The 576,716-nt window shown below is 44.1% G+C and overlaps 1 protein-coding gene across 4 annotated transcripts; it reads left to right on the top strand.

The window, feature by feature from the left end:
• Positions 1 to 104,494: 104,494 nt before the first annotated feature.
• CRLF1 (cytokine receptor like factor 1) lies at positions 104,495 to 374,289 on the top strand. 4 transcript variants are annotated; one of them, XM_075331305.1, is made up of 8 exons: positions 104,495 to 104,740; positions 263,050 to 263,328; positions 273,987 to 274,116; positions 279,668 to 279,837; positions 284,021 to 284,178; positions 287,230 to 287,398; positions 291,127 to 291,305; positions 373,963 to 374,289. In XM_075331305.1, the coding sequence occupies exons 1-8, from the start codon at positions 104,686 to 104,688 to the stop codon at positions 373,993 to 373,995; spliced, it is 1,173 nt and encodes a 390-aa protein (XP_075187420.1). In that variant the 5' UTR covers positions 104,495 to 104,685; the 3' UTR covers positions 373,996 to 374,289. The 4 variants fall into 4 exon arrangements, with proteins under 4 accessions (XP_075187420.1, XP_075187419.1, XP_075187421.1 ...); XM_075331304.1 differs by having other exon boundaries at positions 291,127 to 291,309; XM_075331306.1 differs by having other exon boundaries at positions 373,926 to 374,042.
• The last annotated feature ends 202,427 nt before the right edge of the window (positions 374,290 to 576,716 follow it).

Here is a 576,716-nt window from a genome sequence, read left to right as displayed (position 1 = left end):
GGGTGCGGTTTTTGCAGCGGCTGCAGTATTCTGCCAGAGGGTGTGGATTTTTCTTAAGAAAAGTCCACTTTCTAGTGCGCACATGTGACACCCTTGCAAAACCAGGTTGTCACAGGAGACTGCATCCATCCTACAAGATGCAGGATCCCCTCCTCCTTGTCCTACCAACTCAACCCGCACACAGGTACAACACCAGCCACAAAGCCTAGTCATCCCCCCCCAGTACAATAGGGATACATCAGAGGACGGGGCCAGGCAGATGGTGACACCCACCTAGGGGTCCTGAGGTGTCAGGGGAGGGAACACAGCAGACAAGTCTAGTCTGGACAGAGGAAGTGAGAGGAGTGAAGTTGTAGTCGGGGGTTGTAGCTCCCGGACTACCGGACTACCTGCTCTGACTAGGTGGCAGACGGCGGAGCAGGGCCACAGGCAACGGAGATGCGGTCGCGGAAGACCTTAAGTGGACCGGGGCAGGGTTGTAGCCCACCGGTGCCGACAGCAGGAATCCGGTCCGGAGGCCGTGCACAGTCGAGGTGCCTGGACCCTAGGGCAAGGACAGCTTCAAGCCCCTTGTAAATTAACCAGCAGGGGACAAGATTCCATGTCTTGTTCCACCAGTGAGCCGAGATAGAGCGAGACAGAAGCCCAACGCGGGGGATAGGGTGTCTGCAAGTGCCTGCAAAAATCCCAAGGGTCAGATCTCGCGGGAAACAGCTCCCACAGCAAAGGCACCGGGAGCAGACTTTTCCCGTTTCATGCTGACTAGTCAACACACAAGACAAAATACTGAAGTGCAGGAGGAAGGGCCCCTGTCCTGTCAACCGGTGTGTGGAACCTGAGCACACCCCTCCGAAGGCTACCGGTATGCAGCACTTGGTTTACTACTTGGACTTTGAGTGATTTATTTCTACACAGTGAGTACACGGTGTCATCCGGTCCAGCCTGCAGATGGCGCCCCAGCACTGCACACCACCTACATCTGGGCTCCGGGACAACACCTCCCCTACCCGAGGAGGGGATACCATCTTGCTGCCCCGCTCCATTAGCCCCGGGCATCCCATACAAAGGCAGCGGCGGTGTCACCAACAAATCACCGCAACCCACGGGTGGCGTCACTGACAGACTCTTCCCCTGTAAATACCCCCTTTATTACGTTGTGGGCGACGGGCTGCTGCACGAGCCCCGGATCCGGCTGCCACTTGACCCACTGCCACGATCCCGGATCCGAGCGCCTTGAGTTGCTCCCCACTGGCCGTGGCCTGCGCCCCCGCCCGCAACACACATAAACCTTGCTTAAGAACATTTAGAAAAGCCTGTTAAATACTGGGAGAATTTAGTCTGGTCAGATGAGCTCAAAATTGAACTATTTGGTTGCCATAGTACACACCATGTTTGGAGGCCAAAAGACACTGCATATCCCCTCAAAACACCATAAGTTTAGAGGTGGGAACATTATGATGAGGGGCTGATAATCAGCATACGGTATTAGCAAACTTTATATACTGTAACTGAAGGAAAGAGTGAACAAATGTACAGAGACATCCTTGATAAAAATCTGCTGCCATCTACAAGAATGGTACAGATGACCTTAGGGTGGACATTCCAGCAAGAAATATTCGCAAACTCAAAGCCGAGGAATCGCTTAATTGTTTTCAGAGAAAGAAAATACGGCTGTTAGAATGGCCCAAACAATGACCTGACCAGAGTCCAAAAGAAAGTTTATGTAAGGAACTAAAAATCAGAGTTCATGGGGGGCGTGTCGAGCAGCGCATGGAGACAGATGTACAGTAGCTCTGCTCCTGTGCTTATCGGATCCTAAAAGCGGCACAAAGCAGAAAAAACAATGGAGATTAAACATTCCGGGCACCCAGAAACATGAAGGAGATAAGAAACGGTCGGGGTAAGTGTGGCGCCCCTAACCTGGTCAGGCACCACTGAGTACTGCACCCCTGCTGGGGGCAGTACAACCCAGGTAAACCAGAAAGACTGACCGAGGTGTGACTACATAGGCGCATACGTCAGGTCTCACACATCTACCTTTGATAAGGACCCCTGGGGAATCCAGGAAGGGGCGTAGCCTCCATGTCCACTCACTCAAGGGGTGTGGTAGAGAGCCTGGTTGCTAGGTGGCTTAGGCAGGCACAGTGGGGAGGGAGTAGTGAGCCGAATTGGAGAGTGCAGCTAAGGGACGGAAGACGTGTGAAGCAGTCCCTGAAGCCTGTTGCAATCTAACAGCGTCCGCGCAGTGACTACCGACGGGGGAGATCGGTCACCTGATTGTGCCACCCGAAATCAACCCAAGGCTAGAGAGAGCAAATGGGTGGCAGAGTAAGGGGACTGCCAGGGAGGTACCAGGCCCGCAAGGGTAACAGGTCCCAGTGCAGAGATCTATTCAATTTTCTCCTGCCAAACCTGCCGGTGGGGGCACTTCAGACCCACGCCATACCACCACAGAGTCCGCAGCCACGTAGCAAAGAGAGGGCCCATAGTTCACAGGAGGCAAGCAGCCGGGGTGACCTGGTTCAGGCTACAAGCAAACGGGCCTTAAGAAGGGGAGAGAGGCATCAGTAACTTCCCTGGGCGACCCCAGCAGGGCTTCAAGTAGGGGTCACCCCAAAACACACAGAGCTAGGAAGGCGAGTTGGTAGTCACCCTCATCAGCCAGCCAGAAGGATACCTGGTTCCAGCCTGGTTCATGTCAGCTACGCCCGGGTTACTCACCCTGCCATCAACTGTGAGTAAAAACCCTGAAAGACTGCCTGGACTGTGTTTGAGTCATTCTGCGCCTTGTGGTTCCACCCACTCAAAACGGGCCCTGGGGCCAGCCCTACTCTCGGGGAAGCCACACCACCTAACTGCACTTACCAACAACCCCAGGCGTCCCTTACCCTGCAGTGGTGGTCCCCTGACCGCAATACCGAGAGTAGCGTCACGCAAATCCTAAAGAGAAGGTTCCCTACCTGTGACCAGACCATCCCACGTGGAGTCTCTGAAGGTAATGTACCGACACAACACCTGTGGGGCTTCACATAAGCAGAGGAAAAGCCCCCTGAAGCTGACCCAGTTCTACCCGGCAGCAGATGGATCACAAAATGGCACTGGCAGGCCACAGCGCAGCTCAGCAATGCCAAAAGCAATGGCCTTGCGCAGGATGAGTGAGTCAGAAGGCACAGGCAGGTTGACACAGTCCCAGAGACGCCTCCGGGGAGGCCTGACCTTACCAGAGGTAGAGGATTCAGACCTGGATGGCGCCAGGGAGCCGCTGCGGGAGGTGGAGCCCGTCATGTTATATAAGACCCAGTCATGTCTGGCTTCCCCTAATGTAGCAGATCTGCAAGCTGCAAACAGCCGTTCACGTAGCAAGGACCCGGAACCTGGTGAAGAATCCTCAGGGCGACTGATGGTGGCCACCATGAGACAACTCCTGACTGAATTAAAGACCTCAATCAAGAAGGACATGCAGAGCGTCCTTCATTCCACGCAAGCAGAGATCACAACTATATGAGACCACACGTCCCATATAGAGAACAAGATGGCAGAACTCACAAAAGTGCATAATGAGGTGGTGGACTCTGTAACATCTATGGAGGATGAAATGGATGCGATGAGGCTTAAATTAGCTGATATGGAAGACAGGTCACGCTGAAATAATGTCAAACTGAGGGGTATTGCAGAATCTGTCAAAACGGACAACCTTAAGGAATTCCTCACAGATTACTTTTCATTCCTTATGTCTGAGGCAGCGCAGCCAGACCTAGTGCTGGATAGGGCACATAGACTCCCCAAACCTAAACAATTGCCAGCCTAAACTCCAAGGGATGTCATAGTAAGGATACGATTCTATCATATAAAGGAGGAGCTCTTGGAAATAGCCGGAATCCACCCTCACTCCCGGATCGGTTCAGAGGCATTACCATATTTACTGATCGGTCGGCAATCACTTTATCTCGCAGAAGAGCCTTGGAATCCAACACAAGAATTTTCAGAGAACATGATATCCCATACAAGTGGTGATTCCCAGAAAAACTAATAAACTCTAAAGAGGGGCACAAGCATGTGGCAGTCACCCCGGAGCAGGCCCTCCAGTTGTGCAAAGAATGGAATTTACCCATCCCCTCTCTGGAAAATCAAGGAAAAGTGCCCCCACCATGCCAGATTGCAGATGAGTGGTCTAAGTGAAGGACTATTGAAACCAAACTACCTGGAGTTCCTGTTCTGGCTTATCATGGAAGGTGACTTCCAAAGAACATACTGTAGATGTCATATGTCGTCCACATCTTAACTACCTTTTATACCATTTTGTATATCCTTCTACAGTTTCAATCCCTCCCCCAGGGGTCACTGGAACTTGGAGTCGACCCTGGCACGGATCTCTGTCCCACCAAACAATCCGGCCTGAATATGTGCTTTTTTCACTACCGAACCTCCTTATTTTTTCCACTTCTTTTTTTTTTTCATTTCCCCCCCTTTTTCAACCTTTTTGTCCCACTGTTATTTTCTTTTTCCCAGCAGCGCATCCGGGTTCTGGTGCTAAGTGCAGGAAATTCCAGATGGGATCCTGTATTTTTGCTCAATGGAGCTTTGTTGTTTGTAGGGGGTTGGCCCTTTTTGCCCTTTTTCTTGCTGACCCCCCCAGTTTTGTTTATTCAACACTGTCTGGGAAGTATTTCTCTAAATTGAATGTGTGCACCTGTGGTCTATTTGCTTACCCTCAGTTTTGTAAGCTAATACTTCTAACAATAACATTTTCTTTTTCAGTGCCTCCTCCCACAGCTTGGGAAGATAAAAGAAATGCAGCCCATTGCAATTTTGTATGTCTCTACGATGGTGGTTAGATTTATGTCCATTAATACCAAAGGGTTGAATTCGCCATTCAAGAGGTCGGCGCTGTGGAAATAAGCTCTCCAAATGCATACAGATGTACAATGCGCCCAGGAGACGCAGCTCGACAGCGCCGATATCTTCAGGCTTTAACACAAGAAATTTCCACATACAGTATTATAGAAGCTCCAGCAAGCGGGAAGAGATTTGGGGTGGCAATAACAATATGAGATACGGTGGCTTTTTCCCTGGTTGAACAAATTATAGACTCACTAGGTAGATTTATAATATTAAAATGCCTAGTAAATAACATTTTATATATGTTAGTTAATCTAAATGCCCCCAACTCGCACCAGTATGCATTCATACGCAGGATTACTAAAGCACATAAGCTTAAAACAGCGTCCCTCATTATAATGGGCGATTTTAACTTATCTTTATGGCCTAGTAGGGACACTACATCCAAATCCAAAAAACTTAACCCTAGTCCACTAACGAAATGCCTTCATGCACACAAGCTATTCAACATATGGAGACTACAAAACCCAATGGCGAGAGATTACACATTTTTCTCCCACCCCTATAACATATACTCGAGAATAGATTATTTTTTGGTAGAAAAAACCCAAAGCGCTTAAAACAGACATAGCAGATATAACATTGAGTGATCATGCCCCTATTATACTTGATGTAGAAGAACGATTCTCTAGCACCGCATTTCCAATTTGGCTAATAAATACATATATATTGAACCACCCTTCATATATGAGACAAATGCAACAAAGTATTCAGGATTACTTCAAACTCAATGACAATGGGGTATGACATTATAGTGTGCCCATAAGGCGACTATAAGGGGACACTTCATTAAGCGGGCCTCTCATCACAAAAAGATAACCCAAACACTGAGCACTAGCCTTCAACTTAAACTATCCAACCTTCACAGATTAAATAGGCTGTCATCCTCGACCAAGAGAGCATCTGAGATATACATTCTTCATAATCAACTACATGAGTTAAACTTACACAAATATGAGCATGCTCTCAAAAATCTTAGATTATTATATTATTGGCAAGGCAACAGTCGGGGGCCCTATTGGCTAAACAAAACACAAAGTGCAAAAATTTTGCATTCCCTACGTAACATCACCTACTTCAGAGAAGATAACGGACCCTGAGCAAATTGCAAATGACATTGCTAACTACTATGTCACTCAGTATAATCTAAGGGAGGATACCAAAACACCCCAAACAGATCAGGATAAAATAATGGCTTTTCTAAGTGCAGTGACTCTCCCACAACTGACTAACACACAGAGGGAAAATCTTTACTTCTTTGAAGCTTCATAAGGCCCCGGGTCCGGACGGCATCGCAAATGACTTTTATAAGACATATAAAAAGATGATCTCCCTCTATTTAGGAAGATTGTTCAATGAGGCATCACAGAAAGGCACATTCTTAAACGAAATGGTCAATGCTCACATTATCACACTACCCGAACAGGGGAAGAGTCCAGACACCCCGAACCGACACCCGACACTGGCAAACCTTAGGCCAATCTCTTTATTAAATACGGATATTAAATTATATGCCAAAGTGATTTCTTTAAGGCCTCTTAATATACTGCCAGAGCTCATCCATAAAGACCAAGTTGGTTTCATAAAAAATAGACAAACCAATGATGGAACTTGCCGCATCATCTTATCACGGGATCGGGGGTATTCGGATGCCTTCTCCACTTCTTTCCCTAGTTGTGGAGAAGGCATTTGATAGGATTCAATGGGGTTATTTGGAAAAGGTACTCAAGCGCTTTGGATTTGCGGGGCCTATTTTATCATCTTTATACATTCCCGTCAGCCCAGGTCTATTTATATGGGGTGTTGTCCTAAAAATTTTGCATAACAAACGGGAGGAGGCAGGGGTGACCACTCTCCCTCTTGATATTTGTATTGCTAAAGGCACCATTTTCTCTAGCAAACCATGAGAATAAGGAGATCTCAGGAATCACAGTGGGGAAAATAGAGAATAAATAGGTCTTTTCGCACTCAACGTCATTTTGTGTGTAACGAATCCTAAGGCATCTCTAACACATATTTTTCAAATTATTTGCCCAATTTGGCCAAGCCAGTTACTATTAAGTACATGCAAAAAAATCCCTGATACTGAATATGGGTATATCGGATGATGTTAAGGCAGGCTTAGAGAAAGATTTCCCACTGGTGTGGGCGACAGATAAAATCCCTTACCTGGGAATCTGTGACGCCCTGGAGCCGCCAGGTGATCACACAGAATAGGCCCCCGCATAACATCTTCCCACACAGGGTTACACTCAGCCAACAAAACCCTAGTCACCCCCCCAGGGTAGGAAAGGCACACCAGTGGGCGGGACCAGGCGGATGGAGAACGCCCACGTAAGGGTCTGGAGAACCCGGGGCGGGAAAAGAGTGAGAGTAAAGCGGGCTTTACACGCTACAATATATCTAACGATGTGTCGGCGGGGTCTCGTCGTAGGTGACGCACATCCGGCATCGTTATTGATATCGTAGTGTGTGACACCTACGTACGACCCTGATTGTGCGTTAAAATGTTGATCGCATACACGTCGTTCATTTTCTAAAAATTGCACGTCCGGTTGTTCAATGTTCCCGAAGCAGCACACATCGCTCCGTGTGACACCCCGGGAACGATTAACACAGCTTACCTGTGTCCCGCCGGCAATGCTGAAGGAAGGAGGTGGGTGGGATGTTTACGTCCTGCTCTTCTCCGCCCCTCCACTTCTATTGACCGGCCACTGTGTGACGTCGCTGTGACCCCGAACGTCCCTCCCCCTTCAGGAAGTGGATGTTCGCCGCCCACAGCGAGGTCGTTAGGAAGGTAAGTGCGTGTGACGGGGTTTACTCATTTGTGCGACATGGGCAACAAATTGACCGTGGCGCACATACGATGGGGGCGTATGCGATCGCATATGAGATCGCATATGAAATTGTAACATGTAAAGCAGCCTTAAGAGTTGAAAGGGGTAGTTCAAGTGGAAAGGTGTCAGACTAGTGGAGTGGAGCAGTTGAGAGGAGAGAGTGAAGTACTGAGTCAGAAAGTCACTTATGACTAAGAACGCTTTTGTTTTTATGATATAGGTCTGAAACGCGTAAGTTTCACCTGTATGCAGATTATACCTTTGTGTGATGTATTTCCAAGGAAATATCAATAAAGATTTTTTTTTTTTTATATTTTATTGGATTTGTGCTGAGCCGACTCTTTCATCACTTTTTCGACTCAATATCCAGAAGTGCAATGGTTGCACGCTTTCCAGTTACACAAAAAAAGTCACATTGCCTCAACCATTTAGAAGTATCCAGGAAACTCCTTTACAGGTGGTACTATACGCCAGTTAAATTAAACAAAATTTTCCCACATGCATCCAATGTTTGCTGGAGATGCAATAATCTCCCAGGATCTTTAATGCACATATGGCGGTAGTGTGAGAGAATTCAGCAGCTATGGAAATCTGTGCAACAGCTCCTTAATAAAGTTCTGGGATACGCCTTTGACATGGGACCTTGGGTTTAGAAACAATGTCTCATGACGATGCCGTTATCGTCGCACATATCCTGACGGTAGTGAGAGCTTGTATTGTGAAAAAATGGAAACAAACCATCTATACAAGAAATTATTATGAAAATGCAGCATAACTGTATTATGGAGCATATGGTTGCGAGTAGAATGGACAAAGCATTTCAATTTGAAGTAAGTTGGGGAAAATGGCTCGCCTTTTCTAAATTTTCGTGCTACTGACTACCCGTTGAGGTCAGCAGTTAAATTGGTTAGGTAATTAAAGTTGAATATAAATAAATGTTGGAGTCGTTTCATGCTGGAAAGAAGCGTACTTATGTGAAACTGAAAGTTAGGGCTCTTCGTGAGCATTACGAGTAGTTTGTTACAGGAGTGACCCACAGGTGCACACGTCTTCTCATTTATCTATATATCTACATACTTTTATGTTAAAGTTTTTTTGCATGTTATTCTGTTTATCTAAAAATACCAGAAGCTTTACAACATAGAAGTATACAACATACAAGTATACTATGTGAACACTATGAGCTTATAATGCTTTTACTTTTTTGTCATGGTGTAAAACGAATGTCAATAAAAAATTTATTACAAAAATCAGAGTTCATAAAAGGAGCTCCTTCGGGATTTGAAGAGTGTTTGTGTGCAAAAATGGACCTAAATCACACCAGAACAATGCATGTGACTAGTTTATCCATATTGGAATACTGGAGGCATCTTGAAGCTGTTATCACCAACAAAGGCTTTTGTACAAAGTATTACATTTATTTCAATATGTGTTCAATTCTTTTCCCCTGTGTCATTTCTCTTTATTACACATGACTAAATGTATGTTTAGCAAAGATTTGACTTCTTTCTTTATGTGGATTAGACAGGCTGTTATCAACATCTAGTGAGAATTTTATGTCAACATACAGTACATTTAAAAGTATATTTACTTAGAAAATTGGTGACATGTTCAATACTTATTTTATACGCTGTATAATAAATAAATACAATCAGGTCCAGAGACATTTTGACAATGACACAAGATTTGGCATTTTAGCTTTTACAATAACATATTCAAAATACAGATAAATAACCAATTTGGGCTAAAAGTGCAAACTCAGCTTTAATTTGAGGGTATTCATATCCTAATTGGAGTAAGCATTTAGGAATCACAATCTTTAAGGCCTCTGTCACACGTTTGTGCCTCCGGTACGTGTATGGACAGTTTTCTCACGTACCGGAGACACGGGCACACGTTGACATATGTTTTCCTATAGTTTCGGGCACACGTAAGTATTTTTGCATAGAAAGTGTGTCCGTTCCGTACTTACGTGTGCTCATGTGTTCCATACGCCGACATGTCAGTTTTTCTCCGGCATCACGGGTGTCACACGGAACGCAAACGTGTCACACGTAACACACACAGACCACATGGATGTGTTCCGTATGACATGCACCGCAAAAAAGACATGTTTCTTTAAAAAAAAAAAAAAACTTTACTCACCTTCTCAAGCCCTCCTGTCTCTGCCGCTGCTGTCACTTGCTGCCGACCGCCGCTCATTATGCTCATTTAATATTCACTTCATTGCGGCCGGAAGCAGCACCAGTGGGGAGTCGGCAGGACCGGAGACCTAAGATCAGCACCATGGACAACGACGCCAGGGACAGGTGAGTAGAAAGTTCCCGTTCTCCATGTGTTATCACGGATAACACACGGAGAACACACGTGTACCATACACACAGCACACCGAGGACAATCCGCATCTTTGACACGTCCGTGAAACACTTTAGTGATTTTCACGGGCGTGTGACAGAGGCCTAAGATGTAGCTGCCTCTTTTTCAAGGGACCAAAAGTAACTGGACAGTTATCTCAAAAGCTCTTAACCCCTTTACGATGTCCATATGGATTAAAACGGCTACAGAAAAGGGATATATTCTGATCCGCCATTTTAGAATGGCGGCAAGAAAAAAGTAAATAGCATCCCCCAGCATCGTAAAATCTCCAGGTTTGCAGCTAATGAGGGGTAGTTGAGACCCTGGAGATCACAATTTGGGCCGTTTTTTCCTGTCCCCGGTAACGTGATCATCGTTATACACTGTATAACAATGATGACGTTACAGTAAATGTGAGCACCGGTAAAAAATTATTTATCTCCCACCTAACATGATCAAACATGTCAGATGGGAGAAAAATCTCCTCCCACAGTCACCTCCGGTCCTCCAGGGTGACCAAAGTGCCCCCTGGCCCCCACCCCATCATCTAAAATGGTGGCTGCATGAGTGGCACACTCACTGCATTCATCCTCCTCTTCTGCATTCTGTTGCAACTGACATGTCAGATGCGACAGAAAAGTTCTCCTTAGGTCCAGCCAGGTCAATCCCCAGTTTTCCCCGGTCTCCTCCGGTACCTCCTGCAGCAAGGATCCCTGGCTATCCGTCCTTCTCTTTCTCAAAAGATGTCTGCCGCATGTGCAGAGCAACTCTAAGCTGGCTCCCTGCGTGCAGTGATACTGAGGTTACTGTAGTTTATACTACCGTGCTGTGGACCAGGGGAGTGTGAGTGCAGTATCACTACACCCACATTCCTCACATGGAGGGTCGGCACCTCCAAAAAATGGGGGATACATTCTCTGAGCGTGTACCGCATAGTCTGGAAGGTTCTGAGTCGTTGTGGGACCTCCAAAATGGATAAAGGCAGACCAATTTTTTTTTCCCTTGCTATAAATTGGTGAAAGAGGGAATGTGTTGGGGAGTGTTTTTTTCAAATAAAATTTCTTTGTCTTTATTTTTTTTATTACTGAAAGTTAGTAATGTCGTGTATCTGATAGATGCCACACCATTACTAATCACTGGGCTTGATGCCAGCTGACATTACACAGCTTGTATCAACCCAATTTATTACCCCATTTGCCACCGCACCAGGGCAATTAGAAGAGCTGGAACGAAGCTCCAGGATTGGCGAATCTGGATGCGCATCTTCTGCGGTGGCTGCAGCCTACTATTTTTAGGCTGGAAAGGGCCAAATATCCTTGGTCCTTCCCACCCTGATAATACCAGACCACAGCTGTCCGCTTTACCTTTGCTGATAATCCAATTTGGGGGAAAACCACTTTTTTGTTTCTTAAATTATTTATTTATAAATAATTAAAAAAAAACTGCATGGGGTGCCCTCCATTTTTGATTACCAGCCAAGGCGAAGCTGTCAGCTGTGCTCTGCAGGCTGCAGCTGTCTGCTTTGCCCTAGCTGGCTTTCAAAAGTGGGAACAACCCATGTCGTTTTTTTTAATTATTTTTTTTTGCCTAAACAAGGCTAAACACCCTTTTGTGAGCCAAGAAAGTCACTAAAGGGTGCCAGCTTAGAATATGGGAGTTGGGACATTATATTTGTGTTTGACATCCATCCATCCTAGCTTTTTAGGCTGTGTGCCCATGATTAGGGTTTGCAGCGTTTTACATGCAGAGTGTTTTCACTGAGTCCATAATGCTGTGTTGTAAAGTACAAGTGTGACGCCCTAGATCCCAGGGGTCACAGGTTACTACACCACATACAGCCCCACACACTAGAAAGGTACCACCAGTCAACCACAAAGACCTGATTGCCTCCCTTAGAGTCAGACAGGCAGACCAGGTGGGCGGAGTCAGGTGGAAAGACACGCTGGCCTAGGCAGGAACACAGTAGACAGTTCAGTTCAGTACAGGAGAGTGGAGAGTAGTGGAGTACGGTTCTGCGCAGGGCCTGGGTTGAAACCTAGGACTCCCTCCCCCAAACAGTCAGGCAGGCAGACGGCAGTGGCCGCCTGCAGGAAACCGGGAATACAGCCATTGTAACCGTGAGGGACCGGGACAGGTTAGTGGCCCGCCAGAACCTAACCGGGGAGCTAACAGGATACCGGAGCACCAGACAAGGTACACAGACCCCAAACTAGGCTATACGCCACCACCATAGTCAGATTAACTGATTGCGGTCTGGACCTCAGGGGTTCATTCCCACCAAAGTCCCGATTGAAGGCAACAGCCCAACCCGTCTGGATAAGAGCCACCGCCAGAGATCTAAGGGCCAGCATCTGCAGGCAAAAGGGGCTCCTACGACACATACACGCCGGCGAGCGGACTACCAGTGCCCAGGCACAGTGGTCACACTACAAACACAGGTGCAGGAGAAAGGCGGACATTGCCAACCCGACTAGGAAGCTGCAGCCAGCTGTGGGCCCCGTCCATCCCTCCATTTGGTTTACCAGTGACTCTGTGTGGTTCAATCGTGAGTACACCAGTGCCATCTGGCACCGCAACCCTGCACCCTGCACCCCGGCCCTCGCCCAACCGGGCCCCGGGACCAACATCCCCTACCCACGGAGGGGTCAAAACCTAGCTGCGCCCCTACACCACTCCCGGGAGTCCCCGTACCTTCACCGCAGCGGTGGTGTCCACCATCACCACAACCCATGGGTGGCGTCACGAACAATCATACCAAAACCAAACACCTGCATTCCCCCGCGCGTAGCGCCAACCGCCCTTGCAAAGTGATGTGACCCCCGGGTTCGTGAGAGGCTCGAGCCACCGCCCGCAGCACGAGAACGGATCCGAGCAGCTCTGCGGTCGCAGCTGAGGCCGCAGGGCGGTACACATCGACACTTCTGGCGTCACCAACAGGATAGAACCAGTCTACTTACTGGTAGAAGTGCGCCTTATGGCTCCCGTCAGCGGCGTCCCGCTGAAAAATCTGAAGATCCGCCATCTTGGGCGCAAAAGTTTCCCGCTCGAGTCGTCTTCCCCGAGGAGTGGCGTCGCGAAAGTGAAGCCCCGCCCCTAAAGAAAGAAGTGCTGTAGAAAAACCAAGGGGGGCAGGCGAGGAGTTGGCCTCATGTGATCCCGGGGATAAGAAGCAGGGACGCCAGGACTCTGCACCCGTCTTGGTCCTGGATCCTGAGCAAGAAACATGTCCGCCCGGTCCGGCAAGCCCAAAGCCCCGGAGCCCGCGCCCAGAACATCGGTGTGGCTGGAAGCCCAGACGATGCTGCTGTGTCGCCGCAACCAAGCGGAAATGCGCTGCCTGATGGACCGATGGATGGCCGAGGTGGGGAAGCTGGTTACAGTCATGCGGTTATACGAAGTGGAGACCATTCTTGAGGAGCGGGTAGGTGACCCACGTCCCTATGTCTCTGAGGGACCGGCCGCTGCGGTTGAGGGATCCAGTCTGCCCCCGCCCCTATACAGTCTCTCCCAGTGCCCGCGCCGGCCGCCGCTACTTCCCTGTCCGGACCGCTGACATCTCCACCGGCAGCGGAGGCCGCGGTCCTGACCCGAGGAGACCCGCCTGCAGGGAAGACCGCCAGCAGAAAAGGAGAAGCTACAGTTTCCACGTGGGCCGCAGGAGTGGTGCCCGCCCAAGACGCTTAAGCTGAGGCGGCATGGGTCCAGTTGCCGCCGGGAAAGGCGATGTGGCTGGAAAGAAAATTGGCGCAGTTCTGTATCCAGGTCCGGGTCGAGTCGATGCAGCAGGCTCTGGGCTGGAAGCAGGAGATCAGGGCCGTATTTACCATTAGGCACCCGTGGTCCGGTGCCTAGGGCGGCAGATTGTGAGGGGCGGCACCTTCTGGCAGCAAAAAAAAAAAAAAAAAAAAAAAATTTTTTTTTTTTTTTTTTTTTTTTTACATTTTTTTTTTTTTGTGGCCGCCGAGCACAGGGAGCTGATTGACCCCGGAACTGCCGGCGCCTGCACTTCCGGGGTCACAGGCGCGCGCCAATCAGCTCCTTCCTCTGTGCTGCGTCCACTGCTGTGTGGACGTCACATGCAGAGCTCACAGCAGGACGCCGTGGAGGACGCCGTGATGGAAGCCGGTGTCAGAAAAGGATACTCACGTGAGCCAGGAAGATGGCGGCGGGCACTGGAGCAGGTAAGTGGATTCATAAGGAGCGTGGGAGTGTCTCTAATGCAGACCAGAGATCTGCGCATGCGGGGGGGGAGGCGGCAAAGGCAGATACTGGAGGGAGGCAGAGGCTGAGACTGGGGGGAGGCTGGAGGGAGGCAGAGGCTGAGACTGGGGGGAGGCTGGAGGAAGGCAGAGGCTGAGACTGGGGGGAGGCTGGAGGTAGGCAGAGGCTGAGACTGGAGGGAGGCAGTGGCTGAGACTGGGGGGAGGCTGGAGGGAGGCAGAGGCTGAGACTGGAGAGAGGCAGAGGCTGAGACTGGGGGGAGGCTGGAGGGAGGCAGAGGCTGAGACTGGAGGGAGGCAGAGGCTGAGACTGTGGGGAGGCTGGAGGGAGGCAGAGGCTGAGACTGGGGGAGGCTGGAGGGAGGCAGAGGCAGAGACTGGGGGGGAGGCTGGAGGGAGGCAGAGGCAGAGACTGGGGGGAGGCTGGAGGGAGGCAGAGGCTGAGACTGGGGGAGGCTGGAGAGAGGCAGAGGCTGAGACTGGGGGGAGGCTGGAGGGAGGCAGAGACTGGGGGGAGGCTGGAGGGAGGCAGAGGCTGAGACTGGGGGGAGACTGGAGGGAGGCAGAGGGAGAGACTGTGGGGAGGCTGGAGGGAGGCAGAGGCAGAGACTGGGGGGAGGCTGGAGGGAGGCAGAGGCAGAGACTGGGAAGAGGCTGAAGGGAGGCAGAGGCTGAGACTGGGGGGAGGCTGGAGGGAGGCAGAGGCTGGGGGGAGGCTGGAGGGAGGCAGAGGCAGAGACTGCAGGGAGGCAGAGGCTGAGACTGGAGGGAGGCAGAGGCTGAGACTGGGGGGAGGCTGGAGGGAGGCAGAGGCTGAGACTGGAGAGAGGCAGAGGCTGAGACTGGGGGGAGGTTGGAGGGAGGCAGAGGCTGAGACTGGAGGGAGGCAGAGGCTGAGACTGTGGGGAGGCTGGAGGGAGGCAGAGGCAGAGACTGGGGGGAGGCTGGAGGGAGGCAGAGGCAGAGACTGGGGGAGGCTGGAGGGAGGCAGAGGCTGAGACTGGGGGGAGGTTGGAGGGAGGCAGAGGCTGAGACTGAGGGAGGCAGAGGCTGAGACTGTGGGGAGGCTGGAGGGAGGCAGAGGCTGAGACTGGGGGAGGCTGGAGGGAGGCAGAGGCAGAGACTGGGGGGAGGCTGGAGGGAGGCAGAGGCAGAGACTGGGGGGAGGCTGGAGAGAGGCAGAGGCTGAGACTGGGGGGAGGCTGGAGGGAGGCAGAGGCTGAGACTGGGGGGAGGCTGGAGGGAGGCAGAGGCAGAGACTGGGGGGAGGCTGGAGGGAGGCAGAGGCAGAGACTGGGGGGAGGCTGGAGGGAGGCAGAGGCTGAGACTGGGGGGAGGCTGGAGGGAGGCAGAGGCAGAGACTGGGGGGAGGCTGGAGGGAGGCAGAGGCAGAGACTGGAGGGAGGCAGAGGCTGAGACTGGAGGGAGGCAGAGGCTGAGACTGGGGGGAGGCTGGAGGGAGGCAGAGGCTGAGACTGGAGAGAGGCAGAGGCTGAGACTGGGGGGAGGTTGGAGGGAGGCAGAGGCTGAGACTGGAGGGAGGCAGAGGCTGAGACTGTGGGGAGGCTGGAGGGAGGCAGAGGCTGAGACTGGAGAGAGGCAGAGGCTGAGACTGGGGGGAGGCTGGAGGGAGGCAGAGGCTGAGACTGGAGAGAGGCAGAGGCTGAGACTGGGGGGAGGTTGGAGGGAGGCAGAGGCTGAGACTGGAGGGAGGCAGAGGCTGAGACTGTGGGGAGGCTGGAGGGAGGCAGAGGCTGAGACTGGGGGAGGCTGGAGGGAGGCAGAGGCAGAGACTGGGGGGAGGCTGGAGGGAGGCAGAGGCAGAGACTGGGAAGAGGCTGGAGGGAGGCAGAGGCTGAGACTGGGGGAGGCTGGAGAGAGGCAGAGGCTGAGACTGGGGGGAGGCTGGAGGGAGGCAGAGGCAGAGACTGGGGGGAGGCTGGAGGGAGGCAGAGGCAGAGACTGGGGGGAGGCTGGAGGGAGGCAGAGGCAGAGACTGGGGGGAGGCTGGAGGGAGGCAGAGGCAGAGACTGGGGGGAGGCTGGAGGGAGGCAGAGGCTGAGACTGGGGGGAGGTTGGAGGGAGGCAGAGGCTGAGACTGGAGGGAGGCAGAGGCTGAGACTGTGGGGAGGCTGGAGGGAGGCAGAGGCTGAGACTGGGGGAGGCTGGAGGGAGGCAGAGGCAGAGACTGGGGGGAGGCTGGAGGGAGGCAGAGGCAGAGACTGGGGGGAGGCTGGAGGGAGGCAGAGGCTGAGACTGGGGGGAGGCTGGAGAGAGGCAGAGGCTGAGACTGGGGGGAGGCTGGAGGGAGGCAGAGGCAGAGACTGGGGGGAGGCTGGAGGGAGGCAGAGGCAGAGACTGGGGGGGAGGCTGGAGGGAGGCAGAGGCAGAGACTGGGGGGAGGCTGGAGGGAGGCAGAGTCAGAGACTGGGGGGAGGCTGGAGGGAGGCAGAGTCAGAGACTGGGGGGAGGCTGGAGGGAGGCAGAGGCTGAGACTGGAGGGAGGCTGAGACTGGGGGGAGGCTGGAGGGAGACTGAGGCTGAGACTGGGGGGAGGCTGGAGGGAGGCTGAGGCTGAGACTGGAGGGAGGCTGAGGCTGAGACTGGGGGGAGGCTGGAGGGAGGCAGAGGCAGAGACTGGGGGGAGGCTGGAGGGAGGCAGAGGCAGAGACTGGGGGGAGGCTGAGGCTGAGACTGGAGGGAGGCTGAAACTGCTGTGTGAATACTGACATGAAAAATTCAATAGCTATGTGTAAGAATGAAATGTGAAAAATGGAACCTGCATTACTGCCATGAATATATGAATAAAGAGAAATTTAGCTACTGAATTGATCAATGCAGAAGAGCCCCAACACTACGCCAAAGTATTTCTCTACGTTGGGGTCCCTAGCTTGTGTGTGTCCTCTCATGCAGTTAAAAAACTTACCGTGTATGGGACGCTGAGACCCAGGCTATATATGCGTATAATGTGGATTGGCAATAGGTGTGAGTGGGGTGGGTTCTCAAACGAAAAACTACTAACATTAAGGAATAACGTTTGGAACTCCATTCTATGTCTGAACTGGGTGCAAAAAACCTAAAAAACATCACTATGGGGAGATAAGGTATGCACACCAGTGACTATGGAAGGGGAATACATGGAATAGCAGAAACTGCTGTGTGAATACTGACATGAAAAATTCAATAGCTATTTGTAAGAATGAAATGTGAAAAATGGAACCTGCATTACTGCCATGAATATATGAATAAAGAGAAATTTAGCTACTGAATTGATCAATGCAGAAGAGCCCCAACACTACGCCAAAGTATTTCTCTACGTTGGGGTCCCTAGCTTGTGTGTGTCCTCTCATGCAGTTAAAAAACTTACCGTGTATGGGACGCTGAGACCCAGGCTATATATGCGTATAATGTGGATTGGCAATAGGTGTGAGTGGGGTGGGTTCTCAAACGAAAAACTACTAACATTAAGGAATAACGTTTGGAACTCCATTCTATGTCTGAACTGGGTGCAAAAAACCTAAAAAACATCACTATGGGGAGATAAGGTATGCACACCAGTGACTATGGAAGGGGAATACATGGAATAGCAGAAACTGCTGTGTGAATACTGACATGAAAAATTCAATAGCTATTTGTAAGAATGAAATGTGAAAAATGGAACCTGCATTACTGCCATGAATATATGAATAAAGAGAAATTTAGCTACTGAATTGATCAATGCAGAAGAGCCCCAACACTACGCCAAAGTATTTCTCTACGTTGGGGTCCCTAGCTTGTGTGTGTCCTCTCATGCAGTTAAAAAACTTACCGTGTATGGGACGCTGAGACCCAGGCTATATATGCGTATAATGTGGATTGGCAATAGGTGTGAGTGGGGTGGGTTCTCAAACGAAAAACTACTAACATTAAGGAATAACGTTTGGAACTCCATTCTATGTCTGAACTGGGTGCAAAAAACCTAAAAAACATCACTATGGGGAGATAAGGTATGCACACCAGTGACTATGGAAGGGGAATACATGGAATAGCAGAAACTGCTGTGTGAATACTGACATGAAAAATTCAATAGCTATTTGTAAGAATGAAATGTGAAAAATGGAACCTGCATTACTGCCATGAATATATGAATAAAGAGAAATTTAGCTACTGAATTGATCAATGCAGAAGAGCCCCAACACTACGCCAAAGTATTTCTCTACGTTGGGGTCCCTAGCTTGTGTGTGTCCTCTCATGCAGTTAAAAAACTTACCGTGTATGGGACGCTGAGACCCAGGCTATATATGCGTATAATGTGGATTGGCAATAGGTGTGAGTGGGGTGGGTTCTCAAACGAAAAACTACTAACATTAAGGAATAACGTTTGGAACTCCATTCTATGTCTGAACTGGGTGCAAAAAACCTAAAAAACATCACTATGGGGAGATAAGGTATGCACACCAGTGACTATGGAAGGGGAATACATGGAATAGCAGAAACTGCTGTGTGAATACTGACATGAAAAATTCAATAGCTATTTGTAAGAATGAAATGTGAAAAATGGAACCTGCATTACTGCCATGAATATATGAATAAAGAGAAATTTAGCTACTGAATTGATCAATGCAGAAGAGCCCCAACACTACGCCAAAGTATTTCTCTACGTTGGGGTCCCTAGCTTGTGTGTGTCCTCTCATGCAGTTAAAAAACTTACCGTGTATGGGACGCTGAGACCCAGGCTATATATGCGTATAATGTGGATTGGCAATAGGTGTGAGTGGGGTGGGTTCTCAAACGAAAAACTACTAACATTAAGGAATAACGTTTGGAACTCCATTCTATGTCTGAACTGGGTGCAAAAAACCTAAAAAACATCACTATGGGGAGATAAGGTATGCACACCAGTGACTATGGAAGGGGAATACATGGAATAGCTATTCCATGTATTCCCCTTCCATAGTCACTGGTGTGCATACCTTATCTCCCCATAGTGATGTTTTTTAGGTTTTTTGCACCCAGTTCAGACATAGAATGGAGTTCCAAACGTTATTCCTTAATGGAGGGAGGCTGAGGCTGAGACTTGAGGGAGGCAGAGGCTGAGACTGGAGGGAGGCTGAGACTGGGGGGAGGCTGGAGGGAGACTGAGGCTGAGACTGGGGGGAGGCTGGAGGGAGGCTCAGGCTGAGACTGGAGGGAGGCTGAGGCTGAGACTGGGGTGAGGCTGGAGGGAGGCAGAGGCAGAGACTGGGGGGAGGCTGGAGGGAGGCAGAGGCAGAGACTGGGGGAAGGCTGGAGGGAGGCTGAGGCTGAGACTGGAGGGAGGCTGAGGCTGAGACTTGAGGGAGGCTGAGGCTGAGACTGGAGGGAGGCTGGAGGGAGGCTGAGGCGGAGACTGGGGCAGGCTGAGGCTGGGGGGAGGCAAAGGCTGAGACTGGGGAAGAGAGGCTGATGCTGAGGGAAGATAGAGGCTGATGCTGGGGGAGAGAGGCTGATGCTGGGGGAGTGGGAGAGAGGGGCTAATGCTAGAGACAGAGGACAAGGGATGAGGGATAGTGCAATGACAAAATCGATTGGGTGGGGGGAGTGTAAGGACTCAGAATAAGAGGGGGCAGCATTGGGAGCTCATTGTGAAGAAGGGGCAGCATGTGTGGGATCAGTATGGAGTGGAGCAATGTAGGGGAGTCAATATCAAGAGTGGGGTAGTGTGTGTGTGGGGGGTCTCAGCATAAGCGTTAGTGTGGTGGTCTTAGCATGAGTGGGGCAACATGAAGGTCTCATTATGGAAAAGAGGAAGGCAGCATTAGGAGCTCATGGAGAGGGACAGCATGCATGGGACATTGTGAGAAGGGGGCAGCATGCATGGGACACTGAGGAGGGGGCAGCATGCATGAGACATTGTGAGGAGGGGGCAGCATGCATGGGACATTGTGAGAAGGGGGCAGCATGCATGGGACACTGAGGAGGGGGCAGCATGCATGAGACATTGTGAGGAGGGAGCAGCATGCATGGGACATTGTGAGGAAGGAGCAGCATGCATGGGACATTGTGAGGAGGGAGCATCAAGCATGAGACATTGTGCGGAGGGAGCAGCATGCATGGGACATTGTGAGGAGGGAGCAGCATGCATGGGACATTGTGAGGCGGGAGCAGCATACATGAGACATTGTGAGGAGGGGGCAGCATGCATGAGACATTGTGAGGAGGGAGCAGCATTCATGGGACATTGTGAGGAGGGAGCAGCATACATGAGACATTGTGAGGAGGGGGCAGCATGCATGAGACATTGTGAGGAGGGAGCAGCATGCATGGGACATTGTGAGGAGGGGCAGCATGCATGGGACATTGTGAGGAGGGAGCAGCATGCATGGGACATTGTGAAGAGGGGGCAGCATGCATGGGACATTGTAGGGAGAGAGCAGCATGCATGGGACATTGTGAGGAGGGGGCAGCATGCATGGGACATTGTGAGGAGGGGGCAGCATGCATGGGACATTGTGAGGAGGGGGCAGCATGCATGGGACATTGTGAGGAGGGGGCAGCATGCAAGGGACATTGTGAGGAGGGGGCAGCATGCAAGGGACATTGTGAGGAGGGAGCAGCATGCATGGGACATTGTGAGGAGGGGGCAGCATGCATGGGACATTGTGAGGAGGGGGCAGCATGCAAGGGACATTGTGAGGAGGGGGCAGCATTCATGGGACATTGTGAGGAGGGGGCAGCATGCATGGGACATTGTGAGGAGGGGGCAGCAAGCATGGGACATTGTGAGGAGGGAGCAGCATGCATGGGACATTGTGACGAGGGAGCAGCATGCATGGGACATTGTGAGGAGGGGGCAGCATGCATGGGACATTGTGAGGAGGGGGCAGCATGCATGGGACATTGTGAGGAGGGGGCAGCATGCATGGGACATTGTGAGGAGGGGGCAGCATGCATGGGACATTGTGAGGAGGGGGCAGCATGCATGGGACATTGTCCTCACATCATGCTGCTCCCTCCTCACAATGTACAGATCATATTTCATAATCGAGGAAGGTGTGGTGGATATACAGTAGTTTATAAGGGAGGGCAGTGTGGTGTTTATTAGGGGCAGTGTCACAGTCACAGTATATAAGTGGGGACGGTGTGGTGGGAATATTTTATACTCATGCTATGTTTTGATGTGCCTGTGGTGATTCCCATTGGGGGGGGGGTTCGTTTCTTATTGATACTTTTTAAAGTGTGCTACAGAGTAGATCTGCCTTAAACAGATGTCGTGTGCGAAAACTCAGTTTTACGTTGTCACTAAGGGGCGCGACCACTTAAAGTGCCTAGGGCAGCACGAAGGCAAAATACAGCCCTGCAGGAGATACAAGAGATGGCAGCCGTGGGGCGGGTGAGCGAGAGGCCCGCCTCGGAGAAAATGCCCCTGCAGGATCAAACCTTCCCAGACCCGCTGGCCCGCCAGGAGGCAGGACCCGTTCACAGTGCTCAGCTGCACGTCCGAGCCTCTCCGCCACCCTCTCACGATGAAAAGTAAGGCAGCGGACTTCCATTGTCAACAGTGACAGTCCCCGTAGAGACCTAAAGTGTTTGTGGTAGCCCGTTGGCTGCTGAAGTGCCCGTCCCCATTGGGACTGACGTTGTCCCCTTTCTCCCCCCCAAAGACAAGGCTGAGAACTCACAAGCCACCCAAAGACTATTGAGTTTGTAAAAAGTTCCCAACTGCCCCTCCCCGCAATTGCCAGTCCTCGGAGAGGACCAACCCCGGCTGGTTGGGGGAAGGACCCGCAGCAGAGCAGGCTGGGGTACGGTCACCATCAGAACCGGTGACCATCCTCCGGGTCAGGGGTACCCTTGGACGTGGGGTCTCTGAATGACCGCCGGGTGCGTATCACCGTACCCGTTCCTGCCTGGGCCAGTCCCCGTTTTCCGGACTGGGGAAAAGGGGTGCTGCCTGTTTCTTAGGGGCAGCATCAAGGTTCAGGTTGCTTGGGTGGGAAAGCAGAAGGACCTGTTCCCGTTAATGTTATTAAAAATGTTTCCCGTTTGCAACGGTTCAAGTAATGTGCCTCCCGCAAGGGAAGAAATGAAAAAAATGCTTTTGAATGTTTTACCTGTTATTTATCTTTCAGAAAAAATAAAAACCGGTGTGGACGGGCAGCCGGCGGATGGTCTGCATTAAACCAAGGGGGAATGTGACGCCCTGGACCCCAGGGGTCACAGGTTGTGTCGCGGGCGGAGGAGATGCACTTGCCACACTCGGGTCTGGGGCTTCTGCTGCTGCTCGGTGGCTCGAGCGGTGGACCGGACCCGGGGACTCGAGCAGCGCTCCTCGTCCACGAGTGAAAAGGGGGTGGTTTGTTTAGGGAGATAGTTCGTGACGCCACCCACGGGTTGTGGTGATAATGGGCACCACCGCTGCTGGTGACGGGGATCCCGGGAGCGATGGTAGAGAGCAGCTAGGATGTTGTCCCCTCCGTGGGTAGGGGTTGGTGGTCCCGGGACCTGCTGGTGTAATGGGGAGGCTGGATGGCTGGGATGCAGGGTTGCAGGGGCAGCGCAGTGCGGTGCCGGATGGCACTGGTGTACTGACTCAGGCAGTCAATGACAGAGTCTCTGGTAAACCAAACGGCTGGATGGACGGGTTCTGCAGCTGGCTGCAGTAATTGTGCTTTCCCCGGACAGTGTGATGGTGGCTGTCTTTCCCTGCACCTGTTAGAATGTTCTGACTCCTGTGGTTGCCCACCGGTAGTCTGCTCCCCGATGTATAGGTGCCGAAGGAGCCCATTTTGCCCGCAGGCGCTGGCCCTTGGATCTCTAGCCTATGGCGGTGGCTATATATCCTCACGGTGTGGTCTGTTGCCTTCTGTCGGGTCTTGGTTGTTGGGAAACCCCTGGGGTTCCGGTCGCACCCGGATTTGACCGTTGTTGGTGGCTCCAAGCCTAGTCGGGGTCCGATGGCCCTGCCTGTGTGCTTAGCTTCACTCCACTCCCCGGTTCGGTACCGACGGGCCACCGCCCGACCCCGGTCCTACGGTTTTACAGAGGTCCTCTACCTCCTGCAGACGGCCACCACCGTCTGCCAACCTTGCTGTTTGTGTCTGGGCCCCTACCCAGACACCGACAGTTTCTGACCTCTCACTCTCACTGTCTACTCGATTCTCTGTCTCTTTTCCCGCCTCCAGGCCTGTGAACTCCTCGGTGGGTGGGGCCAACCGCCTGGCTCCGCCCCACCTGGTGTAGATATCAGACCCTGGAGGGAGGCAACAAGGGTTTTTGTCTGACTGTTGTGACTGTCTAGGGATGGGTGTGTGTGAGGTGTAATGTCTGTGACTACCTGGCTATTCCAGGGCGTCACAGTTACTACACCACATACACCCCCCCACACTAAAAAGGTACCACCAGTCAACTACGAAGACCTGATTGCCTCCCTCAGAGTCAGACAGTCACACCAGGTGGGCGGAGTCAGGCAGAAAGACACGCCCCCCGAGAAGTCTGCTGGCCTGAGGCAGGAACACAGTAGACAGTTCAGTTAAGTACAGGAGAGTGGAGAGTAGTGGAGTACGGTTCTGCGCAGGGCCTGGGTTGAAGCCTAAGACCCCCCTCCCCAAACAGTCAGGCAGGCAGATGGCAGTGGCCGCCTGCAGGAGACCGGGATTACGACCGGTGAAACCGTGAGGGACCGGGACAGGGTAGTGGCCCGCCGGAACCGAACCAGGGAGCCAACAGGATACCGGAGCACCAGGCAGGGTACTCAGACCCCAAACTAGGCTATACACCACCACCATAGTCAGATTAACTGATGACGGTCTGGACCTCAGGAGTTAATTCCCACCAAAGTACCGATTGAAGGCAACAGCCCAACCCGTCCGGATAAGAGCCACCGCCAGAGGCCAGAGATCTAAGGGCCAGCGTCTGCGGGCAAAAGGGGCTCCTACGACACATACACGCTGGGGAGAGAACTACCAGTGCCCAGGCACAGTGGTCACACTACAAACACAGGTGCAGGAGAAAGGCAGACGTTGCCAACCCGACTAAGAAGCTGCAGCCGGCTGCGGGTCCCGTCCATCCCTCCATTAGGTTTTTCAGTGACTCTGTGTGGTTTAATCGTGAGTACACCAGTGCCATCTGGCACCGCGCCTCACCGCAACCCTGCGCCCTGCACCCCGGCCCTCGCCCAACCGGGCCCCAGGACCAACATCCCCTACCCACGGAGGGGTCAACACCTAGCTGCGCCTCTACACCGCTCCTAGGAGTCCCCGTACCTTCACCGCAGCGGTGGTGTCCACCATCACCACAACCCATGGGTGGCGTCACGAATAGACTTGAGCGCGGTTGGTGGTTCGTGGTTCTCCAGTCCGCGGTTCAAGTGATTTTGGGGGATGTTCTAGATCAAACTAGAACTCGAGCTTTTTGCTAAAAGTTCGTTAGCTCGAGTTACGTTCGAGAATGGTTCTATCAGCAAAAAGCCAAGATAATTACTAGCTGGCTTTTCGCTGTAATAGTGTAAGTCACTCTGTGATTGTCACTATTATGAAATTTCAGCGTATAGTGTGTGGGGACTGCGTGTTCAGATCACTGCTGCTGGGATAATGGCGATTGCCTTTTTTTTTTTTTTCTTTTCTTCCTTCCCTAAGCGCACGTGTAGTGGGGCGGGCCAGCATGTCAGTCAATCCCAGACACACACACAGCTAAGTGGACTTTTTGCCAGACAAGCAAGGGCATGTGTCATAGGCTGTCTATGTCACATGTCCTTGCATTATAAATACGGTAATGTTCCCGTCTGGACGCCATTATCTGCCTTCTGGGTTTGGCTGACAGTCACCGCTGACGCAGCTCCTGCCGTCGATCCTGCTGTGTACGCTCTACACACAGCGCTCTACAGATTAGGGATAGAAGTTTAATTCAGCACTTTTCAGGGCTAATTTAAACCAGCTCAGAGCCATAGGTGACAGTCAGGTCCGTGGAAACAGTTTTTAACAGCTACAGATAACAGCGTCTGTGTAGCTAAGCTCAGGGACTTCCTTGCTGCATTTCACCATTAGGAGGGATAGAAAGTGAGGCTTCCTTTCCTCTACACTGACCCACAACCCTGCCTCTGTACCCTCCTGCCCTTTTTAGCAAAGCCATTTTAATTGCAGAGTTCTGCCAGTTAGTGCCATCCAAAGCGTGGCTGCTGTCCTCCATTATTGTGGCACTTTTGCCAAGCAAGTCCCACCACCTCTGCATTCTCCCCTCCTGCACATTTTTGCAAAGCCATTTTAATTGAAAAGAGTGCTGCCAGTTAGTGGCATCCTAAAAGTGGCTGTTGGACTTCATTAGTGTCCCACTGGTGCCAAGCTATTTCCAGCACCTCTGCATTGCACCCTCAAGCTCATTTTTACTAAGCTATTATAATTGCAAACTGTGCTGCCAGTTTAAGGGACGTAGTTGCATTGTCAGGGATAGTCTGTGTTGTTTCTTCTGCTGTCAATAAAGCTAGACCACCTCTGCAATCTACACCACCTCTCAATTTTTACTACCACATTTTAAGTGGACAATCTTGTCGCAATCAAAATGAGTGGCAAAATGACAGATGCTGGTGGAAAGGGGAACAGGCGTGTTGGAAAAGAAAAAAAAGGGTTTGTCCGTGGGGAAGGTGGCAAAGTTCCACTAACATCTGCTGAAGATAGGCCATCTTCCAGCAAAAGTAAGATGTCTACTACTTTCCGTGGACAATCCAATGTGCTCCCTTTTTTATGGACACGGAACTGGAACAAAGGTAGATGATGCCCAAAAAAGGAACATGCTTGAATGGATCTCAAGTGCTCCAACAAGTGCCCTCTCCTCCACCTCAACTACCGCATCCAAAAAAAACCAGTCCTCTGAGTTATCATCCCAATCACACTTGCTTTCTCCCAGCTCTCAAGTCTCCATCCGCCCTGCACAGTATGGTGGAACAGAGATGGCTGAGTCTGCAGAGCTGTTCAGTCACACTATAGCCTGGGAATCAGAGGTCAGCTCCCAAGCTACAGTGAGTACAGACCAGGAAATGGTCTGCAGTGATACCCAGAACCTTTGTGACTCAGATTCAGGCCATGATGACCAAGTTTCTGAGCATAATATTGACCCTTATTCACAAACTGTAACACCTGTTGTTATAGACAATGAGGAACATACTGATGACGATGAGACGCAGATACCAGATTGGTATGACAACTTAAATATTCGTTCAGGGCAGGAAGAGGCTCGGTCTGAGGGTGAGGGGAGTGCAAACACAATGCTTGATGAGGACGTTCTAGATCCCACCTACTGTCAACCCACAGGCAGGCACTAGAGAAGGTCAACAAAGGTGGTGGAGGAGGATGCAACTGACGAAGTTACCTTGTGCCTTCCTGAACAGAGGAGGAGTACTGGTAGCACGTCTACAACTGCATCCTCAGCCACCACTCTGCCTCTGAGCATTAGTCGGGGTGGCTCAGCAGGTCGCATGTCCTCTAAGCCTTGCCTAGCCTGGTCCTTTTTTGACCTTGCAAAGGATCGCCCAAATCATGTGATCTGTAAAATTTGTCGGGAAGTTGTTAGTAGAGGCAAAAACCTCAGCAGTTCGACAACTTCTTCCATGAATCGTCACATGAATAAATATCATATGTCCCAGTGGGAAGCTCACCGTGCTGCAATGCGGCCTAGCGGAGCGGACCATCCAACGCCTGCCCCTATCAGTGCATCCGCGCGCTCTTCATCTTCTAGGACTGTGGGGACAGCTGCCACACCTAGTTTTCCACGCACATCTTCCACCACTGTAACTGCAACAGGCAGTTTGCTTGGTAGGTCGTCAGTTGCTTTGGAAGGGGTAACAAGTGCGTGTGTACAGCTCTCTCAGACATCGGTAGCACCAACGTTGGATGAAGGCAACATCATGTCTATGCCTGCACTTTCCTCACAAACCTGCATTTTTTCAGGGACACTCTACTCACCACCATCTACACACAGCAGCCAGATCTCTGTCCCTCAGATGTGGACAAATAAAAGGCCTTTTCCTGCGACCCATGACAAAGCTAAGAGGTTGACTTTATCCCTCTGTAAGCTCTTGGCTACCGAAATGCTGCCTTTCCGCCTGGTGGACTCACAGGATTTTAGAGACCTTATGTCTGTCGCTGTGCCCCAGTACCAGATGCCCAGTCGCCACTACTTCTCTTAGAAAGGTGTGCCTGCGCTACACCAGCATGTCGAACACAACATCACCGCTTCCTTGAGAAACTCTGTGTGTGAACGGGTGCATTTCACCACCGATACATGGACCAGTAAGCATGGACAGGGACGTTACATGTCGCTGACTGGGCACTGGGTAACTATGGTGATAGATGGTGAAGGGTCTGCTGCACAAGTCTTGCCGTCCCCACGACTTGTGTGTCAATCCTCTGTCTGTCCAAGTTCCTCCACTGCTTCTGCCTCCTCAACCTCGTCACCAGCGTTGTAACTGCGCAGAAGGAATCACGCACCCCTCATTACTATGCTGGCAGCAGAGCGCAACGGCATCAGGCGGTCTTTATCTTGAAATGTCTTGGAAATAAGTCACACAGCGGCTGAGTTGTGGGCAGCTCTGGAGACTAAGTTTGGTAAATGGTTGTCTCCACTCAACCTGCAGCCTGGTAAGGCCATGTGCGACAATGCTGCAAACCTGGGTGCAGCCCTTCACCTGGGCAAGGTGACACACGTGCCTTGTATGGCTCACGTGTTTAACCTTGTTGTTCAGCAATTTTTAACACACTATCCCGGCCTAGATGGCCTTCTGAACAGGGTACGAAAACTGTCTGCTCACTTCCGCCATTCAACCGCCGCAGCTGAGCGACTTGCATTGCTCCAGAAGTCTTTCGGCCTGCCGGTTCATCGCCTGAAATGCGATGTGCCGACACGCTGGAATTCGACTCTCCACATGTTACAGCGACTGTGGCAGCACCGCCGAGCCCTGGTGCAATACGTCACGACATATAGCCTGGGCCAACGAGATGCAAAGGTGGGGCAGATCACCCTGATGGAGTGGTCTCAGATCAAGGACCTATGCACCCTTCTGCACAGTTTCGACATGGCGACGAATATGTTTAGCGCTGACAATGCCATTATCAGCGTGACAATTCCAGTCATTTACATGCTTGAGCACACGCTAAACCGTATTTAGAGTCAGCGGGTGGGACAACAGGAAGGGGAGGAACTACAGGATGATTCATATGCGCAAGGGACTACAACATCACCAAGGTCCAGACGTTCCTCATCACCAAGGCGGCAGGCATGGGACCATGGGGGACAGGGATCATCAAGGGCGCATGGTAGCAGGAAAAATGTTGAGAAAGGTGCAGGAGAACATGAAAAAATGGAGGACGAACTGTCCATGGACATAAAAGACTCAGCAGATGAGGGAGACCTTGGTCAAATTTCAGTTGAAAGAGGTTGGGGGGAGAAAGAACGGTTAGCACCTCTATGCCACAAACACAGCGTGGACTTGGTCCGCATGGCTGCGCAAGACACATGAGCGCCTTCTTGCTGCACTACTTCCAACATGACCCTCGTATTGTCAAAATTAGAAGTGATGATGAGTACTGGCTTGCCACACTATTAGATCCCCGGTACAAGTCCAAATTTTGTGACATAATTCCAGCCATAGAAAGGGACGCACGTATGCAGGAGTATCAGCAAAAGCTGTTACTCGATCTTAGCTCGGCTTTTCCACCAAACAACCGTGGTGCATGGAGTGAATCTCCCAGGAGTATCTCCAAATGAACATCGATGCCATGACTTTGCAAATGGAGCCTTGCTCATTTTGGGCTTCAAATCTTGAAAAATGGCCAGAGCTCTCCACTTACGCCTTGGAGATCTTGTCGTGTCCAGCTGCCAGCGTTGTCTCTGAACGTGTCTTCAGTGCTGCAGGGTGTGTGCTGACAGATAAGCGCACGCGTCTGTCCAGTGACAATGTGGACAGACTAATGTTCATCAAAATGAGCAAGTCATGGATCCAGAAGGAATTTACTACCCCTGTGTCATCCTGGAGAGAGTAAATGCTTGTGGATTTGGAATGTGCTTGATGCAAATCTACCTGTGAAGTGTACAACTGGGGCACAAGTGCTGCCACTGAAGGGGTGTATTTGTGTGGCCCAATTTTGGAAAAAAGGGAGACTCCGCTTGGAGTAACCCTTGCTTGAAGTGTTTATAAAAATGATCCAAGATGAACAGATTTGGGATCAGCAAAGACTTTGCTACTTACCCCGGTGTCATCCTGGGAATGGTTAAGGATGGCATCTTTTTGAATGTGCTTGATGCAAATCTACCTGTGAAGTGTACAACTGGGGCACAAGTGCTGCCACTGAAGGGGTGTCTGTGTGGCCAAATTTTTGGAAAAAAGGGAGACTCTGCTTGGAGTAACCCTTGCTGTGTTTTTAAAAAGGAGCCAAGATGAGCAAGTCTTGGTTCAGCAAAGACTTTGCTACCTACCCCGGTGTCATCCTGGGTGCGGTTAAGGATGGCGTATTTTTGAATGTGCTTGATGCAAATCTACCTGTGAAGTGTACAACTGGGGCACAAGTGCTGCCACTGAAGGGGTGTCTGTGTGGCCCAATTTTTGGAAAAAAGGGAGACTCCGCTTTGAGTCACCTTGCGGTGTTTTACATCATTTTAGAAGGGCATGCCATGCATATATCTGTGTCTCCTCCTCTTTTTCCTCGTAACGCTGTTTTGTTTTCGCATGAGAATTTGTTCTTGTCACTTTCCCATGTGTTTGTGTTGTCTTGTGAGTTGTTTGTCACCTTTTGGACACCTTTGAGGGTGTTTTCTAGGTGTTTTTATGTGTTTGTGATTGCTTTCCATTGTTTCCTATGGGTTCGAGCGGTTCGCCGAACCGGTTCGCCGAACCGAACTTGAACTAGATGAACGTTTGACGAACCAAGCTCGAGCCGAACCGCGACCGGTTCGCTCATCTCTAGTCACGAACAATCATCCCAAAACCAAACACCCGCATTCCCCCGCGCGTAGCGCCAACCCCCCTTGCAGAGCGACGTGACCCCCGGGTCCGTGAGAGGCTGGAACCACCGTTCACAGTATCAGCACGGATCCAAGCGGCTCGGCGATCACAGCCGAGGCCGCGGGGCGGTACACAAGCGCAGTGGAAGGATTTTTAGAACTCTCCTGCCTGCTGTGCTTCTTTTCTCCACAGCATAAATTGATCTGCAGCATGGCTTCCTGAGCTGCAGGATGTCAATTTGTGCTGTGGAGACGAGAGTGTTCTCTGCAGAGATAATAGGGCTAAAGTCTGCAGCAGCCTGAACCTGGATTGTGGGCACGGGCAGCTGCATTTTCCTGTGGACAACACTCACATCTCTGCAGGAGGGCTGACACTGCATCCTAGATGCAGAGTCACCATAGTGTGGGCACATAGCCTAAAACTGGGAAATTTGGCACTACAGCAACATTTTTGTGAAGTACCCGTGGATTTAAAATGCTGACTATACCCCTGAATAAAATCCTTAGGGGGCCTAGTTTCAAAAATGTGCTCATCTGTAGGGTTTCTGCTGTATAGACCCTGCAAATGCGACATGGTGCTTGCAATTTATTTCAACTATTGCAAAATTCAAATGGTGCTTCTTCCATTCTGAGCCCTCTTGTTTGTCTAAACAGAGGTTTTTGGACACATATGGGGTATCACTGTGTTCATAAGAAATAGGATAACAAACTGTGCAGTCCACTTTTTGGTGTTTCCTCTTGAAAGAGTGAGAAGTTTGGTGCTAAAGTAACATTTTTGTGAATAAAATGAATATTTTCAACATTATGTCATTAAGACCTAAGTCCTCAGGGAGTCCCATGTAGCAGGTTAGGATTGTCATATCCTTGTTGCTCGGTGATCCTCAAGACTGGGCCTTTTCCTTGGTACCTGGTGAACCGATTCTTGCTGATGTGGACTCCTTTTTTCTGGCCCTGGGATTGTTGTATGATGAACCTAATGCTGCGGATCAAGCTGAGAAGGCTTTGATGGTATTGATCCAGGGTCAGCATTCCGCTGAAATGTTTGCCAGAAATTAAGAAAGTGGGCGGTCCTCACGAAATGAAATGATGATGCTCTTGCGGCACTTTTTCGGAAGGGTCTCGCGGATAAGGTGAAAGATGTTATGGTGGGATTTCCTATCCCTTCGGGTCTCGATGCCTCTATTACCTTAGCAATTCAGATTGATAGACATTTACGTGAGCGCAAAATGATACGTGGAGATGTATTGCTTGCGGAACAGTCTTTGGAGCCTATGCAGTGTGATAGGGTTCTCTCTAATACTGAGGTACTGGGATTCCCTTGGCTACAGACCCATAATCCAGTTCTAGATTGGAGATCCTTGTCTGTGGTTAGTTGGGGCTGTCAATGCATGCATAATGGCCTTTCTGTGTTGTCTATTTCTGCTCAGACACCTGATGTACCTGAATATATGTCAGACTTCCTTGATGTGTTTAATGAGACTGGATCTGTTTCTTTTCCTCCCCATAGGGAGTGTGACTGTGCCATTGAACTAGTGCCAGATTGCAAATTTCCTAAGGGACAGAATTTCAATTTGTCTGTGCCTGAACATGAGGCTTTGCGAACTTATATTAAGGAGTCATTGGAAAAAGGTCATATTAGACTGTCATCTTCACCCCTAGGTGCCGTTTTTTTCTTTGTGTCCAAGAAGGATCGGTCATTAAGACCTTGTATTGACTATCACCTCCTTAATAAAATCACTGTTTAATATCAGTATCCTTTGCCCCTGATGTCAGATCTGTTTTCCAGAGTTAAGAGGGTAAATAGTTTACTAAACTTCATCTTAAGGGGGCGTACAATCTCATTCGAATTAAGGAGGGTGATGAATGGAAGACAGCTTTTAATACCCTGAGGGGCATTTTGAGGACCTAGTGATGCCTTTTAGGCTCATTAATGCCCCTTTCTTCTTCCAGTCATTCATGAATGATATTTTCCGGGAACTAATTGGTAAATTTCTGATCATCTATTTAGATGATATTTTAATTTTTTCTGATGATTGGGACTCTCATGTTGAGCAAGTTCGGACTGTTTTTCAGGTTCTTAAGAACAACGCATTGTAAGTTAAGGGGTCAAAATGTCTTTTTGGCATACAAAACAATTTCCTTTTCAGGGTTTATTTTGTCCCCATTTTCTATTGAAATGGATCCGGTCAAGGCTCAGGCCATTTATAACTGGTTTCAGCCTACTTCTTTAAAATCCCTTCAGAAATGTTTGTGTTTTGCAAATTTCTACCGTAAATTTATAGGCAATTTCTCTAGTGTTGTTAAGCCCTTGACGGATTTAACCAAAAAGGGAGCTGATGTTGAGAATTGGACCACAGAGGCGATTATGGCCTTCCAGGAGCTTAAAAATAGATTCACTTCTGCCCCAGTTCTGCAGCAACCTGATGTTTCTCTTCCGTTTCAAGTGGAGATAGATGCTTCAGAGATTGGAGCAGGAGCTGTTTTGTCTCAAAAAGATCCTATAACTTCCAAACTGAAGCCTTGCGCCTTATTCAAATTTTCTGCATCTGAACGAAACTATGATGTTGGTAATCCGAAATTATTGGCTATGAAGTGGGCTTTTGAAGAATGGAGACATTGGTTGGATGGGGCGAGACATCAATTTGTGTTGCTCACTGATCATAAGAATCTGACCTACCTTTAATGTGCCAAGAGACTGAATGCTAGGCAGGCCAGGTGGGCTCTATTTTTTACGCGTTTCGATTTTGTGGTCTCTTTTCTACTGGGCACCAAGAATATTAAAGCAGATGTCCTCTCTAGAAGTTTCTTTGCTGATTCTCTTGATCTTGCTGAGCCAGCTACCATCCTGAATGAAGGAGTAGTCCTCTCCTCCATTTTGCCCGATTTGAAGTTAGCACTTGAGAGATTTCAGGGGGCAAACCTGAGAGATGTCCTGCGGGGAAACTGTATGTTCCTGATCAATGGAGGAGTAGAGTTATGTCCGAGATTCATTGTTTCATCTTTGCTAGTCATCCTGGGATTTTTGGTACTAGGAATCTAGTGAGTAGGTTTTTTTGGTGGCCTTCTTTATCTCAGGATGTCATAATTTTTGTGCAATCTTGTTGGGTTTGTTCTAGATCTAAGCCTTGTTTACATTCTAGTGGGTTGTTATTGCCATTGCCTGTACCTAAGAGAACTTGGACTCATATCGCTATGGATTTTATTTCGGATCTTTCTGTCTCTCAGAGGATGACGGTTATTTGGGTTATTTGTGATATATTTTCTAAGATGGTCTATTTGGTACAATTGCCTAAGTTGCCGTCTTCATCAGAGTTGGTTGCCTTGTTTTTTCAATAGGTGGTTAGTTTGCATGGCATTCTTGAGAATATTGTGTCAGACAGAGGAGTTCAGGTTGTGTCCAGATTTTGGAGAGCATTTCGTTCTAAATTAGGAATTGGGCTGTCTTTCTCTTCTGTGTTTCATCCTCAGACTAATTTTCAGACTGAGAGAGCAAACCAAACCTTGGAAACCTATTTGAGGTGTTTTGTATCTGCGGATCAGGATGACTGGGTTTCGTTTTTGCCATTGGCAGAGTTTGCTCTCAATAATAGGGCTACCTCTGCTACTTTGTTGTCTCTGTTTTTTTGCAATTTTGAGTTTTATCCAAGGTTTTTTCAGGGCAGTTTGAGGCTTCGGCCAGTCTGGGAGTTGATTCTGTGGTGGAGAGAATGCAGTAGAATTGGGGTCAGGTAGTGGACAAATTGTTTCGGTCCCAGGAGAATGCCCAATGGTTTACCAACCCGTGTAGGACTATTGGTCCCCGGTTTAAAGTGGGAGACATGGTTTCGTTGTCCTCCAAAAATATCCCTATGAGAGTTTCTTCTCCTGAATTTAAGCCAAGATTTATTGGGCCTTATAAGATTTCAGATATTATTAATCCCGTATCTTTTCGTTTGGCTCTTCCTGAGTCTTTTAAAATTCACAATGTTTTTCATAAGTCTTTGTTGGAGAAACTTGTGGAATCAGCAGTTCCCACGGTGGCGCCTCCTGATCCTGTGTTGGTAGATGGGGATCTGGAGTATGAAATAGCGAAAATTTTGGATTCCCGCCTTAATAGACGTAAGCTTCAGTACCTTGTTAAATGGAAGGGTTAAAGTCAGGAAGACAATTCCTAGGGTTTTGCTTCTGACATTCATGCTGACAGATTGGTTCATGCCTTTCATCATGCCCATCCTGACAGACCCGGTGGCTCTGGTGAGGGTTTGGTGACCCATCCTCAAGGGGGGGTACTGTTGTGAATTTCATCCGAGTGGGTGCTGGTGTGGAGGTCCCTCTGATGGCCAGGAGTGGTAATGAAGCTGAGTCTGAATCTGTGACTCAAACAGGTGATGGAATTTATTAGGAATCCAGGAAGTCCTATTGCAGATCAGCCTAGTATGTTAAGGAGAGCATTTTCTGCCTGGCGTCCGCCGGTGATAAATGTTTCCTGCTGCTTCTGAAGATGGCTGGGAGTTTTCCCTTCAGTTTCTCCCATTTATTCTATGCCTGAATCTACTCCAGATAAGTGTACTAGTTTCTGTACTTAATTGTTGGAACTGTACATAATGGTGTTTTTGCTTATTCCATTTTGTTTTGTGTTTTGGTTTCTTGTTTGTGAGGATCTGTCTCTCTGCTTTTGTGAGCCGGGCAGTTCCTCCAGCAAGAAATGGAGCTTGCTCCATGTTAATGTTTTTCATTATTTGCACTTTAGAATAATATTTGTTCTTTAATTTTGTTTCTTCCCGTTATATCTGCAGTTCTGTTTAAAGTGTCTGGCACAAGAGTACCTGATATAGTGGGGGAGATACCGTGTGGTCTCAGATCTTTTTTCTATCAAGAGTTTGGTATTTTTTGCACGTTTTTTTGCTGGCCGCAATCAGTTATCTTTCCTGTCCTGTTCTATCTAGTAAGTCGGCCATCACCTTTGCTAATCTATTATTTTCTATCTGTGTATTGTGTTTTCTTACATCACCATTATTTACATGTTGGGGGCTTGCTATTTCTTTGGGAACTGCTCCGGGGTAAGTTAGGATTCCTCATTTCTATCTTTAAGGTGTAGCAAGTTTCTCTGGCAGTGACAAGGTGTCTAGGTGTGTTAGGAACATCCCACTGCTACTTCTAGTGTTGTCCGATAGGGAATTGTGGTCAGCTTAGTTTTCAACTACTCTTGTTGTTTTGTTTTTTCCTGATTATTGGAACTTTTTATGATCGTCCACGGTAACCAGTTCATAACAATACCCCTTGATAAAATCCTTGAGTGGTCTATTTTCTAAAATGGGGTCACTTGTGGGAGGTTTCTGCTGTTTAGGTACCTTAGGGGCCTGGCAAATGCAACATGGTGCCCGCAATTTTTTTCAGCCAAATTTGTGTTCTAAAATTCAAATATTGCTCCTGCTCTTCCGGTCCCTGCCATTTGTCCAAACAGAGATTTCTGACCAAATGTAGGTTATCAGTGCACTCAGAAGTAACTAGGTAACAAATTTTGGGGTCTATTTTGTTGTCTTATTTTTTTCTAAAAGTGATAAATTGGGGCTAGAGCAACATTTTAAGGTAAAATAATAATTAATAATAAATAATAATTAATAATTCCACATCATTTTAGTTCCTGAGAAGCACCTGAAGGGTTAATAAACTTCTTCGGTGTGATTTTTAGTACTTTGAGGGGTGCAGTTTTTAGAATAGTATCACTTATTGGTATTTTCTGTCACCTACGCCTCAGAAAGTCACTTCAAATGTGATGTAAATTTTGTAGAAAAAATGGGAAATTGCTGATGAAGTTTGAACCCTTTTACCTTCCTAACCCCCAAAAATGTTGTTTCAAAAATTATGCTGATGTAAAGTAGCCATGTGGGAAATGTTATTTATTAACTATTTTGTGTGACAGAACGCTCTGGTTTAAAGGCATAAAAATAAAAATTTTGAAAATTGTGAAATTTTCAAATTTTCTTTAAATTTCTTTTTCTTCTACAAATAAAAGCAAAAAATATTGTCCTAAATTTATAACTATAATGAAGTACAATATGTCACGAAAAAACAGTCTCAGAATCACCAGGATCCTTTGAAGCGGTCCAGAGGTATAACCTGTGGAAGTGACACTGGTCAGAATTGCCAAAATAGCTTGGGCATTAAGTACAAAAATAGGCTGCATTGGCTATTTCCTTGTTAATTTATCATCAATTAAGCAGGTAAAAAGTATGGAGCTGATTTCAGGTGTGGTATTTGCATTTAGAAGTTGTTGCTCTGAACACAAAACATGTAGTCAAAGGCACCCTCAGCGGAACAGAAATAGGCCACCATAAGGCTATGTGCACACACTGCGTTTTTTTTACGCTGCGTTTTTGTGCGTTTTTTAGGGCCAAAAACGCACAAACGCAGCGTCTTTAAAAAACGCATGAAAAAAACGCATGCGTTTTTACCGCATTTTGGTGCGTTTTTGGCTGCATTTTGCTGCGTTTTTGCTCACTGCGTTTTTTTTATCAGTGAACATTGCCATTAAAGATTGTTGAAAAAAAAAAAAAAGGTCTGATGTAATTTCCTTCTTCCATATGTTCTTCATTCTCCACTAGTGTATGCAGGAGAGAAGACAGCTGCAGAACTACAAGGCTCAGCATGCTCCATCCTGGACTGTATGCTGGAGGGAGAGTCAGGGGGAGCAGACCTACAAGGCTCAGCATACTCCATCCACTAGTGGATGCAGGAGAGCAGACAGCAGCTGCAGAGCTACAAGGCTCAGCATCCTCCATCCAATAGTATATGCAGGAGAGCAGACAGCAGCTGTCGAACTACAAGGCTCAGCATCCACCTTCCAGGACTGTATGTAGGATTTCTTTGCCCCCCCAAACAAAAAAATGACGTGGGCTTCGCCATATTTTTGTATGCTAGCCAGGTACAGCAGGCAGGACCGGGCTGCCCCCAACCCACAGCTGCCTATTTGTACCCGGCTGGGAACCAAAAATATAGGGAAGCCCTTTTTTTTTTTATTTCATGAATTTCATGAAATAATTAAAAAAAAATGAAGTGGGCTTCGCCCAATTTTTGAGTCCAGCCAGGTACAACTAGGGAGCTGGGGATTGGAAAACACAGTGCAGGGTGCCCATGCTTTCTGGGCACCTCCGCTGTGAATTGCAGTCCGCAGCCACCCCAGAAAATGGCGCTTTCATAGAAGCGCCATTTTCTGGTGCAGTATCCAACTCTTCCAGCTGCCCTGGTGACGGGTGGCTCGCTGGGTAATAAGGGGGTTAGGGCTAGCTGTATATTATCAGCTGGCCCTAAGCCCGAAATTCATGGTGTCACGCCAATATTAGACATGGCCACCATGAATTTCTAGTAAAGATAAAAAAAACCACACAGAAAAATATTTTTATTAGAAATAAAACACAACACAATTAGTGACTCTGTTACGGGGGACTGTCTGATAATAAAATCTAAAGGAATGTCAGACAGTCAGGGTCCACCATGCAAAGACTCTGCTGCAGACTATGGCAGAGGATAAGGGGTATATAAGTGTGCCACTGTAAAAAATAATAGCACAAGTGCAGAGTGCAATACCTCTGTTAAACTCACAGAGGAATATAATTAGAAAATAAAGCAATTCCTCCCATACTTGGAGGGTGTGTGGAATGGTCTCTGTTAAAGATCACAGAGACAAAAGCAGTGAGTGTGAAATGGCACCTACCTAGGTCCATTCCTTTAGTGGTGCCAGGAGACGGACAGCAGCGTAAGCCGCACAAAGCTCCTACCTGCATTCGCTCCACTAGTGTGCGAGGACACGAACCACTAGATATGGCACCTGCCTAGATCCGCTCTTCTAGTGGTGCAAAAGAGACGGACAGCAGCATAAGCCGCACAAAGCTCCTACCTCTGTTCGCTCCCCTAGTGTGCGAGGATACGAACAACTGCCAGACGCAGTATAAGGAACGTTACCTTAGCGGCAACGTCCACCTACGAGTAGAATCACAAGGCCCAGCCGGACCATGTGCCTCAGGCACCTGCCTATGTCCGCTCCACTAAGAGGTAAGGATACGGACTGCAGCCGAATCTGTAAGGTATAAGAACGCTACCCTGCCGGTAGCGCTCACCTAACATAGACAGAGAGATGCCTAGAGGGACGTGCACAGGGCGTCTACCCTCATGCATGAACCAAGAGGACTGAGTGCCGGGCGGCGTGCGTCAGGGTCTTATATAGACTCTGTGCCTCATCCAAGATGGAGGACACCAGAGCCAATCCGCTGCCAGAATGACAGCAATGACGTCACGCTGGCCTATCACCGAGCAAAGCATCACAAGCACATGACCAGCGACCAATCGGCATAGAAGGTGTCAGAGACATGTGACCACGTGTCACAAGCACATGACCAGTGGCCAATCAGCTTAGAAGGTGCCAGAGACATGTCACCTCGTGTCAGCGATGATGTCACCCGCACATGTTCAATGGCTCCAAGATAGGACTTAGTTTCCAGCGCTTGCACATGTGCAGTAGCAAGAAATCCGGACATAGTTGCCAGAGCCACAGCAACCGTAACAGACTCCATCTTTATTGAAATAAAGAACTCCCCTCCGCAGTAATCCTGGGTCAAGGGTCCCGCGCCGTCCAGTCCGGATCCAATATCATCTGATCGGTTTGCTGGAAGGCAAAGCGATCAGATGATGTGTCAGGTTCTAGGATGTGAATCACATGACACAAAAGCTGATTGTATAAAAGCCGTTTATACAATCAGATGATGCATCAGTGCAAAAAAAATAAATACTCACTTATGTGCTGATTACCGGCAGCTCCTAGAGCGGAGTTTGATCCCGTCCGATCACTGCAGAAGCTGCCGGTAATCAGGGATGAAGTCTCCTGATGGAATCCGCTGACAGGTTAAGCCAGCCAGGCGCCGGCGTCACCGCGAGACTTACGATCAGCTGATGCGTCAGGTGACCGCATCAGGTGATCAGCGCTGCAGTCCTGCAGCTATCGGAGGTGTCCCGGCTGTCTGCACACAGCCGGAGTGGGTACTGGGAGAGGAGCTGGGATCGGACATGGCACCGGGAGTCTGCAGACAGGTGAGTATGACATTTTTTTTTCTACTGTTCACTTTTGTTTTCGCAGCTGCCTCCACCTCCCGCCCAGACATGGCACCACACAGGAGCTGACATGCACAGGACTGGAGGTGGACGCAGCGGTGACGGTACCGGGAGGATTCACGCTTCTGTATTTACTGGCAGAAGGAATCCTCTTCCTGTACATGTCACTTTACTGCCCACCCCTTCCATTTATAGCTGCGTTTTTAGTCATAGAAACGCACTAAAACGCAGCTATATTTGTAATTTGCTGTTTTCATTGCGCTTTTGAACATCTCATTGAACTCAATGGGTGGAAAACGCAGTGAAAAACGCAAAAATAATTGACATGCTGCATTTTTGTGGGCACCACAAAAACGCAGCTAAGAAAAAACGCTGTGTGCAGACAGCAAAAATGAACACTCATACACTTTGCTGGGGAAACAAAGTCATGCAGTTTTCTGAGCAAAAACGCACCCGAAAAACGCGCAATGTGAACTTACCCTTAGGCTGAAAAAATAAGAAATCTTTAAGAGTGGTAGCAGAAATATTAGAAGTAGCTAAATCAACAGTTTGGAACATTCTGCAAAAAAAAGAAAGAGCTTACTTGTGAGCTTCGGAACTCAAAAAGGTCTGGATAGCCACACAATACAACAGTGGTGGATGATCGCAAAATCCTTTACATAGTGAAGAAAAGCCCCTTCACAACAACCACCCAAGTGAAGAATACACTCCAGGAAGTAGGTGTTTTGGTATCCAAGTCTAGCATAAAGAGAAGATCATGGGAGCATACACAGAATGGTTCACCACAATGTTCCAAGTGTTACTCAGCCTTAAAAATAGAAATGCCAGATTAGACTTTAAAAAAAACAAACAATCTTCTAAATTAGCCAGCCCCGTTCTGAAAAAGCATTCTTTGGACATATGAAACTAAGATCAATCTGCCTGCATCTGAATGATGGGCAGAAGACATTATGAAGAAAGCTTGGAACGGCTTATGATGCAAAGCACACAGCATCCATTGTAAAACATGGTAGAGGCAATGTGATGGCAGGGCTTGCATGGCTTCCAATGGCACTAGTGATGATTGATGATGTGACTGAAGACAGAAGCAGCCAGATAAATTCTGAAGTGTACTGGGCTATACGTTTTGCTCTGATTCAAGCAAATGCATCAAGGTTGATTAGATTGCACTTCACAGTACAGATAGATAATGACCAAAAACATACTGTGAAAGCAAACTAGGAGTTTTTAACCCCTTCACCTCCGGTCACTAAAACACCCTAATGACCGGCCCATTTTTTGCAATTCTGACCAGTGTCACTTTGACAGGTTATAACTCTGGAACGCTTCAACGGATCCCAGCAATTCTGACATTTTAGATAGTGGTAAATTTAGGCCGATATTTTTTCTATTTATTTGTGAAAATTTTAGACATTTGGCGAAAATTTTGAAAATTTTGCAATTTTTAACCCCTTCAGCCCCCGGGCACTTTCCGTTTTTGCGTTTTTGTTTTTTGCTCCCCTTCTTCCGAGAGGCGTAACTTTTTTATTTTTCCATCAATCTTGCCATATAAGGGCTTGTTTTTTGCGGGACGAGTTGTACTTTTAAATGAAACCATAAGTTTTACCATATAGTGTACTGGAAAACGGCAAAAAAATTCCAAGTGCGGAAAAATTGCAAAAAAAGTGGGATTGTACAATAGTTTTTGGGATATTTTATTCACCGTGTTCAATATATGGTAAAACTGATGTGTGGATATGATGCCTCAGGTCGGTGCGAGTTTGTAGACACCAAACATGAATAGGTTTACTTGTATCTAAGGGGTTAAAAAAAATTCACAAGCTTGTCCAAAAAACGTGGTGCATGTTTTGCGCCATTTTCCAAAACCCGTAGCGTTCTCATTTTTCAGGATCTATGGCTCAGTTATGGCTTATTTTTTGCGTCTCGACCTGACGTTCTTAACAGTACCATTTTTGCGCAGATGCTACGTTTTGATCGCCTGTTATTGCATTTTGCGCAAAATTTGCGGCGACCAAAAAACGTAATTTTGGCGTTTGGAATTTTTTTGCCGCTACGCCGTTTACTGATCAGATTCATTGATTTTATATTTTGATAGATCGGGCATTTCTGAACGTGGCGATACCAAATATGTGTGTATTTTTTATTTTTTTAACCCTTTAATTTTCAATGGGTTGAAAGGGGGGTGATTTGAACTTTTAGGTTTTTTTATTTTTTTTTAATTTTTTAAAACTTTTTTTTTACTTTTTTTTATTTTACTAGTCCCCCTAGGGGGCTATTGCGATCAGCAATCCGATCGCTCTGCACTATCTGCAGATCTCAGCTACAGAGCTGAGAACTGCAGATTTGCTGCTTCACTTTCAATGCCGGCTGTATTCCGGCATTGAGAGGAAGTGACTCATGTTAGCTACAGGCGTCATCACATGACCCTGTGCTACCATGGCAACCGCCGAAAGTCACGTGATCATGTCACGTGACTTCCGGTGGGGGCGGGGTAAGTCACTGTCATGGCGGCGCCCATATACATATCGCTGCCAAGACTTTGGCAGCGAAATGTAAGGGGTTAATGGCCGCGGGTGGAAGCGATTCCACCCGCGGCTAGCAGGCACACATATCAGCTGTTGATAACAGCTGATATGTGCGCCGATCGCCGCCGCCTGCCGGCGGCAGGGGGCGGGGCTTACCGGCACATGATCCATGACGTATCTAGTACGTCATAGGTCGTTAAGGGGTTAAACTTTGAAATGTTATGCCTATAAAAGTTACCTATAGTTGCTAAATAAAATTTCCCACTTGTCTACTTTACACCAGCGCAATTTTCGAAACAAATTTTTTTTCGTTAGGAAGTTAGAAGGGGTCAAAGTTCATCAGCAATTTCCCATTTTTCCAACAAAATTTACAAAACCATTTTTTTTAGGGACCATATCACATTTGAAGTGACTTTGAGAGGCCTAAGAGACAGAAAATACCCAAAAGTGACCCCATTCTAAAAACTGCACCCCTCACACTGCTTAAAACCACATCCAATAAGTTTATTAACCCTTTAGGTGCTTCATAGGAACCAAAGCCATATGCAAGGAAAAAATGAAAATGTTACTTTTTTACAGAAAAATGTTACTTTAGCCATAAAACTTTAATTTTTACAAGGGAGAAAAGAGAAAATGCACCATACAATTTATTGTGCAATTTCTCCTGAGTACGCCAATACCTCATATGTGGTAAAAATCAATTGTTTGGGTGCACGGCAGGGCTCGGAAGGTAAGGAGCGCCAATTTTTGAATGCAAAATTAGCTGGACTCATTAGCGAACCCAATGTCGGGTTTGGAGACCCCTTGAGGTGCCTAAACAAAGGAGCAGCCCCACAAGTGACCCCATTTTGGAAACTAGACCCCCTCAAGGAATTGTTCAGCATTTTGAACCCCTGGGGGCTTCACAGAAGTTTATAATGTTGACTGAGCCGCAAGAAGAAAAAAAAATTTTTTACCACAAAACTGTTGCTTCAACCAGGTAGCTTTTTTTTGACAAGGGTATCAAGAAAAAATGCACCATAAAACGTATTGCGCAATTTCTCTTGAGTACGCCGATACCTCATAAGTGGTGGAAAGTAATTGTTTGGGCGCATGGCAGGGCTCAGATGGGAAGGAGCGCCATTTGACAGCAAAATTGGTTGGAATCATTAGCGGACGCCATGTTACATTTGGAGACACCCTATGGTGCCTAAACAGTAGAGCTCCCCCACAAGTGATCCCATTTTGGAACTAGGCCCCTCAACAAATTTATCTAGATGTTTGGTGAGCCCCTTGTAACCCCAGGGGCTTCACAGAAGTTGATAACTCTGAGCCGTGAATTATTTTTTTTTTTTACCATAAAATTTTTGCTTCAACCAGGTAGCTTTTTTTTACAAGGGTATCAGGAAAAATGCACCATAAAATTTATTGTGCAATTTCTCCTGAGTATGCAGATACCCCATATGTGATGGAAAGTAATTGTTTGGGCGAACGGCAGGGCTGAGAAGGGAAGGAGCGCCATTTGACTTTGAAAACGCAGATGCTGTGCAGTGATATGCATCACTAATTGGCCGCTGCAGGACGCACGGACTGATGAGATACAAAAAGCAACAGGGATATGGAAAAAAAAAGTCACGCCGAAAATTGAGCAGAGACGCCAGTCCGTTATGTGCATCCCTGATTAGCGCTCGGCCGCTGCAGGATGCACACATGGATGAGATGCAAAAAAACGACGCAAATACGGACAAAAAAAAAAGTCCTGCCGAAAATTGACCAGGGATGCAGATACGTTATTTGCATCACTGATCAGCGCTCGGCTGGATGCATGGATGGATGAGGTATGAAAATGGACAGGGGATACAAAAAAAAAAAAAATTATACTCACAGTACCCAGAAGATTTGCAGGAGGATCACTGACCAGAGGAAATGCAGGAGGAATAGAAGGCAGAAAGTGGGCAGCTTCTTACAGGATAGCAGCAGGCATGAAGTTGGACAGCTCAATAGAAGACCCAGGAAGGACACAGGAAGGACCCAGCGATGGAGGCAGATGTGATCGGGCGAGTGAAGACCTCAGACGACCCGGTGGAGGCAGGTAGGGCACATCGGAGACGGAGAGCAGAGGGGGGGGGGGACCGGAGAAGCAGAGGCAGAAGCATGGGAGCAGAATTGAGATCGCGTGGGGGCAGATCGCAGCGGGGGGAGAAGATTGCAGCAGGCAGGGCACATCGCAGCGGGGAGGCACATTGCAGTGGGGGGCACATCAGCACTGGCAGGGGCCATGACGGCAGCGCACAGGGGCAGCACGCAATACTTACAGGGGAGCAGGAGCGGCAAACAGAAAGCGGCGGCAGTGGCAGCAGTGTTGGTGTTGGCAGCAGCATGGTACCACAAGTACCAGCCAGTGCACGCTGCAGACATGTTGGGGGAGGGCTCTCCAGACCAACACAGGCCTGGGGAGGGCGGTCACCTCTAGATCAGACCGCCCCACTGTACACTGATTGGAGCGATTGCGCGTCATAGCACGATCGCTCCAGTCAGTGCTGCAGGGGCTGGGGGGCACCATGTTTGATCTCCTGCTATGATCTGCTGCAGCTGCTGCGGCACCTCATAGCAGGATCTCACAGTATCGCACTGGTTCAGGCATTGTTTTAGCCGAAACCAGTGTGAACAATGTGGTTGGTGGTTCAGATTTGAACAGCCAATCACAACGATCATCAATGAGGGGTGGCGATGCCACTCCCCTGGGGTCAAGCAAAGGTCCCCTGCTGTAAGAAACAGCAGGGGACATCATTTGAAAGCCGTTGCTATGGCCACGGCAATCAAATGAACTTTAGGTGGTAAAGTTACGTCACTGGTCGGTAAGTCACGTTAAAATAGGACGTAACTTTACTGCCCGCGGTCGTGAAGGGGTTAAAGCACAGAAGCGGAATATTCAGAAATGGCAGAGTCAATCATCAGATCTCAGCGCCATCGATCATGCACTTCACATGCTTATGATAAAACTTAAGGCAGAAAGACCCACAAACTCCACTGAAGTCAGCTGCAGTAAAGGTCTGGCAAAGCATCATAAAGGAGGAAACCCAGCAGTGGGTGACGTCGGTGGCTTCCAGAATTCAGTCACCCATTGCCTGCAAAGGATTCTCTACAAAGCATTACAAATTAACATTTTATTTATGGTAAAGTAAATTTGTTCAATTACGTCTGAGTCCCTAAACTAAGCAGGCGTTTTAGAGAAATGATTGCAATTCCTAAACGTTTCACAGGATATTTTTATTCAACCCCTTTAATTAAACCTTAAAGTCTGCACTTCAATTGTGTCTCAGTTGTTTAATTTAAAAAAAAAATAGTGGCCACTGTTAAAATATATCTGGACCTGACCGTATATAGTCTTCAACATTGCAATTTTAACACCAGGAAGCAGGTGTCACTAAAATAAGCAAAATATCAAGTTTTAAAAAATCTTGCTCTAGTTCCAATCTGTGGCACTTGGAAGGGGAATAAACGTGGATCAGATCTTGTAGGATGATTAAACAATTCCAAAGCAACTAAAGAAGAAACTCTGCACTATAGAATAAATAAATATATATAATAAATAAGAAATCAATTCAAGGTGTGCACATGGGTGTGATTAGACCATTACCATAATGACCACCGGAACCAACCAAGGATAATAAATTGACAGAAAAAAACGCCAAAGGTCATAAATATAATATATTTTATTAATGCATTTGAATCAAACCAGGAACTTAAAAACATAATCACAGAAAAAACATATGTTATTATTATTATTTTTATTAATAATAATATTTATTTATAGAGCACCATTGATTCCATGGTGCTGTACATGAGAAGGGGATTACATACAGAATACATTTAAAAATTACAATAGACAGACTAGTACAGAAGAAAGAGGACATTCTATCGGATTTTGGGGAGGAGACAGTAGTAGAGGTGTAGGCTTGGGTGGCAGCTCTACGCAGTGGTGAGGAGCCAGCTCTGCGCGGAGTTGAGGCGGCAGCTCCGCGTGGTGGTGAGGCGGCAGCTCTGCACAGTGGTGGTGAAGCAGTGAGATCATTGAAGATTATAGACTGGGGATGCTCTTGAGAAGTCTTGGAGGCAGTTGCATGAGAAGCGAATGAGAGAGGAGAGAAGGAGATCTTGGGATGACCGGAGATTACGTTTTGGAATGTAGCGAGAGATTAGTTCAGAGATATACGGAGGAGACAGATTATGGATGGCTTTGTAGGTCAGTGTTAGTAGTTTGAATTGGATGGAAGCTTGGGAGCCAATGGAGAGATTTGCAGAGAAGAGAAGTGGGGTGGTATTGAGGAGAGAGGTGGATCAGTTGGGCAGTAGAATTAAGGATGGACTGGAGAGGGGCCAGCGTGTTAGCAGGGAGGCCACAGAGGAGGTTGTTGTAGTAATCAAGGCGGGAGATTATGAGGGCATGCACTAGCATTTTTGAAGATTGAGAATTGAGAAAAAGTCAGATTCTGGAAATATTTTTGAGTTGAAGAAAGCAGGAGGTGGTGAGGGATTAGATGTGTGGTATGAAGGAAAAGGCAGAGTCAACGCTCATAAATATATAAATATAACACTATATATACGAAGGGCGATCCAAAAGTAATGATAATCGGTTATTTCTATTGCACACAGAAATTAAAATAAAATGTTTTCTTCTCTCTTAGGTACCCACTAGTCCAGGAAAAAAAATCACTTAAATAGGCCACGATTCCCGGGAGCTACATTCATTTGAATATGAACTGCCGAGGAGTGAACATCAAAATGGAAAAAAACAAGCTCAGAGCTGTCATCAAATACCTCTGCTTGAAAAAAATGACTACCAAAGACATACACAGCGACTTGGTGGAAACATTGGGGGACTCTTCTCCTCCATATTCCACAGTTGCACGCTGGGCCAAGGAATTTAAGCTGGGAAGAACATCGATGGAAGATGAACATCGTGAAGGACGCCCATCCACGTCCCTCAATGAAGAAAACATGAAAAAATTTGAAGAAGTTGTATTGGCAGATCAAAAAGTGACTATCAGGCATGTAGCTGATGTCACAGGGTTTTCATATGGCTGTATTCAAAGAATCCTTGCAAAAGAATTGCATATGAGAAAGGTCTCCGCGCGTTGGGTGCCAAAAATGTTAACCGACGAGCAAAAGAAGAAACGAGTTGACATTTCAATAGCAAATCTCGAAAAGTTCCAAGCAGACAAGGAGAATTTTTTGTCATGTTTTTTGACAATGGATGAGACCTGGATCCACCACTTTGATCCCAAAACTAAACAACAATCGATGACATGGAAATGAGCCGACGAACCGACGCCGAAGAAATTCAAAGTGTCAAGCTCATCAGGGAAGGTTATGGCATCCGTTTTTCGGGACGCTGAAGGAATTATTATGGTGGACAATTTGGAGAAGGGAGCAACTATTACGAGCTCCTACTACGCAGAACAAATAAGAAGATTGCGGGAGGCTATCAAGGAGAAAAGGCGCGGCAAACTGCGGGCTGGAGTGCTGTTTCACCAAGATAACGCGCCGGCTCACAAAGCTGCAGTTGCCATGGCAACCATTTAAGAAGCGGGCTTTGAACTGGTGGAACACCCCCCTTATTCGCCAGATCTAGCCCCCCAGTGACTTCTTTCTCTTTCCTTACCTCAAGGAACACCTTCGGGGCAAGAAATTTGACGACAATAGCGACGTGATAACCGCTGTTGGGGATTTTTTTGAGGGTCAAGAATCAAGATCAAGAATTTTTTTCGAAGGGAATTCTGAGTTTAGAAAAGAGATGGACTAAAAGTATAGACTTGTTAGGAGACTATGTAGAAAAATATATATTTTTTTTAATATATTCATTGTGTTTATTATTGATTATCATTACTTTTGGATTGCCCCTCGTATATTTATACATATATATATATATATATATATATATATATATATATACTGTATAAAAACAAGGGTGGTGCGCTCCGTGTAGTTTATACAACCAGAATAAATATAAATACATCTCCAAATACTAAAAATATATATGTCTCTTTATGCTGATCAATGATATGAAAAAGTGCAGTAACATGTATAGAAAATATAAATATAAAAATATAAATATTTAATGGTGACCCAACATATAAAAATTATTGTATATATATCAAAGTCATGTGCTTAGTAAAAACACCAATGAATGTAAATTATATATAAAATATATATAAAATATATATACCAGATAGGCAAAGATCAATATATAGAAAAATATATAGTGACCCATTGTATGAAATTTTATTTAAATATAAAAAATAAAGATTTATAGTCAATATTAACACCAAGAAAATATTAATTGCTCAATGCATACAAATTAAAGTGCAAGTGCAAATGCATTACAACAAATCAATCAAAAAATATATCTCTTAAGGTGAATATGTGCTACTGTGCTAATCCCTCAGAGTGACTATTTGTCACAAAGAAGCCAAATTATTAGAAAAATAAAATAAAATAAAAAATGATATACACATATATATATATATATATATTCTATACATATATACTTTTTTATATAGATATGCATATATCTATATATATATATCTATATATCTATCTATATATATATATATATATATATATATATATATATATATATATATATATATATATATATATAAAAAAATAAAAAGTGCAATAATATGTATAGAAAAATATAAATATTTAATGGTGACCCAATATATAAAAATTATTGTATATATATCAAAGTCATGTGCTTAGTAAAAACACCAATAAATATAAACACATTGCTAGAAAAATTATTACATATATGGATATATATATATATATATATATATATATATATATATATACCGTGTTTATATATATATATATATATATATATATATATATATATATATATATATATATGTATACCGACCAGATAGGCAAAGAATGAATGTATAGAAAAATATATAGTGACCCATTGTATGAAATTTTATTTAAATATAAAAAATAAAGATTTATAGTCAATATTAACACCAAGAAAATATTAATTGTTCAATGCATACAAATTAAAGTGCAAGTGCAAATTCATTACAACAAATCAATCAGAAAATATATCTCTTAAAGTAAATATGTGCTACTGTGCTAATAACTAAATGTTGATGGTGTTTAAACCCAGTACATAATAATAATTGCATTCACCCTAATTCACCTATAACAACCCACATAGGGTTAATATCCAAGGAATCTATCCTGTTACAATAGTAATCACACAAGTGTCCATCTAGCTCAAGTATAAAACAATATGATATAGTAGGGCACACCACGTGTATCCCAATATACTATTCTCAATCACCACCCATCAAACTAATGTAACCCAGAGTGGGCTAAAGGACACAAGGGGGACCACAGAGAGATAAATATTACTGTCAGTATTACCTGGTCACGGAGCACGCCGCCCTCACATCCAAGGATGATTGTGCGGTGCCTTTTGTTTGCCGATGTTCCAGTTATCCCTAATTGTTGTAAACTGAGAGAGAAAGAATCCTTAAATTATACAGTGCCTACAAGTAGTATTCAACCCCCTGCAGATTTAGCAGGTTTGATAAGATGCAAATAAGTTAGAGCCTGCAAACTTCAAACAAGAGCAGGATTTATTAACAGATGCATAAATCTTACAAACCAACAAGTTATGTTGCTCAGTTAAATTTTAATAAATTTTCAACATAAAAGTGTGGGTCAATTATTATTCAACCCCTAGGTTTAATATTTTGTGGAATAACCCTTGTTTGCAATTACAGCTAATAATCGTCTTTTATAAGACCTGATCAGGCCGGCACAGGTCTCTGGAGTTATCTTAGCCCACTCCTCTATGCAGATCTTCTCCAAGTTATCTAGGTTCTTTGGGTGTCTCATGTGGACTTTAATCTTGAGCTCCTTCCACAAGTTTTCAATTGGGTTAAGGTCAGGAGACTGACTAGGCCACAGCAACACCTTGATTTTTTCCCTCTTGAACCAGGCCTTGGTTTTCTTGGCTGTGTGCTTTGGGTCGTTGTCTTGTTGGAAGATGAAATGACGACCTATCTTAAGATCCTTGATGGAGGAGCGGAGGTTCTTGGCCAAAATCTCCAGGTAGGCCGTGCTATCCATCTTCCCATGGATGCGGACCAGATGGCCAGGCCCCTTGGCTGAGAAACAGCCCCACAGCATGATGCTGCCACCACCATGCTTGACTGTAGGGATGGTATTCTTGGGGTCGTATGCAGTGCCATCCAGTCTCCAAACGTCACGTGTGTGGTTGGCACCAAAGATCTCGATCTTGGTCTCATCAGACCAGAGAACCTTGAACCAGTCTGTCTCAGAGTCCTCCAAGTGATCATGAGCAAACTGTAGATGAGCCTTGACATGACGCTTTGAAAGTAAAGGTACCTTACGGGCTCGTCTGGAATGGAGACCATTGCGGTGGAGTACGTTACTTATGGTATTGACTGAAACCAATGTCCCCACTGCCATGAGATCTTCCCGGAGCTCTTTCCTTGTTGTCCTTGGGTTAGCCTTGACTCTTCAGACAAGCCTGGCCTCGGCACGGGTGGAAACTTTCAAAGGCTGTCCAGGCCGTGGAAGGCTAACAGTAGTTCCATAAGCCTTCCACTTCCGGATGATGCTCCCAACAGTGGAGACAGGTAGACCCAACTCCTTGGAAAGGGTTTTGTACCCCTTGCCAGCCTTGTGACCCTCCACGATCTTGTCTTTGATTGCCTTGGAATGCTCCTTTGTCTTTCCCATGTTGACCAAGTATGCTGTTCACAAGTTTGGGGAGGGTCTTAATTAGTCAGAAAAGGCTGGAAAAAGAGATAATTAATCCAAACATGTGAAGCTCATTGTTCTTTGTGCCTGAGATACTTCTTAATACTTTAGGGGAACCAAACAGAATTCTGGTGGATTGAGGGGTTGAATAATAAATGACCCTCTGAATAAACTTTTCACAATTTAAAAAAAAAAAAAAAAAAGAAATAACATTCTTTTTTGCTGCAGTGCATTTCTCACTTCCAGGCTGATCTACAGTCCAAATGTCACAATGCCAAGTTAATTCCGAATGTGTAAACCTGCTAAATCTGCAGGGGGTTGAATACTACGTTTAGGCACTGTAACTTTGGCAGGTCACTATGCATCTAGCCTGAAACATCAGCACTAGACATGAGTGAATCAATCTACAAAGCATCGAGTATGAGTTAATTGTCCTGAAATTCCCTTTTCCACATGAATTTGAACACTTTCAGGTTATATTTGTGATTTGCCAAAAAATAAAAGTTTCCCAGAAACTATTTCCCACACTAGAATAGCATCACTAATTGTCATCATTCTAATGCAGGTTTGTGCAGACGAGTGGGCTTTCCCAAAATGTCCAGCAACTATGACATCCCATCCCAGTTTATAAATTGGATTTAAATACTAGTACAGTGGTGGTTAATATATCACTAAGTCATTAGAGATCAGCGATTACCAATGTAGTCAATCGGGAGCATCGATTACAGATTCGAATGTATGTAATGGAAATAAAGGTAGAAGTCACATGGTATTATGATCAACTAAAAAGCAAGCAAAGAGATTGCATTTTATAGAAAAATAAAAAAACATTGGGGAACTATGAGAGAGCAGAGTCCTCTAGCCAAGAATCCACTCACAGCTCAAGTAACATAAAAATGAAGACATTTCAGAAAGAAAACTAGATGAGCTTCCTATTAATATTCCATCAAGAACATTGACTAATCAAGAGATTCATGTTACTAATAATCTACTCAATTTTGTTCTCACCCACTCTGTCGGAAAGTTTTATTTCATGATTGATTTATTTAAAATATGTAGTTATGTTAGATTAAAAATGCATTTCATGGACTCTAGAAAACCCTTTGAAAGGTGATATTCCTTTGAGATTACAGTTTAAGAATATATATATAATCCTGTTAATGGATGACTGGACACGTTTGGGTTCCCCAGATTTGGCCAGACTTTAGTTAACAGTTCAGTTCGGGAAGCAGACATGACCTGAACTTGACCCCACACCCAAAACGCCATATAAGTCAACAAGGATCCAAACTTTGGTGCTGTAAATGATTGTAGTAAGTTTATTTATATAAATAATAAAAAAAATGGAGTTGGATCCCCTTTATTTTTGATAACCAGCTAAGGTAAAGCAGACAGCTTGGGGCTGCATCCCTCAGCTGTCTGCTTTACCTGTGCTGGTTATCAAAAATGTGAGGAACATTTTTTTATTATTTAATGTTCACAACAGCACAGCCATCTTCTGCATTCAATAAACCTGGTTGATTGGCAGCACTACAGGCTTTCAACAAACTTTTCTTGAATAAGAACAACATCCGAACTCCAAAGTTGGACTTTGATCAAGTCCAGTACGAACCTCGAATTTTATCATTCAGGTTTGCTCATACCGAATCCTGTTGTCAAATCTGACACACTAATAGGCAGTGCCCCATTATTAAGAATAGAAAGCAGTATACTTCTGAAGCTTGCTCCCAACTTGCTGATTAAAATGTTTATAAAAAGCCAAACCAAGATCCTACTAAATAAAATTATAAAATTCAGAAAGAGATTTTTGAGATTTCAGCTGAAATGGTTTCTATTTGAATTATTGATATTAATCTTAAAAGTGGTTTCATTTTAGAGTATCCTAAGTCCCATTATTATATTTTTTGCCTAAAGTGCATACACATTTGGTCAAACTACTTGGACTTGTTGTTTCAGGAATTAATTCATTTCGACATCCTTTAGCTATCTACATTGGGTACGGAAAGTATTCAGACCCCTTTAAATTTTTCACTCTTTTTTTCATTGCAGCTATTTGGTAAATTCAAAAAGTTCATTTTTTTCTCATTAATGTACACACTGCACTCCATCTTGACAGAAAAGAAAAACAAATGTAGAATTTTTTGCAAATTTTTTAAACAAGAAAAACTGAAATATCACATGGTCATAAGTATTCATAAGTATTCAGACCATTTCCTCAGACACTCATATTTAAGTCACATGCTGTCTCTTTCCTTGTGATCCTCCTAGAGATGGTTCTTCCCCTTCATTGGAGTCCAGTTGTGTTTAATTAAACTAATAGGACTTGATTTGGAAAGGCATACACCTGTCTATATAAGACCTCACAGCTCATAGTGCATGTCAGACCAAATGAGAATCAAGAGGTCAAAGGAACTGTTCAAGGAGGTCAGAGACAGAATTGTGGCAAAGCACAGATCTGGCCAAGGTTACAAAATAATTTCTGCAGTACTCAAGGTTCCTAAGAGTGCAATGGCCTCCATAATCCTTAAATGTTTGGGATCACCAGAACTCTTCCTAGACCTGTCCATCCAGCCAAACTGAACTGAGCAATTGTGGGAGAAGATCCTTAGTGAGACATTTAAAGAAGAACCCCAAGATCACTGTGGCTGAACTCGAGAGATGCAGTAGATCATCTAATGTAATTTTGGGCAACTGGAGGCTGGTATTTTAGGCTGGTGGGGCAATATCCATGGCTCCTCCCATACTGATAATACTTTCCCTACTTATCTTCTTTATCACGGCTGGTTATCAAATATCAGGGGGACCCTATGCCCTTTTTAAATAATTTATTTAAATAAATTATCACAATGCCATAGGATCCCCTCCATTTTGATATCCAGCCATGTTAAACCTCACAGATGGGGGCTGCAGCCTGTAGCTGTTGTTTTACCCTCACTTGCTATAAAAATGTGGTGGAGTCCACATAATTTTTAAAATGATTTATTTATTCCTTTTTACACTACTATACAACAAACTGACTGCAACCAATCACAGATGCAGACACAGGTTGGGGTTGTGTATAGTAGTCTGCAGCCAATCACAGAGAATAGGTGGGGCAAGCAGTGAATATTGCTGAATCTTTTAGATATTGGGCCTGGGAAAAGAGTCTGACTGCAGTATAATCCTCCGGGAAACACGATATGTATAACTATCCTTCCCTTACTTTTAGTTAACTTCCATTTGTAGCCCTCAAGTGCTTACTATGGCCATTTTACAGCCCAGATCCATGCCAGGCTGAGCCATGGCTAGTAACCCATCTCTGGATTTTAGGTCATGCAGAGGTTAATTGCTTTCTGCCTCATTCCAGAGGTCATGCTGCTATATCCTGGCACTGCACCCGTGGAGCCTTGTCAGTAATAGTTCTGCTCTGCAGCACGTGAGCCTGGCTTCTGTGAGTGTTCTAAACCTCCAAAAAATTGTTGTAAGGGTATATATCAGCCAATTAAACCGTCAAGAAACAAACCCTTAAAAATCCCAAAACTTTATTTCATTAACCATAAAAAAGTGCACATTAAAACACATGCATAGATTTATATTCACAGGGGGGACCCTGGGTAGATTCCCTAATCTCCCCCTTCCTGACTGTGGGGGTTGGCACCCTATTCAAATTGCGTCGTGGCGCCCCCACTCCACCGTAGAATGGCCCTTACAGACCCTATACTGACCACTTCTCAGTGCTGCTCATCTCATGTAGGGCCTTAAAAAATACACCGTGATTCACATGCATATCAGAGTACTGTCAGGAGGGTATCACAAATAGAAATTATTATCCCTCAAAATATGATATGTATCTCCTCCATTATCTCGTGAGTTCAGGTATAATATTGGATTTATCTACTGATGAGTTTTTTTGTTACAGGGTACAGTCTATTTTTACTATGCAGTAGACTTAAGTATACTCAAATAGGTAAGGTGGCCTAATAGCCACTACTCCGCCATATTCTTTGGCTCTCTGCCCATTCAAAAAGATGAATATGTGAAGCGGCCTAGTAGCCAACACTCTGCCGTATGCTGTGGCTCTCTGTCCTAAAACTCCGCCAAATATTATGGCTATCTGCCCGACGCGTTTCTCCTCCTGGAACTTTATTGGATCAGAAGTTCATCAGGGGCAGTCCAAAGTTAAATCATACAGACAACAGGATGTTCATATCAATATTTCATTCCAACCTCCAATAAGGTAAATCATATGGAAAACAGGCTGAAACAACAATAAGTCTCTATTAGTGAACTGGTCAATATTCCCACCTAGTTGCATGTTGTATATCACCATCTCCACAAATCATTACTCACATGGTGTTCATATCATCAATGTTTCATTCTGACCTCCAATAAGGTACTTTCAAAAAACTGCAACAAATGTATATATATAAGTCTCCTTTATCTTTTTCTCCCTGGGCACCGATAGACACCTTAAAGAACTAGTACTCACTCAGATATTCCATTATGTGTGTATACGCAGGGCATCTGCTGACAATACGGTAGATGGTAACGCCTATTCCACATGGAATCCCAGGGGGTTTAAAAAGGCCCCCGTTCTAATACGTCATCTTACCTCATTTACGGTTTCTCTGACAGAGAGAGCTCAGATTAACCCTCCCTCCTCCCTTAGCCTATCAGCTTACATATATCCTCACCGACGCGTCATCTCAGCTCACATTCGGTTTCTTTAGTGAGCCGATATACTTTCCAGATAAAAGCGTCATTTCCGGTCCCACAAGCCTCATCGGCCCGCATCATAGGGGAAATGCTATGCCCCTCTTAACCAGTCATGGCATGCCACGTAGATACTTAGTCACTTATGGTCATCCTGGCGCTCAGCTGCGATACGTCATTTCCGTTCCCAGCGGCCATATCTCTCGGGAAAGCGCAACGTCAGCTCACTCCTCCATGCTCCCGACCAATCACTGGGCACTGTTTACTTCCGGTTTCGGCAGGATATTCCCGCAGAAGCCAGGGGACTGTCACATCAAGAGGCCGGCACGATCCTCATTCCAAAACGTGGGAGGCCCCATTCCGCCTTCCCTCCAATTTTGCAGGGACCTAATATATAAAAAAAGTTGAGAATCTATACCGCCTCATCTCCCATCCAAGGCTGAGGCAACCCAACAGAGAAGGGAGCGGGGGGAGGGGCACACATAAAGGGCTCCATAGTGGAAGGGATCACATAATTTCTACCGAGCTATCCAAAGGATATAACTATCACTGCTCACTTGCTTCCCTGGGTATCTAGTTCATATATAATTATAGAATAAATAAACTATTCATCAAAAGAACTTTACGGTGGAAATGGACCAAGTATGACCTAAAACCTATAATTCATATCTATGTCCAACCTGCACCATTTCTACTAGGTCATAAAGATAATATATTGTCTGTTATGGCCATTTATTTAAATGGCCCAAATCATGACACTCACCTTCCCTTGGAAGGGATATTCATACACCTGTCTATATAAGATCTCACAGCTCACAGTGCATGTCAGACCAAATGAGAATCAAGAGGTCAAAGGAACTGTCCAAGGAGGTCAGAGACAGAATTGTGGCAAAGCACAGATCTGGCCAAGGTTACAAAAGTATTTCTGCAGTACTCAAGGTTCCTAAGAGTGCAGTGGCCTCCATAATCCTTAAATGTTTGGGATCACCAGAACTCTTCCTAGACCTGTCCATCCAGCCAAACTGAACTGAGCAATTGTGGGAGAAGATCCTTAGTGAGACATTTAAAGAAGAACCCCAAGATCACTGTGGCTGAACTCGACAGATGCAGTAGATCATCTAATGTAATTTTGGGCAACTGGAGGCTGGTATTTTAGGCTGTTGGGGCAATATCCATGGCTCCTCCCATACTGATAATACTTTCCCTACTTATCTTCTTTATCATGGCTGGTTATCAAATATCAGGGGGACCCTATGCCCTTTTTAAATAATTTATTTAAATAAATTATCACAATGCCATAGGATCCCCTCCATTTTGATATCCAGCCATGGTAAACCTCACAGGTGGGGGCTGCAGCCTGTAGCTGTTGTTTTACCCTCACTTGCTATAAAAATGTGGTGGAGTCCACATAATTTTTAAAATGATTTATTTATTCCTCTTTACACTACTATACAACAAACTGACTGCAACCAATCACAGATGCAGACACAGGTTGGGGTTGTGTATAGTAGTCTGCAGCCAATCATAGAGAATAGGTGGGGCAAGCAGTGAATATTGCTGAATCTTTTAGATATTGGGCCTGGGAAAAGAGTCTGACTGCAGTATGATCCTCCGGGAAACACGATATGTATAACTATCCTTCCCTTACTTTTAGTTAACTTCCATTTGTAGCCCTCAAGTGCTTACTATGGCCATTTTACAGCCCAGATCCATGCCAGGCTGAGCCATGGCTAGTAACCCATCTCTGGATTTTAGGTCATGCAGGGGTTAATTGCTTTCTGCCTCATTCCAGAGGTCATGCTGCTATATCCTGGCACTGCACCCGTGGAGCCTTGTCAGTAATAGTTCTGCTCTGCAGCACGTGAGCCTGGCTTCTGTGAGTGTTCCCTGATCGATCTCATATTGCTGCTACCATCCTGACCTGTGCCCTTTCCCGTTCTACCTGTCTACCTCTGTTCCCCTTTGCCTTCCCAGTCCTGTCCTGTGTCTCTCCTGTCTTGTTTCTCCTGGACCACTTATTTACCTAGCCTCTCCTGACCATCCTGCCCTGTCTCTTTGTGTTTGTTTTCCCAGTGTATAATCTTACTTTGTTTGTACCTGACTTCTGTGTTACTCCTGGTTCTGACCTTTGTTTGTATTTGATGACATTTTTGTTTCTCCCTCTGGTTTCCTATTGACTTCCTGATTTGACTCGGCTAGCTGACTTCTTTATTGTTTTTGTGTCTTCTAATGGATATTCTGCTTACTGTACCTTGTATCAGTTTTTTCCATTAGAGCAGAATGATATTCCCTTCCCGATTGACTTGTATGGGGTTCGTTGTCTGGTGTCAAGTTTCGGGTCAAGTTCGTGTGCCAAACCCGATTTTTTTTCAGTCCGTTCTGGTTTGGCGAATCCAAATATCCTCGTGTTTGCTTATCACTAATTATAACAGATTAAAAGTCTTTACTAAAATCCCATATCCTGGTGGAATGTCGGCTGTGGGGCATAAGTTAAGTGAAGATGCGAGCGTCTTTGAGTAATTCCCATATTCAATTCCTCCTTACCTTGTTGGATTTTATTTTTTCTAGGAATTATTTTCATTTTGGAGTAGATTACAAGGTTCATTAAACGGGGCCCCTGTGGCCCCCAGTTATTCAAACATTCAAACATATTTATATTGGCATTGAGTATAATTTTGTGGAATTTTCAGAATTGAAATCCAACATTTTGTTATGGATACCTTATGTGGATGATGTGTTTTTGTTATGAGAAGTTTCAGAGGATAATCTCAAATGTTATTTATACCCCCCAAAACATATAATATTTGGATGTATGAGTTTCCAAAAATAATGTGCATACATTAGATAATAAATTATTGAGTAAACCCAAAGATCGAAATAATATGTTGAGATTTGATAGCTTTCATGCCCCACAAACATTCTCAGGGATCCCCATGGGCAATTTTTTACGGTCTCAACATGTTTGTAGTCAATATCATGTATATAAAATGAATTTAATCTAAAAGTTTAAAAAGATAGAACACCCAGAGTAGAAAGCATGAAAAATAGTTGCAGTTGTGGAGGTATTAGATAAAAATGTTGTAAAGTGTAGTAATAAGAAAAATAAAGTCATAACCAATGTTTTTTTTCTCTATATATGATTGCCATGCAGGGTTAATTAAAACAGCCAACCTGAAATAGTGGAATGTACTTAAGAGTGAACAGAAATATGCCACTAACTTTAAAGATTCACCAATGCTAATTTATAAAAAAGGAAATCATTATCTAATGAGTTAGTAAAGGCTAAACAAACATTTTTGAGTGCTGAAAAGTGTGGGACTTGCAATGGTTTGTCATGTCAATGTTTCTGGGTGCCCGAAAGTGTGGGGATTTCCCTTGTTTGTCATGTCAACATCAATAATTCAAAAGGGCTGAGATTAATCATCCAAACAAAGGATATAAAATAAAAATTGATATTTTTCTCACTTGTAATTCTCAAAGTGTTATATCTAAGCATGTAGCAAACAAGTAGGTACATAAAAATAAGGCTTAATGAACATGATTCTGCGATACGGGTGTATTCTGGAAAAATCAAAATGAATCTACAACCTAAAGATAGATCTGAAGTCAAACACAAAAATACAGGTAATAGGCATGTAGTATCTGATGTAAAATGGCTTGTTATAGGGCATATTGTAAGATAGTAGAAAAGAAGTATTAAAAATGTGGTTACTCCAGAGAGAAGCCTATTGGATCTTTACTATGGATTCATGAATAACAACTGCTGCAGAGTATATTCCTTTGGGCATATAATTTGATTGTTTTAATGCATTAGATACATTATTTATATATAAATGACACTAATGTTAGCATTTGTATTGATTTAACCTTGATTTGCATATTTTTTCTTGAATCATCTTGAAATTTGCCCTTTTTTAAAATGTTTGTGGGGCATAGACATACATGCTTGAGAAATGGGGCATTTCCCCGAAACGTAGCAGCTTATGTCTCAGTGCCTCTGTGAATGCTTTTCTTTTCTCCTACTGAGAAAATATAATTCAATGTGGACATTTTGAATTGGACAATCTAACATAGTTGAATACATTTGGATGAAATATGATGATGAATTTTGACCATTCCCATCATATATTTAATTGTCTATAGTAAATATCTTTTACTTGCCATCTTTTCTCTCTTTTGAGGGTTAATTAGTGACTCACGAATCTTAGGTATACATACTGTATAGGTGCTATTGACAAGAATTTCTCACCAGATATTGATAACATTTCTCTCTTTTGTCATCGGTGATGTCTCTTTCCATCTCTTTTGCCCACTTCATTCATTACAGTAGGTAATTGTTGGAAATATTAACATATTTTCAGTATTAACACGCCGAAAGGATAATGAGGGAATATAGGACCTTAAAATCTTCATTTAGAGATATGACCAATATATGTAGAGAGAGAAATTATCCTAAAAAAGTTTGGATAAGTGACATTGAATGTAATATTCTTCTTTCTAATAAATCTAATAAAGAAAAATTATTTAAGAGAGCTCCAACTCCTTTTGACAGGCAAACGGATGGTGAGGCATTACCTATGTCATAGCTGCATTTATTGCAAGCATGTGTTAAAATGAGATTAGTTTTTATACCCCAACACTAATGCAACCTTTATCATTAACCATGAAGTGCAACTAAGCAACAAAAAATGATTCTTGAGCATGACTCATCCCACCCTGCAATTTTCCATCAGCTAAAATTCTAAAATAACATATACATTTGAAATATTGAAAATGACTTTTGTGCAATCTGTATTCTTCAATTCAGTTTGGTTTTTTTTTTTGCTCTTGGAATATTTATTAAACCGTATTTCCATCTCTAGGGGTGGAAAATTAATTTTCCTGAAGGGTCACATAGGAGCCCGTGATAGGTATGGAGGGTCGAACCAACAGGATGGAATTAATTCTGCGTAATATTAATATTAATATTTTAATTATAATTATCATTTTATATTAAAATTAATTGTACCACTTAATATTGGGCAGAATTAAGTATGCTGACATCTCCCAATAAACAGTATGATCCTTCACATAGCCCCTATATACAGTATGTGCCCCCCATGTAGTCTCTCTATATACAGTACAAGCCCCCACATAGCCCTATATACAGTATGAGCCTTCACATAACCTCTTATATACACTTTGAACCCCCACATAGCCTCCTCCCTATAGTAGGAACCCCCACATAGCCCCCTATATACAGTATGAGCCCCTAAATTATCTCCTTATACACAGTAAGAGCCCTCACATAACCTCCTGATATACCCTATGAACCCCTGTATAGCCTCTTAAATACAGCCTGAGCTCTCATATAGCTTCCTAAATACAATATGAGCCCCACTTAGCCTCCAATATACATTTTTGAGCCACCACATAGCCTCCTACATACTTTAAATCCCCACATAGCCTTCTGTATACTTTATGAGCCCTACATAGCCTATTATATACATTCTGAGACACTCATAGCTTGAACTTTTGGCTTTCAGGTTCCATATCTCACCGTCTAATACATGTTTGAACATGACCCTACCTTCATTTTATAGACAATCATCATGGCTCTCATACATAAATTTGACCTGCAACTATTTAGCATATGGTTAGTTATTAGGGATGATCGAATACCCTATTATTCAGTTTGACGAATATCCGACAAATAGCTCGCCACTATTCGCGTATTTGCGAATATTCGACCCCCAATGTAAGTCTATGGGAAACCAGAATAATTTTACGTCGGACCTGTCGGTGACTTGTGACTGAGGATGAGGCTGAAATGGATGGGAAAAGGCTGAAACAGTATGGGCACAGCCTGTAGAAGGTGCCTCACTACATTTATGGTGTCTTACAGTGCTATTGCCAATGTAGCCATTTGAATGTTGGCCTTGCCCTCCTCCTCCTCCTCCTCCACCACCAACACCACCGGCTCCAGTGGCCCTCTATTCAAATTCTATTCAAATGATTCAGAAATGTATGTTTTATGGTCAAATGAATGCCACGCTGGGACATCGAAGCTGATGTCATTGATGATGATTGCTTCTGTCCAAAAGCAGGTTGGGAGCAGAAGGCATCATTGGCTGCTTCCTAGACCGCAGTTTGTGAAGCATGCAGCACCGTGGAAGTGACAGTTGCTTCACTTTGGAACTCAGACTTTATTCCACTATCTAAAATCAAGGATTTAAAAAAAATCAGTTTCCCCAGGGGGAATGGTTCAAACACCATGGAGCACAGCATCAGAGGCTACTCCCAACAGCTCCCAACAGCTTTTTTTTAAAAAAAAAATTGGTAGGATAAGTAACAGGGCATAACATGCCAAAGAGTTTAACACTAGAAGTCCCAGAGAGGGGTCATTTAACATTTTTACCTTTGGAACCCAGAGACAGGTCGAATGACCTGAAGGATTTTAGCTAACATCCTATAATCCCAGTCTTTTGTTCTGTAATTAAGGCCATTACTGTCGCACCACAGGAGGTTGTTGTTTTCCATTGAGTTTAGCCATTTAGTTTCTAGTTAGTTCTATTCAGTTTATTGTATGTCATTTGAGATTCTTTTGGGACTTCAGGGGGCAGCTCGAAATTTCTGAGACTTCTAGTGTTAATACATTCAGTTCCCCTAGGGTTTAATGGTTCAGACACCATGTAGCAAAGCATCATAAGGTACTCCCAACAGCTTTTTTTTTAAATTGGTAGGATTTTCAACAGAGCATAACATGCCAAGGAGTTTAATAAATTCAGTTCCCCCAGGGGATAATGGTTCAGACATCATGGAGCACAGCATCACAAGGTACTCCCAACAGCTTATTTTTAAAAAAATTGGTAGGATTTGCAACAGGGCATAACATGCCAAGAAGTTTAATAAATTCAGTTCTCCCAGGGAATAATGGTTCAGACACCATGGAGCACAGCATCACAAGGTACTCCCAACAGCTCCCAAGAGCTTTTTTTAAAAAAAATTGGTAGGATAAGCAACTGGGCATAACATGCCTAGGAGCTAAAAACAATTCTGATTTTGCAGGGGGACATGTGTAACACACCGTGGAGCACAGCATCAATAAAGAACACATAGAGAGTCTGCCTAATCAATTGTTCTAGACAGTGTAGCCTCGATGGTGGTTGTGCCACTGCATAATGTACAAAGGCCTGAAAAATATTGCCCTGGGTGATTGGGCCAAACAATTACATCGCAGCAGCATAACAAGTTAGATTAGCCCATGCGGTGTCATTAGATGATAGAAGACAAAATAGTCTTGAATGAGAAACAATGGAACTTCTTTGAACTTAAGAAATACAAATTTTGGGGCTATACTTATTATTGGGTATTGTTAACAGGCGGCCTGAGATACTCTGGCAATCCATCTATGGTTCATTTTAATTATCATCAAATTGTCTGCACTTTCTGTGGATAGTCGTGTGCGACTATCTGTTATTATTGACCCCGCTGAGCTGAAAACACGCTCAGACAACACACTCGCAACAGGGCAAGCTAGCACTTCCAAAGCGTATAAGGCTAGGTCTGGCCAAGTATTGAGCTTGGAAACCCAATAGTTAAAGGGAACAGTATACTCTGAAAGCACGCTGATAGGGTCACCTATATAGTCCCTCACCATCTTACTTAACTGTTCCCTCCTTGTCATAGTTCCCCCAACCAATATCTGATTCGCAGTTGACGATTTGTGGAAAATGGACCAGTTTTGGCACATTAGTCCCCCGCCTGTGTTGCTCCTACTATGCGTAGCCCTCTCTTGTAATCCTGTTGCATGAGATGACATGCTACCTCTGATGCCAGCATGATCTGAGGGTAATCATTTCATCAACTGCTCCACTACAGCCCACTTGAATGTTTCCGTAGTACAATCCTTATTTGCCTCCACAAGTAGCGAAGCAAATTTGTCTTTGTAGCATGGGTCAAGGAAGGTATATAACCAGTATTTGTTGTCTGCAAAAATGTGGACTAGCCGATAGATATGAGAAAGGCAGTGTGACATGAACGGTGCCATGTGTCCCAGACTCCGAACTGGAAACCTTTGTGTGTCACTGCTGAGCATACATTCTGTCTCCCTAAACCTCCTGTCCTCCTCAGTCTCTCTCTCCTCCTCCTGCTCCTCCTCAGGCCATCCATGGTGGACAGCCCTGAAGCTTGGGTTGTCAATCCCTTGGTTACCAACTTCAAAGCATTCCTGTTCTTCATCATCCTCCTCATCCTCATCCTCATGATGCTGAGCAAAGGTGGCCTGAGCTTGTTGGCCGAGGTTGTGCGGATTTTTAGCAAACAATGTGAAGTCTGGATCCACAGACAACTAGGGTGCATGAACACTTTGGTCAGTCAGACCATACAGAGAGCTCACAATAAATGGTACAGTAATCAAAATTCTCCAAGACCTGACAAATGTCTGCAATCCACACCCACTCGGCAGTACTTATGTCTGGTAGCTGCGTCTGAAGGCATGTTCCAGCTGGAATTGGGATACTGCCCTCTGCTGCTCATGGATCCTGGCCAACATATGATAGGTTGAATTCCATCTCGTAGGGAGGTCACATATTAGTCTGTGACGAGGCAAGTGTAAGTGCTGCTCTAGCACTGCCAGGCCACCAAAAGAGGGAGATGACTTGCGGGAAAATGGGCACTAATACGTCGTACATTGGTAAGTAGGTCTGGTATCTCAGGGTATTTCTTCAGAAAGTACTGAACTACTAAATTTACAACATGGGCCATGCAAGGAACGTGTACAAACTTTCCAAGCTTTAAAGCTGCCACCAGATTATGACCATTATCGCACACTACCATCCCTGGACGGAGATCCAACAGCTCAAGCCACTCATCTGTCTGCCCAGTTATTGCTTTCAAAAGCTGTACTGTGTGCGATTTGTCACCGATACAAATGAGCTTCAGTAGAGCGTGTTGCCGCTTAGCCGAGGCAGTGCTACAGAGATCCCAGCTGTGGAATGATGTCAATGGTTGGACACCGGCGGATGTTTAGTAGAGATGAGCGAACCGGTCGTGGTTCGGCTCAAGTTCGGTTCGTTGAACGGAGGTCTCGTTCGAGTTCAATTTGGCGAACGTTCGATGAACCGAACTCGATCCACATAGGAAACAAAAGCAGGCAATCACAAACACATAAAAACACCTAGAAAACACCCTCAAAGTTGTCCAAAAGGTGACAAACAACTCACAACACAAACACATGGGAAAGTGACAAGGACATATACTCATGCGAAAACAAAAGAGTTGGACAAGGAAAAAGAGGAGGAGACACAGATATAGGCATGGCACGCCCTTCTAAAATCATGTAAAACACCGCAAGGTGACTCCAAGCAGAGTCTCCCTTTTTTCCAAAAATTGGGCCACACACACACCCACCCTATCAGTGGCAGCAGTTGTGCCCCAGTTGTACACTTCACAGCTAGATTTGCATCAAGCACATTCAAAAATACGCCATAATTAACCGTCCCCAGGATGACACCAGGGTAGGTAGCAAAGTCTTTCCTGATCCGAGCTCTGTTCATCTTGGCTTCATTTAAAAACAATGTAAGCAAGGGTTACTCCAAGCGGAGTCTTCCTTTTTTCCAAAAATTGGGCCCCACACACACCCACCCCTTCAGTGGCAGCAGTTGTGCCCCAGTTGTACACTTCACAGCTAGATTTGCATCAAGCACATTCAAAAATACGCCATAATTAACCGTCCCCAGGATGACACCAGGGTAGGTAGCAAAGTCTTTCCTGATCCCAGCTCTGTTCATCTTGGCTTCTTTTAAAAACAATGTAAGCAAGGGTTACTCCAAGCGGAGTCTTCCTTTTTTCAAAACATTGGGCCCCACACACACCCATCCCTTCAGTGGCAGCAGTTGTGCCCCAGTTGTACACTTCTCAGCTAGATTTGCATCAAGCACATTCAAAAATACGCCATAATTAACCGTCCCCAGGATGACACCAGGGTAGGTAGCAAAGTCTTTCCTGATCCCAGCTCTGTTCATCTTGGCTTCTTTTAAAAACAATGTAAGCAAGGGTTACTCCAAGCGGAGTCTTCCTTTTTTCCAAAAATTGGGCCCCACACACACCCACCCCTTCAGTGGCAGCAGTTGTGCCCCAGTTGTACACTTCACAGCTAGATTTGCATCAAGCACATTCAAAAATACGCCATAATTAACCGTCCCCAGCATGACACCGGGGTAGGTAGCAAAGTCTTTCCTGATCCCAGCTCTGTGCATCTTGGATCATTTTTAAAAACAATGTAAGCAAGGGTTACTCCAAGCGGAGTCTCCCTTTTTTCCAAAAATTGGGCCCCACACACACCCACCCCTTCAGTGGCAGCACTTGTGCCCTAGTTGCAAACAGGATGTTTTGATTTGCATCAAGCACATTCCAAATCCACAAGCATTTACTCTCCCCAGGATGACACAGGGGTAGTAAATTCCTTGTGGATCCATGACTTGTTCATTTTGATGAACGTCAGTCTGTCCACATTGTCACTGGACAGACGCGTGCGCTTATCTATCAGCACACACCCAGCAGCACTGAAGACACGTTCAGAGACAACGCTGGCAGCTGGACACGACAAAATCTCCAAGGCTTAAGTTGAGAGCTTTGGCCATTTTTCAAGATTTGAAGCCCAAAATGAGCAAGGCTTCATTTGCAAAGTCATGGCATCAATGTTCATTTGGAGATACTCCTGTATCATCCTCTCCAGCCGTTGACTATGTGTCAGACTTGTTGTCTCTGGTGGCCTTGCAAAGGACGGTCTAAAAAAATTATGAAAAGATTCCATAAAATTGCTGTTACCAGCACCAGATACGGTGCTACTGGAACGGGTGGACTGTTGAAGATGACAAGACCGTCCCATGTTTGTCAAGTTACAACTGGGAGATTCACTCCCTGCACCTGCACGGTTGTTTGGTGGAAAAGCCGAGCTAAAATCGAGTAACAGCTTCTGCTGATACTCCTGCATACGTGCGTCCCTTTCTATGGCTGGAATTATGTCACAAAATTTGGACTTGTACCGGGGATCTATTAGTGTGGCAAGCCAGTAGTCATCATCACTTCTAATTTTGACAATACGAGGGTCATGTTGGAGGTAGTGCAGCAAGAAGGCGCTCATGTGTCTTGCGCAGCCATGCAGACCAAGTCCACGCTGTGTGTGTGGCATAGAGGTGCTAACCGTTCTTTCTTCCTCTGACATCTCCCCTCAACCTCTTTCAACTGAAATTTGACCAAGGTCTCCCTCATCCGCTGAGTCTTCCATGTCCATTGACAGTTCGTCCTCCATTTCTTCATGTTCTCCTGCACCTTCCTCAACATTTCGCCTGCTGCCATGCGCCCTTGTTGATCCCTGTCCCCCATGGTCCCATGCCTGCTGCGTTGGTGATGATGAACGTCTGGACCTTGGTGATGTTGTTGTGTCTTGCGCATATAAATCTTCCTGTAGTTCCTCCCCTTCCTGTTGTCCCACCCCCTGACTCCAATTAGTGTTTAGCGTGTGCTCCAGCATGTAAATGACTGGAATTGTCATGCTGATAATGGCATTGTCAGCGCTAAACATATTCGTCGCCATGTCGAAACTGTGCAGAAGGGTGCATAGGTACATGATTTGAGACCACTCCATCAGGGTGATCTGCCCCACCTCCACATCTCGTTGGCCCAGGCTATACGTAATGACATATTGCACCAGGGCTCGGCGATGCTGCCACAGTCGCTGTAACATGTGGAGAGTCGAATTCCAGCGTGTCGCCACATCGCATTTCAGGCGATGAACCGGCAGGCCGAAAGACTTCTGGAGCGATGCAAGTCGCTCAGCTGCGGCGGTTGAACGGTGGAAGTGAGCAGACAGTTTTCGTGCCCTGGTCAGAAGGCCATCTAGGCCGGGATAGTGTGTTAAAAATTGCTGGACAACAAGGTTCAACACGTGAGCCATACAAGGCACGTGTGTCACCTTGCCCAGGCGAAGGGCCGCACCCAGGTTTGCAGCATTGTCGCACACGGCCTTACCAGTCTGCAGGTTGAGTGGAGACAACCATTTATTAAATTCAGTCTCCAGAGCTGCCCACAACTCAGTCGCTGTGTGACTTTTATTTCCAAGACATGTCAAGCTAAAGACCGCCTGATGCCGTTGCGCTCTGCTGCCAGCATAGTAATGAGGGGTGCATGATTCCTTCTGCGCAGTGCGAACGCTGGTGGCCTGACCAGGCAGGCTTGGGGCGGAGGTGCAGGACCCAGATGAGGTGGAGGAGGCAGAAGCAGTGGCGGAACTTGGACAGACAGATGATTGACACACAAGTCGTGGGGACGGCAAGACTTGTGCAGCAGACCCTTCACCATCTATCACCATAGTTACCCAGTGCCCAGTCAGCGACATGTAACGTCCCTGTCCATGCTTACTGGTCCAAGTATCGGTGGTGAAATTCATCAGTTGACACACAGAGTTTCTCAAGGAAGCGGTGATGTTGTGTGCGACATGCTGGTGTAGCGCGGGCACACCTTTCTTAGAGAAGTAGTGGCGACTGGGCATCTGGTACTGGGGCACAGCGACAGACATAAGGTCTCTAAAATCCTGTGTGTCCACCAGGCAGAAAGGCAGCATTTCGGTAGCCAAGAGCTTACAGAGGGATAAAGTCAACCTCTTAGCTTTGTCATGGGTCGCAGGAAATGGCCTTTTATTTGTCCACATCTGAGGGACAGAGATCTGGCTGCTGTGTGTAGATGGTGTTGAGTAGGGTGTCCCTGGAAAAATGCAGCTTTGTGAGGAAAGTGCAGGCGTAGACATGATGTCGCCTTCATACAACGTTGGTGCTATCGATGTCTGAGAGAGCTGTACACACTAGAGTTGAGCGCGGTTCGAGGTTCGAGGTTCTCCAGTTCTAGGCTCGAGTGATTTTGGGGCCTGTTCTAGATCGAACTAGAACTCGAGCTTTTTGCAAAAGCTTGATAGTTCTAGAAACGTTCGAGAACGGTTCTAGCAGCAAAAAAACAGCTAATTCCTAGCTGGCTTTCCGCTGTAATAGTGTGAGTCACTCTGTGACTCACACTATTATGAAATTTCAGTGTATAGTGTGCGTGAACAGCGCCTTCAGATCACTCCTGTTTGTATAATGGCCATTTTTTTTTTTTTTCCTTGTCTTCCTTCCCTAAGCGCGCGCGTGTAGTGGGGAGGGCCATTATGTAAGCCAATCCCAGACACACACACAGCTAAGTGGACTTTTAGCCAGAGAAGCAATGGCATGTGTGATAGGATGTCCATGTCACATGTCCCTGCATTATAAAAACGAGTATCTGGCCGTCCGGACGCCATTATCTCTTCTGCATTCTTGGTGTCAGACATCACTGGCGCAGCTCCGTCCTTTGTCCTATCGCCGATACTGCTCTATGCGCTCCATACACAGGGCTGGACAGCATAGGGATAGCACTTTCCATCAGTCCTTTTAAGGGCTCGTACCGGCAGGGTCAGAGCCATAGGTGACAGGTCCTGAAAACAGAGACAGCGTCTGTGTAGCTAAGGTCAGGGATTTCGTCACTGCATTTCCCCATTAGGAGGGAATAGAAAGGCAGGCTTCCATTCCTCTACCCAGAGCCCCACAATCCTGGCACTGTACCCTCCTGTCCTCTGCACACTCCACCGCATTATAACTAAGCCATTATACTAGCAAACACTCAGTGTACCTAGTGGCATCCTAAACGTGGCTATTGGACTTTGCTATAGTCCCACTAGTGCAAAGATATTTGCAGCACCTCTGCCTGCATTGCACACTCCAACACATTATAACTAAGCCATTATACTAGCAAACACTCAGTGTACCTAGTGGCATCCTAAACGTGGCTATTGGACTTTGCTATAGTCCCACTAGTGCAAAGATATTTGCAGCACCTCTGCCTGCATTGCACACTCCAACTCATTATAACTAAGCCATTATACTAGCAAACACTCAGTGTACCTAGTGGCATCCTAAACGTGGCTATTGGACTTTGCTATAGTCCCACTAGTGCAAAGATATTTGCAGCACCTCTGCCTGCATTGCACACTCCAACTCATTATAACTAAGCCATTATACTAGCAAACACTCAGTGTACCTAGTGGCATCCTAAACGTGGCTATTGGACTTTGCTATAGTCCCACTAGTGCAAAGATATTTGCAGCACCTCTGCCTGCATTGCACACTCCAACTCATTATAACTAAGCCATTATACTAGCAAACACTCAGTGTACCTAGTGGCATCCTAAACGTGGCTATTGGACTTTGCTATAGTCCCACTAGTGCAAAGATATTTGCAGCACCTCTGCCTGCATTGCACACTCCAACTCATTATAACTAAGCCATTATACTAGCAAACACTCAGTGTACCTAGTGGCATCCTAAACGTGGCTATTGGACTTTGCTATAGTCCCACTAGTGCAAAGATATTTACAGCACCTCTGCCTGCATTGCACACTCCAACTCATTATAACTAAGCCATTATACTAGCAAACACTCAGTGTACCTAGTGGCATCCTAAACGTGGCTATTGGACTTTGCTATAGTCCCCCTAGTGCAAAGATATTTGCAGCACCGCTTCCTGCATTACACACTCCAACTCATTAAAACTAAGCCATTATACTAGCAAACACTCAGTGTACCTAGTGGCATCCTAAACGTGGCTATTGGACTTTGCTATAGTCCCACTAGTGCAAAGATATTTGCAGCACCTCTGCCTGCATTGCACACTCCAACTCATTATAACTAAGCCATTATACTAGCAAACACTCAGTGTACCTAGTGGCATTCTAAACGTGGCTATTGGACTTTTGTCTAGTCCCACTAGTGCAAAGAAATTTGCAGCGCCGCTTCCTGCATTACACACTCCAACTCATTATAACTAAGCCATTATATTAGCAAACACTCAGTGTACCTAGTGGCATCCTAAACGTGGCTATTGGACTTTTGTCTAGTCCCACTAGTGCAAAGATATTTGCAGCACCTCTTCCTGCATTGCACACTCCAACTCATTATAACTAAGCCATTATACTAGCAAACACTCAGTGTATCTAGTGGCATCCTAAACGTGGCTATTGGACTTTGCTATAGTCCCACTAGTGCAAAGATATTTGCAGCACCTCTGCCTGTATTGCACACTCCAACTCATTATAACTAAGCCATTATACTAGCAAACACTCAGTGTACCTAGTGGCATCCTAAACGTGGCTATTGTACTTTTGTCTAGTCCCACTAGTGCAAAGATATTTGCAGCACGTCTGCCTGCATTGCACACTCAAACTCATTGTTACTAAGCCATTATACTAGCAAACACTCAGTGTACCTAGTGGCATCCTAAACGTGGCTATTGGACTTTGCTATAGTCCCACTAGTGCAAAGATATTTGCAGCACCTCTGCCTGCATTGCACACTCCAACTCATTATAACTAAGCCATTATACTAGCAAACACTCAGTGTACCTAGTGGCATCCTAAACGTGGCTATTGGACTTTGCTATAGTCCCACTAGTGCAACGATATTTGCTGCACCTCTGCCTGCATTGCACACTCCAACTCATTATAACTAAGCCATTATACTAGCAAACACTCAGTGTACCTAGTGGCATTCTAAACGTGGCTATTGGACTTTTGTCTAGTCCCACTAGTGCAAAGATATTTGCAGCACCTCTGCCTGCATTGCACACTCCAACTCATTATAACTAAGCCATTATACTAGCAATTGATGCTGCCAGTTTAAGGGCCGTAGTTGCATTGTCAGGGATATTTATTCTTTATTATTCTGCTGTTAATAAAGCTAGACCACCGCTGCAATCTACACCACCTCTCAATTTTTACTACCACATTTTCAGTGCACAATCTTGTCGCAATCAACATGAGTGGCAAATTGACAGATGCTGGTGGAAAGGGAAAGAGGCGTGGTGGAAAAGGAAAAAAAGGGTTTGTCCGTGGGGAAGGTGGCAAAGCTCCATTATCATCTGCTGCAGAGAGACCATCTACCAGCAAAAGTAAGATGTCTACTACTTACCGTGGACAATCCGATGTGCTCCCTTTTTTACGGACACGAACAACAGGAACAAAGGTAGATGATGGCCAAAAAAGGAAAATGCTTGAATGGATCTCAAGTGGTCCAACAAGTGCCCTCTCAGCCACTTCAAGTACCGCATCCAAAAAACACCAGTCCTCTGAGTTGTCATCCCAATCAAACTTGCTTTCTCCAAGCTCTGAAGTCTCCATCAGCCCTGCATAGTATGGTGGAACTGAGATGGCTGAGTCTGCAGAGCTGTTCAGTCACACTATAGCCTGGGAATCAGAGGTCTGCTCCCAAGCTACAGTGAGTACAGAACAGGAAATGGTCTGCAGTGATGCCCAGAACCTTTGTGACTCAGATTCAGGCCGTGAGGACCAAGTTTCTGAGCATAATGTTGACCCTTTGTCACAAACTGTAACACCTGTGGTTATAGACAATTAGGAACATACTGATGAAGATGAGACGCAGATACCCGATTGGGATGACAACTTAAATATTCGGTCAGGGCAAGAAGAGGCTCGGTATGAGGGGGAGGGGAGTGCAAACACAACAATTGATGATGAAGTTCTAGATCCCACCTACTGTCAACCCACAGTCAGGCACTCGAGGAGGTCAACAGAGGTGGTGGAGGAGGATGCAACTGATGACGAAGTTACCTTGCGCTTTCCTGGACACAGTCGGAGTACTGGTAGCACGTCTACAACTGCATTCTCAGCCACCACTCTGCCTCTGAGCATTATTCGGGGTGGATCAACAGGTCGCATGGCCTCTAAGCCTTGCCTAGCCTGGTCCTTTTTTGACATAGAAAAAGATCGCCCAAATTATGTGATCTGTAAAATTTGTCATGGTTCTCTTAGTGGAGGTCAAAACCTCAGCAGTTTGACAACTTCTTCCATGAATCGTCACATGAATAAATATCATATGTCCCGGTGGGAAGCTCACCGTGCTGCAATGCGGCCTAGCGGAGCGAACCATCCACCGCCTGCCCCTTCCAGTGCATCCGCGCGCTCTTCATCTTCTAGGACTGTGGGGACAGCTGTCACACCTGTTTTTCCACCCACAACTTCCACCACTGTAACCGCAACAGGCAGTTTGCTTGGCAGGTCGTCAGTTGGTTTGGAAGGGGAAACAAGTGAGTGTGTACAGCTCTCTCAGACATCGATAGCACCAACGTTGGATGAAGGCAACATCATGTCTCCGCCTGCACTTTCCTCACAAACCTGCATTTTTCCAGGGACACCCTACTCAACACCGTCTACACACAGCAGCCAGATCTCTGTCCCTCAGATGTGGTCAAATAAAAGGCCACTTCCTGCGACCCATGACAAAGCTAAGAGGTTGACTCTATCCCTCTGTAAGCTGTTGGCTACCAAAATGCTGCCTTTCCGCCTAGTGGACACACAGGATTTTAGAGACCTTATGTCTGTCACTGTGCCCCAGTACCAGATGCCTAGTCGCCACTACTTCTCTAAGAAAGGTGTGCCCGTGCTACACCAGCATGTCGCACACAACATCACCGCTTCCTTGAGAAACTCTGTGTGTGAACGGGTGCATTTCACCACCGATACTTGGACCAGTAAGCATGGACAGGGACGTTACATGTCGCTGACTGGGCACTGGGTAACTATTATTATTATTATTATTATTATTTATTATTATAGCGCCATTTATTCCATGGCGCTTTACAAGTGAAAGAGGGTATACGTACAACAATCATTAACAGTACAAGACAGACTGGTATAGGAGGAGAGAGGACCCTGCCCGCGAGGGCTCACAGTCTACAGGGAATGGGTGATGGTACAATAGGTGAGGACAGAGCTGGTTGCGCAGTGGTCTACTGGGCTGAGGGCTATTGTAGGTTGTAGGCTTGTTGGAAGAGGTGGGTCTTGAGGTTCCTCTTGAAGCTTTCCACGGTAGTGGAGAGTCTGATGTGCTGAGGTAGAGCGTTCCAGAGTATGGGGGATGCACGGGAGAAATCTTGTACACGATTGTGGGAAGAGGAAATAAGAGAGGAGCAGAGAAGGAGATCTTGTGAGGATCTAAGGTTGCGTGCAGGTAGGTACTGGGAGACTAGGTCACAGATGTAGGGAGGAGACAGGTTGTGCATGGCTTTGTATGTCATGGTTAATGTTTTGAACTGGAGTCGTTGGGCGATGGGAAGCCAGTGAAGGGATTGGCAGAGTGGCGAGGCTGGGGAGTAGCGAGGGGAGAGGTGGATTAAGCGGGCTGCAGAGTTTAGGATAGATTGGAGGGGTGCAAGAGTGTTGGAAGGGAGGCCAGAGAGCAGGAGGTTGCAGTAGTCGAGGCGGGAGATGATGAGGGCATGCACTAATGTTTTTGAAGATTCTTGGTTAAGGAAAGCACGGATCCGGGAGATATTTTTGAGTTGTAATCGGCATGAGTTGAAGAGGGCTTGGATGTGTGGCTTGAAGGATAGAGCAGAGTCGAGGGTTACTCCAAGGCAACGAGCTTGTGAGACTGGGGTGAGTGAGCAACCATCAAGTTTGATGGAAAGGCTTGTTGGAGGAGGTGAGTGAGGAGGAGGAAAGACAATAAACTCTGTTTTGTCCATGTTAAGTTTTAGGAATCGTGCAGAGAAGAAGGATGAAATAGCAGATAGACATTGTGGTATTTTGGTTAGTAGAGAGGTAATGTCAGGTCCAGAGAGGTAGATCTGTGTGTCATCGGCATAGAGATGATACTGGAAGCCGTGGGACTCTATGAGCTGTCCCAAGCCGAAGGTATAGATGGAGAACAGCAGGGGTCCAAGAACTGAGCCTTGAGGGACACCGACAGATAGGGGGCGAGCTGAGGAAGTGGTGTGAGAATGGGAGACGCTGAAAGTTCGGTCGGTTAGGTATGAGGAGATCCAAGATAGGGCCAAGTCTGTGATGCCCAGAGATGAGAGAATCTGTAGTAGGAGGGAATGGTCTACTGTGTCGAAGGCAGAGGACAGGTCCAGGAGGAGGAGGATAGAGTAGTGTCGCTTGGCTTTGGCGGTTAGTAGATCATTGGTGACTTTGGTTAGGGCAGTTTCGGTAGAATGATGTGGTCGGAAGCCAGATTGAAGCCGGTCAAAGAGGGAGCAGGAGGAGAGGTATGAGGACAATTCAAGATGGACATGCTGTTCCAGTAGTTTTGAGGCATAGGGGAGAAGGGATATGGGGCGATAGTTTGACACAGAGGATGGGTCAAGGGAGGGCTTTTTGAGGATGGGTGTAATAGAGGCATGTTTAAAGCATGAAGGGAATACACCACTTGCTAGTGATAGGTTGAAGAGATGGGTTAGGGCTGGGATGAGGACTGCGGTGATGTTGGGGATGAGGTGCGATGGTGCTAAGAGGTTGACTCTATCCCTCTGTAAGCTGTTGGCTACCAAAATGCTGCCTTTCCGCCTAGTGGACACACAGGATTTTAGAGACCTTATGTCTGTCACTGTGCCCCAGTACCAGATGCCTAGTCGCCTATGGTGATAGATGGTGAAGGGTCTGCTGCACAAGTCTTGCCGTCCCCACAACTTGTGTGTCAATCCTCTGTCTGTCCAAGTTCCGCCACTGCTTCTGCATCCTCCACCTCCGCCCCAAGCCTGCCTGGTCAGGCCACCAGCGTTCTCACTGCTCAGAAGGAATCACGAACCCCTCATTACTATGCTGGCAGCAGAGCGCAACGGCATCAGGCGGTCTTTAGCTTGACATGTCTTGGGAATAAGAGTCACACAGCTGAGGAGTTGTGGTCAGCTCTGCGGTCCGAGTTTAATAAATGGTTGTCTCCACTCAACCTGCAGCCTGGTAAGGCCGTGTGTGACAATGCTGCAAACCTGGGTGCGGCCCTTCGCCTGGGCAAGGTGACACACGTACCTTGTATGGCTCACGTGTTGAACCTTGTCGTCCAGCAATTTTTAACACACTATATCGGCCTAGATGGCCTTCTGAACAGGGCACGAAAACTGTCTGCTCACTTCCGCCGTTCAAGCGCCGCAGCTGAGCGACTTGCATCGCTCCAGAAGTCTTTCGGCCTGCCGGTTCATCGCCTGAAATGTGATGTGGCGACACGCTGGAATTCAACTCTCCACATGTTACAGCGACTGTGGCAGCACCGCCGAGCCCTGGTGCAATACGTCATGACGTATAGCCTGGGCCAACGAGATGCAGAGGTGGGTCAGATCACCCTGATGGAGTGGTCTCAGATCAAGGACCTATGCACCCTTCTGCACAGTTTCGACATGGCGACGAATATGTTTAGCGCTGACAATGCCATTATCAGCATGACGATTCCAGTCATTTACATGCTAGAGCACACGCTAAACACTATTCGGAGTCAGGGGGTGGGACAACAGGAAGGGGATGAACTACAGGAGGATTCATATGCGCAAGACACAACAACATCACCAAGGTCCAGACGTTCATCATCACCAAGGCACCAGGCATGGGTCCATTGGGGACAGGGATCAACAAGGGCGCATGGTAGCAGGCGAGATGTTGAGGAAGGTGCAGGAGAACATGATGAAATGGAGGACGAACTGTCCATGGACATGGAAGACTCAGCAGATGAGGGAGACCTTGGTCAAATTTCAGTTGAAATAGGTTGGGGGGAGATGTCAGAGGAAGAAAGAACGGTTAGCACCTCTATGCCACAAACACAGCGTGGACTTGGTCCGCATGGCTGCGCAAGACACATGAGTGCCTTCTTGTTGCACTACCTCCAACATGACCCTCGTATTGTCAAAATTAGAAGTGATGATGACTACTGGATTGCCACACTATTAGATCCCCGGTACAAGTCCAAATTTTGTGACATAATTCCAGCCATAGAAAGGGACGCACGTATGCAGGAGTATCAGCAGAAGCTGTTACTCGATCTTAGCTCGGCTTTTCCACCAAACAACCGTGCAGGTGCAGGGAGTGAATCTCCCAGTTGTAACTTGACAAACATGGGACGGTCTCGTCATCTTCAACAGTCTACCCGTACCAGTAGGACCGTATCTGGTGCTGGTAACAGCAATTTTATGGAATCTTTTCATAATTTTTTTAGACCCTCTTTTGCAAGGCCACCAGAGACAACAAGTCTGACACATAGTCAACGGCTGGAGAGGATGATACAGGAGTATCTCCAAATGAACATCGATGCCATGACTTTGCAAATGGAGCCTTGCTCCTTTTGGGCTTCAAATCTAGAAAAATGGCCAGAGCTCTCCAGTTACGCCTTGGAGATTTTGTCGTGTCCAGCTGCCAGCGTTGTCTCTGAACGTGTCTTCAGTGCTGCTGGGTGTGTGCTGACAGATAAGCGCACGCGTCTGTCCAGTGACAATGTGGACAGACTGACGTTCATCAAAATGAACAAGTCATGGATCCAGAAGGAATTTACTACCCCTGTGTCATCCTGGGGAGAGTAAATGCTTGTGGATTTGGAATGTGCTTGATGCAAATCAAAACATCCTGTTTGCAACTATGTCTCAACTGCTGCCACTGAAGGGGTGGGTGTGTGTGGGGCCCAATTTTTGGAAAAAAGGAAGACTCCGCTTGGAGTAACCCTTGCTTACATTGTTTTTAAAAGAAGCCAAGATGAACAGAGCTGGGATCAGGAAAGACTTTGCTACCTACCCTGGTGTCATCCTGGGGACGGTTAATTATGGCGTATTTTTGAATGTGCTTGATGCAAATCTAGCTGTGAAGTGTACAACTGGGACACAACTGCTGCCACTGAAGGGGTGGGTGTGTGTGGGGCCCAATTTTTGGAAAAAAGGAAGACTCCGCTTGGAGTAACCCTTGCTTACATTGTTTTTAAAAGAAGCCAAGATGAACAGAGCTGGGATCAGGAAAGACTTTGCTACCTACCCTGGTGTCATCCTGGGGACGGTTAATTATGGCGTATTTTTGAATGTGCTTGATGCAAATCTAGCTGTGAAGTGTACAACTGGGGCACAACTGCTGCCACTGAAGGGGTGGGTGTGTGTGGGGCCCAATTTTTTGAAAAAAGGAAGACTCCGCTTGGAGTAACCCTTGCTTACATTGTTTTTAAAAGAAGCCAAGATGAACAGAGCTGGGATCAGGAAAGACTTTGCTACCTACCCTGGTGTCATCCTGGGGACGGTTAATTATGGCGTATTTTTGAATGTGCTTGATGCAAATCTAGCTGTGAAGTGTACAACTGGGGCACAACTGCTGCCACTGAAGGGGTGGGTGTGTGTGGGGCCCAATTTTTGGAAAAAAGGAAGACTCCGCTTGGAGTAACCCTTACTTACATTGTTTTTAAAAGAAGCCAAGATGAAGAAGTCATGTTTCAGCAAAGACTTTGCTACCTACCCCGGTGTCATCCTGGGGACGGTTAAGAATAGCATATTTTTGAATGTGCTTGATGCAAACCTAGCTGTGAATTGTACAACTGGGGCACAACTGCTGCCACTGAATGGGTGGGTGTGTGTGTGGCCCAATTTTTGGAAAAAAGGAAGACTCCGCTTGGAGTCACCTTGCGGTGTTTTACATGATTTTAGAAGGGCGTGTCATGCCTATATCTGTGTCTCCTTCTCTTTTTCCTTGTCCTGCTCTTTTGTTTTCACATGAGTATATGTCCTTGTCACTTTCTCATGTGTTTGTGTTGTGTTGTGAGTTGTTTGTCACCTTTTGGACACCTTTGAGGGTGTTTTCTATGTGTTTTTATGTGTTTGTGAATGCCTGCCATTGTTTCCTATGCGGTTCGAGTTCGGTTCGTCGAACCGAACTCGAACGGGACCTCCGTTCGGCGAACCGACCTCGAGCCGAACTGGGACCGGTTCTTTCATCTCTAGTACACACGCACTTGTTTCCCCTTCCAAACCAACTGACGACCTACCAAGCAAACTGCCTGTTGCGTTTACAGTGGTGGAAGTTCTGCGTGGAAAACCAGGTGTGACAGCTGTCCCCACAGTCCTAGAAGATGAAGAGCGCGCGGATGCACTGGAAGGGGCAGGCGGTGGATGGTTCGCTCTGCTAGGCCGCATTGCAGCACGGTGAGCTTCCCACTGGGACATATGATATTTATTCATGTGACGATTCATGGAAGAAGTTGTCAAACTGCTGAGGTTTTGCCCTCTACTAACAGAATCATGACAAATTTTACAGATCACATAATTTGGGCGATCTTTTGCTATGTCAAAAAAGGATCAGGCTAGGCAAGGCTTAGAGGGCATGCCACCTGATGATCCACCCCGACTAGTGCTCAGAGGCACAGTGGTGGTTGAGGATGCAGTTGTAGACATGCTACCAGTACTCCGACTCTGTCCAGGAAGGCGCAAGGTAACTTCGTCGTCAGTTGCATCCTCCTCCACCGTCTCTGTTGACCTTCTCGAGGGCCTGACTGTGGGTTGACAGTACGTGGGATCTAGAACTTCCTCATCAATTGTTGTGTTAGCACTTCCCTCACCCTCAGACCGAGCCTCTTTTTGCCCTGACCGAATATTTAAGTTGTCATCCCAATCTGGTATCTGCATCTCATCATCATCAGTATGTTCCTCATTGTCTATTACCACAGGTGTTTCAGTTTGTGAATAAGGGTCAACATTATGCTCAGAAACTTGGTCATCATGGCCTGAATCTGAGTCACAAAGGTTCTGGGCATCACTGCAGACCATTTCCTGGTCTGTACTCACTGTAGCTTGGGAGCAGACCTCTGATTTGCAGGCAATAGTGTGACTGAACAGCTCTGCAGACTCAGCCATCTCAGTTCCACCATACTGTGTAGGGCGGATGGAGACTTCAGAGCTGTGAGAATGCAAGTGTGATTGGGCTGACAACTCAGAGGACTGGTGTTTTTTGGATGCGGTAGTTGAGGTGGCGGAGAGGGCACTTGTTGAACCACTTGAGATCCATTCAAGCATTTTACTTTTTTGGCCCTCATCTACCTTTGTTCCAGTTGTTCTTGTCCGTAAAAAAGGGAGCACATCGGATTGTAAGTAGTAGACATCTTACTTTTGCTGGAAGATGGTCTATCTTCAGCAGATGTTAATGGAGCTTTGCCACCTTCCCCACGGACAAACACTCTTTTTCCTTTTCCAACACGCCTCTTCCCCTTTCCACCAGCATCTGTCATTTTGCCACTCATTTTGATTGCGACAAGATTGTGCACTTAAAATGTGGTAGTAAAAATTGAGAGGTGGTGTAGATTTCAGCGGTGGTCTAGCTTTATTAACAGCAGAATAAACAACAATAATTATCCCTGACAATGCAACTACGGCCTTTAAACTGGCAGCAGTGTTTGCTAGTATAATGGCTTAGTAACAATGAGTTTGAGTGTGCAATGCAGGCAGACGTGCTGCAAATATCTTTGCACTAGTGGGACAATACAGAAGCCCAACAGCCACGTTTAGGATGCCACTAAGTTCACTCAGTGTTTGCTAGTATAATGGCTTAGTAACAATGAGTTTGAGTGTGCAATGCAGGCAGACGTGCTGCAAATATCTTTGCACTAGTGGGACAATACAGAAGTCCAACAGCCACGTTTAGGATGCCACTAAGTTCACTCAGTGTTTGTTAGTATAATGGCTTAGTAACAATGAGTTTGAGTGTGCAATGCAGGCAGACGTGCTGCAAATATCTTTGCAATAGTGGGACAATACAGAGGTCCAACAGCCACGTTTAGGATGCCACTAAGTTCACTCAGTGTTTGCTAGTATAATGGCTTAGTAACAATGAGTTTGAGTGTGCAATGCAGGCAGACGTGCTGCAAATATTTTTGCACTAGTGGGACAATACAGAAGTCCAACAGCCACTTTTAGGATGCCACTAAGTTCACTCAGTGTTTGCTAGTATAATGGCTTAGTAACAATGAGTTTGAGTGTGCAATGCAGGCAGACGTGCTGCAAATATCTTTGCACTAGTGGGACAATACAGAAGTCCAACAGCCACGTTTAGGATGCCACTAAGTTTACTCAGTGTTTGCTAGTATAATGGCTTAGTAACAATGAGTTTGAGTGTGCAATGCAGGCAGACGTGCTGCAAATATCTTTGCACTAGTGGGACAATACAGAAGTCCAACAGCCACTTTTAGGATGCCACTAAGTTCACTCAGTGTTTGCTAGCATAATGGCTTAGTAACAATGAGTTTGAGTGTGCAATGCAGGCAGACGTGCTGCAAATATCTTTGCACCAGTGGGACAATACAGAGGTCCAACAGCCACGTTTAGGATGCCACTAAGTTCACTCAGTGTTTGCTAGTATAATGGCTTAGTAACAATGAGTTTGAGTGTGCAATGCAGGCAGACGTGCTGCAAATATTTTTGCACTAGTGGGACAATACAGAAGTCCAACAGCCACTTTTAGGATGCCACTAAGTTCACTCAGTGTTTGCTAGTATAATGGCTTAGTAACAATGAGTTTGAGTGTGCAATGCAGGCAGACGTGCTGCAAATATTTTTGCACTAGTGGGACAATACAGAGGTCCAACAGCCACGTTTAGGATGCTACTAAGTTCACTCAGTGTTTGCTAGTATAATGGCTTAGTAACAATGAGTTTGAGTGTGCAATGCAGGCAGACGTGCTGCAAATATCTTTGCACTAGTGGGACAATACAGAGGTTCAACAGCCACGTTTAGGATGCCACTAAGTTCACTCAGTGTTTGCTAGTATAATGGCTTAGTAACAATGAGTTTGAGTGTGCAATGCAGGCAGACGTGCTGCAAATATTTTTGCACTAGTGGGACAATACAGAAGTCCAACAGCCACTTTTAGGATGCCACTAAGTTCACTCAGTGTTTGCTAGTATAATGGCTTAGTAACAATGAGTTTGAGTGTGCAATGCAGGCAGACGTGCTGCAAATATCTTTGCACTAGTGGGACAATACAGAAGTCCAACAGCCACATTTAGGATGCCAGTAAGTTTACTCAGTGTTTTCTAGTATAATGGCTTAGTTACAATGAGTTTGAGTGTGCAATGCAGGCAGACGTGCTGCAAATATCTTTGCACTAGTGGGACAATACAGAAGTCCAACAGCCACTTTTAGGATGCCACTAAGTTCACTCAGTGTTTGCTAGTATAATGGCTTAGTAACAATGAGTTTGAGTGTGCAATGCAGGCAGATGTGCTGCAAATATCTTTGCACTAGTGGGACAATACAGAAGTCCAACAGCCACTTTTAGGATGCCACTAAGTTTACTCCGTGTTTGCTAGTATAATGGCTTAGTAACAATGAGTTTGAGTGTGCAATGCAGGCAGACGTGCTGCAAATATCTTTGCACTAGTGGGACAATACAGAAGTCCAACAGCCACATTTAGGATGCCACTAAGTTCACTCAGTGTTTGCTAGTATAATGGCTTAGTAACAATGAGTTTGAGTGTGCAATGCAGGCAGACGTGCTGCAAATATCTTTGCACTAGTGGGACAATACAGAAGTCCAACAGCCACATTTAGGATGCCACTAAGTTCACTCAGTGTTTGCTAGTATAATGGCTTATTAACAATGAGTTTGAGTGTGCAATGCAGGCAGACGTGCTGCAAATATCTTTGCACTAGTGGGACAATACAGAAGTCCAACAGCCACGTTTAGGATGCCACTAAGTTCACTCAGTGTTTGCTAGTATAATGGCTTAGTAACAATGAGTTTGAGTGTGCAATGCAGGCAGACGTGCTGCAAATATCTTTGCTCTAGTGGGACAATACAGAAGTCCAACAGCCACTTTTAGGATGCCACTAAGTTCACTCAGTGTTTGCTAGTAAAATGGCTTAATAACAATGAGCTTGAGTGTGCAAAGGGCAGGAGGGTACAGTGGCAGGGTTGTGGGTCTGGGTAGAGGAAAGGAAGCCTGCCTTTCTATCCCTCCTAATGGGGAAATGCAGCGAGGAAATCCCTGACCTTAGCTACACAGACGCTGTCATCTTGTGTAGCTGTTAAACTCTGTTTTCACGGCCCTGACTGTCACCTATGGCTCTGACGCTGCCGGTATTAGCCCTTAAAAGGACTGATAGAAACTTCTATCCCTATTCTGTACAGCGCGGTGTATAGAGCGTACACAGCAGTATCGGAAATAGGAGCTGCGCCAGCGGTGACTGACACCAAGGACGCAGAAGGCAGATAATGGCATGCTGGAGGAAAATGTCCGTTTTTATAATGCAGGGACATGTGACATGGACATCCTATCACACATGCCGTTGCTTCTCTGGCTAAAAGTCCACTTAGCTTTGTGTGTGTCTGGGATTGGCTGACATGCTGGCCTGCCCCACTACACGCACGCGCTTAGGGAAGGAAGACAAGGAAAAAAAAATGGCGATCGCCATTATCCATACAGCAGTGATCTGAATGCGCTGTTCCCGCACACTATACACTGAAATTTCATAATAGTGTGAGTCACAGAGTGACTTACACTATTACAGCGGAAAGCCAGCTAGTAATTAGCTGGTCTTTTTGCTGCTAGAACCGTTCTCGAACGTATCTAGAACTATCGAGCTTTAGCAAAAAGCTCGAGTTCTAGTTCGATCTAGAACAGCTCCCAAAATCACTCGGGCCGCGAACTGGAGAACCTCGAACCGTGTACCGCGCTCAACTCTAATGTTTAGGAGGACGCACAGGAGCCAGATGAAGAGTAGGAGGAGGTGGGAGTTGTTGCTGTGTAGGAGGCTACTAAAACTGTGATTGTAGTGGGCCCCGCTATTCTGGGTGTGGGAACTATATGGGATGTTACCGGCTCAGACTCTGTACCAGCTGATACCAAGTGTGCCGTCAGTGAGATGTAGCATCCCTGTCCACTTCAGCTTGTCCATGCACCTGTGGTTAAGTGGACCTTCCCTGTTATAGCGTTGGTGAGAGCCCGTTTGATGTTTACGGACACGTGATGGTGGAGCGCGGGATGGCACAACGAGAAAAATAGTGGCGGCTAGGCTCAGAGTACCGATGTTCTAACATTGCGAAACGGTCGCGGAAAGCCTCTGCTCCCACTAGCCAATATGGCAACATCTCAAGGGCTATCAATCGTGCAATGTATGCAGTTATGGTTTCTGGCCTTGGGTGCATAACGGGGTATTTTCGCTTCTTTTCAAAGGTCTGTCGTATGGACAACTGAACGGAACGCAGGGACACTGAAGCAGATGTGGTCGTTGATGATTGAGTTTGGCCAACATCAGGTTGGGAGAAGGAGGCATCAGCGCCACCTTCTTGCACACCAGTTTGGGAAGCAGGCAGCCCAGGGGAAGTGGCAGAGTTTTGAGTCTGGAAATCGTGTTTTTCACCTAGAGCTGTCAACCACCTAGTGGTGTGCTTTTCTAACATATGGTTTCTCATGCTGGAGGTGCCCAAGCTGGAAGTATTTCTGGCTCTGCTAAGCTTGGTCTGACAGATTTGACAAATGGCAACTGTTTGGTCCGAAGGACTCTTGGAAAAAAAACTCCAACACAATCGCACCACGGTCCCTTGGACTCTGAGATGGCTGAGGTGGTGCATGGACCCTTGGAATCTGAGATGCCACAGGTGGTGGTGTCATGTGTACAGTTGATTGACTTCTGGCAATGGTCAAAACCCTATGTCTTACAGCCTTTTTGCGGACTATGGTCACATGCTCCTCTGCACTGCTGCTCTCGCAATCCATGCCACCCGTCTGTGTTGGATCAGTCACCTCATCATCGACCTGGTCTTCTTCAAATTCCTGAAGGTCAACATCTTCGGGAATGGTGGTTTGAGGCTTACCTGAGAGCAACTGTCTCTCCTCATCCTCCAACACTTCCACCTGATTGCCCAGCATGTCACGGCCAACAACATGGCTTTCTTCTGGCCTTGGGTGCTCAAAGATCTGTGCGTTACTGCACACCACGGCCTCACCTGCATTGGTGGTGTTGCACGGTGAGAGGCAAGAAAGGTCAAAGGGTCCCATAAACAGTTCCTCAGAGTAACCTCCTTTGGTGTCATATATTTCCTTAGAATACTGATGTTGTGAGGAAGGAGGACCAGGCTGATCATTCGATGGGCCAGCCTCTGGGCTACTCAAGCAAGCATTGTTGACCTTAGGGAGATCAACATATCCACTGCGGAGACACCATCACGTGTTTCTCAACGCAGTGATTCTAGAGCATTGCCCCCTGGGAAGTATGCAAATAAGAAAGCCGCGGAGACACCATCACGTGTTTCTCAACGCTGGCAGGAAACTAGCCAGGTCTTTCACCGGGAAGGAACAACCACGGGAAGGGCAGTCTCCAGTCAAGGAGACCACCTATACCAAACATGGTATCCATCCACAGACAGCCGTTTCGGGGTATTTGCCCCTCATCAGTGTGGAGTAGGAATCTGGCTAGTGGGGGCAATGCCTAGTAAAAGACTACTTAAGCAAGCATTGTTGACCTTAGGGAGATCAACATATCCACTGCGGAGACACCATCACGTGTTTCTCAACGCAGTGATTCTAGAGCATTGCCCCCTGGGAAGTATGCAAATAAGAAAGCCGCGGAGACACCATCACGTGTTTCTCAACGCTGGCAGGAAACTAGCCAGGTCTTTCACCGGGAAGGAACAACCACGGGAAGGGCAGTCTCCAGTCAAGGAGACCACCTATACCAAACATGGTATCCATCCACAGACAGCCGTTTCGGGGTATTTGCCCCTCATCAGTGTGGAGTAGGAATCTGGCTAGTGGGGGCAATGCCTAGTAAAAGACTACTTAAGCAAGCATTGTTGACCTTAGGGAGATCAACATATCCACTGCGGAGACACCATCACGTGTTTCTCAACGCAGTGATTCCCAGGGGGCAATGCTCTAGAATCACTGCGTTGAGAAACACGTGATGGTGTCTCCGCAGTGGATATGTTGATCTCCCTAAGGTCAACAATGCTTGCTTAAGTAGTCTTTTACTAGGCATTGCCCCCACTAGCCAGATTCCTACTCCACACTGATGAGGGGCAAATACCCCGAAACGGCTGTCTGTGGATGGATACCATGTTTGGTATAGGTGGTCTCCTTGACTGGAGACTGCCCTTCCCGTGGTTGTTCCTTCCCGGTGAAAGACCTGGCTAGTTTCCTGCCAGCGTTGAGAAACACGTGATGGTGTCTCCGCGGCTTTCTTATTTGCATACTTCCCAGGGGGCAATGCTCTAGAATCACTGCGTTGAGAAACACGTGATGGTGTCTACGCAGTGGATATGTTGATCTCCCTAAGGTCAACAATGCTTGCTTAAGTAGTCTTTTACTAGGCATTGCCCCCACTAGCCAGATTCCTACTCCACACTGATGAGGGGCAAATACCCCGAAACGGCTGTCTGTGGATGGATACCATGTTTGGTATAGGTGGTCTCCTTGACTGGAGACTGCCCTTCCCGTGGTTGTTCCTTCCCGGTGAAAGACCTGGCTAGTTTCCTGCCAGCGTTGAGAAACACGTGATGGTGTCTCCGCGGCTTTCTTATTTGCATACTTCCCAGGGGGCAATGCTCTAGAATCACTGCGTTGAGAAACACGTGATGGTGTCTCCGCAGTGGATATGTTGATCTCCCTAAGGTCAACAATGCTTGCTTAAGTAGTCTTTTACTAGGCATTGCCCCCACTAGCCAGATTCCTACTCCACACTGATGAGGGGCAAATACCCCGAAACGGCTGTCTGTGGATGGATACCATGTTTGGTATAGGTGGTCTCCTTGACTGGAGACTGCCCTTCCCGTGGTTGTTCCTTCCCGGTGAAAGACCTGGCTAGTTTCCTGCCAGCGTTGAGAAACACGTGATGGTGTCTCCGCGGCTTTCTTATCTGGTCTACTCAAGTCTGTCTGTGTGGACCCTTGGGATTTGCTACTCAACAAGTAACTGGAGGCATTTTCTGCTAGCCAACTCGTTACCTGTTCGCACTGTTCAGGACGCAAGAGTACTTTCCCACGAGGACAAGAAAATTGGGATAGGAAGACAGAGGTAGATAAAGCAGGAACCTTTTTCTTTGGCTCGATCACACTACTTGAGCGACTACCACTGTCACTACCACCTCGTCCACGGCCCTTATCCCCTCTTTTTCCCATTTTTTTGGTTTGATTATTTGAAGGTGAATACTGTAATGTGACCTTTCCTACAGGCAGTGGAACAAGACTTATGCCGGGTTGTTAAACTTGTGTTAACCCCTTAACGACCGCGGGCCGTAAAATTACGTCCTAAATGACATAATCTTACTGCCCGCGGTCCTCCGGCGGCAGCATGCCGCGATCGGCACACATCTCAGCTGATTTTCACAGCTGAGATGTGTGCCTGCTAGGCACGAGCAGAATCGTTATCTGCTCGTGCCGATTAACCCCTTATATGGCGCTGTCAATACATGACAGCGCCATTATAAGCGCAATCGCGGTAAAGTTTTACTTACCGCCGAAACCGGAAGTCACGTGACGCGATCACGTGACTCCCGATAGTTGTCATGGTAGTACAGGGTCATGTGATGACTCCTGTACTACACATGAATTGGTTTCACTTTCGCTGTGCCTGGGGCACAGCAAAAGAGAAAGACAGCGTATCTGCTGTTTACAGCCTTCCAGCTGTGATCAGCAGATACTGCAGAGCGATCGGACTGCTGATCGCAATAGCCCCCTAGGGGGACTAGTAAAATAAAAAAAAAAAGTAAAAAAATAAGTTTTAAAAAATTAAAAAAAAACAAAAAAACCTAAAAGTTCAAATCACCCCCCATTCGCCCCATTGAAAATTAAAGGGTTAAAAAAATAAAAAATATACGCACATTTGGTATCGCCGCGTTCAGAAACGCCCGATCTATCAAAATATAAAATCAATTAATCTGATCAGTAAACGGCGTAGCGGCAAAAAAATTCCAAACGCCAAAACGACGTTTTTTTGTCGCCACAACTTTTGCGCAAAATGCAATAAGAGGCGATCAAAACGTAGCATCTGCGCAAAAATGGTACCGTTAAAAACGTCAGCTCGAGACGCAAAAAATAAGCCATCATTGAGCCTAAGATCCCGAAAAATGAGAACGCTACGGGTCACGGAATATGGCGTAAAACGTGCGCCACTTTTTTCGGACAAACTTCCGATTTTTTTTTAACCCCTTATATAAAAGTAAACCTATACATGTTTGGTGTCTACGAACTCGCACTGACCTGAGGCATCACACCCACACATCAGTTTTACCATATAGTGAACACAGTGAATAAAATATCTCAAAAACCATAGTGCTATCGCACTTTTTTTGCAATTTTTCAGCATTTGGAATTTTTTTGCCATTTTCTAGTACACAATATGGTAAAACTGATGGTTTCATTTAAAAGTACAGCTCGTTCCGCAAAAAATGAGCCCTCACATGACCATATTGACTGAAAAATAAAAAAGTTACGTCTCTCAGAAAAAGAATGGCGAAAAAAAAAACGGAAAGCGAAAAATCGGTCGGTCGTGAAAGGGTTAATAGTTTCTCACGATAGCTGTTTCTGTATGTCTAAAAACCAAAAGGTACCTTTATTGGACAAACTACCACTTGGAGGAGTCGACAATGATGTTGCTAATGTCTTTCAGCCCCAAAAGAAAACAGGGTTTGACAACACTTTTATTTTAGTATTGGTTTTTGGCATTCAGACTGTTTTTTAGTAAGAGCAGGACACTTTGTAGGTTCTGTAAGATAGGAAGACGCCACCACCAGGATGCTAGTTTGGTGCTATGAAGGTATTTTGCTTCAGGCAGAAATAGAGCCAGTGACACCGAGTATTAATAAAAATTGGGTAACACTGAGACAGTGTTTAACATGAGCAAGCCATTATGTAGGTTCAGTAAGATAGGAAGACGCCACCAGCAGGATGCTAGTTTGGTGCTATGAAGGTATTTTGCTTCAGGCAGAAGTAGTGCCACTGACTCCAAGTATTAATAAAAATTGGGTAACACTGAGACTGTGTGTTAGTTGCAGCAGGCCACTAAGTTATGTAAGATATGAAGACCCCAAAATTACACTAGGTTGCTGAAAGGAAGGTACTAGCCTTCAGGCAGAAATAATGCCACTGACACCAAGTATTAATAAAAATTGGGTAACACTGAGACTGTGTTTTAATATGAGCAAGCCACTATCTAAGTTCTGTAAGATATGAAGCTCCCAAAATTACACTAGGTTGCTGATAGGAAGGTACTGGCTTTGAGGCAGAAGTAGTGCCACATTGTCAGGGTCACAATTTTCGTGACGCACATCCGGCATCGTTTGCAACGTTGTTTCGTGTGACACCTCCGAGCGACGCTGAATCGGTCACAAATCGTGAGTCGTGTATACGTCGCTTATTTTTAAAATATCTTTATTTTTCATGTCGCCGGTTGTTCATCGTACCCGTGGCAGCACACATCGCTCCGTGTGACACCCCGGGAACGATGAGCACAGCTTACCTGCGTCCCGCGGCACCTGCCGGCTATGCGGAAGGAAGTAGGTGGGCGGGATGTTTACGTCCCGCTCATCTCCGCCCCTCCGCTTCTATTGCCCGGCGGCTGTGTGACGTCGCTGTGACACTGAACGTCCCTCCCCCTTCAAGAAGAAGATGTTCGCCGCACACAGCAAGGTCGCTCAGCAGGTAAGTGCGTGTGACGGGGGTTAAATGACTTTGTGCGACACAGGCAGCGATTTGCCTGTGACGCACAAATGACGGGGGCGGGTACGATCTCTTGTGCGATCGCACGATAGATCGTACCGTGTGACGCCCGCATAAGGATTAATAAAAATTGGGTAACACTGAGATTGTGTGTTAGTTGCAGCAGGCCACTAAGTTCTGTAAGATATGAAGCCCCCAAAATTATGCTAGTTTGCTAATAGGAAGGTACTGGCCCTAGGGCAGAAGTAGTGCCACTGACACTAAGAATTAATAAAAATTGGGTAACACTGAGACTGTGTGTTAGTTGCAGCAGGCCATTATCTAAGTTCTGTAAGATATGAAGCCACCACCAGGATACTATATATTATGGTATTTAGCTTCAGGCAGAACTACAGGCTCTGTGGCAGCAATTTTTTTTTTAAAACTTACACTACTTTTTTTAGCAGTAGGGTACTATGGAGTTTATAGGGTGCTTTACACGCTGCGACATCGCTAATGATATATCGTCGGGGTCACGTCGTTATTGACGCACATCTGGCGCCATTAGCGACATCGCAGCGTGTGACACCAAAGAGCGACGATCAACAAGTGCAAAAACGTGAAAAATCATTGCTCATTGACACGTCAGTCATTTCCTTAAAATCGTAGCTGCAGCAGGTACAATGTTGCTCGTCGGTCCTCCTTAGAAAGGAGGCGGTTCGCCAGCCAGAGCGACGTCGCAGGGAAGGTAAGTCCGTTTGAGGGGTGTTAGCGATGTTGTGCGCCACGGGCAGCGATTTGCCCATGACGCACAACTGACGGGGCGGGTACGCTCGCTAGCAACATCGGTACTGATATCGCAGCATGTAAAGTACCCTTATGTATGCTATGAAGCCAACACAAGGACGCCACTGAGATGGTATGAATTGAGATGGTGGCTGACAGGCACTACATTACACCTGTTTTACAATTTTGGGACCTTTTTTTGCAAGCTGCAATACCTATTCCTAGTATAACAGACACAAGGGATGTAGCAGTGCTGAGATTGTTGTTTATTAGTAGCAGATGTCAGGAGGACAGCTTTAAATTTCTCCCTGCCTGTGAATAAGCTCTCCCTATATCAAACACTGCAGTAACAGACCGTATGCACCACTAATAAGAGGATTTTTTTTTTTTTTTGCCGGTTTAAAGGCCGCTTTACACGCAACGACATCGCTAACGTGATGTCGTTGGGGTCACGGAATTCGTGACGCACATCCATTCTCATTAGCGATGTCATTGCGTGTGACACGTACGAGCGACCGCTAATGATCAAAAATACTCACCTTATCGTTGATCGTTGACACGCTGTCCATTTCCAAAATATCGTTGCTGTAGCAGTACGCAGGTTGTTTGTCGTTCCTGCGGCAGCACACATCGCTAAGTGTGATACCGCAGGAACAAAGAACATCTCCTTACCTGCGGCCGCCCGCAATGAGGAAGGAAGGAGGTGAGCGGCATGTTCGTCCCACTCATCTCCGCCCCTCTGCTTTTATTGGGCGGCTGTTTAGCGACGTCGCTGTAACGCCGTATGAACCGCTCCCTTAGAAAGGAGGCTGTTTGCTGGTCACAGCGACGTCGCTAGGCAGGTAAGTAGTGTGATGGGTTCGAGCGATGTTGTGCGCCACGGGCAGCGATTTGCCCATGACGCACAACCGTCGGGGCGGGTACGCTCGCTAGCAAGATCGCAGCGTGTAAAGCGGCCTTAAAATAGGAACGGCTCTCACCTAACTAAGCAACGCACTGCACTGTCCGTATACCTGGCTCTATGATTTACACAGCTGCTAGCAGCTAGTGTACACTGTGTTCAGTCCTTACAAGGACTATTATTAGTTCGCTGTATAAATGCTGTATAAACGCTGCCCTGCAGACAGTACAGTCTAGCTACACCGGCGGCTCAGGAATTAATGCGTGCACAAAATGGCGGAATGCTTATATAGCCCCTATGACGCTGTGCAGCCAAGCCAATCACAGTAACACCACAACAAAGATGGCTGCGGCGTTACTGTGAGGGCAAGCAACGTCAGATGTGTTCATTGCCTGGAAAAAGGCGCCAGGAAGTCCAGAAATGAAAATGAAAGTATCGGAGCGAATACCATATTAGCCGTCGGATACTGAATACCTCGAATACCCCATTATCTGCCGGATACCGATACCGAATAGTTGCGAATATATTTACTCATCCCTATTAGTTATGTAGCTTCTTGCCATGTTGCTGCATTGTTACTGTTTTGTTAGTGCAACACTGACATAAAATCCACTGCAATGAACACGCATTGTAGTGGATTATATCAGTGGTTAGAGTAGTAAAAAGTAATGTCCCATAAAGGGACTAAGGCGGGCTTTACATGCTGCGACATCGCTAGCGATTGCATTGCTAGCGATGTTGAGAGCGATAGCACCCGCCCCCGTCGTACATGCGATATCTGATGCTTGCTGCCATAGCGAACATAATCGCTACGGCAGCTTCACACGCACATACCTGGTCGGCGACGTCGCTGTGACCGCCGAACAATCCCTCCTTCAAGGGGGAGGTGCGTTCGGCGTCATAGCGACGTCACCACGACATCACTAAGCGGCCAGCCAATAGAAGTGGACATCCCGCCCACCTTCTTCCTTCCGCATTGCTGGTGGACGCAGGTAAGGAGATGTTTGTGTACTGCCCAGGGGCTCGGATCCGTGCTCGGCGGTGGGTGGCTCGAGCTCTTCACGGACTCGGGGGTCACGTCGCTCTGAAAGGGCGTTGGCACTACACGTAGGGACTTTGGTGGGGAGGTCCACGGCCGGAGCCGCGGTTGTTTGTAGGGGATTTAAGTTCGTGACGCCACCCACGGGTTGTGGTGAGTGGATGGACACCCCCGCTGCCGTTAACTAGGCTCCCGGGGACGGTGTTGCGCAGCTTAGTGTTGACCCCCTCCGTGGGTAGGGAGATGATGGCCCCGGGAGCCCGAGGGAGGTGCCGAGGCGAGGGGATGGATGCGTGCTGGGGTGTCGGTGCGGTGCGGCGTGGTGAGCGGCCCGAAGGCACTGTTGTACTCACTATGAAAAACACACTGGAGTCTCTGGTAAACCAAAAAAGATGGTTAACGTTGCCCGCAGCTGGCTGCAGTTTTCCCCTTAACAGGTTGGTGGTTTCTGCCTTTCTCCTGCACCTCACTTATGTAGAAATCACGACTCCTATGCCTGAGCAACGGTAGTCCGCTCCCCGTTTTGATATTTGTCGGGAGAGCCCTCTTTGCTCACAGACGCAGGCCCCTCGGGTCTCTATGCCTTGGGGGGTGGCTTTACCCCTATGGTTGGGCTGTTGTCTTCAGTCGGGTCTTAGGTGGGAAAGGTACTAAATTACAGTTCTCAATCAGTTGATTTGACTCAGCCCGGTTGTTTCTGGGCCTTGTACTGGGTCTGAGTACCCTTCCTCGTGCTCCGGTTTCCAATCGGTTCCCCGGTTCAGTACCGGTGGGCCACCACCCGTCCCCGGTCTCTACGTTTCCACCGGCTGTAATCCCAGCTCCTGCAGGCGGTCACCACCGTCTACCTCCTTGCCAGAGGTGACTGGGCTCCAACTCAGACACCTGTTGTAAGCTATGGCGGACCTGGGCACAGGTCTGCCCTTTAACTTGACTCCACTTCACTCCACTGTCAAAGCTCAACTCTCACTATCTGTTTTCCCGCCTCCAGGCCTGTGAACTCCTCGGTGGGCGGAGCCAACCACCTGGCTCTGCCCCCCTGGTATGAACATCAAACTCGGAGGGAGATGACAATGATTTTGTAGTTTGGCTGCTGTCACCTCACTAAGGGGGGGGGGGACGTGTGTGTATGGTACTACCTGAGACAACCTGGCTAGTCCAGGGCGTCACATTTGTCATTCCTGCGGTTTCACACACAGTGATGTGTGGTGCTGCAGGAGAGACAAACAACATCGTATCTGCAGCAGTAACGACATTATGGAAATGAACGACGTGACACAGATCAGCTATTTTTTACGCTTTTGCGCTCGATCATCGTCGCACCTAGGATTTACACGTTGCGATGTCGCTACTGGCGCCGGATGTGCGTCACTAACGACGTGACCCCGACGATATATCGGTAGCAATGTCGCAACGTGTAAAGCCCGCCTAAGTAAAGAGTTAAAAAAAATATTTAAAAATATTTAAAAAAAATAAAAATATGAAATTAAAGAACAAAAATAAAAAAAAAAATATTCCAATAAGTATGTAAAATTAAGTAAAAAAAAAAAATAAAAAAGATAAATATTTGATATGGCTGCATCCGTAAGAACCCGGACAAGAGCTATCTGTGCAATTGTATAGATTTATTGGATACAAAGATTAGTGGCACACAAAAAAGCGGAAGGACAATCATAAAATCAGAACACTACTTAGCAGCATATAATATTTGGCACAAAAGGTAATACCTCATTACTTAGTTGTATAAAAAACTAGAGACTGATGAGCGATATAACATATATAGATAGTAAAGGCATGTCAGGAAAACCTGAGCTAATCAAATTTGCTCACAGGGATTCTTTTTCAATCACTTTCTAAAGGGCCTAGTGCAATATTCATTGTATAGTGAAGCAAAGAAAAAAGCAATGCTAACCAGGTAACCTGCAATGATGGATATATAATGTTCAAACATCCATAGCAAAATATTGCGGGAATGGTAAAGTGCCAAGTGCTCCTAAGGTGGCCGGTGCATGGTCATATCACAGAAAGAGGGCTCCCACAACACCCACCCACAGCAATACCACATTGATACAGTTATTTCATGTTTTGCCACTTTTTCACCATAAAAATAGTTTTACAGAACAAAAATAGTTTTTGCATTGCTATATTCTACGAGATATACAGTCATATGAAAAAGTTTGGGCACCCCTATTAATGTTAACCTTTTTTCTTTATAACAATTTGGGTTTTTGCAACAGCTATTTCAGTTTCATATATCTAATAACTGATGGACTGAGTAATATTTCTGGATTGAAATGAGGTTTATTGTACTACCAGAAAATGTGCAATCAACATTTAAACAAAATTTGACCGGTGCAAAAGTATGGGCACCCTTATCAATTTCTTGATTTGAACACTCCTAACTACATTTTACTGACTTACTAAAGCACTAAATTGGTTTTGTAACCTCATTGAGCTTTGAACTTCATAGGCAGGTGTATCCAATCATGAGAAAAGGTATTTAAGGTGGCCACTTGCAAGTTGTTCTCCTATTTGAATCTCCTATGGAGAGTGGCAACATGGGCTCCTCAAAACAACTCCTAAATGATCTGAAAACAAAGATTATTCAACATAGTTGTTCAGGGGAAGGATACAAAAAATTGTCTCAGAGATTTAAACTGTCAGTTTCCACTGTGAGGAACATAGTAAGGAAATGGAAGAACACAAGTACAGTTCTTGTTAAGCCCAGAAGTGGCAGGCCAAGAAAAATATCAGAAAGGCAGCGAAGAAGAATGGTGAGAACAGTCAAGGACATTCCAAAGACCACCTCCAAAGACCTGCAGCTTCATCTTTCTGCACATGGTGTCAATGTGCATCGGTCAACAATACAGCGCACGTTGCACAAGGAGAAGCTGTATGGGAGAGTGATGCGAAAGAAGCCATTTCTGCAAGCACGCCACAAACAGAGTCGCCTGAGGTATGCAAAAGCACATTTGGACAAGCCAGTTACATTTTGGAAGAAGGTCCTGCGGACTGATGAAACAAAAATTGAGTTGTTTGGTCATACAAAAAGGCGTCATGCATGGAGGCAAAAGAAATTCCAAGAAAAGCACTTGCTACCCACAGTAAAATTCGGTGGAGGTTCCATCATGCTTTGGAGCTGTGTGGCCAATACCGGCACCAGGAATCTTGTTAAAGTTGAGGGTCGCATGGATTCAACTCAGTATCAGCAGATTCTTGACAATAATGTGCAAGTATCAGTGACGAATTGGAAGTTACGGGGATGGATATTTCAGCAAGACAATGATCCAAAACACCGCTCCAAATCTACTCAGGCATTCATGCAGAGGAACAATTACAATGTTCTGGAATGGCCATCCCAGTCCCCAGACCTGAATATCATTGAAAATCTGTAGGATGATTTGAAGCGTGCTGTCCATGCTCGGCGACCATCAAACTTAACTGAACTGGACTTGTTTTGTAAACAGGAATGGTCAAATATACCTTCATCCAGGATCCAGGAACTCATTAAAAGCTACAGGAAGTGACTAGAGGCTGTTATTTTTGCAAAAGGAGGATCTACAAAATATTAATGTCACTTTTATGTTGAGGTGCCCATACTTTTGCACCGGTCAAATTTTGTGTAAATGCGGATTGCACATTTTCTGTTAGTACAATAAACCTCATTTCAATCATGAAATATTACTCAGTCCATCAGTTATTAGATATATGAAACTGAAATAGCTGTTGCAAAAACCCAAATTGTTATAAAGAAAGAAGGTTAACATTAATAGAGGTGCCCAAACTTTTTCATATGACTGTAGCTTTTTGATTTTTCAGCTAATGGAGTTGTAGAGTGATGACCCAGGTTACCATGGCAGCGATCGAGTCCCTGTGATCACATTACAGGGACCCGATTGCACAGGAGAGGTGCGCGATCCTCTCTCTACCACCTAAATGCTGTGATCACTAATAATTGCATCATTTAGGGGGTTAAACTGACCGAAGAGGTGCAGGTACCGCTCCAGGGAGTGAGAGCCGAGTTTCGGCTATAACATAAGCCGCAGACCCAGAAGTATTCGAGGGGTACAGAGCCTGAACCCCCCAAATCACCATGACGTACTGGGTAAGGCCTTGGTCGGGAACACACTGACAAACATAACATGCCTGATACATCGTATCACAAAGAGTTTAAGGCCCTGCTATTGGCCATGTTTGGTGAAAGAAGTTGGAACCCTAAAATGGCAAAGTAGCAGTATAGTGAACCAAAAGGAGAGTACTAGGCTTTACTGTTCATATTACCGTATTACATGTTTATTTTGTGTATCAGAGGTTCACTTTGAGCTGTCCTGAATGTTTTGAAAGGCTTACCCCACACTACCTCTTAAAATCAGGAACACTTCCAAATTCACTGAACATCAAACTAGAAGCTTAGTGTAAAAAAAATATATATTTTTTTACTTTTCAAATAACTCTGTTAGTGATGTCACACTTCTTGCCATGTCAAATAACACAAATAATAAGAGAATGTTTTCAGGCAGGGTTATAAGATGAAAAAATGAGCCAGAGATACAACTACATTCACTTGAGAATAGGAAAAATCAACAATTTTTTTATCTGGAAAATCATGCACATTTTACCATCTGTATTGTGGTATAATATTTATAGTTATAAATATTATATACTGTATGTTATAATTTATAATGATAAAATAAAAAAAAGGAGGTACTTATCACTCTCGGGTTTGTAGACAAATTTGCAAGACTCAACTTTTTCCCCCTTGAGTGGTTCCTCAGGAGGCCATGGCAATTAGTCTACAAAACAGGAGAGTGATAAGTACTTCCTTTCTTTGACTTTACTGTTATAAATTGTTGCTCTGTTCCTGCCAGACACAATTCTATGTACTTACGCATGCACTGTTCACTTTATCTAGGCACTTGCAGTTTTCTCTGGCAGGGAAACGCAGGGTGATTTAGAGACAGCTGATGGGAGATGGTGGTGCTATATTGTTTCTAGGGTGCCGACGTCTGCTGTTACACAGTGCACAGGAGGGAGAACAACATCAGAACAAGCACATCTACCTTTCCTGTGCACCTTAGTCCTCTTTCACACGTCCGTGAAAATTACGCACGTTTTTCACGGACGTGTCAAAGATGCGGATTGTCCTCGGTGTGCTGTGTGTATGACACACGTGTGTTCTCCGTGTGTTATCCATGATAACACACGGAGAACGGGAACTTTCTACTCACCTGTCCCTGGCATCGCTGTCCGTGGTGCTGATCTTCGGTTCCGATCCTGCAGACTTCCCGCTGCTGCTGCTTATGGCTGCAGTGAAGTGACTATGCAATGAGCATAATGAGCGGCGGTCTAAAGCATGTGACAGCAGCGGCAGAGACTGCAGGGCTGGAGAAGGTGAGTAAGGTTTTATTTTTTTCTCGCAGACACATATGTTTTCTACGGTGTGTGTCACATGGAACACATCCATGTGGTTTGTTTGTGTTACGTGTGACTCGTTTGTGTTCCGTGTAACACCCATGATGCCAGAGAAAAACGGACATGTCTACGCATGGAGCACACTGGCACACATATGCACACGTACACACGGTCCATGGAAGAATACGCACGTGAACGCAGACCCATTGATTTTAATGGGTCTACGTGTGCCTGTGTCTCCGGTAGATGAGAAAACTGACCAAACTCGTACCAGAGGCATGGACGTGTGAAAGAGGCCTTAGTGGTAGTTATACACATACACACACACACACACACACACGCACACAGACACACACACATACACACACAGAGCTGTGGGCTATTTTTCTATTGTCTATATCTATTCTAATCTTACAAATATCAGAAAGTTTAAAGGGATCTCTTTTATGCATTTATGACACTTGGATCAAACTGTGATCAGAGTGTCATTACCATAATTGGCCCGATTCTCTCAGATGAGAAAATATATGGCCATCTTCCCCATGCTAAGACTGATGCTACATTCACAGTATCCTGTGAAATTTTTAAAAATGGCTGATCCACAAAAAATGACCAAAATCAAACAAGTACTGGCATTTTTTCAGTTTAGGCATATTTGAAAATTAAAAATATGGGCTCATTGGTTAGCAGTATATCCTTTCAGTGCTGGAGTCCTGGGTTTGAATCTCACCATGGTCAATATCTGCAGAGAGTTTGCGTGAATTTCATCTAGTTATCCTACTTTTCTCCCACTCTCCAAAGGCATAAGAAATGTAACTTTGAGCTTCAGGAGGACAATGATGATGGAAATTATTCATGCTATATAAGTGAGTCAAATACGGACGTGCACATAGACTCATTGATTTGAATAAGTAAGGGAGCTGCCTATTTTCAAACGGATAGCACACAGGCAAGAGAAACTGTTCTTTGAAGTAGGACTAAAGGGTCATTTACACGCTGTGACATCGCTAACGATATATCGTCGGTGTCACGGTGTTTGTGACGCACATCTAGCGTCGTTAGCGACATTGCAGCATGTGACAGCTAGGAGCGACCTTAAACGATCGAAAAACAGTTAAACATCGTTGGTCTGTAACATGTCGTTCATTTACCAAAAATCGTTGTCTGGTCAGTAGCGAAGTTGTTCGTCATTCCTGCGGCACCACACATCGCTACGTGTGACACATCTCCTTACCTGCCATGCACCGGCAATGAGGAAGGAAGGAGGTGGGCGGCATGTTTCGGCCGCTCATCTCCTCCCCTCTTCTGCTATTAAGTGGCCACTTAGTGACGCCGCAGTGACGTCGCTATGACGCCGAACGCACCTCCCCCTTGAAGGAGGGATTGTTCGGCAGTCACAGCGACGTCGCTGAAAAGGTATGTGCATGTGACGCTGCCGTAGCGATAATGGTCGCTATGGCAGCGATCACCAAATGTTGCACGAACGACGGGGGCGGGTGCTATCGCGCACGACGTCTCTAGCTATCGCTGGCGATGTCGCAGCGTGTAAAGCACCCTTTAGAGCACATTTATGCATTGTTTTTGTCTCTCGTGTGTGATTTCTATTTTAAAAAGGACAGCACAATGAGTTAATGAGAACATTTCCATATGTTTTTGTAACGTATCCGTTTATAAATTCTGTAACTCGGTGAAGTTTTATAACCATCTGTTTCTGTAGATTAAAATTAGCTGTTCAAGTCTTTTGGGATCTGTTAACAATGAGTTGAAATACTGACAGCATCTGTTTTCTATCAGTCTACCTACTTCAGTTTTTAAAAACGGACGAGAAAAAAAGTGAGTGCAAAAAACAAAAATGAAAAACACAATCGGTGGTGTTAGCAGCACACCCACCGAGTACCGAGTACCACACCTCTCCTGTTAACAGCACAGGGAGTCCTGCAGAAAACTGTCCATGTGTGTAGGGGGCACACCCAGACAGTTGGTGCTGCCCAGTTAGCTTCACTGAGCTGCCACCGTGCAACTGGAGTTGCAGGGCAGGAGTGAGATAACTGGCCTTGACTGTGCCTCGCCGCGAATCTTGGCGTGACGGGCACCAGACGCTAACCCTGCCTACCGCTCCCAGTATCACATGCAGCCCTGTCACAGACACTACAGTGCTGTTTAGCGCTATGGCTGCTATATGACTGCATTGCTCAGATTGTGCCACTGAGCCAGAATGACGCACGCGCTGCCATGTGAGCTGTCCAGGGTCTTTTAAAGACTAAGTCCTGCCCCAAGCCAAACACCAGATGTCAATAGCGCCAGCAGCGGCCACTCAGGGACCACCACATCACCAATGACATCATCAATGGCCAATTAGCGGCCGTCACGTCACCGGTGGCGTCATCGACGACCAATTAGCGCCTGCCGCATCATCGGTGACATCACATGCATGCACAGTAGTGGGGATCCCACACATTAACAGTAGGGCAAAACAGGGACTTAGCATCAGAACGAACAAAGACCCTGGACACTTGGCGCCTAGCAGCCAAGCGCCTGAAGCAGCAGACAGGTGGCACAGGCGGGTCAGCCGACACCACCACAGAGGATGAGGACAGGACAGGAGAGGTTAGAGGCTCAGGAGAACCCCGAATCATCACAGGACTGTATAGTGAGCCTCCTTCACAAAATGTTTTTATACCATTTCAAATGCCACCAAAACATCAGAGAAAAAGTCTAAAAAATATTGGCCCGTGTTTAGTAAGGTGGTTACTCTTTTATAACATATGTGATAAAATTCTGGTTCAAATTTTTTAGTTAGATATTTTAAACTGCTCCATTTATTATACACAAGACAGTTAAGTAAAGCAGTCACTTTTTGTAGATGATGAACAGAGTTGCTGTGAGGATGTGTGGCCACTGCTTCATTAGGCCTCTTTCACACATCCGTGCAAAATACACACATTTTGCACAGTCCATGATGTAGGTGCATGTGTCCGTGTCTGTGTTCAGTGTATGCTGTCAGTGTGCTATCCATGTGACATCTGCATAGCACACCGTCAGCATGAATTTTCATACTTACCTGTCCATGGTGCTGATGCCTCCGGTGCTGCTGCTGCTTCCGGACCTTGGTGCAGTTAATATGCGATGAGCTTAATGAGCGGGGGTTAGAGGCAAGTGACAGCAGCGGCAGAGACAGCAGCGCTGGAGAAGGTGAGTGTAGAAATTCATTTTATTTTACAGAAATGTGGTTTTCTTCGGAACATGTCACACAGATGTCACATGGATCATATCTATATGGTCCGTGGGACACCCGTGTTGCAGGAGAAAAAAGGACATGTCTACATGTGGAGCACACGGAAACACGTATGCTCCACATGGACACACAGTCCATAGGAAATTACACCCGTGTGCACAGACCCATTGATTTTAATGGGTCTACGTGTGCCCATGTCTCTGGTACATGTGAAAACGGACGTCACACGTACCGGAGACACGGATGTGTGAAGGGGGTTTTAAACTGTGCAATAGTGTCTCTTAGGCCCCCTTCACACGCACACACGCACGTGTCTCCGGTACGTGCTAGGTCCGTGCCTGCATGTACCGGAGACACAGGCACACGTAAACCCATTAAAATCAATGGGTTTATGTGCATGCATGTGTGCAGCCATTGGTCCATGCCTCCATGTGGAGCAGACGTGAGCCCTTGTGCTCCACACGGATGCATGTCCGTTTTTCTCCGGCAGCACGGGTGTCACACGGCCCGCATATGGACCACATAGATGTAGTGTGGATGCGGTCCCGTGTGACACGCGCCGGAGAAAACTCACGTGTCAGGGAAAAAAATAACAAATCTTTGCTCACCTTCTCCAGCCCTGCTGTCTTTGCCGTTGCTGTCACTTGCTGCTCATTATGCTCATTGAATATTCACTTCACTGCGGCCGAAAGCTGCAGCAGCGGGGAGTTGGCAGGACCGGAGACCAAAGATCAGCAACGCCAGGGACGCCAGGTGAGTTGAAAGTTCTCGTTCTCCGTGTGTTATCACGGATAACACATGGAGAACACACATAGTACCATAAACACGGCACACGGAGGGGAAAACGCACCTTTGACACGTCCGTGAAACACGTGTGTGATTTTCACGGATGTGTGAAGGGGGTCTTAGAGTGCAAGGGTTATTAGTATTATTTTGCAGAGGCACAAAACCACTTCAGAAATGTTTCAAGGCTTGTGACCTTGATTTTTTTAAGAACATAAAGTCCCATATTAAGGAGTATTAATATAAATAAGTACAAAATCTCTTATGCTGTACAATACTCCTCACGGAATACAAGAGAACTTGAACATCAAATATTTCTACTAAGACTTTGACCTGACATCACTCTTTCTTTTCTTTCTGCGCTCTTGTTGTTACTCCCTTACCTTCTTATGCACTCATATATCTGAAACTAAAATGTCCAGTATGATCTTGATCGACACTTACTAAGAATCAACTCAATAAATACAAGTGCTCCCTTACTTATTCTTCATAAATGGTTGATGATATATGGTTAGCTATATAATAATTTAATCTTGAATGCAGTTCAGATACATCAGGAGTACGGGGAGGTGGGGAGAGGCAGTGGGATGAGTACAACGGCACGCTGTTTGGCACAAATGTGCTTCGGCAGGTGATGTATCTGTACTGCGTTCAAGATTAAATTGTAAACAATGAAGTACGGTGGTTGCTGCCTTTCTTTCTTCCGGATGGATTCTACAGATGGACTTAACTTATAAGGATTGTGCACCTGTATAGCCTTTGTGTATCTCAAAAGGTACAAAAATAGCGACGGCTGAGGATTTCCAGCAGTGCCCGGTGTTTCTCCTGCATTTGGCTTAGCTACATAATACGAGGTTGTACCATGGAGGAGAGGATACCAAGCTCTATAAGTGTTGATCTTGCAGAGCCATGTATGTCTTCTGTTTCATTACATAGTGTTCGTTTGGTATACTGTAGTCAAGTGCAAACTTTTATTTACTACAAGTTACAGTTACCATATAGTCTGAAGAGATAAAAAGTATACAAACCCCTAAAATTCCATTTTTTTGTCATGTAAAATATTCATACCAAGAAAAATCAAGAAAGAAATGTTTCCATCTTCAGTGTTATAAATAATCTATTCAATCAAATTGAAAAAAAACCCTAAAATCTTTTCAAGTGGAAAAACAAAAAACTAAAATAATGTGGTTGCATAAATATGCACACCCTTAAAATACTGTGTTTAACTACATTAAAAATAGGTCTTGCCCATCTCACAATGCAAGTAGCATATCCTGTGACACACAAACTTTGGTTTCAGGATTTTAAGCCCCCGTCAAACATAGCGATGTCATTAACGAGATTGCTGAAACCTCGCTAGTGACCTCGCTATGTGTGACACATAGCAGTGAACTGCCCCCCGCTACGATATCGCAGATGATACCTGAACGTCCTGGTTCATGTTTTTGATCGTTGGTGTCCCGCTGGGCAGCATGCATCGCTGTGTTTTTGCTTTGTCTTTTCAACGCCTGTCAGAATAGCTGGGTGTGATAGGGTCCCAACGACCGCCAAGGATTGCCTTATTGTTGCTGTGTCGTTCCTTAGATCTACCTGTTTGACAGCTCACTAGCGACCATGTAGTGACGTACCAGCAATCGTGACCAAGTCGTATCGTTGTCAGGATCGCTGGAACGTCGCTACGTGTAACGGGACCCTTAGTTTAGTAGAACAATTAGCCCTGAGGTGTTTAATACTTCCAGCTCGTTGAAGTGTGTGAAGAATAAAAAAAGCCATTATTAAGGTATTGTAACTGCAATATATCTGAGATCAATCAATTTAGGATCACACTGAGGGACTATACAGCTTCAGCATTTCCCTAAATTACTTGCATCTTTTGATTGTTATTGACAGAATGAGACTCACATTTTTGGTTTGGCACTACAGTAGTACACCACAATCAGATTGGATTTTTTTTCTATCTCTATGTGAAATGAGCTGTACACTCTGACCTCCTATCCCTACAGTGGAAAAGTCTATAATGCCTATGCATGGCCAGCCTCTATTATCCATACTGGCTTCAATAATCCACACTGAATGGCTCCACTAGGCCAAGTGATGTGATAGCTGTGGGCATTATGTGGAAGCCTACGTGACAGTGCCTGCTCACTGAGTCTTTAGAAGTGTGTGAAATGGCATTGCACATTTTTTTATTTTATTCCGATCTTTAATTCTCATGAATCAAAAATTGCAGAATGTTTGAATTTATGGGGGAATTTCAGAAAATTTTACTTGAAATTAAACCTTGATCATTCTCAACATTGATCGATTCTCTAATTTCTAATTAAGAATGCTTTTTACATAGTATTATATTGTATACATATACAGGTTTTTTTTTTATATTTCTGCGAGTATAATCTGGACCCGGAAATTATCTCATAATATATACAGTTTTTACATAGGTCTTTGGATTGGGAATTGTTAATTACATTATATGACAATGAAGAACTTTAATTCCAACCTTTAATTCACTAATGCACGTAAAAAAAATTTGTTGTGATTTTGAAAAAAGTTTATCTTTTGTTGTAACTTATGATTCTGCTTTGGAGGGCGAATTACGAGTAAAACCTAAGTATCAACAGAATATTTCATAAAATACAAAAAAATGAAATATGTCTCACCTCAGCTCCTCAAGCGCCAATGTACTTATGGTCCTCGCCCATCTCTTGTTGACATGCCAGCTACAATTACATGATTCCATATGAGCATATAACCACTGTGGTCAAAAAGGTTATGGCAGTAATTATTCCATGTGACTGGTGAGCTCTCATAAACAAAGACAGGTGGGTGACCCCAGAAGCTTGATGAGTGATGGGGCACCTATCAAGTGACCTATGTGTTTTTTATGTCTTTTTTACATATTTGCTTTATTTTTTAACTTTTGGGACTCCCTTTTACCAATTTAACATATTTTATTTATGTAGAAAATGTCATAATTTTGTGTACCTTTTGTGGCAACCTTTACTTCACAGAGACATGCCTGGTAAATGTGACCCTAGAGAGATATTTTACATCACAATTAGAGCATTACAACGTTCTGGATATTGCTCATAATACATTTTGCTTAATTCTTAACTTATCCAAAAACTGCTGATATCTGCTCTGACACTCTAACGCCATCACCAGTTTGATATTTTAATGACGACACAAATTAACCTTGGCAGGAAAAGTGATGTTGTAAGTGACCTCATTTAACGACTCAGACAATTCCTGGTTGTGACTCACATCTGAAGGTTTTTTACGAAGCTTGAGTGAAAGGAAAAAAGAATCAGGAAATGTCAGCAGACGTAAGGAGTAAAAAGGGGAGAATGACAAAAAGGGGGCAGCGGAGGAATAGCAAAGAATATCTTCTCCAGCACTGTAGGGCTTGGTAATTTTGGCAACCCATGTGGGCGGAGAAATGAATGGGGCTACAGGCATATTTAGCTTGTCAGTTCTCAGTTGCTCAGACTTGCAAAAGGGTTTTCCTTAACCTGCAAGCTGTCTGTTTCCTCAATACATGCTTCGCTTATTTCTGTAGCTCATGTAGAAAAATCTGTATAATAATAAAAGCATATAGACGAGCAACTTTCTAACAGCAGTGCTTACCAGCGGGAAAAAAAAATTCTTCTGGAATTTACAAGATTCGAGGAGGAATTTTTTTAAGTGCTCAAGTGGATTTAAAAAAGTCTTGAAATATGATCACCTTAGTGCTTCTATGGATATGCATATTAATTGTGAACTCCTTGACTCGTAAGTAATATTTTTTTTATATTTCTTTTCATTATTGCTAACACAGGTTTATGGATAATTTGAAAGCAGTGATGTAGCTTTATACTAAAGTAATTCAGAAATTATTTAATCATATATGTGTTGATTTTTGTGAATTTTTGCTTGACTAGAAGCGAATCAGTGAATAATAAGATGTATCATAGGTGAAATGTTTTATTCTAATTTCCTAATAAATATTTTGCATATTGAGATAAGCATGCATATTCTTATGCCTAAAAAAATTGCTAAATTTGCCTAATATATTTATTTATACATATATCAAAATATGCATATATTCACATATTTAATATAGAAATTGAAATGTAATATAGTTAGATATGAAAAAATTAATATATATATATATATATATATATATATACTGCAAATGTATATATACACATACGCACTTGTGTTCATATATATGTGATTATGTGATTGAATATATACGTATTATATGTATATTCATATACAAAAACAAAAATGCTTTTGTGTGTGTATATATATATATATATATATATATATATATATATACACACGTGTATGCATACATTTTAAATTTTTGTATTTCATCAGAAAGGCAAAATAGTGTTTTGCTCAGCATAGTAGTAGAAATGAATAAGGTTAATAAACTGACATTCCCCTATCATAAAAAAAGAGATAGAGATGAAAGCACCGGATACAAGAATGTAAATTTAAACAGTAGTGGTACAGCTTTCAGCTGGAAAGTAAAGCCTATAACATATGAGGAGACTACAGTTGTGGAACAGACCTTGTTAAATTGAAAAGGTACGTACACATAAATTGTTCTGCCTGAGGATTGGCAGTGTTTCCGTTGTGCCTTTAAAACGCTTGCTGGAATTATTGTTTTAGAGGATAGTGAAAATATACAAAGCTAAGAAACACAAGATCATGTGCGCAAACTCACCCTAGTGCAGTGATCTGTATACAATAATGCTTCTCCAAATGACATCTATATGCACTGAGGATGCAAAGTCTGAAGTAAAAGCAGGAAGAATAAATTGGAGGTCTGTGAATTCCTGATTTGACTTGCTTGAAGAAAGGCAGAAAATGTAATCTTTCCAGAGGTTCTCAAGTGGTCAAGCTTTGCATATGTTGCTTGCAGGAATATATTAATTGAGAATCATTTAGGTAATGGTACTAGGCAGCTGAACACAGATGATAGGATGCTAGCTTAGCTGCTCGTGAACCTGGTACCTATTTTCTCTAATTCTAAATACCCTTAATCACCAGTTTTCTGGTCTCTAAGATATTAGTATTGATCAGTGTTTCTTAAAATCAACCTGTATTTGAACTTTTCTATGCTAAATGTAGCACTGCATGCTCATCAGAGCCTATGTTTTAATAGAGTTACTGACACTTATGTTTTAATATATGCTAATGTTTATCGCCAAGAGTAATGTTTTTGCGGCACACGGGTTATGTAATGTGATCTGATATATATAGGTTCAATAGTACTCCAGACAAATTGCTCCAATTAAAAATCTTTTTTAAAAAAAGGTACAAAAAAATAAGAATATGTATGTATGTCATTATATTCATGTGACATATGCCAATACTGGACTATATTTATCAGCACATTCTGCAGGGAAGTAGCAATTGGTGAGCATCCTGCAGCAGTGTACACATCTGCCTAGTTTCCCTTTAAGAAATAATAATGACTGTAAGGGTTATCATATTGTTGCCATTAACACGTCAGACCTAGTCTCGGTCTTTGCAAAAATATGTAAGATATTTACAAGAAAAGGCCTAGCATTAGCTTCTTAGCATATTACCAATGATAGGATTGATGCACTGTTACCTGGGACTGAATCTTTAGCTTGGTTATTCAAATCTACTGTCACCTGGTATGAGTGCAGATACCACTTTGTTTTATATATATATATATTATAACATTTGCTACATATACAGGCCACACTTTTCATTGACAATTCAGTTTTTCTGTTTGTGATAGCATGGCTTCTCTTTAAGAAGAACATTATTTACTGAAAACCAATCCATAGATTGCTGTCAGACGTGTTGTTCTGTACACTATTTTATATTGGTGGCATAGTTTGTGTGTTCACATGTATAAAACCGCATTTGGTTTCTCTCTTGTAAAAGTCCCAGCTATATCCATTCAGCCTGAAAATGGTGCTTGCCATTCCCCAACACCTGAGAGGCGGTATAGAAATCTATAATGTTGAAGAGGGATAGGGAATCTTCTTTTAGATCTATGCACCTTCTACATAAATATTTGCAGGAAACACAAATATGTTCTTAGAAACAGTTTAAAAGCATGTGAGCTAAATATTACATATCCACTTCCATGTAGAAGTAATATACCTGCTACCTAGCAGTCTACAGTCGCATGTTCCTGCCTTATTATGTTGTTGTAGTCAGTCGTATGTTGATGGTCCTGCCGGTTATTAATTTATTTTATTCCAATGAATGGGGGAAACAAGCAAGGGTGAAATGGGAATTTCTCCATTTAACCCTAATCATTTTATTTTAATTGCTACAAGTATCTTTAAGCAATGTGTTATTGGCCTGGAGACAAGTCCGCCAGCGAGTCAGGAAGCCCTGAGTGCATTAACATTATAGAATAAAGGAAATGTAATAATGCAAGCACTACCCTTATGCTTTACATTTCAGCCACTGATTCTGCATGATCATGCACAGTTTCTTGGCCGACATCTCAGTGTTAACGAATGTGGAATAAAGCTTTAATTTCATTTTCAGCTCAAGTTCTCTATTGCCTGTAAGGACTAACTGCTGGAATAAGGTTCCTGTCTGCTTTAACAAGTGGCCTGTTCCTTGCTTTTCAGTGACCAAATTGTAATAAAAATCAGTTCAACAAAGCAGACCTGAGGTCACATGGAATTGTACGTGTTAAAAACATCTTGTGCTTGTTAAAACCATCTCCTCGTTCCTAAATTACCTTGTTTCATCATTAGGAAAGCAGCACTGGGGTTCTCAGTATCAGAAATCCTGAACAGAAGTAGAATGCTTTTTCCAAATTAAAGATGTTTTTTTTCTTGTGGTCCAAAGTGGCACCAGATGGGATTTGGAATCGTATGTTATTTATTATAGTCTATTGGTTGCTAGATGAGGCAAATAAAAAAAAGCCCTGCAGATATATGGTTTCCATTGATTACAGGTAAAATTGTCATCCACAGACCAGGAAGTTTTCTAAATGAATTCCTAAGTAAACATTCCACGCTATCGGACTATGACTCCATGGTAAAATGGAAGTGCATGAACAAATTATGTGCATGCATATGTTTCTATTCCCGAAAACTATCTACAGTTTACATTTTATTTAGTAAATGTAATGCTGTTATGACCTTTTGTTTCAACTCTCTGCCCCAAACATATAGTGCAATTCTTGTGAGAAAAAATAATCCAGAACTGTACAATTCTCCCTCCTCTCTTATCAAGTAACACTTCCCAAAGAAAAATTAAATGGCTGAAACTGTTATTTATGGTTTTAAAGTAATAGTAATGATTAGACGAAGAGCATTAATAAAGCATACCTTGTTCATTGTAACATAAGCTGATCAGTAAAATGTCTAGTGTTCAGACCCATTGTTATTGGCTCCCAAACCAAATATTAGGCAAACGTGCTATAATTACACTAATTTCATCCACATATTGAATTTACAAAATAGATTTTAATGATACAGTTTGTTAATAACACACTATTAGTTTTTACATTTCTGTATGTAATGTGAAGGTAACTACAACCTTTGCTTCTTTCATTTTTTTACTATAATCTAAATTATTTTGTCATTCACCAATACACGTAGCAGTCATTCTTTCTTTTTAGTTTTTGCTTATGCAAAACTTTATCTAATGAATAAAATGGAATGTATGTAATATTTCAAAACATTATTAGACATTTTTAATACAGCCAACACAAAGGTGAATAGTAGATTGTGACTAGACCAATGCATTGGTATTTTTAAAATAGTAAAATGATCTGTGAAATCCATTTCTTTTATATAAGGAAATATGTAGCCACTGTACCTCTAAACTCTCAAAGAGCTAGAGAACCCTTACTGTACACTCTGGATATTCCAGTAACTACCAATATAATGAGCCCAGTAGGGATAAGGGGATTACATGGGCACATAGTTAATGAGCAAACTCTCCAGACAGTGATAACTGATACTATTTTGTGGAATACACAAGATATTTACAAACTTTACAACTTAGTTCAACATCGTCTGGCTGATTTACATAGTAGCAAGTCAATACGTTTTTCGTAATTATTTGACTATCATATTTGTAAGTCTGTTAACAGTACGGGAATCACTATAAATTACAGAAGTATTAGATAGGTATAAACTTTCTTCAGTGACAAGAACAATGGTAAAATATGATAAACTCACATTTGGTTCAGCTTTTTAATACAAGTACATGATAGTCATAGGTTTTCTACATAAGGCCAATTTGACACAGTCATAAAATGCGGCATTTTAACATTTGTATCATGGGTGTGACCCGAGCCACCCTGCTTGATTTCCCATGCATTGATCTCTATGGTGATCTAAGTGTAGTTTAGAAGAACCTTAATAGTGTGGGTGTAATACAAAGCTTACAATGTGAGCTGTCCCAAAATGAGATCACCATTACTCAAATGAATTGCTCACAATGTGCACTATTATGAGTCCGACCAAGTACCCTATAACTAAGTGCTTGCAGACTATCCCTAAATTTATATATGTCTGATTTGGGTAATAGTTACTATTATAAGTAGGGTCAGATATAGAATCTTTATCAAAACAATCCCTACAACAAGATTTTCTTGTGGGCCATTCTTAAACTTCGCTCCAGTTATGAAGAAATTTCAGAACTATCATCAACACAGCATTTTCTGGCCCCTTTAAGATTTATACAAAGATAGTTGTTTCTAAAGGCCTCATGACATCTATCTGGTAGTAAGAAAGCCATATCAAAATTTCTAGAAAACAATGTTATTTTTACAAATAAATCTCAAACATATGAGAACATGAGGCATTAATTCAGCCTTTGTTTGGGAAGCAATACAGACCCTTTAGTTTTACACAACTGTATTATGATGGCATTCTAATGTTTGTGGCACAATCACCTACCACCCTGTGTATCTACTCAACCACTATTAGATCACATTAAGACATTGAATATATTTGTAGTTAGTCATTAGTTATCTTAATATACAACTTTATGTGAAACATAATTCTATCTATAGCATTGTGTCTTTTTGACCAAATAAGACATAAACTATTATTATCTGACATAGTCAAGGGAATATTAAGAGACTACATATTTCCCTATGTTCAAGTGCCGAACTGATTCAATACACTATTTGCTAAATTACATATTAATCAGAACCAGCTATAGACATGGCATGTCCTGAACTGTGCTTGTAAAATACAAGACGATCTGCAATAGAAACTCAAATGGGCATACATGGAATATTCATTTAAGGCCAGATCAAGAAACTAGAAGATAAGAAACCTTAAATTAAAAAAAGAATACTTTATGTTGGAACCAATTAATATCTGGAAAGTCTTAGTTGACATAGATTCAAGCTACAGATTGAGCTAACTCACTAAAGTCAGTAGTACTGGAAGAGTATGCTGTCAGCTATACTCATCTGTCCTATGATTATTAGATAATATGGTCATATTTCATTACCAGATTTTTTCATTTATTTATTAGCAATGGTTCTGCTACAAAAGATGGTCCAGTGCTGAAAACAGCTCCCTGCACCAGTTATTTGTCTAGGGAAACTTTAGGGAACATTGTTTCTCATTTGCACTTTGCACAAGACAAAACTGCTTTGGCACAAAGTTCGTAATTACTACTTCATGGAGGTTTTACCTACTCTAGTTACAAAAATGTTTGGCATAAGAAAAAGAGATTTCATTTTTTACATCCCTCTGGCAACAGCTGATGCTATATATAAAAATCAGATAGGGAATTTTCAATCAAAGACAATGGGTCACATGCTAAAAAATATTTTGTTTTCATCAAGAAAAAAACAGCCAAATCAATTTTAATTTCTAACATTTTGTAGGATTGCTAAAGCTTGAATGTGTCAGTAATACTGACACTTAGAAAAGATGAAGATCTCAGACATCAAAACCCCAGCTAATGATATTTAATCTCTGCTCAAGCTAAAGTAGAAATGTAATAGAGTAGAAGGAAGAAAAATGTCTATAATCACTTTATAGCCAACAAGGAAAAAGATCTGCAGGCTTACAGAAGAGGACCACTCAGTGGAGAAGAATGAAGCATATAAGGATCTTGATTGGGATGGGTTTCAGTAAACATTCAAACATTAGATCATCATGCACAATACCAAATATTGCCAGAAATTAAATAAAGCACAATGGCATTGCATGAGCAAGGAAGGGGTACTATAGTTCTATAGTACTATAGTTCTTAAGACAATTAATATCCCACAACAAACTGGTTCTAATTTCTGGAGATCTCTCATTGCCTAAATGTGAATGCCAACAATGGTTGGCAAAAAAATAGATAAATATATTGGGTTATTTTTAGTCAATTTGAAATATCTTTAGTTCCAGTCAAGGGAAATCTTAATGTTACAGCAATATTATACATTATAGTTTATAACTTGCCTAGTTTGTTGCAGTAGCTTGTGCACAATGACCTGACTCCTAGGCACAAACCAAGGTCCATTAAACAATTAATGAATGTCATAGTACAAGACATGTTTGCCAAACACCTTGACTAAAATGGGATGCTGTTGGCAAATCTGGATTTACGGACACATATAAATTAGAAGAAACTCCAGCTTACCATATAGCTCTGTGCAGCAGGACTAGGCGTGCTTGTGATCCTTCAGGAGGCCAGGCTGTAGTCAGTCATAGTTAGAGAAAGGATTGGATCCAGCATCAAATTCCATAGTTAAAAAATTCCACTTTATTGAAAAATAAGTATAAAAATGTACAAAAGACGTATATATTAGCAGAGGGATCGGGCAGAGTGCATGAAACACCTTACGCGTTTCGGACGTTGAATTTAAAAGTAGTCCTTAGTCATAGCACTAAGGACAACTTTTAAATTCACCGTCCAAAATGCTAATATATACGTCTTTTGTATATTTTGTATACTTATTTTTCAATAAAGTGGAATTTTTTAACCATGTAATTTGATGCTGGATACAACCCTTTCTCTAACTAGGACTTATATAAATTGCCATAAGATTTAAAACTAGTTATAGGTAAATTATATATGGATGTTATGTCCATATGCATGGCAATAGAAAAAGTTTTAAGTCCTAAGCCCCCAAAATGTTCTCATTATAACCATGGATAGTAATATTAATCCACAGTCTTCTCATGTTCTTGTGTCAAGAACATGAGAATAGGAGCAATTTTGCTCATTATAAAGTATTTGAGTATTTATTTAATATTTTCTAACATTGAATAGGGGTTAATGGATGCCCATGGGCCACCCAAATCTCATGGGAAACCTAAACTGCTTTTTGACTAGAGCAGAGGACTTCCATTAATATCTTTTCTATGCCTTCATCTATACTAAATCAAAGTCAAAAGTAAAAACTGTAGCAGGAGACATAGGTGAGACATATATAAAAATTGATATATTCTAGTTAAATTGGGATCACCAATAGACTCATGTAAGGCTCCGCATCTCAGCTGGTTAGCGCACTGAATTGATGATTTCAGTGAGCAATGTTTGAATTACTTCAACCCTTAGGGATATATTATATGTATCTATGGGCAATCATACTTTGTGTTTTGTTACATGGAGAGTGCATTTGGATATATCTCATGCAAAGCTAAAAACCAACCATCTTCATAATATCAGTACATGAGCTGCAGAGCTGGTTCTGGACACATTGCAATTTATAACAGCTCAACATTTTTGTCAGCACAGTAGTAGAAATCATGAAAAAGTTCCACATAGCAAACTCGGCTCAAAACTTCCTATAAAGTTCAAAACTTACCATTTATTAATGCACCTCAAAAGCCATTCATCCTTTATCTCCAGTTTTCTCTTATTATCTCAACTTCTACAGACTTGTTTTTTTCATGCAATATTTTTGTCTAGACTATAATTCTCATCTATAGTGGTCTATCATCTATAGTCAGCAGTGTAGCTTGCTAAATGTCTGTGATCCACTGTCTTTCACAGGATTTGAGAGGAATTCAGACTGGGCCATTGAGCCTCCTCCATGGTTCTAAGGTCCAATGTTACTTACACATGTCAAAAAGAACTGCAATTTTTCAATCCGTACTTAAAGCTGTACATTGTTAGTGTTTTATGCTCTATATAAAAATCATTATATGAAGCGTTTTCTTTTCTATTGTTCTGCTTTCCATAAACACATGTATAAAGCCCATCTGAGAAGCTTGTAAATGCATATTTCTGAATTTCAATGTGTGCTAAATATGTTCTTTACTATTTCTGATGCATCTGCCATCATTCCAATGATCCTTCTACCCCCTGCAACTCTTTATTCCAGCTCCTTCTATTCTCCTTGTAGGTGTGATGGCTATACTATATCATATTAATGACAGATGTGTGGGATATGTGATCCTATACTACTATAAAGTACAGAAATCACATAACCATCAAACGAGAAGCCTGTGTTTTCTTGTTTCCTGGCACTTAAGAATAAATTAGTTGATCATTAGCTGTTCCATTCAATATACTGTAATCTCATAAACAGATCCGCATGGTGAAGCAATCTGTTCTTGCTCATTAAATAAAATAACATTACTCTATCCTCCTGTCTTATTAGGCAATAAGTTTGTTTTGCTTTAGCAATGTCCCATACAAAGTAGTCTTGTTTAACACGTCAGTGGCATTTAGACATGTTTCTGTTCTAAACGCCGTCAAAGAGGTTAGGGAGGAGGTAGAGAAGGATACATATAATGATGAGGTACATACATACTATTCAAACCTGCATTAAATTACATTGGCTCTATTGATGGGCCTCAAAAACCCTCATGGGTCACCTAGCGTTTCCTAAGGCTTTGGTATGAAACAAAGAAGCAGTCCCTACAGGTGGACATGAAAGGCCAGAGTAAACAATACACTGTAAATTATTCATATATTGCTAAAATAATCTGAGATTCTTATATTCTCAGCTGTATATAGACATATAAGGTAAATATTTCTAATTGATTGTTTAAATTTGTTAGATGGAACGTGTTTATTTTAAAATGAGGGCACATAAGACTGGGCACTTTATCCGCCTCAGACACATTTTACTTGTTAGAAATCACTTCAGGTAACTAACCCTCAGAGCTACAGACATGGATGTTACAATGCAAACTATGTCTGGAGTCACATTAGCGTATGGCATCCGATACAAGAGCAATGGATGCGATATGCTAATGACCCCCCGTTCAGGCTCTGCTGTGAGCGTGAGCCGAGTGTCATGCGACTGTGACCTGATCTTGCAATCGTGTCACAGCTGTGGAGGAGAGAGTGGGTGCTGCGGAGGAAAGGGAGGGGTTAATCTCACCATCTCCTCCATTGTCAGCTTGTACTTATATCGCACTGCACTGGGATAACATCCGAGTGCAGTCCAATGTTTCACTCGCACCCATACACTTGAATGGGTGCGAGTGATACGGCTCTCGCAGACAATCACAGCATGTTGCGATTTTTTCCTCAGTCCGTTTAGGGCTCAGAAAAAAAACACGCAGATCTGAGCTGCAGCATTATCTAACACGGGGCCAAGTGCAATGCGAGATTTTCTCACATTGCACTTGTGCGAGTCATACGCAAGTGGGACTCTACCCTAACAATGGCACCTGTTTCAATTAGGACATTTTAATAATTAACACATCTAATATGTTGGATTTTTTTTAAACAAACTTCTTCCTTTGGTGTAATACTAAATAGAGTGCTACATATGGTACAGTGTCAAGAGAGAACATAAAAGACATAGAACCTGAATAGTCATTTCTAAATTCTTAACTTAGTGCTTGTTAAGAAACCATCAATTAATGTATTAGCAATACTTTATAAGTGCCACTGTATATATACTAATATATATATATATATATATATATATATATATATATATATATAGGGTTCTGGTATAACTAAACCTATAAACCTAAATAATACATTTTAAAGACATCATATTCAGCTAAAAGAACACAAATAATCTTTTAAAACTCTGCTACACAAAATACATTACAATGTAAATTTTCTCCTTTTTTATACAAATTTTCATTTTCATAAGCCTATAAAGTACCATAAAACATTGAGCATAATATCTTTTAGTCTGCTGAGTTAGCCTGTAATGAAAAAAATAACAAGAGTTAAAAGTATACAAACTTGCCAGTGATTTATTTCATTGAAGTATTTAGCATTTCCAACTACATACATAATTTACCACCTAAGGAATAATCTTTCACTATTTATTAACAGTTAATATTTTTGAGACAGACAGTAAAATATCTCTATTTTTCCAATTTTGTGTGTGCTGTCATCCCTTTGATGTTAGATGGATAAATAAATGTCCAAGGTGTTACCTCTACCCCTGTGTGATCCGATATGTGATGCTTAGTGAGAAGTCACAATGATTAAATGCTGCAGGCAGCATGTTAATAAAAAGGAAGAGATTTATAAAAAATGTCAGCCCTAAAGCTACAGGAAAATAATAGGTACATAAGAAGCTCGCTTGTGATCCAGTCTTTTATCTCTGCTGAGCAATATTTTACTCACTTGAGACCTTATTCAAGCAGTGAAAAAAAACAAGTAGATCTTGTGTTGATTTGTGACTATTTGTAACACTTGCAGGCAGATTTCAACAAGATTCCAGATGCACAACACACGTTTGATCCCTTTGATAGAGTACTTACCTGTTCTTGTTTGTTTTGCAATGATTTCTCTATTAGCTGTAAAATATGGGCCTGGTGCAGCTTTCTAAATATCTTGAACTTTATTTTTTTTATTATTTCTATTATTATTATTATTATTATTATTATTATTATTATTATAGTCAATAAATTCACATTTTGCTATTTCATAAAATTAATTACTTCCTACCTTTAGAGATATTAAAATAAAAATTCACATGACCATCTAAATATTTGTTGCAAAAAACTCTAATTTCATAGCCATACATTCTAATGCATGTTGTCCCTTAACAAAAATATCACATATGGCATTCATACAAAGGAAGAAGGGCTGCAGATTCTGAACATGTGCGCAGTGTTTTTTCAGGATTTTTTTAATGTGTAAAAAAACACTGTGCTTTACAGTACCTGCACAATGCATAAGATTTGCAAAACCTGATGCACTTGTGGCTTACTTTTTCCTTGTTGATTTTAATCATCAATGCTATTAATTTCAAAGCTGTAGCATCTCATTTCTTTCAAAGTTTTTGTAGCATTTTTTTCCTATTCAAATGATCGCATAAAAAAATATTAAAAACACAATAAAAATGCAAAATATAGAAAAAATGCATTAAAACTGCACATATTGAAAGCCGTATGTATTACAACAATGAGTTTTTATTTACAAAAAATCAGCTAAAATACTGAACATGTGCATATACCATAACTGTTAGAACACAACGAATACCGATTTTAATAGCTGAAAATGTCCTTAAATTGGCTAAAGAAAAAATCTTAAACCACCTGTATATTGAATGAGTGCTAAACAAATTTGTGTAAAACGTATATAATCCAAATAAGAAGCAAACCATGTAGAATTGATTGGCTGCACATTCTAAAATGCTAAAATGTAATAGTATGAATCTTTATTGAAAAATTTGAAAAAAGCTGTTGATACATAGATCGAACACTGAGATATTGAATTAATATCTACTCTGTCTCAAATAACTAACGTCTTTACACTTTTAATGGCAAATTGTCCTGGTAATACCAAATACATGAACATGTTAACTATCCACCTCATTGGCCTGTAGTGATACTGCTACAGTTTCCATTCCTAGGTTCCCATGATGGGAATTTGATTTCTCTACGACCTATATCGGAGCATTACAGTTCCAGCATCTGTCTTCTGCACTAAATTAGGTTGTTTTTTTTTGTAGATTTTCCCTATAGACTTAAATGAGCTGACGAAATCCATAGGTAAAAACGCACATGCGTTTTATTGTTTTTCAACAGTAGAAATGCTACAATTGCATGAAATTCACCACAACTTTATAGTTTTATTAATGCTATGTAAAAGCTATGTAATAGAAAGTTAAAAAAATAGTTTTATTTAAAACATGATATATTAAAAAGAAACAAATCAAATAAATAAACATGAGTAGTAATTTAGTTAACCTGGTGCAGAAATGTTGCAGAAAATCTGCAGCAGCAAAAACACACCAAATACTCATCGTAGCAACTTAGCCTAAGGGGTACTTTGCACACTACGACATCACAGGCCGATTGTAGCGATACTGAGCGCGATAGTCCCCGCCCCGTCGCACATGCGATATCTTGTGATAGCTGCCGTAGCTTCACATGCACTTACCTGCTCTGCGACGTCGCTCTGGCCAGCGACCCGCCTCCTTCCTAAGGGGGCAGGTCGTGCGGCACCACAGCGACGTCACACGTCAGGTGGCCAATAGAAGCGGAGGGGCGGAGATGAGCGGGACATAACATCCCGCCCACCTCCTTCCTTCCTCATTGCAGCCGGGACACAGGTAAGGAGATGTTCCTTGCTCCTGCGGCTTCATACACAGCGATGTGTGCTGCCGCAGGAACGAGGAACAACATCGTACCTGTCGCTGCAGCGACATTATGGAAATGCCCGACACTACATTGATCATACAATTTCGACACATTTGCGCTCGTTAATCGCAGTAAAAACGATTCACATACTCCGATGTCGACAACGATGCCGTATGTGCGTCACTTTCGATTTAACCCCACCGACATCGCAGCTCCGATGTCGTAGTGTGCAAAGTACCCCTAAGGACTCTTTCTTTCAGACTGGAGTTTTACACGAACTTGCTTTTTTTCCCACATGGACCGAGCATGCACTTTTCTATTTGAGTCTCAGATAAGACTTGCCCATTCAAGTCTATGGGCACGTAAAAAAAGACCCTAATATACTAGCTGGAGGATCGGGACTGTGTCAGCTGAACCCCAAGACAGGGACGGATACAGGAGCAGGCAGGACTGAGTCTCAAGTTCAGACAGGGACTACCAGAGTGGCTCAAGGCAGAAAACACAGACGGGGCGGACAGGCAGAGTCTCTAGCAGCAACAGGGCAGTACGAACAGGCAAAGTCACTAGCAAGTCAGATCGCAGGGCCAGGATGAACAGGCAGAGTCTCTTGCGCCAGCAGGGCTGGACGGAGAGGCAAAGTCACTAGCAAGGGAGATGGCAGGGCCAGGACAGACAGGCAGAGTGTCTTGCAGCAGCTGGGCAGGATGAACTGGCAAAGTCACTAGTACCAACAAGGCAGGACTAGTACCAACAAGGCATCAGGTACAGGTGGGACAGGACTGAAACCAGGTGCCAACAGGCAGGATGGTCTGGTAGCTAGGTACAGGCAAGACAGGACTGGGACCAGGTGCCAACAGGCAGGACGGGCTGATAGCCAGTTAGGAGCAGGAAAGGCTAGACCCACCCTGCTGTTCTCTAGGTGAGCTGCCTTGCCTTGTATGCCATACCTGACCCTATCTCACCACTGGTCTGAGAATGCACAAGTGTTCTTTCATATGAGTGTATATATGCATATACGGTTTTCACATATCCACGCCATTCATATACGGCACCCATTCCTACGATTCTCATTCCTTATTCCCCGCACTATGATTTGTACTCAAGAGTCTATACCATTGTCTCTTCATTATCTCCTTGTACTTTAATATATGTCATTTGAATATGCTTCATTATCTATATTGATGGATGTCCTTTTGTTCTGTTTTCTACACCTGTTAATATTGTATCTAGTCTGTCCGACCTGAGGAAGGCCGATAGACCAAAACGTCACCTGGTGGACCCTTGTACAGCCACCTTTTGTTCCACTTTTTGCACTAACAAAGTAAAATAAAAGAGAAGGATTTTTACATCAATTTTCCTGTGTTTTCTTCAGTCACTATGGCCTAAAACACACTTCCGCAAAAAAAACGTACGTGTCTCACGGTCCGTTTTACCGGTCCGTGTTCCGATTTTTAGGGGCGCTTCTCCGGTACGTATGGCATCCATGTGATGGCGTATGTGAGCCGTGTGTGCGTGTGGAATGTCCGTATTGAAATAAAATACGTGTGCTGTTCGTGTGCTGTCCGTTTATAAAGGCCCGCATTCTTACCCAATTAACGTTGCTAATCATTCATCATGAGATCCTGGTGTTTTTGTTTGCCTTCAATTGACCTAATAGATTGGTAACAAGTGTTTCAGATTTTGTGATTAAAAACGGACACGGACGATACGTGCTGAACACGGACATACTCCGTGTGCGGTCCGTGCAGGCACGGACCCATAGACTAAAGCAGGTCCGTGCCTGCGTGCTGCCGGCCAAAAATGGACATGTCGTCTGTGTAGAAAAGCGCACACACATACTTACCACACGGACACATGTTCCGTGTGATTTTACGTGTGTGTGCCATCTACCTTTGAATAACATGGGTCTTCGTGTCTCCGTATCTCCAGTACATGCAAATACATACCGCACACGTACAAAAAAAAACGGATGTGTGTTGCGGGTCTATGGGAAAGCGTTAGTGTGCCGGAGTTACTCTATGTTTCTGCCTACAGGCAGGATGGACTGGGACCAGGTACAGGACAGGACAGATAGAATGACCTGACAACTGACTAGACCGAACTCAACTGACTAGGAACAGATGGTGTTGAACAGGTAACTCCCCTAATGGGGGCTTGCCTTAAATAACCAGTAATTCTCAGCAACAGGTTAAGAGGCACTTCCAAGGAGTGGCGGGCTGGTCCTTTAAGAGAGGGGCAGTGGCGAGCATGCACTGCTTAGAAGCACTCCCAGAGGTCCTGTGATGCACGCACAGACAGGGGAGGCAGGAGGAGGAGAAACCCATGTATAGGAGAAAGGAGAAATGGCGGGCAGCATAGAAGAAGCCGACTGCAGCAGGGAGTGACAGTGTGGTGCCCCTGAGGCTCCAGCCGCCACAGAGTATTGCACCTTATTTTAGGTGCGATATTCGCCTCGGGTAAGGAGGGGGTTAATTACCGGTTTTCCACATTCATACCTTACATAAAGCTTAGGAGCCTTCTCACAGGGAAGCTGGACTAGAGTGGGCAGGGGGATGGCCAACACAAAGCTTGGGACTGTCCTGGTCACTAGGACAACCACCTGGAGTGGAGGGCGGGTTCCACTTGGGGTAGAAATAGCAGCAAACTAACACAATCACTAGTCAATGTACCTATAACACCAGTTCTGGGACACGACACCACCACCACTTTCTTCTCTTCACGGGTCCTGCAGCTTGGAGCGGAGCACTCAGCCCAGGTTTCTCTTGGCTGGAAGAACAACTCTGAAAAGGACTTTCTTCTTTTAAACACCAGTGACGTCTTCCATCCTATCCGAGGTCGACGGGGTACATCACAGTGGGTGACCAGTACTACCCGGGCGAGCAGCACAAAGAATGAGTAAAGACACTTGGAACTGCAGCAACTGACTCTTATTACCGGCGCCACCGCCCCGCGCTTCGGTGCCAAAGGCCATCGCCATCACTACTCCCTTCCTCTTCCTGCCTGGGGCCCTGTCAACCTGGGGGGAGTGATACCATCTTTGGCTGCTACTACCATCCACCTCGGAGGACAGCGACGGCAGTGTCGGCTAATCCCTGGCTGCATACCACAGGTGGCATCACGACATTCATCCTATTACTACCCCCATCATCTTCCCTCCTGATTGGTGTACACCTCGAAGCACGAAGCAGGGCAGGCCACCGCGGCATCCCAGATCATCACACCAGCCCGGTAATGAGTAACTCAGGTATGAGACCCCCCGTGCCTGACAACCCCTGCCACCAGGGTGCTACATTTTGGCCTCAAGAACAGGATAACGTGCCCGGGAAAAACTCGGGTACTGTGCGCCTTATTGGACTGTGTTAACCGTATTGCTTAAAAAAGGACAGTCGCAATTGCTTGGGTAGCGTGGGAAAAGAAGGGGGTGCCTTCGTGGGCGGGACTCTAAAAGAGCGCAAAAAAAAAAAGAGCCCAGAAAGAGTGCAAGGGAGAGCCCCACTGCCGAAAACCCTGACTGACTTTAAACGTAGACAGTACCGGTTGTTTTTTTTTAGTGTATCCCTTGGCCAAAAACCAGCATCTTAACCAGCCAGTGAACTGACTCTGGATAAAGACTCCATTGATGAACTATGGCTCCAGGTCTTGGAACTGAGTATGGCTGCTCTGATCAAAGCGGTGCAACCTAAACAAGGGACTCAGCCACCTGTAACCATTGAACTGGCTTCCAGTGCTGATGACCTCCCCTGGCGGCGATGCTGGAGAGCCCTGCTTCCACAAGTTCCTGATTGTTATGATGCTGATGGGCAGCCGATCTGCCAGCGTTGCAATAAAGTTGGACACTTTGACCGTTGGTGTGCATTGAATGCACAGAGCTAGGGGGTTGGGACCAGTCCTCTGGCACCACCAGCAGTCAAGCAAGAATAACTGTTTTTCTATTTCATGTGCAAATGTTGATATTAATTGCGTGATGATACTGCTGATGGGTAACTGTTGAAAATGTTTGAAACTGTTAACTAATGGTGCCTCCCATAAATGGAAGATTATGTTATTTGCTTAATGCATACAAATATATTGCCGTGTACTAATTCTTTTAGCTGCAGCCCGGTAGTGCTGCCATTTTCTGAGGGAATGTGGTGCTCCTGAGGTTCAAGTCGCTACAGAGTATTGCAAGGGCAACTCTGAAAAAGGACTTTCTTCTTTCAAACACTGGTGACTTCTTACAATTTATCCGAGGTCGACGGGGCACATCTTAGCGGGTGACTGGTACTACCCGGGCAAGCGGCACAAAGAGTGTGTAAAGACACCTGGAACCACAGCAACCAACTCGGTCTCTTATTATGCTGTGCCTTGGTGACAAAGGCCATCACTACTCCCCTCATCTTCCTTCCCGGGGTCCACTCCACCTGTGGGGAGCAATACTATCTCTGGCTGCTACTACCATCCACCCCGGAGAACAGCGAAAGCTAATCCCTGGCCACATACCACAGGTGGCATCATGACATTCATCCTACTACTACCCCTATCATCTTCCCTCCTGATTGGTGTACACCTTGGGGCACAAAGCCGGGCAGGCCATCGCGACATGCCAAATGATCACACCAGACCGCTGACAAGTAACTCAGGTACGAGACCCCCCCATGCTTGACGACATCTGCCCCTTGGATGCTGCAACAGCACATCCGTGCAGGAAGGGAAAGGCAGGGATGCAGTGATACATATGTGAATAAGCCAAAATCCATCAAGGAAAGCATCTTGTGGTCAGATGCACATCATTTTACTATTTCCTGAAAATTGATTGATGACTACAAAGAAAATAACACTGTACCTACAGTCAAATATAGCGGTTCAAAGATATTTTGGGGTTGTTTTGCTGCATTGGGCACTGTGTGACTTGACTGTGTGTAAGGCACCATTACATCTGAAGAGTACCAAAGGATATTAAGTTACAATGTAGTTCCAAGTGTCAGAAAGCTGGGTTTGCATTCTAGGTCATAGGTCTTCCAGCAAGACAATGATCCTAAACAAACTTCAAGAAGCACCCAGAAATGGATGGAACAAAGTATTAGAGACTTCTGAAGTGGCCAGCAGTGAGTCTGGATCTAAATTGCATTGACCACCTGTGGAGAGATCTTAAAATTTCTGTTGCGAGAAGGCACCCTTCAAATATGAGAGACCTGGAGCAGTTTGCAAAAGAAGAGTGGTCCACAATTCGAGTTGAGGGGTGTAAGAAGCTTGGTGATGGATATAGTAAGTGATTGATTGCAGTTATTTATTCCAAAGGGTGTGCCACCAAATAATTAACCTGAAGGTTTCAACAATTTTGTTCAGACCATTTTTGAAGGTTTTTGTGAAATTATATCCAATTTTCCTCTTTTTTTTCTCTTTTTTTTGTTTTTGAGTTGATCCAATACACACAAAGGAAATAAATCTGTTTATAACAAATCATGTGTAATTGCAATGTTTTTCGGGGGAGAAATATTTAATTTTCCTCAACAATTTCAAAGGTGCCAAATGCCAACACTTTTGAGCATGATTATATTTACTCTTGGCTACGCCAGCTCTAAAGTAAGGTTGGCACTGGCTCTCTAGATGTTTGTGTGTTATTGTTGTGCCTTTTTTTTTCCATTTAAAAAGGTGATGTCAAAGTAGTGGACAACCCCTTCAATACATTTCTAAAACCAAGCAATTCCACCTGTGTGCTTCAATCCGTATAACAAAGAACTACTGCTTGTGAATATTGAAGCAGTCACATTGTTTGAAGTATGCTGAAGGATGTATGTGAATCAGAATAGGGAATTATCTGTTATTTGATCCTTTGAAGCTTGATGTCTCTATCATAATTCCACTCTTACATTGAACTTGTTCATATTTTACACTAGCAGAGATCCCTGTGAAGCAGAACTGCGCTGTACACATGGAAGTCTGTCTAGTGTTTATATTGCTCAAATCAACCTTGGGGTCCTTTGTACACAGAAGTTCTTGGTTAGTATCTGGCTTAAATTTGTTCCACTCTACTTGGTACAAATGTAACCCCTTCCGTGCTAAAGCCATGGATGAAGTGGCTCTTGTGCAGGAGTACAGTGAACATCTGATATGCAGCACTTTCTTGCTTTTTCAAAATATTCCATGCAATTAATTTAGTAAATAAGGAGATTATTTTTAATGTTATTTATGAATATAATACTTGCATATTATGCTCTGCCACTACATCTCTGTAGAAAAATACATAACTTTGCCTCTTACTAAAGAAATGTCAGAATTAGATTTTTATGCTTATGATTGGTTATGTTGTGTAATGTATTTGAATAAAAAAACTGAGCAGTCAGCCCTATGAGTGGATGTAATCATGATCTGTACCAAAACTGCCCTCAAAGGCTGTGTCCGCACTTTGCGTCGTCGTAGTTGCAGTTCAAAACGCATCCTCTGGCAGAAATTGCTTTTGCCAAAGTTGCTTTTCACCACAAAATCGCGGTAAATACGTGTGTGTTTTTGCCGCGTTTTTTGCGCTTTTTACATGCTTTTCCATTGCTTAAAGACAGATGCGTTTTGAACGTAAAGACACTGCTAAATAAAGTTTAAACAGTCAAACACTATGAAAAAATGGAAAAAAAATAAAACAAATATAATTAAATAATTCATAATTAGTTATATTTAATAAAATTATAGCGGTTTTATACTATTTATCGCTAAAATTCCAATAAATTAATATTTTTCATTAATTTAATTGTCGGACTATGTGTGTGTAAAGGGACATATCATTCCATTATTTTGATGTCAGAAACGCATGCGTTTATGTAGTCCAAAACGCATGTTTTCTGCAGCCAAAAAGCATGTAAAACGCTGGAATTTTGATGTTACTTGCTTTTTAGAACTTCTCATTGACTTCAATGTTAGCAAACGCAGCCCAAATGGCAAAAACAATTGACATGCTGCTTCTTTGAACGCTGAGTTTTTGCCCAAAATTATGCAAATTAAACACAGCAATTTGAAATGCAAAATGCGGACAAGAAATCCACTTTTACCAAAGACTTTGCTGGAAAATCAAAACGCATGCATTTTGGCATGAAAACACTGCAGTTCAAAACGCAGCAGAAAAGCAGGTGAAACACAGGTGGAAACGCAAAGTGTGGACACAGCCAAACAGTGGTTTGGCACCCATTGCATCCTAGAATCCCAGGAAGGGTTCATTCACATGTCAGTTTTAGGCTATGTGCGCACGTTGCGTTTTTTCATGTGTTTCCGCAGCGTTTTGAACTGCAGCGTTTTAATGCAAAAATGCATGCGTTTTGATTTCCAACCAAAGTCTACGGGAAATAGGCATATTGTGGTCTCACGATGTGTCCAAAAACGCTGCGTTTTTGTGACAAAAATGTGTCAAAATCTTTGTGTTTGAAGAAGCAACATGTCAATTGTTTTGAGCATTTTGCAGCATTTTGGTAACATTGAAGTCAATGAGAACTATCAAAACGCATCCTTAAAGAAATTTCTAGCGTTTTACATGCTTTTTTAATGCTAAACGCATGCTTTTTTGTCAAAATCAAAGCATGCGTTTTTGGCATTATAGTGAGGTCAAGAGGTTTCCATTTGCCCTCACATCCATTCCAACTTTAAAAAATGAGTCAAACAATAGTTTTACTTTATTTAGAACATAATTATTAAATCACATTAATCATTTTCGGTAAAATATCATTATAGTGTATGATTTAAAGGTTATTATTTTTTTTTTTTCCATTTTTTCCTACTGTTTGAATGTTTACTAAACTTTATTTAGTTGTGTATTTGTATTGAAAACGCATCTCAATTTAAGCACTGAAACTGCATGTAAAACGCAGTCAAAACACGGAAAAAAAAGCTATAAATACGCCTGCTTATTTCCTGCGCTTTTGAACCAAACCAAATTTGACAATGACAAATTCTGCCAGAGGATGCGATCATTTCTGCAAGTTACTGAACGCAATGTGTGCACATAGCTATAGGCCATGTGCGTACGTTGCGTTCAGTAACTTGCAGAAATGAACGCATCCTCTGGCAGAAAATGTCATTGTCAAAATTGTTTTTTACCACATAAACGCAGGAAATAAGCAGGCGTATTTATAGCGTTTTTGCCGTATCTTGACCGCATTTACATGCAGTTTCAGTGTTTAAATTGAGATGCGTTTTCAACACAAATACACAACTAAATAAAGTTTGAACATTCAAATAGTAGGAAAAAATAGAAAAAAAAATAATAATCTTTAAATCATACACTATAATGATAATTTACCAAAAATTATTATAACAATTGAATAATTATGTCCAAAATAAGCTAACAATATTGTTTCACTCATTTTTTTTAATGTCGGAATGGATCTACGGGCAATTAGAAACTGCTTTCCCTTACAATAATGTCAAAAACGCATGTTTTGATTTTGTCAAAAAAGCATGCGTTAAGCATCAAAAAAGCATGTAAAACGCTAGCATTTTCTTTTAGGATGCGTTTTGATAATTATCATTGACTTCAATGATAGCAAAACGCTGCCAAAATGGCAAAAACAATTGGCATGTTGCTTCTTCAAACGCAGAGATTTTTGACAAATTTTAAGCAACTAAAACGCTGCATTTTTAAATGCATCGTGCGCACAAGAAAGCCCTATTTTCCATAGACTTTGCCTGGAAATCAAAAAGTATGCAATTTTGCATTAAAATGCTGCAGCTCAAAACGCCGCGGAAACCCATGAAAAAACGCAACGTGCGCACACAGTCTTACCGTATAGCTCCTATCTATAGTTTTCATGAATCACACTTGTGACAGTCTATGGGGCTGTTCACATGTCACATTTTTTTCTTGGACTGAGTAGTATATGCAAAAAACATGTCTGATATTGATCTGATTGTCAGATCAAAATTGGAAATACAAGTCTATAGATCTGTGAAAAAATTGGACAGCACTCGGATGCCAACCTTAAGGCTGCTTTACATGCAGCAACATCGCTAAAGCGATGTCGTTGGGGTCACGGAATTTGTGACACACATCCAGCCGCTTTAGCGATGTCGTTGCATGTGACACCTACGTGCGATCGAAAATGGTCACAAAATCGTGCAAAATCGTTAATCGTTGACATGCTCCCCTATTCCCAAAATTCGCTGCTGCTGCAGGTACGATGTTGTTTGTCATTCCTGCGGCAGCACACATCGCTGTGTGTGACACTGCAGGAACGAGGAACCTCACCTTACCTGCGGCCGCCGGCAATGAGGAAGGAAGTAGGTGGGCGGAATGATCGTACCGCTCATCTCCGCCCCTCCGCTTTGATTGGGTGGCCGCTTAGTGACGTCGCTGTGACGCCAAACAAACCGCCCCCTTAGAAAGAGGCGGTTTGCCGGTCACAGCAACGTTGCTAGGCAGGTAAGTAGTGTGACGGGTCCGAGCGATTTTGTGCGCCATGGGCAGCAATTTGCCCGTGACGCACAAACGATGGGGGCGGGTACGCACGCTAGCGATCTCGCTTGCGAGATCGCAGCGTGTAAAGCAGCCTTTATGCAGTATATTTTTCCCTGACTTATAGGAGACAGTGGAGAAACATTGTTTTTTCTGATCAGTGAAAACAACTGATGATACGCTGACCAAACTCTGAAAATCTGGTAATAATCACTGATGACACTTGATCCAATTTTGTTTTGTGTCAAAAAAAATGAAGTCTAGTTGAGGCCTAAGGCTAAATTCTCACGAGAGTATAAAAAACAATATGGATAAATTTGGATCATTTTCATCCATTTTAAAACCCATTTACAATTCATGTGTCCATTTTTTACATTTGGGTGACATATATGTGGTATTTGAGTGGCGTTCAATTTTATAGATCAAGATTTTAATCTGTACATAATTAAATATGATCTTCTAGGTTAACAATGACACTGTATCTGTAAAAATCAGATGCAATATGATTGATTCACAAGGGAAAAATATGGGTGTCCAATATTTTTGAACACCCATAGACTTGAGTAGGCGAGTGTCACCCGACATATGAAAGAAACTAGAGAATGCTGTGTGATATGCAAAAAAAAACCACGCTCATCAGAATAGCCTAATTGAATAACATTGATCCAAGTGCTTTCTGGGAAATGTCCCTTTTTTTCACAGACACTACTATGAACGAAAATAGGGTCATTGAGCTTAACAAACACAGCTCCATGGGTGTGGGTAATTTCTCATTTGGAAAAAATTGAGTTTTTGGTGAATTTTTGTTATTGCAGACTTTCTGCAGCATTTCTTCACCTATTCACTAAATTAGGTTACTTGCGCCTTTATCATTGTCTGTTTTTTTTCATGCGTTTTCATCTGATTTTTGATGCTATGGTTTTTGTCTCTTCCTGGCATGCCATGTTTTAAATAAAGCTTCTTTGTTTTTAATACTTCATGGTGTTTAGCTTTAACAAAACTTTATTGATACAATCATGTAAAGATTTTATTTATTTTAGTGCATTTTGCATGTTTGTTTATTTACCTGAGGTATTTGGTGAGTTTTACCTCAGTATTTGTAGCCAAAACCAGGAGAGGGACAATAAGAGGAAAAGTAGAATAGAAACACCGCACCACTTCTGTATTTATCACCCACTCCTGGTTTTGGGCTACAAATACCAAACACTCAACATGTGCACGAGGCCTAAGATGTTGTCTTATGCCGCTTCAAAAGCACAATAAAAGCTCATGGTGGGTACACAGTCTTAGGACACATGTACATATTGAGAATTTAGACAGTTTTTTAGCTCAGTATTTGTAAGCCAAAACCAGGAGTGGGTGAATAATACAGAAGTGGTGTCCGTGTTTCTATTATACTTTTCCTCTGATTGGATACTGAGGTAAAAATTCACCAAATACTCAATGTGTGCATGTGACTTTGGGCCACGTTCACAAGGCCTTTTAGTCAGTATTTCACGTTAGTATTTAAGCCAAAACCAGTTGTGGGCAAAAATTGCAGAAATGGTGCCCGTGTTTCTATTACACTTTTCCTCTGATCGTTCCTCTCCTGGTTTTGGCTACATATACTGAGGTAAAATACTGAAAATAACTGCACAAATATTTTTTTCTGTACTGTAGAAAACATGCTCATATTTTGACATATGTTCTGCAATGAGGTAAACATCCTAGGTGTAGCATGTGTTTTTTTCTCTCCTGAGGTAAACATGTTCTGGGTGTGAGATGTTTTTTCTCTGCTGTGATGCAGACATGTTCTGGGTGTGAGATGTTTTTTATCTCCTGAGGTAAACATGTTCTGGGTGTGAGATGTTTTTTCTCTGCTCTGATATAGACATGTTCTGGGTGTGAGATGCTTTTCTCTGCTGTGATGTAGACTTGTTCTGGGTGTGAGATGTTTTTTCTCTGCTCTGATATAGACATGTTCTGGGTGTGAGATGTTTTTTCTCTGCTCTGATATAGAAATGTTCTGGGTGTGAGATGTTTTTTCTCTGCCGTGATGTAGACATGTTCTGGGTGTGAGATGTTTTTCTCTGCTCTGATGTAGACATGTTTTGGGTGTCAGATGTTTTTTCTCTGCTCTGATGTAAACGTGTTCTGGGCGTGAGATGTTTTTCCTCTGCTCTGAGGTAGACATGTTCTGGGCGTGAGATGTTTTTCCTCTGCTCTGAGGTAGACATGTTCTGGGCGTGAGATGTTTTTCCTCTGCTCTGAGGTAGACATGTTCTGGGCGTGAGATGTTTTTCCTCTGCTCTGAGGTAGACAGGTTCTGGGTGTGAGATGTTTTTTCTCTGCTGTGAGCTAAACAGGTTCTGGGTGTGAGTTTTTTTCTCTGCTCTGAGGTAGACATGCTCTGGGCGTGAGATGTTTTTCCTCTGCTCTGAGGTAGACATGTTCTGGGCATGAGATGTTTTTCCTCTGCTCTGAGGTAGACATGTTCTGGGCGTGAGATGTTTTTCCTCTGCTCTGAGGTAGACATGTTCTGGGCGTGAGATGTTTTTCCTCTGCTCTGAGGTAGACAGGTTCTGGGTGTGAGATGTTTTTTCTCTGCTGTGAGCTAAACAGGTTCTGGGTGTGAGTTTTTTTCTCTGCTCTGAGGTAGACATGTTCTGGGCGTGAGATGTTTTTCCTCTGCTCTGAGGTAGACAGGTTCTGGGTGTGAGATGTTTTTTCTCTGCTCTGAGGTAGACATGTTCTGGGTGTGAGATGTTTTTCCTCTGCTCTGAGGTAGACAGGTTCTGGGTGTGAGATGTTTTTTCTCTGCTGTGAGCTAAACAGGTTCTGGGTGTGAGTTTTTTTCTCTGCTCTGAGGTAGACATGTTCTGGGTGTGACATGTTTTATACTGTTGTAAGATAAACATGTAGTTGTGAAGTTTTTTTATTCCATTCTTAGATAAACATATTCTAGGTATTGTGTGCTTTCTCTGCTATAAGGTAAACATGTTCTAGGTGTCAGATGTTTTTTTCTACACTGAGGTAAACATGTTCTAGGTATGACATGTTTTAGTCACTCCAAGGTAATGATTTTCTAGGTGGGATGTCTTTTATTCCACTCTGAGGTGAACGTTTTCTAGGTGGGACGTGTTTTATTCCAGTCTAATGTAAACCTGTTCTAGGTGTGACGTGATTTATTTTGCTATAAGGTAAATATGTTCTAGATGTGCATTGTTTTATTCCACTCCAAGATCAGCATGTTCTAGGTGTGGCATGTTTTATGTGTGACATGTTTTATGTGTGACATGTTTTATTCCACTCTAAGGTAAACATGTTCTAGGTGGAATATTTTTTTCTCCCTTTAATGTAAACGTGCTAGGTGGAACATGTTTTTTTCCACTCTAAGATAAAAAAGTTCTAGGTGGGACTTGTTTTATTCTGCTCTAAAATAAATGTTTAAGATGTGACATGTTTTATTCCTCCCTAGAGGTAAACATGTTCTAGGTGTGCTGTGTTTTATTTCGCTAGAAGATAAACATGTTCTAGGTGTGACATGTTATTTTCACTCTAACGTAAACACATGATAGGTGCTATAGTATGCATATTTATGGACTGGCATATGTTCTGCAAGATGGTGAACATGTTCTAGGTGTGACATTTTTTCTGGGCTATTGTAAACATATTCTCTGTGTGTATTGTGGTAAATAGCATATATTGGTAAATTAATGGTGTGGTTCATGTCTTGAACAAGGTGATGCAGTGAAGGAAAACCACAATATATTCACAATTACATAGTTAAGTTACATAGGTTAAAAAACATAGAGGTCCATTAAGTTCAATCTTTTAAGATATAAGAAGTCTAAAAGAGAAATGAATGATTTGTCTTTTGAGATCTGTTTGCTGCTTCTGTTCTACAAAGAGCCTCTAAAATTGAGAATCCGATTATTTACAATGGAAAGCACTTTAGTTTTTCCATACAGTTTTGTCAATCCTTCCCAATTGTGCTAACAAAAATCTCTATAAGAAAACATATGATAACAATGGTCTACTGTATGTAAGAACTACACAGTTGGTGACTTTCAATAGTAGTACCAGTAACAGCACAGTTTTTGTTTCAATTTAACATATACAAGTGCATCTCAATAAATTAAATTATAAAAAAAATTAATGTATGTCAGTAATTTAATACAAAAAGAAAAACGCGTATATTATATAGAGTCATTACAAACAGAGTGACCTATTTCAAGCATTTATTTCTGTTAATGTTGATGATTATGGCTTTTACAGGCAATGAAAACCCAAAAGTCATTATCTCAGAAAATTAGTATAATTACCACAAAATACCTGCAAAGGCTTCCTAAGCATTTAAAATGGTCACTTAGTCTGGTTCAGTAGGCTACACAATCATGGGGAAGATTGCTGACTTGACAGATGTCCAAAAGGCAGTCATTGACTCACTCCACAAGGAGGGTAAGCCACAAAAGGTCATTGCTAAAAAAGCTGGCTGTTCACTAGAGTTGAGCGCGGTTCGTGGTTCTCCAGTTCGCGGTTCGAGTGATTTTGGGGGCTGTTCTAGATCGAACTAGAACTCGAGCTTTTTGCTAAAGCTCGATAGTTCTAGTTACTTTCGAGAACGGTTCTAGCATCAAAAAGCCAAGCTAATTACTAGCTGGCTTTCCGCTGTAATAGTGTAAGTCACTCTGTGACTCACACTATTATGAAATTTCAACGTATAGTGTGCGGGAACAGCGCATTCAGATCACTGCTGCTGGGATAATGGTGATCGCCATTTTTTTAAATTTTTCCTTGTCTTCCATCCCTAAGCGCGCACGTGTAGTGGTGCGGGTCAGCATGTCAGCCAATCCCAGACACACACACAGCTAAGTGGACTTTCAGCCAGAGAAGCAACGGCATGTGTGATAGGATGTCCATGTCACATGTCCCTGCATTATAAAAACAGGTATCTGCCCGTCCGGTCGCCATTATCTCTTCTGCGTCTGGGTGTCAGTCACCGCTGGCGTAGCTCCTGTCTCCGATACTGCTGTGTACGCTCAACACACAGCGCTATACAGAATAGGGATAGAAGTTTCTATTAGCCCTTCTAAGGGCTAATAACAGCAGGCTCAGAGCTATAGGTGACAGTCAGGTCCATGGAAACAGATTTTAACAGCTATAGATAACAGCGTCTGTGTAGCTAAGGTCAGGGACTTCCTTGCTGCATTTCCCCATTAGGAGGGATAGAAAGTGAGGCTTCCTTTCCTGTACACTGACCCACAACCCTGCCACTGTACCCTCCTGCCCTTTGCACACTCAAGCTCATTGTTACTAAGCCATTATACTAGCAAACACTGAGTAAACTTAGTGGCATCCTCAAAGTGGCTGTTGGACTTCCATTAGTGTCCCACTGGTGCAAAGCTATTTGCAGCACCACTGCATTGCACATTCAAACTCATTGTTACTAAGCCATTATACTAGTAAACATTGAGTAAACTTAGTGGCATCCTAAAAGTGACTGTTGGACATCCATTAGTGTCCCACTAGTGCAAAGCTATTTGCAGCACTACTGCATTGCACACTCAAACTCATTGTTACTAAGCCATTATACTAGCAAACACTGAGTAAACTTAGTGGCCTCCTAAAAGTGGCTGTTGGACTTCCATTATTGTCCCACTGGTGCAAAGCTATTTGCAGCACCACTGCATTGCACACTGAAACTCATTGTTACTAAGCCATTATACTAGCAAACACTGAGAAAACTTAGTGGCATCCTAAAAGTGGCTGTTGGACTTCCATTATTGTCCCACTGGTGCAAAGCTATTTGCAGCACCACTGCATTGCACACTCAAACTCATTGTTACTAAGCCATTATACTAGCAAACACTGAGTAAACTTAGTGGCATCCTAAAAGTGGCTATTGGACTTCCATTAGTGTCCCACTAGTGCAAATCTATTTGCAGCACCTCTGCATTGCACACTCAAACTCATTGTTACTAAGCCATTATACTAGCAAACACTGAGTAAACCTAGTGGCATCATAAAAGTGGCTGTTGGACTTCCATTATTGTCCCACTGGTGCAAAGCTATTTGCAGCAACACTGCATTGCACACTCAAACTCATTGTTACTAAGCCATTATACTAGCAAACACTGAGTAAACTTAGTGGCCTCCTAAAAGTGGCTGTTGGACTTCCATTAGTGTCCCACTGGTGCAAAGCTATTTGCAGCACCACTGCATTGCACATTCAAACTCATTTTTACTAACCCATTATACTAGCAAACACTGAGTAAACTTAGTGGCATCCTAAAAGTGGCTGTTGGACTTCCATTATTGTCCCACTGGTGCAAAGCTATTTGCAGCACCACTGCATTGCACACTCAAACTCATTGTTACTAAGCCATTATACTAGCAAACACTGAGTAAACTTAGTGGCATCCTAAAAGTGGCTTTTGGACTTCCATTAGTGTCCCACTAGTGCAAATCTATTTGCAGCACCTCTGCATTGCACACTCAAACTCATTGTTACTAAGCCATTATACTAGCAAACACTGAGTAAACTTAGTGGCATCCTAAAATTGGTTGTTGGACTTCCATTAGTGTCCCACTAGTGCAAATTTATTTGCAGCACCTCTGCATTGCATACTCAAACTCATTGTTACTAAGCCATTATACTAGTAAACTATGCTGCCAGTTTAAGGGCTGTAGTTGCATTGTCAGGGATAGTTATTGTTGTTTATTCTGCTGTTAATAAAGATAGACCACCGCTGCAATCTACACCACCTCTCAATTTTTACTACCACATTTTAGGTGCACAATCTTGTTGCAATCAAAATGAGTGGCAAAATGACAGATGCTGGTGGAAAGGGGAAGAGGCGTGTGGGAAAAGGAAAAAAAGGGTTTGTCCGTGGGGAAGGTGACAAAGCTCCATTAACATCTGCTGAAGATAGACCATCTTCCAGCAAAAGTAAGATGTCTACTACTTACCGTGGACAATCCGATGTGCTCCCTTTTTTACGGACACGAACAACTGGAACAAAGGTAGATGATGGCCAAAAAAAGAAAATGCTTGAATGGATCTCAAGTTGTCCAACAAGTGCCCTCTCCGCCACCTCAACTACCGCATCCAAAACACACCAGTCCTCTGAGTTGTCATCCCAATCACACTTGCTTTCTCCCAGCTCTGAAGTCTCCATCCGCCCTGCACAGTATGGTGGAACTGAGATGGCTGAGTCTGCAGAGCTGTTCAGTCACACTATAGCCTGGGAATCAGAGGTCTTCTCCCAAGCTACAGTGAGTACAGACCAGGAAATGGTCTGCAGTGATGCACATAACCTTTGTGACCCTGATTCAAGCAGTGAGGACCAAGTTTCTGAGCATAATGTTGACCCTTATTCACAAACTGTAACACCTGTTGTTATAGACAATGAGGAACACACTGATGACGATGAGACGCAGATACCAGATTGGGATGACAACTTAAATATTGGTTCACGTCAGGAAGAGGCTCAGTCTGAGGGTGAGGTGAGTGCAAACACAACGCTTGATGAGGAACTTCTAGATCCCACCTACTGTCAACCCACAGTCAGGCACTCGAGGAGGTCAACAGAGGCAGTGGAGGAGGATGCTACTGACGACGAAGTTACCTTGCGCCTTCCTGGACAGAGGAGTAGTACTGGTAGCACGTCTACAACTGCATCCTCAGCCACCACTCTGCCCTTGAGCACTAGTCGGGGGGGCTCAGTAGGTCGCATGCCCTCTAAGCCTTGCCTAGCCTGGACCTTTTTTGACATAGAAAAAGATCGCCCAAATCATGTGATATGTAAAATTTGTCGTGATTCTGTTAGTAGAGGGCAAAACCTCAGCAGTTTGACAACTTCTTCCATGAATCGTCACATGAATAAATATCATATGTCCCAGTGGGAAGCTCACCGTGCTGCAATGCGGTCTAGCAGAGCGAACCATCCACCGCCTGCCCCTTCAAGTGCATCCGCGCGCTCTTCATCTTCTAGGACTGTGGGGACAGCTGTCACATCTGGTTTTCCACGCACAACTTCCACCACTGTAACCGCAACAGGCAGTTTGCTTGGTAGGTCGTCATTTGGTTTGGAAGGGGAAACAAGTGCGTGTGTACAGCTCTCTCAGACATCGATAGCATCAACGTTGGATGAAGGCAACATCATGTCTACGCCTGCACTTTCCTCTTAAACCTGCATTTTTTCACGGACACCCTACTCACCACCATCTACACACAGCAGCAAGATCTCTGTCCCCCAGATGTGGACAAATAAAAGGCCACTTCCTGCGACCCATGACAAAGCTAAGAGGTTGACTTTATCCCTCTGTAAGCTCTTGGCTACCGAAATGCTGTCTTTCCGCCTGGTGGACACACAGGATTTTAGAGACCTTATGTCTGTCGCTGTGCCCCAGTAACAGATGCTCAGTCGCCACTACTTCTCTAAGATAGGTGTGCCTGCGCTACACCAGCATGTCGCACACAACATCACCGCTTCCTTGAGAAACTCTGTGTGTCAACGGGTGCATTTCACCACCCATACTTGGACCAGTAAGCATAGACAGGGACAATACATGTCGCTGACTGGGCACTGGGTAACTATGGTGATAGATGGTGAAGGGTCTGCTGCACAAGTCTTGCCGTCCCCACGACTTGTGTGTCAATCCTCTGTCTGTCCAAGTTCCGCCACTGCTTCTGCCTCCTCCACCTCGTCTGGGTCCTCCACCTCCACCCAAAGCCTGTCTGGTCAGGCCACCAGCGTTGTAACTGCGCAGAAGGAATCACGCACCCCTCATTACTATGCTGGCAGCAGAGCGCAACGGCATCAGGCGGTCTTTAGCTTGACATGTCTTGGAAATAAAAGTCACACAGCGGCTGAATTGTGGGCAGCTCTGGAGACTGAGTTTAATAAATGGTTGTCTCCACTCAACCTGCAGCCTGGTAAGGCCGTGTGTGACAATGCTGCAAACCTGGGTGCGGCCTTTCGCCTGGGCAAGGTGACACACGTGCCTTGTATGGCTCACGTGTTGAACCTTGTTGTCCACCAATTTTTAACACACTATCCCGGCTTAGATGGCCTTCTGAACAGGGCACGAAAACTGTCTGCTCATTTCCGCCATTCAACCACCGCTGCTGAGCGACTTGCATCGCTCCAGAAGTCTTTCGGCCTGCCGGTTCATCGCCTGAAATGCGATGTGCCGACACGCTGAAATTCGACTCTCCACATGTTACAACGACTGTGGCAGCATCGTCGGGCCCTGGTGCAATACGTCATGACGTATAGCCTGGGCCAACGAGATGCAGAGGTGGGGCAGATCACCCTGATGGAGTGGTCTCAGATCAAGGACCTATGCACCCTTCTGCACAGTTTCGACATGGCGACGAATATGTTTAGCGCTGACAATGCCATTATCAGCATGACAATTCCAGTCATTTACATGCTGGAGCACAGGCTAAACACTATTCGGAGTCAGGGGATGGGGCAACAGGAAGGGGAGGAACTACAGGAGGTATCATATGCGCAAGACACAACAACATCACCAAGGTCCAGACGTTCATCATCACCAATGCGGCAGGCATGGGACCATGGGGGACAGGGATCAAAAAGGGCGCATAGTAGCAGGCGAAATGTTGAGGAAGGTGCAGGAGAACATGAAGAAATGGAGGACGAACTGTCCATGGACATGGAAGACTCAGCGGATGAGGGAGACCTTGGTCAAATTTCTGTTGAAAGAGGTTGGGGGGGAGATGTCAGAGGACAAAAGAACGGTTAGCACCTCTATGCCACAAGCACAGCGTGGACTTGGTCCGCATGGCTGTGCAAGACACATGAGCGCCTTCTTGCTGCACTACCTCCAACATGACCCTCGTATTGTCAAAATTAGAAGTGATGATGAGTACTGGCTTGCCACACTATTAGATCCCCGGTACAAGTCCAAATATTGTGACATAATTCCAGCCATAGAAAAGGACGCACATATGCAGGAGTATCAGCAGAAGCTGTTACTCGATCTTAGCTCGGCTTTTCCACCAAACAACCGTGGTGCAGGGAGTGAATCTCCCAGTTGTAACTTGACAAACATGGGACGGTCTCGTCATCTTCAACAGTCTACCCGTACCAGTAGCACCGTATCTGGTGCTGGTAACAGCAATTTTATTGAATCTTTTCATAATTTTTTTAGACCATCCTTTGCAAGGCCACCAGAGACAACAAGTCTGACACATAGTCAACGGCTGGAGAGGATGATACAGGAGTATCTCCAAATGAACATCGATGCCATGACTTTGCAAATGGCGCTTTGCTCATTTTGGGTTTCAAATCTTGAAAAATGGCCAGACCTCTCCACTTACGCCTTGGAGATTTTGTCATGTCCAGCTGCCAGCGTTGTCTCTGAACGTGTCTTCAGTGCTGCTGGGTGTGTGCTGACAGATAAGCGCACGTGTGCTGACAGATAAGCGCACGTGTCTGTCCAGTGACAATGTGGACAGACTAACGTTCATCAAAATGAACAAGTCATGGATCCACAAGGAATTTACTACCCCTGTGTCATCCTGAGGAGAGTAAATGCTTGTGGATTTTGAATGTGATTGATGCAAATCTACCTGTGAAGTGTACAACTGGGGAACAAGTGCTGCCACTGAAGGGGTGGGTGTGTGTGGGGCCCAATTTTTGGAAAAAAGGGAGACTCCGCTTGGAGTAACCCTTGCTTACATTGTTTTTAAAAATAATCCAAGATGAACAGAGCTGGGATCAGGAAAGACTTAGCTACCTACCTCGGTGTCATCCTGGGGACGGTTAACGATGGCGTATTTTTGAATGTGCTTGACGCAAATCTACCTGTGAAGTGTACAACTGGGGCACAAGTGCTGCCACTGAAGGGGTGTGGCCCAATTTTTGGAAAAAAGGGAGACTCCGCTTGGAGTAACCTTGCGGTGTTTTACATGATTTTAGAAGGGCATGCCATGCCTATATCTACAGTTAGGTCCAGAAATATTTGGACAGTGACACAATTTTTGTTATTTTAGCTGTTTATAAAAACATGTTCAGAAATACAATTATATATATATAATATGGGCTGAAAGTGCACACTCCCAGCTGCAATATGAGAGTTTTCACATCCAAATCGGAGAAAGGGTTTAGGAATCATAGCTCTGTAATGCATAGCCTCCTCTTTTTCAAGGGACCAAAAGTAATTGGACAAGGGACTCTAAGGGCTGCAATTAACTCTGAAGGCATCTCCCTCGTTAACCTGTAATCAATGAAGTAGTTAAAAGGTCTGGGGTTGATTACAGGTGTGTGGTTTTGCATTTGGAAGCTGTTGCTGTGACCAGACAGCATGCGGTCTAAGGAACTCTCAATTGAGGTGAAACAGAACATCCTGAGGCTGAAAAAAAATAAAAAATCCATCAGAGAGATAGCAGACATGCTTGGAGTAGCAAAATCAACAGTCGGGTACATTCTGAGAAAAAAGGAATTGACTGGTGAGCTTGGGAACTCAAAAAGGCCTGGGCGTCCACGGATGACAACAGTGATGGATGATCGCCGCATACTTTCTTTGGTGAAGAAGAACCCGTTCACAACATCAACTGAAGTCCAGAACACTCTCAGTGAAGTAGGTGTATCTGTCTCTAAGTCAACAGTAAAGAGAAGACTCCATGAAAGTAAATACAAAGGGTTCACATCTAGATGCAAACCATTCATCAATTCCAAAAATAGACAGGACAGAGTTAAATTTGCTGAAAAACACCTCATGAAGCCAGCTCAGTTCTGGAAAAGTATTCTATGGACAGAGGAGACAAAGATCAACCTGTACCAGAATGATGGGAAGAAAAAAGTTTGGAGAAGAAAGGGAACGGCACATGATCCAAGGCACACCACATCCTCTGTAAAACATGGTGGAGGCAACGTGATGGCATGGGCATGCATGGCTTTCAATGGCACTGGGTCACTTGTGTTTATTGATGACATAACAGCAGACAAGAATAGCCGGATGAATTCTGAAGTGTACCGGGATATACTTTCAGCCCAGATTCAGCCAAATGCCGCAAAGCTGATCGGACGGCGCTTCATAGTAGAGATGGACAATGACCCCAAGCATACAGCCAAAGCTACCCAGGAGTTCAGGAGTGCAAAAAAGTGGAACATTCTGCAATGGCCAAGTCAATCACCAGATCTTAACCCAATTGAGCATGCATTTCACTTGCTCAAATCCATACTTAAGACGGAAAGACCCACAAACAAGCTGCGGCTGTAAAGGCCTGGCAAAGCATTAAGAAGGAGGAAACCCAGCGTTTGGTGATGTCCATGGGTTCCAGACTTAAGGCAGTGATTGCCTCCAAAGGATTCTCAACAAAATATTGAAAATAAAAATATTTTGTTTGGGTTTGGTTTATTTGTCCAATTACTTTTGACCTCCTAAAATGTGGAGTGTTTGTAAAGAAATGTGTACAATTCCTACAATTTCTATCAGATATTTTTGTTCAAACCTTCAAATTAAACGTTACAAACTGCACTTGAATTCTGTTGTAGAGGTTTCATTTCAAATCCAATGTGGTGGCATGCAGAGCCCAACTCGCGAAAATTGTGTCACTGTCCAAATATTTCTGGACCTAACTGTACGTCTCCTCCTCTTTTTCCTTATCCAGGTCTTTTGTTTTCGCATGAGTATATGTCCTTGTCACTTTCCCATGTGCTTGTGTTGTGTTTGTCACCTTTTGGATACCTTTGAGGGTGTTTTCTAGGTGTTTTTATGTGTTTGTGATTGCCTCCCATTGTTTCCTATGCGGTTCGAGTGGTTCGCCGAACCGAACTCGAACAAGACCTCCGTTCGGCGAACCGAACTTGAGCTGAACCGCGACCGGTTCGCTCATCTCTACTGTTCACAGAGTGCTGTATCCAAGTATATTAATTGAAAGTTGAGTGAGCGGGAAATGTGTGATAGAAAAAGGAGCATAAACAACCGGAATAACTGCAGTCTTGAAAGGATAATCCATTAAAAAATTTGGGGGAGATTCCAAGGAGGGAACTGCTGCTGAAATCAGTGCTTCAAGAGCCACCAAACACAGATGTATCCAGGACATAAGCTATAACTGTTGCATTCCTTGTGTCAAGCCACTCATGACCAATAGACAACACCAGAAGCGTGTTACCTGGGCCAAGGAGAAAAAGAACTGGACTGCTGCTCAGTGGTCCAAGGAGTTGTTTTCAGATGAAAATAAAGTTTTCATTTCATTTGGAAATCAAGGTCCCAGAGTCTGGAGGAAGAGTGGAGAGGCCACAATCCAAGCTGCTTGAGGTCTAGTGTGAAGTTTCCACATCAGGGATGGTTTGAGGAGCCATGTCATCTTCTGGTGTAGGTCCACTGTGTTTTATCAAGACCAAAGTCAGAGCAGCCGTCTACTAGAAAATGTTACAGCACTTCATGCTTCCCTCTACCGGCAAGCTTTTTGGAGATGGAAATTTAATTTTCCAGCAGGACTTGGCACCTGTCCACACTGCCAAAAGTACCGATATCTGGTTTAATAACCACAGTATCACTGTGCATGATTGGCCAGCAAACTCACCTGACCTAAACCCATAAAGAATCTATGGGGTATTGTCAAAAGGAAGATGAAAGACACCAGACCCAACAATGCAGACAAACTGAAGGCTACTATCAAAGCAAGCTTGTCTTCCATAACACCTCAGCAGAGCCACAGACTGATCGCCTCCACGCCACTTTGCATAAATTACTGCATTGATGCAGTAATTTATGCAAAAGGAGCCCCGACCAAGTACTGAGTGCATTTACTGAGCATACTTATCAGTAGGCCAACATTTTTGAGTGTAAAATCATTTTTTCAGTTGGTCTTATAAGATATTCTAATTTTCTGAGATGACTTTTGAGTTTTCATTGCCTGTAAGCCATAATCATCAACATTAACAGAAATAAATACTTGAAATAGATCACTCTGTCTGTAATGACTCAATATAATATATGCGTTTCCTTTTTGTATTGAATTACTGAAATTAATTAACTTTTTCATGATATTCTAATTTAGTGAGATGCACTTGTATGCAGGGAAAAGCCTAGTTACATAGGTTGTAAAAAGACATACAGGCGGATTCATTAAGACCAGAGATGAGCGATCCTGCCAAGGATCAGATCAGTTATGGATCTCCGATCCCACCTGAGATCATGATGATCACATTAATCCTAACCGATCTGATCGTCGATCCTAGCCGAACCCATTAAATTCAATGTTAGGCAAAAGTGATATGTTGCAAAATGTTGTAGGGAGGGTTGTAAAAGAAAGAAAGTAAAAAAGGATTAAAGCAGTACATACTTACCAAGTCTCCGCAGCTGCAGTGCTATTTCAAGGTCCAATAATGATCTCTAATGCATATTTACTCCTTTCCCATTCCACCGGTGTCTTTGGCTGCTGTTGGACCACGCACCAACCCTCTGAGACAGCGTCTTTAATTAGTTGGAATCACAAACGCTTTCTGTGTCCTTATACTGGTGATAAATAAATAAATAAAACAATTGGTGTAGGGTGCCACCTGTATTAATACCAGCACAGTTAAAGCCCATGGCTATAGGCTGCAGCCCCCAGCCGTACACTTATCTTGGCTGTGTATCAAAATAAGAGGAACTGCTTTTTTAAAGTTATTTAAATAGATAAATAAATAAGTTAAAAAACTGGCCTGTGGTCCCCCAATTTTCAATACCCAACCATGATAAAGCCCGACAGCTGGAGGCTGGTATTCTCAGGCTGGGGAGACTGTTATGAACTGGTAACCCTGGACGATCACAAAGAATCCCATTAATCAGGAAAAAACAAAACCACAAGAGTAGTTGGAAAATAAGCTGACTGCAATCCCCTATCTATCAGACAACACTAGAAGTAGCAGTGGGATGTTCTTAACACCCCAAGACACCTTGTTAATGCTGGAGAAATTTGCTACACATAAAAGATAGAAATGAGGAATCCTAACTTGCCTCAGAGCAGTCCACAAATAAATAGCAAGCTCCAACATGTAAACAATGGTGATGTAAGAAAACACAATACACAGATGGAAAATATAGATTAGCAAAGGTGAATTCCGACTTACTAGATACAAAAGGACAGGAAAGGTAACTGATTGCGGCCAGCAAAAAAACCCTGCAAAAAAATACCAAACTCCTGATAGGAAAAAAATACTAAGACCACACGGTCTCTCCCCCACTATATCAGGTACTTTTGTGCCAGACACTTTAAACAGAACTGCAGATATAATGGGAAGAAACAAAATCACAGAAGAAATAATATTCTAAAGTGCAAATAATACAAACAAGAACAGGGAACAAGCTCCCTTTCTTGCTGGAAGGATAGCCCAGCTCACAAAAGCAGAGAGACAGATCCTCACAAACAAGAAACCAAAACACAGAACAAAATGGAATAAGCAGAAAAACCCTGAAGTACAATTCTAGCAATTAAGCACAGAAACTGGTAAACTTATCTGGAGTAGATTAAGGCACAGAAAAAATGGGAGAATCTGAATCTGAAGGGAAAACTCCCAGCCATCTTCAGAAGCAGCAAAAAACACCAAACACCGGTGACCGGCGGCCGCCAGGCAGAAAATGCTCTCCTAAATATACTAGACTGATCTACAATTGGACTTCCTGGACTCCTAATTAATTCCATCACCTGTTTGAGTCACAGATTCAGACTCAGCTTCATTACCATTTCTGGTCATGAGAGGGAGCTTCACACAAGTACCCACTCAGATGACATTCACAACAGTATCCCCTCTTGAGGAGGGGTCATCGAACCCTCACCAGAGCCGCCGGGTCTGTCAGGATGACAGAGAACAATAGAGGAAAATAGGGTTTTTTTAAAGCCGCGCCAATGATCACTTCTCAAGTATTCAGATTAATGGATCTTTATTTTGCACAGGTCTACGCGTTTCTGGAGTCTCAGCTTCCTTCCTCAGGACCATCAGGCATAAGAACACATCAAATCTCTGGTCTGTCAGTGTTACGGGGGGCTGTCTGATAATAACTGAAAGGAGTATCAGACAGTCAGGGTCCACCGTGCAAAGACTTTGCTGCAGACTATGGCAGAGTGCAATACCTCTGTTAACTCACAGAAGGATATAATAAGTAAGTAAAGCAATTCCTCCCTTACTTGGAGGGTGTGTGGAATGATCTCTGTTAATAACCACAGAGACAAAGGCAATGTGTGCGAAATGGCACCTACCTAGGTCCGCTCTTCTAGTGGTGCAAAAGAGACGAACAGCAGCGTAAGCCGCACAAAGCTCCTACCTGCGTTCGCTCCACTAGTGTGCGAGGACACGAACCACTAGATATGGCACCTGCCTAGGTCCGCTCTTCTAGTGGTGCAAAAGAGACGAACAGCAGCGTAAGCCGCACAAAGCTCCTACCTCTGTTCGCTCCCCTAGTGTGCGAGGATACGAACAACTGCCAGACGCAGTATAAGGAACGTTACCCTAGCGGCAACGTCCACCTACGAGTAGAATCACAAGGCCCAGCCAGACCATGTGCCTCAGGCACCTGCCTATGTCCGCTCCCCTAAGAGGTAAGGATACGGACAGCAGCCGAAGCTGTAAGGTATAAGAACGCTACCCTGCCGGTAGCGCTCACCTAGCATAGACAGAGGAATGCCTAGAGGAACGCGCACAGAGCGTCTACTCATATGCATGAACCAAGAGGACTGAGCACCATGCGGCGTGTGTCAGGGTCTTATATAGACGCTGTGCCTCATCCAAGATGGAGGACACCAGAGCCAATCCGCTGCCAGAACGACAGGAGTGACGTCATGCTGGCCTATTACCGAGCAAGACGTCACAAGCACATGACCAGCGACCAATCGGCATAGAAGGTGTCAGAGACATGTGACCTCGTGTCAGCGATGATGTCACCCGCACATGTGCAATGGCTCCAAGATTGGACTTAGTCTCCAGCGCTCGCACATGTGCAGTAGCAAGAAATCTGGACTTAGTCTCCAGCGCTCGCACATGTGCAGTAGCAAGAAATCTGGACTTAGTCTCCAGTGCTCGCAGCAACCGTAACAGTACCTCCCCCTCAAGGGCCCCCCTCCCGGCGACGCAGGTAATCGGCAACTAAGTCGGGAGCATGGACAGCCTCCTCAGGCTCCCAAGAGCGATGTTCCGGACCATAGCCCTCCCAATCTATCAAGAAGAACCTGCGCCCTCTAACCATCTTAGAACCAACTATGGCTCGTACCTCATAGCTAGAGCGAGAGGAATCAGAGGCAGGAGAGTGCACTTCACGAGCGTGAGGTAAAATAGCCGGCTTTAGCAGTGAGACATGGAATTTGTCATGAATCCTAAGATGGACAGGTAACTTCAATTGATAGACTACAGGATTTACCTGTCGAAGAACCTCATAAGGACCCAGGAAGCGAGGAGCAAATTTGACAGAGCTCACTCTAAGTCTCACGTGTTTTGCAGAGAGCCACACAAAGTCCCCTGGAGAAAAGACAGGAGCCGGGCGACGAAACCGATCGGACACCGTCTTCATACGGTCCTTAGCTGCTTGGATCGACTCTTGAGTCCGATCCCAAACCTCTCTGGCATTAGTTGCCCAGTCGGCCACAAGAGGAGGAGGTGCAGCAGCGGGAAACGGTACTGGTACCCTAGGGTGTTGCCCATTATTGAGTACGAACGGTGTCTGCCCAGTGGCCTCAGCCAGCGAATTGTTAAGGGCAAATTCTGCCCAGGGTAGGAGGGAGGACCAGTTATCGTGGTTCTCAGCAACAAAGTGTCGAAGGTATATAATCATAGATTGATTGGTACGTTCAACCAAACCATTAGTCTCCGGATGGTATGCCGAAGAGAGATTCAACTCAATTTGCAGAAGGCTACAAAGATCTCGCCAGAAACGGGAAGTAAATTGCGGGCCTCTATCACAAATGATACGATCTGGCATCCCGTGAAGCCTAAAGACATGCTTGAGGAATAGTTTGGCTAGTACCCTGGAAGATGGGATTCTCGATAACGGTACGAGATGAACCATCCGGGAGAAATGGTCCGTAATGACCCACACAAATCTATGTCCCTGTGAACATGGAAGATCACCCACAAAGTCCATGCCTACCACCTCCCATGGTCTATCTGGCACTGGTAAAGGATGCAAGAGCCCAGCCGGTCTCTGCCGTAATGGACGGTTGCGAGCACACGAGTAGCAGGAACCGACATATCTCTTGACGTGGCTGGCTAAGTGTGGCCACCAATACCACCTCTCCAGTAACTCTCGTGTCCGCCTAATACCAAAATGCCCACCCACCTTTGAGGTGTGGGCCCATGACAGTATATCATTCTGTCGATCAGGCGGAACAAAGGTCTTGCCCGGTGGGATTTGGTCTAACGTCACAGGGGAGAGCGTATGAAAAACCCTGGAGGGAAGGATAAGACGAGGTTCGTCAATCTCTTCCTGGGTAGAAAGCATAGAGCGGGACAGGGCGTCTGCCTTGTTATTCTTACTCCCAGACAGATAGTTGATGGAGAAGTGAAAGCGGGAGAAAAACAAGGACCAGCGGGCTTGGCGAGGATTCAGACTCTGAGCGGTTTGTAAGTACGTCAGATTCTTATGGTCTGTATAGACCTGGAAAGGATGTTTCGCTCCTTCCAGCAAGTGACGCCACTCCTCCAAGGCTAATCTCAAGGCGAGCAGTTCCCTATCCCCAATGGTATAGTTTCTCTCTGCCGGTGAAAAGGTTTTAGCAAAGAAGAAACACGGCCTTTTTCTACCTGCACCGTTCTTTTGATACAAGACCGCACCAGCACCCACTGAAGAGGCATCAACCTCTAAGAGGAAGGGCTTATTCTCATCGGGTCTTTGAAGAACGGGAGCAGTTGAAAAGTGTCTTTTTACTGCCTCAAAAGCCTGAGATGTCTCAGTAGACCAGGCTTTGGGATTAGCACCTTTCTTAGTCAAGGCCACCAAAGGGGCCACCAAAGTAGAAAAATGGGGTATGAACTGCCTGTAATAATTTATGAATCCTAAGAAGCGTTGCACCGCCTTCAAGGAATGAGGTTCGGACCATTGCAGGACAGCAGAGAGCTTCGCAGGATCCATAGCCAGACCCTCTTGTGAGATAATGTAACCCAAAAAAGGCAATGAGGACTGCTCGAATACACATTTCTCGAGTTTAGCAAACAATGAGTGCTCCCTTAAACGGGAAAGGACACGAACGACATCCTGACGATGAGTCTCCAGATCAGGAGAAAAAATCAGGATGTCGTCCAGATACACCACTACTGAGGATAACAGTAAATCCCTGAACACATCGTTTACGAAGTCCTGAAATACTGCGGGTGCATTACATAACCCAAAAGGCATGACGAGGTATTCATAGTGACCGTCTCGGGTGTTAAAAGCGGTCTTCCATTCGTCACCCTTTCGAATTCGTACCAAGTTATACGCACCCCGCAGATCCAACTTCGTAAAAACTTGAGCTCCTCTCAGTCTGTCAAAGAGCTCCGAAATTAAAGGTAATGGGTATTTGTTCTTTATTGTGATTGCGTTGAGACCCCTGTAATCTATGCAGGGACGCAAATCACCCACTTTCTTCCGAACAAAGAAAAACCCAGCTCCCGCGGGAGAGACAGACTTACGAATGAACCCCTTCTCTAAGCTCTCTCTTATATAGGTCGACATGGCCTCCGACTCAGGTATCGACAGGGGGTAAACCCTGCCTTTAGGTGGAACCGAACCTGGGATAAGGTCTATGGCACAGTCATACGGCCTATGGGGTGGAAGAACCTCAGCACCCTGTTTGGAGAACACGTCAGCGAAATCCAAATAGGGTGTAGGTATGGGAGAGAGATCAGTTGATGCAACCGCAACGACCTTAGGTGGTAAGGGAAGACATCGGGACTGACATTTCGAACCCCAACTAATAATGCTGTCAGACTCCCAGTCAATGTGAGGAGCATGAGTCCGAAGCCATGGAAGACCCAGAAGGACGTCGTCTATACCCTCAGGCAAAACAAGAAAAGAAATCTCCTCTATGTGACCCTGAGACAGGGAAAGGCGCAAGGGAACTGTCCTCAATGTAATGGAGTCAGACAACATAGTTCCATTAACAACACGGACAGGAATAGGCGCCTCTAACATGATAGAGGGAATATTGTGTCCCTTTACAAATCCTGAGGACACAAAAATCCCGTCAGCTCCGGAATCCACAAAAGCCATAATAGGCCATGTATTCTCAGATAACGAGAGCTGACCTGGGATACAACACTTAGAGGGTGCAGAAGACGTCTCTAGTAACCCCCCTCTAATGGTTACTAGGCCAGGGAGTTTCCCTGAAGACTAGGACACTTGTTGGCATAGTGCCCAGCCTGACGACATACGTAACATATAGGAGGACCAGACTTGCGTAGTCTGGAGAACGTATGACCTAACTCCATAGGAGTGGGAGATGTTTCAGATGCTGAGGAAGATGGTAGTGGACCCTCAACAACTGGAATAGCCCGATGCTTAGGGCGTGAGGAAGAGACCTCGAGTCTACGTTCCTTATGGCGTACATCGATCCTCGTTGCTACTGTGATCAAGTCCTCCAGAGAAGCAGGGACCTCACGAGTAGCAAGGGCATCCTTGACATAGCCTGCCAACCCTCTCCAGAAGATAGGAATCAACACCTTCTCTGGCCAATCTAGTTCTGCCACCAGAGTTCTAAAAGCAATGGCATAAGAACTAGTGGATAACGAACCCTGAGATAGATCTAACAGTCTCAGGGCCGCATCATGGGTAACCTGCGGACCCATGAATACCGCCTTAAGAGCATCAAGAAAGTCTTGATGTCTCAGAGTAACCACATCAGAGCGCTCCCATAGGGGAGTCGCCCATTCTAAGGCTTTGTCCTGAAGTAAGGAGATGATAAAGCCTACTCTGGACCTCTCCGTAGAGAAGCGAGAAGAGTTGACCTCTAGGTGTATCTGACACTGACTAATGAAACCACGACATGATCTGGCATCGCCAGAATATCTGTTTGGCAGAGCAAGTCGAGGATCATGTGCAGATGTCACCATGGTCTGAGGTTTATCCTCTATACTCTTGAGCCGTGACTCAAGTACTTGTATGTAACGGTGTAACTGCTGATATTCTGCCATAACTGCCAGACCCTTGGCTCAGTCCTAATGTTACGGGGGGCTGTCTGATAATAACTGAAAGGAGTATCAGACAGTCAGGGTCCACCGTGCAAAGACTTTGCTGCAGACTATGGCAGAGTGCAATACCTCTGTTAACTCACAGAAGGATATAATAAGTAAGTAAAGCAATTCCTCCCTTACTTGGAGGGTGTGTGGAATGATCTCTGTTAATAACCACAGAGACAAAGGCAATGTGTGCGAAATGGCACCTACCTAGGTCCGCTCTTCTAGTGGTGCAAAAGAGACGAACAGCAGCGTAAGCCGCACAAAGCTCCTACCTGCGTTCGCTCCACTAGTGTGCGAGGACACGAACCACTAGATATGGCACCTGCCTAGGTCCGCTCTTCTAGTGGTGCAAAAGAGACGAACAGCAGCGTAAGCCGCACAAAGCTCCTACCTCTGTTCGCTCCCCTAGTGTGCGAGGATACGAACAACTGCCAGACGCAGTATAAGGAACGTTACCCTTGCGGCAACGTCCACCTACGAGTAGAATCACAAGGCCCAGCCAGACCATGTGCCTCAGGCACCTGCCTATGTCCGCTCCCCTAAGAGGTAAGGATACGGACAGCAGCCGAAGCTGTAAGGTATAAGAACGCTACCCTGCCGGTAGCGCTCACCTAGCATAGACAGAGGAATGCCTAGAGGAACGCGCACAGAGCGTCTACTCATATGCATGAACCAAGAGGACTGAGCACCATGCGGCGTGTGTCAGGGTCTTATATAGACTCTGTGCCTCATCCAAGATGGAGGACACCAGAGCCAATCCGCTGCCAGAACGACAGGAGTGACGTCATGCTGGCCTATTACCGAGCAAGACGTCACAAGCACATGACCAGCGACCAATCGGCATAGAAGGTGTCAGAGACATGTGACCTCGTGTCAGCGATGATGTCACCCGCACATGTGCAATGGCTCCAAGATTGGACTTAGTCTCCAGCGCTCGCACATGTGCAGTAGTAAGAAATCTGGACTTAGTCTCCAGCGCTCGCACATGTGCAGTAGCAAGAAATCTGGACTTAGTCTCCAGTGCTCGCAGCAACCGTAACAGTCAGGATGGGCATGATGAAAGGCACAAACCAATCTCTCAACGTGACGGTCAGAAACAAAAACCCAGGAATTGTCCTCCTGACCATAACCCTTCCACTTAACAAGGTACTGAAGCTTACATCTATTAAGGCGGGAATCCAAAATTTTCTCTACTTCATACTCTAGATCCCCATCTACCAACACAGGATCAGGAGGTGCCGCTGTGGGAACTGTTGGTTCCACATGTTTCTTCAACAAAGACTTATGAAAAACATTGTGAATTTTAAAAGACTCAGAAAGAGCCAAAAAAAAAGATACGGGTATAGTAATCTCCGAAATCTTATAAGGCCCAATAAATCTTGGCCTAAATTTAGGAGATGTAACTCTCATAGGAATATTTTTGGAGGAAAACCAAACCATGTCCCCCACTTTAAACCGGGGACTAACAGTCCTACACCGGTTGGCAAACCTTTGGGCATTCTCCTGGGACTGCAACAATTTGTCAGCTACCTGACCCTAAATCTGCAGCATTCTCTCTACAGAATTAACTCCCAGACAGGTTGAAGCCTCAACCTGCCCTGAAGAAAACTTGGGATGAAACCCAAAATTGCAGAAAAACTGAGACATCAAAGTAACAGAGCTAGCCGTATTATTGAAAGCAAACTCTGCCAATAGCAAAAACGAAACCCAGTCATCGTGATCCGCAGATACAAAACATCTCAAATAGGTTTCCAAGGTCTGGTTTGCTTTCTCAGTCTGAAAATTGGTCTGAGGATGAAACGCAGAATAAAAAGACAGTCTAATTCCTAATTTAGAACAAAATGCTCTCCAAAATCTGGACACAAACTGAACTCCTCTGTCTGACACAATGTTATCAGGAATACCATGTAAACGGATGAACCACCTGTTGAAAAAACAAGGGCACTAACTGTGATGAAGACAGCAACTTAGGCAATGGTACCAAATGGACCATCTTAGAAAATCTATCACAAATAACCCAAATAGCCGTCAACCTCTGAGAGACAGGAAGATCCAAAATAAAATCCATAGCGATATGAGTCCAAGGTCTCTTAGGTACAGGCAATGACAATAACAACCCACTAGAACATGAACAAGGCTTGGATCTAGAACAAACCCCACAAGAGTGCACAAAACTCCTGACATCCTGAGATAAAGAAGGCCACTAAAAAGACCTACTCACTAGATCCCTAGTACCAAAAATCCCAGGATGACCAGCCAAGACGGAACAATGAATCTCATACATAACTCTACTCTTCAATTGATCAGGAACATACAGTTTCCCCACAGGACATCTCTCAGGTTTGTCCCCCTGAAATCTCTCAAGTGCCAACTTCAAATCAGGTGAAATGGTGGGGAGGACCACAGCTTCATTCAGGATGGTAGATGGCTCAGCAATACCAAGAGAATCAACAAAGAAACTTCTTGAGAGGGCATCTGCTTTAATATTCTTGGTGCCCGGTAGAAAAGAGACCACAAAATCGAAACACGTAAAAAATACAGCTCACCTGGCCATCCTAGGATTCAGTCTCTTGGCAAATTCAAGGTAGGTTAGATTCTTATGATCTATGAGCACCACAATTTTATGTCTAGCCCCCTCCAACCAATGTCTCCATTCTTCAAAAGCCCATTTCATAGCCAATAATTCCCAATTACCCACATCATAGTTTCGTTCAGATGGAGAAAATTTCCAAGAGAAGAAGGCAAAAGGCTTCAGTTTGGAAGTTATAGGATCACCTTGAGACAAAACAGCTCCTGCTCCAATCTCTGAGGAATCTATCTCCACTTGAAATGGAAGAGAAACATCAGGTTACTCCATTGGGCATTAGTGATCCCAAAAGGCATCACTAGGTACTCAAAATGCCCCTCAAGGGTATTAAAAGCTGTCTTTCATTCATCACCCTCCTTAATTCGAATGAGATTGTACGCCCCCTTAAGATCAAGTTTAGTAAACTATTTAGCCCCCTTAACTCTGGAAAAGAGATCTGACATCAGGGGCAAAGGATACTGATATGTAACAGTGATTTTATTAAGGAGGCGATAGTCAACACAAGGTCTCAATGAGCCATCCTTCTTGGACACAAAGAAAAAAACGGCACCCAAGGGTGAAGTTGACGGTCTATTATGACCTTTTCCAATTACTCCTTAATGTAAGTTTGCATAGCATCATGTTCAAGCACAGAAAAATTGAAAATCCGTCCCTTATGAAATTTGCAACCTGGCACTAATTCAATGGTACAATCACACTCCCTATGGGGAGGCAAGGAATCAAATCCAGTCTCATTAAACACATCAAGGAAGTCCGACAAATATTCAGGTATATCAGAAATAGACAACACAGAAAGGTCATTATGCACACATTGACAACCCTAACTAACCACAGACAAGGATTTCCAATCTAGAACTGGATTATGGGTCTGAAGCCAAGGGACTCCAAGTACCAAAATATTATGCAAGTTGTGTAGAACCAAAAATGTACAATTCTCCTGATGAGCTGTTGCAACCCTCATAGTCACCTCGGTCCAAAATTGGAGTTCAATCTCGGCTAAGGGAGTAGCATCAATGCCCGTTAAGGGAATAGGAGTTTTGAAAGGTACCATGGGATATCCACAACTTTTAGCAAACCGAAAATCCATTAAGTTCATGGAGGCCCCTGAATCAAGAAAAGCCATAGCAGAAAATGAGGATAACAAGCAAATTAAAGAGACTGACAAAAGAAATTTAGGTTGCACAGTACCTACAGTAAATGAATGAGCAAATCTCTTTTCTCATTTAGGGCAGGCAGAGATAGTGTGAGAACCGTCTCCACAATAGAAGCACAACTTGTTTCTCCATCTAAAACCCTGCCGCTCTGTATTAGAGAGAACCCTATCACACTGCATAGGCTCTGAAGACTGTTCCGCAAGCAATGCATCTGCACGTATCGTTTGCGCTCGTGTAAACATCTATCAATCTGAATAGCTAAGGGCATAGAGGCATAGAGACCCGAAGGGATAGGAAATCCTACCATAACATATTTCACAGTATCTGCAAGACCCTTCCGAATAATGCCGCAAGAGCATCATCATTCCATTTGGTAAGGATGGCCCACTTTCTGAATGTCTGACAAACAATTTCAGCGGAATCCTGACCCTGGATCAATGCCATCAAAGCCTTCTCAGCTTGATTCACAACATTAGTTTCATCATACAACAATCCCAGGGCCTGAAAAAAGAAATCCACATCAGCAAGAATCGGATCACCAGGTACCAAAGAAAAGGCCCAGTTCTGAGGGTCATCGCGAAACAAGGAGATGACAATCCTAACCTGCTGCACGGGACTCCCTGAGGACTTAGTCTAAAGGCAAAAAATAATTTACAATTATTTTTAAAGTTCAGACCTATCCCCCAAGAAAAATTCAGGAACAGGAATTTTAGGTTCTACAACAGGAGTCTGTCTAAGATAAGCCGATATATCCTGAACCTCAGAAGCAAGATGCTCAACACGATCAGACAACTGGTTAATATCCATGCCAGGAAAAGATCTTCCCCGGAACCCAAAGAATTAGAGGAAAAATCTACAGAATAAAAAATGTTTTCCTTCTTTTGAGCACTTTTTTTTTGTGTGGCCGGTGATACTGTTATGAACTGGTAACCGTGGATGATCACAAAAAATCCCATTAATCAGGAACAAACAAAACCATAAGAGTAGTTAGAAACTAATCTGACCGCAATCCCCTATCTATTGGACAACGCTAGAAGTAGCAGTGAGATGTTCCTAACACACCTAGACACCTCATCACTGCTGGAGAAACTTGCTACACTTCAAAGATAGAAATGAGGAATCCTAATTTGACTCAGAGCAGTCCACAAAGAAATAGCAAGCCCCCAACATGTAAGCGACGGTGATGAAAGAAAACACAATGCACAGATAGAAAATATAGATTGGCAAAAGTATGCCTGACTTACTAGATACAAAAATACAGGAAAGATAACTGATTGCGGCCAGAAAAAAATCCTGCAAAAAATACCAAGCTCCTGGTAGGAAAAAAATAATAAGACCACACGGTCTCTCCCCCACTATATCAGGTACTCTTGTGCCAGACACTTTAAACAGAACTGCAGATATAATAGGAAGAAACAAAATCACAGAAGAAATAATATTCTAAAGTGCAAATAATCCAAATATGAACAGGGAGCAAGCTCCCTTTCTTGCTGGAGGAACTGTCCAGCTCACAAAAGCAGAGACACAGATCCTCACAAACAAGAAACCAAAACACAGAACAAAATGCAATAAGCAGAAACACCCTTGAGTGCAATTATAGCAATTAAGCACAGAAACTAGTAAACTAATCTGGAGTAGATTCAGGCACAGAATAAATAGAAGAAACTGAAGGGAAAACTCCCAGCCATCTTCAGAAGCAGCAGGAAACATTCATAACCATCGGCCGCCAGGCAGAAACTGCTCTCCTAAATATACTAGGCTTGTCTGCAATCGGACTTCCTAGATTCCTAATAAATTCCATCACCTGTTTGAGTCACAGATTCAGACTCAGCTTCATTGCCATTCCTGGCCACGAGAGGGAGCTCCACACCAGCACCCAGTCGGGTGACATTCACAACAGGAGAAGCATGCTTATTGGCCTCCCCCCAGCCTAAAAATAGCAACCTGCAGCAGCCCATGTATGCCACATTTGTTATGTTTGCACCTGATTTCAGCACCTTCTGGAAGAAACTGCACTGAAACAGCGTCAAAACTGTTGTGCATTTTTTGCCAAGAGCTGCAGATTTGGTTTTGAAATTTTTACACCATATTCCTGCACCCAATTAACACCTCTTGGGAAAAAAAATGTGTCACTACTGCAGCCTACTGCATAGTCATGTGTTCTTTTTGTCTGGACTTGTAGATTGGGTGCAGGAATATTGTATAAATATTTTAGCACCAAATCTGGATCTCCTCACAAAAAAACAGTTTTCTGTGCAGGTCTGTGAACTCAGTGAGAGTTCATTGAGATCTCCTGATGTCAGGTTACCTGTGGTCACAGGTTGAGGACTGTGGAAACCTCCAGCTTTGACCGCAACTAACCTGAGTGACGTCACCGCTGATCACTGTTACTCAGTCTCTGCCTAAAGCTCATATCATTCAGTCATCTTCCATGATCTCATGCTGTGCCTTCAGCAATGTAGCTGAGCTGGAATCATCATGGAACCTCGTATGGATTACATTGGATCTGCAGGAGTGTTTTGGTGGTTTATAAAGTGGTGAAAGAGGGTGCTCCTCTGTCTTTTATTTCAAATAAAGAATTTTTTGGGTGTTTGTGTTTTTTTTCACTTACAGATTAATAATGGAGGGCTCATAGATGCCTCCCATTACTAATCTAATGCTTAGTGGAAGCTGTGAGTTTCAATTAACACCTTATTACTTCGATTGTCTCTGCACCAGGGCAATCGGGAAGAGCCAGTTAAAGTGCTGGGATTGTCTCATCTAATGTTTTATGGAAAGTTTGACATTTTAATATGTTTTATTACACTATGACAATGCCAAATTTATATCATTTTTATATTGTAATTATTTTGCACAAAAAAAGTAAAAAAAAAATCGTTTTCATTGGTAACCATATTTCATAGACCCATAAACTTTTTATTTATCAGTAGACACTGCTGCTTTATGATTTATTTGCACTGGTATCATTTTTGGGCGCATACAACTTTCTGAGCATATTTAATTTCATGTTTTTGTACTAAGTATGATTAAAAAATAAATCTGAAATAGCTGATATTGTTATTTTTTACAGTTATATATATATATATATATATATATATATATATATACATACAGATATATATATATATATATATATATATATATATATATATATATATATATATATACCTATATATACACTTTTACATTTTACTACTTTTGTAGCAGGAAATATCTTTTGCAAGGGGGGTTCTCATATCATGAGAGCTATAATGTTTTAAATTTGTTGCTTACGGTGCTATATAATGGCTTATTTTTGTTTAATGGACTATGAATTTTACTGATACTAATTTGAAGTGCACGTGACTTTTTGATATATATATAATTTTTTTTTTTTGCAAAGTAGAATAAATATAGAAAGCATTTCTGGCATTGGTTTTCAAATTTTTGCTAATGCATTCACTGTTCAAGAAAAATAACTAACAGTTTTAAGCTGTGTGCCCATGATGAGTTTTTGGTGAATTTTCAACAGTGCATATTTTTTCTGCGTCGCAAACTTAGCATCTTACAGTTCCAGTAAAGTGCATGGTATTTATAGAAAACTCTTGCCCACTGGTTTTTTTAACTCAGCATAAACTGACTTGTGGTGCATTTCACATCCGCAAATTACTAATTTCTCTTGTGGATACGCTGAGATTTAGGGCTCGCCCACACTGGCGTATAATACAGAAGAGTGCAATGCGAGAAAATATCACATTGCACTCTGACCAATGAGATTCAATGATGCAGAGCAAATCTGTGATTTTTTTCTCATGCCATTCAAGTCTATGGATGCATGTAAAACATCAGATTGCACTCAGATATAATTTTAAATTATGTTCCCACAATGAGCATTTGGTGAGTTTTTATGTTGCATCAAAAACACAGCATCTCACAGTTCCAGCACAATGGATTGGATTTATAGAAATCTCATGTCCACTGTTCTTTATCTGTGTAAACTCACATGCAGTGTGTTTTTCAAATCCGCAACATGTCAAATTCTCTTGTGGGTACACTGAATTTTCTGTTCTGATTTTCCCTATAGTCTGGCATTAGATGTGAAAAATTTGCCGGTAAAAAACGCACATGCGTTTTTAGTTTGTTTCTCCAGTTGAATTGCATAAAAACACATGGATCTAGCACCTAAGAATGTTAATAAAGTTTTGTCAAAGCCAAATACTAGTAATATTGAAAAACAAAACAGCTTTATTTAAAGCATGACACATCAGTGAGGAAAAAATGTACGTAACATACATAAACGTAATATAAGCCCAAGTTAAAAAATTGTACAAAAAATGCAATGAAAAACACAAGTAACCTTATTTTCCTAATAGATGCTGAAATGGTGCAGAAATTCTGCAAACATACTTTTTTCCATTATTTAAATTGATATTATTCTTTTACCTTGCTTTTACACCTAAATAGATATTCTCAATTTCTGTGTTTAGCAGCACATCCTCTTTCACTTCCTTGTTGCTGGGACAAGTGACAGTCCTCCTTGACTGATAGTTCTGGTTCAGTAGCTTCATCTGGTTGCTGATCTTCTGCTAGCTACTGTTACACATTAGTGGTCTGTTAGTGCTTTTTCTGAAATCTTTAAATTATCATAGTGCCCAACCAGAGTCGAACTGGCTACCTGAGAAATCACCAGTAATACCAGTCCTGGCTGTGGTTACCTGCACTGAACTTCAGAGCTCTCTCCTGAGCTCTGGAGTGCAGCCCGGCCTGTCCAGAGCTGACATGAACTGAACTGTAATCACCGGGGAATCAGTCGGTGCTCGCAGTTCAATCCTGAAAACCCGGTGTTCAATCCAGCTTGCACTTCGGAGCTCAGATGAGAGCTCCGGAGTTCAATTCAGGTAACCGCAGCTAGGACTGGTATTATTGGCAGTTTCTCCGGTAGCCAGTCCGACACTGCACCCAACTATCCCAAAGTCAGGAGGACTGTCCCGATTTAAGAGCTCAGTCTCGTTATCCCAGCATGTCAGGGATTTGTCCCAATTTCCTCTCATGCTCTTCACTGGCTCTGTAGATCCTCCTCTTATGGAGAAGGGGACAGAATCTCTTTACACACATAATTAACACTATTCTTCTCTTCCCAAGCATCAAACTCATGACATACATGTTTGCAGAGTGCAACACTAGCTATCAGCTGCAGCAGATATTGAGAGAGGTGGGAGAATTTGGTAATCTTGAGCTTCTTATGCAGACAGTGAAGCAAGAAGCAGATTATTCAAGTTCATTGAGATACATGTGTACATACAAGTGTATTTCTGTCTCAGTATTCTAGAGGCAAAGAAAAAAAAGTCATGTTTTTTCTTCCTATAAAATTACTAAAAACTATTAAACATTATTGAAAAAATATAATTTTCTCTTTTTTGTGAGTCTCCCCAGGACTCAAATCCACAACCTCTATAATTTCAAACAACAGCTTAAGACATGAGCCACAGACTGCACTGTCATCCCTAGGAGAATTTTGTATAGTTGATCTTCAGTGTAGGCTGTGACTCCACAGGCAGATGATATACTGATACATAGAGATACATTTGTACATGGCAGTGCATTTCTGTGTACCTGTATTCTAGAGGGAGAATAAAAGAGATTTTTTTCCCTATAAACTTACTAAAATAATAATTAAAACAGTTACAATAATGACATTTTTAAATGCATTTCTTCCGATATTTTTTTTATTTGCTTTTTTCAGGCTCCATATAGAAGCTTATAGAGAAAAAAGGACCAAAACCGCACAGTTTAGCAACATGCAGAGTTATCATGAAATCACATCCACTTTGCTTTGGACATTTAGTCCGTGTTCACATGTAGCATAAATGCTGTGTTTTTGATGCTGCTTTTGTTTCACTGAAATATTATGTTTAACGGTTTAAGCAAAGTGACTGTGATTTCATGAAGACGTCACTGCAGTTACTTTTTTAAGTGCTAAATGAAAAACACATTAAAAACACTTCATATGTGCATCAAAAATGCAATAACCAGAGAAGTTTATTATTGTGTAGTTTGGTGCAAACACCTGCAGAAAACAAAAACAGTATATGTGCAATATGTGAACATGGCCTTATAAAATGAAAAAGCAAGATATCCTATAGCAAAGCTTACATAGAAAAAAGAGAAAGTTCTGGCTGCTACGACTATGAATTAATGAATGAACAAAACTCCCAATTAGAGATAGCATGATGCACGGATGATGTCATGCCGACACTAGATAATCAAAAGCTGTGCATGGGATGCCAGAAGGTAGGAAATTTGTGGGCCAGCTTTCAGGTATCACTGACCCTTAATGCTGGATCAGAGTCCCGTGGCTCAATCCCTAATCCCTCATATCTAAAGCCAATGGTCCTGGATACTACTGGACAGTCCCAGATTTGAGTCTAAAGGCCGCTTTACACACTGAGATCTCACTAGCGTGATCGCTAGCGAGCATACTCGCCCCCGATGGTTGTGCATCACGGGCAAATTGCTGCCCGTGGTGCACAACATTGCTTACACCCATCACACCACTTACCTGCCTAGCGACGTCGCTGTGACCGGCGAACCGCCTCCTTTCTAAGGGGGCGGTTCGTTCAGCGTCACAGCGACGTCACTAAGCGGCTGCTCAATAGAAGCGGAGGGGCGGAGATGAGCGGGACGAACTTCCCGCCCACCTCCTTCCTTCCTCATTGCGGGCGGCCGCAGGTAAGGTGAGGTTCCTCGTTCCTGCGGTGTCACACGTAGCGATGTGTGGTGCCGCAGGAACGACGAACAACCTGCGTCCTGCAACAGCAACGATAATCGGGAATAGAGCACCATGTCAACGAGCAACGATAAGGTGAATATTTTTGCTCGATAGTGGTCGTTCGTATGTTTTACATGCAACGACGTTGCTAACAAGGCCAGATGTGCGTTACGAATTCCGTGACCCCCAACGACATCGCGTTAGCGATGTCGCTGCGTGTAGAGCGGCCTTAAGGGTATGGTTCCACTTGCGTTTTGCACGGGTGAGTGCAATCTGATAAAACATCGCATTGCACTCGCACCAGTGCAAAACTATGGGGCAGTGTCCAACTGCGATTGATTTCTCATGCCATATCGGCATGAGAAATCAATGCCATTTCAGCATGCTGAGTTTGGTAGTGAGTCTCAGCTCATGCACCACCATACAAGTCTATGGGAGCTTGTGAAACATCCCACTGCATTCGTATGTAATCCGAGTGCAATGCGATATACAAAGAGACAGGCAGCGAAAGAGATGGGGAGAAAGTGCTACCTCCCTCTTCTCCGCAGTTGTGATATCATTGCAAGATCAGATCACAGTCGCATGGCCCTCGGCTGATACTTGCAGTAGAGGGTCGTTTGCATATCGCTTCCAATGCTCTCGCATCAGAAGCTATGTGCAAGTGAAACTATACCCTAAAGCACATACTCTCATGCCCTGGTGGTTGATCACCTTGGCAACAGTCAATACACTTTGTAAGATAAAAGCTCTCATAGCAGGAAAAGAAACAAGTAAAGTGCGAACTTGCTTGCTTTCATGTGGTTTAACTTACCATACCAATTTAATACTACGAGAATACTATCAAGACTTTTTTTACACTACTCATAAGTCCCAAAGAGGACTTAAACATGTGGTCCTTTGATCAGATTAATAATACACTGTATAACTCCTTTTTTTTTATCAAAAACAATGTTTACTAAGTACCTTATGTTTATATGCACTATGCTTTTATTTAGTTACAGCAGGGTATGTTTTTACAATTTTTCCCTTGGTTTCTCTTTGGGGTACTTTGCACACTACGACATCACAGGTGCGATGTCGGTAGGGTCAAATTGAAAGTGACGCACATCCGGCATCGCAGGCGACATCGTAGTGTGTAAAGCCTAGATGATACGATTAACAAGCGCAAAAGCGTCGTAATCGTATCATCGGTGTAGCGTCGGCGTAATCCATAATTACGCTGACGCGATGGTCCGATGTTGTTCCTCGCTCCAGCAGCAGCATACGTCGCTGTGTGTGAAGCCGAAGGAGCGAGGAACATCTCCTACAGACGTCACCGCGGCTCCTGTAGGATATGCGGAAGGGAGAAGGTGGGCGGGATGTTTACATCCCGCTCATCTCCGCCCCTCCGCTCCTATTGGCCGCCTGCCGTGTGACGTCACAGTGACTTAATAAGGAGGCGGGTCGCCGGCCAGAGCGACGTCCCAGGACAGGTGAGTCCATGTGAAGCTGCCCTAGCGATAATGTTCGCTACGGCAGCTATCACAAGGATATCGCAGCAGCGACGGGGGCGGGGACTATCACACTCGGCATCGCAGCATCGGCTTGCGATGTCGCAGCGTGCAAAGTACCCCTTTGTCTTATGGCCAGTGTGAACATGAGCTCACAAGCTCCATGTATACCATCTCATACTCCGGCTCACTTTTTTGTTTTTATGTAGTTTTTTTGTATTCAGTACAAATAGGGTGTGACCCTCCCTCTTAGTGGCCTGGGCATCCCCCAACTGTGTGTCCTGTTGGGACCTGGTCACTCTCAGCCCTTAGCCACATTGAGGCCTATTTTAGACCCATGATAAGGTTTTAATATTAGAGAGTGTAGGTACTATCCCAACTGGGTACACCTTGGAGTTGGTGGGATAGCTTTATGCTTTTTTTGATAAAAAACAGTGTTTACTAAGTACCCTATGTTTATATGCACTATGCTTTTATTTAGTCACAGCAGGGTATGTTTTCACAATTTTTCCCTTGGTTTCTCACTGTATAACTCTTGTTGGTCAGTGATTTATCTAACCTGTCAGTGTTTGACTGATAGGTAGTCTATCAGCCTTGCATCCTGTAGTTGAGCTGTGGGGAGCCAATGAGCTGAAATAGGGAGTGCTTTTCCTCTGCCAATTTCATTAAATGTGGGGTCAGTGTGATGTGAGAAGAATTAAATGGTCATATTTGCACATAGCTGTAATCATGGCTGTTGCCACTAGAGCTTTTTGTATGTATCAGCCATCTGCAGCTCTGCATCTGCAGCTCTTGATGGCACAGCTCCAGTGCCCTCACTATCCTTGTCTATATAGATGATGTGGTAAATAACACCTCTCCATGATGTGCATGGATGTCAAGGTGCGTTTTGGGCTTAATCTGTTGAATAGATAGAAACCACACAATAAAATATATAGTAATGCTTGATATCAAAGCAATAATATATATTTGTGAATGTTCACTAAAATTGTTATTGTATCTTATTTATGCATATGAAGTACAACTAAAATATATTAAAAACTAGTCAAACAACAAATACTGATATATGAAATAGTAGATAAACAGACAACACCAGCGCTTCTATTTGTAAAATGAGGGAGGGAGCAGGAGGAAAAGCAGCAAATGGTAATGTACACACCTGTCTATCATGTACTAAAATGGTAACATAAATAAAGTGTTCCACTACGCTAAATGCTCCGAGTGGCAAATTATACAGAATATAAAAAAAACAGCAACTAGGAGTGTTTAGCGCAGTGGGACACTTTATTTATAAAATACTGATATATGTAGGCACAGATTTTACTATGACATTTACTTTACTGCAGTAGTCTACAATCAACTTTGCTTTCCTTTTCAGGGTTTTCTGGGTTCACAAATTACTAAAACATTTTAAAGCCCAAGAGAAATGAAGAACCTTCATAATTTATTTATTTAATTTTTGCTTTATTCCCGAGCTGTCACATGCAGTCATGTGATATTCAGAACTTTACTTCCTGCCTCAATAACACAGAGTATAGAAATTTCCTTTCTGTTATTTGAATGGAACTTAGGCTCCTGTCAAGTGCACCACTGTGTGCTCTGAATATTCAAGTCATGGTATGCTTGGCTAGATATCTTTAAAAAATTATGAATGATTAGGGATGTACAATGACATGCAAAAGTTTGGGCACTCCTTTTTATAGCCTTATGCTTTTTTCACCCCCAACATTTTCATTTTCAGAGTGCTGGGCAGCTGATTAGAATCACCTATGACTGCTGTCTTTTTGGCACAAGGTTAGATGAGGCCGGGTTTTTATAAAGCTGTGAAATTTGCATCACATGGCCTTTCATAATGATGACAGTGAACAAGCCATATGCCTAACAGGCTAGATAAGGCCTGAAACCTTGGTCTAAGTTATGTGAGCACAAAAATTGCCAAGGATGTGCAAACATTTAGTGAGTGTTTCTGGAAGAGATGATGCAGGCATTCTAGAGTGCTAGAGGGTTGCAAGGAATTAATAATACATTATATGATTCATTGCTCTTCCTGCAGTACACTAAGAGTATCATGAATGTGCATAGCCAAGTGTCAGAGCTTGTAATATTATTGTAAGCAAGCTCTGTCAGTGGTTGCCTGGCAGCGCTAAAAATGCTACTACAAACAGGTGGTACCATGAACACCTTTTAACCCCTATACAGGGATCTGGACTTACACAGGTATCTCTGGGCAAGGGCCACAGAGTCAGCTGCTGTTCAGTAGCATAAGCTGGGAAGGTGGTTAGATAGCGGAGTCAAAACCAAGAGGGCAACAAAGGTTCAAAATCATCAAGCAGGAGAAGCGTGAACAAATAAGCCAAGGTCAAAACAAGAAAGCACAAGTAATATACAGGAGGAGAAACCACAGATGTAAACCAAGGAAACACAATGCTATATCTGCCAACTTCCAGAAGTAACCTGAAATTTTTATTACAGTGTTGTCTTCCAATTTGCTGTAGCAGGGAACTGATAACTACAGCACACATACCCACCTTGTCAGACTGGACAGCACTGGAGGTCCTAGACACCCCAACCCTAGTGGTTGGACAGAGCCTGTGCCATCTAGAGCTTCTGGTTCCAACATCTCTTCTATCACCAGTGCCACCAGCAAAGTGAATAGAGCAGTGCCTGGCAACAGAAGCAGACATTGCAAGAGCAGGTTTCAGTGCAGATGTGACAATTATTCACTACAGGAGAGTTTTGTGCATACTAGGAGTGTTAGGCTATGTGCCCACGTTGCGTTCTGTCCCTGCAGAATTTCTTCAGTGATTTGAACAGCACATGTGCGCTTCAAATCGCTGCAGAAACACTGTGAACTGAAATGCCGATTTCATGCGCTCTGATAGCAGCCCGTCCCATAGACAGAGCGGGAGCTGCATGCAAAGCGCACGAAAGAAGTGACATGTCACTTCTTAGAACGCAGCGATTCGGCAGTAGCCGAAGCGTTGTGTTCTAATACGCCACGTTGGCATGGATTAGGTACAATCTTCATAGATTGTGCTGGGGACGCAGGACGCATGCAGTTACGCTGCGGTGCAGAATGCAGCGTACCTGCATGAAAATACACTACGTGGGCACATAGCCTTAGGAATGAGAAACTGTGTGGACAACAATTTATTCACCTTGAGACTACATAGAGTCTCATAAGGGTGGTTTCTAGGTGGAGTGCGCAGGCACGTATAAGCAGTGAGGTGGATATAGCTCTGGCAGAGAAGTCACAGAGCACTGTATCTTTGGAAATGTAGTGTAAAGGCACAGAGAGAGTTCTAAATGTAAACAATAACAATAAAATACCACGAAGATGGCCATAGGGAGCTGAGGGGGTGATAAAACAGGAAAATAAAGGAAACGGGGATTTGGAGTCTCATTAGAGAGACAGCTTAATGGAGATTTTATGTGTCCAGAAAACCCTTTATCTATTTTTAGCAGGCTATCAAAACTATTTGGTTATTAAAATTCTTCTTTAAGAGTGTAGTACAATGAGAAATATAAAATAGTGGGGAAATTACCAATTTACACATACAGTATGTAGCGAAAAAAATGACTTTTCAAGTTCACATAATTTACTATCAATTTGAGATTACCATCTCGCTCCAGTGTAGTATGCATGTTTTATTTTTCTTTGTGCAGGGGTTCAGATGGTTGTATTAATTTCAGTCTCTGGGTGCCCAGTTTAATTATGCTTAGCCAGAGCAAACTAAAGTCACTCTAATCAACTTCAATTACTACAGTATGTTAGGCAAAAAAACCCCGTCTATACAGCACTTTCATGTCAGCAAAACTAAATTCAACATAACAAAGATTCACTATAATGAAAACTTTATAAGCTATATCCAATCTGTTTAAAGTTAGTCTTCATATATATGTTGTGGAAAACAAATGTAAAAATATTTACAATTTACAATTATAATGTCATAAGTCTACGCTTTCACATTTTGAACATTGCATACCCGAAAGCTATTACTTTTTACCACATTGCAATGAAACAGGATAAGTTCAACCCCTCAGATGCATGGCAGTTATTTTGGTTTTGGACCACCCTTTGAACCCCGATGTTATTATGAGCAGCACTGAATTTCCCCAATACTTTTGAATAACTCCAGGATTAATTTTTAGTATATTTGTAAATACAGAATGATATAAAAGCAAAGTTGCTGTGGTAAGAATATGAATGGTATCTAAAGTACCACAAAAAAATCACTGCAGCAGTAAGTAGTTTACATTTTTATATCAGTCTATGTTTTATTGGAAAAACGTTATCTTTACGACTTTACATAGCCAGGATCACAAAGACAGTATCAAATTTATATTTTTAGCAACTTATTTTACTCTGGCTCAAAACCAGAATTTCAATCAACAATGACGGTTGATTCCATTTTTAAAAATCTTTGCTATTCTTTACTATTGCAATGCACACTCCAGTGGAAGGACACAATGCTTTGACTATGGGTCACATTTCCACTGTTGCTGTTCATCCTTAGTCCGACATCTTTATGTCTGCATCTATTATGTATAAAACTATAATAAGGGCACCTATAGACTGCTATAGATCTATACTATATATCTTTGTGAATTTCCTGTTTATTTTGTGCCATTAGAACATGGCATTTTTATAATTGCGTTAAGGCCGCTTTACACGCAACGACATTGCTAACGAGATGTCGTTGGGGTTATGGAATTCGTGACACACATCTGGCCTCGTTAGCGATGTCGTTGCATATGAAACGGACGAACGACCATTAACGATCAAAATTACTCACCTAATCGTTGATCGTTGACACGTCGTTCTAATCCCAAATATCGTTGCTGTTGAAGGACGCAGGTTGTTCGTCGTTCCTGAGGCAGCACACATCGCTACGTGTGACACCCGAGGAATGAGGAACAACACCTTACCTGCGTCCTCCGGCAACAAGGTTGGCGTCACTTTTTTCGGCTGCTCTCCGCCCCTCCGCTTCAATTGGATGGCTGCCGTGTGACGTCATTGTGACGCCGCACAAATCACCCCCTTAGAAAGGAGGCGGTTCGCCGGCCACAGCGACGTCGCTAGGCAGGTAAGTATGTGTGACGGGTCCTAGCGATGTTGTGCACCATGGGCAGCGATTTGCCCGTGATGCATAACCGACGGGGGCGGGTGCTTTCATGAGCGACATCGCTAGCGATGTCGCTGCGTGTAAAGCAGCCTTTAATCAATTTAGCCATATGAGAATTTGTTTATTTTTAGCATAATTTGTATTTGTCAATGACAGTATTTAGGGCAATATAAATATAACTTACTACCTAACTTTTATTAATACTTAATGAGGAATTCTTTATGAGGAGGGAGAAAAAAATAGCTGTTCACTTACTGTTTCTTGATATTTAAATTTTCCACTATGTACAATCTATTAAATAATGTATTAATTTTATTCTGTGGGTCAGTACAATTATGACGATACCAAAATTATATTTATGTTTTACTACAATTGTACAATAAATACTCTGTTTAAAAAAATAGTTTGCCATATTCTGCTAGCCATATGCTTTACAATTTTCAATCAATATGAAGTCATATTTTTTGTATTACAAGATGTAGTTTTCAGTAGTACTATTTTCTGGTACATATGACATTTTGATGACTTTTTATGACACTTTTTAGAGGCATAATGCATAAAGAAACAACAATTCTGTAATATTTTTGTTTTATTTCAGCATTGTTCCCTATTCAGTTTCATTTACATATTAACTTTATTATGCAGAGAGATACAATAATCACAATATCGAATTTATATAGTTGTGTTTATGTTTTAGTACTGTCACAAAGTAAATAATCCATTTTAAATAGTAAAATTGAGGGTGTAGAGTGTTTGCCACATTCTGAGACCCATGTATTTTATTTTGTGTATACAGATTTGTGTGAGGGCTAATTTTTGTGGAACAAGCTGTAATTTTCACTAGTTTGTGTACATATGACTTTTTGATCATAATGGCCCTGGTTTATCATGACTAAGGATGAACGAACCCAAACTGTAAAGTTTGGGGTTCATGCCGGACACTGAATAACCAGGGCTCTGACTCAAACACAGTCCATATGTTAAAAAAAGTATGTGTCCGAGTTTGGTGTTTGGGTACTGTTCGTATGTTACTAAAGTTTGTTGAAAGGCTGTTGTGAACAACATTAAAAAATTGGTCTCTCCTATTTTTGATTATCAGCGCAGGTAAAACAAACAGCTATGGGCTGTTACCTTCAGTTGTCAGCTTGACCTTGGCTGGATATCAAAAATAGAGGGGATCCCAAACCATTTGTTTGATAACCAGCCAAGGTAAAGTAGACGGTTGGGGGCTGGTAATATTAGGATTAGAATGGCAATGGTAATTTGGCCCCTACCAGCCTAAATATAGCAACCCACAGCAGCCCCAGAAATGATGCATCCATTATGTAAACCAATTTTGGTGCTCTACCTGGCTCTTCTCGTACAACACATTTTTATTAGCTTTTTTCGAACACAGACATTACAGATAAATACTTCCAATTTATGGGGGGGGGGATAAGGGAAAATGAGGTAACATCTTATTAGAAGAATATTATTGGAGAAAATGGGAAGGGATCGGGGAAGGGGGGAGTATTCCTAACATTGAAAAATAAGAGAACTCTTTATGATTTATAAATATAGTACTAAATAACACAATAAATCACTGATGTACATCTTACTAAATGAGATCAATACGTATCATCTGTGTACCTGGCTCTTCTCAATTGCCCAGGTATGGTTTCAATTGGTGTAATACTTTTGGAGTTGATGTCAGCTGGGAATTGACAGCTGGTATCAAATACTCAAAGTTCCAACGCAATCCAATCATAAATAAAAACTCCGTCACACACTATTGAGATGAGGGAGCCCACATCCTTTTTTATTTATTCCTTATCCACATGTTTGCAGGGCAATTGCCCCCATTTTGTCTCTTTCTGCTGCTCCCTAGCCTTTACTACTACCATTTCACAACACAAAAGTTTGCCTCTCTATTGACTTATACAGGGTTAAGGGTCTGCTGACAAGTTCGGGTCAAATCTGCATCCTAAACCAAACTTTTTAAAAAAATCCGGCCTAACCCGGAGAACCAAATTTACATGGGTCTGCTCATCTCTAATCATGGTTGGTGATGAATTAAGAGCTTCTGATGAATGGCATGTGCTGTGTTTCATGTGTAAAGCCAGAAATCCTACTCATGAAAATAAGCTGTGGTGTCACACACTTGCTGTGACCTCATCTTAGAGTTAGGTGACATTAACTTGAAAATGGCAAAAGTTGGAAAGCTTTTGCAGAACTCTGAGTTGCACCAAAATCACAGTAATTTCTGATTTATATAGCTTATTTACATTTTACTAAAATAACTTTTAAACAAAAATAATTTTTTAAGAACTTTTTTTTTTTTCATTTATAGAGCTATAAAAGGTCTTTTTTTTTCTAAGTAACAGTATTATTGGTACCATTTTGGAACACATATGCAATTTTTTCATACATTTTTCTGTAGTTATCTGTGAGATAAGATGAACAAAAACAACAGTTCTGGCAGTGTTTTTCTTCTACTTGCTTTTTTTGTACTGTTTACGATTAGGGATAAAAAAAGATATATTGTTGTAGTATGCATCAATACAAAGGATGTGATACCACATCATTGCAAATGTGATGATGACAAATAAATGACATTTTATCCTCTTTACTACCATGCAAATTTCCGTTTTCTTTTGTTTTTCCTCTTCTTCCAAGAGCCATAACTTTATTTTATTTTTTTTGTGCACATAGCCATATAAGGCTTGTATTTTGTTACACAAGTTGCACTTTTGAATTAGAGCATTAATTTTACCATATAGTGCACTGGAAAGGAAAAAATTCCAAGTGCGTTGAAATTGCAAAAAAAAAGCAGATTAATTAAATGAATGATTATTCCTCAGCAGCCCCATCTATAATCTAGCTACTTGGGTCCCAAGAATTGCTGATCTCTAGGCCACTTTTTGGATCCCCCATATCTAGGTTGATTCCTGGTCACAAGTGGGCTTTACTTCTCTATCCGCATTAGATTCATTTTCCCTCCTTTACAGGGTACAACCAGCAGGTTTGAATTCATGTAATGGTCTGCTTATGTAGTTAGGCTATTGGAGGGTCTGTCTGTTTATATACCCCATTTGCTATAGTACTAATTGTGGAGTATATATCCTTGGTGTCCAACATTTATTCTATTTTTTGACAACCATAGAAGTTGAAATATGGTATGCCTTATAGCATGGCAATACTGATGGGGCTACTTGTTATCTGTTGTTGGCTCTTGTTTAACATCTTTGGCATTTAGTGATTTTATGTTTTTTTAACCATGTGTGTTTTGTATCAATAAAACTTAATAATTAATTGTGATTGTTGGTGATGTGCTCCTTCTATGCTGTCTTTTCTCTTTCTAAATGGCTATTTTACATGCATGTAGCACCCCCACTACTATAGTATATGATATAAGTGGTGCACCTCATTTAATTCATTATGCAATACTAAATATGTGAATTTTTTTTATTATTGTGTTCTTCTATATGGAGCAAAAGTGAGGTAATTTGAACTTTAATGTTATTATTATTATTTTTTTTTTTAATCATATTTTTTTTACTATATTTAATAGACCACTTAAGGGACTTGAAGCTGTGATTCTCCAATAACTTGTGCGTGAACACTACTATGGATTCCTAAAATCATGATTTACTGTGAACGTTGGCTATCCATCGGCATTCACAGGGCAATCATGATGTCAGACACAGCTGTCATCAGAAGACCACCAGCTGTCATGGCAACTCATTGGTGCCCTGGACTTACGTCACAGGTATTGAGTGACGCGCCCACCTGCCTGTATGTGCTAAATGAAACTGTCAAAGACTGTTAGTATCATTTAACAAGATAATAGCAGTGTAAGGAGCTTCCATGAACCCGTGGCTGTTAGAGGCACATGATGGCTGGTTAAATTAGCCATCCTGTGTAGGACTCAACCTTCAACGTACATGAACGTCAAAGTTCAGAACGGGTTAAAGTACATATATTTTTTTCCGTATTAAAGGGACTTTATCAGCACAGGATGACTGTTCCCACCAAGTACAGGTGCTCATGCATGATGACAGGGCTAATCCTTTAAATTCTTTTTCCCATCTGCTGGTTTTCTATCTCCTCCTTTCTCTGGCTCTATGAAGTCAGAGCTGCCAAACACAGAAGAGGAGAGGGTGGAGACTGAGAGAAAACAAGCCAGTGGGAAGATGAATTTAAAGGATTCAAACCGCCATGATGCGCGAGTGCCTGTACTTGATGGGAACAGTCATCTTGGGCTGATAGAGTTCCTTTAAACTATTTTTTTTTGGGGGGGGGGAGGATTGTGATTTGGGGTGTTTTACTATTTTAAATACAAAAATACTTAAATAATGTTTTAAACATTTTTTTTACAATACTTATTCATTCCTCCAGTACATGTGAATATGCTATGCTATGATTGCATTAATAATATACAGCATACTTGAGTATTGCTGTGGATTACACTACCTTGCAGGCCTTTCACTGCATCTGATTGTCTGCAGTTTACGGCACATCTGGAGACCTTTGTCAGGTTTCTAGTTGCTATAGAAACACAATGGAATACAGTGATCATACTAGGAGGTGTGAATGGGCTGAGAGAGTTAGCTAATAACTCTCTTTGTCGACCTCCTCATGTGCTGTTGTCTATATTGAGAGTGGCACACAAGAGGTTACACTGCTTAAAACACAGATCCTAGCAGTTATAGAAAGAGTCTAGCCGTATATATCACTCGGCACCTGCATCTGATCGTGCTGGTATAACAGCAGTACTGTGCGAACAGCATGATATTTATATCTATCATAGAACACAAACTGTCTTGTGCTCATGATGGATATCATATGATATGGAAGTCATACAGAGCCAAGGGCTTAAATTGAGACTTGACTCAACTTATCTCCATTATTCTAATGTGTATGGGCAGTCTGTTATATTTGCTAAATATTATCCATACAGATATCATTTTATCAACAGAAAACAATCATGAAACAAGACATGAATTTGTGCCTTTTTTATTGTATGCCACTGGAATTGTGTGCTGAACTGCCTCTGCCAGTATCCTAAAAGTTTCAGATCAAATTTCACTTAAAATTAGTATTTTAAAAGTATTTTAGATCAATGGACCGATTTGGGTTCAGTTTATCGCAAAACGTGTTTCTTGTGTATAGAACTATGTGGTTTTTTTAACACTTGCAATAAGCACGCTGGACACGGAACAATTGGGATAATTCTGACTACTTTTCTTCTTTCATCTATTAACCTTTCTGTGCTTATGACAAGTATACACATTCTTTACATTACGTCATAACACCAGAGATGTTGAAGACTGCGCCAGAGATGCTGATAATTGCACAATATATTTTCCTTCTCTTTCATTCTCTTTGTTGTATATTTGCAACATCTGTCTGCGATCACAAGCTCAAAATTGCTACCTCGTACAGACTTGGCACAAGCCACTCATTTGGCAGAATCCAGAGAAACCCTTATGTAGCGCCCCTGAGGCTTCAGTCACCACAGGGTACTGCATCTCACTTAAGGTGCAGTGTTCATGCCGGGTAGGAAGGAAGTTATTCAGTAGTGTTTATCACATTCACACAACACACACAGTTTAACACTAGAAGTCCCAGAAATTGAGCTCCCCCATGAAGTCCCGAAAGAGGGTCAAATGACCCTTAGTCATAAACTGAATAGAACTAACTAGAAACTAAATGGCTAAACTCAACTTAAGACAACAACCTTCTGTGGTACGACAGTAATGGCCTTAATTACAGAACAAAAGACGGTGATTATAGGATGTTAGCTAAAATCCTTCAGGTCATTAGACCCGTCTCTGTGTTCCAAAGGTAGAAATGTTAAATGACCCCTCTCTGGGACTTCTAGTGTTGCTTTCCCAGCTTAGAAGCCAGCCACTGGGACTTTCCCAATTGCTAGGCCAACCACCTAGGGGGCAGGGCAGCACTGGGGAAAGTAAGGTGACACACAGACATTCACCTCAGAACAGTGACAGACGGAGAACAGCCAAGGACAGGAAAGATGTGAGACGCAGGAGAACACGGTCAGGAAGCTTTTTCAAAATAAAGAGGGCAGCAAGGTGCAAAATTGTCAAGCATGACAAGCGTCAAATAAGCTGAGGTTGAACAAGAAAACACCAATACTAAGTAGAAAACAAACACAGAGCTATCCAGGGAAATACAACTATATCTGGCAGCTTCCAGTAAATCTTTAGTAGGAACCTTTAGGATTCTCTCCACCTCATACTCCAAATTGCCTTAAACTAGAACAGGAGGAGGAATAAATATATGAATGTGTCGTTGCTTACCAGTAATCAATAAACAGCAAAGCAAAAATTGGTACTATAAAATTGTGGTCACAATTTAAAATATAACTTTTAATATCCAAGTTAAAAATACCTATATGCCACACAACATAAATGGTTGTAAAACCAACCAAGAAAAATGGAGCTAATGTTGGGCTCCTCTTATTACCCAGTTAGGACACTATATACCCGGTAGGAACCACCCCACCGTGGTAACAGTAATTGAGACAAAAATATGGAACTATCTCATATATAATGTACACAATTAGCAATCCACAGCATTAAATAACCATAACACAGGTCTCACTGTGATAAATTAAGCAAAAATCGGTTGTCCAGTAGCAGGGAGGGGGGCACCAAATCAGCCTCACAATACCACTTAGTTGGCAACAATCTGACCTGATACTTTCTTAGACCTCCCAACACGTTTCTTAATTTTGCTTAATCCTCAGGGGACTGTGGTCAAGAAATTATGATTATGATATGGAATGAGGAGGGACTTCAAAACATATTGGGTATTTTAGAGGATGGAGGAAGTTTCATATTGAAAGCTGTGAGGTTAATGACCCATAAGAACGAATAAATCTGGCACCCAGCTTGGCAAAAGGAACCCTATGCTTGATATTTTTTGTGATGGTGGATCGAGTTGGGGAGTCTGAAAGAGAGGCTGGAGGGGTGGCTCAAGAACCTGGGGCAAAATACCAATGGGGGGCCTGCCCAGAGGAGCAGACAATGCTGCCCCACACAGTGCCAATCCCCTGAAAAGCCCACCTAAGGAAGAACCTACACAACACCACTGCAGACATGAGTTAGAAGGTCAAGGTAGCAACTATTTAACTCGGAATGTCAATGATGATGAGGAGGAGGCTTTTATTCACAACCTGGCCACCAACTTCAGGGACATACCCTGGTTCCTAAAGCTGCAGAGTAGGACCGCCATTCTTATCGTTATTGATGCCTCCACACCACAAAACAATTCACTGGCAGTCTATGACTATTTGGAGAGGTGGCATCTTTTCCTTTGCAACAGAAACTTCTGTATGTTGATGGAAGCAGACCAGATGCTACCACCCCCATCTTAATCTTGGCTGCCATTACCACGCATCCAGCAAATCAATTGCCCCCACCACATCCAACAAGTCAGCTTCCACCACCACTCTCTCAATATGCGCAGCACATTGCCACCACACATGGCGAAAGCAGTAAAACAGGTGGCCCAAGCCCAGGTTATGGTGCTGTACCAACACAGCATCTGTGGGGCCTAGTACCACAGCAAAATGGTGCAGCTTTTGGGAGTGCTGACCCTACCATTGTGCCTCCTTATGCACAAGCTTGTTACACTACCTTCAGCCCTCTTCCATTATCCTCCTCCCATGTCCGTCCCCCCCAGCCTGCTCCCCCACTTCCTGAGTCCCCAAGTCATGTCCCTCAGTCTCGTTCTGTAACACTTATAATTAAACATCTAGTCCTATGTTTGTCATATTGTCACAGACCACACTGAAATAAGACTTTTTAACCCATAAAAAACCACTGTATTGGTTGAACATCAGTGATGCAAGGTTCCAATAATTGAATAAATTCATTTATTAAGTGATATATTCATAAAAATATAAATTCAACAAGGTGTTTCAAAGAATGACAGTATAATATCCGGGACTAATGGACACATGCACTGTACACCAAAAATTATACAAGGTCATATTCACAAAAAAAGACAATTGGTCATGTATTTCTGTATAAGGTGTAACCAACCCATAAACCAATGTATGGGAATGACCCTACAGATAAATGGGAATGAATGCCACTAGGTACCAATAAAGTTTAATTTTAATATGGCATCCCATATAATACGGTAATAAGAGTGTTAAATCACAACCCAACCAGAATAGACAAGACCACACTGTCAATATCAATGATAAGGTGAAGAAAAGTACTAGAGGTACAAGAATATTAGTAAGATTAAATAACCACAATAGTCAGCACAGCAATTAATAGATAATAACCATTAGGAACAGGAACCCATAAGCTGTCAATAATGAGAGAGTGAAAAATATAGTACTAGAAATATGCTGAGCAACGTAAAGTAGAGATTAGTGGCACAAAACTAAGTATTGCCCACAATAAATATAGCCAGATACCCCTGGAGTATTGTAGAGGCAATAAATAGCAAGGAATGTGGAAGACAAGTATGACTGGTAATGTACCTGAAGGTGTAGCGTCCAGTGCTGTATCCATGACCCAGATCCCCAACAAGTGTTTCGCCCTTAAGCGTCCTCAGGGGGCGTGTCAGGGGTCAGGGACATCCGTGTTAAACAGCGCAGTGTGACCAATGTGGGGCTGCCGTTTTTTACGGCGCATATTGTCATTCGGCGCCATTGTTTAAACACTGTCTGTAACACTTATGTAGATACACTGGAATCTAATAGTGTGGAATATAATGGAACTGAGACAAGGGTTGGGTGAATATACTCTGTATTAAACGATAAACACAGTGTAAAAAAGCAAAGACTAACAGAAGGAAACTACAAATTAAATGTAAGTGCAATGCACTATTATGTGACTGTTCAGACAGCAAATACAATAACGCGCACTGCAATCAATATGCAGAAGTCCAGAATTAGATATGAGTCTGCAACAAACTAGTACAGGAATGTCCAGAATATTGTAAGCATCACAAGCAGAGGTGAAATGTCCAGAGAAATAAATGCAGCAAGCAGGTAGTGAAATTCCAGGGTAATGTTTGTAGCAAACAGGTGGTAAATGTCCAGTTTTATGAGCACAGCAACATGTCCAGGATATTATCAGCACAGCAGCAGGTAATAAATGTCCAGAATAAAGTGCACAGAAAACAAGCTGTTTCAGTATACTACCTTAGCCAGAACTAAGCCCCGCAAAGGTCCAGCACACAGCCCTTGATGGATGAGACCTGGATAACGAACAGTACTGAGGCAGAACACAGGATTAAGATGCAGTAGCATCTGGAAGTCTAGAGCAAGCCAGCATGACTTAGGAGACAGTAGCACAAAATACTCAGGCAGGGAATGGACCACGGACCGGGATATAAGCAGGCAGTCAGAAATTTCAAGGGCTGGACGAGGCAACAGACTCCATCTTACATGAGGGCAAACAGACAAAGTTCATGAAGAACCTGGAACCTTACAGGTTCCCCTCAAACCTTTCTAATTTATAATTTTTGTTTATTTATGTTATCCTTTTTTCACCAAGAATGGGCATTGTGTTTGTCAACATATATTACTATGCCAAAAATAATTCTGAGTTGACCATCTAGGCTTCTGTATTAAAATAAACAATTTAATTTAATTTCATCTTTTTCTTGGTCTGATTTGCTAAAGCACAATTCAGAGTTAACTGGAAAGTTCCATCATATATGACAAAGAACACTTTTGTTTTTACCTGATGTTTATATTGTTTGTAAGGGAAAGAAAAGATGTATATCTACGGCAAAACAACAGAAGAGTCTTGACAGGAAGTTGAGCCCTATAGCATAACAAATAAAAATAGATATATTACACTGTTTGATAGCCGAAGGCTCATGACATCCAGGAGTAAGAGAGAGTGGAATTGGACTTTGATTTCCCTCATCATCCACTTGAGAAACTGGGCTCCTTGTCTAGTTATGTAGTATCACATAGGCCTAATTTTGAGCATTATCATTTAGCTCCATTATATGGTGAACATGCACGATTCCCAGGCCCAGCTCCAGGTTTTCATTGGCCTCAGGTGAAACAGCCTCAGTGTGCCTCTTTAGCACATACCAAGGGGAGAGAGCACTGTCTTCCATCATGTGCTGTTTTTCGTGTAATGTCTGCCTTGTTCTGTGTCTTGTCATCCCTGGATGCTGTTCTCCATCCATATGCTATTCCCCCATGTGCTATCTCCCCATGCACTGTCCCCCCATGTGCTGTCTTGTCCCATGTGCCGTATCCCCGTGTGTGCTGTCTCCCCCCTGTGTGCTGTCTCCCCACTGTGCATTGTCTCCACTGTCTCCACCTGTGTGCTGTCTCTCCTCTGTGCGCTGTCTCGCCCATGCATTGTCTCCAGCCCTATGCACTGTGTCTCTCCCTTGTGCACTTTTTCCCCCCTGTGCACAGTGTCTCCCTCCTGTGCACAGTGTCTCCCTCTTGGGTGCTGTGTTTTTCCATGTGCTGTCTCCCCGTGTGTGCTGTTGGCAGCAGAGCAGTGTCACTATAACAAGTTGTACAGGAGATCAGTGCTACTCCGTAGGTGACATCACTGGTCTCTGCAGGAGATAGTGACAATGCTCTGCTGCTAGCTTATTATTATTCATAATCTGACAACAGTCTAACTACGGGCGCTACGCTCATCATACAGGGCACAGAGGGAGACACTCCACAAGGAAGAGAGTTACCCCAGGCCCCATAAACCAGTCAGTTCTGGGGACACCATCCAGCAAGCGGCACGGATGGTGTCACCAATGGCGAGTGGGCCCTCTATGTTTGTCAAGGCCTCGGACACTTGCCCGGGTTTGCCGGGTGGTGACACTAGCCTTATTAGTACCCTCCAATTTAAACACAAAACTGCAAACACACACAGCATGGGCAAGATACAGCATAAGATGGGCAGGTCAAAGCTTCTTACACAAATGATCAAACATCTGAAGGCTCATGCAACAGAATATGTTAAACCTAACTAGATGGTGACATAGATCCACAATCAGCCACAGGAAGTGGCCTTTTTCTGTGCCTTGCCTGATGAGTGGATGTACCAATGATCGGCGCCACCTAAGCGAATCTACAAGTCCTGTGCTGCGCACCTCACACCAAAATGTATGGACAACACTCAGTTGATCAGAACTTGCTCAATGTGGTTTAATGGAAACTATAAATTTAGAAAATTATACAACTTCGAGAAAAACAGGCAGAGAATAATAATGTAGGGGATAAACCAACAATATCTATGTTCTCCCACACTGGGAACTTGTGGGGTGCATTTTTATAGGGTCAGAACCAAACAGTCCTTTAAGCTTAAATAGAGTATTTGAGGGAAAACACAACCATGGCATATGGCTGGCATAAGTATGCCACAAGAATACCATATGATGGCTTGCGAGTAAAAAAAAATTGCACAATCTGATTTCACTTGCACTAGACACGGAAAACCATACGGATGACTGTCTTACTCTCCTGAATGACAATGAGACTAACTTTTTATACACTAGTGTGAGTGTACCCTTACACTTACCAGAAAATTAGTAGATGGAAATGTTTAACACATGAAAACACACATGAAACACATCAGCCAGAAGTGCAATTACGGCAAGCATAAATACGTAAGCTTCCTCATGTAGGAGCAAAATAGAAATAATGCCATTGCAAATAATTGAATAGATGTCAAAAAATCATTTTCATTTGTTCCCTGGAGTGTTTGATTTTTGCTAGACCATATAAGATAATTACAGCAACTGTAAAATTCTGACCCTTCCAATTATCTATATGAAGTAGAGAGATATATGGAAGTAGGTCTTATTACTGCTGAGGATTGAAATTGTTTGCTTGTATAGACTTTTCTTGGAAGTAGATTTAGTGCTCGACTCTCACAAATGAATATAGTTAAATAAAATGTATATTTGGGAAAAATCTTTTTGTACACAAGAAACCAATCTATCTATTTACCTACCTAATTATAGTCTGATATGTGGAAAGAGGATAGAAGTAAAAAGTAAAATATATCTGCTGGAAACTATAGGAGTATGTGTACCTAGTCCATAAAGTAGACCAATTGACTTAACATGTGAAAACAATGGGCATCACTTTTCAATTCAATACTATTATCTAAAGATGAAACAAAACTGCAAGAAAACATAAGCGTGCTTTTGAATGATATTTTTACGTCACTCACCTTTGATTATTTTACTTAACAAGTAGAGGTTACAGCCAACATATGAATGTTCAAAACATCACATCCATGTGTGCATGTTCAAAATACACCTCTGCCTCAGAAAGCTGGAGCATTTTGTACCATTATAAAAATGCTGTATATTTACCTCTTCCAGGCAAGCGATTTTCTTTTTTTGTTTCTTCTCTTTTTCCAAGGGCCATATATTTTTATTATTTTTCTGACCACATAGCTGTATTAGGGCATGTTTTTTGCAGGACTAATTGTACTTTTAATTCACACCATTCTTTTTATTTTGTGATGTACTGAAAAACAGTAAAAATATTCCATTTGAAATGAAATTGTAAAAAAAAGTGCAACTATTTTTTAGTTTTGTTTTTACATCATTCATTATATAGTAAAAATTACCTGGCACTATGATTATCTAAGTCAGTACAATTTTAGTAATACCAAACATGTATAGCATGTTGCGGGCGGTAGTCATTGATGAGGTGTTAATTCTTGGTGCCCCAGCACACTACACGGAAGACATGGTCTTGGCTGGATGGACTTTTCCTGTGTGAGCGGTACGCCCATGTAGGCCGCGTGATGCTCTTGGTATCGGCTGACGAGGAGCAGTTGACAACTTGTACCAACAAACAGAATGCCAATTCAATTCAAACAAGGAGACTTTACTTAACGAGAAAGTGGGCACATAACATCCAGCACATTTCATTTGTACAAAGCATCTTCAGACACACTTGCACTTCCCTCCCTCTGTACTTACTAGTTCTGTGAGCCCAAGCACAACCCAGCCTAGTGCTGCAGTCCAGTTTGTAACAGTTACTTTCACTTTCTATGGCTCCACGTTTCTTCTCTTCCTATACGATAGGTCAGGGGGTTTGCCGGAAGAGCCAGAGTAGAGCATTTAGCTCCTAAATGCTTAGGTTGACTCCATTTGGGAAAGTTAACCAGTACGTCTCTGCCAGTTACCTTTAACCTGCACATAACTTGGGGCCCTGCTGCTAAAGTTCTGTCCTCTGTATCCCTCTACCTGGGGGCCACTCTGTAGTAAAGTCAGTCTCTAGGCTAAATGTAGGCTTCCACTCTGTGTCCCAGCTACAACTTTAGGATCACGGTATTTCAACTCCAGTCTCCTTTCTCCTTCTCTTGTCACAAATCTACCACTGCATGCAGCCTTGATGAACTTCAGCTTCTACGTCTGGTCCTGTCACACACTGGGTCTTTACTAATTTTCCAGAAAGAAACCTTCTCTCTCCCTATGAACTAACCCCTTCATAGTGGGTTAGTCCCAACACTTAACTATTTGTTGCCCAATATTCCAACAATCTCATATAATACTGCTAGGTAATATACATGAAAACATTATAACTAGTTTTGGGTGAGCATAACAATTAACAAGCATAATAGAAGTCAATGAGAAACTCGAGGATTGTTCCAGTACACCCTTATAGGAGGTCTGGGGAGCATGAAAATCACTAAAATTGATTAAAACAGCACTCAAATAGAATGGTAACAGCATGGGGATGATGTCTTGATGCTTCTTTTACTCCCAAATTGCTGCTGAAATCAATGTTATTAGAGCATTTTGCTATTTTTACGAACTGACAATAAAACATTCAAAACTGAAGTTAACATGGATTTTACTGAAAAAAAATATTAAAAAACATTATTTTTTAAATATAAGGCAAAATAAAAAAGAGAAAAACAAAATGCCTCTTCCACTACTTAGGCCAGTGAGCTTAGTGTGTCAAATTTTGTAAAAAAAAAAATGAGCATAACTCTGGTGGTATGTCACTAGTGTGTCACTTCTTGAAAAATGTATAATTTTGTGATCTTTGTAGCTTTAATAGCAAAACGTTGCCTGATAATGATTGCTGGAGGGGAGAGGGGAGAGGAGGAAATAATGACTGCTGGGGAGGGGAGATAATCATTACTTCATTTCCCCCTCCCCTGCAGGAGTCATGTTAATATGCCCATATTCTCCTGTGTAGTAATGTGCCCATCCATGTCCACTCCAGTAATATGCCCATCCATGTCCTCTATAGTAATGTGCCCATCCATGTCCCCTGTAATAATGTGCCCATCTTGTCCCTTGTAGTATTTTGCCCATGTTGTCCCCTGTAGAAATGTGTCCATCTTGTCCCCATCCTGTAGTAATGTGCCCATCTTGTCACCCTTGTAGTAATGTGAGTAATGTGCTCATGCTTGTCCTCTGTAGTAATGTGCCCATCCTTGTCCTCCGTAGTAACGTGCCCATCTTCTCCTCTGTAGTATTGTGCCCATTTTGTCACACATGTAGTAATGTGTCCATCTTGTCACCCTTATAGTAATGAGTAATGTGCCCATCCTTGTCCTCTGTATTAATATGCCCATCCTTGTCCTCTGTAGTAATGGGCCCTTGTCCTCTGTAGTAATGTGCCCATCTTGTCCCCTGTAGTAATGTGCCTATCCTGTCACACATGTAGTAATGTGCCCATTTTGTCTCCTGTAGCAATGTGTTCATCCTTGTCCTCTATAGTAATGTGCCCTTTTGTTACTCTTGTCGTAATGTGTCCATCTTTTCACCCTTGTAGGAATTTGCCCATCTTGTCTCCTGTAGCAATGTGCTCATCGTTGTTCTCTGTAGTAATGCGTCCATCTTGTCACCCTTGTATTAATGTGTCCATTCTTGTTCCCATCCTTGTTCCCTTTTTTCAGCAATGCCCCATCCTGTAGTAATGCCCCCTATTTATTATTATTATTATTTATTATTATAGCGCCATCAATTCCATGGCGCTTTACATGTGAAAGGGGTATACATAATAGGGACAAGTACAATAATCATAAACAATGCAAGACACAGACTGGTACAGGAGGATAGAGGTCCCTGCCCGCGAGGGCTCACAGTCTACAATTTATTACACATTATACCGTTTTCACGTACATACATAAAAAAAAAGATACTTCTCACTTATCTTCCATTCTCTCTGTGTCCTAATTTCCTGCTTCTTGCAGCCTGTAGCCCCTTGACTATGCCAGGGGCCACAGATATCTGCCCTTTACTTCAGATGATTCAAACAAACTTATACAAAGACGTCACCAGCTGGCATCAGTTTGGCCGGCGGCTACCTTTGGCGAAGTTCTGCAGAGTTCCTGTGTGTGGCGATGGAAATCATATAAAGTAAAGCACATATGGCTGCGGCCCCCGGCATTTGGCTACAATCATCAGGGGGCTGCGGGCCGCAAGAAGCTGCCCCAGGGGCTGCATGTTATAGACCCCTGGGTTAGAGAAAGGAATGTTACATACTGTGTGGTACATAAGCACGCCTCACTAAGTACCCTGATTAAAGGTACAGCACACAATGCAAGAACTGCCAAAAATCAGAAGGAAGAGGGACTTCGATCCATCCAGTATTTGACATAAAAGAGGGCCTCATGCACATTCTGTTTTTTTATTTAGGTAGTAAATATAAAATTCTGAATTTAGTAAAAAATAATAACTAGATTTCACTTATGTTGCCATTTTCTGAGACTCCTAACATTTTTCATTTTTGTTTCATGGAGCTTTGTGAGGGTTTCTTTCTTGCACTCTGAAACAATATTTTTTTGATATCATTTTGAGGTAGATATGATGGTTTCATAATTTCTTTTCTTTTCAATATTCTTTTTATTCTAGTGAAAAATAGCATATGAAACACAATGCACACCTTCCAAGTATTGTTCAGAGCAAGAAATTGACATAACGTAACTTAAAACAATGAGTATATGTGAGAAAATATAAGGCACTCAAATCCTGGAGGGAAGGTTTTAGATCCAAAGTTCGGTCCACAGTTCTAGACAATCTTTCTTCCCTTGTCGGAAATACCTCAGATTGGTGTGTTTACCATTGCAGTCCATGTGTAATCAACAATAAACTTTTGTGAATAATCAACATTAGTGAAATGAACACATGTAAAACATGTCAATAGTAGGATGGGGGGTTAAAAGAAAGGTATGGATGGTTTCAAGAAGATAGTGAGAGACAAGAGGCGTGTGTGGAGATTGATTTAGATAATAAATATGTCATGGCTGGCTCGGGGGAGGGGGGTGTGGGAGCAGGTCAAGACACCACCAATTCAAAGTACTCGGAGGATTCTCGGAACTTCAACCTGGGGGCCCAGATGAGTCTAAATTTATCTTGAGAGTGATAAGCTAAAGCTGCCAGCTCTTCAATATGATATAACTGGTCGATTTTGAGCATCCAATTTTGGATAGTAGGTAAACTTGTCGAGCGCCAAAAAGGGAGGATGAGCAGTTTGGCCACCGCTAGTAGGAATAGGAGGAGAGTTTTGTTCAGAGTGTTGGTTTCATAATTTTTTATTGCATTTTTTTGTAGTGTTGTAGGGACCAAAAAAACCCCAAATTGTGGCATTTTCTTTTTTATTTTTATTATTTCTGCCTTTACTACTCAAGTTAAAGGGGTTTCCCACGAACAAAGTTAATTTCAAAGTTGATTTTAATCAATATATCTTATAATAATAATAATTTATACAATTGGATGTGTTTAAAACAGATGTTCCTGTGCTGAAATAATCTTATATATGTGCAATGGCTTATATATGTGTAATGGCTGTTTTTTGTCTAGGGACATGGTCTGATCATACCACATCTCCTGGGCCAGGGATAACACAAAATATAGTATACAGATAGCACAGCATGGGATCGTATCTGATTCTTTTTGGGAGGTAAAATATTTCCCTGCCTGTTTTTAAAAATTATTTTACTTCATAAAGAGAATAATTTGCGATCACATGCTGTAATGATTATATACTTTATTATATCCTCCCTGGCTGAGGAACAGTGGTATGATGAGACTGTGTTCCCTGTACAGTCAGACACATCCATTACACAGAACATAGCAGGGGCACATGTATAAGATTATCTCAGCACAGGAGATGTGGTATGATCACACCATGTCCCTTTACTGTCAGACACGGCCATTACATAGTACATAGCAGGGGCACATAAATAAGATTATCTCAGCACAGGAGATGGGGTATGATCAGACCATGTCCCTGTACCATCAGACACGGCAATTACACAGTACATAGCAGGGGCACATAAATAAGATTATATCAGTACAGTAGATGTGGTATGATCACACCAAGTCCTTGTACGGTCAGACAAGGCCATTACACAGTACATAGCAGGGACACATACAGTATATGAGATTATCTCAGCACAGCAGATGTGGTATGATCACACCATGTCCTTGTACGGTCAGACACGGCCATTACACAGTACATAGCAGGGGCATATACTGTATATAAGATTATCTCAGCACAGGAACATTTTTTTTAAACACATCCAGTTGTATAAGTTATTATTATTCTAAGATCTATTGATTTAAATCATCTTTAAATTGAACATTTTTCACGAGAAAACCCCTTTAACTTATTTTAAATTTTGATAGATTGTACTTGTACAAGTGTGGAATAAAATCACGGAAACCTGTCAGCATCTTACAACTATAGGGGTGGCGATGGATGGTTAAAACCCCCGGGCTGTGTGCTGTAAATGTCAGAGATTGACAGCAGAATGTAACAGGTTAACAGCTGCTAGAGGTAGATGATGGCTGAACAACACAGCCATCATCTGCCAGCAAACATGCAGGCTCAGCTCCTAAGCCAACATTCAAAGAAGGGAAGTCAACATATAATGTACTGTTGCATTATATGTCGGCTAAGGTGTTAAGGAATTAGTAACTTAAAATGACTTTATGTTAAAAAGTGAACATATCCTTTACAATCTTTTGTATAATGAGGACTGTATCAGTTTTTACATGAAAAGGACCACCATGTCTTTTTACAGTTATGACGTATAGCCATTTGCATACTGTATGTAGTAAAAATTGTAGTTTTATACTTTTAAATTCTCCATTAAAATTATTACCCTGAGAGAAAACATCACAATATGTAAATATAATTGCAGTTAACAAGTGACATTAAAATGAAAATTAGCATTTGGTATAATTAGACATGTTAGTTGGTTGTTTATTTTACTTGAAACTGCTAATGTAAATCTATGTAGGTTCACGAGGAGAAATAAGTCAGTTTTCAAGATTAAATAAGGGCATATGTAAAAGAACTCGTCCAAAAGTTGTTACTTTTCAGACAGTTTTATGTGTACACTGCATGGTATGTTTCCATTTAATTCTGAAAATGTGCTATTTATTACCATTGCAGTATAATTCATTCTATCATTCAGCTTTGTGTAGCATGTATTACATTAAGGAGAAGTAAATGGTAATGTGATCAGTTCAATTATAGCAGTGACAGTCATTGGCTGGACTTTGACCGCCTCGTATTTATTCAGTGGTACACACAGACACGTGTAGATCGTTGATCACAATCTGGACATGCCTGTCCTGCGAAGTTTAGCAAGATAAAAACTGTTGCTCCATTATGATAAATATAGACTTGCCGGGCCGTTTCACCTTGGAGACTACAGGAATAGGCTATGTTGACAGAAACCTCACAAATTCCGAACTGCAGCCAAGAAAGCACAAAGATGATATATTAACGCATTGAAAATCACAGATTTTCCAGTATGTATAATGTTTAAAGAGTAACTACACTTTCAAAAAATCTTTTATCATGTCATAGGAATATGCATAGTATTCATTGTTGGAAGTCTCAGTTCTGTGGCACTCACTGATTGCTGAAACAAAGGGACAGCAGTCTTAGTTGAGTGCTGCACTCTTTCGGTTGATGAGGTAGACATTCTATGAGCTTGTCTCTCTCAGTAAACTTGAAGGGGCCCCTTTGCTTCAGTGATGGTGGATATTGACATTTTAGAAGTTTTCCTTTGAGGAGTCTGGGGTATAGAGCATCCAAATCCCACAAATTTAATGTTGAGTCATGCCATTATAATCAGTGAGAGTGCAGTTACTTTACTAAGTTCACCATGTTTAGTTTATTATCCCCTACCATATGTAATGATAAAAGTTTAACAATTAACCCCAAACCTATTAGAGGTCACAAGCTGACAATAGAAAATTACAGGTGTTTATTATACTGATCACTACACTGCATGCAGCAGTATTATTCGGCTAATGGATTATGAAATCTGTGACAGAGGCTCTGGATGTGGCATCCAAGGTAAATGTAAATTATTGGTGAACAATTCCCAAGATTTATTTCCTTACATAAATATGTATGTTATTTTCTAGTGAACCTTATCATCTTAAATATAGTGTGTCCACCCATATCCTGTCCACCGCCATTAACTTGAGAACGGCGGCAGCTGTAGGCATAGAAGTGGTGTCTAGGTATAGTAAAGTAGCCATGCGCTACGCAATGAAACCACCTATAGCGCCACCTGGTGGAAAACAATGGAGTTAGCATTTGTATCTCGAAAACAGAACGAGATAGAGAAAAAAGTGAATTACAAAGTTGTAGGGCATCATCAATTCAATACAAATCAACACCTTGCATACAGAAATGCTATGATTAGAACGTGTAAAACTCACAAGGCTGCAGATATGAAGTAATACCTCATGGAGACCTTCCTATAAGTCATTGGGTATGGTGGCTGCGTGGAGTGGCCTTCACGCTCACCTGACCTGGGCCGATTGGACTTCTTTCTGTAAGGTCACATCAAACAGCAGGTGTATGCGACCCCTCCACCAACATTGCAGGACCTACAATGACGTATCACAGATGCTTGTGCAAACGTGTCACCTACCATATTGCACAACGTGCAGCAAGATACAGTATGCTGTCCAGAGTCCAGATGTCCATTGCAGCTGATGGTGGCCACTTTGAGCATCAAAGTTAAATGAGCACTATATGCAGGACCAGCATTCAACATTTTGGGGCGGTCATGGGTTTCATATCATAGCATTTCTGTATGCAAGGTGTCGATTTGTATTGAATTGATGATGCCCTACAATTTTTTAATTCACTTTTTTTCTCTATCTCGTTCCGTTTGAGATAAAAATGTGGTTTCATTGCGTAGTGCATGGCTACTTAACTATACCTAGACACCACTTCTATGCCTATAGCTGCCGCCATTCTCAAGTTAATGGTGGTGGACAGGATATGGGTGGACACACTGTATACAGCACATATTTTCATTTTTTTATTTACAGAAAATATTGTTTAATCGTTTCAAGCTGCTTTTGACTTCTTGACAGGCCATTTTATTTAATTTTGACCAGTGTCATTTTATGTGCTACTAACTATTGAACGTTTCAATAGTTCCCAGTGATTTGGAGATTGTTATTTCATAATACTATGCACTTCATGGTAGTGGCAAACTTTGGTTAATATTATTTGCGCTTATTTCTGAAAAATGTGACAAAAAAAATGAAAATTTCACAATTTTTTAACCTTTAATTTTTGTGCCCTTCAACCAGTCATATTACACAAAATCATCAATAAATAATATGGTTTTATAAATTTTTGGAAAAATGAGAAATTGCTTCTAAACTTTTAACCTTTTTATCTTCATACCAAAAAATATATATTTCAAAAATATTTCTGGTCTACTTTACATCAGAAGATTTTTTGAAATATATATTTTTTGGTATCAAGATAAAAAGGTTAAAATTTTATCAGCAATTTCTTATTTTTCCAATACAATTTCTAAAACCAAGTTTTTGAGGGAGAACAACACATTTAAGATGACTTTAAAGCCAACTTTACACCTTACAATTAGGTATGCGATCTCGTATGCGATGTGACACGCCCAGGTCGCATATGCGATCTAATGAGATTGCACGTAGGTCGTTCATTTGCTGTCACACGTGCGTTAGTAGCCTATGTTAAATTGGTCCATTTTGTGTGCGATCCTTTAGATCATGTGTTCTGTGACGTATGCATCGGGCACCCTTTTTTTTTTTTATTTATTGACTTGCCAAGCGTGTGTAATGTGTAGGGTTGCGTTTTTACTATGTCATCTGCCATTCAGCTCTGCTACATGGCCGCTGACAGCAGACACAGACAGCCATGTAGCAGCGGTGAATGGCAGATGACAGCAGACACAGACAGAGCCGCACTGTCAGAATGAACTCGGGTGAACCTCACCCGACTTCATTGTCATGCTGCGGCTCTGTCTGTGTCGTGTCCTGATTAGCGGTCACCAGTGAAGACTCACCGGTGACCGCTAAACTCCTGAGTAAGTGAATTGAGCAGCCCTCTCTCATATACTCACCGATCCCCGATCCCCGGCGCTGCACGGCATTCACACTGCTGCGGCGGCTTTTACTGTTTTGAAAAAGCCGGCCGCCCATTAAACAATCTCCTATTCCCTGCTTTCCCCGCCCACCGGCGCCTATGATTGGTTACAGTGAGACACGCCCCCACCTGAGTGACAGGTGTCACACTGCACCCAATCACAGCAGCCGGTGGGCGTGTCTATACTGTGTAGTGAAATAAATAATTAAATAATTAAAAAAAACGGCGTGCGGTCCCCCCAATTTTAAAACCAACCAGATAAAGCCATACGGCTGAAGGCTGGTATTCTCAGGATGGGGAGCTCCACGTTATGGGGAGCCCCCCACCCTAACAATATCAGCCAACAGCCGCCCAGAATTGCCGCATACATTATATGCGACAGTTCTGGGGCTGTACCCGGCTCTTCCCGATTTGCCCTGGTGCGTTGGCAAATCGGGGTAATAAGGAGTTATTGGCAGCCCATAGCTGCCAATAAGTCCTAGATTAATCATGTCAGGCGTCTATGAGACACCTTCCATGATTAATCTGTAAATTACAGTAAATAAACACACACACCTGAAAAATCCTTTATTAGAAATAAAACACACAAACACATTCCCTGGTTCACCACTTTAATCTGCCCCAAAAAGCCCTCCATGTCCGGCGTACTCCACAGTCCTCCAGCGTCGCATCCAGCGCTGCTGCATGGAGGTGACCGGAGCTGCAGCAGACACAGCTGCTCCGGTCACCTCCACGCAGCTAATGAAGACAGCCGCGCTATCGGCTGAGCTGTCAGTGAGGTTACCCGCTGTCACTGGATCCAGCGGTGGATGCAGCGGTGGCCGCGGGTAACCTCAGTGACAGATCAGCTGATCGCGCTACTCACCGCCGCTCCGGTCAGCAACTGAGGTGAGTAGCGCGATCAGCTGAGCTGTCACTGAGGTTACCCGCGGCCACCGCTGCATCCACCGCTGGATCCAGTGACAGCGGGTAACCTCAGTGACAGCTTAGCCGATTGCGCGGCTGTCTTCATTAGCTGCGTGGAGGTGACCGGAGCGGCTGTGTCTGCTGCAGCTCCGGTCACCTCCATGCAGCAGCGCTGGATGCGACGCTGGAGGACTGTGGAGTACGCCGGACATGGAGGGCTTTTTGGGGCAGATTAAAGTGGTGAACCAGGGAATGTGTTTGTGTGTTTTATTTCTAATAAAGGATTTTTTCGGGCGTGTGTTTATTTACTGTAATTTACAGATTAATCATGGAAGGTGTCTCATAGACGCCTGACATGATTAATCTAGGACTTATTGGCAGCTATGGGCTGCCAATAACTCCTTATTACCCCGATTTGCCAACGCACCAGGGCAAATCGGGAAGAGCCGGGTACAGCCCCAGAACTGTTGCATATAATGTATGCGGCAATTCTGGGCGGCTGTTGGCTGATATTGTTAGGGTGGGGGGCTCCCCATAACGTGGAGCTCCCCATCCTGAGAATACCAGCCTTCAGCCGTATGGCTTTATCTGGCTGGTTTTAAAATTGGGGGGGACCGCACGCCGTTTTTTTAAATTATTTAATTATTTATTCACTACACAGTATAGACACGCCCACCGGCTGCTGTGATTGGGTGCAGTGTGACACCTGTCACTCAGCGTGGGGGCGTGTCTCACTGTAACCAATCATAGGCGCCGGTGGGCGGGGAAAGCAGGGAATAGGAGATTGTTTAATGGGCCGGCTTTTTCAAAACAGTAAAAGCCGACGGAGCAGTGTGAATGCCGTGCAGAGCCGGGGATTGGGGATCGGTGAGTATATGAGAGAGGGGGATAGACTGACATGGACAGAGAGAGAGGGACAGAGATAGTGACGGACTGACAGAGATTAGTGCATGACAGACATTGTGAGGCGCTTCAGAACGCAGCTTTTCAGCTGCGCTCTGAAGCAGACCTTTGTTAAGCTGCGGTGCAGAGCGCACACCTGCGCACATAGCCTCAGACATCACAATCGTATGAGGGATGTCACACGTTACAATTCACTAGTTTCGTACTACCAAACGTCCAATGTATGAGGAATAAACGACGTGTATGCGATCACCGTATTTTCGTTCAATATCGATCGCATGTAGGTTTCACACGCAAATACATCACGAACGATGCCGGATGTGCGTCACTTACAACTTGACCCCGACGACGGAATGAAAGATCTATTGAAGTGTGTAAAGCAGGCTTAAGAGTTCAATATGACAGAAAATGCCCCGAAGGAACACTATTTTAAAAACTGCACCCCATAAACTGCTCAAAATTACACTAAAAAAAGTATTAATCCTTCAGGTGCTTCACAAGATTTAAAGCAGTATGGTATGAAATATTTTAAATTTTACTTTTTACCAGAAAAATGTTTCTTTAGCTCCACATTTTTTACTTTTACAACGATACCAGAGGAAAGTGGACCATACAATTTGTTGTGTAATTTCTCCTGAGTATGCCGATACCTTGTGGTACACTACTGTTTAGGCACATGTCAGAGACAGAAAGGAAGGAACACCATTTGACTTTTGGAGTGAAAAATTGTCTGGAATAGATAGTGATTTGGTTTTTTTTGTGGATTGAGTTGAAGGTTTTATGGAGAACATTTTACATAACCTTTTTGGACCCCTTTTGTCCTGTTTTATATGCTGAGCATTTACATTGTGATTTTTATCTAAATTTCCGAATGACAGGATTCAGATGACACCCCAAAGGGATCCATTCACTGTAATGAGGCAGCAGAGTTACTATGGACTCCGTCTGGCAACTATTCAGCTGTGATCTTTTCAGAAGTGAACAAAACTGTGGCTGACGGCACTTTTAGGCTGCGACCGCACTTTGCGTTTCCACCTGCATTTTGGGTGCTTTTTAGGTGCGTTTTGAGAAGCACCTTTTTCATGCCAAAAGGCAAGCGTTTTGATTTCACAGCAAAGTCTATGGAAAATTGGGATTTCTAGACCACACTTTGCGTTTCTAAACGCTGCGTTTAATTTGCATATTTTGTGGCAAAAACCATGCGTTCAAAGAAGCACCTTGTCAATTGTTTTTGCCATTTTGGGTGTGTTTTGCTAACATTGGAGTCAATGAGAAATGGCAAACACCAAGTTTCCTACAAATTCCTACGTTTTACCTGCTTTTTCTGTGCAGAAAACATGCATTTTGAACTTACAAAATGCATGCTTTTGGCACATTAAATTAATGATTTCATATGTCCCTTTACAAACACACATAATCCGACAATTAAATTAAAGAAAATGTTAAATTTAGTGCTATTTTTCTAATAAATACTATATTATCACTATAATTCAATTATATATTTCTATTTTCTTTTTAATTTCTGAACTAATGTATTTAATCCTTTTTTTTTCTTTTTTCAATATATTTGAATGTTTAACCTTTATTTAGCAGTGTCTTGATTTACAAAACGCATTTGTCAAAACGCAGGTGGAAAAGCAGGTAAAAAGCGCTGAAAACGCATCAAAAACGCGGTAAATACGCATGCGTTTTCAGCGCTAAATTTCTGAAAAAGGCAACTTTGTCAAATCAATTAAGCACAAAATCTGCGTTTAGAACTGCAAGTAGGAGAACGCAAAGTGCGGTCGCAGCCTTATGCACCTCTGGAAGATGGACACAGCCAGATTGTAGGCAGACACAGTCCAAGGTGGCTACCTCTGTCTCATTATAAGGAATCTTCTGTCAGGGGTTTGTATTAATCACATAATCAGAGATTTACATGTAAATGAGGATGGAAGCGCTGAGTATACAGTGCAGGATAAATGTGAGCCTATCTTTAATGTGATATTTGTGAGGAAGTAAAAATATATGAACAGCAGATCAAGAATTGCATTTATTTGCTTTTTACCCCATTCATCCTACAAAATAAATTCTTAAATGGCACATTGCGATTTCAGTTATATTACATTTATTTCTTTATGTTTGGCAACTATAACACCAAAAATACTTTTTTTTTTTGCTAAAAAAAAGTGCTTGCATTACCATATTTTGAGAGCTATCATTTTCCTCGATTTCTGCCAACAGAGTCATGTGAGAACCCGTCTTTTGCAGGTTGAGTTGACATTTTTATAGGTAGCAATTTACGGGCACATTATATTTTTGGATAATTTTTTAATCCGATTTTTGGGAGGCAGAATTCGCATGAAACAACATTTCAGGTATTGTTTTTTGTGGGGTTTTTTATACCGTTAATTGTTTGGTAAAAGTGATGACACATGTTTATTCTCCAGGTCAATACGGTTACCACATTTTTATACTTTTTTTATGTTTTGACGCTTTTACACAATAAAAACAATTTTATAGAAAAAATAATTGTTTTTGCATTGCTGTATTCTGAGAGCTATAGGATTTTTCTTAAAAGAGCTTTAAGGCAGCTTGTTTTTTGCAGGGCAAGATTACATTTTCTACTATATCCCTTTTATTTATGTTCAACGTATTGATCACGTTCACTTCCACTACGTTTCAGCAGTAAGTGTTTTGCCACATTTTTTATTTTTTTACGATGTTCAATGAAGCGGTTAAATAGTGTGACAGGTTTACAGATTGGGACCTTCTGCATGTGCCAATACCAAATATGTGTACTTTTTTTTGTTTATTTTTGTTTTTACATAAACATATTTATTGGTATAAATTTTTTTCATTTTTTGTTCTTTATTTTGTGATTTTTTAAAAATATTTTTACATTTTTAAACTTTTTTTTTTTATACGTAGTCTCACTATATCCCATAGGAAGACTATGTAAAACGTTAAAAAAGTTGAAAAAAATGTAAAAAAATTTAAAAAAAAATCACAAAATATACACCAAAAAACTGAAAAAGTATATCAATAAATATGTTTCTTTGTTATTATTTAACTTGTTTGATTGCTGGTGTAATGTATTGCTATGCATATGGCAATACATTACACCTGTCAGTTTTACAGTGACGGATCGCATGTTTGATCCTGCTTCTGACTGAGTCCATCAGGCGACAGAACATGACATAATTTGCCCTTCGGCTGCCCCGTGAACATGTCACAAGGGTGCCGGAAGGGTGAGGAAATAAGCTTACTCCCTCTCAAAAACTTCTGTATGCCACAATTGCCATTTATAGCAGCACATGGAACACTGCAAAGGGTTAATATCATCAGGTCACGAAGATGTTTCTTGTCAAAACTAGCATTTTGCACCAGAATCATGGCGTTTGAGGAACTATGAGGTCCTGACCCCAGACCAAAGAGAAATGTCCACGCTGCACAAAGACCAGCAAGCTCCATTGTTTATCTACAGTGGGCAGTCACCAAAAGGTTACACCCTGTAAAAATGCCTCAAACTTTTAATTTAAGTTACTTATTTTTGATAACCAGACAAGGTAAAGCAGACAGCTGTGGGCTGATATTATCAGGTTTAGAAGGTCTATAGATATTGGCCCCTTCCCAGCCTAAAAGAAATAGCCTTTAGCCACCCCAGAATTGGTGCATCTATTTAGATACGCCAATTCTGAAACTTTACCAGATTGGGCTATCTTTCGGGGGGGTTGATTTCAGCTGTGTTATGTTAGCTGGCATCAAGCCCTGATGTTAATAATGGAGAGTCATCTATCAGACACCCCCATTACTAACGCAGTAAGTAAAGGGAAAAAAAGACACACAGAGTTTATTTGAATAAAAACAACCCAATATTATCTCTCACTCACCAATTTATCCCTTCCCAGTCTGATAATATCAGCCATCAGGCTGTCTGCTTTACCTTGGCTGATTATCAAAAATACGGGGGATCCAATGCCATCTTTTTAAAATTATTTATTTATTACATTAAACAAGTCTAAAAACACTTTTTAGTGCCACATGAAAGGCACTGAAAGGTACAAGTGTACAAACCCTACTCTAATCTAAGCTCTCCTTCCAAGATGAAGTCTCCCTGAACTACCTCCAGAGGATAGTGTGTCAAGCATAGTGCCCCTGGGTGTCATGTAAAATCTGATGATGCTATGCGGCAGGCCAATCACAATAATGCCAGTAGCCAACATGGTTACAGCATTACCGTGTATGGCAGGCAATCCCCACATGTTGACTGTCTGTCTAACTGCCACAAAACAAGTGGGGCAGGGACTTCAGCATGGCACTTGAGCATCCGTGATACTCAGCAGAGTAATGAGTGCACCAAACACCCCAATGCTTCATCGAGTAGTGAGCAGTGCACAACCTTTACTCTCCTTATAGTATTGAGTAAAATCTCTGTCCTACACCTCTAAAATTTAGCTCTATCAACTTTTAATTTCTATTAATTTCTCCATACAGCTGTAAGCAGGGGTAGGATTTTGCCGGTTCTTACAGATCCTCCTGAACCTACAGATGCTCCTGTTATTCAAATCCTAGCCGGTTCACAGAACTGGCAAGAAGTGCCCTGATCCAGTACTGTCTCTTGGTAGGTGACACAATCCTTCAACAGGAGCACTGACTGTGATGCCCCCTGAGAGTTAGCACTGAGTGCTGAACTAATGGCTGCTGAGGTGCAAGAAAACTCCTCACAACCTGCAGTCAGCAGCAGAGCCGGGAGCAAAGCCCAGCAGCTGATCCCTACCCTCCGGCAGTATCACTTCAGGCAGGTTGTGGAGCCACATGGGAGGCTCTAAATAGAGGGGGTGGGGCAAGAGTAGTCAGGCAGATTAAGACAAGAAAAGAAAGAAAAGTGCCAAAGTAACAAGAGAGAGTGAGACAGGATACACGAGACAGGCAGAAGCTACAAGAGACAGTCAGGAGACCTGAGAGAGAAATATGCAGGATATAAGAGACAGGCTGATGACCAGAGAGAATGACAGGCAGAATACAAGTGAAAGGCAGGAGACCTGAGAGAGACAAGCAGGATACAAGGGACAGGCAGGAGACCTGAGAGATACAAGAAGGATACAAGAGACAGGCAGGAGACCTGAGAGAGACAAGCAGGAGACTTGAGAGAGACAAGCAGGATACAAGAGACAGGCAGGAGACCTGAGAGAGACAAGCAGGATACAAGAGACAGGCAGGAGACCTGAGAGAGACAAGCAGGATATAAGAGACAGGCAGGATACAAGAGATAGGCAGGAGACCTGACAGAGAAACAGGAGACACAAGAGAAGGCTGGATAAACAAGAGACAGGCAGTAGACAGATGAGAGGGCTGTATATAAGACACTGGCTGTCTCCTACTTGCCTTTAAGAGATTGTATAAGTCTGCAGTCATGCTATGTGATTTAACACTTGAGAATCCTCACATTGCATGCACTGTGTGCTGTGACGATTCTCTGAGGTCAGATATGGGAACAGTGGTCACATAGCTGCGAGTATGCATATTACATACAGCAAAAATCCAATGACTGTTTCTGGACTAGCCAAGTCGTCACAGGTAACATACATACACCCCCACCCCCATTAGACAGTAACATTAGCCAAACACAAAATCCTTGTTGCCTCCCTCCAGGGTCTGATGTCCACACCAGGTGGGGCGGAGCCAGGCAGTTGGCCCCACCCACCGAGGAGTTCACAGGTCTGGAGGCAGGAAAAGAGACAGAACAGTTGAGGAGGTTGAAGTGAGAGGAGTAAAGTGGAGAGTGTCTGGGTTTGTGGCCCAGGCACTGACAACAAGGTTGGCAGATGGTGGTGGCCGTCTGCAGGAGTGGTGAATCAACGCATAACCATAGGACCGGGGTCGGGCGGTGGTCCGCCGGTACCGACCGGGGAGCGAAGTGAAGCCAGTACACACAGGCAGGGCCATCGGACCCCGACTAGGCTTGGAGTCGCCGTCAATAGTCAAATCTGAGTGTGACAGGAACCCCAGGGGTTTCCTAACAGCCAAAGACTCGTTAGAAGGCAACCGTCCGCACCGTAAGGGTATACAGCTACCGCCTAAGGCTAGAGACCCAAGGGCCAGCACCTGCGGGAAAACGGGCTCCTCCGGCATCCATACACTGGGGAGCGGACTACCGTTGGGGACCCATCGTAGTCAAACAGTACACAAAGGTACAGGGAAAGACAGCCGCCATCACCTGTCCGGGGAGAGACACTGCAGCCGGCTGCGGGACCCGTCCATCCAGCCGTTTGGTTTACCGAGGACTTTGTACATCTCTTACTGAGTGAGTACACCCGTGCCATCCGGCACCACGCCGCGCTGTCCCTGGAACCCTGCACCTCACCAACCCTGCCTCCCCGTCACACCACCGGGCCCCGGGACCACCGACCCCTACCCACGGAGGGGGAAAACAACATCCCAGCTGCTCCCTACCATCGCTCCCGGGATCCCCGTCACCAGCAGCGGTGGTACCCATCTTCACCACAACCTGTGGGTGGCGTCACGGACTAAATCCCCAAACAAACCAACCACCCTTTTCACTTACGGGCGAGGAGCGCCGCTCGAGTACCCGGATCCGGCCCACCGCTCGAGCCACCGAGCAGCAGCCGCAGCAGCGCCGGACACGAGCGTTAGCGAGCGCAGAAGCGGCGTCCTCCCCGCCCGTGACACTTTCACTCAGAGCGGCCCTCTAGACGGATTCTTGCCTGGACTCTGCATATCATATACTTATCGCCATGTGTACCACATATGATGCACTGCTGTGTATAGCACAAGCAATCAGGTGATCACAGCTTCGCGTCCCCTAACGGGACTAACAAATACTTAAAAAGTGAAAAAAAAGTTTTTAAAAATATGAGAAAATTTAAAAAGTTCTATTTCCCCCCCTTTTTCCCATTAAAAATAAATACATAATAAATGCACATAATTGGTATTTTTGTATTTATAAAAGTCTGATCTATTAAAATATAAAATAAATTAGTCTCATTCTTAAATGGCGTAACAAGTAAAAAAAATCATAAAGCCAGAATTGTATTGTTTGGGCCCTGCAACATTGCGATAAAATGCAATACAAGATGATCAAAAAATGTATTTACTCCAAAATGTTATCAGTAAAAGCAACAGTTCAAATAAGCCATCACCCAGCCACAGATCCCAAAAACTGAAAACATTATGGGTCTCGGAAAATGCAAACACAAGCACATTTTTTGATAAATTTACAATTTTTTCACTGCTTAAATAAACAAAGACCTAAAAACCTGTATATGTGTTGCATCTGTGTAATCGTACTGACCTGGAGAACCATATTGCCGGGTTAGTTTTACCATATAGTGAAAGTAGTAAATAAAAAAAAAGTAAATTGTGGAATAGCACCTTTTTTTGCAACTTCAACAAGTGGAATTTTGTTCACGCTTTTCCATGCACCACGTGATAAAATTAAAGGTGTCATTCAAAAGTACAGCCTATAGCCCTCATATGGCTATGTGAATAAACAACTGAAAAAGGTACTGTATTTTTCAGATTATAAGACGTACTTTTCCTCCCAAAAATTTGGTAGGAAAGTGAGGAGTGTGTGTTATAATTGGAATGTAGCTTCCTGCAGCCACTGTGCAAGGCCTGAGGTGGCTGGGCTGGTGCTGTAGCAGCTGTGCGGGAGTCTGCGGTGGCTGGGCTGGTGCTGCAGCGCTGTGCAGGGGTTGCGGTGGTTGGGCTAGTGCTGTGGCAGCTGTGTGGGGGTCTGTGGCGGCTGGTGTTGGTGCTGCGGTGGCTGTGTGGGCTCTGAGGTGGCTGGTGTGAAGTTTGAAAAGGCTGGTGCTGAGCCGATGGCGGCTTGGCTGATGCCGTGAAGCGGGCGGCGAGGACTTCAAATAATGGCAGCCAGATTCGGCACATGAGCAGATGGAGCTCTCGGCACAAGATCTCATCTGCGCACGTGCCACCTCAGGCCCACTAATCTTCCAGCAGCGGAGATAAAGAAAATGGTGCCTGGAGATCTCAGCTTGCCATTGAGCCAAGAGCTCAATCTGCACGTGTTGACTGCGGGCACCATTTCTTGAAAGCCCTCACCATTCGTAGGCCACTGCTGCAACTTGAGCCCTAGCACAGCTGCCATAGCACCAGCACAGCCGCCGCAGCCGCTGCCGCAGCACAGCTGCACAGGCACAGCTGGCCCATTACCAGCACAGCTGCACCAGCACAGCTGCCCCAGTTGCTGCTGCAGCCCCAGCACAGATGCCTCAGCACAGTTTTTGGACAACATCTGGGACACCCACCACCCCTGCCTCCTGTGACCTTGCTCCACCACCACTGCCGCCCCCTCCGGTAAGACGTCATCAGATTATAAGATGGACCCTTTTTTATTTTTTTCAACCTTTTATGCTCTCAATTTGGGGTGCATCTTATAATCTGTTGCATCATATAAACCGAAAAATACGGTATGTCTCTTGGAAGAAGGGGAAGGAGAAATGAAAAAAAAAAGCCATTCCATAAAGGGATTAACCACCATTTTTCCTGCACTGCCTTCTCTTTTGTCTATATGCAGTACATTAAGAATGCGTGCCAGAACTGTATATATATATATATATATATATATATACATATAAAATGTGTGTGTGTCCTATTCTGTTGGCTGGAAGCTTAAACATTCACTACTCATAAAATTTAAGTGAAACATACAATGTTTATGATATTTTGTGATATTTTATCATTAAAGTAGGGCAATTAAAAAGAAGCATGCAATGGTTATTTCCTCATCTCAAACAGTTTACTGAAACAAAAGCCAAGAACAGTAGTGGGTATCTCCCCCCAAAAAAGTCAATGTCTCAATAACGTGTCATGTGAACTTGATCATCAATTACAGCTTCACCTATTACTCTGTTCACAAGTTGACTCAGCTGATCCCATTGGTTTTCAACAAGATTCAGGTCTTGAAAACATGTAGGCCACTCCATTTGAGGTACCCTAGTCTACAGCAGCCGTTCCTCAATGATGCGATATCAATGAGCTGGAACATTTAAAGGGAGAAAAAGAGTAGGCATAAAGCACTCAACTCATCAAATAGATTCAAAAATATAACACAAATATTTATTAAACACATGAAAGTGCAAAAAACACCATTAAAAACACTTAAAACACAGACACGTGTCCCATGGACCCGACAATCAAGTGCTAATGCAAGGGGCATATACATACATGCATGATCATGCAAAATATAAGAAACAAATAAAGCTAGTAGAACCTAAGATAACCTAGGTAAGTTTCCTAAGGAGGACAAATGCCCTGGAGAAATGCAAAAGACCGTAATAAGCCACCAAAGATGAGGGTCCAAAAGGGAGAACTTACAAGAATAAAGGCAGAATTAAGCCATAGTAAGGTGCCAGACAGGTGAACACCGACACGGGTATAAAAACTGGGTGGATGCTCTCCAGCTTCAGAGGTGCATTGCACTTGTCCAGAAGCAAAGAAGAAGATGGATCCTTTGCCAGATAGCAGGCTTCCATTTGATTCTGAACATGTTAATTAGAGATAAGCAGAAAAATGAAACTTCAGGCTCCGAACCCCATATAAGTCAATGGGGACCTAAACTTCTGTGCTGTAAAATAGCTGTAAAATGGACTTAGCAAGGGCTAGGGGGCTGCAAAAGTAAGCAAAATGGGGACAACTGCCCTGCAAACAAAAGTGGATAGGGAATACATCTAAAAAAATGATGTATCATGTGGACTCTCATCTATTTTTATTCACCAGGGCAGATGAAGCAGACAGCTGCACGCCACAAACCTCTGTTGTCTGCTTTACCTTGCTGGTTATCAAAAAAATGGAATTCCACTCCTTTTTTTAATTATTTAAATAAACAATTTTTAAAAAAAGGCTTGAGATCCAACCTTTTTTGATCACCAGCCAAGGTAAAGCAGACAGCTTGGGGCTGGTATTATCTGGCTGGGAAGGCCCTTGTTATTTGGCGCTTGCCAGCTTTAAAAAAAACTGCCTGCAGTCACCCCAGAAATGGCACACCCATGTGATGAGCCAATTCTGATGCTTTGCCGGGCTCTTCCCAATTGTCCTGCTGTGAGACAATCGGGGTAGTATTTTTGGGGTTGATGTTAGCTGTGAGTTGATACCTGACATCAAGCCCAAGGGTTAGTAATGGATAGGCATTTACCAGATAACCCCATTACTTACACACTAAGTATAGATTTAAAAACACAAACACAGGAGGAGAAAAAAGTTTATTTAAAAAAAAAAAAAACCCTTACACACGCGTCCTGGTTTACCAATTTATTGAATAAAAATGTTCCCACAAAGCTCTGACATAATTCAGTAGGGGAATAAAGACTTATCCACACTCCCTCATTCATCAGTTTATTAATTCAAAAGAAATTCTGGAAGTTCTGATGTAATCCAAAGGAGTAATTTCCCACAGTGCCCATCGATTCCTATGGAGCTTTGTTCTGAGAACATTCTAGTAACAAGGCTCCATAGGTCACTACTAGTCAATGGCAGGCCTGGATTTTCTCACACTCATCATAGCTGCGGGGTTTCGCTGAACGCAGCATTGAACTTTGATGATGAGCATTGTCTTTGTGTCCAGTGTCTGTGAATGGCTGTACTATGCTGCTACTCATAGTCACTGGAGTCCCTCCAGGTAAGCTCCAGACCCGGAGTTTCTCACACGCGGTGACGTCAGTAACTCAGTGAAGTCACCTTGTGTGAGATGTTTGGGGTCTGGTGCTCACCTGGAGTGACATATAGAGTCTTGTTCTCTGAATGAGACTCCATAGGTTGGAAAACGGATTCGGGGGATGTTATGGGACCACTACACAAAAGGATTACAGATCTTCATGTTTCTTTTTTTCTTTTGTAAATAAATTGGTGAATGCGGGATTCTGTGGGGGAGTCTTTATTCAACCAAACTATTTTTCCTGTGTGTGTTTTTTAACTTTACACTTACTGGGTTAGTAGTGGGAGTGACTAGTAAATGCCTCTCCCTTACTAACGATTGGGCTTGCTGCCAGCTGACAATTTCCAGATGACATCAAACCCTCAAAATATTACGCCGACTGCCACAGCACCAGGCCAATCAGGAAGAGTTGGTGGCAAAAGTCAGTATTTGCAAAAGTAATAGATGTGCCAATTCTGGGGAGGCTACGGGATGCTATATTTAGGCTGGGAAAGGCTCAATAATCATGGGTCTTCACTGCCTTAGAATACCAGCCCGCAGCTGTCTGCTTTATCTTAGCTGGTTTCCAAAAATAGGAGGGACCCCATGATTTTTTTTTACATTTTTTATTTATTAAAGTAAACCAGTCTAAAAACATCTTTTAGTGCCACATGAAAAGCAGTAAAGGGTGCAAGGGCTAAACCCTGCCTATATGTCTGCTGTAATCTAAACACTTCTACATCAATTTTCCCTGAACAGCACTGTGCCGAGCATCGTACCCCTGGGCCTCAGATAAGACCCAGTGATTTAAAACAGGTGGCAAATCACAGTAAGGCTATGTGCGCACGTGTGCGTATTGCATGCAGTTACGCTGCGTTCTCCACCGCAGTTTAACTGCATGCGTCCTGCGTCCCCAGCACAATCTATGAAGATTGTGCATGAGACGTGCGCACGTGGCGTATTAGAACGCAGCGATTCGGCTGCTACCCAAAGCGTGCGTTCTAAGAAGTAACATGTCACTTATTTCATGCGCTTTGCATGCTGTCTATAGGGAGAGGCAGCATGCAGAGCGCACAAATTCTGCAGGCACCAGGCGCTTCAGAACGGAGCTTTTCAGCTGTGCTCTGAAGTGGACCTTTTGTGTGCGGTGCAGAGCGCACACGTGCACACATAGCCTGATACCAGTAGCCAAAATTGTTATGGCATTACCATGATTGGCAGGCTATCTCCGCATGTTTAGTGTCTATAAAACAGCCAAAAAACGTGGGGTGAGGATTCGAACACCGCAGTCAAGCACTACGATACTCGTCCGAGTATCGACTGCGCTGAGCACCCCGATGTTAAACCTAGTGCTCTCACTCCATCACTAGTACTAATCTTTCTAAAGTATCTGACTAATTCCGTGTATTAGCCTACCAGTTACTGTTGGAATACTTATTCCATCAATGTACAGATGTGCAAGAGTTTACTATATAAATTGCATGGTAATCATTACAAGTTTCAATGTACTGCTGAGAACGCGAAAAATTGCAAAACTAAGGTTAATACTAAAATAAGTTATACAATTTGATGCACCAGCCTATGCAGAATGATTGTTTTTTTTTTCAGCTGCCCATCTGAGATACTGTCAGGGTTAATTGTACATTGGTAACAAAACTAATTGCACTCAAATTGAGACCATTATCCTGCAAGCAGGGGAGTTGGAAATGTCTTTTATTTTCAAGTGGACTGTCAAACTGATGTGTTAAAAGATACCAGCAGCAGAAACACTGCAGGGAATGTCGGCTTTGGTTGCACTCTATAGTAGAGGAGGGTCTTGATTGTATTTTTTGTCCCTAAATGCTGTAGTTTTAGTAGTTCAATGCTGATCCCTAGACACATATTGATGAACACTGTAAGAATGAGGATGTGTTAATAAGAAATACATTTTAATGTGAAAGAGGGAAATTAACCCCTTCACCTTAGAGCCTTTCGTCTGCCTGACCAGGCCTAATTTTACAATTCTGATGTGTCACTTCATAAGGTAATATCTCTGGAAAGCGTCAATATTTCCAAGTGATTCTGAAACAGTTTTTTCATTACACATTGTACTTCATGTTAGTGGAAAATTTTATTCTATATGATTGTTGTATTTTCAATGAGGCAAAAGGGGGATGATTTGAACTTTTGTGGTTTTTTATTTTTTACATATTTTTAAAAACATTGTTTTTTACTTTTAACAATTTTCCTAGTCCCCTTTGGGGACTTAAAGCCTGCACTGTCCGATCACTTCTGCTATTCAAAGCAATGCTTCAGGATCCCTCTGAACAGCAGAAATGCTAATCTCCTGTGAGTGTCGATGCTCTGTTGGTGTTCACAGGAACTTCATCATCATAGTGACAGGGGTCTTCAGCTGACCCTCAGCTGTCATGACAACTCATTGGCAACACAAGATCACATCATGGGGCCACTGATGGGTGAGGGGGAATGGTGCTTCCCACCGACATGTGTTATGCGGGCTTCACACGGTACGATCTATTGTGCGATTGCACGAGCGATCGTACCCGCTCCCGTCATTTGTGCGTCACGGGCAAATCACTGCCCGTGTTGCACAAAGTCGTTAAACCGCCGTCACAAGTACTTACCTGATGAGCGACCTCGCTGTGGGCGGCGAACATCCACTTTCTGAAGGGGGAGGGACATTTGGCGTCACAGCGACGTCACACAGCGGCCGGCCAATAAAAGTGGAGGGACAGAGGTGCGCGGGACGTAAACATCCCGCCCATCTCCTCCTTCCGCATAGCCGGCGGGTGCCGCGGGACGCGGGTAAGCTGTGTTCGCTGTTCCCGGGGTGTCACACAGAGCAACGTGTGCTGCCCCGGGAACGATGAACAACCTGCACAAATAAGATTAAACGATTTTTTTAAAATGAGTGAGGAGTACACGATCCACGATTTATAACCGATTTGGAGTCGCACGTAGGTGTCACACAAGACGACGTCGTGAACGATGCCGGATGTGCGTCACGAAAACCGTGACCCCGACGATGCATCGCACGATAGATCGTCTCGTGTGATGCCCGCATTAGAATAAGCTGTCAGAGTTTGACAGCGCCATCTAACAAGTAAACAGGCGCGAGTGGATCTCCGATGTGCACATGTCGACACGTACAGGTATATCATTGGTCGTGAAGGGGTTAAACCAGATAGTTATGTCACACAAAATCATTAATGCATAACATTTGCCAAATATGTACTTTATATAAGTACCATTTTTGAAACAATTATTTTTTGTTAAAAGGTTATAAGGGTTAAAAGTTTATCATCAATTTTTCATTTTTTCCAACAAAATTTACAGCCAATATTTATAGAGATCACATCATATTTCAAGTGACTTTGAAAGTGATACCATTTTAAAAACTGCATCCCTCAAAGTGCTCCAAACCACATTCAAGAATTTTACTAACTCTTTAGATCAGAAGTGAACAGCATCTTTTGGTCCAAGGGCTGCATTGCCATACTGAACCAATCGCAAGGGCTACAGTTTTATAGGGTTGTTCCAGAAGTGGTGATACCAAATGGTATATGTACATTTTTGTTTAATTTTGTATTTACATAAATATACATATTTATTGGTATATTTTTTGTATTTATTTTGGTTTTTTTTTATAATTTTTACTTTAAATTTCATTACTGTATTTTGATTACTGTTATAAAGAATTGCAATGGAACATTATTGCAATACATTATGCCTGTCAGTGTTGCACTGACAGAAATCTCTTATACCATGCTCCTGGCATGGTCTAAGAGGCTTGCTGTAGCTGGTTGACCCGGTCATCATGGTGACCTCAGGTTGCCATGGCAATGATCAGACCCTCGTGATGATGTTAATGGTGCACCAATCGGAAGGGAGTCTGCTTCTGGCTATGAGAGTCGGGCCTAGGCCATCCCAAAAGCCAAGGTTCCAGTGGCAATTGTGCTGGCACAGTTCCTTTTCCCCACCAACTGCCATGACGTAACTATATGTCATCGGTCGGGACCGTCATCTGACTATGGTGTATAAAGCATACCTTCCAAATTTGAAAGAAAGGAAAGAGGGTCACTTACTATGCATGTACTTTAAAGTTTATGCTTAGCCACTTCCTTAACCTTGCCCAGTCATTTCTATCCACCCACACAGAAATATTGCTGTCACTGCAGCCCATTAGTGTTCTCCCATGCTGCACAGGACATTTTCCCCCACATACCTTGATGTCCCCAAAGAACATTTCCCCAGACACATTATGATGCCCTCGCAGTCCCCCTCAAACAATGTGATATTCCTCCATGCCTGAATTCACTTTAAATATTGGTTTGGTGATTTTCCACAGCACTGATTTTTCCAAAGTTACTTTGTTTCAAAATATACAATAGTGGCTAAAGCTGGTGTCACACATAACGACGACGACAACGACGTCGCTGCTACGTCACCATTTTCTGTGACGTTGCAGCGACGTCCCGTCGCTGTCGCTGTGTGTGACATCCAGCAACGACCTGGCCCCTGCTGTGAGGTCGCCGGTCGTTGCTGAATGTCCAGCTTCATTTTTTGGTCGTCACTCTCCCGCTGTGACACACACATCGCTGTGTGTGACAGCGAGAGAGCGACGAAATGAAGCGATCAGGAGCCGGCACTGGCAGCTGCGGTAAGCTGTAACCAGCGTAAACATCGGGTAACCAAGGGAAGACCTTTCCCTAGTTACCCGATGTTTACGCTGGTTACCAGCCTCCGCTCTTGCTGCCAGCGCCGGCTCCTGCACTGTGACATGTGGCTGCAGTATGCATCGGGTAATTAACCTGATGCATACTGTAGCAAGGAGAGCAAGGAGCCAGCGCTAAGCAGTGCGCGCGGCTCCCTGCTCTCTGCACTGACATGTAGCTGCAGCACACATCGGGTTAATTAACCCGATGTGTGCTGCAGGAGAGCAAGGAGCCAGCGCTAAGCGCGGCTCCCTGCTCTCTGAACTGTGACATGTAGCTGCAGCACACATCGGGTTAATTAACCCGATGTGTGCTGCAGGAGAGCAAGGAGCCAGCGCTAAGCGCGGCTCCCTGCTCTCTGAACTGTGACATGTAGCTGCAGCACACATCGGGTTAATTAACCCGATGTGTGCTGCAGGAGAGCAAGGAGCCAGCGCTAAGCGCGGCTCCCTGCTCTCTGAACATGTAGCACAGCGACCTTATGATCGCTGCTTCTGCTGTGTTTGACAGCTAAGCAGCGATCATAACAGCGACTTACAAGGTCGCTGTTACGTCACCGAAAATGGTGACGTAACAGCGACGTCGTTGTCGCTGTCGTTTAGTGTGACACCAGCTTAAGACTAGAGTCCTTTAATGAACCAACGTGACTTGTTGTTTGTAGATGCCTTTGCAGGCTTTGTTTTTTTCAAAAGCTGTTATCAGAAGAAAAAAAAATAAAGTAGAAGTGGTGCACGAGTTTCCATTATACTTTTCCTCTGATTGTTCCACTCCTGGTTTTGACTTACAAATACTGAGATAAAAAAACTCATCAAATACTCCACTTGTGCACGTTGCCTAAAGGTGACAACGTCATCACACAATAGTAATGTGCTTTAGTTTGTGCTCCATGTGGACTCCATTAAGCCTTGTCACTTGTTAATTATGCTGTTTTCATCCCTGATGAGAAGCACTATGTGGCCACATTCATACAGTAGTACTTATTTATTGAAAAACGTGACAGAAAGACTGGGAGTTGCTATGATTAGCATATGACACACAGCAGTCTCCATTTAAAGGGGTAATAAATTGTAACATTCTTTTCAACCTTTTAAATTAATTGACCTCTGTGGGACATTACTAAGAACATGCTGTGCGATTGATACAGAGGTCAGTAGGCAGGGAAAAGGATGATACGGGGGAGCCGGCTCCAATACCTGTTGTCAGTGATATCATCCTGTAGTATCTGATTCAGATACAAAAACTGTTCCAGTTTATTGTGCTTCCAGTTTTGCTTGTCTAGTTTAACTTTTTTAAACTTCGGTTTTAAGCCTGGACTTGACATGAACTTCATTTGAAGTCACTGATTGGCAGTTTGGGTCTTTGCCCACATGCAGGCAGCCATAAACAGAACACTTCTGGCAGAGGGGCGCCAAGGTTTTTCCATTTTTTTTTCTTTTGCTTCATGCTGATCAGGCTGTTGTTACCCACAGTGGGAGCTGTTCAAACCCTGCAAGCGGCTCGCACTGGGCTGAGCACCGAGTGTACCCAAGCACTGCGCTGCTCGCATGAGTGGTGTTCATCTGTAATCCACCAGAACTGAAAATACGAACTTTGTTGTCTTGGAGAAGTCTCAGTCTGTACTGAACACCGAACTTCAACTTAGCTCATCTCTAGTGATAATGAATACTTATGACTCTGCTTATTGAAAGTGCCAAGTAGCCAGTGTGTCTTAAGGGTGCTTTACATGCTGCGACATCGCTGGCAATCTCGTTAGCGATGTAACACGCCAGATCGCACATGCGATTTTGCCGAGATCGCACATGTGACCGGTGCTAAAAAAAATGACGATCTGCGATCTGGCGTGTCACATCACTAACAAGATCGCTAGCGATGTCGCAGCGTGTAAAGCACCCTTTATTAAGCTTGATTCAAACAATGACAATAGATTTTATTTAAATTCACGATATAACTGGTTTCCGATATAGCACCTAGTGGTTGTACATAGCTTTACACTTACCATACGCCCATGATATTTGGTTTTGCCTAGACAGTGACTATGAAATGAAAACACAAAGCTTATACAAGAGTTCTTACATATTGTTCATACTGACCCCAGGGAATAAATATTGAGTGTTAAAATATACGATACCCAGCTCTATCTGACCTTCTTTGTGTATAGATGTATGTATTACATATACTATATATATATATATATATATATTTTTTTTTTTTTTTTTTTTAAAGACCTCTGTAGTGCAGATCAATTGGCTTCCATAAAACTGATCTGGTAACTTTACTCTTAAAACTTTCATTAATTTGCAAAGTGAGAACCTTGGGATAAACTCACTCCTTTATGAAAGCATATTGTAGTGGGCAATTTAATCATAGTGTTCTTTCTTACATAGTTATATAGGTTGAAAAAAAGACATAAGTCCATCAAGTTCAATTTTTCTCTCCCTATGAAATCCCTGTGATTTTAAATTCACAATTCTGAACTTTCTGGCAGAGAAAGAGTATTTTAAAATCAGCAGAAGAAAATAAATAAATGGAAGGAGGAACATGTAGATACCTTACATTGAAGGACACTTTGGTCACTTGCCAAATGAAATTGCGCTCCATATAGGGCAATTTTTTTACATGACTATTTGATTCCTAACTGTGACCTTGTCTTGTAAAATGAAGCTATCTGAAGCTTTTAACTGCTTTTGACATTACAAATAGAAGGGAAAGATTCCTTGTGATAAAGACAGAGTAAAATTTCAGTCTTAATTGAATATCTTTAAACCCTTCACGACATTTGACGTAACTTTACGTCACTATCGGAAAGGCATTTCAGCAATATGACCTAAACTAGGATGATGAAACTTTACATTTATTACACATACTCTCCACTGATGTCAACACACTCCTTACATTGGTATTGCAAGTTCTGGAAGCCTCGCAAAAAGAAGGATTTCGGTCGTGCCTCAAACCAGGCATCCATAGCAGCCATGGCATCAGAAATGGTGTGAAATTTGGTACCCTTGAGCTGTTTTTCCATGTTTGGAAACAGTTGATAGTCGGAGGGAGAAAGATCTGGTGAATAAGGTGGATGGTTAACCAGCTGGAAGCTCAGCTCTGCCAATTTTGTCATGGTCGCTTGTGCACTGTGAGCAACCATGGCTAATTTTTACACCCTGAACTTCTTTGGACAAGGAGAACCACTGTGCCTCCACATTTTTGACTACTCCTTGTTTTCAGGGTCATACAAATGAATCCAGGTCTAATCCAAAGTGACTAGTCAATCCAGGAACCTCTTGTCAGTCCAGAAACACTGACAAATGGATTGGGAAGTTTTCACTCGCATGCTTCTCTGATCTGTTGTCAAACATTTGGGGACCCACTTTGCAGATATCTTCCTCATGCTCAAATGTTCATGGATAATGTCAGAAACACGTTCACAGGAAATCCCCATGATGTCTGCTATTGCTTTAGCTGAAATTCGCCAATTCTCCAGTATGAGGTTGTGCACAGCATCGACGATCTCTGGAACAACAACCACTCTCAGTCGTCCTCATCATTGGTGCTGAAGTGGCCAGTTTTAAATTTGGCAACCCAGTTCTTAACTGTAGAATATGAAGGGCATTGATCCCCCAATGTCTGCGACATATCACCATGAATATCCTTCATGGATTTTCCTTGCAGAAAGAAGAATTTTATTACTCCTCTGCTCTCATTTGCTGTGAATATCGCATTAGACTCCGCCATTTTGCTTTCCCGTGTGCGTAGAACACTGTTGCCATAAGCAACAAACACAACATTTTGAAAACATATATTAGACATATAAGGCTTTCATGTGATGTAACATTCATTACCATAGAAACAAAAAAAGATCACAAAGCCAAAGACTTATCAGCAGCCCCTCATAGACAATGCCTACAGCATAGTCTAAAAGGCAATCTGCCAGTGGGAATTGCCATGCATTACACCAGTTAAAGTCTCATGTAGGGACTAAGTAACAAAGTGAAAAATAATTGTAAAAATATTTACAATGTAAAATCACACAAAAAAAAAACAAATATGAAAAAAATGACACCAATAAATACATATGTTTATGTAAAAACATAAACAAATAAAAAAGTAAACATATTTGAAATCACCGTCTCCAGAATAACCCAATCTATAAAAATTTCACAATATGTAGCCCTTTCAGTGAACATAAAAAAAGTGTAAAAAAATATACATTTTCATCATGCCACTCAAAAAAGTGGAGTAAAATGCAATCATCTTCTCCCACAAAAAATGCTCCTTTAGTTGAAAAATAAAAGTAAAAATAAAAAAAATAAAAGCAATAGCTCTCAGAATAGAGCGATGCAAAAAACAATATTTTTTTTCTAGAAAATTGTTGTTTTGTGTAAAAGCGGCAAAACATAAAATGTGATATCGCTGTAATCATACTCACCTAAAGAATAAAGCCATCTTATCAATTTTACCACACAGTGAATGAAGAAAAAACAATTCCTGCTGTTTTGTATTCATTCTGCCTCCCAAAAATTGGAATAGAAAGTGATCAAAAATTATGTGCCCAAAAATAATACCAATAAAAATATCCACTCATCCAGCAATAAACAAGCCCTCTTATGATTTTGTTGGCAAAAATATAGAAAAATTATAGCTCTTAAAGTATGGTGATGCAAAAAATGTTTTTGGGAAAAAAGCATTGTTTAAGTGTGTGATAGTAGCCAAACATGAAAAAAACTATAAAATATGGTATCACTGTAATCGAATCAACCCGAAGACTAAAGCCATATTGTCACTTATACCCCACGGTAAACGGCAGAAAAAATAAAAACAATTGTTAAACTGCTGATAATTGTTCATTCTTCCTAAAGATCACAGTAAAGGGTGCTTTATACGCTGCGACATTGCCAGTGATAGCTAGCGATGTCGTGCGCGATATCACCCGACCCCGTCATTCGTGCGACATTTGGTGATTGCTGCCGTAGCGAACATTATCGCTACAGCAGGGTCACACACACCTACCTTTTCAGCGACGTCACTATGACCACTGAACAATTCCACTTCAAGGGGGAGGTGCGTTCGGCATCATAGCGACATCACTGCAGCGTCACTAAGCGGCCGCCCCCTATAGCAGAGGAGGGGAGGAGATGAGCGGCCGGAACATGCTGCCCACCTCCTTCCTTCCTCATTGCCGGTGGATGGCAGGTAAAGAGATGTTCGTCGTTCCTGAGGTGTCACACGTAGCGATGTGTGGTGCCGCAGGAACGACCAACAACCTCGCTACTGACCAATGATTTTTGGTAAATGAATGACATGTTACAGACCAACGATTTTGAACTCTTTTGGAATCGTTTAAGGTTGCTCCTAGGTGTCACACGCTGCGATGTCGCTAACGACGCCGGATGTGCGTCACAAACACCATGACCCCAACAATTTATTATTAGCGATGTTGCAGTATGTAAATGGCCCTTAAGGCTTGGCTCACATTAATTCTTAGCTCTAAGGGCCGCTTTACACGCTACGACATCGCTAGCAATTGCTAGCGATGTCAAGCGCGATAGCAACCGCCCCCGTCGTTGTAACGATATGTGGTGATCGCTGCCATAGCAAACATTATCGCTACGGCAGCATCACACGCACATACCTGCTCTACGACGTCGCTGTGACCGCCGAACAATCCCTCCCTCAAGGGGGAGATGCGTTCGGCATCACCGCGACGTCACAGCGACGTCACTAAGCGGCCGCTTAATCAAAGCGGAGGGGTGGAGATGAGCGGGACGAACATCTTGCCCACCTCCTTCCTTCCTTATTGCTGGCAGGACGCAGGTAAGGAGAGGTTCCTCGTTCCTGCGGTGTCACACGTAGCGATGTGTGCTGCCGCAGAAACGAGGAACAACATCGTTACTGCAGCAGCAACGATAATTGGAAAGAGGGGGAAATGTCACCGATTAGCGATTTTGAACGTTTTTGCAACGATTCAAAATCGCTAATAGGTGTCACACGCAACGACATCACTAAAGCAGCCGGATGTGCGTCACAAAATCCGTGACCCCAACGAGATCGCTTTAGCAATCTCATAGCGTGTAAAGCTACCTTAAGCTGAGCGCTTATACTGGGGTTTCCATGTAAATCTCTAAAATATGTGATTCAGACAAAACCCCTAATAGAATATTCCTTATAAAGAGGCAGAGGGAGTCACCTTGGAATCAGTGGTGTCTGATGGTGTCCGTTTGTTAAGGGGTGCATATAAGTGAGGTCTGCCACAGTTTTGTGCACTTCTGAAAAGGACATTGCTGTATAGAAGCCAGAGTGGAGTTCAGAGTAATTTTGTTGCCACATTATAGAAAATGGTTCCTTCAGGGTTTCATCGGAATCGTGTCATTTGGAGATTTAGGTGGAAAAACCAATGTAAGTGCTCAGCGTAGCGCATGTTATAAATGTGATCTAATATTTAATGTAAAATGTTCCCAATAAAAGCTTCATCTCATTCCAACAAAAAAAAAAATCTACACTCAGGTCAGTCATCTGTTAATGAAAACTGCAAACTATTCTAGGATAATCTCTGCCTCAACAGTCGAATAACACTCTTTCGCTCCCGAGTCTCACCGTGTGCTAAGCAGTACTCTACAGTCACATGTGGGGCATTGTCAGTGTGTGACAAATTTTGGTGGCATTTTAACACATTTCTCGATGGGAAAATCTAAAATCTGGAACTAAAAATAAATTTTTATGGTAAAAATGTAATTATTTCTTCTTCATCACTCAATGGTATAACATTTTGTGATTTACCTGTGTCAACATAATCACTGCACCCCTAGATGCATTAAGTGAGAGGTGTAGTTTGCAAAATGGGGTAATTTATGGGGTTTCTACTTTTTACCATCAGTGTATCATCAGTGTATGGTCTGTGTGTCCATCTTTATTATCAGTGTGTTGTCAGTGTGCGGTCTGTCCTTGTGTCTGTTTCTACCACCAGTGTGTCATCAGTATACGGTCCATCTTTTTGATTATCAGTGTATGGTCCGTTTATTCAGTTTTAGCATCAGTGTCTCAATAGTGTATGTCCATTTTTATCATCAGTGTTTTTTCTAGTGTCTTTCACTGGTGGATAAATAAAAAAATAAATTACAAAGCTTCTCCTATACTTTTCAATGTTAAATACAGACAGCACACAGATGGCACACAGATGGCACACAGATGCCACCCATTCTCCACCCTTTTTTTATCAAATTCTGTTCAATGACTTTAATAACAGTACCATATATACTCTCAATACAATATAACAGCATTATAAATAAATTTGTTTAAATCGTTCATTATATCCATGACAGCCTGAGCAGGGTTGGCTATAAATAAAAGTACGTCATCTGCAAAAGCCAACATTTTAATCATAGAAGGGCCAACTCTCACCCCTTGAAACGCAGGCATATTTTGTAGTGTTTGTAATAGTGGGTCTAGTGCTAGATTGAATATTAGTGGTGAAATAGGGCATCTCTGATGCATACCCCACTGAATATTGCAACACTGACAAGGTGCATTAATTCTGGATAATGGGTCTTTGTAAACCATTTTAATTGCCTCGCCGAACCAGGAACCGAATTTACGCCTGTTAAGAAGGCCATGCAGGTAGGTTCATGAGACCCTATCGAAGGCCTTATCAGCGTCTAATCCTACTATGATGTTACTGGTGCAGTTGTAAAGTCTGCTGAATGAAATAGCCCCTATTGCCATCCTAATATTGTAGATAATCAACTTTCCATGAATGAACCCAGTTTGGCAGGGTAATAGTAAGTCGGGGATTATTTGTTGTAGTCTATTTGCTAAAATGTTTGTGGAGATTTTGAAATCCGAGTTATGTAATGAGATTGGCCTATACCCTTCGACTTCTAAGGGGTCTTTACCCGGCTTAGGCAAGATGATAATGCTCGCTTCAGTGAATCCATTAGGGAGCTTTTTCCCCAAAACTATTTCATTGAATACTGCACATAGATACGGCCCTACTGAGGGTCCCAACAGCTTCAGCTTATAGTACTTGTTGCTGAACCCATCAGGTCCCGGGGCTAGAAACCTTGAGAGTGTTAATAGTTTGTATACTCTCCACTGTACTAAGGGGTGTGTCTAGTATGGCTTTCTGTTCTTCTGTGAGAGATGGGGCCACATCAGACTGAAGAAAGCTGGACTTGTCATTAGTATTTCCAGTGTCAGCTGAATAAAGTGAACTAAAAAAGGCCCTGAACTCTTCTGTTATCTCCTTGTCTCTGGTTGTAATTGTCCCATCCCTTTTTTTATCTTTTGGGTTCTGGTGGCCTCTTTGAATGGGCTAGTAGTCTCCTCGGCTTATTGTCCCACTTAAAATATTTGTGCTTCTGGTAATCTAGGTTGTTAACTGCTGCTTCATGAGCCAGCATGTCTGCTGCCTCTTTGGCTTCTAAGAATTTTTGCTTTGCTACAGGTGTATTATAAAGTTTGAACATCTTGTATTTCTGGGTTAAATGTTTCTGTGCTTCCAAAGTGTTCTCCATTAGCTTTTTCTTCCTGTAACTAACATATGCTAGTATCTGCCCCCTCACCACTGCATTATAAGCTGCCCAAAATAGATGAGCATCCTCACAATGTTCCTGGTTGTCATTTTTGTATGTGTCCCAAAAGGTTTGTAGAGAACCCTTAATATCCTCTGACTGATAAAGGTGTGATGGGAATTTCCATCGCTGTTCCCTTGTTATCACCCCACCTAACCTGGATTTGAATGTGACCATGGCGTGGTCTGATAGCTATATGTCTAGGATGCTCGAGGACATAAGTGAGGGTAACAATGGCAAGCCCACCAGCCAGTAATCTAATCTCGCATGGGAATTATGAACATTAGAGTAATGGGAATAATCTTTGTCAATCGGATGCTGTAAGCACCAGACTTCAATTAGCCCCAGGTGATCCATTAATAATTGTATACATCCCTGATGTGTGGCCAAATGTAGTTTGTGTGAGTTTGATCTGTCCAGAACTGGATCATGAGCCTCGTTAAAGTCTCCTCCCACTATTAGATTAGAGGTCTTCAATCCTGCTATGCTTTCCAGAAGTCCGGAATAAAATCTGGTGTCAGGAGTGTTGGGTGCTTATATGTTAGCTAAGCAATAAACTGTACCTTCAATATTTTTTTGACCAAGAGGACTCTCCCCAAAGGGTCCTCTATCACATGTAGTACCTCATGATTGATATTCTTACTGATGTGAATGGCGAGCCATCTCTGTTTCTTAGTGAAAGATGTTTCAGCGCACATGGTGTATTTCCTACCCAGGAAAGAAGCGTGGTTGCCTTTTATCCAATGTGTTTCCTGCAAAAATACAATGGGAAAATTTGAGCGGTGAAGATAGTTAAGACCTTTTTTCCGTTTAACCGGTGAATTAAGGCCGTTCACGTTCCAAGAACACCAAATTTGTTTGGTTAGCCACCACCCAATACCTGACCGAGGAAATTTAGCAAAGATTGACCTTGCCTCATTCGGGCTCCCCCACCCATCCCAGCGAGTGAGTAGGAACTCCCCCAAAATGACATGCTTGGAGTTATACACGCAGAGGTCCCTCCCACCCCCCCCTAAAAAGATCCAATAAACACCCCAGTAACAACTTCAAGGCTTTCTGCCTTCAATGTGGGCATGCCTAGGAACAACATAAAGAATCTAAACATTACGTCGAACATGTCATAATAATGGCGTCACCATGTCAAGTGTCTCTGTTGGATGGGGAAAATGGTGCTCCTGTGTTTAGGTGTTTCAGGTCCTTCTCTGGATCCCCGAATACCCAATTCTTCCCCTCCACTGTGAAGTGAAGGGTCGATGGATATTGTAGGCTAAAGCGGATATGTCTTTCCACAAGCATTTGGCACGGTGGACTAAATGCTTTGCATTTTGCTGCCACAATCGCAGAATTGTCCTGGAAAAGTAGGAGTTTAGCGTTGTTTTATGATAGGGCTTGCTCCCTCCAGAAAGCCGCCAGGATTTTGAGTTTGTCTTGAAAGTCCAATCCATCTTTGTGAGGGGGACCTATTCTATGAGCTCTTTCAATGGCTTTTACCCCTGATGGTGTTTTTACATTTAGGGCCTTAGGTAACCATTCTGAAGTAAATTTTAATAAGTCCCTTAGTTGGACCAACTTGGCGAGCCCTACCAGTCTAAGATTGTTTTGCCTCAACTTGTTTTCCTCATTGTCCATTTTTCCAACAGAGAAGCTACATCCATCTCCTTTTTGTTCCAGCTTCCCCTCAAGGTCCTGTAATAAGTCCTCCAGATCCAAAACCCTCTGTGCCACCTCCGTTAGCCTGGTTCCTTGTGCATTAACCTGGGTTCCAACAGGTCCAGAGAGGATTGGAATGCTGCCAGCCTTCCATTGATGATGAGCATTAGCATTATGGCTTTGGCTGTAGTTTGGGGGTCAGATGCAGTTGCGTTGGCCTCCATAGTTGCCCTTGCTGAAGGGGGTGAGTCCTGGCTTTGTGTCTGTGTCCTCCCTCCTTTCTTAGATGGTGTGGAATTGTTTTTGCCTACAAATTTGTCCATGTCGTATGGAGCACAAATCAGCTTCTTTGCAGAAATGGGTGACAGCCCTTTAAGATGGAGTTACATTTGTGAGAAGGATGGTTAGTGTGCTGAACCCAGATACTGGTTGTCAGTCAGGCTGCAGAGCTGTAGGACTTTCAATGTCTCCCAGGGATCCTTAGCAGGGGTCTAGGGTTCCCTGCACTCTGTCTCCACTCCTCCCTTGTGCTTCTTTAATAGTGTCTAGAGTCCCCAGACTTTTGGGTCTGTAGTTACTTGAAAGTGCGCCTTTGTGACCATGCTTCACTGATGAGAGTCTCCTGTCTGTGTCTGCAGGTGTTATTGTTCAGAACTATCTTGTGTGCTAAAATGGTGCCGGGTGAGGGGGATTTTTGGGTATACCCCCCTTCCTCTCCTAGGCTGATATACTGGCTCCCCATCGTTTCACACCTTGTCAGCTGCCCCCAGCCCTTCTTGCCATTCTTTAACCTTCTCACCATCTGGCTCTGCTGTGTCCTGCATTAAGGAAGGTCTGTGGCTTCACTGCAAGCTGCAGCCTCGGCTGGTGTCGCTTCCGGTCCCTCTGCTCCCGCTGACTCCGGTGACTTCCCGCCTGGTCGTTTATGCCCAGTTTACCTCCCCTCTGACCTCTCTCCTCCCAAGATCTTCACTGCCGTCTGCTAGCACCACTGTGAGCGAGGGGGAAGGAGGGGCAAGGAGGAAGGGTGGTGATCTTCTCTGTAGTGTGGCCTACGGCCTGATGACGGAGCGCTCCGTACCTTGCGGCACTGCCTGTACCTGTTGCCTCTGGGATGTCAGGAGAGCTAGGCCTAATATGCACCCCTTGTCCTGGCCTTATCCCCACAGCCCTGAGATGGAGGATCGTGTCCGACGGGTCTGAATGATATTTAGGCCTAGGCTGCTGTGGGAGCTCTTGCTAAAAGCGGCTGCCTCATAGCTCCACCTCCCTGAAGTCCTCTCTATCCTTTCTTGAAGTAATTTCCCTATTTAGTATTTTATAGGAGAAATGCTATAAAATGTTATCCTCAAATCACAAGTTTTGTCCTAACATTTTCTGTAGGAAGTTCAGTGCATGAGTTAGTATTGTGGATGACCTACAGATTATTCTGATCTTTCTCTGAATAGCAATATATGCAGATACTTGGCTCTGTATCTATCTGGATGCAGAAGTGGCTTTTTATTGCATGAACTATTCTTATACGTCAAAAGGACAAGAATAGCTTTTTGGGAAAAGCGTTTATGTGAACTAGCAAATTAACTACATTTGTACTGTATCCCATCCTTGTTTGGTCTGCCTTGCTTAAGAACAGCACACTTGTCTGAATGAATCTCTAAACCAGTGGTGCACAACCTTTTTTGTTCTGGAGGCTAGATTGACAGAATAAATCAAAACCAAGGGCATCAGTAAGGAAGATTATGGGCTTTTCCCTTGTGAGACAATTATGGCATATTGAAATATATGTTATGACACCCAGCCATGCCCGGCTTTAGGCATGTGCGACTTGTGTGGCCGCACAGGGCACCGACGGCCATGCTTCAGGGGGGGCGCAGCAGAGAGGTAAGAAGTTAATTTCCTGCCTCTCTGTTCGGGAGGATGGCCAGGTGCCAGTCTCTCTTTACGGGCGGCCAGGTGCCTGCCTCTCTGTGCGGGCGGCCGGGTGCCTGCCTCTCTTTGCGGGCGCCGGCTGCTTGTCTGTGCGGGTGGCCGGCCGGCCGCCAGCCTCTCTTTGCGGGCGCCTGCTGCTTGTCTGTGCGGGTGGCCGGCTGGTCGCCTGCCTCTCTTTGCGGGCGCCGGCTGCTTGTCTGTGCGTGCGGGCGGCCGGCGGCCGCCTGCCTCTCTGTGTGGGCGGGCGGCCACCTGCCTCTCTGTGCGGGCACCGGCTGCTTGCCTGTGCGGGCGGGCAGTTGCCTGCCTCTCTGTGCGGGCGGCCGCTTGTCTGTGCGGGCGGGCAGCCGCCTGCCTCTCTGTGCGGGCGCCGGCCGCTTATCTATGCGGGCGGGCAGCCGCCTGCCTCTCTCTGCGGGCGCCGGCCGCTTGTCTGTGCGGGCGGGCGGCCGGCTGCCTGCCTCTCTGTGCGGGCGCCGGCCGCTTGTCTGTGCATTTCGGGCGGGCAGCCGCCTGCCTCTCTGTGCGGGTGCCAGCCGCTTGTCTGCGCGGGCGACCGGCTGCCTCTCTGCGCGGGCGACCGGCTGCCTCTCTGCGCAGGCGACCGGCTGCCCCTCTCTGCGGGCGACCACCTGCCCCTCTCTGCGGGCAACCGGCTGCCCCTATCTGCGGGCGCCTGGCTGCCTCTCTCTGTGGGCAACCAGCTGCCTCTCTCTGTGGGCGGCCGGCCGGCTGCCTGCTTCTCTGTGCTGGAGGCCGGGCAGCTGGATATCTGTCTTTGCGGGCAGCGGTGGCTGTGTGGAGCAGGCCAGTGTGGCTGATGTCCCAGATGCTCTTGGTTCAAATGATGGTGTCCGGGGCGGCGCGTGTGCAGATGGAGCCCTTAGCTCAAGATCTTGTCATTGAACTGAGAGCTCAATCCGGAGGCTATTTCTTTGAAGCCCGCACCACTGACAGAGCATCTGGGACACCCGCCGCACCAGCCTGCTCCACACAGCCAGCACAGCTTCCGCTGCCAGCAAAGCTTCCGATGCCAGCACCGCCACACCGTTCCCACCGCCGTGCCTGCCTCCTGTGACTCTGCTCCCTCTCCAGTAAGACAACAATGGAGTATAAGACGGACCCCATTTTTTTACCCTTTTTTTATCTCTAAATTTGGGGTGCGTCTTATAATCCGGCACATCTTATAAAACAAAAAATATGGTATGTGCTTTTGTTACCATCAAGGATATGTGATTGTGTTCCTGGAGTGGGCATCATTTTCATGCAAGGGGTGTTGTGTGTGTGTTTCCTTACATAGTAGTATATTAATATGCACCCATTACTGTAAAATGGCACCTCCTTGAAGCATAACCACATACTCCATTTGTAATAAAATGATGCCCCACTCCAGTCCATAAAAGGGAAGTCCACTAGTTGGACAACCCCTTCTCATTCCCCTTGTTTGCTACAGAAAAATAAAGAAAGCTATACACCCCTCCAGTGCAACCTCGGTTCCAGCGATGTCTAAAACTGCGTTCCAGGGACATCTGTGACATTGTTATGACACACGAGCCCCAAAAGCAATCAGCGCTGGCTTTCTTATGCCCACCTTTGGACATTTCGGCAGAAATTCAGTGTAGCGCTCACATCCTGCTCAAATGTCTGAAGGCGGAGAGAGAGACACTGGGCGCTGTTTGGTCAAGGGGCCTCATGGAATGCAGCTTTAGACATCGCTTGAACCAAAGCCGTACCGGAGGGGAGTATAGCTTTATTTATTTTTCTGGGGCAAACAAGGGGAATGAGAAGGGGTTGTTGACATCCCTTTTATGGATTGAAGTGGGGCATCATTTTAATACAAAGGGTGTATGTGGTTATGCTTCAACAAATGGAATGAATAGGGGTTGTCAAATTTAGTGGACAGCCCTTTTAAAGGGGCTGTTCTTTTAGTAAATGTCTAACCTAAGGTGTAGGTTATTATAAAGAAATTATAATGCTGTTACGCAAACACCGTAAATTAAAAAAAAAAATTTGGGAAAAATCACTCCAAAAATGTTTTTTAGTCTTACTGAAAACAAAAAAAATGGAATAAAAAGCCAACAAAATTCATATGTGAAGGAATAAGCCCTAAAAGCTCTTTTGAACAAAAAATTTTTAAAAGTTACAGCTCTCAGAATATGGCGATGCAAAAAGAAATTAATTTTTGTAAAATATTGCTTTTAGTGTGCAAACATCGCAAAGTATAAAAAATCAAGAAATGTTATGTACCCCATAATAGTACCAAAAATTCTTCAGCTTATTGCGCAAAAAATAAGCTTCCACACAGCCCTGTTCACTCCAAAAAGAAAAAAGTTACAGTTCTCACAATATGGCGACGAAAAACTTTTTTTTTTTTTTTTATAAAAAAAGCATTTTCACTGTGTGATAGAAGCTGAACAAGATAAATCTGGTATCACTGTAAGGGTATGTGCGCACGTTGCTTTTTACCTGCTTTTTACCTGCTTTTTTGCTGCTTTTTCTTCTGCGCTGTTTAATGACAAAATGGATGTGTTCTTCTATTCAAGCAAAGTCTATGGGAATTTGGGTTTCTTGTTCACACTATGTTGTTCAAAATGCTGCCTTTTTGTGGCAGAACTTTGGTCAAAAACTCAGCTTTGCAGTGCAAAACCCAAATGGCAAAAACAATTGACATGTTGCTTCTTTGAAAAGCTGAGTTTTTGACCAAAGTTCTGCCTCAAAAAGGCAGCATTTTGAACAACATAGTGTGAACAAGAAACCCAAATTCCCATAGACTTTGCTTGAATAGAAGAACACATCCATTTTGGCATTAAACAGCGCAGAAGAAAAAGCAGCAAAAAAGCAGGTAAAAAGCAGGTAAAAAGCAACGTGCGCACATACTCTAACAGCACCAACAGAGAGAATCTGTCAGCAGGCTTTTGCTACCTCACTTACTTACCTTACTGACTGCATCCGTTCTGACATATTCTAAAGCCTGCTTTACACGTTGCAATTTCGCATACGATATCGTATGCGATTTGCAACGCCCCCATCGTATGTGTGGCACGTTCAATTTGTTGAACGCGCCGCACAAACGATTAAGCCCCGTCACACGTACTTACCCGTTCATACGACCTCGCTGTGGGCGGCGAATGTCCACTTCCTGGAGTGAAAGGGACGTTCGGCGTCACATCGACGTCATGTGGCAGCCGGCCAATAGAAGCGGAGGGGCGGAGCTGAGCGGGACGTAAACATCCCGCCCACCTCTTTCCCTCCGCATTACCGGCCGGGAGCCGCAGGACGCAGGTAAGATCTGTTCATCGTTCCCGGGGTGTCACACACTGCGATGTGTGCTGCCTCGGGAACATTGAACAACCTCATGTTTAATTCATGAGGAATGGACGACGTGCATGCGATGAACGGATTTTCGTTCAATCGCAATCGCACGTAGCTGTCACACCCTGCAATGTACCTTACGATGCCGGATGTGCGTCACTTACGACGTGACCCCGCCGACACATTGTAAGATACATTGCAGCGTGTAAAGCGGGCTTAAGATTTAAGATTTTAGGCCTGTTTTGCATGTCAGTGAAAAACAGACATTTTTCACTGACGTGTTAAAAGCGCATGTGTCCCTCTGTGTGCCGTGATTCACAGCACACGTGGGTTGTCAATGTGCAATCCGTGATCTGTGATACATGATAGCACATGGAGATAAACTCACCTGCCCCCACTCCTGCTGTCTGTGGTGCTGAACTCTCTGGCTCTGCTGTATCTGGCCGCCGCTGTGTCTCCCCTCTGCAAGTACTTCCGGGTTGGCTGTGCCGTGCATAAATGAATATGCATGACAGTAATTAGCCGGGCAGGAAGCAGCAGCCAGCAGAGACCGTAGACAGCTGGAGAAGTTAAATGTAAAAATCACTTTATTTTCAATGTCCGTGTTTTTCTGGTACATGTTTCACGGATCACACCATAGTGTGGTCTGTGGGACATCAGTGATGCCGGAAAAAAGCGGACATGTTTCTGTGCACAACAGATAAAGCGTGTGAGCAACAGGGAGTGCCTGCCTAAAAAAGCGCTGCAAATACACCATAGCAAAGGGACATGATGCACAGCAATTTCAAAATGATTTTGCTGTGCACATGTTGCGTCTTTGGTTAATTATTTTAGCTGCTGTAGGCTTCAAAAGCCATGAAACGGCTAAAAGAAGTAACCTTCTCATTCGTGGGACATCTAAAATTGGAAGAAGCCCCTAGCTCTATATACTTAAAGGACACAGAATACCGTCATTGCATAGACACCAGAAATGAAGCCAGTAACAACGGCGCATACATATAGACTTTCAGGATGTTTTTTGCAAATTTTTTTTATTTTTTTTTTAAATAACTAAATTGTAGTATGCTTAGGGCGAGGCTTTTTTGTCATTTTACAGTACATGAAAAAAACAAACGCAGCAGAAAAGCAATACAACTGGGCATCGGGGTCTTTTGATCTGCAGCCAATCAGCGGCTGCTTCACTATCCCTCTTTCAAAACTGTAATCCAGAAGAAATGAGAGCTGCTGCTGTTTTATGACTTCCTCTGGATGTCAGTTTTATCTAAAGGATGAGAGAGTAAACCAGCTGCTGATTGGCTGCAGGTCGCCTGTGACATGGTTTGGGGGCACCAAAGGGTAATTTGGCACAGGGCGCCATTTAGCCTAAGGCCGGCCCTGCACCCAGCTATCAGGAGAATAAAGGCAAGAGGATCTTATGCCCCATTCTCAATCCTGAAAGGAAGAGACCATACATGGCACGCTCTCCATTGTAGTTTGTAAGACACTGAGCAGCTTATAACATGGTCAATTAAATATGGAAATAAATGTGAAAAGTCACTGGACTCCATCAAGAATGTGTGTGACCAGATGGTTGATCGTTACACAGAATGGCATTGCAGCCTAGGCAGCAAGTTATGCAGCCTAGCTTTAAACCCTTCACCCCTGAGCCTGTTTTCACCATCATGTCCAGGTCATTTTTTTAAATTTTAACCAGTGTCACTTTATGCAGTAATAACTCTAGAATACTTCAATGGATCCTGGTGATTCTGAGATTGTTTTACAGTGACATATTGTACTTCTTGTTAATGGTAAATTTAGGATGATATTTTTGTGTTTATTGTGGAAATATCAGAACTTTGGCTAAAATTTTGAAAATGTAGCAATTTTCAAACCTTGATTTTTTTATGCCCTTAAACCAGAGTGTTATGTCACACAAAATAGTTAATAAATATCACTTACCACATATCTACTTTACACCAGCACAATTTTTCAAACATAATTTTATTATTCTATTTGTTAGGAAGTTAGAAGGGATAAAAGTTTATCAGCAAGTTCTCATTTTTTTCAACAAATTTACAAAACCTTTTTTTTAGTGACCACAACACATTTGAAGACTTTCGGGAGCCTTTTTGAAAGAAAATACCTAAAAGTGACACCATTCTAAGGCTATGTGCCCACTGGACTCTGTACCTGCGGATATATCTGCAGGTATGTCCACAGGTTTCCCTCAGCAGCTCCCCGGAATCTGCAGCTATACATAGCTGCAGGATTCCAGCGAAATAGCTGCGGAAAACCTGCGGACATTCGTGCGACTTACCTGCGGAAGTCCTGGGCTCTATCTCCATGGTGGATGGCCGGGATTTTTGCAGGTAATTCCACAGGAATAATTGACATGCAGTTATGTGCGGCCACGGGACATCCGCAGCATATTCCGCAGCCGCACATACTGCAGCATGGACACAGCACTCCCCATGTCCCATAGGATAACATGGGGAGTGTCTGTACTTGCTGAAACCTGTGGATTAATTTAGAAAATCCAGATAAATCTGCAGGTTTTCTGCAGCAAAATCCAATATCTGCAGGTGCGAGCTCCCGTGGGCACATAGCCTAAATGCGGCACCTCACAAATTTCTCAAAGCCACATTCAAGAAGTTAATTTACCCTTCAGGTGGTTCCCAGGAAATACAGGAATGCGGAAGAAAAACATGAACATTTTACTTTGGCCCACAAAAATGTTACTTTAGCCCGAGATTATTATAAGGGTAACAGGAGAAAATGCACCATGCAAATTGTTGTGCAATTTCTCCTGAGTACGTATGAGATACTCCATATGTGATTGAAAACTATTGCTTGGGTGCATGGCAGGGCTAGGAAGGGATAGAGCGCCATTTGACTTTTTGAACACAAAATTGGCTGTAATTGTTAGCACATACCATGTTACATTTAAGCGGGCTTTACACGCTTCGATATCGGTACCGATATCGCTAGCGTGGCTACCTGCCCCCATCTGTTGTGCGACATGGGCAAATCGCTGCCCGTGCCGCACAACATCGCCCAGACCCGTCACACGTACTTACCTGCCCAGCGACGTCGCTGTGACCGGCGAACCGCCTCCTTTCTAAGGGGGCGGTTCGTTCAGAGTCACAGCGGCGTCACAGCTGTGTCACTGAACCGCCGCCCAATAGAAGCGCGGAGATGAGCGGGACGTAACATCCCGCCCACCTCCTTCCTTTCTCATTGTGGCCGGGAGGCAGGTAAGGACAGCTTCCTCGTTCCTGTGGTGTTACACGGAGCGATGTGTGCTGCTGCAGGAACGAGGAACAACTTCGTTACTGCTGCAGTAACGATATTTGAGAATGGTCCCCCATGTCACCGATGAGCGATTTTGCACGTTTTTGCGACAATGCAAAATCGCTCATAGGTGTCACACGCAACGGCATCGCTAATGCGGCCGGATGTGCGTCATTAATTCCGTGACCCCAACGACTTCGCATTAGCGATGTCATAGCGTGTAAAGCCCCCTTTAGAGTCCATAATGTGCCAAAAAAGGGGAAATTGTGCATATGTGACCCTATTTTAGAAATTAGACCCCTCAAGGAAATTATTTAGCTGTGTGGTGAAAACCTTGAACTCCCAGGTGCTTCACAGAATTTATAACATTGAGCTGTGCTAATTAAAAATACATTTTTCCTAAAAACACACAAACATGTTGCTTTTACCACAAATTTTTAATTTTTGAAAGGGTAAGAGGAGATATTTCACTGTACAGTTAGATGTGCAATTTTTCCTGAGCATGCCGATATCTTAAATGTGGTGGAAAACTACTGTTTGGACACACAGCAGAGCTTTAAAGGGAAGGAGCACTATTTTGGAGTGCAGATTTAGTTGGAATGGTTTGGAAGTGCAGAGCCACTAACATGTCAGAAGAGCAGATCCCCCACAAGTGGCCCAGTTTTACATACTACACCCCTCAGTGAACTCATCTAGGGGTGAAGTGAGCATATTGGTATCACATATGAGTCACTGAATTTGATATCATTGGCGATGAAGGAAAAAAAATTACATATCACTAAAATGTTGTTTTAGCCACAGGTTTTTAAGGGTTAATAAGAAAAAAATGGAAACTTCAGTTTGTTTTCTCCTTTTCCCTAATTTAATCAATAACTACTTTTGAGGTACAATGCAAAGCTGAAAAGAGAAGGAGCATCATATTGAAGTTCAGATTTTGCAGGAATGACTTCCGGGTGCATATAACATTGGAATAGCCCCTGAGGTGCCGTAGCAGCAGAAATCCCCCCCACAAGTGATCCTATTTTACAAACTGCCCCCTCAATCAATTTATCTTGGGGTGTAGTAAGCATATTGACACCACAGTTGTGTTACAAAATTTTATACTATTGGGCAGAAAAGAAATTATAATTACAATTTTACCACTAAAATGTTGTTTTAACAATTTTTCCAATTTTTACAAGAAGGATAAGTAAAAAAGGGTCCATAATGTGTTATACAATTTCTCCTGAATTTGAGTGTACCTTACATGTGACTGTACTCTACTATTTGGCTGCACCACAAGGCTCGAGAGGGAAGTAGCTTCACTTTATTTTTAGAGCACAGGTTTTCTTAGCATAGTTTATGGACCCCATTTGCAGAGCCACTAAGTGTCGGAGCAGCAGAAACCTCCTCAAGTGACTACATTTTGTAAATTACTCCCCTCTGGGAACTCATCTATGGGTCTAGTGACGATTTTGTCTCTGGAAAACACCCAAAGTGTCAAACGCAGTGAATGTTGCAGAATTATAAATTGCAAATTAGCCTTTGTCATGCCAAGTACATTTTAGTGTTCGTAAATTGTGTCCATCTTGTGTTTCTGGAGACACACTCCCCGTAAATTAAGCAAGCTTCCTCACTACAACAATGTTAACTGTGTGGACGATAACTGTGGTTTAGGCACATTGTGGGGAATTTGGATTTTGGAGAACAGATTTTGCTGGATTTCTTTTTGGAGATAGCCATAGCCCATTTTCAGAGCCTTTGTGCTGCTAGTAACGTTGAAGCCCCCTATACTTCTGTTAACAGTTGACAGACCTGAGTGGGGATTTGTTTTTTTGTGGGTTTACTTGAACACTATTTGGTTGATATTTGGAGTACAGAACATTTTGGATCAGTTCACATTTATCCTGTGCCCTAAGCTGAGCACTTACATCAGGGTTTCCATCTACATCTCAGAAAAACAAGATCCAGGTGAAGTCTCCAACGGATCCATTCACTAGCGAAGCAGCAGAGGTACTCTGGACTCTGTTTGGCCTCTGTTTAGTGCTTTCCTGCTTTTCAAAGGTGCAAAAAAAATTGTTGCTGACCGCACTTTTGTGCATGTTAAAAAGTATGTAAAAAGATGGCCACTGCCGGTCCCTAGGCCAAACAGGAGTTCAAAGGGATTCTATCTGCCTCATTACAGGGAATTTTTGGTTGGGAGATGTTTCTGAATCACATTTTTCAGAGATTTGCATGTAATCCCTGCTATAAGTGCTCAGCATAGAATGAGGATAAATGTAAGCAGCATCGTACTGTTATCTTTGGGAGGTGGAATAAACAAATCAACAGCAGTTAAAGAACTGATTTTATTACTATTTTTTACACCATTCACCATGCAGTATAAGTGATAGGGTAGATTTATTCCTCAAGTCAGTACTATTTCAGCAATACCAGATTTATATAGGGGTTTGGCTACTATCACACTAAAAAAAGCTTTTTTTTTTTACAAAATAAAGGTGTTTAGTAACGCCAAATTTTGAAGATTATAGTTTTCTTAATGTTTCTGCCGTCAAAGTCATGGGATGTCTTGACAGAGTTTTTATTGGTACCATTTTGGGGAATATAATATTTTTGGTCACGTTTTAATTTACTTTTTTTGGCAATATTATGAGAAAGCATAGTCTTTTGTTACCGGGTTTTCAATTTATTTTCTTTACGGTGTTCACTCAAGGGGTTAACTAGTTTTACAGTTTGATAGATTGGGTTGAACTTGTTATGGAATTGTCAATACAAAATGTGTGTACTTTTTTTTTAATATTTTCAAGCTTTTTTGTTCTCTACTTTTTGAAATATTTTTACAATGTTTTTTTAATTATTTTGCTTAGTACCTGTATGGGACATTACCTTTTCCTGATGACTGATCTCATGTACAGCAATGCACCTGTCACGGCCAGGTGGACGGGCAGACCCAGGAGGTGGATCCACTGGGCCGAACTCCTAGATGGTAGTAGAGAGTCCGGTAGCTTGAACACTATAAACAGCAGAACAGTCCGTGCACACGAGTATAGCGGAGAAGTCCCTGGGACCACGGAGTCACGGGTGGTAGTCCGGGTGACGCAGCTCAGGTTCGGAAGCCGAGATGATGTCAGGCGGGGTCCGGAACCTTTAGAGCGAGATGACGGGTCACCGCAGGGATCCGAGATGGTGCGGACTGTCAGGATGGCAGATGGACAGCGTTCGGGGTTCAGGATACGGCAGGACTGGATGGCGAGGCAGGCACGGCTCTACAAGAGAGATAGGTGAGTATATGCACAGAGACACCAGGAGACCTGACTCCTAGCTTAGGAAACACGAAGATCAGGCCCCGCCCCCTTGGACAATAACCCCCTTTATACCCTGTACCTGTTTAGCCTCATTTCCTGTTAATGGACGCTGGCCCTTTAAGAAAGGGTCAGTGACCGCGCGCGCGCCCTAATGCGCATGCGCGCCGCCCGGGTGCCAGAAGCCAGGGAAGGAAGCTGAGAGGAGGACGCAGGGGAGCCGGCCAGGGCCTGGGAAGCCGTCGGGCGCCGGGATCGGAGACCAGGGGGCCTGTGAAGGACGGGCACCGGAGGCTGGAGAGCGGGGAGCGTGGCAGGTGAGCCGGGGAGCGGGGGTGAGGACCCGGGGAGCGGAACCGAGGACCCGGGGAGCGTGACAGTACCCCCCCCCCCACGCCCTCTCCCCGCAACCGGGACATGAAGGCACGGATCAGAGGAGTGCCCACGTTCTCCCTGGGCTCCCAGGACCTATCCTCAGGACCATACCCTTCCCAGTCCACCAGGAAGAACTGTCGACCTCGTACGGTCTTCATGGCCACGATATCCTTTACCGCATAGATGTCGTCATCGGCAATAGGTGGAGGAGCCGGACTGGCAGCAGCGGAGAAGGGACCAAGGACAACCGGCTTGAGCAGGGAGACGTGGAATGAGTTGGGTATCCTCATCGTGGCCGGGAGCTGTAGCTTGTAGGAGACCTCATTGATCTTGTTGAGGACTTTAAACGGCCCAATGTAGCGAGGACCCAGCTTGTATGATGGTATCTTCAGGCGGACGTACTGGGAAGCAAGCCAGACGAGATCTCCAGGAGAGAAACACGGAGGGTCCAGACGTTTCTTGTCTGCGTGTCTTTTCATCCGCAGGGAAGCACGCCCAAGGGACGCTTTGACAGAGTCCCAAATGGTTGCAAAGTCACGGGCTACTGTATCTGCAGCAGGGACATCCGAAGAAGGGGATACAGGCAATGGGATGGAAGGCTGAAGTCCGTAAACGACATGGAAGGGAGAGCTGGAGGACGACTCACTGATGTGGTGGTTGTGGGAGAATTCAGCCCAAGGAAGAAGAGCGGACCAGTCGTCGTGATGGGCGTTAACATAGTGACGTAAGAAAGAGGTCAAGATTTGATTGACCCTCTCTACCTGGCCATTAGACTGAGGATGGTATGCAGATGAAAAGTCCAGAGTCACTCCCAGATGTTTACAGAGAGCCCTCCAGAAGCGGGAGGTGAACTGAGTTCCTCTGTCGGATACGATGTGTAATGGAAAGCCATGCAAGCGGAAGATGTGTTGTATATAGGCGTCCGCGAGTTCCTGAGCAGAGGGCAGTCCAGCCATAGGGACGAAATGGGCCATTTTAGAGAACCGGTCCACCACGACCCATATGACTGTGTGTCCGGAGGACAATGGCAAGTCCGTAATAAAGTCCATTGCTATGTGTTGCCACGGAACTGAGGGTATCGGCAGAGGCAGAAGACGGCCATATGGGAGGTGTTTGGGCGTCTTGTTCCTGGCACAAGAGGAACAGGCGGATACAAAAGCAGCGACGTCCGTGCGAAGGGATGGCCACCAATAATGACGTACAATCGCACCCCATGTCTTTTTCTGACCAGCATGACCGGCTGTTTTCGAGGCATGACCCCAGTGTAACACTTTTTCCCTGTCTACCTCGGAGACATAGGTCTTCCCGGACGGTATCTGGGCCAGGGTGACAGGGGCCACCGGAATGATTTTACTAGGACAAATGATGGGTTGGGTAGTCTCTTCCTCCTGCTCCATGGGCATGAAAGACCTGGACAAGGCATCAGCGCGTACATTCTTGTCCGCGGGTCGGAAGTGAAGCTGGAAATCAAACCTGGCAAAGAATAGGGACCACCTGGCTTGCCGTGGGTTCAGACGCTGAGCGGACCGTAGGTATTCCAAGTTCTTGTGGTCCGTGTAAATAATCACGGGGTACACTGCACCTTCCAGGAGGTAGCGCCATTCCTCCAAAGCCAGTTTGACTGCCAAGAGCTCTCGGTCACCGATGGTGTAGTTGCGTTCAGGCGCTGAGAAGCCCTTGGAGAAGAATCCGCAAGTCACCATCTTCCCGGAGGAGGACTTTTGCATGAGCACTGCTCCGGCTCCTGAGGAGGAGGCATCCACCTCCAAGGTGAACTGGCGGTTTAACTCCGGACGGTGGAGTACAGGAGAGGAAGCAAAAGCCCGCTTCAGAGAGCCAAACGCGGCGTCAGCCGCAGGTGACCAGTCCTTTGGATTAGCCTCCTTCTTAGTCAAAGCGGAGAGAGGAGCAGTCAAGGCAGAGAAGTGAGGGATAAACTGGCGGTAGTAGTTGGCGAATCCCAGGAAGCGTTGGATTGCCTTCAGTCCAGAAGGAGGAGGCCAGTTGAGAATGGCGGAGACCTTCTTGGGATCCATCTGCAGTCCAGTATCAGAGATGATGTACCCCAGAAAGGGGAGAGAAGACTGCTCAAAGACACACTTCTCATACTTTGCGTACAGACGATTCTCTCTCAGTCTTTGTAGAACCAGCTGTACGTTTTCTCTGTGGGTTTGGAGGTCCGAAGAGAAGACAAGGATGTCATCTAGATACACTACCACACAGATGTAGAGAAGGTCCCGGAACACGTCGTTCACCAGTTCTTGAAAGACGGCAGGAGCGTTACACAGGCCGAAGGGCATTACGCAGTATTCATAATGTCCATCGCGCGTATTGAACGCGGTTTTCCATTCGTCACCAGAGCGGATGCGTACCAGATTGTAAGCACCCCGAAGATCCAGCTTGGTGAACACACGAGCTCCTCTAAGCCGGTCAAACAATTCGGGAATGAGCGGCAGAGGGTACTTGTTTTTTACGGTGATTTGATTCAGACCCCGGTAGTCTATGCATGGGCGTAAGTCGCCCTCTTTCTTCTTGACAAAGAAGAAACCTGCTCCAGCAGGAGAGGAGGATCTCCGAATGAACCCCCTTGCCAGGCTCTCTGAGATGTAAGCAGACATGGCCCTTGTTTCGGCTGGAGATAAAGGATATATGCGTCCTCGTGGTGGTGTTGTTCCTGGGAGCAGGTCGATGGCACAATCGTATGGACGATGTGGCGGCAGTACCTCGGATTCCTTTTTATCAAAGACATCTGCAAAGGACCAATAGGCCGAGGGCAGCCCCGGTAGGTTCTCTGGAACCGGAGGTCGTCGGATGGGTTGTATGGACTTTAGGCACCTCTCATGACACGAAGAGCCCCATCGGGTGATTTCGCCAGTGCCCCAGCTAACTGATGGTTCGTGTGTCCGCAACCATGGCAGTCCCAGCAGGATCTGGTGGGACATGTGTGGGAGAACGTAGAAAGCGATGTTCTCGGTGTGAAGGGCACCGATACGCAGTTCGACCGGCCTGGTGATCCAGGAGATGGTGTCAGAGAGGGGTCTCCCATCCACCGAGGCAATCACTAGGGGCTTGTCGAGTGGAATAACAGGCACCCGGTACTTGTCCACCGTGGCCTGCTGGATGAAATTGCCTGCTGCCCCGGAATCGAGGTAGGCATCAGCCGTGAACCGCGTCTCTCCCGTTGTCACTTGCACTGTCCATGTAACCGGGTCAGAGAGAGTCCCAGCACCTAGGGTGGCCTCTCCTACCAACCCTAGGCTTTGGAGTTTCCCGGCCTCTCTGGACAGGAGCGTAGCAGGTGTGTGCCCTCACCGCAGTAAAAGCAGAGACCCTTGGCGAGCCGCTCTGCTCGACGTTGTTCAGACTGACGCACTCGGTCGATCTGCATGGGCTCGTGGACGGGAGCCCCAGCTGTCGATGACTGAAGTACGGAGGGTTTCTGCGGAGGAGAGGAATGCCGTACTGGACGTCTCTCACGGGACACTTCCTTGGATCGCTCCTGAAAGCGAATGTCCACTCGAGTCGCTAGGGCAATCAGGGCATCCAGGGTGGTCGGTACGTCACGACCCGCCAGCTCGTCTTTAATTTGCCCTGAGAGTCCTTCCCAGAAGGCGGCGGTTAGAGCCTCGTTGTTCCACCCGAGTTCTGAGGCCAGGGTGCGAAACCGGATCGCGTATTGACCCACCGTCAGAGTCCCCTGACGTAACCGGAGAAGAGACGAAGCAGACGCGGAGGCGCGTCCGGGCTCATCAAAAGTACCACGGAATGCCTGCAGGAAGTCCTGGATGTTCGTGGTCACAGGATCCCCCTTCTCCCACAAGGGGTTCATCCACGCCAGTGCCTCACCCTCTAGATGGGACATGATGAAGGCGACCTTGGCTTGGTCGGAGGCAAACAAATGCGGCAGCTGCGTGAAATGGAGGGAGCATTGGTTTAAGAATCCCCTGCAGGTCTTGGGGTCTCCGGCGTACCGGGGTGGTGAAGCCAACCGAAGTCTGGTGGTATCTGAAGAAGTCGCCACAGGAGCTGGATCCGTGGATTGACTAGTGGAAGCCCGGGATGTTGAAGTCGTAACTGCCGTTTGTAGCGTGTTCAGGCGGGCGTCCACAGAAGACATGAATTGCAGCATGCGGGTCTGGACTTCACGCTGGCGTTGGAGTTCCTCCTGTACGGCTGCTAGTGCTGCAGCGGGATCCATGGCCTGATCTTACTGTCACGGCCAGGTGGACGGGCAGACCCAGGAGGTGGATCCACTGGGCCGAACTCCTAGATGGTAGTAGAGAGTCCGGTAGCTGGAACACTATAAACAGCAGAACAGTCCGTGCACACGAGTATAGCGGAGAAGTCCCTGGGACCACGGAGTCACGGGTGGTAGTCCGGGTGACGCAGCTCAGGTTCGGAAGCCGAGATGATGTCAGGCGGGGTCCGGAACCTTTGGAGCGAGATGACGGGTCACCGCAGGGATCCGAGATGGTGCGGACTGTCAGGATGGCAGATGGACAGCGTTCGGGGTTCAGGATACGGCAGGACTGGATGGCGAGGCAGGCACGGCTCTACAAGAGAGATAGGTGAGTATATGCACAGAGACACCAGGAGACCTGACTCCTAGCTTAGGAAACACGAAGATCAGGCCCCGCCCCCTTGGACAATAACCCCCTTTATACCCTGTACCTGTTTAGCCTCATTTCCTGTTAATGGACGCTGGCCCTTTAAGAAAGGGTCAGTGACCGCGCGCGCGCCCTAATGCGCATGCGCGCCGCCCGGGTGCCAGAAGCCAGGGAAGGAAGCTGAGAGGAGGACGCAGGGGAGCCGGCCAGGGCCTGGGAAGCCGTCGGGCGCCGGGATCGGAGACCAGGGGGCCTGGGAAGGACGGGCACCGGAGGCTGGAGAGCGGGGAGCGTGGCAGGTGAGCCGGGGAGCGGGGGTGAGGACCCGGGGAGCGGAACCGAGGACCCGGGGAGCGTGACAGCACCAGCATTGCAATACATTAGATTTGTCAGTGCATCACTGACATAAGCCTTTGTGATCTTGCTTTTGGCATGATCCCAGATGCTTTCTGTAGCCGGATGACCCGGAGGTCATCATGACAACCTTGGGTAACCATGGCAATGATCAGGCCCTAAAGATGACATTGCAGGGCACCTATCGGAGGGAAGAGCGAGTGGGATCCCTCTCCGTGACCTGTAAATGCTGCAATCGATATTGTACTTGTACCTGTGTAGTGATATTAGAGTGTTGGTAACATTGCTCTTGACATAGGGAACTTTGTTCACTAACATTATAATTATTTGTTAATACAATTATGACTGTATTATGTAGAAGTATTATCTTATTGATGTATTTTTCTGTTATATTTTCATATTGTATTTGCATTAATGTAACAGTGACTATCAACGCCAATTTGCCACAACCATCTGAGCAACATGCAGGTGATGGGGCCCATAGGACTCTGGTTACACTACTAGGTGATGACAACATTCTTTTCACTGCACAAGGGCTATTACACTATGAATAAACTGCTCAGTATATGTAGAAAGCCCAGATGACTGTCCTATTTATTGGAGGAAAGACAAGGACACGTTACAATAGTAGATCAGTATAGATCTACTATTTTACACAGATTGGTTTCTTCTTGATAGATGAAATTATTATGTATCAATAGTAGAGCTTTGTGTAAATTCAGCAGATTATTCTCCTCTAAATTGCATTTTGGAAGCATGCAAATATATTTTAACACCAACAGATGGCAGGCTAAACTGCAAAATAATGTGGAATATTTATTGAAATATATGAACTTTTCATAAAAGAAATTAGATGCAAAGTAAAAAGCTGAGATTTTGAAATATTTACTTGTGTAGTAAATAAACCAAGAACAGCTACAGATAGTAAAAACGTTTTAACTGATGCCATACTTGAGATGAACTAAAATGAAAAACCTTGAGAACAGAAATATTCAGACTTTCCATTCTTATATGGCTCCATTCAGGAAAGGGCTTATCCGGGACTTTACTAAGAACTTACAGGCAGGTAGTTACTGCTGGTGACTCTGTGGCTTACAGTGATGTCCCGTCAACAGAGTAGTTTCTTCTTTTACTCTATAGGGTGTCAGTGCTGATATGATGCTGAATGACAGCCAGATCCCTGCAAGTTATTGCTTTCTTCACTGAAATGTCTTCTTTATACAGGATTGTGTAAGAGACCCTGGGCAGCAAACTTTGCTTTGCCATCCTTACATACCCTGTTACTACCAGACTAACTACATTCTGCTGCACAGACTATGGAAAATCACATATAAAACCAGAAAAAACAAAGGTCAATACAATCATATATAAGAAATCTTAAAAGACGGTGTTTGAATGACCTACTCCATCTTTACAAAAGTGTTGCTCTCTTTGCCCTTCTGTGAGAAAATGTATATTATCCATAAGTAAGTGTGTGACACCAGGTTACCAGTTTATACCACTGCCTTAACGGGACTGTCAGCACAGAATGACTGTTTAAACCAAGCACAGATGTTCGTACACCATGGTGTGGCCAAACATTTAAATGCACCTTCCCACCTGCTCATTTTCCCTCTGTCTCCACTCCTTTCTTCTTTGATTCACAGATCTAACTCTATGGAGCCAGAGAAGGGCAGAGACAAATGGAAAACAAGAAGGCAAGTAGGTGGGAAGGTGCACGGAAATGTTTGGTCTGAACAGTCATTCCGTTCTGACGAACTTCCTTAAATCCTGAAATGATTCACGTTTGAGTACTAATCTGGGGAAGCAGATGCCCCATCGACTACTCAATTGGTTAATTTGCATATAATAAATGGACTTTAGAAACACTTTTTTTTAAAGATCTAATTATCTGTTCTATGCAAAAAAGATACTGTTAGGCAATGAATTTAGACAGGAAGTGCCACGCATGTGGGTGTGAAATCACTGTGTCACAGACCATGCTGGCTGTGATAGCCCCCTTGATTGGCTGCACTAGGCCGTGTGATGGAATAGCAGATATAGACATTCTGTAGAAACCTGACACTATTACCCCTCTGTGACTGCTGCAGTCTTCAGCAGTGAGTGAAATGTCACCAGGCATTTTTTTTTACTTTTTCGGCAATCCTTACCAAGTGATTCGCACATTGGTTGAATTAACAGAGACCAGAATGTTTTTTAGAAACTATATATAAACTCAATCCAAAGCAGATTGATAATGCTAAGGTACTTAACGTCATGATGTCAACATATAATTGGCTTATTTTACTTTTATATTATGGCCATTATATTATGTTCAATTTCCATGAGAAACCTCAATATGTCCACATTGGAACCACATCCCCATAATCCTCACTGCGGAACTGTGTTTTCTTTAGTTCATACCAAATTATTCTTGAAAATTCTGGATAGAATTTAGCAACGTTATTAAGATACAGTTATACAAATGTCTTATATGTATTCTATGTAAAAACATGCTTCTACCTCTCTCTTTGGTTGATTATTGACATTGCTGGTAATTGCTATGTTTATTTAGAATTACATTATAGCATCTGTAATTACATTATAGCTTACTTAAAAAAATATAAAGTTAGTGACTCTCAATGCTGGAAAATTTACCAAAATGAACATTACTCTGCATAGGGAATGATTTTTATTAAGTGAATGCTACACAGTTGATCCGTATGGGATCTAATTTTTTGGCCGTACTAAACTAAAATACATGAGTCTAGTGCATTCTGCAATTTCTCCCACTCCAAAATTTGGTCCATATAAAAAATGGTTACCTGAACAGACCCATTGAATAACATTGATTTTGTCCTTTTCATGTCAGTTTTCTTACAGACCAAACATGGATTGAAAATACTGTGGTGTGAACATGGTGTGAACATACAATTTCAATGTTTAACAATTTCTTAAAAAAAAATAAATTGTTTTTTATGCTTTTTGTACAAATACCTTCAACTTTGGAATATGAAACTTTTATCAAGAAATATGTGTGCTCATACAAACATTATGTAAGCAACAGAGCTGCTATGGAGCCACGTGACAAAAAAAAAACTTTCTGAAGTATCAATCCCATTTTAATGGTCAAGTAAGAAGAAAATTTACTTGAGTCATGAAAATTAGATGGGCGACCAAGACCTACCATTACAAGTGATTAGGAGAATGGTGGAACTCTTGTCAAGCCACCTATGTTGAGTGAAAGATCTTTCTTTGAGGCAAATACAACTTCCTAATTTGTGTATTTTTATACAAAAATGAAAAAGTCCTGATGGTCCTACTTTGCTCATAACCACACAGACCTATTTACAGATTTTCTTGTACACTCCCTGACAGAAGTTCTGTCGTTTATCCATGTTGTGTAAATAAAAGCTTATAACTTCGACTTTAAATTCATCCATTGGTTTTATAAATTACTCTTTTGAAAGATGAAACCCTCCCAAATTTTGTTAGGTTATGAAAATAAAGTTGCTGCAAAGCTAAAATATTGATCATTTAATGAACACAGAAAGGTCAGATTTTGGCAAGACAAATGTTTTGTTGCCTTGTCATATAATGCACCCAATCCTAGTTTACAAGGTGCTCAAGGACTGGCCAGCCCAGTCACCAGACATGAACATCATTGAGCATGTTTGGGGTAGGATGAAAGAGGAAGCTTGGAAAACAAAATCAAAGAATCTAGATGAACTCTGGGAGGCATGTAAGACTGCATTCTTATCTATTACTGATGACTTCATCAATAAATTGTATGAATCATTGTTGAACCGCATCGATGCAGTCTTTCAAGCTCATGGAAGTCACACAAAATATTAAATATGGCTCTAATAGCACCACGACTTCATTCACCAATGTTATGCAACATATCTTTGTATTTAGAAGTTAATTATTTGTTTGAATTTCACATTACTTTCTGTAGGCGACAAAACTTTTGTCTTGCCAAAATCTGACCTTAATGTGTTCATAAAATGATCAATATTTCAGCTTTGCAGCAGCTTTATTTTCAAAATCTAAACCAAATTTGGGAGGGTTTCAGCTTTCAAAAGAGTAATTTCTGAAACCAATGGATGAATTTAAAGTCAGGTTATAACCTTTTATTTACATAACATGGATAAGCGACAGACCTTCTATCAAGGAGTGTATGCGGTATATATGCAGAAAAAGCTGTCAATCACTGAGTAGGATAAGTTTTTGCTATAAGCTCTGCCTTTTTTTTCTAGTAAAGCAATTAATAGATAGAGATTTTTAGAAATTAATGTAATGTCCCATGTATTATTATTAAGAAATAAAGAGGAACCTGCTCATTGAGCTGGACATCCTTTACTTTCTATGCTGAATTCAGGCCATAGCGGAGCCCCTGTCTGAGCTCTGAACAGAATGTGGATACTTACATGGTGTGCTGGACTTTTTATTATAGTTTGGATTGACATTGACATTTTTATTTTTTATTTTTTTTTTTACTTGCTATTTTAACCTATTTATTTATTTTACTTTAAATTATTTTACGTTTATACTTTGTGTTTCCCCTTAAGGTGATAAAAGATGTTTTGCAGGGGCATTTTAAAGATTTTAATCCTATTTCCCTTGTCACTGGGGCTGATGTATTAGCCCCAGTTACAAGAGAAATGCATAGCAGAGCTGTCTGGGTCTCCTATGACGCAACAGCTTTTGCTCCCTCCCTGTGCACCGTAATCATATGACTGTCAGTGCTTCTTATTACTGCACACAAACTGCTTGTTAATCACTGTAATACAGTGATAGGGAAGGCACAGATAGTAACCAATTGTCTCTGCCTTCTGGTTTTGATCACGTGTAGCTGTGCTATTTTTTAGTGACATTTGACAGCACTACTGTATAATATGAACAGGCCGTCTGGATATTTACAGTCTATATAAAGTATGGAAGCAGTCAATTAGCACCCTAAAACTCAATCCTTTGCATATTTGCTATGAAGTATTCCTTATCTTTAAATTCTCCACTAATATAATTATTTTGACATAGTCCAATATTTTGGTAATTAAGAACTTCACATCTCTGAACATACAGTAGTTTTACTTGTTGTAGCTGCAGAAACAATTAAATTAAATCTAAATAGTGAAAAGAAGGTTTCTAGACGGCTAAAAAAAAGTTTAAAATCTATCAACCTGGGTGTTCTAATAACTGCTAGTAAAACAGAACTGATAACAAAAAATAATTAAGTACATGATTCTTTTCCTGTCTCAATTGTCATGGGTGTCATTTAAAAGCTGCGGAACAGATGGTTGTGCATTGCATTTTAACACCATTATGCCTGTTTTCCCAATGAAGGGTACTTTTCTTATTCATGAATTTTATTTCAAGCAAATGCTTTACTTTGTTTGGTATTAGTTATTATATACAGTACCGTTTTAGATAGCAGGTGGAACAAATGTGGCCAAGTAAGAATGTTTTCAAAATTGGAAGTTATACTTTATTTTGCGCAATTGATAAAATGCAACGTGATTGAAGAAAAAAAAACTATATCAACTCAAAATTAACATTTAGTGTTACCTTATCGCCATTTGCCTTCAAAACAGCATCAAAGCACCAATTCTTCTAGATACACTTGTACACAGTATTTGAAGGAATTTGTCAGGAAGATTGTTCTACACATCTTTGAGAACCAACCACAGCTCTACTGTGCATATAAACTTGCGAAAATTATTCTGTCTCTTCATGTAATCCGACACAGACTTGATGATGTTGATGTCAGGACTATTAGGGGACCATGTTACCACTTTGAAGGCTTTTTTTCCTTTTATGTGTATGTTTGGGGTCATTGTACTGCTACAGAACATATTTGGAGACAGTAAGATGCCTCCCTGATGATACTGCATAATGTATAAGAATCTGCCTGTATTTCTCAAAATTGAGGACACCAAGAATTGAACAACGCTTAGGACTGTAGACTCAATGGTCAGCCAAGGAAACTTAATGCAGCCCATGAAGGACAAATTAGCCTTACTTCCCTTTATAGTCAGAAAATGTTCAGCATTAGCATTGCCATCAGTTCAGAACTAAAAACAACGTGTGGAACACAGTTACACCCAACTACTGATCAGAGACGTCTGACCAGACTTGATCTTCATGGAGGAATAAAGGATAAAAACTATATGTTCAACATGTAAACAAGATCAAGTGACTCCATTATGCAAGAAAATGTTGGAAGGAACGGGGGTAGAAAAAAATGAAAGCAGTTGTCTTGACTAGTGATGAGCAAGTACTAAAAAGCTCGGGTGCTCGAGGCTCGGGCCGAGCATCCCAAGATACTCGTGTACTCGGCCCGAGCACTGAGCCCAATGTTATCCTATGGGAGACCCGAGTATTTTTATGAAATGACCCCCCAGCAGCATGAAGAAACACTAAAAATGTCACAAAAGTCTCAGAAGAGTGCTCAAATGACATGGCAACAGCATGGGGAAGACCCCTTGAAGCATTTATCACTCAAAAGTCACAGCTGTGAACAATTTTGTACGCGTTTTACGCCATTTTTACGGACTCACCAGAAAACCTTCAAAAATGACACCAAAATGAATTTTCATGGCGGAAATGTTAAGGGCACATACCCAATAGTGAGATAGAGCTGGTGTATGTTACTTTTGGAGATTACATGAAAGATTTTACGTGAAAACATTGTGTGGCACTCCGATGTCCCTGAGAAGAGACGTACATGAAGGCCTCTTGAGTCTAATGTGCCCATTTTGAGGAAGTGAGTCTTTGTAGTATTTTCCTTTGCCAGGGCAGTCCAAAATTGTGAGGTTCACCAATGCCCGTGCATACAGACGTGCATGAGGGCCTGTAAACCTGAAGTGCCCATTGTAAGGAAGTGAGTCTATTGTAGTATAGCCCTTAGGCAGGGCAGCCAAAAATTGGGAGACTCCACAATGTCCTTGGATAGAGACGTGCATGAGGGCCTGTAAACCTGAAGTGCCCATTGTAAGGAAGTGGGTCTATTGTAGTATAGCCCTTTGGCAGGGCAGCCAAAAATTGGGAGGCTCCACATTGTCCCTGGATAGAGACGTGCATGATGGCCTGTAAACCAGAAGTGCCCATTGTAAGGAAGGGGGTCTATTTTAGTATAGCCCTTTGGCAGGGCAGCCAAAAATTGGGAGACTCCACATTGTCCCTGGATAGAGACGTGCATGAGGGCCTGTAAACCTGAAGTGCCCATTGTAAGGAAGTGGGTCTATTGTAGTATAGCCCTTTGGCAGGACAGCCAAAAATTGGGAGGCTCCACATTGTTCCTGGATAGAGACGTGCATGAGGGCCTGTAAACCTGAAGTGCCCATTGTAAGGAAGTGGGTCTATTGTAGTATAGCCCTTTGTCAGGGCAGCCAAAAATTGGGAGGCTCCACATTGTCCCTGGATAGAGATGTGCATGAGGGCCTCAAAACATTGTTCCCATTGCAAAGGAGCGGGTCTCCTGTCGTTGTAATGTCCATTCTGAAAGAATGGGCGAAAAAATTTACCACTGGGGGTATACCTGAAACAACGGCCTAACTATTGTAACGGTCATCATGGTGGCGCATGAGGAGAAGGAGGAGCAGTCCAGGGATTATCCAAAGTCCAGAAGTGTGTACCCATGGGTGAGTGGAGGTACATGGCAAATTCCAGTTACAAACTTTAAATTCCGCTCTCATTTGCTGGTGGTGTGGTGAAGTCTGGCCCAATCCAACCCTTGTTCATCTTGATCAGAGTCAGCCTGTCAGCATTTCCAGTTGACAGGCGGGTGCGTTTATCTGTAATGATTCCACCTGCGGCACTAAAAACACGCTCTGAGAAAACGCTAGCGGCAGGGCAGGCCAGGACTTCCAAGGCGTAGAGAGCCAATTCATGCCACGTGTCCAGCTTGGATACCCATTAATTGTAAGGCACAGAGGAATGTCGGAGTACAGTTGTTTGATCTGCAAGGTACTCCTTGAGCATCTGTGCAAACTTAGGATTTCTTGTGGCACTACCCCGCACCTCAGGGGCTGTGGTTTGTGAGGGGCTGAGAAAACTGTCCCACATCTTAAAGACTGTTCCCCTACCTCTGGCGAATTGAATTTGTGCCCCTCTCGGCTGTACGCCTTGGTTGTCCACTGATTCCTGACCTATGCCGCTAGCGTTTTGTGAGGGGAATGCTTTGCCTACTTCCGTGACTATGGCCTTCCGGAACTGCTGCATTTTGGCTGACCTCTCCGCCTCGGGAATAAGAGACATAAAGTTCTCCTTGTAGAGTGGGTCTAACAGTGTTACCAACCAGTAATGATTGTCGCCCAAGATGTTCTTAACGCGAGGGTCACGAGACAGGCAGCTTACCATAAAGTCAGCCATGTGCGCCAGACTCTTAACAGCCAGTACTTCAGTATCCTGACCAACACGATGACTGAACATGCTGTCCTCCTCCTCCTCCTCCTCCTCATCTACCCTGTCCTCTGGCCAGCCACACTGAACCGAGGATATGACTGGTGTGCATGTCATATCCTCATTTTGGCCGGAGAGTTGCTCCATGTCTTCATCCTCCTCCTCGTCATAGTCCTCCACTGCACGTTGTGATGAGACGAGGCTCGGCTGTGTGTTATCACCCACACCCACTACTGTTTCTTGCTCCAACTCATCGCGCTCCGCCTGCAATGCATCATGTTTGTTTTTGAGCAGAGACCGTTTTAGAAGACAGAGAAGCGGTATGGTGACGCTAATAATGGCGTTATCCCCACTCACCATCTTGGTGGAGTCCTCAAAGTTTTGGAGGATTGTACATAGGTCGGACATCCATCTCCACTCCTCAGGTGTTATGTGTGGAGTTTGACCCATTTCCCGACGGCTTAGGTGATGCAGGTACTCAACAACTGCCCTCTTCTGCTCACATATCCTGACCAACATGTGCAGAGTTGAATTCCAACGCGTGGGGACATCACACACCAGTCTGTGAGCCGGAAGATGCAAACGGCGCTGAAAGCCGGCAAGGCCGGCTGAAGCATTAGGTGACTTTCGAAAATGTGCAGACAGGCGGCGAACTTTTACCAGCAGATCAGACAGCTCTGGGTATGACTTTAGAAACCGCTGAACCACGAGGTTGAGCACATGGGCCACGCATGGAACATGTGTCAGCTGGCCTCGCCTCAAAGCCGCCACCAGGTTCCGGCCATTGTCACACACGACCATTCCTGGCTTTAGGTTCAGAGGTGTGAGCCAGTGATCTGCCTGCTGTTTCAGAGCTGTCCACACCTCTACTGCATTGTGGGGTTTGTCACCTACAGTCAGGGCCAGAAATATTTGGACAGTGACACAAGTTTTGTTATTTTAGCTGTTTACAAAAACATGTTCAGAAATACAATTATATATATAATATGGGCTGAAAGTGCACACTCCCAGCTGCAATATGAGAGTTTTCACATCCAAATCGGAGAAAGGGTTTAGGAATCATAGCTCTGTAATGCATAGCCTCCTCTTTTTAAAGGGACCAAAAGTAATTGGACAAGGGATTCTAAGGGCTGCAATTAACTCTGAAGGCGTCTCCCTCGTTAACCTGTAATCAATGAAGTAGTTAAAAGGTCTGGGGTTGATTACAGGTGTGTGGTTTTGCATTTGGAAGCTGTTGCTGTGACCAGACAACATGCGGTCTAAGGAACTCTCAATTGAGGTGAAGCAGAACATCCTGAGGCTGAAAAAATCCATCAGAGAGATAGCAGACATGCTTGGAGTAGCAAAATCAACAGTCGGGTACATTCTGAGAAAAAAGGAATTGACTGGTGAGCTTGGGAACTCAAAAACGCCTGGGCGTCCACGGATGACAACAGTGGTGGATGATCGCCGCATACTTTCTTTGGTAAAGAAGAACCCGTTCACAACATCAACTGAAGTCCAGAACACTCTCAGTGAAGTAGGTGTATCTGTCTCTAAGTCAACAGTAAAGAGAAGACTCCATGAAAGTAAATACAAAGGGTTCACATCTAGATGCAAACCATTCATCAATTCCAAAAATAGACAGGCCAGAGTTAAATTTGCTGAAAAACACCTCATGAAGCCAGCTCAGTTCTGGAAAAGTATTCTATGGACAGATGAGACAAAGATCAACCTGTACCAGAATGATGGGAAGAAAAAAGTTTGGAGAAGAAAGGGAACGGCACATGATCCAAGGCACACCACATCCTCTGTAAAACATGGTGGAGGCAACGTGATGGCATGGGCATGCATGGCTTTCAATGGCACTGGGTCACTTGTGTTTATTGATGACATAACAGCAGACAAGAGTAGCCGGATGAATTCTGAAGTGTACCGGGATATACTTTCAGCCCAGATTCAGCCAAATGCCGCAAAGTTGATCGGACGGCGCTTCATAGTACAGATGAACAATGACCCCAAGCATACAGCCAAAGCTACCCAGGAGTTTATGAGTGCAAAAAAGTGGAACATTCTGCAATGGCCAAGTCAATCACCAGATCTTAACCCAATTGAGCATGCATTTCACTTGCTCAAATCCAGACTTAAGACGGAAAGACCCACAAACAAGCAAGACCTTAAGGCTGCGGCTGTAAAGGCCTGGCAAAGCATTAAGAAGGAGGAAACCCAGCGTTTGGTGATGTCCATGGGTTCCAGACTTAAGGCAGTGATTGCCTCCAACAAAGGATTCGCAACAAAATATTGAAAATAAAAATATTTTGTTTGGGTTTGGTTTATTTGTCCAATTACTTTTGACCTCCTAAAATGTGGAGTGTTTGTAAAGAAATGTGTACAATACCTACAATTTCTATCAGATATTTTTGTTCAAACCTTCAAATTAAACGTTACAATCTGCACTTGAATTCTGTTGTAGAGGTTTCATTTCAAATCCAATGTGGTGGCATGCAGAGCCCGACTCGCGAAAATTGTGTCACTGTCCAAATATTTCTGGACCTAACTGTATGCAGATTAGCTTCAGCACAGCCTGTTGCCGCTTCGCCGAGGCAGTGCTGCAGTGCTTCCAGCTTGGGACTGGTGTGCAGGGTAAAGTGGATGAGGATGCGCAGGAGGAGGATGAGGCTGAGGAGCATGACATTCCGGAGCTGTAGAGTGTGGGTGAAACCCTGACTGAGGTAGGGCCTGCAAACCTTGGTGTGGGAAGGACGTGTTCCGTCCCTCGCTCAGACTGGGTCCCAGCTTCCACAAAATTAACCCAGTGTGCCGTCAACAAGATGTAGCGGCCTTGCCCACATACACTTGTCCACGTGTCTGTGGTTAGGTGGACTTTGGCTGAAACAGCGTTGTTCAGGGCACGTGTGATGTTTTGTGACATGTGGTTATGCAATGCGGGGACGGCACACCGGGAGAAATAGTGGCGGCTGGGGACCAAATAACGTGGGACAGCTGCCGCCATCAGGTCGCGGAATGCTTCTGTCTCCACCAGCCTAAAAGGCAACATTTCCAGCGCAAGCAGTCGCGAAATGTTAGCATTTAGAACTGTGGCATGTGGGGCGTTGGCAGTGTATTTGCACCTGCGTTCAAAGGTTTGCTGAATGGATAACTGAACGCTACGCTGGGACAAGGACGTGCTTGATGATGGTGTTATTTCTGCATAGGCAACTGCAGGTGCAGGGCCGGAGGAGGCTTGTTCGCAGGCAGCATGGACAGGGGATTGGCTCGCATGCACAACAAGCGAAGACGTAGCAGTGACATCAGCAAGCACTGCTCCTCGACTCTGTTGTACCTCCCACAAAGTCGGGTGCTTGGCTGACATGTGCCTGATCATGCTGGTGGTGGTCAGGCTGCTAGTTTTGGTACCCCTGCTGATGCTGGCATGGCAGGTGTTGCAAATGGCCTTTTTAGAATCATCTGGAGCCAACTTAAAGAACTGCCAGACTCGGGAAGACCTAACATTTGTACAGGCACCTTGTGTCGTGTTGTTGTTCTGGGGAACGGTTGCCTGACTTCTGCCTGGGGCCACCACCCTGCTTCTTACTGCCTGTTGGGATGCTACACGTCCCTCCCCCTGTGCACTACTGTCCTCGCTCTGCATATCCTCCTGCCAGGTTGGGTCAGTTACTGGATCATCCACCACGTCGTCTTCCTCTTCCGCACCCTGCTCTTCCTCCTGACTTCCTGACAAAAGTGTGTCATCATCGTCCACCCCTTGTTGAGACACATTGCCAACTTCGTGAGAATGTGGCTGCTCAAATATTTGGGCATCTGTACATACGATCTCCTCATGACCCACTTCAACAGGAGCTGGCGAGAGGCCAGAATGTGCGAATGGAAACGTGAACAGCTCTTCCGAGTGTCCAAGTGTGGGATCAGTAATGTCCGAGGACGTGTACTCAGCCTTGTGGTAGGAAGGAGGATCAGGTTCTGAAATGTGCGGTGCAGTATCACGGCTACTGACACTTGACCATGTGGAAGACAGAGTGTTTGTGGTGGTGCCAATCTGACTGGAAGCATTATCCGCTATCCAACTAACAACCTGTTGACACTGGTCTTGGTTCAAGAGTGGTGTACTGCTGCGGTCCCCAAGAATTTGGGACAGGACGTGCGAGTGAGTAGATGTGGCCCTTTGTTGTGGAGAAATTAGAGCTTGCCCACGACCTCGACCTCTGCCTGCACCACCATCACGTCCACTTCCTTGTTCGTTGCCAAAGCCCTTGCGCATTTTGCAATGCTGTGCTGACGTGTATTCACTAGACTTGTGCGTTATATCCAAGTTTGTACAAAACGCACACAAGTGCACCTGTACGCTGCTACCGACAGGCACACACGTGCGGTTTTTAAATGCAAGCACGGACGCACTAAGAACCTAACAGGTTTTTAGGAGCGACAATTACTGAGAAGTTTGACACTATCAGACACTGCTGACTGACGTGTATTATTCACTAGACTTGTGCGTTATATACTAGTTTGTGCAAAACGTGTACCTGTACGCTGCCACCGACAGGCACACACGTGCGGTTTTTAAATGCAAGCACGGACGCACTAAGAACCTAACAGGTTTTTAGGAGCGACAATTACTGAGAAGTTTGACACTATCAGACACTGCTGACTGACGTGTATTATATTCACTAGACTTGTGCGTTATATCCAAGTTTGTGCAAAACGCACACAAGTGCACCTGTACGCTGCCACCGACAGGCACACACGTGCGGTTTTTAAATGCAAGCACGGACGCACTAAGAACCTAACAGGTTTTTAGGAGCGACAATTACTGAGAAGTTTGACACTATCAGACACTGCTGACTGACGTGTATTATTCACTAGACTTGTGCGTTATATACTAGTCTGTGCAAAACGTGTACCTGTACGTTGCCACCGACAGGCACACACGTGCGGTTTTTAAATGCAAGCACGGACGCACTAAGAACCTAACAGGTTTTTAGGAGCGACAATTACTGAGAAGTCTGACACTATCAGGACTGTTTTAGACTGTGTACACCAGCCCCAGATATGGTGATGAAGGCTGGTATACGGTCACCACTAGGAATGGCTATATACCCTGCCTGCCTGCCTGTATACAGCTACAATAGTCCTGAGAAGGACTCTTCTTTTCACTAGCCTGTATTCCGACCTGGCTATACCCTGCCTGCCCTGCCTGTATACAGCAACAATAGTCCTGAGAAGGACTCTGCTACTGTACTCCGACCTGGCTATACCCTGCCTGCCTGTATACAACTACAATAGTCCTGAGAAGGACTTCTGGTCACACTGTTTGCAGCCCTGCTACGGAAATAACTATAAAGGGCCGCAAACCTTTCCCTGAAGCAGCAACACTCTCCCTGCATTGACTGTCTGGATGGCTGTGTGCAGAGCACAGCGCGCCCGCCGGTATAAAGGCTCGGTCACGCTGTGCAGGCCGCCCAATCACTGCAATTCCACAACTAACAGGGCTGTGGTATTGCAGTGGTCTGCCAGCCAATCCCTGCATGAGGGCTGGCTCTCAAAAGAGCGCCAACATGCTGGGTTTAAGACCACGAGTACAGCACGAGTATCGCGAGATTACTCGGTCCCCGCCGAGTAGCCCGAGTACAGTGATACTCGTGCGAGTACCGAGTAGTGACAAGCATTCTCGCTCAACACTAGTCTTGACCTAATGAGTGAAATATGTGAGCGTAATAGAAGACAGTCTGTTCATTGAAGGACTAAAGAGCCGTACAATAACGAGTGTCTACAAGCAACAATGAAGCATGGTGGAAGTCCTGTGCAAGATTGGAGCTGCATGTCAGCAAATAGAGTTGAGCATTTGGTCAGGATTAATGGTTTCCTCAATGCTGGGTCAAGTAGACAAATACTTATCTATCATTCAATACCATACAGGGAGGTATCTGATTTGCTTCAAATTTATTAAACAGCAGGACAATGAACCCAAATATACATTAAATGTCATTAAGAACTATATTAAATTTTAAGAAGAAGGCATCTTAGAAGCAAAGATATAGCCCTCAAAGCACTTTAATCTCAAAATGATCAAATCTGTATTGGATTGCATAAAGAGACAGGATTTATGCAAACTGCAACAAATAAATTTGGTTACTTTTCAAAAATGTTTGGAACAACTTCCTTGCTGAGGATTCTTTCAAAAACTTTGTGCACGTGTATCTAGACGAATCAATTGCTCTTTTCAGGCATTTACTTGTCACGCCAAAAATTGTTTTGGTTTAGATTTCTCTTTTCTTCATTCACTTTGCATTTTGTTAATTCATAACTAACACTTAAATTAAATGTGTTCTCCAAGAAATGTAATAAAATTACTAAAGACCCATTCATGAAGGGAGACTAACAGAAGTATCTTGACATGTATTTTAGCGTTAACTCTATGGAGGAAACAGAACCTTGCATCATGTGGGAGGCATACAAGATTTTTATTAAGCATGGGGCTTGTATAAAACAACACTCAGTAGATTGTTTGTGTGCTTGGGGAGATTGGCAACCTGAGAATAATCCCATAAATGTTCCCCATAAGATGATAAAAGAAAGTTATGCATAGTTAATCGTGAGTCACTCCAATCTCTACTCCCACTTAAGGCAAAAGCTGATCTCTCTAAATGTCATTGCGATTTCTATGAACATGACAATAAAAGTAGAAAGTTATTAGCTAAGGCCCTTCGGGTACAGAGATCTAATACCTATGGCCGTTTTATCACAGACCATTCACAATGACTCGCAATGATTCGCAATATGTCCAAAAAGTTCTACTCCTCCTTGTACTCTATGGATTCAATTAATCTGATAACACAAAATGTGGAAGTCTTGCTTTGAAATGTACATAAGAAGTCTCACCTACCGACTTTGTCTGACGCCAATACAGATTCCCTTGAGCTGCCCTTTACTGAAGGGGAACTATGAACAGCCTTAAAAGAGTCCAACTTAAGGGAAAGCCCCTTACCCAGAAGGGTTGTCATTACCCCTTTATGAAAGGTCTTGGAATATCTTTCTCCCCATCTGATTTCTAGTGTCAATGTGATATTTAATGGCTTTTTTTTGTCAGGTGAATCCTTACGAGCTCATATATCAGTCATTTGTAAGGAAGATAAAGACCCATCACAATATGGAAGTTATAGGGTTCTAAATCCTTGCTTCAAGATTGTCCCCACTTTTTATAGATTTTATCCAACAGACCTGGCAGGTTTCATGAGAGGTAGAGAGGCTAGAGTCAATACATCTATGGCATTAAACCTCATACATAGAGCCAGAGTGAAATCTCAGTCCCTTATGCTTTTTTCTACTCATGCAGAAAAGGCTTTAGAGTCCCGTTACACATAGCGATGCACCAGCGATTCGACAGTGATCCGACCTGGCAGGGATCGCTGGAACGTCGCTACATGGTCGCTGGTGAGCTGTCAATCAGGCAAATCTCCACAGCGATCAGAGATTAGCCACTAGAGTTGAGCGCGGTTCGTGGTTCGTGGTTCTCCAGTTCGCGGCTCGAGTGATTTTTGGGCTGTTCGAGATCGAACTAGAACTCGAGCTTTTTGCTAAAAGCTCGATAGTTCTAGATACGTTCGAGAACGGTTCTAGCAGCAAAAAGCAGGGCTTTTTACAGCTACAGTGAGCAGGAGCCATCGCTGGCAGCCTGCCACAAGCTGGTAACCAAGATAAACATCGGGTATCCAAGCAAAGCGCTTTGGTTAGTAACCCGATGTTTATCTTAGTTACGTGCAGGAAGCCCACACTTTCCCGCTCAGCTCGCTCCACCCCCTCCTGCCCGCGGCATGTACACATACATACACATACACAAACACACACACACACACACATCCACCCCCCCCCCCCCCCGCCCGCCCGCCCGCCCGCTCCGCTCGCTCGCTCGCTCGCTCGCTCGCTCGGCTTACCTGCGGTGATGAAGTCCCGCCATCCCGACCTCAGCGCTGTCACTGTCCTCCATGGCCGCCGCTTGTCACATCACCTCTCGCTTCCGACCCGAGACTGACACTGGCGGTGACGTCACGGACCTCTCGCGATACTTGATGTGAAGGCGCCGGTCATTGACCTCAGTGACAGGGGCTGTCAGTGTGCTGGAGATCAGCGCAGGTAATGTACCTCACTGACAGCAGCACTTCTCATGCCCTGCAGTGACCTGGGCTGACCCATTGATGTTAGCTCAGGTCACTGCACTGCTCTCCCAGCCAATGGGGAACATCCTGCTCTTCATTGACTGGGACAGTGTGCATCGTCATGGCAACCCCTTGGATTACACCAGACCTGGATTTGTTTTTCAATCTAATAAATTGGTTAAAGAGGGAATGTATTGGGGAGTGTTTTTTCAAATAAAAATGTGTTTGTCGTGTATTTTTTTTTATTACTGACTGGGTTGGTGATGTCGGGTATCTGATAGACGCCTGACCTCACCAACCCCAGGGCTTGATGCCAGGTGACATTACACATCTGGTATTAACCCCAAATATTACCCCGTTTGCCACCGCACCAGGGCGCGGGATGAGCTGGGGCGAAGCACCAGGATTGGCGCATCTAATGGATGCGCCACTTCTGGGGCGGCTGCGGCCTGCTATTTTTAGGCTGGGGAGATTCCAATAACCATGGACCTCCCTAGTCTGAGAATATCAGGCCCCAGCTGTCTGCTTTACCTTGGCTGGTGATCCAATTTTGGGGGACCCCTACGTGGTTTTTTTTTTTAATTATTTATTTAATTTAAAATAACAGCGTGGGGTGCCCTCAGTTTTGGATTACCAGCCAAGGTGAGGTTGCCAGCTGTGGTCTGCAGGCTGCAGCCGTCTGCTTTACCCTAGCTGGCTACAAAACTAGGGGGAACCCTATGTCATTTTTTTTTTCATTTTTTTGGCTAAATACAAAGCTAAGCACCCCTTAGTGCCACATGAAAGGTACCAAAGGGTGTTCCACTTTTTCTCCATTTTTTTCTCCACTTTCTCTCCACTTTTTCTCCACTTTTTCTCCATTTTTTTCTCCACTTATTCTCCACTTTTTCTCCTCTTATTCTCCACTTTTTCTCCACTTTTTCTCCACTTTTTCTCCTCTTATTCTCCACTTTTTCTCCACTTTTTCTCCACTTTTTCTCCTCTTAATCTCCACTTTTTCTCCTCTTATGCTCCACTTTTTCTCCACGTTTTCTCCACTTTTTTCTCCACTTTTTCTCCTCTTATGCTCCACTTTTTCTCCACTTTTTCTCCACTTTTTCTCCACTTTTTCTCCACTTTTTCCTCCACGTTTTCTCCACGTTTTCTCCACTTTTTTCTCCACTTTTTCTCCTCTTATGCTCCACTTTTTCTCCACTTTTTCTCCACTTTTTCTCCTCTTAATCTCCACTTTTTCTCCACTTTTTCTCCATTTTTTCTCCACTTTTACTCCACTTTTTCTCCACTTTTTTCTCCACTTTTTCTCCTCTTATGCTCCACTTTTTCTCCACTTTTTCTCCACTTTTTTCTCCACTTTTTCTCCTCTTATGCTCCACTTTTTCTCCACTTTTTCTCCACTTTTTCTCCACTTTTTCTCCTCTTATGCTCCACTTTTTCTCCACTTTTTCTCCACTTTTTCTCCTCTTAATCTCCACTTTTTCTCCACTTTTTCTCCACTTTTTCTCCACTTTTTCTCCACTTTTTCTCCACTTTTTTCTCCACTTTTTCTCCACTTTTTCTCCTCTTACGCTCCACTTTTTCTCCACTTTTTCTCCACTTTTTCTCCACTTTTTCTCCACGTTTTCTCCACGTTTTCTCCACTTTTTTCTCCACTTTTTCTCCTCTTATGCTCCACTTTTTCTCCACTTTTTCTCCACTTTTTCTCCTCTTAATCTCCACTTTTTCTCCACTTTTTCTCCACTTTTCTCCACTTTTTCTCCACTTTTTTCTCCACTTTTTCTCCACTTTTTCTCCTCTTATGCTCCACTTTTTCTCCACTTTTTCTCCACTTTTTCTCCACTTTTTCTCCACTTTTTCTCCACTTTTTCTCCACTTTTTCTCCTCTTAATCTCCACTTTTTCTCCTCTTATGCTCCACTTTTTCTCCACGTTTTCTCCACTTTTTTCTCCACTTTTTCTCCTCTTATGCTCCACTTTTTCTCCACTTTTTCTCCACTTTTTCTCCACTTTTTCTCCACTTTTTCCTCCACGTTTTCTCCACGTTTTCTCCACTTTTTTCTCCACTTTTTCTCCTCTTATGCTCCACTTTTTCTCCACTTTTTCTCCACTTTTTCTCCTCTTAATCTCCACTTTTTCTCCACTTTTTCTCCATTTTTTCTCCACTTTTACTCCACTTTTTCTCCACTTTTTTCTCCACTTTTTCTCCTCTTATGCTCCACTTTTTCTCCACTTTTTTCTCCACTTTTTCTCCTCTTATGCTCCACTTTTTCTCCACTTTTTCTCCACTTTTTCTCCACTTTTTCTCCTCTTATGCTCCACTTTTTCTCCACTTTTTCTCCACTTTTTCTCCTCTTAATCTCCACTTTTTCTCCACTTTTTCTCCACTTTTTCTCCACTTTTTCTCCACTTTTTCTCCACTTTTTTCTCCACTTTTTCTCCACTTTTTCTCCTCTTATGTTCCACTTATTCTCCACTTTTTCTCCACTTTTTCTCTACTTTTTCTATGGTCGGTCTACCCATTAGCTCTGCCATGCATAGTGTAGCTCTACACCTACTGCACATGTTACTTTATGATTGACATCTCTTTCGTACCAGAGCTGTCTAAGTCTACTCTGACCCCATATTTGTCATTACTATATTGTCCTTGTACTGTATTATGACATTTGTATCATGTGTTTCATTTCTTGCTGTGTTGCAATTTTTTTGCTGCATCCCAATTGTACCTCTACATTGTTCGAGTTTATGTTATTGTTCTCTCACTCTTATGTGATACTGATTATTGTCATTTTTCATGATTACATGCAGATAAGTCCAATCTGACGAAGGCTCAGGCCGAAACGTCATTTGTAACTTGTTTTGGACAAAAACATATATGCTTATGAAAAAAAAATTTTCTTAATACGGACCAATAAAGAGTGATTTTGCATTACTATCCGTTGTGACTTACTGACTTAGTCTGGGAGATATAGAGTGCCGAGGTTACTCACTAATTTTATCTATTATTACCTCTGAGCACCTATATACCAGTGAGCAGAGCTTCCTCTACAGTAGTTCTCCTGATTAGGCATGCCCTTACCTCATGAGCAGGGCATTGCAGCTTTGGTAGCAACCATTACGACATGGACTCTGCTGCTGTGGACCCGGGGAGAGTGAGTGCAGATTCATTGCACCCACACTCCTCACATGAAGGGTCCGCACTCCTAGAAAATGGGGGATACGTTCCCTGAGTGTCTCCCCCCCCATATTCTAGACGGTCCAGAGTCGTCGTGGGACCCCTTTATTTTTTTTCTTACAATAAATTGGTGAAAGAGGAAATGTTTTGGGGACTGTTTTTTCAAATAAATTTCTTTTGTCGATTTTTTGTTTTTGTTAGTACTGACAGTTTATGATGTTGGGTATCTAATAGACGCCATGACATCACAAACTGCTGGGCTTGATCTCAGGTGACTTTACAGCTAGTATCAACCCGATTTATTACCCCGTTTGCCACTGCACCAGGGCACGGGATGAGCTGGGGTGAAGCGCCAGGATTGGCGCATCTAGTGGATGCGCCACGTCTGGGGTGCCTGCGGCCTGCTATTTTTAGGCTGTGAAGGCCCAATAACTATGGACCTTCCCACCCTGAGAATACCAGACCACAGCTGTCCGCTTTACCTTGGCTGGTGATCCAATTTGGGGGGTCCCCTACTTTTATTGTGTAATTATTAATATTTATAAAATAATTATAAAAAAGAGCCTGAGGGGACCTCCACATTGGATCCCCAACCACGGTAAAGCTGCCAGCTGTGGTTTTCAGGCTACAGCCGTCTGCTTTACCCTAGCTGGCTATCAAAAATGGGGGGACCCAACGTAATTTTTTTTTTTTAACTATTTTTTAAATAGAAAAAATTAATGGGCTTCCCTGTATTTTGATTGCCAACCAAGGTAACGGCAGGCAGATGGGGGTGGCAACCCATAGCTGTCTGCTTTATCTGCGCTGAGAATCAAAAATACCGCGGAGCGCTACGTCATTTTTTTAAAGATTTATTTTTACAGCACTGTGATGTCCAGCAATCAAAATACAGGGAAGCCCATTTTATTTTTAGTTATTTAAATAAATAATTAAAAAAAATATATGTTAGCTCCCACTGCATTTTTTGTATTGCTAGCTAAGGGTAATCCAAGCAGCTACTGGCTGCTAACCCCCACTGCTTGGTGTTACCTTCACTGGCAATGGAAAATCCAGGGAAGCATTTTTTTTTTTTTTTGCCAAAAAGCTACAAAAAAAGGACGTGAGCTTCGCCATATTTTTGTATGCTAGCCAGGTATAGCAGGCAGGTGCTGGAAGAGTTGGATACAGCGCCAGAAGATGGCGCTTCTATGAAAATGCCATTTTCTGAGGCGGCTGCAGACTGCAAATCGCAGCAGTGGGGCCCAGAAAGCTCAGGCCAACCTGTGCTGCGGATTCCAATCCCCAGCTGCCTAGTTGTACCTGGCTGGACACAAAAATGGGGCAAAGCCTACGTCATTTGTTTTCTAATTATTTCATGAAATTCATGAAATAATAAAAAAAGGGCTTCCCTTTATTTTTGGTTCCCAGCCGGGTACAAATAGGCAACTGGGGGTTGGGGGCAGCCGTACCTGCCTGCTGTACCTGGCTAGCATACAAAAATATGGCGAAGCCACATAATTTTTTCAGGGGGCAAAAAACTTCTGCATACAGTCCTGGATGGAGTATGCTGAGCCTTGTAGTTCTGCAGCTGCTGTCTGTCTGTATGGAGAAGAGCAGACAGCAGCTGCAGAACTACAAGGCTCAGCATACTCCATCCAGGACTGCATGCAGAAGTTTTTTGCCCACCAAAAAAATGACGTGGGCTTCGCCATATTTTTGTATGCTAGCCAGGTACAGCTGGCAGCCACGGGCTGCCTCCAACCCCCAGTTGCCTATTTGTACCCGGCTGGGAACCAAAAATATAGGGAAGCCCGTTTTTTTTAATTATTTCACTTATTTCATGAAATAATTAAAAAACAAATGACGTGGGCTTCGCCCTATTTTTGTGTCCAGCCGGGTACAACTAGGCAGCTGGGGATTGGAATCCGCAGCACAGGTTAGCCCGAGGTTTGTGGGCGCCTCTGCTGCGGATTTCAGTCCGCAGCCGTCCCAGAAAATGGCGCTCTCATAGAAGCGCCATCATCTGGCGCTGTATCCAACTCTTCCAACAGCCCTGGAGCCGGGTGGCTTGTTGGGTAATCATGAGTTAATACTGGCTTTGTTTTACCAGCCAGTATTAAGCCAGAGATTCTTAATGTCAGGCACGTTTGACCCGGCCATTAAGAATCTCCAATAAAGGGTTAAAAAAAGACACCACACAGAGAAAAAATACTTTAATAGAAATAAATACACAGACACATTAGAGACTCCATCTTTATTACCCCTGTCAGCCCTCCACGATCCTGCTCTTCTGTCTTCTTTCTTTCTAGTGTAGTAGTAGTGACGATTGTAGTGAGGGGCATCACTTGGGGCTGGGGAACCTCCATCCTAACTACAATGCTCACTACAATCGGGAAGCAGCGTGCAGCCTTCACTCCGTGAGTGATCACTGCTGGCTGCTAGCGGTAACAGCGGTAACGCTGACAGACGCGTTACCATAGCAACGGTGCTCCCGGAGCCGCGGTTAGCGGTGACGTCACCGCTAACTGCGTTGCTATGGCAACGGTGATCTCCGTTAATGACCGGCTGTGTCAGCCGGTCCCTAACGGAACGGGGAGTCGACCGTGTGCTAGAGCATGTCGCCGGTACACGGCGATACACATATGTGCACCGTGTACCGGAGAGATGCACTCGCAGGTCCTACATGACGTGTCATAGTCATGTGACCAGTCTGTAGCCAATGAGATAATAGCCACGTGACTGGTCACATGGCTATTTTGACGTCACGATAGGTCCTGCTTCTCTGCTGGCAGTGCAGGTCACCGGGAGGATTCAGCGATCATCGGATGGAATAGCGGCAGGAGACAGAGTGCAGAAGGGATCGCGAGGACCGGTAAGTGTTATGGCAATGTTTATTAACTGTTTGTGTACATTTATAATGCATTTTTATGTGTTTGTGATTGCCTCCCATTATAGCCTATTGGTTCTAGTTCGGTTCGTCGAACGTTCGACGAGCCGAACTCGAGCCAGACCCCCCGTTCGGCGAACCGCCTCGAGCCGAACCGGGACCGGTTCGCTCATCTCTATTAGCCACCAGCGACCTGTGTAACGACAGCTCCCTGCTGGCTACTGGAGGAATCTCCTGTAATGCCAGGCCTGGATTCAGTTACCTGCTTTGCACTCCGGAGCTCTCAGCAGCAGCTTGGTCTGATCTCAGAGTTTGCAGGACTGCACCGCGAGCGCCGAGTGATTGATTCCCCGGTGATTGCGGTTCAGTTCATAACAGCTGGGGACAGGCCGGGGTGCAATCTGGAGTTCAGGTGAGAGCACCGGAGATGAACCCGGCATGTCTTCAGCTGTCATTAACTGAACTACAATTGCTGGGGAATCAATCACTCAGCGCTCGCGGTGCAGTCTAGGCTGCACTCTTGAGCTCAGGTGAGAGCTCCGGACTGCAATGCAGGTAACTGAATCCAGGCTTGGCATTACTCCAGTAGCCAGTCCGACGCTGGGCGCTCATTGGTCTCCCGCCGTCAAACACGCCGATGCGTGCTGCACAGTGGAAGACCAACAAGCAAAAAATGGTCCTGATCGTTTTGTCCCGTTCAGCGACCTTTCAGCAGGAACCTGCTCGCTGCTGCTTGTCACACACAGCGATATTGCTAGCGAGGTCGCTGATATGTCACAAAACCTGTGACGTTTCAGCGATCTCGCTAGCGATCTCAATGTGTCTGACGGGGGCTTTAGATAGGGTAAACTGGACCTTCATGAATGATACACTCTGTGGTGTTAGCCTAAAGTCAAACAAGCTACATTGGATATCTGCCCTCTAGACAAAGCCGACTACCAGCATAAAGGTAAATTGAGTCTTGTCTTAAGGTACCGTCACACTAAGCAACTTACCAGCGATCCCAACAACGATAGGGATCGCTGGTAAGTTGCTAGGAGGTTGCTGGTGAGATGTCACACTGCGACACTCCAGCGATCCCACCAGCAACCTGACCTGGCAGGGATCGCTGGAGCGTGGCTACACAAGTTGCTGGTGAGCTCACCAGCAACCAGTGACAAGCCCCCAGCGCAGCGTGGAAGATGCTGCGCTTGGTAACTAAGGTAAATATCGGGTAACCAACCCGATATTTACCTTGGTTACCACCGCACGCAGCTACACGTGCAGAGAGCAGGGAGCAGCGCACAATGCTTAGCGCTGGCTCCCTGCTCTCCTAGTTACAGCACACATCGGGTTAATTACCCGATGTGTGCTGCAGCTAAATGTGCACAGAGCAGGGAGCAGCGCACAATGCTTAGCGCTGGCTCCTTGCTCTCCTAGTTACAGCACACATCGGGTTAATTAACCTGATGTGTGCTGCAGCTAAATGTGCACAGAGCAGGGAGCAGCGCACAATGCTTAGCGCTGGCTCCTTGCTCTCCTAGTTACAGCACACATCGGGTTAATTAACCCGATGTGTGCTGCAGCTACATGTGCACAGAGCAGGAGCCGGCACTGACAGTGAGAGCGGAGGATGCTGGTAACCAATGTAAACATTGGGTAACCAAGGACAGGGCTTCTTGGTTACCCGATGTTTACATTGGTTACCAGCCTCCGCAGAAGCCGGCTCCTGCTGCCTGCACATTTAGTTGTTGCTGTCTCGCTGTCACACACAGCGATCTGTGCTTCACAGCGGGACAGCAACAACTAAAAAATGGCCCAGGACATTCAGCAACAACCAACGACCTCACAGCAGGGGCCAGGTTGTTGCTGGATGTCACACACAGCAACATCGCTAGCAACGTCACAAAAGTTGTTCGTTAGCAGCGATGTTGCTAGCGATGTTGCTTAGTGTGACGGGGCCTTTAGGAGTTTGTTAGATACAATAGCACTCATCAAAAGGTGCTCGCTATCTCCTTTAATTTTTACACTTTCATTGGATCCTTACCTCAAAAGGGTCTGGCCCAACATGAACATTATGGACACTTGTATTTTTAGGACTCCTTACAAGATTGTAGTCTAAACACATGATCTGCTTTTCTTCATTAATAATCAGGCCACTTCACTCACAAACTTGATGGCAGAAATCCATGTAAATTTTAAAATCAACTTTTCAAAATCAAGGGCTTTGAACATCGACACCTCTACCTCTATTTTAGTGCTTCTGAAAGCTGCCTTCAGCTTAAAATGGGCTAATGCTGCTATAAGATATTTAAGGATACTTTTACCAAGAGACATAAGCTAATACTGTACTACTGTAATACGTTTCCTATCGGTACAGGAAAACTGCTTAACGTAGAGGAGAAATGCTTTTACATTGCTTGGAAGGAGTGAAATTTTTTTAGTGAACATCTTCCTGCGGATTCCATAGATCATTCAAGCTCTTCCACTTGGGGTTCCTTCTTCCTATATCCTTGCATAATTTCTGATCTTATATCTTATTATATAACCTAATACTACTCTAGAATCCTGTATTCATGTAGGAATGGTAGAGTAAAAGCCCGGGTTGGGATCATGCAAGGCTTTACAAATATCCCTTTGACAGCGACTCCTTGGCTGAACTTGTCCTTGGTGAAAGTCTTTAAAACTGATCCCATGATTATGGCTTCCCTTGCCTGCTCTACTTATCCCACAGTTCGTTCTTAAAGCTTAACTCTTTTTTCTTCTATATTCCCTATTTTGGGTAATCCACTTTTCTGCTAACTTATTGACTCCTATTTTGCCTGGACATCCCCCTCTTGGCCTCTGAATGGATGGACGGACTTAATTTCATAATCTTTCATCTGTCATGGCACCCACATGATGAAGTTTGGCAATTTTCTTGGCCGAGAGACCGCTGTCGACGAGTTGGATGGTGATATTTCTCTTTTCTTGAGAAACCTTCTTTATTGCTGCTCCTTGATTTGCACCAGTGACCTTTTGTTTGGGAATCAACCTAATAAAACACTGAGCTATTAAGGAATGTGAGAAGAGGTTGTAATTTGTAGTATATAGAAAGAAAAACATTTTCAAATTCCATGAGGAAAACAGTAATAATGCAATAGCATGACAAGAATCTGCATAACTAATCATATGCTAATTATATGCTAAAATTAAGGTAGTCTCACTCTCAAAGATGTAGTGGATGGTGAAATATGGAGCCTGAAATTCAAAATTTCAAAACATTGTTATTAATGGCAGAACCCCCTTTAAGATATTGGTGAGCTAGCCAGTATAATTATTGAAATTATTGAACTATTAATTATTAATTGTTGAAGCTGACATTAATAATTAGAGATAGCGCCCTTTAATAGCCTTCCTACTCCCTCTCCCCTGGGAACCTCAAGAGTTGGTCATCTTTCCTACTTATATCATTCACTGTTATGCCGGCGTCACATGGTACGATCTATCGTGCGATCGTCTTCCCCTGTCGTTTGTGCTTCACAGGCCATTAGTTGCCCGTGGCGCACAAAGTTGTTTACCCCCGTCACATGCACTTACCTGCTGAGCGACGTCGCTGTGGGCGCCGAACTTCCTCTTCCTGAAGGAGGAGGGACGTTTTGCGTCACAGTGACATCACACAGCGGCCGGCCAATATAAGCGGAGGGGCGGAGATGAGCGGGACGTAACATCCCGCCCATCTCCTTTCTTCCGCATTGCCGGCGGGACGTAGGTAAGCTGTGTTCGTCATTCCCGAGGTGTCACACGGAGCGATGTGTGCTGCCTCGGGAACAATGAACAACCGGCGCACAGAAGGAGGACTGACATTTTGAAAATGAACGACGTGTCAACAAGCAATGATAAGGTAAGTATTATTGCTCGTTCACAGTCATTCGGTGGTGTCACATGGTACGATATGTCTAACGATGCCGGATGTACATCACTAACGACGTGACCCCGACGACATATCACCCGATATATCGTACCGTGTGACGCCGGCATTATGGTCAGGAGACCGCAAAAGATCTTGCAAAAAAACCATAAAAAATTATGGAAGATAATGCACAAGAGCAGTTGGAAACTTAGCTAGCTGCAATTCACTAACTGCACAAACACAACTAGCAATAGCAGTGGAGCGTTCCTAACCAACCTAGACACCTCATCACCACCGGAGAATTAACCAACCACAAAGATGAAATGAGGAATCCTGACTTGCCTCAGAATAGCCCCAAAGGAAAGAGACAAGCCCCCAACATATAATGACGGTGATATAAAAAAAATAATACACAGATGGAAAGTATAGGGTTAAGCAAAAAGTGAGGCCCTGCTACCTAGATACTAAAGGATAAGATAGATTTGCTGGTTGCAGCCAGTAAAAACCATAAAAAATACCAACACCTGATAATCAAAAATTCCTTTAAAAAAATCACACAATCTTTCATCCCACTATATCAGGAACTCTTGTCCAAATTCATGAGATACAAAAAAAATACAAACTCTAGATCAGACAGGGAGCAAACTCCCTTTCTTGCTGGGAATAAATCATCCTCCAAATAAAGTGCAGGTAGAGCTCTTATTCACATGCAAGAAACAAAAAGGTGTATGAGAACTAATTAAATCTCAGAAGGAAAAAACAAAAATACTTATCAGGCATAGCTGCAGACCAGGATGACATGGAAACAAAACCGATGCAAGGGAACAAAACAACCGCTGCAGAAATCATTCCTGGAGACTGCAAAAAGGAGCATAAAAAATGCAAAAACAGAACCTACAGGGAAAGGTAAAGCTTCAAAGCTGGAGGAGAAAATTCAGGACATTTTCTTATGGAACAGAAACAATTATCACCGGCAAAGGCTAGACAGAAACTGCCTTCATTTATTCCCCTGCTGGACTCCATAGGCTTCCTGGAACAGCAATCATCCCCTACATCTGTCTGAGCGACAGATGCAGAATCAGACACTACCAGCACTAGCCACCAGAAACACTCTCGGCAACAGCTCCATCTCTGATGATATTCACAACAATTCACTCCCTGCTAGACCTTTTTATAATAATGACAAGACGCCTTTTGAGATTGCACGTTCAGACATGGGACTATTAAAACACACTTTTTTAATCTCATACTCCTTGCTGATTGAACCTTCAGACCTACCTAACACGAATTTTTAAACTTAGTGGGAAGTCAATTTGGGCCTCTCTCCAAAAAATGATCAGTGGAGGCGTATCTTCACCTTAAGGTATAATTCATCTATCTGTTCCTGTTTTCATGAGGCCGGCTATAAATTACTCATTGAGCTGCAAAGGGTCCCTACTCGCCTACACTCTATTTTCCATAAGCTTGATCTTGTATTGGAGATTTGGGGAGGAGGAGGGTGATATGTTACACATTTTTTTCCCTGCAAGCTTCTCTTCAATTTTTTGGGGAGAGTGTAGAAAGTGATAGGTAAACTTACTCATCTCATTTCAGACTGGACCTGGCTCTTGTCCTTCTCCATCACTCTATCATCCCTCTAAAAACCTGTAGGCATTTGATATTATGACTTTTGATCTACAAGAGTATGCATCCCTTGATCTAGAAGAAAGATACCACTCTGCCAATCTCCCTCTGGTTTAGCAGAATAAAGGAGGTGATGTTCGTGCAAGAACTTACTTCTACGATTGATAACATGAATGTTTCTACAAAACCTGGTTTTATTGGATGGAATTTGGAAAGTTGGATGACTATCTGGCCTTTATCGGTGAAAACCGACCTACACTCTTTAGGTCTCACCCTTGAAAGCCTTCCCCTATTGTTTTCTTTTTCTTCCTTTCTCCCTCTCTTCTCTTGGGCTTCTGCTTTTCTTCTTTTTTTGCTTTTCTCTTTATTCTTTTTTCTTCCTTGTCAACTTTTATGACTGATTTGTTACACTCAGCATGGACAAATTACGGTTATGTATATTACTGTAAATAGCTTTTAGGATTTTAGTAAAAAGTTAATATCTTCTGTTATTTCCCTTTCCTCAGTGACTTCTTTTATACATATATATCAGCACAGCTCGTGATTTGTGATTGTATTTCTTCTTCTCTTTATAAATTCATTAGAAACAACATTCTCATAACTGAGCTAACCATATTATCACCTGGCTAGCCTTGGTATAGCTAGACCGGTGTATGCACTACTGAAAATTACATTTTAAGAACAAGAGAAAAAGAGTACTTTGTGCCAAAACAATAAAACTTTATTGGAATATCACTAACAGACACAGGATAAAATGGTGTTTTATAAAAGGTACAATCAAGGATCTCCCTCCCTGAAGAAAAGTGCAACCCGTAGCGAAACGCGCGTTGGTGGTCATATGATCCTGTCTGGGGGTTCTTGATGGCCTAGGGACATTCCTTGTTTGCACCTTTTTTGCACTTGCACCTTATTACATGGCATATGTGTCTGTACAACTCTTTTCCAGAATGAAATCTATAATACATTGCCGATGACGTTTTTTCTCTATTTATGGCTTTATTGCTTTGCCCATATTCTGAGGTTCATTCTGGGCTCTGTTATTTGCCGCATTTATTTATTATTTTGCTTTTCATTGCATAACACATTCTATCTGGAAACCATTTTTTCCAACTACATGGCCTCAGTTCCCCCTTTCTTCTCCACTCTCTTGTGATTGATTTTATAACACCATTTTATCCTGTGTCTGTTAGGGATTTTCCAATAAAGTTGTATTGTTTTTGCAAAGTACTCTTTTTCTCTTGTTCTTAAAATCTTTATAAATTCAATAAAAGAAAAGTTTAAAACATAAAATAAATTAATTATTATCTTAATATTAATATTTTAATATTAAATATTTTTCTTAATATCTTTATTTATCAAAAAAGTATTCTTTATCAAGTTCACTCTGTGAGGATTTTAAAGATAGCAACTACAATCAATCACAACTTGTCCTAGATTAAGATAACATGGAGTAGGAAGGGCTGTGTGAAGCAGGAGACAATGGTCACATCAATGTAGCATCCTGTCAGACATCATGAACTCTCATTCTTCTCCACAGTTAACCTGACAGGACACTCAGCAGAGTGGAGTAGAGGAGAAGATAAGGATCTTGCTTAAGCTGACTGATAATAAACATCCACCTCAATCAGCCTGATAGTTTAGCTGGTGTCACACACAGCGACAACGACAACGACGTCGCTGCTACGTCACCATTTTCTGTGACGTTGCAGCGACGTCCCGTCGCTGTCGCTGTGTGTGACATCCAGCAACGACCTGGCCCCTGCTGTGAGGTCGCCGGTCGTTGCTGAATGTCCAGCTTCATTTTTTGGTCGTCACTCTCCCGCTGTGACACACACATCGCTGTGTGTGACAGCGAGAGAGCGACGAAATGAAGCGAGCAGGAGCCGGCGTCTGGCAGCTGCGGTAAGCTGTAACCAGCGTAAACATCGGGTAACCAAGGGAAGACCTTTCCCTGGTTACCCGATGTTTACGCTGGTTACCAGCCTCCGCTCTTGCTGCCAGTGCCGGCTCCTGCACTGTGACATGTGGCTGCAGTATGCATCGGGTAATTAACCCGATGTATACTGTAGCAAGGAGAGCAAGGAGCCAGCGCTAAGCAGTGCGCGCGGCTCCCTGCTCTCTGAACTGTGACATGTAGCTGCAGCACACATCGGGTTAATTAACCCGATGTGTACTGTAGGAGAGCAAGGAGCCAGCGCTAAGCGCGGCTCCCTGCTCTCTGCACATGTAGAACAGCGACGTTATGATCGCTGCTTCTGCTGTGTTTGACAGCTAAGCAGCGATCATAACAGCGACTTACAAGGTCGCTGTTACGTCACCGAAAATGGTGACGTAACAGCGACGTCGTTGTCGCTGTCGTTTAGTGTGAACCCAGCTTTTTAGTGCATCTGTCTCATGCTTCACAAAGCCCGTTCTACTGCATGTCCTGGCATTTGCCATCCTTAAAATCCTGACAGAGTGCACTACATAAATTAAACCTGTTTGCTAACTACAGGTAATTAGAAAAACATTTAATATTTAAATGTGTAATATTTATTTCATTTATTTTATTACATTTCTTGGGAAACCCCTTTGAGTCTTGTGCGCATGTTGCAATTTTTTTATGCATTTTTTTATGCAGTTTTGTTGCAGTTTTTTGCCCAAATTTGCATGTCTATCTTATGTCAGTAAAGTCAAAGAGAATTCTGAAATTTTGTGCCCACGTTCCTTCTTTTTTCTTGCAGTTTTGGGTGCAGAAAAAAGAATCAGCATGTCAAATGTTGGTGCATTTTGTTTTTCTGTGTTTTGTCGCTCTAACAGCCAATGATTTCCCTAAAACAACACATTGCACAAAAACACACCAAAAAAGCACCAAAAATGCACCAAAACTCCCCACACTTTTTTATGCCTTTTTCTTCCACAAAATGCAGATTTTGGTGCAGAAAATTTATTCACCAAAAATTCAGCGTGCGCACATACCCTAACACATACATTTTTTTTTTTAAAAAATGTCTTTGTAGATATTGTTTTTCACATAAAGAGTACTTTAAAGTGCCTATATCATAGTATGATGTTAACTCTTTTTATGGGGATATGATACCAGGTCTTAGATCACTTTGTCATCTTATAAATTTGAAATTTATTTTTTATTTTCTTTAGTTTTGTAACTTGTTAGAGAGAAACTCTAAACTTAGATGTTTTAATCTTGATTTTTTTCACAGCAAAGTAATATTATTTTTATTTTTTGTTCATGTAAATAATATGCAGGATAATATTTGATGTGCCTAACAAATACTTACATAACCACATAACAATAGGTCCCAAACTAAAAGTCCACATATTACAGAATTCCCTTTTAAATTATATTCTAATTTTAATTTTTATGTTTTACAAATTATATGGATACTGTATGTTCTAAGTATGTTTTAGTCCGTTATTATATAGTGCATTACATTTTCAAGGTGATAAGGGGGAAGGGTTAAAAAATTAAGCTGGTCATTGATTAAAGATTTTGTTTCATTTACCAACATGTCTGTATTTATTAGTATATGGCCAGCTTTAACCAGTGTGGGGTGATACTGTCCAAGAGTGTCAAGTCAACCCATCAGATTCATATAATAGGAGGATGTCAATTATTTTGTAATTAGTAACATCCCAAGGAATTAGGCCCTCTTCTACCATTTTCACCAGTGATAGCAGCTGTTTACTTGGTTCCTAGAGATGACCTGTCAACTGTAGTTTTAACTTATTTTACTGATAATAATGTTGAATGTTGTTACCTAATAGTTTTTAATTACTGGTCATTATTATTTTAGAGGCACAATGTTAAAATATCTCCTTATAGCTTTGTAAAATGAAATGGGTACATATAAACATAAAGGAATATCAACAATCTAATCACTTGCTGATCTGCTTCTACCCCATGCAAACAATCCCTACTTAACTAAAATTCCATTAACACCTATTCCTATGTCTGTTTTCTAACATATTTATCCACCTTTTTTCTACAGATCCTGCTGCAATTTCCCCACAAGACCCAACACTAATGATAGGATCATCACTAATCGCATCTTGCTTAGTGGAAGCTGACTTAAACCTGAAGGCAGATGATCTGTTCTGGACCCTAAATGGGAGAAGGCTCCCAGCAGAGCTGTATAAGATACTGAACAGCACAGCCTTGAGCGTGGCCTTGAATAATCTGAATGGATCCAAGCAGCAATCAGGAGATAACTTGGTGTGTCACAGCAAAGACGGGAGAATCCTGGCGGGCTCATGTCTTTATGTTGGATGTATGTCTTTGATTCTCAGGCTTAGAAAATATAATGGCCAAGTTACGCTTTGATATACGTCTTAAGGTACCGTCACACTTAGCGACGTTCCAGCGATCCCACCAGTGATTTGACCTGGCAGGAATCGCTGGAGCGTCGCTACATGGTCACTGGTGAGCTGTCAATCAGGCAGATCTCCACAGCGATCAGAGATCTGCCACCAGCAACCCGTGTAATGACGCTGTGCTTGGTAACCATAGTAGACATCGGGTTACTAAGCAAAGCACTTTGCTTATAGTTACCCGATGTGTACCTTGGCTACGTGTGCAGGGAGCAGGGAGACGGCTTTTAGAAGCTGCGGACGCTGGTAACCAAGGTAAATATCGGGTAACCAAGCAAAGCGCTTTGCTTGGTTACCCGATGTGTACCTTGGTTACCAGCATCCGCAGAAGCTGGCTCCCTGCTCCCTGCACATTCAGATCATTGCTCTCTCGCTGTCAAACACAGTGATGTGTGCTTCACAGCGGGAAAGCAAAGATCAAAAAATGGTCCAGGACATTCAGCAACGACCGGCGACATCACAGCAGGGGCCAGGTCGTTGCTGGATGTCACACACAGCGACATCGCTAGCAAGATCGCTGTTGCGTCACAAAAAAGTGACTCAGCAGCGATGTCGCTAGCGATGTCGCATAGTGAGACGTGGCCTTTAATGTACCTCTTCCCAAAAGTTTTATATAAATGACCATTATCTTAAATTAAGTTAAGCCCTTATCCTGCACTAACTCTGCTTCTGTTTCCCCATAACTATCACTACTAATTAGAGGTCTGGAAAGTCACTGTTATCATGGGCACATTGAAATGACTCAAGTTACCATCCACATCTATGGTATCATCTTTCAAATCAAAAATCAAATCTTTATTTTTATATAGCGCTAACATATTCCACAGCGCTTTACATACATCAGGAACACTGTCCCCATTGGGGCTCACCATCTAAAGTCCCTATCTGTATGTCTTTGGAGTCAATCATTTTTATGCTTATATCAGCACTTCAAGTTTAATCAATTTATAATGTTCACTTTGTGCATGAAGAGGTAGATCCAGATATGTTCCCTGTAGTGAAACTGAATAAGAAGAACACAGAACTTAAGTATTGTCATGGAAATTCAGGAGCAGCGAAGCTGTATGGAGCAGAAATCTTTAAATAATAATTTAAAATGTAGCAATGGGTGTGAGAAATTTTTAAGAAAGTGAAACACAATCAGATATTTCTTGTAGCTTGGCTCCTTTGCATCTCAGTAGAGTACTTAATATAGTTTATTGTTAATAAAGGGAATGTGTCATGTCAAAAATCGCTATTAACCTAAAGATATGATATTAGTCTACAAGTTAATATCGTTGTTAAACTGTGCACCCACCGGATGAAAACTTGGCTACCAAGAGAAATTAAATGTATTTCACCCCACCGCTTCTGGCTCTCAGTCATAGAGGTGCAGCTCAGTACATAGTGAGTGGCTGCTGTCACCATGCCCCTTCACTGACTGACAGCCAGCTCTCCACTGATGCACTCCTGAATCAGTTGTCAGTCAATGTGCCTGGGCGTTGTTACAGTGTACTGAGTGTGACTGTAGCCGTGTGGGCTGAGCCTCTCTCACTGAAACTGTAGTATATCTGCATGCTGGTCAGTATCTAAATAGTGAGAAACTGATATTTTTTAATTTCACATTTACCATAAATGTTTTTGTTAGCTATAGGGCAAAATTATTATATAAAGAGTGTATGTATGTATGTATATATGTCCGCTAAAGGAATTTGCACCGTCACATGTACAATCATGAAATTTTGCACAGATACTCTATTTGACTCAGGGAACATCATAGATTATGTTTTGAGGGGAAATTTTAACCCTGTGCTTTACACTTATTCGCCAAAAACTTGCCTCCATTAAAGTTAATGGAGCTGGGAGCCACAGCGCAGCCAGAACTTCAGAACAATGCGCAGCCACACCCTTAAATTGAATGTTGGCGTGTTACAATGCAGCCAGAAAAAGAGACAGACAGAGACAGACACAGACAGACAGGGAAAAAGACAGACAGAGACAGACAGAGAAAGAGACAGACAGAGAGAGAGAAAGACAGTGAAAGAGACAGACATAGGCAAAAGAGACAGACACAGGCAAAGAGACAGACAGAGACAGACAGGGAAAGAGATAGAAATACAGACAGAGAAAGAGATAGAGAGACAGTTAGGGAAAAAGATAGACAGACAGACAGGGAAAGAGATAGAGACAGACAGATAGACAAGGAAAGAGACAGACAGACAAGGAAAGAGCTAGACAGGGAAATAGACAGATAGAGGCAAAGAGACAGACACAGGCAAAGAAACAGACACAGGCAAAGAGACAGACAGGGAAAGAGATAGAGAGACATACAGGGAAAGAGATAGAGAGACAGACAGGGAAAGAGATAGAGAGACAGACAGAGAAAGAGATAGAGAAACAAATAGGGAAAGAGTTAGAGAGACAGACAGGGAAAGAGATAGAGATACAGACAGGGAAAGAGATAGAGAGACAGTCAGGGAAAAAGATAGACAGACAGACAGGGAAAGAGATAGAGACAGACAGATAGACAAGGAAAGAGACAGACAGACAAGGAAAGAGCTAGATAGGGAAATAGACAGATAGAGGCAAAGAGACAGACACAGGCAAAGAGACAGACAGAGACAGACAGGGAAAGAGATAGAGAGACAGACAGGGAAAGAGATAGAGAGACAGACAGGGAAAGAGATAGAGAGACAGACAGAGAAAGAGATAGAGAAACAAATAGGGAAAGAGTTGGAGAGACAGACAGGGAAAGAGATAGAGAGACAGACAGGGAAAGAGATAGAGAGACAGACAGGGAAAGAGATAGAGAGACAGACAGAGAAAGAGATAGAGAAACAAATAGGGAAAGAGTTGGAGAGACAGACAGGGAAAGAGATAAAGAGACAGACAGGGAAAGAGATAGAGACAGACAGATAGACAAGGAAAGAGACAGACAAGGAAAGAGACAGACAGGGAAAGAGACAGACAGACAGGGAAAGAGCTAGACAGGGAAAGAGACACACAGAGGCAATGAGACAGACAGAGGCAAAGAAATAGAGGCAGGCAAAGAGACAGACAGAGACAGACAGGGAAAGAGATAGAGAGACAGACAGGGAAAGAGATTGAGAGACAGACAGGAAAGGAGATAGCAACAGACAGACAAGGAAAGAGACAGACAGACAGTGAAAGAGACAGACAGACAAGGAAAGAGAGAGACAGACCAAGAGAGAGATAGACAGGGAAAGAGACAGACAGACAGAGACAGGCAGAGACAGACAGACACAGACAGACACAAAGAGACAGACACAGACAAAGAGACAGACAGGGAAAGACAGGGAAAGAAATAGACAGACACAGGGAAAGAAAGACACCAAGATAGACAGAAAGGGAAAGAGATAGAGAGACAGATAGGGAAAGAGACAGACAGAGAGAGACAGAAACACATCAGACTGCAGCACCTATAGTCAATGGTTGCCTGTGTAGCACACAAACAACACGGTGGCAATGGGACGCCCGTCCAGTATCAAGGGATCATTTGTTGCCACATACCATGTAAAGAAACGAATAACAGCGTCCTTCTGAGTGCAGATTCTTTCCTTTCTTTATTCCATCAAAGTGAAGTAAACATGCAACGTTTCGACATAGGTTTGTCTTTGTCAAGCATAGCATTAGATCTCAGCTGTCTAGTATTTATACAAATGTCAATTAGATGTAAATCAATTAAAATCAATCACACATCCCCATATGCAAATTAATCTCGAACATAAACAATGTTACAATAGAGCAATCTGACATAGCTACATCTCATCAGATGTTAAAGACATAACAATATAATGCAAAATAGACTTACAGTACACACAGATATCATAGAAACACTGCATACATATGTAAATCGCGGCACCATTCCTGGATTGCATCGTTGTCATGGAGATCCAGTACCCATAGTTCTTTGCAAGCAGACCTCCTCCGATAGTATCGTTCAGGCTTTATAGTTGTTCCCAGAGCAATCCAGGCAGCTTCCATGCTCAGACGCAGTAACGCTCCAGGGACATCCAGACCTCATATCAAACTCCATGTTTATCGGAGATATCGTTACTGTTTTAATTGCACATGTACCCCAGCTCTGTCATATCAATAATGTATAAACAGATCATACCCACAGAATATCAACATACATAACAATACTGGAATCCATAATACATTCCTATATCACAAAATACATTTGTTATACATCATTTAAAAAAATCTACCAAGAGTCAATATTATCACATTAGTTGTGGTTAAAGAGGAGACGCATAATGTAATCACATATCATAATATATACTGTTTTTAAAAAAGGGGGGAAACCTGTTTCCAAAAAACAATTTATTTACGTCATTCCAGCAATCTATTTTATATTATTGATTTTATTCTAATCTAGTCGTGGATAGAGACGAAGTTGAATATAGCTTTAAGAACCTATAATAATGTACAAAAGATCGTACAATAGTCGTGGTTAGAGAGGAAATTAAATATAGCCCCAAATTCATATTGATATACATATATCATCAGCTCACCCATATAACATTATATCGTCATATGATATCACTAGAGCTACAAAGATGATAATAAAGGTAGAAAGCATATTCCATACGTTCCACGTTCCTATATAGCATCAGATCACATAGTATTTTTTTAAACAGGTAAAATATATATCTTTGTACCGTGTTAGCCAGTAGAGGTAAAAATTGTTAAAAAGAACTGAAGTCCTCAGTGGTTGATACCTTTAAATGGCTAACTGAAAAGATGGTAATAATAGCAAGCTTTTGAGACTACTCAGGTCTCTTCATGCCTGATGAAGAGACCTGAGTAGTCTTGAAAGCTTGCTATTATTACCATCTTTTCAGTTAGCCATTAAAAGGTATCAACCACTGAGGACTTCAGTTCTTTTAAACAATTTTTTATTTTTTTAAAAAAATTCTTACAAAAATCCGAGACAAATAAGAAGAACATGGGGAAAGAGGAGGGGGACATAGACATACATACCATGCCACCATCCTCTGTCTCCATGCTCATTCAGTACTGTGGGGACAAAAATGAACAATTAAAAACATCCATAAATAATGACCAAAAAGTACATGGAAATGCCAGGGACCCTAGTCGGTGAGAAGAAGGCCCTGTTCATCTTCAATATTTAAACCGATAGGGGACAAACTGTCTAACTCAAAGATCCATCTCAACTCCATCTTCTTTAGTAACTTAAGAGGGCTTTACACGCTACGATATCGTTAATGTTTGGTCGCCGGGGTCAAGTTGTTAGTGACGCACATCCGGCGTCATTAACGATATCGCAGCGTGTAATACTTACCAGCGACCTTAGGCGACCTCAAAAATGGTGAAAATCGTTCACCATGGAGAGGTCGTCCCAAAGTAAAAAATCGGTAAGGGTTGTTTAGCGTTGTGGTTCATCGCTCATGCGGCAGCACACATCGCTATGTGTGACACCGCATGAGCGAGGAATGTCTCCTTACCTGCCGCCAGCCCCAATGAGGAAGGAAGGAGGTGAGCGGGATGTTATGTCCTGCTCATCTCCGCCCCTCTGCTTTGATTGGCCGGCCGCTTAGTGACGTTGCGGTGACGTCGCTGTGATGCCGAACGTCCCTCCCCCTTGAAGGAGGGATTGTTCGGCAGTCACAGTGATGCCGCTGACCAGGTAAGTACGTGTGACGCTGCGTAGGGATAATGTTCGCTACGGCAGCGATCACAAACAATCGCATGTGCGACGGGGGCGGATACTTACACGGTCACTATTGCTAGAAATTGCTAGCGATATCGCTACCGTGTAAAGCCCCCTTTAATCCTATCACCTCCTCTCCTTAGAACAGGAACACTATAAATTACACGAAAACGTAGACAAGGTGTACCCAATCAGGATGGTCCTTAACTCTAGTAAGTCACCTCACTATATGCCAGCAGGCCTACCAAAAGACAGGGAGAAGAGCAGGACTGAGGCCTGACTATGTTTTACACCAGCCTGCGTAAAACTAAATAACTAAAGTGCAAAGCCAAAAGGTAGTAGTCCCTCCCTGAAATGTAGCATGTATAAAAAACTAAAGCAACACCTAAATTATGGGCCAGCAATAATGTTAGTATAAGTGCAATGTGTAAATACACATTCTCACTTTGAAAAAATAAAAACAATGGCTAGATATCCTGCAGTAAGTAAATAAATAGTAGTAATACATGTAAAAAACATAGGGTATTTATTTTGTTCAAAAAAGTGTGGAAGATATCCGACCATGAGGTGTACTCAAATAGGATGGTCCCTAACTTTATTTGCTCTTTTTGCTATGTGCCAGCAGGCCTTAGCTTTAGGGCTCAATCAGACAAGCTTATATGGACGCGTGCTGTCAACATAAAGATTGGGCAGCACACTTACCATTGTAATTCATATAAGCTTATCAAATGATGGTTCTTTTACAGAGACAGTGTCTGTGTTAACAAAACTGCTGCATACATAATTCTGTTCTCTTCTGTATTTTTGCTGAGACTTGCTTATTTAGGTCTGTGGGTGTGTGGGAGAGCCAATATCATATGGATCATCTGTATTGCATCCAATTTATACAGAAAAATTGCAGTTTTTAACCTAAGAAACTGTATTTGATCATGTACATTTTAGACTATTGGTGTATAAATATGGATACAAAAGAATAAGAATGCAGTGTGCATAACCTGCATATTTATGTTGTGCTAACCAAAATACATGTAAAACATGTGCAATTTAAAAAAAAGAGGAAAGTAACATACAAAAGATTGATTGCACTTCCTGAAATTAAACAATGTAAACATTTATATAGCAAACAAACAACATAAACAAGACAAATAAAAACATTTAAAAATGCACAATAGATTCACAACACATTTCCTAGGTCAAATAGTGGCACTAGTATACAGCCAATATAACTGGCAGGATATCCAATAGAATAATGTAAATATATCTAAAAAAGGTATAGATAGATAGACACCTCTCCATTACTAACTCTTGGACTTGAGCAGAGCAATCAGATAGAGCCTGGTAAAGGAACAAAAGTGTCTCATCTAAAAGGGACGGCTGATGGCTGCAACTTTTAGACTGGGAAGGGTAAAATAACCATGGGCTTTTGCAGCCTGATAATACCAGCACCCAGCTGTCTGCTTTACCTTGGCTGGCTTTAAAAATAGGGGGGACCCCACACTGTTTCATACAGATATTTAAAGTAATCATTTAAAAACAGCGTGGGATGCCCTCTACTTTTGATAACCAGCCAAGGTAAAGAAGAAAGCTGAAGGTTTCAGCCAGCAGCTGTCTGTTTTACCTGGGCTAGTTATCAAAAATAAGTGGGCGTCCACATTTTTCTTAAATTTATTCCATAGTCACATGTTTCTAAGGCAATTGCCCCCTTTTTGTTTCCCCTAGCTCTCACTATAACCATTTTACAGCCATTTTACAAAGCCAAAGTTTGGTTCCCCACTGACTTATATGAGGTTTGGGGTCCAGGGTCAAGTTGGGGTGGGAACCTGAACTTGTACATTTCTGCTCATCCCTAATTGCGACTTTTTACCCTTACATCTATCCTATTATATCTACCCATACTATGGCTAATGGAGAGTTTGTTCAGATCCCTCCATTTGGTATATTTGGGGATCTGTATTTATGTGCAAAAATACTCAGTTTTTTGCTTTTTACATAGTTTTCATTTTGTTTGTCTGCCATCACTATGCAATACAATATACATTTTCACTTATTTTTTTCACAGGCTGTCCATATATATTATTTTGTTACTGGTGCCTATAAAACACTATTTCTATCTGATTTTATCCTAGAAGCAAAAAGCCAATTCCTCTGTAGGGCAGTTTTGATAAATGATGCCTACTTAGTTGTTATGGAAAAGTCCCATAAACCAATGAACTTATCTTCATTTTTTTACATTTGTGTTATTTTTACTGCATAAATAGACTATATCAGTTTTATACCCTGTAAACTTTCTCAAGTAATGAACTCTTCTACGGGGACATGAGTAGTGTGAAGAATATTCATTAGGTTATGTACAACTAAATTTATCCATAGGGAACAAACTAGATAACGTGTTAGAATACCCTTATGTCAGCATACTATGACAGGGGATTAAAACTCATTGAACTATCACTGGAAGAAACACAAAACACAAGGGAAAGCTTTCATCACAGATTCATACGTAATGTGATAGAAGATCTCTTTCTGTGGAATGTGGCTGTATTTCACGAGATTTATTTTATTTTAGCAAAACCAACTGTGCTTAAAATAACATTGTTACCCAGGTCAAAGGACTCAGAATTTCAACAAGTCTTAGCTTTTCACTACTTCTTAATGCATTTCATTTGACTTTTACCTGGGGCTACCTTAGTGGATGCTATGGAAGGTTGAGCTGTCTATCACTATTTAATCCACTTTTCTTGGCAAATAAGCCACCATCTGCCAAGTAAACTATAGCTATAGCTTCTTCTTTTCTATCTTAAACATAGTGCTGTACAAACGTTTTAGGGAAGTGTAGAAAAAGTGCTGCAAAATAATAGTGCCTTACAATATAAAAGTGTAAACAGTGTATTTTATCAGTTACCAAAGTGAATAAACAAAAGAGAAATCTAAAATCGATAATTAGTATGACCACCCTTTGCCTTCAGGAGAGGGAGGTGAGGGTGTATAAGTGGCTGAAGTAACCTTGAATGAACTAAAGTATATAGAAAAATAATAACCAGATTGGAAGGTGATAATTAGTTATATTAAAAAATAATGTGGGTGCACAGAAAAACGCATAAAAACATTTAAAAACAAAAAGTAGGGGGAATACTTTTGGCTGAGATATGCCGGTTTTACACATCCGGCATTTTGCAGCTTTGGCGGATCCATCACACACTAGTACAGTGCAATATAGTACAATGGCATCGCGGCAAGCTTTGGTCACATGCTCCGGTCACATGACAGCATGTGACCAGAGCTTGCCACGATGCCATTGTATTGTATTGCACTGTACTGGAATGTGACGGATCCGGCAAAGCGGCAAAATGTCGGATGTGTGAAACCGGCCATACTAGGCTCCTTACCACAATAGGTAAGGGGGCATAAACCAACTCCCAAACACTCACAAAATAAAGCTAAAAATAGGTATTTGTCAGGTTGCTAAATTTAAAGCTAAATATCTACTGTAGATAAATACAGACCATAAAGCATTACAGATAGGAAAAACCCATGATGCAACAGCAATACACAACAAAGAATTATGAATCTAAAAAGAATCATTCAACTAGAATTGACTTAGTGGAAAAGAAAAAATGAAATCTGGGGAAGATATAAAGAAAAAATTATACCAAATCAAGAAAGCAGATCATAGATGGATATGTGACCCATGAGGCAGCAACCTGAAAAGTTAAAAAAGAAAGGGAGGGAGTAGTGAAGCCCACACATTACGGCACAGGATGTGGCTTCATCAGGAGTGTGGCACCAATGCACCGATCTATGTGAACCTGTGTGCCAATATCAATTTGTCTCTTCAGCAAGAATTTTAGCATCTAAAGGGGGGCTTTACATGCTGCGACATCGCTACCGATACATTGTCGGGGTCACGTCGTTAGTGACGCACATCCGGCGCCGTTAGCGACATTGCAGCATGTGACACCAAGGAGCGACGATCAACGATCGCAAAATCGTCCAAAAAAGATGATCGTTGACACGTCGCTCCTTTCCTTAATATCATTGCTGCTGCAGGTATGATGTTGTTTGTCGTTCCTGCGGTAGCACACATCTCTACGTGTGACACCGCAGGAATGACAAACATCTCCTTACCTGCGTCCACCGGCAATGAGGAAGGAAGGAGGTGGGTGGGATGTTATGTCCCGCTCATCTCCTCCCCTCCGCTTCTATTGGACGGCCGCTTAGTGACATCGCGGTGATGTCGCTATGACGCCGAACGTACCTCCCCCTTGAAGGAGGGATTTTTCGGCGGTCACAGCGATGTCGCTGCACAGGTATGTGCGTGTGACGCTGCCGTAGTGATAATGTTCGCTACGGCAGCGATCACCAAATGTTGCACATACGACGGGGGCGGGTACTATCGCGCTAGACATCGCTAGTAATCGCTAGCAATGTTGCAGTGTGTAAAGTACCCTTATCTGTCCTTAATTGCTATGGACAAAAATATACAGAATAAACCTATATAGGTTAAAATAAAATGCTTTTAACCCTAGAACGCACAAGCAATTCAATCTACCATAGAAAACAAATGACCTAGCAGGCCTGCGAGGCCCCAGCTATGCGTTCTAGGGTTAAGAGAGGACATTCACCTTACACCTCAATCCCAATCTATTAAATATGTATTAGTCAAAGGAGTAACCAAATAAATTATTTCTTATTCTGGCTCTTTGTATTAGAGGTCATCTTGTGTCTGTGCTGGAAACAAACAATTTCTTCTTAACTTGTACCCTTTAGTTTAATTATAGTATCATAATTGGGCTATACATTAAGTAACACAATCTAAACTAACAAATGATATTCAATTTGGTTTCTAACATGAAATATTTCATTTTTTTAAATTCCTTGTTGTAGTGCCACCAGAGAAACCAACCAATATAACATGCTGGTCAAAGAATATGAAAGATTTAACCTGCAAGTGGGCTCCTGGCAGTGAAGGAGAGACCTATCTGCACACCAATTACACTTTGAAGTACAAGCTCAGGTATTTGGGTGTCATAAAGTTATCTAATAAATGTTTGTGCTTTGTAATTGAATAGGAATATGTTTTATTTTAACCTTTTTTAAATATGTATTATTATTTATTTTTATAGCACCATTGATTTCATGGTGTAGCACAAGTGAAAAGCATTTACAAATACAATATTTATGTGAATTTCAATAAAAAAAAAATTAACAGTGATAGATTGGTATGTAGGGGCAAGTGCCTCCCTGGTTTACAATCTACAGTGTAATGGGGAAGGAGACAGTAGGTAGGGCACATCTAGACTGTTTACATTTACATTTTATAATGGAACCATGACAAAGTGTCAGCTCTTTCCTAGGATGGACTCCATGGTCTGTTGAATTCTATCATAGTTTATTTAGATTGGAGGAATAATGCTGCATGCAGTGTTATTCTTTCTGAAATATCTGTCTAAGGCCTCCATCACACGTCCGTGAAAATCACGCACGTTTTTCACGGACGTGTCAAAGGTGAGTATTGCCCTCCATGTGCCATTTTTATAGCACACGTGTGTTCTCCGTGTGTTATCCATGATAACACACGGAGAACGGGAACTTTCTGCTCACCTGTCCCTGGCATTGCTGTCCGTGGTGCTGATCTATGGTCTCCCGCCCTGCTGACTCCCTGCTGCTGCTGCTTCCGGCTCGCAGTGGAGTGAATATGCAATGAGCATAATGAGCGGGGGTCAGAAGCAAGTGACAGCAGCGCCAGAGACAGCAGTGCTGGAGAAGGTGAGTACATAAATTCTTTTTATTTCACAGGCACATGTGTTTTTTCTCTGGTGCGTGTCACATGGATCACATCTGTGCGGTCCGTGTGCGGTCCGTGTGACACCCGTGATGCCGAAGAAAAACGGACATGTCTATGTGTGGACCACACGGGCACACGTATGCTCTACAAGGACACATGATCCATGGCAAAACACGCACGTGAGCACAGATCCATTGAATGTAATGGGTCTACGTGTGCCCGTGTCTCCAGCACATGAGGAAACAGACCAAACACGTACCAGAGACATGGACGTGTGAAGGAGGCCTAAACCTGTAACAATGGATCTCCTTGTGATTTCCAATGCAGATGTGAACACAGTCTAAACTGAGCTTTACACACAATGACAACGCTAACGAGATGTCGTTGGGGGTCACGGAATTCGTGACGCACATCCGGCCTCTTTAGCGACGTCGTTGCGTGTGAAACGTACGAACGACCGCTAATGATCAAAAATACTTACCTAAAGCGGGCTTTACACGCTACGATCTCGCTAGCAAGATCGCAAGCGATCGTATCCGCCCCCGTCGGTTGTGCAACACAGGCAAATCGCTGCCCGTGGCGCACAACCTCGCTTACCCTCGTCCGTGACACGGACTTACCTGTCCTGCGACGTCGCTGTGGCCGGCGATCCACCTCCTTTCTAAGGGGGTGGGTCGTGCAGCGTCACAGCGACGTCACACGGCAGCCGTCCAATAGAAGCGGAGGGGCGGAGATGAGCGGGACGTAAACATCCCGCTCACCTCCTTCCTTCCGCATTGGCGGTGGAGGCAGGTAAGGAGATGTTCGTCACTCCTGCGGTGTCACACATAGCGATGTGTGCTGCCGCAGGAACGAGGAACAACATCGCTAATTAGAAGAGAACAATTTTTTGTTTTAGGACGACCTCTCCGCGGCAAACGATTTTGGCCGCTTTTGCGATCATTTTAGGTTGCACATAAGTGTCACACACTGCAATATCGTTACTGATGCCGGATGAGCGTCACAAACAACGTGACCCCGACGATAATTCATTAACGATAACGTTGATCATTGACACGTCGTTCTAATCCCAAATATCATTGCTGTTGCAGGACGCAGGTTGTTCATCGTTCCTGAGGCAGCACACATCGTTACGTGTGACACCCCAGGAACGAGGAACAACACCGTACCTGCATCCTCCGGCAACGAGGTGGGCATGTCTTTCTTTCGGCTGCTCTCCGCCCCTCCGCTTCTATTGGACGGCTGCCGTGTAACGTCATTGTGACGCTGCACGTAATGCCCCCTTAGAAAGGAGGCGGTTCGCAGGCCACAGCAACGTCGCTAGGCAGGTAATTACGTGTGACAGGTCCTAGTGATGTTGTGTGCCACAGGCAACGATTTGCCCATGACGCACAACTGACAGGGTGGGTGCTTTCACCAGCAATATTGCTAGTGATGTCGCTGCATGTAAAGCAGCCTTTAGTCTGTTAAAGCAATGGTTAACCAGATCATTACTGGGTCATTATCTCCCTTTCTGTCGAGGTACATGTTCGGATTTTATCATAAATTCGCTGTAAGTTTTTTTCTTGTGTAGTTGTTAAAATAATGTTTCCCCTTTTTTTATCATGATACCCGAGGCTTAATTTTTATGTATATTTTATATTCTCTTTTTTGTTGTTGATATAATAGGAAAATGTAACGAAAATAGGAAATATTTTTCACTTTTGTATCTATCGTTAAACGGCTATAAAGGACCATAAACGTTTCAAATTGTGTTCCACTTTTCTGTAAAAATGATTTTTATATATTGGACATTTTTTTTCCAAATGGAAAAGTTTAGAAAAAGTGATTCAGACAGACAAGATCTCTTTTATTTAAGTTTTGTTTTATGTACATTTTATTTTTATTTTTTATTCATTTATTTCATTTATTTTACACATTATGCTCCCCATAAGGTTTTCCACTGTTATAGTTGACTAGTACATTAACACCAGTTTGCTGGGAATTTTAGCCACCTGACTACATAGCAGAGCAGAATGTGTTTCCTCTCTCACTACACTCAATGATCACATATTCACCTGGTCCACAGGAGGAAGCGGGTAAATGCTACTGCTTCCTAATCTGTATACACAGGCTTTGGATCAGTGCTGTGTATACAGAGAACAACAAAGTAAACATGGTAATAAATAATGCTTAAAGGGAAACTGTCATGAAGTACTTGCTATATAAGCTGAGAGCACCACATTGTTAGAGTAGAGTCCCTAATTACAGCCATGTGTCACTTACTGGGCTGTGTTTTGCTATTTCAATACAATAAGTGTTTTATCAGCAGGAGATCATCACTAGATGACACTCAACCTTGTGCCACCTAGTCCATCCCTACTCCCAGCACTGATTAACAGCTCACTGTCAGTATACAAGGTACACAGAGAGCTGCTTTGTAGTGAGGTTATACACAAATCAACAAGTGAGCTCTGCTTAATATGCCGCAGAGAAAACTGTGACTCAAACCTGCTGTTCCCAGTAAACTGAAACATTAATAGACTCAGTAGAATCAGTGTCTTTTTCCCTACCTTATACTGCAGGCAAAAAACATAGCAAAAAACTGCTGCTGGCAGATTTCTTTTAACTTCATTCTTGGAAGTCTGACTGTGTCTGACAGCTAGTTTCCCTGCCCCACATTTGCACAATCTTTAGCAAGCTGCTTAGACTGCATTGAAATTTTAGAATGTCAGTGCAGAGTAATGTGTGGCCTTCCTGAATGTATAAAATCTATGAGCAGTCCAGGAGTAATTAGTAGAGATGAGTGGAAGTTTGGGTTTGCCAGGTTTGCCCACACTTTAGTTAAAAGTTTGATTCAGGACCCGGATTTGACTCCAACTTTGCCCCGGACTCCAAACCCATATAAGTCAATGGAGACCTGAACTTTTGTGCTGTAAAATGGTTGAAGTAAAGAATAGGGGGCAGCAAAAGGAAGAAAAATAGGGGCAATTGCCCTGCACACAAATGTAGGGAATACATTTTTGAAAAATTGCATGAGTTCCCCCTATTTTTGATAACCAGTTCAAGCAGACAGCTGTAGGCTGCAACCCTCAGTTTTCCACTTTACCTTGGTTGGTTATCAAAAATAGAGGGGATCCCAAGCCGTTTTTTTAAATTCGTTAAATAAATAATTGGCGTGGGCCCTGCCATATTTTTGTAAACCAGCCAAGGTAAAGCAGACAGTTGTGGGCTGGTATTATCAGGTTGGGAGACCCAGGGTTATTTGGACTAGCCAAAAATAGCAGCCCGCAGCTGTCCCAGAAGTGGCGCATCCATTAGATCTGGATCTATGTTTAGCTTTTCCTGATTGCCTTGGTGCATTGGCAATCGGAATAATACTTTTGGGGTTGATGTTAGCTGTGAATTGATAGCTAGCATAAAGTCCAAAGGTTAGTGATGGTTAGGTGTCTATCAGACATCTTCATTAGTAACACGGAAACTTAAAGTTAAAAAGCACACACAGAGAAAAAAAAGTTTATTTGAATAAAGACTGACCCATACTCCCGCATTCACCAATATATTACTTTAAAAAAACCTTTAAGTTCCAATGTAGTCCAATTGGGGAATAACATTTCCCCTACACTCCCTCATTCATCAATTTATTAATTCAAAAGAAATCCTGGAAGTTCCAATGTAATCCAATGGTGTAATATCCCATGATGCCCATTGAATGTTATGGAGATTAGTTTTGAGAATGTTCTCACAAATAGGCTCCATAGGTCTCTTCCAGTCAGCGGTAAGTACAGAATTTCTCACGAATGAGTGAGAAATTCCAGGCTGCCACTGACCGGCAGTGACATATGGAGCCTCATTCTGAGAACTTTCTCAGAACAAGGCTCATTAGGTATCGGTGGGTGTTGTGAGACATTACACCATTGGATTCTGTTGGAAGTTCCAGGAAATCTTTTGAATGAATAAATTAGTGAATGAGGGAGTGTATGGGAGTCTTTATTCAAATTATTTTTTTGTTATGTGTGTGGTTTTTTTAACTTTACACTTGCCAAGCTAGTAATGGGGTTGTCTGATAGACGCATATACATTACTAACCTCTGGGCTTGATGCCAGCTGTCAATTCACAGTTGACATCAACTGAAAAAGTATTAAGCCTGATTGTCAACGCACCAGGGAAATTGGGAAGAGCAGGGCAAATCACCAGAATTTGTGTATCTAATTAATGCACCACTTCTGGGGTGACTGAGGCCTGCTATTTTTAGGCTGGGAAGGGCCAAATAGCCATGGACCTTCCAAACCTGATAATTCCAGCCCCCAGCTGTCTGCTTTATTTTGGCTGGTTATCAAAAATAAAGAGGAAGCCCAAAACATTTTTTTTCTTTATTGTTCACAACTGCATACAGGCATTTTCTGCATGCAATAAAGCTTGCTGCAGCCTTTCAATGAACTTTATTAGCCTATGTATAGTACCCGAATTCCGAACTCGGATTTGTTTTTTGTTTTTTAAAAAAAACTTTGCCCTTCAGGTTTGCTCATCCCTAGTAGTTAATTTACAAAGGATAATTATTGGACCTCATTTTTAAAAACGACAGTAGACAGACATTTTATTTTTGAAACTAGCATTATTTGTACTTTCTGTCTTTCTGTCTACTTTTTACATAATTCTCATGTATTTTCAATTATATTTAGTCACCTAATGTTGCATTGTATGTTGTTTTAATAGTAATGTAACTAACCTATTGTATGTTCAGTTGCTGAAAAGTGTCTTCGATTGTAGATGAAAAATTAATGATTTGAATATTTTCAGGTGGTATGGCAGAGATAATACATGCCAAGAATATCACACCATGGGACAATATTCCTGTCATATCCCTAAAGATCTTGCCCTCTTTACGCCCTATGAAATTTGGGTGGAAGCTTCAAACAGACTGGGATCCACTATATCTGACATAATAACGCTGGACATCCTTGATGTGGGTAAGATACTTTTGAGCACATCTTTTCCACTAGGAAACTATTAGTGGGCAAATCCCTAGACAAAGAACAGTTTCTTTGAACCAGAAAGGAAGTCAATGAACATGTCTGACTCAAAAGTAAATCTAAGGCTGAAGTTATTTTTATTGTTTTCTATATAAATGTATTGTATATACTGTATACACTGAAAAAAATATAAGCCCAACTCTTTAGTTTCTGCTCCTATTTTTCATGAGCTGAACGCTAAGATCTAAGACTTTTTCTATGTACACAAAAGGACTTTTTCTCTCAAATATTGTTCACAAATTTGTCTAAATCTGTGTTAGTGAGCACTTCTCCTTTGCCGAGATAATCCATCCTCCTCACAGGTGTGACATATCAAGATGCTGATTAGGCAGCATAATTACTGCACACTTATGCCTTAAGGCCCAGTCACACTAAATAACTTACCAGCAATCCCAACAACGACACAACCTGATAGGGATCGCTGGTAAGTTGCTAGGAGGTCGCTGGTAGATGTCACACTAAGCGACGCTCCAGCGATCCCACCAGCAACCTGACCTGGCAGGGGTCGCTGGAGCGTCGCTACACGTGGAAGCATGCTGCACTTGGTAACTAAGGTAAATATCAGGTAACCAACCCGATATTTACCTTGGTTACCAGCGCACACCGCTTTAGCGCTGGCTCCCTGTACTCTGCTACGTGTGCAGGCAGCAGGGAGCCGGCTTCTGCGGACACTGGTAACCACGGTAAACATCGGGTAACCAAGAAGCCTTTACCTTGGTTACCCGATATTTACCTTCGTTACCAGCGTCCGCCGCTCTCACACTTCCAGTGCCGGCTCCCTGTTCCCTGCACTCCTAGCCACAGTACACATCGGATTAATTACCCGATGTGTAGTCTGGCTATGTGTGCAGGGAGCCAGCACTGACAGCTGAGTGCGGGGACGCTAGTAACGAAGGTAAATATCGGGTAACCAAGGAAAGGGCTTCTTGGTTACCCAATATTTATATTGGTTACCAGCGTCCGCAGAAGCCGGCTCCCTGCTCACTGCACATTTAGTTGTTGCTCTGTCACTGTCACACACAGCAATGTGTGCTTCACAGCGGGAGAGCAACAACTAAAAAATTGTCCAGGACATTCAGCAACAACCAGCGACCTCACAGCAGGGGCCAGGTTGTTGCTGGATGTCACACACAGCAGCATCGCTAGCAAGTTGTGCCTCAGCAGCGATGTTGCTAGCGATGTTACTAGCGATGTTGCTTAGTGTGACGGTACCTTTAGACTGGCCGCAATAAAAAGCCACGCTAAAATGTGGGTTTTTCCATTATTGTGAGGGTCTGGAGTGTCAAAAACCTAGTCAGTGTCTGATGTGACCACCATTTGCCTAACGCAGTGCAACACATCTCTTTCACATACAGTTGATTAGTTTGTTGCTTGTCAGCTATGGAATGACTGGACTGTACTCCTCTTAAATGACTGTACAAAGTTGCTGGATATTGGCAGGAGTTTAAATATGCTGTCATATATGCCGATAAAAAGCATCCCAAACATGCCCAATGGGTGACATGTCTGGTTAGTATGCTATATAACAGCATAGAACCAGGCACTTCGATGTGGAAAAATCAAAGGACTTTATTGTTGACAGCAAACAATTCTTATGGTTGACAGAAAACAGTTTGACATTTCGGTCAAAGTATTGATCTTCATCAAAGGAACTTGCTGTATGTGAATGAACGGAACCTCTTTCTCTCTCACACACACACACGAGCGGTGGACTTCGTGTGTCTTCCTCCTGCTTTCTTCTCATTTAGATTTCCTGGCATTCCTAGACCCCATATCCATATCTATATTTCTGGGGACCATTACCCAACTGAATTAATAACTTATTGCCACACAGAGATTGTCTTGTTACTACATAAACCATAATACATAGTACTCCACACACCAGTGATTGACATTGCGTGTTATCAACAGGTATCCGTTAACCTCTCAGACCATCTCTTCTAATTCACTACGAGACAAGCAGCTGTCGCCACTCATCACTTGGCTTCTTGACTCCCAGATTCAACATTATCTCATTTATTCACTTGTCAGTTCCGTTCACTCACATACAGCAAGTTCCTTTGACGAAGGTCAATAATTTGACCAAAACGTCTAACTGTTTGCTGTCAACCATAAGAATTGTTTGCTGTCAACAATAAAGTCCTTTGATTTTTCCACATCGGAGTGCCTGGTTCTATTCTCTAGTATTTTACGGAGTTGGACCCTACTAGAGCACCCGTAAAAAACCTTCACAGAAGTGCCGTGCTTCCATTCATTGGTTAGTATGCTAGACATGAAAGAACTGGGATATTTTCAGTTCACAAAATTTTGTACAGAAGCTTACAACATGGAGCCATAGATTATCATGTGGCAACATGATGTAATTGTCGTGGATGAATAGTATAAGAATGGGCCTCAGGATCTCATCATGGTATCTCTTTTCAATCAAAATAGCATCAATAAAATGCAGCTGTGTTCATCATCCATAACATAAGCCTGCCAATACCATAATCCCATGGCCTGCATGGGCCACTCAATTCACAAAGTTTATATCAGCAAGCCAATCAACAACGCAAAGCCAAACACACAGTCTGCCATCTGCCCTCTACAGTGAAAACCGTTATTCATCTGTGAAGAGAACACCTCTCCAATGTGCCAGATGCCATCAAATGTGACCATTTGCCCACTCAAGTCTGTAAGTCTCTGGCTTATGTTAGAGAAATAACATGAATTCATGGGCAACTGCTCTTGTGGACATTCCTGCAGTCAGCATGTCAAGTGTATGCGCCCTCAAAACTTGCAACATTTCTAAGCATTGTGCTGTTTGATATAACTATACATTTTACAGTGGCCTTGTATTGTGGCCAGCCTAAGGCACACCTGTACAATAATCATGCTGTCTAATCAGCATCTTCATTTGCTACACCTGTGAGGTGGATGGATTATCACAGCAAAGGAGAAGTGCTCACTAACACAGATTTAGACAAATTTATGAACAATATTTGAGAGAAAAAGTCCTTCAGTGTACATAGAAAAAGTGTTAGATCTCATGAAAAAAGGGAGCAAAATCCAAAGTGTTGGGTTTATATTTTTGATCAGTGTATATCCTGTAGCAGTTAGTGATGATGTAATGATATCCCACCAGTATAGTTCAGTTGTGCACAGTTTGAAAGATTTCTTTTACCACTTTTAGAAAAGAAAAGAAGGAAGGGTTTTTTTGTCCCACTTTTAGAAAAGTAATCTCCATCTGATTATCTAGTAGTGTAAAATCAAAACAAATAGAGATAGTACTCATCTTCCCTCAGTACAGTGCCTCACTGCTTCTCCGAGGGCTACATTTTGGCTGTAGAGGTGTTGTAAATTTGACAGCGTAGATTACTGCTGCAGTCAATCAATAACTTAAGGCTATGTGCGCACGTGTGCGCTCTACACCGCACTGAAAATGTGCGCTTCAGAGCGCAGCTGAAAAGCTCCGTTCTGAAGCGCATGGTGCCGGCAGAGAACGTGCGCTCTGCATGCTGCCTCTCCCTATAGACAGCATGCAAACCGCACGGAAGAAGTGACATGTCACTTCTTAGAACGCAGCGATTCGGCAAGCAGCCGAAGCGCTGCGTTCTAACATGCCACATGCGCACGGCTCCTGCACAATCTCCATAGATTGTGCAGGGGACGCAGGACGCATGCAGTTACGCTGCGGTGCAGAACGCAGCGTAACTGCATGTAATACACAGACGTGCGCACATACCCTAAGAGTTTCTGCTGCAGCTTCCGGCAGGAGCTGCTGAGCTCAATGATTGGCTGTAGCTATGATTTTTTATTATCTTACCAGTTAGGGTACACTTTTCTAAAAAAAATTGTAATTATAGTAATCTCTATTAGAACATTTTTACACCCAAACCATTAAAAAAAAATACTGAAGGCCTATTGACTCCTGAAATAACCTCACAGATTTCTAAACAGCAGAAGAAAGAAGTCCTGTAAGAGGTTCTGGATTGCTGTGTTGCATGTACTATTGTATACTAGAATACATAGTATAGAAAGTTAGTTGTTTGAAAACATTGAAATTTAAGTTGTTTTCACAGTTTTGGGTTGTTTTTCATTTTTAATACTTACTCTAACAGTATCTGATTAATTTCTGTAGTCACTACAGACCCCCCATCAGATGTTCATGTGAGTCGTGTAGGGGATTTGGAAGATCAACTGAGTGTCCGCTGGAGTTCTCCCCCTGCTTTGAAAGACTTCCTATTTCAAGCCAAATACCAGATTCGCTATAGGGTAGAAGATAGCATGGAATGGAAGGTATGTGTATAAAATACTTTTAAAAAATATATTTTATTAGTTATTACTTAAATGACTTCTAGAAGTCAAAATTTTAATACACACAAACACACAGAAACATATAAGTCACCAAGATTGTAGGGAAGGGGTATCTTGATATGGCCCTGATCTTGTCCTAAAATACACTATATGGCAACAGGGATTTTATGCACCCTAGGGTTCACGTAGTTGCACCATTCCACGATGGCTTGCCCTGTATACCCTGCTTTTTCCCTATCAATCAATTATAAGTGTAGTGTCTTAAAAATATTTTTCTTTTGGTTAGTCCCTGCTATGTTCAGGTGAAGGTCTATCCCCCACCTAGACCATACCTCAGCGGATATCTAACTAAAATTACAATAGGATGCAACCTTATATTTAACTCAATATACTGCCACCCAAACCATTATATACACGTTTGGAGGTATTCGTCCTTGGTAGCTCACAATGGAGACTTAAAATTTAGAGCCCACTATTGCCAGTTAATATAAGTATTAGACTCCATCAATTTTGAAAACTTCAACAAAGATGCAGTTAAAAGGTAAAATATAAATATTAAATTATTTAATTATTTCTCCTTTTTACTCATCTCACTCGACGCGTTTCCCCTACTTCGGGTGCATCCGGAGTGATACATTCAATGAAAGTCACATTAGAATACGATACTTGAAACTGGACAGAGACATTTTTTTTTCTCTTTATTAAGGCAATAGTCAATTATTAGTATAGCTAGTTCAAGCTCAAGGAATAACATTCAGTGGCATTATATATCATATATTTGTCTATTTACCTCTATATCATGAGCACTATGATTGGTGCACATCCTAGCATAGAGGCAGTGATAGTATTGAATAACCCCTTCTAGCATGCCACCCATATTCCATATCCTTCATAGCCAGAAGGAAAAATCAATGCCCTGTGGAATAGGATAGTAAAAAATAAATTATTTTGTTTTAAAAATACCACAATCCACTAGTATTCCACATAAATTTATGCTGATAAATTCACCTTGTTTCTTTAGTGAGTTTAGATGTGAAGGGGCTTCATAGATAGGGCTTATCAGGCTCAAATGGCCGGGTAATCCCACCATAAACACGACTGTCTCAAGACCAATATTACCATCAATACTGTAATGTAACAGATTTATAATCACCTATTGCAAAAATACACACCAGTGATAATTCCCAATTCTGGTCATCAACCACTTCTGCTCATCACCACACACTGACTATGTAGTGATAGATATCAGTGTCTCACCGGTGATCTTGGACATTAACTTTCTATTTATTTTTCAAGTTGGCCTCGATCACCATGTTCACTTCTTACATCCATGACTCGCATCCACAGAATGTAACACACAGATCTCCTTAGCTTTTCTCTTTTCCATCAACATTCAATCTCTACACAAACCAAATAGTGCTATAAACCAGTACTTTAGGCAATAATGGTACCCTACCTTTGAGCCCCACACAGTAATAGAGCCCCCGTGTTCCCCTACACAATAATAATGCTCTCTGTGTACCTCCACTTAGTAATAGTTCCCCTTGTGCCTCATTATATTAATGATGCCCCCTGTGACTTCTTATAGTTATACAGCCTCCTTAGCTTCATCATAATAATAATGCTCTCTGTAGCTCCTTATAATAATAGTAACAATGCTGATGTCATCGTGTCACTTCACGTACTATGTGTGGTTATGGCCTCTTTTTATCTTGCTGATAAATCTCTTGCGTCTTACAGTTGTCGACAGAATTGGTGTCATTGAATGTCTTGCGGGATGATGTGTGACACTGTTGGACTGACACATCTGCATTTGCCAGAATTAACTGTTGACTCTCCCACTATATTTTTATATATATATATATATATATATATATATTTCATGTAGCTTTACAAAGACAAGTCCAGCAGTACCACTACTGAGAAATCTGATCACTGAGAATTGATATGTAAATTAGGCTGAAGATCTGAAGCACCCCCAAATTTGGTGAAGGAAAAGAGAATTTTTTTTTTTAATGTTAAATGGGGTCAATCTTATAATGCCAGTGTCTGTCTAACAAATCATATAGGGTATATGTCCCTCATAGCCCTCCATCTTAAAATTAGCCCCCCTTAATCTGGATATGGCCCCTTATATTGAATATAACCCCCTTGTGCTGGGACACGTCCCCCTGTGTTGCCCATGGCCCCTATAGATGCACACCTCCCCTGTGTTTGATATGGCCCCCATACTGCTGCCCATTGCCACTATAGATGGTACATCTCCCCAGTGTTTGATATGGCTCCCATACTGCTGCCCATGGTCACTATAGATGGCACATCTCCCCTGCGTTAGATATGCCCCTCATGCTGCTGCCCATAATAAAATAAAACACTCTTTCCTTACCTTCTCAGCGCTGTCCCTCCTCGTGTCTCCCACCTCGCAGTTGAGCTCCTCCTCTACTTCCTGGTTCTTGCTGCCTGTCATGTGATCAGCACGGCAGAGTGATATCATCTCTGCGTGCCTGATCACAGACAGCAGCAGCAGGAGACCGGGAGATCAGCGCTGGAGGTAAGTAAAGCTTTTTTTATTTTACTATGGGTAGCAGTATGGGGGCGATATCTAACACAGGAGGGATCATGTGCGATCAAAGGAGGGTGCAGGCAGATATAATATGCCCCGCTGCCCCAGCCCATCAGCGCGATGCGGTTTTAGCACCATGCTGATGGACAGCGACTGTGCATATTATATGAGCGGGAGCAGGAGATCTAACGCTGCCGCCCGCAGCTTCACCAGCTCCCAGCACCGCTCCAGAGCGGACCCTGCAGTATGTATATATATATATATATATATATATGTATACACACCCCCCCCCATATATTCGGTTTATAAGACGCACCCCCTACTTTCCCTGCTTTTTTGGGGGAACAAAAGTGCGTCTTATAAAGTGAAAAATACCGTAATTCATTCATAAATTAACAGTTACCATATGCTTCCATATACAGATCTATAAATGCACAGTTTACTGATCATATTGTCTCTTATCTTTTCAGGTAGTTGATGATGTGGGTAACCAGACATCCTGTCGTCTAGCAGGGTTGAAACCAGGAACTGTTTATTTTGTTCAAGTTCGGTCTAACCCTTTTGGAATCTATGGATCTAAAAAAGCAGGAATCTGGAGTGATTGGAGCAATCCGACTGCTGCATCTACCCCAAGAAGTGGTTAGTTTTAAAATGACATATCAACAAACCACTGTTTCATATATTGTGTGAATTTTCCTGATTTGTATTTTTGCAAAGTTAATATATTTAATCTTCCTAACATGGGTTAATAACCCTAGGAATTTAAAGGAACATGATGATCCTTTCGAACAAAAGATATAGTGCTCCAGAATTTCCCAAACCATCATCGTCTGAAGAGTCACAGCAACCGTTCAGATGGGAAATTCTATTCTTGCCTCATTTTTATGACCATTGCAATACTGTATGTGGTTCTTAGCCTAGCTAATGTCATCATGTTGCCTCACATAGATAGCACTTCTGAAAATATTTCTATTTGGCTGTTTGGGCAGATGCATATTTTTAACAGTGGAGCCTATTTTTAATAGAAATCAGATCAGATTAATTGATTTTATATTTTGATAGAGCAGTCATTTCTGAACCCGGTGATACCAAATATGTGTATATTTTTTATTTTTTTAACCCTATAATTTTCAATGGGGAAAATGGAGGGTGAGTTAAACTTTTTTTAAAAAAAGGGAAAAAATGCCAGCTTACCAAGTTGATTCAATGAATAGGCTGCTATTCCATATAGACGCTCAGCAATGGATAAATGGCAGGAGCTCTTGCCAGAAATTGATATAAAGGAAGGATAGATCCAGCGAGCCAGGCTTGTGATGAATAAAAAATCTTTTTCTTTATTTCAAATGTCGATTAAAAATCTTTTCAACAGCACCATAATACAAATACAGGCAGAGATGAAAAATTACTGCTGTAGAGCACACGGCAAGACGTGTTTCGGCTAAACCTTTATCATTGCCATGGCAATGATGAAGGTTTAGGCGAAATGCGTCTTGCCGTGCGCTCTACAGAAGTAATTTTTCATCTCTGCCTGTATTTGTATTATGCTGCTGTTGAAAAGATTTTTAATCTATATTTGAAATAAAGAAAAAGATTTTTTATTCATTTAAACTTTTAGGTTTATTTATTTTTTAAAGCTTTTTTTAGCTTTTTTTAATTTATTTTACTAGTCTCCCTAGGGGACACTAACGATCAGCAAAGTTATTGTTTGACTTATCTTTGAAAAAGTTGTATCACATATAAATAGTTTGGGGTGTGAAATCCTTTAACGAGGTTGGCCACTACTTTTGTATTATTGATGGATTATTTTTTAATTTACAGCCTATACTTTTTGTTTATTATTGATGGGCTATATCTAGGATAGGCCATCAAGGTGGTTCTTGGCTCATGGACAACTCTTCTGATAATTGTTTCTCTCCTGTCTTCAATCTTGAGGGGAACACCTGGTTATGGCAGGTTTATTGTGAAACTAATAGTTTAGAAATTCTTCAGTAACCAATTCCATCAATATATTTGCAACAATAAGGTTGCAAAGGTCTTGATACAGCTCACTGGTTTTACCCATCATGAGATGTTTCATGTGCGACACCTTAGTAACGAGACACATTGCTATAGGACATCATTTGAAACAGCTAATGTTATTTTTCACTAAGTTGCAGGATTACTTTTTATTACTGATAGCTTTCAGCTTGTTTCATGATTTTCCATGGCTTTTTTTTCCATCTCTCTTTCTCCATGTGTTCAATACATTTTCACTGTGTCATTTATTTTTATTACACATAACTTAATTTATGGATATCTATGGTTTGATTTCTTTTCCTGTGTGAATTGGATGGGTGGTTGCTGGCATCTAGTGAGAAATTCATGTTAATAGTACCTTTAGAAATATATCTACTTTTAAAAATATAAATATATTTATAAAATATATATGAAATATAAAATATATTTAAATTAATGACATATTTAATAGTTATTACCCCCACTGTATATATGCCCACAATGTATAAAAATGTTTTTTATACCATATATTCATTAATTTTTAATTTTGCTGTAGGGTAAATTAATGTTTAATTATTACAAAAATAAACTTAATATTTAATGCAAAATTTGTCTAAATCACCAAGTGAACATACATTTATTTATTACAATAATGTAATATTTTTGTATCGATATTTTTGGGTGCTTTTTACAAAGGAATCACAACACAAAAAAAAAATCACACTTCTTAATTCAGTTCGAAAGTAGAAATCCAATACACGTTTTCAGTGATAAAAGTTTCCCTTATAAGTATAACATTAAACAGATTTAATGCATTTTTCAACATATAGAATGTATCTTTCATTGCTCCTGTTTATTTTTCTTGAAATGCCTTTTGGAGAAATCAGATAAATGTGTTACAGAAATAATGTCCACACTCAGTTATTGTTGGGCCTTTATTACTATTACACTTCCCATAAGAGGATTGTCAGTTGTAGCTATATTTATTACCTTTCCTTAAAATGTCAACTAGGGAACAGTACTAGAGAGTGTTTTGTATCAATATAAAGTTATGACTGCCTGCATATATTGTCATATAATATTAGGCGATTATACTGCAGGCAACTGAATACATTTATGACAGATTATTCCATACACAAATGTTCACATTTGCAGAGCCTGAAATTTCAAGTATATATAAGTTTATTTGCACATGGAGACACTTTCAGGCAAATTATGCTTAACAAAGTGCTGCAAAAGTGCATTAAAAATTGAACATATTTTGTGTTTGTAGCAATGTCGAAACTTAATTGGAATGGAAAACCCCCTTCAAGGAGTGGCATTTAAAACAATTGTGTAATATATTTTACAAGATTCTTTATTCTTTCACATTAACACCTAGTAAATAGCATTGGCATTGTCACGACTTGTAGAATATTTTTCAGCAGTTAGATTACAGCCTGGCTACATTCTCTACAACACTGACTTAGCTCATGGCATAATGTTATCATCCATACTGATGATATTTGGAGCAGATAGGGCTTTGCAGAGTTGGCTGAACACTTAATAGTCTACAGACTGCTCTTTATCCTAGTCAAGAATGTCTTAACTATGCTCCGACACCTGGTGTTCTTGCGAAAAAGCCAGTTTTCAAAATTATTTCCCAGTGGGGAAATACCTCTTGTTTTTTATACCTTATCTGGTGCCAGCAAATTTCAACAGGCCTCTGTTTCTTAGCTATTAACTGATCTCCATGTTATTATTTTCCGGTTTTTATAATCTTGGATATAAACAGGATTTGAAGAAAACAGTTCTACTAACTCCCAAGACAAGTTACTTAGAAATACACATGTATCTTTATTGGGTAGACTTCAAATTGAACTGATGAAAAATTTCGTAAGATATTACTTCTGACTAGTAAGGCAGATATAGATGTGTATTATTATGACATTATTTATCCTGGGACTGCGCTGCTTATCCTGTGTACAGATGTGATACATTTCACGCAGATCATTTCAGAGATGAGGTTAATATCACCTATGAGCTGTGGGATTTACCAAATGAAAATAAAAATGTCTGCTGTGGTTCTTACAAAAGTAATATCTGTGGTTTCAAGTATCGGAGGAAAGCCATTACAGTGTTTATGGATTATATATCACCTTTTTGACTTTTTTTCTTATTACTTGTTATGAAGCTTTCTTCAGATACTTGACCTCAAACTATAGGTGAGCTGCATTAAATAAAATTTTGCTTAATGGATTTTTCACATTCAGAAGAGTAACACATTTGCTTGAAAGTCTTGTATGGGACCTTTTAACATAAACTGTGTAAAGACATTTATTGTGAGATTACAGCAAACATGCTGATACACATTTCTATTTTGTGTTGTTTAGAAAGAATAACTGGGGTATGTGATCCAAAAAGTGGGGAGCAGAATTCCACCCTACGTCGAGAATTGAAGCAGTTCTTTGGATGGGTAAAGAAACATGCCTATGGCTGCTCAAACCTTAGTATTAAGTTGTATGACCAATGGAGAGTGTGGCTACAGAAATCACACAAAACACGGAACCAGGTAGGTAAGGCACACTTTCTTACTCTTTATAACAGATATAAAATATGATCTATATCAAGATAAGCATTATATTTTGCAAGTTATGGACTTCTTCATCACATGGTAATATTTAGAAAGAAATAAGAAGGTAATTTGGTAGCAATAAAAAAACAAAATATTTCAATAGTAAGAATAAGGAAGTAAATGATACCTCTTTGCTTTGTCCATGATTTTTATTTAGTGTATATCCTATTTCATATGAGCTGAGCCACCAGACTCACTGAACAGGGACAGTATTTACATTCTAGAAGTGGAGTTAACTCTTAGCATCCTAGTTAGCACTATTCAGCAATTAGTTGCTCACCTCCTTACCCCTCCTTCTCATCTTCTGACAGGGTCTTATCAGTACAATCCCCATCCACCAGCATGTGCAGTTTACAAAGCAGTTCTCCTAATCATGGCTCTCACTTGCATGAGCTGTGTAATTGTTTAAAGGCACAGTTATCTTTATATGTACAGTGAAGAAAATAATTATTTGAATCCTTGCTGATTTTCTAAGTTTGTCTACTGACAAAGACAGGAGCAGTCTATAATTTTAAGGGTAGCTTAATTTTAACAGTGAGAGATAGAATATAAAAAATAAAATCCAGAAAACCACATTGTATAAATTATATACCGTATTTTTCGGACTATAAGACGCACCCTGGTTTTAGAGGAGGAAAATAGGAAAATAAAATTTTAAGCAAAAAATGTGGTCATGACACACTGTTATGGGGCAAGGATCTGCTGCTGACACTGTTATGGGGTAATGTCCTGCTCATATACTCCCCAGCCTGCTCATATACTCCCCAGCCTGCTCATATACTCCCCAGCCTGCTCATATACTCCCCAGCCTGCTCATATACTCCCTAGCCTGCTCATATACTCCCCAGGCTACTCATATACTCCCCAGCCTGCTCATATACTCCCCAGCCTGCTAATATACTCCCCATGGTGCTCATATACCCCCATCCTGCTATATACCCTCATCCTGTTCATATACTCCCCATGCTGCTCATAATATACCCCCATCATCCTGGTGTATGGCCGCATCCTGTGGCACATAAAAAAGAATAAATGTTCATACTCACCTTACCTCACTCCCTGCAGCATCGCTCCTCCTCTGTCTGTGTCAGCAGCAGCGCCGCTGAGTGGAGCCATCCCCGTTCCCCTGCAGCATCGCGATGTCCTCTGGTCTGTGCCGGCGGCTGCGTGTGGGCACGTGCGCAGAGCGATGACATCATCGCTGTGCGCGCCGCTAGTCTCCACGCAAGTCAGCTGACAGACAGGAGGAGATCGTGATTCTGCAGGGGAACGGTGAGTAATGTGTACTGATTCACTGCCCCCCACACTGATGATGATGTGCGGGGGGCAGTGAATACAGCCGCACATGATCACTGCAGGCTGCAGTTGCCAGGGGTGATCATGCGGGCCAGCTGTTTATCCCTCGCCCATCTCCCCGCCCACCTGTCAGTGCCGGCTTCAGCACTGAGAGATGATGGGCGGGAGGATGGGCGTGCATATTAAATGAGCGGGTCCACGTGGTCACGGCAGGCTGCTACAGCCTGCTCGTGCCCCCGATGACCCGCTCCACCGCAGCACCCTCATTCCGCGCAGCCTTATATTCAGACCATAAGACGCACCCCCCACTTTCCAGCAGCATTTGGGGGGAAAAAGTGCGTCTTATGGTCCGAAAAATACGGTACATTTATTTGCATTTTGCAGAGAGAAATAAGTATTTGATCCCCTAACAACCATTAAGAGTTCTGGCTCCTACAGAACAGTTAGGCGCTCCTAATCAACTAATTACCTGCATTAAAGACAGCTGTCTTAAATTGTTACCTGTATAAAAGACTCCTGTCCACAGACTCAATTAATCAATCAGAGTCTAAACTCTACAACATGGGCAAGACCAAAGAGCTTTCTAAGGATGTCAGGGACATCTGGAAAGGGCTACAAAACCATAAGTAAGATGCTGGGTGAGAATGAGACAACTGTGGGTGACATAGTAAGAAAATGGAAGAAATACAAAATTAATGTCAATTGACATCGATCTGGGGCTCCATGCAAAATCTCATTTCATGGGGTATCAAGTATCATGAGGAAGGTGAGAGATCAGCCTAAAATTACATGGGGGGAACTTGTTAATGATCTCAAGGCAGCTGGGACCACAGTCACTGAGAAATCCATTGGTAACACATTACACCGTAATGGCTTAAAATCCTGCAGTGCCCGCAAAGTCCCACTGCTCAAGAAGGCACATGTGCAGGCTCATCTGAAGATTGCCAATGAACACGTGGATGATTCTGAGAGTGATTGAGAGAAGGTGCTGTGGTTAGATGAGACAAAATCGAGTTATTTGGCCTTGTGGAAACATTATGTTTCGGGGGTGTTTCTCTGCTAAGGGCACAGAACTGCTACGGCATCAATGTGACAATGAATGGAGCCATTTACCATAAAATCCTGAGTGACAATCTCCTTCCCTCCACCAGGACATTAAAAATGGGTCATGGCTGGGTCTTCCAGCACGACAATGACCCAAAACATATAGCCAAGGCAACAAAGGAGTGGCTCAAAAAGAAGCACATTAAGGTCATGGAGTAGCATAGCCAGGCTCCAGACCTAAATCCCATAGAAAACTTATGGAGGGAGCTGAAGCTCTGAGTTGACAAGCAACCACCTTAAAATCTTAATGATTTAGAGATGACTGGGAAAGAGGAGTGGACCAAAATTCCTTGTGACATGTGTGCAAACTTCATCAACTACAAAAAAATCTGACAGCTATGCTTGCCAACAAGGGTTTGGCCACCAAGTAATGAATCTTTTTTGCAGAGGGATCAAATACTTATTTCTCTCTGCAAAATGCAAATACATTTTTATAATTTATACAATGTTATTTTCTGGATTTTATTTTTGATATTCTCTCACTGTTAAAATTGTTCATTCTTTGTCAGTGGGCAAACTTAAAAAATCAGCAAGGGGTCCAATAATTATTTCCTTCACTGTACATAAAAGGATAATAGTTTAGACTTAGAATAAACACTGACAAACTTTTAATGTGTAGTAGAGGAATGTAGCTCCTAGCCAAAGCGGGTACTCAAGGAGGAGCACAAGCAACCTGAAAATAATGAAACTATACAGCTGTGAGCTTTTCAAGAGAAAAACTGAGAATACCTCTTTAGGAGTGATTCCTGCACCGCCCCAGGCTGTTTAACCACATAAATGCCATGATCGATATCAATTGCAATATTTAGGAGGCTGGGAGAGGGAATGTGACATCAAAATATTCTGTTTCAAAAAATTACCAATAAAAACTCCAACTCATACTGCAATAAACAAGAACTCACATGACTGTCAACAAAAAAATAAAAAAAACTTTAGCCTTCAAAAGTTGGTGGATGCAAAAACCTTTATTTTATTAAAAATCTTGATTTAGTGTGATATTAGCCAAACTTAAAAAAAATATAAATCTGATATAGCTGTATCACTTATACCACAAGGTGAATTTGTGTAAAAATAGTAATAAATCTAATATTCTACCTACAACAGATCATAGTAAGACTGCTCACTTTTGTCCTGCACTCTGCGCTCACATTAATAATTACATGTAAGTCTCTGAAAATCAGGATGCAGACAAAATTCCCAATGAAAAATTCACTGTACTTAGACAGAGGAAATCATTTTGAACTCCCATCTGGCCTGTGATGTTGCGATGTCTATGTTTTAAACATTTTTTAGGAAGTGCACAAAAGTGTGGTCAACAACAGTTTTGTGCACCTTTGATGGACAACACTGAAGAGGTAAAATGGAGCCCGGAGAAACTCTTCTGCCTCATTATGGTGAACAAATCTATTGGAGGTTTCACCTGAGTCATGTATTTTGTAAATGTAGATGGAAACCCAGAAGTAAGTTCTCCGCATAGAGCACAGGATAAATATGAACTGATCAAAAATGTTCTGTACCCAAATTTCCAGAAAGTAACATTCAACTTAAACCACAAAAAAACAAGTCCCCACTCAGGTCCGTCATCTATTAATAGAAATATAGGGGGCTTCTTTATTATTGATAGCACAAAGGCTCTGGAAAATGCTATGGCTCCCCTCTCAAAAAGAAATCCAGCAAATCTGTACTCCCAAATGCAAATGCCCCCTACCTCCTGAGCAGTGGCGTAACTAGAGTTTGATGGGCCCTGGTGCAAAATTTGGACCGGGGCCCCCCTCCACGTACACCGACACTTAGGGTAGGGATAATGACACTGACACTCAGGGTACAGGATAATGATGCTGACACTTAGCTATTACCCTCAGCACCCAGCTTTCCCATGATCTGATATCCATCTTGTCCTCAGCACCCAGCTTTCCCATACTCTGCCATACATCTTTCCCTCAGCACCCAGCTTTCCCATATCAGAGCATGGGAAAGCTGGGTGCTGAGAGAAGATGTATAGCAGAGCATGGGAAAGCTGGGTGCCAAGGGAAAGAGCCTTTTTTCCTCAACACAAAACTTTCCCATCCCATGCTTGTATCTTTGTCCCCCCTAGTATACAGTTCTCCAAATACTATAATGGCCCCCACATAGCCTTCTATATAGTATAAAGGGTCCCACATAACATATATTAGAATGCACCTCCATAGTCCTCCATGTATTATAATGCATTTCCCATAGTTCTCCATGTATTATAATTCATCCCATAGTTCTCCATATTTTATACTGCACCACAGACCTCCATGTTTTATAATGCACCCCCATAGTCCATATATAAGGTAGGCTCCATAGTCCTCCATATATTATAATGTATCTTCCATAGTCCTATATGTATTATAACGCAATCCCATAAAACTTCATATTGTATTATGCAGCCCCATACTCCTCCATGTATAATGCACCCCTATATTCCATGTATAAGGTGTCCTTCATTTTGTATTATGCAGCCCCATACTCCTCCATGTATAATGTACCCCTAGTCCATGTATAAGGTGTCATTCATGTTTATTATGTAGTCCCATAGACCTCCATGTATCATGCAGCCAGCCGCCCCAGGGCCTCCATGTGTCATGCAGCCAGACCCCCCAGGGCCTCCATGTGTCATGTAGCAAGCCCCCCCCGGACCTCCATGTGTCATGCAGCCAGCCCCCTCCCCCACCCGGGCCTCCATGTGTCATGCAGCCAGCTCCCCCCCGGACCTCCATGTGTCATGCAGCCAGCCCCCCCCCTGGGCCTCCATGTGTCATGCAGCCAGCCCCCCAGGGCCTCCATGTGTCATGCAGCCAGCCCCCCCAGGGCCTCCATGTGTCATGCGGCCAGGCCCCTCCAGGCCTCCATGTGTCATCCAGCCAGCTCCCCCCGGGCCTCCAAGGTTGACCCACCTGTGGTGTCAATATGCTCACTACACCCCTAAATGAATTCTTTGAAGGGTATATTTTGTAAAGTGGGAAGACTTAGAGAGTGTCAGCTTTTATGGCACCTCCAAACCACTCCAACTAAATCTGAACTTCAATTTGACGCAGTTTCCCTTTTGAGCTTTGCACTGCACCTCAAAAGTAGTTTTTGACCCCATATAAGGTATTGGTGAACGCAAAAGAAATTGTGTAACAAATTTTATGATCCATCTCCTATTACCCTTTTTGAAAATTAAAACTTTAGGGAAAAGGTAACAGTTTAGTGGAAAAAAGGGTATTTTTTTATTTTCACAACCCAATGTTATACAATTCTGTGAATCACCTGAGGGTTTCAATTACTCACTACACCAGAAGATGAATTTCTTAGAAGGTGTAGTTTCAAGAACAGATTCATTTGTGGGGTTTTCTGCAGTTTTGGCATTTTAAGGGATCTTCAAATGTGACATGAAGCTAAAATGCTGCTACTTCCCTTCTGAGCACTGCTATATACCCAAACAGTAGGTTTCCAGTACATATGGGGTATCAGTTTACTCAGGAGAAACTGCACAACAAATTGTAAAAAAAATAAAAAATGGTTTTGTAAATTTTGTTGAAAAACATGGTGCTGATAAAAAATAGACATGTGGGAAATGTTTTTCTTAATTAATTTGTTTGACATAACGCTTGGATTTATGGCCATAAAATTTCAAAGTTTTAGAATTGCAAAATTTTCAAAAATTTTGCCTAGTTTCTGATATTTTCACAAATAAACACAAAAAAATCATCCTAAATTTGCTACTAACATGAAGTAAAATATATCACTAATATATTGAAGTGTTCCAGAGTTATTGCCTCATAAAGTGACACTGGTCAGAATTGAAAAAATTGGCTTGGCCAGGAAGGTAAAAATGGGTTGGGGGGGTGAAGGGGTTACACAAAGGGGGGAGGTAATTTTATACATTCCTGTTAAACTTTACTATGGCCTTCACTAGATGTTTAGTGCAAGAAAATAAACAAACATGGCAGCAATCTTTACAGTTGAAAGTTTTAATAAGTTTAGAGGACCAACCAGGAAGACAATTACCAAGCTTCACGTCAGTTGAATACAGTTCACTTACATCTGAAGAGATTGGCAGACATTTTAGTAGTTCAAACGCCACCAGTTGACATTACTAGTGATGGGCGAAACCCCCGATTTTCGGGATCGGGAGCCTCGCCCGAACTGTTTGTTCGAGTTCGGGGCCGGAGATAATGCGAACTTGCGTCCGAACCCCGAGCTTGGACTTTACAGTTATGGGATGGGGCGGGGGGAGGCTGTAAATAAAGAATTTAGTTAATAATAAACATTGTCATTATACTTACTGGTCCTGTGATAAGTTCTGTAGATGCTGTCTCCCAGCCGCTTCTGCTTCCAGGTCCGATCATTAACTTCCGGTGGTATTCACTGCACTGCTCGTCACTCGGTAGTCTTCGACTTTTTTCCCCGTGTTCGCGATGACATCAGGGCTCACCCAAGTCCATGGTTTAGCCATGGACTCGATTGAACTTTGACTGTCACTGTCAGTGTCAGCCTGCTTCTTGCTCTGTAGAGATGCTTGTCTGTACAGAGCGATGAAGCAGAGCTGACATTGCTCTCCATGTGGACTAAGGATTATTTTATAATAAAGATGAAGTCTCTAATGGTTTTTTTTGTTATTTCTAATAAAAAAAAATTTTATGTGTTTTTTTTTTACTGTTTAGGAGAAATTCATGGTGTCCATGTCTAATTTGGCATGACACCGTGAATTTCGGGCTTAGTACCAGTTGAGAATACAAAGCTCGTATCTCCTTTATTACCCAGCGTGCCACCACCATCAGGGTCACTGGACAAGCCAGGTAAAGCACCTGAAAATTGAGCTAAGAAACAATGCAACATTTCCAGGGATGGCTGCGGACTGCAGTTTTTAGCATGGGGGCCCAGAACGCTTGGGCTTTACCACGCTGAGAATCACAGCCTCCAGCTGCCTGGCTTTACCTTAATGGTGATCAAAATACAGCGGGAGCCCACACATTTTTTTTTTAATTATTTTTTAGTAGTCCACAGAGCAATGTCAGCTCTTCTTCATCGCTCTGTACAGACAAGTGTCTCTACAGAGCAAGAAGCAGGATTAGGGTACGGTTTCACTTGCATTTTGCACAGACGAGTGTAATCCGATAAAACATTGGATTGCTCTCACTCAAGTGGAAAACTTTGGGGCAGAGGCTGGAGGCACTCACTGGCTGCACTTTTTCACGTTTTATTGTTGTTTCAAAGAACAGGCATCAGGGGGAAGGAAGGGGTAGGGAGCATGCTGGACTACGGTAACCGTTTCGCACCTCTAGGGGTGCCTCTATGGGTCCACAAGCAATACATCAGTACCTCCTCTTTTTATAAGAACCACCTGGGACTGATGTCATACACATTAAAAACAATGTACAAAATTACTATTTATTATCCACCGGGCCTCTTTTCTCAAGAGATTCTTATGGGTATCCCCCCCCCCCCGCTGGTGAAGGAGAATTTTTTTTCTAGACCGGTAAAACTCAGTACCCTTTGGTCACCTGCGTGGGTCTCATTTAAATGTTTTATAAGTCTTGTCGCTCCTATGCCAGTGTGAATTGAATAGAAATGCTCTCTGAACCTCAAAAACATGGGTCTAATGGCCTTACCAATGTAGTAAAACCCACATGGGCAAAATATGATGTAAACTGCCCATTTAGTCCTACAAGGGATAAAATCTTTCACTATATTCCACCTGTCACCTATTTTAACTGATTTACCTATATTATGATATACACAAAAAGAACAGCTACTACACCTGATGTTGCCCGTAGGGCCTGCTTTGTCCAACCAAGTCCTTTTGGGAATAAACAGTCTCCGGATTAATATGTTCCACAAATTTTTACCTCTTCTATATGTTACTTGTGGTTTATTCAAAGCCACTGCTCGCAGATCTCTATCATTTTCTATGACAAACCAAAGGGTACTGAGTTTTGCCGGTCTAGAAAAAAATCTCTCCTTCACCAGCAGGGGGAGATACCCATAAAAATCTCTTGAGAAAAAATGCCAGGTGGATAATAAATAGTAAGGCACTCGGATCCTAGGGTTCAATGATAAAAATTATTTAGTTGTATTTCTGTGACGTACTGTGATCGTTCTGTGATCATTTTATGAGTTGTTTTCCATATTTGTTTTTGTACATTGTTTTTAATGTGTATGGCGTCAGTCCCAGGTGGTTCTTATAAAAAGAGTGGGTACAGACGTATTGCTTGTGGACCCGTAGAAGGGCCCCTAGAGATGCGAAATGGTTACCATAGTCCAGCGTGCTCCCTATCCCTTCCCTCCCTCTGATGCCTGTTCTTTGAAACAACAAAGCGTGAAAAAGTGCACTCAGGGAGTGCCTCCAGCCTGTCTTTTTGGAGTGATATCTTCTACCTGTTTTTCCTTGAATGAGCACTGCGGTGACTGCATACCTCCAGGAATAGCGCAGGAAGTTCATGGACATTCAGAGAGTGTGGGACACACTGACTTGACTTAGCAGTGAAGCAGCAGGAGACCCAGGGGTGATATATAGCGGTAAGCAGTGCCCAGTTTTCATTTCTTTCTGGTTGCTATGGGGCAGTGTCCATCTGCAATTCATTTCTTCTGCCATAGCGACATGTGGAATGAATCGCAGCATGCTTCGTTTGGCAGCGAGTCTTGGCTTACGCACCCCCATGCAAGTCTATGGGAGTGCGGGAAACATCGCGCTGCACTCGCTGCTTGTAGCAGAGGGTCATTAGCATATCGCTTCCGATGCTTTCAAATTGGAAGCTGTGCGCAAGTGGAACCGTGCCCTGAGAGTGTTCAGTCGAGGACTCGGGTGAACCCTGAAGTTACCATGAACACAGCCGTAAAATGCCATAGACTGCCGAATGACGAGCAGTGCAGTGAATACCTCTGGATGTTAATGATCAGACCCAGAAGCAGAAGCGGCCAGGAGACAGCAGCTGAGCGGGTCTGCAGGACGCATTGTGGGACCTGTAAGAATAATCATAATGCTTTTAATAATGTTCTTTTTTTTACAGCCACTGGACCTGAATTGTAACACGGGTTTCCCAGGAAAACTCGTGTTCGGGAGCTTGTGCACGAACACTACGTGTTCGGTACGGACCCCAAACTTTACAGTTCGGGTTCGCCCATCACTATACATCACTTATCCCATAAGTAGAAGAATCATTTAATGTAGATGCTATCTTGTTATGGTTCATGATTTGTATTGGTAATATTTCTTTGTTTTTTTCTTTGTTTTTAAAAAAAAAAAAAAAAAATCAACATTCATAAGAACTATTATCAATCATTTACTAGTTTTACTAGTTTCCCAAAATACAAATGTTAATTTCAGTTCAGAAAACATACTTTATAATCTAAATCATGAACACTCCATGAGTGACATAATAATCTAGGTTCCTTTATGCTGCTGGGAGGGTGATGATAACTCTGCTTTGGTTATAAGTCACAATATTCCCTCATTGTATCTGGTGGTGGGAAAAGTAATGAAAAGTTTTGAAATCCTTCAGGGCAGCAAACTGAAAAAAGTACATTTATAATTGTACTCTTTTATGCCAGCTAGTTTCCCTTGATTTTTCTGTCAGGAAAGTTTCATCGTTACTTTATCTCTAAACATTTCTTTTTGTCTTCCATAAGCAAAATTAATTTTTTATGTTTTGTATCTTAAGTTAAAGAATGTGATCCGTGAAGTAGCTGAAGGGCTTTGGAGGATTACAGTGAGGATTAAATATGGGGTATAAAGTAACCTTATAGTCTTACACACCACATATACCACCTTGCTTGTTTGTGCTGAGGTGACAAGTTAATCTCCCTGGTATGGGCATTCGGATGGCTCTAGGGACTATACTCTAATATGTCATGGATTCACACAGCTACCTTGTCTCTAGCTTACCAATAGCAGTATCAGTGTCTAACATAATGGATATTTTATATTGCAAGTGTATTATAAGTTACAAGTTTAAATTATTGCCCTGAGGTTGTGATTTTCTTTCCTCCAATAGCCCTGTGTACATTGTATTTAGATACTTTTAACAGATATGATTAAGGTATCCCATGAACCAATGCCTAAAATGGAAATTTAGAGACATGGTTGTTGAAAAAACAAACTTTCGATTTATTTTCTGCACATTGCAATGCTTAAAAGCCTATAATTTCCTGAATGATACCTGGATTACACTCTAAAGTCTCCTAGGTGTGTCTAATACTCTCCTCAGCTCTTACTAAAGACCAAGTGACCTTAATATATCCGGCCAGAGGATAATGGTTGGTAATTAGTGGTAGCCAACACTTGTATTTGGGTCTGATATTGTACTAAAGTGTGCTACACATTTATCTGTATTAGAAAAACAGAGACCAAGTAGAGCGGACCTCATATTTGTTGTAATATACATGGACCCCATAGAATACATACAAAAACTTGTGAACAAGAAGGGGTATTTATCATGGGTTTTTTTAAGTAAAACTACTGTACCACAGTTGTGAAAAAGTATAGAGTTTTTATTATTACAAAAAGTGCAAATATCAAAAATCACATATGATGACAGTTAGTAGTTAGACATACATAGTTAAAATCCAATTAAATGAGACAGAGAGAGAAAAAGGTCCCAGGGAGGGAGACAGACGACCCCTTAACTAAAACTGGTAAGAAAGTAGTATTACTATATCCCGGGGGGGCATATAAGTAACCAAAAGATATCAATAGTATACCCCCTGGGCTAGTGGAGTGATGGAATGTCCATACATTAAACAGTAACCAACAGGATAAGGTCCAGATCAGGGCCTGAATACACCAGTATGTAACACCACCAGAATAATCTCAGAGGAAAAAAAGTCATATAGTGGTGGGTAAAATGGCACCTGAAGGACCTACCTGTGGTATGTATAGCACCCAGAAAGGGAGTCTGTCAGCCTCACATGTGGACCCGGTCCTGACACGTGTTTCGTATGTGCTTCAACTTCAACTTCATAACTATGTATGTCTAACTACTAACTGTCATCACATGTGATTTTTGATATTTGCACTTTTTGTAATAATAAAAACTCTATACTTTTTCACAACTGTGGTACAGTAGTTTTACTTAAAAAAAACATGATAAATACCCCTTCTTGTTCACAAGTTTTTACATTTATCTGTATATACAGTGTACAACCCTGGCAATTTTCCCAAATTATGGACTCACCTGGATCTGAGGATGTTCATTCAGTTGTTTACTTCTGTTTAAAAAAGCTGATCACAGACATGGCACAAAACTAAAGTTATTTCAAATGTCAACTTTCTGGCTTTAAGAAACACTAAAAAAATCACGAAAACATAATGTGCTAGCCAGTAATGATTACTTTTCAAAACCAAACAGGGGAAAAATTATGGAATTACTCAATTCTGAGGTAAAAATAATGGAATCAACCTGTTAATTTTCATTCCCAAAATTAACACCTGCATCAAATAAGATCTGCTCATTAGTCTGCATCTAAAAAGGAGTGATCACACATTGGAGAGCTGTTGCACCAAATGGACTGACATGAATCATAGCTCAAACATGAGAGATGTCAATTGCATTAAAGGAGAGGATTATCAAACTCTTAAAAGAGGGTAAATCATCACACAATGTTGCAAAAGATGTTGGTTGTTCACAGTCAGCTGTGTCTAAAATATGGACCAAATACAAACAACATGGGAAGGTTTTTAAAGGAAAACATACTGGTAGACCAAGGAAGCCATCAAAGCATTAAGACAAAAAACTTCAAGCAATATGTCTCCAAAACAGGAAATGCACAACAAAACAAATGAGGAACAAATGGGAGGAAACTGGAGTCACTGTCTGTGACCGAACTGTAAGATATCGCCTAAAGGAAATGGGATTTACATACAGAAAAGCTAAACAAAAGCCATCATTAACACCTAAACAGAAAAAACAAACAAAGTTACAATGGGCTAAGGAAAAGCAATCATGGACTGTGGATGACTGGATGAAAGTCATATTCCGTGATGAATTGGGTGGCTGCATTGGGCAAGGTGATGATGCTGGAATTTTTGTTTGGTGTCTTTCCAATGGGATTTATAAAGATGACTGCCTGAAGAGAACATGCATTGTCCAATACATAAACTAAATATCTCTCTTTTGCAGTAATGCAGTACCATATTTTCCCTTATACATTTTTGGCTTTTCATTGTGCAGCTGCATGCATTTTATAGTTACTATGTTTTTTTGACTAGCACCTGTTCACATTTGCTGGATGTGCGGGTTATTTGTTTGGATATTTGATGTAAATTTACACAGTCATTGATGATATGGGGCTACAAGTCAGGTAAAGGCACTGGGGAGATGGCTGTCATTACATCTTCAATAAATGCCCAAGTTTACATTGAAATTTTGGACACTTTTCTTATCCCATCAATTGAAAGGATGTTTGGGGATGATGAAATCATTTATGAAGATGATAATGCATCCTGTAATAGAGCAAAAACTGTGAAAACATTCCTTGAAAGAAGACACATAAGGTCAATGACATGGCCTGCAAATAGTCCGCATCTCACTCCAATTGAAAATCTTTGGTGGAAGTTGAAGCAAATGGTCCATGACAAGGCTCCAATCTGCAAAGCTGATCTAGCAACAGCAATCAGACAAAGTTGGAGCCAAATTGATGAAGACTGCTGTTTGTCACGCATTAAGTCCATGCTTCACATGTTTTCATGATTTTTTCAGTGTTTCTTAAAGCCAAAAAGTTGACATTTGAAATGACTTTAGTTTTGTGCCATGTCTGTGATCTGTTTTTTTTTTTTTTAAACAAAAGTAAACAACTGAATGAACATCTTCAGAGCCAGGTGAGTCCATAATTTTTGCCAGGGGTTGTATATGTATATACAGTAGAAACCAAAAGTTTGGCACACCTTCTCATTCAAAGAGTTTTCTTTATTTTCATGACTCTGAAAATTGTAGATTCACATTGAAGGCATCAAAATTATGAATTAACACATGTGGAATGAAATACTTAACAAAAAAGTGTGAAACAACTGAAAATATTTCTTATATTCTAGGTTCTTTAAAGTTGCCACCTTTTGCTTTGATTACTGCTTTGCACACTCTTGGCATTGTCTTGATGAGCTGATAGTTCTACTGAATAGACTGTTAGAATTTGTATTAATGGCAAGAAAAAAGCAGCTAAGTAAAGAAAAACGAGTGGCCATAATTACCTTAAGAAATGAAGGTCAGTCAGTCCGAAAAATTGGGAAAACTTTGAAAGTGTCCCCAAGTGCAGTGGCAAAAACCATCAAACGCTACAAAGAAACTGGCTCACATGACGACCGCCCCAGGAAATGAAGACCAAGAGTCACCTCTCCTGCGGAGGATATGTTTATCCGAGTCACCAGCCTCAGAAATTGCAGGTTAACAGCAGCTCAGATTATAGACCAGGTCAATGCCACACAGAGTTCTAGCAGCAGACACATCTCTAGAACAACTGTTAAGAGGAGACTTTGTGCAGCAGGCCTTCATGGTAAAATAGCTGCTAGGAAACCACTGCTAAGGATAGGCAACAAGCAGAATAGACTTGTTTGGGCTAAAGAACACAAGGAATGGACATTAGACCAGTGGAAATCTGTGCTTTGGTCTGATGAGTCCAAATTTGAGATCTTTGGTTCCAACCACCATATCTTTGTGCGATGCAGAAAAGGTGAACGGATGGACTCTACATGTCTGGTTCCCACCGTGAAGCATGGAGGAGGAGGTGGGATGGTGTGGTGGTGCTTTGCTGGTGAGACTGTTGGGGATTTATTCAAAATTGAAGGCATACTGAACCAGCATGGCTAACACAGCATCTTGCAGCGGCACGCTATTCCATCCGGTTTGCGTTTAGTTGGACCATCAATTGTTTTTCAACAGGACAATGGCCCCAAACACACCTCCAGGCTGTGTAAGTGCTGTTTGACTAAGAGGGAGAGTGATGGGGTGCTACGCCAGATCACCTGGACGCCACAGTCACCAGACCTGAACCCAATCAAGATGGTTGGGTGTGAGCTGGACCGCAGAGTGAAGGCAAAAGGGCCAACAAGTGCAAAGCATCTCTAGGAACTCCTTCAAGACTGTTGGAAGACCATTTCCGGTGACTACCTCTTCAAGCTCATCAAGAGAATGTCAAGAGTGTGCAAAGCAGTAATCAAATTAAAAGGTGGCTACTTTGAAGAACCTAGAATATAAGACATATTTTCAGTTGTTTCACACTTTTTTGTTAAGTATTTCATTCCACATGTGTTAATTGATAGTTCTGATGCCATCAATGTGAATCTACAATTTTCAGAGTCATGAAAATAAAGAAAACTCTTTGAAGGTTCAGCACTTAAGTAGCACATCATAATCTAATTAGATGTTTATCTATAGCTATGTAGAATGAGCTGTGAGACATGACCTCCTATCTCTACACTGTACAAGAACATAAGGGTGTTCATTAGCTGGTAGCCAGCTTCTCTACTGGATGGGTGGCCCCATGATTGGCTGCACTACACTATATAAATATGATAGCTACAGAGCAATATGAGGAAGCTCACCTGACTGTGCCTAACGTCATTATCGCGAGTCTTCAGCAGTTTGTAAAATCGCCCTGGGCATTTTTTTTGCTAATCCTCACAAATCAAATCACAAATACTTTGAATTCATAAGGATTCAGGAAATTCGACTTAAAGTTGAAGCTCCTTGGATTGATACACTCAGTAACAATTCTTCCTTACTCGTCTAATCGATACACTTATGTTCAAAATATTTTTTATGTTTCACAAATCTATTTTTTACTGTAATATAGTAATAAGGTATTTGTATTAAACAAAAAATAGCTCAAATTCATAGTTTTTTCTTGGTCAGAGAAAACATTATGCAAAGATAGAGCAAACATGATTGTTTCTGTGCTTATGAAATCTCACATTATGCTTTTGCGTCGGAGGCACAGCAGATGGCAGATGAAGAACTTGGGTTCATCCATCTAATATATAAAGCTGAATGTGTGCGTATGTGTGTGTGTGTATAAGTATGTATGTATGTATGTATGTCCGGGATTGGCATCTGCACCGTCGCAGCTACAGCCACAAAATTTTGCACACTCACACGTCTGGACCCCGAGAGTGTCATAGGCTATGTTGTGAGGCGAAATTTTAACCTCGCGCATTCCAATTTAGCAATCAATTTTGCCCCATCTACACCATTTCCTCTCTCAGATGGTAGATGAACCGACAAGGGGAGATAATTTGCTAGATTTGGTCCTGTCAAATAGACCGGATACAATTTCAGATCTACAGGTCCGGGAGCACTTTGGCACCAGCGATCATAATATGGTAAGCTTCAACGTAATTTTCAATAGAACATTTCAAAGGGGAAATGCTAAAACCTGGAAATTTAGGAAAGCTGATTTCAACAAATTAAGGGAAGAGCTTAAATGTGTAGATTGGGACAAAGTCATGGTAACTGGGGATACTGAACATAAATGGGGAAAGTTTAAGGATATATTGCTAGAGTCCTGTAAAAAACTTATACCCTCTGGTAATAAAACGTCCCGGAATAAAAAGAAACCACTATGGATAAATAAGACTGTACAAAGTATAATAAAACAAAAACAAAGGGCGTTTAAAATCTTGAAGGCTGAGAATACAGAAATAGCATTGCAGGAGTATAAAGATATCAATAGGCAATGCAAAAAAGAAATCAAACAAGCAAAACTAGCTACTGAAACAAAAATCGCCAATGACATTAAAATAAATCCCAAAATCTTTTATAAATACATTAATGCCAAAAGGAAAACAAAGAATAGTATTGGCCCCTTAAAATATAATAACAAGTTAGTTATAGAGGACAAACAAAAGACTGAGATATTAAATAGGCATTTCTCATCTGTGTTCACCAAGGAACTGACTGTACCAGGCATCATTCAACAAGTGAAAAATCAAAGTTCACCATCCGATATAATTAATTTAACACAAGAAGAAGTACGCCTACGTCTGAGTAAATTAAACATTGACAAATCCCCAGGGCCAGATGGCATTCATCCACGAATATTGAGGTAATTGAGCTCCGTAATTGACAGACCGCTGTATCTCATCTTTTTAGACTCGCTTGTAACAGGGTTGGTGCCTCAGGATTGGAGGATTGCTGATGTGGTACCGATATTTAAGAAAGGTAAGAGGGTAGATCCAGGCAACTACCGTCCAGTAAGCCTGACATCAGTAGTATGCAAAGTTTTTGAGGGCATTTTAAGGGATGACATGCAAAAATATGTTGCAGAAAATAATATAATAACTGACAGACAGCATGGATTCATGAAAGATAAGTCGTGTCTAACCAACCTGTTGGGGTTCTATGAGGGGGTAAGTGCAAACCTGGATATTGGTAATGCAGCTGATGTGATTTATTTGGACTTTGCAAAGGCATTTGATACTGTACCACATAATAGGCTTATACTAAAGCTCCAGAAGCAAGGACTGGGGGAAACTATATGCAACTGGGTAAGGAATTGGCTAAAAGATAGGAAACAAAGAGTAGTCATAAATGGAACATTCTCTAAATGGGCCATAGTCAGCAGTGGGGTGCCGCAGGGATCTGTGCTAGGACCAATTCTTTTTAATCTCTTTATTAATGACCTTGTGGATGGGATTGATAGTAAAGTGTCAGTCTTTGCTGATGACACCAAACTATGTAGGATATTAAAAACTGACCTTGATAGTATAATATTACAAAAAGATCTGGATAAGATGTCAGAATGGGCAGATACTTGGCAAATGAGATTTAATGTTGATAAATGTAAAGTAATGCACCTAGGACGGAGTAATCCTATAACTGCGTATACATTAAATGGAAGTAAACTCGGGACTACAGAACAGGAGAAGGACTTGGGTATTCTCATTACAAATAAGCTGAGCAGCAGCACTCAATGTCAGGCAGCAGCTGCAAAAGCAAACAAGATTCTAGGGTGTATAAAAAGAGAGATTAGATCCCATTATCCCAACGTATTATTACCCCTCTATAAATCACTTGTAAGGCCACATCTGGAATATGGGATCCAGTTTTGGACTCCACATTTTAAAAAGGACATTCAGAAGTTAGAGTCAGTTCAAAGGCAGGCAACTAGACTACTACAAGGAATGGAAGGCCTCCCATATGATGACAGGTTGAAAAAGTTAGATATGTTTAGCTTAGAAAAAAGACGTCTCAGAGGAGATCTCATTTATATGTATAAATACATGTGTGGTCAATATAAACGACTGGCACATGACTTATTTCTTCCGAAGACAATACTAAGAACAAGGGGGCACTCACTGCGAGTGGAAGAAAAGCGATTCCGACAGCTAAATAGGAAAGGGTTCTTTACAGTTAGAGCAGTCAGACTGTGGAATACCCTACCACAAGAGGTAGTAATGGCAGATACTATAACAGCTTTCAAAAAAGGGCTGGATGATTTCCTCAGTACACACAACATTGTTGGTTATAAATGACTTAGTGACCAAATGTAGAACTGGTGGAGGAAGGTTGAACTAGATGGACCTAGGTCTTTTTTCAACCTTAGTAACTATGTAACTATGTAACTATGTAACATAATGGGGAAAAAGTGAAACAAAAAGTGTATCCGCACCGTCGCATTTACAATCATGAAATTTTGCACAGACACCTCATGTGACCCAGGGAACATCATAGACTGTTTTGACAGGAAAATGTAATGCCGTGCTTTACAGTTACTCTCCAAAAAACATGCCTCCATTAAAGTAAATGGAGCCTGGAACTACAGGTTATTAGTAGGAGCTGTGATTGGTTGCTATAGGAACAAAAGACATTCATAGCATAAGAAGCTTATATGAGGTAATAAGATGTCGGTGGGGAGACAGATAGAGAGAGACAGACAGAAACAGACAGAGAGACAGACAGAGAGACAGACAGAGAGACAAACAGAGATAGACAGAGAGACAGACAGGGAAAGAGACAGACCGAGACAAACGGTGAAAGAGAAAGACAGAGACAGACGGTGAAAGAGACAGACAGAGACAGACAGTGAAAGAGTCAGACAGAGACAGACCTGGAAAGAGACAGACAGAGACTGACCTGGAAAGAGACTGACCTGGAAAGAGACTGACCTGGAAAGAGACATATGGGGAAAGAGACATTTGGAGAAAGAGACAGACAGACATTCAGACAGGCACAGAGACAGGCAGACAGGGAAGGAGGAGACAGACAGAGAGACAGACAAAGATAGATGGGGAAAGACACAGACCTTGATAGAGACATACAGGGAAAGAGACAGAGAAATAGAGACAGACAAGCAAAGAGACAGACAGAGACAGGCAGATAGGGAAAGAGACAGACAGAAAAAGACACAGATAAAGAGACGGGGAGACAGACAGGGAAAGAGACAGACCTGGGAAAGAGATAGACTTGGAAAGAGACAGACCTGGAAAGAGACAGACGGAGCACATTACTTGGCCAATTTAGTTCAATGTGTGGAATATCTGTGGTGTTGAAATATATGTTGTGAAATGCTTCTATTAGCTTACTTTTTGCCTTTTAATAATTACATTTCTATCTATTTGTTTTGTGGTTTCTGTGTGCAGAATAATTTTTTGTTAATACATTCTATTTTGTTAACAACAGTTATTAACCTGGGCGAAGCCGGGTAGTACAGCTAGTTTAATTATATTTGTAAGATACATGGTGCTTTCCATAATCATCTAGCAACAAAAAGGCGATATGTGGAATGTGCCTTTAGTAGAATTATATAAAAATGATATGTTATTTATATTACTCACTTGTATAGAGCTAATAAATCCACAGCGCTTTACAAATGTGATCATCACTGTCCCCATTGGGGTTAACAATCCAAGTATATATTCTTTAATCCTTTATCTAACTTCAACTAGAAAATGTCTACATTGAGGTCAAGACTTGAGTCATTCTGCACAAGTGTCTTGACATGACCACCTCCTTGTCAATCAAACTCAGTGTCAATCAAACCTGACCAGCACTGAGTCTAGACCTGTAAGATCTACATATGAGAATTAGGGTTATATGAAAAGTGCTGTTTGAATCCCCAAAATTGTATTCCTTGGCTTTGTAACTTCAAGGTTAGTTCACATATTTCTTACTTGGCGTATAATTTACATTCTAAAAATAGAAAATACTTTGTTATAGTGCATTTAAAAACATTCAACTTTTTTAATTGCAATATATATGTATATATGTATCTATCTATATATATACTGTATATATACAGTGTGTCCACGCATATCCTGTCCACCGCCATTAACTTGAGAACGGCGGCAGCTATAGAAATAGAAGTGGTGTCTAGGTATAGTAAAGTAGCCATGCACTACACAATGAAATCACCTATAGCACCACATGGTGGAAAACAACGGAGTTAGAATTTTTATCTCGAAAACGGAAAAAGATAGAGAAAAAAAGTGAATTAAAAAAATTGTAGGGCTGTAAGCCGTGCACCGGGGTGGGCTCTTTAGGATACAGCGAAGTCACGAATGAGAAATAAACGGCCCCAAAACTAGATTAACTAACAAAGGTACTTTACTACAATTTGGATATGAACACAATCGAACGGGGGAAGACACTCAGGGAAAATTCACAAACACTCAGCGAATAAGCTGAGACCCTTGTGCTATACAGCGTGGCGCCTTTTAACATGAGTCAACTACAATATATACACTATATCTTATCTACAGGCATGACTGGATATTCCAACTGCCAACTACCTATTAATACCCTTAAACATGAAACAAAAAAAATGGATGGGTGTGAAATACAAGCCGCCCGCGGTATAGCACAACAGTTTACAAACTTAAAATAAATTTACTCTAACCCCAAATTGACTATTCCCCTGCCCCAATATAAATATAGTGCCCATTAATGGAGGATCCTTCCCAAGATTCACCTTGAATAACCCAACAACTTACTATATACAATGACTGCTTAGCAAAGAGCATAAAGACATAAATAAAAAAACGGATATATTGTTCAATACAAGTTCCCTCCTGAATGAGGTCAATTCTGGCCTAAAGTCCGTGATAGGTCTTAGCAACATCCAGGTATGAGGTCATTGTGGTCCACAGAGAAGTCTCAATGGCAAATAATTAGATGTTGTAGCTGTAGAAACAATGGTCCCAAATGGTGATTGTGCAGTAACTGTGGCCTGAAGGGGTTACAATGACTACCTAAACTAACTACAGGCCCTACCTGAGTCTCAAATATTCTGGCGCCAAACTGATGTGAGGTGCATGCACGGTTACCCACTGCGATGGCGCAGTGGGCCTTACTTATCTTACCGACCCGGGTCTGCTCTGGACAATATGTCTGAAGTACAAAGTCAGATGAGAGGCCTCTCCAACAGCTGAGCAGTACTGCCGGTCACTGTGGCTTGTCTCCTTGGCAACGTCCTATCAACTTCACAAAAGCGCAAAAGCGTTCTTTCAGCAATCTTCTCCTATCTGGTAAGGATACGGATACAGTCACGGTCAGCTCCACTCTGTCACAGCTCTGATCAAGATGGTAGACTTCTACTCGCAAATATTATCTCTTCCCTCTTCTGCACGTCCTCTGTATCTGTATTCATTCACTGCCAACTGCCAACCGCTTCCAAGATGGCTGCTGCTCTACTTCCTGTGATGTACTTTTTTTATCAGCCTGTAGCTCCGCCCCCATCTGAGCTACCTATTGCAGTCTTTCATCTGTGCTGAGAAACAGCATCCTCTTATGGTTGAATAATGACATTTTTGTCCCTTATAAAGTATTATCACATCATTACTGACTGTTCACATTTATGAGACACAAATATATACGTCTAAACTATGCTTGCAAGGTGATACAGGGGCTTGCCATGCACATCTTTAACCAGGTACATATTTCTGGCCATGAACAATGGGAGCTGTTTCACCATCTCACAGGGCATCATCAATTCAATACGAATCGACACCTTCCATACAGAAATGCTATGATATGAAACCCATAATCCCCCCCATAACATTGAATGCTGGTCACGGATATGGCGCTCATTTAACTTCGATACTCAAAGTGGCCACTGTCAGCTGCAATGCACATCTGGACTCTGGACAGCACTTTTATGCCAATAGCTGCTGCCATTCTCAAGTTAATGGCGGTGGAAAGGATATGGGTGGACACACTGTATATATATATATATATATATATATATATATATATATATAAATATATATATATATATATATATATATATATATATATATATATAAAAGCTGAGTGTATGTATGTGTGTGTGTGTATATATGTATGGAATCCACACCGTCACATTTACAATCACAGAATTTTGCACAGACACCCAATTTGACTCAGGGGATGTCATGGACTATGTTTTCAGGGGAAATTTTAACCCTACGCTATACAGTTATTCACCAAAAAACCTGCCTCCCTTAAAGTCAATGGAGCTGGGAGCCACAATTCAGCCAGAACTTCAGAAGAATGCGCAGTCACGCCCTTGAATGGAATTTTGGCATGTCACAATGCAGCCAGGCAAAGAAACAGAGACAGACAGAGACAGACAGATATATACAGGGAAAGAGACAGACAGACAGACAGGAAAGAGATAGACAGATAGACAGGAAAAGAGACAGACATGGAAAGATACAGACAGAGACAGGGAAAGATACAGATAGACAGACAAAGAGACAGACAGCCAAAGAAACAGATAGACACAGACAAAGAGACAGACATGGAAAGGGACAGTCAAGGAAAGAGGCTGACAGAGACCGACAGGAAAAGAGATAGAGAGACAGACAAACAGGGAAAGAGATACAGAGACAGACAGAGACAGGCAGGGAAAGACACAGACAGACATCGAGATAGAGAGGGAGAGACAGAGAGACAGACACAGAGAAAGAAACAGACTAAGAGGGAGACAGACAGAAACTGGGAGAGAAACATAGAGTCAGTTACTATCCCGGGCAACACCGGATACTACAGCTAGTGTATATATATATATATATATATATATATATATATATAAATAAAAATATAATGTTTCATTATATCTTTTCATGGGGCAAAATCTGAAGATATGAGGTATAGTGGGAGATTGATGTTTTGTTAGACTGTGCTTCTTTGAAAGAGGAGTAGTTCCACATTGATAGCACGTCACGTACTTTTATTTATGTGGTTCAGGTTTGTACTGAACCCTTTCTTACAACTGTACTACAGATAACTCTGGAGATATGACACTTTGGTATGATCTAAAGTAGTCAGTGCACAGTTTGTATAACAGTGTGAATTTGATGTGCCATCTAAATAACTCAACAAACAGGCATTAATACATCATCAAAAAATCCCTATGTTGAGGTGTCACCAGCAGGAATAAATGTTTCAAAAAGGCTCCCAAGAGGTAGTGAAAGGTGAAGCTCTATTCGTTGAAAGTCAAAACAACAGATAAATCAATATACCGTATTTTTTGCTCTATAAGACGCACTTTTCCTCCCAAAAATTTGGGAGGAAAATGGGGGGGGTACATCTTATAAAGCGGTACCTGGGGGGGGGTCCTGTCTGAGGCGATCGGGCGGCCGGGTGCCTGTGACTGCATGCAAGCGGCCGGGTACCTGTGCTTGCGTGCGGTGGCAGCCGGGTACCCGTGGCTGTGTGCGGTCGGCAGCCGGGTGCTGTGTGCGAGCGGCAGTCGGGTGCCCGTGCGGGCGGAAGCCGGCTGCCGCCCTCACACAGGCACCCAGGTGCCGCCCGCACACAGCACCCGGCTACCGCCCGCACACAGCCATGGGTACCCGGCTGCCACCGCATGCAAGCACAGGTGCCCGGCGGCTTGTACGCAGGGTGGGCGGGCAGCCTGCTGGCTGCCACTCTGTGCATGCGGGGCGGGCGGCTGTGCAGCATGTTACCAGTTGTCCGCGGTCCCACTTTCAAATGATGGCGCTGGTGGAGCTCTTGGATGAGAGCTCCATATGCGCACGCGCTGCTCCGGGAGTCAGCGCGTGCGCAGATGGAGCCCTTGGATGAGAGCTCCATCTGCGCATGCGTCGCTCCGGGCGCCATTACTTGAATCGGGACCGCGGACACACTGGGAAAACACCGCATCCGTCTGCTCCACCACTGAGCAGTCCCTGCCGCTGCCACCACTGAGAAGTCCCCGCCGCTGCCACCACTGAGCAGTCCCCGCCGCTGCTGCCACCACTGAGCAGTCGCCGCCGCTCCCACCACTGAGCCGTCGCCGCCGCCGCTGCCACCACTGAACCGGGACCGCGGACACTCACTGCACCGGCCTGCTGCATGGCTCACCCGCCACGGCTGCTGCCGCCACCACGGACCCCATGGCTCCTGCCACCGTGGACGCCACCGCGCCTGCAACCACGGACGCCACGGCACCTGCAACCATGGACCCCGCTGCCACTGACCCGCCGCGCCTGCCAGCACAACCTGTGCCTCCTGTGACCCCGCTTCACCACCACTGCTGCCCCCCTCCGGTAAGAGAACACCGGAGTATAAGACGGACCCCATTTTTCTTTTTTTTACCTTTTTTTATGTCTAAGTTTGGGGTGTGTCTTATATTCCGGTGCGTCTTATAAAGCAAAAAATATGGTAATTGATATTAAAAACATATATTTTATTTTTAAAGAATTAAAGATAGTCTCCTTTACAGTAGCTTAAGCCCGCTTTATACACTGCAATGTATCTTACAATGTGTCGGTGGGGTCACGTCGTAAGTGACGCACATCCGGCATTGTAAGTACATGCAGTGTGTGACAGGTACGTGTGATTGCGATTGAACGTTAAAATAGGGCCATAATGCCCATTGTTATATTTGGAAGAAAAAAAGCAGAAGCTTTGAAGCCTAATAACACCATCCCAACTATAAAACACGGGGGTGGCAGCAACATGTTATTGGGTGTTTTGGCTCCAGGATGGACTAGTGCACATCACAAAATAAATAGCATCATGAGGAGAGAAGATTATGTGTTGGTACTGAAGCAGCATCTCAAGACATCAGCCAGGAACTTAAAGGTTGTCCAGAAATGAGTCTTCCAAATGGACAATGACCTGAAGCGTGATGCCAAACTGGCTACAAAATGGTGTAAGTGTAACAAAGTCAATATTTTGGTGTGGCTATCACAAAACCCTTATCTCAATCCTAGTAACAATGTATGGGCAAAGCTGAAAAGGCCCGTGTGAGCAAGCGACCTACAAACATTGCTGAGTTACACCAGTTCTGTCAGAAGAAATGGACTCAAATTCCTACCAACTATTGTGAAGAGCTTGTTGAAGTTTATCTAAAACGTTTGACTCAGGTCATACAGTTTAAGGGCAATGGCACCAAATACTAATTAAATGTATGTAAATTTTTTACTTTGCAGAAAGTAATAAAAATGCCTTAAAACGTTCTCTCTCTCATTATTCTGGTATATGTCAGATAGCGAGAAAAACATGCACATATGTCTTTTTAGATAGTGTATGCAAACTTCTAGTTTCAACTGTATATATATATATATATATATATATATATATATATATATATATATATATAAAAAACTAGAAAATGTGAATATATTTCTTCTTGCTGTCGAATAGCTCATTTATCACACTAAATCAGTTTTCTGATAAATAAAGAAAATAATATGGCTACTATCAGAGTAATGTTGATTTTTTCTTTATAATTGTGCACATCAAGACAACCAACGTTTTAAAGCAAAGGCTGTGAACTAATTTACTTGGATGATTCCTTCCAAAGATATGCCTACATTGGTTCTTTCCGTCCCACTATACATTATTGATGAAATCTCTCCCTAATTCTGTTTGCATATATGCAGAGAATTGTCAGTGTATGTGATTGAGGAGGGGAGAAGAAGCCATGACATTCCTCATTCACTAGTTATCTGACTTTATTGTTGGGAACTTGTAATTACATTCCTGCTACTCCAACTACGGACAGCATGAATCAGAGCCTGGCTGTGCAAATGCAGTCAGGTTTGTTTAAATGTGAAAAACTGCTAAATTTCAGAATAAACATTGAAAAGTTTATATTGAGAGTCTAGTACAGTCAGAAGAGTTCACCGTTCAGCTTTTTCATGCCTTTCTCCCTTTAATTAATAGGTCTTGCTCATGTATGTACAGTGCCTACAAGTAGTATTCAACCCCCTGCAGATTTAGCAGGTTTACACATTCGGAATTAACTTGGCATTGTGACATTTGTCTGTAGATGTACTGTAGATCAGCCTGGAAGTGTGAAATGCACTGCAGCAAAAAAGAATGTTATTTCTTTTTTTATTTTTATTTTTTTAAATTGTGAAAAGTTTATTCAGAGGGTCATTTATTATTCAACCCCTCAAACCACAAGAATTCTGTTTGGTTCCCCTAAAGTATTAAGAAGTACTTCAGGCACAAAGAACAATGAGCTTCACATGTTTGGATTAATTATCTCTTTTTCCAGCCTTTTCTGACTAATTAAGCCCCTCCCCAAACTTGTGAACAGCACTCAAACTTGGTCAACATGGGAAAGACAAAGGAGCATTCCAAGGCCATCAGAGACAAGATCGTGGAGGGTCACAAGGCTGGCAAGGGGTACAAAACCCTTTCCAAGGAGTTGGGCCTACCTGTCTCCACTGTTGGGAGCATCATCCGGAAGTGGAAGGCTTATGGAACTACTGTTAGCTTTCCACGGCCTGGACAGCCTTTGAAAGCTTCCACCCGTGCCGAGGCCAGGCTTGTCCGAAGAGTCAAGGCTAACCCAAGGACAACAAGGAAGGAGTTCCGGGAAGATCTCATGGCAGTGGGGACATTGGTTTCAGTCAATACCATAAGTAACATACTCCACCGCAATCGTCTCCGTTCCAGACGAGCCCGTAAGGTACCTTTACTGTCAAAGCGTCATGTCAAGGCTCGTCTACAGTTTGCTCATGATCACTTGGAGGACTCTGAGACAGACTGGTTCAAGGTTCTCTGGTCTGATGAGACCAAGATCGAGATCTTTGGTGCCAACCACACACGTGGCATTTGGAGACTGGATGGCACTGCATACGACTGCAAGAATACCATCCCTACAGTCAAGCATGGTGGTGGCAGCATCATGCTGTGGGGCTGTTTCTCAGCCAAGGGGCCTGGCCATCTGGTCCGCATCCATGGGAAGATGGATAGCATGGCCTACCTGGAGATTTTGGCCAAGAACCTCCGCTCCTCCATCAAGGATCTTAAGATGGGTCGTCATTTCATCTTCCAACAAGACAACGACCCAAAGCACACAGCCAAGAAAACCAAGGCCTGGTTCAAGAGGGAAAAAATCAAGGTGTTGCAGTGGCCTAGTCAGTCTACTGACCTTAACCCAATTGAAAACTTGTGGAAGGAGCTCAAGATTAAAGTCCACATGAGACACCCAAAGAACCTAGATAACTTGGAGAAGATCTGCATGGAGGAGTGGGCCAAGATAACTCCAGAGACCTGTGCCGGCCTGATCAGGTCTTATAAAAGACGATTATTAGCTGTAATTGCAAACAAGGGTTATTCCACAAAATACTAAACCTAGGGGTTGAATAATAATTGACCCACACTTTTATGTTGAAAATTTATTAAAATTTAACTGAGCAACATAACTTGTTGGTTTGTAAGATTTATGCATCTGTTAATAAATCCTGCTCTTGTTTGAAGTTTGCAGGCTCTAACTTATTTGCATCTTATCAAACCTGCTAAATCTGCAGGGGGTTGAATACTACTTGTAGGCACTGTACATAGTGAGAGACCTGACAATCCAGTGATGTCCCTTGTCACCTCTTACCCATCCTGCCTGTACATAGATAGTGACCTGACTAGTCCAGGGATGCCTTCTGCCATCTCCTTTACGCCCAGCTCATGTAGATTGTCAGGATTCTCCCATTTACAACTTCTATAATTCCCGGCTGGCTTATCAAATTATGATTTTTCCAAAAAGCTGCAGCTTTCCAGAATGGAACATACAAGGCTGCAAATGCGCATTTAGATTTTGATTTATGACTGTTGTTTTGACAGCATGAATCTAAAAACAAATTGACTTTAAAATAATAGATGTTAAGTAGATGAATAATGTTTTTAGGGATTATCATGTTTGAAATGCAAGATTGCAGAACTAGGTTAATAATAGGTAACCAATCCTGGACAAAAAGAGCCATAATAAATTCTTAAACTTAAAAAATATTTAACCCCTTCACGACCATGGACGGATCTTTCCGTCATGGATCGTGTCCCGGTAAGCCCCGCCCCCTGCGGCGCGCAGGCGGCGTGGATCGGCACACATATCAGCTGTTTTCAACAGCTGACATGTGTGCCTACATGTTCCGAGTGGAATCGCATTCCACCCGGAACATTAACCCCTTAGATCTTGCTGCCAAAGTCTGGCAGCGAGATCTATATGCGCGCGGCCATGTTTTTTACTTACCGCCGCCCCCTCCGGACGTCACGTGAGTGATCACGTGATGTTCGGTAGTTGCCATCGTAGCGCAGGGTCATGTGATGACGCCTGCTGCTATGAAGTTTCACTTTCATTCTTCCTCGGCACGGAGCAGAGGAAAAAAGAAAGTGACTATTTCTGCTGTTTACAGCGGTATAGCTGTGATCAGCAGATAGTGATCAGCAATCGGATTGCTGATCGCTATAGCCCCCTAGGGGGACTAGTGAAATAAAATAAAAAAAGTAAAAAAAAAGTTTTAAAAAATTAAAAAAAAAAACAAAAAACCTAAAAGTTCAAATCACACCCCTTTCCCCCATTGAAAATTAAAGGGTTAAAAAATAAATAAATATACACATATTTGGTATCGCCGCGTTCAGAAATGCCCGATCTATCAAAATATAAAATCAATTAATCTGATTGGTAAACGGCGTAGTGGCAAAAAAATTCCAAACGCCAAAATTAAGTTTTTTGGTCGCCGCAAGTTTTACGCAAAATGCAATAACAGGCGATCAAAACGTAGCATCTGCGCAAAAATGCTACCATTAGAAACATCAGCTCGAGACACAAAAAATAAGCCATCAGTGAGCCATAGAGCCAAAAAAATAAGAACGCTACGTGTTTCGGAAAATGGCGCAAAACGTGCGCCACTTTTATTGGACAAACTTGTGAATTTTTTTAACCCCTTAGATACAAGTAAATCTGTACATGTTTGGTGTCTACAAACTCGCACCGACCTCAGGCATCATACCTACACATCAGTTTTACCATATAGTGAACACCGTGAATAAAACATCCCAAAAACTATTGTGCCATCACACTTTTTTTGCAATTTTTCCACACTTGGAATTTTTTTGCTGCTTTCCAGTACACCATATGGTAAAACTTATGGTTTCATTTAAAAGTACAACTTGTCCCGCAAAAACCAAGCCCTCATATGGCAAGATTGACGGAAAAATAAAAAAGTTACGGCTCTCGGAAGAAGGGGAGCAAAAAACAAAAACGCAAAAACGGAAAGTTCCCCCAGGGCTGAAGGGGTTAAAGAGTACCAAAGCTGTAGGAAATATCTATAAATTACTCTTAAAGCAAAAATATACATATATGACTATACTAGAAAATAACAATAGATTGTAAGATTTTGAGCAGGGCCCTCACTCCTCTTGGTATCTGTTGAATTATATTACTCTGTAATGTCTCTATATATTTTCTGCACATTTTCACTCTTAATTGTAAAGTGCTGTGGAATATGTTGGCACTATAAAAACAAAAATATTATTCTTATATGGAAATATATGCATTTTATTAAATACAGAAAAAAAACACCAAATAATACACAAATCAATAAAGAAAAAAATAATACATTTACCACAATAAAACTCCAAAAAGGCAGTTTGACAAATAGTAAATCCCATATTGCCGTGACATAATAGAAATTAATAAAGTATAAACCATATCAATAAAGCAGTGAGGGTATAATAGAAAAAGTCAATTTGAGACAAACATGACATATAAGTTCAAAAGTCCATTATTGTTAAAAATTCAAGGAAACATATTGCACCCAATTAGATATCATGATTATAGCATAAAATTAATAATTGCACCAAAAAAACCATATTATCAATTAGATTAATTTATATGGATGTACCCCAAAGAAAAAAAGGAAGATTAACCATAGCAATATAGAAGCTTCTAGCAATACTCTGCATCAATCAAACAAATTAAATTACCCATTCTACACTATAAGTAGAGTACCATACAACTCACACTGCTTAGTACCTTGATGGGTTTACTTCTTTCTTATCCTGAGTAGTTCTGATGGTATTACGTTCTCTCCTCAAATGGATTGCCACTTTTTGCCTTCCCTGGTTCCCTAGGTTTTGCCTTCCCTGGTTGCCTAGGTTTAGTCTTCTCTGGTTGGCTAGAAACTGACAAATTCAGATTAAGATTTTCAGTTAAAATGGTCTCCGTTGACATTTCTGATCCTTCTGCTAACCCTCATTTTTGAGGTGCCAACATCCTAGAGGTAGTTCTAAAATAAAGTAATAAAAAGTTCAATAAAAATAAAATAAAAAATAAAGAAAAAAATAAAGTCAATAAGCTACATTTTAAATAAAATAACTTAAAAATTAATTCAATATCATTTTTTTTTCATATTTAAATTGACCATGTTATGCAAGTGTCTTATATCACTATAAATAACATATATTTGATGCTGACGCTGATGACCAAGCCGTAATACAGGGGAGTCAAAAAGTCTGGGGTCAAGTAACAAAAGTGTACATCACAGGTAGACGGGCAAGACAAAAACATAAACAGGTCACAGTCCAAGGTCAGAAGTCCAAAATGTAACAAACCAAGACAAAGTGTCTAGGCAAAGGCAAGGTCTGAGGTCAGACAGCAAGAGATCAGAATAGCAGAACACAAAATTGCAAAACATGCACACTACTCAGCAAAGCTACAACTGTAAATGATCTACCTATTGCCACCTACCTAAACAGCCAGGCAACCACCCCAGGGAAACACCTGGAGGAAGCCCAACAGGCTACCCTAGAAACCACACCCCCCTAAGGAAGAATGGAGGATATAAGCTCTGGAGGAAATCCAGAATCAAGACTATATGATAATGCGTCAGCCCTCACTTTCTTGGACACCGGTCTGAAGGTGATAGGGAAATTGAACACACAGAAAAATAAGGCCTCTTTTGGGGTTAACCGTTTAACCAATTCAATATAAGCTAATTTCTTATGATCAGTGATCACAGTGACTTGAGGAACTGCCCCCTCTAAAAAAAATGCCTCAATTATTCAAAGGCTAATTTAATAGTGAGTAAATTGTTTTTCCCAACATCATAATTTCTTTCAGTTGACAAAAAGTTTCCAGAGAAAAATGCACATGGTCCTAAGTTAGACAGAGTTTTGGGACCCTGAGATAATACGGCACCTTCTCTGACCTCCGAAGCATCCTTCTCCACAATGAATGGCTCTTAAAGATTGGGTAGGATTAGGATTAGTGCAGATATAAAACGTTATTTCCATTTTTTAAAAGTCACAATACCATCCGGTGACTAATCCTTATACCACCTTATGTGTGAGGTCAGTAAGAGGCTTAATATTCCGAGAAAAATCCCTAATGAATTTTCTATAATGGTTAGTGAATCTTAGAAAATGTTGCAATGCTTTATGGTCACAAGGTTGAACCATTTATGGTGTACACCTTCCCAGGGTTCACCTTAAACCCTTCAGCCGATACACTAAAAAAAATATGTCTCTAATTTAGTGAAAAATTCTCTTTCTACTTTTTTAATAAAAAACGGACATGTATATAATGAGAATCCAAATCAGATAAAAAAATGTAAATATCATCAAGGTAACCTCAAGAAATCATACAATGAAATCAGAATAAATATCATACATAAACGTTTGACATACTGCTGGTGCCTTGATTAATACAAATAGCACAACAAAATTTTCAAGTAATCTTCCTTCCAGATGCGTTTCAAATTATAAACCACTTTAAGATCAGTTTTACAAAAAATGAGTGGAAGTGGATATGTAATCTTAACCGTGATATTATTCAGTTTTTGGAAATCATGGTAGGGACAAAGACCACCATCCTTTTTTATTTCAGACCCCCATACTAGCAGCTGCAGCTACAGGGGAGCAAAAAGGATGGATATGACCTTTATGTAAGCTTACGTTCACAGGACTAAACAAATTGTAAGGACAATCTTTAGGTAATTTGACATTGGGAACAAAAATAATAGCACAATCATAGGGACAATGCGAGGTAGTACCTCTGCCTCTTTTTCCAAAAGCACATCTCCGAAGTCTTTCTGATACTGCAGTAGACCCTCCAGACTAGTGAAGCTTATTGGTACAGAACCGAGATATCTCTTATGACAGTTGAGGCTCCATTTAACAATATCCTTTTGACGCCAATCTATAACACGATTGTGACTAAACACTCATGTAAACCCCCAATAGTAACCTAACAAGTAAATTTTCCAAAACAAAACAGGAAATGGATGCAGAGTAAAATTATTCCACGGGGTGCATGAATTTCACCATTACCAAGTTAACAAGATTCTGAAGTAATGGTGTCTTGACCAAATAATAGCGCTTTAAATTATTTAAAACATAGTAATATTGTTAAAACAAATTATATACTTGCTGTTAAAGTTGTGCACATTGTACTAGAAACATTAGTGGTTGATACTATGTATATGTTGGAATGCAACTTCTAGAGAAGCCCCTTGCACTTTCATTATTTTTTCATAGTTGTATATGAAATGATCTCTCAGTGACATCCATTGGATTTGTATTGTTTTGTCTATGAAAAATTGTATATTTATTTAGTTAATTTATTTTTAACTTTTTATTTGCCTATTCACAATTCAAATATTTACCATTTCGATAACTCAGACTAACCATTTATTACAGTCTGAAAAATGGAGTTTTCTTCGTTGACTTTGCACTATCTTTAATAACATTACATCTATTTGACGAAACCCCTAACTTTTGTTTGCTTTTTGTTGGCATATTATTATATTGTGAAACCATCTGTTTTTAGTCAAATCGACTTAGTGTCTTTTAGACTGATCCGAAAGCGAAAGGGTAGCATTTAAAAGGTTACCACCACAGCACATCCTCTACCCCAAATAGCAACAGTTGTGATTTAGGGGTACTTTGCACGCTGCGACATCGCTAGCCGATTGTAGCGATGCCGAGCGCGATAGTCCCCACCCCCATCTCAGATGCCATATCCTGTGATACTCACCTAAAGCGGGCTTTACAAGCTGCGATCTCGCTAGCGAGATCACAAGCGATCGTACCCGACCCCCGTTGGTTGTGCGACACGGGCAAATCGCTGCCCGTGGCGCAGAACCTCGCTTACCCCATCACACACTTACCTGCCCTGCGACGGCGCTCTGGCCAGTGACCCGCCTCCTTCCTAAGAAGGCGGGTCATGCGGCATCACAACGACGTCACACGGCAGGCGGCCAATAGAAGCGGAGGAGCGGAGATGAGCGGGACGTAAACATCCCACCCACCTCCTTCCTTCCTCATTGCAGGCGGGACGCAGGTAATGAGATAATCCTCGCTCCTGCGGCTTCATACACAGCGATGTGTGCTGCTACAGGAACGAGAAACAACCTCGTACCTGTCGCTGCAGCGAAATTATGGAAATGACCGACACTACACAGATCACCGATTTATGACGCTTTTGCGATCATTTATCAGTGCATCTAGGCTTTACATGTTGCGACGTCGTTACTGGCGCCTGATGTGCGTCACTTTCGATTTGACCCCGACGATATCGCAGTAGCGATGTCGCAACGTGCAAAGCCCCCCTTAGAGAGGAAGTAGTTGTACCAAGATTTCATTCTTCATCTATTTAAAGCAGAAGGTTGAAACATGCCATAACAGAAACATTATTGTTAATAGGCAGTTAACCCCTTCAACCCCAAGCTTGTTTTCACCTTCCTGACCAGGCCAGATTTTAGAATTCTGACCAGTGACACTTTATTTGTTAATGACTTTGGATCAGTTTAACATATCTGAGATTTGTTTCATGACAAATTGTACTTCATGTTAGTGGTAAATTTTTATCAATATTATTGCATTTATTTATGGAAATATTTAAAATGTTACACAAAATTTTAAAAATACTCAAACTTCTTGATAAGTAACATTTACCACATCACCATCATTTTTGAAAACCCATTTATTTGGTTAGGAAGTTAGAAGGGTAAAAAGTTTATCACCAATTTTTTTTAAATACAATTTATAAAACCATTTTTTTAGGAACCACATCACGTTTGAAGTGACTTTAAGGTGCCCATTTGACAGAAAATACCCAAAAGTGACACCATTTTAAAAACTGCACCTCTCAAAGTATTTAAAACCACAAACAAGAAATTTATTAAACCTTTAAGTAATTTACTAAAGCAATGTGGAAGGAAAAAATGAAAATTCAACTTTTTCACGCAAAAAATATTGCTTTAGCCACAATTGTTTCATTTTCACAAGGGTAACAAAAGAAAATGGACAATATGATTTGTTTTGCAATTTCTCTTGAGTATGCTGATACCTCATATGTGGTGGAAAACTACTGTTTGGTAACAGTGAAGGGTTTGAAAACGAAGGAGCACAATTAGAGTTTTGGAGTGCAAAATTGGGTAAGACAGCGGACACCATGTCACATTTGCAGAGCCCCTGATATGCCTAAATATGGGAAACCTCCCACAAGACACCACAGCTTGGAAACTACACCTCTCAAGATATTTAAAAAGAGGTGTGACGAGCACCTTGAATCCACAGGTGCTTCATAGAATTTTTTAATGTTGTGCCATAAAAATTTAAAAAATACATTTTTACCATAAAAATGTTGCTTTAACCCCATTTTTTTATTTTCACATAAGTAACAGAAGAAACTAAATCATACAATTTGTTGTGAAAGCTCTCCTAAGTACACCAATATAGAAAACTATACTAAATACTGTTTGATCACACAGCAGGGCTTGGAATTAAAGGCACATTATTTCAATTTTGGAGCACAATTGTTTCTGGAATAGATTGCAGATGCAATGTCACATTTAAAAAACCCTAACATGCCAAAACAGTAGAAATCGCCCGCAATTGAACCCATTTTGGAAGCTACACCTCTCAAAGAATTCATCTAGGGATACAGGGAGAAATTTTAACCCTCAAGTGATTCACAGTATTGTATAACATTGTGCTGTGAATATAAAAAAAATACAATTTTTCCACTAAAATGTTGCTTTGGCACAAATATTTTCAACAAGGTTAATAGGAAAAAAATGGAAAGTACCATTTGTTACTTAATTTCTCCTTGCCAATATCCCTTTTGTAGTCAAAAACTACTTTTGAGGCACAGTGCAAATTTCAGAAGGGAAAGAACACCCTTTTAGGCCTGCGACACACATCCGTGCCTCCAGTACGTGTGTGCCTTATTTTCACGTACCGGAGACACAGGCCCACGTGGTCCTATGTATTGTTATTGTTTTGGACACACGTAAGTATTCAGGAACGGAACGTGTGTCCGTTCCGTACTTACGTGTGTCCATTTTTTAAAACTGCTGACATGTCTGTGTTGCTCCGGCAGCATGGGTGTCACATGGCCCGCACCTGTACCACACGGATGTAGTGTGGATGCGGACCCGTGTGACATGCGCCGGAGAAAGACACGTGTCAGTGTAAAAATAATAAAAACACATACTCACCTCCACCATACCTGCAGTCTCTGCTGCGGCTGTCCCCTGCATCCGTCCCCCAGTGAATTTAAACAACGCTTCTCCTTCACTGGGGGCCGGATGCAGTGTAAGTGGGGCGTGGCTTTTCAGCACCACAGACAGCGTCGGATGATGCAGGTAAGGCGGGGCTTTCCGTTCTCCGTGTGTTATAACGTATAACACACGGAGAACATGTACGTGCCACAAAAATGGCACATGGGTACAAAACCACCCCTTTAACACGTATGTGACAAAAACGTAACGTTTTGTCACGTAAGTGTGGCAGAGGCCTTAGGGGTACTTTGCACACTGCGACATCACAGGCCGATGCTGCGATGCCGAGTGCGATAGTCCCCGCCCCCGTCGCAGCAGCGATATGTGGTGATAGCTGGCATAGCGAACATTATCGCTACGCCAGCTTCACACACACACTCACCTGCCGTGCGACGTCCCTGTGGCCGGCGACCCGCCTCCTTATAAAGGGGGCGGGTCGTGCGGCGTCACTGCAACGACACACGGCAGGCGGCCAATCGGAGCGGAGGGGCGGAGATGAGCAGGATGTAAACATCCTGCCCACCTCTTTCCTTCCGCATATCCTACGGAAGCCGCAGTGATGCTGGTAGGAGATGTTCCTCGCTCCTGCGGCTTCACACACAGCGATGTGCGCTGCCGCAGGAGCGAGGAACAACATCGGACCGTCGCGTCAGCGTAATTATGAATTACGCCGACGCTGCACCGATGATACGATTACAACGCTTTTGCGCTGGTTAATCGTATCATCTAGGTTTTACACACTGCGATGTCGCATGCGATGCTGGATGTGCGTCACTTTCAATTTGACCCCACCGACATCGCACCTGCGATGTCGCAGTGTGCAAAGTGCCCCTTAGAGTTAAGATTTAGTTGGAATGGCCAGAAAAGCAGGCCCATCATAAATGACCCCATTTTATATACTGTGCCTATCAATGAATTCACCTAGGGGTAAAGTGAGCATATTAACTGGGCGATTTTCAGTTTTTCATTTTTTTCCTCCCCTTCTTCCAACTTTTTATATTTCTGTCAATATAGCCATATCAGGGCTTTTTTTCTTCTTGGATTTGTATTATTACCCTGCTGTAGCCGATGAGTTTTCTGGTCTCCCAAACAAGATTCTGAGTGCGGTAATGAAGCAGGGAGGTGGTAAGGTTCTCTCTGTCATTTTATTTTATTTTGGAACACTTTTTTTTGCCACTTTTTCACAATTTTTTGTATGGGGATTTTTAATGAATGATTGATAAAGTTATATTTTTTGTTATTAGGGGTTTAATTCCATGTTAATTTTGTACACTGGAACCCACCTATCTAAATACCTTCTACCTGATACATTAATGCAGCAACAAAACAACTGTCAGTACATGAATGCAGCACAAGAACCACCATCAGCACATTAATACAGCACTTAAACCAGCATACATCATTAGGACCATTGTCAGTACATTAATATATCACCAGAACCACCGTCAGGACAGGAATACATCACCAAGCTTAGTACAGTGATCAATTGTATTTTTAGGTCAACACATTTACTCTTTTATTACTTGAACCTTAAACTCTCAGTATATCTTTAAAAATCAAAGGAGACACTGGGAGTTGTTGTTACCAGCCATTATCAGATTGTGGATCATACAGTAACCAGAGTACAGATGAGACATAGGGATTATCACAAAAAAATATTTTCACCCAGGTACCCTATAGATGATATCTTCTCTAATTGACATAATTCTCATCGCTTTTGTCTCCAACCCTTTTGTCAAAGTACAGACACCATAATTAGAATCCACATCCAAGGCTTACCTCTCTAAACTTTGCTCTTCTCCGGCCTTCAGCAGTACTTCACATCATGGTGCACTGTAAAATAAAACTATCATAATACTTTCCCATAAATAAAAATATCTGCCATGCTGGGCCTTTAAATAAATAATTGCCCTTCACTGTGCTTCCTGCACAAAATTTCCCCATACACTGCCCTTCTCTATAATATTCCCTCCCTATTATATTCACCTACATTGCCCCTCTCGATAATAATTCCCCCACCCTGACTCTCTCTATAATGTCCCCCCACACACCACCCCTCTCCATTTTATCCCCTATATACTGCCTCTCTACATAATATAACCCACACACTGTCCCTCTTCATAATTTCCCACACCCATTACCCCTCCACAATATTCCCTCACACTTCCTCTCTCTGAAGCATTCCCCCGACACTGCCCCTCTCCATAATATTTTTCACACTGCCTCTCTCCATAATATTCCTCACACTGCCCCTCTCCATAATATGCCCCTACACTGCCTCTCTCCGTAATATTCTCACCACACTGCCCCTCTCCATAATATTCCCCCACACTGCCCTTTCAAAAATATTTCCCCATACTGCCCTTTTCGTAATATCCCCCCACACTGCTCCTATCTGTAATGTCCCCCCACACTGCCCCTCTCCTTAAAAATGCCCCACACCCCCATTCATAATATTCCTAACACCACCTCTTTCCATAATATTTCCATAATATTTCCCCACATTGCGTCTCTCAATAATATTCCTCACACTTACTGTTTCCATATTATTTCTCACCCTGCCCCTCTCCATAATATGCCTCTACACTGCCTCTCTCTGTAATATCCCCAGCAGACTGCCCCTCTCCATAATATTCCCCACACTGCCCTTTTCCATAATATTGGCCCCACACTGCCCCTCTCCATACTATTGCCCTTGTTTGTAATGTCTCCTCACACTGCTCCTATCCATAATGTCCCCCTACACTCCTCCTATTTGTATCGTCCCCGCACACTGTTCCAATCTGTATTTTGTCCCACCACACTACTTCTATCCCTAATGTCCTCCCACAATGCTTCTTTCCATAATGTCCCCCGCACACTGCTGGAAGGAGTTATGCAGTGGTAGTGAGTCAGAGAGAAGCAGTGGAGGAGGACTCACAAGCCGAGTCTGAAGCAGAGAGCGGGTACGCATACACGCTAGTCAGACCCTGCCGGTGTAGTGGCTGTTGGCAGGGGAGTTCGGTTGCCACACAGTCAGACTGAAAGACACCTCAGGAAAAAGCGGGGTGATTGAGTACGGGGACTCCTGGCAGACCAGGCATGCAGGGGAAACAGGTTCCCGAAGTAGGCTCAAGTTTAACTACCTACTAAACCTGCTGGTGCTGTGGACAACGAGTCCCAAACCAAACACACAGAGTCCATAGCATCAGCAGCAAGGAGAGGGCCCATAAATGAGATAGGGCAAGAAGCCATCTTTACTTGGTCCACGCTGCCAGCAAACGGGCTAGAAAGGGGAGAAAAGGCAGATACGACTTCCCTGGATGAATCCCATATACTTCAAGTCGGGGGTTATCCAAAACAAGAAGTGCTAGGAAGGTGAGCTTACAGTCACCCTGACTTCAGCCTGAAGGATACCTGGTTCTCCCTGCAGTCTATCTCAGCATCGCCCGGGTTACCTCACAGTGAACAACTGAACGTGAGTAAAAACCCTGAAAGACATTCTGGACTGTGTGTGAGTTCTTCTGCGACCTGTGGTACTACACACTTACACTCGAGCCCCTGGGGCCAGCCTCACTCTCGGGAGGCCACACCATCTAACTGAAAATACCATCAGCCCCAGACGCTTGCTAAACTGCAGTGGCAGTCATCCCTCATCCTGACCGCAAAACCGAGAGTGGCGTCACGACTCCTAAGATAGTAAAACCCAACCTACCTGTTGTCCTGCTGAAGGAGCACTGTGGCGTCCCCGAACAGGACCAGCGCTCCTGGGGCGTCACACAGGCATAACTTCGGTGCTGTATAAGATCGTTCCTGTCCCCTAGAGCACACTGTACTATGATCTGTACTCTAGAAAACTAGAGCAGAGTGCTCACATAGAAAAGTAACTCACCAAGAGGCATAACCTCTTTCAAACAGTTCTGAAATTACACCATGCTCATCAAGGTGCCATGAGACTTTAGAGAATTCACTGTGGCAATATGTAACAACATGTAACAGAGCTGGTTTTAGACAAAGTGGGGCCCTGGGCAAAAGTTTAAAGTGGGGCCCAAAGTGCTCACATATTGCGTTATCACACTCAACAATTTTGGTTGCATTTACATGCGCTGAGTTCAGACTGGTAAATGAGCGTGATCGACAATATTATATAATTTGGTGCTTGTTTCCCAAATTCCTTACACAATATGATTAATAATGATGGGCACAGAACAATCACTAGTGGATAGTGATGGACCAACACAAACTGTAAAGTTCGGGATCTTTAATGGACAAATAGTGTCTGTGCGCAGGCCCCAAACATGGATTTTTCAGGAAATTCTGTGTTACTATTTGGGTTCGGCTACCCGAATAAAGTGGTAGGGTGCTGCAAAAAGAAGCAAAAGGGCAATGAAAGCAGGACAATTATGTTTACTAAGTTTCCGCACGGCTGTCACACTACTTCCTGGTCCACACATTAAGACTTATTAATATTCCATGCTTACCCTGCCCACCGTCTGCAACAGCATCTGTGATTTGCTGCAATAAGACTGCACCCCCACCCTTTGTGATGGTATCTTTGCTTGTTTTCCCTCACAAGTTGTCTAAAGAGAGCGATCAGCTGATCGTTCGCAATAGCCGGCCGCCGGGTGATCAGCTGATCACTCTCATTAGCCGACCACCGGGTGATCAGCTGATCGCTCTCATTAGACGGCCACCGAAAGAGAGCATGCGCAGCAAAATGAAAAGGATTCCGCTGCTCAAAAAACGCTACATGCTGCGTTCCTGCCAAACGACGGTCAGTCGTTCCACAACTGATCAGTCGGGTGGAAGATTCAACGCAGCGTCATCAGTTACAATCCGCCGCTCATACAAGTATATGAGAATAACGGAATCCACCAAACGGATTCTGTTGTTTACTAGAGCCACGGATTGTGACTGATACAAATTGACGGAAATGTGAACCTAGCCTAACAGAAATTACTGCTGTTGGTAAATCGGTAACACCCTTTTTTCTTACATGCATGCCAACCTGAAGTATTATACCTCTCTAAAAAATGGTTTTGATAAGAAATAAGAATATTTTCCAGGTTGTTATTGACTATATTGCTACTCTGAGTAGATTGCAAGCATTGGAATTTCATCTTAATTGGATTCAATTATAAATCTCATCTTTGATATGTGCACTGGCCATGTCACAAAAAGGAGCACAAAATGTACAGTAACTTAAAAAATAGCAAAATGTACTAAGCTTAATGACATTGTGCATTGTGGTTCTCTAAAATTATAGTTTGTTCAATAAACTGGGCAGAACAATCAGAACACAAATTTCAACCTCTGTGAACCGTTACAATCAGTAATTCCTACTATTACAGAAAATGTGATATGCTGACAAAAAAAGAAAGAATAAATGCATATCAATATTAGTTTCAATATTTTTATACAAATTTAACATTAAATACACACACAGCCAGCCATCCAGACAAAGCACATTATCCACCAGGCACCGGGGACCCTCTGACCACATAGAGCCCATCGGGTCAACCATCCCCTGTTACCTTAAAGTGGATCACTGCCTATACCACAAAATCCTCAAAATTTAAAGGGATATTACATATCCAGGCTGGCTCTGACACACAGTGTGTCTCTATTTACAGGCGCTGTACACTGCTTTTGACCACCGCCAATGATCTGGATGGTTGCATTTAACTATATACTTACCTTCCGATAAACACAGCTTGCCATTTTGTGAATAACCTCCATCTTGGCCTTGAGTTTCGTTTCATAGTGATTGTATCTATATACTTATACTCCATTCTCAACCTATGGAGCAACAATATGAGTAAGACCGATTAGCTTAGTGTTGCCCTCAGCACAGACTTTGAGCAGTCTATAGTGTAGATTTTTTGCAAAAATTGCTAATACAGTCATGTAGACCAATGATTGCACTGCACTAAATCAGTTTTGTTTTGAAAATGTAGTTATGCTATAAGCATGTATACACATTTCATATAGATACCCTGTAACACCAAAGAGATCATCTCAAGGCAACAATTTTAAGTAAGTTATGTTAGAGTATTATTCATTCATGGCTCTTCCTGATCTTAATGTTAAGATTAGCAGTTGTGACAAACAACAACTTCAATAGTGTTTTCCAGGCTGAAAATATTTTTTTTAAGTCACTCTCTTTGATTGCAGATTGCTGAATCTTGACAGTGGCATGTGATAACCAGTATGCAAATTGTATACTTACAGACACATGATGCTATTTGCAATGGCAATTGAGGAGAATCCTGACAGTGTGTATTTTGCAGATTCCACTTCTGTTCACTGCATAGCACCCATTGAGCACTGTATGACTGGCAAAGGAGAAGACAGAAGCAGTAGTAAACCCCTTTTGTCCTCTTCCCCGGGTCTCCGGCTGCTTTTCATAGGCAGGAGATTTAACCCAGTATCATAAATATATAATTATGACACTTGTTCATTAATAGTTTAAGAAGCAACAATGTGCTAGATTAGATCATGGGCAGACATATCATAGGTGCAAAACTAAAGATTTCAGTGACTAGCCCAATAATTAGAATAATAAAGGGCATTGAAAAAGAGGAATCGAAAAACTGATAGGGAAATATTAACACTGATAGTGAAATATTAAGTTCTTTATTAATAAAAGGCTGATTAAAGGACAGACGGTGAGGGCAAAAAGATGGAATACTTGCCAAATACAGAATAGCACAAAAAACACACACCAGCTGACATTAATTAAAGGCTGCTGAACCAAGGTGCCAAGATTATACTTGTCAAATAGCCCGGGAGAAAGCCATAAGGTGTAACACACAAATGGTTTTGGCTAAACAACACCCTAGGGTTACTCCTCCCATAGGCACATATAGGAAAGTCAGCAAATACAGCAATCATTACCTTGAGACATGATGGAAGTAATAACGCAGCAGTCAAGTCAATGGTGGGGGCGGGGCCTCAATGCGCATTTCACCGGGCATGGCTTCGTCAGGAGGCATCTTGGGTTTTGTTTAGTATGGAATGTTTCCCTTCTATTTATTGAATTTGTAGGTCATTCTTTTTATATCATAGGTGCAACCTGGGCAGACACCCAGGAGTCAAAGTGGTAAGGAGGTCCATTTCCACCTCAAAACTGGGGGAATATGCATTATTATGACTGCAAAGGGCCCGTATACTGCTCTTGCCCAAGGGCCTCTTCTATCTGTGTCCGCTACTGAAAAAGTTTATTGGATAAATAAAAATGTTGAACAACTCTATAAAATTATCCTACAAAACATAACACATACAATATAACATATTACATTTAGGTTATAAAAATGAAATGTGACTTCCATCCCTTCTCTTGATTCATGCCTTAACACCACCTATTCCAGTACACAAGGATATGAAACTTATTTACCTACACCTTGTAATGGATGAAAGGCTGCATGTTACCCAACGGCAGGAGTGCACCCATTTTTTTGGTCCAAGGGTCACATTGTCCTACTGTACCAATCGGAAGGGCCACAAAAAAAATTAAAAGAATACATCAGCAGAAACACTTTCAGTACATTAATACATCAGCAGAACCAGGTTTTGTGCAGTTGAGAACAATTTGCAGAGTTTCTGCTCAGCTTCTTCTAAAAAGAAATCAGTTTGAACATACCCGGCTTATACTGAATTTTTGGAGCACCAATTCAACTAAAGTCTTCTCATAATCTCAAAATCAAGTTTTGAGGATTTTTCAGTTTTCAATTGAAACATGTTATGGATTGATACATGATCAGAACAATCGCCAGTACATAAATGCAGTATCAGAACAACCATCTGTACATGAATACAGAGCCTAAATGACCATCAGTACATGACTGCAGTATCAGAACCACCATCACGATAGGAATACATGACCAAGCTTAGTGCAGTAATCAATTGCAGTTCCAGGTCAGCCACATAATACACTTGTATCACATGAACTTGCAACTCCCAATATGTCCTTAACAATAGACAAAGGAGATATTATTTCCAGCCATTATCAGGCTCTTGGCCATATAGGAACCACAGCACTGTTGATATGTAGTCATTATCACAATCAATACATTCACATCTATTTAACTTATGGTGTTATGTTCTCTGGTTGGAGTCATTCCCATCCTTTTTGTCTCAATACCTTGTCTCATATTGACGTCATGATGAGATTTCATGCCCAGAATTCTTCGCTCCAGACATCTCTCTTCTGTGTCTGCTGCAGTACTTCCTAACATGGTGCCCTTAAAAATAAAAGTATCATTATACTGCCCTATAAGCAAAAATATCTGCCATGGTGCACCCCAAAGTAAATAATTGATCCTCATTGTGTTACTTGTACAAATTCCCCCCCACAACTGCCCCTCTCCATAATTTCCCCCCTGCACTGCACCTCTCCATAACGTCTCCGTAATATCTCCCCCATACTGTCCATCTCTGTAATTTTCCCAACACTGCCCCTCTCCATAACATTCCCACATTGCCTCTCTCCATAATGTCTCCTCCACAGAACTCCACCATAATATTTCCCCCCCCCACAAAATGTCCTCACACGCTGTACCATTCCATCATGTTCCCCCACACCCTGCACTGTTCCAAAATGTTCTTACACATTCAGCACTACTCCATAATGTCCTCACATTCTATACCATTCCATAATGTCTCCTACACCTTGAACCACTCAATAATATTCCCCACACCATGCACAACTCCAGAATATTCCCCTACACCATACAGTGCTCTATAATATTCCCCCCACACACTGCCATTTTCCATATTATAGCTTACACACATTGCCCATCACCATAATGCCCCACCAAGTTTGCCCCACCTCAAAATATCCAACCCACCCTTCCACTCTCCATAATATCCCCCCACACTGTCTTTCTCCATAATATCTCCTACACACTGCACCATTTCATAATGTGCCAAAAACACTTTCCTTTTCTACAATGTCATCGTGCACCGCTTCATAATGTCCAGATATTGTACACTGCTTTATAATGTCCCTCTACACCCTGCACTGCTCCATAATGTCCCCCCACACTGCACCCCTTCAAAATGTTCCTCCCACACCCTGCAATGCTTCTTAATATGCTCCCACACTTTGCACCACTTCATAATGTTTCCCAAACCCTGCACCGCTCCACAATGTTTCTCAAACCCTGCATCGCTCCACAATGTTTCCCCACGCCCTGTACCACTCCACAATGTTCCCCCACACCTTGCACCATTTCATAATATTGCTCCCACACTAGCCCTCTCCATAATGTCTCCACATGCACTGCTTCATATAGTCCTCCCACATCCTGCTCTGCTCCATAATGTTCCCCACACACCCTTAAAAGCTTCTTAGTGTTCCTCCACACAATGCACCATTTTATAATGTTTCTCAAACTCTGTTTGGCACCGTAATGTCCCTATACTCTGCACCACTGCACAATGTTCCTTCACAGTCTCTACCACTCCATATTCCCTCATCTTACACTGCATTGATCCATAATTGTTCCGCATACCCTGCACCTCCTCAAAATATATCACAAATTGAATGCTGTGCCCCATTCACAGTCTTCCCCACTTCCTACCCAACCATAAGGTGTTCACCTAGCAACACCAACTTTCCCCCTCTCTCTTAGAAAGTATATATGCATCCTCCTCAAACATGCGATAGTAACAGTGTGATGAGGTCATAGCGTGATGACCTCATCAGATCGCTGCCAGCAGGGGCGAGGGAAGATAAGCACTCTTTTGGCCCAATTCTGGCTCTAGTGCTCAACTGTCTTCATGTCTGAAGGACAAGAATACAGTTGAATATAGGAAAATGAGAATCGGAATCTCCAGGTTCTCCCTGGGCCATATGTTTTGCAAGCATACCCTATGGTTTCCTTAAATTGCATGCATAGATTTTTACATCCAATGTGAAGTGCCAAGCTTAAGAAGCCTCCTCTCTCCATGTGTCCCTCTCTCCGGTGTGCTTTTATAATATCAATAAGAAGATAAAATTATTGAGGTGGGGTTTTCTATTTTTTGGGTTTAAATATTTATCATTAAAAAATATTTCATATTGAAGTAAAACATACAACATATATTGGCTCTTTTCACAACTAAGAGAGTACATATATACTGTATGTAGTGATCATAGCTGACATTATTTAGAATTCAGTTTAATTCTAATGGGATAGTATTATAAAATGCAAATCCTTAGTTTCTACTTTGGGACAGCTTACTAAAACCTAAAACTCTATATACTTTTATTACGTGAAATAAAATGTCATATTTAGAAAGCCAATGAATATACTTATGTTTGTTGCTGTGGGAACCTGATGTTATGCCAAATTCACTAGGTTATTGCTGGTGAGAAGTGCCGTTTATGGTTGTGTGAGAGCTATTTCACCTTTTAAAAACGTCTTGTATATTTTGCTTTTGGATTTCTGATACATACCATGCCCTAATTGCTGCCTATAAACCTTCGAGCCTTCTCACAGATGAATACCCTGTAATATACATGATTTTATAAGACCTTAAAGAATTGAGTTACTGGGATGTTAAACAGTTACACAATCAATCACTGTTATTTAAATAATGTTCTTCTCAGTGGTTAAAGGTGCCATCCTAGGTAGCCATTAAGAAAACAGCTCGCTAAGGAATGTAGAGGAACAACATCCCAATCTTCCATTGCTAAAATTGAAAAATACAAATACCTTAATACAGAGAATTTAATAGGACATGTAATACAATAGAGCATTAAAAAACTGACAATTTATTATTGCATAAAACTAATATGAAATCAGAAAGTGTCAAGAAGATAAACTGTTCCTGTCAAAACAAGCTAAACAAAGTTGGTAAACATAACTCTTTTGATTTTGCCTTAATTATATGCATAGTAAAATTGTTTGTATGGCTAAAAAAAATATTATATGTTGTGGATAAAAGGACGTGGAAGATTCAAATTTAAAACTAAGTGGTGATTAGTTTAGTTCTGCATTTCTGTGGCATAATAATAATAATACATGTCATTTCATTTTAAGTCAACAACATACTATGTTTAATCTAAAATAATAAAGTGGGAGAAGGCAGAATAATTTAAGGTGTAACGCGAGCAGGGGTGGCAGTCGTGGGCAAGGTGAGCATCATCCGCGCCTGCCATGCTACAGGAAAAAGAAGGTTCGAGCTAGGTGTGTGCTGATGTAACTTTGGCAATATGCCTCTGCAGAACATTGCTGCCTTTGGACATTGCAGGCCAAGACCAGATGAAGTAGAGTTAAACGAGTGAAACCAAAGTCCAAAAACAAACTTTTTACTGAATAACAACTTGATGAATGCTTTTTCTGCACAATCAGTGGCAGGCACTTTATTGTTACTCATGGCAATATATTACTTCCATCACATATTACAACAGTCCAGTAAACCATTATGGAAAGCTCCATCTTCCCCTGTGAGGACCATACAGGTCGAGGTGTGTAACTCTGGCCTCTCATAGCTACTCTCAACTCCCAAATAATTTGTGAGTACCCTCACTAGTACTCTCAAAGTCTATTTGATCATTGTTACACCCTTCTTGCTGTGCCACCGCACATCTTCAGCTCTATATAGGAGAACTTGTGTCCCAGTATGGTGACAATCTATCTTCTCCTATAGCTTAGATAATTCTTCGCTTAAGACCCACTTGCCTGAGATAAGGAATCCTTCCTTTAGCTTAGTTGAGGACCTCGTCCTACTGTCCCCCCCCTCCCGAGCAATGTTCTGTACCATTAGTCAGGGCTCTATTCTGTAATAAGAAACTTGTTCTGCTGCACCTTCTGATTATTTCGTACCATTAATTAGGCCACCTGGCCTGTAATAAGGATCTCATCCTGTGCATCTATCTTCACTAGAGCTCCGTCTGCCTGAGGTTCTGAATTGTGCTGTCACTTCATCTTTGCTTTCCATTAAAGTATACTATGATATACTGTATGTTGGTTCCCCTCTTCACAGCCAACACCATTTCTATACTAGTCTGCAAGCAGCTATAAGATAGGGATTAGTGTTGAAAAGTAACAAACCTATGTGAGTAATACAACCGGAAACTACTTCCTCTGTGCCCATATAACTCTTCCTTATCTGGGCTATTCCGCAACTATTAATCTTGTCTGCTGCTAATTTATTGTTGCTGGGCACAAAGTACATAAAACAACATTTTAAACATAGCAATGCAATTAAAGATCTTCAAGGGGGAGTGTGGGCAGCTTTTCCACTCCTTTACATATGCATTGAGAACTTTGTAACTATTATTCCACAAAGTCTATAAAATGATAGCTAATGGAAAAATAAGAATCAGGCATGCAATCCTGCTTGATTGACAAGAACAAACTGAAAATAATATCAAGAAAAAAGGTCTCAGCCTTCTACTGTTAACCTTCCCCTTAAATTAAGGTGGTGTCACACACAGCGACAACGACAACGACGTCGCTGCTACGTCACCATTTTCTGTGACGTTGCAGCAACGTCCCGTCGCTGTCGCTGTGTGTGACATCCAGCAACGAGCTGGCCCCTGCTGTGAGGTCGCCGCTCATTGCTGAATGTCCAGCTTCATTTTTTGGTCATCGCTCTCCCGCTGTGACGCACAGATCGCTGTGTGTGAGAGCGAGAGAGCGACGAAATGAAGCGAGCAGGGAGCAGGAGCCGGCATCTGGCAGCTGCAGTAAGCTGTAACCAAGGTAAACATCGGGTAACCAAGGTGGTTACCCGATATTTACCTTCGTTACCAGCCTCCGCCGCTCTCACGGTGCCAGTGCCGGCTCCTGCTCTCTGCACATGTAGCTGCAGTACACATCGTGTAATTAACCCGATGTGTACTGTAGCTAGGAGAGTAGGGAGCCAGCGCTAAGCAGTGTGCGCGGCTCCCTGCTCTCTGCACATGTAGCTACAGGACACATCGTGTAATTAACCCGATGTGTACTGTAGCTAGGAGAGCAGGGAGCCAGCGCTCAGTGTGCGCGGCTCCCTGCTCTCTGCACATGTTGCAGCACTGTCGTTATAATCGCTGCTTCGGCTGCTGTTTGACAGCTAAGCAGCGATCATAACAGCGACTTACAAGGTCGCTGCTACGTCACAGAAAATGGTGACGTAACAGCGACGTCGTTGTCGCTGTCGTTTAGTGTGACCCCAGCTTTAGGGTTGAGGAAGCTTTTTTCTGTCTAGAGTCATTTACATTCATGGCCAAAATTATTGCAATTACACTTGTTTGTTGTACACGTTTACTTCCTTAGTGTGTATTGGACCAGCACAAAAAAATAAGAGAAGAAAAGGCAAATTGGACATAATCTTACCTCAAACTCCAAAGATTTGCAGGGCAAAGTTGTTAGCACTCTCAACTTAATATTTGGTTGCACATCCTTTTGAAAAAATAACTGTAACGGATTCTTATAATGATTAACAAGCTTTTTACACCTCTCCACTGGAATTTTGAATGACTCTTCTTTTGTAAACTGCTCCAGGTCTCTTATATTTAAAGGGGTTATATCCAGCAGCCCATGTAATAACATAGCATACTGATAGCCTTTTCACATTTTTTAAAATTAAGAAATAGCCCATAATGTATATCTCTCTTACTTGTTTGTCATCAGGCAGTCTATTGTTTTCAGTTCACTGACTCAAACTGATAGTGCTGCTGACAGGGGTATCATCACCCTGCTGTGACTGAGACAAGTGATGTGCTATATATTCCATAACACGATCTGCATTTTCCCCCATTACTATACTTTTAGGAAGAAAAGGAGGACAATTGTAGAAGGAATCGTACCATGTTTTTCCAAAAATAAGCCCTAGCAGGGATTTTCAGCATTTTTGGAGCAAGGTTTAAATGTAAGCCTTCCGTTAAAAATAAGCTCTAGTCGCGGTTTAGTAATGAAGTGTCCATGCAGCTAAAAAAGTTAAAGATACTGCAGGACACTTCATCATAGACAGCAGGCACCCCATAATCATACTTCCCAAATGCCGAGCAGAGGAACTGCAGTGTTCGCACCCCCGCACACATCCGATCTCAAACACACAAAAATCGGATCACACACATCACATCACACACACAAACATTGGATCACACACATCAGATCACACACATACTCACCACATCCAGCGACACCGACTTCTTTTGGCTGGCAGAATCCTGAGAGGCTGTGCGGTGGAGCGCACGGACCTGCAGCAATGCTTGCTTACAGGACCTGGGGACACGTGACTTCCTCCCAAAGTTCCATGGGGCCGGAAGCATTCTGTAACGCTGGATGTGATGAGTAAGTGAGTCTGTGTGTGATCTGCTGTGTGTGAGTGTGTCAGCAAGAAGCAGGGGAGGATGGCATGCAGCACCCACCGGAGATCACAAGGAAGACCTGGGAGCAACGCAGACGTCCAGGTCTGGTAAGTATGAGTCTCCTGGGTAGTGGGGGGGAGCTGCTTTTTTGGGGGGGTAAACTTACCCATAACCATGTTTCTCCAAGAATAAGACCTTCTCCAAAAATAAGCTTTAGTGTTTGTTTGTGAGGCAAAAAAAGTATAAGACAGTATCTTATTTTTGGAAAAACATGGTATATTTGGTAGTACTACTACCCGGATGGCTGGTCGTGGTTTTTCTGCAGCTGGGGCCCACCTATTCTCAACCGTGATATGTTTTTTGTATTAGTTCACACAACCCTGCCCATGGACATTGCCACTTTTTCTTTTATCATATATTTTGCACCATACAGTAATTAAGTAAACGTAAAACAGACATGAACAATTAAGAATCTACATTTTTAAAGGGGTTGTCCACTACTAGGACAACCCTTTCTGATTCTTCTGGTTTCCCCAAGTTAAAATCAAAGACCTTGTACTTACCTCCCATTCTTGTGCCATTTCAGCAATGTCGACAACCCTGGTTTTGGGCTCATGTGACATTGTGACTTCACAGGAGCCCTGTGTACAATCACCGATGGCTTCTTTCTTCCCGCCTTCGATCAAATGAGTTAATCAACAGGAAGTGACACTGCGGCTGCCACTCACTTGTCGGTTGATTGCTCATTAGGTCCGAAGGTGTGGAGAGATAAGTGACTGGACGCGTGGCTCCCGTGAAGTCACAATGTTACATGACCTCAAAACCGCAGTTACCGACAGCTCTGGACCGGCACTAGAACAGGAGGTGAGTGCTTTTATTTTAACTGGGGCAAATAAGTGGAATCAGAAGGGGTTGTCCTAGTAGTGGACAGCCCCTTTAACCCCTTCAGCCCCAAGCCTATTTTGACCCTAAAGACCAGGCCATTTTTTGCAATTTTGACCAGTGTCACTTTATGAGGTTATAACTCTGGAACGCTTCAACAGATCCCGGTGATTCTGAGATTGTTTTTTCGTGACATATTGGGCTTCATGTTAGTGGTAAATTTAGACCGATATTTTTTGTGTTTCTTTGTGAAAAAAACAGAAACTTCGCGAAAATTTTGAAAAGTTTGTAATTTTCAAACTTTGAATTTTTATGCTCTAAAACCAACGAGACATATAACACAACATAATTAATAAATAACATTTCCCACATGTCTACTTAATTTTGGGAAAAAAAAATAATTAAGAAAGTTATAGGGGTTCAAAGTTTATGAGTAGAGTTGAGCGCGGTTCGCGGTTCGAGGTTCTCCAGTTCGGGGCTCGAGCGATTTTTGGGGCTGTTCGAGATCGAACTAGAACTCGAGCTTTTTGCTAAAAGCTCGATAGTTCTAGATACGTTCGAGAACGGTTCTAGCAGCAAAAAGCAGGGCTTTTTACAGCTACAGTGTGCAGGAGCCATCGCTGGCAGCCTGCCAGAAGCTGGTAACCAAGATAAACATCGGGTATCCAAGCAAAGCGCTTTGGTTAGTAACCCGATGTTTATCTTAGTTACGTGAAGGAAGCCCACACTTCCCCGCTCAGCTCGCTCCGCCCCCTCCTGCCCGCGGCATGTACACATACATACACACACACACACAAACCCCCCCCGCTCGGCTTACCTGCGGTGATGAAGTCCCGCCATCCCGACCTCAGCGCTGTCACTTTCCTCCATGGCCGCCGCTTGTCACATCACCTCTCGCTTCCGACCCGAGACTGACTAGCGGTGACGTCACGGACCTCTCGCGATACTTGAGGGGAAGGCGCCGGTCATTGAACTCAGTGACAGGGGCTGTCGGCAGTGCTGGAGATCAGCGCAGGTAATGTACCTCGCTGACAGCAGCACTTGTCACCCCCCTGCAGTGACCTGGGCTGACCCATTGATGTTAGCTCAGGTCACTGCATTGCTCTCCCAGCCAATGGGGAACATCCTGCTCTTCATTGACTGGGACAGTGTGGATCGTCATGGCAACCCCTTGGATTACAGCAGACCTGGATTTGTTTTTCAATCTAATAAATTGGTTAAAGAGGGAATGTTTTGGGGAGTGTTTTTTCAAATAAAAATGTGTTTGTCGTCTATTTTTTTTTATTACTGACTGGGTTGGTGATGTCGGGTATCTGATAGACGCCTGACCTCACCAACCCCAGGGCTTGATGCCAGGTGACTTACACATCTGGTATTAACCCCATATATTACCCCGTTTGCCACCGCACCAGGGCGCGGGATGAGCTGGGGCGAAGCACCAGGATTGGCGCATCTAATGGATGCGCCACTTCTGGGGCGGCTGTGGCCTGCTATTTTTAGGCTGGGGAGATTCCAATAACCATGGACCTCCCTAGTCTGAGAATATCAGGCCCCAGCTGTCTGCTTTACCTTGGCTGGTGATCCAATTTTGGGGGACCCCTACGTGTTTTTTTTTTTAATTATTTATTTAATTTAAAATAACAGCGTGGGGTGCCCTCAGTTTTGGATTACCAGCCAAGGTGAGGTTGCCAGCTGTGGTCTGCAGGCTGCAGCCGTCTGCTTTACCCTAGCTGGCTACAAAACTAGGGGGAACCCTACGTCATTTTTTTTTCATTTTTTTGGCTAAATACAAAGCTAAGCACCCCTTAGTGCCACATGAAAGGTACCAAAGGGTGTTCCACTTTTTCTCCACTTTTTCCCCACTTTTTCTCCACTTTTTCTCCACTTTTTCTCCTCTTATGCTCCACTTTTTCTCCACTTTTTCTCCACTTTTTTCTCCACTTTTTCTCCTCTTATGCTCCACTTTTTCTCCACTTTTTCTCCACTTTTTCTCCACTTTTTCTCCACTTTTTCTCCTCTTATGCTCCACTTTTTCTCCACTTTTTCTCCACTTTTCTCCACTTTTTCTCCACTTTTTTCTCCACTTTTTCTCCTCTTATGCTCCACTTTTTATCCACTTTTTCTCCACTTTTTCTCCACTTTTTCTCCTCTTATGCTCCACTTTTTCTCCACTTTTTCTCCTCTTAATCTCCACTTTTTCTCCTCTTAATCTCCACTTTTTCTCCTCTTATGCTCCACTTTTTCTCCACTTTTTCTCCACTTTTTTCTCCACTTTTTTCTCCACTTTTTCTCCACTTTTTCTCCACTTTTTCTCCTCTTATGCTCCACTTTTTCTCCACTTTTTCTCCTCTTAATCTCCACTTTTTCTCCGCTTATGCTCCACTTTTTCTCCACTTTTTTCTCCACTTTTTTCTCCACTTTTTCTCCACTTTTTCTCCACTTTTTCTCCACTTTTTCTCCTTTTATGCTCCACTTTTTCTCCACTTTTTCTCCTCTTAATCTCCACTTTTTCTCCTCTTATGCTCCACTTTTTCTCCACTTTTTCTCCACTTTTTCTCCACTTTTTCTCCACTTTTTCTCCACTTTTTCTCCTCTTATGCTCCACTTTTTCTCCACTTTTTCTCCACTTTTTCTCCACTTTTTTCTCCACTTTTTCTCCTCTTATGCTCCACTTTTTCTCCACTTTTTCTCCACTTTTTCTCCACTTTTTCTCCTCTTATGCTCCACTTTTTCTCCACTTTTTCTCCACTTTTTCTCCACTTTTTCTCCTCTTATGCTCCACTTTTTCTCCACTTTTTCTCCACTTTTTCTCCACTTTTTTCTCCACTTTTTCTCCTCTTATGCTCCACTTTTTCTCCACTTTTTCTCCACTTTTTCTCCACTTTTTTCTACACTTTTTTCTCCACTTTTTTCTCCACTTTTTCTCCTCTTATGCTCCACTTTTTCTCCACTTTTTCTCCACTTTTTCTCCACTTTTTTCTACACTTTTTTCTCCACTTTTTCTCCACTTTTTCTCCTCTTATGCTCCACTTTTTCTCCACTTTTTCTCCACTTTTTCTCCGTTCTTTTTCTATGGTCGGTCTACCCATTAGCTCTGCCATGCATACTGTAGCTCTACACCTACTGCACATGTTACTTTATGATTGACATCTCTTTCGTACCAGAGCTGTCTAAGCCTACTCTGACCCCATATTTGTCATTACTATATTGTCCTTGTACTGTATTATGACATTTGTATCATGTGTTTCATTTCTTGCTGTGTTGCAATTTTTTTGCTGCATCCCAATTGTACCTCTACATTGTTCGAGTTTATGTTATTGTTCTCTCACTCTTATGAGATACTGATTATTGTCATTTTTCATGATTACATGCAGATAAGTCCAATCTGACGAAGGCTCAGGCCGAAACGTCATTTGTAACTTGTTTTGGACAAAAACATATATGCTTATGAAAAAAAAATTTTCTTAATACGGACCAATAAAGAGTGATTTTGCATTACTATCCATTGTGACTTACTGACTTAGTCTGGGAGATATAGAGTGCCGAGGTTACTCACTAATTTTATCTATTATTACCTCTGAGCACCTATATACCAGTGAGCAGAGCTTCCTCTACAGTAGTTCTCCTGATTAGGCATGCCCTTACCTCATGAGCAGGGCATTGCAGCTTTGGTAGCAACCATTACGACATGGACTCTGCTGCTGTGGACCCGGGGAGAGTGAGTGCAGATTCATTGCACCCACACTCCTCACATGAAGGGTCCGCACTCCTAGAAAATGGGGGATACGTTCCCTGAGTGTCTCCCCCCCATATTCTAGACGGTCCAGAGTCGTCGTGGGACCCCTTTATTTTTTTTCTTACAATAAATTGGTGAAAGAGGAAATGTTTTGGGGACTGTTTTTTCAAATAAATTTCTTTTGTCGATTTTTTGTTTTTGTTAGTACTGACAGTTTATGATGTTGGGTATCTAATAGACGCCATGACATCACAAACTGCTGGGCTTGATCTCAGGTGACTTTACAGCTAGTATCAACCCGATTTATTACCCCGTTTGCCACTGCACCAGGGCACGGGATGAGCTGGGGTGAAGCGCCAGGATTGGCGCATCTAGTGGATGCGCCACGTCTGGGGTGCCTGCGGCCTGCTATTTTTAGGCTGTGAAGGCCCAATAACTATGGACCTTCCCACCCTGAGAATACCAGACCACAGCTGTCCGCTTTACCTTGGCTGGTGATCCAATTTGGGGGGGACCCTACTTTTATTGTGTAATTATTAATATTTATAAAATAATTATAAAAAAGAGCCTGAGGGGACCTCCACATTGGATCCCCAACCACGGTAAAGCTGCCAGCTGTGGTTTTCAGGCTACAGCCGTCTGCTTTACCCTAGCTCGCTATCAAAAATGAGGGGAACCAACGTAATTTTTTTTTTTTAACTATTTTTTAAATAGAAAAAATTAATGGGCTTCCCTGTATTTTGATTGCCAACCAAGGTAACGGCAGGCAGATGGGGGTGGCAACCCATAGCTGTCTGCTTTATCTGCGCTGAGAATCAAAAATACCGCAGAGCGCTACGTCATTTTTTTAAAGATTTATTTTTACAGCACTGTGATGTCCAGCAATCAAAATACAGGGAAGCCCATTTTATTTTTAGTTATTTAAATAAATAATTAAAAAAAATATATATGGGCTCCCGCTGCATTTTTAGTATTGCTAGCTAAGGGTAATCCAAGCAGCTACTGGCTGCTAACCCCCACTGCTTGGTGTTACCTTCACTGGCAATGGAAAATCCAGGGAAGCATTTTTTATTTTTTTTGCCAAAAAACTACAAAAAAAGGACGTGAGCTTCGCCATATTTTTGTATGCTAGCCAGGTATAGCAGGCAGGTGCTGGAAGAGTTGGATACAGCGCCAGAAGATGGCGCTTCTATGAAAATGCCATTTTCTGAGGTGGCTGCAGACTGCAATTCGCAGCAGTGGGGCCCAGAAAGCTCAGGCCAACCGGTGGTGCGGATTCCAATCCCCAGCTGCCTAGTTGTACCTGGCTGGACACAAAAATGGGGCAAAGCCTACGTCATTTGTTTTCTAATTATTTCATGAAATTCATGAAATAATAAAAAAAGGGCTTCCCTTTATTTTTGGTTCCCAGCCGGGTACAAATAGGCAACTGGGGGTTGGGGGCAGCCGTACCTGCCTGTTGTACCTGGCTAGCATACAAAAATATGGCGAAGTCCACATAATTTTTTCAGGGGGCAAAAAACTTCTGCATACAGTCCTGGATGGAGTATGCTGAGCCTTGTAGTTCTGCAGCTGCTGTCTGTCTGTATGGAGAAGAGCAGACAGCAGCTGCAGAACTACAAGGCTCAGCATACTCCATCCAGGACTGTATGCAGAGGTTTTTTGCCCATCAAAAAAATGACGTGGGCTTCGCCATATTTTTGTATGCTAGCCAGGTACAGCTGGCAGCCACGGGCTGCCTCCAACCCCCAGTTGCCTATTTGTACCCGGCTGGGAACCAAAAATATAGGGAAGCCCGTTTTTTTTAATTATTTCACTTATTTCATGAAATAATTAAAAAACAAATGACGTGGGCTTCGCCCTATTTTTGTGTCCAGCCGGGTACAACTAGGCAGCTGGGGATTGGAATCCGCAGCACAGGTTAGCCCGAGGTTTGTGGGCGCCTCTGCTGCGGATTTCAGTCCGCAGCCGTCCCAGAAAATGGCGCTCTCATAGAAGCGCCATCATCTGGCGCTGTATCCAACTCTTCCAACAGCCCTGGAGCCGGGTGGCTTGTTGGGTAATCATGAGTTAATACTGGCTTTGTTTTACCAGCCAGTATTAAGCCAGAGATTCTTAATGTCAGGCACGTTTGACCCGGCCATTAAGAATCTCCAATAAAGGGTTAAAAAAAAAGACACCACACAGAGAAAAAATACTTTAATAGAAATAAATACACAGACACATTAGAGACTCCATCTTTATTACCCCCTGTCAGCCCTCCACGATCCTGCTCTTCTGTCTTCTTTCTTTCTAGTGTAGTAGTAGTGACGATTGTAGTGAGGATGAGATTCACCAGCTCATCACTTGGGGCTGGGGAACCTCCATCCTCACTACAATGCTCACTACAATCGGGAAGCAGCGTACAGCCTTCACTCGGTGAGTGATCAGTGCTGGCTGCTAGCGGTAACGCTGACAGACGCGTTACCATAGCAACGGTGCTCTCGGAGCCGCGGTTAGCGGTGACGTCACCGCTAACTGCGTTGCTATGGCAACGGTGATCTCCGTTAATGACCGGCTGTGTCAGCCGGTCCCTAACGGAACGGGGAGTCGACCGTGTGCTAGAGCATGTCGCCGGTACACGGCTATACACATATGTGCACCGTGTACCGGAGAGATGCATTCGCAGGTCCTACATGACGTGTCATAGTCATGTGACCAGTCTGTAGCCAATGAGATAATAGCCACGTGACTGGTCACATGGCTATTTTGACGTCACGATAGGTCCTGCTTCTCTGCTGGCAGTGCAGGTCACCGGGAGGATTCAGCGATCATCGGATGGAATAGCGGCAGGAGACAGAGTGCAGAAGGGATCGCGAGGACCGGTAAGTGTTATGGCAATGTTTTTTAACTGTTTGTGTACATTTATAATGCATTTTTATGTGTTTGTGATTGCCTCCCATTATAGCCTATACGTTCGAGTTCGGTTCGTCGAACGTTCGACGAGTCGAACTCGAACGGGACCCCCGTTCGGCGAACCGGCCTCGAGCCGAACCGGGACCAGTTCGCTCATCTCTATTTATGAGCAATTTCTCATTTTTACAACAAAATTTACAAAGCCACTTTTTTTAGGGACCACATCCCATTTGAAGCGATTTTAAAAGGTCTACATGACACAAAACACCCAAAAGTGACACCATTCCAAAAACGGCACCCCTCAGGCTACTCAAAACCACATTCAAGAAGGTTATTAACCCTTCTGGTGCTTCACAGTAACTAAAGCAATGTGGAAGGAAAAAATGAACATTTTACTTTTTGCAACAAAAATGTTAATTTAGCCTCCAATATTGCATTTCACAAGGGTAGCAGGATTAAATGAACTGCCAAAACTTGTTGGGCAATTTCTTCTGAGCACGCAGATACCTCATATGTGGCGAAAAACTACTGTTTGGGTGCACAGCAGGACTCGGAAGGGAAGGAACGTCATTTGACTTTTTGAATAGAAAATTAGCTGGAATCGTTAGCCGCACCATGTTGCGTTTGGAGAGCCCCTGAGGTGCCGAAACAGTGGAGCTCCCCCACATGTGACCCCATTTTGGAAACTAGACCCCTCATGGAATTTATCTAGATGTTTATTGAGCACTTTGATCCTCTGGGGGCTTCACAAAAGTTAATAGAGTTGAGCCGTGAAAATAAAAAAAAAATTTTTTACCACAAAATTGTTACTTCAACCAGGTAGCTTTTTTTTCAGAAGGGTATCAGGAAAAATTGCACCATAAAATGTATGGTGCAATTTTTCCTGAGTACACAGATACCTCATATGTGGTGGAAATCAAATGTTTGGGCGCACAGCAGGGCTCAGAATGCAAGGAGCGTAATTTGACTTTTCAAACGCAAAATTGTCTGGGATAATTAGCGTTTTCCATGTTGTGTTTGGAGACCCCCTCAGGTGCCGAAATAGTGGAGCTCCCCCACATGTGACCCCATTTTGGAAACTAGACCCCCATGGTATAGAAAAAAAAAAACAGGGCACATGCACGAATGTTCTGCAAAAAAGGGGGGGGGGGACTAGGTGGGATGGAAAAAAGCCCTGTCCAAAGTCGAGTACGACTGCAGGACGATTGCTGATCAGGTACCTAATTGTTCAAGTTTTTTTTTTGTTTTTTTTTTATTTGGGGTGCACAAAAAAAGCAAAAACTAGAGCAACAATTACGTACCTGATCAGCCAATCACGTAGCTGATCAGCACTTGGCGGCAAGCAGGTGGGGGAGGAGGGGGGGAGAGGGAGTGGGAGATGCGATTGGGGATAGTTAGAAAAGAGCCACAAACAATACTTACAGGATGGATCAGAACAGCGGCAGATGGGGGCGGCAGATGGGGGGGGCAGCGGCATATAAAGGGAGCATCTGTGATTGGGAGACGGAGGCGGCTGGGATAGGGTGGAGGCAGCTGGGATAGGGTGGGGGCAGATGGGAGAGGGCGCAGTGGATGCAGGAGCGGCAGAGGATGGGGTGAAGGGTGGATGGGGGGGATGGGGAGTGGGAGGTGAGATTAGGGATAGTTACCTTACAGGATGGATCTAGGCAGCAGGATCACAGGAGATGAAGGAGGCAGCAGATCGGGGAGGGTGAGAGGTGGGAGAGGGAGCCCAGCGCAGATCACGGGGGAAACAGGTGAGCAGAGGGTGAGAGGTGATCACGGGGGTGAGAGGTGGTGGGAGAGCGGACAGCAGATCACGGGGGTGACAGGTGAGGGAGCACAGATCACGGGGCTGACAGGTGAGGGAGCACAGATCACGGGGGTGAGAGGTGGCGGGAGAGCGGACAGCAGATCACGGGGGTGACAGGTGAGGGAGCACAGATCACGGGGCTGACAGGGGAGGGAGCACAGATCACGGGGGTGACAGGGGAGGGAGCACAGATCACGGGGGTGACAGGGGAGGGAGCACAGATCACGGGGGTGACAGGGGAGGGAGCACAGATCACGGGGGTGACAGGGGAGGGAGCACACATCACGGGGGTGACAGGGGAGGGAGCACACATCACGGGGGTGACAGGGGAGGGAGCACACATCACGGGGTGACAGGGGAGGGGACAAGTAGCCGATCACGGGGGTGAGAGGTGGGGGGGAGTGGGCAGCAATTCACGGAGGGGAGGGGGCGCCAGCCGATCACGAGGGGGAGTGGCAGGCAGCGCATAACGGAGGAGAGGGGGCGCGCAGCGCATAACGGGGGAGAGGGAGCGCGCAGCGCATAACGGAGGAGAGGGGGTGGGCAGCCGATCACGAGGGGTAGGGGCCGGGCAGCAGATCGGGAAGAGCGGTGGCACTGGCAAACGGAGGAGGGCAGCGGCGGATCGGGAGGGGTGGGGGTGCGGGCAGCAGATCACGAGGGGTGAGGGTGCGGGCAGCAGATCGGGGAGACAGGTGGCAGATCGCGGAGGGCAGTGTCGGATCGGGAGGTGTGGGGGTGGGGGTGCGGGCAGCAGATCACGAGGGGTGGGGGTGCGGGCAGCAGATCTGGGAGACAGGTGGCAGATCGCGGAGGGCAGCGGCGGATCGGGAAGTGTGGGGGTGCGGGTGGCAGATCACGAGGGGTGGGGGTGCGGGCAGCAGATCGGGGAGACAGGTGGCAGATCGCAGAGGATAGTGGCGGATCGGGAGGTGTGGGGGTGCGGGCAGCAGATCACGAGGGGTGGGGGTGCGGGCAGCAGATCGCAGAGACAGGTGGCAGATCGCGGAGGGTAGCGGCGGCGGCGGATTGGGAGGTGTGGGGGTGAGGGTGCGGGCAGCAGATACGAGGGGTGGGGGTGCGGGCAGCAGATCGCGGAGACAGGTGGCAGATCGCGGAGGGCAGCGGCGAATTGGGAAGTGTGGGGGTGAGGGTGCGGGCAGCAGATATGAGGGGTGGGGGTGCGGGAAGCAGATCAGGGAGACAGGTGGCAGATCGCGGAGGGCAGCGGCGGATCGGGAGGCTTTTCGCCAGTTTCATACAGTGCAATGGCGGTGCGGCAACTTCCGGGTCCCATGCTCCGGTTACATAACAGCATGGGACCGGAGCTTGTCGCCCTGTCATTGCACTGTATACACTCACTGTGCTGGCGTGCTGCAGGGACGACAACTGACGGTGACGGGTGCGGTCACCGGCAACAGGTCCATAGTGATTGGAGAGATTGGTTACAAGGCCGATCTCTCCAATCAGAGCTGCTGGAACTGGGGGAGGGTGATCCAGTGAGGTCATCCAGCTCTAGCCAATGGCCAGTGCTACAGCTGCACTGGTCAGGGCTGGATTTCAATGTTTCAGTCATTTTAAATGGCTGGAACATTACAGTGGCTGTGATTGGTTGAGCGGCGTTCATCAGCCAATCACAGCCTCCGTAGGTCCGGGGAGGAGGCACCACCCCTCCTGAGGTCAGGTACAGGTCCCCTCCTCCCCAAATCTGCGGTTTATGCTAACTTTTCGCAGTCACCGGAGGCTCCGGTGCCGCGATTACGCCATGACGGAAAGATCCGTCCTTGGTCGTTAAGGTCCAGGGCACCATGACGGAAAGATCCGTCCATGGTCGTGAAGGGGTTAAACATTTAATTTTTTTTTTTACAAAAATAAATAATAATAATAATAATAATACTGTACAATAAATCATCCACATCAATTGAATCTCTGTGTTATTTGTATACTAGTACACTCATCTTCACCACTGCTGCAGATCTACAGCACTTACTGTCTGGAGTAATCGATCAATGTGTTAGAGCTTTCTCTCTCTATCTCTATTGCTGAGCTATGATTCTGAACAACCCCTCATTATCTTAAATCACCCTAAAATGACTGTTTTATTCCCTTCCAAGCCTTTCGAGACATTGTGATAGTCCCTCCTGACTGATTGTGCTATGCCATGTGATGTGATAGCTACAATGCATTATGGTGATTATCGCTTAGTCTCATCGGAGATTATATCAGTCTTCTGTGACCTGTTGCAGTCTTATGCAATGTGTAAAAAAGATGGTGGGCATTAATTTATTTGTTTGACGCTCCATGGGGCCGGTGGTTAACCTACTCATCTCCGGCCATTTCGGGTCGGGTCAGGCGATGTCAAGGGTGGCCTTGCCCGACTCCGTTGCACCAAGGTGTACAGTAAATGGTGGGGGAAGCAGGGTATTTGGGAGAGTTTGTCATGACGCCACCTGTGGTTTGCGGCCAGAGAGTATCCTCCGCTGCAGGGTTCCTCGCCAGGGCAGGTGTTAAGACAGCCAGGATGGTGACGCTCCCCACAGGCGGAGCGGCCCCCGGGTGGATAATGAGGGATTTAATGGCCGTTGGTGCCTAAGCGCTGGGCTGCGGCACCGGTAAGGACGAGCTAACACAGTCTCTGCGGGTTCAGGGTGTAGTTTACTCACAACTTCAGCTGCCAGCCTGGTCGCACTGGTCACTGCTGTGATGGGCTCTGGTAAATCCCAGATCCAGTAAGGGGCCCCCACCAGTGTTTGAAAAGCAAAGGAGAGAGTCATATTTCTAGAGTGTCCCCTTCAGTAGTTAGGTACCCTGCCTGAGCTCCCACTCCAAGCTCCGGGCCTAGTAAAGTCCAAGTTTTCCAGGAATGTCTTGTCAGAACTATGGTCCCAACGGATCTGTTTTTGATGTGAATGTGTTGCGCCTATTTTTACCCCCCAGGTGGAACCCACCCCCAGGTGGCTGGCTTCAGTGACCGGGCAAGTCCCATCATCGTGATGGCCACCCCCTTGCCTACCCTGAGCCATCCCGTCCTATGTGAAGTCTCCTAAGCTGTATGTAGTGTGTGAATGTGGAACACCAATGATTAACCCCCCCCTTTTACCTGAGATAGATACCGCACCTTAATTGAGGTGCAGTACCCTGGGGCAACCAGAGCCTCAGGGGCGCCACATTTGCGCAAAACAAATTGCTAATTGTTCAAAATCGCAGGGATGTGTGAATTCTATAAAATTTGACTCAAATTGATTTGTTCATATCTATACAATTTTTAACACCTTACATTGCAGCACATTTACATTCTACATCTATTGTTGAAGTTATATTTTGTTGGTAATTTATACTTATATATTTTCCTAAAAACAGTACTTATCTAATTAACAACCTATTTACATGTGTGCACAATATAAATCCTTCCACACTGCTAAATAGAACAAAGGAAACCCTTAGTAAGATTTTAATGGAGAGTTTGTAAAACCACATCATATTGGTATTTATTTCACGTGACTCCCGGAGTGTAAAATATTCGAGAAATTCGTATGTAGCAATAAGAGCCTCTCATAGAGAACGTATTACTACCTCTACGGAAACAGTACTAACATCCTTCTCTTCCCACTCTTGTGAAATTGACTTTTTATGTACTTAGTTGAGACTAAAAATGTATACACCATTTTACAAGCCTTTCCCTGCGCAATCTCTAATGTGTTTATATGTCTCTAGTGATGCCATATTAAATATTGTTAGAGTTCAGTGAACCTGTAGCTTTAAAACAAGCTTGTCTAGCTACAGATGACACTTGTAATAGAAGTAAAGTCGTCCCAGAACCGACTCGTCATTAAGAAGCAAACTCATATGTTTTCCGTGTTTCCTAGTGTGAAACATTATTTTGAAATACTTGATATTGGTCAGAGTACTCCAAGGACAATTATTTCCTGTGATTAATGGCATCCCTTATTTCACATGGCTAAGTTACTTACCATGTCACACTTATTTAATGCTACCCGGAAATTCAATGCTAAATGAATTGACTGCTAGGAGAGGGAGGAAAATAGGGAAAAGTCGTCAGCAGATTGAAGTACTCTAAGACACAGATGGTAAGGACAGGATAAATGTGGGAAAGAAATAAAAGGAAACTGTGAAAAAGGAAAAATATTGTGTCTGTAACGCTGGAGAGTGTCTCAGTATAAAATGATAAAAGGGAGTTCAAGCAGTGGAGTGAACACTAATTAAATAGGTATTACTGGGAAATAAATGTGTGTACAAGTATATACAGTATATATATATACACGGTATATACTGCTCAAAAACAAATAAAGGGAACACCAAAATGCTAAATCCTTGTTTAAGTGTTCCCTTTAGTTTTCTGAGCAGTATATTAAATATACAGTGTATATATATATATATATATATATATATATATATTTAAAATCTAAAGCTGAATGTGTGTATGTATGTGTGTGTGTGTGTATGTATGTGTATATGTCCCGGATTGGCATCTGCACCATCGCAGCTACAGCCACAAAAGTTTGCACACTCACACGTCTGGACCCCGAGAGCATCATAGGCTATGTTGTGAGGTGAAATTTTAACCCCACACGTTCCAATTTAGCAATCAATTTTGCCCCTATCTACATAATGGGGAAAAAGTGAAACGAAAAGTGTCGCATTTACAATCACGAAATTTTGCACAGACACCTCATGTGACCCATGGAACGTCGTAGACTATGTTTTGACAGGAAAATTTAACCCCGCGCTTTACTCTCCAAAAAACATGCCTCCATTAAAGTAAATGGAGCCTGGAACTACAGGTTATTAGTAGGAGCTGTGATTGGTTGCTATAGGAACAAAAGACATTCATAGTATAAGAAGCTTATATGTGAGGTAATAAGATGTCGATGGGGAGACAGGTAGAGAGAGACAGACAGAGAGACAGACAGAGACAGACAGGGAAAGAGACAGAGAGATAAAGACAGACAGGGAAAGAGACAGACAGAGACAAACAGTGAAAGAGACAGACAGAGACAGACGGGGAAAGAGACAGACAGAGACAGACCTGGAAAGAGACAGATGGTGAAAGAGACAGACAGACGGTAAAAGAGACAGACAGAGACAAATGGTGAAAGAGACAGACAGAGACAGACAGGGAAAGAGACAGACAGAGACAGACCTGGAAAGAGACAGACAGAGACAGACCTGGAAAGAGACAGACAGAGACTGATCTGGAAAGATACTGACCTGGAAAGAGACTGACCTGGAAAGAGACTGACCTGGAAAGAGACAGACCTGGAAAGAGACAGACAGTGAAAGAGACAGACAGAGACAAATGGTGAAAGAGACAGACAGAGACAGACAGGGAAAGAGACAGACAGAAACAGACCTGGAAAGAGACAGACAGAGACAGACCTGGAAAGAGACAGACAGAGACTGATCTGGAAAGAGACTGACCTGGAAAGAGACTGACCTGGAAAGAGGCAGACCTGGAAAGAGACAGACAGTGAAAGAGACAGATGGTGGAAGAGACAGATGGGGAAAGAGACAGATGGGGAAGAGACAAACAGACATGCAGACAGGGACAGAGACAGGCAGACAGGGAAGGAGTAGACAGCCAGAGAGACAGACAAAGATGTATGGGGAAAGACACAGACCTTGATAGAGACAGATGGGGAAAGAGACAGAGAAATAGAGACAGACGGGGAAAGAGACATACGGGGAAAGAGACAGACGGGGAAAGAGACTGACCTGGAAAGAGACAGACGGAGCACATTACTTGGCCAATTTAGTTAAATCTGTGTGGAATATTTGTGGTGTTGAAATATATGTTGTGAAATGCTTCTATTAGCTTAGTTTTTGCCTTTTAATAATTACATTTCTATCTTTGTTTTGTGTTTTTTGTGTGCAGAATAAACTTTCGTTAATACATTCTGTTTTGTTAACAAAAAAACAAGAACAAAAACAAAATAACAAAAACGGGTAGTACGGCTAGTGTATATATATATATATATATATATATATATATATATGGTATTTATGTGGGTGCAGATGGAATGCATAAACTAGGAGGATGGTAAAATGCCACTTCTTTTTATTAGTTGTATACCTTTGGAGAATTAGTAGTTTAGATACCAAATTGAATTTATTTCAGGGAACCAGTTACCATAAAGGGAAAACTATATAGTGGCATTCTAACAATAAATGTTTTAAAAGAAAAATATATTAGCTTCAGTTCGATGCTATTAGAAGCCACTATGGACAAGCCCATGTATATTCACTTTTTCGTTGGATCGTCAGACTGTATTGGCCGAGACTCATACCTCAGTTATAAATATACATAGCTGTTAAAACCTGAAGCAATGGAATAGAAAAACGCACATTTGATAGCACGTACATATTTTTGCATGTATCATTTCAGTCACAGACAGAGGCTTAACAATTTCAGGTGGCAGCACAAAGCTGAAAGGGAACCTGTCACAAGGTTTTTTGCTACCCCTACAGTGAGGGGCATGATGTATGGAAAGGGACCCTAAGGCTAGGTTCACACACTGCGTTTTTTTGACGCTGCGTTTTTGTGCGTTTTTGCGGCAAAAAACGCACAAAAACGCACCCGCGTCAAAAAAACGCTGCGTTTTGCTGCGTTTTTGCTCACTGCATCTTTATGCGTTTTTTATCAGTGAACAAAAAAAAAGGTCTGATGTCATTTCCTTCTTCAATATGTTCTTCATTCTCCACTAGTGTATGCAGGAGAGCGGACAGCTGCAGAACTACAAGGCTCAGCATACTCCATCCAATAGTGTATGCAGGAGAGCAGACAGCAGCTGCAGAACTACAAGGCTCAGCATGCTCCATCCAGGACTGTATGCTGGAGGGAGAGTCAGGGGGACCGGACCTACAAGGCTCAGCATCCTCCATCCAATAGTGTATGCAGGAGAGAAGACAGCAGCTGTCAAATTACAAGGCTCAGCATCCTCCATCCACTAGTGTATGCAGGAGAGCAGACAGCAGCTATCGAACTACAAGGCTCAGCATCCTCCTTCCAGGACTGTATGCAGGATTTCTTTGCCCCCCCAAACAAAAAAAATGACGTGGGCTTCGCCATATTTTTGTATGATAGCCAGGTACAGCAGGCAGGTACGGGCTGCCCCCAACCCCCAGCTGCCTATTTGTACCCGGCTGGGAACCAAAAATATAGAGAAGCCCTTTTTTTTTAATTATTTCATGAATTTCATGAAATATTAAAAAAAAAAAATGACGTGAGCTTCACCTGGTTTTTGTGTCCAGCCGGGTACAACTAGGCAGCTGGGGATTGGAATACACAGTGCAGGGTGCCCATGCTTTCTGGGCACCCCCGTTGCGAATTGCAGTCCGCAGCCACCCCAGAAAATGGCGCTTTCATAGAAGCGCCACCTTCTGGCGCTGTATCCAACTCTTCCAGCTGCCCTGATGCCGGGTGGCTTGCTGGGTAATAATGGGTTAGGGCTAGCTGTATATTATCAGCTGGCCCTAAGCCCGAAATTCATGGTGTCATGCCAATATTAGGCATGGCCACCATGAATTTCTAGTAAAGATAAAAAAAAACACAACACACAGAAAAATATTTTTATTAGAAATAAAACACAACACAATTAGTGACTCCATCTTTATTGAAATAAAGCACCCCCCTCCGCAGTAATCCTGGTTCAAGGGTCCCGTGCCGTCCAATCCGGATCCAATATCATCTGATCGATTTGCTGGAAGGCAAAGCGATCAGATGATGTGTCAGGTTGAAGGGCCTGAATCACATCACACATCACCTGATTGTATAAAAGCCGTTTATACAATCAGATGATGCATCGGTGTAAAAAAAAAAAAAAGAAAATAAAAAAAATACTCACTTACCGGCAGCTCCTGGAGCGGAGTCTGATCCCGTCCGATCGCTGCAGGAGATGGCGGTAATCAGGGATGAAGTCTCCTGACGCATCTGCTGATAGGTTAAACCGGCCGGGCGCTAGCGTCAGCTCGAGACTTACGATCAGCTGACGCGTCAGGTGACTGCATCAGGTGATCCATCGCCAGGTTCTGCATCCTGCAGGCATACGTACCTGGGGAGACTGCACACACCCGTAGCGGCGGTACCGGGAGGAGATGGGAGTGGGCTTGGCACCGGGACCCTGCAGACAGGTGAGTATGACATTTTTTTTTTTTTTCTACTGTTCACTTTTGATTTCGCAGCCGCTTCCACCTCCTGCCCAGACATGGCGCCGCACGGCAGCATACATGCACAGGACGGGAGGTGGAAGCGGCGGTGACGGTCCCGGGAGGTTTCACACTTCTGTGTTTACTGACAGAAGGAATCCTCTTCCTGTACATGTCACTTTACTACACACCTCCTGCATTTATTGCTGAGTTTTTGGTCTTAGAAACGCACCAAAACACACCTATTTGCGTTTCTCATTGCGTCTTTCAACATCCCATTGCACTCAATGGATGAAAAGCGCAGTGAAAAACGCGGGAATAATTGACATGCTGCGTTTTTGTGACACCACAAAAACGCAGCTGAAAAAAAAACGCTGTGTGCAGACAGCAAAAATGAAAACTCATAGACTTTGCTGGGGAAGCAAACTCATGCAGTTTTCTGAGCAAAAACGCACCCGAAAACTGCGCAAAAACGCAGCGAAAAACGCACTGTGTGAACTCACCCTAATACTCTGCTTGCTGTAATTTTGATAAAATCACTGTTTTATGTGCTGCAAACTCTCTGAATTCCCTACATCACTGATTGACTGGTTTCTATGTACACTGTGCATAGGCAGAAACATGCCAATCAATGCTGAGACATGATTATACAGAGCTCATGAATATGAAGGGCTACATAGTAGCAGGGTTACTACTCCTCTAATGATGATCTCCAGTTGATAAAACAGTGATTCTATAATATCTACAGCAAGTAGCTTAGTAATGAGCAAATTGCTTGAATAAGGGTATCTTCCCTTTTATCATGTTGCCTTCAGATTAGATGGCAAATACCTGGTGATGTATTCCCTTAAACATTTCCATTTTTGTTACTCATATATTTACATGCTTCACACATCTTCTTTAATCTATGATACAAACAAGTATTATTGCAGCCGCTTTTCCCAGTTCCCCCGCTAGGCAAGCTTTGGATTCTTTCAGTAATCTCCCTTTGGATAAGGTCCTCACAAAGGGACTCGTTTATACTTCAGTGGACCTCTAAACTCTCCTAGATGAACAATTTCAGCTTGCTAATAGCATCCTCTCACACATCAGTTTATTTATTTTACTCACAGCATTAATTTTGCATAGACATAATCATGACTCTGTCTTCTTTACGGAGAGCTAAGATGTCTCCAGTACTTTCTTTTCATTATTTCCCAATAACAGTTTCTGCCTGCAATTCACGACACATGTATGAGTTTCTCTTTTTTTATATCCAGCTCTTGCAGTACTACACGAACGTGCTATAACTATTCTCCTGTCTTAACTATTACTATCTGAATTGTAACTAAACCTTTTTATAAAGTAAACCATTTATTGTTTTCTGGAAATGTCTGCATAATCAATTAAAGTAATGTCTAAAGCGACAAGTCTGCAGTCGTTCTGTGTTACTCTGTGACTACAGATTTGTAAATCCTCACATCGCGTGCATTGTACGCTGTGAGGATTCGCTGGTGTCAGAGCCAGGAACAGTGGTCACGTTTCTGCGAGTATGCAACATGAATCCAACTAGACTGTGTCTGGCCAGAAGTATTCATATTCCTTATTTACAGCCATCGGAGAATTCTCACAGCACCCAGGCATGCGATGTGAGGATTCACAATTCTGCAGTTACATAGAGTGACCGCAGATTTTTGGATGTAGACTAGGCTATAAAGATTCGTTTTCACCAATTTCAGATTCGGTACAAGCCTTGGCCGGTTCGTTCGGGCTCAGCTTACCAAATACTTTGCTCAGAAGTCAGCAATATTCAGTAAGTGTTTGTTTCCAGAAAACCTACTCCTGGCTCCATTACAGCCATGTCAAGTATTAGCATGGCTGTGATTAACCAGGTAAAGGAAGCAAAAGGGTTAAAGAACAACATACCAAGTTTCCTCGTGGCTGTAACTTTCAGAGCGGCTGATTATCCCTCATCCATATTCACTACTTTCACCACCCACCAGTGTCTTCGATTTGCTGCAGTCAGAGCCTGCCTCCAGACAGCATGTGATTGGTTGAAATCACAGACCCTGTCTACGCGTCTATAACATGGTATAAAATAAATAAAGAAAATTTGCTTGGGTCCCCCATCTATTGATTCCAACACAGAAAAGTCCATGGCTACAGGCTACAGCCCCCAGGTGTGTTTATCTCGGCAGTGTATCTAAATAGAAGGAACCACGTGCATTTTTTTCTTCAATTTAAATAGATTATTTAAAAATACATCATGCAGTCCCCCCAATTTTCATACCCAGCCAAGATAAAGCCTGACAGCTGGGGGCTGGTATTCCCAGGCTCGGGAGACCCATGCTTATTTGGTCCCCCGAGCCTAAAACTAGCAGCCTACAGCCACTCTGGATTGCCCATCCATTAAATGTGACAGTCCCGGAACTTTACCAAGCTCTTCCTGATTTCCCTGGTATGGTGGAAATTGGGGTAATAAGGGATTAATGTCAGCTCACAGCTGCCACTAAGCCTTAGATTAGTAATGGGAGATGTCTATGAGACCACCCATTACTAATCTGTAAGTGAAAAGAAATAAACAAAAATCAAAAAATCCTTTATTTAAAATAAAATACAAATTTGGTGCTGAAATGTCTGCACCAGATTTAATCACCAAATTTGCACCTCCTAGAGGAAAACTGCACAAAATAGTGTCAGAACCATTTTTGTATATTTTTTTGCCAAGAGATGTAGATTTGGTGCTAAAAATTTTTATACCATATTCCTGCACCCAATGTACACTTCCTGGCAAAAAATTGCATCATACTGCATGCTGTAGTGATATGTTTTTTTTGCCAGGAGGTGTAGATTGGGTGCAGGAATATGGTATAGAAATTTTAGTACCAAATCTGCATCTCTTGGCAAACAACCCTAGAGTTGTCTGACAGGAGATGCAAGTCTTTGAACTCAGTAAGAGTTCATTGAGGTCCCCTGAGGTTAGGTTACCTGCGGTCACAGGTGGAGGACTGTGGGAACCTCCAGCTGTCACTGCAACTAACCTGACTGATGTCAACGCTGATCGGTGGGGCTCAGTCTCTGCCTGAAGTTACAGGGGGCAGTCATATTCTATGGCCACTCAAGGTGCCTTCAGATGGAGCAGAGCTTAAATTATTGTGGAACCTCGTGTGGATTATGTAGGACCTGGGTCTTTTGGGGTTAATAAAGTGGAAAAAAGGTTGGTCTTTTGTATTTTATTTAAACTAAAGGATTTTTTCGGTGTTTGTGTTTATTTCATTTCACTTACAGATTAGTAATGGTTTTTTTTATAGGCGCCTCCAATTACTAATCCAGGCCTTAGTGGCAGCTGTAAGCTGCGATTAATTACTTATTACCTCCATTGCCACCGCATCAGGGCAATTGGGAAGAGCTGGGAAAAGTTTCTGGATTTTCACATCAAATGTCTTCGGCAATCCTGAGCAGCTGCAGGCTGCTATTTTTAGGCTGGGGGCCTCAATAAGCATAGGTCTCCCCAGCCTGAGAATACCAGCCCCCAGCTGTCAGGCTTTATTATGGCAGGGTATATAAATTGGGGGGGACCGCATGCCGGTTTTTATAATTGTTTATTTAAATAGTTAAAAAGAAAAGCTGCATGTGGTTCCTCATTTTGATAAACAGCCAAGATAAGTGCATGGCTAGGGGCTGCAGCCTGTAGCTGTGGCCTTTATCTGTGCTGGTAACAATAGATGGGGGTACCCTATTCAATTTTCTTTCTTTATTTTACACTATGTTATAATAGACCCGCAGACAAGATCTGCGATTCCAAGCAATCTCAGATGCTGTCTGTGGGTGGGGTCTGACTGCAGCTAATCAGAAATGCTGGTGGGTGGGGAAAGCAGTGAATATGTATGAGGGATAATGAGCGGCCACATAAGTACAGCCACAGGAGCCGTTACAGCCGCGCCGGAGACTCGGTAGATATGTCCTGCTACATTTTCTTTATTTACAGCACCCTACACCATTTTACAACACATAAGTTTGCCCTCCCATTGAATTTAATGGGCTTGGTATGGAATTCATTGGCTTCAATGGGCTTTGATGAACACCAGGAGACTCGGTGAAGATTGGTGAACGGTTCGCTCATCTTTACTAAACTGACCCTTTAACTTTCTTCTCTCTGGAGTGAATATTAATGGCCAATCATGCCTGTTAAATTGTCCCACACAGTAACTACAGTATTTACAATCTGTACAAGGGAAATGACCTTCTTCATGCATATTTACAGTGCATGTTATATTTACATTAACCAAAACACATGCATTTTTCAGGCGGTTCTTGTGTAGTCTTCTATTACCTTACCCTGGAGGGTCATTGAAGACCACATAGGTAAAAGAAAAAAGGTTTGGTACTGTGTTAGCCAGTTGAAAAAAGATTGATTGCTCTCAGTGAGAGAAAATGTTGTTTCTCCCACTGAAAGCAATCAATCTGAAGACCACATTACATACTTGTGGTCTATGGTTACAGTATATTTCATTTTGAGCTAAATTTTAAGAATAGCTCTCATCATCTTCACGATCAACCATCAATGACAGCTTTATTTTTAAATACTCTGCTGTTTTGGCTGTGACTTAGTCATTATTCCTCTGACAATAATGTAAACAAGTTATAAATAAAATTTTTATCCAATCTCACTGAGCTAAAGCTATTTTGTGAAGAAGAATGGGCAAAATTTTTATCCTCCAGATGTGGAAAGCTGGTAGAACCATACCTCAAAAAAAGACGTCCAGCAGTAATTGCAGCTAGAGAGGAGCGAATCCACTGAATTTTGGTTCAGCGAGTTCAGACGGACTTTAGATAAAATTTGATTTGTGACCCGGACTTGCCTTGATCCCCAATGGAAGTCACTAACTGGGAAATGTGGTTCTCTGCCAGATGCAGACAGCTATAAACAGATCATGTTCGGGGTCAAATGGGTGAGGTTTTTCCATATTTTATTGTTTTTGGTACACACTACATCCGATCATGCTGTTGTTACCCCCATTGCCAGCCATTCAAACACTGCAAGTGGCTTGCACTGAGCTGAGTACTGAGCGTACCTGAGTATAGTGATGCTCGCTCGAGGAGTTTGCATATATGAAGCACGCAAACTCCGAACTTAAACACTGATTTTTACGTAAAGGCCATGTTCGTTAAGAACATCAAACCTCAGGTTTGCTCATCTGTAATTGCAGTTAACGATGGTCTTACAAAGTATTGATTCAGGGGGATGAATAAAATACAAATGCACGTCATAATTTTCAGAGTAATATTATTAAGATATTTCGTAAACCAGGTATCATTTCCTTTATAATTCACAAATACTTGCTACTTTGTGCTGGTTTATCATGTACAATCACAATAAAATACACTAAATGTTAACGGGTTTGAATAATTTTTTAAGGCACTGTAGAAAAAAAAATTAAACAATCACAGGTTCAAGTGCCCTAAGGTGACGAATACATACAGTGAAATTATAAAAAACGTATTAAAAAATTTGAAAAAAAAAACCTTTAGAAGGGCAAATCACCCATCTCTTCGTCCATTAAAAATAAAGATCGTTAAATAATTACCAAAAATATATACCGTACGTGTTTTCTTGTGTCCCGACAAGTCTGATCTATAAAAATATGAAAATAATTAACCTGATTGGTAAAGACCAAGAAACTAGAACAAACAAACAAAGAAGTTATGGCTCTTGGAAAATGGAGAGGAAATAATAAAAACAAAAAAACAAAAACAAAAAAAGAAAAGAGGGGTAAATTATTATCAATTTCATGTAAGTGATGTGTTTAGTACACTCACAATGGTAGAAAAGAGAGGCTGCACAATGTGTTAAATCTTACATTTGAATTTTACATAAACATTGATCAATTTTGCATGGACATTTATGATAATGGCGCAAAGTATACAAAATTCGTAAAGAAAACACAATAAATGTCCTCCACACTTTTTCCGAGCCCATAAAGTTTAAATTGTATAATCCAGAGATATTATAACCTGTGGTTCATAGTTTCCATTCTAAGTTAAACTCTTTTTATCAAATTTCGTATATGGTACAGATCAAATGTGCAGTAATATATCCAGGACATAATCCCCTAAAATTCATCATAAGGTTTTAAACCAAATACATATATGTTTAACGGAACTTTAGAAATGAATAGTAAAAGAATACATTTCTACAAGTCTTGCAGAATTTCTGTACCGAACATAAAGTTGATTTCCTAGAAAATGTAGAATTTTCCCGCTAAGGAATTACTGAGGGGAGGAGCTTAAACAATGGGTGGAGTTAGAAAGGTTTTTTTGGCTTTTGTGATACCAGGATGTTTTTCTCATTTGGAGTTGTAATATGAGACAAAAAAAGATTAGGTGACAAGTTGAGAATAAGGGAGGTAGTGTTGAGATATATATGCCTTTTCTGTGTTCAGTGGTCCTTAAAAACAGCAGAATTTTGTATATATTTCTAATGATCATTGTCCTGAAGTAAGACGTGGTCACAGACTGGAACATTCTTTCCAATTCAATAGACTCATAGGACGACTGACGCCATTTGTCTTATCCAACAATTAAAAAACGTTTGCTCCATTTGCATTGCTAATTGAGATATCATGAAGCTTTTAGAGTGGGAATTTGTTAGCTAGGGAAGTCGCAGTAAAATTTATCAGTCAATAGGGAGAAAGCACTGGAGGAGTTTGACGAAGGGATGCCAGGAATGGAAATCACAGCTGGTTCAGATTGGCTCATTTACACCTTCCTAGAAAAATAACAGAGAGCTATTGAGCCGAGACAGGAAATCATGTTCTTAAATAATATAACAAGCTTCTTTAAAGTTGTGTACTAGTGATGGTATAATTGGACTCTTTAATTAATCAGATTAACCCTCTCAAAAAGTAAGCCTGCCCTGGTAGTACACAATGGTGGTAGAAGGTGAGGTTACATTGGCAATTCTTGGGTAGTACAGTAGGTAAACCACACAGTGGTAGTGGGGGGAGGTTACATCGGCAATTATTGGGTAGTACAGTAGGTAAACCACACAGTTGTAGTAGGGGGGAGGTTACATCAGCAATTCTTGGGTAGTACAGTAGGTAAACCACACAGTGGTAGTGGGGGGAGGTTACATCGGCAATTCTGGGGTAGTACAGTAGGTAAACCACACAGTTGTAGTAGGGGGGGACGTTATATCGGCAATTCTTGGGTAGTACTGTAGGTAAACCAAACAGTGGTAATTGGGGTGAGGTTACATCTAAATTCTTGGGTAGCACAGTGGGTAAACCAAACAGTGGTAGTAGGGGGGAGGTTACATCAGCAATTCCTGGGTAGTACTGTAGGTAAACCACACAGTTGTAGTAGGGGGGAGGTTACATCGGCAATTCTTAGGTAGTACTGTAGGTAAATCAAATAACTCACATTTGGTTAACTTTGCAGAAATACATTTGCATTTAGTTATTAGAAGTAGAAATGTTATTCTGATGAAACAAGAGACAAAATTACTGTTATTACCTGTTTTTTCATTAATTTTTAGACTGGTGTCATACAGAGCATTCAGCCTGTGTGCAGCACTCGAGTGAGACGCATCTGCTGAAAAGTCTCTTCTTGCATGTCATTACAGAAATTAAAGGTTTTCCTATTGATAATTGCTGCATAGTTTTGTAGATTCCGAGTGGCAATTTTTACTAAGCAATTTGTTTTTAAAGATATTGCGATATGTTAACCCAGGCTTCTGTGAAAAAATATGGACACTGTAATCTGCTTGTTTTTTCCTTTTTGGTTGTTTGCAATCAGTGGGACAACATATTCATAAAAGAGGTTGAGGATGATATCAATTACCATCTGTAATGACATTTCCATTCAAGCCAGTAAGGCAATGGACAAAGAGATTCATGCAAAATTAAATTTTATTGAGTACTTTTTAAAAAAAAAAAAAAAACAAACAATTAAAAAACAGAAATTCCTGTGAGGGGCCCCATATAGCAGGTATAAATGTAAGAACAATTGATATATAACACTCCTATTATTGTTGATGCATAATGTACACTATGCTAATGGCCCAAAATTGATGATACAATATCAAAAACACTATATAAATGTATATAAATAATCAATAACAGCAATATGAAAAGGTATCAATATATAATGCATGTGTTTAGATAACAAGACAAACTAAATAGATATTGCACTGTAAAGATAGTATATACATACTGTATATTGCACTATAAAGATATGAATAATTCACATTCCCAGGCAAATAATAAAGTGCATAGATCTAAATGATATTTGTCATATGTATATGGCATTACAGTGATATTGAATATTGCACTGCAATAAAGACAAAAAGTTATTGTCTATTACAGACAAAAAGGCATAAATCCAAACTAAGTAAATAGTCCCATATACAAATTAGCTACAGGGCAATCAACTAGTTTATATAAGTCCTCTAAAGTATGTGTCTATAGCAGGACCATTTGTTATAGTCAATAGGGGAACAATACACAAAATTTGTTTTCCTTTGGAATTAATGTAAATAGCAATCATACCGTAATGATACCTATCAATGCAAGGAGCTCCACCCCAACGGCCGTTTTGTACCTAACTTCTTCCAGGGGGCCAATTATTATCTGTAACCTGTTGTTTTAATCAATCAACTGATTGACTTCAGTGTAAAATAAGACTATGTGAAGTAATTTCAGGTACAGCTATTGGAATCTAAAAATTCTGCAGTAAATTAAAGGCAACCAGCCACCAGATTTCTAACCTATAAACTAGAGACAGTGCCATAATGGCGCTAGGATGCTGATTAAAATAATACCTTTACTTGTAAAATCCAAGGCTTGATTGCAGAATAATCCTCATTCAAACCTTCAGAAATGTTGTAATTGGTGCAGGACTTTGTGAGTCGGGTCCTCTGTAAAGACTCCTCCTCCTGCTTTGCCTCCTTTTTTCCATATAAATTTTGTTGCTATTACCAATGTTGGCGGCTTGTGTGCATTGCTATTGTATGTTGTCAACAATAAAATGGCTCTGGAATCAGCGCATGCGTGCACTGCGATCTCCGGCGCCATTTTATTGAAGACACTGTGGAAACTAATATGATCGACAGTGCATGCACAGATTAAATTGTTTTATTTTTAATTAGTGCACGTGCCACCACTCATAGTCGTCTTAATGTTCCTAGGTTCAAAGGCATACAAAATCATATGTTCTATGAGCTACTGTATTATAGCTAAGCACTATTTATCAGACATATACAATTGTACAGACTAACATTTTTTATGCATCACAAATTATATTTGCCATGTTTTTACGCCAGCCCCGGCCAGTTCCACCAATTTGGGTACAGCCTGGTAGGGTGGGGCATGGTGAAGCATACCAGGTCAACAAACTCATCAAGTGATGTTAGACTATATAAATCAGCCCCTGGCAGTTGTAAGAAATATCTAATTTATTAAGAAGCATATACCTCTTCATGGATCAGGTGCCTTCATTAAGACTTGCGTACAAAAGGATAATCTTAAAAAATAGTGGCCATGATCTACAAAAAAATAATTTCAGATGTAGACAGGGGTATACATATCAATGGTGCAGCTGCACAGGGGCCCAAGAGATAAGGGGCTCACTATCACCTCCAAGTCAGTAAGCAGCTTCTCTCATAGACAGAACTATGATACTCCATTTACTGTTCTTGCACGGGGGCCCTTTGTTATTGGTGTCTGCCACTGGATGCAGCAATCAGCATCATGATACCTGCTGTGCTACCTTAGTATGTGCGCACTGCAGCTGCTATCATTCACTTTGAATGAGCTGCATGGTATGTGACCGCCCCAGCGGAATGCTTAGATAAGTAATCCAAATATATTGTGAGATACTAATGCAAAAGTTTGGTTACTAAACTACAGTACTTGAAACTGACTACATTTTTGGAAGAAAATAGCTTTATACTTTTTAAAGAGGTTGTTTCATATTGTACGCTTCCTGCTTGCAAGAAAGTGGTGCACTTCTGATGATTGAAATGTGGACTAGTGGCATGGATGTGCTACTGGCCCAAACTGTGCACTCTCTGATGCAGGAAGCAGAAACATCTTTGCCTCTGTAGAGTTGGAGGGCCATAGGACACTGAAAATCAATTGATCTGGTTATCTAGACAGCTTTGGAGCAGGCATTACAAACTCTATAGAAAAGAGCTGGTAGACACTGGGCTGCTTGCCTAGGGGAACAGCCACTAGATTATAGTGGCAATTGGTAACCAAAGCAAGAAAGAGTAAACAATAAAAGTAAAACTCCCTTTGTTCTTGAGAAAGGTAGAGATTTTATAGCAAGGTTGCATGCTTTTACAAACATTTAGATTGTTAGACATTTAATATGAGACATCTTTATTAAAGGGAATTTGTCACCAGATTTTTGCCAAATATTCTGAAAGCAGCAAGATGTAGAGACAGAGACCTTGATTCCAGTGATGTAACTTACTGGAGTTCTTACTGTAGTTTTGATAAAATTAGTTTTATCAGTATCAGAATCATTAGAGGCTTAGTAAACTCGCACCCAGGTAGTCCTCCATATTCTTGAGCTATGCACAACCCAACCCCCACCACTGATTGACAGCTTTCTATGTATACTGCACATGGGCAGAAAGCTGCCATTCAAGGGTAAGGCCGGTGTTATACAGAGCTTGGCCTTTAGATAACTGCTAGATCTGCAGCAGAGAAAAAAGTGATTTTATCAAAATGACAGCAAACAGCTCAGTAAGTGACACATTGCTGGAGTCAGAGTCTCAGTCTCTACATTATACTGCTCTCAGATGGGGGAGTAAAAACCTGGTGATAGATTCCCTTTAACCCCTTAACGACCGCGGGCCGTAAAATTACGTCCTAAATGACATAATCTTACTGCCCGCGGTCCTCCGGCGGCAGCATGCCGCGATCGGCACACATCTCAGCTGATTTTCACAGCTGAGATGTGTGCCTGCTAGGCACGAGCAGAATCGTTATCTGCTCGTGCCGATTAACCCCTTATATGGCGCTGTCAATACATGACAGCGCCATTATAAGCGCAATCGCGGTAAAGTTTTTACTTACCGCCGAAACCGGAAGTCACGTGACGCGATCACGTGACTCCCGATAGTTGTCATGGTAGTACAGGGTCATGTGATGACTCCTGTACTACACATGAATTGGTTTCACTTTCGCTGTGCCCGGGGCACAGCAAAAGAGAAAGACAGCGTATCTGCTGTTTACAGCCTTCCAGCTGTGATCAGCAGATACTGCAGAGCGATCGGAATGCTGATCGCAATAGCCCCCTAGGGGGACTAGTAAAATAAAAAAAAAAAGTAAAAAAATAAGTTTTAAAAAATTAAAAAAAAACAAAAAAACCTAAAAGTTCAAATCACCCCCCATTCGCCCCATTGAAAATTAAAGGGTTAAAAAAATAAAAAATATACACACATTTGGTATCGCCGCGTTCAAAAACGCCCGATCTATCAAAATATAAAATCAATTAATCTGATCAGTAAACGGCGTAGCGGCAAAAAAATTCCAAACGCCAAAACGACGTTTTTTTGTCGCCACAACTTTTGCGCAAAATGCAATAAGAGGCGATCAAAACGTAGCATCTGCGCAAAAATGGTACCGTTAAAAACGTCAGCTCGAGACGCAAAAAATAAGCCGTCATTGAGCCTAAGATCCCGAAAAATGAGAACGCTACGGGTCACGGAATATGGCGTAAAACGTGCGCCCCTTTTTTCGGACAAACTTCCGATTTTTTTTTAACCCCTTATATAAAAGTAAACCTATACATGTTTGGTGTCTACGAACTCGCACTGACCTGAGGCATCACACCCACACATCAGTTTTACCATATAGTGAACACAGTGAATAAAATATCTCAAAAACCATAGTGCTATCGCACTTTTTTTGCAATTTTTCAGCATTTGGAATTTTTTTGCCATTTTCTAGTACACAATATGGTAAAACTGATGGTTTCATTTAAAAGTACAGCTCGTTCCGCAAAAAATGAGCCCTCACATGACCATATTGACTGAAAAATAAAAAAGTTACGTCTCTCAGAAAAAGAATGGCGAAAAAAAAAACGGAAAGCGAAAAATCGGCCGGTCGTGAAAGGGTTAAGGTAATGAATATATTACCGTGTGATAAGTGGAGTCCATAACTAATGTAAAATAAAATGTATTTTTTTCATTGATATTGTCATGCTATAGCCATTTCTAACTTTCCTATCAACTCTTCCTCATAATATTTATGATCATTGCATGATATTTCGCATAAATGTCACACCTCCAGCTATGCCTAAGATAAGGAAATGGTTTTAACACAATGGTAAATGAGCACCAGAAGATGGGGTTGTCATTTGCTAATTTTTGTTAGGATTTTTCATCACCTTATGATTGTTAGGGACCAGTTACTACAAACAAGTTTGTGACCGGGAGCATGACTTTATAGGAGAAATGCCAAAGTGTACTTTTCCCCTTTATTCTCGGGAGCAGCAATTATACCAGATGACAGACTCACACAGAGCATTATGTTATGGGATCTCCCGGGGATATAACATTAAAGTAATGGAATACCACTTAAAACTGACAAACATTTATGAGTTACAAGAAACACTTCAAAACTGATGACCTATTTCCGATATTTGGTATATGTTCATGCAAAAAACATTAAAATATTTTTATTATTATCATTATTATTTTCTCCAAGTTCCATTTTTAGCTCACAAAAAATACTGACCAAAAGGGTCTTCTAATTTTATGTAAATAAAATGTATTCAACATAAAATGGAAACTGTCCAACTTTCTTATATACTTTGTGTTTCAGTTTCCTTCCACCTGAAAAATCCTAATGCAGTCATTTAATAGAAACATTATTCAGATAACGTTCATCTGACGCACGTTTCTTGTAATAATCAGCTAAAATTGATCAGCAAAAATATATTTTGCAAATGTGTAGACATTGAGAGATATTAGAAAGTTGCAGAATGTCCCATTATACACTGAATGAGATTTACATATAACGAAGAAAATCTGGCTGAGAAAAGTAGGAAATTTACCAATATTCTCCAGCATTTGGTATTGCAATTAATGTCTAGACAAATATATGGATATCTAAATTAAGTACATGTAAAATCTATAATTTATACCATCCTTATAAAAAAAAGTAGGGAGAAAGTTGATTATGTCCTCTAAGAGTACAGGGTGCTCTACACGCTGCGACATCGCTAGTGATCTCGCTAGCGATGTAACACGCCAGATCGCACATACGATTTTGCCATGATCGCTCATAGGTTGTGTTTTCTGCGGCGGTCACATGAGGGATCTCGGCAAATCTTATCTGCGATCTGGCGTGTCAGATCGTTAACTAGATCGCTAGCTATGTCGCAGCATGTAAAGCCCCCTTAAGACCCACCCAGTAGCAACTTCATTCAGCTGAAAGACCAAGTTTTCCTGTTAGGCTGAGCACACACGGCAAGTAAAACAGAGCGAGTGAAATGCAATAAAAGAATCGCATTCCACCCAGACCCACGTTACTTTATGGGGCCGCTCCCATCGCCTCATATCGGACCGAGAAAACAATTGCCGCATGCTGCGGGTGGAATCCAATTCATTTTCTCTCGCACCCGTACAAGTCTATGGGTGGGAGAGAAACATCACAGTGCACTTGGATTACACTGGTGTAATGTGAGTGCAGTGCGAGAATTGCATCAGCTGGTAATGGAGGAAATAGGGAGATTACTCCCTCCCTCTCCTCTGCATCGCCTGCCCTGTCCTCTGCAGCTGTGCTGCATTTGCAGGATCACATCACAGTGGCTTGACAGTCTCATGACACTCAGTTTACTTTACAAAAGAGCGGGAGCCGAGTGTCATGAGATTTAATGATCTTGTGGCCCCAGCCGAATACCTCAGTACTGTCACAAACTTGTGCCCGCATTTCCCTTATGCGTGGGTATGGGCCAAGGCTGTACTTAGCTGTCGCACTGTTGGGCTAGAGTTGACGAAATGTCAATTCACCAATATTTTCCTGGGAAATTCGATTTGCAGCAAACATATTCTTTGGGAATTGAATGTCATTATTTTGCTCTGAGGTCTGCAGTAATTCTACACCATAAAAAACATAATATATAGAAAAAATAACAAGTAATACTCATCTCACTACTTGCTTCTGCTGCTCACTGTCCTTTATACGGTCCTAGACTCCTCTACTTACCACTGAAACCTCAGGCATCTTGACGCTATGTCAGGACTTTCATGCGCTAGTAGACCTGGGACGTCCCTGCACATACACCAAGAAGTCCCAGGCTTAGTCACAGCTGAAAGTTTGAATGTTTGAATCATAAGGTTGTGACTCACATTGCGAACTCATGACATCATGACACCATGAGCTTCTAATGTGTATGCACATAGGCTTCTAAGGCCTAATTATGACTGGAAGCCCAGCCTAGTGGGAAGATTCCCAGGGTTATAGTGCATGGAAGTAATAAGAAGAGGCACCAAGGATCATACACAGGATAGTGTGAAGTGGAGGTGGCTGAAGAGGTGAATGGTGATTATGGTATTATTGTTATTATTTTATCCTCTTTCCTGCCATTTTGCAGAATGTGCCTGGAGTGAATGGCAAAAAAAATCTGCATACTTGAAAATACAGTAAAATTCTAGAAGATAAAAATTTCGCTCTAATATGTCCATCTCTATGTGGGACCTTTAATATTTCTAAAAATCTACTTTAAACACTTGAAATTTAGAAGGTTCATGTAAATGACTAATCACAATTAATATTCTTTATATAATTTGTTCATAAAATAGAAGTATTAGATTGTGCCCTTATATAGTTTAATAATGGAGCTATCTTGTTATTACCCTATACTAACAGATATAAAGCACTGGTTTCCCTGATTATTTAAAGGACATCTGTCTGCAGGATTTTGCTATGTAATCTGACAGAGCCTTGAAGAAGGGACAGAAATCCTAAATGCAGTGATGTGTCACTTATCTTACTGGGTGCAGCTGTTATGAGTCAGTTTACTCTGCTGCAGATCTAGCACAATTCATTTGTTGAGCTAGCTATAATCCAGCCCATATCAAAAATAGAAAATACAGCACAAAAACATTTGTGGATCTTTTGAAAAAAACTTATATATGTAGTGCATTCAAATATAAACTTTAAGGCACATACAGGAAAGTTCATCAAGCTACTAATCTTTGAACATACATGGATAATGTAAAGATCAGATGGTCCTGTTAATTGTAACTTTTACTATTGCATCATTTTTTTAACTTCTTATAATTCCATTATATGTAACTAATTAACAAAGCTCAATTCATAAGAAAACAAAATGGCAGACGGATCAAAGTGGCCCACACCGCAGATTGTTTTGTACATTGTAAAGTGACTGAAAGATGCAAATCAGTGCTGGATCAGGGTTGGGCTAGGATACATAAGGTCAGCTGTCCTGTAGTGAAAGTCTCCTGCTGATAAAACACAGATTTTATTGAAATAGCTATAATCATGCTTTCTTCCCTTACATCATGGTGCTCTCAGATACATAGCAAAAATCTGGTGACAGATTACCTTTAATTTCTGATCACTCAATAAATGAGGTACTAGGTTAGGATCATCCCCACCAGCAAATCCATTAACTGGTTCTGTTTTTAAACTAAAAAAGTACCTTGAAGATATTTTCTATGCTTTCAGGTTCTACCAGGTGATAAGTTATAGCATCTTATTTTAGCCGGGCAGGAGGACGCAAAGGAAGCGGATCTGAGGACCTTACTCAAAGCTGCAGTGAAACTTGAGCATCGCCTTGAAGAAGACTTTTAAGTTCACCCTTTGAGATCCTGATGGCAAGCTTTGTTGTTGTAAAGAAAGAGACTCCAGCAGAGATGAAGTTGCGTGTTTTCATTTCAATGTATGTCACATCCCACCACCGAAATCATGGTTTGAAGGGGACCAATATGTCTTGTAAAAGACTATTTTTTACAGAACTGTGTGTGTTCAATGCTTTTACCTGGAATCCTATTTTTATTTCTTATTTATGTACATTTTGACCATGTTTGTAATGCTCACTGAAATGTAGCGTTTGTGTTTTATATGTTCTTGTCATCAGTTAGATATTTTTTAAAAAAATATTAAAATATTTTCTCTATAATGAAGTTTTGTTTTTACAGTTTGAGCAACTTTGAGTTTATGAAAGAAATTGCTGACCGGTCCTGAAGAGCAGTATTCACACCCTACATTTCACCTGAGAAACAGCCCTAAGGTGTCTAGCACATAGCTACAGTATATTATAGAAGATATTTAGACATCCGCTGCACATACTGTACTTCCATGCTCTACCTATTTCATATGCAGTTTTATCTCAAAGCTCTATGTGTTCAATGTTGCACCCCCTGAAACATTGCAAAGATACATTCTTCTAAGGCTATGTGCACACAACGTTTTTTTGCCGCTGCGTTTTTGTGCGTTTTTGGCCGCAAGAAACACACAAAAATGCAAAAGAACGCACCTGTGGTAAAAAAAAAGCACCGGTAAAAAACACATACTTTTTTTTTCCGCGTTTCGGTTCGTTTTTGATCTCGGCATTTTGCTGCATTTTTCCAATGCATTGCATGGGTGAAAAACGCAGTAAAATGCAGGAAAGAATTGACATGTCCATTTTTTTTAGCTCAAAAACGCAGCTAAAAAGTTGTGCGCTGCAAAAATGAAAAGTCATAGACTTTGTTGGGGAAGCAAAGTCATGCAGTTTTGAGCCCAAAAACGCACCCGAAAAACGCGCAAAAACGCTCAGTGCGGACATAGTCTTAAATTGCTTTTTAGGAAAAATACAGAGTTACCATACTACAGAGTGCCTGAAATTATGTGAGGAACTAAGCCGGAGGCCACTCTACAAACATATTGCAATTCCCTCAGCCATTTTTATAAGGCCTCATGCTTTATTAGTTTATCTCTATACAATTTACAGAACCCTTTTAATTAGTGATGGGCGATCCCCCTGATTTTCGGGATCAGGAGCTTCGCCCGAACATTTTGTAAAGATCGAGATTGGGATCGAGATAACGCGAACTTGCATCCGAGCACCGAACTCAGGCTTTACAATTTTGGGATGGGCCGGCTGTAAAATTAAGACTATAGTTAATAATAAATGTTGTCATTATACTTACAGGTCCCGTGACGCATTTGCAGACTCTAGTATAAAGATAAAGTCTGGCTCAGACTATCATAGACTAGGTGCTCTGGGTAAATAGTAGTACAAAATATAAGTAAAACCCACGCACTCAAATGATGAAAAGAGGGCAAATGTATGCAAAGTGTTTTTTATTTGACAGACTGCAAAAATGTGGACCCTAAACTGAAGCAACACCCGACATTTCGGTTTTAACACCTTTTTCAAGGCTGTTACCTGTAAGGTCAAAAAAACAGAGTGAATATCTACATGTTTGAAAAATTATATACAACACATATATACATATATACAATGTTACAGAATGATCTGATACATACTCAATGGCAAAGATGCTAGGAATCACGGGTTGGATGCTCTGTGCATTTGCAGACTCTGTCTCCTGGCCGCTTCTGCTTCCGCATCTGATCATTGGTGTGCCCCCAGACATTGGGTTACAGACTGGTCACATGGCTATGACATCATCGAAGGTCCTATTAACTGAACTTTGACAGTCACTGTGCAAGTGTCTCATTGGCATCACCCGGTACGGCCTCACGCTCTCCTGACAGGAGTGGTTGGCTGCATGTATTTCTGTTATGGTCAGGAGACCGCAAAAAGATCTACCAAAAAAACATTAAAAAGGTTGATGATAATGCACAAAGAGTAGTTGGAAACTTAGCTGGCTGCAATCCCCTGATTACAACAACACAACTAGAAGTAGCGGTGGAGCGTTTCTAACCAACCTAGATGCCTCATTACCACCGGAGAACTGGCTAACCTCAAAGATGAAATGAGGAATCCTGAGTTGCCTCGGATGAGCCCCAAAGGAAAGTTAAAGCCCCCGACATATAACAACAGTGCTGTAAGAAAAAAAAACCACAGATGGAAAGTATAGGGTTAAGCAAAGGGAGACCCTGCTAGCTAAATACAAAATGATAGGATAAATTGCTGGTTGCAGCCAGCAAAAACCCTGAAAAAATACCAATACCTGATAAAAAATATTCCCTGAAAGATCACACGGTCTTCCTCCCACTATATCAGGAACTCTTGTGCAAATACATTTAAATGAAAAAGGCAAATGTAATAGAAAAGATCATAACTACAAAAATCACATGAGATACAAAAATACATATCCTGATCAGACAAGGAGTAACAACTCCCTTTCTTTCTGGGAATAAATCGCTCTCCAAAAATGGTGCAGGAAAAGCAATTATTCACGAGCAAGAAACAAAAGATAATATTCTCAACACAGGTTCAGGAAAAGGCATAAATCAAGCATAAAAGCCCTTCAGTGCAAATTCAGTCCCAACCAAGCCCAGACCAAGAGAGCAAAAATACTTAACGCGAAAACCACTTAAACACACCTCTGTAAAAATATATTTTATTCAAATTTATGGTAGAAAATGTACGACACCAAATGTCTGACATAAACACAAAAACACAGTGCTCAACAAGGCCCAGTGGAGAGCAGAGGGAGCGTGCAGAGATAGATAGCTGATAGTTGAATTGCTCTCAGTGAACTAGGAGGGACTACAATAATCCTCAACTCCTCCTGCCTACTTGCGGAGAGTGTTATAAAGTTTTGAACACTCCCCGCTCCGGGTGGCTGTCCCTATATATCCCTGTACTCCACTGACCTATACCACCACCACCAGGTGCATTGTGAAAAGACCAGGACAACATATAATATATTAAAATCTGTTGGTTCCTGACTAGGACCGAAGACTATGCTACAGTCCAGGTACTGTAAACAGCAGTTTAGGACAGAGCTAATGGGCCCAACGAGACCGGTACCCACAGCTCCTCCCGTTCCTGACTAGGACCGAAGACTATGCTACAGTCCAGGTACTGTAAACAGCAGTTTAGGACAGAGCTAATGGGCCCAACGAGACCGGTACCCACAGCTCCTCCCGACGCGTTTCCCCCCCTCCTAAATAAATGTTCGGGGGTTCATCAGGGGTGATTAGCCAACAAACACCTGTGAAATAAACAAAAACAGACAGTTGGTGTCTTTCAATATAAAATCCAACCAGTCTCCAAGGACTCCCCTTCACATACAGGACTTACTTGGAACAGCATCCAAGTGGGGTGTAATAGCAGCAGCAAGGTGTGCTTGTATAATATAGCTTGACACCATCAACACAAAGGACTATATGTGTCCTCCTGGAATTAAATATAGTTATACAACATATTAGTCATTGTGTCTCCAAAATACCTCTGCACCATGCAATAATCACACCTATCAGTGTATATTATGCCACTACCTTCTTAGGTCCACTTTTCTTCTCATCCAACATGTAGTATTAATGTTGTTCAGTATCTAGCACCACCATTTCTATATACACATAGACAGTACAAAGAAATGAATATGTGAGTCTATGCTTTAAGATAATATCTCTCCACAATATACCATGAAGATGGTGTCTTATGGTATCCAGTACTAGAGCAGAGCATACCCATTGTAGGTAAATGATGCAAAATGTTCTGCAGGAACAATCAACCCTTTGGCGCCACTTCTAGGCCTTTGCTATAAGAGAAAAGAAAACCATCTCAGAAGGCCAAGGGGGTTTACATACTCTAAACTCACATAGCCATACACAGGCATCAATGTCAACAATACCTATGAATCTTAGATGATAGATGATACACAGTTTGGCACTTGAGATGAGGTGCAGCGTGCACTCTCTAGCAGAAAAAATCTGTCTGCCCTCTCTTAGGTTGTGGATCCAGCTCTCCTGGTTAGCTCCCTGTAGAGAAAAACATTATGTATAGCTCACATGCAGGGCAGAAGCATATTAGCTTACATTACCCTCTCGCTTGTCATTACCTGGGCACTGGTATTTCCCTAATGGAAGCCCTAGGTGTTTCCTTAGTAGAAATCCTGCTTCAGATCCCACTAGTAAATGAACACGTCCTAGGAAGACATAATGTACAAATAGCGCTAGTGCCAGATTTTATCCCATCACACATATCCAGATACTGGATATCATATACAATCCTGATTAAATAAGGAGAGTCACCTACCAGCAGGAAGCTCGGTCTACAGTGACCAAGGTACCAGACGCTCAGACGTATAAAGCTCCCCAGGGCGCAACGATGTGACCTCCCGGGCTGAAGATCTGATGGTCCGTAATGTCCCTGCTGCCTGTCTGCCTCATCAGTGCCACCTAATCTTTTAAAACGCCCGCACCCCGATATGGGGGTGGGACATCCTGTTCTCCGAAATGGACGTGTTGATGGACCAATCGGAGACGGATCCTGAGTGGCCGGAAGTGACGCGTCAGGGACGGATTGACAGATCCCACATCCAATCCTCGTGACTAGCACTGCAGGGTCTTCCTGTTCTCCGAAATGGACGTGTTGATGGACCAATCAGAGACGGATCCTGTGTGGCCGGAAGTGACGCGTCAGGGACGGATTGACAGATCCCACATCCAATCCTCGTGACTAGCACTGCAGGGAGTGGCCTATCACTCAGTTGCAGCCGCCCTCAGTGGTAGTGACACCCAGGCGTCCCAGCAACCGCATCGGCCTGGATACAGACAGATCCTGCCCGACCGGATGTGATGTAACTCAGATTGACAACACAATAGCCCTATCCTGGTTGCTAGCACTAAAGTGAAGTGTATCACTGAGTCGCATCTACCCTCAGCGACACTGCATTGGCATACCTAATCATCTCAGTAATCACTACAGCCAGGAGGATCCCATCTAAGACCCAGTGTCAGCACATGCCTATACACATTGTCCACTGATATTAACCTGTGAGACCACCTACATATGTTTTAATTAGTCAGCTAGCACATGCTACCTGTGTCAGTTCGTTTAAACTTGAGACACAGTGATTGCCTAGTGTCAAAAGTCTGCCTGAATCTATAAGAATGCCATTATATGTCTCTAGGAGTTCTTGGAGTTGTTTTATAATGAAAATAGGTAAAAATGACCCAGAAATTGGCAAGAAGATGCCTTTCCTATCCTACACTGAAAGCCAGAAGGGCTTAGATAAAGCTGACAAAGCTCAAATTCTCATTAATTCCGACCGGGGAAACAGAATCTAACAGAAATATCCACCTGGCTTCGCGTTGGAGGATTTTATTGTTCCAGTCACCCCCCCGAATTGGTTTCTTGACCACCTCGATCACTTGAAAAGATATCGTGCCCGCGTCTCCATTATGGCATGTATTAACATGTCGGGCTAAAGTCGTGTCTCTCTTATGGCCAATATCCCCCAGGTGCTCCCCAATTCTGACACGTAGTTCCCTTTTGGTTTTACCCACGTATCCCATGGGGCAGCTGCAAGTACAAAGATACACTACTCCTTGGGTCCTGCAGTTTGCAAATTCTTTAATCCTGAAGACTCTACCTGTCTTATTGTTATGGAATTCTTTGTTTTGGTTAATTCGTGGGCAGTAGCTGCATCTACCACACCTAAAAGTCCCTTGAGGCTTCCGACCCAGCCAGGTCCCTTGTCCCTCTGGGGCCAAGAAATGGCTATGTGTTAACTTGTCCCTTATTGATCTCCCTCTTCTAAATGTAACACTGGCATGCGATGAAATGCATTTCCCTATATCTGGATCAGATTTGAGGATGGGCCAATAACGCCTCAGCACCTCCATTATCCTGGGATTTAGATCATCATACGTTCCTATTAGTCGGGTAATCTGCTCATCCTTTTGTCTTTTTTGTGGCCTTACAAGTTCTTTCCTTGGGGTTGATCTGGCACATTTATATGCTGGTTCGAGTACGTGCAGGGGATACCCCCTCTGTCGAAACCGACCTCCCATGTCTAAGGCCTGGGATTCGAAATCTGACAGGGACGAACAGTTCCGTCTAAGCCTGAGGAATTGTCCCTTAGGGATCCCCCTCTTTAGGGGTGCTGGATGATGGCTCTCCCACCTTAATAAGCTGTTTGTCGCTGTGGGCTTTCTATAGATGCTTGTGACCAATCCCCCTCCTAAGTCCTTCGATATTTTCAGATCCAAAAAGGCTAGACTCACTGCACTAACTTCAAATGTGAATTTTAGCCCAAGATCGTTGCTGTTAAGTCTCTCAATGAATTGAGTAAAAAGGGCTTGCTCCCCCGTCCAGAGAACGAGGATGTCATCTATATAGCGCCCCCAAAATTGTATATGGGGGGCATAGATGACATCCTCGTCTCTGAAGACATGGGTGTCTTCCCACCAGCCCAGGAACATGTTGGCGTATGTGGGGGCACAGGGGCTCCCCATAGCCGTGCCCCTGAGCTGGTGGTACACCCTTCCATCGAATAGGAAATAATTATGTGACAGAATATAGAGCAGGAGGTCAACCACAAAATTACTGTGTTCCCGGCACTGGTTACCTCGTGTAGAGAGGTAATATCGAACAGCTTCTATCCCCTTGTCGTGTGGAATGCTGCTGTAAAGCTGTTCCACATCAATTGATGCTAGAACTGTGCCTGGGTCTAAGGTGATCCCGTCTAATTTGGAGATGAGATCATTGGTGTCTCTAATGTAAGAAGCCAAACCAGTGACGAATGGACGTAACACTGTGTCAACATAGACACCAGGATTTTGGCCAATCGCATCAATTCCTGATACAATGGGTCGTCCTTTCAAACGGTCTCGTTGGGCCCATTAGCTCTGTCCTAAACTGCTGTTTACAGTACCTGGACTGTAGCATAGTCTTCGGTCCTAGTCAGGAACCAACAGATTTTAATATATTATATGTTGTCCTGGTCTTTTCACAATGCACCTGGTGGTGGTGGTATAGGTCAGTGGAGTACAGGGATATATAGGGACAGCCACCCGGAGCGGGGAGTGTTCAAAACTTTATAACACTCTCCGCAAGTAGGCAGGAGGAGTTGAGGATTATTGTAGTCCCTCCTAGTTCACTGAGAGCTATTCAACTATCAGCTATCTATCTCTGCACGCTCCCTCTGCTCTCCACTGGGCCTTGTTGAGCACTGTGTTTTTGTGTTTATGTCAGACATTTGGTGTCGTACATTTTCTACCATAAATTTGAATAAAATATATTTTTACAGAGGTGTGTTTAAGTGGTTTTCGTGTAATTCCACCTGGGTTGTTATCCTAATAGTGGTCTATGTGTGATCAATGGCGGGATTTCTATCCGGACCAATTAACACTACTAGGTGGTTGGATGATGCCGAAGAGGTGTTTTCAGATAAGGCGATTGGTAACCAGGGAACAGGAAAGACAACCATCAGGAATGTCTTTTCGGAATTACTAGATGCTTATAAAATTAATGTGAAATCTTGGTGGGAAGTACAGTCCCTTGAGCGCTATATTAAGCAAAGAATTGTTCCACGTGGTCTTAGGATCAATCTTATACCAGCAGAAAGATCAAGAACAGATAGGCTGATTGGCAGGTGGGAGGAGGAGTTGACCAATTCCTCAATTAGACTGATGACCATTCTCCTGGAGGAGGAGAAGGTCACCTTAGAAAACAGTTCCAAAACCCTGCAAAATCTCAGGGAGGAAGCAGTGAAGTATAAGGGAGAACCCGACTTTGTGACCAAAGAAACTTCACTGCAACTCGCTGTTGATAAGTATCAACAAAACTTGAAAACTAGGAAGCACAAGCACTTCCTGAGGGACCTGGCTGACTTTACAGGTCAGAAAGAGGTCTCCTCGGGGGTCACGGGTCCTCAAACTGACGTTTCATCTTCAGATTACTCAGATTCTGAGTCTCAGGGACGGCTTGTGCCCAATAGGAATAAGGAGAGAAGGTATCAACAGGGAAGGCAAAAGAACTGGGGTAGAGGGGGGAGAAGGAACTGGCAATGGGACAGGAATGGTGGAAGGTATGGCTCATCATCATACTCTGGAACACCATATTCAGGTGGGGCACAATCGAGATTGATGGACAACATGGCCCCTCCCATTGCCCCGCCCTCTCCTCCGTTCTCCTCTCAAGGGAACCAACAGGTAGGACCCCACAGCGCAGCACCCACCCCTTTTTTAGGGGGGCGAGACCCCTACAATTTGAGAAATCATGGGTACAGAACCTTGAAAAACTAAATGTCCCGAGTTCATTGGATCATCAGGTCATCAATCTATCAAGTTACCACCTCTCGGAGGTGGAGATGAGGGTTCTTAAGCTTGGCCTTACATTCGTCCCTACAACCAGATATGACCCGTTCATATGGGCCAAGGATTTGGAATTATTTATAAGGAAATTAAAATGGAAAAAATTCTTTGCCCACAATGATGAAATTGAATGCATCAGGCTGGGAATTCCAGCAGAAATGCTTCATGACGTTAGGCTATTATCAAATTTGGACGAGATGAGAGGAGAGTGAATAGGCGTGGGACCTTTCACCAATTTGAAACCTAAGAGCAAAAAGACACCACCCCCAATGGACTATAGCAGTCTTAACATCTTTTCAAATTTAGTGATGAAGGACCTTAAGAGCATTCAACCTAAATCACGATCCGTAAAGCCGAATCTTAACAGGGAAGAATGGGAGGCTTTGAGTAATCTGGAAAAAAATACCCAAATCACAATAAAACCATCAGACAAGGGGGGGAACACTGTCATTATGAACACCAAAGACTACCCGGCAATGTGTAAACGTATCTTGACTGATAGAACAACTTATCAAGTACTGCCTAAAGACCCAACCATTGAGTATTTAGGGGAACTTGAGACCCTCCTGAGGAAAGGACTTCAAATGAAGGTAATTTCTGAAAAAGAATATGACTTTCTATATCAAAAGTTCCCAGTAATAGCCACTTTCTACGCCACTCCTAAGATACATAAGGGTTTATGTCCTTTGAAAGGACGACCCATTGTATCAGGAATTGATGCGATTGGCCAAAATCCTGGTGTCTATGTTGACACAGTGTTACGTCCATTCGTCACTGGTTTGGCTTCTTACATTAGAGACACCAATGATCTCATCTCCAAATTAGACGGGATCACCTTAGACCCAGGCACAGTTCTAGCATCAATTGATGTGGAACAGCTTTACAGCAGCATTCCACACGACAAGGGGATAGAAGCTGTTCGATATTACCTCTCTACACGAGGTAACCAGTGCCGGGAACACAGTAATTTTGTGGTTGACCTCCTGCTCTATATTCTGTCACATAATTATTTCCTATTCGATGGAAGGGTGTACCACCAGCTCAGGGGCACGGCTATGGGGAGCCCCTGTGCCCCCACATACGCCAACATGTTCCTGGGCTGGTGGGAAGACACCCATGTCTTCAGAGACGAGGATGTCATCTATGCCCCCCATATACAATTTTGGGGCGCTATATAGATGACATCCTCGTTCTCTGGACGGGGGAGCAAGCCCTTTTTACTCAATTCATTGAGAGACTTAACAGCAACGATCTTGGGCTAAAATTCACATTTGAAGTTAGTGCAGTGAGCCTAGCCTTTTTGGATCTGAAAATATCGAAGGACTTAGGAGGGGGATTGGTCACAAGCATCTATAGAAAGCCCACAGCGACAAACAGCTTATTAAGGTGGGAGAGCCATCATCCAGCACCCCTAAAGAGGGGGATCCCTAAGGGACAATTCCTCAGGCTTAGACGGAACTGTTCGTCCCTGTCAGATTTCGAATCCCAGGCCTTAGACATGGGAGGTCGGTTTCGACAGAGGGGGTATCCCCTGCACGTACTCGAACCAGCATATAAATGTGCCAGATCAACTCCAAGGAAAGAACTTGTAAGGCCACAAAAAAGACAAAAGGATGAGCAGATTACCCGACTAATAGGAACGTATGATGATCAAAATCCCAGGATAATGGAGGTGCTGAGGCGTTATTGGCCCATCCTCAAATCTGATCCAGATATAGGGAAATGCATTTCATCGCATGCCAGTGTTACATTTAGAAGAGGGAGATCAATAAGGGACAAGTTAACACATAGCCATTTCTTGGCCCCAGAGGGACAAGGGACCTGGCTGGGTCGGAAGCCTCAAGGGACTTTTAGGTGTGGTAGATGCAGCTACTGCCCACGAATTAACCAAAACAAAGAATTCCATAACAATAAGACAGGTAGAGTCTTCAGGATTAAAGAATTTGCAAACTGCAGGACCCATGTACTTGCAGCTGCCCCATGGGATACGTGGGTAAAACCAAAAGGGAACTACGTGTCAGAATTGGGGAGTACCTGGGGGATATTGGCCATAAGAGAGACACGGCTTTAGCCCGACATGTTAATACATGCCATAATGGAGACGCGGGCACGATATCTTTTCAAGTGATCGAGGTGGTCAAGAAACCAATTCGGGGGGGTGACTGGAACAATAAAATCCTCCAACGCGAAGCCAGGTGGATATTTCTGTTAGATTCTGTTTCCCCGGTCGGAATTAATGAGAATTTGAGCTTTGTCAGCTTTATCTAAGCCCTTCTGGCTTTCAGTGTAGGATAGGAAAGGCATCTTCTTGCCAATTTCTGGGTCATTTTTACCTATTTTCATTATAAAACAACTCCAAGAACCCCTAGAGACATATAATGGCATTCTTATAGATTCAGGCAGACTTTTGACACTAGGCAATCACTGTGTCTCAAGTTTAAACGAACTGACACAGGTAGCATGTGCTAGCTGACTAATTAAAACATATGTAGGTGGTCTCACAGGTTAATATCAGTGGACAATGTGTATAGGCATGTGCTGACACTGGGTCTTAGATGGGATCCTCCTGGCTGTAGTGATTACTGAGATGATTAGGTATGCCAATGCAGTGTCGCTGAGGGTAGATGCGACTCAGTGATACACTTCACTTTAGTGCTAGCAACCAGGATAGGGCTATTGTGTTGTCAATCTGAGTTACATCACATCCGGTCGGGCAGGATCTGTCTGTATCCAGGCCGATGCGGTTGCTGGGACGCCTGGGTGTCACTACCACTGAGGGCGGCTGCAACTGAGTGATAGGCCACTCCCTGCAGTGCTAGTCACGAGGATTGGATGTGGGATCTGTCAATCCGTCCCTGACGCGTCACTTCCGGCCACACAGGATCCGTCTCTGATTGGTCCATCAACACGTCCATTTCGGAGAACAGGAAGACCCTGCAGTGCTAGTCACGAGGATTGGATGTGGGATCTGTCAATCCGTCCCTGACGCGTCACTTCCGGCCACTCAGGATCCGTCTCCGATTGGTCCATCAACACGTCCATTTCGGAGAACAGGATGTCCCACCCCCATATCGAGGTGCGGGCGTTTTAAAAGATTAGGTGGCACTGATGAGGCAGACAGGCAGCAGGGACATTACGGACCATCAGATCTTCAGCCCGGGAGGTCACATCGTTGCGCCCTGGGGAGCTTTATACGTCTGAGCGCCTGGTACCTTGGTCACTGTAGACCGAGCTTCCTGCTGGTAGGTGACTCTCCTTATTTAATCAGGATTGTATATGATATCCAGTATCTGGATATGTGTGATGGGATAAAATCTGGCACTAGCGCTATTTGTACATTATGTCTTCCTAGGACGTGTTCATTTACTAGTGGGATCTGAAGCAGGATTTCTACTAAGGAAACACCTAGGGCTTCCATTAGGGAAATACCAGTGCCCAGGTAATGACAAGCGAGAGGGTAATGTAAGCTAATATGCTTCTGCCCTGCATGTGAGCTATACATAATGTTTTTCTCTACAGGGAGCTAACCAGGAGAGCTGGATCCACAACCTAAGAGAGGGCAGACAGATTTTTTCTGCTAGAGAGTGCACGCTGCACCTCATCTCAAGTGCCAAACTGTGTATCATCTATCATCTAAGATTCATAGGTATTGTTGACATTGATGCCTGTGTATGGCTATGTGAGTTTAGAGTATGTAAACCCCCTTGGCCTTCTGAGATGGTTTTCTTTTCTCTTATAGCAAAGGCCTAGAAGTGGCGCCAAAGGGTTGATTGTTCCTGCAGAACATTTTGCATCATTTACCTACAATGGGTATGCTCTGCTCTAGTACTGGATACCATAAGACACCATCTTCATGGTATATTGTGGAGAGATATTATCTTAAAGCATAGACTCACATATTCATTTCTTTGTACTGTCTATGTGTATATAGAAATGGTGGTGCTAGATACTGAACAACATTAATACTACATGTTGGATGAGAAGAAAAGTGGACCTAAGAAGGTAGTGGCATAATATACACTGATAGGTGTGATTATTGCATGGTGCAGAGGTATTTTGGAGACACAATGACTAATATGTTGTATAACTATATTTAATTCCAGGAGGACACATATAGTCCTTTGTGTTGATGGTGTCAAGCTATATTATACAAGCACACCTTGCTGCTGCTATTACACCCCACTTGGATGCTGTTCCAAGTAAGTCCTGTATGTGAAGGGGAGTCCTTGGAGACTGGTTGGATTTTATATTGAAAGACACCAACTGTCTGTTTTTGTTTATTTCACAGGTGTTTGTTGGCTAATCACCCCTGATGAACCCCCGAACATTTATTTAGGAGGGGGGGAAACGCGTCGGGAGGAGCTGTGGGTACCGGTCTCGTTGGGCCCATTAGCTCTGTCCTAAACTGCTGTTTACAGTACCTGGACTGTAGCATAGTCTTCGGTCCTAGTCAGGAACGGGAGGAGCTGTGGGTACCGGTCTCGTTGGGCCCATTAGCTCTGTCCTAAACTGCTGTTTACAGTACCTGGACTGTAGCATAGTCTTCGGTCCTAGTCAGGAACCAACAGATTTTAATATATTATATGTTGTCCTGGTCTTTTCACAATGCACCTGGTGGTGGTGGTATAGGTCAGTGGAGTACAGGGAAATATAGGGACAGCCACCCGGAGCGAGGAGTGTTCAAAACTTTATAACACTCTCCGCAAGTAGGCAGGAGGAGTTGAGGATTATTGTAGTCCCTCCTAGTTCACTGAGAGCTATTCAACTATCAGCTATCTATCTCTGCACGCTCCCTCTGCTCTCCACTGGGCCTTGTTGAGCACTGTGTTTTTGTGTTTATGTCAGACATTTGGTGTCGTACATTTTCTACCATAAATTTGAATAAAATATATTTTTACAGAGGTGTGTTTAAGTGGTTTTCGTGTAATTCCACCTGGGTTGTTATCCTAATAGTGGTCTATGAGCAAAAATACTTATCCAGCCTTGCTGCAGACTCAGGATGACATGGGAACAGAACTGATACAAAGGAACAAAAAACCACTCTTGAAAGCATTCCTGGAGAATCCAAAAAAGGCTGAAAAGGTAAAACAAAAACCTAAAGAGGCAGGCAAAAATCCCAAAGGCTGGAGGACAAGGATTCAGGACATCTTCCCATGAGGCAAAAACAATTATCACCGGCAAAGGTTGGACAGAGACAGCTTTCCTTTATACCGCCAGGCTGGACTCAATAGGCTAGCTGAAAGAGCAATCATCTTCTACACCTGTCTAAGTGACAGATGCAAAATCAGACTCACTACCAGCACTAGCCACCAGAGGGAGTTCATAAACATTCCCAGAGACTGCACCATCTCTGATGGAATTCACAACATATTTCCATGCAGCAAAGGTGCTCGTGTCCGGAGAGTGTTGCACAGTGACAGTCAAAATTTAGTTAACAGGACCTTTGATGACATCATAGCCATATGACCAGTCTGTTAGCCAATGTCTGTACACCATTCAAACCAGACTGGTCACATGGCTATGATGTCATGGAAGGTCCTTTAATCAGTGGTGCTTACCGGGGTGCAGAGCAATGATCGGATGCGGAAGCGGAGGTGGCCAGGAAACAGAGTCTGCAGGACGCATCGCGTGACCTGTAAGTATGATCATAATGTTTTTTAATAATGTGTTGTTTTTTTTGTACAGCCACTGGACCCGAACTTGACCCGATCTGTAACATGAGTTTCCCAGGAAAGCTCGTGTTCAGGATCATGTACACGATCACTATGTGTTCGATACAATCCCTGATCTTTACAGTTCAGGATCGCCCATCACTAAATTTAACCCTATGAGCTCAGACATCAGTAACGTTTCTCATACACAAAAAAATGGTCTGCGTTTCAACAGTGTATTTGATCAGATTGTCATCAGAGTTTGTTTGATGTTTCAGTTTTTACCATAGTCCGGTCAGTTTCTTCAGTTTTTTTTTCGGATAAAAAAAAAGTATGGAGGTTTATGGAGATCTTCTCACATTTAGCATTCTGGGACAAACGGATAGCTCGAATATGGCATTTGAGTGCTATGCTATTTCAGTGACTTGTATTAGTGAGATTGATACTAGACTCGGATCCAGATAGGACATCTCTAGATTTTGTGCAGGCCACTCACAGTGTGAAAATAAGTAAGTAGAAGTGTGAACAGCTCATAGACTTTAATAAGTACATGTTCTAGCAGTGACCTTCACAGATAGAACTCTTAGGCTAGGCACGCACTTTGCGTTTTTACCTGCGTTTCTACTGCTTTTTAGGTCCATTTTGAGAAGCACCTTTTTCATGCCAAAAGGCATGCGTTTTGATTTCACAGCAAAGTCTATGGAAAATGGGGATTTCTTGACTGCACTTTGCGTTTTTAAACGCTGCGTTTAATTTGCATATTTTGTGGCAAAAACCATGCTTTCAAAGAAGGAGTATGTCAGTTCTTTTTGCCATTTTATGTGCGTTTTGCTAACATTGAAGTCAATGAGAAATGGCGAAAAACAAGAATCCTGCAAATTCCTGCGTTTTACCTGCTTTTTCAGTGCAGAAAACATGTGTTTTGGACTTCAAAAAAATGATATCATATGTCCATTTCCACACACACATAGTCCGACAAATAAAAATAAGAAATTCAATAAATTATTGCTATTTATCCATAAAATATCAGTTTACCGCTATAAAATCATTAATTTAATCAATTTTCATGTTTTTTCCTATTAATATAGATTTGATCCTTTTTTTCCAATTTTTTCAATAAGTTTGAATATTTAAACTTTATTTAGCAGTGTCTTGATGTACAAAACGCATCTATCAAAACGCAGGTGGAAACGCAGGTAAAAAGCGCTGAAAACGCATCCAAAATGCGGTAAAAACGCATGCGTTTTCAGCGCTAAAATAATGAAAAAGGCAACTTTGGTCAAATCAATTAGGGGAAAAATGTGCTTCTTGAACTGCAAGTAGGTGAACGCAAAGTGCGTGCCTAGCCTTAGGCTATGTGCCCATGGGACAATGTACCCGTGGATTTTGCCGCTGAAAACCTGCAGATTTATCTGGATTTTTCCGATAAATCCGCATTTTTTAGCAAGTACAGACACTCTTCATGTTATCCTATGGTATTTGGGGAGTGCTGTGTCAATGGTGCGGTATGTGCGGCTGTGGAATATGCTGCGGATGTCCCACAGTCGCACGTAACTGCATGTCAAGTATTCCTGTGGAAATATCTGCGGAATTCCTGTTCCTCCACTATGGAGATAGAGGGCGGGAATTCCGCAGGTATTTCCACACTTGTCCCGCTGGTTTACTGCAACAAAAATGCTCGAATCCCGCAGCAATGGAGAACTGCGGATTCCGGGGTGCAGCTGCAGGAAACCTGTGGACAAACCTTTGGAAATATCCGCGATTACATTGTCCCATGGGCACATAGCCTTAGGAGAAATCAGACATCTGAATGAGCCCTAACAAGATTTTCTATACAGTCACTGAGCTAATGATTTATACTATTATTTTAATGAGGGTTAGTTTACACACCACAGATTTGCTGCAGAAATATTATTGAACGTTCCATTCAGCTAAATAAAGCTTGCAGAAATCCATGTGTTTACTTACCCCAAATATAATCTGCAGCCACATTTACGACAAATCTACATGTGCTATTTAGATTAAATATGTATTGAAAATAACCACTGCAGATGAATTTTTGCTATGGGATTTTTCTATAGCATGTGGTATGAAATTTGGTAAAAGATAATCCACAAGCCTCTACTGGAATATGCTGTATATGTCTCCCGCAGAAAATCCAGACAGAAAATGTGAAGCGTAAGTGTCACAAAATAAACAGCTCTGAAAAAACACAAGAAAAATACCCACATAAAAATTACATGCAGAAAAAACCCAGTTATATATTGTATGCATACAATAAAAATGCTAAATTTGAAAAGTGCGCAGATGAAAAATAGGCCCTATGGAAGATTGCCATTACATTATACATTATTACATTAAGCCACTTATAAAAATGGCTGGGGATAAAGGTCATTGCTTCTACAAAGCTGCAACTTTCTACTTGCTTAAAGTGTTTTGTTTTCACATTTTGTAATAACAGCAGGGCCAGACTGGGCATCTGACAATTTTGGGAAATGCCAGCTGGATTGGTTAGTGTGACGCCCTGGCAAAACCAGGTAGTCACAGAAGTGGTACCATACTCCATCCTCCTTGGAAACCAACACAAAACCCACACCCAGGTACAACACACAGCCAGTAAAGCCTAGTCACCCCCTCATGACAATAGGGACACATCAGTGGGCGGGACCAGGTGGATGGGAGCGCCCACCTAGGGGTCCTGAGGTGTCAGGGGCGGGAACACAACAGTTGAAGTTGAAATGGAGAGGAGTTGAGCTGTGACAGTTGACAGTAGAGGAGTGTGGAAGTGCAGTGGAGTCAGGGGTTGGGGCCCCTGGACTACCGGACTAGGTGGCAAACGGCAAGCAGGACCGAAGGTGACGGAGATCCGGTCGCGGAATACCTTAAGTGGACCGGGGCAGGATTGTAGCCCGCCGGTGCCGACAGCGGGAATCCGTTCCAGAGGCCGTGCACAGTTGGGGTACCTGGACCCTAGGACAAGGAAGGTTGCAAGCCCCTTGTTAATTAAATAGCCGGGGACAAGGTTTCAGGCCTTGTTCCACAGAAGCCCAGAGAGCGAAACGGAAGCCCAACGCGGGGGATTAGGTGTCCGTCAGAACTAGAGATGAGCGAACTGTTCGCGGTGCGGCTCGAGCGTGGTTCGCCGAACGGAGGCCCCGTTCGAGTTCGGTTCGGCGAACCACTCGAACCCCATAGGAAACAATGGTAGGCAATCACAAACACATAAAAACACATTATAAATGTACACATACAGTTAATAAACATTGCCATAACACTTACCGATGCCCGCGATCCGTCCTGCACTTTGTCTCCCGCCGCTTTTCCATCAGTAATCACTGCATCTTCCCAGTAACCAGCAGTGATGCAGGACCTATCGTGACAGAAAAATAGCCATGTGACCAGTCACGTGTCTATTATCTCATTGGCTACAGACTGGTCACATGGCTAGTCGTCATGTCCTGTCCTAGGTCCTGTCACTGCATCTCTCCAGTACGCAGTGATTGTTTGTGTATCTCCATGTACTGGTGAGATGCTCTGGCACACAGACGACTCCCCGTTCCTGCATGGGGCGCTCTTTACAGAGTCAGCCCACAGGCAAGGACTGGCTGTCATAGCGGCACCGGGAAACACATGATCGGAGCACCGTTGCTATGGCAACCCGGCTGTGAAGTCAGCGCTAACAGCCGGCAGCCTTTGGTCACTCTCACTGAGTGATTTCTGCACGGGGCAGCAGCGTCTTTCTCCCATGCAGTGAAGCCTGATGGAGCAGAGCTGCATGGGTTGAAGGAGAAAGAAGACAGAAGATCATGGATTGTGGAGGGGTGAGAGGGAGTAATAAACATGGAGTCTCTAAGTGTGTCTGTGTATTTATTTCTATTAATGTATTTTTTCTCTGTGTGGTGTCTTTTTTTAACCCTTTATTGGAGATTCTTAATGGCTGGGTTAAACGTGCCTGACATTAAGAATCTCTGGCTTAATACTAGCTAGTAAAACAAAGCTAGTATTAACCAATTATTACCCAGCAAGCCACCCGGCTTCAGGGCTGCTGGAAGAGTTGGATACAGCACCAGATGATGGCGTTTCTATGAGAGCGCCATTTTCTGGGGCGGCTGCGGATTGCAATTCGCAGCAGAGGTGCCCAGAAAGCTCGGGCTAACCTGTGCTGCGGATCCAATCCCCAACTGCCTAATTGTACCTGGCTGGACACAAAAATGGGGCGAAGCCCACGTCGGTTTTTTTTTTTAATTATTTAATGAAATTCATGAAATAATTAAAAAAAGGGCTTCCCTATAATTTTAGTTCCCAGCCGGGTACAAATAGGCAGCTGGGGGTTGGGGGCAGCCTTACCTGCCTGCTGTACCTGGCTAGCATACAAAAATATGGCGAAGCTCACGTCATTTTTTTTTTTTAGTTTTTTGGGGGAAAAAAAATGCTTCCCTGGATTTTCCATTGCCAGTGAAGGTAACACCGAGCAGTGGCGGTTAGCAGCCAGTAGCTGCATGGATTACCCTTAGCTAGCAATACAAAAAATGCAGCGGGAGTCCATATATATATATTTATTATTATTTATTTAAATAACTAAAAAAAAATGGGCTTCCCTGTATTTTTATTGCCTGACATAACAGTGCTGTAAAAATAGATCATTAAAAAAAATGACGTAGCGCTCCGCGGTATTTTTGATTCTCAGCGCAGATAAAGCAGACAGCTACGGGTTGCCATCCCCATCTGCCTGGTGTTACCTTGGCTGGCAATCAAAATACAGGGAAGCCCATTAATTTTTTTTATTTAAAAAAATAGTTAAAAAAAAAATGACGTGGGGGTCCCCCCATTTTTGATAGCCAGCTAGAGTAAAGCAGAAGGCTGTAGCCTTAAAACCACAGCTGGTAGCTTTACCGTGGTTGGGGATCCAATGTGGAGGTCACCCCAGGCTCTTTTTTATAATTATTTTAGAAATAATAATAATTACAAAAATAGTAGGGTCTCCTCCAAATTGGATCACCAGCCAAGGTAAAGCGGACAGCTGTGGTCTGGTATTCTCAGGGTGGGAAAGTCCATAGTTATTGGCACTTCACAGCCTAAAAATATATCAAACCAGAGAGCAAGAAGAGGGGGGGAGAAGATTAGAGATGAGCGAACCGGTCGCGGTTCGGCTCGAGGTCAGTTCGCCGAACGGGGGTCCCGTTCGAGTTCGGTTCGTCGAACGTTCGACGAACCGAACTCGAACCAATAGTCTATAATGGGAGGCAATCACAAACACATAAAAATGCATTATAAATGTACACAAACAGTTAATAAACATTGCCATAACACTTACCGGTCCTCGCGATCCCTTCTGCACTCTGTCTCTTGCCGCTATTCCATCCGATGATCGCTGAATCCTCCCGGTGACGGCACTGCCAGCAGAGATGCAGGACCTATCGTGACGTCAAAATAGCCATGTGACCAGTCACGTGGCTATTATCTCATTGGCTACAGACTGGTCACATGACTATGACGCGTCATGTAGGACCTGCGAGTGCATCTCTCCGGTACACGGTGCACATATGTGTATCGCCGTGTACCGGTGACATGCTCTAGCACACGGTCGACTCCCCGTTCCGTTAGGGACCGGCTGACACAGCCGGTCATTAACGGAGATCACCGTTGCCACAGCAACACAGTTAGCGGTGACGTCACCGCTAACCGCGGCTCCGAGAGCACCGTTGCTGTGGTAACGCGCCTGTCAGCGTTACCGCTGTTACCGCTGACAGCCAGCACCACTCACACACTCCCAATGCATGGAGGTGGTGATTACTTGCAAAATAGACTTGTATCGGGCAAACAGTTACGCCCATATTATTAGACTAGGCGGGCTGCCCAACACTATACAAATGCACTACACAGGAACGGAGACCCCAGATTACAAGGCCTACATTAAAAGGGCCTGGCTGTATAATGTGCAGACAAATATATATATAAAATATTAATGAGGTATTAGTTGATATTTTGGCCAGAATACGGATTCCCACAATCCAACGTCAAGGGTCCTCATGTTTGTGGGGCCGTACACTGATATATATATATAAATATAAAAGCAACAAAAAGAGGAATATAACTCACAAACTACCAATGTAGGGAGGTGGTGATTGCTTGGTGATAAAATTACACACAAAATAGACTTGTATGGGACGCCGTTCACATATGAGAGTGCACAGTGTTTTGCCAGCAGCCTATTACTTGCGTGCATACCATTAGACTAGGCGGGCTTCCCAGAGCTATATAAGTGCACTACAGGGCCAGCGTCAGCACCCGGCACACATGGGCAAATGCCGGGGCCCTTGGGTAGCTATGGGGGCCTACTCACCGTCTTCAGTCCTGCGGGCCCCGGGTTCAGTTCTGGCAACTGCAGTTCTTGAGCTGACAGCCACACTATCCCTGATTCTGGATAGTGCGGTTGCCAACCCTTTAATTCACACTGGCATACAGCAATCACTGCTGAATGCTCCGTGCTCCTCCTGCATTGAAGTTCATCTGTGGGCGGAGCTACCGCATGCTGTGCTCCATGCACAGTTGAAGAGGAGCTGCAGCGCAGCTTCAGCCAGAGCTCCAGTCAGCACACTGAGTACAGCGTATGACCCCCCTCCACCTGAGCTCTATGTTCCACCCCTCCTCCCCCTGATCTGTATGGGGTCCCCTCTCCACCTGAGCTGTATGTTCCACCCCCCGATCTGTATGGGCCCCCCCTCCTGAGCTGTATGTTCCAACCCCCTGATCTGTATGGGGCCCCCCTGCACCTCAGCTGTATTCTCCACCCTCCCTGTTCTGAACGAGGCCCCCCTCCACTTGAGCTGTATGGGACCCCCAGAGCCATATGTGCTGCCACCCCAGAGCCATATGTTCTGCCACCCCAGAGCCGTACGTGCGGCCCTACAGAGCCATATGCGCTGCCACCCCATAGCCGTATGTGCTGCCACCCCAGAGCCATATGTGCTGCCACCCCAGAGCCGTATGTGTGGCCCTACAGAGCCATATGCGCTGCCACCCCAGAGCCGTATGTGCTGCCACCCCAGAGTCATATGTGCTGCCACCCCAGAGCCGTATGTGCTGCCACCCCAGACCGTATGTGCGGTTCTACAGAGCCATATGTGCTACCCCCAGAGCTGTATGCGCTGCCACCCCAGAGCCATATGTATTGCCCCCAGAGTTGTATATGTGGTGCCCCCAGACCTGTATGCCAAATATCTGTATTTTTTAAAAAAAATGTAACTGTTTTTTTTTCAATGGGGCAAAAGGGGGGATTTGAACTTTTAGTTATTTTTTACTTTTTCATATTTTTTCAAACTTTTTTTACATCTTTTATTGATTTTACTAATCCTGCAAGGGGACTTTATGACTACACAGTCTCATTGCTTCCCCTAATCAGAGTCATGCTACAGCATCGCTCTGACTAAGAGAAATGCTCATCTCCTGTGAGTGCCAGCTTTCACAGGAAGGGAGTCATTGCAGCATCAGGGGTCATCAGCTGACCACGCACTACCATGACAACACATTGGTGCCTCGTGATCATGTCACAGGGCCGCAGATGGCAGCAGGGAACAGCATAATCTCTGCGGCTGCCATTTAAATTGTGTTGTCAGTGCTTGATAGCACAAGCTAAGGCTTTAACAGGTGTGGGTGGATCTCCGATCCACCCGCGCTTGTAAGCCACACATGTCTGCTGATCAGATCAGCAGACATGTGCAGGAAATACCTCGGCCACACTGCCGGAGCACGCAGTACCTGGAAGGTGGCGACCAAGGACGTACACGTATGTCCTTGATTAAGGGGTTAACAGTTCTCCCATAGAGACATTTTAAGAGTGTCCCCCAGACCCTGTTTTCACATTTCCTCCACAGTACCAAAATTTTAAGAGTGCTACCAAAGACCCTGTTTCAGAACTCCCTCAGAGAGCACACAGAATCCCTTTAAAATAACATAGTTAACATAATTATCATTAACCAGGAGGCGGAGGTCCAAGTGATGGAGGAGGGTGAGGAGGAGGTGGATGTGGCGGTATAGGTGGAAGACGCAAAGGAGATAGCCAACATTGCTTTTTTTAATTTGGGGAGGTCCCAAAACATTGGGAATGGCAAATAGAATGAATAAACTGCGGTGGAGTATAACAATATCTGGGTGCGACTGGTATACTTTGCTAGTCAGCCAAAAGTAAGAACAAGTCCTGTGGGATCCACGCCTGGTTCTTTTTAAGGAATGTAAGTTTGCCCATGTTTACTCTGTTCAGGTGATCACAACTTCTGCAGTGCTAAACACATGTTCTAACACTACATTTGCTGCAGGGCAGGCCAACACCTCAAAGGCATAAAGGCCAAGCTCAGGCCATGTGTCCAATTTGGAGACCCAGAAGGTAAATGGACAAGACCCAACACTCACTATGTGGAGACATGTGGACACATACTCTTCCACAATGTTGTTGAAACGCTGCCTCCTGCTAATATGGAACGTATCAAATGAGGATGCTGGATGTTGTGGCATGCTGAGAAAGTTTTTCCACATTCCAGGGATATGAAACCTCCGTTCCGAGGTGGAGTCGCTGTCCCCGCTATGTTGGTGACTTCCTCTTCCTTTTCTGCCTTGTGCTTCCACTGAGACCCCTCTGTCAGTTAGGAATGCCGTCAGTAGCAGAGATGAGCAAACCTTTCAAGGTTTTGTTCAGTTCACCGGCTTTCCATGTGTTCGACAAACAGTTCGACGAACATATCCTAAATCCACTGAATTCAATGGGAGACAAAACCAAAGGCATAGATAACACCTTCACGGAGGCCCAAAAGCTTCAAAAACAGCTCAAAGCACAGCCATTTGCTTCCTAGACTATTAATATTAGCAATAAGAAATAGTGAGGTGGATGAGTGACAGGTTTAGGCTTGGTGGGCTGGGAGCCCTCATACCTCATGCAACAGCTTAAACTGCTTTACTGTTCAACCACACTCAGGTGGCACCAGTACTGGCTTCAAAGCCTGTTATTGCTAGACACATTTAAGGATAGTAAGAGAGCTAGAAGAGTGAAAGGTAGCTGCATGCCTGCTAGTCTGGGAGCCCTACAGCTACAGAGAACACACAACAAGGAGACCCAACTATGGGTCCTCATCCCCCTTTCCCAAAATTAGGGCCAGACACCAGGAAAGTGGTAATAACTGCTCCAGATTTCAAAAAGTATAATGTGCAGCAGTCAGACATGAGCCATGCATGAGACAGGGGCTGGGCCAACAAGGAGACCCAACTAGAAGTCTTCATTAGAGATTAACGAACATGTTTGAAAAAGGTTTTCAAATCTCCAAAATTTGGCACAAGCCTTGCACATTCAGATCTAGGTTCGGATTCCTGAGCATTTTTATAAAAATCTGTAAAATTTGGCCATTGTTCGCTAACTGTTCAAGTTTACACTAATGATTTTCCTATACCTTGTTATCAGTTTGGCTAGGACAGTGGTGCTGTAAGATGAGCGAGGGGGAGGTGTTTGATGAGAGTAGGGGTTGGGGAGAGCTCAGAGTAGCGGCAGACTGTTTTTTTTGTCATCTTGATTTAATGTGTGGAAGTTCCGGCAGCCAGTCAGGTCACAGAAACCGTCCACAATATTCTTAGACAAGAGCTTTTGTGATTGGCTGCCTAAGTCACATGTCCCTCTGCACATAAGAAGCGGACATGCAGCGTCAGTGCCATTTTGAAACTGCTACATATTGAGAAAAGTGCTATTGGAGAAAATATATCACTGCAGATAAATACAAATTCATAGCTCTGTGATGATGGCACAAATAAACATTTCAGCATCTAAATACTGCTTGCTAACTCTATCCTCCTGCCAGCAATTGAAACTTCAGCATCTAAATTCTGTTAGCTAAATCGGCAGTCCTGCAGCCTCCCACAGTAGACGTTTAGTATATAAATATTGATTGATAATTGTGGTACTGCCACGCTATCTCAGGAAACGAATACTGATTGTTAATTTGTGACAGGTGACTTAGAGGTGTGGGACTAGAGTTGTAAAACAGCTGGTTAAAAGAGGGTACATCAAACATGAGTAGGAAATTGCCAGGTCATGATGGAAGGGGGAATAGCCATGGTGTTCGAGATCTAGGTGCTGTACGTGCTTGTGTTACTGAAAGCCCAACTGAACAAATACAAGCTTGTCCTATCCGAAGGCGACTGACAACTTCTGTTACTGAACAGGCAACTCGACTCCCTTTCTTTGGCAGCCGCACAGTAGTAGTACTTGTAGATGAGGCCCAGAAAGAGCATGTGCTACATTGGATGGCAAGTGATGCATCAAGTGACCTCTTCTCCTCTGCCTCCACCTCAACATCACACACAGTACAGTCCTCGACTGTGGCATCCCAATTACCCTTGTTTCCCCCGGGTCACAACTCTCCAACCACCCAACTGACTGTGGGGAACCACAGGAGGGTGAGTCTGCAGAGCTGTTTACACATTTTATTCCTTGGGCATCTGATGTATGTGTAGCAGCCACGGGGCAGGTGTTTTTGACCTACTCGTAGCCGGGCCAGGGGTGCAGATCCTCTGCTTCATCACGGGTTGGCTTGGTCTGGTTCTGTTGCTCTGAGGTATACAGGAAAGGAAAGATAGTGGTGGGCGGGCGGCAGGAGTGGAGGATTTGGGTGGTAGTCGGTGGTTGAGGATGGGGGTGACGGTTTGGAAAATCTATTGGGATGATCGTGATGCCACCTGTGGTATGCAGCCAGGGACGGGTCACTGCTGCAGGGTTTCCCACCGGGGCAGATGTTGACGTGCAGTCGGGATGGTGTCGCTCCCCACAGGAGGAGCGGGGTTACCCCGGGGAGGATGATGGAGGATGCAGCACTGGGCACCGGCAAATGAGAGGCAGAGGCAGGGGCTGCGGTTCCAAGTCTCTTTAATCACAGGTTGTTCAAGCGCTGCCCCAGAGTACCGATCTCTTCTACGATGGGCTCAGGCCGATCTCAGATCCGTCAGCGGTCACTGCCGGTGCCCGTGAAAGTCTGTTAGTGAAGTGTCCCTCAGCTGTCCGGAACCCGGGCTGAGCCTCCTGCTTCAAGCCATGGGCCCATGAAGAGAGAGGAACACTAACTCCAGTTGTCAGTGCTAGGTGTTATCCCAAGCTATGCTCAGGAAGGTCTGGAAGGTTCTGTCAATAATGTGTTAGTTGCACCTTCTTCTACCCCATGTGGTGCCCGCCCCCAGTAGTTGTCTTAGTTTCTGGGAAGATCCTATGCTTCATGAGATGGCTAATTATCTTGTCTGCCCTAGTCCAACCCCCTGGGAGTAAGCACCTGCTGTTGTTTGTGTGTGTTTTGTGAAGGCACCAGCAGGTTAACCCCCTCCTGACCCGGAATGGATATTACCCCTGAAAAGTGGTGTAATACCCTGTGGTGACTGAAGCCCAGGGGCGACACATTTGTGCTAAAGATTCACAGACTCAGGAGGAAAAAAACATATGCACCAATGGCCAGTTGGTTCTGGTGCCTGACAAAGTAGGGTCTGAGCAGAATCCAGACCCTCTTCAACTGACATTAACCCACGGACGTGGGGGTGATCATGATGAGACTCAGATACCTGAGGCGCACGAGTACATTACTGTGCTGTCAGGTCAGGATGTGTAGGAGGATGACTCTCAGGGCAAGGAATGGGATAACAGAGAGGATGATAATAAGGTTCTACATACCACTTGGTGTGAACCCAGAGGCATGTAGCTGAGTAGCTCAGCAGAGGAGGTGGAGGAGGAGGAAGACAAAGAGTTTAAAAGTTTAGGTTGCAGCTTCCAACATAGACACTGAATGATGCAACCATGACAAGCACTGCATCCTCAGCCACAACTCTACACCCTACTTGACACTTTATCAGAACAGCAGCCAGCCCTCGGATCTGCAGTTGTGGTCTCATGAAAGATTATTTCCTCCTACACATGCCAAAGCTGTTGGCCACAGAAATGTATCCTTTCCACCTGATGGATATAGATGGCTTCCAAAAGCTCATGGCCATCTCATTCATCAAGTAACAGTTGCCCAATCACCATTACTTCTCTAATAAAGCTGTGCCTGCCCTACACCATCATGTCGCAAACAACATCATTCATTCCTTTAAAAACACTGTGTCTGACAGGGTGCATTTCACTACTGACACCTGAATGAGCAATCATGCTAGGGGCATTACATTTCACTGAGTGGTTGACTCTGTGTGCTGCAGGGGCAGGTGGGGAAGGAGCTGCTCCAAAAGTGTTAAGATCCCCAAGGTTTGCGGGAAAAAACACTTTATCCACCACTTCCTCCACGTACTCTGCCTCCTCCACCTCCTCTAGGCCCTTTATCTGCGCGATCAACCTCTACCTTATTTTGACATGCACTGCAACAGTGCAGAGGGAATCCCCCCTCCCTCCATAGTTCGCAAACAGGGCTCATCGCAATCAGGCAGTGCTGAAAGTAAAATGCATTGGAGAATGTGGTCACACAGTTGCAGATTTGTGGACAGCTAGCCAGGACATGTTTCAGCAATTGCTGTCTACACTGAACTTGGAGCCAGGGAAGACCATGTGCTAATACGGTGAAAACATTGTGTGGTGTTAGGGCCAGGTGGACGGGCAGACCCAGGAGGTGGATCCACTGGGCCGAACTCCTCACTGAAGGCAAGGGGTCCGGTAGCCGGAGCACTACAGGTAGCAGGACAGTCCGTGCAACAGAGTAGAATGGTGAAGTCCCTGGGACCACGGAGTCACTGATGGTAGTCCGGGTGACGGAGCTCAGGTTCGGAGGCCGAGGTGTTGTCAGGCAGAGTCTGGAACCGATGGAGCGAGAGGACAGGTCACCACAGGGATCAGAGATGGAACGGACTGACGGGATGGCAGATAGTCAGCGTTCGGGGTTCGGGAGTCGGCAGGACCGGATGGCGAGGCAGGAGCGGCTCTAGAAGAGAGATAGGTGAGTATATCACAGAGACACAAGGAGACCTGACTCCTAGCTTAGGAAACACGAAGAACAGGCCCCGCCCACTTGGACACTAAACCCCTTTATACCCTGTACCTGTGTGTTCAATTTCCTGTCAGTGGACGCTGGCCCTTTAAGAGAGGGTCAATGACCGCGCGCCCTAATGCGCATGCGCGAGGCCCGGGTGCCAGAAGCCAGGGCAGGGAGCGGTGAGCAGGAAGCAGGAGAGCCAGGCTGGGGCTGAGTAGCTGACGGGCGCCGGGAGCGGGGACCAGGACGCCTGGGGACCGCAGGCAATGGAGGCTGGAGACCGGGGAGCGGCGGACGCCGGACAGAGGAACCGGGGAACGACACAGGGAAGCCGGGGAGCGTGGCAGGTGAGCCGGGGAGCAGAGCAGGGGACCCGGGGAGCGTGACATGTGGTAGCCCTACACCAGCGAAACCTCATACATGTGCCTTTCATGGCCCATATCCGCAACCTGGTTGTTTAGCAGTTTCCAGGCGACTATGCCAGCATTGAGGCGCTACTGCATAAGGCACAGTCGCTGGGTGCTCACAAGAGATGAATGAACCTGCTTGGTAAAGTTTCACCAATTTCAATTTCGGTACGATCCTGAGCTTGTTTATTCAGGCTCAGAAAATCCAAGTACTTCCCCCAAAGTTGGTAATGTTTGTTTTTGTTCGTTTTCTGCCCCTGAACGCAGGCCTCATTTGCAAAAATGCTTATTTAATAGTATTTTCTACTCTTGGATTGGATTGTGGTGCTGCTTGATGTGGGGATGTGTAAAATCAGCTCAGGAGGCGGGGACTCTGGAGAAGCCAGACACATGCTACGCCATGGTTTTTTTTCATAACTTTATTTGTGGATGTTGGTGCAGCCAATAACAGTGCAGCAAAAATCCACAAGGTTCAGACAAAATGGCTTCTTTGATTGAAGTCACATGTCCGTGTGCATTTAAGTCGCGGACATGTTGGCTCAGCACCATTTTGTGAATGTGAAATGTTAGGGACGCTGCTACCGCCGGTGCTTCAAGACAGTCAACTTAGCTAGGGAAAATATGCTAGGTAGTTCAGATTGATAGAAGAGCGATAGTTTACAATAGGGATGTGCATTGTAGGTGAGATTAGCTACGGATTTAATACTGCGTAGTTGAGATAGATAGGAGAGCGATAGTTTACAATAGGGACGTGCCATGCAAGAAAAGGTATGTGTGTGCCACATATCGGAACATTTCATGATTGAAATAGGGATTGAAATAAATAATATAAGCCAGGCACTCCAATGTTAGAATTGAAAGGAAAAATTGTTTATTTTGTGGTTGACAGTAAACAGTTCAGTTCAGTAACGTTTCGGTCATCAAGTTGACCTTCATCAGGTGTATTAGTAAATACAAAGACACATACAAGTATAGAGAATTAACAGAAGACAATTGACTGTCCGTCATGAAATGAAAGGTCACATATACAGAGTGATGAAGATTTAGACAATATATGTCGCATATTAATTGAAAATTCCAATTTATTCGAAAAAATATTTATTGTATATAGCAAATTACATAGTGAAGGATAGGAAAGGGGAAAGGGGGATTAGGGGATAAAGGGAAAGAGGTGTATATAAAATGATGTATGTAGCTGAAAGGATGAATGAAAGTGATGTGAGGCTTACCTATCTGTGTGGAGTAGTTTGGAAGAATCACATAGGATCAATGAAGAGAAAATAAGAGATGATGGTACGTATCTGTAATAGACATAGAGTAACTGTCAAGTGAAAAGAGAAGGGTGGAAAATATAGAAGTATTGTAATGGAGGAAAGAGAAGAGGAGAAAGAAGAAAAGGGAAAAAAAGGGGGAAACAGAGGAAGAAAAATTGGAGGAAAAAATAGTACAACCAGGAAGAAAATGGTTAAAAATCTTGAAAATAGAGAATCATACCTGGAAAAAAAGAGGGTGGGGCCAAAAGAAATATTCCGTGGTAATGTTTATATTATGACGAATTCCAGGACAGGTAGAAATGAATGACTGTGTGAAAAAAAGGAATAAAATAAACATCCCTAAATTGTCGGGAGGACTCAATTAACACTAATTAATAAAAGAAATTTTGTCTTACCACAAAAGATAGTTATATATTTAATTCACTCCATGATAATGTCACATGAGAAAACACTCGCTTGTGCATGCAATAAGTGAATTATAAGAAATCTAGAGAAGATTCGAAAAAAATTGTTAGAAATTTTTTTTTTAATAGTCCCAAAACATGAAAAATAAAAACAGGGGCTTACCTCTGAAAAGGAGCTATATAGTGACCTAATAAGCCAAACAACGGTCAGATCTATATGATGTACCAGAAAAAGCTTTATTATATTATTGGCAGCAATGAAAGGGGATATGCAAGATATGCATATATAAATGGATCTCACCCTTAAGGCCACGTCTCACTAAGCGACATCGCTGCTGAGTCATGGTTTTGGTGATGCAACAGCGATCTTGCTAGCGATGTTGCTGTGTGTGACATCCAGCAACGACCTGGCCCCTGCTGTGAGGTCGCTGGTCGTTGGTGAATGTCCTGGACCATTTTCTTCAAAGGTGATATCCTGCTGGGCAGGACACATCGCTGTGTTTGACACTGTGTGACAGGGTCCCAATGACAGCAGAGATCGTTATACAGGTCGCTACTGCAACCTGTGTCGTTACTGAGTCGTTGGTAAGGTCTGACTGTGTGACATCTCACCGGCGACCTCCCAGCTACTTACCAGCGATCCTTTTCACGTCGCATCATTTTTGGGATCGCTGGTAACTCGCTAAATGTGACGGGGGCTTTAGTGATGGAGCCAGACTAGGCTAATTATAAAGATAAAAGGTGACCTCTGGGAACCAAAGTAGATCGGTAACCAGATCTGCATAGAAGATAAAGAATAAAGGATCAATTAACTAAAGGGGGCTTTACACGCTACGACATTGCTAATGCGAACTTGTTGGGGTTACGGAATTGGTGACGCACATCCGGCCGCATTAGCGATGCCATTGCGTGTGACACCTATGAGCGATTTTGCATTATTGCAAAAATGTGCAAAATCGCTCATCGGTGACATGGGGGTCCATTCTCAAAAATCGTTACTGCAGCAGCACACATCGCTCCATGTGACACCGCAGGAACGAGGAACCTCTCCTTGCCTGCCTCCCGGCCGCTATGCTGAAGGAAGGAGGTGGGCGGGATGTTACGTCCCGTTCATCTCCGCCCCTCCGCTTCTATTGGGCGGCGGTTCAGTGACGCAGCTGTGACGTCGCTGTGACGCTGAACGAACCGCCCCCTTAGAAAGGAGGCGGTTCGCCGGTCACAGCGACATCGTCGGGCAGGTAAGAAGTGTGATGGGTCTGGGCGATGTTGTGCGGCACCGGCAGAGATTTGCCCTTGTCGCACAACAGATTGGGGCGGGTACCCACGCTAGCGATATCGATACCGAAACAGCAGCGTGTAAAGCGGCCTTAAGTGCCAAAATGTGACGGAGAATCCTGATAAGTAAAGAAAGAATGATACTCAGCTGTGGATCGATTCAGTAGTGAAAATACACAGTGTCCGCTGCTGGTGTAATAGAAGACGCTACACTGGGGAAACTTCCGGGTATAAGTAGCAGCTGATAAGTGTCATGTGACCACAGCAGGAGAGGCATGAGACTAGGAAGAACATCTGCCTGCATCTAGTTCTGTTTTACATTTTCTTTTACACACATGCGCAGTTCACATTTTCTGCTCACTTGTTCTTCCTAGTCTCATGCCTCTCCTGCTGTTCTCACATGACACTTATCAGCTGCTACGTATACCCGGAAGTTTCCCCAGTGTAGCGTCCTCTATTACACCAGCAGCGGACACTGTGTATTTTCACTACTGATTCGATCCACAGCTAAAGCTGGGGTCACACATAGCGATGCAGCAGCGATCACGACGGGCGGCCTGACATTATCAGGTTCGCTGCTGCGTTGTTACACACGCTGGTGAGCTGTCAAACAGGCAGATCTCACCAGCGACCAGTGACCAGCCCCCAGCCAGCAGCAAAGCGTGGAAGCGATGCTGCGCTTGGTAACTAAGGTAAACATCGGGTAACCAAGGAAAGCACTTCTCTTGGTTACCCGATATTTACCTTGTTACTAGCGTCACCCGCTCTCACGCTGCCAGTGCCGGCTCCCTGTTCCCCGCACTCCTAGCCAGAGTACACATCAGGTTAATTACCCAATGTGTAATCCGGCTACGTGTGCAGGGAGCCAGCGCTAAGCGGTGTGCTCTCACGCTGCCAGTGCCGGCTCCCTGCTCACGTAGCTGGAGTACACATCGGGTAACTAGCCCGATGTGTAATCCGGCTACGTGTGCAGGGAGCAGGGAGGCGGCACTGGCAGCGTGAGAGCACATCGCTTAGCGCTGGCTCCCTGCACTCCTAGCCAGAGTACACATCGGGTTAATTACCCGATGTGTAATCTGGCTACGTGTGCAGGGAGCCAGCGCTAAGCGGTGTGCTCTCACGCTGCCAGTGCCGGCTCCCTGCTCACGTAGCTGGAGTACACATCGGGTAACTAACCCGATGTGTAATCCGGCTACGTGTGCAGGGAACAGGGAGCCGGCACTGGCAGCGTGAGAGCGACGGACGCTGGTAACGAAGGTAAATATCGGGTAACCAAGGAAAGGTCTTCCCTTGGTTACCCGATGTTTACCGTGGTTACAGCTTACCGCAGGCTGCCAGAAGCCGGCTCCTGCTCCCTGCTCGCTTCAGTTCGTCGCTCTCTCGCTGTCACACACAGCGATGTGTGCTTCACAGCGGGAGAGCAATGAGCAAAAAATGAAGCAGGACATTCAGCAACAACCGGCGACCTCACAGCAGGGGCCAGGTTGTTGCTGGATTTCACACATAGTGACAGCGACGGGACGTCGCTGCTACGTCGCTGAAAATGGGACTTAGCAGCGACGTCGTTGTCGTCGTCGCTGTGTGTGACACCACCTTAAGTATCATTCTTTCTTTACTTATCAGGATTCTCAGTCACTTTTTGTCACTTTGTTAATTGATCCTTTATTCTTTATCTTCTATGCAGATCTGGTTACCGATCTACTTTGTTTCCCAGAGGTCCCCTTTTATCTTTATATATAGCCTAGCCTGGCTCCATCACTAAGGGTGAGATCCATTTATATATGCATATCTTGCATATCCCCTTTCATTGCTGCCAATAATATAATAAAGCTTTTTCTGGTACATCATATAGATCTGACCGTTGTTTGGCTTATTAGGTCCGTATATAGCTCCTTTTCGGAGGTAAGACCCTGTTTTTTATTTTTCATGTTTTGGGACTATTAAAAAAATGTTCTAGCAATTTTTTTTTCGAATTTTCTCTAGATTTCTTATAATTCACTTATTGCACGCACAAGCGAGTGTTTTCTCGTGTGCCATTATCATGGAGTGAATTAAATGTATACCTATCTTTTGTGGTAAGACAAAATTTCTTTTATTAATTAGTGTTAATTGAGTCCTCCCGACAATTTAGGGATGTTTATTTTATTCCTTTTTTTCACACAGTCATTCATTTCTACCTGTCCTGGAATTCATCCTAATATTAACATTACCACGGAATATTTCTTTTGGCCCCACCCTCTTTTTTCAGGTATGATTCTCTATTTTCAGGATTTTTAACCATTTTCTTCCTGGTTTTACTATTTTTTTCTCCTATTTTTCCTCCAATTTTTCTTCCTCTGTTTCCCCCTTTTTTCCCTTTTCTTCTTTCTCCTCTTCTCTTTCCTCCATTACAATACTTCTATATTTTCCACCCTTCTCTTTTCACTTGACAGTTAATCTATGTCTATTACAGATACGTATCCGTATCATCATCTCTTATTTTCTCTTCATTGATCCTATTTGATTCTTCCAAACTACTCCACACAGATAGGTAAGCCTCACATCACTTTCATTCCTTCTTTCAGCTACATACATCATTTTATATACGCCTCCTTACTTTTATCCCCTAATCTCCCTTTCCCCTTTCCTATCCTTCACTATGTAATTTGCTATATACAATAAATATTTTTTCGAATAAATTGTAATTTTCAATTAATATGCGACATATATTGTCTAAATCTTCATCACTCTGTATATGTGACCTTTTATTTCATGACGGACAGTCAATTGTCTTCTGTTAATTCTCTATACTTGTATGTGTCTTTGTATTTACTAATACACCTGATGAAGGTCAGCTTGATGTCCGAAACGTTACTGAACTGAACTGTTTACTGTGAACCACAAAATAAACAATTTTTCCTTTCAATTCTAACATTGGAGTGCCTGGCTTAAATTACTTAAATTATTTTTGTCTGTACGGGGTTGGACCCTTCCAGAACACCCATTCTTTTTCACAGAAGTTATCTTCTTTTTTCTTTTTTTTTAAATAGGGATGGATACTTGTAGTGCCTGCTAAAAAGTTGCCAGTGAAGAAATAAATAACTATTGCTACATATTACTGGCTGCTGAAAAATATGTAAACACAGTCATAGGTCTTGTTACTTGTTAGTTCCTGGCTTAAAAAAGTAGCAACTGAAGTACCTAAAAAGTGGTTCTTGGCAATTTTAATTGCCTGGTGAAAAATCTGTAAACACAGTTATGGGTATTGTTACCTGTTAGTGCCTGGCCTGAAAAATTACCTAGGGAAGTATCTAAAAATTGCCTGGGCCTTACGTTTGCCTCCCCCCCCCCATTAAATCCAATGCGTTTGAATAAAGGTTCAAAGTTCGGTTCGAGTTTGGTTCCACAAAGGTTCGCGAGCACACCCCATGCTTGGCTCAGCGAACCAAACCAATGGGGGCTCGCTCATCTCTAACTGCCTGCTGAAAATTATGCAAACAAATTTATAGGTATTGGTAGTTAGCCGTGTGTGGTTGAAAAAGTTGCTAGGGAACTATCTAAAAAGTGGTTATTGAAAATGTTAATTGCCTGATCAAAATTCTGCTAATACAGTTATTGCTACTTGATAGTGCCTGGCCTAAAAAAGGTGGTAAGGAATTATCTAAAAAGTGTTTCTTTGCAACTTAACCCTACAATGCGTATCGGGAGCCTTTTAGGCCCCATTGCTTACTTCTTTGCTATTATCTGCAAAATTACATTAATTAGAATGTTGAAACTCTAGGTATTCCTCAAGTATGTCATTGTTGGTAATATCCAGTTGTTCATATAATTTTTTTGATATGCATTTTGGTGTAACATTGCTTTTTTGGGGACACCACATCTGTATGGAACCGGGACCTTTTAGGCCCCTGCTATTTTTATCATGTACTCAGCAATGTTTGTGTGTTAAGTTACTTTATTTGTAGTCAGGGTTGCTGGTGGAGTGGCCGGGGTGTGGATCATGCCATGTGAGGATATCATATGATTTTGGGAGGGAGTGATAAGGTCATGACATCATCTCAGGTTGTTCTGAACACAGTAATAAGCGTGTAGAGAGTACTGGTATCTTACAAAGCGAAGAAGGAGAAATCCGGTATATTACTCAGTACCATGCATCATGATTGCAGTATTGACAGGAATGATAGGAAATTGAAACCAGAAATCATCCTGCATTACTGCCTAAAAGGCCCCCGTTATGTAAAAGTGTAGATTTGTGACGTCACACATGCTAGGGTTAAATTTCCAGCTCTAATTTACACAGTAAAATACATGTATAGGTATTGTTAATGGTACCTGCTGAAAATTTGCTATTGAACAAGCTGCAAAGGTCTTCTTGGCACTTTACGGTGTCTGCTCCAAATAACGCAGTGAACTGCCTTTGTAGGTAGTGGTAAATTCATTGCCTTCACAATATTGCCAACTCAGGCAGAAAATAAATAATTTCTTTTGTGTCAGGTGGGCGTATATTTGCAAAACATCTGTTTTGTTTCAAAGAGTAAGGGTACATTAACCATGAATGGTAAATCACAACGAGGTTGTCGTTGAAGAGGGACTAGGTGTCGTGTTGAAGGTATACGTGTGGGAAGTTCTGTTAGTCAAAGGTCTAGTGAGCAAACGCAAACTCATCCTATCCCAAGAGAAATGAGAACAACTTCCGTTACTGGATAGCCAACTCCACTAGATTTCTTTGGCAGCCGCACATCGCTTCAACTAGAGGAGGAGCTTTTAAACTAGGATCGGGGGGGAGGGAGGGTAGTGGAGCAAATAAGGGGATAGATAGAGCAGATAGAGACAGGGAGACGGTAGGGGTCAATGAAGGATTAGGGGGGGATGGGACATACAAGGAACGTAGGGAGGCTAGGAGTAATAAAGGTGTTAATAGGATTAAATGTCTACTGGCAAATGCAAGAAGTCTTGCAAACAAAATGAATGAATTGGAGACTCTTATGTCAACCATGGATTATGATGTGGTGGGCATTACGGAAACCTGGCTGGATGAAAGCCATGACTGGGTGACAAACATACAGGGTTATAGTACATTTAGGAAGGACAGGAAAGGCCAAAAAGGTGGTGGGGTGTGTATATTTATCAAATCTAACCTAAAACCTGTGTTGTATGATGACATTGAAGGGAAAAGCAACAATGTAGAGTCAGTATGGGTAAATGTACATGGGGAGGGGAATAATGGAAAAATGCTAATTGGAGTTTGCTATAAGCCTCCAAACATACCTGAACAAATAGAGGGTGAAATGCTGGAACAAATTGAAAAGGCAGCTAATAATAATAATCGGGTTCTTATTATGGGGGATTTCAACTATCCAGACATACAGTGGGATATAGAATCTTCTGGTTCTGCTAAAAGCTGTAAGTTCTTATCTACCATTCAAGACCATTTCCTCTCTCAGATGGTAGGTGAACCGACCAGGGGAGATAATTTGCTAGATCTGGTCCTGTCAAATAGACCGGATACAATTTCAGATCTACAGGTCCGGGAGCACTTGGGCACCAGCGATCATAATATGGTAAGCTTCGACATAATATTCAATAGAACATTTCAAAGGGGGAATGCTAAAACCTGGAATTTTAGGAAAGCTGATTTCAACAAATTAAGGGAAGAGCTTAAATGTGTAGATTGGGACAGAGTCATGGTAACTGGGGATACCGAACATAAATGGGGTAAGTTTAAGGATATACTACTAGAGTCCTGTAAAAAACGTATACCCTCTGGTAATAAAATGTCCAGGAATAAAAAGAAACCACTATGGATAAATAAGACTGTACAAAGTATAATAAAACAAAAACAAAGGGCGTTTAAAATCTTAAAGGCTGAGAATACAGAAATAGCATTGCAGGAGTATAAAGATATCAATAGGCAAAGCAAAAAAGAAATCAAACAAGCAAAACTAGCTACTGAAACAAAAATCGCCAATGACATTAAAATAAATCCCAAAATCTTTTATAAATACATTAATGCCAAAAGGAAAACAAAGGATAGTATCGGACCCTTAAAATATAATAACAAGTTAGTTATAGAGGACAAACAAAAGACTGAGATATTAAATAGGCATTTCTCATCTGTATTCACCAAGGAACTGACTGTACCAGGGATCATTCAACAAGTGAAAAATCAAAGTCCACCACCCGATATAATTAATTTAACACAAGATGAAGTACGCCTACGTCTGAGTAAATTAAACATTGACAAATCCCCAGGGCCAGATGGCATTCATCCACGAATATTGAGGGAATTGAGCTCCGTAATCGACAGACCGCTGTATCTCATCTTTTTAGACTCACTTGTAACAGGGTTGGTGCCTCAGGATTGGAGGATTGCTGATGTGGTACCGATATTTAAGAAAGGTAAGAGGGTAGATCCAGGCAACTACCGTCCAGTAAGCCTGACATCAGTAGTATGCAAAGTTTTTGAGGGCATTTTAAGGGATGACATGCAAAAATATATTGCAGAAAATAATATGATAACTGACAAACAGCATGGATTCATGAAAGATAAGTCGTGTCTAACCAACCTGTTGGGGTTCTATGAGGGGGTAAGTGCAAACCTGGATATTGGTAATGCAGCTGATGAAGAAGAAGCAAGGACTAGGGGACACAATATGCAACTGGGTAAGGAATTGGCTAAAAGATAGGAAACAAAGAGTAGCCATAAATGGTACATTCTCTAAATGGGCTATAGTCAGCAGTGGGGTGCCGCAGGGATCTGTGCTTGGACCGATTCTTTTTACTCTCTTTATTAATGACCTTGTGGATGGGATTGATAGTACAGTGTCAGTCTTTGCCGATGACACCAAACTATGTAGGATATTAAAAACTGACCTGGATAGTACAATATTACAAAAAGATCTGGATAAGATGTCAGAATGGGCAGATACTTGGCAAATGAGATTTAATGTTGATAAATGTAAAGTAATGCACCTAGGACGGAGTAATCCTATAGCTGCGTATACATTAAATGGAAGTAAACTCGGGACTACAGAACAGGAGAAGGACTTGGGTATTCTCATTACAAATAAGCTGAGCAGCAGCACTCAATGCCAAGCAGCAGCTGCTAAAGCAAACAAGATTCTAGGGTGTATAAAAAGAGAGATTAGATCCCGTGATCCCAACGTATTGTTACCCCTCTATAAATCACTTGTAAGGCCACATCTGGAATACGGGATCCAGTTTTGGGCTCAACATTTTAAAAAGGACATTCAGAAGTTAGAGTCAGTTCAAAGGCGGGCAACTAGACTATTACAAGGAATGGAAGGCCTCCCATATGATGGCAGATTGAAACAGTTAGATATGTTTAGCTTAGAAAAAAGACGTCTCAGAGGAGATCTCATTTATATGTATAAATACATGTGTGGTCAATATAAAGGACTGGCACATGACTTATTTCTTCCGAAAACAATACTAAGGACCAGGGGGCACTCACTGCGAGTGGAAGAAAAGCGATTCCGACACCTAAATAGGAAAGGGTTCTTTACAGTTAGAGCGGTCAGACTGTGGAATACACTACCACAAGAGGTAGTAATGGCAGATACTATAACAGCTTTTAAAAAAGGGCTGGATGATTTCCTCAGTACACAAAACATTGTTGGTTATAAATGACTTAGTGACTAAATGTAGAACTGGTGGAGGAAGGTTGAACTAGATGGACCTAGGTCTTTTTTCAACCTAAGTAACTATGTAACTATGTAACTATGTAACTTCAAAATGAGGTTGATAAACAGCAGGTGCCAGAGTGGATGGCAAGCCCTGCATCAAGTGGCCTCTCTTTCTCTTCCTCCACCTCAACATCACACACACTTCATTCCCCAGAGGTGCCACCACAATTACACTTGTGTGCACCCACATCACAAAACTTAAACTGGGAAACTGACTGTGGGGAACCACAAATGAGTCTGCAGAGCTGTTCACACATTCTATCCCAAGGTTATAACAGGTCCACTCCAAAGATTCCCAGACTCTTGCATCAATGCCAAAATCTTTGTGAGTTTGATCCTGGCTCCGATGAAGTAGGGTCCCAGCAGGATCCTGACCCTTGTCAACTGACGTTAACCCCCGGGGGTGGAGGTGATAATGATGAGACTCAGATACCTGAGGCACCCGCATGCTGTGCTGTGATGTCAGGTCAGGAAGGAGTCGGACAACATAGAGCATGATGACAAAGTTGTAGATCTCACTTGGTGTGAACCCAGAGGCATGCAGTTGACTGGCTCAGCAGATGACGAGGAGGAGAAAGCCGAGAATGTTAGAGTGAGATTCCCTCACAAACACGTAGTGATGCAACCATAGCCACAACTCTGGCTGTTGCCTGAAGCAATTGTGGGTTTGCAGTTCACAGGATGGGTTGCCTAGCATGGGCCATTTTTGAGACCGCAAAAGATGAACCAACTTAGGTTATCTGCCAACATTGTAAACAATGACTGAGTAGAGGGAAAAATTCAAATAATTTGACAACTACATGCATGAAAAGGCACAAGTGCAACTAACATGCAGTACTGTGGGAATCTCACTGCGCTAAAATGCGGACTAACAGGCCTACCCAGCCACCAACTGCCAAATCAACATTATCTGCCGCTTCTTCCTCCTCCTGCATCACTGCCAAAACTATTCTAACACAGGTCCTAAACTGCAGAACCTCCTCTTGTGTATCTGGTACAGTGGGGGTGAGTGAGGGCCCATCATGTGTTCCAGAAGTGACTGTGCCTAGTGCTTTTGATCCATGTAAGACACAGTCACACCACATTTTTCTCAATCCAGCATTTCATCTCCCACTACACCTCCCGCAAAGCCCACCACTCATTCATGTACACCTTCCTCCACCCTCTCGCAGCACAGCAACCAACCCTTGGCCCCACAGTTTTGGTCACATAAAAGACAATTTCCTCCCACATATGGAAAGTGAAGTGCTTGAACTTCATCATATCAAAATTGTTGGCCACGAAAATGCTGCCTTTCTGCCTGGTGGATACAGAGGGTTTCTGAAACCTGATGGTCATTGCAGTCCACCAGTTCCAGTTGCCCAGTCGCCATTACTTCTCTTATAAAGCTGTGCTTGCACTACACCATCATGTCGCATCCAAGATGACCTTTTCCTTGAAAAACTTTGTGTCTCCCAGGGTGCATTTCACCAACAATACCTGTTCGAGCAAGCATGGTCAGGGGCATTACATCTCACTGACTGGGCACTGGGTTACTCTGATGGCTGTGGAGGCAGGCAGGGAATGTTGGGGGAGACCTCCGGTTCTCTCTCAGGGTCACAGAGTTGGATTTCAAATCAGAACTGCGCAGATGTATGTATGAGGAATACATAATGAGGAAAAATGACCACGCAGAGATGTGTCTCTATCTGGGAGAAGCTCAATGCTCTTCTGAACCTTGTATTCAACACATAATATATATATACAGCTTACTCAATATATCCACGTTATCTATTAACCAACCAGCTAGCCGGGCATAGTTCATTTCTTGGCCAAACACACTTAGCAACATTCAAGTGTGTCTAGACATAGATGAAAGTTTATGAATGGAACAATGTAAGTTACTTATTCTCTTCTATTCAAGAATGTCAGTTAGCCATATGAAACTACAGATAAGCATTATTCTATGAATAGATACAAGTAAAATATATCTTTGTACCGTGTTAGCCAGTAGAGATAAAAAAATTGTTTAAAAGAACAGAGAGTCCTCAGTGGTTGATACCTTTTAATGGCTAACTGAAAAGATGGTAATAATTGCAAGCTTTCGAGACTACTCAGGTCTCTTCATCAGGCATGGTATAACACAAAATCTGAAGAGTCACGTATTTATACACAACAGGACTTAGAATAGTGCAGTAAAAAAAAAAAAAAAAAAAAAAAAAAGAACAAGTTATATGAAACAGAACTATCTCTATGGCAGGGGGACAAGCTGTTCTAGCCATAAATACTGCTGCAGTTCAGTGTGAAAGTTTTATTGTAATCAGATTCTCCTTTTTGCATTTGGATAAGAAAAATATGTCGCTGTCCAGTTGTGTGCGTTTCTTCAGAAGTGTCTTTAGTTCCATAAAGAAAAAATCAGATTCTCCTTTTTGCATTTGGATAAGAAAAATATGTCGCTTTCACACTGAACTGCAGCAGTATTTATGGCTAGAACAGCTTGTCCCCCTGCCATAGAGATAGTTCTGTTTCATATAACTTGTTCTTTTTTTTTTTTTTTTTTTTTTTTTTACTGCACTATTCTAAGTCCTGTTGTGTATAAATACGTGACTCTTCAGATTTTGTGTTATACCATGCCTGATGAAGAGACCTGAGTAGTCTCGAAAGCTTGCAATTATTACCATCTTTTCAGTTAGCCATTAAAAGGTATCAACCACTGAGGACTCTCTGTTCTATGAATAGAAGAATGCTAGTCACCTATCTGTAACCACAGATAAGTATTTCTTCCATTCATGAATGTCAGTTACTCATTCATGGAATAAAACTTATTCTACTTCGCCCTGAGCATAATTTGTTTTGATTATACAGTCTGTTAACCCCTTCCGCCCCAAGCCTATTTTGACCCTAAAGACCAGGCCATTTTTTGCAATTCTGACCAGTGTCACTTTATGAGGTTATAACTCTGGAACGCTTCAGCGGATCCCGGTGATTCTGAGATTGTTTTTTCGTGACATATTGGGCTTCATGATAGTGGTAAATTTAGGCCGATATTTTTTGCATTTCTTTGTGAAAAAAATGGAAATTTCGCGAAAATTTTGAAAATTTTGTAATTTTCAAACTTTGAATTTTTATGCTCTAAGACCAACGAGACATATGACACAAAATAATTAATAAATAACATTTCCCACATGTCTATTTTACATCAGAACAATTTTGGGAAAAAAAAAAAAATTTAAGGAAGTTATAGGGGTTCAAAGTTTATGAGCAATTTCTCATTTTTACAACAAAATTTACAAAGCCACTTTTTTTAGGGACCACATCACATTTGAAGCAATTTTGAAAGGTCTACATGACACAGAACACCCAAAAGTGACACCATTCCAAAAACGGCACCCCTCAGGCTACTCAAAACCACATTCAAGAAGGTTATTAACCCTTCAGGTGCTTCACAGTAACTAAAGCAATGTGGAAGGAAAAAATGAACATTTTACTTTTTGCAACAAAAATGTTAATTTAGCCTCAAATATTGTATATTCACAAGGGTAGCAGGATTAAATGAACCCACAAAATTTGTTGGGCAATTTCTACTGAACACGCAGATACCTCATATGTGGCGAAAAACCACTGTTTGGGCGCACGGCAGGACTCGGAAGGGAAGGAGCGCCATTTGACTTTTTTGAACAGAAAATTAGCTGGAATCGTTAGCCGCACCATGTTGCGTTTGGAGAGCCCCTGAGGTGCCGAAACAGTGGAGCTCCCCCACATGTGACCCCATTTTGGAAACTAGACCCCTCATGGAATTTATCTATATGTTTATTGAGCACTTTGAGCCTCTGGGGGCTTCACAAAAGTTAATAGAGTTGAGCTGTGAAAATAAAAAAAATTTTTTTTACCACAAAATTGTTACTTCAACCAGGTAGCTTTTTTTTTCACAAGGGTATCAGGAAAAATTGCACCATAAAATGTATTGTGCAATTTCTCCTGAGTACACAGACACCTCATATGTGGTGGAAATAAAATGTTTGGGCGCACAGCAGGGCTCGGAAGGCAAGGAGCGTCATTTGACGTTTCAAACGCAAAATTGTCTGGGATAATTAGCGTATTCCATGTTGCGTTTGGAGACCCCTGAGGTGCCGAAACAGTGGAGCTCCCCCACATGTGACCCCATTTTGGAAACTAGACCCCTCATGGAATTTATCTAGATGTTTATTGAGCACTTTGAGCCTCTGGGGGCTTCACAAAAGTGAATAGAGTTGAGCTGTGAAAATAAAAAAAAACTTTTTTACCACAAAATTGTTACTTCAACCAGGTAGCTTTTTTTTCACAAGGGTATCAGGAAAAATTGCACCATAAAATGTATTGTGCAATTTCTCCTGAGTACGCAGATACCTCATATGTGGTGGAACTCAAATGTTTGGGCGCACAGCAGGGCTTGGAAGGCAAGGAGCGTCATTTGACGTTTCAAACGCAAAATTGTCTGGGATAATTAGCGTATTCCATGCTGTTTGGAGACCCCCTGAGGTGCCGAAACAGTGGAGCTCCCCCACATGTGACCCCATTTTGGAAACTAGACCCCCATGGCATAGAAAAAAAAAACAGCGGAAGATGGGGGGGGGCGGCAGATGGGGCGGCAGCAGATGGGGGGCAGCGGCATATAAAGGGAGCATCTGTGATTGTGAGACGGCGGCTGGGATAGGGTGGGGGCGGATGGGAGAGGGCGCAGTGGATGCAGGAGCGGCAGAGGATGGGGGGGAGGGGGCGGGTGGGGGGGATGGGTGGGAAGGGGAGTGGGAGGTGAGATTGGGGATAGTTACCCTACAGGATGGATCTAGGCAGCTGGATCACAGGAGATGAAGGAGGCAGCAGATCGGGGAGGGTGAGAGGTGGGGAAGGGAGCGCAGCGCAGATCACGGAGGAGACAGGTGAGCAGAGCACAGATCACGGAGGAGACAGGTGAGCAGATCACAGATCACGGAGGAGACAGGTGAGCAGAGCACAGATCACGGAGGAGACAGGTGAGCAGAGCACAGATCACGGAGGAGACAGGTGAGCAGAGCACAGATCACGGGGGTGAGAGGTGAGGGAGCGCAGATCACGGGGTGACAGGTGAGGGAGAGCGGACAGCAGATCACGGGGTGACAGGTGAGGGAGCACAGATCACGGGGGTGAGAGGTGAGAGAGCGCAGATCACGGGGGAGAGAGGTGAGCAGAGCGCAGATCACGGGGGTGAGAGGTGGAGGGAGAGTGGACAGTAGATCACGGGGGTGACAGGGGAGGGAGCGCACATCACGGGGGTGACAGGGGAGGGAGCGCACATCACGGCGGTGACAGGGGAGGGAGCGCACATCACGGCGGTGACAGGGGAGGGAGCGCACATCACGGCGGTGACAGGGGAGGGAGCGCACCTCACGGCGGTGACAGGGGAGGGAGCGCACCTCACGTGGGTGACAGGGGAGGGAGCGCACATCACGGGGGTGACAGGGGAGGGAGCGCACATCACGGGGGTGACAGGGGAGGGAGCGCACATCACGGCGGTGACAGGGGAGGGAGCGCACATCACGGCGGTGACAGGGGAGGGAGCGCACATCACGGCGGTGACAGGGGAGGGAGCACAGATCACGGGGGTGACAGGGGAGGGAGCACAGATCACGGGGGTGACAGGGGAGGGAGCACAGATCACGGCAGTGACAGGGGAGAGAGCGCACATCACGGCGGTGACAGGGGAGGGAGCGCACATCACGGCGGTGACAGGGGAGGGAGCGCACATCACGGCGGTGACAGGGGAGGGAGCGCACATCACGGCGGTGACAGGGGAGGGAGCGCACATCACGGCGGTGACAGGGGAGGGAGCGCACATCACGGCGGTGACAGGGGAGGGAGCGCACATCACGGCGGTGACAGGGGAGGGAGCGCACATCACGGCGGTGACAGGGGAGGGAGCGCACATCACGGCGGTGACAGGGGAGGGAGCGCACATCACGGCGGTGACAGGGGAGGGGGCGCACATCACGGCGGTGACAGGGGAGGGGGCGGGTAGCTGACCACGGGGGTGAGAGGTGGGGGGGAGCGTGCAGCACATCACGGAGGGGAGGGGGCGAGCAGCACATCACGGAGGGGAGGGGGCGAGCAGCACATCACGGAGGGGAGGGGGCGAGCAGCACATCACAGAGGGGAGGGGGCGAGCAGCACATCACGGAGGGGAGGGGAGGGGGCGAGCAGCACATCACGGAGGGGAGGGGAGGGGGCGAGCAGCACATCACGGAGGGGAGGGGAGGGGGCGAGCAGCACATCACGGAGGGGAGGGGAGGGGGCGAGCAGCACATCACGGAGGGGAGGGGGCGAGCACCGATCACGAGGGGGAGGGGCCGGGCAGCAGATCGGAGGGAGCGGTGGCACTATGACAGATGGAGGAGGACAGGGTGCACGATCCCTGTCCTCCTCCATCTGTCATAGTGCCACCGCTCCCTCCGATCTGCTGCACGGAGGTGAGGGGCCGGGCAGCAGATTGGGGGAATGGTGGCACTGTGGCAGATGGAGGGCGGCAGCGGATCGGGAGGTGTGGGGGTGAGGGTGCGGGCAGGAGATCGGGGAGACAGGTGGCAGATCGCGGAGGGCAGCGGCGGCGGCGGATCGGGACGCTTTTCGTACAGTGAGTGCAATGGCAGCGCGGCAACTTCCGGGTCCCATGCTCCGGTCTCATAACAGAATGGGACCGGAGCTTGTCGCCCTGCCATTGCACTGTGTACACTCACTGTGCTCAGCGTGCTGCAGGGACAAGGGAAGCTGATGGGGGCCGTCACTGGCAACAGGTCCACTGTGATTGGAGAAATCGGTCACAAGGCCGATCTCTCCAATCAGAGCAGTGGAGCTGGGGGAGGGTGATCCAGTGAGGTCACCCAGCTCCAGCCAATGGCCAGTGCTACAGCTGCACTGGCCAGGGCTGGATTTCAATGTTTCAGTCATTTTAAATGGCTGGAACATTACAGTGGCTGTGATTGGTTGAGCGGCGTTCCTCAGCCAATCACAGCCTCCGTAGGTCCGGGGAGGAGGCACCACCCCTCCTGAGGTCAGGAACAGGTCCTCTCCTCCCCGAATCTGCGGTTTATGTTAACCGATCGCAGTCACCGGAGGCTCCGGTGCTGCGATTCCGCCATGACGGAAAGATCCGTCCTTGGTCGTTAAGGCCCAGGGCACAAGGACGGATCTTTCCGTCCATGGTCGTGAAGGGGTTAATATTTCAATTAGGTATATATGGAGAAGCAATACATAAAGCATTAAAAGGACAGATTATCTTATTATTATAGTGGACAAACGATTCATAGCCTAGGCCTTCACAGGAAGGGTCTGCTTCCCAAGTGTTGAAATCCCCAAGGCTTTTGGGACAATGTTCTGAATCTACTGCTTCTCCTTCTGCTTCCTCCACCATTTCTAGGACCTCCACCTGCACTCTCAACCTGTCCCTTAATGTAACACGCTCAGAGAGTGCAAACAGAATCCCCCCCACCTCCGTACAGTTTAACCAGCGTTCAACACAATCAGACAGTGCTGAAATTAATCTGCATCAGAGAACTCAGTCACACAGCTACAAAGTTATGGACCACTATCCGGGCTGAGTTTGATCAATTGCTGTCTGCACTGTATCTGGAGCCAGGAAAGGCCGTGTGTGACAATCGTGCAAACCTGCTAGCGGCCCTATACCTGGGCGACATTCCAGATGTGCTTTGCATGGCTCATGTCCTGAATCTGGTTGTCCAGAAATTTCTAGCCGACTATCCTGGGTTGGATATACTGCTGCACAGGACACGGTTGGTTTGTGCTCACTTCCACTGTTCGCATCCCACGGTCAATCGTCATGCAATGCTACAAATTACTTTCGGCCTACAGGCTAACCGGTTGATATGTGATGTGCTGACATGGTGGAATTCCACTCTACACATGTTGCAGCGACTGTGGCAGCACTAGCAAGCCCTGGTGCACTATGCCATGATGTATAACCTTGGACAATGTAGTACGGATGTCAGGGAAATTATGATTGCGGAGTGGGCACAGATGAAGGACATCTGCACCCTCCTGCACAGTTTCAAAATGGCTACAAAGATAGTTAGCGCTAATGCTACTGTCATCAGCATCACTTTTCTGCTCATTTACATGTTGGAGCACACTTTGAAGTCTGCGGGAGAAGGTGGGGTCCCAGAGGAAGAGGAGGAAGCAGAAGAGCTAGAGGAAGGGATACCATTTCCTATAAGGTCTGGTGAGTGGTAGAGTCCATCAATCAAGGCAGGCTCATGGTAACAGAAAAGTGATAGTGAAGGTCTAGGAACCGAGGAAGAAATGGACGAGGAAGAGGTGATGGGCACAGAAAACTCCAGAGACAATGAAAATTATGTCTTGGTTGGTTGGTTGGAGGGGACAAAGGAGGCTAACTTGAGCGTTACCCCACCACTGACACAACATACATTTGGTCCGTATGGAATTATCCGACACATGAGCTACTTCTTGCTTCACTGTTTGCAGCATGATGTCCGTATCATTACTATTAGAAATAGTGCTGACTAGTGGGTTGCAAGTGTTAGATCCACGGTATAAGAGTCAATTTGGCAAGATGCTCCCACCCCTGGAAAGTGACGCGTGGATGCTGGAGTATTGAAACAAGCTTGTAGACCATCTTAACAGTACTTTTCCACAAGACAGCAGTAAAGCACACAGCGTGAATCGCAGTTCTACAATTCCAATCACGGGAACATTACGATGTCAATCCAGCAGCCTTATCAGCAGCAGTTCAAGTACCAGAAGCAATTTCTCTGATTTGTGGCACACATTTTTTACACCATTGCATGCACCAGCAGAACAGAGTAGAAGTCTGACACATAGTGAATGACTGGAGAGGATGGTGCAAGAGCATCTAGAGCTCAACATTGATGCTATAAAGAGGAGATTGGACTCTTTTGCATTTTGGTCTTCAAGAATGGAAGAGTAGCCTGAGCTCATGAGTCATGCCTTGGAAGTTTTGGCCTGCCCGACAGCCAGCGTTCTCTCAGAACATGTCTTCAGCGCTGCTGGCAGTGTATTGACTGATAAGTGTGGGGCGCCCTGGCCTAGCCAGGTTGTCACAGATAACACACTAACACACCCCACCCCCATCAGACAGGCACATCAGCCAAACAAAAATCCTTGTTGCCTCCCTCCAGTGACTGATGTCCACACCAGGTGGGGCGGAGCTAAGCAGTTGGCTCCACCCACCGAGGAGCTCACAGGCCTGGAGGCGGGAAAAGTTCAGTTCAGTGTTGAGCAGTGAAGAGTGAGGAGTGAGCACTTGGGTGTCTGGGTTTGTGGCCCAGGCACTGACAGCAGACGGTGGTGGCTGTCTGCAGGAGTGGTGGAGCAACACAGAACTGTAGAACCGTGAATGGGCGATGGCCCGCCGGTACCGACCGGGGAGCGAAGTGAAGCCAGCACACACAGGCAGGGCCATCGGGCCCCGACCAGGCTTGGAGCCGCCGACAATAGTCAGATCCGAATGTGACTGGAACCCCAGGGGTTTCACAACAGCAAAAGTCCCGATTGAAGGCAACAGCCCACACCGTGAGGGTATACAGTTACTGCCTAAGGCTAGAGGCACAAGGGCCAGCGTCTGCGGGCAATGGGCTCCTCCGGTACCCATACACCGGGGAGCGGACTACCGTTGGGAATCTATAGTAGTCAGAAAGAAGAACATCAAGGTGCAGAGAAAGACAGCTGCCATCACCTGTCCGGGGAGAGACACTGCAGCCGGCTACGGGACCTGTCTATCCAGCCGTTTGGTTTACCGAGGACTTTGTACCTTTCTTGCTGAGTGAGTACACCCGTGCCATCCGGCAGCGCGCCGCGCTGTCCCTGCGACCCTGCACCTCACCAACCCTGCACCTCACCAACCCTGCCTCCCCGTCACAACATCCCCGGGCCCCGGGACCACCGACCCCTACCCACGGAGGGGGAAAACAACATCTCAGCTGCTCCCTACCATCGCTCCCGGGATCCCCGTCACCAGCAGCGGTGGTGCCCACCTTCACCACGACCCGTGGGTGGCGTCACGGACTAAATCCCCCAAACCAACCACCCCTTTCACTCACGGGCGAGGAGCGCCGCTCGAGTCCCCGGATCCGGCCCACCGCTCGAGCCACCGAGCAGCAGCGCTGGACCTGAGCGTTAGCGAAAGCGCAGCAGCGACGGCGTCCTCCTCGCCCACGACAAGTGCATCAAACTGTCCCCTCAAAGCATAGCCCACCTAACTTTCATAAAGATGAACAAGTTGTGGATGTCCAGTGACTTTACCACGCCAGTCCCAAACTATGCAGACTAGGCAATGGTGTACTGTCAGGCTTCTGTGAGCAAGAAGTCTACACCTGTCTGTCATGCATATCTTGATTGTTAACATTTAAAGGCCAGGCAACATCCAGTGTGTTGCGTGGACCGTACCTCCCTGATGTTTTAACACCCTATGGGGAGGAGGCAACAGATGCTATTGCACTGCTGTCTGCCTGAAAGGATTTAGAATGTTGAGACTCCAAAATGGGGCTGAAACTTTTGTCTTATGGGTAGTGCCAGGCTTCTGGGAGGGACAGGCATACACCTGTCACTGTAGCATGCCTTCATTTTTCAAATTAAAATGCTGGTCCACAGCATGTGTGTTGCATGGACCATACCTCCCAGCTGTTTTAGTGCCCTACAGGGAGGGAGGAAATTGATGCTACTGTACTGCTATGTGCAAAGGAAAGGATTTTTCAGATTTTTATTTTCATATGTTTTGTGAATATTACAAACATTAACAAATGGTAAAAATTAGTGATGAGCGAGTACTAAAAAGCTCGGGTGCTCGAAGCTCGGGCCGAGCCTCCCAAGATACTCGTGTACTCGGCCCGAGCAACGAGCCCAATGTTATCCTATGGGAGACCCGAGTATTTTTGTGAAATGACCTCCCGGCAGCATGGAGAAACCCTAAAAATGTCACAAAAGTCTCAGAAGAGTGCTCAAATGACATGGCAACAGCATGGGGAAGACCCCTTGAAGCATTTATCACTCAAAAGTCACAGCTGTGAACAATTTTGTCCGCGTTTTACGCCATTTTTACGGACTCACCAGAAAACCTTCCAAAATGACCCCAAAATGATTTTTCATGGCGGAAATGTTAAGGGCACATACCCAATAGTGAGATAGATCTGGTGTATGTTACTTTTTGAGATCAATACATGAAAGATTTTACGTGAAAACATTGTGTGGCACTCCGATGTCCCTGAGAAGAGACGTACATGAAGGCCTCTTGAGTCTAATGTGCCCATTTTGAGGAAGTGAGTCTTTGTAGTATTTTCCTTTGCCAGGGCAGTCCTAAATTGTGAGGTTCACCAATGCCCCTGCATACAGACGTGCATGAGGGCCTCAAAACATTAAGTGTCCATTGTCAGGAAGTGGGTGTATTATAGTATAGCCCTTAGGCAGGGCAGCCAAAAATTGGGAGGCTCCACATTGTCCCTGGGTAGAGACGTGCATGATGGCCTTTAAACCTGAAGTGCCCATTGTAAGGAAGTGGGTGTATTTCAGTATAGCCCTTAGGCAGGGCAGCCAAAAATTGGGAGGCTACACGTTGTCCCTGGGTAGAGACGTGCATGAGGGCCTCAAAACATTAAGTGTCCATTTTAAGGAAGTGGGTGTATTTCAGTATAGCCCTTAGGCAGGGCAGCCAAAAATTGGGAGGCTCCACATTGTCCCTGGATAGAGACGTGCATGATGGCCTTTAAACCTGAAGTGCCCATTGTAAGGAAGTGGGTCTATTTCAGTATAGCCCTTTGCCAGGGCAGCCAAAAATTGGGAGGCTCCACATTGTCCCTGGGTAGAGACGTGCATGAGGGCCTCAAAACATTAAGTGTCCATTGTCAGGAAGTGGGTGTATTATAGTATAGCCCTTAGGCAGGGCAGCCAAAAATTGGGAGGCTCCACATTGTCCCTGGGTAGAGACGTGCATGATGGCCTTTAAACCTGAAGTGCCCATTGTAAGGAAGTGGGTCTATTTCAGTATAGCCCTTTGCCAGGGCAGCCAAAAATTGGGAGGCTCCACATTGTCCCTGGGTAGAGACGTGCATGAGGGCCTCAAAACATTAAGTGTCCATTTTAAGGAAGTGGGTGTATTTCAGTATAGCCCTTAGGCAGGGCAGCCAAAAATTGGGAGGCTACACGTTGTCCCTGGGTAGAGACGTGCATGAGGGCCTCAAAACATTAAGTGTCCATTTTAAGGAAGTGGGTGTATTTCAGTATAGCCCTTAGGCAGGGCAGCCAAAAATTGGGAGGCTCCACATTGTCCCTGGATAGAGACGTGCATGATGGCCTTTAAACCTGAAGTGCCCATTGTAAGGAAGTGGGTCTATTTCAGTATAGCCCTTTGCCAGGGCAGCCAAAAATTGGGAGGCTCCACATTGTCCCTGGGTAGAGACGTGCATGAGGGCCTCAAAACATTAAGTGTCCATTGTCAGGAAGTGGGTGTATTATAGTATAGCCCTTAGGCAGGGCAGCCAAAAATTGGGAGGCTCCACATTGTCCCTGGGTAGAGACGTGCATGATGGCCTTTAAACCTGAAGTGCCCATTGTAAGGAAGTGGGTCTATTTCAGTATAGCCCTTTGCCAGGGCAGCCAAAAATTGGGAGGCTCCACATTGTCCCTGGGTAGAGACGTGCATGAGGGCCTCAAAACATTAAGTGTCCATTTTAAGGAAGTGGGTGTATTTCAGTATAGCCCTTAGGCAGGGCAGCCAAAAATTGGGAGGCTACACGTTGTCCCTGGGTAGAGACGTGCATGAGGGCCTCAAAACATTAAGTGTCCATTTTAAGGAAGTGGGTGTATTTCAGTATAGCCCTTAGGCAGGGCAGCCAAAAATTGGGAGGCTCCACATTGTCCCTGGATAGAGACGTGCATGATGGCCTTTAAACCTGAAGTGCCCATTGTAAGGAAGTGGGTCTATTTCAGTATAGCCCTTTGCCAGGGCAGCCAAAAATTGGGAGGCTCCACATTGTCCCTGGGTAGAGACGTGCATGAGGGCCTCAAAACATTAAGTGTCCATTGTCAGGAAGTGGGTGTATTATAGTATAGCCCTTAGGCAGGGCAGCCAAAAATTGGGAGGCTCCACATTGTCCCTGGGTAGAGACGTGCATGATGGCCTTTAAACCTGAAGTGCCCATTGTAAGGAAGTGGGTCTATTTCAGTATAGCCCTTTGCCAGGGCAGCCAAAAATTGGGAGGCTCCACATTGTCCCTGGGTAGAGACGTGCATGAGGGCCTCAAAACATTAAGTGTCCATTTTAAGGAAGTGGGTGTATTTCAGTATAGCCCTTAGGCAGGGCAGCCAAAAATTGGGAGGCTACACGTTGTCCCTGGGTAGAGACGTGCATGAGGGCCTCAAAACATTAAGTGTCCATTTTAAGGAAGTGGGTGTATTTCAGTATAGCCCTTAGGCAGGGCAGCCAAAAATTGGGAGGCTCCACATTGTCCCTGGGTAGAGACGTGCATGATGGCCTTTAAACCTGAAGTGCCCATTGTAAGGAAGTGGGTCTATTTCAGTATAGCCCTTTGCCAGGGCAGCCAAAAATTGGGAGGCTCCACATTGTCCCTGGGTAGAGACGTGCATGAGGGCCTCAAAACATTAAGTGTCCATTTTAAGGAAGTGGGTGTATTTCAGTATAGCCCTTAGGCAGGGCAGCCAAAAATTGGGAGGCTACACGTTGTCCCTGGGTAGAGACGTGCATGAGGGCCTCAAAACATTGTTCCCATTGCAAAGGAGCGGGTCTCCTGTCGTTGTAATGTCCATTCTGCAAAGAATGGGCGAAAAAATTTACCACTGGGGGTATACCTGAAACAAAGACCTAACTATTGTAACGGTCATCATGATGGCGCATGAGGAGAAGGAGGAGCAGTCCAGCGATTATCCAAAGTCGAGAAGTGTACCCATGGGTGAGTGGAGGTACATGGCAAACTTTAAATTCCGCTCTCATTTGCTGGTGGTGTGGTGAAGTCTGGCCCAATCCAACCCTTGTTCATCTTTATCAGAGTCAGCCTGTCAGCATTTTCAGTTGACAGGCGGGTGCGTTTATCTGTAATGATTCCACCTGCGGCACTAAAAACACGCTCTGACAAAACGCTAGCAGCAGGGCAGGCCAGGACTTCCAAGGCGTAGAGAGCCAATTCATGCCACGTGTCCAGCTTGGATACCCAATAATTGTAAGGCACAGAGGAATGTCGGAGTACAGTTGTTCGATCTGCAAGGTACTCCTTCAGCATCTGGGCAAACTTAGGATTTCTTGTGGCACTACCCCGCACCTCAGGGGCTGTGGTACGTGAGGGGCTGAGAAAACTGTCCCACATCTTAAAGACTGTTCCCCTACCTCTGGCGGATTGGACTTGTGCCTCTCTCGGCTGTACGCCTCGGTTGTCCACTGATTCCTGACCTATGCCGCTAGCGTTTTGTGAGGGGAATGCTTTGCCTACTTCCGTGAGTATGGCCTTCCGAAACTGCTGCATTTTGGTTGACCTCTCATCCACGGGAATAAGAGACAAAAAGTTCTCCTTGTAGCGTGGGTCTAACAGTGTTACCAACCAGTAATGATTGTCGGCCAAGATGTTCTTAACGCGAGGGTCACGAGACAGGCAGCTTACCATAAAGTCAGCCATGTGCGCCAGACTCTTAACAGCCAGGACTTCAGTAGCCTGACCAACAAGATGACTGAACATGCTGTCCTCCTCCTCCTCCTCCTCCTCCTCCTCCTCATCTACCCTGTCCTCTGGCCAGCCACGCTGAATCGAGGATATGACTGGTGTGCATGTCATATCCTCAATTTGGCCGGAGAGTTGCTCCATGTCTTCATCCTCCTCCTCGTCATAGTCCTCCACTGCACGTTGTGATGAGACGAGGCTGGGCTGTGTGTTATCACCCACACCCACTACTGTTTCTTGCTGCAACTCATCGCGCTCCGCCTGCAATGCATCATGTTTGTTTTTCAAAAGGGACCGTTTTAGAAGGCAGAGTAGCGGTATGGTGACGCTAATAATGGCGTCATCACCACTCACCATCTTGGTGGAGTCCTCAAAGTTTTGGAGGATGGTACATAGGTCTGACATCCATCTCCACTCCTCAGGTGTTATGTGTGGAGTTTGACCCATTTCCCGACGGCTTAGGTGATGCAGGTACTCAACAACTGCCCTCTTCTGCTCACATATCCTGACCAACATGTGCAGAGTTGAATTCCAACGCGTGGGGACATCACACACCAGTCTGTGAGCCGGAAGATGCAAACGGCGCTGAAAGCCGGCAAGGCCGGCTGAAGCAGTAGGTGACTTTCGAAAATGTGCAGACAGGCGGCGAACTTTTACCAGCAGATCAGACAGCTCTGGGTATGACTTTATAAACCGCTGAACCACGAGGTTGAGCACATGGGCCACGCATGGAACATGTGTCAGCTGGCCTCGCCTCAAAGCCGCCACCAGGTTCCGGCCATTGTCACAAACGACCTTTCCTGGCTTTAGGTTCAGAGGTGTGAGCCAGTGATCTGCCTGCTGTTTCAGAGCTGTCCACAGCTCTTCTGCATTGTGGGGTTTGTCACCTATGCAGATTAGCTTCAGCACAGCCTGTTGCCGCTTCGCCGAGGCAGTGCTGCAGTGCTTCCAGCTTGTGACTGGTGTGGAGGGCACAGTGGATGAGGATGCGCAGGAGGAGGAGGAGGCTGAAGAGCATGACATTCCGGAGCTGTAGAGTGTGGGTGAAACACTGACTGAGGTAGGGCCTGCAAACCTTGGTGTGGGAAGGACGTGTTCCGTCCCTCGCTCAGACTGGGTCCCAGCTTCCACAATATTAACCCAGTGTGCCGTCAACGAGATGTAGCGGCCTTGCCCACAAGCACTTGTCCACGTGTCTGTGGTTAGGTGGACTTTGGGTGAAACAGCGTTGTTCAGGGCACGTGTGATGTTTTGTGACACGTGGTTATGCAACGCGGGGACGGCACACCGGGAGAAATAGTGGCGGCTGGGGACCGAGTAACGTGGGACAGCTGCCGCCATCAGGTCACGGAATGCTTCTGTCTCCACCAGCCTAAAAGGCAACATTTCCAGCGCAAGCAGTCGCGAAATGTTAGCATTTAGAACTGTGGCATGTGGGGTGTTGGCAGTGTATTTGCGCCTGCGTTCAAAGGTTTGCTGAATGGATAACTGAACGCTGCGCTGGGACAAGGACGTGCTTGATGATGGTGTTCTTTCTGCGTAGGCAACTGCAGGTGCAGGAGTGGAGGAGGCTTGTTCGCAGGCAGCATGGACAGAGGATTGGCTCGCATGCACAACCAGCGAAGACGTAGCAGTGACATCAGCAAGCACTGCTCCTCGACTCTGTTGTACTTCCCACAAAGTCGGGTGCTTGGCTGACATGTGCCTGATCATGCTGGTGGTGGTCAGGCTGCTAGTTTTGGTACCCCTGCTGATGCTGGCACGGCAGGTGTTGCAAATGGCCTTTTTTGAATCATCTGGATCCAACTTAAAAAACTGCCAGACTCGTGAAGACCTAACATTTGTACAGGCACCTTGTGTCGTCGTGTTGTTACGGGGAACGGTTGCCTGACTTCTGCCTGGGACCACCACCCTGCTTCTTACTGCCTGTTGTGATGCTACGCCTCCCTCCCCCTGTGCACTGCTGTCCTCGCTCTGCATATCCTCCTGCCAGGTTGGGTCAGTTACTGGATCATCCACCACGTCGTCTTCCTCTTCCGCACCCTGCTCCTCCTCCTGACTTGCTGACAATTGTGTCTCATCATCGTCCACCACTTGTTGAGACACGTTGCCAACTTCGTGAGAACGTGGCTGCTCAAATATTTGGCTATCTGTACAGACGATCTCCTCATGACCCACTTCAATATGAGCTGGCGAGAGGCCAGAATGTGTGAATGGAAACGTGAACAGCTCTTCCGAGTGTCCAAGTGTGGGATCATTAATGTCCGAGGAGGACGTGTACTCAGCCTGGTGGTAGGAAGGAGGATCAGGTTCAGAAATGTGCGGTGCAGTATCACGGCTACTGACACTTGACCGTGTGGAAGACAGAGTGTTTGTGGTGGTGCCAATCTGACTGGAAGCATTATCCGCTATCCAACTAACAACCTGTTGACACTGGTCTTGGTTCAAGAGCGGTGTACTGCTGCGGTCCCCAAGAATTTGGGACAGGACGTGCGAGCGACTAGATGTGGCCCTTTGTTGTGGCGAAATTAGAGCTTGCCCACGACCTCGGCCTCTGCCTGCACCACCATCACGTCCACTTCCTTGTTCCTTGCCAATGCCCTTGCGCATTTTGCAATGCTGTGCACTGCTGACGTGTATATTCACTACTTGTGCGTTATATCAAAGTTTCTGGAAATTGCACACCAGTGCACCTGTACGCTGCCACCAACAGGCACACACGTGCGGTTTTAAAAACCAAGCACGGACGCAATAATAACCTAACACAGGTTTTAGGAGCAAAAATTAAGAACTCTGACACTATCAGCCACTGCTGACTGACGTGTATTATACACTACACTTGTGCGTTATATAATAGTTTGGTAAACGCACACCAGTGCACCTGTACGCTGCCACCAACAGGCACACACGTGCGGTTTTAAAAACCAAGCACGGACGCAATAATAACCTAACACAGGTTTTAGGAGCAAAAATTAAGAACTCTGACACTATCAGCCACTGCTGACTGACGTGTATTATACACTACACTTGTGCGTTATATAATAGTTTGGTAAACGCACACCAGTGCACCTGTACGCTGCCACCAACAGGCACACACGTGCGGTTTTAAAAACCAAGCACGGACGCAATAATAACCTAACACAGGTTTTAGGAGCAAAAATTAAGAACTCTGACACTATCAGCCACTGCTGACTGACGTGTATTATACACTACACTTGTGCGTTATATAATAGTTTGGTAAACGCACACCAGTGCACCTGTACGCTGCCACCAACAGGCACACACGTGCGGTTTTAAAAACCAAGCACGGACGCAATAATAACCTAACACAGGTTTTAGGAGCAAAAATTAAGAACTCTGACACTATCAGCCACTGCTGACTGACGTGTATTATACACTACACTTGTGCGTTATATAATAGTTTGGTAAACGCACACCAGTGCACCTGTACGCTGCCACCAACAGGCACACACGTGCGGTTTTAAAAACCAAGCACGGACGCAATAATAACCTAACACAGGTTTTAGGAGCAAAAATTAAGAACTCTGACACTATCAGCCACTGCTGACTGACGTGTATTATACACTACACTTGTGCGTTATATAATAGTTTGGTAAACGCACACCAGTGCACCTGTACGCTGCCACCAACAGGCACACACGTGCGGTTTTAAAAACCAAGCACGGACGCAATAATAACCTAACACAGGTTTTAGGAGCAAAAATTAAGAACTCTGACACTATCAGCCACTGCTGACTGACGTGTATTATACACTACACTTGTGCGTTATATAATAGTTTGGTAAACGCACACCAGTGCACCTGTACGCTGCCACCAACAGGCACACACGTGCGGTTTTAAAAACCAAGCACGGACGCAATAATAACCTACTAACAGGTTTTTTTGGGGAGCGACAATTACAGTACAGACAAGTCAGACACTATCTGGACTGTTTTACACTGTGTACACCAGCCCCAGATATGAAGGCTGGTATACGGTCACCACTACCCTGCCTGCCTGCCTGCCTGTATACTGCTACAATAGTCCTGACAAGGACTCTTTTGGTCACTAGCCTGTATTCAGACCTGGCTATACCCTGCCTGTATATAGCAACAATAGTCCTGAGAAGGACTCTGCTACTGTACTCCGACCTGGCTATACCCTGCCTGCCTGTATACAACTAGAATAGTCCTGAGAAGGACTTTTGGTCACACTGTTTGCAGCCCTGCAACTGAAAAAGCTATAAAGGGCCGCAAAGCTTTCCCTGAATCAGCGACACTCTCCCTACACTCACTGTCAGAATAGCTGTGAGCAGAGCACAGCGCGCCGGCCGATATAAAGGCTCGGTGACGCTGTGCAGGCCGGCCAATCACTGCAATTCCACAACTAACAGGGCTGTGGCATTGCAGTGGTCTGCCAGCCAATCCCTGCATGAGGGCTGGCTCTCAAAAGAGCGCCAACATGCAGAAATGAAGACCACGAGTAAAGCACGAGTATCGCGAGATTACTCGGTCCCCGCCGAGCAGCCCGAGTACAGTGATACTCGTGCGAGTACCGAGTAGTGACAAGCATGCTCGCTCATCACTAGTAAAAATATAAAACCATCTTTAAAAATGCTCTGTCAAAGATTTTACTTTTAACACTGTTGACATACATATCCTTCAAAACAAGAATAATGGTTTCTCCAAACGTAGTCATAAGTCTTAAGAAATGTGGCACAAACCTAATGGTATGTTGCTTTCTGAAAGTATAAAGGTTACAGCCACATGGACCACAAATGGTCATGGATCAAATATGCCAGCAGGATCATTACCAAAAGAAACAGGAGCCTGAAAAGTAGGTGCCATTGGATATGATGATGGACAAACAGGGGCTGCTGCTGGTTTGGAGTTTCTAGGTGGAGCCTAAACATTATTGTTGTTTTGTTCCGCAATACCCTGCAGATTATTTGACAGAAAACACAGATTATTAATCAGATGTTGCATACCCACTTCTCCTACCACAGTGATCTGCTGCCCCATAGGTGGCAGCCATTGTTCTTCCATCTCCTTCTCCTCCCTTTCCACATCTACTATAGAAGTGAATATGTCATCAGGAATATCCAGGTGCTCCTCTCTCCGTACTTTGGTGACCAAGTTTGATAAATGGCTGGCTCCACAGAACCTGGAGCTAGGGAAGGCCATGTGCAATTAGGGTGCAAACCTAGTGGTTGCACTATGGCTGGGTCACACTACATCTGGGTGACATCACATATGCACTGCATGGATTTCTATTTCTATGGCAGTATTATTTCCTGGATGCACTGCTGCAAAAGACACAGTCCCTATGTGTTCACTTTTTCAAATTAAAATGCCGACTTACAGGCCTGTGTGTTGCATGTGTGGCGCCCTGGACAAGCCAGGATGTCACAGGTACTGAAACAACACACCCCACACCCCGGTTAGGAATATCGAAGTCAAACACAAAACCTTGTTGCCTCCCTCCAGGGGCTGATGTCCACACCAGGTGGGGCGGAGCCAAGCGGTTGGCTCCTCCCACCGAGGAGTTCACAGTCCTGGAGGCGGGAAAAGGAAGAGCAGTTAGTGAAGAGGAGTGAAGAGAGTGAGAGTCAGGGGAAGTGGTAGTGAAGGACCTGATTGGCCGTGTCCGGGTACGTGGCCCGGGCACCAGACAGCAAGGTTGGTAGACGGTGGTGACCGTCTGCAGGAGAGGCCGATTGACGCACAACCGTAAGGAACGGGGACGGGCGGTGGCCCGCCGGTACCGTTTTGGGGAGCGAAGAGAAGCCAGCACCATCCGGCAGGGCCTACGGACCCCGACCAGGCTAGGAGTCGCCGTTAATCCGGTCAAATCCGTCAGCGACGGGAACCTCCGGGGTTTCCCAGCAGTAAAGACCCGACTGAAGGCAACCGTCCAAACCGTGAGGGAGAGAAAGCTACCGCCAGAGCTAGAGCTCCCAGGACCAGAGCCTGCGGGCAAACAGGGCTCCCTTAGCCAACCAACCGCTGGGGAGCGGATTACCGGTGGGAAGCCATCGGGGCCGAGAACACAATACCGGTGCAGGGAGAGACAGTTTCCGCCAACCTACCGGGAGTGACCGTCGCAGCCGTCTGTGGGACTCGTCCATCCAGCCGTTTGTTTTACCAGAGACTCCGTGTGCATTACTGGCTGAGTAAGTACCACCGTGCCGTCTGGCACTACGCTGCCCCGCGACCCTGTACCTGGCCAAGCCCCGCAACCCATCAAAAAGAGAACAACTTCGGGCCCTGGGCCTACCAAAGTCCCCCTACCCACGGAGGGGAGAGAAACATCTCAGCTGCTCCCTGCCATCGCTCCCGGGATCCCCGTACTGAGCAGCGGTGGTGCCCCAACCTCACCACAAACCGTGGGTGGCATCACGAACCGACATCCCAAACCCCAACAAACCACCCCTTTCACTCACGGGCGAGGAGCGCCGCTCGAGTCCCCGGATCCGGCCCACCGCTCGAGCCACCGAGCAGCAGCAGCAGCGCCGGACCCGAGCGTGGTGAGCACAGCGCCCCGCCGCCCGCGACAACTTGGCGTCACGAACAGGATCCTACCGTTCTACCGCCTGGTGGAAGTGCGCCTTGTGTCCCGCTGGAGGTGTCCGGCCGAAAATTTTCGAGAGCCGCCATATGGGGCGCGAAAAGTCCCCGCTCGAGCGTCTTCCAGAGCAGTGGAGGCGTGAAAGCCGAATCTCCGCCCCTGAAAAGGAGGTGCCAGAGAGACACCAAGGGGGGACGCGGATGGAGAAATGGTGGCATCTTGGGGCTGGAGCGCGGGAGCACCTGCCACCGGAGCGTTTAAGCTTTGGAGGGGTAGAGGGGGAGTAGCCTTCGAAGACGGCGGCCCGGGTGAGCTCCCCACCGGGACCGCTGCGTGGCTGGAACGAGAGCTGGGTCGGTTCTGTACGAAGGTCAAGGTGCAGAGCCTGCAGCAGTTGTTGGATTGGCGAGCAGAGGTGCGCAGGATGGTCGCCGTGGTGGAGGCCCGGGAGCAAGGGGCTGCAGCAGCCGTGGCACGCCGTGACCAGGCCACCCAGGTTCCCGAACCAGCCTTGATTGAGTGGGAGCCGGGAACCGGCCCTGCCATAAGGGGTCCAGAGAGAGTGCAGCTGATGGAGGAGGAGGTCCCGAGCACGCTGCCCCCGCCACCGTTTCCAACAGCGATCAGCGGTTCTGGACTGCACTGCTTATGGAAGGAGAACCCGATGTACCGTCCAGTCCCGGAGTGGGCCGACCCTTCGCGGTGGTAGCCGCCCCAGGGTCAGCGGAGCTCCGCTGCAAGTGTCCCTGTTGGGACCACAAGCACCGTGTGATGTTCTTGTATGTTGTTGAATGTAACCGAATGATAAGAAGAAGCAATCAACCGAACTGTGACCAGGTTAGCACCGTGATTGAACTGGCCATTGCCGGCAACTAGTCCCCGTTGGGACTTTCTGCACCGTGCGTAAGGAACTACTTACGGACAAGCCCGAGAACTCGCAGGGCAACCACAAACTTGTGGCGTGTAAATAAAAATGTTGGCTTGTTACCGTGACCGCCTCCGGAGAGGCTGATTGGGGAGGATGGGCCTGGAGGAAAGGCATGGCCCAGGCCCGCCACTACCGTAACCGGTGGCGATCCTCCGGGGGTTCAGGGGTCCCCATGGACGTGGGTCCCCTGAAAGAGACCGTACCCGCTCGGGCAATTTGGTTCTGGACTGGGGCAAGAGGTGCTGCCCACTTCTTAGGGGCAGCATCAGGGCCAGGTTGTTTGGGCGGGGGGAGAGCGGAAGCCGTACCGTTATAAAATGTTTGTGATTTTACATGTTTTACCGTTTTCTACCTTTTTTCATTTGTGAAAATAAAACCGGTGATGGATGAGCAGCCCGCGGACGGTCTGCGTTTAACCAAGGGGGAATGTGGCGCCATGGACAAGCCAGGACGTCACAGGTACTGCAACAACACACCCCACACAACGGTTAGGAACACCGAAGTCAAACACAAATCCTTGTTGCCTCCCTCCAGGGGCTGATGTCCACACCAGGTGGGGTGGAGCCAGGCGGTTGACTCCTCCCACTGAGGAGTTCACAGTCCTGGAGGCGGGAAAAGGAAGAGCAGTTAGTGAAGAGGAGTGAAGAGAGTGAGAGTCAGGGGAAGTGGTAGTGGAGGAACTGACTGGCCGTGTCCGGGTATGTGGCCCGGGCACCAGACAGCAAGATTGGCAGACGGTGGTGACCGTCGGCAGGAGAGGCCGATTGACGCACAACCGTAAGGACCGGGGACGGGTGGTGGCCCGCCGGTACCAGATCGGGGAGCGAAGAGAAGCCAGCACCATCCGGCAGGGCCTACGGACCCCGACCAGTCTAGGAGTCGCCGTTAAACCGGTCAAATCCGTCAGTGACGGGAACCTCCGGGGTTTCCCAGCAGTAAAGACCCGACTGAAGGCAACCGTCCAAACCGTAAGGGAGAGAAAGCTACCGTCAGAGCTAGAGCTCCCAGGGCCAGATCCTGCGGGCAAACAGGGCTCCCTTAGCCAACCAATCGATGGGGAGCGGGTTACCGGTGGGAAGCCATTGGGGCCGAGAACACAATACCGGTGCAGGGAGAGACAGTTACCGCCAACCTACCGGGAGTGACCGTCGCAGCCGTCTGTGGGACTCGTCCATCCAGCAGTTTGTTTTATCAGAGACTTCGTGTGCGTTACTGGCTGAGTAAGTACCACCGTGCCGTCTGGCACTGCACTGCCCCGCGACCCTCCACCTGGCCAAGTCCCGCAACCCATCAAACAGAGAACAACTCCGGGCCCTGGACCTACCAAAGTCCCCCTACCCACGGAGGGGAGAGAAACATCTCAGCTGCTCCCTGCCATCGCTCCCGGGATCCCCGTACTGAGCAGCAGTGGTGCCCCAACCTCACCACAAACCGTGGGTGGCGTCACGAACCGACATCCCAAACCCCAACAAACCACCTCTTTCACTCATGGGCGAGGAGCGCCGCTCGAGTCCCCGGATCCGTCCCACCGCTCGAGCCACCGAGCAGCAGCAGCGCCGGACCCGAGCGTGGTGAGCGCAGCGCCCCACCGCCCGCGACACATGGACCATACCTCCCTACTCCTTTAACGCCCTATTCAGAGGGGGACAATTAGTGCTATTGTACAGCTGTCTCCCTGGAAGGATTTTTAATGTTCAAACTCCAAAAAAGGTGTGAAACCTGTCTTTTGGGTAGTGCTAGGCTTCTGTGACCAAGAGGCCTACACCATTCACTGTAACATGTCTTCCTTTTTCAAATTCTAATGCTGGCGCACAGGCCTGTGTGTTGCATTGACCGTCTTTCCCTGCTCTTTTAAAGCCTTATGGGGAGAGGGGAATCGATGCTATTGTATTGCTGTACCCCTGGAAAGATTTTAATGTCAATACTCTTTTAATGCCCTATGGCAGTGTTTCTCAACTCCAGTCCTCAAGACCCACCAACAGATCATGTTTTTAGGTTTTCCTCAATATTAGACAGGGAATAATTCCATCACCTGTGCAACATTAAGGAAATCCTAGAAACCTGATTGAGGAAAACCTGAAAACATGATCTGTTGGTGGGTCTTGAGGACTGGAGTTGAGAAACACTGCCCTACGGGGATGGGGCAATTGATGCTAATGTGCTGCTGTGTCCCTGAAAGGATTTTAAATGTCAAGACTCCTACATAGGTCTCAAAGTTGTGTCTTGTCTGTTCTGGCAGGGGTATGGGAGCATCAGCCCTACACCTGTCTCAATTCCACCTCCATATTTCTTCTGTAAATAGCCTAGAAAGCTAATAGCTATGAAAAAACAGTGGTGCTGCACTGTAAAACATATTTTTGCTGTTTTGGAAGCTTTTTGACCCCCCCCCTAAGGCCCCCTTCACACGCACGTGAAAAAAATGTACCGTTTTTTCATGAACATATTAAAGGGGTGGTTTGCTCCCCATGTGCCGTGTTTGTGGCACATGCGTGTTCTCCGTGTGTTATATGCAATAACACACGGAGAACTGAAAGTCCCGCCTTACCTGATTCCTCCGGAGCTGTGTGTGGTGCTGAATGACAGTGTCTGGCACAGGCCACGCCCCACTGACGCTGCTTCCGGCCCCCAGTGAAGAAGATGCGTTGTTCAAATTCACTGGGGGTTGGATGCAGGTGACAGCAGCAGCAGAGACTGCAAAGCTGGTGGAGGTGAGAATTTTTTAAAATGACACGTGTGTTTCTCCGGCGTGTGTCACGTGGGCCCGCATCCACACTACATCCGTGTGGTAAGTGTGCGGGCCGCCTGACACCCGTGCTGCCGGAGAGAAATGGACATGCCTCCGTATGGAGCACACGGGCTCACGTGTGCTGCACACGGAGGCACGGGCCAATGGCTGAACACGTGCGTGCACATAAACCCATTGATTTTAATGGGTTTACATGTGTCCGTGTCTCCAGTACATGCGGGCACAGACCTAGCACGTACCGGAGGCACGTGCGTGTGAAGGGGGCCTAAAGGTGTTTTCTGTGCCTTACATTTTGCCTCCCTTTGAATCCAATGGGGTTCAAAAAGGTTCAATAAAGGTTCGAAGTTTGGTTTGATAAAGGTTCGGCAAACATACCAAATGTATGAGAGGTTTGCTTATCGCTAGTGCTCATCGTTGCTCATGGACTTGCATCAATACAGACGTATTTTGGCCTACCAGTTAACCGGTTGATATGCGATGTGCCGACACAGTGGTATTCCTCGATATATATGTTGCAGCAATTGTGGCAGCATCGATTAGCCCTGGTGCAATATAACATGACACATAGCCTGGAGCCAAGCAGTTCGGTCGTGGGGCACATCATGCTTGCAGAGTGGGCACAGATGAAGGACTTCTGCACCACAGTTTTGAAGTGGCTACAAAGAAAATTAGCGCTGACGTTTCTATCATCAGCATCATTACTCTAGTCATCGACATTCCAGAGCACACTTTGAATAGTCTGCAGGAGAAGGTGGTGGTCCCAGAGGAAGAGGAGGAAACAGAGGGGGATATGGAAGGGATACCAATATCTCTAAGTAGGGATGGGCGTTCCCGATTTGTAAAGATCTGGGATCGTACCGATCATACAGTGATCCCTTTACTGGGAAGCTCGTGTTACAGATCGGGTCGAGATCGGGTCATGGACTGTAAAAAAATAAAAGCACATTATTAAAAAATGTTGTCATTATACTTACAGGTCCTGCAGACTCCCAGCCGCTCCTGCTTCTGAGTCCGATCATTGCTGTGCCGCTGGTAACCATCAGTGACTTGCAGGACCTTCAATGACATCATAGCATGTGACCTTCTGGTGTGAATGTTGATTGGCTTACAGACTGGTCACATCACTATGACGTCATGGAAGGTCCTGGTAACTGAACTTTCATTGTCACTGTGCGAGTGTCGCATCACAGTGCACAATCTGCCCACAGGAGCAGTCGGCTGCATGTATTTCCATGCATCTGATGAGCTCCAGTCCGGAGAGTGTCCGACCATGCGGGGTGATGCGAGACGCAAGTGCAATCATCCTCTCACTGTCAGCCTGCTTCTCGCTCTGTAGAGAGCGAAGTAGCAGAGCTGACTTTGCTTTCTGTGCTTCTTACTTTGTATTGACTGTGTCTGTGCACAGTGATAAAGCTGACATTGCTCTACCTGTGGATTATGTCGGACTAAGGATTTTTTTTATAATAAAGGTGGAGTCTCTAAATGTTTTTGTTTTATTTCTAATTAAAAAAAAATTCTCTGTGTTGTGTTTTTTTTTACTGTTTACTAGAAATACATGGTGGCCATGTCTAATTGGGCGTGACACCATGAATTTCGGGCTTAGTGCCCTCTGAGAATAGAAAGCTGGTATTAACTCCTATATTACCCTGTGTGCCAGCACCACCAGGGCCACTGGAAAGAGCCCGGTAAAGCACCTGGAAATGGAGCTAAGAAAAATGCGCCAATTCCAGGGGCGGCTGCGGGCTGCCGAGAATCCCAGCCCCCAGATGCCTGGCTTTACCTGACGGGAGCCCACAAAATTTCTTTATATTTTTTTAAATAAAAAAAATTAATGGGCTTCCCAGCATTTTGATCGCCAGGTAGGTAAAGCGAGACAGATAGGGGTGGCAGCCCGTAGCCGTCCGCTTTATCTGTGCTGAGAATCAAAAATACCGTGGAGCGCTACGTCTTTTTTAAATGTATTTATTTTTATACAACTATATATTGTGTACATTATATATATATATATATATATATATATATATATATATATATATAGATATATAATGTGTATATATACTAGCTGTTTCCAGCCAGCTAATGCTCGGCACACTCATTGCTATCTAATTGACGCTGCTGGTGATTAACCTAAAGTTAATAATAGCAACATTCAGTAGCTCTTATGCAGGTGGTAAATTAAATTAAAATGAAGTTAATGAAAAATAATAATCATCAAACATCTGAATAATACTAATGATACATTTTATTCACAGTGTAAAATCGAAAACAAACTGGATTCAATAGAATTTGCGTTTTTTATTCATTCCAGCATCTAAACAAATTTCATAACGAAACATAAATTAAGTTAAAATTTTTATGTAAACACAATTAAATGTATAGTCATTTTCGTCATTTTTAAAGATCTTTCCTTGACTTCTACAACTACAATTTGAACTGAAAGACCTTTACGATTTGTTACTCTAGAGAATACAGTGTATAATTGACCATTTCTGAATACAGGATCAGGTAGGAGAACGCTAATCTTATCGAATGTTTGTCCTTGTAATTGTCACGGAATAAGCCAGACGAAGTGGGAATTGTTTTCTTGTTAACTTAAACGGGATATCACAATTTTTGCTAGTGTCCAATGGTATTCTTGGAATAAGAACCTTTTGACCACGACGCTCCCCAGAAAAAATACTGCAGTCAATGAGATTTGTGCCAAGAGTTTCTATGATTAATCGAGTACCATTGCACAGTCCTTTCTTTGGATTTAGATTGCGGAGTAGCATGACCCTTTCTTAAAGGGAACCTGTCATCAGAAATTTTGCTTTAAACCTAAATGTTTCCCCCTCTGCAGCTCCTGGGCTGCATTCTAGCAAGGTTCCTGTTGGTTTTTTGCTCACTTTTAGACCAAATATAATACTTTATAAAGGTGTACCTTTTGGGATGCAAATTTTCTAAATCGTCCATGGGGGCGGGCTCTCTGGTGTCCATTATGTCCATCCTGCTGATTTACGACGTCCCCCAACGAGATTATGGGCGGCGCTGTGATTATCATTGCAAGTGCCCACCCATAATCTAGTGCACGCGCTCTCCTCTCTGCCTCCAGCATTCTGCGCAAGCGCTGGCCGTAACCGGTTGTGTCCTGCTCCGATCCTCCCATCTATTTCCTGCTACAGGGAAAGATGGGAAAGAGGGGACGTGCGGTCATTTGGCCAGTGCTTGCGCAAAACGCTGGAGGCAGAGGGGAAAGCGCGGGCACTTGCGATGACAACACAGCGCCGCCCATAATCTCGTGCCTGCGCAAACGTCACCAGCGGTCACACTGTGCACGCAGTGCACAGTCCCGCTACAGTGGCACTGCGCATGCGCCAGACCACGGGCTCACTGGGCGGCATCCTGGAAGTATGAAATGATGCGTTGGGGGATGGCATAAATCGGCAGGAGGGACATAACGGACACCAGAGAGCCCGCCCCCATGGACGATTTAGAAAATTTGCATCCCAAAAGGTACAACTTTATAAAGTATTATATTTCGTCTAAAAGGGAGCAAAAAAACAACAGGAACCTTGGTAGAATGCAGCCCAGGAGCTGCAGAAGGGGAAACATTTAGGTTTAAAGCAAAATTTCTGATGACAGGTTCCCTTTAAGGTTCAGCATATGAGGAGGGAGGCCTAAAGGAGTCAGGCAATGTACAAATTCTATGGGGTACTGAGCTTTTTCTTCTTCTGTATCACAGGATGAAATCTTGTTGACACTGAAGTATGATTTAGTCTGACCTCCAAGCATGTTAAATATTTGTTCATTGACTCTCAGCGTGTCACAGTTTTTAGGGCATAGTACTGCTCTGGAAGCAAGATCAGCAGGAGTGAGAGAGTTCAGGTAATTCCCAAATATGCTTGTCACGACGTCATGAGTCAGCATGTCTTTGCTTAGCTTCACAAAATCCACTGGATTCCCATCTTCAGCTCCTGATCCAACAGTTAGCAGCCACTCACAAAACTCTACCTCATCAGGATTGACTCGCATGTTCCTGATTAATTTCAGTGCTTTGAAGAATTTCCAGACTGGACTGCTCTTGACACACACCTCTACAATACTAAGGCAATTTCTGTGAAGTACAACGAGCTTGCTGACAAAAATCTCCTCCAACAACAATCGGGATCCCACCAAGAGGTTCTTCATTGTGAAGGAGAACACGTAAGCCTCTATCAACGGCATTGAAAAGATGAACGTAGCTATTTTTGCATATATATATATATTAATATATATATATATATATATCAGCATTGTATCATACTGGCTCTACCATCCTCTTGCCATACAATCATAGCTATTTTTGCATATGACTCGCCCACCTCAGGGCTATGGGACACCCCTGTGCCGGGCCGGACTAGTCGGGGGGTCGTCAGTGGTGGCGGGGCCCGACTCCGTGACCCTAGCAGGAGTCAATTAATATGGCTTCAGTGGGGTTGATTAAAGTTTGTATTTTCGTGACACCACCTGTGGTTTGCGGCTATTAAGCTGCCGCTGCTGTATGAGGCTTCCGGGGCTGGTGGTATGGCAGCTCGGATGGTCCTGCTCCCTACAGGTGGAGCGGTGCCCCGGGGCAACAGTTGGTGCTCGTGAGAGTCTACGGTGTGATGTCGTGTGAATAATACGGTGCAGGGCCGACAGGCAGTGAAAGAAACAGTCCCAAACAGTAGTCTCTTTACGTTCTCCTCTTTTACTTCGCAACAGTTTAGTCCTGGGAGACTGTCACAGGTGGTAAAGATGATCCGGTCAGCCTGGAAGTACCTGGGGGTGATCTCTTTGGCCAGTTGAGTATGAGGCCTACTCCCTGCTCTTTCTCTTCTTCTACAGGACCCTGCACTCTGAATTTAGCAATGGCCCTCTTGCTGCTGGGACCGGTGGTTCGTCCCTTTTTCTTTGTGGTAGGCTGCGCAGGCCCTCTCGGGTGCTTCTCTGCTGGAGTCCACACCGGGCCCTTGGAATGCAGCTGTACCTTCAGATTGCTGATGGGCCAGGGGGCTTGCAGCTCTCCTGCCCTCCGGATTCGGCCACCAGGGAGGGATTTTATACCCTGGCAACCACAGACTCCGATGTCTGAGTCTCTTCTGTGGCTCTCTGGAAATCTTGCTTCACTGGGCCAAGTTATTCCAGCTCTAGGCCCCAGTTCCACAGGACAGCACACTCTGCGTCTGCACTCTCTGCTCTCTCTACACAGACTGAACACTAACTCCTCCCTCAGGTCAGACTTGAGGAATGCTCCCTGTAACTCCAGGTTCAGAGCTCCCCCTGCTGGCCTGAGGGAGAAACTGCGTTGGATGTTGAACTTACTGGCCAATGATTCCCCCAATTACCTCTAGGCTCAGCATTAACCCTTTGGAGGGGCAATGCTGTTGTGGCGACCAGGTCCTCAGGCGCCACACACACACACATATATATATATATATATATATATATATATATCAGCATTGTATCATACTATGGTTGTACTCACAATGGGAACCATGATTCTGCACTTGTGAATCACTACTCTTTGCAGTGCATGCAGCACTTATGATCTCATTTTCTGTCCCCATTGGTAAATCCAATCTGTTCAGTGTTTTGTTACATCATCACAGGTATTTCTCACATATATATTGGTTCCACAATCACACTACGCCTGCCTTTCTAAGAGAAACTATGATTCTATATGAATGAATTTTTATTTGCAGTACTCATAGTGTCTGCAACCTTACTCCTCGTACCCATAGGTAACCCAATCTATTTTGTGGTTTTTGTATATTCTGCCCACAATTACTGCATGCTGACTTTATACCGTGTCAGTCTCTTTGAATACTACTGGTGTAACTCCTTGATATTTATTCAAATTTTTGATATGTACTTTTGATGATTGTACTTACCGGTATATTATCTTGGAGCCATACTACCATATTTTGAGGCCTTGTTTGTATATTGTTTATCTTTTTAATTGTTTTTAATTGTGTGTTTTTCACTTCTTTTGACCCAATAAAATATTTATATATTGCATGACCTTTCATATCATTGTTCGATGTGCGCCCAACTTATGTGTGCCTTTCTTCTCCATTGTACACAGGATGAAATCTTGTTGACACTGAAGTATGATTTAGTCTGACCTCCAAGCATGTTAAATATTTGTTCATTGACTGTCAGCGTATCACAGTTTTTAGGGCATAGTACTGCTCTGGAAGCAAGATCAGCAGGAGTGAGAGAGTTCAGGTCATTCCCAAATATGCTTGTCACGACGTCATGAGTCAGCATGTCTTTGCTTAGCTTCACAAAATCCACTGGATTCCCATCTTCAACTCCTGATCCAACAGTTAGCAGCCACTCACAAAACTCTACCTCATCAGGATTGATTCGCATGTTCCTGATTAATTTCAGTGCTTTGAAGAATTTCCAGACTGGACTGCTCTTGACACACGCCTCTACAATACTAACGCGATTTCTGTGAAGTACAACTGGAGCTTGCTGACAAAAATCTCCTCCAACAACAATCGGGATCCCACGAAGAGGTTCTTCATTGTGAAGGAGAACACGTAAGCTTCTATCAACGGCATTGAAAAGATGAACGTGTGACATTGAAATTTCATCCCATATAATAAGCTTAGTCTCCTGAAGCTCTCGGCAGACTGAGGTTCCTTCTTTAATACTTGATACAGTTCTCTCATTCAAATGAATTGAAATTCCAAATCCGGAGTGGACTGTTTTACCACCTGCGTAAAACAAAAAAAAAATCAATACAGACGTTTTTCAGTATTCTTTAATCGTATTTAAAATTACCTTTTAGTAATGTAGCTGCCAAACTGGTAGGAGCAACTGTTTTTACAATGCCACCATTCCCAAATATAGTAGATGTCATAGTGGGATTATTAACTGCATTCATGATTGCTTCAAAGGCACCTTGTTCTTCTAGGTTTATCAGAAACTGCAGTCGTTCAGATTCATGTTTCTCCCTTTCCACATCAACAATGTCACACATTTGATACGCATCTGATGGGGAAGGTAGTCCACAACTTTTGCAATCTTTAGCAAACTGTCGTAAGTGGTCTTCGATATCGGCGAGAGTTTGCTGCTCAGCCATGTATTTGCTGTGAGTCAGGAAGAAGACTTCCATCATGTTATTTTTATATTTGTTGTATAAATCAAGTCCACTTGTGATGTTGGCGTGTTCCAGGATTGCAGCAAATAGCTGTCGAAGCTCACCGGGCATTCTAAATAAAGATGCTTCTTCCATGGTTTTGTCCCACTCTGAGTCCTCATGTAATAATCCCATGGCCCTTGCTGCCAGAATATAAGTTTCATATGTGTGTCCTTCCACTGTTCTCAGATCTTTGAATGATGTAGCACCTATAAGGAACATAAAGGAAATAATTAAAAATTATAAAAACAGTCAGGATGATCTAATAACGTACAATTAAATGAATATAACTTACCCTTGATATGCATCAGGAGTAGGCGCAGGGAAAATTTTTCCATATCTTGTGGAGAGTCAGAGTACATTCTTGGAAAGATCTTGTCAGCACCTCTTTTTCTTGTCTTCCAAAACTTATTTGTCCAGACATAATAGTAGGGTATTTCACAATATAAATACTGACGTGCTAACGGATCAGTTTGGTTTAGAACGAACCATTTGGTAAGTTTTGTGCCGTCAAGCTGAGCTTTTTTCAGAGAAAGCTGCTCCGCTCCATCCTCAAAGTAAACTGATTGTTGGAAAGGTAGGTGTACCGGAGTCTTTCTACAGTATGGGAACGTGCAGACACCTCACATTTTCTCAGCCGCCACATTGCTTTAGGCGATGCCAAATATCGTGTGTCGATGTAAGTCTTAAGGGGGCTTTACACGCTGTGATATCGGTAACGATATATTGTCAGGGTCACGTCGTTAGTGACGCACATCCGGTGCTGTTACCGACATCGCAGCGTATGACACCAATGAGCGACGATCAACGAGCACAAAAACGTGAAAAACCATTGCTCGTTGACACGTCACTCATTTCCTTAATATCGTTGCTGGTGCCATTACAATGTTGTTCCTCGTTCCTGCGGCAGCACACATCGCTGTGTGTGACACCGTAGGAGTGACGAACATCTCCTTACCTGCCTCCACCAGCAATGTGGAATGAAGGAGGGGGGCAAGATGTTACGTCCCGCTCATCTCCACCCCTTCGCTTCTATTGGCCAGCCGCTTAGTGACGCTGCAGTGACGTCGCTATGACGCCGAACGCACCTCCCCCTTGAGGGAGGGATTGTTCGGCTGTCACAGCGACGTCGCTGACAAGGTATGTACATGTGACGCTGCCGTAGCTATAATGTTCACTACGGCAGCGATCACCACATATCGTGCCATCGACGGGGCGGGTGCTATCGCACGCGACATTGCTAGCAATCACTAGCGATGTCGCAACGTGTAAAGCACCCTTTAATCTCATCCCAGTGGTAGGTGCCAGTGTTGCTGGCTTCGTTCACTTGAACGATGGCTGCATCATGTCCTTTTTACACGTACTTGAAAATATATTTGACGATCTGGATGGAAAAGCAGATTTCCACATTTATGTATGCGTTGTATTTCTGAGAGAGGTAGGGATTGTATGGTACAACCCAGAGGCTGTTAACTTCCACGTCCCTAATCTTGAGCCTAATCCCATCTTTTCATCTGTGGTATACTGGATAACCATCCACATTAATATTTGTTTCTTCGCTGAAGTCTTTGGGAAACTTTTTGGAGCATGTCTGGATTCCTTTTACATCTTCCATACACAGTGAATGTCTATTGTGTTCTCCACGGGGCCCATGAATCATGCAGCTGGTGACAACATCATAAAGCTCCTTGTTAATATCCGGGTCAGGAATTTCTGCACAAACAGCATTGTCACAATCGATAGCTTCTCGAAACTTGTCTTCGTCGTCCAGAATTAAGAGCATATGGCAACGAGGAACACCTGAAACAATAAATGGATGCATTAAATGTGCATTATTAATCATTCGATTCTTAACATTACTGTTACGAACATTCAGATGAATCTATGTAATACCTCTTTTTTTAAATTTAATGACGTAGGGGTATGCCTTTACTTTTCCCATCACTCCATTTTTTGCGGTCAAGTCATTTAGTAATTCTTGTAGCTTTAAGTGGAATATGGTAGATACCAAATCTGGGCGGTCTATTGCTGTTTCACGTTGTAAAAGGCCGGACTGAATTTCTTCCCACTTTGGGTTGCAAGTGAACATAATAAAAAAGTCCAGTTTTCCAAATTTTGCTACCAAAGTCATTGCATCTTGGTAATTCTGTGTCATGGCATGTTTTCCACCAGTAAAAGAAGAGGGAAGTATGACATTGCGACCAGGTCTCAGATCTTGTTCACTTTACACGTGGTGTTCACTGGGTATATTCTCTGGATTTCTTGCTGCATACCTCGAGGGTGGTGGCAGTTTACATCGACGGGCATTGTTGTGTCAAATTCATTCTTTGTTGACTCTGGGAATATATATCAGCTTTCTGTCGCTCAGTTGATATGAACCCTGTGATATCTCTCTCTGTCCTTATCAATCTGCTCAGGTGTTCATTGTTGATAAGCAATCCTACGATTTTGTCGATATTATTGTTGTCGAGCAGCTACTGCATCGTTTTCCGGATTTTCCTGCGGCCTGTGAGATGGACCTGGCGACTCTTCTTGGCTCATTTTATTTGGGAGAATGTGGATGCAATTAAAAGTATGTTTACCTTAGTTGAAGTCAGGGGTGGGATTTAAATTTTTAACAACAGGTTCTCTGTAAACCCCACCCAGTTGAAAACCACACCCATTCTGTAACCACACCCATTTTGTTAGACACACCCATTTTCACGCACTTTCTTCAACCAAAAAAAACCCAAGTAATTTAAAGTATAATCTCTTTCCCCTTCTTCCCCTCCTATACCTTCTTTCTTCTGTCCAGCACCAGTTGTTCCAGTCACTGTCACTCTTATTGTATTAAACGGGTTTTCTACAATTTTTAAAAATTATTACTAAAGGAGCCCTGCTAAAATTGGAACGGACGACCTTCCCCATACAGATCTCATCCCATGTGGCTTCTTTCCCCTTACAAATCCCATCATGGCTTCTTTTCCCTGCAGATTTTATCCCATGGCTCCTCTCCCCTCCCCATATAGCTCCCATCTATGCAGCCTCCTCACCCCATATAGCTCCCATCTATGCATCCTCCTCTCCCCAAATAGCTCCCATCTATGCAGCCTCCTCTCCCCATATAGCTCCCATCTATGCAGCCTCCTCTCCCCATATACTTCCCATCTATGTGGCCTCCTCTCCCTATATAGTTCCCATCTTGTGTGGCCTCCTCTCCCCAAATAGTTCCCATCTTGTGTGGCCTCCTCTCCCCATATAGCTGCCATCTCTGCAGCCTCCTCTCCCCATATACTTCCCATCTATGCAGCTTCCTCTCCCCATATAGTTCCCATCTTGTGTGGCCTCCTCCTCTCCCCATATAGTTCCCATCTTGTGTGGCCTCCTCTTCTCCCCATATAGTTCCCATCTTGTGTGGCCTCCTCTCCCCATATAGCTGCCATCTATGCAGCCTCCTCTTCTCCCCATATAGTTCCCATCTTGTGTGGCCTCCTCTCCCCATATAGCTGCCATCTATGCAGCCTCCTCTTCTCCCCATATAGTTCCCATCTTTTGCGGTCCGTTTCCCCATATAGCTGCCATCTTTTGCGGCCCCTCTCCCTGCATCTTCGGCTCACTGAGCGCTTACCTCCAGGCACTGGCAGCTTCTCCCATCTTCCGTCCTCCTCCGCGGCTCATCTCTGCACGCTGACAGAAGGCAGGAGGAGGAGCTCCCTCCTCACACTGCCGTCACCTCTGCAGCGTCAGCGCGTCTCTGCACGCCGGGTCAGGGAGCAGACAGGCTCCACTGAACCCGGAAGTGTGGCGCGGAGGTACGGGGATTCATTTGTGTTAGTGTCTTAAAGAGACACTAACACAAATGAATACAGGGAACCGGATCGGCAGAGCTGTTTCTTGCCGGTTCTGGGAACTGGCTGCTATTTTAACAACCGGTTCCCCAGAACCGGCTGAATCCCACCCCTAGTTGAAGTGGTTGATTTACATAGAAAGGAAGTGCCGTGTCTGGTAATGTGGGGGAGCAAAGCCTCGTGTGGTAATGTGCAGGAGCGGAGCCTCATGTGGTAATGTGTGGGGGCACAGCCTCATGTGGTAATGTGTGGGGGGCGAAGCCTCGTGTGGTAATGTGTGGGGGGAGCCTCATGTGGTAATGTGTGGGGGAAGGCTCATGTGGTAATGTGTGTGGGACGGTGACTCGTGTGGTAATGTGTGTGGGGCGGAGACTCGTGTGGTAATGTGTGGGGGGCGGAGCCTCGTGTGGTAATGTGTGGGGGGCGGAGCCTCATGTGGTAATGTGTTGGGGGAGCCTCATGTGGTAATGTGTGGGGGGAACCTCATGTGGTAATGTGTGTGGGGCGGAGAATCAAGTGGTAATGTGTGTGGGGCGGAGACTCATGTGGTAATGTGTGGGGGGAGGAGCCTCGTGTGGTAATGTGCGGTGGTGGAGCCTCATGGGGGAGTGGAGCCACATGTTGGTGGAGCTGCATGTGGGCTTTCGCATGTGAGTGGGGCCGCATGTAGGCGGGGGTCGTGTGTGGGCGGAGCCACGGGGGGCGGGGGTGGTGGGGCCACGTGTGGGCTTGTGCTGGGGTGGAGCTAATGTGCAGGGGGTGGGATTAGCGAGTAATCACGATGGCTCATAAATATAGATATAAACAGTGTCCACCCATTAACTTGAGAACGGCGGCAGCTATAGGCATAGAAGTGGTGTCTAGGTATAGTAAAGTAGCCATGCGCTACACAATGAAACCACCTATAGCACCACCTGGTGGAAAACCAGTTAGCATTTTTATCTTGAAAATGGAACGAGATAGAGAAAAAAAGGGAATTAAAAAATTGTAGGGCATCATCAATTCAATACGAATCAACACCTTGCATACAGAAATGCTATATGAAACCCATGACCCCCCCAAAATATTGAATGCTGATCACACATATGGCGCTCATTTAACTTTAATGCTCAAAGTGGCCAGCATCAGCTTCAATGCACAACTGGACTCTGGACAGCATACTGTATCTTGCTGCACGTTGGGCAGTATGGTAGGTGACACGTTTGCACAAGCATCTGTGATACGTCGTCGTAGGTCCTGCAATGTTGGTGGAGGGGTCGCATACACCTGCTGTCTGATGTGACCTCACAGAAAGAAGTCCAATGGGGTCAGGTGAGCGTGGAGGCCACTCCACGCAGCGACCATACTCAGTGACTTGTAGGAAGGTCTCCATGAGGTATCACTTCACGTCCGAAGCCTGTGAGTTTTACTTGTTCTAATCATAGCATTTCTGTATGCAAGGTGTTGATTTGTATTGAATTGATGATGCCCTACAACTTTGTAATTGACTTTTTTTCTCTATCTCGTTCCCTTTTCAAGATAAAAATGCTAACTCCATTGTTGTTCACCAGGTGGCGCAATAGGTGGTTTCATTGCGTAGCGCATGGATACTTTACTATACCTAGACATCACTTCTATGCCTATAGCTGCCGCTGTTCTCAAGTTAATGGCAGTGGACAGGTTATGGGTGGACACACACACACACGTATATATATATATATATCTATATATATCTATATATATATATATATATAGATATAGATATATATACAGAGATATATATATATATATATATATATATATATATATATATATATATATATATGTATACATATATATATACACATACAGCTCTGGCAAAAATTAAGAGGCCACTACAAAATGTTCCGTTTTTTTGATTTTTCTTTCTACGTTTTTGAGTAAAATGTAAATTGTTATTTTAATATATATATATATGTATATATATATATATATATATATATATATATATATAGTTAGGTCCAGAAATATTTGGACAGTGACACAATTTTCGCGAGTTGGGCTCTGCATGCCACCACATTGGATTTGAAATGAAACCTCTACAACAGAATTCAAGTGCAGATTGTAACGTTTAATTTGAAGGTTTGAACAAAAATATCTGATAGAAATTGTAGGGATTGTACACATTTCTTTACAAACACTCCACATTTTAGGAGGTCAAAAGTAATTGGACAAATAAACCAAACCCAAACAAAATATTTTTATTTTCAATATTTTGTTGCGAATCCTTTGAAGGCAATCACTGCCTTAAGTCTGGAACCCATGGACATCACCAAACGCTGGGTTTCCTCCTTCTTAATGCTTTGCCAGGCCTTTACAGCCGCAGCCTTCAGGTCTTGCTTGTTTGTGGGTCTTTCCGTCTTAAGTCTGGATTTGAGCAAGTGAAATGCATGCTCAATTGGGTTAAGATCTGGTGATTGACTTGGCCATTGCAGAATGTTCCACTTTTTTGCACTCATGAACTCCTGGGTAGCTTTGGCTGTATGCTTGGGGTCATTGTCCATCTGTACTATGAAGCGCTGTCCGATCAACTTTGCGGCATTTGGCTGAATCTGGGCTGAAAGTATATCCCGGTACACTTCAGAATTCATCCGGCTACTCTTGTCTGCTGTTACGTCATCAATAAACACAACTGACCCAGTGCCATTGAAAGCCATGCATGCCCATGCCATCACATTGCCTCCACCATGTTTTACAGAGGATGTGGTGTGCCTTGGATTATGTGCCGTTCCCTTTCTTCTCCAAACGTTTTTCTTCCCATCATTCTGGTACAGGTTGATCTTTGTCTCATCTGTCCATAGAATACTTTTCCAGAACTGAGCTGGCTTCATGAGGTGTTTTTCAGCAAATTTAACTCTGGCCTGTCTATTTTTGGAATTGATGAATGGTTTGCATCTAGATGTGAACCCTTTGTATTTACTTTCATGGAGTCTTCTCTTTACTGTTGACTTAGAGACAGATACACCTACTTCACTGAGAGTGTTCTGGACTTCAGTTGATGTTGTGAATGGGTTCTTCTTCACCAAAGAAAGTATGCGGCGATCATCCACCACTGTTGTCATCCGTGGATGCCCAGGCCTTTTTGAGTTCCCAAGCTCACCAGTCAATTCCTTTTTTCTCAGAATGTACCCGACTGTTGATTTTGCTACTCCAAGCATGTCTGCTATCTCTCTGATGGATTTTTTCTTTTTTTCAGCCTCAGGATGTTCTGCTTCACCTCAATTGAGAGTTCCTTAGACCGCATGTTGTCTGGTCACAGCAACAGCTTCCAAATGCAAAACCACACACCTGTAATCAACCCCAGACCTTTTAACTACTTCATTGATTACAGGTTAATGAGGGAGACGCCTTCAGAGTTAATTGCTGCCCTTAGAGTCCCTTGTCCAATTACTTTTGGTCCCTTGAAAAAGAGGAGGCTATGCATTACAGAGCTATGATTCCTAAACCCTTTCTCCGATTTGGATGTGAAAACTCTCATATTGCAGCTGGGAGTGTGCACTTTCAGCCCATATTATATATATAATTGTATTTCTCAACATGTTTTTGTAAACAGCTAAAATAACAAAACTTGTGTCACTGTCCAAATATTTCTGGACCTAACTGTATATATACTGTATATATATATATATATATATATATATATATATATATGTATATATATATACACACACACTATATATATATATATATATATATGTATGATGTAGCGCTCCACAGTATTTTTGATTCTTAGCGTACATGAAGTGAACGGCGACAGGCTGCCACCCCCATCTGCCTGGCTTTACCTTAACTGGCAATCAAAATACAGGGAAGCGCATTTTTTTTTTAGTTATTTAAACAAATAATAAAAAAAAAATGCGTGGGCTCCCGCTGCTTTTTCTATTGCTAAGGGTAATCCAAGCAGCGACTGGCTGCTAACCCCCAGTGCTTGCTGTTACCTTCACTGGCAATGGAAAATCCAGAGAAGCCCTTTTTTCAGGTTTTTTGCCAAAAAAGTGAAAAGAAATTATGTGGGCTTCGCCATATTTTTGTATGCTAGCCAGGTACAGTAGGATTGTATGAGCTGCCCCTAATCCCTAGCTGCTTATTTGTACCCAGCTGGGAACCAAAAATATAGGGAATCCCTTTTTTAAATAATTTCATGAATTTCATGAAACAATTTAAACAAAAAATGACATGGACTTTGACTAATTTTTGTGTCCAGCCAGGTACAACTAGGCATCTGAGGATTGGAAGTCCGCAGCTGCCCCAGAAAATGGCGCTTTCATAAAAGCGCCATCTTCTGGCGCTGTCTCCAACTCTTCCAGCAGCCCTGGTGCTGGGTGGCATGCTGGGTAATTGGGTAATAAACGGTTAATACCAGCTTTGTTTTACCAGCTGCTATTAAGCCAGAGATTCTTAATAACAGAAGGAGGTTTAATCCAGCACTTTGAACTTCATATCCAGTCCCAAAATTATTTTTTCTGGATTCTTGATAAAATTTAAATAATTTATTAGTGTATATAAAAAATTCCAAAATTAAAAACATATTACATCTTACGCGTTTCAAGCTCTATCCGAGCTCTTAATGTCAGGCCAAGTTTGACCCGGTCGTTAAGAATCTCCAATAAAGGGTTAAAAGAAGACACAGTACAGAGAAAAAATATTTTTTTAGAAATAAATACACAGACACACTTAGGGACTCCATGTTTATTACTCCTTCTCACCCCTCCACGATCCTGGTCTCCTGTCTTCTTCAAACCATGTAGCTCTGCTATATCTGACAGCACAGGCAAGGAAGAATGCTGCTCCTCCCCACGCTGTCTAGTCACTCAATGAGTGATCAGAGGCTGCTGGTTGGTAAGCGGTGATGTCATGGCTGCCACCGTTGCCATAGTAACCTGATGGGTGGGTATTACAGCAACGGTGATCTCTGATCACCTGATTCCTGGCGCCGCTATTCACCGGCTGTTGCAGCTAATCCCTGCATGTAGGCTCACTCTGTAAAGAGCGCCGACATGCAGGGATGGGGAGCCGAGCATGTGTCTGAGAATGTTTGCCGGTACTCGGCGCTCGCCGAGTATACCTTATACTGAATGCTTGAGCGAGCACCGCGTACCGGCGAGATGCACTGACAGGACCTAGCATGACGTCTAAGCCATGTGACCAGTCTGTAGCCAATAAGATAATACAACATTCCCACGTGACTGATCACAAACTATGATGTCATGGAAGGTCCTTTGGTTACTGGGCGGCACAAAAATGATCATACTCGGAAGCAGAAGCGGCGGGAGACAGAGTCTGCAGGACGCGTCGTGGGACCTATAATTATAATGACAATGTTTATTATTAACTGTATTCTTCATTTTACAGCCCCCCCGCCCGATCACATAACTGTAAAGTCAAAGATCGGTGATCGGGATGCAAAATGATCGGGCGAGTCTCCCTGATCCCGACCATCGGGAGAGTTCGCCCATCCCTATCTCTAAGGTCTGGACAGTCATCGCACAGGCGGGTGACATGGGAGGGTGGAGTACAGTGATCAAGGGGACCCATGTACCAGTCAACTGTTACTGAAGGTGCAGCAGCCAATGAACAAATGGAAGAGGATGAGGAGGAAATGGTGATGGGGGCGCAACAGTCAGGGGATGAAGAAGATAATGATCCCCTCTCTGCTGCCCATAGTTGGAGGGAATGGATGGAGGAAGCAAGCTCAAGTGTTACCCCACCTCCAACACACCATGGACTTGGACCTCATGGAAAAATCCAACACATGAGTGCCTTCTTGCTGCACTATATGCAACATGATGCCCATATTGTTATGATTAGAAATAGTGCTGACTATTTGGTTGCCACTCTGTTAGTCCACGGTACAACACCACTAAAATGGTATCAATTGCCCCACAGTACAAGTAGCAGGCCCGGACTGACCATAGGGTAATTCTGGCAAATGCCAGATGGGCCAGTCCATGTAGTGGGCCAGTGCCTGTAGTGGGCCGCTGTATCTGCAGTCACCGCCGCGCTCCTCAGCAGTGTGTGCATGTCGAGCATACTAGCTGCAGCAGGAGCAGGAGGCAGCGCTGTGCTGTGCCAGCCCTGCTGTGTGCTGCTGTGCCGGCCCGGCATGCACACACTGCTGAGGAGCGTGGTGGTGGCGGTGCTGATGACCGCAGCTTCCTCCTTCCTATGCAAATGTATTTGTGTCTTTCAGATGTAAATACATTTGAATAGTGCGCTGGTACTGGGCTCCGCCCCAACGTGCAGCAACGTGATGACATCGGCACCTTACTGACAACATCACAGTGCTGCGGCCGCCACACAGGAGCCATCAGGAAGCGGTAAGCGCTCCACGGAGGAGCCAAAGAGTCAAGTATAATTAATGGGGATGAGTGGGGATTAGGAGCAGAAGCCACTAAAGGGGCATATTTTTCTCTAGAGTACAAGTAGTATAATGGTGCAGCATGGATGCATTGGACAAGGCCTGGACCAGCATTTCTGGCTGAAACATTGATCAGTAAGAGGTGGATTAGTGACAGGTGTAGGCCTAGTGCTCTGAGACCCCTGACACTGCAAGGAGATTTGAAAAAGAATCTAGATTTACAAAAAATTTGACTTGTTGTGACTCAGTCGGAAGCAAAAGAAGGAGGAACAGGAGAAATATTGAGTGCTTCATACATACAAAAAAGACATATTGTAAGAGTAACAGCAGTGGACATGCATTTTGATTATTGCGACACCAAGGTACTTGTTAGTAACATCAGAATAGTCACAACAGCAGCCACAAAAGTCATGACAAAGGTGTCACAGACTGCAATAACGCAGGATCAATACAACATACTAAAAACTACACCATCGCCTAGTCTGCACAGTCTGCGACTGGGTTGGAAAAGTCATTGGAGATCAATGACTTGTTTATCTTGATAAAAGTTAGGTGGTCTATACTTTCAGGGCACTGCCAGATATGCTTATCCATCAGGACACCACCAGCAGCACTGAAGAAATGTTCTGAGTTAACGCTGGCTGCCGGGCATGACAATTTTGGGGTGCCAATGTGTTGCCATGGTAGCAAAGAATCAGATGATAACCGCTGTCGCTGCCATAACTCACTTCCTGTGAATGCTGGCAGAGCCCTGACACTTATAGGAACCCAGTATTTCTGCTGATCAAATCAATGCTGAAGCATCGCTCTGATCAGCAGGAGCAATCAGACAGTTTAACAATAAAAACCCCTAGGAGACTAGTTAAAATCAATAAAAAAGTAAAAAAAAAGAGTTTTAAAAAATATTAAAATTTTAATAAATTTCAAATCACTCCCCTTTTGCCCCACTGGAAATAAAAAAAAACTTTAAAATACACATAGTTGGTATGTCTGCACTCAGAAATGCCCAATCTATCAAAATATAAAATTAATTAATCTGATCGGTACATCGTGTAGCGAGAAAAAAAATCCAAACAACGAAATTACAGCTTTTGAGTCTTCACAATATTGCATAAAGATGCAATAACAGGCGATCAAAACAGCACATCTAAAGAAATATGATATAATTAAAAATGCCTGCTCAAGAAGCAAAATATAGGCAAAATAAAAGCCATAACTGAGCCTCAGATCCTGAAAATTCTTTTTTTGACAAGTTTCTGAAATTTTTTCCACCACTTAGCTAACAGTAAAAGTATACATGCTTGATACTTAGAAACTCGTACTGACTTGAAGAATCATAAAGCTTTGTCAGTTTTCAAAATATGGAACATGCTAAGGAAAAAAACCAAAAAACAATTGTGAAATTGCACTTTTTTTTGCAATTTCATTGCACTTCAAATGTTTTTCCCGCTTCAAGTACAATATGAAGCACAATGAATGGTGTTGTTCAAAAGTACAACCTGTCCCACAAAAAACAAGCCCTCATATGGCAATATTAACAGAAAAATAAAAAGTTTTTGTGATCTGGTCACAGCTGCGGAGAAGTGGGCGGGCGCTTTGGAGGAGAGGGAGGGGTTCATTTCCCCATCTCCTCCATTGTCAGCCCGTGCGTATATCACACTGCATTTGAATAACATCCGAGTGCAGTCCAAAATTTTTCTCGCACCGTAGACTTGTATGGGTGCGAGTGACACGGCTCTCCCAGACATTCGCAGCATGATGCGATTTTGTTTTTCTCAGTCCGATTAGGGCTCAGGAAAAACACGCAGATCTCATCTGCAGCATTGTCTTAGGCCTGTGACACACATCCGTGCCGCCGGCACGTGTTTGTCATTTTTTACACGTACCGGCGGCATGGAGACACGTTAAGCAATGCTACGCTATTGTAGCAGGCACACACACGTAAAACCACACGGAACGTGTGTCAGTGTGCGTTTGTATGTGTGTGCGTTTTTCAAAGCCCTGACATGTCAGTGTTTTCTCCCGCATCACGGGTGTCACACAGCCCGCACCCGTACCACACGGGTGTAGTGTGGATGCGGTCCCGTGTGACACGCGCCGGAGAAAACACACGTGTCAGTGAAAAAAAAAAAAAACATTTACTCACCTTCTCCTGCCCTCCTGTCTCTGCCGCTGCTGCCGACCACCGCTCATTATTCTCATTGAATATTCACTTCACTGCCTGGTAGCAGCAGCAGCGGGGAGACGGGAGGGCTGGAGACTGAGGATCAGCACCACGGACAGCAGCACGGACAGCAGGAAGGACCAGGTGAGTATGTTAATTACCGGTTCTACGTGTGCTATCGCGGATAGCACACGTAGAACACACGTTTCCCGCACGTACCAGAGACACATACTTACCTGCATGCAACACGCAGGGAAAATACGTGTCTCTCGGGACGTGCGTGAATTTCACGTGAGTGTGGCAGAGGCCTTGAGATGGCGCCGAGATTTTATCACATTGCACTCGTGCGAGTCATACACAAATGTTACTCCAGCCTAATAGGTAGCCTCATGGAATAGTATCCCATGGTTGGGATCCAATAAGTCAAATAAGTCTTTGTCTCAGTTGGACAGCTGCGCTTTGGCTGGTACGCAGTGGTTAGGCTGATAGACAGAAGCTGTGCCTACTTACCACTGCAGTGTAACTTTCCTGCATTCAGGATGTATACCGACAGTGAATTTTTAGTGAGTTTTTGACTCTGCATATTTTCACTTTGTCAAAAACACAGCATCCTACCGTTGCAGCGATGTGAATAGGATTTATAGCAATCTGATGCCGACTGTTCTTTTTTTACTCAGCATAAACTGACCTGCGGTGCGTGGTACAAATCCACATGTCAATTTCTCTTGCGGCTATGCTGAGTTTGCAGACTTTTCCCATAGAATTGCCATAGATATGGAAAACCCACAAGTAAAAAGCGCATATGTTTAATCCACACATAGGTATGTCAATAACATTTTTTCAAAGCCAAATACCAGGAAGTAGCAAAAACAAGCTTTGTTTAAAACATGACATACCAATAAGAGGTAAAAAATGGAGCATCAAAAATGCAATAAAAACACGTAAAAAAATGAACAAACAATGCACATAAAACTGCAGGCAACCTAATTTGGATAATAGGTGGAAAAAGTTCTGCAACATCAAAACCTCATCGTGGGAACGTACAGTTCTTTGTAGGCAAACTCTGTCCTGTATTTCCCCTTCCTTTTTTCTAATTATTGTCCATGTCTTCCGTTTTCTTGTACCATAATCAAATTTATCGCTTCTGGTGTCCCTGCCTGATTAAAAAGCTTATTTTTTTCAAAGTCCATAGGATGTGAATACTTGTATTTCACATTTTGTTGCTTAGATTTTATTATAATTTGCTATTTTTTCTTCTAAATCTAGCAATAATGTATTATAATCATACTGTTTTATGCGCTATGTGCGCACTAGAAAGTGCCGTTTTCTTAAGAAAAAAACGGACTCTGTGAAAGAATTCCGCACCAGCGGTAAAAAACGTGGTAAAACCGCACCCGCGTTTTTGCTGTGATTTGCCGCGGTTTGCCGCGGATTTACCTTGGATTTACTGTGGATTTTCCACAAGTTGGTCCCCGCGGTTTTACCATTATCTATGGCAAAAGCCACAGGTACCTGCAGAAAAGAAGTGACATGCTCATTAATTCCACAGTGAAAAATGCGCGGGTAAATCCTCGGGTATAAAAAAACGAAGTGTGCACACAGCATTTTTTAAAACCCATAGGATTTGCTGGGGAATGACTGCAGCAATGTTAGACACATTTTCTGCAGCAATTCCGCGGCAAATCCGCGGCAAAATCCGCGACAAATGCGCAGTGTGTGCACAGGACCTTAAGAGGCTTTTCAGATGTAGCATGTGAAGAACGCTTAACAAAAAAGGTAACTAATTTCTGAATAATTGCACTCCTTCAGAGTGGAAATTCTGTTCCTTGCAAGTGTGTACTCGGTTAAGTAACATTTAATTTATGTTCTGCAAATCTTCATGCTGTTATGTTGCTAAAAACAAAATCAGTTTGATTCATATTCCTTACACTGATACTGTATTACACTACAAAGGGACGACTTGGCTGAGCGAAGGGAAATACTTGCTTAACAATGACTCATATATATAGACGTATATAATATATTTGCATAATGCTGTTTCGTGGAAAATGGCATAGTGATGGCATATGTTTATGCAAGTTGTTGCCTTTATACATATCCAGATTACTATTGTATCTTTTCCAAGACAATGTAGCAGCCATAAATTGCTCATATTATATAATAATTTGCCAAGTAATATAAAACCTTTAGGCATGCTTTTTGTGACGTGCCTCTGAAATGGGCTCCCCCTTCTGTGAGATCCAAAAGCAGGATCATGACATAGAACGGCAGCTACTCCAAGGTGAGTAATGAGGTCTACGCAACCTGTCATCATGAAACATACCTTAACAGCACGAGATGTGTTAATTGCAGTATTTAAGAGCACCCCTCCTTCAGGCAAGTTCTACCCATTTTATTAATAATCAAAATTTATGTCTTCATTGTGTGCTTACTTTCTATAGCAACAAGCACTGATTAATTTCAGGTGTGCAAGACAAAACTTCTGTGCTTCTTAAGGAGAACATGCATATGCCCTGGTGCAACAAAGGAAAGATCAATGATAAAACTTAAATTTATAGTGATACTACAAGAAAATCATTAGTGTCACAAATGGTAAATGTAACTACTGGTCAATATAATTTACACCTGGCATTGTTGCCTAACACACAGACTGCTCTTATTGTTTAGTGGTGTGAACTGTGTTCCCTTAAGCCTGTTTTACATGTTACGATTTCGCATACGATATCGTATGCGATCGTAACCGCCCCCATCGTATGTGCGGCACGTTCAATTTGTTGAATGTGCCGCACAAACGATTAACCCCCGTCACACGTACTTACCCGTCCATACGACCTCGATGTGGGCGGCGAACATCCACTTCCTGGAGTGGGAGGGACGTTCAGTGTCACATCGACGTCACGCGGCAGCCGGCCAATAGAAGCGGAGGGGCGGAGATGAGCGGGACGTAAACATCCCGCCGACCTTCTTCCTTCCGCATTGCCGGCCAGGAGCTGCAGGACGCAGGTAAGATCTGTTCATCGATCCCAGGGTGTCACACACTGCGATGTGTGCTACCCCGGATATAATGAACAATCTGACGTTCAGTTTTTAGGAATGAACGATATGCATGCGATGAATGTTTTAACGTTCAATCACAATCGCACGTACCTGTCACACACTACAATGTAACTTACAATGCCGGATGTGCGTCACTTACGACGTGACCCCGCCGACACATCGTAAGATATATTGTAGCGTGTAAAGCGGGCTTTAGAGTCAAGCCCTTTATTAGACAATATAGGGCACAATACGCTGTACCAGAATCTGGACTATGTAAATATATATTTATCAAACCGACAACAATATATAATAATTATTGATGAGCCAATAGTAACTATTCGTGTTTGGATTATTTGTAACAAATCCCAATGTACTATTCTGGTATTTGATACAATCCTAATGCAAATCAATAGGGAACCCGAGCATTTTTCTTGTCGTGACGAATACTGTAATAGTACTTAGTACTTGATAAGCAAGATTGGAACACGAATAATTACTACTCACCCATCACTAATAATAAATACACAGAGGCCTCACAACATTTTTCCATAGATTTCTGGTGAAAAACACCTGGAAAATGCAACTAGGTGAAAGGAATATGGTCAATGCCCACCTGAAAATTCTTCAAAAGTTAAGTAATGAACTCCAGTCCCTGACTGGAATAACATTTCTGGTGAGGCCCACAGAGGCACACGCCACTAGGAAGATTGACCTAATTAATTGTTATGTATCTTTCATTGAATTAGATGCATCTTACTCTTACATATCCCTCAAGACTGGTGACTACAAAATCAGTTCTAATTAATATTCCCTCAATGTCATAAATACTAACACACCATGACTGAATAGCACTAATGCTATGCCCTTTTGAAACTGCCACCTGTGAAATCCAATCTACAATGACAAATATAACTGGGACAAAGAACTGGACGTGGTTGCTAATGGTGCTTATGAATGTGCAGTGCCAGGTGTGGAGCAGGAGGCATCTGCGCCAGGGGATTGGCAAGCACGTAGCACATGGGAAGAGGCAGTGGTGCCACCTGCAGACCCTGATTGTGGACCCAGGCATTTAGCCCACCATTTATATAGATAGCATTTAGAGCCAGGAGTTGTGACCATAGGGCGGCCCCATCTACGGACTCACGCTGCCTGCTATATGGTACAGGAAAGAAACCATTCAAAGGATTCAGGTCCCAGCGTAGCTTCAAGCTGCAGGGACTCACTGAAAGAAACACTGGTTATGACCTCCGAATTATCCGGGATCAGCTGGAGCCCATGACAGTGGAGTTCGGCAGTCCAAAGGCAGTGACATCTCAGTGAATAAAGAACTTAAACTGCAACTGCTGTGTCTTCTAATCCTTCCCGCACCCCGTGCTCCTTCATTAGAGTGGACTACTACTCCCCACATCCTCCCTAGGTCCTAAACTTTGCCTGTGGAGAGCTATACCATCTGAGCTGCGTTATCATCCACCCTGGAGAAGACCTCCCGCAGCGGCGGCTAATAACTGGCCACATACCACAGGTAGCGTCACAAATAACTACTCCCATCATCCCTATCTCTATCTTTATTGACACCGACAGGGTCATGAAACCGGGCCAGGCCACTGTGACATTCCAAACCGGCCTGGTGACGAGTAACCCCCCCTACAAGACCCCATGGGAGCATCAACTTTGGCATCACAAACAGGATTTTCTGCCCGCAACCATGGATACTGTGCACCTTAAAGACTGTGCAAATGGAATTCCCCAGAAAACAGTGTCCGCCATTAACCACGCGGCATGCGGAAAACAAGGGGGTGTGCCATCGTGGGCTTGATTGCAGCATGGCGCGAAAGGCCATGCAAGCCCCCAACAGTAATAGGAGAGAAGCGAAACTCACCAAAGGACCCAGGAGTCCCGCCTCCCCAGGAAGGGAGGAGGAAGTTGCACCAGAGTGCGCGTCTGATCGGGAGCCTGGCAGCAGCATGACAACAACTGCCCCCTGTCAACAGGGGACACAGACTCTGGGCCTGAGCTATGGCTTGCCAGGGTTCATGGACTGTCTTGAGTTGGGAAGCAGCAGGCCTGGAGCCAGGAAATAAATATGCTCAACAGTGGAAAAATGTAAAACAGTTGATTAGTTCTTGAATAATGCTGCATAATGTTTTGGTTTTTTTTTCCTTCCCCTTAAAGTGATAAGTATAATGTTGAAATGGACATCTAGCCACTGGACTGGGTGTGGCCAGGACTGCCTTGTATATAATTAGCACCCATTGTGCTTCCTACCAGAATTAATATGACCACAGGACCCCAAAACCTGTCGTGCGTGCAGAAGTAATGAAAAGTGGTCTGGAACGCTCTGAAGCACGCCCAGAGCCTACGTTGGGGGTTTGAGGCAGGTCCCCCATATTGATGCCATTTCCTAATTGTTGCACTTGATTGAAACCATGCAAGGTGCAAAAGTGAGTGTTTTATTGCCTTTTATTGTACCAAAAGTATTAAATGTCTTAATGTAAATAATGTAAGCGCTTGTAACGTTCAAGAATCCATGCCTCCCATAAAGGGAAGAAATGGTAATGTTTTACACCATCACAAAATTTTGCAGTTATAACCATTGTATTGTTTTCTTTCCAGCCCGCGGACGTGTTGGAATTCGCTGTGGGGGAGGATGGTGCCCCTGAGGCTTTAGTCGCCACAGGGTACTGCACCTCAGCAGAGGTGCAGTATTCATTTCGGGTACAAAAATGGTCATTGCCAGTAAACCACCACAATCCACAGTTAGTTGCCCCCTCACTGGGACCGAGCTAAGGTAGAGACTTGGAGGGTAGTCATCACTAATGTAGTGGACCTTTCGCTCACTTGTTTAAGAACCTGGGGGGAGGGGGGAGCAGCACAGAGAGAGAGGGAAATGGTGAGTCAGCAGAGTTTCAAGACAGACAATCTGAGGAAGCAGTGCTGCAGAAGAAAGGTCCTGTGTACGGGAGGCTGGAGGAATTTGTCCCAGGACCAGGAGTGAGTACAAACTTGGGAAGCAAGGCGACACACTCAGACACACAATCAGTTAGTCAGCAACCAGGATACAAGTGAGACGCAGGAGGACACAGTCGCTGAGGGGAGAGCTGTGCCATAGCTCCATCAGGACCAAGCACACACTACAGGGTGCGAAGCCCTAGTCTGGTGGGCACTGCAAGTCTTGCCAGCATAATCCGCTGGGCAGAGGATTTCAAGTCTTTTGACCCACACACAGTGCCCAGGGCACAGCAGCATATAAAGCCAGGGGTTGTGACCATAGGGCGGCTCCATCTATGGACTTACGCTACATGCTATATGGGACAGGAAAAAAAACATTCCCAGGACTCGGGTCCCAGCGTAGCTTCAAGCCGCAGGGACTCACACAACATGGCGCAGTGAGGAAGGATTCACTGAAAGAAACACCGGTTCTGATCTCCGAACTATCCAAGATCGGCTGGAGCCCATGACAGTGGAGTCCGGCAGTCCAACGACAGTGACATCTCAGTGAGTAAAGAACTTAAACTGCAACTGCTGTGTCATCCAATCCTTCCTGCGCCCTGCGCTCCTTCATTAGACTGGACTACTACTCCCCACATCCTTCCTGGGGCCTAAGCTCTGCTTGGGGAAAGCTATACCATCTGAACTGTGTTATCATTCGCCCCGGAGAAGACCTCCCACAGCGGCGGCTAATAACTGGCCGCATATCACAGGTGGCGTCATGAATAACTACTCCCATCATCCCCATCTCCATCTTTATTGACACTGACGGAGTCACAGAACTGGGCCAGGCCGCTGTGACATTCCAAACAGACCTGGTGACAAGTAACCCTCCCCCCAAGATCCCGTGGGCGTATCACCTCCACTCCTGGCAGCTTCTCCTCACAGCTCTGTGCTCAGATTACTGACAGGAGGAACAGCAGAGACACCAGGCTGACAGGAGAGGCTTCCAGGGGCGGAGGTCTGAAGTGAGTGCATGTGGCTGCTAGCAGTGATCGCGGCATGACATCTGTAGTGCAGTGACGGCCTCAGGCTGCAGATCACCCCTCCTCGCTGCATGTTACCTTGGACCTCTGCTCCCGGCAGCTTCTCTTGTCAGCCTGGTGTCTTGGCAGTTCCCCCTCTCAGCGCTCAGAACACAGTATATGGGGGCATAGGAATTTGGGGACATAGGAATATTAAGGGACAGGATTATGGGGGCACAGATATATCAGGAAACAGAAATTTTGGGGGACAGGAATATGGGGGCCCAGGCATATTGGTGCACAGGAATGTCGGGGTACAGTATATGGGGCATAGGAATATGGTGGCAGAGTATATGGCACATAGTATACAGTGCGGCAGAGTATTCAGTGGAGCACTATGCTACCTGTCCTTGGTGACATTTTAGACATATTAGGATCACTTTGTGGTCACCCAAAAAATGTCTCTGCACTGTGAACCTAAACTTCAGTTTCCCTTATCCTTTTGGAAACACTCAGAAGGGGAGGGGGAGCTGTGACATCACACACAGGAGAGCAGATTCCACCCACTTTTACTGCAGTTGTTATCCAGGCTAGTTGTACACTAGGATTTCAGCAGCTGCTCTCCCTAGTGTTTAAGAGTGAAAAATATCAAACTTTTAATTTTTTTTTTATATTTTGCTACATTAAAAACAAATAATAATATTTAAACAAAACATTAAACTTTAATACTTTACATTTTTTCAGTTTTTTTCAGGTGGGTTCCATCTTTAAAACTGGACAGTGCTTTTACAAGATTTTTCTCATCGTATTTAACTCCATCTTATAAGTTGATATAAATCTTATTTGTTCATTGTTCTGGTTGGAAGGTTGGAGTAGGGTGTTACATGATTTTTGTAGCACAATTTCTTCTTTATGCACCGCATACTATATCCACATGATTGAAACCTCATAGTGAGGTCTTCAGCCAGTTTCAAATTTGGGTGCAGTTGAACAGATCAGCTTCATCCTGAAGAACTGTCCAACAGGGTTGGCTTTAATAGTTGCTTGATGATGACTAGATTCTGCATGGAGAAATGAATTGACTACAGTGGACTTCCTGAATACATTTGACTGCATCTGAAGGTTGTCACCAATTACTATTGTAATGTCCAGGAAGTCCACCATGCTTCTACTGCTCACATGGGTTAGCTTGATATTATAATTATTATTATTATTATTGATCTGCATCAAAAACTGCTCCCACTCATCCTCACCCCCCCCTGCCAAATAAAGTAAATATCATCTATGAACAATAGCCACATTTGGACTTGGTCCATCGCCTGTGCTACTCTGTCCCCAAATACCCGCCTCTCCCAGTGCACTAGGAATAGGTTGGCATACGAGGGTGCAAAGGTGCGCCCATTGCTGTTCCCCGTTTCTGTACATAGAATTGATCCTTAAAAACAAAATAATTGTGGGTGAGAATGAACTCCAGTAGCTCAATGACCAGCTCACTTATTTGGCCATCCAAGTGTGCTTGTCCCAGGAAAAAACAGAGTGCTTCAACACCCTGTCTGTTGTCAATACAAGTGTATAGTTTTTTACATTCGAGGTCACTAAATAAATATAATTTTCAAGAAATATTCAATCAATTCTGGTGAGGACATCGGTTGTGTCTCGTACATATGATGAAAGCATCTCTGCTAGGGGTTTTAAAAAAAAAAAAAAGTCTATGAACTTGCATATAGGGTTACTTAGACCTTCCAACCTAGAAACAATTGGTCATCCTGGTGGCTCTGAAACATTTTTATGATTTTTTTTGGATGAAATAAAATGTGGGTACCTTAGGATATTTACCCATTAGGTCCTCATATATTTTCTGGGGGAGTATTCCTTGGGAAAGGGCTTTATACAGTATCAAATTCAGTTTGTACAAAAATGGAACCAAGGGGTTTGAGGTCAATTTTAGTATGTAGTTTTAGCCTTTAGATGCTTAAATGCTTCTTTTTCATACATTGTTTTTGGCCATAGAACGATGGTTTTCCCCTTGTCAGCTGGTTTAATAACAATATCGTCATATGATTGTAACTCTCTTTAAACTTTTATCTGAATTTGGATCAAGTTGTTGGATCTGCTTCCCGTGGAGATCTTCCTGAAATCACGGGTCACAAGTTCCGTGAAGATCTGCAGGAGCTCAGCAAATTGACAATGTAGGAAATCTCGCATATTTAGGCAAGACTGTTTTTGGGAACTTACCCTGTGTTTCCATCTGTGGTTCTCCCAGTAAATCTTCAAAAGCTCTCAAAGTCTCACTCTCAGCCTGGTTTTCAGAAGTGAATTGGTTTCTGTGTCTCGGTTGTGTAATTTTTTCAAAATCAGTTTCTTTGAGAACAAAATGTCCTTCATTGCTTTGAATAAATGAAATGTGTTAAGGGGAAAATGTTGGAGGAGATGGAAGAAAAGGGTTAATATGCGCTGCCAGAAGATTACTGAAGATCAATGGGGATTAAAACATCAGATTTTTTTGTTCTACACGTTTCGGAGTGGTATAACCCCTTCCTCAGGAACAAAAATGAATGTAGATTATTGATTTTTGTTCCTGAAGAAGGGGCTATACAGCTCCGAAACACATAGAACAATAAAATCCGATGTCTTAGTCTTCATTGATTTTTAGTGATCTTCTTCTGGCAATGCGGATTAACCCTTTTCTTCCATCTCCTCCAACGCTATCTTCCTCGGTTCTGCAGTAGCCTTCCTCAACACGTGGTTATAGTGGTTTTGTCTATAATACAATTGCACCAGGTTAATGCACCTAATTAAATTATTTCTGGGACCACCGGATAAGACACCATTTTAGCCCCCCTACTGTGTCATTACAGTTTCATGTCATAAGCGGAAAATGTTAAAGTCTTTAAATTGTTCACAACATTTTAAATTAGGTAGATACCATTTATGTCTGCAAACTTTCCGGTATAAATAGGGAAAATAAAATATGTAGCCCTGAAAAGGACTTTTGCTTTTAGGTAGCAAGATAAGTATATAATGACTGTTTTCCTATAAAGCCTACCATTATGCCTGCTCTAAAGGCTACTTTACACGCTGCGATATCGGTCCCGATATTGCTAGCGTGGGTACCTGCCCCCATCTGTCGTGCAACACGGGCAAATCGCTGCCCGTGCCGCACAACATCGCGCAGACCCGTCACACATACTTACCTGCCCGGCGACGTCGCTGTGACCGGCGAACCGCCTCCTTTCTAAGGGGGCGGTCCGTGCGGCGTCACAGCGACATCACTGAGCAGCCGCCCAATAGAAGCAGAGGGGCGGAGATGAGTGGCCGGAACATCCCGCCCACCTCCTTCCTTCCTCATAGCGGCTGGGAGGCAGGTAAGGAGAGGTTCCTCGTTCCTGCGGCGTCACACATAGCGATGTGTGCTGCCGCTGGAGCGACGAACTACATCGTTACTGCTGCAGTAACAATAATCGAGAATGGACCCCCATGTCACCGATGAGCGATTTTGCACGTTTTTGCAAAAAAATTTTGCATGTCATCGGCTCACACGCAGCAACATTGCTAATGCGGCCGGATTTGCATCACAAATTCCGTGACCCCAACGACTCCGCATTAGCGATGTCGCAGCGTGTAAAGCCCCCTTAAGCCCAAACTATCACTCCTACAGCTGCTATCCCTACAGTGACTACAGTGCTGTTGCATGTTGATTAGGTGTCTAAAAGCTGCAAAACATGTGAGCATGGCACTCAAGCACCCACAATACCCGATCAAGTACCAAGTGTGCTGGGGCTCCCATGATACTTGATCGGGTATTGAGCATTGACGAGCATGCTCGCACATCACTGATTAAAGAGAATCTGTCAGAAGGTTTTTGCAATAAAATTTGATAGCACAACAACAGAAGGCAAGAAAGCCTACTTTCATCGATGTACAGAATTACTTACTTGGCTTCTTGGTGTAGTTTTTATAGAATGCACTCAATGATGGAAATGTAGCAGAGCTACCGTGTTTTTTCAAAAACAAGACACTGTCTTATATTTTTTTTGCCCCCCAAAAAAGCACTAGGGCTTATTTTTGGAGGAGGTCTTATTCTTTGAGAAACACTGTTGGGGGTAAGTTTATCCCCCAAAAAAGCAGACCCCCCACTTCCCAGGAGACTCATACTCACCAGACAAGGACGTCTGCATGGTTCCAAGGTCCTCTTGTGATCTCCGGTCGGTGCTGCACGCCATCCTACCCTGCTGCTAACTGACATACTGACACACACAGCAGATCACACACACACACACACACAGCAGATTGCAGGCACACACAGCAGATCGCAGGCACACACAACCGATCACAGATACACACAGCCGATCACAGATACATACATCCGATCGCAGGCACACACACACACACACAGCAGATCGCAGATATACACAGCAGATCACAGACAGCAGATCGCACACAGCAGATCGCAGGCACACACAGCCATCACAGATACACACATCCGATCGCAGGCACACACAGCCGATCACAGATACACACAGCCGATCACAGATACATACATCCGATCGCAGGCACACACACACACACAGCAGATCGCAGATATACACAGCAGGTCACACACAGCAGATCGCACACAGCAGATCGCAGGCACACACAGCCATCACAGATACACACATCCGATCGCAGGCACACACAGCCGATCACAGATACACACAGCCGATCACAGATACATACATCCGATCGCAGGCACACACACACACACACAGCAGATCGCAGATATACACAGCAGATCACACACAGCAGATCGCACACAGCAGATCGCAGGCACACACAACCATCACAGATACACACATCCGATCGCAGGCACACACAGCCGATCACAGATACACACAGCCGATCACAGGCACACATAGCCGATCACAGATACACACATCCGATCGCAGGCACACACATCCGATCGCAGGCACACACATCCGATCACAAATACACACATCCGATCACAGGCGCACACAGCCGATCACAGATACACACATCCGATCACAGGCACACACAGCCATCATAGATACACACATCCGATCGCAGGCACACACAGCCGATCACAGATACACACAGCCGATCGCAGGCACACACAGCCATCACAGATACACACATCCGATCGCAGGCACACACATCCGATCACAGATACACACATCCGATCACAGGCATACACAGCCGATCACAGATACACACATCCGATCACAGGCACACACAGCTGATCACAGATACACACAGCCGAACGCAGACACACACAGCCGATCGCAGAAAAACATAGCCGATCGCAGACACACACACAGCCGATTGCAGACACACAGCAGATCACACACACACACACACACATCACATCCAGCACTTACGGCCGTAGGGAATGAAGCAAGTCACGTGTCCGGCCGCAGGTCCTGTTCGTTGCGCTCCACTGCACTGCCTCTCAGGATTCTCCCGGCGAGAAGAGATCGGTGTCGCTGGATGAGGTGAGTGTGTATGCGATCCGATGTGTGTGCAATCCGATGTTTGTGTGTGTGTGATTTGATGTTTGCGTGTGATCCGATGTTTGTGTGTGCGATCTGATTATTTTGTGCGATCCGATGTCTGTGTGTGAGATCTGGTGTGTGTGTGAGATCTGATTGTGTGTGTGTGTGTGTGTATGAGAGCTGATGTGTGCGGGTGTGTGATCACTGCAGGTCCTGCCCCTCAGTGTCGGGTGAGTGTAATTGCCGGGTGCCGCGGTGTATAATGAAGTGTCCTGTAGTATCTGAAACTTTTTTAGCTGCACTGACACTTCATTATTGATCCGCGACTAGGGCTTATTTTCGGGGGAGGGCTTATATTTAAGCCTTTCTCCGAAAATGCTGAAAATCCCTGCTAGGGCTTATTTGTGGGGGAGGTCTTATTTTTGGAAAAACACGGTAATACGTAAACTGTATATAACCCGGCTTACACCCCTGACTGGCAAATACCTGTGTACACTTTCTAATGTGAGCAAACTGCTACAGAGTGGTGGGGGTGCAGTGACACAAGTTTTGTCCTATGTTATCATTTGGCATTATCTGTGATGGGGGCCATTGGCACCCATATTAGGACAATGGAACAAAGCAATGGAAAGGATCCAGCTGGACTTCAAGGGGATAAATAAAAATGCTTCTTTATTTGTATCAACTTGATTAAAAATATATATCCATTTTTCAAGTAAAGACACCGGCTTGTGCGCACTGATGAATGGCAGATGTATACCACAACGCGTTTCGGCAGGACGCCTTCCTCAGGTCATGGACAATAGTATTAGTGGGTGCTAGCAAATTTTTCTGCCGATTATTTAGTCCTGTTATGATTGTATAAGGATTATAGTGGCTCTTTTTGTGACATATTACAGTGTGACAAATTATTAGGTATTTCATGAGCTATATCGTGCAAGATATTGTTTTTGTACCATTCCTTTAGTGGTTGTATATCATATTATTTTGGGTCAGGAATTGGAATTGACATATATATATATATATATCCTGTTAGACCCTAACTATTTTGGGACGATTTCCCCTCTCCTCCCCCCTTTCCCTCCTGAGTGATCTTCCCTATTTAGGGGGAGGGAAAGGGACAGTCGACGTGGAACGGGGGTGCCCGGTAACTTAAGGTATCATACCCTCCGTTGATAGGTAGGGACACCATTTCTATTCAGGGTTACCAGGGCCTCTCCCCCTCCCCCGTCCTTTCATCTTAGCATCAACCTACCCCATTGTTTTGTTATTTGTTTGTGTGTCCATGGGATATTTAGAATTAATTAATAAACTTATATTATAATAAGGGTTTGAGGATACTTGTGAGTCCGAAGTATAATTATAAGTTTATATGAATATCAGTCATGGCTTTCCATAATGTGAATTCACAATATTATCTTTCTGAACATAAGACAATAATGCAATATTGACTATTATTATTATTATTATTATTATTATTATTATTATTATTATCATAATTATGATGAACATTAAAATTCTATTGCCAAAGACAAAGAAAAGAAGAAAGATCTGTTATTCTAATGATGAATTTTTTTATTTTGAGGGCTCAATTCAATGTATATTGCCTGCAACAGGAGGAAATGTAAAACTGTAAAAACCCGGGGCATGGCCTAACCAGTAACCAGGAAAGATGCATTTTCCAGCTCTCCTGCTTGACACAATGTAAAGAAAAAAAAAAAAAACAGAAGAAGGAAACTAAAGCAGCCCCAAACAGTTGCTTAGTTGAGTGGAGGAATGGCGTCAGATCCTGAAACGGAGGAGGCCAGACTGAGGCAGACCGCAGCAGCGGGGATCCTGCTTGTGAGGGAGAAGGAAGGCCGAAGTGCAGAAAAGAGGCAGCCGTTATAAAATACAGCGCCGGAGAGGAGACAGAGAAAGTTGCCCTGACGACCGCCGCTAGTCACCTGCACATGGATGCCAGACTGTTGTGAACCTCGTCCATGTGGGTGCTGTTCTGAAGCTCCCTCTGGTGGTCAGGAATGGTAGTGGAGCTAAATCCGAACCATTGACAGGTGTCAGTGTAAATTGGGAATTGGGGAAGTCCTATTGCAGACAAGTCTGGTCTACATAGGAGAGCAGTTTCAGCCCAGCTGTTGCCGGTTATAATTGTATATTCCCTGTCTCTGTTCCTGGCCTGGAGCAAAACTTCTGCAGATAAGTTTCAGCTAAGCCTTGCGCTCTGGTTTACACCTTTGGGTGTTGTTTTTCCTTGTTTTTGCTGTGTATATGTTTTCTTGCAGGTGAAGCTTGGTTTCATTTGTGCTGTGAGCATGGGGTATTCCCCTGTGCGGGCATTCCTGCAAGAAAAGGGATTTTTATCCCTGTCTGATTTGATTTTTTGTTTTTCTGTATTTTGAGTTCTTTTGGTATTTTTGTTCTCCCATTGTTAACAGGGGTACCTGGTATAGTGAGGGTGAGTTCGTATGATCCCAAGGGCCATTTTGCTACTAGTAGTTGGTATTTTGCTATAGGGATTTAGCACTGACCATAATCAGTTCTCTTTCCTTTCTTATGTATCTAGTTAGTTTGGCCTCGCCTTTGCTAATTCTGTTTTTCCTATCTGAGTATTGTGGGTTTTTTTGTGTGTTTTCATTCTGTGAGGCATAGCTAGTTTCTCAGACTGTGACGTGGTGTCTAGGATTTTAAGAACGCTCCACGGCTGCTTCTAGTGTGGTCCAATAGTCAGGGGATTGCGGTCAGTTTAGATTCCAACTACTCCTGTTTGTTGGTGTTTTTTCACCTATGGGAGTTTTTTGTAATCTTCCACGGTTATCGGATCATAACACCAGACACTGAAACACAGGAGGAGGCGAGGACAGGCACTTGGAGAGAGAGGTGAGAGTGTCTACTGACTTAGGCTGCTTTCACACATCCGACTTTAGCTGTGCGTCTCAATCCGGCTGTGCAAGCTATGCAACGGATGCGGTGAAAACACCGCATCCTTTGCATATGTTTTTCCCATGCGGCCCGTCCGGTTTGTGCCGCTTGCTGCATGCTACTGAGCATGCGCAGTGGCAAAAACCGCATGCGGCGTCCGGATGCGTTTTTTGCCGCATCGCGCCGCATCCGGCCGCCATAGGCATGCATTGAAAAATGCGCCGCATCGGCCGAATGCGGCGCGATGCGTTTTTTTTTGCCGCACGAAAAAACGTGCCAGGCAACGTTCTATCCGGCTGCCGCATTGGCTAAATCTGCCGCATGCGGCAAAAACTGGATGGAACGCAAGGCCTTGCGGCACAATGCGGCACTAATTAAAGTCTATGCAGAAAAAACGCAACCGGCAGCAAAAAAAAACGGTTGCGATTTTCCTGCAAAGTGCCGGATTGTGCCGCATTGCAGAAACCGGAGGTGTGAAAGCAGCCTTACCCTGCCCCTCACACCGCTGGGCTGATGCCCGTTCCCGGTGTTTGTCTGCTCCTGTCTCTCTCTGCGGCCACATTTTTGACCTGCCTGGACACCCTGATGGCGAGTAAAAGTCAGGTCAAACTGTTGCGACCTCTGCTGATTGTTAGCAGTGTGGGGAGTGAAGGTCTAGCGGCAATCTTACATGTAGGGGGTTGGAGGCTGACAGCATGAACAGGAGCCCTCTAACAAGCCACAGTGAAAATGTGACCCAGAGCATAGGTCACAAGGTCTCTCCCTCCTGCAATAGAGGCGTTATCAGTATCGTTGAACCCCCTTTGAAGACCGGAGCTAGGCTATATAACACCCCTCTCCTCTTCCTCCCAGTGTGACTTCATATTAAAGGACGAGACCTGACATCCATTCTCCATCGTGTGTCAGATCTGTAACCCCATGCTGAAGGAAGGCTAAAGCACACAAAATCAGGGAATCCAGGTGAAAAAAAAAGAAGAAGGAAGAAGGAAAGCAAAAAAAAAAGTTAATTGAATCTATAATTTCCCTTCACATTGGAGGTTCCCCTCTATGTAAAGAGGGCCACACACCGGATTAAATGACCTAACTACCCAAATCTGTACTCCGGGTGTAGTTACATTAAAGCAGACAAAAATGGGGAAAGCCAATAAAACACGCGCTAATGAGACAAATAAAATATACAAAACTCCCAATAAGAGTCAAGAACAAAATAAATCACAAAAACGAAAAGCAGCTGAAACTCCTCAAAGTAGTAAAGTCAGCAGTGATCAACAGAAGATGAAACAAAGCTCTCTCCCACCCAGCCAGTGGTCAGATAACGATGAAGATTCCAATTCTATCCAAAAAGATTGGGACATAAAAGAGTACGTCAAAGCACTGCCAACAGCGGAGTACATGAAAAACCTATTTAAAGATTTTACTCAAGCAGTGATATTTAAAGATTTTACTCAAGCAGTGAAAGAGGAGATCGCAGATCTCAGAAGTTATGTCAAACTCGCCCACAATAGAACACAAAGTCTGGAGAATAACTCTGAGCAGATCACATTACACTCCACAAGAATTACAGAAATCTTAATAGAAAAACAAAAGGAAGAATTCCTACAGAGAACCCACTTAGATGACCTTGAAAATAGGTCCCGCAGAAAAAACCTGAGAATCTAAGGCCTACCCGAAACTATCCCAGACAAAGTTATATTCGCCACATTAAGCACAATTTTCAATAATATCAATGGGAAAAGCAATGACAATGATCTGAAATAAGAAAGAGCCCACCGAATATACAGGCCACAACCAGCAGGATCAGACAGACCGAGGGATGTCTTATGTTGCTTTCAAAGCTTCAGAACAAAAGAAGAAATATACTAGAATGCGAGAGATGCAGAAAAGATTGAATTTGAAGACAATGAAATCCAGATTTACCAGGATCTCACAAAATTGACCCTTGATCTTAGAAGACAGCTCCAACCGCTAACAAGAGCTTTAAGAAACAAAGGCACTACCTACAAATGGCTTTTTCCATTTGGCGTGGAAATCCCATTCCACAGCAAGAATCTGATAATTAGGGCTCCTGATGATTAGCCATTTGTTCTAAAAAACTAGATCTGACAGATCTTCAGGTTCCAGATTGGTCAACAGCGGAAGCTTTCCTAAACCTACCCTCACTACCAGGAATTGAGAGTTGGTCTACAGCTACTCCCTCTAAACAAAAGAAGAGAAAAAAGCTGAACGCAGATCACAAGAAAACACCTACCAAAGACCCCAGAGAAGAAGAAGGCATAAGATGAAGCGGATCTCTGAATTTAATATGTGACTATTCATTTTTCTTTTCTTCTTATGACATTATTAATACATTTGTTTCAACTGGTTTGAAAAAAAGGAAAATTGATTTTGACTCAACACCCCAACTACAATGGAGGTGTGTATATCCAACTATCCACAATATACATCCCTTTTCTCCCCTTTCCCTTCCCACGCATGTGGGAATTGTGACACAGGAGAAGTCTGGGCATAGTGCAAAGGATTAATCACACAATCCCATTGGACCGGACCCATAGGCCTGATCCAGATTGGGACAATGCACTGTGTAATTTATTTCATCTGTTCAACAAGGACTCACCGGGAGTCCACACACTTAATTTTCTTGGTTCCTATGTTGTATTAATTATGCTTTTGAAAGTTTAAAAAGCTATTTGGTCTTTTTCTTAGGTCCACACCCCCAAGGGCCTGAGTCTCACTTTTCTTGCACTTAATCCTGGTTGGGCTTGCATTTGATGCCCATACCCAAACCAGCTGCAAAAATAACTAAACTAGACTTAAAGTCTGTGAGCATGTTGCTCAACAAGGTTCACACCACCCTGATGTTTACCCCAACCCTATACAATATATCGCCGATTCCAAGTCCTGCTAAAAAGAAAAAAAAAACAAAGCTTAAATATACACCCTTCAAATCCTAATGGCTAACATAAATATTGCCACCTTTAATGTAAAAGGTTTTAATATCCCAAAGAAGAGGTCACAAATCCTGAACTATCTAGAAAAAAAAATAGACATTGCATTCCTCCAAGAGACTCACTTCACACAAACTTATACACCTATTACTAAAAACAGAACATTTACTAAATGGTTCAATGCTAACTCACCAATAAAAAAAAACAAGGGAGTATCTATAATCATGAATAAGAGAATTCCCTTTACCCTCTAAAATGCCATATACGATACAGATTCCAGATACATATTATTGAAATGCACAATGTACAACGAACTATTCACTCTAGCGAATATATACGCACCTAACAATAACCATAACCCTTTCTTCAAAAAAGTGATCGATATCCTTGATAACTTTGCTGCAGGCCAAATAATCCTGGGGGGTCTTTAATGTACCTTTACACCCCCCTTGGATACTTCAAATGGCCAATCTACAATCCCACTAAGAACAATTAGATGTATTAAAAAACTTCTAACCAGTAGACTCCAAATACGTAGATACCTGGAGAACAATACATCCTTCTACAAAGGATTATTCCTTTTTTTCTATAGTTCACAAAAAATACTCAAGAATTGACTATCTGTTTCTCCCTCATAGTCTTCTGAGTCTTCGGTACTTAGCATTTCCTATGACACAATCCTCTTTTCAGACCACGCGCCTCTATTTCTCAAAATGAACATACGCTCATAAATAAAAAGTCCATCAAATTGGAAACTTAACAATAAGGGCAATAACTTCCAAGAGCATATAGCTACAAGTATCACAATTTTATTTAGAGAAAATTGTCCATCTGATAAATGTGACTCAAATATGCGGGAGGCGCATAAAGCGGTTCTCAGTGGTACTCTAATTGAACTAGGCTTCAGATCAAAGAAAGAAAAATAAAAAGAACAAAAAATGAACTAGGCTCCAGATCAAAGAAAGAAAAAGAAAAAGAGATATCTTCAAAAATTTCCCAAATAAAAAGACTAGAAGATCTACACAAAACAACACAATCTACTCTACTAGAGAAAGACCTTCCTAATCTAAGAATTGAATTAAGGGCCCTTCTTGTCCAAAAATATGAGAAATTCTTGTCATTCTCTCAATTTAAAGTATACTCATGTTGGCATGAGTTGGTGCATGAGTATACGCAATTTTGCGCCAACTTGGTTTACCTTGTTGTCAGAGTCTTCTTTTTATCACCGATGCTGCCTGAGTGTGTACACGGTCCTCCCCTGCTTTCCACTAGCCCTGCGCTCCCCTACAACCAGCTTACCACCATCCAGAGTGCTGGGGCCTCCCCTACCGAAGAAGGGAACGTCATCCATCTCCCCCAGGTACTCCCATCGGCAGCGGAGGTACTCTCCTTACCGCGAACCACGGGTGGCATCACAAACTTATCCCCCGTAAATACCCCCTTTACATTTGAGTGGCTGCAAGCCCTCGGGTCTGGAGACCCTCGAGCCACAGCAGACCCCCGGATCTGAGCGTTTCGACCACTGCAGGGGTGGTACACTAACATGTCAAAATTAGATTTTTGTGTGAAGTGCTTAAAATATTTGCTGTTTGCAGAACTTTTGACATCTGAACTCTGAGCTAATAATATGTGAATACTATAAGGCCTATCTATTATAAATCATGAGTATTTGTGTCCACTAGTATATGAGATAAATGTTATTTGTATTATGGAATATTTAAAGAAATTCTTCAAATTAAATATCATACTTCCATAATGCACATTAATAATTAAAGAACCAATACTTTGTTAAATGTATGTATAAGTATGCATACATTCTTATGCAAAATGAATGGTTTGAAAAAACTCTATGACAGTCTGAGGATGTATGTGTGACAGACAAATGAATGTACAGCTGCTAATGTAAGACAGTGACTATGATATGTATACTGTATGTCTGATGCCTCAGGAAAATTATGCATTTCTTTTTAACTAAATTAACATTTTATAAAAGATGTTACAAATAAGTTGAAATCATATGAATATTATGATAAATAGTAAAGTATAATCCATACAAAATAAATTATTGATATATATTTCTTTAGTAATTATATCTTTTTTTAGCTAACTTTGAATAAATACAAACACACATCAAAGGTAATAAATAACTAGAAGACTCACATTTTGGAATAATTATTTCTAATATATTTACTTTTATAGAATATAAGATAATTTTCTTGTAATTGATCATAGATAGGTAAACATTTTTTTGAAACAATTCGATATAAAGGTGATATGGGGATTTACATCGAAGATTTACACAAAACATTTTTTTCATTTTAATCTTGATATATGAATCATTTTATAAAATTACATTTTATGGTATTACATAATTACGTTTGATCAACGCACATTCTTCATAAAATTTTGATATAGAATAAATATTAATAAGGTACAATGGTACCATGTGCTTATTTGGCTATGTATTAAAATAAGAGGAAACCCCCATGCCATTTTTTTTTTTTTAATTATTTAAATAAATAATTTAAAAAAATCGGCATGCAGTCTCCTCTAATTTTGACACCCAGTTAAGATAAAGAACACAAATAGAGACTGCCTGACCACTTGTTATAGCAAGACAAAACAATCACTGATCTCGGAGAGACCAGCCAGAGAAAACACTGCCAGCAGCCAGCAAAGGCGCTCAAAACAGTGAAATCCTAGGTGCATTGCCCCCTGGGAAGTATGCAAATCAAAAAAGGTCCGTGGAGCCTCTGTTACAAGTCTCGACACAGAAAAAAGCCAGATATCCCTCCGAGAAGGACCTAGCTAAGGAGTGGCTCTTTATAGGAGACCATCATAACCACCATATTAAGTGGCCCTTTGAAACAATATCCAACTCTTTGACGAGTTTAAAGATATGACAAGGGAAATATCAAGGCCAGGTATCTATCCACAGACAGCTGTTTCGGGGTATTGCCCCTCATCAGTGTGGAGTAGGATTCTGGCTAGGTGGGAGGAATGCCTAGTAGACCAGCAAGACAAAACAATCACTGATCTTGGGGAGACCAGCCAGAGAAAGCACTGCCGGCAGCCAGCAAAGGCACTCAAAACAGTGAAATCCTAGGTGCATTGCCCCCTGGGAAGTATGCAAATCAAAAAAGGTCCGTGGAGCCTCTGTTACAAGTCTCGACACAGAAAAAAGCCAAATATCCCTCCAAGAAGGACCTCATCAGTGTGGAGTAGGATTTTGGCTAGGTGGGAGCAATGCCTAGTAGACCAGCTATAAGAGATTGTCATGGCACTTCTGTGAGGGTATGGGTGCTCAGGTAGGGTCCAAGTCCATATGAAGAAAAATAAGCACCAGGCACTCCAATTAATGTGAAAAAAGATTAAATTTTATTGCAACTTCAAACAGTTCAATGTTTCGGTCGCTGATTGGACCTTCTTCAAGAATCTGTCTTATGATGGTTGAAAAGCGAACAAAGAGCACTCTCCACTAGCAGTTTATACCATGTGATTTTCTCTCTCTCTTCCTGGCAATGGCAACCTTAGTTCACCACACTCTCAACAAGCGGTGGATACCGCATGTTATACTCTTGCCCATTCGGTGATGTCAACCAGATTACCTTATCTTTATTACAAGCGGTGGATACCACACATCTCTTTTCTGCCCTTTCTGGAGCAATCCTCATCATTACTGGTTACTGATTCACACACAGTTTGCTATAGCTGAATTTCCATTCAAAACCTTTTTATAACAGGTCCACTTCCCACCTGGTTTCTTATCCCTACTTGAACTTCCTTTGTTCGCTTTCAACCATCATAAGACAGGTTCTTGAAGAAGGTCCAATCAGCGACCGAAACGTTGAACTGTTTGACGTTGCAATAAAATGTATTCTTTTTTCACATCAATTGGAGTGCCTGGTGCTTATTTTTCTTCATAGTAGACCAGCTAGACGTGGCTGCCGGCAGTGTTTTTTTCTGGCTGGTCTCCCCGAGATCTGTGATTGTTTTGTCTTGCTGGTCTACTAGGCATTGCTCCCAACTAGCCAGAATCCTACTCCACACTGATGAGGGACAATACCCCGAAACAGCTGTCTGTGGATTGATACCTGGACTTGGTATTTCGCTTGTCATATCTTTAAACTCATTAAAGAGTTGGATATTGACTAAAAGGGCCACTTAATATGGTGGTTATGGTGGTCTCCTAAAAAGAGCCACTTCTTGGCTAGGTCCTTCTCGGAGGAATATCTGGCTTTTTTCTGTGTCGAGACTCGTAACAGAGGCTCCATGGACCTTTTTTGATTTGACCACTTTTTATAGACAGTGTAGCCTCGACAGTGCTTGTGCCAGTGCATAATGTACAAAGGCTTGAAAAATATTGCCCTGGGTGATTGGGCCAAACAATTACATCGCAGCAGCATCACAAGTTGGACTAGTCATGCGGTCTCATTAGATGATAGAAGACAAAATAGTCTTGAATGAGAAACAATGGAACTTATTTGAACTTAAGAAATACAAATTTTGGGGCTACACTTATTATTGGGTCTTGTTAACAGGCGGCCTGAGAAACTCTGGGGCAATCCATCTAGGGTTCATTTTGATCATCGTCAAATTGTCTGCACTTTCCGTGGCTAGTCGTGTGCGAGTATCTGTTATTATTGATCTCGCTGAGCTCAGAACACGTTCAGACAACAAAGTCGCAGCAGGGCAAGCTAGCACTTCTAAAGCGTATATGTTAGGGCCAGGTGGATGGGCAGACCCGGGAGGTGGATCCACTGGGCCGAACTCCCCGATGAGGGAAAGGAGTCCGGTAGCCGGAGCACTATAGGTAGCAGGACAGTCCGCGCACAAGAGCACAATGGAGAAGTCCCTGGGGCCACGGGGTCACTGATGGTGGTCCGGGTGACGGAGCTCAGGTTCGGAAGCCGGGATGATGTCAGGCGGGGTCCGGAACCGTTGGAGCGAGATGACGGGTCACCGCAGGGAACAGAGATGGTACGGACTGTCAGGATGGCAGATAGGCAGCGTTCGGGGTTCGGGATTCGGCAGGACCGGATGGCAATGCAGGATCGGCTCTAGAAGAGAGAGAGATAAGTATCTCACAGGAACACAGGGAGACCTGACTCCTAGCTTGGGAAACACGAAGAACAGGCCCCGCCCCCTTGGACATTAAACCCCTTTATACCCTGTACCTGTGTGCTTCATTTCCTGTCAGTGGACACTGGCCCTTTAAGAAAGGGTCAGTGACCGCGCGCGCGCCCTAATGCGCTTGCGCGCGGCCCGGGTGCCAGAAGCCAGGGCAGGAAGCTGAGAGGAGGAAGCAGCAGAGCCGGGCTGGGGCTGGGAAGCCGACGGGCGCCGGGAGCGGGGACCAGGAGGCCTGGGAAGCGCGGGCAATGGAGGCTGGAGAGCGGGGAGCGTGGCAGGTGAGCCGGGGAGCGGAGCAGAGGACCCGGGGAGCGTGACAGTATAAGGTGAGGGCTGGCCAAGTGTTGAGTTTGGAAACCGAATAGCTATAGGGAACAGTAGACTCCGAAAGCATGCTAATACGGGCAGCTACATAGTCCTTCACCATCTTACTTAAATGTTCCCTCCTTGTCATACTTCCCTCAACCGGTATCTGGTTCTGAGTTGACGGTTTTTGGAAAATGGACCAGTTTTGGCACATTAGTCTTCCGCCTGTGTTGCTCCTACTATGCGTAGCCCTCTCTCATAATCCTATTGCATGAGATGACACACTACCTCTGATGCCAGCATGATCTGAGGGTAATCGTTTCATCAACTGCTCCACTACAGCCCTCTTGAATGCAGCCTTCTTGAATGTTTCCGTAGTACAATCCTTAGTTGCCACGACAAGTAGCGAAGCAAATTTGTCTTTGTAGCGTGGGTCAAGGAAGGTACATAACCAGCATTTGTTGTCTGCCAAAATGTGGACTAGCCAATAGTCATGAGAAAGGCAGTGTGACATATACTGTGCCATGTGTCCAAGACTCTGAACTGGAAAACTTTGTGTGTCACTGCTAAGAATACATTCTGTCTCCCTAAACCTCCTCTCCTCCTCAGTCTCTCTCTCCTCCTCCTCCTCAGGCCATTCATGCTGGACAGCCCTGAGGCTTGGGTTGTCAATCGCTTGGCTACCAACTTCAAAGCATTCCTGTTCTTCATCATCCTCCTCATCCTCATGATGCTGACCAAAGGTGGCCTGAGCCTGTTGGCCAAGGTTGTGAGGCTTACTAGCAACCATTGTGAAATCTGGATCCACAGACACCTTGGGTGCATTAACACTTTGGTCAGTCAGACCATCCAGAGAGCGTTTCAATAAATAAATCAATAGAATGGTAATGCTGATTGGTGCATCATCACTGCTCACATTGCTAGTACAGTAATCAAAATTCTCTAGGACCTGACAAATGTCTGCAATCCACACCCACTCTGCAGTACTTATGTCTAGCATCTGCGTCTGATGGGAATTTTCCAGCTGGAATTGGGATACTGCCCTCTGCTGCTCATGGATCCTGCCCAACATATGATAGGTTGAATTCCATCTCATAGGGAGGTCACATATTAGTCTGAGACGAGGCAAGTGTAAGTGCTGCTGCAGCACTGCCAGGCCAGCAAAAGAGGGAGATTACTTGCGGAAATGGGCGCTAATACGACGTACCTTGGTAAGTAGGTCTGGTATCCCAGGGTATTTTTTGAGAAAGTACTGAACTACTACATTTACAACATGGGCCATACAAGGAACATGTACAAGCTTTCCAAGCTTTAAACCTGCCACCAGATTACGACCATTATCTCACACTACCATCCCTGAATGGAGGTCCAACTGCGCAAGCCACTCATCTGTTTGCTCAGTTATTGCTTTCAAAAGCTCAGGTGCTGTGTGCGATTTGTCACCGATACAGATGAGCTTCAGTAGAGCACACTGCCGCTTAGCTGAGGCAGTGATGCAGAGATCCCAGCTGAGGAATGATGTCAACGGTTGAACACCGGCAGATGTTGAGAAGGATGCACAGGAGCCAGATGAAGAGTTGGAGAAGGAAGGAGTTGTTGCTGTGTAGGAGGCTACTGAAACTGTGATTGAAGTGGGGCCCGCTATTCTGGGTGTGGGAATTATATGGGATGTTGCCGGCTCAGACGCTGTAGCAGCCGCCACTAGGTTCACCCAGTGTGCCATCAGTGAGATGTAGCGTCCCTGTCCACTTCCGCTTGTCCACGTGTCTGTGGTTAAGTGGACCTTCCCTGTTATGGCATTGGTGAAAGCCCGTTTGATGTTTACGGACACGTGATTGTGGAGCGCGGGGATGGCACAACGAGAAAAATAGTGGCAGCTAGGCATAGAGTACCGATGTTCTAACACCGTCAAAAAGTCGCGGAAAGCCTCTGTTCCCACAAGCCAATACGGCAACATCTCAAGGGCTAGCAATCGTGCAATGTGTGCAGTTATAATTTTTTCCCTTGGGTGTGTAACGGGGTATTTTTGCTTCTTTTCGAAGGTCTGTGTTATGGACAACTGAACGGAACACTGGGACACTGAATCGGATGTGGGCGTTGATGATTGAGTTTGGCCAACATCAGGTTGGGAGAAGGAGGCATCAGCGCCACCTTCTTGCACTCCAGTTTGGGAAGCAGGCAGCCCAGGGGAAGTGGCAGAGTTTTGAATTTGGAAATTGTGTTTTTTACCTAGAGCTTTCAACCACCTAGTGGTATGCTTGGCTAACATATGGTTTCTCATGGTGGAGGTGCCCAAGCTGGAAGTATTTCTGCCTCTGCTAAGCTTGGTCTGACAGATTTGACAAATGGCAACCGTTTGGTCCGAAGGACTCTTGGAAAAAAAATCCCACACAATCACAGCACAGACCCTTAGACTCTGAGATGGCATAGGTGGTGCACAGACCCTTGGACTCTGAGATGCCACAGGTAGTGCACAGACCCTTGGACTCTGAGATGCCACAGGTGGTGGTGTCATGTGCACAGTTTGATTGATTTCTGGCAGTGGTCGAAACCCTATGTCTTACAGCCTTTTTGTGGAATATGGGTGTGGAGACACGGGGTTCAGTGGGTGCTCTTGTCCACTGGCCCAGTCGCCTTTAGAAAGACAGCATGGCCCAGGGCTCATCCCAACTGACCGCCGACCTCCTTAACCGTGGGCGGAACACTACTCAGACAACACAGGGTGAGGGAACCACAATAATTAGACTTTATTGGATCCCCAAAATATTAACGGCACATAACACATAACCAGCAAAACACACAAATGTAACAATGGGCACATGCTTCTCTGCACTGTTGCCCTCGCAATCCATGCCACCCGTCCATGTTGGATCAGTCACCTCATCATCGACCAGGTCATCTTCAAATTCCTGATGGTCAACATCTTCAGTAATGGAGGTTTCAGGCTGACCTGAGGGCAACTGTGTCTCATCATCCTCCAACACTTCCACCTGATTGCCCAGCATGTCACGGCCAACAACATGGCTTTCTTCTGGCCTTGGGTGCTCAAAGGTCTTTGCATCACTGCACACCACGGCCTCACCTGCGTGGGTGATGTTGCACAGGGAGAGGCAAGAAAGGTCAAAGGGTCCCGTAAACAGTTCCTCAGAGTAACCTGCTTTGGGGTCATATGTTTCCTTAGAATACTGATGTTGTGAGGAAGGAGGACCAGGCTAAGGATTTGATGGGCCAACCTCTGGGCTACTCAAGCTTGTCTGTGTGGACCCTTGGGATTTGCTACTTAACAAGTAACTGGAGGCATTTTCGGCTAGCCAACACGTTACCTGTTCGCACTGTTAAGGGCGCAAGAATGGTTTCCCACGGGAAAAAGAAAATTTGGATAGGAAGGCAGAGGTAGATAAAGCAGGAACCTTTTTCTTTGGCTCGGTCACACTGCTTGGGCGACCACCACTGTCACTACCACCTCATCCACGGCCCTTACCGCCTCTTTTTCCCATTTTTTTTGTTTGATTAGTTGAATGTGAATACTGTAACTTGACCTTTTTTACAGGCAGTGGAACGACACTGATGCCGGGTTGTTAAACTTGTGTTAATAGTTTCTCACGATAGCTGTTTCTGTAAGTCTAAAAACCTCAAGGTACCTTTATTGGACAAAGTACCACTTGCAGGAGTCGACAAAGATGTTGTGAATGTCTTTCAGCCCTAAAAGAAAACAGGGTTTGACACTACTTTTATTTTAGGATTGGTTTTTGGCACTCAGACTGTGTTTTAGTAAGAGCAGGACACTATGTAGGTGCTGTAAGATCTGAAGACACCACCACCAGGATGCTAGCTTGGTGCTATAACAGTATTTTGCTTCAGGCAGGAGTAGAGCCACTGACACCGAGTATTAATTAAAAATTTAATAACACTGATACTGTGTTTTAATAAGAGCAGGACACTATGTAGGTTCTGTAAGATATGAAGCCGCCACCAGTATGCTAGGATGCTGCTAGTAAGGTATTGGCCTTCAGGCAGAAGTAGAGCCACTGACACCAAGTATTAATTAAAATTTTGGAACACTGACACTGTCTGTTAGTTGCAGCAGGCCACTATCTAAGTTCTGTAAGATATGAAGCAACCATCAGGATGCTATAGTATATTATAGTATTTGGCTTCAGGCAGAACTACAGGCTGTGACAGCAATTTATTTATTTTTTAAACTTACACAATTTTTTTAGCAGTAGGGTACTTTGGAGTTTATGCACGCTATGAAGCTGCTTTTGACGCTGTAGATCACCAACTTCTCCTCACCATGCTCCGCTCTATTGGCCTCAAGGACACCGCTCTCGCCTGGTTCTCCTCCTACCTCTCCAACTGCTCCTTCACGGTTTCCTTTGCCAGCTCTTACTCCACTCCTCTTCCCCTCACCTTCGAGGTTTCTCAAGGCTCAGTCTTGGACCCTCTCCTCTTCTCTCTATACACCGCCCCTATTGGACAAACCATCAGATTCGGTTTCCAATACCATTTCTATGCGGATTACACCCAATTATACACATCACCCCTGCTTTGTTACAAAATACCCGGGATTGTCTGTCTGCTGTCTCTCAAAATAATGGTGGACAAAAGAAAAACGGGTATATGCCGCGCTTAAAAACCACTGAGTTGGAAGTGATATAATATTTCTCTTTTATTTACAGCATTCCTACGCGTTTCAGAGACAACAGACCGTCTCCTTCTTCAGGGAAAAAAGAAATCAAAAAAAAGTTGATTTCTTTTTTCCCTGAAGAAGGAGACGGTCTGTTGTCTCTGAAACGCGTAGGAATGCTGTAAATAAAAGAGAAATATTATATCACTTCCAACTCAGTGGTTTTTAAGCGCGGCATATACCCGTTTTTCTTTTGTCCACCATTATTTTTATATCGTGCCTACGGGGCCGCTGCTTGAACCACGCGGACACTCACATGTCTTTGAAGGAGTTGTGACTGGCACAACCCCACCAGGTGAGTGTTACTGTACCTTCTCTAACATCATATGTTATATCGGGTAAGACCCTATTGCGCCCTTTTGTCTCCCCATTTTTAGTTCATGCTGTCTCTCAAAGCATGTCCTCCCTCTATCTGAAACTGAATCTCTCCAAAACTGAGTTTCTTGTGTTACCTCCCTCTACTAATCAACCTACACCCGACATCTCAATTACCTTCGATGATTTAATCATTACTCCCAACAGAACTCTCCTTCATTCCCCATATACAATCACTCACTCGCACATGTCACCTGCATCTTAAAAACATCTCCAGAATCCGACCATTTCTCACTTTTGAAACTGCAAAAACCCTTAAGGCTACTTTACACGCTGCGATATCGGTCCCGATATCGCTAGCGTGGGTACCCGCCCCCATCTGTTGTGCGACACGGGCAAATCGCTGCCCGTGCCGCACAACATCGCGCAGACCCGTCACACATACTTACCTGCCCGGCGACGTCGCTGTGACTGGCGAACCGCCTCCTTTCTAAGGGGGCGGTCCGTGCGGCGTCACAGCGACGTCACTGAGCGGCCGCCCAATAGAAGCGGAGGGGCGGAGATGAGTGGCCGGAACATCCCGCCCACCTCCTTCCTTCCTCATAGCGGCCGGGAGGCAGGTAAGGAGAGGTTCCTCGTTTCTGCGGCGTCACACATAGCGATGTGTGCTGCCGCAGGAGCGACGAACTACATCGTTACTGCTGCACTAACGATAATCGAGAATGGACCCCCATGTCACCGATGAGCGATTTTGCACGTTTTTGCAACGATGCAAAATCGCTCATCGGTGTAACACGCAGCAACATCGCTAATGCGGCCGGATGTGCGTCACAAATTCCGTGACCCCAACGACTCCGCATTAGCGATGTCGCAGCGTGTAAAGCCCCCTTTACTGTCCCTCTTATTCATTCCCGCCTGGATTACTGCAACTCTTTATTGATTGGTCTCCCTCGGACCAAACTCTCCCCTCTCCAATCCATCTTGAATGCAGCAGCCAGGGTCATATTCCTGTCCAGTCGCTTCACCGATGCCTCCACCTTGTGCTAGTCACTACACTGTCTACCTATCAGCTACAGCATACAATACAAACTCATATCCCTCACCCACAAATCTCTCCACAGCTCTGCACCACTATATATCTCATCCCTCATCTCTGTCTATCATCCTACTCGCCCCTTCATTACGCAAATGATCTTAGACTAACATCCTCCAAAATACGAACCTCCCACCTCTGCCTCCAAGACTTTTCTCGTGCCGCGCCAGTTTTCTGGAATGCACTATCTCAAAGACTGCGACTAATATCCAGCCCCCAAGTTTTTAAGTGTACATTAAAAACACATCTCTTTAGACAAGCTTATCATAATAACTTACTAACCTAACTCTCCCCTGTCCCACCTTCTAAATGCTACTCGTAACCTTCTCTCTCCTATTTCTGTCCTCACATCCTACGTACAACCAATAGCACATTAGGGCACTGAAAAGGTTACTGTCTAATGACCAGATCATTTATCTTTATATGTAACCAATAAACTAGCATAACGATGGCCGGAACAGATCTACAAGTGTGCTTCACCTTTAATGTCCCCCTCCTTCCCCATAGATTATAAGCTTTTGAGCAGGGCCCTCATTCCTACTGTAGTTGTAGTGTGCTATTTTGTTTTGTTTTTGTCTATACAAGCCCCCACCTGATTGTAAAGTGCTGTGGAATATGTTGGCGCTATATGAATAAACTTTATTATTATTATTGAATTCAACACAAGGACGCAACTGTGCTGGTATGAATTGAGATGGTGGCTGACAGGCACTACACTACACCAGAACCTGTTGTTTTGTCAGTTTTGGGACCCTTTTTAGGAACTTGTAATACCTATTCCTAGTATAACAGACACAAGGGATGTAGCAGTGCTGAGATTGTTGAGTATTAGTAGCAGATGTCAGGAGGACAGCTTTAAATCATTCTCTGCCTGTGAAAAAGCTCTCCCTATATTACACACTGCAGTCACAGACCATATGCAGCACTAATAAGAGGATTTTTTTTTTTTGGCGGTTTAACACAGGAACGGATCTCACCGAAAAAAAGCAATGCACTACCACTGACCCTATAGCTATTTCTGCAATTTTTTTTCACCTGCTAGCACCTAATGCACACTATCTTCAGCCCTTAAAAGGACTATTTTGGATTTTGTAGCAGGAACGCTATATCAAACAATGCACTGCACTGTCCCTATACCTGGTTGTACCATTTGTACAGCGGCTAGCAGCTAATGCAAAATATCTTCAGCCCTTAGAAGGACTATTATTAGTTGGCTGTAGAAACGCACTCACGCACACAGTACAGTCTATCTACACTGCCAGCTCAGGAATGAATGCGTGCACAAAATGGCAGCCAAGCCAATCACATTGACACCACAACAAAGATAGCTGCGGAGTTACTGTGAGGGCAAGCAACATCAGATGTGTTCATTGGCTGGAAAAAGGCGCCAGGAAGTCAGAAATAAAAATGAAAGTATCGAAGCGAATACCATATTAGCCGTCGGATAGCAAATACCTTGAATACCCCATTATTCGTCGGATACCGAATAGTGGCGAATGCATTCGATCATCCCTAATAATTTCCCTTCATTGTGATTCTTGCAGAAAAAAATCTTCACCACACTACCTCTCTCCATAATATTCATCCACATTACCTCTCTCAATATTCCCCACACTGCCCTTTTCCATAACATTCCCCATACTGCCCTTCTTACTAAATATCCCCACCCACACTGTCCCTCTCCATAATGTTTTCACCTGAAAGACTGCCTCTTTCTATACTATTTGCCCCATGCTTCTCTTCTCAATAATATTTCCCCCCACTGCATATCTCTGTAATATCACCCCCACGCTGCCCTAAATAATAGTCTCTTCTACACTGCCCCTCTCCATAATATTCGTTACACTACCCACTGCTGCTCTTCATAATTTTGCCCACATTGCCCTTCTCTATAATATTCGCCCACACTGCCTCTCTCCATAATATTTCTCATACTGCCCTTCTAAATTATATTCCCCCACACTGTCCCTTTCCATAATATTCCCCACACTGCCTCTGTCCATAATATTCCCCCCAAACTGACCCTCTCCACAATATTCCACCACACACTGCCCCTCTCCATGATATACCCCCAAACTTCTCCTATCCATAATGTGGCTCCTTTTTCTATCCTCCCACATTGCTCCTATCCATAATGTTATCCCCACACTGAGTCTATTCATAATTGTCCTCGCAACAGTGCTCATGTCCGTAATGTCCTTCTCACTGCTGATATCCACAATGTCTCCTCCACACTGCTCCTATCCATAATGTCGCCCTCAGCTTTTCTATCTATAACAAACCCCCCCACTGCTCCAGTTTGTAATGTCCCACCTAAACTGCCCCAATTTGAACATATTGCTTCTATTTGTAATGTACCCTACCCCACATGCAATTGAATATTGGAAGATGAGAAACGGACGTTCCTGGTTCTCCACGGGCTGTATATTATGCTTAAGCTTGCTGCATGCTGCCAATAGGCTATATGTTGTACAGGCCTGGCTTAACCGTACTGTACAGTTAAGGGTAGAGGTAGTTCCAGGTGGGCCCATCCATTTCAGGGGCTCCGGCTGCCCAACTCCTCCTGTAGCTATGTTACTGCTCTTAACTCTTGCTTGAAGCAAACTGATGACACCTTGATTCTTTCTTGCAGTCAAAGTGCCAAGGAATCTGTCACCACGTTTTTACTACTTAATAAAAGAGCAGTATGATGTGGGGCAGAGATCCTGATTTCAGGCATTTGTCACTTACTGGACTGCTTGTTTTTTCAGCAGATTATCATTAGAGGACTAGTAAACCTGCTACCATGTAGTCCTCCATATTCATGAGCTATTTTTTTTCCTTTTAAAGGATTGAGATTAAAGACAATAACATTTTTGAGGCTTGGCTCTCTTCTCTTATGTCTGAAAAGATCATTCTGTTTGCTATATAAAAATACTGGATCAGCTTAAAACACTGCATATTTATGTGATTTGATTTTTTTTCAGGCTGATTGAAAGGCCTTGTATTTTCTATAGAGTGCTATGCATATTTTTGGGCACTGAAGTAATTCAAATTCTCTCACTTTCAATCAAACACTTTATTACTTAAAGTTTTTTTTACCATTCATTTTTTTACACTGCCTATTTTTGCTTGTAGAAAATTTGACTGATTGTGCCTGTGGTTTTAATTATCCCTAAAGAATGCATGGAAACTATAAATAAAATACATGTGTTATGAATTAAGTGGGATGTATAACGAAGGCACTGTTTATAACATATCCAGTCAGAGGCAGCAATGGTAGACTGAAACATAGGTTACAGCAGGTTTCAAGTGAAACCAGTTAGAAGCAGATCTCCGATTCACTCATGTACGTATGATGTACTACAACTAACAACTAGAGCTCGGTGAACTTGTAGATGGTCCTGCCGGACTTTAAAAAAAAGTCCTTTTCGGGACTAGCCTTGAACCTAAACATCTGCCTGGATGCCGAACCCCATATAAGCCTATGGGGACCCCAACATTGTGCATTAAAATTGTGGTAGTCTCCTGTGTGACTGTAACACTACTTCCAAGTCTGCTCATCAATTCTCATACATATTCAATGCATCCCCCACCCACCGTCATTCCTGCCATCTATGATTGGTTGCAGGCAGTAGGCACCCCCATCCTGAATGACAGCATCTATAATTGGTTAGAATCAAACAAGTTGTCTGCATCCTTATCGTGGTGTAAAAATAAATAAAAAAAAATAAATGGTGTAGGGTCCCCATATATCGTGCTATCCAGAGCAGATAAAGTAGATGACTACAGTCTGAAGACCCCAGCTGTGTGTGCTTCTTGGCAGTGTGTCAAATAAGGTGTGACCCTATGCAGCTTTTTTAAATTATTTAAATAAATAATTAAAATAAGGCATACAGTCCCCTAAATTTTTATACCCAGCCACGATAAGTCTGACAGCTAGGGGATGATATTCTCAGGCTGGGGAGGCCCATGGTTATTGCCCCCAGTCTAAAAATATCACCCCGTGGCCTCCCCAAAATTCTCACGTTCATTGGGTGCAATAATTTTGGCGCTTTACTCAGCTTATCCTGATTGCCCTTGTATGTTGGCAATTGGGTAATATAAGGGGGTAATGACAGCTCACAGCTGTCACTAAGTCCTAGATTAGTAACTGGTAGAGGGGTTCTATGACCCCCCCCCATTATTAATATTGTACGTAAAAAGAAATCAACAGAAATACCCAAAAATAATTTATTAATTTATTATTTATAATATAACATATAGGTTTTTCTGCAAACAAATGTGGATAGGTAAGTGACTTAAAGGGCTTCTGTCCCCATAGCAATTATGGTTACATAGCAAGTAAATGAAGAAACTAAACATTTTAATAGTGACACCACAGAGATGAATTTCTGAGATTCTTCACAGATCAACAGTTTTAAAAAGGACCCTTACATAGCCTGTATTCCCAGTTCACCCACACAGTCAAGATTGCCAGACTAACACTACAGAGCAACACATTTAACAAATTTCCCCTATATTGTCACATGGAGTTTTGCTCAAAACTCACCGATTGTTATGGCAGCATCAGACACTGTTCAAAATACAGATTCTGACTCACTGTGCAGGAGTCTTTACACAGAACACACGTCCAGCGGCGGTTTGGTCCTGGCAGCTTTCCCCTCCGGTTCCACCTGCTTCATTCTCCCTTTCTGCCGGACATCCTAGAATAGTCTTATTGTCACAGCACATGCAGGCCTGCTCACCAGCTGGTACAGCTTACCTATCCCACCGCCTCTCAGCAGTTCCTTCTATGTGAAACTAGGACCCAATACAAGTGCCATCTTGTGGTTATTCCTTTATGTTGTGTGACCAAGTGCACGCTGACCCTATTTGGCACCGTACATATAGGTCTGATCCCATAGCACCATTGATTATAATATTCAGCATAGAGCCCTTGTGCTGGCACTAAGTGCCCTTGACACATTATATCGTATCACCTGATGGTATGCAAACCAACACAGTGAAATACATATGAGACTCCATTCACTTCTATGATCATTAGTTTCTTAGCCGAATGTCTACGTGCATTTGATTTTGCATGATAATAGTCCATTTTGACGAAGGCCTGTGGCCGAAACGTCCATGTATGTTGGACCATAATCATTTATTCTGAAAAGACATTCGAAAAACTGATATATTAATAAAGAAAAATTTGCATACTTTATTATTGCATCTTGCCTTTTTCTGGGAGTTGTAGTGTGCCGGGGTTATCTTCTCTCTATGTATATTTTTTACCCTAGAGCACCTACTTATCAGTGACGCGGAGCTTCTCTCCCTACTACTCACACTGCAGGCAGTGCTGGAGATGGGGGAGAAGTCAGTTCCAGTGGCTCTGGTGGGCGGAGTTGCCGCACATTTGTACCACCCCGCACTCGGCTGCAGCAAGTTGTTAACCCCTCTGTGAGCAGGGATGGTGGCCCCGGGACCCGTTGGGGGTAGTTGGGTGGTGCAGGGCGGTGCGCGGCCGGATGGCACTGTTGTACTCACTGTTATTGACACACACAAGTCTCTCGTAAACCAAGTTGATGGTGGTCGGTGCCCGCAGCTGGCTGCGTCTGGTCCCCCACCCAGTTCGGTGGTCTTGGCCTTTCTCCTGCAACATGTTGTGTATTTGGGCTGCCTGCGATTCAGCGATGGGAGTCCGCTCCCCAGCTTTGTGGATGTCGGGAGAGCCCTTTTGCCCGCAGACGCTGGCCCGTGGGATCTCTCTGCCTGTGCGGTGGCTTTCTATCCCCCTCGTTGGGCTGTTGTCTTCAGTCGGGACTTGGGTGGGAAAGGACCTATAGTCTAGACCGCAATCAGATAATTAACTCAGTCCAGTGGATTCTGGACCTCGTTTCAGGGTCTGAGTACCCGCCTGTGTGCTCCGGTTTCCGAGTCGGTTCCCCGGGTCGGTACGGCGGGCCACTACCCTGTCCCCGTCCACCACGGATGCACCGAGCCATCTTCCCGGCTCCTGTAGGCTAAGGCCACCATTTGCCTTCTAGCCAAAGGTGCCCGGGCTCCAACCCCGGCACCTGTCAGACTGCTGCAGACCTGGGCACAGGCCTGCCTCCACACTGACTACCGATTACTCAACCGCCTGTCACGAATCTGACTGTTTTTCCTGCCTCAGGCCCTCTAAACTCTTCGGTGGGTGTGGCCAACCGCCTGGCTCCGCCCCCTGGTGTGTTCATCAAGCACTGTGGGAGGTGACTAGGTTTTAATAGTTGGCTGATGACACCTTTTTGGGGGACAGGAGTAGTGTGGGGGTTTATCTGTGACTACCTGGCTAGTCCAGGGCGTCACACTCCCCATTGGTTAACTACAGACCATCCGCGGGCTGTCCGACCACCACCGTTTATTTTGTAACTGAAAAAGATAAAAGAGAGCATATGTACAATTTTAATAACAGTATTTACAATCAAGCATATTTGTGTTTCTTCCCTTGCGGGAGGCATGTTACTTAAACATTGTAAACATATAAAAGAAAACACTTTTATTAACTGGGAACGGGACGGGACTGGGTCTTTTCATTTGCCCACCCAAGCAAACCTAAACCTTGATGCTGCCTCTAAAAACAGGTCAGCACCCCTTTTCCCCAGTCCAGGAATCTGGTTCAGGTCCGGCTATTGCCCATACGGGCCGGGTAAAAAGTTCCTTACCCGGCTGTCTCTCAGAGGCCCCACGCCCAGGGGACCCCTGACACGGAGAGTAATCACCAGTTCCTATGGTGACGGGACCTCGGCCTCCTCTGCCTCAGGCCCTTCCTCCAACCAGCCTCCCCGGGGACTGTAGGACCTGAAAGGGTGGTCCGGGATTATTTACAAGCCCAAAAGTTTTTGGGTGGCTTGCAAGTTCTCAGCCTTGTTCATTGTAAACAAAGTCCCAACGGGGACGGGCAATATGGTAGCTGGGAACCGCTACCTCTTTAACACTCCTCTTCGTACGGAGGGGACTGGGTGTGCCTCTGGGCACCGCGGCTCACCCTTCTCCTGACATCGAGGGCAAACCATCCCCTCTCCCCGCAATGCCGGATGTAGCTCACCAGCTCTCTGGGCTCCAGATCCTGGTCAGGATGGCCAATGGGCAGATGCGGGTAGACGTCCCTTCGGGACACAAAATTCTCCGCCTCCAGGCCCGGCGCGAAGATAAACCCCTATCCACACCGGGTGTAAAACTGCCAGACCTGGCCTTCATACGTTGGCCCCCTTACCAGATAGGTGGCGTGGCGGAGATTGTCCTTCTCCTAGATCGTCCGGGCCAGCACCTCCGCCTTTTGCTTCTCACGGGCTGCGATCTCCCGGCCCAGCTGGTGTTGCTGCTGCTCCCAATACAGAACATCTGCCTGCTCCCTTTGTGCAGGGGTTGGGCCCAGCCGGAGCTCCCCCGTGCCAGCTACGACTGGCACCTTCTGCATTGGGCAACTCCGCTGTAACGTGGCCTGCTGTGCTGCCTTGCAGCGACAACCCGCTGGACCTCCTTCCGGCCATCAGGTACTTCCGTCTTGGCCGGGCGGACTGCTGGGGCCTGGATTAGCTGGGGCGCGGCTGCTTCCGGAACCATCGGGTTCGCTCCAGGGCCGGACACCTGCCGGCGGTCGATCTTCCACGGGAGTGGGATGGGCATTGGTCGGGTGACTGGCCGTCCGCGGGCTGCTTCCACAGGCGGGTCTTCGCGGGCGGATTGGACGGGCTTCGCTGCCGGTGTCGGAAGGCAGCAGACCAAGCGGGGGAGCAGTGGCAGCCAGTACGGGCGGTGAGGGAGGCAACATAGAGGGCAGGGGCAGACCGAGTCCCTCAGCCACGATGGCGGCAAGATGGCGGATTCTGCAAATTTCGCAACGGAGCACCGCTGACTTCACTTCAAGGCGCACTTCACTAGGTAAGTTTCCTGTTTGTGACGCCAGAAGAGTCGATGTGTACCGTCTTCTCGGCTCCTGCAGGCTAAGGCCACCATTTGCTTCCAGGCCAAAGGTGCCCGGGCTCCATCCCCAGCACCTGTCAGACTCCTCTCTCTACTCACAGACTAACAGAATAGACTAGACTAACTGTGTTTCCTGCCTCAGGCCCTCTGAACTCCTCGGTGGGCGTGGCCAACTGCCTGGCTCCGCCCCCTGGTGTGTCCATCAACACTGAGGGAGGTGACTAAGGTTTAATGGTTGGCTGATGACAATTTTTTGGGGGACAGGTGTATTGCAGGGGTCTATCCGTGACTACCTGGTAGTCCAGGGCGTCACAAATGTACTTTGGTCAGACATGTGCATATCAACCCAAGAAAAAAAGCAAAAGACCTTGGGAAGATGCTGGCAGAAGCTGGGAAAATTGTGTCATTATCCACAGTGAAACGAGTACTGTATCAACATGGGTTGAAAGGCTACTCTGCCAGGAAGAAGCCATTACTCCAAAAGACACATTAAAAAAGTCAGATTAATGTTTGAAAATGCACACAGGAACAAAGACCTTAATATTTGTATACATGTCTGATGAAACTGAAATTGAACTCTTTGGTTATAATTAGAGTTGAGCGCGGTTCGAGGTTCTCCAGTTCGCGGCTCGAGTGATTTTGGGGGCTGTTCTAGATCGAACTAGAACTCGAGCTTTTTGCTAAAGCTTGATAGTTCTAGTTACGTTCGAGAACGGTTCTAGCAGCAAAAAGCCAAGCTAATTACTAGCTGGCTTTCCGCTGTAATAGTGTAAGTCACTCTGTGACTCACACTATTATGAAATTTCAGCGTATAGTGTGCGGTAACAGCGCATTCAGATGACTGCTGCTGGGATAATGGCGATCGCCATTTTTTTTTTTTTTCCTTGTCTTCCTTCCCTAAGCGCGCATGTAGTGGGGCGGGCCAGCATGTCAGCCAATCCCAGACACACACACAGCTAAGTGCACTTTTAGCCAGAGAAGCAACGGCACGTGTGATAGGATGTCCATGTCACATGTCCCTGCATTATAAATACAGGCATCTGCCCGTCTGGACGCTGGCATAGCTCCTGTCTCCGATACTGCTGTGTATGCTCTATACACAGCGCTATACAGAATAGGGCTAGAAGTTTCTTTCAGCTCTTGTAAGGGCTAATTACAGCAGGCTCAGAGCCATAGGTGACAGTCAGGTCCGTGGAAACAGATTTTAACAGCTACACAAGATAACAGCGTCTGTGTAGCTAAGGTCAGGGACTTCCTCGCTGCATTTCCCCATTAGGAGGGATATAAAGTCAGGCTTCCTTTCCTCTACCCAGACCCACAACCCTGCCACTGTACCCTCCTGCCCTTTGCACACTCAAGCTCATTCTTACTAAGCCATTATACTAGCAAACACTGAGTAAAATAACTGGCATCCTAAAAGTGGCAGTTGGACTTCCATTAGTGTCCCACTAGTGCAAATCTATTTGCAGAACCTCTGCATTGCACACTCAAACTCATTGTTACTAAGCCATTATATTAGCAAACACTGAGTAAACTTAGTGGCAAACTAGAAGTGGCAGTTGGACTTCCATTAGTGTCCCACTAGTGCAAATCTATTTGCAGAACCTCTGCATTGCACACTCAAACTCATTGTTACTAAGCCATTATGCTAGCAAACACTGAGTAAACTTAGTGGCATCCTAAAAGTGGCAGTTGGACTTCCATTAGTGTCCCACTAGTGCAAATCTATTTGCAGAACCTCTGCATTGCACACTCAAACTCATTGTTACTAAGCCATTATGCTAGCAAACACTGAGTAAACTTAGTGGCATCCTAAAAGTGGCAGTTGGACTTCCATTAGTGTCCAACTAGTGCAAATCTATTTGCAGAACCTCTGCATTGCACACTCAAACTCATTGTTACTAAGCCATTATACTAGCAAACACTGAGTAAACTTAGTGGCATCCTAAAAGTGGCAGTTGGACTTCCATTAGTGTCCCACTAGTGCAAATCTATTTTCAGAACCTCTGCATTGCACACTGAAACTCATTGTTACTAAGCCATTATACTAGCAAACACTGAGTAAACTTAGTGGCATCCAAAAAGTGGCTGTTTGACTTCCATTAGTGTCCCACTAGTGCAAATCTATTTGCAGAACCTCTGCATTGCACACTCAAACTCATTGTTACTAAGCCATTATACTAGCAAACACTGAGTAAACTTAGTGGCATCCTAAAAGTGGCAGTTGGACTTCCATTAGTGTCCCACTAGTGCAAATCTATTTGCAGAACCTCTGCATTGCACACTCCAACTTATTGTTACTAAGCTATTATACTAGCAAACACAGAGTAAACTTAGTGGCAAACTAGAAGTGGCAGTTGGACTTCCATTAGTGTCCCACTAGTGCAAATCTATTTGCAGAACCTCTGCATTGCACACTCAAACTCATTGTTACTAAGCCATTATGCTAGCAAACACTGAGTAAACTTAGTGGCATCCTAAAAGTGGCAGTTGGACTTCCATTAGTGTCCAACTAGTGCAAATCTATTTGCAGAACCTCTGCATTGCACACTCAAACTCATTGTTACTAAGCCATTTTACTAGCAAACACTGAGTAAACTTAGTGGCATCCTAGAAGTGGCAGTTATTCTTCCATTAGTGTCCCACTAGTGCAAATCTATTTGCAGAACCTCTGCATTGCACACTCAAACTCATTGTTACTAAGCCATTATACTAGCAAACACTGAGTAAACTTAGTGGCATCCAAAAAGTGGCTGTTGGACTTCATTAGTGTCCCACTAGTGCAAATCTATTTGCAGCACCTCTGCATTGCACACTCAAACTCATTTTTACTAAGCTATTATACTAGCAAACTGTGCTCCCATTTTAAGGGCCATTGTTTCATTGTCCGGGATAGTTATTGTTGTTTATTCTGCTGTCAATAAAGGTAGACTACCGCTGCAATCTACACCACCTCTCAATTTTTACTACCACATTTTAAGTGCACAATCTTGTCCCAATCAAACTGAGTGGCAAAATGACAGATGCTGGTGGAAAGGGGAAGAGGCGTGTTGGAAAAGGAAAAAAAGGGTTTGTCCGTGGAAAGGTGGCAAAGCTCCATTAACATCTGCTGAAGATAGACCATCTTCCAGCAAAAGTAAGATGTCTACTACTTACCGTGGACAATCCGATGTGCTCCCTTTTTTAAGGACACGAACAACTGGAACAAAGGTAGATGATGGCCAAAAAAGGAAAATGCTTGAATGGATCTCAAGTGGTCCAACAAGTGCCCTCTCCGCCACCTCAACTACCGCATCCAAAAAACACCAGTCCTCTGAATTGTCATCCCAATCACACTTGCTTTCTCCCAGCTCTGAAGTCTCCATCTGCCCTGCACAGTATGGTGGAACTGAGATGGCTGAGTCTGCAGAGCTGTTCAGTCACACTGTAGCCTGGGAATCAGAGGTCTGCTCCCAAGCTACAGTGAGTACAGACCAGGAAATAGTCTGCAGTGATGCCCAGAACCTTTGTGACTCTGATTCAGGCCGTGTGGACCACGTTTCTGAGCATAATGTTGACCCTTTTTCACAAACTGTAACACCTGTTGTTATAGACAATGAGGAACATACTGATGACGATGAGATACCAGATTGGGATGACAAGTTAAATATTCGGTCAGGGCAAGAAAAGGCTCGGTCTGAGGGTGAGGGGAGTGCAAACACAACAATTGATGAGGAAGTTCTAGATCCCACCTACTGTCAACCCACAGTCAGGCACTCGAGGAGGTCAACAGAGGCGGTGGAGGAGGATGCAACTGATGACGAAGTTACCTTGCGACTCCCTGGACAGAGTCGGAGCACTGGTAGCACGTCTACAACTGCATCCTCAGCCACCACTCTGCCTCTGAGCACTAGTCGGGGTGGATCAGCAGGTCGCATGCCCTCTAAGCCTTGCCTAGCCTGGTCCTTTTTTGACATAGCAAAAGATCGCCCAAATTATGTGATCTGTAAAATTTGTCGTGATTCTGTTAGTAGAGGGCAAAACCTCAGCAGTTTGACAACTTCTTCCATGAATCGTCACATGAATAAATATCATATGTCCCAGTGGGAAGCTCACCGTGCTGCAATGCGGCCTAGCGGAGCGAACCATCCACCGTCTGCCCCTTCCAGTGCATCCACGCGCTCTTCATCTTCTAGGACTGTGGGGACAGCTGTCACACCTGGTTTTCCACGCACAACTTCCATCACTGTAACCGCAACTGGCAGTTTGCTTGGTAGGTTGTCAGTTGGTTTGGAAGGGGAAACAAGTGCGTGTGTACAGCTCTCTCAGACATCGATAGCACCAACGTTGGATGAAGACAACATCATGTCTACGCCTGCACTTTCCTCACAAACCTGCATTTTTCCAGGGACACCCAACTCAACACCGTCTACACACAGCAGCCAGATCTCTGTCCCTCAGATGTGGACAAATAAAAGGCCATTTCCTGCGACCCATGACAAAGCTAAGAGGTTGACTTTATCCCTCTGTAAGCTCTTGGCTACGGAAATGCTGCCTTTCCGCCTGGTGGACACACAGGATTTTAGAGACCTGATGTCTGTCGCTGTGCCCCAGTACCAGATGCCCAGTCGCCACTACTTCTCTAAGAAAGGTGTGCCTGCGCTACACCAGCATGTCGCACACAACATCACCGCTTCCTTGAGAAACTCTGTGTGTGAATGGGTGCATATCACCACCGATACTTGGACCAGTAAGCATGGACAGGGACGTTACATGTCGCTGACTGGACACTGGGTAACTATGGTGATAGATGGTGAAGGGTCTGCTGCACAAGTCTTGCCGTCCCCATGACTTGTGTGTCAATCCTCTGTCTGTCCAAGTTCCGACACTGCTTCTGCCTCCTCCACCTCGTCTGGGTCCTCCACCTCCGCCCCAAGCCTGCCTGGTCAGGCCACCAGCGTTCTAACTGTGCAGAAGGAAACACGCACCCCTCATTACTATGCTGGCAGCAGAGCGCAACGGCATCAGGCGGTTTTTAGCTTGAAATGTTTTGGAAATAAGAGTCACACAGCGGCTGTGTTGTGTGCAGCTCTGGAGACTGAGTTTAATAAATGGTTGTCTCCACTCAACCTGCAGACTGGTAAGGCCATGTGCGACAATGCTGCAAACCTGGGTGCGGCCCTTCGCCTGGGCAAGGTGACACACGTGCCTTGTATGGCTCACGTGTTGAACCTTGTTGTCCAGCAGTTTTTAACACACTATCCCGGCCTAGATGGCCTTCTGAACAGGGCACAAAAACTGTCTGCTCACTTCCGGCGTTCAACCAACTTACATCGCTCCAGAAGTCTTTCGGCCTGCCAGTTCATCGCCTGAAATGCGATGTGCCAACACGCTGGAATTCGACTCTGCACATCTTACAGCGACTGTGGCAGCACTGTCGAGCCCTGGTGCAATACTTCATGACGTATAGCCTGGGCCAACGAGATGCAGAGGTGGGGAAGATCACCCTGATGGAGTGGTCTCAGATCAAGGACCTATGCACCCTTCTGCACAGTTTCGACATGGCGACGAATATGTTTAGCGCTGACAATGCCATTATCAGCATGACCATTCCAGTCATTTACATGCTGGAGCACACGCTAAACACTATTTTGGAGTCAGGGGGTGGGACATCAGGAAGGGAAGGAAGTACAGGAGGATTCATATGCGCAAGAGACAACAATATCACCAAGGTCCAGACGTTCATCATCACCAACGCGGCAGGCATGGGACCATGGGGGACAGGGATCAACAAGGGCGCATGGTAGCAGGCGAAATGTTGAGGAAGGTGCAAGAGAACATTAAGAAATGGATGACGAACTGTCCATGGACATGGAAGACTCAGCGGATGAGGGAGACCTTGGTCAAATTTCAGTTGAAAGAGGTTGGGGGGAGATGTCAGAGGAAGAAAGAACGGTTAGCACCTCTATGCCACAAAACAGCGTGGACTTGCTCTGCATGGCTGCGCAAGACACATGAGTGCCTTCTTGCTGCACTACCTCCAACATGACCCTCGTATTGTCAAAATTAGAAGTGATGATGACTACTGGCTTGCCGCACTATTAGATCCCCGGTACAAGTCCAAATTTTGTGACATAATTCCAGCCATAGAAAGGGACGCACGTATGCAGGAGTATCAGCAGAAGCTATTACTCGATCTTAGCTCGGCTTTTCCACCAAACAACCATGCAGGTGCAGGGAGTGAATCTCCCAGTTGTAACTTGACAAACATGGGACGGTCTCGTCATCTTCAACAGTCTACCCGTACCAGTAGCACCGTATCTGGTGCTGGTAACAGCAATTTTATTGAATCTTTTCATAATTTTTTTAGACCATCCTTTGCAAGGCCACCAGAGACAACAAGTCTGACACATAGTCAATGGCTGGAGAGGATGATACAGGAGTATCTCCAAATGAACATCGATGCCATTACTTTGCCTTGCTCATTTTGGGCTTCAAATCTTGAAAAATGGCCAGAGCTCTCCACTTACGCCTTGGAGATTTTGTTGTGTCCAGCTGCCAGCGTTGTCTCTGAACGTGTCTTCAGTGCTGCTGGGTGTGTGCTGACAGATAAGCGCACGCGTCTGTCCAGTGTCCATCAAAATGAGCAAGTCATGGATCCACAAGGAATTTACTACCCCTGTGTCATCCTGGGGAGAGTAAATGCTTGTGGATTTGGAATGTGCTTGATGCAAATCTAGCTGGGAAGTGTACAACTGGGGCACAAGTGCTGCCACTGAAAGAGTGGGTGTGTGTGTGGCCCAATTTTTGGAAAAAAGGGAGACTTCGCTTGGAGTAACCCTTGCTTGCTGTGTTTTTTAAAAGGAGCCAAGATGAACAAGTCATGGTTCAGCAAAGACTTTGCTACCTACCCCGGTGTCATCCTGGGGACGGTTAAGGATGGCGTATTTTTGAATGTGCTTGATGCAAATCTACCTGTGAAGTGTACAACTAGGGCACAAGTGCTGCCACTGAAGGAATGTCTGTGTGGCCCAATTTTTGGAAAAAAGGGAGACTCTCCTTGGAGTAACCCTTGCTGGGTTTTTTAAAAGGAGCCAAGATGAACAGATCTGGGATCAGCAAAGACTTTGCTACCTACCCCGGTGTCATCCTGGGGACAGTTAAGGATGGCGTATTTTTGAATGTGCTTGATGCAAATCTACCTGTGAAGTGTACAACTGGGGCACAAGTGCTGCCACTGAAGGGGTGTCTGTGTGGCCCAATTTTTGGAAAAAAAGGGAGACTCCGCTTGGAGTCACCTTGCGGTGTTTTACATGATTTTACAAGGGCGTGCCATGCCTATATCTGTGTCTCCTCCTCTTTTTCCTTGTCCAGCTCTTTTGTTTTTGCTTGAGTATATGTCCTTGTCACTTTCCCATGTGTTTGTGTTGTGTTGTGAGTTGTTTGTCACCTTTTGGACACCTTTGAGGGTGTTTTCTAGGTGTTTTTATGTGTTTGTGATTGCCTGCCATTGTTTCCTATGCGGTTCGAGTGGTTCGCTGAACCGGTTCGCCGAACCGAACTCGAACGAGACCTCCGTTCGGCGAACTGAACTCGAGCCGAACCACGGCCGGTTCGCTCATCTCTAGTTATAATGACCATCATTACGTTTGGAGCAAAAAGGATGAAGCTTTTAATTTTGAGTCTAATGAACACCATCCCAACTGTGAAACATGGCGGTTGAAGCATTATGTTGTGGGGGTTTTTTTTGCTGCAGGAGGGACTGATGCTTTTGGCATCATGAGGAAAGAAGATTATGTGGCAATACTGAAACAACATCACAAGACATAAAAAAGGAACTTGAAGCTTGGGCGGAAATGGGTCTTCCAAATGGACAATGGCCATAAACATACTGCCAAACTGGTTATAAAGTGGCTTAAGGATAACAATGTCAATGTTTTGAATTGGCCATCAGAAAACCCTGATCTCAATCCTGTTGAAAATAAATGGGAAAAACCTGAAAAGGCAGGTGTGAGCAAGGCGACCTATAAACAGGGCCCAATTAAACTAGTTTGGTGAGGAGAAATGGGCCCACATTCCTACCAACTATTGTGAAAAGCTATTGGAAGGATATCTAAAAAGTTTGACCCACGTCTTTCAGTTTAAGGGCTATGGTACTAAATACTAATGATATGTATGTAAACTTTTGACTTTTCAGAAAGTAATAAAATTTGCCTTAAAACTTCTTTCTCTCTTATTATTCTGGAACTTGGCAAATATAAATAATTTCGGTTCCTATTTGACCTAAAATGGGAAAGGTTTACTATGATTTCATGTCACATAGTGAAAGCACATACATATGTGTATTTTTAGATAATGTATGTAAACTTCAGGTTGCTGCAGAAGCTGTTACAGGTGAATTCTTGGGTCCACAAAGATTTCTGGAGCAAAGCAGCACCTTCAGAAGAAAAGAGAGGAGTTATTAAAGTACCTGGTGCAGATCAGTGTGAAGTAGCAGCAAGAGCAGCAGCAGGGGACAGGCAGTTGGAGGTGCCAGGAAATCAAGGGATAGCAGAGCCCAGTGCAGACATGTGGTGTCCAGGAAGAAACCTGTTGCACAGAAGAACAGTGCAGATTTGTACATGAGAAACTCCTGGGGAGGCCATGGAATGTACGACCTCTAGACTGGGGTGCGAAAAAGGGGGTGGTTCCTTAAAAGGGGTGGATACCTAAAAGGGAGTAGTCACTCATAAGGGGGTGGAGTGTCCCAAGTCCAAAGGGAAGGAGGCGTTCACGACGAATGACTAATTTAGGGACATATGTTATGATAAAAGGTAACATAGTGGCTGGAAACTTAACGGACTGCAGACCTAATCCTGATACACAACGAACAGTAGCCGTGGGGCGTGCCCACGATGACCTGGACACCTTGACAAAGCCGGAGAACTAAATAATCTCACAGATAGAAATATAAGAAAGTTTATCTGCCTCAGAGTAGTCACGAAAACTAGATAGCCCCCACATGTAAAGGCTACGGTGATATAGAAAAATACAATACAAAGCCAGAAAAGACAGATTCAGCAAAGGTGAGGCCCAAACTATCTTTATATCAAAGGTGTTACGTCACCGCCGGAGTCTGCTCTAGCAACTTCTGCTCCGATCGCCAGACGACGTCGTGTTCCTGCCGTGGATGGTGCTGGTGATGGGAGAGGAGTCGATGGCAGCAGCACCGGTGGTAGCAGGCTCCGATCATCCTTTGGGCTGGGTTATCTTGGGATCTGCAGTACCGCTGGCTGACTGTAGGTGGCGGGTGTCTCCCAGCTGAAGTACCATCATTCAGCTACAGCTAATGGGAAGACACCACACCCTTCTTATTCCCCCTCCTGTCTGCTGGCCTCTGTCAGAGATAGTTCTGATTCTGGCTCATGTGCTGTTTGTTTTGTGATTCCTGTGCGCTGACTTGCTTGTTGTTGACTACCCTTCTGCCTGCTGTTTTGTACCTCGCTGTTCGACCCGGATCTGACCACTGCTACGTTTTTTGTTTACGCCTTTGCCTGCCGATTCTGTCCCTGTTCTGCTGTTCCTGGTTTGACCCTGCCTGACGACTACTCTCATCGGACTGCAGCCTTCCACGGGTAGAGATCTCCAGGGCCTTGTGTAATTCCAAATCCCTGTATAGGGGTTAAAGGGTTTCAGGGTTCTGGGGTCCTGCTTGGTGAGGGGCGTCCCTTTAGTCTGTCCATTACATCCTACCTGAGTCTGTTTATCCAGGCAGGCGTTACAAAAGGATAGGAAAGAGCAACTGTCTGTAGCCGTAAAAACCTTAATATATACCAGCACTACTGATATGGAAAAATCCTGAGGTCACATAACCTCTCCCCCACTGTACCAGCACTCAGATGTTACTGGGATCCGAAACTACTAATACAGATGAGGGACTGAATTAATATCAAGCAAGACAAACAAACCTTGCAGAATCATGGCGCTAAGTATACAGACACTTCCAGCAGGGAATGATCCCATTCCACCACGAACTCCACACAGACAAAATAGGAATCATGCATTAGTATCAAAGCAGAAAAAGCAACAAGAAAGTGGAAAACAAACAGCAGAGGTACAAAGACCACTTATCTGAGGGTAGATCTGGAAGTGAGCAGAGCTGGTTACAGAATGTCCTTAACACACAGGAGCAATTGACCACCGTCAAGTAACAAGAGAAAGCTACTAAGTTAAATAGCCCAATCTGACCCTGATTGCCAGTCCTCTGCAGGTGTGTCGCTTTCATTCCACACATCAACTGCACTGCCAGCACTTACCACAAGAGGGAGCCCCAAACTGGAAAACGTATTCACAACAGACATAATCTGTATGAAATGTCAGTGTTCAGGAGTTTTAGCAGATTAATATCCCCAGATTAGTGAACAGATGTATTGCAGCCAGGAAAAGTAGAGTTCTAACTACTCTTGTCTAGCAAGCGGTATAGAGTCCTTATCCGATAAGGCACCACAGAGCATGGAGCATGGAGAAGCTGTAACTGGACTTTTAGAATTGGGGAGCTCAGTCACCCTTATGATGACCACATCTGATGTCTACCTGTTGCCTGTAAAGAAGACCGGAGTCAGCTGTATTCATGAGGACACTAAAGAATATCCAAGTCCATGGTGGTCATTGACACGGACAAGAGAATGCAAGCCCACTATGTTGGCGTAGTCCATGACTTATCACATCCCATTATAATAGGTCAGGACTTTTAATGTATTGAGGACTTGTGGGAGCACAGGAAAGTGTCCGGTTGCTCAGAAAAGAGCCGAAATGGCCCTAAGGAAGTCTCACCAGAATGGGAGGCTGAAGGGGTTCATTGTGGTATGGTGGTGTGAAATAATGAGGAGCTAGTGCCTTCAAAAAGTTGACAGTCCTGAGTTAGGGGTGACCGAAGAGAATGGTGGGTCTCCCTAAGTTAGTTCACCAAAAAGGACATAAATTCAGAAAAATCTCAAAAAAAGACTCACCAGAAAAAAGTCACCAGCCAACAAAGGTTAAAATTGGCAGATGCACTGGATGCAGCTGGCCCCCTATGATAAATGTGGGGGTAACATAGGTGCAGAACACCAATGAGATAACCACTCACAGCCTACCAACTCATAGAGGTGGTAGTTGCTGGTATTAAGCATGCACACTAATGAGGTTTTACATAGGGTGTCAGTCACACAGGTACATGCAATGCACAGTGTCTAGCTTACAGCCTATTGATGACGCCCTTCCATTACATCAGGCGGGCTACCCAGCACCATATAAGTGATTTGACACACAGGACAGACATCCCAAGGGGCCGGCTACATCCTGAGGAAAATTGTGCAATAGGAAAAGATATAAAATGATAATAAATATGAGGTATTAGTCATATTTTGGCCAAAATACATAAGCTCATAACCCAAACATTAAGGGTCCCGACGCTTATGAGTCCCTACACTATATTTAGAATAATTTACCAAAAAGGACATAAATTCAGAAAAAAACTAAAAAAAAAAAGGGATGTGGCTTTTTTTCTTGGTGAGTCTCCCTAAGTTAGGGATAGGACTGGGTAAAAGGTAAATAGTAGTGTGATCATTGGAAACAGGGTAGCTCCAGGAAAAGATGCGGACACCTGATTAGATGGGGACGTGTTGGTCCATGATATCAGCGGGTGTGACGATGAATCCAATGTAGGCTGTGTCTTTATTAAGTGAGAGTGCGGTAAAGAGCCAAGTAAGATGGGTAAATCCTCATCTTGATGCCGGAGACGCAACAGTTGATGAGAGGTGAAACAGGCTGCGCTATCTGAGTGTACAGAGAAGGTTGAGCACCTTGCTGAGGAAATCACACTGCCAGTCATAACTTTTTTTTTTATTTTACTAGTCCCCTTAGGGGGCTATAGCAATCAGCAATCCGATCGCTCTGCCCTATCTACAGATCACAGCTACAGAGCTGAGAACTGCAGATTTGGTGCTTTACTTTCAATGCCGGCTGTATTCCGGCTTTGAGAGGAAGTGACTCATGTTAGCTACAGGCGTCATCACATGACCCTGTGCTACTATGGCAACCACTGAAAGTCACGTGATCACTCACGTGACTTCCGGTGGGGGCGGCGGTAAGTAAAAATCTTGACCGCGCGTATATACATCTCTCTGCCAGACTTTGACAGCGAGATGTAAGGGATTAATGTTACGGTTGGAATGCGATTCCACTCGTAACATGCTGACACACATGTCAGCTGTTGAAAACAGCTGATATGTGTGCCGATCGCCGCATCCTGCCCGCGGCAGGGGGCGGGGTTTAACGGCACACTCTCCATGACGGAAAGATCCGTCAAAGGTCGTTAAGGGGTTAAAGAAGGAAAAAGCCACCAGATGCTTAGAGAATATGAAACAGCTGACTGCAGCATTTCAAGAAGTGATAGTGGTGAGAAAAGATTTAATAGGGCTTACCATATGAGTACTGAGAGATATAATGTTCAGCAAGCCAGGAAGATTCCAAGTATCATAGCCATAAAGTTCAAAAAAGATACATGAACATTTCGAATTTGCGGACAAAGTCGTGAAGCAGTTAATAAAGCTCAAAGGTTGTTGGAGTTTGTGGAAGATTTCATACAGGTGCCAAAAAATCCAGTGAAGAAAGAAATTGGAAGAAATGGAAGAGTCATCCAGGAAAATTTGTATAAGTACGATGTGATGAGAGTGAGAGTTGATGATCGTAATGAAGTCAAGATACCCTGTGAATTTGGTATGGTTCTATTTGTTGTAGGAACAAAGGATTGTGTTGAAAAAGCACAGATTTTTCTAGAATATCGCCTGGGATACGTATAAAAACTGAAGCAGTGGAATCTGAAAGGACGGAGGATTGCGTAACAAATTCGCAAGTTGCTATGAGGTGGCAACCATTTTTGAGTCGTGACGCAGAGAAGAAGTGGGACCTACTGGTTGAACTTGTTAACTCAGAATGCAAAAGAAGTGGGTCCCATAAGGGAAGAAGCAAAGGTCATAGAAAATACAATTATACATCAGGCTCTAGTACAGACTCTCAAGGGTTCAAGCCCTCTAAAATGGAATCCAAATGAAAGGATGGATTTAGTAACTGGTCTGTAGCTGAGGATGGTGATAGGAAAATGCGCCAATGAAGAGACAGAAAAAGATACCCTGGAAGAAGAGGACAAAATAGATCTGCAATAAGAGGATGCGGAGGATATAAAAGTGGGAAATCTCCTTTCAGCACGAGGCTTAAATGCCAAGATAGTAGCCCTGGTAGCATACTAGATAACTCCCAGTCAGAGCCGGCTACATCAGATTATGAGGGGGTCTCAATATCACACTAAGGCTATGTGCGCACGTGTGCGCTCTGCACCGCACCTAAAAGGTACGCTTCAGAGCGCAGCTGAAAAGCTCCGTTCTGAAGCGCATGGTGCCGGCAGAGAACGTGCGCTCTGCATGCAGCTCCTGTCATAGACAGAGCAGGGGCTGCCGGTAAAGCGCACGGAAGAAGTGACATGTCACTTCTTAGAACGCGCGCTTCGGGCAGCAGCCGAAGCGCTGCGCTCTAAGACGCCACAGGCGCACGGCCCCTGCACAATCTCCATAGATTATGCAGGGGACGCAGGATGTCGCGGGCGGAGGAGGGGACGCTGCGCTCTCCCACTGCTCGGGTCTGGCTGCCGCTGCTCTGCGGCTGCTGCTGCTCGGTGGCTCGAGCGATGGGCCAGATCCCGGGGACTCGAGCGGCGCTCCTCGCCCGTGAGTGAAAAGGGGTGGTTTGGGTTTTGGGGATATTGTCCGTGACGCCACCCACGGTTGTGGTGATTTTGGTGACACCACCGCTGCTCTAGACGGGAATCCCGGGAGTGGTGACAGGGAGCAGCCGAGTTGTTATTTCTCCCCTCCGTGGGTAGGGGGTTGGTTGTCCCGGGGCCCGGTGATGGGGTAAGGGTTGAATGACAGGCGGGTTGCGGGGCCTAATGAGGTGCAGGGTCGCAGGGCCAGCGCTGTGCCGCACGGCACGGAGGTACTCACTCAGCCCAATGATGATGACACAGTTCACGGTAAAACAAGCGGCTGGATGGATGGGTCCCTCGGACGGCTGCGGTGTGGTTGTTCCCTGCAGGTTAGCGGTGACTGTCTCTCCCTGCACCTATGTTCTATGTTGATTCCGATGGGTTCCCACCGGTAACATGCTCCCCGACTTGGATGTAGGCCGGAGGAGCCCCTTTTGCCCGCAGGCGCTGGCCCTGGGAAACGGTTGCCCTTGGCGGTGGCGGTGTCTCCCCTTCACGGCTGGACGGTTGCCTTCTGTCGGGACTTGACTGTTTGGAAACCCGGAGGTCCCCTTCACTAACGGATTCGGCAACTTCACGGCGACTCCTAGCCTTGCCGGGGTCCGAAAAGCCCCTGCCACTGGTGCTGGCTTCTCTTTGTGTACCGGTCCGGTACCGCCGGGCCACCACCCGTCCACGGTCCTTACGGTAGACTCCAATTGGCCACTCCTACAGACGGTCACCACCGTCTGCCAACCTTGCTGATCTGTCCGGGCCACACACGCGGACTCACTTCAGGCTGTCTTGCTGTCACTTTTCTCTTTCCACTTTTACTACTCCAACTGCTCTCTTTCCTCTCCAAACTCTATCTCTCTACTTCACCTCCTTCCACTTCCTCCTCTAAACTAGACTGCCTGTTTTCCCTCCTCCAGGACTGTGAACTCCTCTGTGGGTGGAGACCAACCGCCTGGCTCCACCCTCTGGTGTGGACATCAGCCCCTGGAGGAAGGCAACAAGGGTTTTGTGTCTGACCTTGATGTGCCTGCAGGGAGTGTGGGGTGTGTAGGTGTTGTGCTCTGTGGCCCCTGGCTTGTCCAGGGCGACACATTCCCCCTTAGCAAAATGCAGACCGTCCTCGGGCTGCCCGTCCATCTCCGGTTTTATTTTCACCAACTGGAAAATATAAAAGGTAAAACGGTAACAGACATACAAGTATAATAACATCTTCCCACATCGGGAGGTACTCTTACTTAAACGTTGCAATGGTAAACGGTTACGGCGTCCGCTCTCTCCCATCTAAGAAACCTGGCCCTGATGCTGCCCCTAAGCAAACAGGCAGCACCCCTTGACCCCAGTCCTGCACAAGTTGCCCGAGCGGGTTCTGTCCTTTTCAGGGGACCCACGTCCATGGGGAGCCCCTGAAACCTCCAGAGGATGGCCACCGGTTCCGGTGGTGGCTGGACCCCAACCTACTCCACTGCGGGCCCTCCCTCCAATCTGCCTCTCCGGAGGCGGTAACGGTGGAAGCTGCAACAACATTTTTATTTACAAGCCACTAAGTTTGCGGTTGCCCTGCAAGTTCTCGGGCCTGTTCATAGAAGTTTCTATGTAAAGTGAAGGGGGTCCCAACGGGGACCAGTTGCCGGCTACGACCGGTTCCAAATCAGGGTGCAATCAGGTGACTTTTCACGGTTATCATTGACTTATCATTCATTCCTTTAACTTGAAACAGCACTCTGGTGGTCCCAACGGGGACAACTTTTAGGCGGAGGACCGCCGGCTTAACAGTCCATCCTCAATCGCGGGGCTCTAGTGCCACCTTCACATGGTGCACCGCTCTGGACCCCGATGGTAGCTCGCTGCCGGTGATCTTCCTCCATACACATGCGGGCATGCACATCCGCTCTACACCCCTCTCGGGCATCGATCTCCCTGCGCAGCTGCCGTTGCCGCCGCTCCCAGTATGGAGCACTTTCTGCTTGCTCCGGTTCAGTCGGGGTGGGGGATGGGCCCAGCCGGAGTTCCCCCATGCCGGCTGCGACCAATACCTTCGGTAATGAGGCACCCCGCTGTGACATGGCCTCCTCTGCCTCCTGGCAGCTGCATCCCCACCGTGCCTCCGGTGCATCTTTGCTGACGGGCTCAGCCATCGGCTTCTTCCATGCAAGCGGATCAGGGTGGTCACGGGCTTCGGCTGCAGGTCGGTCCGCCGGGGCGGATTGGCAGGGTACCGCTACCGGTGGTGGTGGTAGCGGGCCTAGTGGCGGGGCAGCAGCAGCCAACACGGGTAGCGGGGGAGGTAGCAGGGCGAGCAGGTATGGACCGGGTCCCTCAGCCGCGATGACCGACCCACTAGGGGTACAGGGGCTTGGGTCACTTATCCTCCCTTCCAAGACTCCCTCCACCTCACATCTCCGTATGGCCGCCACCACTTCCGCCATGTCGGCCTCCCACTCCTCCAGGAGGAGCTGCATGCGGACCTGCAGACGGCTGCTTAGCTGGACGTCCGGACTTCCACCCATGCTGCGGTGCCAGACGCAGAGACCACGGTGTTGTCGGTCGGACTCAGCATCCTTAGCAGCGGCCTGTTCCAGGAACCAGTAAATGGCCGCAGGGTCCTGGCGTCCCTGCTTCTATAGCCGCGCTCACATGCGGCCAGCCGCCATTCCGTCTCCCTTAGCCTCTTTCCGGCTCCTCCTCTCTCGGGGCGGGGTTTTGGCATTCGCGCCTCCACTACTCGAGGAGACGCTCGAGCGGGAACTTTTCGCGCCAAAGATGGCGGCTTCTGAAATTTTTCGGCCGGACACCTTCGGCGGTAACAAGGCGCACCTCTACCAGACGGCAGAGTGGTAAGATCCTGTTCTTGACGCCAAGTTGTCGCGGGCGGAGGAGGGGACGCTGCGCTCTCCCACTGCTCGGGTCCGGCTGCCGCTGCTCTGCGGCTGCTGCTGCTCGGTGGCTCGAGCGATGGGCCGGATCCCGGGGACTCGAGCGGCGCTCCTCGCCCGTGAGTGAAAAGGGGTGGTTTGGGTTTTGGGGATATTGTCCATGACGCCACCCATGGTTGTGGTGATTTTGGTGACACCACCGCTGCTCTAGACGGGGATCCCGGGAGCGGTGACAGGGAGCAGCCGAGTTGTTATTTCTCCCCTCCGTGGGTAGGGGGTTGGTTGTCCCGGGGCCCGGTGATGGGGTAAGGGTTGAATGACAGGCGGGTTGCGGGGCCTAATGAGGTGCAGGGTCGCAGGGCCAGCGCTGTGCCGCACGGCACGGAGGTACTCACTCAGCCCAATGATGATGACACAGTTCACGGTAAAACAAACGGCTGGATGGACGGGTCCCTCGGACGGCTGCGGTGTGGTTGTTCCCTGCAGGTTAGCGGTGACTGTCTCTCCCTGCACCTATGTTCTATGTTGATTCCGATGGGTTCCCACCGGTAACCCGCTCCCGGACTTGGATGTAGGCCGGAGGAGCCCCTTTTGCCCGCAGGCGCTGGCCCTGGGAAACGGTTGCCCTTGGCGGTGGCAGTGTCTCCCCTTCACGGTTGGACGGTTGCCTTCTGTCGGGACTTGACTGTTTGGACACCCGGAGGTCCCCTTCACTAACGGATTTGGCAACTTCACGGCGACTCCTAGCCTTGCCGGGGTCCGAAAAGCCCCTGCCACTGGTGCTGGCTTCTCTTTGTGTACCGGTCTGGTACCGCCGGGCCACCACCCGTCCACGGTCCTTACGGTAGACTCCAATTGGCCACTCCTACAGACGGTCACCACCGTCTGCCAACCTTGCTGATCTGTCCGGGCCACACACCCGGACTCACTTCAGGCTGTCTTGCTGTCACTTTTCTCTTTCCACTTTTACTACTCCAACTGCTCTCTTTCCTCTCCAAACTCTATCTCTCTACTTCACCTCCTTCCACTTCCTCCTCTAAACTAGACTGCCTGTTTTCCCTCCTCCAGGACTGTGAACTCCTCTGTGGGTGGAGACCAACCGCCTGGCTCCACCCCCTGGTGTGGACATCAGCCCTTGGAGGAAGGCAACAAGGCTTTTGTGTCTGACCTTGATGTGCCTGCAGGGAGTGTGGGGTGTGTAGGTGTTGTGCTCTGTGGCCCCTGGCTTGTCCAGGGCGACACACAGGACACATGCAGTTACGCTGCGCTACAAATCGCAGCGTAACTGCATGTAATTACGCAACGTGCGCACATAGCCTAACCGTTGGAGGCTGTCATGGAGAGAGAGGTGTGACAAAGAGGCATATCTAAGAGATGGTCTGGTGACAGTTACAGACTGTGTCTCAAGGGATGAAGCCCAAAGTAGACAGAGAAGACTCTCTGGTCTAGAAAGAAATGGTGCTTAGCCATATGGGCAGAGGGGAAGGGATATTTAGAATGGTGGACAGCTATATTGTAATTGCATTGTATGTATACAGTATGTACCACAGAAGGGGTGTAAACCTGGAGATCCATTCTGGTAATTGTAGTGCCAAGTGTTTTGTTAAAGTAGTTACATGGCCAAGTTTACATGTAGCTGGAGAAATGGGTGAGTCTGGCTATCTACATTCTCTTACTCATAAGCTTGTCTCTTGTTTGTAAAATGGAGACTGTGTTTTGGACATGTTCAGTGTGAGGACACTGTGGGTCAGTGAAGCCTCTGTGAAGCATTCTTTGGGGCACTTTGCACACTGCGACATCGCAGGTGCGATGTCGGTGGGGTCAAATTGAAAATGACGCACTTCCGGCATCGCATAGCGACATCGCAGTGTGTAAAGCCTGGATGATACGATTAACGAGCGCAAAAGCGTCGTAATCGTATCATCGGTGCAGCGTCGGCGTAATCCATGATTACGCTGACGCGACAGTCCGATGTTGTTCCTCGCTCCTGCGGCAGCACACATCGCTGTGTGTGAAGTCGCAGGAGCGAGGAACGTCTCCTACCGGCCTCACTGCGGCTTCCGTAGGATATGCGGAAGGAAGGAGGTGGGCAGGATGTTTACATCCTGCTCATCTCCGCCCCTCCGCTCTGATTGGCCGCCTGCCGTGTGACGTCGCAGTGACGCCGCACGACCCGCCCCCTTAACAAGGAGGCGGGTCGCCGGCCACAGGGACGTCGCACGGCAGGTGAGTGTGTGTGTGAAGCTGGCGTAGCGATAACTTTCGCTACGCCAGCTATCACCACATATCGCTGCTGCGACGGGGGCGGGCACTATCGCACTCGGCATCGCAGCATCGGCCTGCGATGTCGCAGTGTGCAAAGTGCCCCTTAGTGTGAAGAGAGGATTGGTAAATCCTGACCTGGACTGTGTGTAGATGATTTAAGCCTCTGGTAGGAATCCTCTGAGAGAAGTGAGGGTTTGCTTCATCTCCCCGGGGTGAGTGAATGGAGTCGGACATAGCCCCACTGTGATACTAGAGAAGTGTATCCGAAGATGTGTGGGCATACCGCGAAGGTAACGGACTAAAATCTGTGTTTATGCATAATTGTCTAGTCAATGGGATACTATTGTGGAGGAGTGTATCTGAACCTCAGTGGGTGTACTGCAAGTGAGGTAAACAAACTGTATACAATATAGTTATGTTTCTTTAAGCCTGAAGAGGCTATTTGTTGTGATCCTGGAGAGGTTCATGTGCTTATTTAATAACCTGTTGGACTTTTAATGGAAGTGTTTTCCTGCATGCTACCTCTCATCACCAGCCAAGTGAGTAAACTCCATCACTTTCAGAAAGTGAACTGTCACAGAGACTCATTGTATCTGGGATTAATTCCATTCTCCACCCATTGAAAATGTGTTGATTATTTTCTACAAAAAACTATTATCTGCCTTCCCAACTGCGTGTGTGATACTACTGAATTCCTCCAGCTTACATCAAATTTAGATTTGAGTAATGTAGCACTTTTATGTACTCTTGATATACACCGAGGGAATGGCATTAGTGTGCTGCTCGTGAAGATGCATCTGACACGCCTGCACCGGGGCCATGGAGTGACTCATTACCGGGTGGCGGTTCTGCTCCTGGGCTGCCGCACTGGCATGGCCCGGCTGCGTGACCCTGGCGGTGTCGTTTAGGGAATAGGAAAGGATTAATGACAGTTTATTCATGATGCCACCTGTGGTATGCGGCAAGTTAGGTGCTGCCGCTGTGGGATTGGGCTCCCTGGGGCAGATGGTGACACAGCTTAGATGGTGTAGCTCTCCACAGGTAGAGCTGGGCCTCAGGGCCGATGGTGGAAGTAGTAGTTTTAGTCTATATTGGTGGGCGCAGACAAATAACGGCGCGACACAGGGATGCAGTCTCAAGGTTTTTACTCACTGTAGCAAGTGCCAAGGTAACATGACATCCCAGTGACCGCCTTTGGAGTCCTGGATTCCACTGTGAAGGGTTCCAGCCAATCCCAGGTAGTTTGGAAGTCGAGTCCGGTGCACCTTTCTTAAGTGTACCTTCCCTGGTCGTCTCTGATTGCTTCACCCTCCTGCCTTGCGCCCTCGCTCACTGAACCCAATGTCAGTGCCCATGGACCCTGTTGGGTGGCGTGAAGCTCTATCCCTTCAACCTTTTGGGTCACCTGACAGCGAATTCGTGTGCAGTGTGTGGCTGCGGTGCTTGAAGTCACCTCAGCCACTGGTTTTGCTAGTGGAGTATGTAGGTCCTCCTCTAGCCTAAGCACCAGTCCCAGTGTTGCGACTAAGTCCTTCCACCCATTGATTATATGTGGAACAAGGCCACGGAAGGTTAACTCCTATGGTTTCTAGGACCCCTTCTGTCTGGGCCTGGGCCGAGCTGCAGAAGCTCCAGGCCGCAGGTCTTCGCTCCTCCACAGCTCCTCACTCTCTGACTCCACACTTCACACTGTGTTTCCACATGTACTATTGTGTTCCCACTCCTAAGACTCCACCCCCCCAGCCTGGCTTCGGGTATAATCACGCCCTTGCCATGTCTGATGAAGTGTTTCTGAGCCTGGGTGTTGTGCTTTTGCATGAGCCGATGCTGACTTCCTCCTTACCCAGGATGGAATACCCCACCTCTGGCTGAAATGCAGTACCTCTGTGGCGACTGAAGCTTCAGGGGCACAACACTCCCCCACAGCAAATCCCACCACGTCCTCGAGCTCGAACAAGACAAAAATACAATGAAGTAAGACTTGCATATTTTTGTATGCTGTAAACATTTTAAACATTTTTCTTCCCTTTATGGGAGGCACTCACTTAAACATTACCAACATGATAAACTATTACATTACACTATAAAACTTGTCAGTATAAAACATCAGCTTTTGTATAATAAAGTTTTGTTGGAGAGCACGATGCCAACTGTCCTTGCACCGATCCTGATCTGTGCAAACTTTTAGCAGCAAGAAAACAAAGTGGGGGACCCACCATAAGAAAACCCCCAATGTAGACTCTGGGTGGGTTACATAGCGTTCCTGATCACGCTTCGTTACTTCTGCCACACTAGATGGGTTTTATCTCCTGTGATCTGAGTATTCTGCTAGGGGGTGTTGTAATCAGTGCAACTATTTACACAGGAAGTCCTGGCCACACATAGTCCAGTAACCCAGTTGTCCATTTAACTCACACAAAAGAAAACATCATCAAAGCATATTTACATTATTAAACTTTTCAAATGAACTTAGTTGGCAGTCTACCAGTCAGATGCACACTCTGGTGCTATTTCCAGGTGCTGCACATTTAGGGCATACCACCCACATTCGCCTTTGTAGTGATTATACGCGACCATATCACTGGGGAAGAGGTTACGTTTTGTATGGCCTTTTTGGAGGTGGGCTTCCACATCCCGCCGGGAAACAAATATGTCCCTCATGAGACCGGTCTCAATGACAAAGCCTCCTCCTTTCTCCAGATCGAACTGGATGACCTTCCCATAACTTAGCGGTTCCCGCTCTGTTGGTCTGACCTTGTGAAGCCGATTCTTTGTGGCCATGTTGCGGGCCTCCATCTCCTCCCATCTTGCCTGGCGCTGTTCCCACTCTGCTTGCAGTTTCAGCAACTGCTGCTGGAAGGACACCGCGATGGCACTGACAGTCAGAGTGGGGGTTAAAGGGCCGCCATGCGGCAAGATAGGTGCCGCCACTGCGGGATGGGACTCTCCGGAGCAGATGATGAAACAGCTTAGATGGTGTAGCTCTCCATAGGTAGAGCTGGGCCCCAGGGCGGATGGTGTTGGTAGTTGTTTTGTCTATAATGGTGGGCGCAGGCGAATAACAGCGCGACACAGGGATGCAGTCTCAAGGTTTTTACTCACTGTAGCAGGTTACAAGGTAACATGACATGCCAGTGACCGCCTTTGGAGTGCTGGGTTCCACTGTGATGGGCTCCAGCCAATCCCAGGTAGTTCAGAGGTCGAGTCCTGTGCACCTTTCTTAAGTGTACCCTCCCTGGTCGTCTCTGCGCTTGCTTTGCCCTCCTGCCTTGCGCCATTGCTCACTGAACCCTGTGTTAGTGCCCATGGACCCTGTTTTGTGGTGTGAAGCTCTATCAATTGGTCCTTTTGTGTCACCTTAAAGCAAATTTGTGTGCAGTGTGTAGCTGCGGTGCTTGAAGTCACCTCAGCCGCTCGTTTTGCTAGTGGAGAACGTGGGTTCTTCTCCTCTAGCCTAGGGACCAGTCCTCGTGTTGCAACCCAGTCCTTCCACCTGTTGATTATATGTGGAACAAGGCCACGGAAGATTAACGCCTATGGTTTCTAGGACCTCTTCTGTCTGGGCCTGGGCCGAGCTGCAGAAGCTCGAGGCCGCAGGTCTTTGCTCTTCCACTGCTCCTCACTTTCCGACCCCACAGTTCACTCTGTGTTCCCACTTGTACTGTTGTATTCCCACTCCTAAGACTTCACCCCCCAAGCCTGGCTTCGGGTATAATCATGCCTTTGCTATGTCTGATGAGGTGTTTCTGAGCCTGGGTGTTTTGCTTTTGCGTGAACCGGTGTTGACCTCCTCCTTATCCAGGATGGAATACCACACCTCTGGCTGAGATGCAATATCTTTGTGGTGACTAAAGCCTCAGGGGCACCAGATATCTATTAATAACTCCACTATTAATTTTATTCTTTCTCTGTTGGATATAATTTTTACAAAAAGTATATCAAATATGGAGAGATATTTTTCCTCCAACTACAAGATTCTTCAATCTGGTTGCCAGTAGCCTCTAGTTATGCAAACATTTTTATGCCCAACTTTCAGTGTAATTTTGTGTTTAATTCAGTTTGGAGTTCACAAATCACATTCTGAACACGTTATGTGAACAATGTTTTTATGCTTTGGAGTAGTTCTGAAAGTGTTTTGTTGTCATTTTTAGAATTCCTGAATTCCTGCCTTGAGCTTATCTAGTTTTCCTTGGTAAAATATCCAAATATCATTTATTATCTAGATATTACCATTTGTAGGAACTCCAATAATAGTGTCAGTACTGATCTGCTTTTAAAACCCCCTGATTGTAAAAATATCTTGAGATTTGACAGTTATCATGCCGTGTAGAAATTTAAAGGAATCCCTAAAGGGTAATTCATTAGCACTGGATGTATTTGTAGTTCTGATAAGGAATATCACAAACAAAAGTTGAGACTAATACATCATTTTGAGAAAGGAGGCTATCCTAATAAGTGGGTTAAAAAATTGGTGATGAAGTAGAACAACAAAAAAAGAACAATTTATTATACCAAAAAATAAAAATCATAAAAACAATCAAATCATGATTGTAATTCATGACTTATTAAAAAATATATTTCCAAATATTTGGCCATTTTAAAATATAGTCAGAAATATGCTACAATTTTTAAAGACCATCCTAAATATATTGATAAAAAAAGGAAAACAATTGGTGAAGAGTTGATTAGTGCAGATATAGGAAATCCAAGCAAACCTTTCTTAATTCCAGTAGACCTGGAACTTTTCCTAGCCTATCATGTCAAAATTGATTGTGGTACTTTTAATTATAGAAGAACAATCATCCTACTAAAGGCTATAAAATAGAACTCCACAGCTTTAAAACCTGCAATGGTCAAAAAATTATCTATATGATAAAATACCCATGCGGGATAGTGTATATTGGCCAAACTAGACAATTTATTACAATTTGACTTACAGAATATCGTTCACCAATAAAAAAAAATTACGCTGAAAAAATTCAATTACAGTCGCTACAGAATTTTAATAAAAAAGGAACAACATTTAAAGAGTTAAAACACAGGTGTTGCTAAACACTTTTTGAAGCCAGACATGTTGCATCAAACCTTAGATAGTTAATTTTAGAAAATGTACAAGGGAGTAATTCAGATGTAGTCAAAAAACGGCTGCTACAGAGAGAAGCTTATTGGGTTTTTACTGTGAATTCACTGACCCCTATGGGTTTAAATGTACAATTAACATGGAGTGTTTTTTCTAAAATCAATACAAAGATTTGCTATTGTTGGATTGTAACTTTCTTCTTTTATATAGTGTAACACTAAGAACATTTTGTGACAATTAATGCTTTATATACAGTTTCTTAGTAGGCTAAATTATTTAAATAATTTTTATGAGATATTTATGTAAATTTACTTATTAATAAGTCAGTGTTTATATCTATGACATGTTCCAAAGCCACATGTTTGAGAAGGCATGTGTCTGTGGATTTGGAACCCACTGCTCGGGTGATTGCATCTCGTCTTAGAGCCTGGATTTTTTTTATGAAGGCATTCCTACTTTTATGATATGCCTCTGATTATTTATCAAGGACTGAAAATGTTCTATTGTTTATGGTAATGTATGGTATACAATGTTTGAATACTGTGATCGATATCTAATTGGATCTGATAATTTTAAACAGTAAAAAATAGCTATAGCATAATTAAGGCAGTTTGAAGTGCATTCATTTTTGATAATGATTTCTATATGGAGGTGAAGAAACCATATGTGCCCTTATATCCCATAATAAGTTTTGAATATACTGTTCCTATTTAGAGACTGCACTATCCCATACATATGATAACCGCTTCCTAGTCCTGGTGTGCTGTCCCATGCTGTGAACCTCCTCCCCTGCTCTCTACTCTCTGACCTGAGGCACCCCAAATTCTCACAGTTAGAAGGGGACAGTGGAAGAAGCAGGATTCACATTGTAAGTGATACTGTGTAGGGATGAACGGACCTGTGGATGTTCGGGTTTGCTGGGTTTGGAAGAACTTTAGTCCAAAATCCAGTCTGGATACCAGGATTTTACCCGAACTAGAACCCACAGCCGCACCTCATATAAGTCAATTGGGATCCAAACTTAAGTGCTGTAAAATGGTCTTAGTAAGGGCTAGGGGGCTGTAAAAGTAAGCAAATGGAGGTAAGAGCAGGACAATTATACATACCGTGTTTCCCTAAAGATAACACAGCTGTCAGACTCCTGTAATGACCCACTGTTTAACCCCTTTACGACCAAGGACATAATCCCCGCACATGTCTGCTGAACTGATTATCAGACATGTGTGGCTAACAGGCGCAGGTGGATTGGAGATCCATTCATGCCTGTTAACCTCTTAGATCGCGCTTTCGAACAGCGTAACAGCACAGCAGGGATGCAATCATGGGACACCAAAGTGTTGTCACATGGTAGCGTGGAGTCAGTTGATGACACCTGGCACTTCCAGTGAGAGCCAACCGAGCTCCAGCACTTATAGAACATGAGCATTTCTGCTGCTAAAAGCGAAGCAGTAGAAATGCACAGGCGATCATACTGTGTAGTGATAAAGTCCCCTAGGGGGAGTAGTAAGATGGTTTTCCAACAGTCTTGAAGGAGTTCCCAGAGATGCTTAGAACTTGTTGGACCTTTTGCCTTCACTCTGTGGTCCAGCTCACTCCAAACCACCTTGATTGGGTTCAGGTCTGGTGACTGTAGAGACCAGGTCATCTGGCGTAGAACCCCATCACTCTCCTGCTTAGTCAAATAGCCATTACACAGCCTGGAGGTGTGTTTGGGGTCATTGTCCTGTTGAAAAATAAATGATGGTCCAACTAAATGCAAACCGGATGGAATAGAACGATGCTGTGGTAGGCATGCTGGTTCTGTATGCTTTCAATTTTGAATAAATCCCCAACAGTGTCACCAGCAAAGCACCCCCACACCATCACACCTCCTCCTCCATGCTTCACAGTGGGAACCAAGCCATGTAGAGTCCATCCGTTCACCTTTTCTACAAAGACACGGTGGTTGGATCCAAAGATCTCAAATTTGGACTCATCAGACCAAAGCACAGATTTCCACTGGTCTAATGTCCATTCCTTGTGTTATTTAGCCCAAACAAGTCTCTTCTGCTTGTTGCCTGTCCTTAGCAGTGGCTTCCTAGCAGCTACTTTTACCATGAAGGGCTGCTGCACAAAGTCTCCTCTTAACAGTTGTTCTAGAGATGAGAAGGTGTGTCCAAACTTTTGGTCTGTACTGTATATAAAAAAGATTTAAAAGATATGAAAAATAAAAATAAATTGAATTTGAAAATAAAACAGTTAAAAAAAATAAAGAAATAAACATATTTGGCATCACCAAGTTCAGAAATACCCAATATCTCAAAATATAAAATCAACTAATCTGATCGGTACAAGGAAAATCAGAACGCTATGAGTCTCAGAAAATGGTGACAAAAGTGGACAAAATTCTGAATTTTTTTCACCCCTTAGATAAAAGTAAAAGTATACATGTTTGGTATCTATGACCTTGTACTAATGGGAGGCATCTTACCCACATGTCAGTTTCACCACATAGTAAACATGGTGAATAAAAAAACCCTCCCAAAATAATTGAACTTTTTTCAATATTTCTCGACATTTGGATTTTTTTTCCTATTTTCAAGTACACTATATAGTAAAACTAATGGCTTTATTTAAGAGATCAACTTGTTCTGCAAAAAATGAGCCCTCATATGGCTAAATTGACAGAAAAATGTAAAAGTTATGTCTGTCAGAAGGAGAGGAAAAAATGTAAATGAAAAATGGAAAATCCCCTTGGGGACCACGATTAGAGGCATCAGGAGAGTGTAAGACCATGATCAGAGGCAGCAGGACCAGGATCAGAGGCATCAGGATTGTAGAAGGGATCAGCACTTGGTAGTAGGATCAGGATCACGATGGCAGCAGCTGGAACACTGTGAGTGGTGTCAAAAGCAGAAATTATTTCTGGCACACAAATCCCAGCAAGATCTTCAGAATTGAACAGTCAATCAGAGCGATCGTGGATCCTGGATGCAGATATCAACCCCCCTGAGGTCAAGCAAAGGTTCCCTCCTCTAAGGAACAGCAGGTACCATCATGCAATGGCCGTTGCTATGGCCACAGTGATTGCATGAATGCTAGGATGAGCCGGTAAGTCCTTGGTCATGAAGTACCCGAAAAAAGGACATACCGGTACATCCTTGGTCGTAAAGGGGTTAAAATTGTCCATTTCCACCAGCCAGAATTTGGGAATGCTGCCATTCAGTGCCAGGGTTCATGGGTGAGAAAGGGAGGTACTCCCTCTTAATTAGAGATGAGGAAACCTTTCAAACTTCGGTTGGCCAAGCCTGAGTTTGTTCGCCGAATCGCTTGACAAACCTTTTGAACCTCATTAGATTTAATAAGAGTTCAAATCTAAGGCAGAGAAAACACCTTTGGGGGGGAGGGTTTGAAAAGATTCCAAAACATTTTATGGTGCAGTCCCACTGTTATGGCATAGCCATTAGCTTCCTAGATTACTGACATAAGAAATTTAGAGGCGCATGAAAAATTAAAAAAAAATAAACCTACAAGTGCAGGTCACTCCCCCCATTCGCCCAATTGAAAATTAAAGGGTTAAAAAAATAAAAATATACACACATTTGGTTCACACATCCACGTTCAAAAAGGCCAAATCTATCAAAATATAAAATCAATTAATCTGATCGGTAAACAGCGTAGCAGCAAAAAAAATTCTAAACTCCAAAATTACGCTTTTTGGTTGCCACAAATTTTGCGCAAAATACAATAACAGGCGATCAAAACGTAGCATCTGCGCAAAAATGGTACGGTTAAAAATGACATCTCAAGATGCAGAACATAAGCCATCACTGAGCCAAAGATCGAAAAAAAATGAGAATGCTATGGGTCGCGGAAAATGGCGCAAAATGTATGCCACTTTTTTTGGACAAACTTCTGATTTTTTAATCCCTTAGATAAAGGTAAACCTATTCATGTTTGGTGTCTACAAACTCACAATAATCTGAGGCATCACAGTGATACATCAGTTTTTAGTGAACACTATAAATAAAATATCTCAAACTATAGTGGAATCACACTTTTTTTGCAATTTTTCTGCATTTGGAAATTTTTTGCTGTTTTCCAGTACACTATATGGTAAAACTCATGGCTTTATTCAAAAGTATAGCTCGTTCCTCATGTGACAATATTGACTGAAAGATAAAAAAGTTACGTCTCTCGGAAGAAGAATGGCGAAATAAAAACACCAGGAAGAGCAAAACTGGACGGTCGTGAAAGAGTTAAGCACTGCCTGATTGAGTTGACTTAAACACAGGATGTGGCCTGGTATTTTCATTTTAAAAATCCCGAGATGTATGAGTCACAGGCCTCTTGAACCCAGAACCCTGTCACTACAGACAAGTCAATTTGGAGACCCTACTTGGAGTCTACATTTATAAAAATTAAGATCAGACAACTGGAAAAATAGTAACAGTTGGCAGAGACTACAAATAGTCCAACAAAGCAACATGGCTGTGTGGGACTGGCCCTGGAACAAGGCCTGAAACAGCACCAGAGACAGCAATATAACAGACAGGCATAGGCCTCTTGCTCCAAGAACCCTGACAGTACAGACAAAAGACAATTTGGAGACCCTACCTAGAGTATCCACATTTCCAAAAATTAAGGCCAGACAACAGGAAAAGGGGCAACAATTAAGACTAAATGGATGCTTGGGACCGGCCCTGTAACAAGGCCTGAAAAAAAAAATGTCTATCCTGGCATTACAGCATCACGTAGTCTGCACAGTCTGGGACTGGGGTGGAAAATTCATTGGACATCCACAACTTGTTCCTTTTTATGAAAGTTAGGTGGTCTTCACTTTCAGAGGACATCCGGATGCCCTAATCCATCAATACACTGAAAGCAGTGCTCAAGAAACATTCTAATAGAACACTAGCTGCCGGGCCAGCCAAAACGTCCAAGGCGTGACTGGCGACCTCAGGCCACTCTTCTATTTTTGAAGACCAAAATGCAAAAGGGTCCAATCCCCCCAATATGGCATTGATATTGAGCCCTAGAAACTCCTGCACCATCCTCTCCATTCGTTCACTATGGGTCAGTCTTCTACTTTGTTCTTCTGGTGCATTCAATGGTCTAAAAAATGTGTGCCAAACCTTACAGAAATAGCTTCTGCCCCTTGAACTGTTGCTGATGCTAATGTTTCTGCGTTGATAACGTGACATTCCAGTGTTGGAATTTTAGAACTGCGATGCACGATGTGTGTCTCAATGCTGTCTTGTGGAAAACTACTGCTAAGATGGTCTACAAGCTTGTTTCGATACTCCAGCATCCGCAAGTCCCTTTCCAGGTGGGGAAGCATCTTGCTAAATTTAATCTTGTACAATACGAACATCATGTTGCAGATAGTGCAGCAAGAAGGCGCTCATGTGTCTGATGCTTCCATGAAGTTTAAAGCCGGCTTTACACGCTTCAATATATCTCACAATCTGTCGTAGGGGTGAAGTTGTAAGTGACGCACATCCGGCATCGTTTGTGAGGTATCTGCGTGTGACATCTATGTGCGATCAGGATTCAACGCAAAACCGTTGATCACAAACACATCGTATCTTTGTCTAGAATTGAACGTTTTGTTGCACGAACCTAGTCAATTGAAACGTGTCACATCCCTCATACGATTTTGGTGTCTGAGGCAATGTGCGCAGGTGTGCGCTCTGCACCGCAGCTTAAAAAAGGTCCGCTTCAGAGCGCAGCTGAAAAGCTGCGTTCTGAAGCGCCTCACAATGTCTGTCATTCACTAATCTCTGTCAGTCGGTCACTATCTCTGTCCCTCTCTCTCTGTCCATGTCAGTCTATCCCTCTTACCCCCTCTCTCATACTCACCGATCCCCGGCACGGCGCTGCACGGCATTCACACTGCTCCGGCGGCTTTTACTATTTTGAAAAAGCCGGCCGCCCATTAAACAATCTCGTATTCCCTGCTTTCCCCACCCACCGGCGCCTATGATTGGTTGCAGGGAGACCCGCCCCCACGCTGAGTGACAGGTGTCTCACTGCATCCAATCACAGCAGTCGGTGGGCATGTCTATACTGTGCAGTGAAATAAATAATTAAATAATTAAAAAAAACGTTGTGCGGTCCCCCCCCAATTTTAAAACCAGCCAGATAAAGCCATACGGCTGAAGGCTGGTATTCTCAGGATGGGGAGCTCCACGTTATGGGGATCCCCCCAGCCTAACAATATCAGCCAACAGCCGCCCAGAATTGCCGCATACATTAGATGCGTCAGTTCTGGGACTGTACCCGGCTCTTCCCGATTTGCCCTGGTGCATTGGCAAATCGGGGTAATAAGGAGTTATTGGCAGCCCATAGCTGCCAATAAGTCCTAGATTAATCATGTCAGGCGTCTCCCCGAGATACTTTCCATGATTAATCTGTAAGTGACAGTAAATAAACACACACACACGAAAAAATCCTTTATTAGAAATAAAAAACACAAACATATACCCTCGTACACCACTTGAATAAGCCCGAAAAAGCCCTCCATGTCTGGCGTAATCCACGGACCTCCAGCGTCGCTTCCAGCTCTGCTGCATGGAGGTGACCGGAGCTGCTGAAGACACCGCCGCTCCTGTCACCTCCACACAGCAACTGAAGACAGCCGCGCGATCAGCTGAGCTGTCACTGAGGTTACCCGCTGTCACTGGATACAGCGATGGCTGCGGGTAACCTCAGTGACAGCTCAGCTGATCGCGCGGCTGTCTTCAGTTGCTGCGTGGAGGTGACAGGAGCGGCGGTGTCATCAGCAGCTCCGGTCACCTCCATGCAGCAGAGCTGGAAGCGACGCTGGAGGTCCGTGGATTACGCCGGACATGGAGGGCTTTTTCGGGCTTATTAAAGTGGTGAACCAGGGTATATGTTTGTGTTTTTTATTTCTAATAAAGGATTTTTTCGGGTGTGTGTGTTTATTTACTGTCACTTACAGATTAATCATGGAAGGTATCTCAGGGAGACGCCTGACATGATTAATCTAGGAGTTATTGGCAGCTATGGGCTGCCAATAACTCCTTATTACCCCGATTTGCCAACGCACCAGGGCAAATCGGGAAGAGCCGGGTACAGTCCCAGAACTGTCGCATCTAATGTATGCGGCAATTCTGGGCGGCTGTTGGCTGATATTGTTAGGCTGGGGGTATCCCCATAACGTGGAGCTCCCCATCCTGAGAATACCAGCCTTCAGCCGTATGGCTTTATCTGGCTGGTTTTAAAATTGGGGGGGGCCGCACGCCGTTATTTTTAATTATTTATTTATTTATTTCACTGCACAGTATAGACACGCCCACCGGCTGCTGTGATTGGGTGCAGTGAGACACCTGTCACTCAGCGTGGGGGCGTGTCTCACTGCAACCAATCATAGGTGCCGGTGGGCAGGGAAAGCAGGGAATACGAGATTGTTTAATGAGAGACCGGCTTTTTACAAAATAGTAAAAGCCACCGGAGCAGTGTGAATGCCGTGCAGCGCCGCACCGGGGATCGGGGATCAGTAAGTATATGAGAGAGGGCTGCTCAATTCAGTTACTCAGGAGTTTAGCGGTCAATGGTTAGTCCTTCACTGGTGACCGCTAATCAGGACGCGACACAGACAGAGCCGCAGCATGACCATGAAGTCGGGTTAAGTTAACCCGAGTTCATTCTGATCGTGCGGCTCTTTCTGTGTCTGCTGTCATCTGCCATTCAGCTCTGCTACATGGCTGTCTGTGTCTGCTGTTAGCGGCCATGTAGCAGAGCTGAATGGCAGATGACATAGTAAAAACGCATCCCTACACATTACACACGCTTGGCAAGTCAATAAATAAAAAAAAAAGGGTGCCCAATGCATACGTCACAGAAGACATGATCTAAAGGATCGCACACAAAATTGATCAATTTATCACAGACTACTAACGCTCGTGTGACAGCAAATGAACGACCTACGTGCAATCTCTTAAGATCCCGTATGCAACCTGGGCGTGTCACATCGCAAATGCGATTGTACAACTAATTGCAACGTGTAAAGCAGGCTTAAGGGGCACATTGCACACTACGACATCACAGGTGCGATGTCGGTGGGGTCAAATTGAAAGTGACGCACATCCGGCGTCGCAGGCGATATCGTAGTGTGTAAAGCCTTTTTGATACGATTAACGAGCGCAAAATCGTCGTAATCGTATCATCAGTGTAGCGTCGGTCATTTCCATAATTTGGAAATGACCGATGTTACGATGTTGTTCCTTGTTCCAGCATACATCGCTGTATGTGAAGCCGCAGGAGCGAGGAACATCTCCTACCTGCGTCCTGCGGCTCACGCCAGCTATGTGGAAGGAAGGAGGTGGGCGGGATGTTTACGTCCCGCTCATCTCCGCCCCTACGCTTCTATTGGCCGCCTGCCGTGTGACGTCGCTATGACGCCGCACGACCCGCCCCCTTAATAAGGAGGCGGGTCGCCAGTCAGAGCGACGTCGCAGGGCAGGTGAGTGCATGTGAAGCTGGCGTAGCGATAATGTTCGCTACGCCAGCTATCACCATAATATCGCAGCTGCGACGGCGGCGGGGACTATCGCGCTTGGCATTGCAAGCAGCAGCTTGCGATATCTTAGTGTGCAAAGTGCCCCTAAGTCCATGTTGTTTGGTAGCGAGGTAATGGTAAAGCTTGCCTCCTCCATCCTATTCCACTAACCATGGACAAAAGAGACAGGATCAAAATCGTCTTTGTCTCCTGAGTTTCCTGCGCCCATCACCTCTTCCTCTTCCATTTGTTCCTCGGCTCCTGCACCTTCGATACCAGTTTGTCTGTTACCATGAACCCACCTCGATCGATGGACTCAACCCTTCCATGACACCCAACTGTCCAATGACTGTCTGGACCTTACAGGAAATGGTATCCATTCCTCATCCTCCTCTGCTTCTTTCTGTTCCTCTGGGACTCTCACCTCCTCCTGCAGACTATTAAAAGTGTGCTCCAACATGTAGATGCGCGGAATATTGATGCTGATGATGGCATCATCACCACTAACCATCTTTGTAGCCATTTTGAAACTGTTCAGGAGGGTGCAGAGGTCCTTTATCTGTGCCCACTCCTCAATTGTGGTTTGGACCACATCCACACTGCGTACTCCCAGGCTATGCCTCATGGTATAGTGCACCAGGGCTTATTGTTGCTGCCACAGTTGCTGCAACATGTGCAATGTGGAATTCCGCTATGTCGGCACATTGCATGTCAACCGGTTAGTCGATAGGCCAAAAGACCTTTTCAGCATTGCAAGTCAATAGGGACACGAAGTGCGAACAATAAGCAGACAGTGACTGTGCCTTCTGCAGCAGCACATCCAAGCCAGGATACTGGGATTGAAATTTCTGTACAACCAGGTTGAGGACTGGGGATGACTGAACCTGTTCGATAAAGGTTTGCTAATTTCAAACTCGGTATGAACCTGAGCTTGTTCATTCGGGCTTTGAAAACCCAAGCTCCTCCCCTAAACGTCGGTAATGTACGTTTTTGTATGTTTTCTGCCCCTGAACATTGGCTGATTTTTTTAAAAATGCTTTTTTAATAGCATTTTCTGCTTTTGGATACGATTGTGGTGCTGTTTGATGTGGGGATGTGTAAAATCAGTGGAGGAGGCGGGGACTCTGCAGTGGGAGAAGGCTTTTTGCACACAGTTCCATGTTTTTTTGTTAGCTTTATTTATGGTTGTTCCTGCAGCCAATCACAGCACAGCAAACATTCTCAAGGTGGAGACAGAAGGGCTTCTGTGAATGGCTTGCTAAGTCACATGTCAGTGTGCATATAAATAGTGGCCATTTTGCGTGCGCTCCATTTTCTGAATGTTGCTCGTCAAGGAATGTGCTTCTGCTAGACAGTGAGACTAGGGGTGTAATGCTAAGCAGTTTAGCTAAATAGTCCAGCGACAGTTTAGAATAGGGACGTGCAGGTGCACTGTATGGAGAGGTGTTGTTGTGCTACAAATTGGCATATTAAATAATAGAAATAGGGGTTGCAGTTGCCAGTAAGGCAACCAAATAGGTATTGCTGTCTGCTTCAAATTACACAGGCCAACATATTAATAGGTGTTCCTAGTGCAATATGTACACACTGCATCTTGGCAATTTAAATTGCCTTTAGAAAATTTTAAAAACACCGCTCTGGGTATAACCACGTATATTTGGTGGTCCTAAAAAAATTTTAGTGCAGTATTTACACACTTCATATTGGCAATTTAAATTGCCATTAGAGATCTTTAAAAACATCGTTTTGGGTATAACCATGTATTATTGGCGGTGGTAAAAAAAAGTTGTTAGTGCAGTATCTACACACTGCATCTTGGCAATTTAAATTGCCTTCAGAAAAATTTAAAAACACCACTCTGGGTATAACTACGTATTATCAGCAGGCCTAATATAACTTTTAGTCCATTATCTAAAAAGTGTTTATAGCCACTTTTCTGGGTGTGCTCTAAATTAATTGCTGATTTAAATTCATAGGTATTGGTAGTGGTGCCTGCTTAAAAATTGCGATTGAACTAGGTAAAACGTTATTTCTCTAACTTTTCTGTGTCTGTTCAAAATAAGTCAGTGAAATGCTATTGTAGGTCACTACCTACCACTGTACTTTTTTTTGCTTTCACAATATTGGCAACACAGGCAGTTAATAAAAAATGTATCTTTTGAGTCACTTGTCTTACAGGTGTGGGCGTAGGGTTGAGAAACATCTGTTTGAAAGGTGAAGGGTACATAACATACTTTATACTATGAGTAGTAAATCCCGACGAGGTAGTTGTGGAAGGATGAACAGGCGGTGTGTTGGAGCTGTACTTGTGAGAAGTTCCGTTAGTTAAAGGTCTAGTGAGCAAACACCGGCTCAGCCTGTCCCAAGAAAAAAAGAGAACAATTTAGGTTACTGGACAACATAGTATACTAGATTTGATTGCCAGCTGTACATCGATTCAACTTCGAAATGAGGCTCATCAACATCAGGTGGTAGAGTGGGTTTCAAGCGCTGTATCAAATAGCCTGTTTTCCTCTTCTTCCACCTCCACATAACACACAGTTCATTCCTGAGAGGTGCCACTTGTTTGTGCCCGTGTCACAAATCTGCGACCGGCAAACTGACTGTGGGGAACCCCGCATGGACGAGACTGCAGAGCTGCTCATACATTCTATCACATGGGTATCTTTACAGGTCCGCTCCAAAGATTCCCTGACTGAAAAGGTGGAAAGCATCTGCACTGATGTCCAAAATAATTGTGAGTTGGGTCCTGGCACGGACAAAGCACTGTCCCAGCAGAATCCCTACGCTCGTCAACTGAGAACCATCGAAAGTGTAGGTGATGATGATGAGACTCAGATACTTGATGGGCATATGTACTTGGCAGTGATGTGAGGTCAGGAAGAGGAGGAAGGGGACAATATAGAGCATGATGATGAAGTTGGAATTCACACTTATTCTCAACCTATGGGCTTGCATCTGAGTATCTCAGCAGGTGAGGAGGAGGTGGAGGAAGCCAAGGATGTTATGGTGGCAATTCCCGCACAAATTTGTAGTGATGCAGCCATGAGAAGCACTGCATCCTCAGCCACAATTCGCAGGAAGGTTTGCCTAGTCTGGGCCTTTTTTGAGACAACAAAAGATGACCCACGTTTCGATATCTGCCAGCGTTATAAACAATGACTGAGTAGAGGTACAATTTGTAATCATTTGACTACTACATGCATGAACAGGCACATGGTCAACTCACATGCATTACTGTGGTATTCTCACTGCGCTAAAATGCGGACTAATGGCCCTACCCAGTCACTGTCTGCCAAATCAACATCGTCTTCCACTTCTTCCTCCTCCATCACCTGTTACGGTTGCTGCGAGCACTGGAGACTATGTCCAGATTTCTTGCTACTGCACATGTGCGAGCGCTGGAGACTAAGTCCAGATTTCTTGCTACTGCACATGTGCGAGCGCTGGAGACTAAGTCCAGATTTCTTGCTACTGCACATGTGCGAGCGCCGGAGACTAAGTCCAATCTTGGAGCCATTGCACATGTGCGGGTGACATCATCGCTGACACGAGGTCACATGTCTCTGACACCTTCTATGCCGATTGGTCGCTGGTCATGTGCTTGTGACGTCTTGCTCGGTGATAGGCCAGCATGACGTCACTCCTGTCCTTCTGGCAGCGGATTGGCTCTGGTGTCCTCCATCTTGGATGAGGCACAGAGTCTATATAAGACCCTGACACACGCCGCATGGTGCTCAGTCCTCTTGGTTCATGCATATGAGTAGACGCTCTGTGCGCGTTCCTCTAGGCATTCCTCTGTATATGCTAGGTGAGCGCTACCGGCAGGGTAGCGTTCTTATACCTTACAGCTTCGGCTGCTGTCCGTATCCTTACCTCTTAGGGGAGCGGACATAGGCAGGTGCCTGAGGCACATGGTCTGGCTGGGCCTTGTGATTCTACTCGTAGGTGGACGTTGCCGCTAGGGTAACGTTCCTTATACTGCGTCTGGCAGTTGTTCGTATCCTCGCACACTAGGGGAGCGAACAGAGGTAGGAGCTTTGTGCGGCTTACGCTGCTGTTCGTCTCTTTTGCACCACTAGAAGAGCGGACCTAGGCAGGTGCCATATCTAGTGGTTCGTGTCCTCGCACACTAGTGGAGCGAACGCAGGTAGGAGCTTTGTGCGGCTTATGCTGCTGTTCGTCTCTTTTGCACCACTAGAAGAGCGGACCTAGGTAGGTGCCATTTCGCACACATTGCCTTTGTCTCTGTGATTATTAACAGAGATCATTCCACACACCCTCCAAGTAAGGGAGGAATTGCTTTACTTACTTATTATATCCTTCTGTGAGTTAACAGAGGTATTGCACTCTGCCATAGTCTGCAGCAAAGTCTTTGCACGGTGGACCCTGACTGTCTGATACTCCTTTCGGTTATTATCAGACAGCCCCCCGTAACATTAGGACTGAGCCAAGGGTCTGGCAGTTATGGCAGAATATCAGCAGTTACACCGTTACATACAAGTACTTGAGTCACGGCTCAAGAGTATAGAGGATAAACCTCAGACCATGGTGACATCTGCACATGATCCTCGACTTGCTCTGCCAAACAGATATTCTGGCGATGCCAGATCATGTCGTGGTTTCATTAGTCAGTGTCAGATACACCTAGAGGTCAACTCTTCTCGCTTCTCTACGGAGAGGTCCAGAGTAGGCTTTATCATCTCCTTACTTCAGGACAAAGCCTTAGAATGGGCGACTCCCCTATGGGAGCGCTCTGATGTGGTTACTCTGAGACATCAAGACTTTCTTGATGCTCTTAAGGCGGTATTCATGGGTCCGCAGGTTACCCATGATGCGGCCCTGAGACTGTTAGATCTATCTCAGGGTTCGTTATCCACTAGTTCTTATGCCATTGCTTTTAGAACTCTGGTGGCAGAACTAGATTGGCCAGAGAAGGTGTTGATTCCTATCTTCTGGAGAGGGTTGGCAGGCTATGTCAAGGATGCCCTTGCTACTCGTGAGGTCCCTGCTTCTCTGGAGGACTTGATCACAGTAGCAACGAGGATCGATGTACGCCATAAGGAACGTAGACTCGAGGTCTCTTCCTCACGCCCTAAGCATCGGGCTATTCCAGTTGTTGAGGGTCCACTACCATCTTCCTCAGCATCTGAAACATCTCCCACTCCTATGGAGTTAGGTCATACGTTCTCCAGACTACGCAAGTCTGGTCCTCCTATATGTTACGTATGTCGTCAGGCTGGGCACTATGCCAACAAGTGTCCTAGTCGTCAGGGAAACTCCCTGGCCTAGTAACCATTAGAGGGGGGTTACTAGAGACGTCTTCTGCACCCTCTAAGTGTTGTATCCCAGGTCAGCTCTCGTTATCTGAGAATACATGGCCTATTATGGCTTTTGTGGATTCCGGAGCTGACGGGATTTTTGTGTCCTCAGGATTTGTAAAGGGACACAATATTCCCTCTATCATGTTAGAGGCGCCTATTCCTGTCCGTGTTGTTAATGGAACTATGTTGTCTGACTCCATTACATTGAGGACAGTTCCCTTGCGCCTTTCCCTGTCTCAGGGTCACATAGAGGAGATTTCTTTTCTTGTTTTGCCTTAGGGTATAGACGACGTCCTTCTGGGTCTTCCATGGCTTCGGACTCATGCTCCTCACATTGACTGGGAGTCTGACAGCATTATTAGTTGGGGTTCGAAATGTCAGTCCCGATGTCTTCCCTTACCACCTAAGGTCGTTGCGGTTGCATCAACTGATCTCTCTCCCATACCTACACCCTATTTGGATTTCGCTGACGTGTTCTCCAAACAGGGTGCTGAGGTTCTTCCACCCCATAGGCCGTATGACTGTGCCATAGACCTTATCCCAGGTTCGGTTCCACCTAAAGGCAGGGTTTACCCCCTGTCGATACCTGAGTCGGAGGCCATGTCGACCTATATAAGAGAGAGTTTAGAGAAGGGGTTCATTCGTAAGTCTGTCTCTCCCGCGGGAGCTGGGTTTTTCTTTGTTCGGAAGAAAGAGGGTGATTTGCGTCCCTGCATAGATTACAGGGGTCTCAACGCAATCACAATAAAGAACAAATACCCATTACCTTTAATTTCGGAGCTCTTTGACAGACTGAGAGGAGCTCAAGTTTTTACGAAGTTGGATCTGCGGGGTGCGTATAACTTGGTACGAATTCGAAAGGGTGACGAATGGAAGACCGCTTTTAACACCCGAGACGGTCACTATGAATACCTCGTCATGCCTTTTGGGTTATGTAATGCACTCGCAGTATTTCAGGACTTCGTAAACGATGTGTTCAGGGATTTACTGTTATCCTCAGTAGTGGTGTATCTGGACGACATCCTGATTTTTTCTCCTGATCTGGAGACTCATCGTCAGGATGTCGTTCGTGTCCTTTCCCGTTTAAGGGAGCACTCATTGTTTGCTAAACTCGAGAAATGTGTATTCGAGCAGTCCTCATTGCCTTTTTTGGGTTACATTATCTCACAAGAGGGTCTGGCTATGGATCCTGCGAAGCTCTCTGCTGTCCTGCAATGGTCCGAACCTCATTCCTTGAAGGCGGTGCAACGCTTCTTAGGATTCATAAATTATTACAGGCAGTTCATACCCCATTTTTCTACTTTGGTGGCCCCTTTGGTGGCCTTGACTAAGAAAGGTGCTAATCCCAAAGCCTGGTCTACTGAGACATCTCAGGCTTTTGAGGCAGTAAAAAGACACTTTTCAACTGCTCCCGTTCTTCAAAGACCCGATGAGAATAAGCCCTTCCTCTTAGAGGTTGATGCCTCTTCAGCAGGTGCTGGTGCGGTCTTGTATCAAAAGAACAGTGCAGGTAGAAAAAGGCCGTGTTTCTTCTTTGCTAAAACCTTTTCACCGGCAGAGAGAAACTATACCATTGGGGATAGGGAACTGCTCGCCTTGAGATTAGCCTTGGAGGAGTGGCGTCACTTGCTGGAAGGAGCGAAACATCCTTTCCAGGTCTATACAGACCATAAGAATCTGACGTACTTACAAACCGCTCAGCGTCTGAATCCTCGCCAAGCCCGCTGGTCCTTGTTTTTCTCCCGCTTTCACTTCTCCATCAACTATCTGTCTGGGAGTAAGAATAACAAGGCAGACGCCCTGTCTCGCTCGATGCTTTCTACCCAGGAAGAGATTGACGAACCTCGTCTTATCCTTCCCTCCAGGGTTTTTCATACGCTCTCCCCTGTGACGTTAGACCAAATCCCACCGGGCAAGACCTTTGTTCCGCCTGATCGACAGAATGATATACTGTCATGGGCCCACACCTCAAAGGTGGGTGGGCATTTTGGTATTAGGCGGACACGAGAGTTACTGGAGAGGTGGTATTGGTGGCCACACTTAGCCAGCCACGTCAAGAGATATGTCGGTTCCTGCTACTCGTGTGCTCGCAACCGTCCATTACGGCAGAGACCGGCTGGGCTCTTGCATCCTTTACCAGTGCCAGATAGACCATGGGAGGTGGTAGGCATGGACTTTGTGGGTGATCTTCCATGTTCACAGGGACATAGATTTGTGTGGGTCATTACGGACCATTTCTCCTGGATGGTTCATCTCGTACCGTTATCGAGAATCCCATCTTCCAGGGTACTAGCCAAACTATTCCTCAAGCATGTCTTTAGGCTTCACGGGATGCCAGATCGTATCATTTGTGATAGAGGCCCGCAATTTACTTCCCGTTTCTGGCGAGATCTTTGTAGCCTTCTGCAAATTGAGTTGAATCTCTCTTCGGCATACCATCCGGAGACTAATGGTTTGGTTGAACGTACCAATCAATCTATGATTATATACCTTCGACACTTTGTTGCTGAGAACCATGATAACTGGTCCTCCCTCCTACCCTGGGCAGAATTTGCCCTTAACAATTCGCTGGCTGAGGCCACTGGGCAGACACCGTTCGTACTCAATAATGGGCAACACCCTAGGGTACCGGTACCGTTTCCCGCTGCTGCACCTCCTCCTCTTGTGGCCGACTGGGCAACTAATGCCAGAGAGGTTTGGGATCGGACTCAAGAGTCGATCCAAGCAGCTAAGGACCGTATGAAGACGGTGTCCGATCGGTTTCGTCGCCCGGCTCCTGTCTTTTCTCCAGGGGACTTTGTGTGGCTCTCTGCAAAACACGTGAGACTTAGAGTGAGCTCTGTCAAATTTGCTCCTCGCTTCCTGGGTCCTTATGAGGTTCTTCGACAGGTAAATCCTGTAGTCTATCAATTGAAGTTACCTGTCCATCTTAGGATTCATGACAAATTCCATGTCTCACTGCTAAAGCCGGCTATTTTACCTCATGCTCGTGAAGTGCACTCTCCTGCCTCTGATTCCTCTCGCTCTAGCTATGAGGTACAAGCCATAGTTGGTTCTAAGATGGTTAGAGGGCGCAGGTTCTTCTTGATAGATTGGGAGGGCTATGGCCCGGAACATCGCTCTTGGGAGCCTGAGGAGGCTGTCCATGCTCCCGACTTAGTTGCCGATTACCTGCGTCGCCGGGAGGGGGGCCCTTGAGGGGGAGGTACTGTTACGGTTGCTGCGAGCACTGGAGACTATGTCCAGATTTCTTGCTACTGCACATGTGCGAGCGCTGGAGACTAAGTCCAGATTTCTTGCTACTGCACATGTGCGAGCGCTGGAGACTAAGTCCAGATTTCTTGCTACTGCACATGTGCGAGCGCCGGAGACTAAGTCCAATCTTGGAGCCATTGCACATGTGCGGGTGACATCATCGCTGACACGAGGTCACATGTCTCTGACACCTTCTATGCCGATTGGTCGCTGGTCATGTGCTTGTGACGTCTTGCTCGGTGATAGGCCAGCATGACGTCACTCCTGTCCTTCTGGCAGCGGATTGGCTCTGGTGTCCTCCATCTTGGATGAGGCACAGAGTCTATATAAGACCCTGACACACGCCGCATGGTGCTCAGTCCTCTTGGTTCATGCATATGAGTAGACGCTCTGTGCGCGTTCCTCTAGGCATTCCTCTGTATATGCTAGGTGAGCGCTACCGGCAGGGTAGCGTTCTTATACCTTACAGCTTCGGCTGCTGTCCGTATCCTTACCTCTTAGGGGAGCGGACATAGGCAGGTGCCTGAGGCACATGGTCTGGCTGGGCCTTGTGATTCTACTCGTAGGTGGACGTTGCCGCTAGGGTAACGTTCCTTATACTGCGTCTGGCAGTTGTTCGTATCCTCGCACACTAGGGGAGCGAACAGAGGTAGGAGCTTTGTGCGGCTTACGCTGCTGTTCGTCTCTTTTGCACCACTAGAAGAGCGGACCTAGGCAGGTGCCATATCTAGTGGTTCGTGTCCTCGCACACTAGTGGAGCGAACGCAGGTAGGAGCTTTGTGCGGCTTATGCTGCTGTTCGTCTCTTTTGCACCACTAGAAGAGCGGACCTAGGTAGGTGCCATTTCGCACACATTGCCTTTGTCTCTGTGATTATTAACAGAGATCATTCCACACACCCTCCAAGTAAGGGAGGAATTGCTTTACTTACTTATTATATCCTTCTGTGAGTTAACAGAGGTATTGCACTCTGCCATAGTCTGCAGCAAAGTCTTTGCACGGTGGACCCTGACTGTCTGATACTCCTTTCGGTTATTATCAGACAGCCCCCCGTAACATCACCTGCAAAAGTATTATAAACACAGATCTCTGACCACAGAACCTCCTTTTGTGTACCCGCTAGAGTGGAGGTGAGTGAGGGACCATCAGGTATTACGGAAGTGACCATGCCTGGTGATTTAGATCCATGTTAGACATCGAGCACACCACATGATTCTCAATCCAGCATTACATCTAGCCCTACACCTCCCACACAGTTCACTGGATGGTCGTGCACACCTTCCTCCACCCTCTCTCAGCACAGCAGCCAGCCCTCGGTCACGCAGTTTGGGTCACATAAAAGAGTATTTTGTCCCACACACGAGAAAACAAAGAGCTTTAACTTCACCATATCGAAACTGTTGGCCACAGAAATGCTGACTTTCTGGCTGCTGGATACAGATGGTTTCTGAAACCTCATGGCCATTGCAGTTCCCCAGTACCAGTTGCCCAGTCGCCGTTACTTCTCTAATAAAGCTGTTCCTGAGCTACACCATTAAGTTGCAGCCAAGATTACCTTTGCCTTGGAAAACTGTCTCCCAGGGTGCATTTTACCACTGAAACCTGGATGAGCAAGCATGGGCAGCGGCATTACATCTCGCTGACTGAGCATTGGATTACTCTGGTGGCTGCAGGGATAGGTGGGGAAGGGGCTGCTTCCCAAGTGTTTAAATGCCCAAGGCTTGCGGGAAAATTTTTTGGGTCTATCGGTTCCTCCACTTCTAGTGCTTCCATCTGCACCATTAACCTCTCCCTTAATGTAACACGCATTCCAAAAGTCTAGAGAGAATCCCTCCACTTTCATACAGCTTGACCAGGGCTCAACGCAATCAGGTAGTGCTGAAATTAATCTGCATCAGGAAACGCAGTCACACACTTGCAGAGTTATGCACTGCTATCCGAGCTGAGTTTGATCAGTGGCTGTCTCCACTGAACCTGGAGTGAGAGAAAGCTGTGTGCGACAATGGTGAAAACCTGTTAGTGGCCCTATGGTTGGGCAACATTACACATATGCTTTGCATGGCTTACATTCTGAACCTAGTTGTAAAGAAATTTCTAGCCCAGTATCCCATGCTGGATGTGCTGCTGCAGAAGGCATGGTTGGTGTGTACTCACTTCTGCCATTCGCACCCCGCGGCTTAAGGACTGGCATTGATACAAAGGAGTTTCAACCTAAGGGTTAACAGGTTGATATGCGATGTGCCGACATGGTGGAATTCCACTCTATACATGTTGCAGCAACTGTGCCAGCAGCAAGGCCTGCTGCAGTATGCCTTGAAGCATAACCTGGGGCAAAGCAGTATGGATGTGGGGCAAATCATGTTTGCAGAGTGGGCACAGATCAAGGCCCTCTACACCCTCCTTGACGGTTTTGAAATGGCTACAAAAATGGTTAGCGCTGACAATGCTGTCATCAGCATCACTATTCTGCTCATCCACATATTGGAGCACACTATGAATAGTCTGTAGGAGGAGGTTGGGATCCCAGAGGAAAAGGAGGAAGCAGATGAGGATGAGGAAATTATAACAATTCATCTAAGGTCCGGACAGTCGTCACACTGGTGGGTGTCATAGGAGAGTGTAGGCAATCCATGGAGGCGGACTCATGGTAACAGAGAAACTGGTAGTAAAGGTGCAGGAGCCGAGTACCAAATGGAGGAGGAAGAGATGATGGGCGTAGAAAACTCAGGAGACAAAGAAGATATTGTTCCCATCTTTTTTGTCTGTGGTTGGTGTGAGGGGTAGGAGGAGGTAAGCTTGAGTGTTAACTTGCCACCAACATGAGCACTTTCTATTTGCAACATGATGTCCGTATCTAATATTAGAAATAGTGCTGAATACTGGTTTGTCCCTTTATTAGATCCACGTTACAATAGTTAATTTAGCAAGATGCTTCCACCCTGGAATGGGATGCGCGGATGCTGGAGTATTGAAACAAGCCTATAGACCAGGGAGAAGGGAGGCAAACTGTGTGCATGGCAGTTCTATAATTCCAACTACTCAAACATTACTCCCTCAATGCAGAAACATTAGCAGTAGTTGAAGTCCCAGAATCAATATATATGCTTCTTGGAACACATTTTTTACACCACCGCATGCACCAGCAGAACAGAGTAGAAGTTTGACACTTAATCAATGACTAGAGAGAATGGTGCTGGATTATCTCGAGCTCAATATTCATGTAATAAGGCGGGGATTGGACCCTTTTGCATTTTGCTGTTCAAAAATGGAAGAGTGGTCTGAGCTCGGCAGTCATGCCTTGGAAGTTTTGGCCAGTTCAGCAGCCAGCGTACTGTCAGAACATGTCTTCAGCACTGCTTCAAGTGCATTGACGGATAAGCACAGCCGGTTGTTCCTTAAAAGCATAGACCATCTAACGTTCATAAAGATGAACAAGTCATGGATATCCAGTGGCTTTGCAGATTTGGCAATTTTGTGAAAAACGGCTCACTAGAGGCAAAAATTCAATAAATATGAAAAAATGCATGTCTTCACTATGTTGAGACCTATGTTGAGACTACTACATAGGTCTAAAAGTTGTGACTTGTTTGTGGTGGCAGGGGTATGGGAGCACCAGCCATAGATCTGTCTCTAATGCGCCTCTATATTTCTTCTGTCAATAGCCTAGCAAGCTAATGGCTATGCCAAAACAGTGGTGCTGAACTGTAAAACATATTTTTGCTGTTTTGGTAGCTTTTCAACCCCTCTAAAGGTGTTTTCTTTGCTTTACGTTTGGACTCTCATTGAATCAAATTTGGTTTGGAAAGGTTTGATAAAGGTTCAAAGTTCAGTTTGATAAAGGTTTGTGAATGCACCCCTTGTTCAGCTCGGTTCGGCGAACCAAACTGAAGGTTTATTGAGGAAATGAGCCATGCAAGGAACATGTGAAATGTGGCCCAGGAATAGGGCCACCAACAGGTTTGCACTGATATCACACGCGTCAGATTCAGTCCAGACAGTCATTTTTTAAACTTGGCTTGGATAGTGCTCCACAACTCTTCTGCTATTTAACGGGCTTTTACAATGCATATTAATTTCAGTACTGCCTGATTGAGTTGAGTTCTTGCTGAGCTGTACGGAGGAGGGGAGATTCTCTGCACTCTAGGAACGCGTGTTACATGAAGGGAGATTTTGAGGGCACAGGTGGAGGCCCTAGAGGAGGTAGAGGAAGCAGAAGCAGTGGAGAAAGCGGTAGATCCAGAGGTTTGTCCCGAAACTTGGGGATTTGGAAACTTGGAAGATAGCTCCTTCCCCATCTGCAGCCTCCAGAGAAACCCCATCAGTTGTGAAATGCACCCTGGAAGACACAGAGTTTTTCAAGGAAAAGGTAATGTTGTCTGCGATATGATGCTGTAGTGCAGTCACAGCTTTATTAGAGAAGTAATTGCGACAGGGCAACTGGTACTGTGGGATTGTAATGGCCGTCCGGTATCAGAACCCATCTGTAATCACCAGGCAAAAAGGCAGCATTTCCACAGCCAACAGTTTCGATATGTTGAAGTTCAAGCTCTTTGTTTGGCATTGTGGGAAGAAATGATCTTTTACATGACCAAAACTGCAGGACTGAAGGTTGGCTTCTGTGCTGAAAGAGGGTGGTGTAAGGTGTACATGACCGACCAGTGGACTGTGAGGCAGGTGTAGGTGGAGATGTAATGTTGGATTGGAAAACATGTGGTGTGCTCGGTGTCTCACGTGCGTTAAAAACAACTGGCATGGTCACTTCCATAAAAGCTGACAAGCTCGCACTCACCCTGACTAGTGGGTAAACAAGTGGAGTATCTGCAGTTGGAGAACTTGTGTGAGAATAGTTTTGACAGTGACACAATAGGAGGAAGAAGCAGCAAATGCGGTTGATTTGGCGGCCAGTGGTTGGGTAGGCCGGTAGCCCACATTTTAGCGCAGTAAGATTCCCACAGTAATGCATGCTGACTGTACATGTGCCAGTGCACTCATGTAGCGGCTAAATTGTTTGAATTTTTGCCTATACTGAGTCGTTGTATACAGAGTTGGAAGATAATGAAAGTTGGGTCATCCACTGCAGTATCAACAAATGCTTAAGCTAGGCAAAACTTCCTACAAACTGCAGACCCATGATCTCTGTTGGCCATAGCTATAGTTGTGGCTGAGGATGCAGCGCTTCTCATGCTTGCATCGCTACATGTTTGTATGGGAATAGCCAATGGGACATCCTCGTCTTCCTCCTCGTCTTTTGCTTAGCTGCGTGTCTCTGGGTTTATATCAAATGGGATCTAGATCTTGATCGTCATGCTCTGTTGTCCCACTCCTCTTGCTGACCTGACATCACAGGACAGTATGTGTGCACCTCAGGTATCTGAGTCTCATCATCCCCTCCACCCCTGGGGGTTAACGTAAGTTACACATTTGTTCCTCATCAACTTCGAGTTGACGAGGGTCGGGATCCTGTTTGGACCCTACTTTGTCCGGGCCAGGATCTAACCAATAAAGATTTTGGCCATCGATGGAGATGCTTTCCTTCTCTTGAGTCTGGGAATCTTTAGAACAGATATCTAATGCCCATTTGATAGAATGTATGAACAGTGCTGCAGATTCACCTATGTGTATTTCCCTATAGTCAGTTTGCTGGTTGGAGATTTGTGATACGAGCAGAAAGAAGTATAATTGGGGTGGCACCTCAGAGGATGAACTGTGTGTGGTGATAAGGTGCAAGAAGAGGAGAGGCCACTTGATGCAACGCTTGCCATCCACTATAAACAAGACCAAAGACAAAGGGAAAAAATGCAGTATCATAGTAATATTTTCTTATGATTCCCTTATGTGTGGATTAATAACTGGAATAACTCCATCAACAGACTTCAAATGGTATATATGTGTCCCAAAAAGAACCACATACACATAGGAGTATGATTTTCCAAAAAACATCAATTTTTATTGAACATATAAATATACACTAGTTTAAAATCACATGATTCATCTATCAAAAGGTATAAGGAGGACCTCTCCCTAACATCCACCCCCCACAAAAATACATATGTGTGTCTGGATAGTGTAAAATAGAAGGACAAACAAGTAAGTAAATCCCCTATCTTAGTTACAGCTAACAGAAAAATTCGCTGTCACCAGTCATTATACAGCTCCCAAATAGTCCAGGGTAAATGCCATATAAAAAGATCATACAATCACAATCAGTATAAAGAGTATATTAAAGGCTTACCCATTAATTGGACAATGATCGGAGCACCAAACACACAACAGTGGGGGGAAGGAATGCAGCTCCCAGTCCCGGACGCGTGTCGCTTATCGCTTCTTCAGCAGGATGGAGGCAGGGGCGGAAGTTTGCCATCCACTCTAGTACACGCTGTTTATTAGCCTCATTTTTTGAAAGTTGAAGTGATGTGCAGCTGCCAAAAAAATCTAGTGGAGTAAGCTGGCCACTAGAGCTTTGACTAACAGAATTTTCCACACGTACACCTCCAACACCCCGCCTATTCACCCTTCCAATACAACCTCGTTGTGATTTACCACTCATGGTTGATGTACCCATCCCCTTTCAAACAGATGTTTCACAACCTACACCCACACCTGTCAGACACCTGACATAAAAGATAAATTATTAATTTCCTGTCTGAGTTGACAAAATTGTGAAGCCACTAAAAATTACAAATAACTAGAAATGTGGTTCACTGTGTAATTTGAGCAGACACTGAATAGCGCCAAGACCTATTTAGCTAGTTGACTAGCCATTTTACAGCAGGCACTACTAACTAACAATAACTATAAATGTGGTTGACTGCATAATTTTGAGTAGGCAATGAAAAGTGCCATGACAGATTTAGCTAGTTCAGTAGCAAATTTACAGCAGGCAGTATTAACTAACAATACCTAGAAATGTAGTTGACTGCGAAATTTTGAGCAGGCAATTAAATGTGCCAAGACCTTTTCAGCTAGTTCACTAGCAAATTTACAGCATGCAGTACTAACTAACAATACTTAGAAATGTGGTTGACTGTGTAGTTTTGAGGATTCAGTGAAAAGCGCCAAGACGGATTTAGTTAGTTCCCTAGCAAATTTACAGCAGGCGGTACTAACTAACAATACCTAGAAATGTGGTTGACTGTGTCATTTTGAGCAGGCAATGAAAAGTGCAAAGACATATTTACCTACTTCACTAGCAAATTTACAGCAGGCAGTACTAACTGACAATACCTCGAAATGCGGTTGACTGCATAATTTTGAGCAGATAATGAAGTGTCCAAGACCTTTTTAGCTCGTTCACTAGCAAATTTACAGCAGGCAAAACTAACTAAGGCTAGTGCCACACATCCGTGCCTCCGGTACGTGTTTGGCATTTTTTACACGTAACGGAGACACGTGCTTATGTTGACACAGTCATTTTAATCTAAATAGCCTCACGTCAGTGTTTTGGCACGGAGCGTGTGTCCGTTCCGTGCCTACGTTTGACCGTGCCGAAAAAGCGCTGACATGTCCGTTTTCCACCGGCATAACGTCCTCACGGATCCATTAAATCCTATGGGTCCGTGTTAACACGTACGTGATACGGATGGCCTCCGTATGCTATCCGTGTGGTCCGTGTCCGTGTTTTAAATTTGAAGATTGTTACAATTTCAAATACTTTCAGGTGGCGTAGCTAACATATTTGTTTTGCACAAAACTTACTTGGCATTTGCAGAAGGAGTGTGCAAGCAAGCAGTTGTATTTCTGTGTAGTGAAAGACCTATTTTGAGCACAATTTCTGCTTCAAAATATAATAATGGCTCCACGGGTGGACACGGAGAAACTGATAACAGCTGTCGAGACTCACCCACCATTATGGGATACACGTGTTGATGGTTACCATGACAGACTGACAGTTGACCGCCATTGGCTTCAAGTTGCTGAGGAAGTGTACCCCAATAATGCATGGGATAGATGTTCGCCTTCAAAGCGTGCTAAATATGGTAAGTTTTTATATTATTTTTATCTTTGTTTTTGTGTTGTTTTTTTTTTTTTAAATTATTTCAAACTGTGAATGTTTTGTTATTGTAATGTTGTTTTTACTTAAAATTAACTTTATGAAGAATTGTTATATGTATTAATCTATTTATTCAGTTAATGTTAAATTTTATAAAAGGTTACCTAACATTTCCAAAGTTCAATAATTCAAAGTAAACTTTAATTTGTAATATGATTCTTAATTCTTCATGAAGTTAATTATTTAACAGATAAAACTGTCATGTGATTTTCAATTCCATGTGTTGTGATTCAATATATTTTTAAAACCAATTTCTAATCTTTTTTTTTAATTTTGTCAAAATTTTTGTAAAATAACATTTCTATATCATGTCATAAAATAATAAAATAATATTTCTCTTTTTTTTCAATTCATTATATTGCAAATAAAAAAAACATACCTTTTTAATATCTATATCACAATTACTTCAAAGTTTATTTCTGAGAAATATTATTTTGTTATGTGTGAATATAGCAAAATGTTTTTAAGTGAACAATATATAAAACTTTTATTTTTCCTCTAATGTATTTGGCCACCTTTATTTTTTATAATTGTATATTACATTTAACAAACATTATTGTCATTAATGTGTGCACAATAATGCTGAATGTTGCAAGTGACATATTTTGTTATATTCAACAGTTGACTTGGTCAAAAGACGTTGGCGTTCAGCACGTGATCAGTACCGAAGGGAGTACAACCCTATACCATCCTCATCCAGCCAAGGCCGCAAACGCAGATATGTTTATTATGAACAAATAAGCTTCCTAGCACCCATCTTAGAAGTAACACAGTAAGTTTTTTTTAAAAAATGTTTATTTGGTTCAAAACAATATTTTTTAATATTAATCACTTTTTTTCAGAAGTTATTTTTAAAAATATAAATGTTAAGATTGTAATATGTTATCTATTTGATTATAGAACGGAGGATAATCTCGACGATTCTGATGAACAACCAACAGCTGGTCCCTCTGCTACAGCCACCTCAGCATCAGAACAAGAACCTGGCAGAGAAGACAGTGAAAATCAAGTGATCCAACAAGATGCAGCAGCAGCAACTGATTCACATGATGGTGGGACAGAGAGTGCACAAACCAACACCCAAGGCTCATCCACACAATAAACAACAACACCAGCAACACAATCAACACAAACAATTGTACTTCCACGTTTTGCACCACAACCTCTCCGTGCAAGAAGAATCCGCAGACCTGAGGAAATGAGATCCTTACCGGAAATAATTGACACACGCATTATTCACATAATGAACACTTTAATTCCAGAAACAGATGCCGAGCGTTTTTGTCGGTCTTTATCTACTAGCTTAACCAAAATTCCATCCGATAGGCAGGAACGTGTACGTGCTGCTATGCTTACCCTACTGTCAGCTAGTCAGGCAGAACAGGAACCAGTGAGAGTGTATGAGGCCATAGAAAATTGGCGTACCATTATGCAACAACATACAGTCCCAAACACAACAGACAATCCAAATACCATTGCAACACAAACAACAATGGCAACAGTAGTTGTCACTAATCCAGTATTACAACAATCTGGTCAGCCTTCTATTGCTTCAAGTACGGTATTCCCAACACCAATTAGGCAAGGGTATGTTGCAACCAATACTGGCGCCTTAAGCACTGTACAAAGTGCTACCTCACAGCAACCCATAAACTATATTAATTTACAACCCACTCCAAGTACTAGTTACTTTAATCAACCCACAAATATTGGTGGTTTACCTAACATGTTTCCTGGTTCAACATACCCACAATCATTCATGATGCCTCATTATCCAATCTCAACTATGTTACCTACACCACACTTACAAACATCAGTCAACTATCCTCAAGGTCAACAACATACACACACACAATATCCACTTACCCATGTAGACCCACAGGTGTACTCAACAACAGGCAATGTGTTGGGCCAAACCAGCATGCAACAGACTGTTCCACACACTACTGTAGTTAGTAATAGGAATGTTGTTCAGCAATCAACTGCTTCCATTCCTGAAAATACTATTTCTGAGGCCACCCAAAACAACATACTCAGCAACACTCAGGTTACTTCCCTAGAAGATCTTGTTGACTTATGATACACATTTTTGGTAATCTTTACATTCAACAAACAATGAATGTGACCAAAAAAAAAAAAGGATTGCCAAAAATGTTTAAAATCAGAGTCTTAAAAAAACAAAGGCATGTGTGTTTAAATTTGGTGCCGGATGACATATATGTTTTATGCCATGGATATGTTAATTTTTTATGAACACAATTGTACCCAACTAATTTGATGGGTAGATGAGTTCATATCTTCTCAAAAACAAGTTTCAAATTATTATGTCTATGTCAATGTCCAACATGAGACAAACATAATTGGTTGACAATTTACCAACATTGCAAGCAATTTAAAAATTTTGACAAGTTTATTAATTTAAGTAAAGTGTCTTAAAATTTTGTAAAGATAATAATTAAAATTTTTACCTTTGTAAAAGATAAGAGAAGATGAGCACGATTTTCATTTGTTATTGGGAAAATAACAAAAAAAATCATTACTTTATGTAATAATAGGCATATTATTAATAAAAAAATATGTTTTCAAAATAATGATTATGTTTCTTTTTTATATTTATATATAATATTGCATTTTTACCATAGACTATTAAAATTATTATTTTTGTAAGTTTCAACAAACAACAAAACAGGATACTAACACAGAAATGTACAAACACATACATACAACATTCAGAAATCCATGTTGTTAACAGAAATGTCATTTGGTGATTAACGCCGTTTCACTTTAATACAAGTACGCTTTTAGCTCTTAGATTGTTTCAACTAATTAAACATTTTCATCTAAGTGCAAATAAGACGTTTTAACAAAAAAAAACATAACAATGTTAACACACATCAATATTATTATTAGCATCAAAAAAATTAAAGTAATCAGTAAATAATTTTCTAATTTGCAAGCCAGATGTCACGGAATTATGAGACATAGGTTCACCTGTTGGATTAACAACATGGTTTATCTCAGATTCATCATCAACATAATTTCCTCCTTCATGTATCCGACAGAAATTGTGAAGCACTATGGTAGCCTTGATGACAGATTTGACAGAGTTTGGCTGCAACTGAATAGTTGTCTGATAAATGCGCCATTTGTTAGCTAAAATACCAAATGCACACTCCACATAACGTCTTGCTTTAGTTAGGCGATTATTAAAGTACTGTTTCCTGTCATCAATTGATCTCCTTGGATATGGTCGCATAACATGTTTTGATAATGCAAATCCTGCATCTGCTACCATCACATATGGTGCCAACGGTCCAGATGTACCAGGTAGGGCAACTGGGGGTGGGATCAATAATGAATTTTCTTGCAGGCGTTGGGCTAATCTTGATGAACGGAAAATACAGGCATCTGAGGCACTACCATAGGCCCCAATGTCAGCATAAATAAAACGGTATTCTGTGTCAACCAATGCCAAAATAACAACCGAAAAAAACTTATGAAAATTGAAATAACGTGAACCAGAGTTTGGTGGTTTTTTAACTCTGAAATGCTTGCCATCCAAAGCTCCTATGCAGTTAGGAAAGTCCACAGAGTCCTTGAAGCCCTTAGAGATTTTCAACCAATCTTCTCTGTTTGGCTGAGGCATCATTTGGTCTTTTAAATGTTGCCATATCATGTCGCATGTGTGACGTACTATAACGGCAATGGTTGATCTCCCCAACAAAAAATCAAAATGTAAAGCACTAAAAGATTGACCAGTCGCCAAGAATCTATGAACACAAGACAAACAATGATTTTCAATTAGCAATATGTTTTTTTAAAGAAAAAAAAACAAAAAAAAAACACAAACATTGATTAAAAACTGAGATGAGATCAAGAAATATCAATTACACATTTCAATGTGAAACATAACACATTTGAAAAAGAATGAAAAAACAACAAATACCTCAGAGTCACCATAAATCTCTCCTCTGGGGAAATGGAAAGCCGCATCCAAGTGTCCTGATGTTGCAAATGAGGTCGTAAAATATTTAGTAAGTAATCAAAACTCTCAACTGACAAACGGCAGTATGAAAAAAACTTATCTGGGAAATTCCGTAACTCAATAAATAAAGTATGGAAATGACCATGCATAGGCCGCATCATCATTAGTGGATGCACCCACAATCTGTTTCTTCTTACATTATCATACTGCAACATGTGCCGTCTAACGCCAAAACGACGAGATATAATCCAACATAAGAACACTAAGGCCTCCGTGGATAATGGCATTGCTAAAAATTTGTCAAAACACATAGGTGCTCCAAGGCAGAATACAAGCAGGCAACAGTTTATAGGTAACTTATATTTATGTCCTAATCACATACACCTATGTGTCATTTAATTCCAACTGATCACCATTATCTCAATGTGTGAAGCATGTGAAACACGCACAAAAAAACGGACTGCACACGGAACACACACTGACGTATGTCACGCACAGGAAAACGCACACACGTACACACGTATCACACACGATATGCATACGGACACTACACGGAGGTGAAAAACGGACAGAAAATACGGAACACGGACACAAAAAACGGACTACAGCACACGTACGTTTTTTACACGTGAGTGTGGCAGAAGCCTAATATCTAGATATGTGGTTGACTGTGTAATTTTGAGTAGACAATGAAAAGTGACAAGACCTATTTAGCTAGTTCACCGGCAAATTTACAGCAGGCAGTACAAGCACCCCAGCACATGTTTTTCACTGCTTCTCTATCTTTTTTTCAAACTTAAGTAGCTTTTGTATGTATGCAGTAAATAAATGATGTGTTGTGTTTTATGTAACCACAAACTTTCCCATCAGTACATTCGAACAAAAGTATATGGGTTGTAACAGATTCTGATCTTTACCACCACAACTTATGTCATTATGTTATTGTATATCTTCCAGATGTTAACCCTTTCATGACCTTTAACGTGCCCATACGTCCTGGTCTGAAAGGGGAAAATATACATTCCAAGATGTAGGAAACATGCATGGCAGGATGGGGAAAACATGCATGGCAGGATGGAGGAAACATGCATGCCAGGATGGGGAAAACATGCATGCCAAGATGGAGGAAACATTCATGGCAGGATGGGGAAAACATGCATGGCAGGATGGAGGAAACATTCATGGCAGGATGGGGAAAACATGCATGGCAGGATGGGGAACAATGCATGCCAGGATGGGGAAAACATACATGCCAAGATGGAGGAAACATGCATGGCAGGATGGGGAAAACATGCATGCCAGGATGGAGGAAACATGCATGGCAGGATGGGGAAAATACATACCAAGATGGAGGAAACATGCATGGCAGGATGGAAAAAACATGCATGCCAGGATGGGGAAAAGATAGATGCCAGGATGGAGGAAACATACATGCCAGGATGGGGAAAACATGCATGCCAGGATGGAGGAAACATGCATGGCAGGATGGGGAAAATACATACCAAGATGGAGGAAACATGCATGGCAGGATGGAAAAAACATGCATGCCAGGATGTGGAAAAGATAGATGCCAGGATGGAGGAAACATGCATGGCAGTATGGGGAAACATACATGCCAAGATGGAGGAAACATGCATGGCAGGATGGGGAAAACATGCATGCCAGGATGGAGGAAACATGCATGGCAGGATGGGGAAAATACATACCAAGATGGAGGAAACATGCATGGCAGGATGGAAAAAACATGCATGCCAGGATGGGGAAAAGATAGATGCCAGGATGGAGGAAACATGCATGGCAGGATGGGGAAACATACATGCCAAGATGGAGGAAACATGCATGGCAGGATGGGGAAAACATGCATGCCAGGATGGAAGAAACATTTATGCCAGGATGGAGGAAACATGTATGCCAGGATGGAGGAAACATGCCACGATAGGTAACCCTTTCATGACCTTTAACGTGCCCATACGTCCTGGTCTGAAAGGGGAAAATATACATTCCAAGATGTAGGAAACATGCATGGCAGGATGGGGAAAACATGCATGGCAGGATGGAGAAAACATGCATGCCAGGATGGGGAAAACATGCATGCCAAGATGGAGGAAACATTCATGGCAGGATGGGGAAAACATGCATGGCAGGATGGAGGAAACATGCATGGCAGGATGGGGAACAATGCATGCCAGGATGGGGAAAATATACATGCCAAGATGGAGGAAACATTCATGGCAGGATGGGGAAAACATGCATCGCAAGATGGGGAAACATGCATGGCAGGATGGGGAAACATGCATGCCAGGATGGAGGAAACATGCATGGCAGGATGGGGAAAACATACATGCCAAGATGGAGGAAACATGCATGGCAGGATGGGGAAAACATGCATGCCAGGATGGAGGAAACATGCATGGCAGGATGGGGAAAATACATACCAAGATGGAGGAAACATGCATGGCAGGATGGAAAAAACATGCATGCCAGGATGGGGAAAAGATAGATGCCAGGATGGAGGAAACATGCATGGCAGGATGGGGAAACATACATGCCAAGATGGAGGAAACATGCATGGCAGGATGGGGAAAACATGCATGCCAGGATAGAGGAAACATTTATGCCAGGATGGAGGAAACATGTATGCCATGATGGAGGAAACATGCCACGATAGGGTACATTTACCAGGAAGGGGAGCATGCCAGGAAGGTGGACATTTACCAGGATGGGGGTACATGCTAGGAAGGTGGACATTTACCTGGAAGCGGGTACATTTACCTGGATGGGGGTAAATTAACCAGGATTGGGAACATTTACCAGGATGGAGGACATTTACCAGGAATGGGGTACATGCCGGGATGGGGGAACATTTACAAGGATAGGCAATATGTCAGGATGGGGTACATTTACCAGCACGGGGGAACATGCCAGAATGGGGTACATTTACCAGGATGGGGCCATGATGGGGACAAATATACCAGAATGTAGGAAATATATATCAGGATGAGGGACAGGTTTACCAAGAAGTGGCCCAGGAAGGGGGGCATAACTACACAATGAAAGGGGAGGGTAGCAACTCGTATGTGTTTATGGGATTTCAAGATGTTCAGACTTTGAAATGTAGATGTGGATTACAGGGTGAAATCTGATTGCATTCCATGCTAAAATCTCTGTCTAATATGCTGCAATTTTTTCCAGAAAGATCAACTGCTGTGTCTGGAAAGGGCTCAGCTTCAATGTGTGGTAAGCATGAGCGTGATGCCCCCTGCTGAAGAGAAGACTGCAAAGGTAAGATTAAAATCAATTATTTACATAATAGGATTGGTTGGCACTTCGGAAAAAAAATTGGGTTTAGAGCTACAGTTTGGGCACTCGGCCTGTAAAAGGTTCGCCATGACTGGTCTAGGAGACCACCTTCTTGCTAATCTGTAAGTGAAACTAAATAAACACAAACACTGAAAAAATCCTTTATTTGAAATAAAAGACAAAAAAGCACCCTTTTTCACCAATTTATTAACCCTCATAACACTCCTGAATGTCCAACGTAATCCACAAGGTCCCATGATGATCCTGGTTCCGCTACATCTGAAATTAGAACGCACAGCTAAAGAACATGACCGCTCACTTTAACTGCAGACAGAGAATGAACCTCGGCAATTAGCGGTGACATCATTCAGGTGAGCAGCAGCCACAGCTGGAGGTTCCCACAGCCCTCCACCTGTGTTAATCATACTGTAAAATTAAACAAGAAAAAATGTGTAGGGTCCCCCTATATTATGATACAAAGCACAGATAAAGCAATACGGCTACAGGCTTCAGCACCCAGCTGTGTGCTAATCTTGACTGGGTATCAAAATAAGAGGAATCGCATGCGGCTTTTTTTTTTTTTTAAATAATTTAAAAAAACGGCTTGTGATACCCATAATTTTGATCCCCCGCCATGTTAAAGCCCGACAGCTGGGAGCTGGTATTCTCAGGCTGGAGAAAACCATGGTTATTGAGTTCCCTGCCTAAAAATAGCAGCATGCAGCTGCGCAAGATCACTTAGATGTGACAAGCGTGGCATTTTACTCGTCTCTTCTTTGAATTAAAATACAACACCCTCTTTTACCACTTTATTAACTCTCAAAACACCTAGTTCCGACAAAATCCACACAAGGTGCCACGACATATCCAGCTCTGCCACATCTAAAGTTATACCAAGCTGTAATAGAACATTACTGCCCACTGTAACTTTAGGCAGAGACTGAGCCTCATCAATCAGTAGTGACATCACTCAGGTTAGCTGTGGCCACAGCTGGATGCAGACATTTCAGCACCATATTTTCACCTCCTGGATGAAAACTGCACCGGAACTGCGTCAACACCATTTTTGTGCATTTTTTTGTCAAGAGATGCAGATTTAGTACTGACATTTCTACAACATATTCCTGCACCCAATCTATACCTCCTGGCAAAAAAAAAAAAATCTCATCAAAACCGCATCATAATGCATGCGATAGTGATTCAATTTTTTGCCAGGGGGTGTAGATTGGGTGCAGAAATATGGTGTAAAATTTTCAGCACCAAATCTGAATCTCTTGGCAAAAAAATGTAGCTTTCTGCCAGGAAATTCAGGTCTGTGAACTCAGTGACCTAACTCTGAGGTCAGGTGGAGGGCCGTGAGAGCTGAGTGACATCAATGCTAATCACCTTGGTTCATTCTCTGCCTGCAGTTATAGCTGATGGTCTGTTCTTTGGCCGTGCATGTAATTTCACATGTCGCAGAGCCGAAATCATCGGGCTTTATCATGGCTGGGTATGAACATTGGGGGGACCGCATGCCGTTTTTTTAAATTATTTATTTAGTTATTTAAAAAAAAAAAAAAAAAGCCACATTGTGTTCATCTTATTGTGATACTCAGCCAAGATTAGCGCACAGCTGGGGGTTGCAGCCTGTAGCCATATGCATTATCTGTGCTGGGTATCATAATATGGTGCATCCTACGCCAATTTTTTTAAATGTATTTATTTTTACAGTATGATAGATCCGCAGACAGGTGGGTTAAGATCAGTGACCTTACCTAAGGTGAGGTCATTGAGTTTATTGAGGTCCCCTTAGGTCAAGTTATCTGCAGTCACAGGTGGATGGCTGTGGGAACCTTCAGCTGTGGCCACAGCTCACCTGAGGGACGACACCACTGATTGCCATGGTTCATTCTCCGCCTGAAATTACAGTGGGCCGTCATGTTCTTTGGCTGTACTTCAGATGTAGCGGATCCAGGATCATCATAGGACCTCGTGTGGATTACGTCGGCCCTTCAGGGGTTAATAAATTGGTGGAAAAGGCGTCTTTTTGTCTTTTATTTCAAATAAATTATTTTTTTGTGTTTATTTACTTTCACTTACAGATTAGTAATGGGGGGGATCTCATAGACCCTCCCTATAACTAACAAAGGGTTTAGTAGCTGTAAGCTACAATTAACCTCATATTACCCCGATTACCAGATAAAGTGCTGGGATTGTCACAGCTAATGGATGCAGCAATCCTGGGAGGCTGCAGGCTGCTATTTATAGGCTAGAGGGGCTTAATAAGCATTAGTCTCCCCAGTCTGAGAATACCAGCCCTAGCTGTTGGGCTTTATCATGGCTGGTTATCAAAAATGTGGGGGACAGCACACCATTCTTAATTATTTATTTAAATGATTTTTAAAAAGCCGCATGCGGTTCCTCTTATTTAGATGCATAACCAAGATAGGTGCACGGCTGGGGGCTACAGCCTGTAGCCATGGACTTTATCTGTGCTGGTATCAATAGATGGGGGAACCTATGCCAATTGTGTTATTTATTTATTTTATACCATGATAGAGACCCGCAGACAGGGTCTGTAATTCCAACCAGCAGGGTCTGTCTGCAGCCTAACAGCCACAGAAGTTCAGCAGTGGGAGCAGTTACAGCCATGGGGAGACTCAGTAAATATGTCATTCTTTAACCCTTTTGCTTCCTTTTTTTACAGTGATTTCCCTGGCTAATCACAGCCATGCCAAAATTTGACATGGCTGTGATTGGGCTGGGAGTGGGTTTTTTGCAAACTAACAATTACCAAACATTGACGACTGTTCAGCAAAATGTTCGCGTAGCCAAACCCGAACAAACAGGTTAAGGCTCGTACCAAATCTCAAAATTGGTAAATGCAAACTGAACAGGTTCACTTACCTCTAATCAGGGGCTCTGTCAATGTCATATGGCATACGAAGTCCATAAAAGCAAAATCTACACTATAACAAGGCACTTTTTCTACTTCTGAGCTTTCCACTATCCCTGAAAAGTAGTTCATTTTTTCCTATTAGCCCTAATAAAAATTAAAAACTTGGTGCTTAACATTTTAGTTGTAAAAATGTATTAATTTTTTTACTGCTCAAGTGTATAAAGTTCTGTAACACATTTCTGGTGTCAATATGATTTCTGTGCCCCTAGATTGATTCATTTCAGGTTGTAGTTTGTAAAGTGGAGTCACTTTTGAGGATCTGCTTTTCTGGCATGTCAGGGGTGAAACGGCACCCGCTATGCATTCCACCAAAATCTGAATGGCAAAATCTTGCTTCTTCCTACTCTGTGACTCTAAAGAAGTTTTCAACAGTAGTGGCAAACTCAGAAGAAATAAAGAAAAAAAGTGTACTAATTATTTTCTCCTATTACCCTTTTGAAAATTAAAAACTTGGAACCTAAGAAACATTTTTTTGGAAACAAATGGAGATTTTTCATTTACTTAGACAAATGTTATACAATTCTGAGAATCACCTTTGGATTAAAAATGCTCACTACAGCACTAGATGAATTCCTTTAGAAGTGTAGTTTTCAAAATAGGGTTAGTTGTGAGGGTTTATACTATGTTGTCATGTCATGCTCTTCAATTGTCACTTGGTGCTCGAAATCTATTCCAGCCAAATTGTTGTTCCAGAATTCAAATAGCGCTCCTTCCTTTCCAAGTCCTGCTGTGTGACCAAAAAGTAGTTTTTCACTACGTATTGGGTATTAGTGTACTCAAGAGAAATTGCACAACAAATTTTCTCCTACTACCCTTGTGAAAATGAAAAATTTGGGGTTAAAGAAACATTTTTGTGTCGGAAAAGTCTTTTCTCATTTCCACAGCTAAGTGCTATAATACTCTACGAAGCACCTGTGGGTTCAAGGTGCTCACTATAGCTTCAAATAAATTCCTTGATAGGTGTAGTTACCAAAATGGGGTCACCTGTTGGTGGTTTCAACTATCTAGGCAAATCAGGGGTTCTGAAAATGTGACAAGTTGTCCATTATCTATTCTCCACAATTTTTCACTCCAAAAGTAAAATGGCACTCCTTCCCTTTTGGCCCTCCTGTGCACCCAAACAGTAGTTTTCCACCACATATGGGATATCGATGTACTTAGGAGAAATTATGTGGTGCATTTTCTCCTGTTACCCCTCTGAAAATGCAAAATTTGGGGCTAAAGAAAAGTTTTAACTCTTCTAAACTCCTTTCCTAAGAAAATTAGGTTTAATAAAAAAATGTACTGATATAAAGCTGACATGTAGCAAATGCTATTTAGTAATGATTTTGTGTGATATCTGTTTAAGGGCATACAAATTCAAAGTTGCAAAATTGCAAGATGTTAAAAAATTTTGATATTTTTATAAATTATTGCAAATCATATCAACCAAAATTTGCTGCTAACATGACATGCAACATTTCGTGAAAAAACTCTCTCTGAATCACTGTGATAAGTTGGTGTTTAAGAGTTTTTACCACATTAAATGTCACTGGTCAGAATTATAATATTTGGCCTGATCAGGAAGGTGAAACAGACTATGGGGTGAATGGGATAATATTAGAAGGGATTGAGGAAGACTATTGTCCCTTGTCCATGGTACTGAATAATAATTGCATTCTCTGTATATTCTAAAATGTTACTTATTTTGAAACTTCTCACCACCAGTGGTATAGTCTTATATCTCATAAGCCAGCAGGTGCATGTCCCATTAGTTAAACCAATCTTAAGAAAAAACTGCATATGTTGTATAACCATGACTTGAGATACTAATATTTGCTCATAATTGAAGAAACACTCCAACATTTTTCTCTTGGCACATGTAATGCTTACTCGCCTTGAATGTTCCAGCTATTTAGCTCATCCCACCTCTGCTAAATCTATACATTTTCCCATCTTTATTATACGAAGTCGGGTCATGCAATCTCCAATCTGACAAAGAGTGAAGTACATGCATCATTAAAAGGGATATTCCCATCCCCAAGACCATATCACAATATGCGGTAGGTGTAATAATAATATTAGCAAACACTTCCAATTAGAAATGTAGCATAGTTTTCTTGATATAGCTTTGTATCTTAACTCATGTGCAGGGCATTGCCACTTAGATATCCATGGTTATGACCACGAGCAACTAACTGTCACTATATGAGTGGATACCTAAGCTGCAATGCCCTGCACATGAGGTAAGAGACATGGCCATATCAGGAGAACTATACTACATTTCTAATTAGAGGTATTTTCTAATATTTTTAGAATGACACTAATACATTTTGGGATAGGATCTTGGAGATCGGAATAACCCTTTAATGTGTAGAAAGAATGACAGTCTCTGACTTCATGTGAATTACAGGAATATATCATCACCTATCAAATCCCCTTCTGTGTAGGGTGAATCCCCTCTGTGAAGCTCTCTCACTCCTCCCTTATGCCCAGCTCTACCCTCCTTTTGCCTCTATATGTCCTCATATGCAGCTTAAGATATGGGTGAAGCATATGTATGACATGGCAATTCCTATTTCACACTAAGCAAATATCCTAAACTTTCCCACTGCTTTATATGTGGCGACACAGAAATATTGCTCCCAGTGAAGCACATTAGTGTTCCCACACAGAATGATAACTCTTTCATGGCCCTGCAGTCCACCGCATACAGTATGCTATATCTACAGTAGGGATGATCGAATACCTCAAATATTCGGCTTTGCGAATATTTTCCGAATACCTCGCCACTATTCGACTATTCGATGAGCAATGTAAGTCTATGAGAAGCCTGAATAGTACCGAATAGTTTTTCGGGTTTCCCATAGACTTACATTGCGCATCGAATATTCACGAATAGTCGAATAGCAGTGAGGTATTTGGAAAATATTCGCGAACCCGAATAATCGGAGTATTCGATCATCCCTAATCTACAGCTCATCCACACCCAGTATGGTGCCTCCACAGCTCCCAATACAGATTACTATACCCTCACACAGCATGTTTCTTTTAAAGTAGAATTCCCCACACACAGCATAATGATAGCAAAGCTACCCACAAAATCGTATCATGCCCCAGAGCCACCCAAACAAAATATAATACCCTGTAGTAAATGTAAACTTCTCTACACACAGTATGATGACCTGCACAACCACTATGCACGGTACGATGCCCCCACAATTAAATCCTGCACTTACCGTATAATGACCCTTACGTTCCCCCCATAAAATATGAAGCCACCACAGAATTGCTACAGACAATATGATGTACTAACAGTATATTCCCTAAACCCAATATGATGCCCTTATAACCCACTGACCACACAGGATGATGTGTGGCGCCCCTGCGGCTTCCGGCACCACAGGGTTCTGCACCCCCATTAGGGTGTAGTACTTATCCCGGGTCCAGGGAAGATCGGTGCCAGTTTCCACCAACATCCACACGCAGTAATTGCCAGCCAAGGTAACGCCAGGCAGATGGGGGTGGCATCCCGTAGCTGTCTTTTTTATCTGCACTGAGAATCAAAAATACCGCGGAGCGCTACCCCATTTTTTTGAATGATTTATTTTTACAGTACTGTGATGTCAGGCAATCAAAATACAGGGAAGCCCATTTTTTTTTAGTTATTTAAATAAATAATTTAAAAAAAAATATATATGGGCTCCTGCTGCATTTTTTTGTATTGCTAGCTGAGGGTAATCCAAGCAGCTACTGGCTGCTAACCCCCACTGCTTGGTGTTACCTTCACTGGCAATGGAAAATCCAGGGAAGCATTTTTTATTTTTTTTGCCAAAAAACTAAAAAAAAATAACGTGAGCTTCGCCATATTTTTATATTCTAGCCAGGCACAGCAGGCAGGTACAGCTTCCCCCAACCCCCAGCTACCTATTTGTACCCGGCTGGGAACTAAAAATATAGGGAAGCCCTTTTTTTTATTATTTCATGAATTTCATGAAATAATAAAAAAAAAACGACAGGGGCTTCGCTCCATTTTTGTGTCCAGCCAGGTACAACTAGGCAGCTGGGGATTGGAATCCACAGCACAGGTTAGCCCGAGCTTTCTGGGTGCCTCTGCTGCAAATTGCAGTCCGCAGCCGCCCCAGAAAATGGCGCTTTCATAGAAGTGCCATCATCTGGCGCTGTATCCAACTCTTCCATCTGCCCTGAAGCCGGGTGGCTTGATGGATAATTATGAGTTAATACTAGCTTTGTTTTACTAGCTAGTATTAAGTCAGAGATTCTAAATGCCAGGCAAGTTTGACTCGGTCATTAAGAATCTACAAAAAAGGGTTAAAAAAAACACACCACACAGAGAAAAAATACTTTAATAGAAATAAATACACAGACACATTAGAGACTCCATGTTTATTATTCCCTGTCAGCCCTCCACGATCCTGCTCTTCTGTCTTCTTTCTCCTTCAACTCATGCAGCTCTGCTACATCAGACAGCGCTGGGGGAAGATGCTGCTTCCTGTGCAGTCTATATCACTCAGTGAGTGATCAACAGCTGCGTGCTGTATTCGGTGACGTCACCGCTGACAGGCGCATTGCTATAGCAATGGTGATCTCCGTTATTGACCAGCTGTGGCAGCCGGTGAATAACAGAACAGGGAAGCAGAACGGGTAGCCGATCATGTGCCAGAGCATATCGTCGGTACACGGGGATGAACAAACGAGCACCTCGTACCAGAGAGATGTACTGACAGGACCTAGCAATGACATCTAGCCATGTGACCAGTCTGTAGCCAATGAGATAATAGACACGGGACTGGTCACATCGCTATTTTGACGTCACGATAGGTCCTATGCTGGTGCTGGTTACCGGGAGGACGCAGCGATTATCGGAAGGAAAAGCGGCGGGAGACAGAGTGCAGGATGCGTCGCGGGTGCCTGTAAGTGTTATGGCAATGTTTATTAACTATATGTGTACATTTATAATGTGTTTTATGTGTTTGTGTTTTCCTCCCATTGGTTTCAAGGGGGTTCGGGAGGTTCGTCGAACGGCTCGCCGAACCGAACTCGAACGCAGCCTCCGTTCGACTAACCGAACCGGACTCGAGCCTCTAGAGGCTGGTTCACCTCTAATCTCAACTACCTATCACTATCATTAAACGCCTTGCTAAGCTAACTGTTTAGCAGTACCTTGCTAATGTTTCACAGTAACAAAATGGCACCCAAGCCACATGTTCTCATTTTATATGCAGAGGGTTATGTGACTTAACCAGTCAATGACACAAGCCCTTGTGTTAGAACCTTATGGATGATTGCTGCACCGTGATTGGCTGCAAAAACATACACAAATAAAGTTGAGAAAAAAAAAGACGAGCGCCTCGGGCCTCTCCCAAGTCCCCATGCCCTATGCTAAGTAAATACATCCCACTGTTCATCGTACAGAACCACAATTGTATACAAAATCATAACATGTTATTCAAAAAGCATTTTTGGACAATGCAATCAATTATTGAACAAAACCGAACATTGCCTGCTTTTGGATTACCGAGCCAGAGCTGAACCACTTAAGGGTTGTACAGAATTTGATATTGACGAACCTTTATCACTCATCTCTGTTGATTATATAAATGTATCTTGAATATATTTTGTTAAACAGTTAAAATGCCAATCATTTCTGAAACTAACTGTATGTATAAAAGATTTAAAAGCAGTCTGACATTCCTAAATCTGATTTTGAAATTCCCTTTGTTCCAATATTTCGCCTATTTGTTCACTCGATGTCTAAGAGACTTGGTGAATAAATCATGGAAGTCATACACAACACTAGATGTCATAGTTTTTGATGTGGGGTTTATTCTTTTTTGCATCAACTAATTTTAGGAAAAGATTTTGTAATGAAAGTTCCGTTATGATCCTTATTTTCGTGTTATGGGTTAAAAAAATTGTTCTATGAAACTCAATCTTGTCCAAATTTTGGAAATTTTTCGTGTGTTCAGTGAGATGTTGCTTAACATCTTACTTTACAATGAGGGTGTGTTCGTTTATGATGAGCACTGTATGTACATTGTACTGATATGTATCACTCAGCGGCATTGAGATGGGCACGGGAGGCAACTCTAAATAAAACGTCCCAGCTGGTTTATTTAACTTCACAAACCATTCAGGATAACCAAACCAAAAACAGCCATTTCCGACGCAATGTGAAAATGTAAAAAAAATTAGTCCATACAACAGTGCGGGTTCGCTCGCTCAGGTTAATGTCCAGCTCTCACTCCTTCATCTCGCCTATATGTCATTTCACACTCATTTTGTGCAAAATCCATATGTGATAGTTAAAAAAAGAAGTGTTTTTTTGTTTGTTTTTTTTAAAATCAGGGCATAAGAAAACATAAGAATCTGTCATTGGATTTGAAGCTATTTTCAAAAACCCAAATTTTGCATACCTGTGTTTTTAATACTCTAGAGTGACCATAGCTTTAGAAAGATGAAATTGACATGAACTAAATTACCAACAACAATCTGCAAAAACGTATAGAGCCCTTCAACATTTCTAAATTTCAAAATATTTAATTTCTGTTGTCTTAAATGCAATAATTTTATTTACTATTGTGATCTATGCAATCCTACAAAAGGATGGATAGAATGTTTTTTAGATAACTGGCTGTTCTTCTGTTCTTCCTTTCCTGTGGACATTAAGTTCAGGGATAGGCTGTGAGAAAGCTTCCCCATCAAGACACCACACCCAGAATACCATTATTGGCCTTTTGCTGGCAGATTGGGAGCTGCAAAGGTCCAGATTCATAAACATCCTCGTTATTTAAAGATGAACATGCAGGAAGAGACAAATTCTGTTTAAGGAAAACATTTGGTTTATTTTGGCTGCTTCAAGCGGAAACAATAATTAAACACAGACACGTTAGTATAGTGAGAAAATTAGAGCAAAACATGAAGAAAATTGTTGATTTTTTTAAAGTAAACTTGTTTGAGTTAGGTGACAGCCAGAAATGATGAACTATGTACAGTGCTGCTATATGGTGTGGCAGCATAATCATTGAAGGGAATATGTCACGGAATACTGCGTGGTAACCTCACTGAAAGCACAGCTACCCAGAACTTATGTCCTCCTGGGAGCCGCTTGCTTTAAGTCACAGGGGCTTGCACGAGGTGGGTACAGTCATAGCTCATTATACTGTGAATAGCAGCAGTAATGACTAGAGTTGAGTGCGGTTCGAGGTTCGCCAGTTCGCGGTTCGAGTGATTTTTGGGGGTGTTCTAGTTCGAACTAGAACTCGAGCTTTTTGCTAAAAGCTCGACAGTTCGAGTGACGTTCGAGAACGGTTCTATAAGCAAAAGCAGGGCTTTTTACAGCTACAGTGTGCAGGGAGCCATGGCTGGCAGCCTGCCAGAAGCTGGTAACCAAGCAAAGCGCTTTGGTTAGTAACCCAATATTTACCCTGGTTACGTGTGCAGGGAGCCGACTCATCCCCGCTAGGCTCCGCCCCCTCCTGCACGTGGCATGTACACACACACACACACTCACACTCACCTGTCCCCAGCCATGCAGTCCCCGGCACTGACGTCCTCAGCACCACATGGCCCCGCTAGGCTCCACCCACCTCGCACCTCACACATAGCCCCGCTAGGCTCCGCCCACCTTGCACTCGCACACATTACCTCGCTAGGCTCCGCCCACCTTGCACTGCACACATGGCCCCGCTTGGCTCCGCCCACCTCGCACCCACACACATTACCCCGCTAGGCTCCGCCCACCTCGCACCCGCTCACATTACCCCGATAGGTTCTGCCCACCTCGCACCCGCACACTTAGCCTCGCTAGGCTCCACCCACCTTGCACCGCACACATTACTCCGCTAGGCTCCGCCCACCTTCCCACCCGCACACATTACACTGCTAGGCTCCGCCCACCTTGCACCCGCACACATTATACCGCTAGGCTCCGCCCACCTCGCACCGCACACACAGCCCCACTAGGCTCTGCCTACCTCGCACCCACCCACATTACCTCGCTAGGCTCCGCCCACCTTTCACCGCACACATGGCCCTGCTTGGCACCGCCCACCTCGCACCTGCACACATTACCCCACTAGGCTTCGCCCACCTCGCACCGCACACTTATCCCCGCTAGGCTCCGCCCACCTCACACCGCACACATAGCCCTGCTAGGCTCCGCCCACCTCGCACCGCACACATTACCTCGCTAGGCTCTGCCCACCTCGCACCCCCCACATAGCCCCGCTAGGCTCCGCCCACCTCGCACCCGCACACATTACCCCACTAGGCTCCACCCACCTCACATCGCACACATGGCCCCACTCAGCTTACCTGCGCTGATGAAGTCCTACCCTCCCGACCTCAGCGCTGACACTGTCATCCATGGCTGCCGCTTCACATCTGTCACTGCGGCCCAAGACTGTCACTAGCGGTGACGTCACGGGCCGCTCGCGATACTTGGCTGTGAAGGTGATTGAAGTCAGTGTGCAGTATCAGCAGTGCAGGAGATCAGCGCAGGTAATGTACCTCGCTATGCTCCTGACAGCAGCACTTGTCATGCCCTGCAGTGACTTGGGCTGACCTTCTGATGTTAGCTCAGGTCACTGCATTACTCTCCCAGCCAATGGGGAACATCCTGCTCTTCATTGACTGGGACAGTGTGGATCGTCATGGGAACGCCTTGGATTACAGCAGACCTGGATTTGTTTTTCTTTCTAATAAATTGGTGAAAGAGGCAATGTGTTGGGCAGTGTTTTTTCAAATAAAAATGTGTTTGTCGTCTATTTTTTTTTTTATTACTGACTGGGTTGGTGATGTCGGGTATCTGATAGACGCCTGACCTCACCAACCCCAGGGCTTGATACCAGGTGACATTACACATCTGGTATTAACCCCATATATCACCCCGTTTGCCACCGCACCAGAGCACGGGATGAGGTGGGGCGAAGCACCAGGATTGACGCATCTAATGGATGCGCCACTTCTGGGGCAGCTGCGGCCTGCTATTTTTAGGCTGGGGAGTGTCCAATAACAGTGGACCTCCCTAGTCTGAGAATATCAGACCCCAGCTGTCTGCTTTACCTTGGCTGGTAGTCTAATTTTGGGGGGACCCCTACGTGTTTTTTTAAATTATTTATTTAATTTAAAATAAAAGCGTGGGGTGCCCTCAGTTTTGGATTATTAGCCAAGGTGAAGCTGCCAGCTGTGGTCTGCAGGCTGCAGCCGTCTGCTTTACCCTAACTGGCTAGAAAAATAGGGGGAACCCCACGTCATTTTTTTTTTTATTTATTTATTTATTTTGGTAAATACAAGGCTAAGCACCCCTTAGTGCCACATGAAAGGCACCAAAGGGTGCAAAATTACAAAATGCAGGAGAGTGGGACATTATGTGTCTTTCTGCCATTATAATGACAGAAAAGACTGATATGAAGTGTACAAGCACAAGAAAATCACCAGAGCACTCTATGCTGTGAAAAGCAGTAGAAAATGGCACTGGAGTGAACATGTGACCGCCTCATGTAGGATGAAGCTATGGATCCTGGGTAAATTTATGTATTTTCCCTCCTTCAGTTTTTTGTCAGTACGCCAAAAAAACGGAAGGCACACGGATGACATACGGATGACATACGGACTGTATACGTGTCACGCTCCCGATGCCTCGGCATCGCTCCTTACCCACTGATCCGGTCGCACCTGCACGGCACCGCTCCTTACCCACTGATCCGGTCCACGTGTCCACCGGTCACGGCTGCCGCTCCCGCTCGTGCTCTCCTGTGTCCTGTCCCCAGTCTCATGTGTCTGACTCATGCTTCTGTATAGGGTCGGGCCGCGCCCACTCACCTGGTCTTATGGGCCCAGCACTGCTGCAGCAGGATATGACATGAGGCTGTGCTGGGTATATAAGACTGGCCTTGCCATGTGGGCGGGGCCTGATCAACGTGTCTTCTAAGCCTTGTCTTGAAAGCTAGGTGCTCAGGTCCCCATTCTGACGTGTCCTGTGATCATACTATTGCCTGACATTCCTACCCGGCACCTGTGCCGGATTCCTGTACTGTCTTCAGGAACTCTGAAGCCCCAGTGACTGTTCTACCTGTCCCCTGTGGGACGCAGTCCCTGCCATGCTAGTGCTCCGGCTACCGTGCACCCAGGCCTCCGGTGGGGTGCACGGCCCAGTGGATCCACCACCCGGACCTAACAATACGGAACGGAAACGGATGCCACACGGATGCACCCGTGAAAAAAACGGACCGTTTTTTGCAAACCGCAAAAACGGATCGGTCGTGTTAATGTAGCCTTATTCTAATCTGCCGTTTATAAACAGCAGGCAGAAATAAGTGAATAGCGCCCCCCAGCGTCAGAAAATCTCCGGGGTTTCAGGGGTAGCTGAGACCCTGGAGATCATGATTCAGGCCGGTTTGTCCGGTCCCCGTTCACGTGATCACCGGTATACACCGTATACCAGTGATCATGTTACAGTAAATGAGAGCGCCGGTAAAAAATTATTTATCTCCCATCCGGCATGAACAAACATGTCAGATGGGAGATAAATCTCCTCCCCGGTCCCTCGGCGTCGCCAAAGTGTTCCCCCCCTGACCCCCTGCCGGAAAATCCAAGATGGCAGCGCGCACAGCAGCGCGCCGGCCGCATTCACCCTACCTGATTTCTGTCGCATGTGCCATGACACATGCAACAGAGAACTCCTCCCCAGGCCCTGCCAGGTCACCCTCTATAACCCCACCGGTGTTCCCCGGTGTCCCACGGTACCTGTGCAGCGTTGATCCCCCGCGGCCACCTCCTTCACAATAGACGCTGCCGCATGCACAGAGCGGCTGTCAGCTCAAGTTCCTGTGTTCAGACACAGTGAGTGGTGGTAACCATGCATCTGTAAGCTACTGCAATGCCCTGCTCATGAGGTAAGGAACATAGTTGATCAGGAGAGCTATACTACATTTCCAAATGGAGGGATTTGCTTTTATAGTTGCCCTGCTGAACGACTACCAAACATGAGAGTCCGTTATACGCCACAAGAAAACATGTCTAAATAGCGAGCTCTGTTGTTTAGTATTCATTCAGCTGGATAACTGGACTTAAAGGGGTATTCCATCTCCAAGATCCTATCCCCAATATATAGTAGGTGGAATAGCAATAATATCAGCAAATACCAATATTTGGAAATGTAGAATAGTTCTCCTGATTACGTATGCCCTTACCTCATGAGCAGGTCATTGCAGCTTTGGTAGCAACAGTTAAGACATGGACTCTGCTGCTGTGGACCCAGGGAGAGTGAGTGCAGATTCATTGCACCCACACTCCTCACTTGGAGGGTCTGCACTCCTAGAAAATGGGGGATACGTTCCCTGAGCGTGTCCCCCCATATTCTAGACGGTCCAGAGTCATCGTGGGACCCCTTTATTTTTTTTCCTTACAATAAATTGGTGAAAGAGGGAGTGTTTTGGCGAGTGTTTTTTTAAATACACTTTTTTTCGTCTATTTGTATTGTTATTACTGACTGTTTGTGATGTCGGGTATCTGATAGACGCCATGACATCACAAACTGCTGGGCTTGATGTCAGGTGACTTTACAGCTAGTATCAACCCCATTTATTACCCCGTTTGCCACTGCACCAGGGTACGGGATGAGCTGGGGTGAAGCGCCAGGATTGGTGCATCTAGAGGATGCGCCAGTTCTGGGGCGCCTGCGGCCTGTTATTTTTAGGCTGGGAAGGGCCAATAACTATGGACCTTCCCACCCTGAGAATACCAGACCACAGCTGTTCGCTTTACCTTGGCTGGTGATTAGAGATGAGCGAACCGGTCCCGGTTCGGCTCGAGGTCGGTTCGCCGAACGGAGCTCCCGTTCGAGTTCGGTTCATCGAACGTTCGACGAATCGAACTCGAACTGCATAGGAAACAATGGCAGGCAATCACAAACACATAAAAACACCTAGAAAACACCCTCAAAGGTGTCCAAAAGGTGATAAACAACTCACAACACAACACAAACACATGGGAAAGTGACAAGGACATGTACTCATGCGAAAACAAAACAGCTGGACAAGGAAAAAGAGGAGGACACATCGATGCCATTACTGTGCAACTTGAGCCCTGCTCATTTTAGGCTTCCAATCTGGATAAATTGCCTGAGATTGCCACGTACGCCTTGGGGATCTTGTCGTGTCCTGCAGCCAGCGTTCTCTCGGAACCTGTCTTCAGTGCTGCTGGGGGTCTGCTGGCAGATAAGCACACGCGTCTGTCCACTGACAATGTGGACATGGCTCTCAGAGGACTTTTCTTCCCCTGGATCAGCCAGGGGACGGGAAAGGCACGCGTATTTTTGAGAGTGCTTCATGCAAAGCATCTGTTTCATTTTGAAAAGGGGGATCAAGTGATGCCAGTCAAGTGGGGTGTGTGTGGCCCAATTAGTGGAAACGAGGGAGACTGTGGTTGGAGTCCCCTCGCTGTGTTTCTAAAAGAACCAAGATGAACAAGTCATGGCTTTCAGAGGACTTTTCTTCCCCTGGGTCAGCCAGGGGACGGGAAAGGCACGCGTATTTTTGAGAGTGCTTCATGAAAAGCATCTGTTTCATTTTGAAAAGGGGGATCAAGTGATGCCAGTCAAGTGGGGTGTGTGTGGCCCAATTAGTGGAAACGAGGGAGACTGTGGTTGGAGTCCCCTTGCTGTGTTTCTAAAAGAACCAAAATGAACAAATCATGGCTCTCAGAGGACTTGTCTTCCCCTGGGTCAGCCAGGGGACGGGAAAGGCACGCGTATTTTTGAGAGTGCTTCATGCAAAGCATCTGTTTCATTTTGAAAAGGGGGATCAAGTGATGCCAGTCAAGTGGGGTGTGTGTGGCCCAATTAGTGGAAATGAGGGAGACTGTGGTTGGAGTCCCCTCACTGTGTTTCTAAAAGAACCAAGATGAACAAGTCATGGCTCTCAGAGGACTTTTCTTCCCCTGGGTCAGCCAGGGGACGGGAAAGGCACGCGTATTTTTGAGAGTGCTTCATGCAAAGCATCTGTTTCATTTTGAAAAGGGGGATCAAGTGATGCCAGTCAAGTGGGGTGTGTGTGGCCCAATTAGTGGAAACGAGGGAGACTGTGGTTGGAGTCCCCTTGCTGTGTTTCTAAAAGAACCAAGATGAACAAGTCATGGCTCTCAGAGGACTTTTCTTCCCCTGGGTCATCCAGGGGAGGTGAAAGGCACGCGTATTTTTGATAGTGCTTCATGCAAAGCATCTTTGTAAGCTTGAAAATGGGGGTCAACTGATGCCAGTCAAGTGGGGTGTGTGTGGCCCAGTTAGTGGAAACGAGGGAGACTGTGGTTGGAGTCCCCTCGCTGTGTTTTACATGCTTTTAGAAGGGCATGACATGGCTTGGAGGTTGACTTTCAGCATCTGCAAACTGTTGGCTACCAAAATGCTGCCTTTCCAACCTTTTAAACCGAGGATTTTCGAGACCTTATGCCCATCACAGTGCCCCAAGAGCCGATGCCCATGCGCCACTCCTTCTCCAACAAAGGCGTGCACGCGCTACACCAGCATGTCGCACTAAACATCACTGATTCCTTGAGAAACTCTGTGTGACAGGGTGCATTTCACCACAGAAAATTGGCCCAGTAAGCATGGACAGGGGCGTTACATGTCGCTGACTGGGCAATGGGTTACTGTGGGGAGAGATGGAGAAGGGTCTGCTGTACAAGTCTTGCCGTCCCCACGAGTTGTGTCAATCCTTCTTCTGTATGTAGAAGTTAATACACTGCTTCTGCCTCTTCAACCTCGTGTGGGTCCTCCACCTTGGCCCAAACCCTGTGTGGTCAGGCCACCCTTCCTTGTAACTGCGCACAAGGAATACCACACACCTCCTTACTATGCTGGCAGCAGAGCTCAATGCCATCAGGCGGTCAAAGGTTTACTTTGAAATGTATGGGAAATGTGAGTCACACCGCTGAGAAGTTGTGGACGGTTAGCTCTGGAGACCGAGTTTCATCAATGGTTGTCTCCACTCAACCAGCAGCCAGGGAAGGCCGGGTGCGACAATGATGCAAACATGGGTGCGGCCCTTCGCTGTGACAATGTGACACACGTGCCTTGTGTGGCTCACGTGTTGAACCTGGTTGTCCAGCAATTTTTAAAGCACTATCCTGGCCTACATGGCCTTCTGCAAAGAGCACGGTGTATCGCCTTCCTTGATCCACACACTCAGATGGGCTGTAAATGATAGGCTAGAGGGAAGCCACTCACCAAGCAGGACCCCTAGAACCCTGAAACCCTTTAACCCCTATACAGGGATTAGGAATTTCACAGGGCTCAAGGTGATCAATACCTGTGGAAGGCTGCAGTTCCAGAGAATAGTAGTCAGGCAGGGTCAAAACATTAATTGAGGAACAGGAACAGAATGGGACGGCCAGGACTTAATCAGAAAACAAGCAGAGGTGAAATGCGGATCGGCGAACAAGGTACATAAACAGCAAGCAGGAAACGTAGTCAGGTACCAAGCACACAAAATCATAAAACTGAACTGGGGGTAAAAGTAACCAGAGGTTCATAGCTATGTCTGGCAGTGGTCTGCAGACAGGATGGGCATAAAAAGGGTGTCTTCCCATTGGTTGTAGCTGAATGATGGTACTTCATCTGTGAGATACCCACCAGCTACATTCAGCCAGAGATTCTGCATCTGTCAAGGTAATGCAGCCCAGTGGGTGAGCATAACCTGCGTCCACCTGCGCCGCTGGCATCGACTCCTCTCCCTTCATCAGCACTATGCATGAAAGGAACACGTTGTCACCTGGCGACCGGAGTACAAATTGACGCAGCGGACTCCGTTGGTGACTTAACAGCCGTGTGCGGCAATGATGCAAACCTGGCTGCGGGCCATCGTCAGGGCAATGTGACACACGTGCCTTGTATGGCTCACGTGTTGAACCTAATTCTCCAGCAATTTTTAAAACACCATCCCGGCCTACATGGCCTTATGCAGCGGGCACGCTCGCTATGTGCTCACTTCCATCGTGCGCACACAGCAGCTGAACAACTTTTGTCGCTACAGAAGTCTTTAGGTCTGGTGGTTAAACGCCTGAAATGCGATGTGCCGACACGCAGGAATTTGAATCTGCACATGTTGCAGCGTTTGTGGCAGCACCACCGAACCCTGCTGCCATATGTTATGACATATAGCCTGGGATAACTTGATCCAGAGGTGGTGCAGATCACGCTGCTGGAGTGGTGTCAGATCAAGGACCTATGCACCCTTCTACACAGTTTAAAAATGTCGACGAAGATGTTTAGCACTGGCGATGCCATTCTCAGCGTGACAATTCTGGTCATCTACACGATGGAGCACACTGTAATTATTATTCGGAGTCAGGTGTTGGGACAAGAGTAAGGGGAGGAAGTACAGGAGGAGTCATATGCGGAAGGGATAACAAGATCTACGAGGTCCAGATGGTCAGTGGCACCTAGGCGGCAGTCGTGGTGAGGGAGAGGGATTAACAAGGGCGCATAGTATCAGCAAAAAGTGTTGAGGAAGGTGCAGGAGCCCATGAAGAAATGGAGGACGAACTGGCGATGGGCATGGAAGACTCAGCAGATGAGTGAGAGCTTGCTCACATTTCGGTTGTGCGAGGTTGTGGGGAGAGGGCAGAGGAAGGAGGCACGATTCTCACCTCTCTGCCACCAACACACCAAGGACTTGGTCCTCCTGGATGCACAAGACACATGAGCGCCTTCTTGCTGCACTACCTACAACATGACCCTCGGATTGTACGAATTCGAAGTAATCCTGACTACTGGGTTGCCACACTGTTAGATCCCCGGTACAAGACAAAATTTGGCGAAATAATTCCTGCTATAGAAATGGACGCACGTATACAGGAGTATCTGCAGAATGTGGTACGCAATCTTAGATCTGCTTTTCCACTAAACACCAGTGCTGCACAGAGTGAATCTCAACACTTTGTCATGGATAGGAGGAAATGGTCTTTTACTTGTCCACATGTGAGGGACCGAGGGCTGGCTGCTGTGCTGAGATGGCGTTGAGTACGGTGTCCCTGCAGAGTTGCACTTTTGGTCATATACCAAAATGAGTTGAAAAAGGACAGATGCTGGTGGAAAGGGGAACAGGTGTGTTGGAAAGGGGAAAAAAGTTTTGGTCCGTGGATTTGGTGGTTAAGCAACAGTAACATTTGCTGAAGAAACACCATCTGTTACAGTGGGACTGGCAGATTTGGATAAGGTGGTATATACTATGTTACCGCTATATAACGAAAATTAATAAGAAAAGAAAGAGAAAGGTATATATCCCCATCAGCAGTCAGTGTCCACCGTGCTCCCAGATGGAAAAGGAGAGGTTGGCAACTGGAAGGTTTGGTGGAGGATACAGAGCTGTGTGGCTATGAAACTAATAGTAGCCTGAACCGAGTTAGACGCCATTCGGATCTGGAGACTGGGAGCCCTGTTAGCGTCACAGGGTCCACATGCCCACCCAGCCCAGGAACTCCCTGTTAACAACACAGGGGCCATTGAGTACGCTGACCGTGTGCGTAGGGGCCACACCTGTGAACAGCAGGCGCATCAGCAGCAGCAGGCCTGTTAATGCCACTGGGCTGCACAAGCAGGACTGGTAGGACAGGGGCTGGTCTTAACCGTTCTGCGTTACCAACTGTGGTGGTGGCCTGCATCGACACCCTATCCCTGCCTACCTCTGGCCTAAAGCCGCAATGGGTTCAATACATGGAGGTGTGCTCTTTCGGAGCATAATAGAAGACTGCGCACCTCCTTGTTGGCTCCAGCCCCTTTTATAACCTGGGTCCGCCCCAAACCAGGGTGAACCACAATGCACCTCCTGGAGACAAAAGCAGAGTGACACGTCATGAGTGGCATAACTAGCGTCCTATTTGGAACCGCAACTTCAATAATGACCTCATGGCTGCCATGACCCAAACACCTCACCAGTCATCGTCTGACCATCAATAATGCGGTGACAAGTCATAGGGGTGGGCCTCTGCAAGCCATTTGGGAGTGGCCTGGCCACATCGTCAGGACACCTGATGCCCTGTGGTCTATATGGGACCCCCACATCAGGGGCAGGGCCAAAGAGTTCATTACCGGACCTAGTCTCTGATGCAGTAAGTGCCTGAGCATGCTCAGTAGCATGAAATACAGTCTCTGAAAAAAGACTATCAGCTTTAGCATGGTGTCTAGGCACAAAACAGTACTTAGACCCGGCACGGAATGCAAGTACCTGTGCAAAGAGGCTTTTCGCACTAAGTGTGGGAGCATGCGCTGTATCCCGAAATGAAGACTTAGCCTTAGCAATGGCACATTCAGGCAGAGCATACTCACTAGGCGAAACACTCTAGTTAGGCTGCGGCTGGGGTAAATCGGAACACGCATGCGCACTAGCTGCCTCTCCACACTTAGACGTGGAGGAGAAAGTAGCCAGCTGGACAACCCAAGGCACAGCCCTAAATGGCAGCTGACGCCTGGGCGCAAATGAAACCGCAGCAGGCTTCAGGTTACAGGTTTTGTAACAATAAATACCATCCAAAAGAACAGGTGTACTTCTTCCCATGGATAATCTGATATGATACTTTTTTTCACTGACACAACCATCGCTAACAAATGTAGATGAGGCCAAAACAGCAGCTGCTTCAATGGATCTCAAGTGCTCCATAAAGTGGCCTCTCCTCCACCCCAATTTCAAGATCCCAAATACTCCATTCCTCTGTGGTGTCAATCCAATCGCACTTGCTTCCTAACAGCTCTCAAGTTTCCACCAGCCCTGCTGAGTATGGGGTAACAGAGATGGTTGAGTTTGCATAGCTGTTCAGTCGCACTATAGCCTGGGAATCAGAGGTCTGCTCCAAAGCTGCAATGAGTACAGACAAGGAAGTTATTATTATTTTTATTATTATTGATTTATAGAGCACCATTGATTCCATGGTGCTGTACATGAGAAGGGGGTTACATACAGAATACATATACAAGTAACTATAGACAGACTGGTACAGAGGGAAGAGGGCCCTGCCCTTGCGGGATTACATTCTAAAGGATTTTTGGGAGGAGACAGTAGAAGTGGTTTAGGTTGAGCGTCAAGTACGTATGGTGGTGGTGTCATTGAAGGTTATAGTCATTTCTGAACAGATGAGTTTTCAGATTCAGTTTGAAGCTTGCGGGTGTAGCAGATAATCTGACGTGTTGAGGTAGCGAGTTCCATGAGACAGGGGAAATGATCTGCGCAGATGGCCAGAAGCTTTGTGAGTGGGATCCAGGCCCCGATGAAGAAGGGGCTGAGCCTAATCTACACCCTCATTTCCAAAAAGTAAATCCTCCTGGTGGAGACAATGGGGAACATGATGAGGAGCACAGATACCTGATTGGAATGACACCTTTACTATTCGGTGAGGGCAGGAAGAGGTTGTCTCGGAGGACTCAGGACGAGGGGAATGAAAACACACAGGGTTATTGATGAGGATGGAGACCACACTTACTGTCAAACCAAAGTCAGCCAGTCGATGAGGTCAGCAGAGGAGGTGGAGGAGGATGCTACTGACGACAAGGTTACGTTGCGTCTTCCTGGCCAGAGACAAAGTACTGGAAGCACGTCAACAACTGAATCCTGGACCACAACTTTGACTCTGAGTAGAAGTCGTGTTGGCTATGTGCAACCATGGCCTGTGCAACCACCGCCTGCCCCATCAAGTGCATCTGCGTGCTCTTCATCCTCTGTGACTGTGGGGACAGCAGTCACACATGGTTTTTCACACTGAACTTCCACTCCTTTACCCGCAACAGGGATTGTGATTGGCAGGTCATCACTTGTTTTGGAAGTGGAAACAGAAGGTATTGTTGAGCTGTCAGACATCGAGAGAACCATCATTGGATGCAGGCTACATTATATCCACGCCTGCACCTTCGTCACAGATTGGCTGGACTACCTGCAGTTAATAATTGCATTCCAGAAATGGAAAGGAGAGTAAAATGCACATGTGTTTTACCTTGCTTGGCAGCAAAGGAGCACTAACTTAGTATTCCAGACAATTTTAGGATGGCTGAAAAAGAGTCAGCTCTTTGGGCAAATTAAATAGCGTGGCAAAAGTGGACAGATGGGTACAGTGGCCGTGTTCTGTGGGTACCAGGACAGTAAAAGAAGCCTCACTTTCTATCCCTCCTAATGATCAAATGCAGCAAGGAATTCCCTGAGTTTGCTATAAAATTAGCATAGCTAAATGTGCATGAGGGTAGAATGCAGAGGTGCTTGAGATTGCTTGGCACAAGTGGCACAATAAAGGAGTCCAACAGCCACTTTTTGTATGCCACTAAATGGAAGGATTTATTGCTATCATTATAGCTTATTAAAAACAGAGCAGGAGGGTGTCCTGCACAGGTGCTAGAAATAGCTTGGCACCAGTGGGGCACTAATGGAATACAACAGCCAGTTCTATGATGCCACTAAATGGCAGTATTTTTTGCTATCATTATAGCTTATTAAAAACAGAGCAGGAGGGTGTCATGCACAGGTGCTAGAAATAGCTTGGCACCAGTGGGGCACTAATGGAATACAACAGCCAGTTCTATGATGCCACTAAATGGCAGTATTTTTTGCTATCATTATAGCTTATTAAAAACAGAGCAGGAGGGTGTCCTGCACAGGTGCTGCACATAGATTTGCACCAGTGGGGCACTAATGGAGTACAACAGCCACTTCTTGTATGCCACTAAGTTTACTCAATTTTTGGTATTATAATGTCTTAGTAAGTAACAATGAGTTGGAGTGTGCAATGCAGGCAGACGTGCTGCAAATATCTTTGCACTAGTGGGACTATACAAAAGTCCAATAGCCACGTTTAGGATGCCACTAGGTACACTGAGTGTTTGCTAGTATAATGGCTTAGTTATAATGAGTTTGAGTGTGCAATGCAGGCAGACGTGCTGCAAATATCTTTGCACTAGTGGGACTATACAAAAGTCCAATAGCCACGTTTAGGATGCCACTAGGTACACTTAGTGTTTGCTAGTATAATGGCTTAGTTATAATGAGTTTGAGTGTGCAATGCAGGCAGACGTGCTGCAAATATCTTTGCACTAGTGGGACTAGACAAAAGTCCAATAGCCACGTTTAGGATGCCACTAGGTACACTCAGTGTTTGCTAGTATAATGGCTTAGTAACAATGAGTTTGAGTGTGCAATGCAGGCAGACGTGCTGCAAATATCTTTGCACTAGTGGGACTAGACAAAAGTCCAATAGCCACGTTTAGGATGCCACTAGGTACACTGAGTGTTTGCTAGTATAATGGCTTAGTTATAATGAGTTTGAGTGTGCAATGCAGGCAGACGTGCTGCAAATATCTTTGCACTAGTGGGACTAGACAAAAGTCCAATAGCCACGTTTAGGATGCCACTAGGTACACTGAGTGTTTGCTAGTATAATGGCTTAGTTATAATGAGTTTGAGTGTGCAATGCAGGCAGACGTGCTGCAAATATCTTTGCACTAGTGGGACTAGACAAAAGTCCAATAGCCACGTTTAGGATGCCACTAGGTACACTGAGTGTTTGCTAGTATAATGGCTTAGTTATAATGAGTTTGAGTGTGCAATGCAGGCAGACGTGCTGCAAATATCTTTGCACTAGTGGGACTAGACAAAAGTCCAATAGCCACGTTTAGGATGCCACTAGGTACACTGAGTGTTTGCTAGTATAATGGCTTAGTAACAATGAGTTTGAGTGTGCAATGCAGGCAGACGTGCTGCAAATATCTTTGCACTAGTGGGACTAGACAAAAGTCCAATAGCCACGTTTAGGATGCCACTAGGTACACTGAGTGTTTGCTAGTATAATGGCTTAGTTATAATGAGTTTGAGTGTGCAATGCAGGCAGACGTGCTGCAAATATCTTTGCACTAGTGGGACTAGACAAAAGTCCAATAGCCACGTTTAGGATGCCACTAGGTACACTGAGTGTTTGCTAGTATAATGGCTTAGTAACAATGAGTTTGAGTGTGCAATGCAGGCAGACGTGCTGCAAATATCTTTGCACTAGTGGGACTAGACAAAAGTCCAATAGCCACGTTTAGGATGCCACTAGGTACACTGAGTGTTTCTAGTATAATGGCTTAGTTATAAGGAGTTTGAGTGTGCAATGCAGGCAGACGTGCTGCAAATATCTTTGCACTAGTGGGACTATACAAAAGTCCAATAGCCACGTTTAGGATGCCACTAGGTACACTGAGTGTTTGCTAGTATAATGGCTTAGTTATAATGAGTTTGAGTGTGCAATGCAGGCAGACGTGCTGCAAATATCTTTGCACTAGTGGGACTAGACAAAAGTCCAATAGCCACGTTTAGGATGCCACTAGGTACACTGAGTGTTTGCTAGTATAATGGCTTAGTTATAATGAGTTTGAGTGTGCAATGCAGGCAGACGTGCTGCAAATATCTTTGCACTAGTGGGACTATAGCAAAGTCCAATAGCCACGTTTAGGATGCCACTAGGTACACTGAGTGTTTGCTAGTATAATGGCTTAGTTATAATGAGTTTGAGTGTGCAATGCAGGCAGACGTGCTGCAAATATCTTTGCACTAGTGGGACTAGACAAAAGTCCAATAGCCACGTTTAGGATGCCACTAGGTACACTTAGTGTTTGCTAGTATAATGGCTTAGTTATAATGAGTTGGAGTGTGCAGAGGACAGGAGGGTACAGTGCCAGGATTGTGGGGCTCTGGCTAGAGGAATGGAAGCCTGCCTTTCTATTCCCTCCTAATGGGGAAATGCAGCGACGAAATCCCTGACTTTAGCTACACAGACGCTGTCTCTGTTTTCAGGACCTGTCACCTATGGCTCTGACCCTGCCGATACGAGCCCTTAAAAGGACTGATAGAAAGTGCTCTCCCTAAGCTGTCTAGAACTGTGTATGGAGCGTATACAGCAGTATCGGCGATAGGACAAAGGACGGAGCTGCGCCAGTGATGTCTGACACCAAGGACGCAGAGGGCAGATAATGGCGTGCTGGAGGAAAATGTCCGGTTTTATAATGCAGGGACATGTGACATGGACATCCTATCACACATGTCGTTGCTTCTCTGGCTAAAAGTCCACTTAGCTGTGTGTGTGTCTGGGATTGGCTGACATGCTGGCCCGCCCCACAAGACGCGCGCGCTTAGGGAAGGAAGACAAGGAAAAAAAAAAAAAAAATGGCGATCGCCATTATACAAACAGCAGTGATCTGAAGGCGCTGTTCACGCACACTATACACTGAAATTTCATAATAGTGTGAGCCACAGAGTGACTTACACTATTACAGCGGAAAGCCAGCTAGGAATTAGCTGTTTTTTTGCTGCTAGAACCATTATCGAACGTTTCTAGAACTATCGAGCTTTTGCAAAAAGCTCGAGTTCTAGTTCGATCTAGAACAGGCCCCAAAATCACTCGAGCCTAGAACTGGAGAACCTCAAACCTAGAACCGCGCTCAACTCTACTGGTGATCCAATTTTGGGGGAGACCCTACTTTTTTTGTAATTATTATTATTTATAAAATAATTATAAAAACGAGCCTGGGGGGACCTCCACATTGGATCCCCAACCACGGTAAAGCTGCCAGCTGTGGTTTTCAGCCTACAGCCTTCTGCTTTACCCTAGCTGGCTATAAAAAATGGGGAGACCCCACGTCATTTTTTTTTAAACTATTTTTTTAAATAAAAAAATTAATGGGCTTCCCTGTATTTTGATTGCCAGCCAAGGTAACGCCAGGCAGATGGGGGTGGCAACCCGTAGCTGTCTGCTTTATCTGTGCTGAGAATCAAAAATATCGCGGAGTGTTATGTCATTTTTTTAATGATTTATTTTTACAGCACTGTCATGTCAGGCAATCAAAATACAGGGAAGACCTTTTTTTTTTTTTTTAGTTATTTAAATAAATAATTAAAAAAAATATATATGGGCTCCCGCTGCATTTTTTGTATTGCTAACTGAGGGTAATCCG

This window comes from Anomaloglossus baeobatrachus (assembly GCF_048569485.1).
Source record: "Anomaloglossus baeobatrachus isolate aAnoBae1 chromosome 1 unlocalized genomic scaffold, aAnoBae1.hap1 SUPER_1_unloc_5, whole genome shotgun sequence".
NCBI classification, from domain to species: Eukaryota; Metazoa; Chordata; class Amphibia; order Anura; family Aromobatidae; genus Anomaloglossus; species Anomaloglossus baeobatrachus.
This window is presented reverse-complemented; position numbering and strand designations above follow the sequence as displayed.

Coding starts and splice junctions, on each gene's coding strand:
- CRLF1 (XM_075331304.1), top strand. CDS start 104,686: ATGATCACCTTAGTGCTTCTATGGATATGCATATTAATTGTGAACTCC. Junction 287,399..291,126: donor TGCATCTACCCCAAGAAGTG/GTTAGTTTTAAA, acceptor TGTGTTGTTTAG/AAAGAATAACTGGGGTATGT. Junction 291,310..373,962: donor CAAAACACGGAACCAGGTAG/GTAAGGCACACT, acceptor ATCTTATTTTAG/CCGGGCAGGAGGACGCAAAG.